Source organism: Corythoichthys intestinalis, chromosome 4, assembly GCF_030265065.1.
Source record: "Corythoichthys intestinalis isolate RoL2023-P3 chromosome 4, ASM3026506v1, whole genome shotgun sequence".
NCBI classification, from domain to species: Eukaryota; Metazoa; Chordata; class Actinopteri; order Syngnathiformes; family Syngnathidae; genus Corythoichthys; species Corythoichthys intestinalis.
Window position 1 is genome coordinate 3,819,313 of NC_080398.1, and position 448,893 is coordinate 4,268,205.

General features: G+C 39.0%; 6 protein-coding genes and 1 long non-coding RNA gene across 14 annotated transcripts; 4 read left to right on the forward strand and 3 right to left on the reverse strand.

Annotated features, from left to right (window-relative positions):
- The first annotated feature begins 13,354 nt into the window (after nt 1–13,354).
- LOC130914251 (beta-2 adrenergic receptor) lies at nt 13,355–40,845 on the forward strand. Of its 2 annotated transcripts, none has more exons than XM_057833259.1 (2): nt 13,355–13,533; nt 38,641–40,845. In XM_057833259.1, exon 2 carries the CDS (start codon nt 38,675–38,677, stop codon nt 39,707–39,709), a length of 1,035 nt encoding a protein of 344 aa, XP_057689242.1. In that variant the 5' UTR covers nt 13,355–13,533; nt 38,641–38,674; the 3' UTR covers nt 39,710–40,845. The 2 variants fall into 2 exon arrangements, with proteins under 2 accessions (XP_057689242.1, XP_057689244.1); XM_057833261.1 differs by having other exon boundaries at nt 13,367–13,393.
- Nucleotides 40,846–65,819: 24,974 nt separating this feature from the next.
- On the reverse strand, nt 65,820–82,531 carry ndufaf6 (NADH:ubiquinone oxidoreductase complex assembly factor 6). 3 transcript variants are annotated; one of them, XM_057833235.1, is made up of 9 exons: nt 82,294–82,531; nt 78,127–78,226; nt 77,888–78,010; nt 77,542–77,598; nt 77,339–77,441; nt 76,207–76,340; nt 69,276–69,377; nt 68,950–69,006; nt 65,826–66,184 (listed from the first exon to the last, which is right to left on the reverse strand). In XM_057833235.1, the coding sequence occupies exons 1-9, from the start codon at nt 82,485–82,487 to the stop codon at nt 66,056–66,058; spliced, it is 999 nt and encodes a 332-aa protein (XP_057689218.1). In that variant the 5' UTR covers nt 82,488–82,531; the 3' UTR covers nt 65,826–66,055. The 3 variants fall into 3 exon arrangements, 2 of the variants coding, with proteins under 2 accessions (XP_057689220.1, XP_057689218.1); XR_009062858.1 differs by having other exon boundaries at nt 66,096–66,184; nt 69,090–69,377; XM_057833237.1 differs by lacking the exon at nt 82,294–82,531 and having other exon boundaries at nt 65,820–66,184; nt 78,123–78,226.
- A 2,730-nt stretch (nt 82,532–85,261) lies between these two features.
- Nucleotides 85,262–110,687, forward strand: nagpa (N-acetylglucosamine-1-phosphodiester alpha-N-acetylglucosaminidase). 2 transcript variants are annotated; one of them, XM_057834099.1, is made up of 11 exons: nt 85,262–85,473; nt 88,872–89,071; nt 92,696–92,963; nt 94,698–94,837; nt 94,903–95,011; nt 95,101–95,229; nt 97,770–97,879; nt 97,950–97,997; nt 98,081–98,206; nt 103,656–103,701; nt 103,773–110,683. In XM_057834099.1, the coding sequence occupies exons 1-11, from the start codon at nt 85,385–85,387 to the stop codon at nt 103,915–103,917; spliced, it is 1,410 nt and encodes a 469-aa protein (XP_057690082.1). In that variant the 5' UTR covers nt 85,262–85,384; the 3' UTR covers nt 103,918–110,683. The 2 variants fall into 2 exon arrangements, with proteins under 2 accessions (XP_057690082.1, XP_057690083.1); XM_057834100.1 differs by lacking the exon at nt 85,262–85,473 and having other exon boundaries at nt 89,048–89,071; nt 92,696–92,787; nt 92,858–92,963; nt 103,773–110,687.
- Nucleotides 105,640–119,580, reverse strand: LOC130914679 (uncharacterized). Its single transcript, XR_009062981.1, has 5 exons — nt 117,759–119,580; nt 113,267–113,401; nt 112,999–113,147; nt 106,423–106,568; nt 105,640–106,350 (listed from the first exon to the last, which is right to left on the reverse strand). It is a non-coding gene; the product is annotated as an uncharacterized LOC130914679 (long non-coding RNA).
- tp53inp1 (tumor protein p53 inducible nuclear protein 1) lies at nt 117,615–137,121 on the forward strand. Of its 2 annotated transcripts, none has more exons than XM_057834102.1 (4): nt 117,615–118,375; nt 122,065–122,378; nt 125,803–126,277; nt 129,728–137,121. In XM_057834102.1, the coding sequence occupies exons 2-4, from the start codon at nt 122,246–122,248 to the stop codon at nt 129,948–129,950; spliced, it is 831 nt and encodes a 276-aa protein (XP_057690085.1). In that variant the 5' UTR covers nt 117,615–118,375; nt 122,065–122,245; the 3' UTR covers nt 129,951–137,121. The 2 variants fall into 2 exon arrangements, with proteins under 2 accessions (XP_057690085.1, XP_057690086.1); XM_057834103.1 differs by lacking the exon at nt 117,615–118,375 and adding an exon at nt 118,444–119,656.
- A 2,728-nt stretch (nt 137,122–139,849) lies between these two features.
- On the forward strand, nt 139,850–153,725 carry ccne2 (cyclin E2). 2 transcript variants are annotated; one of them, XM_057834555.1, is made up of 12 exons: nt 139,850–140,190; nt 141,670–141,711; nt 145,155–145,236; nt 145,317–145,373; nt 146,272–146,414; nt 146,485–146,620; nt 146,694–146,840; nt 149,489–149,584; nt 150,943–151,077; nt 151,151–151,262; nt 151,338–151,495; nt 153,204–153,725. In XM_057834555.1, the coding sequence occupies exons 1-12, from the start codon at nt 140,102–140,104 to the stop codon at nt 153,318–153,320; spliced, it is 1,314 nt and encodes a 437-aa protein (XP_057690538.1). In that variant the 5' UTR covers nt 139,850–140,101; the 3' UTR covers nt 153,321–153,725. The 2 variants fall into 2 exon arrangements, with proteins under 2 accessions (XP_057690538.1, XP_057690540.1); XM_057834557.1 differs by lacking the exon at nt 139,850–140,190 and adding an exon at nt 140,713–140,774.
- A 4,982-nt stretch (nt 153,726–158,707) lies between these two features.
- Nucleotides 158,708–372,564, reverse strand: si:dkey-22o22.2 (neural-cadherin). 2 transcript variants are annotated; one of them, XM_057833588.1, is made up of 34 exons: nt 371,385–372,564; nt 273,739–273,927; nt 269,198–269,423; nt 263,970–264,174; nt 258,137–258,248; nt 257,810–258,059; nt 257,599–257,741; nt 249,868–250,040; nt 249,629–249,797; nt 244,975–245,145; nt 241,642–241,814; nt 238,889–239,056; nt 230,244–230,493; nt 230,036–230,163; nt 229,777–229,963; nt 222,970–223,113; nt 201,621–201,904; nt 187,827–188,456; nt 186,634–187,630; nt 184,145–184,238; nt 176,822–177,006; nt 174,959–175,191; nt 174,522–174,799; nt 172,086–172,303; nt 171,442–171,569; nt 169,703–169,833; nt 169,526–169,637; nt 169,285–169,465; nt 168,969–169,138; nt 168,649–168,892; nt 168,296–168,476; nt 165,449–165,699; nt 164,895–165,052; nt 158,708–160,045 (listed from the first exon to the last, which is right to left on the reverse strand). In XM_057833588.1, exons 1-34 carry the CDS (start codon nt 372,283–372,285, stop codon nt 159,593–159,595), a joined length of 8,517 nt encoding a protein of 2,838 aa, XP_057689571.1. In that variant the 5' UTR covers nt 372,286–372,564; the 3' UTR covers nt 158,708–159,592. The 2 variants fall into 2 exon arrangements, with proteins under 2 accessions (XP_057689571.1, XP_057689572.1); XM_057833589.1 differs by having other exon boundaries at nt 159,906–160,186.
- Between the last annotated feature and the right edge of the window lie 76,329 nt (nt 372,565–448,893).

Genomic DNA, 448,893 nt, shown 5'->3' on the forward strand with positions numbered 1-448,893 from the left:
TTGTAGCGTCTATCTACAAGGACAATGCCAACTTGGTGATAATACACACTCAGCAGGAAAACTGCATTACTTTCAATTAATGGATGCCACAATTTGTCAGTTAAAAAAAAAGTTAGCATTAGCCGCATGCTAACGCAAATGCTATGCTAATGCTACGACTACTATTTAGTGTGTGATGATCACTCAGCACAGACCTTTAAAGGCTAAAGCAACATTGCATAATCTTCCTGGCCAAGAAAACAAATCTTACCGTGTATGCAAGCAATGCTTGGAGACTGGAGACGACACACTGGTGAGTCGTGAAGAATGTCACGAGTGACACAACCAGACACTCCTACGATGCAAAATGTCACACATTGTCAACATGTGACGGAAACTATTGTGCATTTTTGCAGCAGGGCTGAGAACCAAAAGTGGTGTTTGCCATGTGTCAAAATGTATTTTGCCATGTGGCATTTTTTTGCCATGTGGAAAATGGATTTTGCCATGTGGCCTTTTTTTTTTGCCATGTGGCAATTTTTTTTGCCATATGGCAAAATGGATTTTGCCATGTGGCATTTTTTCTTTGCCATATGGCAAAATTGATTTTGACATGTGGTATTTTTTTGGTATGTGGCACAATGCATTTTGGTTTGTGGCATTTTTGGGGGGTATATATGGCATTTTTGGGGGGTATATGGTGGTTTTGCAGGCCATACACGTCGATGCCAATAACGGCTATGCACGTCCAAATTTTCCATTCATTTTAAATGGCAGAAAAACATGTGTGGCTGTGATTTTTGACCATACACTTTACATTACAGCGCATTGACATTCAACTGGCACCTAAGTAAGGGTATGCCATTGACGGCTATGCACGTCCAAATTTTCCATTCATTTTAAATGGCAAAAACATGTGGTTGTGATTTTTGACCATACACTTTACATTAGAGCGCATTGACATTCAACTGGCACCTAAGTAAGGCTATGCCATTGACGGCTATGCACGTCCAAATTTTCCATTCATTTTAAATGGCAGAAAAACATGTGTGGCTGTGATTTTTGACCATACACTTTACACTAGAGCGCATTGACATTCAATTGACAACCAAGTAAGGCTATGCCATTGACGGCTATGCACATCCAAATTTTCCATTCATTTCAAATGGCAGAAAAACATGTGTTGCTGTGATTTTTGACCATACAATTTACATTAGAGCGCATTGACATTCAACTGGCACCTAAGTAAGGCTAAGCCATTGACGGCTATGCACGTCCAAATTTTCCATTCATTTTAAATGCCAGAAAAACATGTGTGGCTGTGATTTTTGACCATACACTTTACACTAGAGCGCATTGACATTCAATTGACAACCAAGTAAGGCTATGCCATTGACGGCTATGCACGTCCAAATTTTCCATTCATTTCAAATGGCAGAAAAACATGAGTTGCTGTGAATTTTGACCATATAATTTACATTAGAGCGCATTGACATTCAACTGGCACCTAAGTAAGGCTAAGCCATTGACGGCTATGCACGTCCAAATTTTCCATTCATTTTAAATGGCAAAAAAACATGTGTGGCTGACTTGGGAGTCCGTTGAATGTCAATGTGCTGTAATCGTAAGTGGATGGCCAAAAATCACAGCCACACGTTTTTCTGCCATTCAAAATGAATGGAAAATTTGGACGTGCATAGCCGTCAATGGCATAGCCTCACTTAGTTGTCAGTTGATCGTCAATGCGCTCTAATGTAAATTGTATGGTCAAAAATCACAGCTACACGTGGCAAAATCCATTTTTGCCCAATGGCAAAATCCATTTTGCCACATAGCAAAAAAACAAAAATTGCCAAATGGCAAAAAAAAAGCCAAATGGCAAAATCCATTTTGCCACATGGCAAATACAACTTTTGGTTCTCACTGTCTGTCCATTTTTGTCTCGTTCTCATCTTGTCAGAACACGTTTTTAGCTTGTTATCGTCTCATCGTTGTCATGAAAAAACTGTCTGTTGATGAAATATTTTTGTTGTCGTCATTGTTGTCAAAAACAACACTGGTCCTAGCGACACTTGCTATGTTAAAAATAATTAGTGACAAAATTGAGTTTCTATTTCTGGTGTTTTTTTTCTATTGTAGCTGGTTGTGTTTGCAGACTTGACTTCTGGCACTCTAGTTTCTTTCCCTACTGAACAGCGGGTGCTGCTGAGCCCCATAGTACTCACAGTCATACTTTGACCTTCCCCTCATTGAAAGACCAGCATCTGCCACTGATCCCAGCTAGCAACGGAACAACAGAACTTGACTAAAATATGATTAAGATGAAAATGAAAAGAAAACAACACTGCTGCTTTCATTTTAACGTCACTTGTTTTAATGTTATTTCACAAATGAACTCACTGGCAGCCATTGACGACAATAGATGTTCATCCATCTATTATCATCTATTATATATAACAGTCCCAATGGATTGGACGTCCATAACTGTCAGTTGCACTGAAACATGATCATTTCATGCCAACATTGCATATACGTGTATATGAAAATGCAGCTGATGTAGCAAACCCTTCCCCCCCTGTTTGCTTTCTTGCTTGGACACGCAAGTCCAAACAAAGATGACATCACCCGCACACTCAAACGTGACTCAGAGGCGGGTCAGCGGAGCGTGAATCTACCGCGCACATACACATCCATCTGTCCGCCCCCTAGCCCGGCCGCCCCACCGTGCCTCCGCCCCAGCCGGGGACTCACCCAGCTGGGGCGCTGACGGTGAGGGAGGCTCGCGGACATCCGGCAAAGCATGTCAGAGTCACAGCGAATTAACGCCGCGTTCTCCGGTGGCGTGCCGGGATCGGACGGCGGCTCGTGCCACGCGAGGCGCTGTGTCATCATCGCGATCGCCCACAGCGTCTCCTCTTTTTCCTAGGCCAGCTGGGATGCAATGGACACCATTAGAATTGAGCAATGTCGTTATCACCATGTGCACTTTGCAGTATTGTTGAACCGATCAAATTTTTTGGGGCTTCTGATACCGAAAGTGTACCGATACTGATTGAAAAAATATACCAAATATATTAATTAGGGTTGTTCCGATCATGTTTTTTTGCTCCCGATCCCGATCGTTTTAGTTTGAGTATCTGCCGATCCCGATATTTCCCGATCCGATTGCTTTTTTTTTGCTCCCGATTAAATTCCAGTCATCCACGATAACTTTTCCCGATCATATACATTTTGGCAATGCATTAAGAAAAAAATGAATAAAACTGGGACGAATATATACATTCATCATACAGTACATAAGTACTGTATTTGTTTATTATGACAATAAATCGTCAAGATGGCATTTACATTATCAACATTCTTTCTGTGAGAGGGATCCACGGATAGAAAGTCTGGTAATTCTTAAAGGATAAATGTGACTTTGTATATTGTGACTAAATATTGCCATCTAGTGTATTTGTTGAGCTTTCAGTGAATGATACTGTAGCCATTTAACTGTTCTGCCCAAATGCATGATGGGAAGTGCAACCATGACTGTGCATAGTGGCACCAATTGATATATCTTCTCTGCGTTGGGAAGTAACATAGGGTGTTAAGGAAAAAAGATCAACCACTACCGTTCTTCCCCACATTACTTCCCACGATATTTCTAATTGTTGAGAGAGGGATTTTAAGGCTTTAGCCAATTAAAAAGAGGCTCCGAAGACTGCCAAAATTCTCTCTACTCATTTTACGCTGCCTGTTAGCTCTATATATAGGTAAAACGGCGCCATTATAGATTGAACGCGACAATGCGTGAGTGAGTCGTGCAGCGCATGCGTTAATTGCATTAAATATTTTAACGTGATTAATTTTTTAAAAATTAATTATCGCCATTTGCGCGATAAATTTGATAGCCCTACTTTAAGCCAAAACTAAAGACTCTGGATGAATGTAAGGCATTTTGTCTGTAACGTTAAATACAATTAGAAAACGATTTCATTAAAAAAAAAAAAAAAAAATTTGAAAAAGGCATGTCCGATATTTTTTTTGCCGATTCCGATACTTTGAAAATGACGTGATCGGGACATCTTTAATATTAAAATTAATATTTCTATTAATAATACATTTCTGGACTGGAGGTCAACCAATATGGGATTGCAATAATGATATCAAAAGAAATTTCGAACGATTGTTGATATCCAAACCCGTTTTTGTTAGCCGATATTTGAGGCTGATATACTATAGCCTATACAGTGGGGCAAATAAGTATTTAGTCAAGTTCTCCCACTTGAAACTATTAGAGAGGCCTGTAATTGTCGACATGGGTAAACCTCAACCATGAGAGACAGAATGTGGAAAAAAACAGAAAATTTGATTTTTAAAGAATTTATTTGCAAATCATGGTGGAAAATAAGTATTTGGTCAATACCAAAAGTTCATCTCAATACTTTGTTATGTACCCTTTGTTGGCAATAACACAGGCCAAACGTTTTCTGTAACTCTTCACAAGCTTTTCACACACTGTTGCTGGTACTACTAGTACTAAGGCTACTATCAGTAACGCAATGTGACGCCAGGGACTCAAATCCTGCACTGCCAAACGTGTCCCCCTGCTGAAGAAAGTACACGTCCAGGCCCGTCTTTGGTTCGCTAGAGAACATTTGGATGATCCAGAAGAGGACTGGGAGAATGTGTTATGGTCAGATGAAACCAAAATAGAACTTTTTGGTAGAAACACAGGTTCTCATGTTTGGAGGAGAAAGAATACTCAATTGCAACCGAAGAACACCATACCCACTGTGGAGCATGGGGGTGGAAACATCATGCTTTGGGGCTGTTTTTCTGCAAAGTGACCAGGACGACTGATCTGTGTAAACGAAAGAATGAATGGGGCCATGTATCGAGAGATTTTGAGTGAAAATCTCCTTCCGTCAGCAAGGGCATTGAAGATGAGACGTGGCTGGGTCTTTCAGCATGACAATGATCTCAAACACACAGCCAAGGCAACAAAGGAATGACTTCGTAAGAAGCATTTCAAGGTCCTGGAGTGGCCTAGCCAGTCTTCAGATCTCAACCCCATAGAAAATCTGTGGAGGGAGTTGAAAGCACGTGTTGCCCAACGACAGCCCCAAAACATCACTGCTCTAGAGGAGATCTGCATGGAGGAATGGTTCAAAATACCAGCAACAGTGTGTGAAAAGCTTGTGAAGAGTTACAGAAAACGTTTGGCCTCTATTATTGCCAACAAAGGGTACATAACAAAGTATTGAGATGAACTTTTGGTATTGACCAAATACTTATTTTCCACCGTGATTTGCAAATAAATTCTTGAAAAATCAAACAATGTCATTTTCTGTTTTTTTTCCCCCACATTCTGTCTCTCATGGTTGAGGTTTACCCGTGTTGACGATTACAGGCCTCTCTAATATTTTCAAGTGGGAGAACTTGCACAATTAGTGGTTGACTAAATACTTATTTGCCCCACTGTATCTGGGTCTTTGAAGTTAATTTTTCAAACAGCACCGAAAAAATTTCCGTTCGCCTGTAAACGCCGATTGTTCGGAACCAAAAACAAAGTTCTAAAATGTATATAGTCCTACAATTTTTGACCAATTTACAAAATTTGGACATAAAAAATTCCGGGACCGTGAGGGACATACAAGTTGTATACAGAATTTGGAAAAAAATTCAAAACAGTTCCCTGCAAATTTGCCCAAAACTTTTCCATTCATTCTTAACGGAAAATTTCCCATTCACTTCCTATGGAATTTCCAATGGAATTTACATTACATTGGTGCCATTGACGGCCATGTATGTCGAATCTATTGATGCTAATGTACTTGAATTCCATTGACGCCTATGTAACTCGATGCCATTGACGGCCATGGACGTCCAAATTTTCCATTCATTTCTAATATCATATACTATGTTCAATGCCATTGATTGGCATGTTTGTCCATTCTATTGATGCCAATGTACTTGGATTCCATTGGCACCTATGTAAGTCAATGCCATTGACAGTCATGGACGTCCAAATTGTTTCCCATTCCTTTTCAATGGCAAAAAAAACAATGCCCCCAAATGAACAGGAAATGACCAGAAATCAATAGGACGTGACCCCCATACCTCCCCCATTCCATTGATGCTTATGAAGGATGCTGCCATTGACGGCCATGGACGTCCAAATTTCCCATTCATTTCTAATGGCATTTACTCTGTTTAATGCCATTGATTGGCATGTTTGTCCATTCTATTGATAGCCCTGGGCATAGCTAAGATCTGTATTTCCACACAGCAAAGACCTAGAGTAATTTCTCCAGAAATTGCAGTTAGAAGTTCTAAATGTTATTTACTCATTAGCTGCCATTGGCGGCGATAAACGTCCAATCCTTTTGAAGTAGAAAGGGCGGCAGCAAATGAACGTTCATCCTACCCAAGACCATCTTGGGTAGGACAACGAGCTCTCCGAAATCATTTTGCAGGACTGGCACATTATTTCTTAGTACTCCCTGAAGACGTCATTTTAGTACCCTACAGGTACCGATACTAGCACCGATACAAGTATCAGTATTACAACGCTAACAGCAGCACTAAATTATTGCAACATTCTTTGTAAACAAGCGAGCTTCTATCTTGACATAGACACTTTTATCGTGGAAAATTTTGCTAGCAACCTTTGCTGGCAACAGTGACACATTTTTAAAACGATATGTCGATTCTTCGCTAACCTATTAGAATGCAAAGTATCACAATATATCAACAAACGACGTAGTTTCGTTTTTTACATCCCTACTCTAACATATTAGTAGATCATTAGATAGCTTTACATTTTAGCAAAAAATGTATGTGCTTCTTTTGTTTACACTGGTCAGTTTTAAGTTGCAGCATTACCTGATGCATTTAACATTTTTCAGCATGTGGAAGTATTGTCACATGTATGTTATATGATGCTGACATACACGTGAAGAACACCACAGAAGTGCGTTTCGACTCAGCGTTTAGAGTCGTTCCCGCTTTTCCAAGCGTTACGGTTGATCCGCTGCTTTGGCCGTGTTTCCCTGTGTACGAGCGGGTAATCCTTAATCCGCGAGCCAGTGGAGTGAGTGGTGCAGATTAAAGTGTTGTGTCAGCAGCTCAAGATTCACTTTCGCTCCCCAGATGACATCATCCATGTTAGAGCTACGCTAATATTGGTTGAAGTTAGCCCTGGTTGACATTAACGGTAATATGTCGCGGGCCGGTGGTGAAGGCGATAAAATATTACTATAAGAGATTTTTTTCGAAATGGAATTTAAGATGGAATACACTGAAAAAAAATAACGAAAAAAGTGGAAATAGTGTTGTGATGTCTACCTTTGCGTACTGCTAGTAAGAGCAATTGGACTGAATTGTATTTATTTTTAATTGTATTAAATTTTATGAAAATATACTTACTTTACTTATTTTATTTGCAATTAATCTATTTTTAAAATTGTATTTTTAAATTATTATTAATTCAATCACTTGTTTTTTGTATTTTTAATTTTTTAAAATTCATATTTGCTATAGTTTTTTTTTTTTTTTTACATTTTATTTCATTTTATAATAATAATGTAATTTTACTTAATTTTTTATATTTTTTATTTAATTTTTTTAATATCATCTGTATCGCCATTTTTTATGACGTTGAGAATATTTAATACTACATATTTTTCTGTTTTTTTGGTTAGTATCATGTTTTCACATGATAATTATCACGTTTTTTCATGATAGTTTATCAGTTTTTTACATGATAGGATCATGTTTTTAAATAATTATCAAATTTTTTCATGACAATATCATGTTTTTATATGATATTTATCACGTTTTTACATGATAGTTATCACTTTTTCTTATCACGATAGTACCACGTCCTTATATATCACGTTTTTACATGATAATTGTCATGTTTTTGTGATAATTATCACGTTTTTCTATATCACGTTGTTTACACATGACGGTTTTACATGATAATTATCACGATTTTAAATAATTACCATATCTTTTCATCACAATATTACGTTTTTACATGATAGCTATCACTTTTTTTATCATGATAGTACCACGTCCTTACATATCATGTTTTTACATGATAATTATCATGTTTTTATGTGATAATTATCACGTTTTTCCATATCATGTTGTTTACACATGACGGTTTTACATGATAATTATCACATTTTTCATGATAGTAGCCTATCATGTCTTTACATATCACATTTTTACTTATAATTATCGTTATTACATGGTAGTATTACGCTTTTACATGATAATTATTACGTTTTTACATAATTATCCCTTTTTTTACAGATAGTATCACATTTTTACATGAACGTATCACATTTTTGCATGATAATCATCAAATTTTTATATAATAATTATCACATTTATTTATGATGTATCATGTTCTTACATGATAATTATGTTAATTATGATGATTTTACATGATTAATATCCCATTTGTACATTATACATTATGTTTTCACATGATAGTATCACGTTTTTACATGATAATTATCACATTTTTGCATGATAAATCATGTTTTTACATAATTATGTTTTTACATGTTAATTTTGACGTTTGTACATAATTATCACGTTTCTACATGATATGTCATGTTTTGCATGATAGTATCACATTTTTACATGATCGTGTCACATTTTGCGTGATCGTATCATGTTTTTACATGATAATTATCACATTTTTTCATGATATATCATGTCTTTACATATCACATTTCTACATGATAATCATCACGTTTTTACATAATTATCCATGTTTTACATGGTAGTATCACATTTTTACATGATGGTATCACGTTTTTACATGATAATTATCATGTTTGTAAATGATAACTATCACATTTTTTAATGATATATCATGTCTTTATATATTACATTTTTACATGATAATAATCAAATTTTTACATAATTATCAAATTTTTTCATGATATATCATGTTTTTACATGATAATTGTGTTTTTACATGTTAATCATGACGTTTTTACATGATTGTTATCACGTTTGTACATGATATGTCATGTTTTTACATGATTTTGTCACACGTTTATGTGATAATTATCACATTTTTACATGATTATCTCTTTTCTACATGATAGTATCACACATTTACATTGTAGTATCACGTTTTTACATGATAGTGTCACATTTTCGCATGATAATTATCATGTTTTTACATGATGATTATCACATTTTTAATGATACATCATGTCTTTGCATACCACATTTGTACATGATCGTATCACGTTTTTACATTACAATAATCACGTTTTTACATGATAATTGTGACGTTTTCATGATATATCATGTCTTTACATATTACATTTTTACATCATTATACTTTTTACATGATAGTGTAACATTTTTACATGATGGTATGACGTTTTTACATGATAGTGTCACATTTTACATGAGAATAATGTTTTTACCTGATAATTATCACATTTTAAAATGATACATCATGTCTTTGCATACCACATTTTTACATGATCGTATCACGTTTTTACATAATTATCCATGTTTTACATGGTAGTATCACATTTTTACATGATGGTATCACGTTTTTACATGATAATTATCATGTTTGTAAATGATAACTATCACATTTTTTAATGATATATCATGTCTTTATATATTACATTTTTACATGATAATAATCAAATTTTTACATAATTATCAAATTTTTTCATGATATATCATGTTTTTACATGATAATTGTGTTTTTACATGTTAATCATGACGTTTTTACATGATTGTTATCACGTTTGTACATGATATGTCATGTTTTTACATGATTTTGTCACACGTTTATGTGATAATTATCACATTTTTACATGATTATCTCTTTTCTACATGATAGTATCACACATTTACATTGTAGTATCACGTTTTTACATGATAGTGTCACATTTTCGCATGATAATTATCATGTTTTTACATGATGATTATCACATTTTTAATGATACATCATGTCTTTGCATACCACATTTGTACATGATCGTATCACGTTTTTACATTACAATAATCACGTTTTTACATGATAATTGTGACGTTTTCATGATATATCATGTCTTTACATATTACATTTTTACATCATTATACTTTTTACATGATAGTGTAACATTTTTACATGATGGTATGACGTTTTTACATGATAGTGTCACATTTTACATGAGAATAATGTTTTTACCTGATAATTATCACATTTTAAAATGATACATCATGTCTTTGCATACCACATTTTTACATGATCGTATCACGTTTTTAAATGATAACTATCACATTTTCATAATATATCATGTCTTTACATATCACATTTTTACATAATTATACTTTTCTACCGGATAGTATCACATTTTTACATGATAGTCACATTTTTACATGATGGTATCACATTGTTACATGATAATCATCATTTTATACTTTTTAATACATTTTTTCATGATATATCATGTTTTTACATGATAATTATGTTTTTACATGTTAATTATGACGTTTTTAGATGATTGTTATCACGTTTAAACATGATATGTCATGTTTTACATGATAGTATTACGCTTTAACAATCATAACTATCACGTTATATATAATAACGTGATAGTATATAATAACGTGATAGTATAGTGCAGTACTTCTCAAATGGTGGGGCGCGCCCCCCCAGGGGGGCGCAGAGCGATGCCAGGGGTGGCGTGAGTGACCTCGGGGAACATGCTTTTTTTTTTTTTTTTTTTTGGCCGTACTAGAATAAAGTGTACTTGCACATCCACTCCGTGAGTGGCAGTGGCGCTCTCATTTTCAAAGTGCGTGCAGTATTTTTGAAGGTAAGCAAGAGCACACGGAAGAGACTCATGTAGAGCTGGGCTCACGCTGCGACCCACTGTCTTCTCCGGTTCTCACATGTCCGGCCGAGAAGTGCCGTTTTCGGCTTGGGATCGTCACGACCACCGCCCTCACCTACGGTTCTCCCTCGGCCGCCGAGAATGCGCTTTTTTCGGGCCGTTTGCCTTTTGGCTTTGACTTTTAATATAGTGGGAAATGAGGAAAGACCACTGTTTGCTGAGTCTAAAAATGATTATAGCGGAGAGTCTGAAGCCAAATCAGTTAAGACGCCACTTAAAAGACATTAGACCTCAATCTCATTGATAAGCCGCTTGATTGTTTTTCAGCGAAAACGTGCCGAATATTGCCAATTGTCACAATCGTCCCGCTTTGTCAGTAAACCAGTGAGCACTGTGGTGAATCAGCGAAAATAAAAACTTTCCTTCTGTCCAAAGACACTTTTTTCCCCCCTTCTATTCAGTTTTGTTTTTTTCGGTCAAATTTTTTTGGCATGTTGTCTTGAAAAGTAAATGTTTCTAATCAATTTGAATTTGTTATTATTTACTGATTTTATTACATTTTATTTTTCAGTATCAAATGGTCAAAAATGACCTTGAGTGTATTTTTACAGTTTGGATGTGACTTATTTATTTATTTATTTATTTATTTATTTATTTATTTTTTACTTCAGGCAAATTGATGCGCGTTAAGTCTTTTCTGTTACAAGCAAAACAATGTTAATAAAGTTATACTTTATTATAAGTTGATCTATGTTACTTTTTTTCTTTAATAGAAAAAAAGGACACAATGTTAGGCTGAGGCGTACTTATAATAGTTATATTATAGACAAATGATACTATTTACAGTGGCGGCAGAGTTGGGGGGGGGGGCGCGAAACATTTACGTCTTCCTTGGGGGGGCGTAACAGAAAATAATTGAGAAGCACTGGTATAGTGTCACATTTTGCGTGATTGTATCATGTTTTTACATGATAATTATCACATTTTTTCATGATATATCATGTCTTTACATATCACATTTCTACATGATAATTATCACGTTTTTACATAATTATCCCTTTTTTTACAAGAGAGTATCACATTTTTACATGAATGTATCACATTTTTACATGATTATACTTTTTTACATGATAGTATCACATTTTTACATGATGGTATGACGTTTTTACATGATAGTGTCACATTTTAAATGAGAATCATCATGTTTTTACCTGATAATTATCACATTTTTTAATGATACATCATGTCTGCATACCACATTTTTACATGATCGTATCACGTTTTTACATGATAATTATCACGTTTTCATAATATATCATGTCTTTACATATCACATTTTTACATAATTATCCTTTTTTATACATGACAGTATCCCATTTTTACATGACAGTATCCCATTTTTACATGATAGTCACATTTTTACATGATGGTATCACGTTTTTACATGATAATCATGTTTATACATGATAATTATCACATTTTTTCATGATATATCATTTTTTTACATGATAATTATGTTTTTACATGTTAATTATGACGTTTTTAGATGATTGTTATCACGTTTAAACATGATATGTCATGTTTTACATGATAGTATTGCGATTTACCATAAATATCACGTTTATACATGATTATCCCTTTTTTTACATGATAGTATCACATTTTTACATGAATGTATCACATTTTTGCATAATCATCACGATTTTGCATGATAATGATCACATTTTTTTCATGACATATTATGTTTTTACATGATAATTATGTTTTTACATGTTATGTTTTTACATGAAAATATGACATCTTCTCACATGATAGTATCACACTTTTACATATTTATCACGTTTTTACATAGTATTCTTTTTTTTTTTTTTACAATATAGTATCACGTTTTTACATAATTATCCCTTTTTTTTACATTATAGTATTACATTTTTCACTGACTTTAAATATATAAATATTCCTGCAATATTTAAAGAAAAAAACAACAACAACCCTTTATTAATACTATGATTACCAATTATTACCATATGTCCGTCAGGTTTACACCTTTACTAGTTGCTTTTAACCATTATAATGATTCGTGTTCTGTATGAAATACAATTTTTTTCACTGCTGTTGATGCACTCATACTTTTAGTGTTTCTTCTGTATAATTCTAATAAATACTGAATTATTCTTATGAATACATTTCCCCATAAACAACATCTTAATGCACCTTAATGGACTTGCAAACACCATCACGGCAAGTGCCTCCTATAGATAGGGGGGTGGGCCGGAGAGAGTTGGAGGAAGGGTTCTCCGTCATCATCCTCATGTTCAACCAATAGAGGGAGCAGCAGGAGACCCTTATAAAGCTGAGCGGACCACCCGGCATCTTCATCATCCTCGTAGCCCGGACCGGGACACTGCTCCGCGTGCAAATATGGACAACATGAGCTGATGACGGGGCTTTTTTCATTTTTGGGAGGGGGAGGAGGGTGTCGGGAGTGGGACGCTGCGTGCGGCCAGGATGAAGAAACAGCTGGGAGGGGGGGATTCCTCCGAGTCACTTTCAAAGTAAGTCCAGCGGCGGTTAAGGTGCTTTTTTTTCAACAGGGATAGACGTCCGATCCCACTTCAAATGGATTGGATCGACTGATTTTAATTCACAGCAGAAGGATGATTTGACGTCTATCATCATCAATGGCACTGAAAGGGTTAAGTATAATTTTATTTTTGCTATCCATATTATATTTTCAATGTAAAAATCAAACCATAAAGAATATGAATATAATAAAACCACAAACAATATACGTATAATAAAAAAATGCATCATTTGTTTATGAGAGGCTTTGGAGCATTTTTTTTGCCTTATTAAAATAAATATTTTTAATGTAAAAAATAAACTCATGGAAATATACTAAATGTAATATACTTTTATTCTCTTAAAATGTTTGAATGAGATGTTTTACTATTTTAAATAGTATTTTTTGAAATATCTGTTTAAAATTGTGCTTGTATTTTTTTTCCTTTCATAAAATATTAAGATAAATTTATCTTTCAAATATTAGATCTTCAAGATATATATATATATATATTTTAAATATAAAACACACTCTTTAAATTGATTAGACGTCTACTAGTGATAATTTCAAGTCACAAAAGTACTTTTAAACACCCCCAAAAAATTTATGTGATCGCAGCGAATTTCTACAAGAGGTTTATTTATTTATTTATTTTGAGTAAGTCAAATTGACTCCATATAATTGAGTCCTTATTTAATGTAAATAGCGTACCGCACGTAACACGTCACCTTTGCTCATTAATATTCATGATGTTAGCATCTGTTGCTAGGGGGGTCAAACTTGCGTTTATCCCACATGCTAGATGGATGCAAATAGGGGTGTAATGGTACAGAAAAATCTCGGTTCGGTACGTACCTCGGTTTTGAGGTCACGGTTCGGTTCATTTTCGGTACAGTAAGAAAACAAAATGCAAAATATAAATGTGCTAGTTGTTTATTAACAACAATAGGAACATTAGCCTATACAAAGCTAGAATCCTGCTCAAAAAGTAGTGGGTATTTAAAGATAATTCAACAATTTGCGTTTCAGACACTGCGTATTGGTCAGCTTTCTTTCTTTCTGAAAGAAGAGAAAGAAGAAGTCCTGTGCTAAAGAGAAGAGCAATCCCAATGACAAAGATTTTAACATGTATTTTACAAATGAAATGCCTCAATGAATCATCTTATGAACGGTTTTCAAAAGCTTTATTGGTGGATTTTCTCAAGTTAAAGCGCCACACAGAAATTAATCAATTTAATTGTGTAAGCAGGATCTGTGTACTATTCTTATTATTTAATTACAGGTGTTTTAGCTCATTTCAATTTATTTTATTTTTAAATGGGCTATTAATTTAATTATGTGTTTATATTTTACAAATGTGACGTAGTATTCATTTATATTGTATATTTTATGTTGTATAACTTTAGTTCCTATGTGAATATTAGTTCCTACTTGTTTTGTTGTGGTAGTAAGGTTTTGTATTGAACACGGGGCCATGTTGGTTATTATTATAGCTGAGAAGACAGCAGTAAATCAACAAAGACAAGTCAACTGTGCCCCGGTCTACCACTCAAGAGATCTGATGGACTCAAAAAGTGGGTTAGGATTGCATATTAGTTTGAAAATCGACCGGATCCATCGTATTTTTACACAAGTGACTTCCGGTCTGCCCGATCCTTGCTAGTAGTATTGACGCAGGAGGGTCGCACCTCGCATCAAATAATAAACTCTGCCGTTCTTTTCGCGTGCGTCATGTTGAGCCGCTTCTGGGACGAGTCTATGAGTTTCACTGCGTTCTCGCGGCGGCCACGTTGTCGCGCCGTTGACGTTTCTGGGTTATACTGTCCTACCGTGTTGGTTCTCATTATAGTAGAGAAGACGGAGTAAATATAATCTACACAAAGAAACTGTAACCCGATCGACTCACAGCCTCAAAAAGTAAGGGTTACATTACGTCAGAAACTCGTTCGGTACGCCTCCGTTCCGAACCGAGCACCACGTACCGAAATGGTTCAATACAAATACATGTACCGTTACACCCTTACATGTAAATAATGTAGAAACGAGATGTTTACAGAGGTAAACCTACTTATTCTGTCTGAAGATGATGTCCCTTGTGCCAAATTCACTTGTTAATTGATATCTAATATTTCTTTATTTTTTTTTTTAAAAGGCTTTATAAAATTGTTGACTCGCATACTTTAAACTTTCAAACAAATCACGTCACAAAGAAAAAATAGTGTCTGTAAATAGGTCATGGATATTTACCTCATAACTATCGCTTAATTGTTTTTTGTTTTTTTTTTGCTACTGTTGCATTTTCCCTGATATTTTAGATGATAAATAATCTATCCAATCAAAGAAAAATTGAAAAGAAAAAAAAGTTTAAAAGGGTAAATATTTGAAAAAGAAAATCTCGACCACTCCTTGATGTCTGCGATTTCTGCATCGCGACCCTTGTTATATTACCATGTTTCATCCATAAAATCCAGCTGTGGCCATTCACAGCTGTGTCTTGACATCCAGTGAAACATGCTACTCAGAGTTTTTGGATCTCGTTAAAATAATAAAATAATCTCTCGTTAAAATAATAGGCGGAGTTTGACTTTTGGGGCACGGGGGGGCACAACATGTTGATGACCCCGAAACGTAGTGTCAGCAATAAAATTAACGTACAAGAATATTTATAATAATAAGTTGACAATGAGCGTTTCTTTTGTTTCCTATCATTCTTGAGGGGAATTCTAAATAAGGCTGCTTAGGCAATACTTTTCGCCAAGATCGTCATCCATTGAATATGGTACACCCGCCGGTGTTGTGCCAATGTAGTTACCCCAGTCAAAAATTTTATCCCCTGGGCGGAGCCATATGGACTTTGTGTCTTTTTTATTTAATTTTTTAAAAATCCAAATATATATTTTCAATTAAAAAAAAAGTGTTTGAATGCAAAAATAAATTTGAAAGCTATGTTTCTTTGATTTTTTTTTTTTTTTTTAATTGGTGTCGTTTTTTTTTTTTTTTTTTTTTTTGGTTGAAGCAACTTTTTTGATTGATTTGACTTGTGTTTGGGCAACATTTTGGCTGGGATGTTATTGTCTTTATTATTCCATTAAAAAATAAGTTGCTTCGAAAAAATATATTTTCAAAAAGAAAAATCACTTCGATCAAAAAAGGAAAAATTTCAATCATACAAAAAAACTTTTTTGAATGCGAAAAAATGTTTGAGATTGAAAAAATTGCATTTGAACACTTCACTTTTCATTGAACAAGTTTTCTTTGATTGAAGCAATTGTTTTTTGTGTTTGGGCCATATTATGGGTATGACATTTGTGTCGAAATCACTCAGTCCCCCCAAAAAAGTGGCTTCAATCAAAAAAATATTTTCAATCAAAGAAAATAATCATTTGATAAATAAAATTGCCCTCCCCTTACTTATTTTTGTTGTTGTTGAAAATTATATGCAATGCAAATGACTGTCTAAGGTGCTTGTCACATGATCTGTTCGAAAAATAATTTTGACCCATTTTAAAAATATTTTTTTGTTCATTTCATTCATTTTTGTTAGAGTTTTATTGCTTTACAACTAGGGTTGTTCCGATCATGTTTTTTTGCTCCCGATCCGATCCCGATCGTTTTAGTTTGAGTAGCTGCCGATCCCGATATTTCCAGATCCGATTGCTTTTTTTTGCTCCCGATTCATTTCCAATCATTCCCGATAATTTTTCCCGAACATATACATTTTGGCAATGCATTAAGAAAAAAATGAATAAAACATATACATTCAACATACAGTACATAAGTACTGTATTTGTTTATTATGACAATAAATCCTCAAGATGGCATTTGCATTATTAACATTTTTTCTGTGAGAGGGATCCACGGATAGAAAGACTTGTAATTCTTAAAGGATAAATGTGACTTTGTATATTGTGACTAAATATTGCCATCTAGTATATTTGTTGAGCTTTCAGTAAATGATACTGCAGCCATTTAACTGTTCTGCCCAAATGCATGATGGGAAGTGCAACCATGACTGTGCGTAGTGGCACCAATTGATATATCTTCTCTGCGTTGGGAAGTAACATAGGGTGTTAAGGAAAAGATCAACCACTACCGTTCTCTCCACATTGCTTCCCACGATATTTCAAATTGTTGAGAGAGGGAGTTTAAGGCTTTTGCCAATAAAAAAAGTCTCCAAAGCCTGACAAAATTCTCTCTATTCATTTTACGCTGCCTTTTAGCTCTATATACTGTATGGGTAAAATGGAGCCATTATAGTTTGAACGCGACAATGCGTGAGTGGGTCGTGCAGCGCATGCGTTAATTGCATTAAATATTTTAACGTGATCACCGCCGTTTACGCGATAAATTTGATAGCCCTAATTCAAGCCAAAACTAAAGACTCTTGATGAATGTAAGACATTCTGTCTGTAACGTTAAATACAATTAGAAAACGATTTAATTCAAAAAAATATAAATACCATTATTATCGCACTATAAGGCTCACCTGGCTATAAGCCGCCACCCACCATATTTTACACGAAAATGACATTGTTCATAGATAAGCCGCACTGGATTATAAGCCGCAGCTGTCCTCACTGTGTTATGGGATATTTACACCAAAATATTTTAACCAGTAACACTTTGACAGCGGCATCATACGGCTGTCATAAGACCAAATGACCACCATGAAGCTTTGAACCAATTGGCTGCAAAGCTTCATTTGGCCATCATTGTTCATTGGCCATCATTGTTGTTGTCCAACATGCCTCTTAGCATGCATTGCAGCGCTACAGATGTAAATAGCAATCAAAATTCGGTGTGTTCTGTGCTAATTCTTCAGTTACTGTTCCATTTGTTTCATGAATTGCTAGTAATGGTATTTTGGTAACACATTTGACAGTGGCGCCATGAGCTTGTCATAAGACCATTATAATTATGACGTGACACTGCCATGAGCATTGATAAATGCTTATGACAGATGACATTTTGTGTCATCCAGCAAATTATCTCCCTTTGAATGGATATAAAAGATCCGAGCTGGACATAAATGGAGTTTGTGACATAAATGACACTTAATGACATGTGTCATAAGCATTTAGTAAAGCCCATGATAGTGTCATGTCACAATTATGTCTTATGACCCGCTGTCAAAAAAAAGTGTTACTCATTTACCCAAATAAATCAACAAATAAGCCACACTGGACTATAAGCTGCAGGATTCAAAATGAAGGAAAAAAGTAACGGCTTATAGTCCGAAAATTACGGTATTAAAAAAAGGCATGTCCGATATTTTTTTGCCGATTCCGATACTTTGAAAATGACGTGATCGCCGATCGATCAGGACATCTTTAGAGGGCGGCGTTAATAAACAGCCGCCATTTTGAAGCAGTAGACTTCTCAGAAAGGCTATGTTGTAGTGAACCTTCCTAGCGTAACTTTTTATTTAAAATACTCCCAAATCGGCAAAATCTTGACTTGAATCTATCTTTAAATGATGAAACCGTTTTAAAACTTTCACATGTCGAAAGTAGACAGAAGGGAGGTAATGCAAAAACGGTAGCAATTATAACAGCTTTAACAGTTGATTCACAACATTAAACGATTCCCAAACATAGCAAAATTAACTATGTTTTTTTTTTTTTTATTTTTTTTTTTTAAAAACAATTTGCCCGCAACTATTGGTGATTACTTCTCAGAATTAGCAAAACAAATGTTCCCTGATTCAAAGATTGCATCGATAAGTTAATTTTATCAGTTGACCTTTTTAATTTATAATTTAACACACTAACGAACTACCTTCAAGTCACACAACGAGGAGAAAAAAAAACCCTGTTGGAGAAAGTGAAAATGAATCTTCTAATTGAGCATATTCGATCAAGTGTTCCAAATTCCGTGGCTCTATGAGCTGCCTAAGTCTACTTCCTTTTAATGGCAAACAAAGGGTCGTCAAGGCAACAGACAGAGACTTGTGGACATGGGCTTTAAAATGTAGTATTACAAAGGGTCTTGAAACTACAATGACCAACCTGAAAAGAACCACACATGTATAAGTAAAATGAGTGACTTTCTGTTGCCACTGGTTGGCGCTGTAGGGTTGATGCAAAAGACTCCTACGGGGCCCTTCAGGGTATGACTCTTACCAAACACAGGAAGTTTGGTGCAGATATGTTGTATATCTGCCAAGTTATGACTGTTCAAAATTTGTGGCGAGACAAAATGACAATGGTCATTTCTACTTTCCTGTTTGGACTCCTCTGCTTCAGCCAAACCACAATATTTTTCATCAGGCATTTGAACACATGTCTTAAGGCTCCTCTTAAACAGGTTTGAGGTCAATTCAATTTTGCCCTTGGATGAGGAGGCTGTCTCCTAAAAAAGGTCGTTTCCTGTTCCCAGCAGTGGGCGCCAGGGCAAATGGCACCCACTGCTTCAATGCAGTTGTGTTCAGGCTGGGGTACCTCACATACATGTCAGAAACCGCCCAGGACAGACACGTGAACGAAAACTCACGTTCTTGAAAACTTAAGATTTCATATGTCTCATGAAGAGTCTTATCAATTTTGAGGAGGATCAGACTTACTCCCTAGGTGCCAATGTCTCAGATATGCAACCCTGTAACTCAATATAAATTTCACATTCAATCCAAAATACCTTATTTCCTGTTGGGTTTGGAATATGGGTACAAGAGACTTTTTGGAGCAGTTTTGCGCAAGATATCGACTCCCCAAATTTCATCGCTCTATGTTGAAAACACCTAATTGGAGAGGACTTTTTGAAAATATTCAACGGGGCGCCACTGAGCCATTTTGTTACATTTTTTCGCAATGTTGCAAAATTATAGAAATTTACGCGAAGCTGCACGTATGTGCAAATTTTGGTGAGTTTTCAAGCATGTTCAGGCCTCCAAAGTGAACATTTTAATTTCATGGTCTCGCGCCAGTTGGTGCTCGGGCCCTAATTATTTTTCAAACAATCTTAGAATGTTTTTTTTAAAAATATATAAAACACATAAAATCAATTTAAAAAATACAATAAATGTAGTTTGAATTTTAAAGACTGAAAGTATGAAAGTGGACCAAAAGTATTTTCACACTCACACAAGCAAGCAAAAAAAAAAATTGCGAACACAAAATTGTGCAAATGTACTGTAATTTAAAAAAATATATACAACACATAAAATCCAGTTTGAAAAAATAAACAATAAAATAAATGTAAAATGGCAATTTTAAAGCGTAAAAGAATGAAAATGAAACCACAAAAAATGTTTTTTATTGCTAGCACAAAAATATTTGCCAACCCATGCAAATTTTTTGTGTGTGACCATGACTTATTTTTACAAAAACATAATTTGTCTCTGGCACTTATTTGACTCCATATTTAATTAACGGGAAGTAAATTTTGAAAAAAAAAAACCCCAAATAATCCGCATTAGCATATTAGCGTCTTGATTTCTTTAAAAAAAAAAAAATGCCACTAAAAGCCTATTAGTACATCAAAACTGATTTTTTTCAACTAAAACACTTCCAATTGTGTGCTTACGATGGGTGTTCACACTTATGCAACCACACCATAAAAGAATGAAAATGAAACCACAAAAAAATGTTGTTTTTTTTGCTAGCACAAAAATATTTGCCAACCCAAAATTTGTGCACAACTTTTTTGTGTGACCACGACTTGTTTTTACAAAAACATAATTTGTCTCTGGCATTAATTTGACTCCATATTTAATTAACGGGAAGTAAATTTTGAAAAAATAAATCCCAAATAATCCGCATTAGCGTATTAGCGTCTTGATTTCTTTAATAAAAAAATGCCACTAAAAGCCTATTAGTACATCAAAACTGATTTTTTTCAACTAAAACACTTCCAATTGTGTGCTTACGACGGGTGTGTACACTTATGCAACCACACCGCCTCGGTTCTTTTAAGGTCACCGACCAAAAAAACTTTCCAAACGCGTCCCGACTTGGCCTCGTTTAAATCACTCAAACTTGACATTTAAACAAGGGTGTGTGTGTAGACTTTTACTATAAGTACATCCATGCATGTAAACATAGCGCGACTGTTGTCGTGCCATCTATTTGCGCTGGCACTCCGGGGAAGATGATTAGCCGGATATGAGCGAGCCTTCTGCGTGAGTGGCGACGTGGACGCGGGGACCGCTAGCTTGCGCGTGCATGCGCGTTTGCCCGCTGGAGGGAAACAAATGTGAAACTGAGAGATAAGCAATGACAGCGTGGGTAGAAGAGGGAAGCGAGGATAGCCGAGCTACTGTATGAGGCGCTTGAGGTTACTCTGAGAATGCTAATCTATGTTAGCTTTGACAGGGATGGACGTCAATCGCTGCCAGCCCTCCCGGTCAGAAATGGATCAGACGCCTATCGTCAGGCAAGGTCACGCTACTATACCCTATTTAGTATTACAGTCGAGCTTCATTGCATACATCAGGGGTGCTCAAAGTTTTTTGCTCCAAGATCTACTTTTAAATGAGACAACCTCCCGCGATCTACCTTAAGAGAGGAGGGTGAACTAAAAAAAAGAAAAAAATTTAAATGTACAGTTACAGTAATTATGCTTTGTGAGCAACATATGAGGTTATGTTGCTCACAAAACACAAATAACTGTGTACATTTAAAAAAATATAAATAAAAAATGGACGGTAAATTATGTTTTCTCACATAACATGATTAACTATGTACATTAAAAAAAAAATAAAAGTTGTAGAAATAACTGGAAACTCAAGAGAGCCATGACATTATGTTCTTCACAAGTGTATGTAAACTTTTGACCACAACTGTAGGTGGCTTACATTTTGTGGCTGACATGCATGCGGGGCGGCTATTTTTCGGCACAACACCGGCGGCTTGTCGCTCATCCACCCGCCAGGAGAGCAGAGCACTATATTCAGCTTATTGTGGTCATGTGCCCGGTGTTCTGTCAAATTTTCTGACCGATCAGAAATTGCAACTTTTAGTTAAAAATAGCCGCGATTGCAAAGTAAACACTACAAACTTTCTTTAAACTAGAAACTGCAATTTTGGGAGAAATTACACCTGGTCTTTCCTGTGTGGCTATACAGATCGTAGCCCCGCCCAAGGCTATCACTAGAATGGACAAACATGCCTATCAAGGGCATTAAACAAATTAAATGCCATTAGAAATGAATGGGAAATTTGGACGTCCATGGCCGTCAATGGCAGCACCCTCCATAAGCGTCAATGCAATCGGGGACATTTGGGGTACACGTCCTACTGATATCTGGTCATTTCCTGTTGATTTGGGGGAAAAAAAAAATTCCCATTGAAAATGAATGGCAAAAATTTTGGACGTCCATGGACGTCAATGGTATCAACTTACATAAGCGTCAATGGAATCCAAGTACATTGGCATCAATAGAATGAACAAACATGAAGAAATGCCATTGGAAATGAATGGGAAGTTTGGACGTCCATGGACGTCAATGGCATCACCCTCCATAAGCGGCAATGCAATCGGGGACATACAAACTTTCTTTAAATAAAGGACTACTTAGTTTTGATCATGGATTGGCATGTAAATGTTCAGCGGTCATTGTCCAGCTGCGTCCTCGGCGAGCTGTCCTGTCCATATTAGCGGGGGAACGAGCTGTAAATTGCACTCCGCCGGGCAGTTTGCCAATCAGCGAAGACAATCGACAACCCAGTCGTCATGTGAAATAATCCGGGGCTAGTTACCTGGTCTTTCCTTTGGAAAGATAAGGTAGTGAGATTCTACAACTTTAGCCTCCCTATATGTTATTGTTTTTTTTTTTTTGAATGGGAATCCTTCGGCGCACTGCGCAGTCCAAACCGCTTGACCGATCGGCACCATTCAAGTACCGACACGTCCGGAATTTTTGCGCGACGCAGGGACTTTTTCAAAAGTCCCCGAAAAATTTTCCGTTTGCCCGTAAACGGCAATTTTCCGAAAAAAAAAGCAATTTTCAAAATGTATCTAGTCCCACAATTTTTTACCAAATTACATAATTTAGGTATCAAAAATTCCGGGACGGTGAGGGGCATAAAAGTTGTATACAGAATTTGGAAAAAATTTACGGCTCCCCAGAAATTTGACAAAAACTTGCCCATTCATTTTTAATGAGAAAAAAAAAGTTTCAAAATGTATCTAGTCCTACAATTTTTGACCAAATCTCATAATTTGGGCATCAAAAATTCCGGGACGGTGAGGGGCATAAAAGTTGTATACAGCATTTTTAAAAAATTTACGGTTTCCCAGAAACTTGCCAAAAACTTTCCCATTCATTTCTAATTGGATAATTTCCCATTCACTTCCAATGGGATTTCCAATTGAATTTTCTATACATTGTACTGATGCCATTTTCAAATTGTTACTAGTCCGTCAATTTTTGACGAAAACACACAAGATGGGCGTCAAAATTCCGTGACGGTGAGGGGCATAAAAGTTGTATACAGAATTTTGATAAAAATTACGGTCCCCGGAAATTTGCCAAAAACTGTCCCATTCATTTCTAATGAGAACATTTCCCATCCACTTACAATGTGATTTCCAATTGAATTTTTTACATTGCATTGATGCCATTGACGGCCATGCATGTCGAATCTATTGATGCCAATGTACTTGGAATCAATTGACTTTATGGATGTCGATGCCATTGACGGCCATGGACGTCCAAAATGTTTCCCATTCATTTTCAATAGGAAATGTTTTCTTTCCAAAAATCAACAGATAATGACCAGATATCAATAGGACATGTCCCCCAAACTTCCCCAATTCCCTTGACGCTTATTAAGGGTGTCGCCATTGGCGGCCATGGACGTCCAAATTTCCCATTCATTTCTAATGGGATTTAATTTGTTTAATGCCATTGATAGGCATGTTTGTCCATTCTATTGATAGCCTTGGGCGGGGCTACGATCTGTATAGCCACACAGGAAAGACCAGGTGTAATTTCTCCAGAAATTGCAGTTTCTAGTTATGTGTGATTTTCCTCTTCGAAGACCTTGAAACATCACTCGGTTCGGGTTAGCGTGTCGGCTAGCTGTCACACCTCTTGGTTTGTTTACATTCTCCGAAGCCGGGGAAGGGAAATGACAAGAACTCGATTTAGGTGGCATAAAATTTCGTTTGGGAGGTGCGACAGTAAAGGTGAAGTCGACAGTTTTGACCATTATGGAGTAATTTTGCCATGTCGTCTTGAATAAATGCATTTTTATTATTTAATATTCCATTTAGCACAAGACTGTTATTTGTCATGACCATGCCATTTATTTAGCTATTGGGGAAAAATACTTGCATAAAAAAAGAATATCCTGTAAAAATATTGGAGAGATTGAAACAATGACATTTTGCGGCTCTCTTCGTCATGTTTTCCTCGTTGTGAATAATTCCCACTCAATGGGCTGCATACTAAATCAGATGAAATCGTGACTCCGCTGACGTCATCTACCTGTTGGGGACATTAGAGCCCTATAATGGTAGGCGTGGCTAACCGACAGATTAAAAGACTAATTTCTCGTCATCTGCGCTTTGCTAAATTGTTGTATATAGTCGAATCGTCTTAAAATATGATTCTAACTCACATAATAATCCTATTTAAGACTTTTTTTCCCGTGTCGTACGCACTTTAAGCTGTCCAATGATTTATAACACGCGCATATCGGACAATTTTGAAATTTGGCCAAATTGGGGGTCTCAGAGCGGAACTTCAAGTCACCTGAGTGTTTTCCGTCATATGTATATTAAAAAAAAAAAAAAAAAAAAGAAAACATTCAAAATGTCATTAACAACAAAAAACTAGGAAAAAAATACAGTATGATTAATCTTAGACTAAGAATTTATTAATCTATAGGATTAGATTCCCTAAAATTACAGTGCCTTGCAAAAGTATTCGGCCCCCTTGAATCTTGCAACCTTTCGCCACATTTCAGGCTTCAAACATAAAGATATGAAATTTAATTTTTTTGTCAAGAATCAACAACAAGTGGGACACAATCGTGAAGTGGAACAACATTTATTGGATAATTTAAACTTTTTTAACAAATAAAAACTGAAAAGTGGGGCGTGCAATATTATTCGGCCCCTTTACTTTCAGTGCAGCAAACTCACTCCAGAAGTTCAGTAAGGATCTCTGAATGATCCAATGTTGTCCTAAATGACCGATGATGATAAATAGAATCCAAATGTGTGTAATCAAGTCTCCGTTTAAATGCACCTGCTCTGTGATAGTCTCAGGGTTCTGTTTAAAGTGCAGAGAGCATTATGAAAACCAAGGAACACACCAGGCAGGTCCGAGATGCTGTTGTGGAGAAGTTTAAAGCCGGATTTGGATACAAAAAGATTTCCCAAGCTTTAAACATCTCAAGGAACACTGTGCAAGTGAAATGAATTGAAATGGAAGGAGCATCAGACCACTGCAAATCTACCAAGACCCGGCCGTCCTTCCAAACTTTCTTCTCAAACAAGGAGAAAACTGATCAGAGATGCAGCAAAGAGGCCCATGATCACTCTGGATGAACTGCAGAGATCTACAGCTGAGGTGGGAGAGTCTGTCCATAGGACAACAATCAGTCGTACACTGCACAAATCTGGCCTTTATGGAAGAGTGGCAAGAAGAAAGCCATTTCTCAAAGATATCCATAAAAAGTCTCGTTTAAAGTTTGCCACAAGCCACCTGGGAGACACACCAAACATGTGGAAGAAGGTGCTCTGGTCAGATGAAACCAAAATTGAACTTTTTGGCCACAATGCAAAACGATATGTTTGGCGTAAAAGCAACACAGCTCATCACCCTGAACACACCATCCCCACTGTCAAACATGGTGGTGGCAGCATCATGGTTTGGGCCTGCTTTTCTTCAGCAGGGACAGGGAAGATGGTTAAAATTGACGGGAAGATGGATGCAGCCAAATACAGGAACATTCTGGAAGAAAACCTGTTGGTATCTGCACAAGACCTGAGACTGGGACGGAGATTTATCTTCCAACAGGACAATGATCCAAAACATAAAGCCAAATCTACAATGGAATGGTTAAAAAATAAACGTATCCAGGTGTTAGAATGGCCAAGTCAAAGTCCAGACCTGAATCCAATCGAACGTCAGTCCACATTATTCAACATGGTTCCATACTAATTTCAACATTTCACATTTTTCAACATTCCACATAACCTAAATCACTCCGCATATCATATCCAGGTGTTAGAATGGCCAAGTCAAAGTCCAGACCTGAATCCAATGGAGAATCTGTGGGAAGAGCTGAAGACTGCTGTTCACAAACACTCTCCATCCAACCTCACTGAGCTCGAGCTGTGTGGCAAGGAAGAATGGGCAAGAATGTCAGTCTCACGATGTGCAAAACTGATAGAAACATACCCCAAGCGACTTGCAGCTGTAATTGGAGCAAAAGGTGGCGCTACAAAGTATTAACGCAAGGGGGCCGAATAATATTGCACGCCCCACTTTTCAGTTTTTTATTTGTTAAAAAAGTTGAAATTATCCAATAAATTTTGTTCCACTTCACGATTGTGTCCCACTTGTTGTTGATTCTTGACAAAAAATTCAAATTTTATATCTTTATGTTTGAAGCCTGAAATGTGGCGAAAGGTTGCAAGGTTCAAGGGGGCCGAATACTTTTGCAAGGCACTGTATAGAATTTTTTTTTTTAATTATTTAAATTTAAATATACGTATTCTTATTTTGAAAATATATTACTGTACATTTTTTCGTGACCCTCGTGAGGATTAGATACAGACAATAAACGAATAATTACAGTAGTAATTATCAACCGCCCTAATTCATTTAGTTTTTTAAGGTTTTGCTTTGCTTTTTTAGATTCCTTTTATTCAGATTTTTTAAATTAAATTACACAGCGAAACTGTCGATATTCCATCTTTTAATTAGTGAGGACACAAAAAGACATTTAGCAAAAAAAAAAAAAAAAAAAAAAAGATTATATTGCATTTTTTGTACAAGACACCAAAGAAACAGGGAGTTCTTGATAAACAAGACATGAGCATGACAGCTTGTCATAAACTGGCCTGACACGCATGTACCTAACATGATTCCTGTCCCGAGGTGTCAAATGTCGTCTTGGGTGTCAGACGGAGCTCCACGTCGCAGCGCCTTTTTTCTTTGTGTCTGTGCGGATTAAAAGTGGGCAAAGCCAGCTGGCTTGTGTTTACTACTACAGCTGTCCGCTTAGATTATGATGTCACCGTCCTTTAGTCCGTCCGTGCGGCCTACTCGCTCGGTCCTCACGTGAGCCGGCTTATTTACTCGTATCTAGTCACATGACATCTAACATGATTACAAATAGGACAACAAACACAGTTCAAACATAGTCCAATGAAATTCTACGAGCCTTAATTATCTTCATTTTTTTAAAGTTTCTATCAAATTTTTAGCAATTTGTGTTGAAATTTTCTTTAAAATTTAAGTGTCATCATCATTTTGAGCAGTGATGTCTTAGTCTTTTGGACATTAGTGGTCATATTTTAGCCATCTCAAAATGTATTCGTATTTGTCTAGTTTTTGTTGACGAAAACTCAAGTCTAGTTTTGTGTAGTTTAAGTCGACGTTCACTAAAAATGTTTTCATCTGTAAAGTTGAAAAATATTACTCCAGGTAGTCCCCGGGTTACCAAAGAGTTCCGTACCTACTAAAGATGTCCCGATCACGTCATTTTCAAAGTATCGGAATCGGCAAAAAAATATTGGACATGCCTTTTATAAATATATATACATATTAGGGCTGCCAAACGATTAAAATTTTTAATCGAGTTAATTACAGCTTAAAAACTAATTAATCGCAATTAATCGCAATTCAAACCATCTATAAAATATGCCATATTTTTCTGTAAATTATTGTTGGAATGGAAAGATAAGACACAAGATGGATATATACATTCAACATACGGTAAATAAGGACTGTATTTGTTTATTATAACAATAAATCAACAAGATGGCATTAACATTATTAACATTCTGTTAAAGCGATCCATGGATAGAAAGACTTGTAGTTCTTAAAAGATAAATGTTAGTACAAGTTATAGAAATTTTATATTAAAACCCCTTTTAATGTTTTCGTTTTAATAAAATTTGTAAAATTTTCAAATAAAAAAAAAACTAGTAGCCCGCCATTGTTTATGTCAATAATTACTTACACAATGCTCATGGGTGCTGAAACCTATAAAATCAGTCGCACCCAAGCGCCAGCAGAGGGCGGCAAAACTCCATAAAACACAATTAACAAGTGAGCGTTTCACTGTACCGTCATTTAAATCTGTCTGAGCGGGTCATCTGCGTTAATTGCATCAAATATTTTAACGTGATTAATTCAAAAAATTAATTAACGCCCGTTAACGTGATAATTTTGACAGCCCTAGGATATATATTTTTTAAATTAAATCGTTTTGTAATGGTATTTAACGTTACAGACAAAATGTCTTACATTCATCCGGAGTCTTTAGTTTTGGCTTAAAGTAGGGCTATCAAATTTATCGTGTAAACGGCGGTAGGCAATTTTTAAAAAATTAATCACGTTAAAATATTTAATGCAATTAACGCATGCGCTGCACGACCTACTCACGCATTGTCGCGTACAATCTATAATGGCGTCGTTTTACCTATAGAGTTAACAGGCAGCGTAAAATGAGTAGAGAGAATTTTGGCAGTCTTTGGAGCCTCTTTTTAATTGGCTAAAGCTCAAAATCCCTCTCTCAACAATTATAAATATCATGGAAAGCAATGTGGGGAAGAACGGTAGTCTTTTCCTTAACACCCTACAGTATGTAACTTCCCAACGCAGAGATTGGTGCCACTACGAACAGTCATGGTTGCACTTCCCATCATGCATTTGGGCAGAACAGTTAAATGGCTACAGTATCATTTACTGAAAGCTCAACAAATACACTAGATGGCAATATTTAGTCACAATATACAAAGTCACATTTACCCTTTAAGAATTACATGTCTTTCTATCCGTGGATCCCTCCCACAGAAAGAATGTTAATAATGTAAATGCCATCTTGAGGATTTATTGTCATAATAAACAAATACAGTACTTATGTACTGTAAGTTGAATGTATGTATTCGTCCGAGTTTTATTCATTTTTTTCGAATGCATTGCCAAAATGTATATGATCGGGAAAAATTATCGGGAATGATTGGAATTGAATCGGGAGCAAAAAAAAAAAAGCAATCGGATCGGGAAATATCGGGATCGGCAGATACTCAAACTAAAACGATCGGGATCGGATCAGGAGCAAAAAAACATGATCGGAACAACCCTAGTTCCTATGCCGGCGATGTAACCCGAATTTCCGCGTAAGTCGGAATTAAGTACACCTACTGTGGTAGGATAAAGTATCTGAACCTTTTAGAATTTCTCACATTTCTGCATAAAATCATCATCAAATGTGATCTGATCTCTGTCAAAATCACATAGATGAAAAAAACTGTCTGCTTTAACTAAAACCATCCAAACATTTCTAGTAGGGCTGTCAAACGATTAAAATTTTTAATCGAGTTAATCACAGCTTAAAAATTAATTAATTGTAATTAATCGCAATTTAAACCATCTCCAAAATATGCCATATTTTTCAGTAAATTATTGTTGGAATGGAAAGATAAGATATACAGTGGGGCAAATAAGTATTTAGTCAACCACTAATTGTGCAAGTTCTCCCACTTGAAAATATTAGAGAGGCCTGTAATTGTCAACATGGGTACACCTCAACCGTGAGAGAGAATGTGTGTGTGTGTGTGTGGGGGGGGCAAGTCACATTGTTTGATTTTTAAAGAATTTATTTGCAAATCATGGAGGAAAATAAGTATTTGGTCAATACCAAAAGTTCATCTCAATACTTTGTTATGTACCCTTTGTTGGTGATAACGGAGGCCAAAGTTTTTCTGTAACTCTTCGCAAGCTTTTCACACACTGTTGCTGGTATTTTGGCCCATTCCTTCATGCAGATGTCCTCTAGAGCAGTGATGTTTTGGGGCTGTCGTTGGGCAACACGGACTTTCAACTCCCTCCAAAGATTTTCTATGAGTTTGAGATCTGGAGACTGGCTAGGCCACTCCAGGACCTTGAAATGCTTCTTACGAAGCCACTCCTTTGTTGCCCTGGCTGTGTGTTTGGGATCATTGTCATGCTGAAAGACCCAGCCACGTCTCATCTTCAATGCCCTTGCTGATGGAAGGAGATTTTCACTCAAAATCTCTCGATACATGGCCCCATTCATTTTTTCCTTTACACAGATCAGTCATCCTGGTCCCTTTGCAGAAAAACAGCCCCATAACATGATGTTTCCACCCCTAGCTTCACAGTGGGTATGGTGTTCTCCAGATGTAATTCAGTATTCTTCTCCAAACACTAGAACCTGTGTTTCTACCAAACAGTTCTATTTAGGTTTCATCTGACCATAACACATTCTCCCAGTCCTCTTCTGGATCATCCAAATGCTCTCTAGCGAACCGCAGACGGGCCTGGACGTGTACTGGCTTCAGCAGGGGAAGATCGAGGCAGATTATCAGTGGTCTTGTATGTCTTCCATTTTCTAATAATTGCTCCCATAGTTGATTTCTTTACACCGAGCATTTTACCTATTGCAGATTCAGTCTTTCAAGCCTGGTACAGGTCTACAATTTTGTCTCTGGTATCCTTCGACAGCTCTTTGGTCTTGGCCATAGTGGAGTTTGAAGTGTGACTGACTGAGATTGTGGACAGGTGTCTTTTATACCGATAATGAGTTAAAACAGGTGCCATTAATACAGGTAACGAGTGGACTCTCGTTAGAAGCAGTGTTGTTAATAACAGCGTTACAATATAACGGCGTTATTTTTTTCAGTAGTGAGTAATCTAATTAATTACTTTTCTCTTGGCAATGCCGTTAACGTTACTGAGGCGGGAGAGGCGTGCGTTACTATGCGTTACTAAGTTGGTTGAATAAAAAAAGTCAGAGAGACGGACTCACGGAGACGAGAGAGCAGAGCAGGAGTGGGGAAGACGCCGTTGCAAACGCGATGCTAGGTGGCTCCAATAATACCTGACTGTAGCCTACAAACTACGCCCACATGATACGGTAGATATCACATATTATAGAAGTAGATGCAAATGATAGACACGGCTGCATTGGCAACATGTTTTAACGACTACATGCGTTAGTAAACAGCCGCCATCTTAAAGCAGTAGACCTCTCAGGAAGGCTCTGTTGAAGAGATCCTTCGTAGCGAACCTACTTTTTTTTTTTTTTTTTTTTTTAACTAAAATGGTCCTAAATCGGCAAAATCTTGACTAAAATCTATCTTTAAATGATGAAACAGTTTTAAAACTTTCACATGTTGAAAGTAGACAGAAGGGACTAATGCAATAGCGGGAGCAATTTTAACAACTCTAACGGTTGATTCACAACTTTAAATGACTTCCACACATGGCAAAGGTTACTAAGAATTGGCTTAGGGCCAATTGTCCCAAAAACCCTTTAAACTTCACATTGTGTGACCTTTTTTTTTTTTTTTTTTTTGAGAAAAAAAAACATGAAAATTATCACTAGTTACTTTGCCAAGTAACTAATTACTCTTAAATTCAGGTAACTGAGTTACTAACGCAATTACTTTTTGGGAGAAGTAATTTGTAACTGTAATTAATTACTTTTTAAAAGTAAAATTAACAACACTGGTTAGAAGAAGTTAGACTTCTTTGACAGACAGAAATCTTGCTTGTTTGTAGGTGACCAAACACTTAGGCTACGTTCATACTACAGGTCTTAATGCACGAATCCGATTTTTTGTCATATCCGTTTTTTTTGGTGTGCCCGTTCAGACTGCCTTTGTCCATTGAGACCGTTCAAGTATTACGCATGCGCACTAATTCGCAGTCCGACACGCGCTGAGCAAGACGACCCGCATGCGCAGAAGCATCAAAACAAATGACCACACACGCTGGCTGTCATCCGTCATTCCAGGGATATCATATTTTGCTTCTTAAAAAGAGGATACAAATAACAGACATAAATAATCCCAGTTTAGGTTTATATTCAAAGTATATGGATCGATAGCATGCACGCACTGTCCGTGCATGTCACACACACACAGACGCGCAGTTTGCCCCGACTCTCGGCCGTGTAAGCAATGTTGAAATATTGCTTATATGGAGCAGACAGAAAACCGATCATTCTTAGGCTTATCCTCAACCCATTTTAATTTTTTTTATGACTGTTGTCAAATCCGAGTCTTCCTAAAAAGCCGTGTTCAAGGCAAGCTAGGCGCTAATAACGCACAGCTGCACCGCTCCGTGGCGTCTCTCTCGCTTTTTGATGACGTAATTGCTGCATGAATTCCGATTTGCGAGACTGGACAGTACAGACCGCCGCGACAGTCTGGAAAAATGTGGCCCAGATCGGATTTGAACCACATACGAAAGTGACCCGGATCCGATTTGAAATGGTCCAGTTCTATGTGACTTGTCACATTCAGGCCGTCAAGTTAATGCCTCACTCCAGTCGGAAAAACACGAAAAAATCGGATTCGTGCATTAAGACCTGTAGTATGAACGTAGCCTTATTTTCCACTCTAATTTGGAAATAAATTCTTTAAAAATCAAACAATGTGATTTTCTGTTTTTTCACATTCTGTCTCTCATGGTTGAGGTTTACCCATGTTGACAATTACAGGCCTCTCTAATCTTTTCAAGTAGGAGAACTTGGACAATTGGTGGTTGACTAAATACCTATTTGCCCCACCGCTGGTAGCTTCCTTTTTTTCCCCTCCTCAGACAAAACTTTTTGTCTCTTTTGTTGCTCTGCCATCTTTTCAGAATTCGTGCGAAAGCGTTAGCATCCACTTCCGTCTTTATAAAAATTGGGGAAAGGGGGAAGCGACGTATGCCGTAAAGCAGTCAGCACTTTTTTGTGTGGTAGGGTTCCTGCCACCCTTCTCAAAGTTAATTAGTGCCGGTGAAAGCGATTTCAGTCGACAGATTAGTACAAATATGAAAATATTCTATGACGGTTGAAAAATTGCCTCGTGCTGCTATAAATGTTCCTAATCCGATTTCTGGATTATTCGGACTAACTAATTGATAGATTTCTCAATAGCTTAAATAACGGATAGCTGCAGCCCCATTGAACGTGTTCATGCGCAACACTGTCGCACGGCACTATTTAAAAATCCATCAATTGGACTGGCCGTGAAAAAGCAAGTGCTTTAGAGTCTATTCTCATTCATTTGTCAGCCTGAAGGACAAGAGCCCGCTGACGCATTGCCAGCATTCTTAACACTTATATTTGCTCGCTTTTCTTTCCAGTGAACAACCTTGCAGCACTTTACTCGAAAATAGTGAGTGCTTGTTTATCGAGGACGAGTAAAAAATAAATAGCTCTCTTGGTTCAATAGCCAACTTTTGTTATTCGTCACAAAATGTTGTTTTTCGACAACATACTCAAGGCTGAGTACTTGGAAAAGACGGCGAGTTGGGAGTTTGACAAGGTTTCTTGCTGTTCAAGGCAGTATAATTTTGGGTCGTAAACATGCCGAACCGCGATTCTGGTGTGACGAATTGTTAACTCATTATAGCGACTGAAAGATTATCTAGTACTCCTAGTTTAAATGAATAGGAAGTGTATATTAGTGATGTATGATATGACAATATACAGTGCCTTGCAAAAGTATTCGGCCCCCTTGAACCTTGCAACCTTTCGCCACATTTCAGGCTTCAAACATAAAGATATAAAATTTTAATTTTTTGTCAAGAATCAACAACAAGTGGGACACAATCGTGAAGTGGAACAAAATTTATTGGATAATTTCAACTTTTTTAACAAATAAAAAACTGAAAAGTGGGGCGTGCAATATTATTCGGCCCCCTTGCGTTAATACTTTGTAGCGCCACCTTTTGCTCCAATTACAGCTGCAAGTCGCTTGGGGTATGTTTCTATCAGTTTTGCACATGGAGAGACTGACATTCTTGCCCATTCTTCCTTGCAAAACAGCTCGAGCTCAGTGAGGTTGAATGGAGAGTGTTTGTGAACAGCAGTCTTCAGCTCTTTCCACAGATTCTCGATTGGATTCAGGTCTGGACTTTCACTTGGCCATTCTAACACCTGGATACGTTTATTTTTGAACCATTCCATTGTAGATTTGGCTTTATGTTTTGGATCATTGTCCTGTTGGAAGATAAATCTCCGTCCCAGTTTCAGGTCTTGTGCAGATACCAACAGGTTTTCTTCCAGAATGTTCCTATATTTGGCTGCATCCATCTTCCCGTCAATTTTAACCATCTTCCCGGTCCCTGCTGAAGAAAAGCAGGCCCAAACCATGATGCTGCCGCCACCATGTTTGACAGTGGGGATGGTGTGTTCAGGGTGATGAGCTGTGTTGCTTTTACGCCAAACATATCGTTTTGCATTGTGGCCAAAAAGTTCAATTTTGGTTTCATCTGACCAGAGCACCTTCTTCCACATGTTTGGTGTGTCTCCCAGGTGGCTTGTGGCAAAGTTTAAACGAGATTTTTTATGGCTATCTTTGAGAAATGGCTTTCTTCTTGCCACTCTTCCATAAAGGCCAGATTTGTGCAGTGTACGACTGATTGTTGTCCTATGGACAGACTCTCCCACCTCAGCTGTAGATCTCTGCAGTTCATCCAGAGTGATCATGGGCCTCTTGGCTGCATCTCTGATCAGTTTTCTCCTTGTTTGAGAAGAAAGTTTGGAAGTACGGCCGGGTCTTATTAGATTTGCAGTGGTCTGATGCTCCTTCCATTTCAATATGATGGCTTGCACAGTGCTCCATGAGATGTTTAAAGCTTGGGAAATCTTTTTGTATCCAAATCCGGCTTTAAACTTCACTTCTCCACAACAGTATCTCGGACCTGCCTGGTGTGTTCCTTGGTTTTCATAATGCTCTCTGCACTTTAAACAGAACCCTGAGACTATCACAGAGCAGGTGCATTTATACGGGGACTTGATTACACACAGGTGGATTCTATTTATCATCATCGGTCATTTAGGACAACATTGGATCATTCAGAGATCCTCACTGAGCTTCTGGAGTGAGTTTGCTGCACTGAAAGTAAAGGGGCCGAATAATATTGCACGCCCCACTTTTCAGTTTTTTATTTGTTAAAAAAGTTTAAATTATCCAATAAATGTTGTTCCACTTCACGATTGTGTCCCACTTGTTGTTGATTCTTGACAAAAAAATTTAATTTCATATCTTTATGTTTGAAGCCTGAAATTTGGCGAAAGGTTGCAAGATTCAAGGGGGCCGAATACTTTTGCAAGGCACTGTATATCAGGGGTCCCCAACCTATTCCACAAAGGCCCACTGTGAGTGCAGGATTTCATTCCTACCAAACAAGATGACAACACTTTTCCCCAATCTGGTGTTTTACAAGTGCAATCAGTTGATTGCAGTCAGGTGTGGCTTGTTTTAGCAGAAGTATCATTGGTTCAACTGTCTCTGCTGGATCGGCTGGAACAAAAACCAGGACCCACAGCGGGCCTTGAGGACTGGGTTGGAGACCCCTGCTGTATATAGTCAAAACGATGAGTCTTTAAAATGCGTACGACAGGATACAAAAAGTCTTAAATAGCATTATTATCTGAATTAGAATCATATTTTGAGACGATTCGACGATATACAACAATTTAGCAAAGCGCAGATGACGAGAAATTAGTCTTTTAATCTTCCGGGTAGCCGCTAGAGGCATGCCAAATTTCCGATTCTGAGATTATTTGCGATTTGGCCGTGGAAGATTCGAGAACGATTCACAAAAATCCAAATTCCGATTATTGAATTATACCAGGTAAAGCAGACCTAAAACACAGCGCAGTTTTTGGGACGCAATGAAGAACGGACCGAAAGTAAATATCATGTGAGCTATGCTACATGCTAACCCGAATCGGGGGCTCTTCCAAGTTTCTTCCTCGCCTTTAGAACATGTAAAATCACTCTAAACTACCCCGACTCATGTCACACAAGATGACTGGAGTGATTGCCTTAACCGATCGGCCAGCCCCCGCCTTCATCGGCCGGCAACCATGGTGTGGGAGCATTGCCAACCACAAAATGCAAGCCACCTCCTTATTAAAACGTGTGCCATGATCCCGGTATTTCACATAATATATAACACGCAGCTTACTTGTTTTATTGAGTTCATTTTGTTACACTTATAGATTAGTTGAATTTTTCTTTTATCCCAAACAATAGTTATACGTTGTTTTAATTACCTGACATGTTTCGGCGAACACATCCGCCTTCATTAGAGAGTCACTGGTGTTGGTGTGCACGTCTTTATCAGTTGACAGCATGACTCACCTGTCAGATTGACAGGCAAGTCACGCCCACAGCTGGCCATTCACTTTTCCAGGATGCTGGTCCAGGTAATAGAGAGCATGTAAGCCCCCTCGTCCCTGTAGATGGTCCTCGGGCCCCGCTTGCCGTTTGTTTTCTTCGGTGCGGATGCCTTTTCCCAGTCCATAATGTGGTTTTCCCTTTTGCAGTGATTGGTGATGGCTGACTTGTGATGTTCCTGTTGTGCTTGTTGTTTTATTTCCCTTGTATGTCTTATTGTTGTCTCCTTCTCAAACTCCTTCTTGTGTTCAGTTTTTGTTGTAATAAAGCTCCTCCCTGTCTCCCCGATGTATGGAGTTACATTTGTTTTCTGGATGGATTTTGTCCTTTGGATGGGCCAGTAAAAAAAAAAAAAATCATTTTGTGGCTGACAATGCTCCTTGTCCACCGAGAAGGCCACTCGACCGACGACCGGCAGCTTGTTGCACACCCCCCTTGGTCCTTTTCACGTGCCACGACCCGAGTTATGCTCGTGGTGCCCCCCGCTTTCGTCTGCAGTTCTCCGTATTGTCCAGTCTTCCAGCCCCCTCTGCCCTCTTCGTGTGCCCGGCAACAGACCACTATCCTCGGGTTGGGCTCGGGCAGCCGCATGCTCCTCCGACGTCGGTCGGTTTGTCCGGTGGTCATTCTCCAGCTTCTTCCCCGGCAACGAGCACTCCTGCCCGCAGCAGGGGAATGACGAGCCGTAACCTGCTCTCCACCTGGGGGTCGGCCGTTCGGTGAAGACAATCAACCCTACCGCCTTGTGACATGATCTGGGGTAGTTTGGTGTGATTTTTCGTTTTCGAAAGGCAAAAAAATTGGAACAGCCGCACGGCAGTCATTATCCAGCTGCTTCCCCAGCAACGAGTACTCCTGCACATGGCGGGGGAACAACGAGCCGAAACTTCCTCTCCGCCGGAGGCAGGCCGATCGGTGAAGGCGGTCACCCCCGCCGTAATGTGTGACATGAGTTGAGGTAGTTTTGTTCTATTTTTCGTTTTCGAAAGATGAAAAAGATCATAACAGCTGCTTGGCGGTCATTCTCGGGCTGCTTCCAAGGCAACGAGCACTTTTCCCGCAACAGGGGAACGACAAGCTTTAACTTGCTCGCCACCTGGACGTTGGCCGATTGGTGAAGACAATCAACCCCACCACCTTGTGACATGATCTGGGGTAGATTGGTGTGATTTTTCGTTTTCGATTTAGAATAAGACATAGAAACGCCTCTTGGTTCAGGTTAGCATGTCGGCTAGCTGTTACCCATCCTGTTTTGTTCACGCTCTTTCCTCAGACTCCGAAGCGGGGTAATGACAAAAGCCGGACTATCTCCGGTGGCAGAAAATACCGTTCGGGAGGTGCAAGAAGTCAACAGTTTTGACTATTATGCTGTAATTTTGACCTGTCATTCTGAATAAATGCATTTTTAATATTTCATAGTCCATTTAGCACAAGACTGTAATTTGTCATGACCATAGCATTTATTTAGCAATTGGGGAAAAATACTTGGATAAAAAGTAGATCCTGTAAAAATGTTCGAGTAGAGAGATGGAAACAATGACATTTTGCTGCTTTTTCGTCACATTTTCCTCATTCAGAATCTTCCCCCTCAATGGGCTTAATTTTAAATCAGATGAAATCGTGACCCTGCCGATATCATCCTCCAACTGGGGACGCTATCGCGCTATAATGACAGGCGGGGCTAATCGGCAGATTAAAAGTCTAATTTCTCGTCATCTGCGCTCTGCCAAATTGTTGTATATAGTCGAATCGTCTCAAAATAGGACTCTCATTCACATAATAATGATGTTGAAGATTTTTTTTATGCTGTCACAGGAACTTTAATGACTAATTGAAGTGCAATTCTTACATATTAACTCTTACATTTCACAGGTCACCTCTAAACCCTCAATTCTGGTTATCTTTCAGGTGCTAATGTGAGCGCCCGGCCCAGGTTTGTAAAATGATCGACACAGGGCCGCCTAGTATGCCGGCCAGCCCGGAGGAGGCCCCGTGCACCGTCTGCTGCTGCACGCTGACCAACAAGATCCTGATGGTGATCTTCATGATCCTCCTGATTCTGGCCATACTCTTCGGCAACCTGCTGACTTTGGCGGTCGTCTTGGGAACCAAGCACTTCCGCACCCCGCAGGGCTACCTGAAAGCTTCTCTGGCGGTGGCCGACCTCGCCGTGGGCGCCTTCGTAGTGCCTCTGTCCGTCTACGCCGAGATCTACCTCATGGTCGGCGACTCGGCGCCCGAGTGGACGGCATCCAGCTCGCAGTCGGTGAGCTTCCACCCCTGCACTGTCATCGGACCAGTCTTCGCCGGGTGCACGCTGGTGTCCATCACCACCATCTTTCTAATGACCATCGAGCGTAGCATCGCCGTGTTGAGGCCTCTGCACAAGGACTCGGTCATCACGCGGAAACGGACCACCATCCTGATCGCGCTCTCCTGGCTGGGGAGTTTCTTCCTGGCCGTCTCGCCCTTGCTGTTCAGCCGCGAGATCGTCCTGGAGTACAACACCTGCAGCCGCATGTGCAACTACGCCTTGGGGACCATCGGTCAGTTTCCCAGCCAGGCCTGGAATATCCTCCTGCTCTTTCCCGCCTTTGACTTCACCCTGCTAGGCGGAACGGTGGCCATCAACATCATCTCGCTGTCCAGCATCAGGCAACACTCAAAGCGCAGGAAGCACCTAGCGGAGGCCGAGTGCCAGAAAGCTAGCAAGCCCACCTTCTCCGACATCAAGGCGGCGAAGACTATTGGGACACTGACCGTGGCTTTCACCGCCTCTTTCACCCCGATCGCCGTCTTTGTGGTGGGGAACGTTCTGGGCAACGAGTGGTGCAACTTCTCCTTCTTCGCCTTCTGGATTTTGGCCACTAACAGTTGCTGCAATGTGATTATTTACAGCGTGCGCGACCAGAAGTTTAGACTGTGTGTGCACAAGTTGCTACTCAGAGACGGCAACAAAAGCTGTAGACAAACTTGAGCTCGTACTGTTTTTGTCTTTGAATCTGCATGTCTGTCGCAGGGCCGGCCCAGGCCATTTGGGGGCCCTAGGCAAAATAATGCCAAGGGGCCCATATTTTTGGCTCACCATTTCGTCAAAGTGTACTGTGAAACCCATAAATGAAATCCAACCCATACGTCCATATTTTGTATATTAATCAGAGTTTTCGTTTCTCTGCTCCAGAAGGATGAATTCTCTTCAACATATTCGTGCATCTATTTTCCAAGCAAGTTTGAGCACCAATCATCGCAAAGCAGGTTCAACGTCACTCCCCAGGTTGCCAGATTGTAATGACAAGAAAATGGATGTTAGCATATATAAACAGCAATGCGCACCACATTTTTCACGATGCTTTATTAACAACCAATAAAATGAGGTTGCCAGATTGGGAGCCCCCTAGTGTTCACGCGCCCTAAGCTGCTGCATAGTCTGCGTATAGGCTGGGCCGGCCTTGGTCTGTCGTAAGGACCGATGAATTCATCGTGCAGGAAATGAACGAACCGATTAAGTGGAGTTACAGTGAGGACTTGAACTTGATCGAAGGGTTTGAGCCGCACTGGATGTTCAGCAGGGCCAGGCCATTTGGGGGCCCTAAGCAAAATAATGCAAAGGGGCCCATATTTTTGGCCCACCATTTTGTCACAGTGTACTGTGAAACCCATACATGCAATCCAAGCCATAAATCCATATTTTGTATATTAATCAGATTGTGTTGCACTGCATACTTCAAACTTTCTCACCCCAAATAATTGTCAGTACTTACAGTAGATAGCGCCAAACCTTTTTCTAAAAGAGGAAAGACAGAAGTTAAGGAAGAACTTATATATTTTTAAGCTTGTAATCAAGTATCAAAACTCACAAAAGTCAAATAAAGCAAACTCTAGTAAACAAAATAGAATATAAATTAAACAATTGCCAGATTGGGGGCCCCCTAGTGGTCAGGGGCCCTAAGCAGCAGCATAGTCTGCGTATAGCCTGGGCCGGCCCTGATGTTCAGCAAAGTTTGTGATATGTGCTTGTGTTACACGAAATTTACGGGTTCGCGGTGAGTCAGTAACAGGCACACTTTTGCAAAATAGACAATGTATATTAATGACAGTTGCAGAATTAATTATGTTTATTGATTACAATCCCACATAAAAGCAAGCAATACAGACGTCAAAACAAGTATAACTAGTGGTAACGATAACGCTAGATCTAGATTGTCACTTCTAATATCCCCGCGCTGCCGTCTAAGCACAAATATTCCTCTAAATAAAAAGAACTATTACCGTGACAAAAGGGCGGAGAGCCAAACGCCCCGATCGGAGTCAAAAGAGGCATCCTTTGGCGGACTCTGGGTGGGTTGGGATTCCATCCCGTTTGTCACCGTAAGAGTTCTTTCTATTCTTAGAGGAATATTTGTGCTTAGACGGTAGCGCGGGGATATTAGAAGTGACAATCTAGATCTAGCATTATCGTTACCAGAGGCGTAGCAAGGGTCCCCGGGGGCTCCAGGCAACAACCAACATGGGGCGTGTGCAAGTAAGGGGGACAGTTGGACTTGGAGCAATAGAAGAAAGAGTAGCAACACAAAAATACCACCATCGGATGCGGAGGTATACACCTTTGTGTGAAATCAGTAGTCAGTTTGGCCCTACGACCCACCAAATTAAAATTATTCCGTAAAAACCACTGACTGGTGGACTACCGTCCAAAATGAATATTAATTTGCTAATAAAATTGTTAAGGATTAATTTAGATACATATATATTTTTCTTATAGAGTATTCGGTGAGGAATACGATAGACCCATTAATAGACTTTTTTTGAAAAATCACCACTTCTTTAAGTAGTCACATGAATAATGAGGTGGCCTGTGAAAATCAACATAAAACAACTCCGCAGGGACTTTCCAGCCAGGACTTGGTGATTCACTCTTTAAACAATCATGTGGTATTATTAGCTGATTGGTCTTTCTTAAACATGTATAATCTACGTGACATGGTTAGTGCTGATTGGGAATGATAACAAAGTTGTTAGATAATCTGCCAAATGATTCCTTGGTATTGAAACACTCCCTATACTTGTCGCTACGACAGTGCAATAAAGCTGCGCGTGCGAAATCTGTTGGCTCTCTGGGGGCCCCTGCTGGCTGGGGGCCCTAGGCAATTGCCTGGTTTGCCTAATGGGACGCGACGCCTCTGATCGTTACCACTAGTTATGCTTGTTTTGATGTTTGTATTGCTTGCTTTTATGTGGGATTGTAATCAATAAACAACATTAATTCTGCAATTGTCATAAATAAACATTGTCTATTTTGCAAAAGTGTGCCTGTTACTGACTCACCGCGAACCCGTAAATTTCGTGTAACATTAGTGGCGTCATGGCCAGGATTTACGTATTACTTGATAAATTGAGTGTACATTTTGGGATATTCTTGGTCTAGTGCTATCAGTAGCGCGGGGACCCGGGATGTCTACGTTATCGTTGTTCCTGCTAGGAAGCGGTAGCGCGGGGACATTTTGGGATATTCTTGGTCTAGCTCTATTAGTAGCGCAGGGACCCGGTATGTCTAGCGTTGTCGTCGTTCCTGCTAGGAAACGGTAGCGTGCGGATATTAGAAGTGACAATCTAGATGTAGCGTTATCGTTACCACTAGTTATGCTTGTTTTGATGTCTGTATTGCTTGCTTTTATGTGGGATTGCAATCAATAAACATCATTAATTCTGCAATTGTCATAAATAAACATTGTCTATTTTGCAAAAGTGTGCCTGTTACTGACTCACCGTGAACCCGTAAATTTCGTGTAACAGCTTGTTATCAGTTGTTGTTCAAGTACGTTGATTGTGTTGACCTGAACACGCGTTTTTCAGAGCCATTGACGACGCCTGATGTCCGATCCAGCTCGACTGGATAAGCAGCCAGTGAGGTAACAAAAAAGTGATCAGAAAATGATGCAAAATTAATTGAAAGTACAGAAAGTGGCAAAAATGCATAGGAAGTGATGCGAGAATGCCCCACAATCATCAAAAACTCATCCAAAATCAACAGAAAGTAACGTGGAATTGCCTCAAAACCAACAGAAGGCGACACAAAATCAAAAAGGAAATGCCGCAAAATTAATAGGAAGCAACCAAAAATCTAGAGTAAGTGACCAAAAATGTACGTGAAGTGAACTGGAAATGCCTCAAAATTAGGGCTGTCAAACGATTAAAATTTTTAATCGAGTTAATTACAGCTTAAAAATTAATCATAATTAATCACAATTCAAACCATCTATAAAATATGCCATATTTTTCTGTAAATAATTGTTGGAATGGAAAGATAAGATACAAGATGGATATATACATTCAACATACGGTATATAAGTATTGTATATGTTTATCATAACAATAAATCAACAAGATGGCATTAACATTATTAACATTCTGTTAAAGCTATCCATGGATAGAAAGACTTGTAGTTCTTAAAAGATAAATGTTAGAACAAGTTATAGAAATTTAATATTAAAATCCCTCTTAATGTTTTTGTTTTAATAAAATTTGTAAAATTTTCAATCAAAAAATAAACTAGTAGCTTGTCATTGTTGATGTCAATAATTACACAATGCTAATGGTGCTGAAACCCATAAAATCAATCGCACCCAAGCGCCAGCAGAGGGCGACAAAACACCAAAAAACACAAGTAACAAGTGGACATGACACTGTGCTGTCATTTTAATCTGTTTGAGCGGGGCATGTGCGTTAAGTGCGTCAAATATTTTAAGGTGATTAATATAAAAAATTAATTACCGCCCATTAACGCGATAATTTTGACAGCCCTACTCAAAATCAACAGTTAGTAACTTAAGTTAAGGGGGGGGAGGGGGGCAGGGGAGGCCAGGCCCCCCTTGGTGGCTGAAAAGTGTCATTGCATTTAACTGACTTTCCTGTAATTATAAAATTGTAAAGCGATAAAACTGCTCCAAAAATAAAAGAAATGAACAAAAAAATATATTTTTATAATGGGTCAAAATTATTTTTCAAACAGATCATGTGACTAGCACCTTAAACGGTCATTTGCTTTGGATAGAATTTTCACCCCAAAAAATTAGGGGAGGGCAATATTATTTTTCAAATGATTTTTTTCTTGGATTGAAAATATTTTTTTTGATTGAAGCAACATTTTTGGGGATTGAATGATTTAGACAAAAAAGTTCTACCCAGACACAAAAAGGATTGCTTCAATCAAGGAAAACTTTCTCGATGAAAAATGAAGTGTTCAAATGCAAATTTTTCCATCTCAAAATTTTTTTCGCATTCAAAAACTTTTTCTTTGATTGATTTTTTTCTTTCCTTTTTTTTTTTTGATAGAAGTTATTTTTCTTTTTGAAAATCGATATTTTTTTGAAGCAACTCATTTTTTTGATTGAATAATAGACAAAAATGTCCTAGCCAAAATGTAGCCCAAACACCAATCAACATTAATTCAATCAAAAAAGTTGCTTCAATCAAAAAAAAATCGAGTTAATTACAGCTTAAAAATTAATTATTCGTAATTAATCGCAATTCAAAACATCTATAAAATATGCCATATTTTTCTGTAAATTATTGTTTGAATGCAAAGATAAGACACAAGAAGGATATATACATTCAACATACGGTACATAAGGACTGTATTTGTTTATTATAACAATAAATCAACAAGATGGCATTAACATTATTAACATTCTGTTAAAGCGATCCATGCATAGAAAGACTTGTAGTTCTTAAAGGAAAAATGTTAGCACAATTTATAGGAATTTTATATTAAAACCCCTCTTAATGTTTTCGTTTTAATCAAATTTGTAAAATTTTCAATCAAAACAAACTAGTAGCCCACCATTGTTGATGTCAATAATTACTTACACAATGCTCATGGGTGCTGAAGCTTATAAAATCAGTCGCACCAAAGCGCCAGCAGAGAGCGGCAAAACTGCATAAAACACAACAAGTGAGCATTTCACTGTACCGTCATTTAAATCTGTCTGAGTGGGGCATGTACGTTAATTGCGTCAAATATTTTAACGTGATTAATTTAAAAAATTAATTAACGCTTGTTAAAGCAATAATTTTGACAGCCCTACTAAAGACACAAATCTACTTCCATATGGCTCCGCCCAGGGGGTACAAATTTTGACTGGGGTAACTACATTGGCACGACACTTTTCAATAGATGACAATCTTGGCGAAAAGTACTGCCAAAGCAGCTTGATTTAGAATTCCCCTCAAGAATGACGGGAAAGAAAAAACACTCAACTTGATAACTTATTATTATAAATATTCTTGTAAGTTAATCTGATAGCTGACACTACGTTTCGGGGTCCTCAACATGTTGTGCCCCCCGTGCCCCAAAAGTCAAACTCCGCCTATGCCCAAAACTGACACAAAGTGAGTCTGAATGGATTAGACCATACATGTCCAAAGTCCGGCCCAGGGGCCAAATGCGGCCCGTGGTCAGATTTCATCCGGCCCCCAGCCGGAATTAATATTAATAATTAAAATAATTAATAATGTCTGGCCTGCACACAGACTTAATAAATTGGTCAGCAGTACTGCTACCAGCATATGAAGTAGCTTACACACTAAATGCTGCTCCTCAAATACTCACTAAAAGGGAGCAGCAATCTAAGCAACATTACCACATGTGACCCTTTATTCCCAATTTTCTAAAATGGCGACAATCAACAAAAAAAAAGTTGACTGCGACGGCTGGCGCTTCAAGGATAGGTGGAAATTGGAGTATTTCATCACTAAAATACGCAACGGCTGTGTCTGCCTCATTTGCAAAGAGACAGTCGCTGTTTTTCAAGAGTTCAAATATGAGGCGATATTACCAAACAAGACACGCTGACATGTACGACAAGATTACAGGGTAGATACGTAGCGAGAAATTGAAGCAACTTGAAGCTAGTTTCATTTCACAGCAGCAGTATTTTGCAAGAACCTGAGAGTCGAAAGAGAACGCCACAAAGGCTAGTTGCAAAATTGTGGAAATTATTAATTTAAAAAAAAAAAAAAAAAAAAAGTAGTGCTGCAACGATTAATCGATTAACTCGAGTATTCGATTAGAAAAAAATATCCGAACTAAATTTTGTTGCTTCGAGTATTCGTTTAATTGAAGTGGCATTGTAATGATTGATTTTAAAAGTGTTTGCATTTTATTTTACTGATGAGGGTGGATACAATGCCCTCTGGTCTGCCTCTTTTCACATGGCTGAATCCCACTGCTCCCTTTTAAGACCAACATAAGCTAAGTTTTGGTTTGAGCGAATGTTTTTTTAATGCATTTTAAATTTAGTTTGTAGGCATATTTAGCCGTTTTTTGTGGGAATATGTGTCTGAACCACTTGTTAAGAGCGTTGTAAAAAAAAAAAAAAAAAAAAAAACTTTGGCATTTTATAGCATTTAAGCTAGCAGACTTTTTCTATCCAAGTTAGCTAATTGTTCTTTTGTTGTAAACAGATCCTCATTTTTTAAAAAATTATCGTTTGAGGCTCAGCTCAGGTGTTTTAATTTTTCATGTTCCTTATCTGATTACCGTAATTTTCGGACTATAAGCCGCTACTTTTTTCCTTCATTTTGATACCTGTGGCTTATAGTCCAGTGCGGCTTATTTGTTGATTTTTTTTTTTAGGTAACACTTTATTTGACAGCAGTGTCATAAGGCTGTCATTAGATCATCAAAATTATGACTTGACACTATCATGGACATTACTGAATGCTTATGTCATTAAGTGTCATTTAGCAAATTATGTCACTAACTCAATTTTTGTCCATCTTGGATCTTTTGCATCCATTCAAAAGTGAGATCATTTGCCGGATAAAGCTTAATGACATCTGTTATAAGCATTCATGAATGCTCAGGACAGAGGCGGCTTATTTGTTGATTTATTCGGGTTAATAGGTAACACATGCCTCCTAGCATGCATTGCAGCGCCAACAATGTAACCACCAATCAAAATTCATGTTCTATGCTATTTTTTTATTCAGTTACTGTTCCAGTTGTTTCATTAATTGCTAGTTATGGAATTTGGGAACACTTTATTTAACAGCAGCGTCATAAGACTGTCATAATTATGACATGACACTATCATGGGCATTAATCAATGCTTATAACAGATGTTATTAAGTGTCATTCGACAAGTTATGTTGATAACAGCTGTAGCAGTATATCCAGCTCGGCTCTTTTGCATCCATTCAAAAGTGAGATCATTTGCCGGATAACACTTAATGACATCTGTTATAAGCATTCATGAATGCTCAGGACAGAGACATGTCATAATTATGATTGTGTAATGACAGTCTTATGGCACCACTGTCAAATAAAGTGTTAGCAAATACCATAACTAGCAATTGATGAAACAATTGGAACAGTAACTGAAGAAATATTCAGCACAGAACATGATTGATTATTTACATCTGTAGTGCTGCAATGCATGCTAAGAGGCATGTTGGATGACAACAGTCAACAGCAGGTGGCAGCAGAGGTTGACTGTCTCCCCCATGGGAGCAGTGATGTCCAAATGAAGCTTCTTGAAGCAATGAAGCTTTGCAGTAATTGCTTCAAAGTTTAATGATGGTTCATTTGGTCTTATGACAGTCGGTCGTATGATACCGCTGTCAAATAAGGTTGTACCGGTTAATATCTTTTGGTGTAAATATCCCATGATACAGTGAGGACAGCTGCGGCTTATAGACCAGTGCGGCTTATCTATGAACAAATGCCGTTTCCGCGCCAAATTTGGTGGGCTGCGGCTTATAGTCAGGTGCGCCTTATAGTCCGAAAATTAGGGTGCTCGAGTCCATCGATTAATCGACTACTAAAATATTCGATAGCTGCAGCCCTATAATAAAGCAAATGTGACACACAGAACAGCTTGCTAAAATTTGCTTAAATATATTGTTCTACATAAACGATATCGGCCAAGGTCGGCCCCCCACATTTTTACCACACCAAATCTGGCCCCCTTTGCAAAAAGTTTGGACACCCCTGGATTAGACGATTGCTAGAGCCAAAATGTTGGCAAGGAAGTGACTCAAAAATGTTGTAAAATTAATGGTAAGCAACCAAAAACCCAAGGGCGTAGATTTGGTCAAAATATTGGTAGGGACGATATAACAGCATAACCTGCATGTACACCTTTTGCTGGGGACGAGACAGAAAGACCAAACAGATTGGGTTGAACGGGGGTCAGGGCAACATTTCTCACCAATATGAATCCAATGAATTGATAGGCTAAATCATCAAAGCAAAATAAATCTGTATTGACTTTAACTAACTTTCACACTGCAAATTCATAACGTCTTAATCTGATAATTTTCCTTGCATCTTTTCGAACAATTTTCTCCATGTTGTTTTGAGATTCAAAGTGCCTATGACAGGGTAAAAAAAAAAAGTCTTAAATGGCATTATTATGTGAATTAGAACCATATTTTCAGATGATTCGACTATATACAACAATTTGGCAAAGCGCAGATGGCGAGAAATTAGTTTTTTAATCTGCCGGTTAGCTGTCATTATAGCGCTCTAGCGTCCCCAGCTGCAGGATGATGTCGGCAGGGTCATGATTTCATCTTATTTAGAATTCAGCCCATTAAGGGGGAAACATTCACGAGGAAAATGCGACAAAGAGAGCCACAAAATGTCATTTTTTCAGTCTCTCCAATATTTTTACAGGATATTCTTTTTTTATGTAAGTATTTTTCCCCAATTGCTAAATAAATGGTATGGTCATGACTACGGTTGTTCCGATCATGTTTTTTTTGCTCCCGATCCGATCCCGATCGTTGTAGTTTGAGTATCTGCCGATCCCAATATTTCCCGATCCGATTGCTTTTTTTTGCTCCCGATTCAATTCCAATCATTCCTGATAATTTTTCCCGATCATATACATTTTGGCAATGCATTAAGAAAAAAACGAATAAAACTCGGACAAATATATCAATTCAACATACAGTACATAAGTACTGTATTTGTTTATTATGACAATAAATCCTCAAGATGGCATTTACATTATTAACATTCTTTCTGTGAGAGGGATCCATGGATAGAAAGACTTGTAATTCTTAAAGGATAAATGTGACTTTGTATATTGTGACTAAATATTTGCATCTAGTGTATTTGTTGAGCTTTCAGTAAATGATACTGTAGCCATTTAACTGTTCTGCCCAAATGAATGATGGGAAGTGCAACCATGACTGTGCGTAGTGGCACCAATTGATATATCTTTTCTGCGTTGGGAAGAAACATAGGGTGTTAAGGAAAAGATCAACCACTACCGTTCTTCCCCACATTGCTTCCCACGATATTTATAATTGTTGAGAGAGGGATTTTAAGGCTTTAGCCAATTAAAAAGAGGCTCCAAAGACTGCCAAAATTCTCTCTACTCATTTTACGTTGCCTGTTAGCTCTATAAATAGGTAAAACAGCGCCATTATAGATTGAACGCAGCAATGCGTGAGTGGGTCGTGCAGCGCATGCGTTAATTGCATTAAATATTTAAAGGTGATTAATTTTTAAAAAATTAATTACCGCCTTTTACACGATAAATTTGATAGCTCTACTTTAAGCCAAAACTAAAGACTGGATGAATGTAAGACATTTTGTCTGTAACGTTAAATACAATTAGAAAACGATTTAATTAAAAAAATACATATATAATAAAAAAAGGCACGTCCGATATTTTTTTGCCAATTCCGATACTTTGAAAATGAACTGATCGGACCCGATCGATCGGAAATTACTCCATAATGGTCAGAACTGTCGATTTCTTGCACCTCCCGAACGATATTTTATACCACCGGAGTTGGTCCGGCTTTTGTCAGGAAAGAGTGTAAACAAAACAGGAGGCGTGACGGCTGGCCGACATGCTAACCCGAACTGAGCGGCGTTTCCAAGTCTTATTCCCGCCTTTCAAAAATGAAAAATCACACAAAACTACCACAGCGGCGGGGTTGATTGTCTTCACCGATCGGCCAACCTCCAGATGGAGAGCAAGTGACAGCTCGATGTTCCCCTGCTGAGGGCATATTTTATATTATTTTATAAAATAATATATACAGGGTGTCCATAAAGTCTCTTTAGCATTTAAAATTTTTTATTGGCACGACACTTTTCAATGGATGACAATCTTGGCGAAAAGTATTGTCAAAGCAGCTTGATTTAGAATTCCCCTCAAGAATGATGGGAAAGAAAAAACACTCAACTTGACAACTTATTATTATAAATATTCTTGTAAGTTAATTTTATTGCTGACACTACGTTTCGGGGTCCTCAATATGTTGTGCCCCCCCTGCCCCAAAAGTCAAACTCCGCCTATGCCCAAAACTGACAGAAAGTGAGTCTGAATGGATTAGACGTCTGTTAAAGCCAAAAAGTTAGCAAGGAAGTGACCCAAAAAATGTTGTAAAATTAATGGTAAGCAACCAAAAACCCAAGGGCGTAGATTTGCTCGCAATATTGGTAGGGACGATATAACAGCATAACCTGCGTGTACACCTTTTGCTGGGGACGAGACATTAATAAGACCAAACAGATTGGGTGAACGGGGGTCAGGGCAACATTTCTCACCAATATGAATCTAATGAATTGATAGGCTAAATCATCAAAGCAAAATAAATCTGTATTGATTTATACTAACTTTCACACAGCAAATTTATAACGTCTTAATCTGACAATTTTTCTTGCTTCTTTTCGAACAATTTTCTCCATCTTGTTTTGAGATTTAAAGTGCCTATGACAGGGTAAAAAAAGTCTTAAATGGCATTATTATGTGAATTAGAACCATATTTTCAGATGATTCGACTATATACAACAATTTGGCAAAGCGCAGATGGCGAGAAATTAGTTTTTTAATCTGCCGGTTAGCTGTCATTATAGCGCTCTAGCGTCCCCAGCTGCAGGATGATGTCGGCAGGGTCATGATTTCATCTTATTTAGAATTCAGCCCATAAAGGGGGAAACAATCAGAACGAGGAAAATGCGACAAAGAGAGCCACAAAATGTCATTTTTTCAGTCTCTCCAATATTTTTACAGGATATTCTTTTTTTATGTAAGTATTTTCCCCAATTGCTAAATAAATGGTATGGTCATGACTAGGGTTGTTCCGATCATGTTTTTTTGCTCCCGATCCGATCGTTTTAGTTTGAGTATCTGCCGATCCCAATATTTCCCGATCCGATTGCTTTTTTTTTGCTCCCGATTCAATTCCAAACATTCCCGATAATTTTTCCCGATCATATACATTTTGGCAATGCATTAAGAAAAAAACGAATAAAACTCGGACGAATATATCAATTCAACATACAGTACATAAGTACTGTATTTGTTTATTATGACAATAAATCCTCAAGATGGCATTTACATTATTAACATTCTTTCTGTGAGAGGGATCCACGGATAGAAAGACTTGTAATTCTTAAAGGATAAATGTGACTTTGTATTTTGTGACTAAATATTGCCATCTAGTGTATTTGTTGAGCTTTCAGTAAATGATACTGTAGCCATTTAACTGTTCTGCCCAAATGCATGATGGGAAGTGCAACCATGACTGTGCGTAGTCGCACCAATTGATATATCTTCTCTGCGTTGGGAAGTAACATAGGGTGTTAAGGAAAAGATCACCGTTCTTCCCCACATTGCTTCCCACGATATTTATAATTGTTGAGAGAGGGATTTTAAGGCTTTAGCCAATTAAAAAGAGGCTCCGAAGACTGCCAAAATTCTCTCTACTCATTTTACGCTGCCTGTTAGCTCTATATGTAGGTAAAACGGCGCCATTATAGATTGAACGCGACAATGCGTGAGTGGGTCGTGCAGCACATGCGTTAATTGCATTAAATATTTTAACGTGATTAATTAAAAAAAATTAATTACCGCCATTTACGCGATAAATTTGATAGCCCTACTTTAAGCCAAAACTAAAGACTCTGGATGAATGTAAGACATTTTGTCTGTAACGTTAAATACAATTAGAAAACGATTTAATTAAAAAATATATACATAAAAAAAGGCATGTCCGATATTTTATTGCCAATTCCGATACTTTGAAAATGACGTGATCGGACCCGATCGATCGGAAATTACTCCATAATGGTCAAAACTGTCGATTTCTTGCACCTCCCGAACGATATATTATACCACCGGAGATGGTCCGGCTTTTGTCATTTCCCTGCTTCGGAGACGGAGGAAAGAGTGTAAACAAAACCGGAGGCGTGACGGCTAGCCGGCATGCTAACCCGAACCGAGTGGCGTTTCCAAGTCTTATTCCCGCCTTTCAAAAATGAAAAATCACACAAAACTACCACAGCGGCGGGGTTGATTGTCTTCACCGATCGGCCAACCTCCAGATGGAGAGCAAGTGACAGCTCGATGTTCCCCTGCTGAGGGCATATTTTATATTATATTATAAAATAATCAGGGGTGCACATAAGTGGTCCGCGTGCGCGCATGCGTACTGGACATAGACAAATGCGCTGGCCCTCAACGGCTTCAATACGCTTTTGCGTACCGATGGCTGACCACTGTATTTGCGGCAGACACGAGAAAATCTATTCTCAAAATGTCAAAGAGGCAGGTCCCACTGAATAATTATTCCCGTGTTCCCCCACACCCGTCAAAAGACAGACAGACGACCAGTGTTGTTAATAACGGCGTTAGAATATAACGGCGTTACTAACGGCGTTATTTTTTTCAGTAATGAGTAATCTAATTAATTGCTTTTCTTATCTTGGCAATGCCGTTACCGTTACTGAGGCGGGAAAGGCATGCGTTACTATGCGTTACTAAGTTGGTTGAATAAAAAAAGTCTGAGAGAAACGGACTCACGGAGACGAGAGCAGAGCACGAGTGGGGAAGACGCCGTTGCAACCGCGATGCCAGGTGGCTCCAATAGACCCTACTCACCTACGTCACAAAATGACGTGTCGCTGTATCCGGCCGCCATATTGTACCTATTTTTTCGACCTATTCTCATTGTTTTCAATTAGTCGTGCAAGTTATAGAGCAATTCATGGAAGACCCGGTGCTTTCGGATGCCGTAAACTCACTTGATGCGTTGCATAAAAGGCGTTATGTGGAAAAGCTTCAGTTTATCCATTCGCCAGATCCGTATTTGATGCCTAAATCGATGTTTTTCGACCCGCTGTCTTCGCCGTCTTTGCCTGACATCTGCTATCCTGATATTTACAACTATCTTGTCCACACAAAATCAGCCTATTCTCACGAAAGTTTGAAAAACTTTAAGAGCTTGGAGGCTTATAAATACTTCGTTGTTGGTTGGGTGAAACAGGTCCTCGTACACGAAAATTCGGCAGGAATCTATCTTGTGCTCGGGAAGGTAAATTACGAAATTTTCAATTCAAAATCTTTTGTTCTTGCTAACATCCACTGTCAAGCCTAATGTATTTCATGTCATTTGTCAATGGAGCTAGGGCTTTTAATGTTTATATGGTTTAGCGATAGCACTCTCACTACATACATAAATAATATGTAATAAATATGAAGTGCGATAGCACTACTCCAGATTGTCCCAAGTTGAATTTATTTTTTGGCTTTTGACCTCAATAGTGAAATTGTAAATTAATTGTATGACAACTCTCTTATTATCCCCTTATAATGATATGTTTTCAGGTAGTTCATTCACAACGTCTGAGTGTATGTTGTCGGTGATTAGCCTAGCAATGATCTTAATTGTGGTTGTCAGCACAAAACCCTTTAAATAGCTGTTTTTTGTGGGAATATGTGTCTGAACCATACGTTAAGAGCACTGGAAAAAAAACTTTAGCATTTTTTAGCATTTAAGCTTGTGGACTTTTTCTATGTAAGTTAGCCAATTGTTCTTTTGTTGTACATAATCCTATTTTATTTTTTTTATTTTGTACCGTTTGAGGCTCAGCTCAGGTGTCTTAATTTTTCATGTTCCTCATCCGATTACTCGATTATTCGAACTAACTAGTCCATCGATTAATCGACTACTTAAATAATTGATAGCTGCAGCCCTAAACCTTGGTTCACTACATTTCTCAGTTTAATTAACGCTAACACAGTAGAAAACATACAGGAGCATATTTCTCTCAAAGCAGCTTCCTACTCGAGTTCAGGAAATTCACACAGATTAATGTTATGTTAACTTTGATGCAGGTCGGACTTACAGTAGCAATCTCAATGACCAATATAATTGAAGTCATTATATAATGCAAATAAGGTTGCTTAAAAGTTGGTGGGGACAACTTGAGCATCCTGAAAAGTTGCTAGTGTTATGACCAGTGTTGTTAATAACGGCGTTACAATATAACGGCGTTACTAACGGAGTTATTTTTTTCAGTAGTGGGTAATCTAATTAATTACTTTTCTCATCTTGGCAACGCCGTTACCGTTACTGAGGACGGAAAGGCATGCGTTACTATGCGTTACTATATTGGTCGAAAAGTCTGAGGGAGACGGACTCACCGAGACGACAGAGCAGAGCAGGAGCGGGGAGGAGGCAAGAAAGTTGTGACGCCAAGCAAACGCGATGCTAGGTAGCTCCAATAATACATGTTGTAGCCGACAGCCGACAAACTACGCCCGCTTGTTATGGTAGATATGGTAGACATGGTAGATATCACATGTACTGTATATAGATATAACTAGATGCAAAATGACAGACATGGCACTAAATGCGTTAGTAGACAGCCGCCATCTTAAAGCAGTAGGCTTTTTAGGACGGCTCTGTTGTAGAGAACCTTCCTAGCGAACCTAAGTAACTCTTTATCTAAAATACTTCTAAATCGGCAAAATCTTGACTTGAATCTATCTTTAAATGATGAAACAGTTTTAAAACTTTCATATGTCAAAAGTAGAGAGAAGGGAACTAATGCAATAATGGGAGCAATTTTAACAACTTTTAACAGTTGATTCAGGGTAAAGGGTAAATTAGGGTAAAGAATTGGGCTCGGACCAATTGTACCAAAAACCTCCACAAAAAACTTCTCATAGTGTGGCCAATGTTTTTTTTTTTTTTTTTTTTTTTTTTTTGAGGGAAAAAAAAAAGTAATTATCACCAATTACTTTGCCAAGTAACTAATTACTCTTACATTCAGGTAATTGAGTTACTAACGCAATTACTTTTTGGGAGAAGTAATTTGTAACTATAATTAATTACTTTTTTTCAGTAAGATTAACAACACTGGTTATGACCCTACCGTCCCTATGCAAACCCACGCCCTTGGTCTGTGACTGAAGGTCGGGATCAATAAAAGAAAAATAAATAAAACTCGAGGGCAAACCGCCGTGAGAGGCAGATGAATGAAAAAAACAAGGCAAGGATGCAACGACAAACTGTCAAATGACAGAAAGTCAATATATCGGCAACCCGCCTAGGATCGGTTTAAAGACACTGAGCTGGAATTGGATGCAGGTACGACATCGGGAACCCATCCCACAGATTAGCTATAAAACATTTTGACCAGCAGCAGAATGTGACAAAATCATGCCAGTCGTCACACCAGCTTCGCTTGTTAGCTAGCACAGCTATTCTTCCAGTCCAGCCCAACTGCGTCATCCCCACAACGTGCATTGCGCGCGTAAAACATGGCGGCCTAAAAACATGTACCAAATATTATAGATTTTAAAATCAAGAGCGATATTTTATGTGTTTCGGATAACATATTTTGGTAAAAGTCAGCAATTCTGGCTTATTACAGCCTACAAATCTTTCAGTCAGGGGTCCCCAAACTACGGCCCGCGAGCTGGATACGCCTGCCTCCACATTTGGTCCGGCCCCTTGAACAAAAAAAAAAACAAAAACAAAAAAAACTTTTTTTTTTTTTCCCCCCTCAATAGTGCTATTTATTTCCTGGCTTTTTTTCTGTGAAGAAAGTTATTTGGTTATTATTGATTTAATTAATAGTGCTATTATTATTTATTATATTATACTATTTTATATTATAATTTATTATGAGGGCTGTCAAACGATTAAAAATTTCAATCGAGTTAATCACAGCTTAAAAATGAATTAATCGTAATTAATCGCAATTCAAACCATCTATAAAATATGCCATATTTTTCTGTAAATTATTGTTGGAATGGAAAGATAAGACAGAAGACGGATATATATATTCAACATACAGTACATAAGTACTGTATTTGTTTATTATAACAATAAATCAACAAGATAGCAATAACGTTATTAACTGTTAAAGCGATCCATGGATAGAGAGACTTGTAGTTCTTAAAAGATAAATGTTAGTACGAAGTTATAGAAATTGTATATTAAAACCCCTCTTAATGTTTTTGTTTTAATAAAATTTGTAAAACTTTCAATCAAGATATAAACTAGTAGCTCGCCATTGTTAATGTCAATAATTACACAATGGTGCTGAAACCCATAAAATCAGTCGCACCCAAGCACCAGCAGAGGGCGACAAAACACCCAAAAACACAAGTAACAAATGTACATGACACTGTGCTGTCATTTTAATCTGTTTGAGCAGGGCATGTGCGTTAAATGCGTCAAATATTTTAACGTGATTAATTTTAAAAAATTAATTACCGCGCGTTAACGCGATTATTTTGACAGCCCTATATATTATTTGTTATTTGTTGTGGCTTTCTGAAAAACTATACATTTTTACATTTAGGCACTCCTGCAATCGTCACACCTTTTCTGTTGCAAACTGACCCCGGCCCCTCATCAGAGGAGGGAAAAGTTATGTGGCCCTCACAGGAAAAAGTATGGGGACCCCTGCTTTAAGTCTTTAAAGACCCTACCGTCCCTATGCAAACTTACGCCCTTGCAAAAACCTACAGGAAGTGAACTAAAATGTCCATCAAGTGAACCAAAAAAATGCCCCGAAAATCATCCGAAAGTGATGCAAAATGAACAGAAAATGACCCGAAATCAACAGGACGTGATGCGGATGTCCTCCAACATCAACAGGAACTGACCAATGGACAGGAAGTGACCTGCAAATGATCCAAAATGTACATGAAGTGACCCATGAGTACCCTAAAATTACCAAATGACCCACATTTAACTCATTGCCTGCCATTGACAAGGATAGACATCCATTTCATTTAAACTTTATTGCTCATCTTACATCTAGTGCTGACACTAGTCTCAAAATTAATACAAAGTGACTGAAAATCCATGGAAGGTGACCCAGGGGAGAGCAAAGCATCCCACACAAGTTCTCCAGAACCGAAGCGCGGGTTGAAACAGCCTCCCCCCTCGGTTGAACTTCTCTCAAGGTCGACGAGTCAGCGCGAAAACCCTCGCATCAAAAGACAACTCCGGACTTTCTCAGCCACGACGCCGCCACGCTCGACGCCACCCCTGCCCCGACCCTTCAAATCCCCTCACCCTCGATCACGTACGCGTTTGGTGAAGGCCCAATTAAAAGCCTTAAATAGCTTCTACCTAAGCTTCAAAGCACATTTCATCCACTACTATTATAACTTGGCACACAAAGACGTGACAAAACATCTCCGGGTGTTCTGGACATCTTCAAAATCGGCGTTCATTTGACATTTGTGGAAAGCAACTTTCACACGGGTAACTAAGGTATCTTAGACCCGTGTGAAAGATATCAACGGGTTACGGTTATTAATATAATGTACTGTACAATGTTTGTTCTTGGTCTCTGATCAAATAAAATTTCCCTCAAAAAAATAATTTTGTGTGTTTTGGCTTAGTAATGTTTTGGCATGTGCGATTTATAATCTAAAAAAAAAACGATAGCAAGACGTGTCCCCCTGCTGAAGAAAGTACATGTCCAGGCCTGTCTGCGGTTCTCTAGAGAGCATTTGGAGGATCCAGAAGAGGACTGGGAGAATGTGTTATGGTCAGATGAAACCAAAATAGAACTTTTTGGTTGAAACACAGGCTCTCGTGTTTGGAGGAAAAAGAATACTGAATTGCACCATACCCACTGTGAAGCATGGGGGTGGAAACATCACGCTTTGGGGGCTGTTTTTCTGCAAAGGGACCAGGACGACTGAGCTGTGTAAAGGAAAGAATGAATGGGGCCATGTATCGAGAGATTTTGAGTGAAAATCTCCTTCCATCAGCAAGGGCTTTGAAGATGAGATGTGGCTGGGTCTTTCAGCATGACAATGATCCCAAACACACAGCCAGGGCAGCAAAGGAGTGGCTTCATAAGAAACATTTCAAAGTCCTGGAGTGGCCTAGCCAGTCTCCAGATCTCAACCCCATAGAACAGGGGTGTCCAAAATTTTTGCAATGGGGGTCAGATTTGGTGTGATAAAAATGTGGGGGGCCGACATTGGCCGACGTCCTTTACGTAGAACAATATATTTAAGCAAATTTTAGCAAGCCATTCTGTATGTCACATTTGCTTTATTATTTTTTTTTAATGAATAATTTCAACAATCTCGCAACTAGGCTTTGTGGCATTCTCTTTCGAATCTCGAGCTCTTGCGAAATACTGCAGCTGTGAAATTAAACTAGCTTCAAGTTGCTTTAATTTCTCGCTGCGTATCTTCCCTGTAATCTTGTCGTACATTTCAGCGTGTCTTGTTTGGTAATATCACCTCACATTGAACTCTTTAAAAACTGCGACTGTCTCTTTGCAAATGAGGCACACACAGTTTTTGCGTATTTTATTGAAGAAAAGGTACAATTTCCACCTATCCTTGAAGCGTCGGCCGTCGCAGTCAACTTTCTTTATTTTGTTGATTATCGCCATTTTAGAAAATTGGAAGGGTCACACGGGGTAACGTAGCTTAGAGTGCTGCTGCCTTTTAGTGGGTAAATGAGGAGCAGCATTAAGTGTGTAAGCTACTTCATATTCTGGTAGCAGTACTGCTGACCAATTTATTAAGTCTGTGTGCAGGTCAGACGTTATTGATTTTATGACAGAGGCTGGGGGGCGGATGAAATTTGACCACGGGCCGCATTTGGCCCCGGGCCGGACTTTGGACATGTCTGCCATAGAAAATCTGTGGAGGGAATTGAAAGTCCGTGTTGCCCAACGACAGCCCATCACTGCTCTAGAGCAGCTCTGCATGGAGGAATGGGCCAAAATACCAGCAACAGTGTGTGAAAAGCTTGTGAAGAGTTACAGAAAACTTTTGGTCTCCGTTATTGCCAACAAAGAGTACATAACAAAGTATTGAGAAGAACTTTTGGTATTGACCAAATACTTATTTTCCACCATGAATTGCAAATAAATTCTTTAAAAATCAAACAATGTGATTTTTCAGTTTTTTTTTCCCACATTCTGTCTCTCATGGTTGAGGTTTACCCATGTTGACAATTACAGGCCTCTCTAGTATTTTCAAGTGGGAGAACTTGCATGATTAGTGGTTGACTAAATACTTATTTGCCTTATGGCGGAAAACAGACAAGACTGAAAAAGCAGTTTCTGCTCTTGCACTCCTCTTTAAAAGAAACTGCTGTATTTTAAGCCAAAACAACTGAACTGTTATGTTTGATAGAACAATATGTTTATATGCTGCCATAGCAGATTCATGGCGCATGAAGCGCCCGAACTATTTTTAATTGGTCCATTTTACCCTGGAAACCTTCGTTTACAGACGTCGCGCAACCGCTTTTGTTTCGACCCAGCCATAAAAAGAAGGTAAGCAATTATATTTCTTATTCAAAATGTGTCATTTTTAGCTTAGAATCATTATTTGATGTCTAATATTTTGTTAAAAAAAAAAAAAAGACTTTAAAAACCATCTATAAAATATGCCATATTTTTCTGTAAATTATTTTTGGAATGGAAAGATAAGACACAAGATGGATATATACATTCAACATACGATTCATAAGGACTGTATTTGTTTATTACAATACATCAACAAGATGGCATTAACATTATTAACATTCTCTTAAAGCGATCCATGGATAGAAAGACTTGTAGTTCTTAAAAGATAAATGTTAGTACAAGTTAAAGAAATTTTATATTAAAACCCCTATTAATGTTTTCGCTTTAATAAAATTTGTAAAATTTTCAATCAAAAAATAAACTAGTAGCCCGCAATTGTTGATGTCAATAATTACACAATGCTCATGGGTGCTTAAGCCCATAAAATCAGTCGCACCCAAGCGCCAGCAGAGGGTGACAAAACTCCAAAAAACCACAAGTAACAAGTAGGCATTGCACTGTGCTGTCATTTTAATCTGTTGGAGCGGGGCATGTGCGTTAATTGCGTCAAATATTTTAACGTGATTAATTTAAAAAATTAATTATCACCCGTTAACGCGATAATTTTGACAGCCCTAACTTTACATATTTAAATGTTCAGATATTAAGATTTGAATGAGGCAAAATAACATGCTTTTTCTCTCATTTGTTTCAGATGTACTGTAATTATTTTCTGTATAAAAATTAATTTGGTGTTCAAAAAGTCTTTTTTCAAACTTGAGTCTTGAAAAAGAGGGGGGTTGTCTTATAATCAGGGTCGTCTTATATTCGGGCCAATACGGTATATCAAAAACATTTTGGAGGAATAGCTGGAATATGAATTGATCACAATTTTTCATTACAAAGATATTTCAAGAAAACAAACATCATTGTGTCGTTTTTTTACCCACTTATGCATCTAAGGTTTTTTTTTTAGGGTAAAAACGTGATCAATCAATGCCAGGCACCCAAGTCAAAAATGATTTGACGTCTATTCCTGTCATTGAGCGAGTTAACTGACAAGAGGAGAAATAGCATTAATTATACAACACCTTCAAAACACTGCCCACGCACATGTGACTAAATGGACTTATTTTTTTTTCTGCCCAGTCTGTTCATTTATCCGGTAAAAGCTGGTAATTATTATGAATCACTAGCAAAAACAAAATGAGAGCAACACATTCACTGACAGACTTTTATGTACGCTTCAAAAAAAAGTACGTTCGCATCGGTCATGCTGTTAGCTTACGTAACTCGCCCTGCTGTTAAAGCGGCACGTGTTTCCGTGCATCTTTTGTTACGTGAATATTTCATGATTTAAGCAACATGTAGAAAAAGCCCGACATCTGAAGGGAAATTAATTTTTCTGAAGCGAAAAAGAAGGAAACAGACGGCGTGTATTTTTTTGGGCCTCCCGAACGAGAGGGGAGATGAGAGCTCATTAGTTCTAAATGAATCCTTTAGCTCTGAGCTACTAGTTTAATTGACAGCTTTGCTGTTGACACAAGCACAAGCACCAGCTGGGTGCTGCGCCTCACTAGCCTCGTCTCCGCGTATCGACAGATGACCGCCACATAGTAGATGCTAATTAGTCTATTTTTTGGGGCTATAAGCCCAAGACCAGTCTCACAGGCCTAAAAATTCTACAGTTTTATTTACTTGAGTAACTTTCTGAGAAAAATGTAGTTTCAAATAGTTGTTTTACCAAGCAATGCTTTTCACTGAAGTGGAAAGCGTGTTTTTCGGATTATAATATCCTAACTAGAGCTGGGAATCTTTGGGCACTTAACGATTCGATTACGATTCAGAGGCTCCGATTGAATTATAAAACGATTATTGATGCACCCCCCTCCTTTTTATTTATTTATTTTAAATGTTTTGTACATTAGTTCCAAAATTGTTCAAAAATCCTCTCAGGCTAAACCAAACTACTATTTCAGTATCAAGTTAACATATAACAGTAAACAAATATACAAAATAACAGTAAATAAAAAACTCCAGTCCCCATTCTGTATCAGCAGCTTTAAACTACATTCAGTTAATTTAATGTTGTGAATCAACTGTTACAGTTGTTAAAATTGCTCCCGTTATTCCATAATTTCCCTTCTGTCTACTTTTGTCAAAGTTTTAAAACTATTTCATCATTTAAAGATAGATTCAAGACAAGATTCTGCCGATTTAGGAGTATTTTAGATAAAAAGTTAATTAGGTTCGCTACAACAGAGCCTTCTCGAGAGGTCTACTGCTTTAAGATGGCGGCTGTTTACTTATGCCGGAAAGCCTGTCATTTCACATCTCTGTTCAATAACACATGTTCTAACACCACCGTCGTCTGTCATTTTGCATCTAGTTCTACATATATATGATATCTACTATAGCTGTATGTTTGTAGCAACTAGCAACTGGGCGTTGTTTGTAGCGGCTGTCAGCCGCAGTCAGGTATGATTGTTTTTTTATCGAGCGGCATGAGTTGAACATGATATGTACTCTCGGACAGTTCCTCATTGCGTCCCAAAGAACGCGCTGACTGTGTTTTACTTCCGCTTTACCTGGTATAATTCAATAATCGGAATTTGGATATTTGTGAATCGTTCTCGAATCTTCCACGGCCGAATCGCGAATAGTCTAAGAATCAGAAATTTCGCACGCCTCTAATCCTAACCTTATAAATTGCACCCGGCGGAAAACACAGACATGACTGAAAAAAGCAGTTTCTGCTCTTGCACTCCTCTCTAAAAGAAACTGCTTTAATTTAAGCCAAAACAACTGTTGTGTTTGATAGAACAATATGTCTATATGCTGCCATAGCAGATTCGTGGCGCATTAAGCCCCTGAACTATTTTTAATTTGCCCGTTTATCCCTGAAAACCCCCGTTTACAGACGTCGCGCAACCGCTTTTGTTTCAACCCAGCCATAAAACGAAGGTACAGTGCCCTCCATAATTATTGGATTTATAATAATTATGTGTTTTTTAGCTTCTAATATGTTTTTTTTTCTAAATAATATGGGACCTTCATGGAAAAAAGAAAAATCCAACCTTCAATACAAGTGCATTTATTCAGTGGGGAAAAAATCCCACATTGTTTGGGATCAAATAATGTGTGTCACAATTATTAGCACCCCTGGTGTTAATACTTTGTACAACCCCCTTTTGCCAACAAAACAGCACCTAACCTTCTCCTATAATGTTTCACAAGATGGGAAAAGACAGAAAGAGGGATCTTCAGCCATTCCTCTTTGCAGAATCTCTCTAAATCATCCAGAGACCTGGGTCCTCTCCTCTGTACTCTCCTCTTCAGCTCACCCTACAGGTTTTCAATGGGGTTAAGGTCTGGGGACTGAGATGGCCATGGGAGGAGCTTGATTTTGTGTCAGGTGAACCATTTCTGTGTAGATTTGGCCATATGTTTAGGGTCATTGTCTTGCTGAAAGACCCACTGACGACCCATCTTTAGCTTTCGGGCAGAGGGCAACAGATTTTGATTTAAAATGTCCTGGTATTTCAAAGCATTCATGATGCCATGCACCCTAATAAGGTTTTCAGGGCCTTCGGAAGCGAAACAGCACCACAGCATCACTGACCCTCCCCCATACTAAGGTTTTGCTTCATGCATAGGTAGAAATTGGACGATTACTTCAATAAAATACGCAACTGTGTCTGCCTCATTTGCAAAGAGACAGCCGCTGTTTCTAAAGAGTTCAATGTGAGGCGATATTACCAAACAAGACACGCTGACATGTAAGACAAGATTACAAGGAAGATACGTAGCGAGAAACTGAAGCAATTTGAAGCTAGTTTAATTTCACAGAAGCTGTATTCCGCAAGAGCCCAAGAGTTGAAAGAGAACGCCACAAAGGTTACTTGCGAGATTGTTGAAATTATTAATTAAAAAAACATAATAAAGCAAATGTGACACACAGAATGGCTTGCTAAAATGTATTGTTCTACGTAAAGGACTTCAGCCATGGTCGCCCCCCCCCCCCCCCACATTTTTACCACACCAAATCTGGCCCCCTTTGCTAAAAGTTTGGACACCCCTGCGTTAAAGTCATGGCGTCTTTAATTCTGCTCTCACGAGCTCTCGCCTCCAGATAGGGTTTTGCTGTTTAAAAAAAATTTTTTTTTTTTGAAAATGCCTTCCTGTTCAAAATATTTCCCCAGAAAATTGAGATTTTAAGCTTTCCAATGATGTATCACACACGTGCATATCGGACACTTTTGAAAGTTGGCTAAATTGGGAGCGGAACTTCAAGTCACCTGAGTGTTTTCCGCCACCCGCCAAAAAATTTACAACAAAGGGGGAAGAAAAACGTACCATATTTTTCAGACTAGAGTAGAAGTCGCACCTAACAAAAGATGTACAATGAAGGGGTTAAAAAAAACATAGGTAGGTATAGGTTGTCCCCGGGTTTCGAACAAGTTCCGTACCTACAGTGGCAACGTAAACCGAAATTCCACTTAAGTCCGAATTTACCCTTTAAACACCCCAAAATAACAATCCAAAAAGCCATAAAATATTGTATTTTGTTTAACTCATTCGCTCCCAAAAACGTATAAATACGTTCAATTTTTAATTGTTTCAGTGTCCAAAAAACATATTTATACGTCTTTTACGTTTTTTTTTTTTTTTTTGACTAGAGGCCTCTCTAGGTTCTGTTGCACCTAAACTGCAATGCACAACACTCAAAACTCATTTTAAAGCAATAAAACTGGCCACTGGAGGGCAGTAGCGCATTTTGTGAGAACTCATCTCGGGCCAAGAAAGGAAGGGAAGAAAAATAGTCAGGAAACGGAAGTTGGAGGGATCTTGTGAAGACGCGTGAGATTTTGAGAAAAATGTGGAGAACGATCGGGAGAAAAAAAAGGCAATGACACTGGAGGAGTGTTTTGAAAAGAAAACAAAACCATCGTCAAAGAAGGATTCAAAAAAATCTATCTTGATGAGACGGACGGTGACGGCCACAACAGCGTCACGTTCCGCACACGCATTCTGCGGAGCTCATGTTGCGTTACACTCCTGAGCCAGATGTTGAAACCAACGATGCAGATGATGAAAAAAGTGAGACCGATCTGGATCCGGACTCATCAGATTACTGGGAGCCACCTCATTCAACCGGGAGCAGCCAAGAGCCTTGCCCATTGTTATGTGCGCAAATAGTTCAACAGTTCAATAGTTTACTTATGTGTAAATAAATTGTTACTTTGCGATCAAAAGCTCTATTTGTCTTGTTGTTTATTTTGTAAAAGAAAACATTTTTGGGATGTAACGAAAGCAAAAAATAGCTGTGTTAAAGTAAAAGTTATGTTTGAAATGTATGCTTTCACAAAAACCTCAATTTCTCTGTTTTTTCATCAGAAATTGGAAAATTGCTCAAACTAAGCCAATTCTAATGCTGATTTCTAAAGAATGGAAAAAGATATGAACTAACTTTTTTGTTTCTGCTGAAAGAAGAGAGTCTAAACTTTTATTTTGGTGAGTTTTGTGTTTATATAGCAATAGAAAAGAATTTTCTGTGGGCCTTGCAAAATCAGTCAAAATCCAGTAATGCGGCCGGGAGCGAAGGGCCTTGCTCCGGTGAAAATGGCTGGGAGTGAATGAGTTAATGTTTGAGAATACATTGGGTCCGGCTGGACTGTTGCCATATGACTGGGGACCAGACTCTCGTCTGACATGGATAAAGGACAGCTGCGCTCTGGTTTGGCCCACATGTAAGTTGTTTCCGCTAATATATGTTTGTGTATGCATTTGTAACTAAGTTTAGAGCTAGTTTGTGGAGTTACGTGTGAGCGATTTGCAATGACAATTGTAAATTCATTAGCATTCGTAGCTTTTAAACTAGCGGACTTGTGTGAAGGAAATTAGGCTAATTTAATCTACTAAATTTACATATTGATCAAAATTGGATGGACGTTTGAACAATCGTTTTGTGTCGGGTCTTTTATTAATTGCTTTGTTTGCTGTGTCAAGCTGAACAACTTCACGTTTAGTGAGGACAGAACACGTCATATTAATAAAGTAAACAATAAGATACTAATTTCACAAATGTTATTCAAACGAAAATATTAAGAGGGGTTTTATATTCAAATATTTTAACTCATACTAACATTTATCTTTTAAGAGTTTCATTTCTTTCTATTTGTGGTACACTTTAATAGTAAATATTTTTATTTATTAAGTGAGTTTAAATATTTTTTTAAATGGAAAAACGCAAAGAATATATATTTGAATTTTATTTTATTTTTTTACACAATTTTATAAACACATTGAACACAAATGAAAAAAGGAGCAAATAGGAAATATTCCTTTTTTTTCAACTTGTAAATATTTGTATTTTTATAATTAACAAAAAAGGGTAAATATCGATATTCCTCTTTTTGTATCCACAATCCAACATTAACCATATTAAAAATATTCACTTTCTTTTTTATTTTTTCTATTGTTTTTAAAAACTGTAAATATCCTCTGCTGTCTTTTGTCTTCAATAAGATAATTATTTTTGTAATGAATCCAAATTGAAACACATTGAAAAAACACATCGAAATAATTATCTCAGTCTCATTTTAATGACACAAAAATCTAGTATTTAAACATGGGTCTGTGGACATTTTATATCCACTGTAAATGCTTATTTATTTTAGTTCTACTTCCTGTCAGTGATCCTCCTGTAGTAGTGTCTGTGGCGAGCTTTCAGTAAGTCCTCTTCCAGGAACGCAAGTAAAGCTGAATAGCGAGTAGAGGGTTTCTTTTCTGCAGGCTCGGGTGGAAAATGTCAAAGTCTGCCTTCCTCACTCGCTGCAGGAAGTCCTCCAGAACCACCTACATGGATGGTATACATTAGGTGGGGGACATTTTGGTAACTCACGATACAATACGATTTGCGACAGAAGGCTCACGATAACGATCTCACCATATGACGATACAACAATTGTCGAAACATCGGTCAGGAAATTATTCTACGATACAACGAAGGCTGCAGCTATCGATTATTTTACATAAATACTTGCGCTGAGCCTCAAACGGTATAAAAAAAATAAATAAATGAGGATCTAAGTACAACAACAGAACAACTGGCTAATTTACATAGCAAAAGTCTGCTAGCTTAAATGCTATAAAATGCGAACTTTTTTTTTTTAATTTACAATGCTCTTAACAAATTGTTCAAACACATATTCCCACAAAAAAAAAAAAAAAAAAAAAAACGGCAAAATATACCTATAAGCTAAGTTACGAATGCATTAAAAAAACATTAGCTCAAACAAAACCTTAGCTTACGTTGGTCTTAACAGGGAGCCGGTGGATTCTCATTTATTTTTTTATACCGTTTGATGCTCAGCTGAGGTATTTTAATTTTTTATGTTCCTTATCCAATTACTCGATTATTCGAACTAACTAGTTCATCGATTATCCGACTACTAAAATAATCGATAATTGCAGCCTTAATTTTGATATTTTTTGTCACATCCCTAGTATACATACCACAGAAGAAGAGTTTGTCTTGTGCTTGGCGGTTTTGCTTAAAATATTAATCACCTCTTCAGTTTCATATTGCAAATATCCTGCAGATTGGATAATAATCCCTTTATACATTCTTAAATTATCTTGAAAACATGCAAATTTATTAGACCCTGTAACCTTTGACCTCATTACCCCCCAAATTTAATCACCTCTTCCATTTCACATCACAAACATATCATATTCACTAAAACTGCAATTTCTGGAGAAATTACGATGGGGCTTTGCTGTTGTGAGTACAGACCTACTAGGGCACGTCTTGTTGATTTGGGGACATTTCGGGGGACACTTTCTGTTAATATGGGGACATTTCGGGCACATGTCCTGTTGATATCAGGCATTACCTGTTGATTTGGGGATATTTCAGGGACACGTCCGGTTGAATGGCTGTCAATGGCATCGACTTACTTATTTCGGGGACACCTCCTGTTGATATCAGGTCTACCTGTTAATTTGGAGACATTTCGGGGACACGTCTAGTTGATATCAGGTCACTTCTTGTTGATTTGGGGACATTTGGGGGACACTTCCTTTTAATTTAGGACATTTCGGGGACACGTCCTGTTGATATCAGGTCACCAGCTGTTGATTTGGGGACATTTCGGAGACACGTCCAGTTGATATCAGGTCACTTCTTGTTGATTTGGGGACGTTTGGGGGACACTTCCTTTTAGTTTAAGGACATTTCGGGGACACGTACTGTTGATATCAGGTTGATTCTGTTGATTTGGGACATTTCGGGGACACGTCCGGCATCGACTTACTTGGGCACTAGTTGAATGTCAATGAGCTGTAATGGTAAGTTTTTGGTCAAAAAATCACAACCACTTAAGTTTTTCTGCCATTGAAAATCAATGGGAAATTTGGACGCATGTGGCCGTCAATGGGATGGACGTGCATGGCTGTCAATGGCATTGACTTACTTGGGCGCTAGTTGAATGTCAATGAGCTGTAATGGTAAGTTTTTGGTCAAAAATCACAACCACACAGGCTTTTCTGCCATTGAAAATCATTTGGAAATTTGGACGCACGTGGCCGTCAATGGCATGGACGTGCATGGCTGTCAATGGCACTGACTTACTTGGGGAGCCAGTTGAATTGTTAAGACTGTCGTAAAAAAAAAAAAAAAAAAATTAACATGTTTTCCAGCCATTGAAAATGAATGGGAAATTTGGACGTAAATGGATGTCAATGGCATCCCATTATAAATGAATGGGCAAGTTTTTGGTGAATTTTGGGGAAACCGTAGGTTTTTGCGAAGTTCAGTGTACAACTTTTATGCTGCTAACTGTTCTGGAAAGGACCAGTAGTGTTTTGAAAAACTTTTTTTTTTTTTTTTTTTCAAGAAACCCGTGCTTTACAGGATTACGGAAAGTTTTTGGGGGTCATTTGAAAAATTCCCTGCGTCGCGTGGAAATTGTTCGATGTTCGAACGGTGTCGATCGGTCAAACAGTTTGGGCTGCGTGGCGCGCCGAAGAAACGCCATAAAATTTTTTTTTAAAAAGATCATTTTATTATCTCGGTCTTTGCCTTGCAAAGCCCCATCTAATTAAATCAATTCTAAACTTTATTGTGGTACAGATTCATTATGGTGAATACAATTCTGCCTAGCAACAATCCAACAAATTGCGTTGCTCCTTCAAATTTAAACACATCTGTGTCCGTCTGTTGTATTCTTTACATTAAACGTGTACTGTATATTTTCTTGATGCTTTAAAAGGCACTCGTTCAAGCCCACAATTACTCCTAATGAATTTTTTAAGAGGTTGCGAGAGGACGCCTTTCACGTTTCCTCACGTGGCTTTGCAAAAAATAACCACTCCGGCGTGAAAATCATGTTTTTTGCATGCCAAGTGGCTTTTAGCGGCCAGCTTTCTCCATTCCACGCAGGTTAGCAACTTGCTACCTACCTCGACATAAAAAATGTACAGGAAAAAAAAAAAAAAAAAGACGTTTTCTGCTACATACAGTGACATCCATCACATTGAATTACTTCTACACAATCCTAACTAAAACAACGGTATAAAATGACATTGCTTTATCTATTAGTTGGCGTTAAGCAACTTACCGTGTGAAGGAAGGCCGGCGTCGCAGCTGCTGGGACGCTGGGGCTGAACGATCTCGCCTGAAGCAGGAAAAGGAGATAAAAGTAAAAATAAAACACGCTGCTGCTCTCTTGATTAGTGTTTGTGCGCGTGCTGGAATGACCTTCACACTGACGTTCTGCTGCTAATTAATGAAGAATTGTCACGCTTCCGAAAAAAGAGCTGCCAACGGCACAAACGCTTGCTTTGACATTAGCCGCCATTGACGACAATAGACGTCCAATTCATTTCAGATGGATTTAGAGAGTTGGTCATTCATGTTATTGTTTTGTGTTGTGTGAGTACTGACGTGCTGCAGGTGAATGTGAGCCTGGCTGGCGATGTCGTACACCACGTCCCGGACGTGCTGCTCCTGGCTGCGGCGGATGAAGTCTTCTTGAGAGGCGCCGTGCTTGAAAAGACAAAAAAACAAGGTCACAACATGCTCACAAAAAAAAAAAAAAAAAAAAAAAAAAAAAAAAAAAAAACTGAAAGAAAAATACCCATATACCCACAAAAGACACACAAACTCGCACAAACACACCCAAACCTGTTAATTCCCTGCCACCCTCCCAGTTCAAATCAATTGGACGTCTACTAGTGATAAACACATTCACAGCTATTTATTAGTTGTATTGTAGAGTATCGTAAAATGATTTCCTGACCCAAGTATCGATAATTGTCAGATCATCGTTGCCTTGTATCGCAAATCGTATCATCTCGTGAAGTATCCAGAGGTTCCCACCTCAAGTGGCGAGCATCTTCTTAAAGAACTTAAGGACTTGTAGGCTCTAATTAGCCACAATTGTTTGCTTTTATTAAAATAGGTTATTAGAAACTAGGGCTGTCAAAATTATCGCGTTAACGCGCGGTAATTATTTTTTTAAATTAATCACGTTAAAATATTTGACGCAATTAACGCACATGTCCCGCTCAGACAGTATTCTGCCTTTTGGTAAGTTTTACAGCAAGGCTTTTTGTGCTGTCCAACAGCGAACTCTTGTGGTCACTTTGCGACATGGTTTATTGTTTTCTTGACTCTGACAGTTCAACATGGCTGCACGACGTCTCGGGCTGAAGCCCACGTTGTAATGTTGTGCTTATATGATCCTTGGACAAGATTTGTCCGTAAGTATGGTTGTTGTAAAGAATGTGCATATTATGTTAGTAAGCGAAATGTTATATCTTTTGTATGAGACGCTTTTTGTTTATGTTTAGTGAACCTGTATAGCGTGCTAAGCTAACGTTGTTGCTAATGCAATGCTTGTGTACTTTTTTTTTTTAGTTTTACGACAGTCTAAAGAGGACAATGGTTTGAGGCCATTTTATTAATAAATCAGATGAAAAAGGAAGAAGTCTGATTATTAAGGCGTTGTTCACTAGCTGTCTAGCTTTGGAAAAAGTAGACGCTTCGGAGTGAGGACAGCATAGACAGATTTAAATGACAGTAGAGTGAAATGCCCACTACAGTCCTTATGTACCGTATGTTGAATGTATATATCCATCTTGTGTCTTATCTTTCCATTCCAACATTTTACAGAATATATGTATAATTTACAGAAAAATATGGCATATTTTATAGATGGTTTGAATTGCGATTAATTACGATTAATTAATTTTTAAGCTGTAATTAACTCGATTAAATATTTTAATCTTTTGACAGCTCTATTAGAAACACATAAAATATTGCCATTGATTTAAAAATCTATAACAATTAGTACATGTTTTGACCTATGGACGGCGGCATGTTTTACGCACACAATGCATGCTGGGGGTGATGACGTGGTTGGGCTGGACTGGAAGAATAGCTGTGCTAGCTTGCAAGCGAAGCTAGTATGACAACTGGCATGATTTTGTCACATACTGCTGCTGGTCAGATTGTTTTGTTATAGACATCATCAGCAGTGTCTTTAAATCGATCCTAGGCAGGTTGCCGAGATATTGACTTTCTGCCATATGACAGTTTGTGGTTGCATCCTTGCCTTGGTTTTTTCGTTCGTTTGCCTCTCTCTCACCACGGTTTTCCCTCGGGTTTAAAAAAAAAAATGTATTGATCCCGACCTACTGCTACGGACCCTTTTTTTTTTTAATCCTTTTCGCAATACTTGCATCCCATTCCAGCTTATGAGAAATGTCTTTGAACAGGGTCCCCCCAGGATTGATAAATCTAAATTCAAGACTTTTAAGACCTTTTTTAATGCCATTTCAACTGAAAATTAATACTTTTCTCGCACCCATTATTTAGATAATATTGAATCATATTAAAAAAATAAAGCACTGAACATCAAATTTAACCTCAATTACTAAGTGCGTTTGACAAAAGAATGCACATTTACTGAAGATACAATTAAAACACATTTAAATATAAGGTCTTTCAGATTTTTTTCCCCCAGGATGAAATGGATTTTACACTATTTTTGTAAACCAACTTCAGAAATTACATTTGCAATACAACAGGTTTCCCTTTTAAGAGGACCTAGTCAAGATGGTAGGTTGGTGATTGTCAAGTTGGTCACCTTAACTGTAAAGTGCTTGGGAAAATCTTGCAATTGGCAGTGAAAGTTTAAAAAACAGCCACTAACTGGCAGTAGTTTACCATTAATTACCACAAAATAAAAAAGCTACACATGACCATTTCCCTTAGTAATTTTTTTTTTCTAATCACATTACAAGTATACAAAACACATTAATCCTTTGTTAGCTATTGAATACATTTCTTTTAAAGGGTATGACAACACCTGGGGAAATGCTAATATTCCATCACACAAAACGCGGGTCGGACTTTAATACCTGCGGACCAGTTTGGGTCGGGCTGGACTTTTTAGGCCCGATTTTACCTCTATCTTAAAGTCTTAATGAGCTTAAATTGGCTGCAGTTACGAAGTCGGGAATGCTCCCTCCGGAAAAAAAAACACGATTTGAGCAACATTATGTTTAACAAACTTTTCCAGCATTATTTCATTGTGTAAATAAATTTATAATGATCATAAAAATATGTAGTCTATTTAAACATTAAGAAAATGTGCGTTTTTTTTTCTGCCGACTGAGAATTCGTTATAAAAGACAGGCTTTTATGCAGACATCGTCACAAATGTTATCACACAAAATGCAGGCCGGGCTTTAATACCCGCGGACCAGTTTGGGTCGGGCTGTACTTTTTAGGCCCGATTTTACCTCTATCTTAAAGTCTTGATCAGCTTAAATTCACTGCAGTTACGAAGTCGGGAATGCTCCCTACGGAAAAAAAAAACACTATTTGAGCAACATTATGTTTAACAAACTTTTCCAGCGTTACTTCATTGTGTAAATGCATTTATAATATTCATAAAAATATGTAGACTATTTAAACATTAAGAAAATGTGCGTTTTTTTTCTGCCAACTGAAAATTCGTTACAAAAGACAGTTAAGACATCGGGAACGCTCCCTCTGGAACAAAACGCAATATGACCAACATTGTGACAGCCGATGCCGACCAAAAACGACGTAATATCCGGAACAGATCACCAATGGACTCATTTGAAGTATATGAATGGTGGTCTGTTGTGGTGTTCAGAATCCACAATACTTCTGCTTGCAGGGTTTTCGTTCCACCGACAAACGGACACATTCCCGATGCAGAGGCAGGTGGATTCTCCGTTTTGCCGGTTGTGATGGATTGGCAGGCACGGGTTGCATTTCGATTTGTAGTGCAGTGCATCGTAAAAATTCTATGCGTCATCTTCGTTATGGATTTTTAAAAAAAACAAAAAAACTTTGTCACGGATATAATTTAGGTTGCACTGAGATGTTCTTGAAAATTAATACCACGGTGAAAAAATTCCAGACTTACAAAAGCTAATTTAATACTTTAAATACCTTTAATAATGGAAAACTAAATTCAATGTTTTTTTTAATACTTTTAATAACCCGCGGGTACCCTGTGTATAGAATAATTATCATTAGGGCTGTCAAAATTATCGCGTTAACGCGCGGTAATTATTTTTTTAAAATTAATCACGTTAAAATATTTGACACAATTAACGCACATGTCCCGCTCAGAAAGTATTCTGCCTTTTGGTAAGTTTTACAGCAAGGCTTTTTGCGCTGTCCAACAGCGAACTCTTGTGGTCGCTTTGCGACATGGTTTATTATTTTCATCTTTTCTTCATTATGGCTGCACGACGTCTCGGGCTGATAATGTTGTGCTTATATGATCCTTGGACAAGATTTGTCCGTAAGTATGGTTGTTGTAAAGAATGTACATATTATGTTAGTAAGCGAAATGTTATATTTTTTGTATGAGACGCTTTTCGTTTATGTTTAGTGAACCTGTATAGCGTGCTAAGCTAACGTTGTTGCTAATGCAATGCTGTGTACTTTTTTGTTGTTGTTTCACTACGGTCTAAAGAGGACAGTGGTTTGAAGCCATTTTATTAATAAATCAGATGAAAAAGGAAGAAGTCTGATTATTAAGCCGTCGTTCACTAGCTGTCTAGCTTTGAAAAAAGGAGACGCTTCGGAGTGAGGACAGCATAGACAGATTTAAATGACAGTAGAGTGAAATGCCCACTACAGTCCTTATGTACCGTATGTTGAATGTATATATCCATCTTGTGTCTTATCTTTCCATTCCAACATTTTACAGAATATATATCATTTACAGAAAAATATGGCATATTTTATAGATGGTTTGAATTGCGATTAATTGCGATTAATTACGATTAATTAATTTTTAAGCTGTAATTAACTCGATTAAAAATTTTAATCGTTTGACAGCCCTAATTATCATTTATTGTGCTATCATCGGTTTTCGCTCTGCCAACCGACACAAATATGAATGGGATTAGAGGATTTGTTCTATATATTTTACGAGCGATAATTTATACATGTGTCCAGTCCTATATCCAATGCGTGATGTTTTTTATTATAAAAGAATACTCACTCTGGCCATTTCCCTCTTTTGCTTTGCCTGGTGTGGTGGGGTGGTCTCATCAGAGCCAGTCATCGTCCTCTTTCTTTATATCTCGGGACATTTAGGTGGCTGCGCGTGTAGGTGGGCACTGCAACCGCTTTCAGCAGCAATTTCTTAGCAAAACCTGATTTCATTTGTCCATAGTTCATATAGCTTTCAGGTGTAAAATGCGCACCACACAAAACCGTGCCGGAGGCTGGGTCTGCAAAATTAGCCCTCAGCACTGACAAACTTTACTAATTTTCTGCGTAGTCCAGCTCTTTTTCTCGGGTTCGGGAACTCATGGGTATACATTGCAACAAATGGCTATTTGTAAACCACATAGCATTACAGGTTTGAACCATTTTAGCGATTTTTTGATAAAACACGAACGCAACTCTCTCGTCAATAAACAACGATGGCACCTGCCTCGCCCTTTTGTTTCCTTGTTATGACGTCTCCGCCCCATTCGGCTGTTTCCGGAATACTTTCGGAAATGTTTGTAATTTTCGATCTATATCTATAAGTTAGTAAGTTGTTGAGAGGCCTTTTGGTTATTGATAGGCTTGCTGTCCTAACCTGTCTCCCAGGTTAACAAAGTTGTTTCATGGACCAAGACCACAACAGTCTCCTGTAGCACCAAATATTTTTATCTGATGACAACGCACAATACCTGTTGGGTTTATGTTTTAGTTCAGTGCTCATTGTTCCGGAAACACATCTTCAATTATACTGACTAATTGATTGAGATTGACTCTAATTATATTCATTTGAAAAAATAAATATTGTGAAGCGGTATGCAATGTTAAGAGTGTTGTTAGCTCGAATTGTTGTGTCCAGCCGCTGTAACTCTGCTGCTCTCTGTGAACTCTCGTGAACTCTCAACTCAGCCGGAACGCGCACGGCTATTAAGTATATTTCAAGTTCCTTGTTATGACGTCTCCGCTCCATTCGGCTGTTTCCGGAATACTTTCGGAAATGTTTGTAATTTTCGATCTATTTTCAATAATTGCTCATGAATGCGATTAATTTTTTTTTTGCTAACTTTATTAATATTTGTTGTCTTGCCACATAACGGTTCTATTGATATCTCACAGCCCCTTAGTTAATACCCTTTAATCAGATAAGAGAAAATCCATACTCTTATTCAATCAAGAAAAACATTTAAATATACCAGGAGGTGTTTTACTATCACCTACATTATAATTTGCCTATCATCATGCCATGTTATTCAGATCAACGTTACCCCGCACTCGTTCCAATAATAGTGTCAACCGTGTTGTGTATCTGAGGGTGATGGTGGATCTACGACTCCGGTTTATCCATGCTAAGGCTAGTGCAACTGCCAATACCCCATTGGTTATGGCTAACTCTTGAGTTAAAACTACGAAATTCACATTCATTCGAAAGGCAAACCGTGCAGAAATGCATTATTGCATCCAACACATTTTAATTGGAGAAATTGGCAACTTACTTTGAAATGTTAAGCAGGTCCACTGCCTTCGCATGACCCATAAACTGCGACCCAAAGTATCTGGATGCGACTTGGTCGCCGATCCAATACCTCACATGCTGGTCCAACTGTTTGGACTTGGTTGTCTTGTTGAGGCTTTTGTCGAACATAACAACTAAGGCATCTGAGCAGTTCCTTACGTTAGCACACAGTACTGTGCGATTGCCTGCTGTTGTGGTGTTGATGCTAATGATGCTAACAGCCCGCACGCACGAGGTGCATTATGATTTGTAGTGCAGTGCATCGTCAAAATTCTACGCGTCATCTTCGTTATGGATTAAAAAAAAAAAAGAAAAAACTTTGTCAGGGATATAATTTAGGTTGCACTGAGATGTTCTTCAAAATTAAAACCACGGTGAAAAAATTCCAGACTTACGACAGCTAATTTAATACTTTTAATACCTTTAATAATGGAAAACTAAATTCAATGCTTTTCTAATACTTTTAATAACCCGCGGGTACCCTGTTGAACCGATCCTGGGCAGCTTTGAGACTAAAACTAGACGAAGACTCATTTTGAAAAGACTAAAATATGACCAAGACTAATAAGTATTTTCATCCAAAAGACAAAGACAAAATTAAACGGGCTGCCAAAAACAACACTGCATGCAAAAATACAAAAACATACCAAAAAAAAAACACATTTGGTAAACGACACCTCTATTGTACTGAAAATTTAAATTTCTCCATTAGCACATAGTATCTGTACTTCTCCTTAAATGAGAGTACTTTCACCACTTCTGCTGTACAGTAGTTTACTGTAAATCCAGCTGTGCTAGCATCAGCAAATTTCTCACCAGCATGCAGATGTCCAAGGGCAAGTAAACTCGTCGCCGGGCGCTGAGATGCGGCGTCGCCCTCAGACACGTGACGATGCCGTGCGCCTTGCCCACGTGACTCGCCGCGTGATCTGCGTGGACGTCCTTCACTCCTGCCGCCATCAATACACGCCAATAACAAGTAATTAGAAGTAGAGGTTAGATTTTGTGCCCGAACCCGACCCGACCCGACATTCGGGTCGGGTCGGGCCCACAATTTTAGCATTCACGTTCGGGTCAGGTCGGGTCGGGCCGCCATGCCGGACTAATAAATTATTTAAAAAAAAAAAAAAAAAAAAAAAAAAAAAAAATGGAGAGCATGCTCTCTGTATTGCGCTTTTGCTTGTGCGTGTGCACGAACGCCGTGGCGCCGGCCGCTTTTTCTTCTTGTCCTCCCGCTGCACGGCCGAGGCGCCGCCCTCTCCTGTTCCCTCTCCTTGTCAGAGAGGCGCGTCCATGTGAGAACAATATCCCACACACTCAGAAATATGTTTAACAAACTTTCCCAGCGTTATTTCGTTGTGTGAATGCTTTGATAATTCTCAAAAAAATATGTAGATTATTTAAACATTAAGAAAACTTGCGTTTTTTTCTGCCAACTCGAAGAAATGAAAATAAATTGCTGCTGCTGCGTTTTTTCCGCGTCACTCAAAAAAAAAAAAAAAAAAAAAATCGGGTTTTTCGGGCTCGGGCCTGCAAATCTAGTTAAGTGATCGAGCTCGGGCCGGGTCGGGCCTCAATACCAGCGGGCCGTGTCGGGTCGGGCTGGATTTTTTAGGCCCGAACTAGGCTCTAATTAGAAGATGCAATTTCTGTGGTGAGTTGCTTTGCTCTGCTCTTTCTCTCCCTCATGAGTCATTTTCTGTAGATTTTCAGTCACTTGCTGTCTGTTTCAGAGCATTTTTGAGAACCATATTTTCCGCACTATAAGGCACACCTAAAGCCTTAAATGTTCTTAAAAGCAAGGAATGAATGGGACTTGAAAAAAAAAAAGTTTTTGCAGCAACTACATAGTACAAAATTTTGGAGCGTTTTGATGTTAGAAAGAACGCACGGAAAAAATATTCATATTAAAATCCCTTTTCGTTGTTGTTGTTGTTGACTTTATTACCTAAGGACTCGAGGAGGAGGTAGAAGAGCGGAGATTGTGCATTCTCGGCGTAAGACTCCAACTCTTGCAGGTTCCGGTAACCTCGGTCATCAAGATCCTTTTCCTGAAATGGAACAAAACAATCCGTTCCAAACTGTCCGTCTGCCTTCCATCTTGTTTTTATCCAACTCAGTAACTTAATGATCTATGGAGGCTTCACTTACTCTTTCTGCAATGATCCTTGTCAACCATCTCTTCGTCAGATTATGTTTTTTCACCGCCTGAAAAATAGAATAGCACTGGCTCACCAACACAAACGTAGAATAAGATAAACGATTGCTGTCACTTTTGTTGTTAAACAGCAGGGGACGGCGAGAGCCTAAGCCGAAAAAAGATCACTCTAGGTGGTCACTAGAGATGGGAATTTCTGGGTACTCCTAAGATGTTGCTCAAATGTTCCTCAGTGTGCTTGTGTGTCTGCTCAGACACATGAAAAATTAGAGGCAACATTGCCGGGGACTACCTGTATTAAAAAAAACTGGTAACGATTTAAAGTATTTTGCTAATTACCCTCCAAAGCTCAACGCTAACTGGCTGATTAGGCGGTTGGTCTCTGTAGATGTCCTCGATGGCTGTCTTCCAGAACTGCATTCGCATCAGACCCAGAGATTTCTGGGAGACTGAGTCCTTCACCTTGTAGAAAAATAACAAACAAGCATGAACACATCAGCAGCATTATAGTAAGTCACCACAACAGCACATGGTGGCAGCAGAGCAATACTTTTAGGACTTGCTGATGGACTACCTGCCTGTGCTAGCTCCACGTTGAAGGCTCTCAAAGCTAAGGCGGAGCGTCGCGCCGCCTCCGGAAGTAGGAGCGAGCACACAAAGCCTTCGTAGTCTCTGGATCTGACGAAAAGAAGAATGAGGTGCTAGAACATTGGTTCTTAACCTGGGTTCGATCGTACCCCAGGGGTTCGGTGAGTAAGTCTAAGGGGTTCGGCGAAGGTAAAGACCTTTCAAATGGTGATTCAATCCAGGCAAAGTGGCTTTTTAGTACTGGTACACGATAATTATTGGTCCGATAATCATCGGTCCGATAATCGGAATTATGACGTCATCCCAATAAATCTAATACTATTATTAATAGGAACGATAATATGTTGTACTGTGCTGGCTGGCCTGGAAATCAGTTGACCATTTGCGGGGCATTGCTGCCACCTGCTGGTAAGAATAATTCACTGCATCTATAATTTGTTCCACAAACTCATTCACTTTACACAGTGCTGTGTCTAGCGGTAGCATTGACAATCGTGAATGCTTTCTGTTACTTACATTTCTGCCTCTGAATTATATGTCTGTAAGTATTTGTTTACTATAACATATGGATGTGCAACATATGTTTACTTTGGTGGTGAAGGGTCATATGTACAGAACTTCATAAGTTGTTGTGTTATAGAAGCCAGCCAATGCTTAAGGCTAGTAGCTCAAGCTAGTGTGCTATGCTATGCATATATATAATAGTTGTCGTGTAATGTTAGTCCTGTCAGCATGCTTGGTAGGATTTTATACTATGCAGAGAAACCTCATACTTTATTGAATATGGGTTCACTGACTGCCGTTTATATTGATTATTATAAGGCAAGCCATTGATCCATTTTGTTCTACCATATTTCTGTTATGAGGAATGAGTGATAAACCTTACTATATAATGTTTGCATTTTACAGTGTTAGTTATAAGTTAGTAAGTTGTTGAGAGGCCTTTTGGTTATTGATAGGCTTGCTGTCCTAACCTGTCTCCCAGGTTAACAAAGTTGTTTCATGGACCAAGACCACAACAGTCTCCTGTAGCACCAAATATTTTTATCTGATGACAACGCACAATACCTGTTGGGTTTATGTTTTAGTTCAGTGCTCATTGTTCCGGAAACATCTTCAATTATACTGACTAATTGATTGTGATTGACTCTAATTATATTCATTTGAAAAAATAAATATTGTGAAGCGGTATGCAATGTTAAGAGTGTTGTTAGCTCGAATTGTTGTGTCCAGCCGCTGTAACTCTGCTGCTCTCTGTGAACTCTCAACTAAGCCGGAACGCGCACGGCTATTAAGTATATTTCAAGTGACTGTGACGTAGCTGGTAACGCGCTCGGCCAAACGTACACACAACTTCCGTGGGTGAATTATGTTCCAAAATAAAGGGTCGCCACAATTGGCACTTTATTTGAAGTCAAGACTGTTCTTGTCTTTGTTTTGGTCATTATAGTAATGTTCATGTCATTATGAAAATTCTGGTGAAGTCAAAGGCAAATGTATGTTGAATCCACCATTATTTTTTTTTTATACCTCCAGGTATTCAAAAACTCAGGTGAATATACATTTTAAAAACTATATATTTATTATCGGTTATCGATATCGGCTTTGAGGAGCAGGAAGTTATCGATATCGGTTTCAAAAAATGGATATCGCGCACCCCTACTTTTTAGACCAGGTTTTGGACTGGTTTGCTCCCAATTTAAAGGTTTAATCCATTTCTTTTAAATGCTAGTCCTCAAACTGATGGGCGGATGCACTGGTTTGCTCAGTGGAAGGTTAACTCGCACTTGATATGGGGACCAATGGGCAGCGTGGTCTCAAACTTTGACCTGTTTATACTAGTGCTGTCAAATTTATTGCGTTAACAGGCGGTAATTTTTTTTTTATATTAATCACGTTAAAATATTTGACGCAATTAACGCATGCACGGAATGACCCGTTCATGCGTTGCCTTAAACAGTTTACAATGATGTCGTTTTAGCACATTGAGAGGGAAAAGTCAGAGAAATGCGAGTGGACACAGGCGTTCATTGGACTGCGCCTGTTATTTGCTTAAGCTTTGTCAATTCTTTCACAATAATTCTAAGTATTGTGTCAAACGATGTGGGGAAGAATGACTGGAGACAATCTTTTTCTTAACACGCTGAATTGAACACAACGCAGAACATACTGTATACCTTTTGCGGCCACCACTGTCAGTCATGGTTACCCAACTTCCCATCATGCATTTAGGCAGAACAGTTAAGTCGCTGCAGTATCATTTAGTGAAAGCACAACAAAAATAATATTCCTATCTCTCAAAAAAAAAAAAAAGTTCACAAAAATGCACTCAATGCAAAGAGAACTGGTATTCTCAATCAAAATACTTATGCAAAATACACATAAAACTTACTCAGACTTTGCCTTGGCTAGAACTCTAATTGATTTAAAACTCACCATTGACACCTTGTGGTATATTTCCATCACTACCTTAGGTAGTTAAAGACACTGTGGAAGAACAGCAGGGAGCCCATGTGTAATATAAAATTACTAAAACTTGTACTAACATTTATCTTTTAAGAACTACTAGTTTTTCTATTCGTGGATCTCTTTAATAGAAAGAATGTTAATAATGTTAATGCCATCCTGTGGATTTATTGTTATAATAAACAAATACAGTACTTATGTACAGTATGTTGAATGTTTATGTCTGTCTTTAGGGCTGTCAAACGATTACATTTTTTAATCGAGTTAATTTCAGCTTAAAAACTAATTAATCGTAATTAATCGCAGTTCAAACCTTCTATAAAATATGCCATATTTTTCTGTAAATTATTGTTAATATGGAACGACACAAGACGGATACATACATTCAACATACGGTACATAAGTACTGCATTTGTTTATTATAACAATAAATCAACAAGATGGCATTAACATTATTAACATTCTGTTAAAGCGATCCATGGATAGAAACACTTGTAGTTCTTAAAAGATAAATGTTAGTACAAGTTATAGAAATTTTATATTAAAACCCCTCTTAATGTTTTCGTTTTAATAAAAATTGTAAAATTTTCAATCATAATATAAACTAGTAGCCCGCCATTGTTGATGTCAATAATTACACAATGCTCATTAGTGCTGAAGCCCATAAAATCAGTCGCACTCAAGCGCCAGCAGAGGACGACATAACTCCAAAAAACACAAGTAACAAGTGGACATTGCACTGTGCTGTCATTTTAATCTGTTTGAGCGGGGCATGAGCATTAATTGCGTCAAATATTTTAACGTGATTAATTTAAAAAATTAATTACCGCCCGTTAACGCGATAATTTTGACAGCCCTAGTCTTGTGTCTTATCTTTCCATTCCAACAATAATTTACAGAAAAATATGGCATATTTTAGAGGTGCTTTGAATTGCTAATAATTACGATTAATTTTTAAGCTGTGATTAACTCGATTAAAAATGTAATCATTTGACAGCCCTAGTTTATACAACATGCTGTCAAAATAAAAAGGATTTTGAACGGGTATTTGCTAAATAATTAACTTACTAGCTTAGATATATTGGTCTTGAATTTGAAAGAAAAAACAAAAAACCTGTAGGGTTCGGTACCTTTAGCAAGGTTTAGAACCACGATGCTAGAATGATAGATAATCCACTTGCTAATATTGAAAGTAGTGCTGCAACGATTAATCGATTAACTTCAGGACTAAAAAAAAGCTTCACATCAAATTTTGCTGCTTCGTGGATTCGTTTAATTAGAGTGCTGCTTTCATGGTTTGTTTTGAAAGGGTTTGCATTTTGTTTTATTGATTTGGATGGATACACTGCTCTTTAGCAGCAACAATAAATATGACATAACTCATTTAACATGGCTGAACCCAGTTGCTCCATGACCAACATAAGCTATTATGTTTTTTAATGCATTCGTAATTTAGTTTTTTAGTATATTTACATGTTTTTCGTGAGAACGTGTTTTTGATCGATTTGTTAAGAGTATTGTTTTAAAAAACAAAACAAAACAAAAAACAAAAACAAACAAAAAGCATTTTATAGCATTTAACCTGGCGGACTTTTGCTATGTAAGTTAGCCAATTGTTATTTTGTTGTACTTAGTTAGATCCTCATTTATTTATTAATACCGTCACCAAGCCGAACTCGCCTGCGACCCACCTGACCAGCTCCAAACAGAACCTCTCATTGTGCCGAACGTCCGTGGAGGCGCTGGCCGCGGCTCTCACGCTCCGAATTTCTGCCGCCCGCCGAGGACACGCACTGACCGGGGATGTCTTCCGCTGGACAGTGAAGAACAGCGCAGGTTTCACGCACGAACCGGCTTGTTTTATACAACTGATGCTCGCTGCCATGTTTTTACCCTTCAACTTCCTGCTGTTTTCCTTCTCTTAGTGTATTTTGGCCGTGTCGCCGTCTCTAAGCTCATTACCGCCACCTAAGGCAAGACTGGGTAACGTGTCGTTCGTATACACCAGTGCTTCTCAATTATTTTCATGTTATGCCCCCCCCCCCCAGGAAGACGTAAACGTTCCACGCCCCCCCAACTCTCTGCCGCCACTATGAATATATTGTATTATCATTTGTATATAATTTTTTTTTATCATTATATTATTATTATTATCATTATTATTGTAAGTACACCTCTGCATGGCATTGTTATTTTTAATATTAAAAGAAAAAAGTAATGTAGATCAACTTACAATAAAGTGTAAAAAAAAAAAAACAAAACAAAAAAACAACAACAACACATCAATGCTGTAAATAACACTCAAGATACATTTTTTGGCCGTTTGATACTTGAATTTAAAATTTGATAAAATCAAGAAATAATAATGATTTCAAATTGATTAGCAACATTAACTAATCAGGATAATATGCCAAACAATTAGAACGAAAAAACAAAAATTAATAGAACAAAAACGATAGTGTCATTGGACGGAGTTTTCAGTTTTTATTTTTGCTGCAGGCATTATCAGCTCCTTTGTTATGGTGTGTTTTTTTTTTTGCACTGAGCAACTAGGTATGCCACCTTATATGATGCTGACAGAGCTTGCTGGTTTACTTATGTAAAACTGACTAAGCGGGAGGATTGTTAGCAATATTCAGCACGCTTTCGCTGAAAAAAAACATCCTGCTGTCCGCTGCGAACATTTTTAGACAAAGTAAACAGACTTGTCTTTCCTCGTCTCCCGCTGTATTAAAAGTCAAACCCAAATGCTACATACACTTCGTCATATTTCCTTGTCTTAGCTTTTCATATCTTCGGTGCTTTTTGCTGTGTGCTCTTCTTTGGTTAAAAAATACTGCGCACATGCTGAAAATGAGAGCGGCACTGCCACCCACTGAGTGGATGTGCAATTACACTTTATTCTAGTACGGCAAAAAAGTATGTTCCCCAAGGTCACACGTGCCACCCCCAGCATTGCTCTGCGCCCCCCTGGGGGTCCCGCCCCACTATTTGAGAAGTACTGGTATATACAGTGGTATTAATACTTATATGTAATTATGATATTACAATATAATGTAATTTAATGCTATAAATCATATTATATTGATCTATTATTGATATATTGGTAACTTTTTGGCGCACTTTGACAGTCACACTACAGTTTTTGTCAGATTCACACAATTCACACACTAAAACTTTCACAAAATCCAGGTGCACCAGTTATCAGCGTTTTTTTTTTGTTTGGTTTTTCTTTCTTCAGCAAAAACGTACAGTTCCTTCAAAATTTGACAAACATTCCCTCTACATTTACAATTCCTCCATTCGTTTCCAATTGCACATACAAAACACACAAATTTGTCATTATTTTTGACAAATAACTTCCTCGAATTGACCCAAAATCAACGGGAAGCGACACAGAATTCCCCCAACATCAACGCAGGGCCGGCTCAGCCTATACGCAGACTATGCAGCTGCTTAGGGCCCCTGACCACTAGGGGGCCCCCAATCTGGCAATTGTTTAATTTATATTCTATTTTGTTTACTACAGTTTGCTTTATTTGACTTTTGTGAGTTTTGATACTTGATTACAAGCTTAAAAAAATAGAAGTTATTCCTTAACTTCTTTCTTTCGTCTTTTAGAAAAAGGTTTGGCGCTATCTACTCTAAGTAATGACAAATCATTTGGGGTGAGAAGTTTGAAGTGCATCAAAGTCTGATTAATATACAAAATATGGACGTATGGGTTGGGTTGCATGTATGGGTACAGTACACTGTGACGAAATGTTGGGCCAAAAATATGGGCCCTTTTGCGTTGTTTTGATAAGGGCCCCCAACTGGCCTGGGCCGGCCCTGCATCAACGGGATGTGACCCGGAAACCCCCAAATTTAACAGGAAGTAACAAAAATCAAAAGGCAAAATGTCATTATTTTTATTTTATTTTTTTACAGAAAAAAGTCCTAAAATTACCCCAAAATCAACAGGAAGCAACCCTCAACTCCCCAAATATCAACAGTACGTGACCTGGAAACCCCCAAATTCAACAGGAAGGGACAGAAAAATCAAAAGGAGAAATGTCATTATTATTTGTTTTTACAAAAAAAAAAAAAACCTCTTCGGATTGTCCCAAAATCAACAGAAGGCGACCAAGAATTGTCCAAATTCAACAGGACTTGACCCGGGAAACCTCCAAATTCGACAGAAAGTGACCAAAAATCAAAAGGAAAAATGTTATTATGATTTATTACAAAAACGACTTCCTCAATTTACCCCAAAATCAAGAAGTTAACCCCCAAATCAGCTCCGAAATCAACGAAAAGTGACCAGCGGAATTTTGCCAACATCCGGGCAAAGCAAACTTTCCAGAAATTACATTTTCTTGTCATGTCATTAACTCATTGGCTGCCATTGACGGCGCGAGACGTCCAATCCATCTTGACTGGGACGAACGAATCAACGAACGTTAACAGGAAGTGAGTCAAGTGACCGAAAATCTATACGAATTGAACCATGTGACAGCAACTCTACGCAATTTGTCAAGAAATAGTTTACATAATTCATTCATTATTAATATCCTATACACTCAATGAATTTTATTGCTATGCAGAAAGAGTACACGCGCTTATTCTGTAACTCAGTTCGCGAAAACAACCAGACTTTTATTTTGTACAGCACGACCGGAAACCGCGGGGAGTTTACTTTTCTGATCGTTTTTTTTTATGAGACCTAAAACAGTCGAAATGCAGCGTGACAAGAAGAAAAAAAGTCACTTGGGAGTTTATTAGAGGAGAGGAACTCCTCTCATGGGAACGAGACGGGGAGACGTGGGGCTCTCATGGCTGCTTTTATGTCTCTTTTGCCGGTTATGGACGAGCCGAAGTTCCGCTTGTGGGTGAGTTCGCTTTGCTAACGGTTTCACTGTCATAGTTGCTAGTTACTAGTTTTTTGCTTTCACAAACTTTTCCCCTCAAATAAGCCTTAATTCTATTCGAATTTTAGATATTCTGACCCAGTACTAGTATTAAAGTATACGTATTCTTTTTTTTTTCTTTGTGCTTTTCGCAACAGTCACCTACTTCCACTTTTTAGTACTAGTTTAACCTTCATGTTTTGCCGATATTTTACAATATTGTACCATATTTACAAAATATGTAATGACAAAACGCTTGTAAAGTCCGGTATTTTAAAACTATTTGACGACTATATTTTCACTAAGCATCGCTAATTCACCATATTTATATTATTATATATAATGTATATATCTTAAATGTACTATATTTACATAACCGGTATGATCAGGGCCGTGCGGAGACCGGGGGGGGGGGGGGGGGGGCAGGTACTCAATAGATCAAAAGATCGTTACATAGTTTAACAAGCTTTACAGTATAATTGGCTGTGACTGCGACAGTCCTTATTTGGGAGCGGAGAATAGCGAATAGAAAACAACACTGTCATCAACACTTTCATGCTGTGACTCAGTCTTTGCCTCTTTTCTTCAACCTCTGTATCAAAATCCCTTCCTCAAATTGTTGTTCATCTGAGAACAAACCATATCAGATGTTCACTGAGCCACCATCAGCAGTTTTTTCAAAACTATCATTTAATAGTTTTCCATATTTGACAACTGTAGTACCTACTAATTAACAAAGTAATGCCATAAAATGTTATAGAACAATAACATTGTAATTGTGTTTATAATTGTTGTACTTTATACCTGAATATCCATTAGCAGCCTCATCCAGCTCCTTGTTTTTTTTTTATTATTTTTTTTTTATATCCCTCAACCTCCTTTCCATCATGGCATGTCTACATACACTGCTGGCCAAAAGTATTGGTACCCCTGCAATTCTGTCAGATAATGCTCAATTTCTCCCATAATATGATTGCAATTACAAATGCTTTGGTAATAATACCCTCATTTATTTTGCCTGCAATGAAAAAACACAAAAGAGAATAGAAAAAAAATAATCATGATCATTTTACACAAAACTCCAAAAATGGGCCTGACAAAAGTATTGGCACCCTCAGCCTAATACTTTGTAGCACAACCTTTAGACAAAATAACTGCGAACAATCGCTTCCGGTATCCATCAATGAGTTTCTTACAATGCTCTGCTGGAATTTTAGACCATTCTTCTTAGGCCAACTGCTCTAGGTCTCTGAGATTTGAAGGGTGCCATTTTCAGATCTCTCCAGAGGTGTCCTACGGTATTCAGGTCTGGACTCATTGCTGGCCACTTTAGAAGTCTCCAGTGCTTTCTCTCGAACCATTTTCTAGTGCTTCTTGAAGTGTGTTTTGGGGTATTGTCCTGCTGGAAGACCCGTGACCTCTGAGGGAGACCCAGCTTTCTCACACTGGGCCCTATATTGTACTGCAAAATTTGTTGGTTGTCTTCAGACTTCAAAATGCCATGCACATGGTCAAGCACTCCAGTGCCAGAGGCAGCAAAGCAACCCCAAAACATCAGGGAACCTCTGCCATGTTTGACTGTGGGGACCGTGTTCTTTTCTTTGAAGGCCTGTTTTTTTTTTTACCTGTAAACTATGTTGATGCCTTTTCCCAAAAAGCTATACTTTTGTCTCATCTGACCAGAGAACATTCTTCCAAAACGTTTTTGGCTTTCTCGGTTAAGTTTTGGCAAACTCCAGCCTGGCTTTTTTATGTCTCTGGGTCAGAAGTGGGGTCTTCCTGGGTATTCTACCATAGAGTCCCTTGTCATTTAGATGCGGACGGATAGTACGGGTGGACACTGTTGTAGCCTGGGGCAGCAGGACAGCTTGAACTTGTTTGGATGTTAGTCGATGTTCTTTATTCACCATCCATACAATCTTTCGTTGAAATCTCTCTTCAATTTTATTTCCCGTCCACATCTAGGGAGGTTAGCCACAGTGCCGTAGGCTTTACACTTATTGATGACACTGCGCACGGTAGACACGGGAACATTCAGGTCTATGGAGACGGACTTGTAGCCTTGAGATTGCCCATGCCTCCTCGTAATTTTGCTTCTCAAGTCCTGAAACAGTTGTTTGGTCTTCTTTCTTTTCTTAATGCTCAATGTGGTACACACAAAGACACAGGACAGAGGTTGAGTCAGCTTTAATCCATTTTAACGGGCTGCAAGTGTGATTTAGTCAATGCCACCACCTGTTATGCGCCACAGGTAAGTAACAGGTGCTGTTAATTACACAAATTAGAGAAGCATTACATGATTTTTCAAAGGGCGCCAATACTTTTGCCCGGTCCATTTTTGGAGTTTTGTGTAAAATGATAATGATTTTTTTTTTTTTCCCATTCTCTTTTGTGTTTTTTCATTGCAAGCAAAATGAATGAAGATATTACTACCAGAGCATTTGTAATTGCAATGATTTCGTGGGAGAAATTGAGCATTGTCTTACAGAATTGCGGGGGTGCCAATACTTTTGGCCAGCAATGTCACTGAATATTTAATGGGGTCTCCTAATTTTTTCACATGACTGTATCATATTCAATTGTCTCTGACACAGGTGAAAATATTACATGATTGGGTCATTTTATCAATATATAATGAACCATGAACAATAAATCTTTGGATGGTTTTTCATTTTTTAACTTTATAAAAGAAGAGGAATTTCAGCTACAAAAGCATGCAGAAAAACATAAATACTCAACTTTATTTAACAACCAACAACAGACGTAAAAATAAGGATGTCCCGATCCGATCACGTGATGGGAAATCAGGCCATTTGCGCCATTTTTCAGAAGATATGAATTGGGTAAAAAGGATCTTTTCTGTTTCTTTTCTTTTCTGTTTCATGCTCGTACAGCCTCTCACCCTCCGTCCTGCTAAGCAGTGCGACCAAACTGTTTTTCTTGGGACACCAGTGCAGCTGGCATTTGGTACTTTACGTTAACGCTGATTGACGAGTTTGTAGCTTTGATCTTGCCAAAGAAGAATAATCCGTCCTCTCTGAGCTTTAGCTTCGTACCCGTTGCCTCCAGGAGGAGCAGGTCAGCTGACCCTGTACTGGCTAACCCATAACCTACAGGCAACACCGGCACCCATAAGCCCGCAGTTAATTAATCAGCCCTGATACAAAAATCAGGCTCTGAGGATCGATAGATATTGGCCCACGCAACATAGCTAGCAAGTTTCAAGTCAATCCGTTCATGAATGATGGAGAAGTAGGCCTCTAAAGTTGCTTTACACATGAAGAAGAGGAACAAAACCAACTAAAAATTGCAAAAATGAACAGTCACAATCGGTCGAGTCTTTCTTAATCCACGCAAAACACTTTGTACTCTCTTTTCAGCGCATCGATGACGGACGATGTCCTTCGGCCGTACACGGACGGCCACGGGCCTCGCCACTCGCACCGCTACGTCCGGGACTGTCAGCCCCGCGTGCATGGCAATCGTACACACGAGAGCTTTCCCGCCAGTAACCAGAGCGATTCGCCGTTGGCTGAGACTAAACTAGTCGTGCACAAGCTGCCTGGACGTGTTGTGAGTGGTAAGTCATTGGTTATGTAACAAACTAATAGGGGTGCACGATATCCATTTTTTAAAACCGATATCGATAACTTCCTGCTCCTCAAAGCCGATACCGATAACCGATAATAAATATATAATTTTTTAAATGTATAACCTGAGTTTTTGAACACCTGGAGGTTTATTTATTTATTTATTTATTTTCCCTTCAGGCATGACAAATCCAAACAAACATACAGCATTTATATGTGTTTACAATTAATTCAACCCGAAAAGGGCTGACGGGAGAAGCCGAAGCTTATTGAAACCCGTCCTCAGTATACTATTTGGCTTGATTTCTAAGTTAATATAAATCTCGCCATTGACACCTTGCGGTGTATTTCAATCACTAACAGAAAGTAAAGTTAATAATGTTAATGCCATCTTGTGGGTTTATTGTTATAATAAACAAATACAGGACTTATGCACATTATGTTGAATGTATATATCCGTTTTGTGTCTTATCTTTCCATTCCATCAATAATTTACAGAAAAATACAGTGCCCTCCATAATTATTGGCACCCCTGGTCAAGATGTGTTTTTTAGCTTCTAATAATTATTTTTTAATTCAAATAATATGGGACCTTAATGGAAAAAAAGAGAAAAATCCAACCTTCAATACAAGTGCATTTATTCAGTGGGGAAAAAATCCCACATAAAGAAATAATTATTTGACATCAAATAATGTGTGTCACAATTATTAGTAATACTTTGTACAACCCCCTTTTGCCAACAAAACAAGGTCTGGGGACTGAGATGGCCATGGGAGGAGCTTGATTTTGTGTCTGATGAACCATTTCTGTATAGATTTGGCCATATGTTTAGGGTCATTGTCTTGCTGAAGGACCCAGTGACGACCCATCTTCAGCTTTCGGGCAGAGGGCAACAGATTTTGATTTAAAATGTCCTGGTATTTCAAAGCCTTCATGATGCCATGCACCCTAACAAGGTTCCCAGGGCCTTTGGAAGCGAAACAGCCCCACAGCATCACTGACCCACCCCCATACTTCACAGTGGGTATGAGGTGCTTTTCAGCATGCGCATCTTTCGTGGCACGCCAGACCCACTTAGAGTGTTTGTTGCCAAAAAGCTCAATCTTGGTCTCATCTGACGAAATCACACGGTCCCAGGCTTCAACTGGGACTGTGTGCTTTGTGTTGGCAAAAGGGGGTTGTACAAAGTATTAACACCAGGGGTGCTAATAATTGTGACACACATTATTTGATGTCAAATAATTATTTCTTTATGTGGGATTTTTTTCCCCACTGAATAAATGCACTTGTATTGAAGGTTGGATTTTTCTTTTTTTTTCCCATTAAGGTCCCATATTATTTGAATTAAAAAAAAATATATATTAGAAGCTAAAAAAACACATCTTAACCGGGGTGCCAATAATTGTGGAGGGCACTGTATGGCATATTTTAGAGATGGTTTAAATTGTGATTAATGACGATTCAATTTTAATTGTTTGACAGCCCTGGTTAAAACATATTTGCGGGGGGAGCAATGCCTCCAATATGATTTCGCTTTTATACAAAATTAAAGGTTAGCGTCAGAAGCTGTCGTGAACATTTCCTACTAGCTACCTGAGTTAACTCCAGCGTGTGTAGTGCGTCTCTCAGTGGTAAAACATACTGTAACGTAAGCTTGTTAACGAGGCAGATACAGTGCCTTGCAAAAGTATTCGGCCCCCTTGAATCTTGCAACCTTTCGCCACATTTCAGGCTTCAAACATAAAGATATGAAATTTAATTTTTTTGTCAAGAATCAACAACAAGTGGGACACAATCGTGAAGTGGAACAACATTTATTGGATAATTTAAACTTTTTTAACAAATAAAAAAATGAAAAGTGGGGCATGCAATATTATTCGGCCCCTTTACTTTCAGTGCAGCAAACTCACTCCAGAAGTTCAGTGAGGATCTCTGAATGATCCAATGTTGTCCTAAATGACCGATGATGATAAATAGAATCCACCTGTGTGTAATCAAGTCTCCGTATAAATGCACCTGCTCTGTGATAGTCTCAGGGTTCTGTTTAAAGTGCAGAGAGCATTATGAAAACCAAGGAACACACCAGGCAGGTCCGAGATACTGTTGTGGAGAAGTTTAAAGCCGGATTTGGATACAAAAAGATTTCCCAAGCTTTAAACATCTCAAGGAGCACTGTGCAAGCCATCATATTGAAATGGAAGGAGCATCAGACCACTGCAAATCTACCAAGACCCGGCCCTCCTTCCAAACTTTCTTCTCAAACAAGGAGAAAACTGATCAGAGATGCAGCCAAGAGGCCCATGATCACTCTGGATGAACTGCAGAGATCTACAGCTGAGGTGGGAGAGTCTGTCCATAGGACAACAATCAGTCGTACACTGCACAAATCTGGCCTTTATGGAAGAGTGGCAAGAAGAAAGCCATTTCTCAACGATATCCATAAAAAGTCCCGTTTAAAGTTTGCCACAAGCCACCTGGGAGACACACCAAACATGTGGAAGAATGTGCTCTGGTCAGATGAAACCAAAATTGAACTTTTTGGCCACGATGCAAAACGATATGTTTGGCGTAAAAGCAACACAGCTCATCACCCTGAACACACCATCCTCACTGTCAAACATGGTGGTGGCAGCATCATGGTTTGGGCCTGCTTTTCTTCAGCAGGGACAGGGAAGATGGTTAAAATTGACGGGAAGATGGATGCAGCCAAATACAGGAACATTCTGGAAGAAAACCTGTTGGTATCTGCACAAGACCTGAGACTGGGACGGAGATTTATCTTCCAACAGGACAATGATCCAAAACATAAAGCCAAATCTACAATGGAATGGTTCAAAAATAAACGTATCCAGGTGTTAGAATGGCCAAGTCAAAGTCCAGACCTGAATCCAATGGAGAATCTGTGGAAAGAGCTGAAGACTGCTGTTCACAAACACTCTCCATCCAACCTCACTGAGCTCCAGCTGTTTTGCAAGGAAGAATGGGCAAGAATGTCAGTCTCTCGATGTGCAAAACTGATAGAAACATACCCCAAGCGACTTGCAGCTGTAATTGGAGCAAAAGGTGGCGCTACAAAGTATTAACGCAAGGGGGCCGAATAATATTGCACGCCCCACTTTTCAGTTTTTTATTTGTTAAAAAAGTTTAAATTATCCAATAAATGTTGTTCCACTTCACGATTGTGTCCCACTTGTTGTTGATTCTTGACAAAAAATTAAAATTTTATATCTTTATGTTTGAAGCCTGAAATGTGGCGAAAGGTTGCAAGGTTCAAGGGGGCCGAATACTTTTGCAAGGCACTGTAACGTGGCTAACTAGCATAGCATTAGCCAATTTAATTTTATTTGGAATATTTTACTTAATTTTTGTTGGGTTTTTATTTATTCAACTTTATACTTACATTACAATTTGCCAATATGTTGTTTTGAAAAATAAAAATCCTGTTCAATGGAAAAATGTTTTTTTTTGTAACCCAGACATCTGAAAATAAAACATTTTAGAGCTGTAATTGCAATACCGTGAAACCGTGATATTTTTATACCATCAGAATCTCCGGCACATACTTAGTCTTAACCTGGGGGACTACCTGTAATGAGTATCTTATTGGCTAAAGGTCACTTTACGGTGGTCAGCGAGCCGCTACGGACCCTTTCGGTGCTCGAGCCAGGACACCCGGGAGGCTGCAACTCTTCACGCTTGGCCACGGTACAGGAGACGACAGAGGCCGCCGGCTGCATAGTCGCCCTAAATGGCGGCTTTTTCAACACCGTCACAGGACAATGTCTGGGCAACCTGGTGAGCGACGGAAGGATGGTGCGAGACAGCGGCGGAGTGCAGAATGCTCAATTTGGCATCAAGAAGGATGGGACACTGGTGTTCGGGTAAGAGACAAACTAGTGCTGACACAAACAAAATTATGATTACATATATTATTATTATTATCAAAGACTGGTAGAGGGCTACAAAAAAGCGTCTCACTGAAGTTACTTCTGCCAAAGGGGATAACACTCATAGGCGTAGTTTGACTTTTGGGGCAGGGGGGCACAACATGTTGATGACCCTGAAACGTAGTGTCAGCAATAAAATGAACTTAACAAGAATATTTACAATAATAATTTGACAATGAGAGTTTTTTTGTTTCCCATCATTTCTGAGGGGAATTCCGAATCAGGCTGCTTAGGCAATACTTTACGCCAAGATCGTCAACCATTGAATATGGTACGCCCGCCGGTGTTGTGCCAATGTAGTTACCCCAGAAAAAAATTGTATACCCTGGGCGGAGTCATATGGAGGTAGATTTGCGTCTTTGTTATTCATTCCAAAAAAGGTTGCTTCAATCAAAATATATATTTTCAATCCAAAAAAAGTCATAGCTTCATATGTGTTTGAAAGCAAAAATAAATTTGCAACTAAAAAAAACTGCATGTGAAAGCTATTTTTCTTTGATTTTTTTTTTTTTTTTTTTTTTTTTTTTTTTTTGATTGAAGCAACTTTTTGGACTGAAGTCATGTTTTTTTATGTTTGGGCCACATTTTGGCTAGGACATTTTTGTCTTCATTATTCAGTCAAAAATAAGTTGCTTCAAAAAATATATATTTTCAGAAAGAAAAATCACTTCAATCAAAAAAAAAATTTTTTTTTCAACAATAGAAAACGTTTTTGAATGCGAAAAAATATTTGAGATTGAAAAATTTGCATTTGAACACTTAATTTTTCATTGAAAAAGTTTCATTTGATTGAAGCTATGCTTTTTGTGTTTGGGCCATATTATAGGTAGGACATTTTTGTCTGAATAATTCAATCCCAAAAAAAGTTCAAAGCTTCAATCCCAAAAAATATTTTCAATCAATCAACAAAAAAACAAAAAAAAATTGAAAAATAAAATTGCCCTCCCCTAATTTTTTTGTTGTTGTTGTTGAAAATTATATGCAAAGCAAATGACCGTCTAAGGTGCAGGTCACATGATCTGTTCGAAAAATAATTTTGACTATATTTTTTGTTCATTTCATTCATTTTGTTTCAGTTTTATTGCTTTACAACTTTTATATTATATAGGAAAGTCAATTTCACGCATTGACAGGGGGGGCCAGGTTAGCACCAGGGGGGGCATGGCCAACCTGGCCCCCCCTTAAAATCCGCTGATGGTAACACTAGCTATTAGGGTGGTCAGGTGTCCTAACTTTTTCCTCAGTTAAAATATGCATTTTTGTCTATATATTTGGTTTAATGAGTAAAACAATGTTAATTTTTGTTGTTTACCCGAAATTAAATGACTTTCTTTTCCAGAGATAGAGAAAAACAAGATCAGACATTGATATGTGAACATTTCTTAATAAAGAACTGAATATTTTAATCGGGTGTCCTAATTTTTTCACATGACTGTATCTGAAGTATACAATATGTAAATACATGTAAATAAATACTGTTTACTTTGATTTTTTTGTGGGGGGGAGGGAGTGGAGCAATATCCTACTTCGCGGTTTTTAACTTTTTGCTGGGGGTACTGGTCCCCATTCATCGCAAAAAACGAGGGATTACTGTAATCAACTGTAGTTTTTGATGAGCTTAAAACAAAGGAACCTGTGACATCAGCTTGAAATTGAAGTTTTTTGCAGGTATCTGTCTCAGGACGAAGTCTTGGACCAGTCCAACCCCTTTGTTCAGTTGGTGAGCGGAGTTGTGTGGCTGCTTCGAAACGGCGAGGTTTACGTCGAATCCAGTCTGGAGGCCGAGTGCGACAAGACGCAGGAGACCGGTGAGGACGTTCTCGCTGAACGTCCCCTTGCGCCGTAACCTATAACATCCGGGGTTCTTTCCCAGGCGCCTTCCGCTATTTCACCGACGTCTTGTCGGCTAGGACGGTGTTGGGCCACGACGCTGAGGGAAGGGTGATTTTATTCCAGGTGGACGGACAGACAGGAGTAACGGGGTGCGAAGGAGTTTTTTTTTTTTTCTTTCAAATGATAATTCAAATATTTTGCCAAGATTTAGCCACTTTATTCACGTATGTCTTTACAGAATGAGTCTTTGGGAAACGGCCGACTTCCTGAAAAGTCACGGTGTCATCAACGCCATTAATTTGGACGGCGGCGGCTCTTCCACGTTCGTGTCCAAAGGCTCCTTGGCAAACTACCCATCTGACACATGGTAGGATGGGTCGTCAATGGCAGACAGTTATCGTAATTTCCGGACTGTAAAGTGGCAAGCGAGTGATTTCTCCCTGCATCCTTTGGACATAAAAAATAGCTAATACCTTAGGGAGACAGCGCCTTTAGTGAACAGAAAACACCAGAACATAACAACGGCAACGACCACTCTCAGTCACTGTTGCCACAACTACCTATGAACCAACGCAGGCGTAACACGTCATAAACTAGAAACTAAAAATAATTTGGGGGGCGTGGCCTGGTCATATCAGGTCATTGTGTGACATTCGGGGGGCGTGGCCTGGTCATAGCAGGTCATTTGGGGACATTTGGAGGCGTGGCCTGGTCACATCAGGTCATTTGGGGACATTTGGAGGGCGTGTGCGATTGATATCTGGTCATTTCCTGTTGATTTGGGGACATTGTTTTTTTGCCATTGAAAATGAACAGGAAAAAAATTTGGACGTCCATTGCCGTCATTAGCATTGACTTACATAGGCGTCAATGAAATCCAAGTACAATGGCATCAATAGAATCGACAAACAAAAGTAAATGTCATTAGGAATGAATGGGAAATTTGGACGTCCATGGCCGTCAATGGCAGCGCCCTCCATAAGCGTCAATGGAATCGGGGACATTTGGGGGACACGTCCTATTGATATCTGGTCATTTCCTTTTGATTTGGGGACATTGGATTTTTTTGCCATTGAAAATAAATGGGAAAAAATTTGGACGTCCATGGCCGTCAATGGCATCGACATCCATATGCATCAATGGAATCCAAGTACATTGGCATCAATACAAATGACATAAATGGCCATCAATGGCATCTATCTAAATTGGCCTCAATGCAAAGTTGATGCCATTGGAAATGAATGAGAAATTTGGACATCCATGGCTGTGAATGGCATCGACTTACATATGCCTCAATGGAGTCTGAGTACATTGGCATCAATAGATCCGACATACATGGCCGTCAATGGCATCAATGCAATGTAAATTTCATTGGAAATTCAATTGAAAGTGAATGGGGAAATTTGAACATTGCATCCCATTTAAAATGAATGGGATCAAAGCCACAACATATCATCACAGCACATTTAGATTTATACATGAAAGCGTAAAGTTTGAAAGCCAACTGCGACATTGCAATCGCAAGAAACGCGTCTTTTGCCGAAAAGACAGCACTGTGAGGAATTTTCTATGCTAATTTTTGGACTTTTGAATTCATTATCCGCACTAAATAGAGGCCAAGTTTTTCCCTCTTGTCGGTACAGGGAGAAAAAGACAGAATACTTTGTCAATATGGAGTTGAAGTCCTTTTTTTGTCTTTTATTTGGTGCTGATACGCACTACATTACCACAACAATATTAGTCCTTCTGTTAACTGACCTATTTCTAATTCTAATAGCCATGTGAAGGGTTTTACTAGTTTCACTGATAAGGGGATGGAGAAGTTTTGTTGTTGTTGTTAGTAAACTTCATTTCCACACAAACGCACATCGAGGTACCATTAACCTAGCAAGGAGAGGTATGAAAGTCACTTTTCCAGTGTCCCAGAGCTCGTGAAACTTGAAAAAAAGCGCATTTATCAAAGTTTCGTCAACCGTGATTGCGTATATCCGTTGGCAGAAACGGCCTGATAGCACAGATAGAAGTACGCCTGCCCCTCTTTGTCGAAGTTAGCGCGGCGGCGCTCTGGCCCAGCCTCTAGGCGCAAATTAATTCAAACTTTGCTTTCTGTCCAAGACGGCCGTCCACCACTCACTTTCGCCGAAAAGTCCGATCCAAACTACTGTAATGCCCCAGATATGGGGAAGAAGGAGAGTAGTCGGTATTGGCTTACCCACTTTATTGTGGTAACAATTATAAAGAAAAACAATAACAAAATAACAGAGGGCTGCCGCGACATGCGACTGCTATCTCTCGCTATCTCGTCTCCCCCTGCGTCACAGCTCCCCAATCCGATCGTCTCTTAACCCTTTAATGTCTGCAATATGAAGCAATTGTCAGAGAATCACAAAATTTGAAAAATATGGTCTTAATGAAACCTGTTTTTCAAATTTATAAAAAGAAAAGTCTAAATAAATATGTGTAATAAGCGCTCTAATATCTATAACCCTTGCTAACTCCTGTTTCTTTTTCTCATGGAACCTGCAGATGCATGTGTTGACTTGCATCCATCTTTATTTTTTTTTCAAAAAGAGATGTCAAAATTCTGAATTACTCTCAAAATCATGAAATTTTAGGTGTATCAAATGTGACACATTTGGCAATAAAGGGTTAAGGGGGCCGCGCATAGTTACGGACATTACAATACACAATTAATAGGTTGCCGCTGAACTCTTCACACTCGTCTGCCATTAGTTTGAAACGACCTTAAAAAAAAATTTCTATAAAAACATCTCATTTGCAAGGCGTGGCTGCTTTTATTTTGGTGTGGTGGTGCGCCACAATCTCTTATATGTAGGGGAAACCCTGGCCTTTCATGTAACAGTTTGTAGTCCTAAAAATACGGTAACTGTCTGAATTTCACCTTAGCAAAGCAGACAATAGATGGCGTTGCGCTCGAGCCGTTTCCACCGTTCTGTGCGTCCATCCAAGGCGTTGCCAGCTGTCGGACTGCGGTCCTCACGGAGTCTGTGACGACGGTAAGTGTTTAGCATCTCATACCCTGAACCCAATTTTTACCTAATTTTTTTCATTCATATCATCTTGTAGGTGTTTGCGTGTGCGATGTCGGATGGAGAGGAGAGAACTGCAGTCAAGGTATTCAGAAATAAGCATACAAGTACACTAAACTAATGCTTGAATGAATACCTCTTGCTCTATTTTTGTGTTCCTTGTCTAAGAGTGCCTGCCTGGTTTTTATGGCGAAAGCTGCAATCAGACGTGTGCCTGCATGAATGGTGGCTCCTGCCATCACGTGCATGGAGGTTGCAGCTGTGCTCCAGGATTCTATGGAAAAAATTGTGAAGGTACACAGACTAAAGAGCTGCAACGGAAAACCTCTTCAAGAGCATAGGCTTTATCAATGGCGTACCGCAAGCAACACGTCACTTCCGCTCATTAATATTCATGAAATTAGCTACTGTTGCTAAGTAGGGAGAAGCCACCATTTGTCCCAAATCGGAAATGAATGGAAATTGTGTACGAAGGAGATGTTTACAGAGCTAAACCTACCAATTCTCTCTGAAAATGATGTGCCTGGTGCCAAATTGACTGGCAAAGATGTGTAAGAACATAAAAATGTTCAGTTAAAGAGATGGCTTGAGTATCGAAGGCTGAAAAAGAGGAAAAAAACGAGCCGACCTAAGCATAACTTTAGCTTTTTTATCGACGCGACTGACAATGCCATTCTCCTGTTTCAACAAGCTATCCTTTACCATCAGCCCTGTCTTTCTTATATATCCTCTGGTTGTCCTACGTCTCTTACCGTTCTTGGGGGTAATTTAGTTAGCTTTGTGTAGCGATCGCAAATGCTACTCGGTGACAGCCAACGAACACTTTAAATTTTTTCATTGATAACACATCTTAATCCTATAATTTATTTCCACTTCCCCCTTACTAAAGTTGTTTTTTTTATTTATATATAACAGAAACGGTAACAGTGGCAGTCAGATACCATTGTAATTCTTTTCAGGTCATTCATTGTCAGACAGAAGCAGTACGGCACAACGTTACGCTAAAAAAATAAGTTAAAAATATAAAAATGGCTTACCTCTTTGTCCTCTGAAAGACCATGCCAACCCAACATAATGTTTACTGCATATGAAATGTGAATGGATTCACCGAGCTGATGTTAAAGTCCGCGCGAGTTGATTCGGTCTTCACATTTTTTCCTCCCGAGTTTTTGGTTTCCAGAAACGTATGAAGAAAACATCCTTCATGTGTCGTAATGTCTAGAGTCATTTCTACAAGTTCCAAAAAAGCAATGTGTGATTGGCATGTTCGTTTTTGAAAGATTACCGGAGGAAAGTAGCACAAATTACGTTGTGTCTATGCGAGGGCGGGTCTATAATGTCCCACATCTGCTTCACTTCCGCTTTACGATGCGACGTCACGGTCTAAAAATAGCCTGCGTGCGGTACGCCATTAGACTTGGCTTTGATTACACTTTGCAATGACAACGACTAGCAGTGCAACGGTTTGCGGTTCAAAGCCGAACCGTACGGTTCGCCCTGCACGGTTCAATACGGCTTCATGAACCCCGCCTTTTCGGTTTTGCAATTAATTTATTCCGAATGCTTGTGGAATGAATTGGTCGAGCTCTGTGTGCCTGTATGTGACGTGAAGCACCGCTGTAGAGAAATTCCCGCCCCGCAAGTAAATGTCTGATCGCTGTCAAGCACCTGTGTAATAGAAGCAGAAAAATTCCCTCTCTCGCTTGAAAGTGAAACAAGAAAGAAAACAAAACGCTATGGCGAGCAGAGGAGTGGAGTGGAGAGACCGAATTGTGAGGAAGCACCGGCTTCTTTCAAATCTGCGGTGTGTCAACATTTCGGTTTCCCCGTGGACTACAATGCGGAGGGAGAGAAATTATTGAAAAAAACAAAAAAAAACATAAAACAATTTGCAAGCATTGCTCAGAGCTTGCTCCCTATGCTAATGGCAACTAGAGCTGAAACGAATACTCGAGCAACTCGAGTAACTCGAGTTTAAAAACTGATCCGAGTAATTTTATTCACCTCGAGTAATCGTTTATTTTGACAGCTCTAAGCATCACGTTTTGCTCGGACTACTTTTAATGCGGGACAACGCGCTAATGTCACGTGCGTAGAGGAAGAAGAAAAAAAAAAAAACTTACTGCAGCCGACGACCGCTACAAACGACGCCGACGTTGCTAAATACTAGCCCGCACATGCTACGTTAGTTGCAGGTAGCGTCCAATGAGTCTCATAGAGATCACATGTATGTTGAACTAGATGCCCATTGACAGACTAGGCCGCGTCTGGGCAGCGTTAGCAAACAGCCGCCATCTTAAAGCAGTAGAGCGCTGAGCGCTAATAAAGAGCGCTAAGCGCTAATATATAAGATTAACGTTACTGTCACTACTAGCTCACCTTACGTTAGCACTGCGGAGGGCTAGGTTTCAGTTAATTAAGACCACTTTCAATGCGTGGCTAACGTGTCTTACATACAGGCTTTAACATAACATAGCATTGTGGAGTGATGAGGGTGTCAAATAAAAACTCAATAATGCTAACTATCAATTTTAGCTCAGTAGTCATTGCTGGATAAAACACCAAGTAGCACTAGTCTCTAATGTGCTCCAATACAGCCTGTATAATACATTTATTTTGAACAGTGCAAAAACTCAAAATCCTATCAGGACTTACAGTTTAGACTAACTTAAAACTTAACTAGAACTTAAAAATGGCTTGACACAAATAGAAATTCAATTGAAAAACATGGGGAAAAATCCTAACTTTTAAGTGATGTGTGTTATCAAGCGTAAAGGCATTTTTAGGTGTGTTTATATATATAATATATACATATATATATGTATATACTTTTTAAAAATAAGATCTAAAGGTTTTTTGAGTGAAAGCAGTGAATTAGTCTTTTTTTTTTTATTCTAGTTACATCTGAGATGCAATTGTTGGCTGTTTTCAACAATATACATCAAAAATAAAAGACATTGATTGACTGAAAATAATAATATGTCTTGTTTTCTCATGTATATCTATAATTGCTCTTCACCTAAAAATATATTTGTTTTATTCGATTACTCGATTAATCGATAGAATTTTCAGTCGATTACACGATTACTAAAATATTCGATAGCTGCAGCCCTAATGGCAACACTTATAACATGACTCCGGCAACTCAGCCGGCATCACCCACAGATATCACTTTCTCAGAGCAGGACTACCCCAAAGATGACACCAGTGAAAACACACGGCGGGCTTCGTTAATTTATTTGCAATGCTTGACCCGCGTTACATTGTTCCCTCACGGACATATTTCTCCAACAACGTAATCCCCGACATTTATGAAATGGCACGCAAAGCCATCGAAGATGATGTCGCTAAAGCACATAGTTTCGCCCTGACCACTGATAGTTGGACGTCCTGTGCTACAGAGTGCTACTACCTAACTGTGACGGTCCACTATAACAAGTTGTACGGTCTTGGCGTAATTTTTACAAGTGAGCACTGATTTTTAAATGTGTACTCCGTACGTTACGTTCAAAATCTGTATGTTTTTCGTGCATTACGTTTTTTGGTCCTCCGTTCGGATTTTGTCACCCTTTTCAGCAACGAGACAGTGTGCGTTAATACGTTGGTTGAAGGACGCCAGAAAAGTCAGAGACATGGAGAGGGAAGAGTGTTTGTTGTGACGCTGTAGCAAACACGATGCTAGGCTTGGTGGTTCCAATATTTCCTGACTGTAGCCGACAGCCTACAATCTACGGCTAGATATCTCATGCATATATAACTACATGCGAAATGACAGACTCTGTAGCGTTAGTAAACAGCCGCCATTTTAGAGCAGTAAACTTCTCAGAAAGGCTGTGTTGCAGTGAACCTTTTTATCTAAAATACTCCTAAATCGGCAAAATCTTGACTTGAGTCTATTTTTAAAGGATGAAACAGTTTTAAAATTTTCACATGTCGAAAGCAGACAGAAGGGAACTAATGCAAAAACGGGAGCAATTTTATCAACTTTAAAGAGCATACGACAGGAGAAAAACAGTCTTAAATAGCATAATTATGTGAATTAGAATCATGTTTTGAGACGATTCGACTATATACAACATTTTAGCAAAGCGCAGATGACGAGAAATTAGTCTTTTAATCTGCCAGTTAGCCACGCCTACCATTATAGGGCTCAACAGGTGGATGACGTCAGCGGGTGACTGGGCTCAGCGGTTTTACTATACAGCCCATTGAGGGGGAATTATTCAGAACGAGGAAAACGCGACGAAGAGAGCCGCAAAATGTAATTGTTTCATTCTCTCTACTCCAATATTTTTACAGGATATTCTTTCTATCCAAGTATTTTCCCCAACTGCTAAATAAATGGCATGGTCATGACAAATAACAGTCTTGTGGTAAATGGAATATGAAATCATAGAAATGCACTTATTCAGGACGACATGGCAAAATTACTCCATAATGGTCAAAACTGTTGAATTCACCTTTACTGTCGCACCTCCCGAACGATATTTTATGACACCTAAATCGGACATATGTCATTTCCCTTCCCCGGCTTCGGAGAATGTAAACAAACCAAGGGGCGTGATAGGTAGCCGACATGATAACCCGAACCGAGTGATGTTTCAAAGTCTTCGAAGCGGAAAATCACACATAACTAGCCCGGATTATTTGACATGACGACTGGGTTGTCGATTGTTTTCGCAGATCGGCAAACCGCCCGGCGGAGAGTTATTTACAGCTCGTTCCCTGGAGGAGGGAGGCTGCAGCTAATGTGCATGAGGAAAGCTTTTTACATCCCAATCAATGATCAAACGTTAGTAGTCCTTTATTTAAAGAAAGTTTGTAGTGTTTACTTTGTGATCGCTGTATTCGCATTTGACATAATACAAAACAAGATGTTTACTCACTTCCTCGTTAAGTCCAATAGTCCCACAGTAGTAGGGCTTGTTTTGGCCAATATCCACGGTGAATGGGAACCTTTTGAAACTCCAAAAAGGCGCACACACCTCTCCCTCATACAGCAAGATTTTTCTGCAGCCGTTTGGCTGGCGTGATGCGAAAAATAAACGTATTAATCCGAAAAATCAGCTGAATCCTTACTCCTCATACACAACAGTACGCTGTATAGTGAAGAGGACTCCTTCACCCGTACATGTCACAGCGCCCTCCTTCTCAATGCAAGACCGAAGGTGGAAGTCACTCATTTCCATGGCGCGGGATTAAAAAAACTAAATAAATATAGCGATCGCTTCCACACACATCCAAGCGGTCCATATCATTCAGGAGCATAAAATACCGCGTGTATTATGAAATAAACATGCTTTTTTGTGTCACATGCACTTTAACGGTTGATTCACAACATTAAATGACCTCCAAACATATCAAAGGTTACTATGTTTTTTTGTTTTTGTTGAAAAATGGAAAAAAAAACATGAAAGGGAACACCAGTTACTTTGCCAAGTAACTTTTTTACTACTGTGTGTGTATTTTAGTAGTTAGTCACTACAATAGCCAAAGAGCTAAGAGGCATTTTAACAGTCGAAAATGTTTACATTTTAAGTGTTTATTTCATTTTCTTAAAAGCAAAATAAAGGCAGTTTTTTTTTTTTTTTTTTTAATGCAAAACGCAAACCGAACCGAAACCGTAATCCCATAACCGAGGTTCAAACCGAACCGTGGGCTAACTGAACCGTTGCACTCCTAATAACGACGTTGAGTCGTTATCATTGCAAACGTTTCAAAGTTTTCTTATTTGTTATCACAGATGGACGCTCGCTGACCAAAGAGCAAGAAAATCAATACCTAACTGAGTAAGTAAAGAAACGTCTGTCAAGAAAGGCATTTTTCTTCTTTCTTTCATTCTATAAACTCTCATTGCCAGAGCAACATGGCTGATGCTAACCATCATCCTGAGCCTTCTGCTGTTGCTCAGCTTGCTAGTTCTAGCGGCGTGGCTATGCAGGCGCTCGCCGGCGACCGACTTGCGTGCCAGCTACTCCTACCTGCCTTTGATCACCACGGACTGAGGGGTGTCTGTGAAATGCGAATTGTTCTAGCTCTCTGGAATTAATTTCATCCAGAACAGAAAGCTAATTGAGAAGTTCCGGTCATTTCCAAACACTGGAAAAGCTCAAAGCTGTAAGGTTTGTAGCTTTTTTCACTTTCATCTGTCAACGTTGCACTGTACTTTGATATGAATCAAGGGTTTAAATATTTTCAGGGAAATTAGGACTGACTTTGCTTTTCGAGTTCACACTTAGCAGACATTCCAGACAGAATGATTGTATTGTAGATTGAGGGATTTCTCAGGAATACGTGCTGCTGCTACCTTTGAGCTGATAAAATGCAAATATTGTCAAATTATGTTTGTAGAACTATTTCAATATTAGTTGAGGGAATACTAAACAATTGAAAAAATAAAATACTTGTTTTTCCTGTTCTGACAATTTTCGTTGGTTTAGTGCGGGAGTTGGCAACCCATGTTTTGAAAGCCGCATGCGGCTCTTTAGCGCCACCCTAGTGCCTCCCTGGAGCATTTATAAAAATGTTTCAAAACGGAAAAAGATGGTTGAGAGAAATACATTTTTTGTTTTGGTATGGTTTCTGTAGGAGGACAAAAATGACACAACCATTCTTAACGTTTTCCAATGCTGTAAATTGTGGAAAAAATATTAAATTACAACATTTCTGTCAATGAAGATTTGCGTCATAGCCTGTTACACACGTTTCTATCAGGGCGGGATGCCAGGCAGGTGGCTATTGTAAACAAACCGGCAGCCGAGTATCCTTAGAGGGGCGCAAAAATAGATTTAAGAAGTGGATTGCATCGCCAAACTCCACTACTGCTGCATGTTTTGTTGCAACCTGGGAGATAATAAATTGAGGAAAACCACATGGTGAGTACATGAAGGAGACATTCATCAACATATCAGAACACTTATTTGCAGACTTCAAAAACAAAACCGAGATAATAAAGAAAATCAAAGACATGCCCAGATAAGGGGCGTGTTGTGTATGTTCCATTTTGTTGTTTTTTTGAAACCTCAAAATAAAAATGACATCAAAAATCGGATTTCTTTATTGAATTTCTATAATTTCATAAAAGCAATGAAACAATTCCTTAATATTGTAACGAAGTTAAGCTTGAGGTGGCATCATACAACAGAGTAGTCACATGGTGCGTTGGATGCACTGCAGGGAAAAAGGCTCATTATTAGGCTTTTTTAAGGCTTTTAATTTTTTGCAGCTCTTGGCATATTTGTTTTTTGTTTTTTTGGGCCAATATGGCTCTTTCAACATTTTTGGTTGCCGACCCCTGGTTAAGGGAGAAAAGGAAAAAAACTGGTAGAATATAATGGCACTTTGTTGACGCTAGAGGACGCCAAAGCGAAATAAGCAAGTAAGGAGGGTAACTATTCTCTACATTGGAGCTTTTACTTTTTAGCAGGGCTGTCAAACGAATAAAATTTTTAATCGAGTTAATTACAGCTTAAAAATTAATTAATAGTAATTAATCGCAATTCAAACCATCTATAAAATAAGCCATATTTTCTGTTAATTATTGTTGGAATGGAAAGATAAAGACACAAGACTGATATATACATTCAACATACAGTACATAAGTACTGCATCTGTTCATCATAACAATAAATCAACAAGATGGCATTATGATATATAAAATATGCCATATTTTTCTGTTAATTATTGTTGGAATGGAAAGACACGACACAAGACTGATATACATTCAACATACGGTACATAAGTACTGTGTTTATTATAACAATAAATCAACAAGATGGCATTAACATTATTAACATTCTCTTAAAGCGATCCACGGATAGAAAGACTTGTAGTTCTTAAAAGATAATTGTTAGTACAAGTTATAGAAATTTTATATTAAAACCCCTCTTAATGTTTTCGTTTTATCAAAATTTGTAAAATTTTCAATCAAAAAATAAACTAGTAGCTCACCATAGTTGATGTCAATATTTACACAATGCTCATGGTGCTTAAACTCATAAAATCAGCACTAAAGCACCAGCAGATGGAGACAAGAAACACAAGTAACAAGTGGACATGACACTAGGCTGTCATTTAATGTGTTTTAGCAGGGCATGTGCGTTAATTGCGTCAAATATTTTAACGTGATTAATTGTTCATCATCGTGTTCAGCTGCTTTACATGAGTGCAATAACTCATATTCTTTATTCTTGTTTTTTTTACATAATGCACAACTCAGATTGTATGTTTTTTGTGGAATAATCTAAATGTGTTAGGGTGTGCGGGAGCAGGAAGGGATCCCAGTGCAGACAAACGGTTCTGGAGAGTAGTATTTTATTAGCGATCACGAGAAAGAGCGTGGTGGTTGGAAGTTTGCTTGGCTCGGGGTAGTTGAGCTGACGAGGAGGCTCGGAAGGGAGGCAGGCGAGGAATCCGACGAGGGGCGCGCAGATCAGGTCCTGGAAACAAAAGATATCGTGAGCCGGAGGTAAAAGCCAATAGGTACACTAGGGATGCGAGAATCAACTGACGTGGAAAACAGACAAGTTGTTCGGGCGACGTGGTGGTGCGTCCGCTGGGCTTTTAAGCTGGCTGCTCCACCCGTCTGACGTTCGACCTGTAATCAGGCAAAACTCCCCTCACCTGAGGCAGGGCTCAGGAAGGAGGGACGGAGGCCCTAACAAAATGTAACATGTATTTGTTACAGTGGTATGAAAAAGTATCTGAACCTTTTGGAATTTCTCACATTTCTGCATAAAATCACCATCAAATATGATCTGGTCTTTGTCAAAATCAGAGATGAAAAAACAGTGTCTGCTTTGACTAAAAGCACCCAAACATTTATAGGTTTTCATATTTTAATGAAGATAGTATGCAAACAACGACAGAGGGGGGAAAAATGAGTAAGTGACCCATCACATTTATTACTTTGTGCCCCCGCCCCCTAGACGCTTCCTGTAGCTGCAGATCAATCTGGCACATCGATCAGGACTAATCTTGGCCCGTTCTCCTCTATAAAACTGCTGTAGTTCATTCAGATACCTAGGATGTCTGACATGAATCGCTGTCTTTAGGTCGTACCACAGCATCTCAATGGGGTTCAAGTCTGGACTTTGACTTGGCCACTCCAGAACGTGTATTTTGTTCTTCTGATACCATTTTGAAGTTCATTTATTTCTATGTTTTGGATCATTGTCTTGTTGCAGCATCCATCCTCTTTTTAGCTTCAACTGTCTGACAGACGGCCTCAGGTTTTCCTGCAAAACATCCTGATAAACCTTTGAATTCATTCTTCCATTAATGATTGCAAGTTGTCCAGGCCCTGAGCTAGCAAAACAGCCCCAAATCATAATACTCCCTCCACTATGCTTCACGGTGGGGTTGAGGTGTTGATCTTGATGAGCTGTTCCATTTTTCCTACACACATGACATTGTGTGTCGCTCCCAAACAATTAAACTTTGGTTTCTTCAGTCCACAGGAATTTTTGCCAAAACTCCTGTGGAGTGTCAAGTGCCTTTTTTTGCGAACATTAAACAAGCAACAATTATTTAAAAAAAAAAAAACATTTTTAAGACAGCAGAAGCTTCCTCCGTGGAGTTCTCCCATGAACACCATTCTTGGCCATTGTTTTACATATAGTTAAAGTATGCACAGAGATATTGGACTTCTGCGAGTGATTTCTGTAAGTCTTTAGCAGACACTCTAGGGTTCTTTATGACCTCTCTCAGTATTCTGCGCTGAACTCTTGCCGTCATCTTTGGTGGTCGGCCACTCCTTGGGAGAGAAGCAACAGTGCCAAACTATCTCCATTCGTAGACAACTTCTCTGACTGTCGAGTGATGAACATCCAGACTTTTAAAGATGGTCTTATGTCCTTTCCCAGCTTTATACAAATAAACAATCCTTGATCGCAGGTCTACAGACAGCTCTTTTGACAGGGCCGTGATGCACACCTGACGATACTTCTCATCAAGACACTTTTTACCAGGTGTGTGTTTTATAGTGGGCAGGGCAGCTTTAAACCACTCATCAGTAGCCACGTTTACATGCTGACTTTTATTCATACCGATTCAAATAATTCCGAATGGAAATTTTACATCAGCTGTTTACATGTCACTTCATCTATTCCGATCCAGCATTTACATGTGACTGCCTTTATTCCGAAAGGACGTTTGACAACTGCCGTCTGACATGCGCAGATTAATCAAAACAAAGCGTCACGTTGCAAAACATGGAGATCGATCGTCAGATCAGCTGCTGTTTTAACTTTTCGAGTGGAAACAAAACTTCAGAATGATACGCCGTTCATTTAATTAGTTGTGTGGGTGCGCTGTGCGTGTGCTTGGAAGCCATGTTGAAAGTGACGTTACTTACGTCACCAAGTGACGTCAACACGTCAGTACGGAGCATGCGCAGAAAGAACGCAACCAGACACCATTCCGCTTCCCTGTTTACATGATATAATTTTACTTCTAATCGGTTTGGGAAAAGGAATATTCCACCCCTGTGAATCGGAATGAAATTCCATTCGGTTTGGGCCTGTTCATTCCGAATGAGGTGTTTATATGGAACACATGTATTCGGTTTGAACAAATATTCCGATTGTAATTGGAATATTTGGCTCCATGTAAACGTGGCAAATGATTGGACACCCACCTGACTTAAATTGTTCGTTAAAAATTGGTTTCAAATGCTCTTTAAGTCTCCTTAGGCGGAGGGTTCACATACTTATTTTCCCCCTTCTGTCATCGTTTGCATGCTATCCTCATTAAAATATGAAAACCTATAAATGTTTGGGTGATGATGATGAAACTTTTTGATGAAACTAGTTACAACATGGGTGGTTTTAGTTACAACATACACTGTATTTGCATCTGTGTGATTTTGACAAGATTTGATCACATTTGACGGAGATTTTATGCAGAAATGTGAGAAATTCCAAAAAGTTCAGATACTTTTTCATACCACTGTACGTGTTTCGATGCATTTTTATTCATTATAAAAGACATGTCTGAATTTGGGGGGGGCTTGGAACGGATTAGGGCATTTACATGGAAAGCGCGTTTCAATTTACAGAATTTTCAAGTTACGAAACGACTTCCAGAACCAATTTCGTAAGTAGAGGTAACACTGTCCATTGTATTCACTTTTAAATGAAATGCATTTAATTTGGCACACTTGATCAGTCTTGTTGTTAAGAAACCAGCAGACTTTGTAACTCGGAGGACTTTGCCACTGTTTTCAAGTCAGTCATGCTGATGCAACACCACACTAAAAGTCCCTTGTGTGCGCATGTGTGTCATTCTCTCCCCTGGGTGTGTTTGTGTTCAAATACCGACGATCTGACACTCCACCCAAACTATAAAAATATGTGTCATGATAATTATACTAAAATGTGTGAATAAAGGCAGAAGAAAGTCAAAGCTAAAAAAGCAAAAGTGTCACAAGGTTAGTGTGTCTCATCGGCGCCGCCCACATTCCCGTCGGCGTGTTTACGTCCAGAGTGCGGGAAGGTCGTGACCCCGTGGGTCGCCAGAGATAGAATTCAGCTGGGATATTTTTTTCATGCGCTAAGAAACAAAAATATACAGTGCCCTCCATAATTATTGGCATCCCTGGTTAAGATGTGTTTTTTAGCTTCTAATAATTTTTTTTAATTCAAATAATATGGGACCTTATTGGAAAAAAAGAGAAAATTCCAACCTTCAATACAAGTGGATTTATTCAGTGGGGGAAAAAATCCCACATAAAGAAATAATTATTTGACATCAAATAAAGATGTCCCGATCGATCGGGTCCGATCACGTCATTTTCAAAGTATCGGAATCAGCAAAAAAATATCGGACATGCCTTTTTTTAATATATATATATTTTTTAATTAAATCGTTTTCTAATTGTATTTAACGTTACAGACAAAATGTCTTACATTCATCCAGAGTCTTTAGTTTTGGCTTAAAGTAGGGCTATCAAATTTATCGCGTAAACAGCGGTAATTAATTTTTTAGAAATTAATCACGTTAAAATATTTAATGCAATTAACGCATGCGCTGCACGACCCACTCACGCATTGTCGCGTTCAATCTATAATGGCGCCGTTTTACCTATATATAAAGCTAACAGGCAAGATAAAATGAGTAGAGAGAATTTTGGCAGTCTATGGAGCCTCTTTTTAATTGGCTAAAGCCTTAAAATCCCTCTCTCAACAATTAGAAATATCGTGGGAAGCAATGTGGGGAAGAACGGTAGTGGTTGATCTTTTCCTTAACACCCTATGTGACTTCCCAACGCAGAGAAGATATATCAATTGGTGCCATTACGCACAGTCATAGTTACACTTCCCATCATGCATTTGGGCAGAACAGTTAAATGGCTACAGTATCATTTACTGAAAGCTCAACAAATACACTAGATGGCAATATTTAGTCACAATATACAAAGTCACATTTATCCTTTAAGAATTACAAGTCTTTCTATCCGTGGATCCCTCTCACAGGAAGAATGTTAATAATGTAAATGCCATCTTGAGGATTTATTGTCATAACAAACAAATACAGTACTTATGTACTGTATGTTGAATGTATATATTCGTCCGAGTTTTATTCATTTTTTTCTTAATGCATTGCCAAAATGTATATGATCTGGAAAAATTATCGGGAATGATTGGAATTGAATCGGGAGCACAAAAAAAAGCAATCAGATCAGGAAATATCGGGATCGGCAGATACTCAAACTAAAACGATTGGGATCGGATCGGGAGCAAAAAAACATGATCGGAACAACCCTAACATCAAATAATGTGTGTCACAATTATTAGCACCCCTGGTGTTAATACTTTGTACAACCCCCTTTTGCCAACAAAACAAGGTCTAGGCACTGAGATGGCCATGAGAGGAGCTTGATTTTGTGTCTGGTGAACCATTTCTGTGTAGATTTGGCCATATGTTTAGGGTCATTGTCTTGCTGAAAGACCCAGTGACCACCCATCATCATCTTTCGGGCAGTGGGCAACAGATTTTGATTTAAAATGTCCTTGTATTTCAAAGCATTCATGATGCCATGCACCCTAACAAGGTTCCCAGGGCCTTTGGAAGCGAAACAGCTTCACTGACCCACACCCATACTTCACAGTGGGTATGAGGTGCTTTTCAGCATGCGCATCTTCAACGGTCCCAGTTGAAGCCTGGGACCGTGTGCTTTGGTCAGATGAGACCAAGATTGAGATTTTTGGCAACAAACACTCTAAGTGGGTCTGGCGTGCCACGAAAGATGCTCATGCTGAAAAGCACCTCATACTAGGGGTGTGACAAAATATCGAAATGGTGATATATTGTGATACTTTGTATCCCAAAAGGTTATCGATATGCTCCTGTCAAGAATCGAGATATCGTTTTAAAAAGGTGTCAATAAACAAACAAACAAAAAAAAGGCTTCCAATGACGGTACTCAAAGCCCAATCTATTTAGACTGGGAACGTTCGTTCATTCAAAACCTGAGCATTCACAGTCATTCGGTCCAATTTTAGGGGCATTTACAGGTCACTTGCTTTTCATTTTAGGGCATTTACAGGTCATTTCCTGTTGAGTTTCAGTCACTGCCTATTCATTTGGGTGATTCCCAGGTCACTTCCTATTCTGTAACGCAAAATAAACAGCAAGAGACCCATAAAATACCGCAAAATCAACAGGAAGTAACTGAAAATCAACAGGTAAATGACCTTCAATGGCCCAAAATGACTCATTGCCTGGCATTGGCTGCCACTGACGGCCATAGACGTTCAATCAGTTTGAAGTGGGAGGGATGGCAGCGAATGAACATTCGTTCAGCGAATGAACATTCGTTCATTCGCTGCCACCCTCTCAGTTCTACTAGTGATAATCTCATTCCAAATCACAGCAGAAGCTTGTTTACCTGTTTATTAGTTTTTTGTAAAATATCCTAGAATGATTTCCTGACCAATGTATCGAAATCGTTCTATCGCTATATCGTCAGATTATCGTTATCGTGAGCTTTGTATCGCAAATCGTATCGTATTGTGAGGTACCAAGAGGTTCCCACTCTTACCTCATACCCACTGTAAAGTATGGGGGTGAGTCAGTGATGCTGTGGGGCTGTTTCGCTTCCAAAGGCCCTGGGAACCTTGTTAGGGTGCATGGCATCATGAATGCTTTGAAATACCAGGACATTTTAAATCAAAATCTGTTGCCCTCTGCCCGAAAGCTGAAGATGGGTCGTCACTGGGTCTTTCAGCAAGCAAGACAATGACCCTAAACATATGGCCAAATCTACACAGAAATGGTTCACCAGACACAAAATCAAGCTCCTCCCGTGGACATCTTAGTCCCCAGACCTTGTTTTGTTGGCAAAAGGGGGTTGTACAAAGTATTAACACCAGGGGTGCTAATAATTGTGACACACATTATTTGATGTTAAATAATTATTTCTTTATGTGGGATTTTTTCCCCACTGAATAAATGCACTTGTATTGAAGGTTGGATTTTCTCTGTTTTTTCCATTAAGGTCCCATATTATTTGAATTAAAAATATATATATATTAGAAGCTAAAAAACACATCTTAACCAGGGGTGCCAATAATTTTGGAGGGCGCTGTACTTTTGAATTAAAGTCCAAATTTAAAGTCAGACTTCAAAATTTTCAGTTGCTTTTCCCTTTTCCATACTGTACGTTTTGTCCCATTTCCTACCAGGCCCCGAAGAGGTTAGTTATTGACGTGTTCAATGCAGTTGTGCAACATGTGCGAAAACAGCATTATGTAAAAAAGTTCCCACCCCCGATCTGGCGCCACATGTGGAAGAGGAAACCCCTCTCTAAGAATTGTTTTGTTGAACCACTGACACACTGATCGGAGAATGTTTTGTCCACGAGCATTCCTCAGCAACTTGCGTGCAGCAAGATGAAAATGTGTTGCATAAGTATTGTGTCTTACTTTCTTCGAATTATCATGAAATTCTAGGATAGTCTACAAAACAGCTATTAAACAGGAAAAACAAGCTTTTTTCATCTTTACGCTGTGAATTGGAATGAGTTTAACACTAGTAGATGTCCAATCCGTTTGAAGTGGGAGGGTGGCAAACGCTGAAAAACTCACACAAAACTTCCCCAACTCATGTCACACGCGGCGGCGGGCTTGATTGTCTTCACTGATCGGCCAGCCCAAGGCGGCGAGCAAGTTACGGCTCGTCGTTCTGCTGCCCGGTGGGCAGGCAGTGCTCGTCACCAGAGAGAGAAGAGGAAACGCTGAAAATGTAAACAAAACAGTAGTAGTATTATCACCCACAAATGCCAGCCACCTCCTTATTAAAACGTTTGCCATGATCCCAGTGTTTGACTTAATATAAAACACGAAGCTTACTCACTTCCTTGTCCGTCCAATGGCTCCTCGGTTGTCGGACTTGTCCTTAATCATCGCGGCGAACAAGGATCTTTTGGAAATTCAAAAAGCCTCACACCACTCACTCTGGTGTAGCAACAAAAGCCTGCAGCACATTTGGCTGCCATGATGCAAAAAATAAATCAATTAATCTGCAAAATCAAATGAATCCACAGTCTTTCTCCATGTTTTATGGTAATGGCTGTTTTGTGACAATAATAGAATAAATATATCAAACACTTCCACATACTTCTAAGCGGTCCATTTAATTCTGGAGCATTAAATACTTCATGTAATATGAAATAAACATGCTTTTATGTGCCACAGGCACTTTAAATAAACAGTAACTTTTCAGTTTTGGTCGATTGTAGCGACGCGGGTGGAAAAAAGTGGTAGTATTTTGTAAAGCGGGTCCGATCACGTCATTTTCAAAGTATCGGACTTGGCAAAAAAATATCGGACATGCCTTTTTTAAATATATATATATTTTTTAATTAAATCGTTTTCTAATTGTATTTAACGTTACAGACAAAATGTCTTATATTCATCCAGAGTTTTTAGTTTTGGCTTAAAGTAGGGCTATCAAATTTATCGCGTAAACAGCGGTAATTAATTTTTTAGAAATTAATCACGTTAAAATATTTAATGCAATTAACGCATGCGCTGCACGACCCATTCACGCATTGTCGCGTTCAATCTATAATGGCGCCATTTTACCTATATATAGAGCTAACAGGCAATGTAAAATGAGTAGAGAGAATTTTGGCAGTCTTTGGAGCCTCTTTTAAATTGGCTAAAGCCTTAAAATCCCTCTCTCAACAATTAGAAATATTGTGGGAAGCAATGTGGGGAAGAAAAGTAGTGGTTGATCTTTTCCTTAACACCCTATGTTACTTCCCAACGCAGAGAAGACATATCAATTGGTGCCCCTACGCACAGTCATAGTTGCACTTCCCATCATGCATTTGGGCTGAACAGTTAAATGGCTACAGTATCATTTACTGAAAGCTCAACAAATACACTAGATGGCAATATTTAGTCACAATATACAAAGTCACATTTATCCTTTAAGAATTACAAGTCTTTCTATCCGTGGATCCCTCTCACAGAAAGAATGTTAATAATGTAAATGCCATCTTGACGATTTATCGTCATAATAAACAAATACAGTACTTATGTACTGTATGCTGAATGCATATATTCGTCCGAGTTTTATTCATGTTTTTCTTAATGCATTGCCAAAATGTATATGATCGGGAAAAATTATCGGGAATGATTGGAATTGAATCGGGAGCACAAGAAAAAGCAATCGAATCGGGAAAAATCGGGATCGGCAGATACTCAAACTAAAACGATCGGGATCGGATCGGGAGCAAAAAAACATGATTGGAACAACCCTATTATTTTGCCTTAAGAAAAACTACGTTTCCCATGAGGACCAGCGCACACCTGCACAGTGTCGTAAAATCATGTTCTTTGTGTCGCCTGCAGATGGATTAAACGACATTTCTGTTTGCAGCGGCTGTGTGAAGGATGAATAGTAATATGGTAATGAATCCAGTTGTGGCTAAACAATAGCATATGATGGCTAGCAACCGTGTGGCAAGATCGTTTTTTTGAGCAATTTAGTTTTTGTTTTTTTTCATGATGTTAGATTTTTATATTTAATGTTCTGCTTCACAGTTTAAAAATATTAAGTAAACTATCAAAAAGAGTACTTTAGCAAAACTAGCAACATGCTAACGACAAACAAGTTTACAAAGAGGTGAAAACTACTTTTTTCACATTCCAATTTATTCAGATTTAAAAAATATTTTATTCCATAAGGCAATATTGGAATTTAGAAAGTTTTTGTTTCATAATGTTTTGTAGCAATAACCTATTAATGTCGAGCAAACTCTTGTCTTTATGTTTTGTACTTCTGTATTTATTTTCACATGTATTAGGACATACTCAGCCAATCTAATTACACTCTGTTCTCACTGGCCTTACATTGATAAACAAAATTTCCATTAATTATCTGATTGCTGTCAGTCTGTCACATAACTGTCCTCGCTTGGCACGATCAAAACAACCATAAATTGGAATTGGAAAAACACACAGGCAAGATAAGGCCCGCTTCATTGACCTACCGTTTTTCCATTCGCGCGTAATCGGGTCGCACCTGGACATTATATGACATCACAACACTGATAAGAACGTCCTTCATGGCCTTGGCGTTGCATCAGCTCCTACACAACACGGACCTGACAAAACCTTTTTTGAAAAAACGTATTTCACTCATCGCACTCATTGACTTGTGTATCCTCAATAATTCCGCTGAAATTGAATATTTTGGAAGTATTTTATTTGACGTCATTTATAATATCCTCCGATTGACAGAGATCAATATTCGGTAGATGAAAATCACATGATAAATCTGATTAAATTGAAGGTCAACCAAGTTTTCACATCTTTGAAAAACTTGTTTGTCTTTAGAATGTTGCTAGTTTTACTAAAGTACTTGTTTGTTTTTTTATAGTTTACTTCATATTTTTAAAATGTGAAGCAGAGCATTAAAGATAAAATGTAACATCTTGGGGTAAAAAACTTAAATTGTTCCCCCCAAAAAAACAATGTTGACAAAAAAATCTAACTTTAGCTTAAAAAGAAAAAAAAAACAAGTGTTTGCACTTTGCTCTATGTAAATATTAAAAGTTATAAAACAAAGAAAGACAATTGTTTCCAATTTTACCTCATAAAAGCAAATATATCTAAATCTTAACAAACTGGAGGTCAACCAAATGTAGGGGAAAAGGTTTTTACCGCTTTGAAAAATTCCTTTGGTGTTAGCATTTTGCTAGTTTTACTATAGTACTGTTTTTGATAGCTTACTTAATATTTTTGTTAGCATTTTGCTAGTTTTACTATAGTACTGTTTTTGATAGCTTACTTAATATTTTTCAACTGTAAAGCAGAACATTAAAGATACAAATATAACATTTTGTAAAAATCAACACAACGATCTTGACAAAAAATATAACTAGCTTTTAAAGAAAAAAGAAAAATGTTTGCACTTTATTCGACATAAATGTTAAAAATTCCAAATTCCAATATTACCTTTTGGAAGAAAATATTTATAAATCTGAATAAATTGGAGGTCAACCAAATGTGAAAAAAAGTCGTTTTCACCTCTTTGAAAAACGTATTTGTTGATAGCATGTTACTAGTTTTACTAAAGTACTGTTTTTGATAGTTTAATATTTTTAAACCGTGAAGCAGACATGAAAGATAAAAATGTAACATCTTAAAAAATGAAGGGAAAAAAATGCTCCATATACGATCGTGACAAAAAATAATTTTAGCTTAAAAAGAAAAAAAAAGTGTTTGGATTTTGCTCGATGTAAATATTAAACGTTATAAAACACAGGAAAAATAGTTTCCAGTTTTACCTTATAAAAGCAATTTTATCTAAATCTGAACAAACTGAAGGTCAACCAAATATGGGGGGAAAAGTAGTTTTCATCACTTTGAAAAACTCCTTTGTTGTTAGCATGTTGCTAGTTTTACTAAAGTACTGTTTTTGATAGCTTACTTAATATTTTTCAACTGTAAAGCAGAACATTAAAGATAAAAATATAACATCTTAAAAAAAAAAAAAACATTGCTCCAAAAAATGATCTTGACAAAGAATATTAAGGGGAAAAAAAACACAAATGTTTGTACTTTACGCGACATAAATATTAAACATTATTAAAAAAAAAAAAAAAAAAAAAAAAAAGGAAAAACAACTGTTTCCAAAATCACATTAAAGAAGAAAAAATATAAAACTGAACAAATTGGAGGTCAACTAAATCTAAGAAAAAAAAGTTGTTTTCACCGCTTTGAAAAACTCCTTTGTTGTTAGCATGTTGCTAGTTTTACGAAATGTACTGTTATTGATATCTTACTTTGATGCACTGTTCAGTAAAGCTAAAAATATAACATATTGAAAATAACTATATTGCCCCCCCAAAAAATCTAACTTTAGCTTTAAAAGAAAAAAAAAACAAAACAAATGTTTGCACGTTGCTTGACATAATTATCATAAATATTCCTATTTATTATGAAATATAAAACAAAAACAACGGTTTCCAATATCACCTTGAATAAGAAAATATATACAAATTGGACATCAACCAAAGGTTAAAAAAAGTATTTTCACCGCTTTGAAAAACATGTTTGCTATTAGCATGTTGCTAATTTTACTAAATGTACTGTTTTTGACAGCTTACTTCAAAGCACTTCTTCACAATTTAAAAATACAAAGATAGAAATATAACATCTCAAAGAAAAAATATAAAAATATTGCTTAAAAAAAAAAATAGAAAAAAATATAACTTTAGCTTTAAAAGAAATAAACCCCAAATGTTTGCACTTTGCTCTACGTAAATATTTTTATGATAAATATTATTATTATTAAATATAAAACAGAGAAAAACAACAGTTTCCAATATCACCTTAAAGAAGAAAATATATCCAAGTTGGAGGTCAACCAAATGTGAAAAAAGTAGTTTTCACCTCTCCTTTGTTGTTAGCATGTTGCTAGCTTTACTAAATATACTGCTTTGATAGCTTACTTTATATTTTATTAAACATGACATAAGGTAAAACATAAGGTCCTTTTAATAAACATCCTAAAACAAAAATAGACATAAATCTTTATTACATTACAAAACACAACCAGAACCGGAAATGGTTAGGCTTATGTAACATTGCTCGTGCGAGCGTTGTCCAGTCATGTCCCCCAGCAAACATAGGTCACGTGGGATAGTGACAGACTTCCCTGCGGCTTGCAATTGGTCGAGACGCTTGCTTTGGCCCCGCCTTCCAACGTCACAGCGATCAGCTGTTAGTAGGCCTTCCATCCACATACAACAATAACAAAAGAAGCAGTTGGGGAGAGGAGAAACAACAGTCGATGTCCAATTCCTAATCTTACGCCTTTTTTGTACTTTTATTTCTTCTGCGAAGAAAACGGCGAGTTTTTCCATTTTTTCGAAAAAGTCACGCATCTACCTCGCGTTCGAAAAGGAATTATTTTTAATACCTTATAAAGTCGTCGACTGAACTGCAGGTGAGTTCTTTGTTTTCTCAGCACATATTATTCAGACTTTAATCATTTGTAGCACTTTCGACGCATTTTGAAATTGATTTAAGCGTAAATTCTGTGTTGTTATCAAATATTTATCAGCGTTTTAAAGACATTTGGAGGCTGCTTTGTTCCCGTCGGTGTACATTTTGTTCCAGATTAATTAGCATGTCAGTGCTCGGTGTTTTTAAGCCTTACTGCTGTTTTAAAAGCACCTTTTTCCCGGTGCGTTAAGGTGTGTTAGTGCATGATGATAACGTTGTTGTGTTTTCATGCAGACGTCGGTTAGTCCTTCCCTATCCGTGTCGAATAACAACTACCCTCCCTTCCTCTTCCACGCCCGACTGCTAACGAGCTAAATCGTCTTTACACAAACAGGCTCCTCGACCCCCACTTTTAAATCAGATGACTTAATGCTAAAACAAGCTAGCTGACAAATCCACTATTCGATGTTTTGGCTGACGCAATAAAAAGTATTATTGTAAACGCTTGTTTGCATAAATTACATGGAAGTTTCGCTAAATTAACCATTTTCATAATAGGATTCGCGTATTGGTGAAATAAAGTATACATTTGTTCACATATTTATTTTATTTTGCCACTCAGCAAGTAGCATTATCGAGTGGTTTGTGTGCGTATAACCTCGTTTCCTAGAATGATAACAGTGGATTTTTAGCACTTTTCTTGTTGTTCCTATTGACTGAGTGTTTGCCAGGCAGTCTTTTGTTCGTATTTCGTTCGTTTAAAGACGTTTAAATAGTTTAAAGCGCACCGTCTGCTTTAGAAAAGGATGTTATTACCTCAACACACAAAAGTACGATACCAAATAAAAGGTCCTGAAGGCGGCACAACCGCAGTGAACCCCAGTCTTGAACTCGTTTGCGTTCAAGTGCTGGCGGACAAATCAGTTGTTGATTAAGTACAAAATACAAAGCAAGTTCCGGTGTTCTGCCAACGGTTCCAAAAAATACGTTGGGCTGCACTTCCACCTTTTAGGGAACAAAGGCCCACGAGTTTTATATTCGTGGCAACCACATACATGCTCGCGTTTGGACTGTGGTAAACAAAGAGCGCGTGTGCCGTGAACGTCACGCGTCTTTGAAACGACAAACGATATGAATGTTGGCCGAAGTATACCGAATTGAAGATACAAACACACGTTCAGTCACTACATTTAATAATTACACTTTGTTGGATTTCGAAATGGCAACGTAAGAAGCATAAAAAGGAGAGCGACGCGTTCGTAGACAGAGGTTAGACGCCACTGTGAGTATTTTTTTTTTTTTTTAACCTTTGAAATGGTCAGCAATGAGAAACATAGGAATACTGGTGTTGCTATTTTGAAAGGTGATTATTAATTGTGTTGTTATTTACGAGCTCTAGATAGAGTATTTCATTGATGTTGGCTTCATGTTGTCAGCTGGCAACGTTTTTAGATACAGGAATCATAAATCTTTTCTTGTCGCCCATCATAGTCACAGTGAAGTCAAGCGCTACTGCACTGTATTTCCTGGTCTTATTTCACCATTTGTTTTCATTTGAGATCGCACCCAAGTCCGAGTCACCTGATTTTGAGAATCTGCTGATAGGGAGTGCCGCTCTAATACCAATTATTTTATTTTTTTTAACGAAATTCGAACAAAAGTTCCAAAAATTTTACAGTACTGTACTATTGACACTGCTTCCTTTTCTGCTTTTTTTCGGGAGTTTTGCGGAATATAAAACGTATATATTTTTATTTCTTTTGGCAATTTCATTGTATTTCTGGATTATTTTTGGTACCCTTTAGCCCAGGGGTCTGCAACCTGTGGCTCTTTAAACCCTATGATGCGGCTCACTTTAAACCCTATGATGCGGCTCAGTATTATATTAATAATTGATTGTGTGTTTCAAATTCATTCTGGCGCTTGTGAGATTTAAGTAAGAAATTTAACTTCCTTTTCGTTGGCAGATCAGGCTTACTGTTGTGTGTTTGTTAACAGAACATTCGCGTATGAATTCACCCACTATGTAAAGTTATGGTTGCCCACCTGCAGATGTACCCACAAGTCTTTGCGCTGTTCACAGGCACAAAGCCTGCTTTGGAGTCAAATAATTGTATGTCCTGCTCGGTGTTGTGTGTATAACAAAGTACGCTGATAAGCTAGCACACTGCTAGTCGAGTTTGTTAGACACTAAGACCGTTCGATGCTTGGTGCCTCTGCAGGTCAATTTAGGCAGATTTTAAAAAATAAAATATGGCCACCCGAAGTGTGCAACAAAAAAGCTGCTAAGCTAGCACACTGCTAACCATGATCATTAGGCAGTATATGGATTTTATTGCTAAAGAAGACTCACACTGCCACCACGGAAGGTCAATTTAATGCATATTTAAAGATAAAACTAGACGTACAGAATGCAACAACCAAGAAAAATGTTTTTGGTATTAACCTCTTAACGATCTATCGATTCTTGGTGGGAGAATATCACGATATATCACTTCTTCAATATAATGTTGCTGTCCTATTGCTAAATATATCTTATATTGTTTATTCTAACAATCTGTTAGCTGAATGAAAAATTAAAGTTGGATAAACTGACAAACGATTGAAAGACTAGCTTAATGGGCTAACATATGGAAAACCTCTATAAACGAGCTAGCCGAAAGGAAGACTAGCTTAATGCTAACATATAAAAAAGTCCATAAACGAGATAGTCGAAATGAAAACTAGCTTATTGCTAATATATAATGAAAAAGTCCATAAATAAGCTAGTCAAAATGAAGACTAGCTTAATGCTAACATATAATGGAAAAACTCCATAAACAAGGTGCCCAAAATTAAGTGTAGCCTAATGCTAACATATAATAAAGTCCATAAATGAGGTAGCCGAAATGAAGACTAGCTTAATGCTAACATATAATGAAAAATTCCATAAATTAGCTAGTCGAAAGGAAGACTAGCTTAATGCTAACATATAATGGAAAAAACTCCATAAATGAACTATCTGAAATGAAGACTAGCTTAATGCTAACATATAATAAAAAGTCCATAAACGAGCTAGTCGAAATGAAGACTAGCTTAATGCTAACATATAGTAAAAAAAAATTCCATAAACGAGCTAGTCTAAAGGAAGACTAGCTTAATGCTAACATATAATAAAGTCCACAAACGAGCTAGTCCAAATGAAGATTAGCTTAATGCTAACATACAATGTAAAAACTCCTTAAACGAGCTAGCCGAAATGAAGAGTAGCTTAATGCTAAAATATAATAAAAAAGTCCATAAACGAGCTAGTTGAAATGAAGACTAGCTTAATGCTAACATATACTAAAAAAAAGTCCATGATAGAGCTAGTCGAAATGAAGACTAGCTTAATGCTAACATATAATAAAAAAAGTCCTTAAACGAGCTAGTCGAAATGAAGACTAGCTTAATGCTAACATATAATAAAGTCCATAAACGAGCTAGTCCAAATGAAGATTAGCTTAATGCTAACATACAGTATAAAACTGCTTAAACGAGCTAGCCGAAATGAAGACTAGCGTAATGCTAACATATAACGGAAAAAATTCCATAAACGAGCTAGTCGAAATGAAGACTAGCTTAATGCTAACAAATAATGAAAAAGTCCATAAATGAGCTAGCAGGTGAATACCGCAATGCTAAAATGGTGATTTTCTTTGTGTCTTCCAGGTCTCAAGATCGTTCTCTCTCCTCCGTGTCCACACTTTTAACCATGTTTTGCCCGCTGGCTCGCCGATGAGCCGCTCCACCCCGCACTTGATGCACTTTAGCGCCCCGGACGAGCGCCTGTCCGCCCGCAGCTGATGACCGAAGCGACTCGCCGCCCCTACCCAAACCGCGCCTCAGCAGGATGTTCCAGAGATTCGCCAGCGCCCTGTTCGGCGACGACGATGTCGCGCCGCAGCCGAGTCGCCTCCGCCGTCACGAAAAGCAACCTGAGGAGGAGGAAGACGAGGAAGACTGGATCTTGGTCAACTTCCTGGGTGAGTCAATCCCGTCCGACCGGCAACTGACTTTTATAACCGCATCTACCTGTTTTAAATATGAAATACCATTGTGCCAGAGTGAGGTGAGAGTTGAGGTGAGACAGCTGGCAAATCAGGTCATCTTTTTGGAAGGGCTGAAAATAGAACGCAGTCAAAACATAAACACACAGTGACCCGTCATGACATGGGTTGAGTCGGTTCATGTTCTGCAAGGGTGCAATGTATTATTTATTTTTAAATCATTGGCATTCATTTTCTTTTCTTTTAGTTTTAGTTTTAATTCAAATAATTCCATTAAAAAATAACATTATTTAAAAAGAGAATATTTACTGTTTTTTATTTAGTTGTTACATAAAAAAAAAACATTTGAAATAACTTTTTTTTTTTAATTAAAAAAATTTAATTAATGTATTATTAATTTAATTAATTAAAAATTATTAATTATATATATTTATAACTCGATATATAATATTGTCATAGTATAGTATGACATAATAATAATATCAATATATAATTTATATATATTATAAATATAATCTATTTTTAAATGACGTAATTACAATAAAATTAACATTTTTTAGTTGTACCATTTAAAAAAAACAAGATGAAAATAATACTATTTTTTCCTTTTTTATAATAAAATTTTAAATAAATTGATAAATATATAATACAATAATAAATTCACTTGTAAAAAAAATTAAATTATGACATGACAAAATCATGATTTAAAAGACAATATTTACTGTTAAATATATTTTTTATTTGCAACATTTTAAAAAAAGTTGAAAATAATACTTCAAAAATTGTTTTTAAATAAACTAATAAATATTTTATAAATATATATAAATATTAATAGAATTTTTTAAATTGAAATACAAGCCAATAAAAATATGTATTTTGAGTTATTTGAAATAAACTAATATATAATATAGAATATTAATAAATTATTTTCTTATTGTAAAAATTCCATTAAAAAAACATGATTTTAAAAGAATATTAAATGTAAAATATTTTTCTAGTGCGTACATTGAAAAAGTTTAAATAAATTATTTAAATAAAGTATAAAAAAAACTTTCTTTTTAGAATTTATTAATATTACATTAATAAAGTCTGCAAAGAAATGAAATAATTACATAAAAAAAAAAAATAAAGATAATGATTTAACACTTTTAGTCCTAACATTTAAAATAAAAGTTCAAAATAAAAAATAACATTTTAGAAAAAAAGACTTATAAGAGAATATTTACAATATTTTAAAATGTATTTTTTAGTTTTTTTATTTTTCCTTTTTGTGAAATTTAAGTTTTTGTATAAGATAATAAATATACAATGTATATATAAACAATATTGTAATTGTTTTTGTTCTTTTTTTTTTTTTTTTAAATTGAAACAAAAACCAATAAAAATATGTACTTTGACTATGGCTGGGAAATCGTGACACTTTAATTGCGATTAACAGAGTGCGATTAATCGGATTGTCTAGCACAAAATAGCATTCAACTTTAAATCTACTACCATAGTTGATCAATCAACAATTCCTTTCAATTCATTGGGAATAAGTTAGCTTTTGATTGAAAAAGTTAAATTTGTTCATCTTTTCATCAACTCAGTTACAGTATAAAAACAATTTGAATGATTTGTGCAGCACTAGTTAAAAATCCAATGATATTTTCATCCTACAAATTCATACTTCGACCCCAGTCCAAACGGATCGGACGTCGATCGACGTCCAATGGCAGCCATTGAGTCTTGCGTCTAGGAGTTGAAGACGCGGGAGTGTCTTTGTTGGCAAAGCTTCGCTTTGAGGACTGATTATTTTGGGGCAAAAAGTATAAAAATAATTAAGTTCATGTGGTTTCTTAGGGAATGAAAAAGTATCACGGGTTATTTTTAGTGTGCGGCCAGCTGGGCTTTTAACTTCCTGTCTGGGTGAGTCACTGCATTCAAGTCGGATGCTGACCGGAGTGTCTGTTTTGGCTGTGCAAAAATAATGTCAGCATTGGCGTGTGTTTGTAAAGCTGCTATTAAGGAGCCAGTGGTCAGGCATAGTCAAGTGACACTTGGATAGAAATCTAAGAGAACGCAGCGTCCCCTCCTGGTGCAAGCAAGACACTGCACTTCTTTTTTCCCCCCCTTCGGAAGCTTGCACGTTTTCATTCTTTTACATTTCGTTAGTAGCCTAACATCATCATAGATTTACTATTTATTAATTGTTTGATGTAGAGCCTCATAAAATGACCAATTTATAGAGCAACAATTTCTGAAAACGTTAAATTAACTATCAAAATAAGAATATTTACAAAGAAAGGACCCCAAAAATAAATTGAAAATATAATATTCACTGCTGTTTTTCCTTTTTTCTGATGTATAAAGTTAAAAATAAAAACGTACAAAAATACATAAAAAATAATACTTTGTTTTTTGTACGTTAGTTGTTTTTAATGCAACAAATGTAAATAACATTAAAATTAAAAAAATGTACTTAATTAGAATATATACATTAAAAAAAATAGTTCGCCTCCCTTTTTTAAAAGGAATATTTTTAATGTATATACGGTATATTAAAAAAAATGAATATAGTTTTTCCCTTTTTAATCAAAACAAACTAAATAAATATTCTAATTAAAAAATATATAAATAAAAGATGATGAACATAGTTTTTCCTTTTTTAATTGACAAAAACTAGCAACAATTCAAAAAAACATTTAAATATAAATTAAAAAATAATGAAAATCTAGTTTTTCCCTTTTAATAAAAAGTTTTTTAAAAATTAATACATATATTTAAAAAACAAAAAATTTTAATTGAAAAAAAATAATAATAATGAACATAGTTTTTCCTTTTTAACTAAAGAAAAACTATAAACAATAAAAAACTAATTGAAAATCTAGTTTTCCCTGAATGAAAACATACTAAATACAATAAAAATATTAATTTTAATTAATAATTATTAATAATTAATAATTGATTTAAAATATATATATATAAATACAAGATAATGAACATAGTTTTTCCTTTTATGATAAAAACTGAAAACATTTTTAAAAGATGTTGAAAAAAATAAAATATAAATGAAAAAATTACCGTAAAAACAATTTAAAAAAGAAAGAAAAAAAATATATATATATATATATATAAATTAAAAAATATCTAGTTTGTTTCCCTTTTTTAAGTTAAAAGAAAATGTTTAATATAAATTTAAAAAAGAATAAATGTCTATAGTTTCCCCCCCCTTTTTTAATTAAAAAAAACAAAAAACAACAAAAATAGAAAGGAGAACGTTCACTGTTAAAAGGCTAAAAAATTGTTTCAACAATGTCTGAAAACAAACCAACTACCGAAGCAATTGTCATTTGATTTTACTGTCGATTTATCGTGATAACCGTAAAAATAATCGGCTCCACTTTTCCGCTGTCTCCAGCCGACAGCTGTTCCGGTCAGCGCTGCGGCGACGGCCTCTCTGGCGCCGTTGTCGGCAAAGACGTGGAAGAGGAAGAAGACGAAGACCTGGTGATAATCCCTTCCCCCGTGGCCAGCCCGCCCGTCCGCTACGCTTCCTGCACCTCCCTCAACTCCACGGCCGACACCGACCCGGACGGCGGTGGCGAGGAGGACGAGGAAGAGGACGGCGATTTCCTGCGCGTGGATGCGGCGTCTCTGGAGGAGAGCTGGTTCGTCACGCCCCCGCCGTGCTTCACCGGCCGCGGGGTCCGCTCCGTCCTGGTGGAGACTAGTCCTCTCGAGAACCTGCTGATCGAACACCCCAGCATGTCGGTCTACGCCCACCACAGCCCTCCCAGACTCAACCTGGACCCAATGCCACGTTCCATGGACTTGGAACTGGCTACTGCTCCTAAGGAGAAAGGAAGACGCTCTCTGGATAGCTCGCGACACAGGTAAGAACTTTGGCCTTTTGATAGAAGAGTTTTTTTGCTACGACAACAGAGGCACAGTCGTAATAAGCAATTAGCAAGTGCTAAGGATCATCTTTCTTAGAGCATGTCCACTTAAAATCCAAATCATGCTTGATTTCGTCCAGGCTAATGGCTCCTAGCGCTAGCCCTAGCACAGCACCTTGGTTGTTGCACTCTGTATGTCTAGTTTTATTTTTAAATAGGCATTAAATTGACCTTCTGTAGTGGCACTGAGTCTTCTTTAGCGATTAAATCACTATAAAGCCCAATAAACTTGGTTAGCAGTGTTCTAGCTTAGCAGTGTGTTCGTTGCACACTTCAGGTGTCCATTTTTTACTTTAAAAAATCTGCTGAAATGGACCTGTCTTTTTTAGCAATTAAACTTCTTTGTGTCTAACAAACTCGACTAGCAGTGTGCTAGCTTATCAGCATGTTTTGTTGTACACTGTGGATGTCCCCATTTTTAATTTTTAAAAAAAAATCTGGCTAAATTGACCATCTGTTGTGATACCAAGCATCAAACTGAGCCTTCTTTGGCAATAAAATTCATATCAGGCCTAACAAACCCAGGCTAGCATTGTGCTAGTTTATCAGCTTGTTTTGTTGTACGCTGTGGATGTCCCAGAATTTGTATTTTTTTAATCTGGCTAAATTGACCTTTTGTTGTTATACCAAGGATAGAAATGAGCCTTGTTTTGCAATACAATCCCCATAGGGCCTAACAAACCCAGGCTAGCGGTGTGCTAGCTTATTAGCTTGTCTTGTTGTACACTGTGGATGTCCCCATTTAATTTTTTTTCCCCAAATCTGGCTAAATTGACCTTCTGTTGTGATACCAAGCATCAAAGCGAGCCTTCTTTGGCAAAAAAAATCCCCATAGTGCCGAACAAACTAGGCTAGTAGTGTGCTAGCTTATCAGCTTGGTTTGTTGTACCCTGTGGATTTGCCCAATTTTTTATATTTATTTTCTAAATCTGTCTAAATTGGCTTTCTGTTGTGATACCAAGCATCGAAGTGAGCTTTCTTTGGCAATAAAATCCCCATAGGGCCTAGTAAACTCGGCTATCAGTGTGCTAGCAAGCAGCTTGTTTGTTGCGTGCTGTGGATGGCCATTAAAAAAAAACCTAACTCGAATTCGTAAGTGGCACCAAGTATTGAACGGAGTCTTCTTTGGCAATAAAATCCCCATAGGGCCTAATAAACTCAGCTACCAGTGTGCTAGCTTATCAGCTTGGTTTGTTGTACACTGTGGATTTCCCCAATTTTTTATATTTATTTTCTTAATCTGTCTGAATTGACTTTCTGTTGTGGTACCAAGCATCGAAGTGAGCTTTCTTTGGCAATAAAATCCCCATAGGGCCTAGTAAACTCGGCTATCAGTGTGCTAGCAAGCAGCTTGTTTGTTGCGTGCTGTGGATGGCCATTCAGAAAAACCTAACTCAAATTTGGCAGTGGCACCAAGTATTGAACGGAGTCTTCTTTGGCAATAAAATTCCCATAGGGCCTAACGAACTCAGCTAGCAGCCTGCTAGCTTATCAGCTTGGTTTGTTGTACACTGTGGATGGCCATTAAAAAAACCTGACTCACATTGGCTTTCAGTAGTGGCACCAAGCATTGAACGGAGCCTTCTTTGGCAATAAAACCCCTATAGGGCCTAACAAACTAAGCTAGCACTGTGCTAGCTTAGCAGCTTGCTTGATTCATGCTGTGGATGTCCTTTTTTTTTTCTTCTCCTTTTTTTTTTTACAAACTGCCTAAATCGACCTCCTGCAGTGGCACAACACATCAAACAGAGTCCTTCTATAGTATTTAAACCACTTTGGTGCTTAGCAAACTCTGCCTGCTAGCAGTGTGCTAGCGTAGCAACTTGTTTGTTGCATTCTGTGGATGGCCATTCAAAAATTCTGCCTTAAATTGGCTTTCTGTAGTGGTACCAGGTCGGGATGCCGATCGATCGGGTCCGATCACGTCATTTTCAAAGTATCGGAATCGGCAAAAAAATATCGGACATGCCTTTTTTTAATATATATATATTTTTTTAATTAAATCGTTTTCTAATTGTGTTTAACATTACAGACAAAATGTCTTACATTCATCCAGAGTCTTTAGTTTTGGCTTAAAGTAGGGCTATCAAATTTATTGCGTAAACGGCGGTAATTAATTTTTAAAAAATAAATCACGTTAAAATATTTAATGCAATTAACGCATGCGCTGCACGACCCACTCACTCATTGTCGCATTCAATCTATAATGGCGTCTTTTTATCTATATGTAGAGCTAACAGGCAGCGTCAAATGAGTAGAGAGAATTTTGGCAGTCTTTGGAGCCTCTTTATAATTGGCTAAAGCCTTAAAATCCCTCTCTCAACAAATAGAAACAGCGTGGGGAAGAATGGTAGTGGTTGATCTTTTCCTTTACACCCTATGTTACTTCCCAACGCAGAGAAGATATATCAATTGGTGCCACGACGCACGGTCATGGTTGCACTTCCCATCATGCATTTGGGCAGAACAGTTAAATGGCTACAGTATCATTTACTGAAAGCTCAACAAATACACTAGATGGCAATATTTAGTCACAATATACAAAGTCACATTTATCCTTTAAGAATTACAAGTCTTTCTATCCGTGGATCCCTCTCACAGAAAGAATGTTAATCATGTAAATGCCATCTTGAGGATTTATTGTCATAATAAACAAATACATACGTATGTACTGTATGTTGAATGTATATATTCGTCCGAGTTTTAATCATTTTTTTCTTAATGCATTGCCAAAATGTATATGATCAGGAATGGAAATGATCGGAATAGAATCGGGAGCGAAAAAAAAAGCAATCGGATCGGGAAATATTGGGATCGGCAGATACTCAAACTAAAACGATGGGGATCGGGGGCAAAAAAACATGATCGGAACAACCTTAGTACCAGGTATCAGAAGGAGCCGTCTTTGCAGATAAAATCCACCTAAGAAATACGTCTAGCAGTGTGCTAGCTTAGCAACCTCATATTAGCAAACTCTGGATATACTTATTTTTTTAAAAAAATATTAAAAAAAATATGGTTAGCCTTAAATGTTTGTTCTGGAGTTACACCGACAGTCTTCTCCTAACAACCAGTTGGTACATACCTGTAAATAAAACTGCCTTTCATAATTAGCAATGCTATGCTATCTGAGCATGCAAAGCTAAAGATGTACTTCTAGCACACACCGCTTTGCGTGGAAACTCAGTTGGCGCAAGTAGATAGAGCATCGGAATGCACCGCTAGTACACAAATAGCCTAGCCACTTACGGACCGTATCGGCTAATGAGGCTACACGAAATGAATGAAACAAGGAAGCATGTTGCTAGTTAGCCTGAAAACAAATCCATGAATTAGGCACTTCGTTTCTCAACAATCGTCCTCATACACTGATGTCGCCCCTCGCAGGCCCGAAGTGTCGTCGGTCCAGCGCCGTACCAGCCTGCACCAGTCGGCGTGCTACGCCGCGGCGCTGTCGGCCCGCGCCGGCCTCCTGCCTCCCCGTCCGGGCCTGGGTGCCGGCCAACCGCTTCTGTCACGCAACGCGCTGCGCCGCCTCAACCTGCTGCACCCGCCCAAGGCCGGCCCCGCCCACCTGCACCAGCCCAGCCAGCGTCACCTCAACTTCTGAATGCGTCACACAACAAGCACCAGCGTTGGAAACACCCGAGACGTCCATCACGGACTCTTCTTCCTCACGTGCGGAATCAGCGCTGTAAGGTCACTTTACTCAGAGGCAGGCTCACTCTAAAACGTGATGACATCATCACCTGGCAACCTATCAGATTACTTGAACATCTTTCAGCGCCGGGAAGCGGGGTTTGAGTCACCGAATTTGCATATTTGTCGGCAGTGATCGAGTTAAAAACGGTTTCTTATACATGGCATAATGTTATTTTTCCCCTTAAATTCATCCTCGAACCCTGCTCGAAGGCGTTAAATCGTCCCCATGAGCCGACTTCAATTGAATCAATGTAAATAGAGAACTGATTGTTCAAACGTGACGGATTTTTTCACTCCATTTCAAGGAGATTTAAGGTGTAAAAGCCTGCCTCTGACTTGTTTTTTTTTTTTGGTCAATTTCACCACGTTTTCTTCAACGTAAAAAAAGAAAAATATAAAAAAAGTCTTTGAAGAACTGGGTTAGATATCACTAAACTTGCCTTGTTTTAATGGTAGCTTTACGATGAATAGTCATGTTAAGACGAAAAATGTATTAAAAAAAAGTACAAAATATTTTTTTTGAAAAGTGAAAAAGATTACATATCAGTATGATGTCGTTTGTAAGCGTGCGTGCGTGCGAGCGTTTGCGTCGGTAGAGTTGTTGTTAGCCGGCTAGCAAGAAAAAAAAGGTTTTATTTCTGAAATAAATCTGCAGTCCAATTCTCAGGGTCACAACCTATGGAGGCGTATTGAATTCACTTGGCGGAAAAATATTTTTTCGAAGTATTTTTTTTAACTTGGCCAGTTTAGTACTTTTTTTTGGAGTATTTTTTCCAGCTTTCTTGACTATTTTTTAATTTTTCTAAGTCATTTTTTTGTGATTTGTAATTTTTAAAATTTTCTTTAAGGAAAAAAAACATTTTATTTTAATTTGCGTAAGTATATATTGATATAGTAAATATTTGAAATACAATTAAAAATTGGTAAAACTTAAAAATACTTTAAAGTTTTTTTTGTGGTTTAGTACAATTTTTATGAATTTCGGCTTTCAAGTTTAACTTTTTTTGTAATTTTTTTTTATGATTCAATTTGTAAGAATGTTATTTTTATTTCTATTTTGAAGTTATTTTTAGTTTTTGAAAGTATGTAGTCATATAATAAATATACTGAAAATAAAAATTGGGACATGTAGTTTTGAAAATAAATTTGATCATTTTAATTGCAGTAACATTTTACTTTATTTTTCATTTTAGAATGATTTATACTAAATATTTTCAATGAAAAATAATGAGTAAAACTTTAAGGAAAAAATAATTTTTTTTGGCCTTTTCTGATTTTTTTTTTCCTGCATACTTTTTGCAAGTATCAGAATATAACCTGCTAATTTTCCATTTTTCTGTTTAAACGATTCATTTTTTAAACTTTCTTGTTAACAAGAAAATGGGGAAAATACTCAAGAAAAAACCTTAAAGCAACACTAGGTAACTTTTCAGTTTTGGTCGATTTTAGCACACAATTGGACAAAAACGGTAGTGCTTTGTTTTAAGGAAGTCTGCGCTTCCCATCCCATGAGGACCAGCGCACACCCGCACAGTGTCGTAAAATCATTATCTCCCTTTCGCTTGCAGATGGATTAAACGACATTTGTGTTTCCAGCGGGTGTGTTAAGGGTGAATAATAATGAGGTAATCAGTCCAGTTGTGGCTAAACAATAGCAAATGACGATGTTGAAAATCAGAAACATTTGCTTTTGTACCGTATACCATATACCAGACCCCTTCAAGATATAAAAGTCATTCAACTAGTCAGTCGACATCTTTTTGAAGGTTGAAAAGTTACTTAGTGTTGCTTCAAGGAAAACAGATTTATTAAAAAATGAAATAATTCATCCTAAAATCGCCATTCAAAACATATTTAAAGTAATAAAATACTCAGGAAAAACGTATTTTCCCCCCTTCCAAGTGAATGCGACGCTCTTCCGTAACAACCAATCACTTTCTACATGGAAAATGCAGATTTACTTGACGGCTGATGATTTTCTTTCCCCTTTGTTTTGCTTGTGAGACATTTGTAAGTGTTGGTCCCTGGACTGTTAATTACCACGTTTTATGTTAGTGTAGTCAAACTAAACCAAAAAAAAAGGTAGAGAGGACTTTTAATACTTTACTATGACATTTAGGGTTTTTTTATGTATATTTTTTTGTTGTTATGACCTAATTTTAACACATTGACTGCCCTCGTTTATCACTTTCAAAGGCAGTGAATGTGTTACTGGATGTCAGGAGTGTATACTGTCCCTATCTGCGTGTACTCATGCTCTATTTAAGACGATTACTGTGCAGCGGTACCTCTACTTACGAAATTACCGTATTTTTCGGACAATAAGTCGCAGTTTTTTTTCATTGTTTGGTCGGGGGTGCGACTTATATGTGAAATTATGAACGCATTATTACATCATTTCAGTTTAAGGCTGCAGCTATCGATTATTTAGGTAATCGATGATTGTATCAGTTCGAACAATCGAGTAATCAAATTATGAACATCTAATGCGTTGCAGAATACATTTTAGGAGATGTAGAACAAGTGTTTATGCTTGCAATATTTATTTTGGCTTGTTGGAGGGAACCACGGATAATAAGACTTTTAATTCTTAAAATATAAATGTTAGTATGAGTTATAATAATTTGATAGTAGAACCCCTCTTGATGTTTTTATAAAATTTGTAAAATTAGTTTAACTACTAGGCTCCCATTGTTGTTGACGCCGCAATGCACTGTGGGAGGTGACGTCAACGAGTATGAGTCCAGCGACATAAATAAGTCATCTGTTCAGTCCTTTCAGTTTGAACCGGAGAGGAACATTAATGAGCAGGACATGCCGATATTTCACAAAACGAGCAGCAAAAGCCAAATGAACAGGAAAGACGGGATGAGACTAGACGACAGTAGGACAAAACCGGTGTTCGAAACGTGCACATTCAGCTTGTTTTGGCCGGTGAGTGTATATATATACACTCACCGGCCACTTTATTAGGTACACCATGCTAGTAACGGGCTGGACCCCCTTTTGTCTTCAGAACAGCTTCAATTCTTCGTGGCATAGATTCAACAAGGTGCTGGAAGCATTCCTCAGAGAGTTTGGTCCAAATTGACATCATGGCATCACACAGTTTGTGCAGATTTGTCGGCTGCACATCCATGATGCGAATCTCCCGTTCCACCACATCCCAAAGATGCTCTATTGGATTGAGATCTGGTGACTCTGGAGGCCATTTGAGTACAGTCAACTCATTGTCATGTTCAAGAAACCAGTCTGAGATGATTCCAGCTTTATGACATGGCGCATTATCCTGCTGAAAGTAGCCATCAGAAGTTTGGTACATTGTGGTCATAAAGGGATGGACATGGTCAGCAACAATACTCGGGTAGGCTGTGGCGTTCCAACGATGCTCAATTGGTACCAAGGGGCCCAAAGAGTGCCAAGAAAATAATCCCCACACCATTACACCATCACCAACAGCCTGAACCGTTTATACAAAGCAGGATGGATCCATGCATTCATGTTGTTGACGCCAAATTTTGACCCTACCATCCGAATGTCGGAGCAGAAATCGAGACCCATCAGACCAGGCAACATTTTTCCAATCTTGTATTGTCCAATTTTGATGAGCTTGTGCAAATTGTAGCCTTAGTTCCCTGTTCTTTGCTGAAAGGAGTGGCACCCGGCGTGGTCTTCTGCCGCTGTAGCCCATCTGCCTCAAAGTTCGACGTACTGTGCGTTCAGAGATGCTCTTCTGTCTACCTTGGTTGTAACAGGGGGTTATTTGAGTCACTGTTGGCTTTCTATCAGCTCGAGCCAGTCTGGCCATTCTCCTCTGACCTCTGGCATCAACAAGGCATTTCCGCCCACAGAACTGCCGCTCACTGGATATTTTTTCTTTTTCGGACCATTCTCTGTAAACCCTAGAGATGGTTGTGCGTGAAAATCCCAGTAGATTAGCAGTTTCTGAAATACTCAGACCAGCCCTTCGGGCACCAACATCCAAGCGATGTTGAAAGTCACTCAAATCACCTTTCTTCCCCATACTGATGCTCGAATTGAACTGCAGGAGATTGTCTTAAACCATGTCTACATGCCTAAATGCACTGAGTTGCCACCATGTGATTGGCTGATTAGAAATTAAGTGTTAACGAGCAGTTGGACAGGTGTACCTAATAAAGTGGCCGGTGAGTGTGTGTGTGTGTGTATATATATATATATATATAAATAATATATATAAAATTAGGGCTGTCAAGCGAGTTAATTACAGCTTAAAAATTAATTAATCGTAATTAATCGCAATTCAAACCAACTATAGAATATGCCATATTTTTCTGTAAATTATTGTTAGAATGGAAAGATAAGACACAAGACGGATATGTACATTCAACACACTGTACATTAGTACTTTATTTGTTTATTATAACAATAAATCAACAAGATGGCATTAACATTCTGTTAAAGCGATCCATGGGTAGAAAGATTTTTATTTCTTAAAAGATAAATGTTAGTACAAGTTATAGAAATTTTATATTAAAACCCCTCTTAATGTTTTTGTTTAAATACAATTTGTAAAATTTTCAATCAAAAAATAAACTAGTAGCCCGCCATTGTTGATGTCAATAATTACACAATGCTCATGGGTGCTTAAGCCCATAAAATCAGTCGCACCCAAGCGCCAGCAGAGGGCGACAAAACTCCCAAAAAACACAAGTAACAAGTGGAGATTGTGACACTGTACTGTCATTTTAATCTGTTTGAGCGGGGCATGTGCGTTAATTGCGTCAAATATTTTAACGTGATTAATTTAAAAAATTAATCACCACCCGTTAACGCGGTAATTTTGACATCCCTAATATATATACTAGGGCTGTCAAACGATTAAAAATTTTAATCGAGTTAAGTACAGCTTAAAAATTAATTAATCGTAATTAATCGCAATTCAAACCATCTATAAAATTTGCCATATTGTTCTGTAAACTATTCTTGGAATGGAAAGATAAGACGGCTATTTATATATTCAACATACTGTACATAAGTACTGTATTTGTTTAATATAACAATAAATCCACAAGATGGCATTAACATTATTAACATTCTTTCTGTTAAAGGGATCTACAAATAGAAAGACTTGTAGTTCTTAAAAGATAAATGTTAGTACAAGTTATAGAAATTTTATATTAAAACCCTTCTTAATGTTTTCGTTTTAATAAAATTTGCAAAATTTTCAATCAAAAAATAAACTAGTAGCCCGCCATTGTTGATGTCAATAATTACTTACACAATGCTCATGGGTGCTGAAGCCTATAAAATCAGTCGCACCTTAGCGCCAGCAGAGGGCGGCAAAACTCCATAAAACACAACAAGTGAGCATTTCACTCTACTGTCATTTAAATCTGTCTGAGCTGGTCATCTGCGTTAATTGCGTCAAATATTTTAACATGATGAATTTAAAAAATTAATTAACGCCCGTTAACGCGATAATTTTGACAGCCCTAAAAAAAATATATATATTTATACACATATATACATATACATATATAAAAGAGGATCTATGTACAACAAAAGAACAATTGGCTAACTTAGATAGCAAAAGTCCGCTAGCTTAAATGCTATAAAATGCTAACGCTTTTTACAATACTCTTTAACAAATGACTCTGACACATATTCCCACAAAAAAATGACTAAATATACCTTTAAACTAAATTACGAATGCATTAAAAAAATATTAGCTCAAACAAAAACTTAGCTTATGTTGGTCTTAACAGGGAGCAGATGGATTCAGCCATGCAAACACTTTCAAAACAGACCATTACAACGCCACTTTAATTAAACGTCATTGCCTGGCATTGACAGCCATGGACGTTCATGAATGAACATTCGTTCATTCGCTGTCATCCCTCCCACTTCAAACGGATTGGACGTCTACTAGTGATAAACTCATTCCAATTTGCAGCAGAAGCTTGTTTTTCTGTTTATTAGTTGTTTGTAGAATATCCTTGAATGATTTCCTGACCAATGTATCGATAATCGTATCGTCAGATCATCGTTATCAAGAGCTTTGAATCGCAAATCGTATCGTGAGGTAACAAGAGGTTCCCACTCCTATAAAATGTTCGTAAGTAGAGGTACAACTGTATTTGAGTTCCCTTAAAAAACGGTAAAGAGCACGAACTTGTGCTTTGTTTTCAAACTCCAGACAAATGAATCCCTATGAGATTTTTCTGGTTTGTTAGAAACTCTCATGAATGTAATGCTCAGCAATCATGTTTTTTTTTTTTACCCGTTTCTGTGACAGAAGGGATCGTAGGTTATCGTTTCGATCGGTCGTCCTGAAAACTTAACAGGGATTTAGCAATTTTTGGATTTTTTTTTCTTCATGTACAATGCCTTGAAAAATTGTGCATCACGTGCCTTCCAGGTTAAGATGTTTTTAGGACAATACATCAAGAAGAACTTGGACTTGTTTTCTGTAGTTTTGTCGTTTTGGAATGTTCTACAAGGACACAAACGGATGTCAACTATGCACCCACACTCTATTTTTGGCTCTTTTTCTAAAGACTCGCAAGCAAGCAGACGGAATCATGTAGCAAAACCTCCAATTTTTCCGTTTATTTCAAGTGTGAAGACTTATGATGTGGCATTTTTACTTGTATTTCTTTGTTTTTTCACCAAGTGTTACACGTTTTTGTTCTTATGTAGTTTACTGGAATAATACCGCACTTTGCCAAAAGGAAAAAAAAAAAACACGGTGTAGGAATTTTAGGGTTATTATTTTCCTTTTATTTATCTGCATATCTCTGTATTTTGTATATGTACGACTGTTCAATTGACTTTGCTTGGAAATCTGATGTCGATGGGGTGTTTTCAAAATGGAATAGTTCATACGTGTGATCTCTTACTAGTCGCAAAATAAATGTTTTCATACACATATGATGTTTTTCTGTCATTCTTTAACAAACTTTTAAATGAGCCATATTTCAATGTTACTGTCATTTTATACTACTTTTTTCATATTTATATATGGCTTAAAACAAGCTCTGAGACCCCCAATTTGGCCAAATTTCAAAATTGTCCTACAGTGCCCTCCATAATTATTGGATTTATAATAATTATGTGTTTTTTAGCTTCTAATAATTTTTTTTAAAAATTCAAATAATATGGGACCTTAATGGAAAAAAAGAGAAAAATCCAACCTTCAATACAAGTGCATTTATTCAGTGGGGAAAAAAATCCCACATAAAGAAATAATTATTTGACATCAAATAATGTGTGTCACAATTATTAGCACCCTTGGTGTTAATACTTTGTACAACCCTCTTTTGCCCACAAAACAAGGTCTGGGGACTGAGATGGCCATGGGAGGAGCTTGATTTTGTGTCTGGTGAACCATTTCTGTGTAGATTTGGCCATATGTTTAGGGTCATTGTCTTGCTGAAAGACCCAGTGACGACCCATCTTCAGCTTTCGGGCAGAGGGCAACAGATTTTGATTTCAAATGTCCTGGTATTTCAAAGCATTTGTGATGCCATGCACCCTAACAAGGTTCCCAGGGCCTTTCGAAGCGAAACAGCCCCACAGCATCACTGACCCACCACCATACTTCACAGTGGGTATGAGGTGTTGTCTACACGCCAACAAGCTGTTTGGGAGGCATGCACGGAGAAAACCTTTCCTCACTCACAATCATAAACGCAAACGTCTGGAGTTCGCCAAGTGGTATTGGGGCTTCAACTGGGACCGTATGCTTTGGTCAGATGAGACCAAGATTGAGCTTTTTGGCAACAAACACTCTAAGTGGGTCTGACGTGCCACGAAAGATGCGCATGCTGAAGAGTTTTTGGATCGAAACAAAGTACGGGATAATATCTTGTTAAAGTCATGGCGTCTGTAATTCTGTTCTTGCGTGCTCTCACCTCCAGATAGGGTTTTGCTGTTTAAATTTTATTTATTTTTTAAATGCCCTCCTCCTCCAAATTTTTTTTCTCCCAGAAAATTGAGATTTTAAGCTTTCCAGTGATGTATCACACGTGCATATCGGACAATTTTGAAAGTTTGCTAAATTTGGGGTCTCAGAGCGGAACTTTATGTCACCTGAGTGTTTTCCGCCATGTATATATATATATATATATATATATATATATAATATATATACATGGCGGAAAACACAGACAAGACTGAAAAAGCAGTTTCTGCTCTTGCACCCCTCTGTAAAAGAAACTGCTGTATTTTAAGCCAAAAAAACTGTTGCGTTTGATAGAACAATATGTCTATATGCTGCAATAGCAGATTCATGGCGCATGAAGCCCCCGAAGTATTTTTAATTTTTCCGTTTTACCCTGAAAACCCTCGTTTACAGACGTCGCGCAACCGCTTTTGTTGAAATCCAGCCACAAAAAGAATGTAAGTAATTATATTTATTATTCAAAATGTCTGACATTTTTAGCTTAGAATCATTAATCGATGTCTAAATTTTAGAAAAAAAAAAAAAAAAAAAAACTTTAAAAATTATTCACTCGCATAATTTAAACTTTTAAACGAATTACGTCACACTGAAAAATTTGGCGTCTGTAAAAAAGTCATGGATATCTACCTCATTACTATCGCTTAATTGTATTTTTTTTGTTACTGTCGCATTTTCCCCGATATGTTAGATGATAAATAATTGATCCAAACAAAAAAAAATTGAAAAATAACGTTTAAAAGGGTAACTATATAAAAAAGAAAATCTAAACCACTCCTTGCTGTCTGCGATTTCTGCATCGCGACCCTTGTCATATAACCATGTTTCACCCATAAAAAAAAAAAAAAAATCCGGCTGTGGCCATTAACAGCCGTGTCTTGACTCTCAGTGATACATGCTACATGGAGTTTTTGGACCGAAACAAGCTAAGTAGGCGATAACATCTCGTTAAAATCGTGGCGTCTTTAATTCTGCTCTCGTGTGTTCTCGCCTCCAATTAGGGTTTTGCTGTTTAAAAAAAAAAAATTTTTTTTTTTGAATGCCTTCCTGTTCAAAATTTTTGTTCCCCCAGAAAATTGAGATTTTAAGCTTTCCAATGATGTTTCACACATGCATATCGGACAATTTTGAAAGTTGGCCAAATTGAGGGTCTCAGAGCGGAACTTCAAGTCATTTGAGTGTTTTCCGCCATATATATACAGTTTATATATATATATATATACACACACATACACAGTATTTATATATATACATACACAGTATTTATATATTTAATAAAGTAGATGTTTATAAATATATGTAATATATATATCTTATGTATATAAATATATATTTCGTATTTATTTTCATATTCATATTTCATAAGGTCCAACATTTTTCAGTCGAATAGCAATCCAAAACTCAAGTAAGTTAAAAATTTAGCACAAAACATTTTAATCACTACTGTTTACTACCAATTATTAAAATGGACTATGCTATAGTATAACTATATACATTTTTCAACCAATAATTATCAACATAATGCACCTAATTTGATTCAGAGCCATTGGAATTCTCACTAATGTACTAAAAAGACATTAAAATGTATTTTTCACGATACCGTCCATCCAAACTCCACATTTTCACCCTATTGACAACTTTGACAGCAGCTCCACGTGCTCCTCTGTTTACATTCTAGCTGGCAGTCACGTGCCCAACCCGGCTAGCTCTCATTGGCCAGCTGTCGAGTCGACTCCTCCCCAAAACGCGGATGTGTATCCGACTCCCGGTTAAAAACTATCCAAAAACGCCACTTTTACACATCTTTTTCGCGTTTTTTACATTCCGGAGGACTTCGGCGGGAGAACGGCGTCATTTAAATCCAACCGGAACACACGGAAAGTCAAATTTCCGTCAAAAAACACTTTAAAGTACCATCGCCCATTGAAATGAATGCAGTCTGTCAGCGGAATTGACTAAAACCTTGACACAACGGCGATTTTAGGTCAAAAATAGGCTTCCAAACCGCGGCGGACGAAGTACAGAGTTCGGGTTGGACGAGGACACGTCAACCGGCAAATATATTTCCGCTCGTTTTCAAACATTTGAGCGCGTATGTATATGGGAAGGGAGTGCGCATGTGCACTGGCCGCGCGGCAGGACAGGCGGATATAAGGATTGGCGCCGGCGCCACAGCTGATCCACTCATTCATTTCCCCCCTTGGAGGTAAGACCTGAGAGCTTTTTTATACACTTTTAAACAAATTTAAACATTTTATTAACCCTAGAAAGCTTTATTAGTTGTCAGTCTTGCTCGGTTAAGTGAAGACATTCTTTTACGTCGTCGTTTTGTTGTTTATCAGCACGAAAACGCGCTTTAACATAAAAATCTTCTTTGTATTCTTATTTTTATCGACTTAAATATAAAAAATACACATATTACTATCGGCTTGGTAGGTTTCATGGTATATTATGACGATTCCTGCTTCAATTTTGCACTTTTAACCTCAGTTTACATATAGAAACATTGTCTCGCTCACATTGAGTCGTTCACAAATGATTTTTTCTCTTGTTTAAAGTTACTTTTAACCCTGTTGCTGTAGCTAGAAGGTATAAAAGTGTTTTTCTGTGTCATTTCTGTTAGTAACAATCTCGAGAGTAGAGCTGACCCAGTTAGCAACTCGGCTAACCGCAGCTAATTACAGTAGCTTCCCTCCCAAATTCGAACTCGTTTTTCAACACTATTAACGCTTTTAAATGGCGGCAAGTAAGGTTGTTTCGAAGCTCGGGGCTTCGGTTTAACTGTCGAAGGTAGTGAAATGTTCATAATTCGGTATTTTGAGGAGTTTTGGGGGCTACTTTGTCAAGCTTTCGAGGGGGCTCCCACAATCCTCCCGCTTAACGCTGCGTAAATTGGCGCGACTTTGGCTTTTTATTCTCGCATAAAGTTGGCTTTTCTGAAGTTTCCTGTCTTTCAAACCTCGACGAATTGGTTCGTAAGCGTTTATTGTAGTAGTAAGGGTGATAATTGTGGCTTTAAATGAAGTATTTTTGGAGTTTTTTTTGTTTGGAAACGAAGGGAACACAACCCCCCCTTGTCTTCCAAGTCCAGTTGTCAGTTATATTTTTTTATTGTTACATTAAATCCACCATTTTGTTTTGTGTTAATCAAGTATGTGAGTTTAATATTATTTTAATTGTCATTAATGCTTTGTTGTAACTTGTTTAGCTACTAGTAATGTGTAATAAGCTTTTGTTAAAGTATTATATGGTTGTCATTGACATTTTAGTGAAGTTTGACAGGATTTTTTAAATGTAAAGTAATTGGTATATAAGCTAATTAGCTCATTAAGCTAACAGAGAATAATGTAGAATGTTGAATATTGACTAGCTCTTATTTAGTTTATATCTATTCCACCATTTTGTGTTGGTGTCGCTCAGTTTTTAAATGGTTTATTCCACGTTATTGTGATTGTAAATGAGTTTATCCATTCCATCCACTTCAAATGAATTGGACGTCTAGCGCCGTCAATGGTAGACTAAAGAGTGAATGAGCTTTTACATGACTGTTAAGATTCTTATTGACTTGTGAGGCAAATACAACATGATGGATCTTTAGCACTTAGGTGACAATTAGCTGCTCCAGAATCTTCCCTCCATCTTGATGATGTCACTGATGTTTGTCTTTTATGTCTCTTTTTTGCAGTCGCACCAGAAGTCCAATCACCACAACAATGTCCAGACGCAGGTGAGCGCCCGGTGCTACTGTGGGGGGGTTAGGGAGGGACCACCAACCTACTGCCTTCTGTGTGGAGGGATTAGGTTGGGCCGGGTGGGGCGAAACTATTATCACATTACTGAAAACGTGTCATCTGAAAGGCGGATGAATGGAAAGCGGGGGTGCCGCGATGAATTCAGTGATTGACAACTAATCGGGGATCAAATTAATGTAGTTATCATATCGTCACGTGTTTATTTGCCTAAGGAGTTGCTGATTAGTAGTGCATCAGTGTATTGCATTGGTCATTTGTTCTTTTATCTTCTAATGGCGAGAGATGTCCATTCCATTTTGACTCGAAGGATCGCTGCCAGCCCCTCCAGTCAAATTGGATAGAACGTTTCTCGCCGTCAATGGCAGTGAAACATTAACACTTTTAATGATAGTGGCTGTGTTTGGAACTACAAGCAACAAAATAACAAGTGTATTCCAATAAAAACATAGAATATTAGGGATGTCCCGATCGTATATTTTTTTTGTCTGAGTCACCATATTTCACCCAATCCCATCATGGGGGGAAAAAAAACTTTTTTAAATTTGAACAATAGTTCCAAACATGTCCTGTACTGTTAACAGTAGGAGTGCATCGATTAATTGACAGCTAATCGATTAGCAAATTAATCGACAACTATTTTGATAACCGATTAATCGTTTTGGAACTTCTTCACCTTAAACTTGTCTAAATTCTTGAAATATATCTTCTCAGTTGTAAATATTATCAGATTTCTTAATTATATTTTTGTTTAGTCAAACTAGGACATGAACAAAAATCTGCTTTCATTTTGGAAAACAACAAGTAGCATTTTTGCCAATTTTCAGATATTTTACCGTAGACTTCATAATGTATTGACATAACACATTCCCCATTCACTGCGTCACGCCTTTCCGAAGGGGGCTGTCTACCACTCCGATTCATTTATTAGCATTTGGTCATATGCAGCGATCTAACGGCGGATTTAGGTTGGAAAAACTACAAAAGCTGTACTGCATACAAACTGGAAGGAATGTCTCAGGAGTGATTTTCGAGGATTCAAGCTAATTATTAAATTTTTTGTACCATGCATGCATTTTGAAAAAAATCAATGGGAGAAATTAGCAGCTACAGCATTGGCATTATACGTCGCAATATTTACGTAAAATAAATGCTACCTGCAGTTTTTTTTTTGCTTTTAACCAAGAATCGAGACTGTTTTACGTCCATATTTATAAAGAATTCGTGAATTTAAGTATTAATCACAAGCATTTTCACCGGAAAAGCTCTGTTTACATCAGGTGGCCGCCAGCTACATTCACTAATAGACTAGCATTGTACTTTGACATGTTTACGTAAAATAAATGGTAACTGCACTTTTTTTTTTTTTTATTTTATGCTTTTAACCAAGAATCAAGACTGTTTTACGTCCATATATATAAAGAATTCAGGGGTTTAAGCAGTTATTTACAAGAGTTTTCAACGGAAAAGGGTCTTCGTTTACTTATAGCGGCCGCTAATTTCCTTAGTGACTAGCCTCATAGTTCACAATATTTACGTAAAATAAATGCTACATGCACGTTTGTTTTTTTTTTTTTGTGTGCTTTTAACCAAGAATCGAGACTGTTTTACGTCCATATGTATAAATAATTCAGGGACTTAAGCATTTTTTGCTAAGAATTTTCAACAGAAAAAGCTCTTTGTCTGTGTTTCCACTCAGCTTTGATGGAGATAGGCCTTCTATGAATCGGCCCTGCGCCGTCAATGCATTATGAAGTCTATGCATTTTACTGTCTAAACTAGCTTTTTATAAGGCTGCAACAACAGATCAATTAAATTGATTAATGAATTAGTTTCCAACGAATTTGATAATCTATACCGTTGTAAACTATAGTTAAGACAGGAAGCTGTAATAAAATATTTTCTTTGAAGGAAGTAGTCATCCATTTTGTCTTCATTGTGACTTACAACATGCCGAAAACAACTTCAAGGTAAATTGTGAAGGTTATTGAAAAAAGTGACATTTATCCAATTAATCGATAATCAGGGTCCCCGCGGGTTATTAAAAGTATTTAAAAAAACATTGAATTTAGTTTCCATGATTAAAGGTGTTAAAAGTATTAAATTAGCTGTTGTAAGTCTGGAATTTTTTCACCGTGGTCTTAATTTTCAAGAACATCTCAGTGCAACCTAAATTATATCCGTGATGAAGGTTTTTTAAAAAAATTTTTTATCCATAACGAAGATGACGCATAGAATTTTTATGATGCACTGCACTACAAATCGAAATGCAACTCGTGCGTGCCAAACCACCACAACCAGTAAAACGGAGAATCCGTCCGCCTCTGCATCGGGAATGCGTCCGTTTGTCAGTGGTACGAAAACCCTGCAGGCAGAAGTATTGTGGATTCTAAACACCAAAACGGACCACCATTCATATACTTCAAATGAGTCCATTGGTGATCTGTTTCGGATATTACGTCATTTTCGGTCGGCATCGGCTGTCACAATGTTGGTCATATTGCGTTTTGTTCCAGAGGGAGCGTTCCCGATGTCGTAACTGTCTTTTGTAACGAATTTTCAGTTGGCAGGAAAAAAAAGCACATTTCCTTAATGTTTAAATAGTCTACATATTTTTATGATCATTATAAATGCATTTACACAATGAAATAACGCTGGAAAAGTTTGTTAAACATAATGTTGGTCAAATCGTGTTTTTTTTCCGGAGGGAGCATTCCCGACTTCGTAACTGCAGCCAATTTAAGCTCATTAAGTCTTTAAGATAGAGGTAAAATCGGGCCTAAAAAAACGATGTTCAGTGCTTTATTTATTTAATATGATTCAATATGATCTAAATAATGGGTGCAAGAAAAGTATTAATTTTCAGTTGTAATGGCATAAAAAAAGGTCTTAAAAGTCTTGAATTTAGATTTATATATTCTGGGGGGACCCTGATAATGAAAATAATCGTTAGTTGCAGCTCTAGTTTACAGTACTTCCTTTTTTTCCGCGCGTGTTGCAGAGAACAAACAGTCAACAGTACAGTACTGTAACATATTTAGAACTTTTGTTCAAAAAAAAAAAAAAAAGAAAAACACTCTACACTCCCCCCCCTCCCCCTTTTCTCCCGGTATCGGATCAGGACTCCTAATCAGCAGGTTCTCAAAATCAGGTGACTTGGACTCTGGTGCAAAATTATGCGATCTGGACACCCCTAATTTCTGGATTTTTAAAATTACTTTTTGGCCCTTAAAAAATAATACATATATATTTTTTTAAAATCAAAAGCACGATCCTTTTCTCCCGATTCGATGCTCTGAAAAATGGCACAATCAGCCCGCTTTCCGATCACCTGATTGACTCGGGGACATCACTAGTTAGCGGACCAATTGAAATCAAAATCTGCTTTCTTCAATATGAATATTCGTGCCGTCTCCCTTAGCGGCCGCATCACCCTTCAAGCCAGAGATTCAAACACCCCCGAACCGTCCATCAGAGCACCGTTGAGGAAAAGAAAGTGCGAGGTTTGTGAACATCATGGCATTGATATGTAAAGTGATTTTGGCCATTTGCGTGACTGTAGTTGTGTTTTTCCGTCTCGCAGCCCTCCAAGAAGAAGAGTCAACCCGCTGCTAAGAAACAAAGCTGCTATGAAATTCAGGTTTGTTGTCACCTGTTCGTTTTACTCCTAAGGGTAACTCATTGACGGCAGTAGACGTCCAATCTATTTAGCAGTGATCGCACCACCCCTAGTAAAAGTCCAAATCTAAAGTTAATTTTAAGAATAAAGAAAATCTGTAGTTCCTTGGAACCTAGTCACTACTTTTCTATGACACCAGGATTTAGCAACAACAACAGCCAACAACTGCATCTCAGATGCGACTACGAAAAAATTCACTGCTTTCACTGAAAAAAACTTGAGCTCTTATAAGAAAAATTCTTATTTCTTACCTGAAAAAGTCATTACACTTGATAACACACATCACTTAAAAGTTAGGTGTTTTTCCCAATTGAATTTCCATTTGTGTCAAGCTATTAAGTTCAAGTTAGTTTTAAGTTAAAGTCTAAATTGTGAGTCCTGATAGGATTTTGAGTTTTTGAGTGTTCAAAATACTGTATGTGTATGATACCTACTGAATTGGACTACATTAGGCACCAGTGCTACTTGGTGTTTTATCCATCAATGACTACTGAGCTAAAATTGACAGTTAGCTTTATTATGTTTGTATTTTAAGCATAACTAGAAATCAATGAAACTACTAGAACAGTAACGGGAGAAATAATTAGCACAGAACATGAACTTTATTTCATTTTTTAGTGCTGCATTGCATGCTAGGAGGCACAATGCATGTCCAGCATTATGTACGACAACAGTGTTGACAGCAGGTGGCAGCAAAAGGTTGCAAAAAGCATGTGAGCTTATTTGTAGTTCAGTATGAATAAGCAACAACATGCCTGTCAGGCTAAACGACCCTGGCGGGCCACTTCCAGTCCACGGGCCGCACACTTGACACCCCTGCCGTATACTATACTTATTCATTTGAAATTTGTGGTTGTAGAAGTGTTGGTCGGAAGACGGCGCCAGCCCTTGCGTCCTCATCGAGACGCCGCACAAAGAACTGGAACCGGCCGACCCGTCCGGCTTCAAGCAGTACCGCTTTAAGAACATCTTCATCAAGGCTTCGCCCCTCCCTCGTCTCAGGTGCGTTTAGAAATTTTCCGTGGTAAAATATTGAACCGTTTAGTGTGTTAACCGCGCGGCGTGGTTGCAGTTGGGCCAGCTCGGACGACGTGTGGATCAAAATGCTCAACAAAGAGCTCAAGTACGTCCACGACCGCACTTACATGGAGAGACACAGCAAACTGCAGCCCAGCATGAGGGCCATCCTCCTCGACTGGTTGCTCGAGGTCAGAACCGCGCCGAGGCGGATGTGTTTAGCAAGTTTGAGTTTCAAAATAAAAGCTTTCATTCGGTCCTTAGGTGAGCGAGGTGTACTGCCTCCATCGGCAGACGGCCTACTTGGCGCAGGACTTCTTCGACCGCTTCATGATGACGCAGGAGGACGTCAACAAAGACTATTTGCAGCTCATCGGCATCACGGCACTTTTCATTGCCTCCAAGATAGAGGTTAGAGGTCATTCGGGCTGCAGGTCTCGAATATTTTAGTTATCGAGTATTCAACTGAAAATTCCATCGAGTAATCGGATAAAACATATTTTTTTAGGGAAAGAGCAATTATAAATATACACTGGAAAACAAGAGATTTCACCTAATATTGAAGCATTTTTAGACAATCAATGTCTTTATTTTACATGTACATTGTTAAAAACAGCCAACAATTGCATCTCAGATGTGACTAGAAAAATAAAACAATAAATCAACTGCTTTTACTCAAAAAACTTAAGATCTTATTAAAATATTTCTTACCTAAAATTAGGGATGTCCCGATCCAGGTTTTTGCACTTCCGATCCGATACCGATACTGACCGATACCGACCTATCTGAGTATGTGTTAAAGTTTAAAGTTATTTAGCCTCCTTACTTAGTTGTCAGACTCATGTTGAAAAAGGTTTTAATACTCTTGATAAGAACTAGCCAGCTGAATTAGGCAAGGTTGTATAACACACAATGGTTGGTAACAAGAAACTGACCTGTTTATTCAGTGACAAACACAAAACATTATAAATAACAAACAGAAATGGCATAGTCAGTCAGTAAAACGTGCAAATAATATTGTAAACTGTCTTAAAAAAGCAAAACACACCAACAACCTCAGTGGAAAATCCCCCAAGCTATTAGATGCTTTTAATGTTTCGTGCATTAGTTACAAAAAATGTACAAAAAGCATCTCAGGTTTAGAAAAACGACTATTTCAGTATCAAGTTAACATTTTAAAACAGTAAATAAAAATACTCAAGTCCCCATTCTGTATCAGCAGCTTTAAACTACATTCAATTCATTTAATTTTGCGAATCAACTGTTAAAGTTGTTAAAATTGCTCCCGTTATTCCATAATTTCCCTTCTGTCTACTTTCGACATGTGAAAGTTTTAAAACTTTTGAAGATAGAATCAAGTCAAGATTTTGCCGATTTAGGAGTATTTTAGATAAAAAGTTAATTAGGTTCGCTTGGAAGGTTCACAACAGCCTACTAGGGAAGTCTTCTGCTTTAAGATGGCGGCTGTTTACTAACGCACCTGGTTTTCAATACTTCAATGTTGCTAACGCAGTTGAGTCTGTCATGTAGCATCTGGTTCTATATACATATGATATCTATTATCTCCAGTAAAACGACGTTGACTTAGTCTGTAGCGGCTGTCAGCATCAGTCAGGTATTGTTGTGTTTTTTATCCAGCAGCATGAGTTGAGCTAAAGCCGTGAGTTGAGCATTGGCATTACCCGGGTCTAAGACAAGTTATGTTTAATTCGGGACGCAATGCGGTCAGTTTCTCATTGCGTCCCGAGGACCGTGCTGTGTATTAGTTCCGCTTTACTTGACATATTTCAATAATCGGAATTTGGATGTTTGTGAATCGTTCTTGAATCTTCCACGGCCGAATCGCGTGCTGGATGGTGCGTCTTTACTCACGTGAGATAATGGCTCGTCATCCAGAATGAATTCTTCGGCAATGACTCTTGTTATTCCCTGGGCTTTGGGACTGTCGACTGCCAGTTTGTCACGCATAGCAAAAGTTTCTGCCAGTGTTAGTTGCGTAGGACCTTTCTTTTTGTCTTCGGTTTTCTTAACATACTCTTCATATTGTTCGTGGTGGTATTTCGCTAAATGCTAGATTAGGTTGGTTGTATTAAAACTTCTTACAGCTTTACCACTACGCTTGACTTTATTGTGGCATATGTTGCTCTCTGCCTCTTCGTCTTTGTCGTCCTTTAAGGTAAATGATCCCACACAGCTGACATTTTTACCGGTAAAGTCTCTCGGTAAATTGGGAGACGTTAATGTAAATGTAGTGTGTTGAAGGTGTGCCGTAAAATGCGGACCAGATTTTAGGGAAACCGAAGCAAAAACTGGAATGGCTTTTGTAAATCGGTGCGCTGGAAAACCCGGACCGGACTTTAAAAAAAAAAGAAAAAGAAAAACTGGATCGGAAGTCTGGATCGGAATTTTACCCGTGTTCCGATCCGATACCGATGCGCATTTTTTTTGCCCATATCGGCGTCCGATCTGATCCAAATATCGGATCGGGACTTCTCTAATATGAATGTAAAACAGTCTCGATTGGAAAAAAAAAATAATACAGGTAGTTAGCATTTTTTTTACGTAATTATGTCGAATGTGATGCTAGTCTTTTAGCCAATGTGGCGCCGCCTTATCGCAACAAAGCGCTTTTTAACGATGAAAATTCTTGTGAATAAATGCTTAAATCCTTTAATTTTCCTTTTAAATGGATATGGATGTACATTTTGGATAGTTATTTTTAGATTGAGGGGTATTTTTTCAAATGCATCAAAATTTAATGATTTTAATTTTTATTATTAAGCTCAATTGTACTCCTACGGTGCCGGTCACACTGATAGACATCCAATTAATTGGCGTCCAATCTTTTCCTTCAGCTGTGAATTGCAATAAGTTTATCATTAGCTAGACATCCAGTATAGCCATTCATTCACTGCACTTACTTCAAAGGATGTGTGTCGCTGTTAATGGCAACCTATGAGTGAAATGGGGAAATTTTTATATTTAATTGTAGCAAAAAAAAAAAATCAGTTAAATTCATTCATGAATGATCATATCCTTTTGTGCCATTTTTCTGACAGGAAATCTACCCCCCGAAAATCAACGAGTTCGCCTACGTGACAGACGGCGCGTGCGACACGTGGGACATCCGGCGCACGGAGCTTCACATCCTCAAGGTGGTGCCCTTTCTCTCTCTCTCACCTACTACAAATCCAAGCTTTTCAAACCAGCCAATTGACAGTTAATACAGGGTTCGTACGGGGCCTTTAAATCCTTGAAAATGCTTGGAAGTGTTAGGCACACAATATTTCTCATCAACATTTCTAAAAATAAAAATTATGAAATGAAGGAAAATCACTCGTTCTGAAGTTGCTTTTTCTTAATGTCCTGCGTCACATCGAGTACAGTGCATTTGAGTCATTTGAGTAGTTTCATCAAGCGAACCATATAAGAATTACTGGTGTGACAATATATCCAAAAGGCGATATATCGCGATACATTTTAGCCCAAAAGGTTATCAATATGCCTCCTACAAGACTCGATATATCGTTTTAAAAAGGTTTAACTGTTTAAAAAACTAGTCTTCTATTAGAATAGTGTTTACGTTATCTTACGGCCAGTCATTTAGGCCATTACAGGTCACTTCCTGGTCATTATAGGGCACTTACAGGTTACTTCCTAATGATTTTCAGTCACTTCCAATTCATTTGAGCACATTCTTGAGTCACTTCCTGTTCAAATAGCCCAAAATCAACAGGAAGTAACCCGTAAATGCAGCAAAATTAACAGAAAGTGACTGAAAATCAACAGGAAATTACCTGAAATGCTCCCAAAATTTAACAGGAGGTGACCCGTAAATACCCCAAAATCAACAGGAAGTGGCTGAAAATCAATAGGAAATTACCTGCAATGCCTCCGAAATTAACATTAGCAGGAAGTCACCTGTTAATTCCCCCAAATCAACAGGAAGTAGCCTAAAATCAGCAGGAAATGATCTGAAATTCCCCAAAATTTTACTTTAACAGAAGGTGACCCGTAAATGCCCCAAAATCAGCAGGAAGTTACCCGTAAATGCCCCAAAATCGGCAGGAGGTGACCCGTAAATGCCCCAAATCAACAGGAAGTGGCCAAAAACCAACGGGAAATGACCTGAAATGCCCCCAAAATCAACTTTTAACAGGAAGTGACTGGTAAATGCTCTAAAATCAATTGGAAGTGACTGAAAATCAAAGCAAGGAGGTTTTGGTTGCCATTAATCATCATAGACTGCAGTCGCTTAGTTGTTTTGTTGAATGATTCCCTGAAGGCCTTGCACGGTCTTGATTGGGTGTCGACTCCGCTGCTGAGAACTCCGGGTATATTGCGATCCGGCTCGAAGGACCATTAAAAAGTCAAGTTCAAATACAAATCCTTAGGAGGACATTTATGAACAGCACAGAAAAACAAGGAGAGAATTTAATTGAACAATAATTGTGAGCTACCCAGAGGTGCTTGACTTTGTACAAACCCTTTTAATATGTTTTTTTTCTTCAAGGCATTGGACTGGAATTTATGTCCCGAGACACCTATCTCATGGTTGAAACTCTACGCGCAAGTGGAAGCTCAGAAAGACAGCGAAAACTTTCTGGTGCCGCAGTTCTCGCAAGAAATGTACGTCCAGATCACGCAGGTAAGAACTTTCTGTTTAATAACATGAGAATGTCCTGTACGGAGCCTTTCTAACTTTTTTGTTTCTTTCTCAGCTGTTGGACTTGTGCATGATGGACATTCACTCGTTGGACTTTAGCTACAGTGTCCTCGCCGCTGCCGCTTTTTGCCACTATTCCAATTTTGATATCGTCAACAAAGTGTCCGGTAGGTTCTTCTGATATTCAACTGGAAGCTAAAGGTCGTTGGGGTGTGCTAATGCGACGGCGTACGTGCGGACAGGTCTGACGTGGGAGAGCGTGTCGGCGTGCGTGCGGTGGATGAGCGCTTTCGTGGACACGCTCCGCTGTGAAGCCAAAGCGGAGCTCAAGAGCTTTGCCAAAGTCAAAACCGAGGACAGGCATAACATACAGACACATGTCAGCTATTTGGACTTTCTGGTGAGGCTAAGCTTCATTAATTAAAAAAAAATATATATATATATATATATATTATTATTTTTTTATCCATGAGTTTAAAAAATATCTTATTTATTTATTCAATTTTTGAAAAATAAATTACATTCAAATATGTTTTTATATTTTATTAATTTTAATTTTATTTTTTACATTTTTATTTTTTTTATTTGTATTTTTTTTTTACCTATCCTATTCAGCTGCTTGAGAGGACAAAAAAAATAGACATTTATATTTTGTTTAATAAATAATCATTTTAAAAGTTTGTGTTATTAGTTTCGTTTATTTTATGAATTTGGTTTTTAATTTCTTTTTCATTATTTTTACTTTTTTTTTTCTATGTGATTGAAATTTTGAATTTTTAGGTTTTTTTGTGTATTTACTTTTTTAAAAAAAATATATACACATACATATATATCTTTTGAATTTATTTCAATGTATTTTTTTTTTTTATTAACATTTTCAAATATTTTGGTTTATTTTTAAAATTAAAGAAACAATAATAATTTCAACATTTTTTGTTATAAATTGATTTATTTCAAATAAAAAATATTTTTTCTAATTTAATTTAATTTTTTAAATCAAATGTATTCATTTAATATATTATAATTATACTAAATTGTACATATTTTTTGTAATTTTAATCAGTTTTTAAAATTTCTTTTTAATCATTTCAAATGATTTATTCAAGTTGAATTTTTTTAAAAAAATTTTTATTTCTTAAATATTTTTGTTTTATTTGTAAAATTAAAGAAACAATAGAAAATTCAACATTTTTAATTATAAATTGATTTATTTCCAATAAAAAATGTTAGTTTTTCTAATTTAACAAATTATTTTTTATAAAATCTCCTTGTAATATAATATGTATTATTGATTATAATAAATTATTTATCTTTTGTAGTTTTAATCTGTTTTTTAAATTTCTTTTTAATTATTTGAAATGATTTATTCAAGTTGGATTTTTTAATTTTTTTAGTTATTTTATTTCTTAAATATTTTTGTTTATTATTTGTAAAATTAAAGAAACAATAGAAAATTCAACATTTTTTGTTATAAATTGATTTATTTCAAATAAAAAATGGTAGTTTTCTAATTTAATAAATTATTTTTTATAAAATGTATTTGTAATATGATATGTATTATTGATTATAATAAATTATTTATATTTTTGTAGTTTTAATCTACTTTTAAATGATTTATTCAAGTTGAATTTTTTATTATTTTAAAGTAATGTTTATTGTAGTGTAATATTTATTGTTTAATTGACTACCGTAATTTAAGAAAAATAATCTTTTAACAATAAATTAAACTAAATATTTTTGTTTATTTGTAAAATTAAAGAAACAATAGTAATTTCAATATTTTTTGTTATAAATTGATTCATTTCAAAGAAAAAAATGTGTTTTAACAATTTAATAAATAATTTTGTAAAATGTATCTATTTGATTATTTATTAATAATGAATTATATATTTTTTGTAGCTTAATCTTTTTTTTAAATTTTCTTTAATGATTTAAAATGATTTATTCCAGTTGAATTTGTTTTACTTTTTTTTTCAAAGTTATTTTATTTTAAAATAGTTTTTATTTTATTGTATTATTAAATCTGTTTAATAAACAAGTTTTTATTTTTTAAAAAATTCTTTTAGCAATAAATTAAACAAAATATTCACATTTTCTTTTCCTTGCAGCGAAAAGCCCAAGAGCGTCAAACTCAGGATTCCGCCGACTGTCCGCTGTCTCCCGTGGTTGCCGTGGCGACGGTCCTGACTCCGCCCAACAGCACGGAAAAACCGGCCAATCACTGATCGGCAAAGGATTTAAAAAAAAAAAAAAAAAAAAAGAAAAGATTAATTTAAAATCACAAAAGGAGATTTTTGTGAAAGACTTTTGGTGCTATTCACTACAATTCCATCCCATCGTCAACATGGGAACATGCAGCTGCGGTCACCGCTCCTTTTGTGTGTGTATTTCTTTTTTTTTTTCCTAACTCTTTCATTCCTGGAAACTTGACCCGAGCTGTCGCCGGTTTGTATTTATTGTTCTAAAGAAAAGTGAAAAATATCCAGTGAAATTCCGGGCGCTATTTATGACCACACGTCCTCGTTTGTGCCTTTACATGTGCAAACATTGTCTTGGTTTGTGTACAGTTCCACATTTTGGGGGGAAAAAATATGTTGCAATCTTATGAATAAAAATTATTTTTAATCCAGGCCCGTCAATATTCATCGTTGAAAAGCACTCAAAATGAATTGGACGTCTTTTGCTGTCAATGATTTATGAAAAAATCCGATTTTTCCACGTTCCATCAATTTTTTGAATCGTGTCCATTTTTATTGTAGTACTGAGTTTTTCCGCCAGATGGCAATGTTTAGCCATGTTAAAGTTTAACAAGAGATAACTCATTGAGGTTTATTATATATATACTAGTATATAGACACAGTATCTGTGTATACCCCTCTTTAAAAGAAACTGCTGTATTTTAAGCCAAAAGGACTGTTGTTTGATAGAACAATATGTCTATATGCTGCCATAGCAGATTCATGGCGCACAAAGCCTCCGAACTATTTTTAATTTGTCCGTTTTACCCTGAAAACCCACGTTTACAGACGTCGTGCCACCCCCTTTTGTTTCAACCTAGCCCATGAAAATAAGGCAAGTAATTATATTTATTATTCAAAATGTCTGCCATTTTTAGCTTAGAATCATTAATGTTAATATTTTGTTTAAAAAAAAAAAAAAAAAAAGACAAAAACTTTATTCACTCTCATATTTTAAACTTTTAAACATATTAAGTCACATTGAAAAATTTGGCGTCTGTAAAAAAGTCACGGATATTTACCTCATAACTCTCGCTTAATTGTATTTTTTTTGTTACTGTAACATTTTCCCCGATATGTTAGATGATAAATAATCGATCCAAACAGAAAAATTGAAAACGTTTAAAAGGGTAACTATATGAAAAACTAAATCTCAACTACTCCTCGTTGTCTGCGATTTCTGCATCGCGACCCTTGTTATATCACCGTGTTACACCCATAAAATAAAAAAATCCGGCTGTGGCCATTCACAGCTGTGTTTTTACACTCGATGTTACATGCTACATCGAGTTTTTGGATCAAAACAACGTAAGTACTCGATAATATTGCGTTAAAATCGTGGCGTCTTTAATTCTGCTCTCACGTGCTCTGGCCTCCAGTTAGTATTTTGCTGTTTAAAAAACTTTTTTTTAAATTGCCCTCCTGTTCAAATGTTTTCTTCCCCCAGAAAATTGAGATTTTAAGCTTTCCAATGATGTATCACACATGCATATCGGACAATTTTGAAATTTGGCCAAATTGGGGGTCTCCGAGCGGAACTTCACCTGTTTTCCGCAATATGTATTTATACTGTATATGTGTATATATATATATATATATATATATATATACTGTGTATATGTGTATTTATATATATATATACACATATATAAAGTACATATATATAATAAATAACATAATATATACATATATATATGTTTGTATATGGGTGTGCATATACTAGTATATGGCGGAAAACACTAATGTGATTTGAAGTTCTGCTCTGAGACCCCCAATTTGGCCAAATTTCAAAATAGTCCTATATGCATGTGCGATACATCACTGGAAAGCTTAAAATCTCAATTTTCTGGGGGAAGAAAAATTTTGAACAGGAGGACATTTAAAAAAAAAAAACTTTTTTTCTAAACAGCAAAACCCTAACTAGAGGCGAGAGCAGGGCCGGCCCAGCCTATACGCAGACTATGCAGCTGCTTAGGGCCCCTGACCACTAGAGGGCCCCCAATCTGGCAATTGTTTAATTTATATTCTATTTTGTTTCCTACAGTTTGCTTTATTTGACTTTTGTGAGTTTTGATACTTGATTACAAACTTAAAAAAAATAAGTTCTTCCTTAACTTCTTTTTGTTCCTCTTTTAGAAAAAGGTCTGGTGCTATCGACTGTAAGTACTGACAATCATTTGGGGTGAGAAGTTTGAAGTATGCAGTGCAACAAAATCTGATTAATATACAAAATATGGACGTATGGGTTGGACTGCATGTATGGGTTTCACAGTACACTGTGACGAAATGGTGGGCCAAAAATATGGGCCCCTTTGCATTATTTTGCTTAGGGCCCCCAAATGGCCCGGGCCGGCCCTGGGCGAGAGCACGCGAGAGCAGAATTAAAAGACGCCACGATTTTAACGAGATATTATCGCATACTTACCTTCTTTCGATCCAAAGTTCCATGTAGCATGTATCAAAGAGTGTTAAGACACAGCTGTGAATGGCCACAGCCGGATTTTGGGGGGATTTTATGGGTGAAACATGGTGATATGACAAGGGTCACGATGCAGAAATTGCAGACAACAAGGAGTGGTTGAGATTTTCTTATATTTACCCTTTTAAACGTTATTTTTCTATTTTTCTGTGTTTGAATCGATTATTTAACATCTAACATATCGGAGAAAATGCGACAGTAACAAAAAAAAAAATACATTTAAGCGATAGTTATGAGGTAGATATCTGTCCCTTTTTACAGATGTCAAATTTTTTCATTGTGACGTATTTTGTCTAAAAGTTTAAAATATGTGAGTGAATAATTTTTTTAAATTCCTCTTTTTTAACTAAATACTAGAGATCAATCAATGATTGTAAGCTAAAAATGACAGACATTTTAAATAATATAATTACCTTCTTTTTAGGCTAGGTTGAAACAAAAGTGGTTGCGCAATGTCTGTAAACGGGGGTTTCCAGGATAAAACGGACAAATTAAAAATAGTTCGGAGGCTTAAAACTACAATTGTAATACTGGGATAGCGTGAAACTGCGGTATTTTTACTTGAGGTTATCATAGCATCAAAATCTTATACTGGCACATGGTTAATATATATGTACTGTGGGGCAAATAAGTATTTAGTCAACCGCTAATTGTGCAAGTTCTCCCACTTGAAAATATTAGAGAGGCCTGTAATTGTCAACATGAGTAAACCCCATCAACCATGAGTGACAGAATGTGGAAAACCCCCCAGAAAATCACATTGTTTGATTTTTAAAAAATTTATTTGCAAATCATGGTGGAAAATAAGTATTTGGTCAATACCAAACGTTCATCTCAATACTTTGGCAATAACGGAGGCCAAACGTTTTCTGTAACTCTTCACAAGCTTTTCACACACTGTTGCTGGTATTTTGGCCCATTCCTCCATGCAGATCTCCTCTAGAGCAGTAATGTTTTGGGGCTGTCGTTGGGCAACTTTCAACTCCTTCCACAGATTTTCTAAGGGGTTGAGATCTGGAGACTGGCTAGGGCACTCCAGGACCTTGAAATGCTTCTTACCAAGCCACTCCTTTGTTGCCCTGGCTGTGTGTTTGGGATCATTGTCATGCTGAAAGACCCAGCCACGTCTCATCTTCAATGCCCTTGCTGATGGAAGGGGATTTTCACTCAAAATCTTTCGATACTTGGCCCCAGTCATTCTTTCCTTTACACAGATCAGTCGTCCTGGTCCCTTTGCAGAAAAACAGCCTCAAAGCATGATGTTTCCACCCCCATCCTTCACAGTGGGGATGGTGTTCTTCGGATGCAATTCAGTATTCTTTCTCCTCCAAACATGAGAACCTGTGTTTCTACCAAAAAGTTATATATTTTTTTCATCAGACCATAACACGTTCTCCCAGTCCTCTTCTGGATCATCCAAATGCTCTCTAGCGAACCGCAGACGGGCCTGGACGTGTACTGGCTTCAGCAGGGGGACACGTCCGGCAGTGCAGGATTTGAGTCCCTGGCGGCGCATTGTGTTACTGACAGTAGCCTTTGTTACTGTGGTCTCAGCTCTCTGTAGGTCATTCACTAGGTGCGCCCGTGTGGTTGTGGGATTTTTGCTCACCGTTCTTGTTATCATTTTGACGCCATGGGGTGAGATCTTGCATGGAGCCCCAGATCGAGGGAGAGTATCAGTGGTCTTGTATGTCTTCCATTGTCTACTAATTGTTCCCACAGTTGATTTCTTTTTATACCAAGCGTTTTACCTATCGCAGATTCAGTCTTCCCAGCCTGGTGCAGGTCTACAATTTTGTGTCTGGTGTCCTTCGACAGCTCTTTGGTCTTGGCCATAGTGGAGTTAGGATTGTGACTGACTGAGGTTGTGGACAGGTGTCTTTTATACCGAAAAGGAGTTAAAACAGGTGCCATTAATACACGTAACGAGTGGAGCCTCGTTAGACCTCATTAGAAGAAGTTAGACGTCTTTGACAGCCAGAAATCTTGCTTGTTTGTAGGTGACCAAATACTTATTTTCCACTCTAATTTGGAAAGAAATTCTTTAAAAATCAAACAATGTGATTTCCCCCCCCCCACATTCTCATGGTTGAAGTTTACCCATGTTGACAATTACAGGCCTCTCTAATCTTGTCAAGTTGGAGAACTTGCACAATTGGTGGTTGACTAAATACTTATTTGCCCCACTGTATGTATGGATATATATATATATATATGTGTATATATATATATATATATATATATATATATATATATATATATATATATATATATATATATATATATATATATATATATATATGTGTGTGTGTGTGTGTGTGTGTGTGTGTGTGTGCTTGTGTCTATGTATATTTCTATATACTGTATACAGTGGAACATGAAATTGGTTCTGGAAGTAGTTTCTTACCTTGAAAATTCTGTAAGTAGAGACGTGTTTTCCATGGAAATGCCCTAATCCGTTCCAAATCCCCCAAAATTCAGACATAAATCTTTTATAGTACATAAAAATGCATTAAAACAAACAAATATGTTACAATTACATTACTACACAATAAACATAAAATCAGTGTTGTGCATCATGTAAAAAAAAAAAAAGAATAAAGGAAGTTAATACAGTCATGTAAAGCTGTCGCAACACGAGGTGCGAATGAACAGGACGCTGGGATACACACATACACATACAGTAGAGGTCCCTCTAAGCCAATTGGATGCCAGGAATGCTTGGCAATAGCCAATAGCAGAGCAGCTATAAGTATGTTATGTTCAGTACCAGCCATGCTGTATTGCATTTCGTATCTGGAAATTTCTTCCCTAACGAGGCAATATTTTCCTGTTGAGGCTTGTCTTAACCTTAAAATTCTGTATGTAGGGACATTCATAAGTTGAGGTACCACTGTATAATCATACATTATATATACAATTTTTAAAAAATCAAGTCGTTCCAACTTTAAAGAATGTAAAAGCTACTTTTCAGGGGGAAAAAAGTTTTTATTTATTAAAATTCATGTACAAAAGGAAATATTCTGTCACAATGTTAGAAAACGTCCATATTTACATCATATAGTACAAGTCAAATACACAATAAACACGCAAAAAGTAGTTCCAAACAGCAGCATCTCTCCCCTTTAGGTGCATAGTTGACAGGTAAAAACATTTATGCTTTTCAACCTTTGGAAAACTGACAAATCTATAACGGAGTATAACGAATTTAATTGTACATATTTCAACTTATGAGTAAAATCTCCTAATATTGAAATGTTATTCTTGTATGCCTATTTTTTTCATTTACATTGCCATAATACTCCATCATAGTCTTCATTAAAACCATCTTAATGCAAAATTTCTTCTTCTTCAGTCTGTGTAACAATGTCAATGTGGCGCCACCGTGTGGTAGGCAGAGGAACGATTGAGCGACGCTTCCATCAAGTTGCAACCATTGATTGTTCTTTGTTTTTTTGGTCAAAAGTACATTCCTAAGGCAGCTGAGAAAAAAACACCGTGCAACTTTTGCACCACATTTACGGTAATTTAAGGGGCCAAGACAGAAAACAGTTATGATGTACTAAACTAAAATTTGACTTCCCAGAACTAGGAATTAAGCGTAAATGCAACTAGGAAGAATTTTCAAGAGTTCCAGGAACTTTTTTTAAATGCGTGAATGTCCAAAAAAATTCCATTTGGCAAAATACAAAAGAATTCCAGATCTGTCCTGGCGTCCTTTTTGTAAAAAGTCCAAAAATTGAGGGATTAAGTTCTGCCCTCTAGTGGTTCGGAGGCAGCTTTACGATTGCGCCCTCTGCGGGCGATCGTACATATCGCTCAACGTCTGGAATTTAGGTCCCCAGCGCGATAATCGCTCGTATGCCGTATCGTCGTCGCATTCGTCGTCGTCGCTTCCGAGCGAGCTCAGACTCCCCGCCGGCGTCCCGCTCCCTTCGTCCCGCCAGATGTGAAAAACGTCCTCCGGCGGCGCGGCGGCGTCGTGATCGGCCTCCCACACGATACGCGACACGTAGCTTTTGAAGTCCACGTGGGAGCGCGACGACGATGAGGACGAGGAGGAAGCCGGGGCGCGGAGGTGCGGTCGCGGGACGCTCAGGTAGGGGGCGCAGTGGGAACGTACTTCCTCCTGCGAGCCCGGAGACGACTTGATGAGCGGCGCCGTGGTGCACGAGGACGATTGGGAGAGGCTGCAGCGGAGCGGACGCTTCAGTTCGGTCATGTCGTAACCTTTCTGTAATCACAAACGGTGATAGATGTCCAATAATGTGGCGTCGGGTATGAAATGAGATGAGTTTATCACTTGTAGACGTCCAATTCTTTTGAAGTGGGAGTCCGTCAGTCCGTCCGTCCGTCCGTCCGTCCATCCATCCATCTTTAATTAGAGTGGTGTTGTAATAGTTTGTTTTGAAAGTGCTGTATTTAGTTATATTGATTTGGAGGGTACTCTGCCCTCTGGTGGCAACATTGAATGTAACATAAATATGATGATGAGCTGAGAAAGCGAAACATATTGCAATAAAAATATAAAATAATGAACATCTAAATTCATACGTCTAACGTGTTGTTTACTTGTTAGTACAACGAATTGTGCGTTTATGTTTATGTGAAGAGATGTGGTCGTCATGTTTAGCTCCTAGCAAACCATGTTGCAGATTAAACAATAACATGCTTTGCTAACCGAACCACAACATGACACGCTCAGCTCTTTAATTTTCTTTGTCCTAAGTCAGTAACACATTAGACGTCAAGATAAATTAGAAAATCAGTGTTTTACACAAATATAAATGAGTTAACGGCACATTAGCTTAGCTACAGCCGCTCGCGACTAGCGCTAGCCTCACACTAACAGCTAATTAGCATATTCACAATAAATTAGCATATTCACACACAAAAAAAAAAACGACATTATAACGATCGGACATAGTTGAGTAAAAGATTATATTAGAGCACGTTGAGGCTTAATCTATTACATGCCTTGCTAAACGAAGCATAACATGGCAACCATAGCACTTCACATCAATATAAACATAAATTTCTTCGTGCTAACAAGTCAGTAACACGTTAGACAGCAATGTAAATTAAAAAATCAATGTTTTGTACAAACGAAATTATTTATTGGCACATTAGCTTAGCTAGACGCACATTTAGCATTTACAACGTAGCTACATTAAGTAGTAAATGTACTGATTCTGCGATTAGCCACTGGCGAGTAACACTAGCCTAATGCTAATCACTAATTAGCATTTACACAAAAACATTATAACGATATTACATAGTTCAGCAAAAGAATATGTTGAGGTTTAATTTATAACATGCCTTTCCTAACCGAAACACAACATGACACTCACAGCTCTTCACATCAATATAAACGCAAATTTCTTGTTCCTGACAAGTCAGTGACACGTTAGACATCAATGTAAATTAGAAAATCAGTGTTTTGTACAAACAAAATGAATTAAAAGCACAGTAGCTTAGCTGGACGCACATTTAGCATTCAATACATAGCTACAGTAAGTAGCAAATGAACTGTTTCTGCTAGCATAGCAAATAGCCACGTGCTACTAGCGCTAGCCTCATGCTAATCACTAATTAGCATGTTATTTAGACAAAAACGACATAATAACGATATGACATAGTTTAGCAAAAGAATATGTTGAGGCTTAATCTATAACATGCTTTGCTAACCGAAGCACAACATGACACTGCTCTTCACATCAATATGAACGCAAATTTCTTCGTCCTAATAAGTCAGCAACATGTTAGACATCAATGTAAATTAGAAAAACAGTGTGTTATACAAACAAAATGAATTAAAAGCACATTAGCTTAGCTGGACGCACATTTAGCATTCACAATGTAGCTATAGTAAGTACTAAATGAACTGTATCTGCTAGCAAAGCGATTAGCCACATGTGACTAGCGCTAGCCTTATGCTAATTGCTAATTAGCATGATATTTATATAAAAATGATAGTATAACAGTATTCAACATTTCCAGAACTCTGTTTAAATTCTCGAACAAGACATAATTTAGCAAATGAACATATTTAATATGTTCTTTGACTAAAGTGTCATTTTTGTGTAACTAACATACTAATTAGCGATAACCACGAGGCTTGAGCTAGTCGCGAGTGGCTAATCGCTATGTTAACAGATTCAGTTCATTTACTACTTACTATAGCTACGTTGTGAATGCTAAATGTGCGTCAAGCTACGTGAAAGAAAAGAAAGTCGATTTTTCCCTTTTACAGGTACTCTTAACAAACACGAGACGACGAGACATAGTTCAGGAACAAAAAGAAAGCATTAATCACATATACATTTATTAAGGAAAAAGTAATTTAAAGCTGAAAACACCAAGCAGCCTAGTGCCGATCATGTACAACAACGCGAAATGAACAAATATGTATTTGTGTGAATATATGGAAATATATATTTACATAATCTAACATCATTTCGTTGGTATAAAACACTGATTTTCATATTTACATTGATGTCTAACATGTTGCTAAATTGTTAGGATAAAGAAATTTTTGTTTATATTGATGTGAAGAGCTGTGGTTGTCATGTTGTGTTCCAGTTAGCATAGCATGTTATAGATAAGCATCAACGTGCCCTACTATATTCTTTTGCTAAAGCATGTCCTATAGAGCCTACCCACGTACCACGTGCTCGCTGTATGGTTCCGCCCACTTGTCCGTCAAAACATAGTGTTAACCTGTTACGGCTACGTACATTTCTCCTATTTACGGCGTGTTTTTCTGCTCCTTAACATTAATAATCAAAATGGTGAAGGCGTGCGTGGCTGTTGGTTGCACTAACAGAGAAGATGGAAGGAGAGACTTGAAGTTTTACCGTATTCCGAGGGATCCAAAGAGGAGAGCGAAATGGACGGCTGCAATTCGACGTGAAAACTGGACACCAAAAAATCACCACAGACTATGTAGTAGTCATTTTATATCCGGTAAGATGCATTTAAGATATATTTAGAGGGTTTTGGCCTGACAACCACAATTAAGATCATTGCTAGGCTAATCGCCGACAACATACACGTATGTATGTAGTGAGAGTGCTATCGCTAAACCATATAAACATTAAAAGCCTTAACTCCATTGACAAACGACATGAAATACATTAGACTTGACAGTGGATGTTAGCAATAACAAAAGATTTTAAATTGAAAATTTCGTAACTCACCTTTCCAAGCACAAGATAGATTCCTGCCGAATTTTCGTGGACGAGGACCTGTTTCACCCAACCAGCAACGAAGTATTTATAAGCCTCCAAGCTCTTGAAGTTTTTCATATTTTCGTGAGAATAGGCTGATTTAGTGTAGACAAGATAATTGTAAATATCTGCGTAGCAGATGTCAGGCAGACAGGGCGAAGACAGTGGGTCGAAAAACATCGATTTGGGCATCAAATATGGATCTGGCGACTGTATAGAACGAAGCTTTTCCTCATAACGCCTTTTATGCAACAGATCCAGTGGGTTTGCGGCATCAGAAAGCACCGGGTCTTCCATGAAATGCATTTTAAATTCCGCCATCAATTGAAAACAATGCTAATACAGAGTCAAAATGACGGACAAGTGGGCGGAACCATACAGCGAGCACGTGGTACGTGGGTAGGCTCTATAGTTATACTGTCTAATTTGTGTAAATATTATGCTAATTAGCGATTAGCGTGAGGCTAGTGCTTGTCGCAAGTGGCTAAATGCTACGCTGGCAGATACTGTTCCTTCACGCCTTACTGTAGCTACGTTGTGAATGCTAAATGTGCATCTAGCTAAGCTAGGGTTGCCACCTTTCAGAAATAAGAAAAATGGGACGCCCCCCTCGCACCCAAAGCTGTACAGGCAGAGAAAAAAAGGGACATCCTCAAAACTTCTAAAATGCATAGAAATGTATCTATTCGTTTATATTCCGTATTAGTTCAATACTGAAGGCAACATTTAATTCCCAATTTCGGATCGTTCCTTATTTTAAGGGACAGGTGGCAACCCTAAACTAAGCTCATGTGTTTTTATTTCATTTTGTTTGAATCAAACATTGATTTTCTAATTTATATTGATGTGTAACGTGTTGCTTAACATTAAGAGAATTAAAGAACCTGTAAAAAGGAAAAAAAAAATTGACTTTCTTTTCCTTCACTTTGCTAGAGGCATTTAGCATTCACAATGTAGCTGCAGTAAGTTTTTTTTAAATTTTTTAATTTTATTTTTTTTAGCTAGAGTAAGTAGTAAAGGAACTGCATCTGCTAGCATAGCGATCAGCCACTCGCAACTAGCTCAATCCTCGTGCTTATCGCTAATTAGCATGATATTTACATAGAAATGACAGTGTAACAATAGGACAGTTTGGCAAAATAATATATTAGAATATATTCTATAGAATATATAAATTATGCCTTGTTCGAGAATTTAAACAGTCAGAGTTCTACAAGTGCTGAATATTATTATAATATCGTTTTACTATCGTTTTTATGTAATTATCATGCTAATTAGCGATTAGCACGAGGCTAGCTAGCGCTAGTCGCAAGTGGCTAAATGCTACGCTGGCAGATACAGTTCCTGTACCACTTACTGTTGCTACATTGTGAATGCTAAATGTGCATCTAGCTAAGTTAATATGCTTTCTAATTTATATTGATGTCTAACGTGTTTCGGACAAAGAAATTTGCGTTTATATTGATGTGAAGAGCTGTGAGTGTCATGTTGTGCTTCAGTTAGCAAGGCATGTTATAGATTAAGCCTCAATGTGCTCTAATATATTAATTTGCTAAACTATGTCCTATCGTTATCCTGTCGTTTTTGAGTAAAAATCATGCTAATTAGTGAATAGCATGAGGCAAATGCTAGTCGCGAGTGCTAGCAAATACAGTTAATTTACTACTTACTATAGCTACAGGTATATACTGGTATAGGTCTAAACAAATGTAATAGCATAAACACCTGTTTCTTCGTTTTACACCAGCTAAAATGATTCTGCAACACATTCAATGTTTGTTATCCGATGACTCGATTCATCGAAATCAATGATCAATTACTTGAATCATCGATAGCTGCAGCTGTAGTCATTACCTGATCCTGCTCTCCTCCGCCTTCCTCGTTGTAGTTGAGGATGTTCTCGCGGACGTCTTCCCAGCTCTGGCGCTCGGCCGGGATGTGGTAGACGCCGCGCTTTCGGAATTTGTTGCGGCTGCCTTTTTGGTTCCATACCGTCACCGCAACAAGAACCGCTACAAAAAAATGAAAAAAAAAACAAAACAAAGTTTTTGATTCAGAAATGAGAATGAGATTTGGAGATGACAGAGTGGACACTAACAGAGGGGACATTTTGTGCTAAAGTTAGCCCTCAGTCTAGCTTTGCTAGCATAATAGTGAATGTGACTTTGGGTACTTGATGAGAATGTTTTTTTTACAAATAAACCTTTTGAAATGATTTAGTTTCTTTGATAAATAACTTGAACAGAGTGGATAGGCTAACACAACTTAACAGAGTGGACAGTGACAATGGGGACAAAAAAAAGCCTTTTTTTATTTTATTTTAAATGAAAAACAACACATGTAACCCAAGATGTAACCCAATATCAACAGAAGGTCACCCTGGAATGAGAAAGTGGAATGCAACGAACCGAAAAAGACGAGTAGACACATGCTAATGGCCAGGATGGAGCCGGGGCTGAGGGCGGCCAATCGCTGGCCCCGGTACTGGCCAAGCTCACAGCGACGCCCGCGGAAGCCCGGCCGACAGCGGCAGCGGTAGCCCTCGGCCGACAGCGGCTGGCACGAGCCGCCGTTACGGCACGACGTCGGCGCGCACGGCGACGGCGCGCAACGTGAGCCGCCCGATTCATCCGGCACCATCACCTGACCGTCGGGGCACCTGACAGACGGACGAACATTATTAGATTTTCAAAAAAAGTCATTCAGAATTAAATAAAATTTATACCCCCCCCCCCCCCCCCCCAAAAAAAAGTCACTTGTATCTCAAATTTTTGCTCTGAAGTCAAGGCATTAAAGAAACGGCTGAGTGACAGCTCTGATTAAAAAAAATAAAATAAAATTATACATATCATATCATCAATAAAGTTCACAATTTTGCTTCCAAGTTAAAGCAAAAAAAATTTACCTAAAAAATTTCTGCGTTGTCACTCATATCTCAAATTTCTGTTCTCAAGTTGAAACCAAAAAAAACCATCAGCTAAATGAACGCTTGTATGTAAAAAAATCGTGTCAATTGAATCTCAAATTTCCGCTCACAGATCAAAGCAAAAAAAAAAAAAAAAACAACCCTCCAAATGACAATTCTGAAAAAAATTTGGTCACATAACTCTTATCTCAAATTTCTGCCCCCAAGTCAAAAAACTGAACAAACGAAAGCTCACATCTAAAAAATCATAGAAGTGTCTAACTCATATCTTGTATTTAAAACTCATTTCATACATTTCAAATTTCTGCTCTCAAGTCACAGCAAAAATAAATCAGCTGAACGACAGCTTGTATGTCAAAAACTTGTAAATCCTGTTACTTGAATCCCAAATTCTGATCGCAAATCAAAGCGAAAAAAAAAAAAATCAGCAAAAATTAATCAGCTGAACGACAGATTGTATGTCAAAAACTTGTAAATCGTGTTACTTGAATCCCAAATTCTGATCGCAAATCAAAGCGAAAAAAAAAAAAAAAAATCAGACAATTGACAAATTATTTTTTTTGTGTCAATTGTCTGATATTTTTTCTTTCTTCGTAGCCCAAATTTCTGCTCTCAAGTCAAGGCAAAAAGAAATCAGCCGAATGAAGATGATGCTTGTATTTAAAAAAAAAAATCATGTCAATTGAATCTCAAATTTCCCGTTCGCAAATCAGAGCAAAAAAAAAAAAAAAAATCTGACAAATGACAATTTAAAAAAAAAAAAAAAAATCGGTCACTGAACTCTTTAAATTTCTGCTCTCAAGTCAAAGCACAAAGAAATCAGCCGAAAGATGATGATGCTTGTATGTAAAAAAAAATCGTGTCACTTGAATCCTAAATTTCTGCTCGCAAATCAAAGGAAAAAAAAAAAAATCTGACAATTGACAAAAGTTTTTTGGGCAATTGTCTGATTTTTTTTTTCTTTCTTCGTAGCCTAAATTTCTGCTCTCAAGTCAAGGCAAATATAAATCAGCCGAATGAAGATGATGCTTGTATTTTAAAAAAATCAGGTCAATTGAATCTCAAATTTCCCGTTCGCAAATCAGAGCAAAAAATCAAAATCTGACAAATGACAATTAAAAAAAAAAATTTGTCACTGAACTCGTAGTTCAAATTTCTGCTCTCAGGTCAAAGCACAAAGAAATCAGCCAAATGATGATGATGCTTGCATGTCAAAAAAATCCTGTCACTTGAAACTCAAATTTCCGCTCACAAATCATGGCAAAAAGGAAGAAAAAAAATCCTCCAAAACATAATTCTGACAAAAATTTTAGTCATGTAACTCGGATCTCAAATTTTTGCTCTCAAGTCAAAAAATTGAACAAACGAAGGCTCACATCTCAAAAATCTCAGAAGTGTCTGTTATTTAAAACTCATTTCACACATTTCAAATTTCTGCTCTTAAGTCACAGCAAAAATAAATCAGCTGAACAACAGCTTGTATGTCAAAAATTTGTAAATCGTGTCACTTGAATCCCAAATTTCTGCTCGCAAATCAAAGCGAAAAAAAAAAAAAAAATCGACAATTGACAAATTTTTTTTGGTCAATTTTCAGATTTTTTTTTCTTTCTTCGTAGCCCAAATTTCTGCTCTCAAGTCAAGGCAAAAAGAAATCAGCCGAACGAAGATGATGCTTGTATTTTAAAAAAATCATATCAATTGAATCTCAAATTTCCTGTTCGCAAATCAAAGCAAAAAAAAAAAAAAAAAAAAAAGAAAAAAAAATCAGACAAATGACAATTAAAAAAAAAAAACTTTGTCACTGAACTCGTGGCTCAAATTTCTGCTCTCAACTCAAAGCACACAGAAATCAGCCAAATGATGCTTGTATGTAAAAAAAATCATGTCACTTGAAACTCAAATTTCCGCTCGCAAATCATAGCAAAAAGGCAGAAAAAAACCACAAAAACACAATTCTGACAGAAATTTTAATCATGTAACTCATACCTCAAATTTTTGCTCTGAAGTCAAAGAAATAAAAAAAATCGGAACAACGAAAGCTCATATCTCAAAAGTGTGTAACTCATATGTTGTATTTGAAAGTTGTGTCACACATTTCAAATTTTTGCTCTCAAGTCAAAGCAAAACTATAAAATTTATAAAAAAGAACATAAAATATATAATATCTAAAATATATAATATATAATAGATTTTATAAAATATATAAAATATAGAATATAAAAAAGAACGACACTTCTACTTTAAAAATACAATTTTTCATAGGAATTTCATAGGAATAACAATAAAATTGAATGAAATCAAGCACGTTTTATGCCAGTTTTATACTCACTTGCACTGATGTTTCCTCCACAGGTCAACGCAGCGAAACGGCTCGGAACAAGGTTGCGCCCGGCAGGCGTTGCTCGAGCACCCCAACGTGACGCCGCGTCTTTCCAGCACGCTCACCAGATCTCCGCCGCCGCCGTCCAATGGGAGCGCCCGGCCGTTCAAACGAACATCACGCATGCAACCTAAACATGCGCAAATTTCAGCTCAAAACGACCAACTTTTTGACAAAAAAAACATTCATTTCCAAAGTAAAAACATTGAAATTCACATGCCAATTCACAAAATTAATACGTCATCATAAAAAAATAATTACACATTACACAGGCCAAGTTCAAAACACAATTACGCTCTCACCCTGAAAACCTCCGCCCCCTACGGTGACGCCGGCAGGGTCCCCCAGCAGCTCGCGCCGGTTCCCGAGACGGGCTCGGACCTCCCGCTCGCCGCCGCCCCGCTCCAACCTCAGCGTGAACAAGTTGTCGTGGCGACTGAGGCCTACCAGCACCCACTGACCCACGTCCACGCGCTGGCCCGGGAGCTGCAACACCTGGGCGGCGTCCCCCAGGTGCGCCCGTACCGACAGGAGCCCCTCGGCAATCTGAGCGAGGAGACGACCTCATTCGAGCTTTGCATCTCGGCTGCTTTCCCAAATTCATCCGGCGTTTTTTTCGCACCTCCAGCACGACGTACTCGTGGGCTTCCCGGGACGTGACGGAGAGCAAGATGCCCGAAGTGGCGCGGGTGCGCAGGAGCAGTTGGATTTCGGTGCGCCGGTTGGTGCCGCCCCCGCCTCCGAGGTGGAACCTCAGCACGCTCTCCGAGTCCAAAGAGAACTCTGGAACCACTGAGAAGAGAAGGACAGGTTGACGATTGCCACAAGAGGGCAGCAAAGCACTATTTTTAACGCCAATGTAAACACACACTATATATATAATAGGGCAGTGCTTCTCAATTATTTTCTGTTACTCAAAAGCGACACAATTTCCCCACCTGTGTCACATTTGTGCCCGGCATGACCCGGGTGGCACTCGCAGCTGAAGGCCCCCCAGTCGGCCAGACAAGAGGCGCGCGCCCCGCACGAGGGCCCGGCCGCCGTCACGCACACGCCGTCCGTGGCCGCGCAACCCGGGTCGCTATCCTCGCTTTCGCCCGGATGCTCCAAATCGTACACCTAAATCATACCCGAACAGTCTAATCTTTTGCCGACCGATCGCAAACCGCTCGCACGTACCTGCGTATCCACCACCAAATTCCGAACGCAGCCTTTGAAACTGGGGTATCGTGTTTGAGGCGACGTCCGCTTGACGCCCCCCAACTGGAGCGGTTGATACACGTTCAGAAACCTGAGCCGGAACCACTTGTTCGTCAATTTGCCGGCAACCAATACTGGGAGTCCCCTGCTTCTCACCTGTCATTTCCAGGCGTTTGCCCCGAAACCCTGCAACCGGACTCGTCCGCTTCTCGAGGGTCCGGCTCGCCGACGCCCTCAGGTTCGCTCACAGGCGCCCCGGAACACTGATCCAGGACCAGCTGCACCGCCTGAATGACAGCGAAAGATGTCAAATCCATTTGAAGTAGGACAGTTGTCATTAAGTGATCATGTCGACGTCCAATTCATTTTGATTGGAACGGGGCGTTTGTTCATTCAGCCCCTCCCAATCAAAATGGATTGGACGTCTATTGAGGTCGATGGTGGCCAAATTTTTAAATATCTTGTCCGTCCGTCCGTCCACCCACCCATCCAACCAACCAACCAACCAACCAACCAACCAACCAACCAACCAACCAACCAACCAACCAACCAACCAACCAACCAACCAACCAACCAACCAACCAACCAACCAACCAACCGAGCCCACCCACCCAACCAACCATCAACCCATCCAACCATCAACCCATCCGACCGACCGACCGACCGATCGACCAACCAAACCTACCCATCCATCCAACCACCCACTCACCAACCAACCAAACCATCCACCCACCTGCCCAACCAACCAACCAACCAACCAACCAACCAACCAACCAACCAACCAACCAACCAACCAACCAACCAACCAACCAACCAACCAACCCTACCCATCCATCCATCATCCATCCATCCATCCATCCATCCATCCATCCATCCACCAACTCACACAACCATCCATCCATCCAACCATCAACCCATCCGACCGACCAACCAAACCTACCCATCCATCCATCCATCCATCCATCCATCCATCCATCCATCCATCCATCCATCCATCCATCCATCCATCCATCCATCCATCCATCCATCCATCCATCCATCCATCCATCCATCCATCCATCCACCCACCAACCAACCAAATCATCCACCCACCTGCCCAACCAACCAACCAACCAACCAACCAACCAACCAACCAACCAACCAACCAACCAACCAACCAACCAACCAACCAACCAACCAACCAACCAACCAACCAACCAACCAACCAACCCTACCCATCGATCCATCCATCCATCCATCCATCCATCCATCCATCCATCCATCCATCCATCCATCCATCCATCCATCCATCCATCCATCCATCCATCCATCCATCCATCCATCCATCCATCCATCCATCCATCCACTCAAACCCAACCAACCAACCAACCAACCAACCAACCATCAACCCATCCATCCATCCATCCATCCATCCATCCATCCATCCATCCATCCATCCATCCATCCATCCATCCATCCATCCATCCATCCATCCATCCATCCATCCATCCATCCATCCATCCATCCATCCATCCATCCATCCAGTTTTCAAAATGTTTTAGTAGTTTTTCAAACCAGAACCAAAACACATTAAAGTATTAGTCAATACAGGTTTACTTTGCATTGATGATTTAGCCTATCAATCAATTAGGTTCATATTCATGAGAAATGTAGCCCTGACCCCCGTTCACCCTATCTGTTTGGTCTTATTAATGTCCCGTCCGGAGCAAAAAGTGGACATGTAGGTTATGCTGTTGTCCCTACCAACGTTGAGACCAAACCTACACCCTTGATTACGGTACTATTTTCACGTAACCTTGTTTTACTCCAATTCTTTATGTATTCATGTTAAATGTCAAAGGACAAAACGTCACTGGCACCCATCGCGTTAACTTTAGGTATTTGAAATTTCCAACCTTGCCGTCGCCGATGACGTCCAATCGATGCCAGCGTCGGTCGGCCACGTTGGTTTTAGCCGGCAGCTGCAAGGTGAGCGTTCCCGACCCGTGGTTGACCTTCAGGACCGGAACGCCGTTTTTCAACTCTGCGGGGAAAAACAACCTTCATTTTTCTGCTTTCTGTTAATACCGACAAACACCAGAGGGCAGCAAACAACTGAATTGCAGCTAAGTGCAACATTAATTGCTGAATCCCATTTCAAAAAGGATTGGATCAATTCTTCCGTCATCCAGCTTCCGCCGCGCGTTCGCTATCGACCGCCTTTAACGACGAAAGCTCTCGAGTGATCAATGAGGCGGCCATGTTTGATTTCCCCGCGAGCCGGCGGGCGGCATAATTACGTCAACTTAATGGCGGCGGATTATGCAAGACGTGTCTGGGAAAAGGCCGGGGGGCGGAGGCCCTAATCCGATAACGACGTACGGGGCTGACATTAACGTCCCATGATGCTCTTTGTCTGCTGACACGCCGCATTGATCCGGTGTCGGGGAGAACAAGAGGATCAGCGTTTTGGAACTTTTCCCGACTCAATTTTCTGTTAGGGCAAGAAAGTAAGAAAAAAAACACAATACTAGAGGAGTAGTGGTGATAAGGTACTTACCGATGGAAATGAAGTCTTGGGGCTCCCCCGGAAGGGCGGCGGCTCCCAGTGGCCCGTCGTACAGGAGCAACCCGTCCGCCTCCTCTGTCAGGAACTCCACGGAAATATGGCTTTGAAAGCACGGGGTCAAGGGGGGAAACCAGGCGTACCCCCCGCCGCCGAAACTGCGCTTGGTCTGCTGGCACTCGGGTCCGTCGAACATGGGCGGACACTCGCACCTGTCGAGGCCATAAGACGTGATCATCAGTTTCAACGCATTATTGACGTGAAACACTTTTTTTTTAGCCTCTTAACTCATTGCCTGTAGATGGTTTGCAGTCATTTAGTATTGAAAGAAAAAAAATATGCTGGTTTTTAATTAAAAACGTGGTATCGGTGCAGTATCGGTATCAGTCAATAACACACAGCAGGGTGTTTGAATCAGTAGCTAAAAAATGGTTTTAAATAATTAAATAAATTTAAATAAATAAATTTAAAAAATAAGGAGCTAAAAAATGTTGTAAAACAAATAAAAAACAAACAACAACAAAAAAAAAGAAATAATTTTAAAAAAGCAGTTGAAAAGGGTTTTTTTCCAATAAAAATAAATAACAAGATAATAATAAAAAAAATAACAAATTAAAAAATAAAGTCATAAAACACAAAATTAAAAATAGATTAAATAAATAAATAAAAAAATGAATGAATAAAATGAAATAGTTAAAAAATAAGAAGCTAAAAAAATCCTAAAACATAAATAAAAACATAAACCAAAAAAAAAAAGAAAAGAAATAATTTAAAAAAACGCAGTTAAAAAGTTTTTTTTTAATAAAAATAAATAACATGAACAAAAATAATAATAAAATACCAAAATAGCAAATTAAAAAATAAAATAAAATTAACTCATAAAAAACAACAAAATAAATAGATTTTAAAAAGGAGCTAAAAATGTCTTTAAAAAAATAAAAAATAAAATGAAATAATTAAAAAATGAGGTAAAAATGTCTTCAAACATAAAGAAAAAGACAATAAAAAAATGAAATGAAATAATTAAAAAAGGCGTTAAAATTAAAAAAAAAAATTAACAACATAAATTTAAATTAAAAAACAAAAATGATAGTAAAAAAAAATAACTGAATTAAATGAAAAAATAGAATAAAATTAAGTAATTTTTACAAAACTAAAAAAAAAAAAAATGTAAAAAAAGGGAGCTAATAAATGTTATCTGTGATACACTATTACAAACATAGAATCAACACAGGTGTCCAACAGCAAGGTGTCGGAATCAGGAGCTAAAAAATGGTTTAAAATAAATAAACACATGAATAAATAATAAAATAAACTAATAAAATGAAATAAAATAACTTTTAAAAAAACGAGCTAAAACATAAAATAAATAAATAAATAACAAAATATAATTAAATAGAAAAAAAAATAACTAAAGTAAAAGTAATCTTAAAAAAATTAATAAGCTCTAAAATGGTATCAGTGCAACACCATTGCAAACATAGAATCAACACAACACAAAAAAAAAGCATAGTTTTTATATTATTATTCCAGATACATTATATAAAATCGTTATATGATTAAAAAATGTATATAAACATTTATATTTGTTAACTAAAAAAGAACATTCTCTTTTTTCTCTTCTTATTAAAATAGTAATAGAAAAAAAATAGAAAACATTTTTTTGAATTTGGAAAAAAAGTAGTGTTGCACCAATACCAAAATTTTTGGGTACTGATACCGTTACATGATAGATAGCATGAAACTGTACTGATATCATGTTTTTATAAAAAAAAAAAAAAAAAATCAAAACTTCTTTAAAAAATATATATAAATAAAAAAATAATAATAATAATAAAATAAAAATATTTAGGGATGGAAAGAAAAATGAAAAAATATTTTATATAAATCATAAATTAAAAATATTCACTGTTTCTTTGTTGTTTTTTTAAATGAAAAAAAAAAACCCTCCAAACAAATAGTTTTTGTTTTGAAAAAAATAACTACAAAAGTGAATACATTTTTAAATTTTATATTAAAAAAACTTCATAAATAACAATAGTTACAATGAAGTTATTCGACATAGATAATAGAATTAAAAAAATATATATTTTTGCTTTTCCTTTCCTTTTAAAAAAATGAAAAAAAGTAAAAACTGCAATGACAACGTTAAAAAAAATAGTGTATGTAGTTTTCAAAGAAAAAAAATACATATACATATTTTTTTATTTTAAAACTAAATACTACTCACTTGAACGTAAAATAATTCAATCATGTCACATTGTCCATTGACAGTGCTAGACGTCCAATCCCTTTGAAACGGGAGCGTTGGCAGCTCCCGCTGAAAATGGATGGACGTCGACAAGTGATAAACTCATTTCAATTCACAGCGGAAGACGCCACGGTATTGAACGTCTAATACCGTCAATGCTACATAAATATTTTCCACACCTGTATCCCAGGGGGCCGTCCTGGCAGACGCCACCGTTGAGGCAGGGGTCGGCGGGGAACGCCGAGCAAGGCGGGTGCGCTGCTTGGCGAGCGCGGCAGCCGCACAGCGCCGTCGTCTCGGCCGGGAGGGAAATCAAAGACACGTTGCCGGCGTTGAGCGCCTTCGGGGTGTGGCCGAACGTCACTCGGGTGGAGCAGCCGCCAGAGGAGGCGCAATCTGAGCGTGGGCAGTCGTCCACTCCCACCTGGGAGATAGAGATGCCTAACGCAGACTCCAGCTGAAAAAAACGCCCCAAAATTAAACAGGAAGTGTTAAAAAAATCATTGAAAAATCATTGAATTTGATAAATTAATAAAGAGCAAAGTTTATGTGATTCAGATTTTTAAAATGTTTTTTTTAAATACTTTTGTAGTTGCGATTGAAACTTAGACGCTACCTTGTCTTTATTAGCCGCTACGTAGCCGTGCAGCTTCTCGGCTTTGTAGTACGGCGACCCGTACGCGGCGAACCACACGTCGGTCTCTCGATCGGGGCCCTCGGCGGCCCCCGCGGAGAACACTTGGACCTTCTCCGGCGCCGTCCGCAGGACTTGAGCGAGCGCACGTCCCAATCGGGAGAAGCGGCTTTCCTCGCCGTTTCGGGATGAGAACAGTTCTTGCACCGTCATGTCTGAGAGAAGAACCAACAAGAAACTTTTAATTGACGATGAATCCATCAAATTGATCATCAACTATTTGTTGGTTTATTTTTTTTTTGTGCTTATTGACTCACTGGATGCCAATGACAGTGCTTGATGTCCAACCCCTTTTGACTGGGAGGGGCGGCACAGCTAGTTTTCCCAATATAAACGAATTAGATGTTAAATTTAGTCAATGGCAGGCAATGAGAGAATAGTAATCACCCCTTGCCCTTAAAAAAAAAAAAAAAAAAAAAAAAAAAAAATTAAAAATTAAAAAAATTGCAATTTCTATGTATTTCTTTCTATGAGTTTAACCCCTTGAGGCCTGAATTTAAATGAAAGTAAATGTTTTTTTTTATATTTCTTTCTTTGCAGTTTAAAAAATAATTTAAAAAACTAAATAGAAAATTAAATTTAAAAATGACATGTAAAAATCATTGATACATTTCTAAAAAAGATCAAATAAAAAAATTGAAAAATAGAAATTTTAATTGAAAATAAAGAAAAGATTTTAAATGATTAAAATAAAAAAAATAACATTAAAAACAAACTATTATAACTATTACATAATATTTTTAATTTTTTATAATTAAAATATAAATTTATATATTTTTGATTTTTAATGATTTTTCTTTATTTTTGTTTTCAAATAAATTTTTTTTAGCTGTAAATTCCATTGCAACTTTTTTCATATTGATATTAGCATTTTTCAAAAAAACAAACAAACATATTTAGCATTTAAAAAATATTTTATATTTAACATTCTTCAAAATATTTATTATAATTTTTTACATTTTGTATTTTTTAAAATATTTATTTCATATTTTTTTTATATTCAGCATTTTTTCTATTTATTATATATAAATATTTTTTATATATTTATCATTTTAAAAAATAATATTTTTTAATATTTAGCATTTGTCTTTTGAATTTTTTTTATATTTGGCATTTAAAAAAATATTCATTTTGAACCTTTTTATGTTTAGCATTTTTCAAAATATTTATTTTTATCTTTTTATACTTAGCTTTCTTCAAAATATTTATGATATTTTTTAAATTAAGTCTTTTTTAAAAATATATATATTTTTTATATTCATCATTTTGCCAAAATATTTAACATTTCTTTAAAAATACAATTTTAAAAAATATTGTTTTTTTTAAATATTTAGCATTATTTCAAAAATATTTATTATATATTTCTTATATTTAAAAAAAAATATTTGTTTTATATATATATATATATTTTATATTTAGCATATTTCCAAAATATTTAATTTTTTTAAAATTAAAATGTTAAAACATATATTTATTTATATTTAGCATTATTTCAAAAATATTCATTATCTGTTTTTTTATATTTAGAATTTTTTCTAAATATTTTACTTTTTTTTTTTTATATATTTAGCATCTTTTGAAAATATTTATTTTACATTTTTTTAATAATCAGCATTTAAAAAATATATATATTTTTTTATTTTTTATATTTAGCATTATTACAAATTATTAAATTATTTATTTTTATATTTATCATTAAAAAAAATATTTTATGTTCTTTATATTAAGCATTTAAATTTTTTTTTTTTTTTTGGGCCCCAGTCACTAAATTCTCTGGTGACTTACTGCGAATTCTGAGCGACGCGGCGTTAAGCAGCGCCTCCCGCGGCAGGTCCACGACGTCCACGTGCGCCGCGGACGTCACGTCCGGCCAGGCAGGATCGGACACGCGTACCAGGAGCTGGTACGAACCGGGCGGGACGCCTTCCTTGATGCTCAACTGGCCCGAACTGTGGTTGACGCTGAACAACCTATACAGAAAGTAAGCAAAGTCTTTAATAAGCAATAAAAGCGCCGCTTTGTTTCGTCACGCAAACCTGCAAATTAAAAACAATATTTTCCCGACACAGTGTTTGCTGCCACTTTTGCATAATTACATCATTAAACTCTTCCTGTTTAATTACTTTGTTTTCTTTAATGGCAGGAACGCACTTATAAATATGTAATTAATATACCCGTTTGAATTTTAGAATCCCAGTTCAGCTGGTTCATGTCCAGAAATAACAAACATTGCAAATTGAAGGCATATTTTTTCTTTAGTGATGTAAAAGAAAAAAATACTTAGCGACCGGGTTGCCCGGGCAACCGGCAAGGACGACTTATGTCGTGGCGCCGTGCCCGGGCGTCCCGTAACGCTATCAAATATTCAATCTGGGCAATAAAGGGACTAATGTTTTGCTTCTTCTGCCGTGAATTAGACCAGAGTATGTTTAAAAATGAACTTATTGAAAAGCAAGGGAGGGATGTATGAAAGAGAGGAAGGATGGATGAAAGGAGTTGAGAGGAAGGGAGGATGGATTAAAGCTGCTTAGTAGAAGGATGGATGGAAGGAAGCTGATCATAAAGGAGGAATGGCAGGACGAAAAAAGAAAGAATGGATGATGGAAAAATGAAGGGAACATAGAAGGTAAAAGTAAAGAAGGGAATAGAGAAAAGGAAGGAGACAGGAATGATGGATAAGAGTGAAGAAAGGAAGGAAGGAAATGAGGAATGTAGGAAGGGAAAATAAGGAAAAGAGGAAAGGAAGGATGGATGATAGGAGAGAAGGAAGGCAGGAAGGAAGAAAAGGTGGAAAAGGACAAAGAATGAATGGATGGCAGGGGAAAAAAATAACGAAGAAGAGGAAAGGGATGGCGGACGGATGGTGATAGGAGAGAAGTAAGGTAGAAGAAGGAAAGAAAATGAGAAAAAGGATGGATGGCAGGAAAAAATAATGAACAGAAGAGGAAAGGCATGAAGGATTGATGATGGATGGATGGGAGAGAAGGATGAAAGCAGATACAAAAGGAAGGAAGGCGGAAGAATGAAAGGGAAAAGGCTGGCTTAATGGATGACAGGTGGAAAAATCGTGAGGAAAAGAAGAGAACAGGCCTGAAGGGTGGATGGATAGGAGGGAAGGAAGGAATGAAGGAAAAATTAAGAAAGGCAGGAAGCAACGACGGTAGAAGACGGTAAAAAAAGGATGAATGGATGGATGGCAGGAAAAAATAAGGAAGAAAAGAAGAGGAAAGGCATGAAGGATGGATGAAAGAAGAAAAGGATAAAGGAAGCAGAAACAGAAGGAAGGAAGAAAAAGAGAGAAAAGATGGATTGATGGGTGGATGGCAGCGGTGAAATCAGGAAGAAAAGAAAAGGCCTGAAGGATGGATGGATAGGAGAGAAGGAGGTAAGGGAAGAAAAATTATTGATGGAAGGAAGGAAGGTAGTAGAAAGGAAGAAAAGGGAGATAAGGAAAAAGGATGGAAGGATGGCAGGGGGGAAATCAAAGAAAAGAAGAGAAAAGGCCTGAGGGATGGATGGATAGGAGAGAAGGAATGAAGGAAGGAACAAAGCAGAAACAGAAGGAAGAAAGGTAGAAGAAGGGAAGAAAAGGAGAGAAAGGGTGGATTGATGGATGGATGGATGCGGGGGGAGAAAATCATGAACAGATGAGAAAGGGCCTGAAAGGGTGGAACGAAGAAAGGAAGGAAGGAAGGAAGGAAGGAAGATAAAAGAATGGTAGAAAAGGATGCAAAGGAAAAAGAATGGATGGATGGCAGGAGGAAATCATGAAGAACAGAAGAGAAAAGGCCTGAAGGATGGATTGAAGGAAGGAAGGAAGGTAGAAGAAGGGGAGAAAAGGAGAAAAAGTATGGATGGATGGGAGGGAAAATTGTGATAAGAAAGGTATGAAGGATGGATGGATAGGACGGAAGGAAGGAAGGAAGGAAGGAAGGAAGGAAGGAAGGAAGCAGAAACAGGGAAGGTAGAAAGGAGAAGAATGGCAGAAAAGGAGAGAGAAAGGGTGGCTGGTTGGATGGATGGCAGGGGGAAAAATCCTGAAGGGTGGAATGGTGGAAGGAAGGAAGGAAGGAAGGAAGGAAGGAAGGAAGGAAGGAAGGAAGGAAGAAAAGAAGGAAGGGAGGAAGGAAGGGAGGAAGGAAGGAAGGAACGAACGAAGCAGAAATAGGGAAGGTAGAAAGTTAGAAGAATGGCAGAAAAGGAGTGTGAATTGGTGGCTGGTTGGGTGGATGGCAGGGGGAAAAATCCTGAATGGTGGAAGGAAGGAAGGAAGGAAGGAAGGAAGGAAGGAAGGAAGGAAGGAAGGAAGGAAGGAAGGAAGGAAGGAAGGAAGGAAGAAAAGAAGGAAGGAAGGAAGGAAGGAAGGAAGCAGAAATAGGGAAGGTAGAAAGGTAGAAGAATGGCAGAAAAGGAGAGAGAATGGGTGGCTGGTTGGATGGATGGCAGGGGGAAAAATCCTGAGGGGTGGAGTGGTGGAAGGAAGGAAGGAAGGAAGGAAGGAAGGAAGGAAGGAAGGAAAGAAGGAAGGAAGAAGGAAAGAAGGAAGGACAGAAGGTAGAAGAAAGAAAATGAAAGGAAAAAGGAAAGGGAAAAGAATGGTTGGATGGCAGGGGAAAATCATGAAAGAAAGGCCTGAAGGATGGATGGATAAGAGAGGGAAGGAACGAAGGAAGAAAGGATGGAAGGAAGGTAGAAGAAGGGGAGAAAAGGTAAAAAAGGATGGATGATGTCAGGGAAAAAATCATGAAGAAAAGAAAAGGAAAGGCATGAAGGATGGATGATGATGGGGAGAAGGAAGGAAGGAAGCTAGAAGAAGGAGAAAAAAAAGAAAAAGGATGGATGGCAGGGAAAAATCATGAAGATAAAAAGAGGAAAGGCATGATTGACAGATGTATAAGAGAGAAGGAGGGAAGGAAGAAAGCAGAAACATAAGGAAAGAAGGAAGACTAAATTAAGAATGAATGAAGGCAGAAGAAGGGAAGAAAATGAGGATAGGAAAAATGATGGATGGCAGGGAAAAATCACGAAGATAAGAAGAGGAAAGGCATATATGATAGGAAAGGAAGGACGGTAGAAGAAGTGAAGAAAATAAGGAAAAGGAAAAAATGATGATGGATGATGGCAGAGGGAAAATGGAAGGAAGGAAAGGGAAGAAAGGGCGGATTGATATGAGCAAAGAAAGGAAGGATGGATGATAGAAGGAAGGAAGCACTATAGGAAAAGTAAGAAAAGAGGGAAGGATGGAGGACACAGTGGAAAATATAAGGAATGAAGGAAAGAAGGGAGAAAGAGAGAGGGAACCCAGAAAGAAGGAGATGACAAAGGATGAACAGAAACAACAACAGAAGGAGGCAAAAAAGAAGAAGGAACAAGGCAAAGGAAGGTATGAAAGTAGAAAGGAGCAAAAGGAGAGATGCTCTCTAGCAATTCCTACACAGTTATTCTAACAAACAAGCCTGTACGAAGTCAAGTTACGCTTTCAACGCATTCCTTCCCTCCTTTGAGCCCAGCCTGTATTTACATTGCCCTGATTACAGGCCGGCGTGAATTCGAAGACGCGAGCAGATGCGCTCCGCGGTCCGAACGTACGCGCGCCCCGTCTACCGCGCTGGACGCGAGCCACCGTGCTCACGTAAGCGTTAAAGACGCGCGTGCCGCCGCCTCGCCCTTCAGACCGCGCGCCAGATGGGCCCGTTAGCGCGGGCCAAAACGCGCGCCGCCACGCTTCGATTCGAAACCTTAAAGACGTCAGCCGTCACGCAGGAGAGCGTCACCGGCCACGTTGCCGTGGAGATCCGTAGCGTGATGCGCAAACATACATGACTCCACCTATCCTCAAAATGTATTTTTATACGAACTCATTCTGTGCCATAAACGACACCATTTTTACTTTATTAAAAATTGAAAATAAATACTGGGTCACTTCCTGTTGATTTTGAGACATTTCGGGTCACTTCCTGTTGATTTGGGGGCATTTTTGGGGTCACTTCTAATTGATTTCGGGGTCACTTCCTGTTGATTTGGGGTCATACCCAGTTGGTATCCGGTCACTTCTTGTTGATGTCATGTCACTTCCTGTTGATTTAGGGTCATTTTGGAGTCACTTCCTGTTAATATCAGGTTATTTCCTGTTGCTTTGGATTCACATCCTGTTAGTATCCGGTCACTTCTTGTTGATATCATGTCACTTGCTGTTTATTTGGTCACTTCGGGGTCACTTCCTGTTGATATCGGGTCACTTCTTGTCGATTTAGGGTTCATTTCCTATAGGTATCCGCTCACTTCCTGTTTATTTCGAGCCCTTCCTGTTAATATCAGGTAACTTCCTGTTGATTCGGGAGCATTTGGGGGTCACTTCCTGTTTATTTGGTGCACTTCCTATTGATATCAGCTCACTTTCTGGTAAATTCCTGTTGGTATCCAGTCACTACCAGTTGATTTGGGGGCTGTATTTTCCATTGTAATTTTTTTTTTTTTTATATTGATTTTATTTTAGTTTTTTTTTTTATATTTAGCATTTAACAAAATATTTTTTTATATGTAGCATTTTTTAAAATATGTATTTTATATCTGTTGTAATGAGCATTTTTTTAAATGCTAATTTGATTTTTTCTTTGTATTTAGCATTTTAAAAAATGTATTTTACATTTTTTTATATTCAGCATTTTTGAATTTAAAAAAAATATTTTTTATATTTATCATTTAAAAATATTTAATTTTTATATTTAACATTTTTCAAAATATTTATTTTATATTTTTTATTGAGCATTTTTCAAAATATTTATTATATATTTTTTATATTTGGAATTTAAAAATATATATATATTTAGCATTTTTCAAATTTTAATCTGATATTTTTAAATATTTTAAAAATATTTAACATTTTTTTATTTATCATTTTAAAAAAATATATTTAATATTTTTATATTAAGCATTTAAAAAATATATTTAATTTTTTTTAAATTAAGCATTTTTCAAAATATTTATTTTGTATTTTTTATTGACCATTTTTCAAAATATAATTTTTTTTTATATTTCGCATTTTTAAAAAATATTTAATGTTTTCTTTATATTTAGCATTTTATAAATATTTATATTTTTTTATATTTACCATACAAAAAATATTTTTTATTTTTTATATTTAGCATTTAAAAATATTTATTTTATATTTTCTATTGAGAATGTTTCCAAATATTTATAATTTTTTATATTTAGCATTTTAAAAAAATAATATTTTCTTCATATTTAGCATTTTCAAAATATCTATTTTCCATGTTTTTATATTTAGAATTTTTAAAAAAAATTAATTTTAATTATTGTTTTATTTATTTATTTTATATTTATTTTATATTTATTTATTTTGCTTTTTCAAAATATTTATAATTTTTTTATATCAAGCATTTTTCAATATATATATATATATATATTTTTTTTTTAAATATTTTTTTCCTGTAGCATTTTTCAAAATATTTACGTCACTTCCTAATACCAGCTCACTTCCTGTTGATTGAGGATTATTTCCTGTTGGTATCCAGTCACTACCAGTTGATTTGGGGGCTGTATTTTCCATTGTAATTTTTTTTTTTTTTATATTGATTTTATTTTAGTTTTTTTTTTTATATTTAGCATTTAACAAAATATTTTTTTATATGTAGCATTTTTTAAAATATGTATTTTATATCTGTTGTAATGAGCATTTTTTTAAATGCTAATTTGATTTTTTCTTTGTATTTAGCATTTTAAAAAATGTATTTTACATTTTTTTATATTCAGCATTTTTGAATTTAAAAAAAATATTTTTTATATTTATCATTTAAAAATATTTAATTTTTATATTTAACATTTTTCAAAATATTTATTTTATATTTTTTATTGAGCATTTTTCAAAATATTTATTATATATTTTTTATATTTGGAATTTAAAAATATATATATATTTAGCATTTTTCAAATTTTAATCTGATATTTTTAAATATTTTAAAAATATTTAACATTTTTTTATTTATCATTTTAAAAAAATATATTTAATATTTTTATATTAAGCATTTAAAAAATATATTTAATTTTTTTTTAATTTAGCATTTTTCAAAATATTTATTTTGTATTTTTTATTGACCATTTTTCAAAATATAATTTTTTTTATATTTCGCATTTTTAAAAAATATTTAATGTTTTCTTTATATTTAGCATTTTATAAATATTTATATTTTTTTATATTTACCATACAAAAAATATTTTTTATTTTTTATATTTAGCATTTAAAAATATTTATTTTATATTTTCTATTGAGAATGTTTCCAAATATTTATAATTTTTTATATTTAGCATTTTAAAAAAATAATATTTTCTTCATATTTAGCATTTTCAAAATATCTATTTTCCATGTTTTTATATTTAGAATTTTTTAAAAAATTAATTTTAATTATTGTTTTATTTATTTATTTTATATTTATTTTATATTTATTTATTTATTTTGCTTTTTCAAAATATTTATAATTTTTTTATATCAAGCATTTTTCAAAACAAAAAAAAATATATATATTTTTTTAAAAATATTTTTTTCCTGTAGCATTTTTCAAAATATTTACGTCACTTCCTAATACCAGCTCACTTCCTGTTGATTGAGGATTATTTCCTGTTGGTATCCAGTCACTACCAGTTGATTTGGGGGGTATTTCCGGGGTCACTTCCTGTTGATATCTGGCCACTTCCTGTTGATTTGGAGTAATTTCCTGTTGGTATCCGGTCACTACCAGTTAATTTGGGGCCATTTCCGGGTTCCTTACTATTGCTATTGGGTCACTTCCTGTCAATTTAAGGGCATTTCGAGGTCATTTCCTGTTCATAATGGGTCACTTCCTATTGATTTTGAGGCATTTCCTGGTCACGTCCTATTGATGTTGATTTGGTGTCATTTCAGAGTCATTTCCTGCTGATAGAGGTAATTTCCTGTTGATATTGGGTTACTTTCTGTTGAGTACGTCACTTCCGGTCAGTGGAATGACACACGCACACAAACTGGCCATTTTGGACCAAAAAATGCCCCCAAATCAATTGCGGTTTATCCACCAGCAATTGTCCAGAGATGTCAATTTCTAAACACCGTACCTGGATGGTTTGCCTTCAAATCGGTAAGTCTTCTCACTCCAGTCATCCAGATCCGGGGACGGGATTTGGCCCAGCACCGTTGTTGGCAGGATACCTGGTTTCCCCCGACGAAATCAGTCCCCCAAAAATCAATTAGACAAATGTACATTAGTGCACAAAAGCCCAAAAGGAAGTCTATAAAAAAAAAAAAAAGCTTGGTCATGGCAGTAAGTTACGCTGGCTGACAGCTGGTCTGAACCACTAAATAAGTGATGTGTTCCGCAACGAGACAGCGGAAGCACTCGACTGTGACAAAGACGTCTTATGAGCTCAGAGGCGGTTATGCCGGCCCGGTGTAAAGGACACGCTGGGGGAATGTGAAGGTTACGAAGACCAGTCACAAAAAGTTCAATGTCAAAACTTGGTGGGAAGCAACTGGAGATGCACGTAAAATAACCTGCAAGTCATTCTTTAACCTTTTAAAGGGCACTAACTCATTGGCTGCTATTGAAGATGCTAATTGTCAACTAGCGTAGTAATTAAGTATGAAATAGGCTATCGTGAAATTCTTTTTCTGAGCTCTTTGATCGTATAACCCCCAAATTTAATCACCTCTACAATTTCACATTACAAACATATGGTAAAAATTTGACCTCTGTGACCTTTGACCTCAGGCACCACAATTGAACCACCTCTTGTGCTTCATATTACAAACATCTGCAAATTGATAAGAATCCTTTTATTTATCCTTGATGAATTGTGAAGTAACATTTCCTGACCTCTGTGAACTTTGACCTCTCGAACCCCGAATTTAATCACCTCGCCTGATTCATATTATAAACATATCCTGAAAATTTGATGAAAAATCCCTTTACGCGTTCTTAAATAATCGCGAATTTCCATTTCTGACCTCTGTGACCTTTGACCTCAAGAAGCCAAAATTCAATCATCACAAACATATGCTGAAATTAGCTCATAATCAATTTATTTGTTATCTAGTAATCGCAAATTTTCATTTTTGACCTTTGTGACCTTTGAAGTCTAAAACCCTAAATGTAATACTTTGTCTGGTTCATATTATAAACATACCCTGAAAATGTGATTAAAATCCCTTTATTTGTTCTTTAGTAATCGAAAATTTCCATTTCTGACCCCTGTGACCTTTGACCTCTCGAACCCCAAATGTAATCATCTCGTCTGGTTCATATTATAAACATATCCAGAAAATTTGATTAAAAATCCCTTTATTTGTTCTTTAGTCATCGCAAATTTCCATTTCTGAACTCTGTGACCTTTGACCATATGAAGCCAAAATTCAATCACCTCTTCATATTACAAACATATCCTGTATAATCCCTTTATACGTTCTTTAGTAATCGCGAATTTCCATTTCTGACCTCTGTGACCTTTGACCTCATGAAGCCAAAATTCAATCACTTCTTTATATTATAAACATATCCTGAAATTTGCTAAAAAATCCCTTTATTCGTTCTGAAGTTATTGCAAAAAAAATTCTGGCCACTGTCACCTTTGATATTATGAACAAAAAATGTAATCTTCTCTTTCGTTTTATATGACAAACATTCTGCAAATTGATGATAATCCTTCGATTTGTTTTGGATGTATGTATGTAATGTCAGTTACTTTATCTGACCTGGGTGACCTTTGACCTCATAAACCAAAATTTAATCACCTCCTCCATTTTATATTACAAACATATTCAGCAAGTTTGATAAAAAAAAATCCTTCTATTCATTCTCGAGTTACAATGAAATTCCTTTTCTGACGTCTGTGACCTTTGACCTCATGAACCCAAAATTCAATCACCTCATTCGTTTAAAACATATGCTGAAAATCTGATAACAACAAATAAAGGGAGTATTAAGTGCAAAATTCCTTTTCTGACCTTTGTAACCTTTGAACTCAAGAACCAAAAATGTAATCACATCTTTCCTTTTATCCTACAAACATATCAAGAAAAATTTCTAATAATCCCATTATTGGTTCTTGAGTTATCGCAAAATGTCTTTGCTGACCTCTATGACCTTTGACCTCATAACACAAAATTTGATTACAAAGATCGTTTCGCCGCAAATTTAAACGAATTTAGTATTTGTAGACGTCCAAACCAATTGACGTGGAAGAGTTGGCAGCGAATGTCTTTTGCTTAATGTGGATTGGTTGCCTTCAGAACGTGAGCCAATCAGGGCAAAGAGGCGGGAACTGCTGACGTGACCAGGAAGCGACTACTGCTGATGTCACTAGGAAGCCATTATCTGCTTCAATACCAAAGTTTTCCAAAGTTTAGTCTTAGATACACTTCATTTTCTCATTAAAAGAGGAGCAAAGAAAGTCACTAAAATCTTATTTTTGACAGGAAACTCAATTTTTGGGAGAAGAGCCATCATCCAATCAGCAGCTATAAAAAAATTTTTAACGTTCCACTCATCAAACAGGTATTGCATCTTTCCCAGATGTAAACTAAACAGACAAACATTGATTTTGTTTACCTTCGTAGCTGTACACGATGAAGTGGGCGTGTCCTGGCGAATGGGGGTGGTCGTTCCGGTCCCCGATGATGACAGTCAGCGTGCAGGTGGAGCTCATGGCGGGCGACCCGCTGTCGACCATCAGAATGGGAAGTCGGTACTCCTTCTGGCGCTCGCGGTCGAACGTCCTCAAGGCGGTGATGGCGGCGCTTCCGTTTCGGAAGTCCGTCAAGTTGAAATTAGCGGCGTCGGCAGAAAGTGGGAGGAGTCGTATGGAAAAAGGTCCGCCATTAGCGGAGAGGTCGCGGTCGGTGGCGTGCAACAGCCGCGAGCTGGCGTTCATCCACACCGCCTGCGGGGAAGCTGCGTTCTCCCACACCACCGGCCGGTACGGGGCCTCAAACTCAGGCCCGTTGTCGTTAACGTCCAGCACGGTCACCATGACGATAGCCGTGCCGGTCAGACTGGGATTGCCGGCATCCGTGGCGAGGACTGTGACCCGGTGTTGAGAGATTTTCTCCCGGTCCAAGGAGTTAGCCACCACCACCCAACCGGACTGGTCCACCAGGAACTGACCATAGGGGTCCGACTCTTTGGCGACGCTGTAAGTAAAGCGTCCGTTCTGTCCGGAATCTAGATCGGTAGCCATCACCTGGGCCACGATGGTGCCCACGGGAACATCCTCGGTCATGGCCGGCGACTCGTAGAACTGCGGTAAGAAGACCGGAGCGTGGTCATTGGCGTCCTGCACCTGCACCAGACAGTACGCCAGGCTGAAGAAATCAGCATCTTCGGCTTTCAGGGTCAGGTTGAAAGTCCTCTCCTGGGGCTTCTCGAAGTCCACCTTCTTTTTGAGCTTGATCACGCCGCGTCGGTTCACCTTGTCCGTCTCCACTAGAAACTTCCTGTCCTCGTCGCCCCCTACGATGCTGAAGGTGACGACGGCGTTCTCGTCTTTGTCTCCGTCGGTGGCGGACACCACGAGAATTTCGCTGTTCACCTCCAGATCCTCCGAGACCTGATGAATGGATTTTCTTGCAGATAAATTTGCCGCTAAAACACTAAGCTAGAGGTGCCAAACTCGATGGACCAAGATGAATTTACCAAGAGAAAACTAATCAATATTCTACATTTAAAATCATGAAAACTTTTACTGAGCAGCAATTTACTGCTAATAAAAGATGCTGAACTATGTCAGAAACAACAAGTCTCACCTGGGCAGAGTAAACCTTCTGGGAGAAGATCGGTGGGTGGTCGTTGACATCGGAAATCAAGATGGTGGCCGTCCCGGTCCCGGCCAATCCTCCTCCGTCCCGTGCTTCCACCACCACCAGGTAGCGCTCCTCCGCCTCCCGGTCCAAAGAACGCAGCACCGTGTAGATGGTCCCTGTGGTGGCGTTGATGGAGAACAGATTGAGGTTGATCTCGTTGCGGACGTTCTTGACGATGCTGTAGCTCAGCGCCGCGTTTTTCCCCTCGTTGGCGTCGTCCAAATCCGTGGCCCGCATCTCCATGACGGAGGTGTCGGCGGGGGAGTTCTCTGCCACTCGGCCTAGGAAGCAACCATCCGCTTCCAACGCCGGGCAAGGGAAGAATGGCGCGTTGTCGTTGACGTCGCGGACTTCCAAGAATACGTCCGCGAATCCCGTGAGGCCCGTCCCGCCCTCGTCCGTGGCCAGGACGAGAAACCTCCAGGCCGGGCGCTCTTCGCGGTCCAAGCGGCGTTGGGCGTAGATCCTCCCGGTACGCTCGTTGATGGTGAACTCGCCACCGGCGCCTTGGCCATGGAGGGAGTAACGGACAGCTGTCTGGTCAGCGTCTTGGTCTGGATCGGTGGCGGAAACCTGGAGGGATAGGAAACATTGTCATACTTTTGACTGACTCAGAGTAGGAAAGACAAAAGCCATCTAGCCCTGCAAGCAGGACTCAACGGGCCCTCGGGAGTCCTGTGTTGATTTCTCCAATTTCTTTTCGGTGATTTTTTTTGGGGGGTCATTAGGTTTTTTTCCCTTCGAGGAGGAGTGAGTCTCGTAAAAAAGACAATTTCCTGTTCCCAGCAGGGGGCGCCAGGCCTAATGGGTGATATTTCAATGAAGTCGAGTTCAGGCTGGGATACATCACAAACATGCCAAATATGAAAAAGATTGAACGTTGTATGGGGGAGTTATTAGTCATTTTCTGAATTTGGTGTTTTGTCAAAAAAATGTCCGACTTTGGCACAATGAAAACTACATCGTATCTTTTTTTCTCCTACAGATGAAGTAGCAGAGTGTGAAGCAACAGCCTTAAGGAGTCAAAGCAGTTCTTCACTGCCGTCATCACATGAACCAATTTATCCCTAATATATGTCATTGAAAAGTATAGTATTTTTTTCTCCCACAGAAGACGTAGCAGAGTGTGAACCCTACACCCTAACCCTAAACCTAACACAAAAAAACGCCCCGCACAGGTCAGCCCGTGAATGAAAACTCCATTTGCCCTGAAGAAGCCCTAACCCTAAACCCTAACCCTAATCCCCAAATAAACCCGATTTTGGTACTCCGCCCAGGTCAGGCCCGTGAATGAAAACTCACCATTTTGATAACTTAACATCTCATATGTCTCATGAAGAGTCTCACCAATTTTGAGGAGGATCCAACTAACTGCCTCGGCGCAATGGTCTCAAACGTGCACCCTGGTTTTCGACAAAAATGGCATGTTTTTTAATATTCAATCCAAAATACCCGATTTCCTGTTGGGTTTGGAATATGGGTGCAGGAGACTTTTTGAAGCATTTTGGCCCAAGGTATCGACTCCCCAAATTTCATCGCTCTATGTTGAAAAAACCTAAATGGAGAGGCCTTTTTAAAAAATTCTAGGGGGGGCGCCACTGAGCCATTTTTTGGACATTTTTTCACTACGTTGCCAAATTATCGTAATTTTTGCGAATCCGCATGTTTGTGCAAATTTTGGTGAGTTTTTGAGCATGTTAAGACCTCCAAATGGGCCATTTTCATTTGCCATGAAGAAAGAATAATAATAATGCTTTGCAGAACAATAGGGCCTTCGCACCATGTTGGTGCTCGGGCCCTAACTAGGGAAAATGTAGTTATGTCTGGTGTCCATGGTGACAGATCACGTAAAACCAGAGATTATTTACAGACAAGCCCTGGCAGCATCCGCCCTGCAGTCTCTCTGAAAACCACTTTTGCGGAATCAGACCATCTAACGCATCACGAAGCTCTGGATTTACAACTCCGCCTTACTCTCCATTCTGCTTTATGGCTCAGAAACATGGCCACTGAACCATGCTCTTGCCGCAAGAATTGATGGCTTTGATAGCAGGGCTCTCAGAACCCTTGAGAACATCAGGTGGACCAAGCGAGTTTCCAATGAAGTCTTCCTTGGTTGCAAAACGCCGCACCCGATGGTTCGGCCATGTCCTTCGTCTGCCTCCTGACCATCCGACACAAGCCATTCTTTAGTTTGACCCAAAGGCCTCAGGCAGAAGATGATCACGAGGGAAGCTCGATTTCATCGAGGGCGACCTCCAACAATATGGAGTTACCGTGGAGGATGCACAGCAGCTGGCACAAGATCGCCAGAATTGGAAAAACCTTGGTTCATTTGGTCAGCTTTATGTACAGAGACTGGACGCCCTGACCTAAGCTGGAGCACTAATGAATGAACGAATATGGTTTCCATGATGACGTTTTATTTTGGATAATAGATTGCATTTTTAGAGACATCAAACCCCGAGAGTCTGGGGCGGCTGGGGTCGGTTGACATGACAGTAGCTCTACCGCTGCCGGCTCCACCATTCCCTCTGTCTGCATCTCTTTTAATGTACCACATACATTATACTCCACGGGGGGGGGCTACGACAAGGGGCGGTAGGAAGAAGTTCCACGTGGTGGCCCACTGCCCTTTTAGCTAGGCTCTTCTACTTTAATGCATACACTGCACTACCATCCCCACACAACCCTATTACTGTGCTAGCTAGCAACAGTAATAGGGCGGTAGGTGGGTCCAACACTTTTCCAAATGGCGGGGCTACCAGGGCGGGGCTTTTTCTTCGTCTGGGCTGTTGGTTGTGTGGGGTCAGGGCTCCGGTCCCGCGCCGCCCCGCTTTGGCCTCTTGGCGTTCTCATGTTTCCTCCTTTCTGTCCCTTTTCTACCTGGGCATTCTCTATGGATTACCGGCTGGGTGCCGGCGGGGTGTCGCCCCTTCCAGGTGGGGATGCTTTCCTGCCCCGGGCCTAATGGTCCGGGTCCCGTGGTGTGTTGCATCTGTTAGGGGTTGTGGCGGTGGTTGGAGTCTGCGTTGGCAGGCGGTGGTGGGCGCGGGGAGCAGTGGCGTGTCCCCTCATCCCTTCCCTGAGGGCTGTGTTTTGGCTCTGGGACTATGACTCGGATTCTTCTTTGACTTGGCACTGAGGCGTCGTCTTTCCGAATTTAGTCTGCTGGCGTGAACGCTGATCCATTGTCCTCCAACCTTCCCTCAGCTGGCTTCACCACCCAGACAGCTTGGCAAGCGGAGTGGGAGTCCAAGGAGGTCCCAAACAAACACCTGGTGAAAAATCCCAACCAACTTCCCAAGGAGATAGTTGTCTACACTCAATCACTTCAGGACTGGACATGGCCCCTGCTTGGCCAGCCTCCACAAATGGGTCAGCAGCTCTAGCCCACTCCTTGCATGTGGAGAAGAGCAAACAATGGAATTTACGTCATAGAGGCTTGCCACCTCCAAAGACTGGAATGAGGATTATTCACCCTCCATGCAGCAAACCAGGGGGCAACTGCATGGTTTAAGGACTTGTTAAGGACTGGTTAATGGGGTCGCGAATGGTTAGGGGACCGCCCTGGTTAGGGCTTTTCAAATGGCGGGGCTCCAGGGGCAGGGCCTCTTCTTTGTCTGGGTTGTTGGTTGTCGGGGTGGGAGGTCGGGGCTCCTGTGCCCTGCTTTGGCCTCTTGACGTTTTCATGCTTCTGCCTTTCCTCTCCCTTTTCTGCCTGGGCATCTTCTGCAGATTACTGGCTGGGTGACAGCGGGGTGTCGTCCCCTCCTCGACTTTAACACCTATGATTTTTGGACCACACTCGCAGCTTTTAATTCTAATAATCCTTTTTTCCTGCATTCCTGATACTACAACCAAACAACCCACCTCCGACTTCTTATCAGGACTTTTTTCATTAAGCAGCCACATAAAAACAAACATTCCCCTTCGGCTCGGGCGTCCTTTTATCTCCCCCGGCGGCGCCTCCCGGCTGTCGGCACGCAATTAAAACTTAATGTCAAAGTCGACGCGTAAGAGAAGGCAAAATGACACTTTGGAATCTTCCGTCTCCTGTTTGTTTACGCTAAAGCTTTGATGCCGTTCCGTCACCGCCTTTTAGCTCCCTTAAGAATGAGTTGCCGTGGCGACCGAATCCGTGAGAGATCATCAGGTGCGCAACGGGTTATGATGTGATTTCATTTTGTTAGTCCAACATTTCACTGTTGTGGGCACTAGGGATGGGAATTGATAGGATTTTTACGATTCCGATTCCATTATCGATATTGCTTAACGATTCGATTCTTTATCGATTCTCTTATCGATTCTAATTTGGGGAAAAAGAAGAACAAACGTTTTGATTGGCATCGAGTTTGTTTAATCAGAAGTCACAACCTTACAAACTCACAACGAGATCAAAAGAGGCCCAAAGCCTCAATGTTAACTGTGGCAATAAGTGGCAAATACACAAGAATGTACTGAATTTACTGAAACATTTATCTAATAGAAATAAAAAATATTGGTATATATTGGCAGATAGGTTGTTGTTCTGCCTTTGGCAATATGTGTTAAAGCAGGGGTCCCCAAACTTTTTCCTGCGAGGGCCACATAACTTTTCCCTTCTCTGATGAGGGGCCGGGGTCAGTTTGTAACAGAAAAAGTGTGACGATTGCAGAAGTGCATAAATGTAAAAAAATTATTGTTTTTCAGAAAGCCACAATCATATAACCCTTTCTGGATTCTTCACAGAATGAAAGTAAATAAAATAAAAATAATAATATAATATAATAATAATAACAATAATTAATAATAAAAACACTATTAATTAAATGGATAATAACCAAATAACCCTCTCTGAATTCTTCAAGGAAAAGGCCAGGAAATAAATAACACGATTGAGAAAAAAAAAAAAAAAAATCAAAATGGCCGGACCAAATGTGGAGGCGGGCCGTATTTGGGCCGCGGGCCGCAGTTTGGAGACTGATGGGTTAACGTGTATTATTTACCATTACATTGAAATGCATGCCTTTTAGTTTTTGTGGCGCTTATACGCTCAAGTGGGGGCACCCTTGCGCTTCCTCACGCGATGAAGAACGCGCTCACGTGAAGAAGAGCGCGCTTACACCCGAAGAAGAAATCCAAGCGAGTGAGCGAGTTAGTGAGAGAGGGAAACAGTTCTACGCGCCTACGTTCTTTGTTAATGTTAATATCTACAGAGGCAATGCCTGTATGTATCATCTTTTGTGTTGTTGTTGTTGTGTTTCCACTCACGATCGGACAGTTAAATCCAGTTGTGTAGTGGTTTGAACGATGTGCTAATGCTAGCGAACGAATGCTAACCATACTGTTATTAGCAGCTAATCATCGCTGATTTACGTTGATGCAAACCTGTTTGTTATTGGGGACGAAATTGATTTGTTTCATTTCTATTCTTAGTTTCACTCTTCAAGTGATGGTTGAATAAAGTCAGCAAATTATACCAACGTCTTCTGCATCGTCATTTGGGAGTTTAGCTAGCTGTATAGCCAGGACTGAGCCTTAGCCTCTCTGTGAGGACAGCGCAGTCGTATTCCCTCCCGATGCAGTTATCTCCACCTTGCAATGACTGCAAGTCGCTTTGCTGTAATTTTTCCTCGTGAAGTGAAGACACACTTTCGAGCGTTTGAACCTACGTGCTGTCATTGTTATGTTTATGGCTGCAATGCTAGTGCTTAGCCGTCGTAACCTTTCATTTTCACTCTTTCCTGGTGAAGTGTAGTCAAACTTTGGAGCGAGTGGTTCTTGGCGCCATGCTAGTTTGATGCGTCTGGACAACAAGACACGTCACGACGCAATACGCGTCTTTAGGAATCGTTAAAGGGATCGTTAAGGCTTTTTTATTGTGATGTCGAGGCCTCGAAACACTCGGAACCGGTTCCGAATTGGAATCGGATTTCGATTCCCATCCCTAGTGGGCACCTTCCAGTTTAAATGAATTGGATGTTGATTGTTGTCAATGGCAGATAATGAGTAAATTAGGTGGATTATTGTATATTTTAGGGTACTTACAGGTTTACTTTCTGTTCATTTTGGGTCACTTCCTATTGATTTAAGGCATTTTCAGGTCACTTCCTGTTCATTAGTAACTTCGTGTTGAATTTGGGGCATTTCCGGGTAACTTCGTGTTGATTTCAGGTAACTTTCTGTCAATTTTGGGGTACTCACATGTTATTTTCTGTGTATTTTGGACCACTTCCTGTAGGTTTTGGGTAACTTCCTGTCAATTTTAGGGTATTCACATGTCACTTTCTGTGTTTTGGGTCACTTCCTTTTGATTTTGGGTATGAAGGAATTTGCCCACCCCCGCCAAGCCGCGGAAACAGCGCCAACCGAACGAAATGCTGTTCCGCTGGCACCGCAAGCCAAACCGTGGGGGCCAAGATTCCCGCGCGCTCACTTCGGTGTTAACTAGGGTTGTTCCGATCATGTTTTTTTGCTCCCGATCCGATCGTTTTAGTTTGAGTATCTGCCGATCCTGATATTTCCCGATCCGATTGCTTTTTTTTTTGCTCCCGATTCAATTCCAATTATTCCCAATAATTTTTCCCGATCAAATACATTTTGGCAATGCATTAAGAAAAAAATGAATAAAACTCGGACGAATATATACATTCAACGTACAGTACATAAGTACTGTATTTGTTTATTATGACAATAAATCCTCAAGATGGCATTTACATTATTAACATTCTTTGTGTGAGAGGGATCCACGGATAGAAAGACTTGTGACTTTGTATATTGTGACTAAATATTGCCATCTATTGTATTTGTTGAGCTTTCAGTAAATGATACTGTAGCCATGCCCTAATGCATGATGGGAAGTGGAACCATGACTGTGCGTAGTGCTACCAATTGATATATCTTCTCTGCGCTGGGAAGTAATGTAAGGTGTTAAGAAAAAGATCAATTGCTACCTTGCTTCCCCACATTGCTTCCCATGATGTTTCTAATCGTAGGGAGAGGGATTGTAAGGCTTTAGCCAATTAAAAAAGGCTCCAAAGGCTGCCAAAATTCACTCTACTCATTTTACGCTGCCTTTTATCTCTCTATATAAATAAAACGGTGCCATTATAGATTGAATGCGACAATGCGTGAGTGGGTCGTGGAACGCATGCATTAATTGCGTTAAATATTTTAACGTGATACATTTTTTAAAAAATTAATTACCGCCATCATCGGGATAAATTTGATAAACTAAAGACGCTGGATAATTGTAACATATTATGTCTGTAATGTTAAATACAATTAGAAAACGATTAAATTAAAATATATGTATATATTAAAACAAGGCATGGCCGATATTTTTTTGCTGATTCCAATAATTTGAAAATGACGTGATCGGAACATCTCTCGTTTTAACCCTTTGTACTGACTCCATGTTCCAAAAGTTTTGAAGATGGCTCACTGAAAACAGGTTGACAATTTATTCGTCGACAATGATCGAAAAACAAGGCAAAAACAGACGACGGAGGGACCCTGCTGGATCCAGGGCCAGCAAAACAAGGCTACATAGAAATGTTCCCGGGCAGCGACAGTTGTTATCTAAATGTTCAGTTCTTTTTGAAAGCTGCGGTGGAGTGGGCTGGGCCGAAGGTGTGGCTAGGTGTGGTCTTGGGAGCATCCCTCTGTGGTAGGTTTGGGCGGTTAGGTTCGTGCGTCATCCTTCGTGGCTGGGACGTGGTTGCCACGGCGACCGACGCAGATCTTGTCGTCCAAGGCGCCCGCTTTGTTATCCTTGTTGGGCAAGGGTGTTCTCCGCTGCTACTTCTTTTAGGACAGAGCGCCCTGCTCTTTGTCCTGGAGTGCCCGGGAGAACTGATTGCAAGAGTTGGTGCGTCAGTCTTGCTCATGACGCGTTGGGCTTCTGTTATAAGATGGAGTTGTGTATGTTTTATGCCCTCTATTCTGCTTCTTTTCATTAAACTATGGTGTAAGTGCTATTTATTTTACATTAGGTGTGTTAGAGTAATACAAACAGTCCTACAGTAAATATGAGAAATGATACTATTCCCTGATTGATTATATTACGTATGTTAGAGTCATGCAAACAGTTATATGGTGTGTGCGAGAAAGGTAACTATTCCCTTCAGGTAACTTCCTATAATTTTGGGGTACTCACATGTCACTTTCTAGGTATTTTGGGTCACTTCCTTTGATTTTGGGTAACTTCCTGTCAGTTTTGGGTTACTCACATATCACTTTCTGTGTGTTTTGAGCCACTTCCTTTTGATTTTGGGTAACTTCTTGTCAATTCTGGGTACTCAAATGTCACTTTCTGTGTATTTTGGGTCACTTCCTGTTGATTTTGGATTATTTCCTATGAATTTTTGGGCATCCCGGGGCATTTTCTGTATATTTTGAATCATTTCCTGTTGATTTTAGAGCATTTCCAGGTCATTACCTGTTCATTGATCACTTCCTCTTGATTTTGGGATATGTCCAGGTCACTTCCTGTTGAGTCTGTGTCACTTCCTATAAATTTTGGAGCATTCTCAGGTCGTTTTCTGTACATTTAGATTGTTTCCTGTCTATTTTTTAGCATTATCAGGTCACTTCTTTTACATTAGTAACTTTGTGTTGAATTTGGGGTTTTTGCGGGTAACTTCCTGTTGATTTTTGGTAACTTCCGGTCAATTTTGTGGCACATAAACGTTACTTTCTGGATATTTTGGGTCACTTCATATTGATTTCGGGAAACTCACATGTCACTTTTTGTATATTTTGGGTCACTTTCTATCACTTGTAGGGTTTTACCTGGTCATTTCCTGCTCATTATTGACTTCCTGTTGATTTTGGGAAACTTCCAGTTAATTCCCTGGTTATTTTGGGTCACTTCCTGTTGGTTTTGAGGTACTAACTCACTTTCTGTACATTTTGGGGCATTCCTGTGCCATCTCCTGTATATTTTAGATCATTTCCTGTTGGTTTTAGACCATATCCAGGTCACTTCCTGTTAATTTTAAGGGCACTGACATTGTATTGTACTCATTTAAATTCATAGCAGAAAAATGAGATCACACGAGTGGATGTTCATTATTGTCAGTGATCCTGAAAAAGTTAACATTTTAAAAAATAGTTATTTGCTCGATAAAAAATTAAAAACATTTAATATATCAACTTATAAAGTGACACGGATGCTAATTTCTGTTAGCCTGTCTATGATGTTTGCATTTTACATTAGCATTAAGCTAGCAGACTTTTGTGTTTCATAATTTTTTTTCATGTAAAATATGTTGTTTTTCAGTTTGTAGAATAGACAATAGAAGAGGAAGAAGATGAGAGTCGAGCACAGGTGACATGAAGCGCATTCATTTCAAATTGGATTTTCCCATCTGTTGACTTTGGCCAACACTCGGGGATGAAAAAGAGGGCAGGGGACGGCACGCCAAAGCGAGCGGGTGAGCGCACATCAAATCAATTCCGAGGCGAGCGGGGACGGGCGGCTGGCCGGGTGACACGCTGGATTACTTCTTGCCCTCTGCGGCGCGCCTCCATTTTGTTAATCTGATTGAACGCGGAACGGCAGGAAGGTGTGACCAATGGCGGATGAACGCCGTGGGACAAGGAGGAAAAAAAATATGGGGAAACTTTTCAGAGGACGTCTGGCTCGTGACAAAAAAAAAAGAAAACATTTTTGACATAAATCTTGATGAAGTTAAGAGACACCAACAAAAAAAAAGTGGAATTTGGATATACAGTGCCTTGCAAAAGTATTCGGCCCCCTTGAACCTTGCAACCTTTCGCCACATTTCAGGCTTCAAACATAAAGATATAAAATTTAAATTTTTTGTCAAGAATCAACAACAAGTGGGACACAATCGTGAAGTGGAACAAAATTTATTGGATAATTTAAACTTTTTTAACAAATAAAAAACTGAAAAGTGGGGCGTGCAATATTATTCGGCCCCCTTGTGTTAATACTATGTAGCGCCACCTTTTGCTCCAATTACAGCTGCAAGTCGCATGGGGTATGTTTCTATCAGTTTTGCACATCGAGAGACTGACATTCTTGCCCATTCTTCCTTGCAAAACAGCTCGAGCTCAGTGAGGTTGGATGGAGAGTGTTTGTGAACAGCAGTCTTCAGCTCTTTCCACAGATTCTCCATTGGATTCAGGTCTGGACTTTGACTTGGCCATTCTAACACCTGGATACGTTTATTTTTGAACCATTCCATTGTAGATTTGGCTTTATGTTTTGGATCATTGTCCTGTTGGAAGATAAATCTCCGTCCCAGTCTCAGGTCTTGTGCAGATACCAACAGGTTTTCTTTCAGAATGTTCCTGTATTTGGCTGCATCCATCTTCCCGTCAATTTTAACCATCTTCCCTGTTCCTGCTGAAGAAAAGCAGGCCCAAACCATGATGCTGCCATCATCATGTTTGACAGTGGGGATGGTGTGTTCAGGGTGATGAGCTGTGTTGCTTTTACGCCAAACATATCGTTTTGCATTGTGGCCAAAAAGTTCAATTTTGCTTTCATCTGACCAGAGGACCTTCTTCCACATGTTTGGTGTGTCTCCCAGGTGGCTTGTGGCAAACTTTAAACAAGACTTTTTATGGATATCTTTGAGAAATGGCTTTCTTCTTGCCACTCTTCCATAAAGGCCAGATTTGTGCAGTGTACGACTGATTGTTGTCCTATGGACAGACTCTCCCACCTCAGCTGTAGATCTCTGCAGTTCATCCAGAGTGATCATGGGCCTCTTGGCTGCATCTCTGATCAGTTTTCTCCTTGTTTGAGAAGAAAGTTTGGAAGGACGGCCGGGTCTTGGTAGATTTGCAGTGGTCTGATGCTCCTTCCATTTCAATATGATGGCTTGCACGGTGCTCCGTGAGATGTTTAAAGCTTGGGAAATCTTTTTGTATCCAAATCCGGCTTTAAACTTCTCCACAACAGTATCTCGGACCTGCCTGGTGTGTTCCTTGGTTTTCAAAATGCTCTCTGCACTTTAAACAGAACCCTGAGACTAGCACAGAGCAGGTGCATTTATACGGAGACTTGATTACACACAGGTGGATTCTATTTATCATCATCGGTCATTTAGGACAACATTGGATCATTCAGAGATCCTCACTGAACTTCTGGAGTGAGTTTGCTGCACTGAAAGTAAAGGGGCCAAATAATATTGCACGCCCCACTTTTCAGTTTTTTATTTGTTAAAAAAGTTTAAATTATCCAATAAATGTTGTTCTACTTCACGATTGTGTCCCACTTGTTGTTGATTTTTGACAAAAAAATTAAATTTCATATCTTTATGTTTGAAGCCTGAAATGTGGCGAAAGGTTGCAAGATTCAAGGGGGCCGAATACTTTTGCAAGGCACTGTACATATAAAGTGTTATGAAATTGGATTTTTTCACATTTCTGCATAAAATCATCAAATGTGATCTGATCTTTGTCAAAATCACACAGATGTTAAAACAGTGTCTGCTTTAACTAAAACCATCCAAACATTTACAGGTTTTAATATTTTCATGAGGATAGCATACAAACAATGACAGAAGGGGGAAATATAAGTAAGTGAACCCTATGCCTAAAGAGCAATTGGAACCAATTTTTACCAAACAATTTTAAGTTAGGTGTGTGTACCCAATCACTGATGAGTGGTTTAAAGCTGCCCTGCCCACTATAAACCACACACCTGGTAAGAATTGTCTTGAAGAGAAGCATTGTCTGATGTGCATCATGGCTCGGTCAAAAGAGCGGTCTCAAGACCTGCGATTAAGGATTGTGGATTTGTATAAAACTGGGAAAGGATACATGACCATCTTTAAAATTCTGGATGTTCATCAATCGACAGTCAGAGAAGTTCTCTACAAATGAATGAGTTTGGCACTGTTGCTTGTCACCCAAGGAATGGCCGTCCACCAAAGAATACACCAAGAGTTCAGCGCAGAATACTCAGAAAGGTAAAAAAAGAACCCTAGCGTGTCTGCTAGACTTACAGAAATCACTAGCACAGTCTAATATCTCTGTGCACACATCCACTATATGTAAAAATATGGCCAAAAATGGTGGGAGGTCTCCACGGAGAAAGCCACTGCCGTCTAAAAAATAAAACATTGTTGCCTGTTTAATGTTTGCAAAAAGGCACTAGGACACTCCACAGAAGTTTTGGCAAAATATTTTGTGGACTGATGAAACCAAAGTTGAATTGTTTGGAGTAACACACAACATCATGTGTGGAGGAAAAATGGAACAGCTCACCAACATTAACGCCTCATCCCCACCGTGAAGCATGGTGGAGAGAGCATCAGTATTTGGGGCTGTTTTGCTACCTCAGGGCCTGGACAACTTGCAATCATTATTGAAAGAATGAATTCAAAAGGATGTTTTTCAGGAAAACCTGAGGCCATCTGTCAGACAGTTGAAGCTAAAAAGAGGATGGTTGCTGCAACAAGACAATGATGCAAAACACAGAAGTAAATCAACTTCAGAATTGTTTCAGAAGAACAAAATACATGTTCTGGAGTGGCCAAGTCCAGTCTTAAAGTCCATTGAGATGCTGTGGCATGACCTAAATACAGTGATTCATGAGGGCATCTGACTGAACTACAGCCGTTTTGGTGAGAAGAATGCACCAAGATTAGTCCTGGATGATGTGCCAGACTGATCTGCAGCTACAGGAAGCGTCTGGTTGAAGTTCTTGCTACCAAAGGAGGGGCCACAAAATATTAAATGTGATGGTTCACTTACTTATTTTCCCCCGTTCTGTCATTGTTTGCATACGACGCCTATTAACATATGAAAACCTATAAATGTTTGGGTGGTTTTAGTGAAAGCAGACACTGTTTTTTCATCTGTGTGATTTTGACAAAGATTAGAAAATCCAAAAGGTTCACTCTTTTTTATACAATGCATATAAATTAGGGGTGTCAAACGATTAAAATTTTTAATCGTGTTAATTACAGCTTAAAAATTAATTAATCGTAATTAATCGCAATTCAAACCATCTCTAAAATATGCCATATTTTTCTGTAAATTATTGTTGGAATGGAAAGATAAGACACAAGATGGATAGATACATTCAACATACGGTACATAAGGACTGTATTTGTTTATTATAACAATAAATCGACAAGATGGCATTAACATTATTAACATTCTGTTAAAGCGATCCATGGATAGAAAGACTTGTAGTTCTTAAAAGATAAATGTTAGTACAAGTTATAGAAAATTTATATTTAAACCCCTCTTAATGTTTTCGTTTTAATAAAATTTGTAAAATTTTCAATCAAAAAATAAACTAGTAGCCCGCCATTGTTGATGTCAATAATTACTTACACAATGCTCATGGGTGCTGAAGCCTATAAAATCAGTCGCACCCAAGCGCCAGCAGAGGGCGGCAAAACTCCAAAAAACACAAGTACACCCTTCACTGTGCTGTCATTTTAATCTGAGCGGGGCATTTGTGCGTTAATTGCGTCAAATATTTTAACGTGATTAATTAAAAAAAATAATTAATTATCGCCCGTTAACGCGATAATTTTGACAGCCCTAATATAAATATACATACACTGTACGTTTAAATAAAAACAATTCTGGCTTACCAAAAGTATTGAGACACCAAGAGGAAAAGTGAAGAAAATGTGAGCAAAAATATTGGGACACCTACAGATGTGAAGAAAAATTTAACTGTGTACAATAACTATTAAGACACTTTTCCTGAAAGAGAACCAGAATCTTTATATTGTTCTTCAAATTTGACCGACGCACCTCCATGATGAAAACCGGCAACTCGGTAAGCTCCTCCTGGACGACGGCGTGGTACTCGCTGAGGCTGAAGACGGGCGCCTCGTCGTTGCGGTTGACCACCTGCACCACCACCAGCGTCTCGTTCTCCCACTTGCCGTCCGAGGCGACCAGTCGCAGCTCGAAGCGCCGCTCCATTTCGTAGTCTAGCGGTTGCGCCACGAACACGGTGCCCACCTCGGGCTCCACGTCGAAGGTACCCATGGTGTTGCCCGCCGCGATCTGGTAGCGCAGTTTGGCGTTGGCGCCTGTAAATTGTGTAACACTTGTTATTAACAAATGAATAACAATTTTTCAGTACCTGGGCTCGTCATTAGATACACATGTCTTGGGATTCACGACACTCATGTGGCATGTCACAACATCTACGTACTGTATATCATATAATATTTACATAGCTTGCAGGCATTTGTGCATGTTTGTGTCTTTTTTTGTCACCTGTCATGGGATTACATATGCAAATAAGCAGTTTCTGGCATTGTTTCAGGATTTTTCATGAATATTCTTTAAATCAGGGTGCGTGTAAGGAACATGATTAACTCTTGATCAGTAAATGATCATGTTTCAGTGCGAATGATCGCTCCAGTTCACTTTTACAGGCTTAAGGCAACTTGTCAGTCACCACTCAAGTAATTGTTGTTACTAGGGCTGTCAAACGATTAAAATTTTGAATCGAGTTAATCACAGCTTAAAAAATAATTAATCGCAATTCAAACCATCTATAAAATATGCCATTTTTTCTGTAAATTATTGTTGGAATGGAAAGATAAGACACAAGACGGTTATGTACATGCAACATACTGTACATAAGTACTGTATTTGTTTATTATAACAATAAATCAACAAGATGGCATTAACATTAACATTGTTAAAGCGATCCATGGATAGAAAGACTTGAAGTTCTTAAAAGATAAATGTTAGTACAAGTTACAGAAATTTTATATTAAAACCCCTCTTAATGTTTTCTTTTTAATAAAATTAGTAAAATTTTCAATTAAAAAATAAACTAGTAGCTCGCCATTGTTGATATCAATAATTACACAATGCTCATGGTGCTTAAACCCATGAAATCAGTCGCACCCATGCGCCAGCAGAGGGCGACAAAGCACCGAAAAACACAAGTAACAAGTGGACATGACACTGTGCTGTCATTTTAATCTGATTGAGCGGGGCATGTGCGTTAATTGCGTCAAATATTTTAACGTGATTAATTAAAAAAAAAAAAAAATTACCGCCCGTTAACGCGATAATTTTGACAGCCCTAGTTGTTTCCCTTCTTTTTCTGAGAGACAGCGAGAACCAAAAGTGTTATTTGCCATGTGGCAAAATGGATTTTGCCATGTGGCATTTTTTTTTTGCCATGTGGCAAAATTGATTTTGCCATGTGGCATTTTCTTTACCATGTGGCATTTTTTATTTACCATGGGGCATTCTTATTGCGATGTGGCAAAATGGATTTTGCCATGTGGCATTTTTTTTTTGCCATGTGGCATTTTTTCTTTACCATGTGGCATTTTTTCTTTACCATGGGGCATTCTTATTGCCATGTGGCAAAATGGATTTTGCCATGTGGCATTTTTTTTGCAATGTGGCATTTTTTCTCTGCCATGTGGAATTTTTTGTATGTGGCAAAATGGATTCTGGTTTGTGGCATTTTTTTGGTGCATATGTGGCAATTCTGGGGGCTGTATGGCAGTTTTGCAGGCCATGCACGTCCATGCCATTGACGGCAATGCACGTCCAAATTTTCCAGTCATTTTAAACGGCAGAAAAAAATGTGTGGCTGTGATTTTTGACCATACACTTTACATTACAGCGCAGTGACATTCAACCGGCACCCAACTCAGGCTTTGCCATTGATGGCTATGCACGTTCAAATTTTCCAATAATTTTAAATGGCAGAAAAACATGCGTGGCTGTGATTTTTTGCCATCCGTTTACCATTACAACGCATTTATATTCAATTGACACCCAAGTCAGGTTATGCCATTGATGGCTATGCACTTATGCAAAAACAAACAAACAAAAAAAAATGCCGCATGGCAAAATCAATTTTGCCACATGGCAAAATCAATTTTGCCACATGGCAAAAAAATGCCACACGGCAAAATCCAAAAAAATGCCACATGGCAAAATCCATTTTGCCACATGGCAAATACCGTTTTTGGTTCTCGGCCCTCCTGCTTTTTCTTGCGGACACTAATTTGAAGTTGTTATTTCTGGACCGATTGCCTTGAAACTTGATAGCTATGGTGTAGTTTTGCGCCGATACCATTTTTTTGCTTACAATAATACCCGGCTGTGTGGTAATGGCCATTGCCGATATCACGTTTTTTGAAGAAAAGTATATTTCTTTAAATACTTAAATTACTCTCTTTTGATGGTAAAGTAATTGCTATCATGGCTTGGTCAGACGTTTGCTTAACTCATTTTCTGCCATTGACGTTAATAGACGTCCAATCCATTTGAAGTGGCAGGGCTGGCAGCGAATCATTCGAGAGCTGCCGGTCCCTCCCCCGTTTAAATGGATGGGACGCTTTATTCATATCTCTGGGGGGAGTCAGAGCGGGGCCGTACTGCCAGCTCCCCCTTGATTTTAATACATCACAACCCGAGGTTCTGGGATGGATGGGCCCTGCTGGGGGGGAGGTGACATCACGGTTTCCTCCTCACGCCGGGCCCCGCCATTTTCGCAGCTCTTTTAATGCACCACATACATCATACTCCACGGGGGAGCTTTGGCAAGGGTCCCACTGCCCTGAGCCTATTTTAATGGATAAACAGCACTACCCACCCCACACAATCCCATCACGGTGATCGGTAATGGCTGCCAATTGGGGACCTGGCAGCCACAGGAATAGGTTGGTAGGTGGGTCCCACACTTTTTCTCTATGGTGTGGCTCCCGGGGTGTGGCCTCCTCTCTGCCTGGGCTGCCAGCTGCGGGAGCGGGGTGGTCGGGGCTCCGATCCCGCGTCGCCCCACGGCGCTTCTTGGCGCTCTCCTGCTTCCGCCTTCCCACCCTATTTTCTGGCTGGTTGTCCTCCCACTGCTCTAGGCGCGGGTCGCTGACTGGGTGCCGGTGGGCCAGCTGGTTATCGCCTGCTTTGTGTGGGGATCCTGCCTTGCCCTGGGCTTGGCGGGCTGCTGGGGACCCGCGGTGTTCTGTGCCGATTGGGGAGCTTCGGCGGTGGCTCGTTTGGGGGCGGTGGTGGGCGTGGGGGGTAGTGGCACGTCCCCTCATCCTGTCCCTGAAGGCTGGTTGATAGGGGCGCGGCTGAACTGGGGGTTCACCCTGGATCCTGGGGTTGTGACGGAAGCCCCCTTCCTGGGCTGCGGGAGGAGGGATGGGCTTTGCCGGCACGCCCCCAATTGGCCAAGGAAGGCCCGCCGGCATTTCCACTCATCTGCAGGACTTTCACATCTCTGATGGGATTCACGCATGACTAGGTGCAATTAGACACACTCAGGTAGAAAAACTCGGTGTCAGGATTAGCGATCAGACGGCATAGAATAGGATGCCAGCATACTCACTGGGTTCTACACTTAACATGGCTGATTTGTTGTTCCAACCCTCCCTATGACTCAGCGGCGGACTTGGCAATTTTGGGCCCTAAGGCGAACATATCCAGGGGCCCTCTTCATGGGTCAGGGGTTAAAAAGGTGAGAAGGGTGTGGTGGAAATATGTTCCGGTACACTAGGACTGTCCTAAACGACAAATTTTCTCCTGATTAGTAAGTCGACTAGTTTTACGATTAGTCGGCTAAGCTAATAATTTTCTTTTTTTTTACTAATTTAGCAATGAAACTTTTGTTGACGCTTATTAATTCATTAACCATTTTGGAACACTTAAATTCTTTATTAAAGTACAAATAATCATGGAAATAATAATTAGTCACAAATAAACAATGATAGCATTTACTAGTGCAAAAGAAGGGAAAGTACCAGTAAACAGATTCAGAACACTGACTTTGCCTTTCCAACATTATTCAAAACAATTCTTGAAAAAAAATTCTAGCATTATTATTATAGTATACTACTATATATAATAGTAGTATAATAATAATTATTATTCATTGCCAATCATATTTGTCATAATGAGTGTCATTTGAAAGCTATTCTTAGTGTAGAATCTGTTTTCTCTAGTATTTACTCAACATATTATAATATTAATTCTGAAGTATGTGGAATTAACTCCAGAAATCGTTATTTATATGATGAACATGAAATGCTTTTATTTTGAAATGTTCACCGGAGGTACGTTCTCTAAACCGAAAGCTTTATACTCCGTAAAAAAACATTCTTCGTCATTGCTTGTGGTGTCACAAATAAATGTTTTTTTTTAAATTTTTGTTAGCAAATCCTGTTAACCAGCTGTTGAGTGTTATTGTATGACTGATTGGAACTGTACTGCATTGTTTCTCCACAGGGTGCGCTGTCATGTATTTTATGTTCGGTGTGAAGAAGAAGACGAAAGTTAAAAGAACCATTAGCGGCCTGTTCTCAACTTCTCCCTCACTGCACTTTGGCTCTCATGGAGAGCACGTTCGCTCATGTGTTCGAAATAAACGATAGCCGACGTGCAAAGTAGCAAGTGAGCTGTAAAAATAGCGAGCTTAGTGGTGTGAAAAACGCAAGAGAGCTAAGTTAAGCTAACGCACAGCTAAGCGGAGCTAAGCGATGCTAAACGGAGCTAAGCAAAGCTAAACGGTGCTAAATGGAGTTAAGCGACTGATACTCAGTCCGTCGTTGTGGAACAGTCCATTGTAGTGCATGTGCGGGGGTTAGAGATAATATAAATGCGGCTTTCAAATGGCTTTCTTTTTTGTTTTGTTATTTGTTTGTTTGGTATGCTGACAAAATTATACATGACGAATAGTTGGGGGTGCTGCTGGCTCCGGTGGCCCAAGCTGTTGCTCCTTGGGGCAAGGGCAACTGGTTGGGGGCCCCCTGTTGGTTGGGGGCCTAAGGCGATCGCCTACTTCGCCTGAATAGTAGATCCGCCTATGCTATCACTTATCTTTCAAACTCTCCCACCTCTTCTTTTTTCCTTGGTCATCACGCTCCCCACACGTCAACTGGAAATACAACTGGCTAACGACAGCACAAACATATTCAAAAAAGAATGGATTGGACGCTTAGTGTCGTCAATGGCAGCCAAACGCTATTAAAAATGTGATTTTACATGAGATTGATCAGATTAATAAACTTATTCTTTTTAAATTTTTTCTTTTTTAAAGCAACACTTGGTTGGTTTTGGTCGATTTTAGCCACGCCATTGGACAAAACTAGTAGTTTCGCCTTAAGAAAGACTGGCTTTCCCATGAGTATCAGTACTGTGTTTCCCATGAGGACCAGCGCACACCCGCACAGTGTCGTAAAATCATCAATCAATCAAAAATCTATCTCCCGGTCACCTGCAGATGGATTAAACAACATTTCTGTTTCCAGCCGCTGTGTAAAGGATGAATAGTAATTAGGTAATGAATTCAGTTGTGGCTAAAAAATAGCATATGACGGTTTGCAACGGTGTGTCTTAGTGTAAAATCAACATTTCTGCAATCTGAAACTGTGACGTGGAGTCCTTCAGAGCGAGCAGCGACCGGATGTCACAGCTGGGGGACGAGTTCCCCCTCAGGTCCACCTCAGGAGGAGCCCTCTCCTGACCTTCATCTCATTTTAGAGCCTCCTGCTGGCTCGCCAATTAAAATCGGCATGTGTGTGAAGAGGGCAACGCCATATGGCCCGCCTGATCATTAGCGAGGCTGCTGCGGGCGTCCGACCACCGGAGCCGCTCCCCTTCCCCACACGCTGATCACTGCGCATCGCTAGGACCGGCGAGCATCGTCTTACACGCTCGAGCGTTTCAGAGTGTGCGCTCGCGCGGTCAAGGTCCCGCGTGTCTCCGCAGATGGTGATAGTCTGCTAAATTCTCCTCGGTGCCAGTAAATGTTGAACGAGCCTCGACCCAGACGGACTCGCCTACGGGCTCCCATCATGCATCTGTCCGCGCGCGCGTGTGCCGAAGTGTGCCAAACACATTAGTTTTAATACCGATGGTTTGTTTTGATGTGTTATGATAGTTTGATAGGAAGCAAGCCAAGAATTCAGACGTGGTAAACTAGCGTTGCACTGATATCGGTACCATATCGGTACCGATATGGCGCTAAACTGACGTCAATGCTGTGCAATATGTACTGTATTTTTCGGACAATTGCAGTTTTTTTTCATAGTTTGGTCGGGAGTGCTACTTATGTGTGAAACTATTAACACATTATTATATCATAACTTGTTAGCATATTGTTTATGCTATAGTTATTGGAATAACTATTAATAGCTATGTTATGTTAAAGGGGAAGTTCAGGATTTTTCATATGAATCTTCGAATTAGCAGGGTTTAAATAGTCGGTGGAGTTGATTTCAACATATTTTGTTGAATAGTTGCATAGTTTGTTAGTTATTTGTTAGTTTCAGGGCTCCGGAGTGGCTGAGCTAGCGCAAATCAATGGCATTTGCTAGCACAAACAAAAGCAGCATCATCATTCAGCTGATTTCTTTGTGCTTTGACTTGAGACCAGAAATTTGAACAACAAGTAACAAATTTTTTTTTTTTAGAATTGTCATTTGTCAGATTTTTTTTTTGTGAGCTTTGATTTGCGAACGGAAAATTTGAGATTCAATCAATATGATTTTTTTTTTTTAAAATACAAGAATCATCCTAAATCGGCTGATTTCTTTTTGCCTTGACTTGAGAGAAGAAATTTGGGCTACGAAGAAAGAAAAAAAAAAAAAAAAAAATCAGACGATTGATAAATTTTTTTTTTGTCAACTGTCGGATTTTTTTTTTCGCTTTGATTCGCAAGCAGAAATTTGGCATTCAAGCGACACGATTTACACGTTTTTTTGCATACAAGCTGTCGTTCAGCTGATTTATTTTTGCTGTGACTTGAGAGCAGAAATTTGTAATCCCAGTTACATGACTAAATTTTTTTGTCAGAATTGTGTTTTAGAGGAGTTTTTTTCCTTCCTTTTTGCTATGATTTGCGAGCGGAAATTTGAGTTACAAGTGACATGATTTTTTTGACATGCAAGCAACATCATCATTCGGTTGATTTCTGTGTGCTTTGACGTTAAACAGCGTCATCTCAGTTAGTTATGTGTAAATAAATTGTTACTTTGCTATCAAAAGCTTTATTTGTCTTGTTGTTTATGTTATTTTGTAAAAGGAAAACATTATTCAGATGTTTGGGATGTAACTAAAGCAAAAAATAGCTGTGTTAAAGTCAAAGTTATGTTTGAAATGTATGATTTTACATAAAGCTCAATTTCTCAGTTTTTTCATCAGAAATTGGCAAATTGCTCCGACTAAGCTATTTTCTAATGCTGATTTCTAAAGAATGTAAAAAGATATGAACTAACTTTTTTTCCTGCTGAAAGAAGAGAGTCTAATCTTTCTTTTGGTGGGTTCCATGTTTATATGGCAACAGAAAATGATTTTCTGTGGACCTTGCAAAATCAGTCAAAATCCAGTAAAACGGCCCTGAGAGCGAAGGGGGTTGCACCGGTGAAAATGGCTGGGAGTGAATGAGTTAATTACAGTGACATTGTCATCATTTATTTTGAAAGTGTTGCATTTCGTTATTTTAGTTGATTTGGGGTCGATGCACTGCCCTCTAGTGGCAACAGTGAAAATGCCATAACTTGGCTGAACATGGCTGAATCCAGCTGCTCCCTGTTTAGACCAATATAATGTATTTTTGTTTGAGCTAATATGTTTGTTTATCCATTTGTTTTTGAGTTTAGATGTAAATTTAGCAGTTTTTGTTGTGGGAATATGTGTTTGATAAATTTGTTAAGGGCTCTGCAATTTAAAAAAAAAAAAAAATTATAGCATTTAAGCTATTGGACTTTTCAAATTAACAGGAAGTGACCTAATATTCCCCTAAATTGACTTATTGGCAGGAAGTGACCCCTAAATGCCTTAAAATCAACAGGATGTGACCTCCTGAATGCCCCAAAATTGTTGGGGAGTCACTCATAAATGCCCCCAAAGCAACAGGAAGTTACCCGGAAATGCTAAAAATCAACAGTAAGTGACTGATAATTAACAGGAAAAGACTTGAAATTCCCTAAAATTTCCTTATTGGTAGGACGTGACCTGTAAATCCCCTAAAATGAACAGGAAGTCACACAGAAATTCTCAAAATCAACTGATCTTTGTCAAAATCACACAGATGAAAAAACAGTGTCTGCTTTAACTAAAACCACTCAAACATTTATAGGTTTTCATATTTTAATGAGGATGGTATGCATACAATGACAGAGACAGAAGAGGGAAAAATAAGTAAGTGAACCATCACATTTAATATCTCGTGACCCCCCCTTTGGCAGCTGTACCTTCAACCAGACACTTCCTGTAGTTGCAGAACAGTCTGGCACATCGATCAGGACTAATCTTGGCCCTTTCTTCTCTACAAAACTGCTGTAGTTCAATCAGATTCCTGGGATGAACCACTGTCTTTAGGTCATGCCACAGCATCTCAATGGGGTTCAAGTCTGGACTTAGACTTGGCCACTCCAGAATGTGTAATCTGCTCTTCTGAAATCATTCTGAAGTTGATTTACTTCTGTGTTTTGCATCATTGTCTTGTTGGAGCAACCATCCTCTTTTTAGCTTCAACTGTCTGACAGACGGCCTCAGGTTTTCCTGCAAAACATCCTTTTGAATTCATTCTTTCAATAATGACTGCAAGTTGTCCAGGCCCTGAGGCAGCAAAACAGCTCCAGATCATGATGCTCCCTCCACCATGCATCCTGGTGGGGATGAGCTGTTGATGTTGGTGAGCTGTTCCATTTTTCCTCCACACATAACGTTGTGTGTTACTCCTAAACAATTCAACTCTGGTTTTATCAGTCCACAAAATATTTTGGCAAGGTTTCTGTGGACTGTCCAAGTGCCTTTTTGCTAGCATTAAACGAGCAACAATGTTTTTTTTTTAGACAGCAGTGGCTTCTTCCGTGGAGTCCTCCCATGAACACCATTCTTGGCCATAGTTTTACATATAGTTGTTGTGTGCACAGAGATATTGGACTGTACCAGTGAATTCTGTAAGTCTTTAGCAGACACTCTAGGGTTCTTTTTTTACCTCTGTGAGTATTCTGCGCTGAACTCTTGACATCATCTTTGGTGGACAGCCCTTCTTTGGAGAGAAGCAACAGTGCCAAACTCTCTTCATTTGTAGACAACTTCTCTGAATGTCGATTGATGAACATCCAGACTTTTAGAGATGGTTTTGTATCCTTTCCCAGGTTTATACAAATCAACAATCCTTGATCGCAGGTCTTCAGACAGCTCTATTGACCGGGCCATGATGCACATCAGACAATGCTTCTCATCAAGATAAGTCTTACCAGGTGTGTGTTTTACAGTTGGCAGGGCAGCTTTAAACAACTCATCAGTGATTGGGCACACACCTGACTTAAATTGTTTGGTAAAAATTGGTTTCAAATGCTCTTTAAGTCTGCCTATGCAGAGGGTTCACTTACTTATTTCCCCCCTTCTATCATTGTTTGCATGCTATCCTCAATACGAGAACCTATAAATGTTTGGGTGGTTTCAGTTAAAGTAGACAGTTTTTTCATCTGTGTGATTTTGACAAATCTCAGATCACATTTGATGATGGTTTTATGCAGAAATGTCAGAAATTCCAAAAGGTTCAGATTCTTTTTTCATACAATGTAGATAACCTGCGATTAAGGATTCTTGATTTTTATAAAGTTGGGAAAGGATACAAGACCATCTCTAAAATTCTGGATGTGCATCATTTGACAGTCACAGAAGTTCTCGACAAATTTAGAGAGTTTGGCACTGTTGCTTCTCTCCCAAGGAATGGCCAAAGAATACGCCAAGAGTTCAGCGCAGAATACTCAGAAACATAAAAAAGAACCCTTGCAAGTCTGCTAAAGACTTGCAGAAATCACTGGCGCAGTCTCATATCTCTGTGCACACATCAACTATATGTAAAACTATGGCCAAAAATCGTGGGAGGTCTCCACGGAGGAAGCCACTGCTGTCTAAAAAAATAGCACATCACACGTTTAATGTTCGCAAAAAGGCACTTGCACACTCCACAGAAGTTTTGGCAAAATATTTTGTGGACTGATGAAACCAAAGTTGAATTGTTTGGGAGTAACACACAACATCATGTGTGGAGGAAAAATGGAACAGCTCACCAACATCAACACCTCATCCCCACCGTGAAGCATCATGATTTGGGGCTGTTTCGCTACCTCAGGGCCTGGACAACTTGCAATCATTAGGAAGAATGAGATCAAAAGTTTATCTGGATACTTTGCAGGAAAGCCTGGGGCTGTCTGTCAGACAGTTGAAGCTAAAAAGAGGATGGATGCTGCAACAAGACAATGAGCCAAAACACAGAAGTAACTTCAGAATTGTTTCACAAGAACAAAATACATGTTCAGGAGTGGCCAAGTAAAAGTCCAGTCTTGAAGCCCATTGAGATGCTGTGGCATGACCTAAATACAGCGATTCATGCCAGGCCTCTGACTGAACTAAAGCCGTTTTGGAGAGAAGAATGGGCCAAGATCTGCAGCTACAGGACACGTCTGGTTGAAGTTCTTGCTACCAAAGGTGGGGCCACAAAATATTAAATGTGATGGATCACTTACTTATTTTTCCCCATTCTGCCAATGTTTGCAGACTACCGCCATTAAAAAATGGAAAACCTATCAATGTTTGGGTGGGTTTAGTTAAAGTAGACACTGTTTTTTCATCTGTGTGATTTTGACAATGATCAGATCACATTTGATGGTGATTTTATGCAGAAATGTGAGGAATCCAAAAAGGTTCAGATACTTTTTCATTCCACTGTAAGATGATGAAAAAACATTTGGGTGAGAGAAAAAAAAAAGTATAATACGTGATTCTTCGGTTGCTACTGCTTTCGTGTTGATTTTTACTCACGGAGTCGTACCGTGGTCCTATTTCACCTCTATGACGGTTTTATGTCGGTAGAATGTTGTTAATGTTTGGTTTCTAAATGGCTTACAAGTTTATAAAACGGAGTGCGCGTGTTCATCCATGACTTATGTGTTGTTTGCGACTGTGTTGAAACGCGCGCACACGCGATTGTGTGTGTGCGCCGAGCTCCAGGCGACACCGGCACTAAACAGCCGACTCGGCAGAATCTTAAACAGCCTTTTGATCTCATTAGCAGACGCACTTAGTTCGGCACATTTTCCAGTCGGAGGGCCGAGCAGGATGCAGAAATCACACAGGGTGACAAAGAGCCGCACCGACTAATCAGCTTTACGGGGCAGCGCGGGGAGGAGAGGGGGGCGACGCCGGGGGCTTCAGCCATCTTCTACTTTGCGTTTCTGTACCTCGGCAAAGTACGTCTCAAGATGAAGATGTAAAAATGTGTTTCTAAGGGTTTTTTTTAAGCCTCTTGCGCGGGGGAGAATGTGAATATTGGAAACGGTATCTTGGTTCCGGTGTTGATTTACCTGATCTACAGTCATGTGAAAAAATTAGGACACCCTATGGAAGACTGTGTGTGAGGGTGTTCGGGAAAGGTAAAGGAAAGTTACCATATTGGCCCGAATATAAGACGACCCCGATTATAAGACGACCCCCTCTTTTTCAAGACTCAAGTTTGAAAAATGACTTTTTGAACACCAAATAAATTTTTATACAGAAAATAATTACAGTACATCAGAAACTAATAATTATAACAATATATTTGAGAGAAAAAGCATGTTATTTTGCCTCATTCAAATCTTAATATCTGAACATTTAAATATGTAAAATAAAGTGTACTCACATTCGTAAATGAATGGCTTCTGGTTTTTGAAATGTAAATAAACCAATCTATTGTGATGAAACAACAAAATTGCAATAACTGCATTAACCATCAAAGTGAAGTCTAACTGTAACTGTAGTCTTGATACAAATCTGAATAAGGAAAAACATTGCAATAAAATAATGCTAACTGGTTAAACTAGTAGCTGAGATTCGTCATGACAGAACATCGCTTCAATGATATCTGGCGCCATCTAGCGTCGTGAATGGGGAGAGTAGCTGAGATCTGACTTAACAGAACATCGCTTCAATGATATCTGGCGTCATCTAGCGTCGTGAATGGGTATAATGTCTAGACCGCGAATATAAGACGACCCCCTCTTTTTCAATCTTATTTTAATGCAAAAAACTCTGTCTTATATTCGGGCCAATACGGTATAATCGAATTAAGCAGAATAAAAATTTAATAGTTCAATATATGGTTGGTCTTCAGTCAAATTCGCGCTCCTCATGGCGTAGGCGAGACCTCAGGTCCCTTAAGTCATTGCCAATAGTCGCGGTCTGCCCTGACAGTTCCGCCATCTGGCGCAAGGTAGCATCGACGATTAGCGTTAGAGGTTAGCATTTGCAGTTAATGTTAATGAATAGCATAAGCAGTAGCGCTAGCTATTAGCATCTACGTAACATTTTTTGTCTTCGTAACCAACCAACAAGCGAACAGTTCAACCGAACTCAAACATATTCATATATTTTTAATGGCGTACCGCACGCAGGCTATTTTTAGACCGAGATGTATAAGAAAGACAGGGCTGATGGTAAAGGATAGCTTGTTCAAACAGGAGAATGTCATTGTCAGTCGCGTCGATAAAAAAGCTAAAGCTATGCTTAGGTCGGCTCATTTTTTTCGTCTTTTTCAGCCTTCGACACTAAAGCCATCTCTTTAACTGAACATTTTTATGCTCTCCCACATCTTTGCCAGTCAATTTGGCACCAGGCACATCATTTTTAGAGAGAATTGGTAGGTTTAGCTCTGTAAACATCTCCTTCGTACACGATTTCCATTCATTTCCTATTAGAGACAAACGGTGGCTTGTCCCTACTTAGCAACAGTAGCTAATGTCATGAATATTAATGAGCGGAAGTGATGTGTTGCTTGCGGTAAGCCATTAAGGCCGCTCAGGGGGCGGTCCCAAGTCTGTTGAACTGATCACCGATTGGTCAAAGGACAAATGCAGCGATTGATTAGCTAATTCCCGCCTGTACACGACCAAGTAAAACAAAAAGTACAGAACGGTGAACGAGCTAATAATCACCAAATCCAATGAGTAGCCAATGCCAGCTGTGGAAGACGACAATTAGTGTTAGCTGTTAGCATTTGCAGGTAATGTTAGTGAATACCAAAAGCAATAGCGCCTACGTTAGTGTAGCGCTAGCTATTAGCATCTACGTGACATTAGTGTCTCCGATTGACTAGTTAATGCCCGCCTGTGCACGACCAAGTAAAACAAAAACTACAGAACGGTTAACGAGCTAATCATCACCAAATCCAACGAGTAGCCAATGCCAGCTGTGGCAGATGATGATTAGCGATAGCGGTTAGCATTTTCAGTTAATTTTAGTGAATACCATAAGCAGTAGCAGTCATGTTAGTGTAGCACCAGCTAATAGCATCTACGTAGCATTTAAGTCTACATAACCAACCAACAGGCGAACAGTTCAACCGAACACAAGCATATTCGTATATTTTTAATTTTGGCAGCTGAGGGCGGAGTGGTCCCAGGTCTGTTGAACTATTCACCTATTGGTCAAAGGACAAATGCAGTGATTGACTAGCTAATGCCCGCCTGTACAAGACCAAGAAAAACAAAAGGCACAGAACGGTGAATGAGCTAATCATCACCAAATACAGCAAGTAGTCAATGCCGGCTGTGACAGACCACGATTAGCGTTAGCAAAATCAAATCAAATCAAATCAAATTTATTTATATAGCCCTTTACAAAACCCGTAAGGTCCCCAAAGTGCTTTACAGCAAAGACAAACATCACTCATAGTAAATAAAAGGCAGGAAAGTATTATACAATGACATTAAGAAAAAAAAGAAACAAAACAATGCATCACGATAAAAGTCAGCAGTTAGCATTTGTAGTTAATGTTAGTCAGCAGTTAGCAGTTAGCATTTGTAGTTAATGTTAGTGAATTCCATAAGCAGTAGCGCCCATGTTAGCGTAGCACCAGTTATTAGCATTTATGTAGCATTAGTGTCTACATAACCAACAAACAGGCGAACAGTTCCACCCAAGGCACACATATTCATATATTTTATTCATATATTCTTGATTTTGGCAGCTGGTTGGGCGGTCCCAAGTCTGTTGAACTTTTCAGCGATTGATTAGCTAATTCCCGTCTGTACACGACCAAGTAAAACAAAAAGTACAGAACGGTTAACGAGCTAATCATCACCAAATCCAACGAGTAGCCAATGCCAGCTGTGGCATACGACGATTAGCGTTAGCGGTTAGCATTTGCAGTTAACGTTAGTGAATACAATTAGCATCTACGTAGCATTAGTGTCGACATTACCAACCAACAAACGAAACAGTTCAACCCAAAGCACAAATATTCATATTTATTTTTAATTTTGTCAGCTGAGGAGGTGGTCCCAAGTCTGTTGAACTATTCACCAATTGCTCCACGGACAAGTGCAGCAATTGACTAGCTAATGCCCGTCTGTACACGACCAAGTAAAACAAAAAGTACAGAATGGCGAACGAGCTAATCATCACCAAATCCAACAAGTAACCAATGCCAGCTGTGACAGAGGACGATTAGCGTTAGCGGTAAGCATTCGTAGTTAATGTTAGTGAATACCATAGCCTAGGGTGACCAAACGTCCTCTTTTGCCCGGACAAGTCCTACTTTCACCTACAATCCTCGTGGTCCGGGCGGGTTTTATAAATTCATAAAAATGTCCGGTTTTTATGATTTTTCACGGGACCAATTTGAAGAGAATCCCTCCGGCCGCTGGGTGGCAGCGCCTGCCTGCGATGACATGGCTCCTAGTAGTAAGGAGGGAAGGAGTAGTTCTTGTTTTTGTTGGCAGTTTACCCCTATCATGAGGCATTACCGCCATCTACTGGGTTGACGATTTGGCCACAACGCCAAGTTTTTTACGATAAATAGGTATATATTGGCAACTGTTGACGTCTGTCGGAGCTTTGACTGTAAAATCCCATTTGGTGTCGCATGGTTGCGTTGCCAACGAATGTAAACTTTTATAGCAAAGTTTGATTTTTGCCTCAGCTAGCTAATCAGTAAGCTAAACCGCGCTAGGCATTGTGGGAAACGTAGTTTTTAACTGCTACGTTTGGAAACATGCTGGTTGAATAGTTTGTCAGTTTATTTCGGTTTTTGTTTGTGTGCAATCTAGAACATTGAAAGAGAACATCAATTGAATGGGAATAACAATTTGTCAAGGACAATTGTCGTGATAGTAATTTATAAAAATGTTTACTTGGCACATAGCCTACTCTGTGTATGTGTATTGACTGGACTACATTTCTATGGGTCTGCATGATATATTATACACATTATATATATATATATATATTAATTTTTTTTTTTTTTTTTTTCAAACTGCATTTTTCCATCCAGAGTGAGGGGGCACACTTTAAATATATTAAAGTGATATAGGCATCTTCGAGTGAACTTCGAGTAAAATTCAAGTATCTTGAGGCCGGGATGAGTGTCCTCTTTTTTGGAAATCAAAATATGGTCACCCTACCATAGCCCACGTTAGTGTAGCGCTAGCTATTAGCATCTACGTAACATTAGCAGCTCATCTACCAACAGGCGAACAGTTCAACCTAAGACACACATATTCATATAGTTTTAATTTTGGCAGCTGAGGGGGGCGGTCCCAAATCTGTTGAACTATTCACCGATTGGTCAAAGGACAAGTGCAGCGATTGATTAGCTAATTCCCACCTGTACACAACCAAGTAAAATAAAAAAGTGCAAAACGGTGAACGAGCTAGTCATCACCAAATCCAACGAGTAGTCACTGCCAGCTGTGGGAGATGATAAGTAGCGTTAGCGGTTAGCATTTAGAGTTAATGAGTACCATAAGAAGTTGTGCTAACGTTAGCATAGCGCTAGCTATTAGCATCTTAGCAGCTACATACCAAGAGGTGAGCAGTTCAACCCAAGGCACACATTATGTACTCGTAGTATTAAAGTATTTAATTTGTTAGTTAGTTAGTTGTATTTATAGTTTTCACTTTTCTTTATTTATTTTGACACCTTTGGTCCTCAATAAACAATGAGTTAAGCAGTGTCTAACCAAGCCGTGATAGCAATTTACATTCAAATAAGTATGAAACATTTTGTATTAAATTTTTTTTATAAAGTATCTTTTTACAGAAAAGCAGTATCGGCATCGGTTGATACCATATAGCATCCGTATCGGCAGCTGAAAAAATGGTATCAGTGCAACATTGATATGACACAAAGGCCTCACCAGACAAAAGTTGCAAAAAACAAGAACGCGACAAGAAGCCGAGCCCCGGGAGGCAGCCGAGTCCCGGCGTCATTACGACGGCAGAGAGTGAGGCGCCTGTTTTGTTGATTTGCGGTCTCCCGCTGCTCATTGGCGGAAAGCGGAGGAGGAAGACGAGCGAGGGACAAACACAAACAAAAAAAAAAAACATCAAAACTATCCTGCTCTGGGGAGCAGTGGTGGCGCTCGCTAACGAGGGGAGGAGGTCGGCGGGGTGAGGCGGGCTCCCGTCACGACGTGTCATAACAAAAGTACGAGAAAATCCCAGTATGAGTAGGGAAGGTCGTACAGTTCGACGATACACGTCCAGTTCTAATTGAGAAATTGCACCCAAGCATGGACCTGACTTGTGTAAGTATAAAATTCAGATTTTTTTTTTATTGGTTGGTATTGACGTCAATGGAGGACAATGTGTGTTTTTGTTCCAAGCTCATGACTGAATGTACTTGTAGATCAAATCAATGATCTGAATTTCTAAATTAGATGTACTTTGATAGTAGGTCTGTGTTGAGATAATTATCGGGGTTTGATTAATTAAATGTTTGCTTGGTTGGTTGATTGAATATTTGCTTGTGTTCATATATACCATAAATAATACATATTGCCATATTCTTCTTACTTATATATTTGCTTGTGCTCATATATACCATAAATAATACATATTGCCATATTTTTCTTACGTATATAGCCAGTAAATGATTATTGCTTGCTATACCAGATTGTAGTATAATGCTTAAGTTTTACAAAGAGTAAAAGAGGGTCGGGGTGACAACTGTTTTGCTTCATGGCCGCACCATTGCGTAACTAGACCTTCCGAGGCATCCTCAGCACCTGGCGTCTGGACTTTCGTCTAGACCTCCGAGGACAATTTTCCATCCGAGGACATCTTCCATGGCCGCAGCGTTGCATAACTGAAGTGTCTGGATTATTTTGACTGTTTATATGATTATTTTGACTGTTTACACGTTTGTTTACATAAGCTCTTGCTTCCACACGTTGTATTCACTTAGTTCCACCTACATGCACACACATATCCAATCGAAAACCACATGGGTGTCGCCAGCTTGCTTTCCCCTTCCCTCAGGGCGGCTTCCATCTTGTTTAGGGAAAACCCCTAAATAAAATACCAAGGAGGATTTTTTCCTTGAGATCAATTTTGGTGACTCACGAGTCACATTTTGTTCTCCTTGGCCAAGAAAACTGAGTGTCTTCTCTCCTTATTTTTGGGTAATTTTACAATGTCTACCTAAGGATCTATTTTTGAACTTGACAGTCTGCCACAATTAATCCACAAGTAATCAGTTTATCGAATAAATCAACAACAATTTTGAAAGTTGAGAAATTGTTTCAGGATGTCGTTGACATTAAATTTATCTAAATAATTTTTTTTTTTTTTTGGAACTGTTCTTTCTTTTACCCACTTTTCTATTTGTATTTCTTTTCATATATATATATATATATATATATATTTTTTTTTATTCATGTATTTTAACTGTTTTTAATTTAAAAAAGTCTAAATTATTTTGAAAGTAAAGGTTTTTAAATACTCGTATTTTTCGGACTACAAGTCGCAACTGAGTATAAGTCGCACAAGCCATAAAATGCCCAACAAAGAGAAAACCGGAGTATTTTTAGGGGAAATTTACTTGATAAAATCCAACACATAGAACAGATATGTCATCTTGAAAGGCAATTTAATATAAAAATACAATAGAGAACAACATGCTGAATAAATGTACAGTGTACAGTGCATGAACACGAAATGCGAATATACTGTCCTCACCAGGACGCAACCGCTCGGTCCTGGCTATATACAGCGAACTCCAAAAAGACAATGCTGGACGTCCGCATAATTTGCTGAAGCAATTTGGTCCTCGATAGCAAACAGGTTCGCATCAACGTAAATAAATGATAATTAGGTACTATTACAGCAATAACGTAACAGGCTAGCATGCGTTCGCTAGCATTAGCACACCGTTCAAACAACCACACAACTGGCTCTAAGTGTCCGATCGCGGGTGGAAAACACACAACAACAACAGAAAAGATGATACACGCAGGCGTTGCCTCTGTAGAGATATTTTAAAAGCATAAACAATGAACATACAGTGCCTTGCAAAAGTATTCGGCCCCCTTGAACCTTGCAACCTTTCGCCACATTTCAGGCTTCAAACATAAAGATATAAAATTTTAATTTTTTTGTCAAGAATCAACAACAAGTGGGACACAATCTTGAAGGGGAACAAAATTTATTGGATAATTTAAACTTTTTTAACAAATAAAAAACTGAAAAGTGGGGCGTGCAATATTATTCGGCCCCCTTGCGTTAATACTTTGTAGCGCCACCTTTTGCTCCAATTACAGCTGCAAGTCGCTTGGGGTATGTTTCTATCAGTTTTGCACATCGAGAGACTGACATTCTTGCCCATTCTTCCTTGCAAAACAGCTCGAGCTCAGTGAGGTTGGATGGAGAGTGTTTGTGAACACCAGTCTTCAGCTCTTTCCACAGATTCTCGATTGGATTCAGGTCTGGACTTTGACTTGGCCATTCTAACACCTGGATACGTTTATTTTTGAACCATTCCATTGTAGATTTGGCTTTATGTTTTGGATCATTGTCCTGTTGGAAGATAAATCTCTGTCCCAGTCTCAGGTCTTGTGCAGATACCAACAGGTTTTCTTCCTGTATTTGGCTGCATCCATCTTCCCGTCAATTTTAACCATCTCCCTGTCCCTGCTGAAGAAAAGCAGGCCCAAACCATGATGCTGCCACCACCATGTTTGACAGTGGGGATGGTGTGTTCAGGGTGATGAGCTGTGTTGCTTTTACGCCAAACATATCATTTTGCATTGTGGGCAAAAAGTTCAATTTTGGTTTCATCTGACCAGAGCACCTTCTTCCACATGTTTGGTGTGTCTCCCAGGTGGCTTGTGGCAAACTTTAAACGAGACTTTTTATGGATATCTTTGAGAAATGGCTTTCTTCTTGCCACTCTTCCATAAAGGCCAGATTTGTGCAGTGTACGACTGATTGTTGTCCTATGGACAGACTCTCCCACCTCAGCTGTAGATCTCTGCAGTTCATCCAGAGTGATCATGGGCCTCTTGGCTGCATCTCTGATCAGTTTTCTCCTTGTTTGAGAAGAAAGTTTGAAAGGACGGCCGGGTCTTGGTAGATTTGCAGTGGTCTGATGCTCCTTCCATTTCAATATGATGGCTTGCACAGTGCTCCTTGAGATGTTTAAAGCTTGGGAAATCTTTTTGTATCCAAATCCGGCTTTAAACCTCTCCACAACAGTATCTCGGACCTGCCTGGTGTGTTCCTTGGTTTTCATAATGCTCTCTGCACTTTAAACAGAACCCTGAGACTATCACAGAGCAGGTGCATTTATACGAAGACTTGATTACACACAGGTGGATTCTATTTATCATCATCGGTCATTTAGGACAACATTGGATCATTCAGAGATCCTCACTGAACTTCTGGAGTGAGTTTGCTGCACTGAAAGTAAAGGGGCCAAATAATATTACACGCCCCAGTTTTCAGTTTTTTATTTGTTAAAAAAGTTTAAATTATCCAATAAATGTTGTTCCACTTCACGATCGTGTCCCACTTGTTGTTGATTCTTGACAAAAAAATTAAATTTCATATCTTTATGTTTGAAGCCTGAAATGTGGCGAAAGGTTGCAAGATTCAAGGGGGCCGAATACTTTTGCAAGGCACTGTAGGTTCGCAGCCGTCTTTCTCTCTCGCTAACTCGCCCACTCACTCAGAGCTACGTAGCTGTCCATCTTCTTCTGGCGTGCGAGCGCCACGTCACGTAAACAAGTGCGAGTGCGCTCCCACGTGGGCGTGAAAGCGCCACAAACTAAATGCATCCATTTCAATATAAAAAAGTCAATAATACAATTGAACATACATTGCCAAAGGCAGAACGCGAACGTGGCCATAGCTATTAAGAGTTATTCAGATAACTATAGCGTGCTAACAAGTTTACAAAACCATCAGTCCAAAACATCAAAATAACATGTGAAATTATATCATAATGTGTTAATAATTTCACACATAAGTCGCTTCTGAGTATAAGTCGCACCCCCAACCAAAATATGAAAAAAAACGCGACTTATAGTCCGAAAAATACGGTACATATTCTAAAATGTGATTTTTTTTTTTTTTTTACTTTGAATTAAAAAACAAACAGGAACCCCCTCCCCTGAAATATTCTCAATTTTATTTACCTATTTAATTTGATTAAAATGTTTTTTAAATTATTATTATTTCTTAATTTTTTTTTTTTTTGAATTAACTATTTTATTTATTTATTTATTTTTTAAAGTGTTTTTTTATTTATTTTCATTGTCCAAATCCTTTTTTGGGCCAGTAAATAATATGTATTCTCTTATTTATTTCTTTTTAATGTATTTTTTAATTACAAAATTAAACAAAAAAGGAAACAACTATGAATAATTAATTTATATATATCTTTAAATGATAAAAAAATACACATTTTTTTTACGTGTATTCATTTTGAATCAAAACAAGAAAAGACATTAATTAAAAAAAAATAGCTATTTATATTTTATCCACTTTTTGAAGTTATATTTTTCATAAAAATATTCTATTATCAATTTTTTTTTTTTCCAGAAAAATGAGAGCAATGAATAAAAAAATATTTGAAAAAAATAAATCCTTGCTTTGGAAAACAGTGACATTTACATTGCATACATATTACATTAGATTACACACAAATACATTTATTTATAGTAATGTAAACAAGTCGACTTTTCGCAAAAATAATCGGTGATTAATCAATGATCGAAATAATCGTGGCAGCCCTACTTGAAACTAATGACTACTTTCTTATTAGCCGACACTTTAGCGCCATCTTGTGGCCTCTTTGTGTGAAAACACAGCCCTAATATTGACTGCGACTCACCTTCGTCGTGGTCGTTGGCGGTGACGGTGATGACCACGAAGCCCACTTCCTTGTCCTCCTCCACGCTCACCTCGTAGACGGCTCGCGGGAACGTCGGAGCGTTGTCGTTCACGTCAGCGACGAAAATCCTCACGTAAGCCGTGTCTGAAAAAAAGGATGCATTTCTTTGGTTTTGTAGGGTTGTAGCACTGCGAAAAAAATCGATAACGATATGAGTCATTTTATATCACAATATTAATATCCTATGATATAACATTTTAACTTGTTCAGTGAAAATGATACAGCAACTAGAAACAGCAATTTCTGGAGAAATTACAATGCGGCTTTGATGGGGTTAATAAAGATCTATCAGGTCACTTCCTGTTGATTTGGAGACATTTGGGGGACACATCCTGTTGATATCAGGTTACTTCCTGTTAATTTGGGGACATCTGGGCGACATTTCCTGTAGATATCAGGTCACTTCCTGTTAATTTAGGGACCTTTTGGGGACACATCCTGTTGATATTAGGTCACGTCCTGGTAGTTTGGGGACATTTTGGGGACACTTTCTGTTGCTATCAGTTCACTTCCTGTTGATTTGGGGACATTTCGGGGACATGCTCTGTTGATATCAGGTCACTTCCTGTTAATTTAGGGACATTTGGGGTACACGTCCTGTTGATATATGGTGACTTCCTTGTAATTTGGGGACATTTCAGGGACATCCTGTTGATTTTAGGTCACTTCCTATTGATCTGGCGACATTTCGGGGACATGTCCTGTTGATATCAGGTCACTTCATGTTAATTTAGGGACATTTAGGGGACATGTCCTGTTGATATCCATTTGGGGAACATGTCATGTTGATATCAGGTCACTTCCTGGTAATTTGAGGACATTTTGGGGTCACTTCCTGTTGATTTGGGGACATTTCGGGGACGCGTCCTATTGATATCCATTTGGGGGACACGTCCAGTTGATATTAGGTCACTTCCTGGTAGTTTGGGGACATTTTGGGGACACTTTCTGTGGCTATCAGGTCACTTCCTGTTGATTTGGGGACATGCCCTGTTGATATCAGGTCACTTCCTGTTAATTTAGGGACATTTGGGCCACACGTCCTACGTCCTGTTGATATCCATTTGGAGTACACGTCCTGTTGATGTAAGGTCACTTCTTTGTAATTTGGGGACATTTCAGGGACACTTCCTGTTGATATCAGGTCACTTCCTGTTGATTTGGGGACATTTCGGGGACATCCTGTTGATTTTAGGTCACTTCCTATTGATTGGGGACATTTCAGGGACATGTCCTGTTGATATTAGGTCACTTCCTGTTAATTTAGGGACATTTAGGGGACATGTCCTGTTGATATCCATTTGGGGAACATGTCATGTTGGTATCAGGTCACTTCCTGGTAATTTGAGGACATTTTGGGGTCACTTCCTGTTGATTTGGGGACATTTCGGGGACGCGTCCTATTGATATCCATTTGGGGGACACGTCCAGTTGATATTAGGTCACTTCCTGGTAGTTTGGGGACATTTTGGGGACACTTTCTGTTGCTATCAGGTCACTTCCTGTTGATTGGGGACATGCCCTGTTGATATCAGGTCACTTCCTGTTAATTTAGGGACATTTGGGCCACACGTCCTACGTCCTGTTGATATCCATTTGGAGTACACGTCCTGTTGATGTAAGGTCACTTCTTTGTAATTTGGGGACATTTCAGGGACACTTCCTGTTGATATCAGGTCACTTCCTGTTCATTTGGGGACATTTCGGGGACATGTCCTGTTGATATCAGGTCACTTCCTGTTAATTTAGGGACATTTAGGGGACATGTCCTGTTGATATCCATTTGGGGAACATGTCCTGTTGATATCAGGTCACTTCCTGGCAATTTGAGGACATTTTGGGGTCACTTCTTGATGACTTGGGGACATTTCGGGGACGCGTCCTTTTGATGTCAGGTCACATGCTGTCAATGGGCTGTAATGTTAAATGGTCAAAAATCACAAGAACCTGTTTCCTCGCTATAGAGAATTAATGGGAAATTTGGACATACATGGCTGTCAATGGCATCACATTAGAAATGAATGGGACAGTATTTGGCAAATTTTGAGGGAACCGTAAACTTTTGCCAAAATCTGTATAGAGCTTTTATACCCCTTACCGTCCCGGAATTTTTTGATGGGTGAATTATGCGATTTGGTCAAAAAATGTTTTACAAGTGGCGTTTTGAAAAAAAAAAAAAAAAAAAATTCTGAAAAATCATGTTTATGGGCAAAGGGAAATTTTTGTGGGGTCTTTCAAAAAATTCCCTGCATCGTGTGAAAATTCCAGTCATTTTAACAATCGAAAGGTGACGGTCGGTCAAAGGGTTTGGGCCGTGCGGCGCGTCGATGAAATGCCATTCAAAAAAAAAAAAAGAAAAAGTTACAAATTTTTTACTGCATGGGCCCTTTGCTTTGCAAAGCCCCATCTAACTAGAAACCACAATTTCTGGAGAAATTACAATGGAGCTTTGCTGTGATAGATACAAATCTATCATGTCACTTCCTGTTGATTTGGGGACATTTGGGGACGCGTCCTGTTGATATCAGATCACTTCCTGTTGATTTGGGGACATTTCAGGGACACGTCCTGTTGCACGGCTGTCAATGGCATCGCCTTACTTGGGCGCTAGTTGAATGTCGATGGGCTGAATTGATAAGTTTTTGGTCAAAAATCACAACCACACAGGTTTTTCTGCCATTGAAAATGAATGGGAAATTTGGACGTACATAGCCATTCATAGCATGGACGTGCGTGGCTGTCAATGGCATCGAATTACTTGGGCGCCAGTTTAATGTCAATGGGTTGTCATTGTAAATGGTCAAAAATCACAAGAATGTTTTCCTATGTTTTCCTGCCATAGACAATGAATGGGAAATTTGGACGTACATGGCTGTCAATGGCATCCAATTAGAAATGAAAGGTTTTTTTTGGCAAATTCTGTATACAATTTTTATGCTCCTTACCGTCCTGGATTTTTTGATGTGTAAATTATGCGATTCGGTCAAAAATTGTGGGACTAGATACATTTCGAATCCCCCCCCACAAAAAACCTGCGTTTATGGGTAAATGGAAAATTTTGGGGGGCCATTCGAAAAATTCCCTGCCTCGTGCGAAAACTCTGGTCATTTTCATATTCGAACAGTGACAGTTGGTCAAACGGATGCAAATTTTTCGCTATCGCGCTTTATTTTTGAATTGGCATTAAACTAACCTAAATGTATCAAGTACTGCTGCAACCTAAAACTGACCAGCGTAAAGAGAAATAGCATAGTAGCATACATATTTTTCCTCAAATGTAAAGGTTCAATTATCTACTGATATTTGTGACTGGTTTTGAATTTGGGATGCTATTGACGGTGCTAGACGTTAACTAAATGGCACTAAAAGTAAAGAATTTATTGCTAGTATGTCCAGTTTAAATGTATGTAAATGAATGTCTATTGTTGTCAATGGCAGCCAATCGCTTCACCCCTTGATGCCTGAATTTATATTTAATATACATAAAAAAAAACATAAAAAATTGAATTAAGAAATAGATCAAAAATGTGATAAATCCTACATTAAAAAAACAAAAGACAAAAAAATTACTACAAATTTAACAATAAAAAACATTTTAATTTTTTTATTGTTAAATTTGTAGTAATTTTTTATATTTTATATATATATATATATATATACACAGTGCCTTGCAAAAGTATTCGGCCCCCTTGAATCTTGCAACCTTTCGCCACATTTCAGGCTTCAAACATAAAGATATGAAATTTAATTTTTTTGTCAAGAATCAACAACAAGTGGGACACAATCGTGAAGTGGAACAACATTTATTGGATAATTTAAACTTTTTTAACAAATAAAAAACTGAAAAGTGGGGCGTGCAATATTATTCGGCCCCTTTACTTTCAGTGCAGCAAACTCACTCCAGAAGTTCAGTGAGGATCTCTGAATGATCCAATGTTGTCCTAAATGACCGATGATGATAAATAGAATCCACCTGTGTGTAATCAAGTCTCCGTATAAATGCACCTGCTCTGTGATAGTCTCAGGGTTCTGTTTAAAGTGCAGAGAGCATTATGAAAACCAAGGAACACACCAGGCAGGTCCGAGATACTGTTGTGGAGAAGTTTAAAGCCGGATTTGGATACAAAAAGATTTCCCAAGCTTTAAACATCTCAAGGAGCACTGTGCAAGCCATCATATTGAAATGGAAGGAGCATCAGACCACTGCAAATCTACCAAGACCCGGCCGTCCTTCCAAACTTTCTTCTCAAACAAGGAGAAAACTGATCAGAGATGCAGCCAAGAGGCCCATGATCACTCTGGATGAACTGCAGAGATCTACAGCTGAGGTGGGAGAGTCTGTCCATAGGACAACAATCGGTTGTACACTGCACAAATCTGGCCTTTATGGAAGAGTGGCAAGAAGAAAGCTATTTCACTAAGATATCCATAAAAAGTCTCGTTTAAAGTTTGCCACAAGCCACCTGGGTGACACACCAAACATGTGGAAGAAGGTGCTCTGGTCAGATGAAACCAAAATTGAACTTTTTGGCCACAATGCAAAACGATATGTTTGGCGTAAAAGCAACACAGCTCATCACCCTGAACACACCATCCCCACTGTCAAACATGGTGGTGGCAGCATCATGGTTTGGGCCTGCTTTTCTTCAGCAGGGACAGGGAAGATGGTTAAAATTGACGGGAAGATGGATGCAGCCAAATACAGGAACATTCTGGAAGAAAACCTGTTGGTACCTGCACAAGACCTGAGACTGGGACGGAGATTTATCTTCCAACAGGACAATGATCCAAAACATAAAGCCAAATCTACAATGGAATGGTTCAAAAATAAACGTATCCAGGTGTTAGAATGGCCAAGTCAAAGTCCAGACCTGAATCCAATGGAGAATCTGTGGAAAGAGCTGAAGACTGCTGTTCACAAACACTCTCCATCCAACCTCACTGAGCTCGAGCTGTTTTGCAAGGAAGAATGGGCAAGAATGTCAGTCTCTCGATGTGCAAAACTGATAGAAACATACCCCAAGCGACTTGCAGCAGTAATTGGAGCAAAAGGTGGCGCTACAAAGTATTAACGCAAGGGGGCCGAATAATATTGCACGCCCCACTTTTCAGTTTTTTATTTGTTAAAAAAGTTTAAATTATCCAATAAATTTTGTTCCACTTCACGATTGTGTCCCACTTGTTGTTGATTCTTGACAAAAAAATAAAATTTTCTATCTTTATGTTTGAAGCCTGAAATGTGGCGAAAGGTTGCAAGGTTCAAGGGGGCCGAATACTTTTGCAAGGCACTGTATATATTGGGGCTGTCAAACGATTAAAATTTTTAATCGAGTTCATTACAGCTTAAAAATTAATTAATTGTAATTAATCACAATTAATCGCAATTCAAACCATCTCTAAAATATGCCATATTTTTCTGTAAATTATATATATATTCTGTAAAATTGTTGGAATGGAAAGATAAGACACAAGATGGATATATACATTCAACATACGGTACATAAGGACTGTAGTGGGCATTTCACTCTACTGTCATTTAAATCTGTCTATGCTGTCCTCACACCGAAGCGTCTACTTTTTCCAAAGCTAGACAGCTGGTGAACGACGCCATAATAATAAGACTTCTTCCTTTTTCATCTGATTTATTAATAAAATGGCCTCAAACCATTGTCCTCTTTAGACCGTCGTAAAACTACAAAAAAAAAAAGTACACAAGCATTGCATTGGCAACAACGTTAGCTTAGCACGCTATATAGGTTCACTAAACATAAACAAAAAGCATCTCATACAAAAAATATAACATTTCGCTTACTAAAATAATATGTACATTATTTACAACAACCATACTTACGGACAAATCTTGTCCAAGGATCATATAAGCACAACATTACAACGTAGGCGTCAGCCCGAGACGTCGTGCAGCCATAATGAACTGGCAAGACAACAATAAACCATGTCGCATAGCGACCACAAGAGTTCGCTGTTACACAGCACAAAAGGCTTGCTGTAAAAATTACCAAAAGGCAGAATACTGTCTGAGCGGGACATGTACGTTAATTGCGTCAAATATTTTAACGTGATTAATTAAAAAAATTAATTACCGCGCGTTAACGCGATAATTTTGACAGCCCTAATATATATATATATAAAAGGGGTTTATCAAATAATTCCTCCTGATTTAATGAATATTATTTCTTTTGTTCATCATTTTATAATACATTTTTTTTTTTTTTTTAGGATATTCTCATTTTTAGCAATATATTTCAAGTGATTTTTCTATCATTTGGATTTTTTAAATCAATACTATTTTATATAATTACTATGCTTATACTCAAAATATATACAGAAAGCATTGCACCAATGCTTTCTGTATATATTTTTTAAATATAAATTCTGGCACCAGAGGGCTAATAATTAATTAATTAATATTGATAATGGAACAAACTTTGTATAATATTGATAATGGAACAAATTTTGTATTAATTGCTTTTATTTTCAATTGTATTGCGCACATTACTCACGCGTGCCAAATTAGCTATCTATTAAGTGGAAATAGTGGCATCTTGGGGCCGATTAGTGGTACTACTACGGCAAATGGAATCCCAAATCGTATCACTTAAGCGCAAATTTGCTGCCACATGCTGGCCAAATTTTTAGCACTGCAGGAACAGGTCTAATTATGGCGATAATAATGATTAATGGACTATACATCGTTACATCTCTTAGCACAAATATCGAGTTTATTACCCGTGTTAGGCTGTCCTTGCTGTCCCGGTCTGGCCGATTCCGACCCGTCCTGCGACTGGACCTCGATGAGGTAAGAGGCTTTCTGTTCACGGTCGAAGGAGGCACGCGTAGCGATGGCGCCACTCGTCGGGTCGATGCTGAATAATCGGAAATCTTCGCTTTCGTCTTTTAAGATGGAGTAGCGGACCTGTCGTGAGAATCATTCGGAGGATAAAGTGATGGGATGACTCATCAAGTGTGCAATCAGCAGGATCGTTACCTTGCCGTGAAGGCCAGAGTCTAAGTCAATGGCTGATACTTGGGCCACCGACGTACCCACTTCGGCACCCTCGGGAACCGTGGCCTCGTACGTCGACGATAAGAAGAACGGAACGTTGTCGTTCACGTCTGGAAAAAATGATTTATCGTTGGTTAATTCTTTGATGGGTTTGAATTCTCTTAAATAAGATGAAATAAGAGTTCCTCACCCGTCACGTTGACGTAAACTGTAGCGAAGGACGCTAGCGGCACGGCGGCAACGTTCTGGACCCGGACCCTGAGAGCGAAGAAGCGCGTGGTCTCGTAGTCCAAGTTCTCGGCCACCAAGATGGACGCCGAGCCTCCCGCCCGGTTGGGTTTCAGGTAGAAGCGCACCGGCATGTTGGTCTCGGGCACCTGACCCTCTTCCAGGTTGTATGTGACCCGCGGGTCGCCTAGCGCTGACGTAGCTTTGACTGTCTGTGGGCGGGACCAGAGGACGCCATTAGCATTGCTACTTGTATCGGTATCAGTCCCGATACAGCAGTAAAATGGCGTTATCGTTATCTGCGAGTACAAAGAAAAAACACGCCGATGCAGCGAAATACGTACTTTTCAAGATATCGTTTCCCTACCCAAGATGGCCGCCTACAAGCCACTTGTGACTTTTGAGCCCCTACCAAAATGGCCTCAGGGTGGCCATGTTGGTAAGGGGGGATTGACATTAAAATGAAGCCAAACTATCAACCGATTTTGAAACGATTATTTCATCAATTTCAATGTCAACGCATCGGCTATTTACTCATTGTCTGCCATTGACAGCGATAGACGTCCAATCCATTTGAAGTATGAGCGAATGACCCTCTTCACACAGATTGGACGTCTACTAGCGATTAACTCATTTCAATTCACAGCAGAAGAATGATTGGACGCCACATAGTGCTGCTTTTTTTTAGAGTGACATCTGTAGCTGGCGGCCATCTTGGGTAGGTAAACCACATCTCAAAAAGTACATATTGTGCAGCATCGGCAGTATAAATCGAAATAAACCCTTCCCACCCCTAATCACCACCTAATTTCTTCACTTCTTTTTTAAAGGTTCCATGTTGGTTCTGTCGTGAGGTCAAGAAAACCACGTTAGCTTTTTTGCTAGCCGCCATAAATGTTTGATGATATTTGCTGGCGGTCGTTGACGAATATCAGGCGCGCTGTCGCCGTAAACGATGTGCGAGACGAACGTCTGGCGCGTGTCACATTTGAGCGTTGCGAGGTTGAGTGTCATCCTTGTAAGGACAGCGAGGAGTGCAACATTCTTCTCGGAACACGCTGACCGGCTGCTTCTTGAACTCATTCAGTTGACTGTGATATGCTAAGTGTTGCTAGCAGGGTTGTGTTTTTCCACCCGAGTCATCTGATTCTGATCCGGCGATCCCGAGTAGCGATCTGATACCTCCTCAATTTATTAAAGAATGAAAAAAAAATTCCATTCGTGCTGCAACGATTAATCAATTAACTGCTGCTTCGACAACTTTTGGGTACTTTTGAAACACGGTAAACTTTGTTTTCTTATCTTGGCAAGAGAGGAATGGGCAATGTTGCCTTTGCCTTTAAAGGTAAATATTGACTGATCATCACACATGAAATGTAATTTGTAGCATTGGCATAATTAGCATTAGCATTTAGCATGGCGAGCGTCGTTTTAAACCTTCGGACAATTGAACGGGTGCCAGGTTAGAAAAAAAATATTTTTCATAGCTAATCTTTATCCACAGATTACTAAAATGTGGGTACGGATGACTAAATTCTGGGTACAGTTCACTAAATTGTGGGCACAGTAATCTGTAGATAACATTTAGTAACTTGTGGGTAAAATTTAACTGTGTGTATAGTTTAGTGATCTGTTTGTGCAGATTACCAGTAACCTGTTTGTGCAGATTAACATTAATCTGTGTGTACAGATTACCCGCAATTTGGTTGTACAGACTACCGGCAATATGTTTGTACAGATAAGCATCAATCTGTTTGTACAGATTACCATTAAACTGTTTGAACAGATTACCAGTAATTTTTTGAATAGATTACCAGTAATATTTTTGTACAGACTAAGAGTATTCTGTTTGAACAGATTACCATCAATCTGTTTGTACAGATTACAATTAAACTTTTTATACAGAGTACAAGTAATATGTTTGTACAGACTGCTAGTAACCTGTTTGTACATATTACTATCAATCTGTTTGTACAGATTACCATTAAACAGTTTGTACAGATTAACATTAAATTGTTTGTACATATTACCATTAAACTGTACAGACTAGCATTAAACTGTTTGTACAGACTACTAGTAATCTGTATGTACAGACTACTAGTAATCTGTATCTACAGACTACTATCAATCTGTTTCTACAGATTACCGGAAATCTGTTTCTACAGATTAGCATTAAACTGTTTGTAAAGATTACCATCAATCTGTTTGTACAGATTACCAGTAATCTTTTTGAACAGATTACCAGAAATATTTTTGTACAGACTACCAGTAATATGTTTATAGATTACTATCAATCAGTTTGAACGGATTACCATTAAACTATTTGTACAGATTACCATCAATCTATTTGTACTTTACAGATTACCATTTAACTGTTTGTACAGACTACTGGTAATCTGTTCGTACAGATTACCGGCAATATGTTTGTACAGACTACTAGTAATCTGTTTGTACAGATTACCAACAATCTGTTTGTACAGATAACCATCAATTTGTTTGTTCAGATTACCATCAATCTGTTTGCACAGATTACCAGTAATCCGTTTGTTCAGATTACCATCAATCTGTTTGTAGTTTACAGATTACCATTAAACAGTTTGTACAGATTAACATTAAACTTTTTGTGCAAACTGGCATTAAACTGTTTGTACAGACTACTATCAATCTATTTGTAGAGACTACCAACAATCTGTTTGTACAGATAACCATCAGGCAGTTTGTACAGATAACCATCAATCTGTTTGTTCAGATAACCAGTAATCTGTTTGTACAGATTACCATCAATCTGTTTGTAGTTTACAGATTACCATTAAACAGTTTGTACAGATTAACATTAAACTTTTTGTGCAGACTAGCATTAAACTTTTTGTACAGACTACTAGTAATCTGTAGGTACAGACTACTATCAATCTGTTTGTACAGACTATCATTAAACTGTTTGTACAGACTACTAGTAATCTGTTTGTACAGACTACTAGTAATCTGTATGTACAGACTACTAGTAATCTGTATGTACAGACTACTAGTAATCTGTATGTACAGACTACTAGTAATCTGTTTCTACAGATTACCGGAAATCTATTTCTATAGATTAGCATTAATCTGTTTGTACAGATTACCAGTAATCATTTTGAACAGATTACCAGAAATATTTTTCTACAGACGACCAGTAATCTGTTTGTACAAATTACTATCAATCAGTTTGTATGGATTACCATTTAACTCTTTGTACAGACTACTGGTAATCGGTTTGTACATATTACCGGCAATATGTTTGTAGAGATTACCATTAAACTGTTTGTACAGATTACCAACAATCTGTTTGTACAGATAACCATCAAGCAGTTTGTACTGATAACCATCAATCTGTTTGTACAGATTACATTAAACTGTTGTACAGATTTCCATTAAACTGTGTGTACAGATGACTAGTAATCTGTTCTTGCAGACTACTAGCAATCTGTTTGTACAGACTACTAGTTTACTAAACTGTCCGTACAGACTGCTAGGAACCTGTTCGTACACACTACCGGTAATCTGAGCGAACAGATTACTGGTGGTCTTTACAAACAGATTAATAGTGGTCTGGATGAACATATTACCATTAATCTGTTTTTACAGATTACCATTAAACTGTTTGTACAGACTACCATTAAACTGTTTGTACAGACTACCAGGAATATGTTCGTACAGATTACTAAACACGGTACAGATTACTGAATTGTTCATACAGACAATTAGTAACCTGTTTGCACAGACTACCGGTAGTCTGTACAAACATTACCAGATTACCGGTAGTCTGTGGGAACAGATCACCGGTAGTCTGTTTGAACAGATTTCCGGAAATCATTTCGCACAGATTAACGGTGGAAATCTGTACAAACAGATTACTGTAAATCTGTTGGTACAGATTACTGGTAATCTGGGGGTACAGATTACTGGTAATCTGGGGTTACAGATTACCATTAAACTGTTTGTACATATTACCAGTAACCTGTTCGTACAGACTACCAAACTGCGGGTACAGACTTTTAGTAATCTGGTCATACAGATTAGCTATGAAAAATATTTTCCTCTAACCTGGCACCCGGGTGTCTCCGTATGTCAGTTAGGTTTGATTGGACAAATTCGGTGGTGCGCTGATGTTGACATTTCTCTTTGATTGTTAACACACTCACTATCAAAGATGCATAAACAATGTTGTTGATGACGTTCAACTGCTTGTAACTAAAAAACGGAAAACAGTAGAGACAAACTTTTTTTTTTAGTGATGAACCACAGGAATATAATCCATCATAGAACACAATATCCCGTGGCACCTGAAAGAAGAGGATGTCTTGTGACAAGATGTTTCCTCGTGAATGAGTTCAAGAGTATCTTTTTCTGGAGCTTCCACTGTACTCTCGTTGTTATGTTTGACCTTCTGACAACCTTCCACTCTGAAAAAAATGCTAACTCAGGCTAGAGTGTGCACCAAGAGGAATGTTTCTACAGAAGGTGCCACGTTTCCCCGCTCGTGACGCTTGAGTGAGAAATGCTGTCCGAGCACTTAAAACACAGAAACACTCTCAGCCTGACCGTCGTCGCTGCGCTTAACGGACTCTGTGGATTATTTGCGGTCGTTTGGTTGATTTCAATTGTGATTATTTGACGGCCAAGCGTGTGGATATTGCACCCGAGGATGAGCCTGACTTGTACAAGTCAACAGGTTTAATATTCGCGTGCAATTATATAGCATGTGGGCCGGACCATTTTTCATCAAACTTGGATGGACATTTTGGATTATTATTATCCTGTTGATTTTAGGGCATTTTTGGGCCACATCCTGTTCATTGATCATTTCCTGTTGATTTTGAGGCATTTCCAGGTTACTTCCTGTTGATTTTGGGTCACTTCCTTGTCATTTTCGGGTACTTATGGGTCAGTTCCTGTACATTTTGGATAATTTCCTACTGATTTTAGGGCATTTTGGGGCCATTTCCTGTTGATTTTGCGGCATTTCCAGGTCACTTCCTATTCATTTCAGGTCACTTCCTTGTCATTTTCGGGTACTTATGGGTCACTTCCTGTACATTCTGGATTATTTCCTGTTGACTTTAGGGTATTTCTGGTTAGCCAGGTTTCCAGGTTACTTCCTGTTGAATTTGGGTCACTTTATTGTAATTTTAGGGTACTTACGGGTCACTTACTGAACATTTTGGATCATTTGTTTGTGGTTTTAGGGCATTTCCGGGTACCTTCCTGTTCACTGGTCACTTCCTGTTGATTTCGGGTCACTTCCTTGTCATTTTAGGGTATTTACCGGTCACTTCCTGTCCATTTTTGTTTATTTCCTTTTGATACCAGGGCATTTTCAGGCCATTTCCTGTTCATTAGTCACTTCTTGACTGTTTTAGGTTAGGTTAGGTTTTGGGACATTTACAGGTCACCTCCTGTTGATTTTGATTCACTTTCTGTACGTTTTAGGGTAGTCTGGGGTCAGTTCCTGGACATTTTTGATCATTTCCTGTTAATTTTAGGGTATTTCCAGGCCAGTTCTTGTTCATTGGTCACTTCCAGTTGATTTTGAGGCATTCACAGGTTACTTCCTGTTGATTTCAGGTCACTTCCTTGTAATTTTAGGGTACTTATGGGTTACTTCGAGTCCATTTTTGAGCATTTCTTGGTAATTGGCCACTTCCTGTTGATTTTAGGGCATTTACAGGTTACTTCCTGTTGATTTCAGGTCACTTCCTTGCAATTTTAGGCTACTTATGGGTCACTTCCTGTACATTTTGGGTCATTCTGGGGTCATTTCTGTTACATTTTGGATTATTTCCTGTTGACTTTAGGGTATTTTTGGTTAGTCAGGCATTTCCAGGTTACTTCCTGTTGATTTTGGGTCACTTCCTTGTAATTTTCTAGTGCTTATGGGCCTTTTCCTGTACATTTTGGATTATTTTCTGTTGATTTTAGTGCATTTTTGGGCCATTTCCTGTTCATTGGTCACTTCCTGTAGATTTTGGGACATTTCCAGATTACTTCCTATTGATTTCAGGTCACTTCCTTGTCATTTTCTTGTATTTATGGGTCACTTCCTGGACATTTTGGATCATTTCCTACTAATTTTAGGGCATTTTTGGGCAATTTCCTATTCATTGGTCAATTCCTGTTGATTTTAGGGCATTTACAGCTTACTTCCTGTTGATTTCAGGTCACTTCCTTGCAATTTTAGGCTACTTATGGGTCACTTCCTGTACATTTTGGGTCATTCTGGGGTCATTTCTGTTACATTTTGGATTATTTCCTGTTGACTTTAGGGTATTTTTGGTTAGTCAGGCATTTCCAGGTTACTTCCTGTTGATTTTGGGTCACTTCCTTGTAATTTTCTAGTACTTATGGGCCTTTTCCTGTACATTTTGGATTATTTTCTGTTGATTTTAGTGCATTTTTGGGCCATTTCCTGTTCATTGGTCACTTCCTGTTGATTTTGGGACATTTCCAGATTACTTCCTATTAATTTCAGGTCACTTCCATGTCATTTTCGGGTACTTATGGGTCACTTCATGTACATTTTGGATTATTTCCTACTGATTTTAGGGCATTTTTAGGCCACTTCCTGTTCATTGGTCACTTTCTGTTGATTTTGCGGCATTTCCAGGTCACTTCCTATTAATTTCAGGTCATTTCCTTGTAATTTTAAGGTACTTAACAGTATCTTACTCTACATTTTGGATTATTTCCTGCTGGTTTTATGGCATTTCCGGGAATCTTCCTGTTCACTGGTCACTTCCTGTTGATTTTAGGGCATTTACAGGTTACTTCCTGTTGATTTCAGGTCACCTCCTTGCAATTTTAGGCTACTTATGGGTCACTTCCTGTACATTTTGGGTCATTCTGGGGTCACTTCTGTTACATTTTGGATTATTTCCTGTTGATTTTAGGGTATTTCTGGTTAGCCAGGCATTTCCAGGTTACTTCCTGTTGATTTCAGGTCACTTCCTTGCAATTTTAGGCTATTTATGGGTCACTTCCTGTACATTTTGGGTCATTCTGGGGTCACTTCTGTTACATTTTGGATTATTTCCTGTTGACTTTAGGGTATTTCTGGTTAGCCAGGCATTTCCAGGTTACTTCCTGTTGATTTTGGGTCACTTCCTTGTAATTTTAGGGTACTTACGGGTCGCTTACTGAACATTTTGGATCATTTTGTTGTGGTTTTAGGGCATTTCCCGGTACCTTCCTGTTCACTGGTCACTTCCTGTTGATTTCGGGTCACGTCCTTGTCATTTTAGCGTATTTACGGGTCACTTCCTGTCCATTTTTGTTTATTTCCTTTTGATACTAAGGCATTTTCAGGCCATTTCCTGTTCATTGGTCACTTCTTGACTTTTTTAGGTTAGGTTAGGTTTTGGGACATTTACAGGTCACCTCCTGTTGATTTTGATTCACTTTCTGTACGTTTTAGGGTAGTCTGGGGTCAGTTCCTGGACATTTTTGATCATTTCCTGTTAATTTTAGGGTATTTCCAGGCCAGTTCTTGTTCATTGGTCACTTCCAGTTGATTTTGAGGCATTCACAGGTTACTTCCTGTTGATTTCAGGTCACTTTCTTGTAATTTTAGGGTACTTACGGGTTACCTCAAGTCCATTTTTGAGCATTTCTTGTTCATTGGTCACTTCCTGTTGATTTTGGCGCATTTACAGGTTACTTCCTGTTGATTTCAGGTCACCTACTTGTAAATTTTGGCTACTTATGGGTCACTTTCTGTACATTTTGGGTCATTTTGGGGTAACTTCTGTTACATTTTGGATTATTTCCTGCCGATTTTAGGGTATTTCCCATTAGCTTCCTGTTCATTGGTCACTTCCTGTTGATTTTGGGTCACTTCCTCGTAATTTTTGGGTGCTTATGGGTCACCTTCTGTACATTTTTGGATTTATTCCTGTTGATTTTCGGGCATTTTCGGGCAGTTCCTGTTCATTGGTCACTTCCTGTTGATTTGGGGGCATTTCCAGGTTACTTCTTGTTGATTTTGAGTCACTTTCTGTACATTTCAGGGCATTTTTGGGTCACTTTCAGTACATTTTGTATTATTTCCTGTTGATTTTAAGGCATTTCAGATTAGCTTCCGGTTCATTGGTCACTTCCTGTTGATTTCGGGTTACTTCCTCGTTATTTTAGCATTCTTACGGGTCACATTCGTTCTTTAAATTTGGATAGGATGTCTTTCGCCGTCAAGGGCACTGAAACGCAATCACACTATGCCTCGTGCCGCATATCATCCCCAAAACACAAAATGACACCTCCAAAGTTTCGTCGACGATAAGTGAACTTTTGTAAAGTTTTAAAAATAATCTCAGAACATATGCCGTAAAGAGGGGGGGGGAAAAAAAAAAACTTAACACAAAATGACAGCCTGCCTCTCTACCTCGTTAGCGGTGTAATTAACAAGACGGGCTAAATTTAAAACTGGCGCTCCTCCGGCGTGTGATTAGCACTCAAGCGGAAAGGAAGAAGCCAGCGACGGGGGGGCTCGGGGGCCACTTCATTAGGTACATGGTGCTATTTCATCGAAATACGAAGGTTTTGTGCCGGTGCCGTTGACGATCATTTGCTGCTACTTACCAGGATCTTGGCGTCCCTGACGGTATTCTCGGGCACGGTGACCCAGTACTCCGCCTGCTCCCAGTGGGGTGGCTGATTATGAACGTTGGTGATGATGACGGTCAGATCTACCGAACTGCTACGCTCGCCGCCGTCCGACGCCACGATCTGCTGGTTGATCTTGGATGTCTAATGGAAAGAAATCCAATTTAAGTGAATTCAGAACCAATAGAAACCGCAAAACGATATCAAACTCTCAACATTTTACATGTCCTATCACCATTATCGCTATAAATAGACCTGTTCTTGCAATGCTAAAAATTTTGGCCAGTAGATGGTGGCAAATTTCTGTCAAATAAAGTGTCACAGGTAGGGCTGTCAAATCTATCACGTTAACGGGTGGTAATAAATTTTCTAAATTAATCACGTTAAAATATTTGACGCATTAACGCATGCACGGAATGACCCGTTCATGCGTTGCTTCAAACAGTTTACAACAAGGCCGTTTTAGCACATTGAGAGCGAAAAGGCAGAGAAATGCGAGTGGACACAGGCGTTTATTGGACCGCGCCTTGCCCAACTTCCCATCATGCATTTGTGCGGAGCAAGAGACGATCTTTTTCCTAACACGCTTAGTTGAACACAACGCAGAACATATCTTATACCATTTGCAGCCACCACTGACAGTCATGGTTGCCCAACTTCCCATCATGCATTTGGCCAGAGCAGGAGACATTTTTCTTAACACGCCTAAGTGAACACACCGCAGAACATACTAGAGAGTATACTAGAGATGTCCTGATCGATTGGCGTCATTTTCAAAGTATCGGAATCGGCAAAAAAATATCGGGCATGCCTTTTTTAAATATATATATATATTTTTTAATTAAATCGTTTTCTAATTGTATTTAACGTTACAGACATAATATCCAGAGTGTTTAGTTTAGGCTTAAGGTAGGGTTATCAAATTTATCCCGTTAACAGCGGTAATTAATTAAAAAAAAAAATGTATCAGGTTAAAATATTTAACACAATTAACGCATGCGCTGCATGACCCACTCACGCATTGTCACGTTCAATCTGTAATGGCGCTGTTTTACCTATTTATAGAGCTAAAAGGCAGCTTTAAGTGAGTAGTGTGAATTTTGGCAGCCTTTGGAGCCTTTTTTTTAATTGGCTAAAGCCTTACAATCCCTCTCCCTACGATTAGAAATGAAATGTAGTAGTTGATCTTTTTCTTAACACCCTATGTTATTTCCCAACGCAGAGAAGATATATCGATTGGTACCACTACGCACAGTCATGGTTGCACTTCCCATCATGCATTTGGCCAGTTAAATGGCTACAGTATCATTTACTTAAAGCTCACAAATACACTAGATGGCAATATTTAGTTACAATATACAAAGTCACAAGTCTTTCTATCCGTGGATCCCTCTTACAGAAACAATGTTAATAATGTAAATGCCATCTTGAGGATTTATTGTCATAATAAACAAATACAGTACTTATGTACTGTATGTTGAATGTATATATTTGTCTGAGTTTTATTCATTTTTTTCTTAATGCATTGCCAAAATGTATATGATCGGGAAAAATTATCGGGATCGATTGGAATTGAATCGGGAGCAAAAAAAAAAAAAAAAAAGCAATCGGATCGGGAAATATCGGGATCGGCAGATACTCAAACTAAAACGATCGGGATCAGATTGGGAGCAAAAAAACATGATTGGAACAACCCTACTGTATACCATTTGCAGCCACCATTGACAGTCATGGTTGCCCAACTTCCCATCATGCATTTGGGCGGAATAGTAAAGTCGCTACAGTATCATTAAGTGAAAGAACAACAAAAATAATGTTCCTATCTCTCAAAAAATAATGTTCACAAAAAGAAAAGCACTTAATGCAAAGACAACTGGCATTCCCAATCAAAATAGCTATGCAAAATACACATAAAACTTACTCAGACTTTACCTTGGCTGGATCTCTAATTAATTTAAAACTCACCATTGACACCTTGTGGTGTATTCCGAACACTACCTTACGTAGTTAAAGACACTGTGGAAGAACGGCAGGGAGCCCGATGTGACCTCACCGCTCGGCGACGTCAACAATGGCTAGCTATTAGTTTATTTTTTGATGGAAAATTTTACTAATTTTATTAAAACGAAAACATTAAGAGGGGTTTTAATATAAAATTTCTATAACTTGTACTCAAATTGATCTTTTAAGAACTACAAGTCTTTCTATCCGTGGATCCCTTTAACAGAAAGAATTTTAATAATGTTAATGCCAGCTTGTGGATTTATTGTTATAATAAACAAATACAATACTTTTGTCCAATATGTTGAATGTTTATGTCCGTCTTGTGTCTTATCTTTCCATTCCAACAATAATTTACAGAAAAATATGGCATATTTTAGAGATGGTTTGAATTGCGATTAATTACGATGAATTAATTTTTAAGCTGTGATTAACTTGATTAAAAATTTTAATCGTTTGACAGCCCTATTTACCGGTTAATAACTTTTATATTACATATAATACAGTATATTATATATATATATATAATATCCCATAATACAGTGAAGACAGCTGCAGTTTATAGTCCAGTGCAGCTTGTCTATGAAAAAATGCCGCTTTCGTGTCAAATTTGGTGGGTGGCGGCTTATAGTCAGGTGAGGCTTATAGTCCGAAACGTACGGTAATCATTGACTTAACTCACATCATATCACTACAGTCCGGAAATCACGGTACTAGCATCGCGTTACCTGCGAGATGGGCTGGTTGACGTAAATCCACCCTGTGCTGGGGTTGATGTGAAGGTACGCCGGCATCTGCGGGGACAGCGAGTAGACGATGGCCGCGTTGCTGCCCTGGTCGTCGTCGTGCGCCGCCGCCCGTAGGAAGCTGTTCCCCACCGCCGTGTCCTCTCGCAGGAAGTCTGGGAAAAAGACAGGCCGCGCGGGGGCGTCAGTCTATCGGATGCGACGGGCTTGACAGCAGATGCGTGAAATAACGTGAAGCGCAGCATTGTGACGCGTGCAGCTGACAGTTTTTATTTTAAAAAATCCTGCCAACTTCTAGCTGACTAGACGACGGACGTCAACGTGAATCAGGACAAAAACGCAAACGTGTGCCTTACTGATGCGACGTTTTTTGTTTTGTTTTATGTTACTGCTTTGTTTGAAACCTCAACACTCTAAAAAACCATCTTTCAAATACTAATATTACTTTATAAACTTATTTTTTTGAGAAAAAAATGAAAATTTCCTTGATTTTGTAGTTTAATCACACATAAGAGCATCCACTCTTATTTCCTAATGGTCCAATTCATTTACAAAAGCACATTCAACATTCACACCATATTAACTTTTGCATTCACTCGAAAAGTGGTATTTGGTATGTGGCAAAATTTAATTTTGGCATGTGGCATATTGTTCGCCATGTGGCAAAATGGATTTTGTCATGTGGCATTTTTTTGGTATGTGGCAAAATTGATTTGGCATGTGGCATTTTTTGCCATGTGGCAAAATGTATTTTGGCATGTGGTATTTTTAATTTTTTAATTTTTTTGCCATGTGGCAAAATGTATTTAGGCATGTGGCATTTGTTTGCAATGTGGCAAAATGGATTTTGGCATGTGGTATTTTTTTTGCCATGTGGCAAATTGGATTTTGGCATTTGGCTATTTTTGTTATGTGGCAAAATTGATTTTTCCATATGGCATTTTATTGGGCATGTGGCAAAATGTATTTTGGCCCGTGGCATTTTTTTTGCCATGTTCTATTATTATGGGTATGTGTCAAAATAGATTTGGCAGTGGCATTTTTTTTCATGTAGCAAAATGGATTTTGGCATGTGGCATTTTTTTGCCGTGTGGCAAAATGTATTTTGGCATGTGGTATTTTTTATTTTGCCATGTGGCATTTTTTTACCATGTGGCAAAATGTATTTTGGCATGTGTTTTTTTTTTTTTTTTTTTTTGCCATATGGCAAAACTGATTTTTCCATGTGACATTTTTTTGGGGCATGTGGCAAAATGTATTTTGGCTCGTGGCCTTTTGTTTGCCATGTGGCATTTTTTTACCATGTGGCAAAGTGTATTATGGCATGTGAAAATGTTTTGTTATGTGGCAAAACTGATTTTTCCATGTGACATTTTTTTGGGGCATGAGGCAAAATGTATTTTGGCTCGTGGTCTTTTGTTTGCCATGTGGCATTTTTTTTTTGTATATGACAAAATGTATTTGGTATATGGCATTTTTTTTTTACATGTGGCAAAATGTATTTTGGCATGTGGCATTTTTCTTGCCATGTGGCAAACTGTATTTTTGCATGTGGCCTTTTTTTGCGATGTGGCACAATTTATTTTTCCATGTGACATTTTTTTGGGCATGATGTGGCAAAATGTATTTTGGCCCGTGGCATCTCATTTGCCATATGACATTTTTTTTTGTATGTGGCAAATTTGATATGGCATGTGGCATTTTTATGCCATGTGGCAAAATGGATTTCTGCATGTGGCATTTTTTTTGCGATGTAGAAAAATGTATTCTGACATGTGTTTTTTTTTTTTTTTTTTTTTTTTTTGCCATGTGGCAAAATGTATTTTGGCATATGGCATTTTTTGTTATGTGGCAAAATTAATTTTTCAATGCGAAATTCTTTGGGGGGCATGTGGCAAAATGTATTTTGGCCCGTGGCTTTTTTTTTCTTTTTTTTTTTTGTATATGGCAAAATGGATTTGGCATGTGGTATTTTTTTTCTACATATGGCAAAATGTATTTTGGCATGTGGCATTTTTTTGCCATGTGTCTTTTTTTTTTTTTTGGTATATGGAAAAATTGATTTTGGCAAGTGCCATGTAGCAAAATGGATTTTGGGATGTGGTGTTTTTTTCTTTTGGGTATGTGGCATTTTTGCAAGCTATGCACGTCCATGCCATTGGCAGCTATGAATGTCCAAGTTTTGTATTCACTTTAAATGGCAGAAAAACATGTGTGGCTGTGATTTTTGTCCATAAAGTTACAGCGCATTGACATTCAACTGGCAACCAAATAAGGCTATGCCATTGACGGTTATGAACGTCCAAATTGGACACAAATATGGATACAAGCGGGTGAAATTAATTTCCTCCGCAGGGTATACGGGCTCTCTCTAAGAGATAGGGTGAGAAGCTCGGTCATCTGGGAGGAACTCGGCGTCGAGCCGCTACTCCTCTGCATTGAGTGGAGCCAGTTGAGGTGGCTCTGTCATCTGGTTCGGATGCCTCCTGTACACCTCCCTGGGGAGGTATTCCGGGCATCTCCCACCGGCGGGAGGCCCTGAGGACGACCCAGGACACACTGAGGGACCATGTCTCTCGGCTGGCCTGGGAACGCCTTGGGATCCTGCCGGAGAAGCTGATTGAAGTGGCTGGGGAGAGAGAAGTCTGGGCTTCCCTGCTAAAGCTGCTGCCCCCGCGACCCGACCCTGGATTAAGGGGCAGATGATGGATGGATGGATGGATGGTGATATATTATTGCACACATAATCCACAGGAAGTGGCCCAGAAATGCCCCAAAATCAATAGGAATTGGCTCATAACTGATTGGAAGTGACTCAGAAATGCAACAAAATCAACAGTAAGTGAAAATTGCCTGAAAACACCTTTGATTTTAACGTATGACGAGGAATGCTAAAACACAAGCCTGAATTGGAACAAGTGTGTGCTAAATAGATAATGACGTCCCTCCTGCGCTAATGTGACGAAGACGACTTGCGACGCGGCGTTTATCAAAACGCGTACACGACAAACAAACAAACAAGCAGGACGAGGCCCGGAGAACTTCATCCCTTCGTCGTCAGCCGACATGACGCCGATGCGGGCTGACGTCTAACATCCGACTGACAAACTTCACCTGATCCCGACGGAAAGGCTCGAGCGAAAGGAATCCGAGTGAGCGATCTTAGCGCAAATAAACACCTCATCTCATATTGCACACACTATCTTAATGTACTTCCATTCATTGAAAGTAGTGGTGAAGGAATATTGTTTAAAAAAAACGTCTTTTCAAACTCTAACCCTTGTTTTAACCCTAAAGTAAACTTTCCAAACTCACATTGGTAGCGGCTGTTCTCAAACTTGGGATCGTTGTCGTTCTGATCGGCGACCAGGACGGTGATCTGGCAGATTCCGATGAGCGGTTCTTCGGCCTGGTCGGTGGCCGTCACCGACAGCGTAAACTCGCGCTGGCGCTCCCGGTCGAAACTCACAGCCGATGTAATCACGCCTAATGAATCAAGACACAGAAATGCCATTAAAACACAATAGTTGACCTATTAGCCTCACTGTTAGCCTGTTGATATCAGTCCAGAATCCTGTCGACACGATATTGAAATTTTTAACCCGATATCGATACTCATAAAAATGTTTTGATACTACATGAATAAAACCCCAAATTAAATTTTATGTTTGTATGAACTCTTTCAGTGCGTTTCCACTACTGGTCATTATTTTTGCCAAAACAAAAAACTCCCTAAATTGCCCCATAATGAAAAGTAACCCCAAAATTATAGGAAGTGACCCGGGAAAACACCAAAATCATCAGAAAGTAACTCAAAATCAACAGAACGTGACCTGTAAAGGTCCAAAAACCAACAGAAAGTGATACAAAATCAATAGGAAATGACTGAGAAGCAGGAAGTAACCCAAAATGTACAGGAAGTGAACCGGGAATGCCAAAATATTATCAGAAAATAACCCAAATTCAACAGAAATCTACCCATAAATGCCCCAAAACCAAAAGAAAGTAATCCAAAATCAACAGGAAGTGATCTAAAATGTATTGGAAGTCACCCTGGAATGCCCCAAAATCATCAGAAAGTAGTCCCAAAATCATTAGAAAGTCACCCATTAAAGCCCCAAAATCAACAGGAAGTGACTAATAAGCAGGAAGTGACTCGGGAATGACCCAAATCCTGAGAAACTAACCAAGAATCATAGAGTTACCCATGAAACCTCCAAAACCAACAGAAAATGCCACCAAACTAAAAGAAAGTGATCCATTAATGAACAGGAAGTGACCCAAAATGTACAGGAAGTGACCCGGGAATGTCCCAAATCATCTGGAAGTAACCTCAAATCATTAGAAAGTCACCCATAAAAGCCCCAAGACCAACATAAAATGAGCCAAATTGAACAAGAAGTGACTAATAACCAGGAAGTGACCCAAAATGTACAGGAAGTGACTCGGGAAAGCCACAATATCATTGGAAAATAACCCAGATTTACCCATAAATGCCCCAAAAAGAATGTGATTCAAAATCAACAGGAAGTGACCCAAATTGTACAGGAAGTGACCTGCGAATGCCTCCCAAATCCTCAGAAGTAAACCAAAATCATTACAAAGTTACCCATGAAACCCCCAAACCAACAGATAAAGCCCCAAAACAAAAAGAAAGTGATCCAAAATCATCAGGAAGTGACCTGGGAATGCTCCAAAGTCATCAGAAAGTAACCCAAAACCATTACAAAGTTACCCACGAAACCTCCAAAATCAACAGGAAGTGACTAATAAGCAGGAAGTGACCCAGGAATGACCCAAATCATCAGAAAGTAACCCAAAATCATTAGAAAGTTATCCATGAAACCCCCAAAACCGACAAAAAATGATAAAACAAATTAACACGAAGTGACTAATAAGCAGGAAGTGACCCAAAATCATTAGAAAATTACCCATGAACCCCCTAAAACCAAAAGAAAGTGATCCAAAATCAACAGGAAGTGACCTGGGAATTACCCAAAATCATCAGAAAGTAACTCCAAATCATTACAAAGTTACCCACGAAAGCCCTAAAATAAACAGGAAGTGACTAAAAAGCAGGAAGTGACCCGGGAATGACCCAAATCATCAGAAAGTAACCCAAAATCATTAGAAAGTTATCCATGAAACCCCCAAAACCGACAAAAAATGACAAAACAAATTAACACGAAGTGACTAATAAGCAGGAAGTGACCCAAAATCATTAGAAAATTACCCATGAACCCCCTAAAATCAAAAGAAAGTGATCCAAAATCAACAGGAAGTGACCTGGGAATTACCCAAAATCATCAGAAAGTAACTCCAAATCATTACAAAGTTACCCACGAAACCCCTAAAATAAACAGGAAGTGACTAAAAAGCAGGAAGTGACCCGGGAATGACCCAAATCATCAGAAAGTAACCCAAAATCATTAGAAAGTGACCTGTAAATGCCCCAAAACAAACAGAAAACGCTCCAAAACATTAAAAAAAATGATCCAAAATAAACAGTAAGTGACCCAAACTGTCCAGGAAGTGATCTGGGAATGGCCCAAAACATCCGAAAGCAACCCAAAACCAATGGAACGTTACCCATAGAAGCCCCGAAACCAAAAGAAAATGATTAGAAAATCAACAGGAAGTCACTAAAAAGCAGAAAGTGACCCAAAATGTACAGGAAGTGACCTGGGAATGCTCCAAAATCATCAGAAAGTAACCCCAAACCATTACAAAGTTACCCACGAAACCTCCAAAATCAACAGGAAGTGACTAATAAGCAGGAAGTGACCCAGGAATGACCCAAATGATCAGAAAATAACCCAAACTCATTAGAAAGTTACCCATGAAACCCCAAAACCAACAAAAAATGATCAAAAAAATCAACATGAAGTGACTAATAAGCAGGAAGTGACCCATAATGTACAGGAAGTGACCTGAGAATGACCTAAAATAATCAGAAAGTAACCCAAAATCATCAGAAAGTTACCCATGAACCCCCAAAACCAAAAGAAAGTGATCCAAAATCAACAGGAAGTGACCTGGGAATTACCCAAAATAATCAGAAAGTAACCCCAAATCATTACAAAGTTACCCACGAAACCGCCAAAATCAACAGGAAGTGACTAATAAGCAGGAAGTGACCCAGGAATGACCCAAATCATCAGAAAGTAACCCAAAATCATTAGAAAGTTACCCATGAAATCCCCAAAACCAACAAAAAATGATCAAAAAATCAACATGAAGTGACTAATAAGCAGGAAGTGACCCAAAATGTACAGGAAGTGACCTGAGAATGCCCTAAAATAATCAGAAAGTAACCCAAAATCGTCAGAAAGTTACCCATTAACACCCAAAACCAAAGAAAGTGATCCAAAAGCAACAGGAAGTGACCTGGGAATTACCCAAAATCATCAGAAAGTAACCCCAAATCATTACAAAGTTACCCACGAAAGCCCTAAAATAAACAGGAAGTGACTAAAAAGCAGGAAGTGACCCGGGAATGACCCAAATAATCAGAAAGTAAGCCAAAATCATTAGAAAGTGACCTGTAAATGCCCCCAAACCAACAGAAAACGCTCCAAAATAGAAAAAAAAAGATCCAAAATAAACAGAAAGTGACCCAAACTGTCCAGGAAGTGACCTGGGAATGACCCAAAACATCCAAAAGCAACCCAAAACCAATGTAACGTTACCCATAAAAGCCCCAAAACCAACCGAAAATGATTAAAAAAAAAAAAAAAAACGGAAGTGACCCAAAATGTACAGGAAGTGACCCGGAAATGCCCTAAAATTAATAAGAAATTGACCAAAATTCAACTCATTGCCTGCCATTGACAATGATAGCAATGCCATTTATTCAGAGTGATTATGAATGAATCTTTCAGTGCCATTGACGGTGCTAGATGCCCAATTTTGGACATACCGAGTACCGATACTTATGCAATCAAATATCGTATCCATGTACGACATTTCAATATCAATACTTCAATATTGACACTTGACCTGACAGCCACAGAAACAGGGTGGTAGGTGGGTCCCACACTTTTTCTCTATGGTGTGGCTCCTAGGGCGTGGCCTCCCATCTCCCTGGGCTGCTGGCCGCAGGAGTGGGGGGAGGTCGGGGCTCCGATCTCGTGTCACCCCGCGGCGGCTCCTTGGTGTTCTCCTGCTTCTGCCTTCCCCTCTGTTCTCTGCCTGGGTGCCCACCCAGTGCTCCGTCGCGGGTCGCTGGCTGGACGCCGATGTGTCGGCTGGGTGTCGCCTGCTCCGGCGGGGCCCTAGCCTGGGCTTGGTGTTCTACTGGGGGTCCTGTGGCGTGCGGTGCCGGTTGGGGGGCTGTGGCTGTGGCCCCGCCGGGTTGGCGGGAGTGGGGTTGGTGGTGAATCCCCTCTTCCCATCCCTGAAGGCCAGTTGATGGGGGCGCGGGTGGCCCAGAGGACCACCCTGGATCCCTGGGAGGTGACGATGGCCGCTTATCTGGGCTGCGGGAGGAGGGACCGTCTGCGCAGGCTCCCCCCCGGGCTGGCTGGGTGGGAGCCGTGGTCCTGGGGTGGCGCCTGCACAGCATCTCCACTCGTCTGCGTGGCTGTCGCATGTTGATTGGATTCGCACATGTGATTGGGCGCACTCGGGTGGGGGGCCTCGGTGCCGGGATTGGCGATGGGGCAGCGTGGGGTCGGTTGCCAACGGGCTTACACTCACAAGGGATTCACACGATTACTGGTTTCTAGATCACAGAGCTGATTTGTGTACACTCCACCCTTCCCAATTACTTTTCTTATACACCCCCCCCTCTCTTATTTCCCTGGTCAACAGGCCCCACACCTGGTGTCAACCGGAAATACATCTAGCTGACGATAGCACCAACATATCTATAGTTAGTGTAGGCGTTTAATGTATTTCTTGTCGTTGTTTGTGTTTCTTTTCTTTTCGAGGTATGATATTTTTTCTGAACCCCATGAGAGAAATTTACCAGTGTCAGGATGAATGTCAAATCCAGACGACACGCCGTCCCTGTGCATAATCCCGTACTTGACTTCTCCGTTCACCCCCATGTCGGCGTCCTCCGCCTGGACCTTCAGTACAAAAGTCCCAGGTGGCTGGTTCTCCAAAATGGCGGCCTTAGAACTGTAATTTTGACACTACCAACAAAAACGACCGTCAGTTCACTACGCGTCTTAAAACAGTTGCTAATTCCGGAACTGTCGTCACCTCCTTGAAGACGGGCTTATTGTTGTTGATGTCGTTGATCCCGACGATAACGTGCGCCGAGCTGCTGAGCGGATACGGCCCGCCGGACGCGTTGTCGTCAGTGGCGGTGATGGTGAGGACGTACTGTGGACCCCTTAATCGAGGCGGAGGGCTCCGGCGTAGCTTAATGATCCCTTGAAACACAGGAAAGAGACCTTCAGAAACTGCAATTTTATGATTTACTAGATGGTAAATTGATAAAAAACAATTTTTTGTGACATGTTTATTCGATCAAACATTGTGAGATGGTGATAGTTACACTTCAGTAAAGAAAATGACACATACTGTGAATGAAAAGTGAAAAAAAACAACACTTTGAATTCGTTTGGTCACAAAAACCATGTTAGCTTAATGCTAATAGACAATGGAAGATGCCATTTACACGCTAAGGAAACTTAGCATCTCGACATAGTGATTGTAACACACAAATCGCATAAAGAACATTCATAGGCTAGAAAATGCACTTCCTGGGGAAATTGCTGATGATATCAGGTTTTTTGGGGCGTTTTATGTCACTTCCTGTTGGTATCAGGTCACTTCCTGATGATTTGGGGGCATTTTAGGGTCACTTCCTCTTGGTATCAGATCACTTCCTGTTGATATCAGGTCACTTCCTATTGATTTCGTGGTGTTTCGGGTCAGTTCCCGTTGATATCAGTTCTCTTCCCATTGATTTCAAATCATTTCCTTTTGATTTGGGGGCGTTTTGAGGTCACTTCCTGTTGATGTCAGGTCACTTCCTACTGATTTGGGGGCATTTTGGGGTCACTACCTCTTGATATCAGATCACTTCCTGTTGATATCAGGTCACTTCCTATTGGTTTCGGGGTGTTTCGGGTCACTTCTTGTTGATATCAGTTCTCTTCCTATTGATATCAAATCATTTCCTGTTGATTTGGGGGCGTTTTGAGGTCACTTCCTGTTGATGTCAGGTCACTTCCTACTGATTTTGGGGCATTTTGGGGTCACTTCCTCTTGGTATCAAATCACTTTCTGTTGATTTGGGGGCGTTTTGAGGTCACTTCCTGTTGATGTCAGGTCACCTCCTACTGATTTGGGGGTATTTTGGGGTCACTTCCTCTTGATATCAGATCACTTCCTGTTGATATCAGGTCACTTCCTGTTGATATCAGGTCACTTCCTGTTGATGTCAAATCATTTCTTGTTGATTTGGGGTCATTTTGAGGTGACATCCTGTTGATGTCAGATCACGTCCTCCTGATTTGGGGGCATTTTAGGGTCACTTCCTCTTGATATCAGATCACTTCCTGTTGATATCAGGTCACTTCCTATTGGTTTCGGGGTGTTTCGGGTCACTTCCTGTTGATATCAATTCTCTTCCTATTGATATCAAATCATTTCCTGTTGATTTTGGGGCGTTTTGAGGTCACTTCCTGTTGATGTCAGGTCACTTCCTACTGATTTGGGGGCATTTTGGGGTCACTTGCTCTTGATATCAGATCACTTCCTGGGCATTTGGGGGCGTTTTGAGGTCACTTCCTGTTGATCTCAGGTCACTTCCTACTGATTTGTGGGCATTTTGGGGTCACTTCCTCTTGATATCAGATCACTTCCTGTTGATATCAGGTCACTTCCTATTGGTTTCGGGGTGTTTCGGGTCACTTCCTGTTGATATCAATTCTCTTCCTATTGATATCAAATCATTTCCTGTTGATTTTGGGGCGTTTTGAGGTCACTTCCTGTTGATGTCAGGTCACTTCCTACTGATTTGGGGGCATTTTGGGGTCACTTGCTCTTGATATCAGATCACTTCCTGGGCATTTGGGGGCGTTTTGAGGTCACTTCCTGTTGATCTCAGGTCACTTCCTACTGATTTGTGGGCATTTTGGGGTCACTTCCTCTTGATATCAGATCACTTCCTGTTGATATCAGGTCACTTCCTGTTGATATCAGGTAACTTCCTGTTGATGTCAAATCATTTGTTGATTTGGGGGCGTTTTGAGGTGACTTCCTGTTGATGTCAGGTCACTTCCTCCTGATTTGGGGGCATTTTGGGGTCACTTCCTCTTGATATCAGATCACTTCCTGTTGATATTGGTTCTCTTCCTGTTGATATATGGTCACTTCCTGTTGATTTGGGGTCATTTCGGATTCACTTCCTGTTGCTATCAGGTCCCTTCCTGTTTATCTGGGGGCATTTCGGGGTCACTTCCTGTTGATATCGGTTCTCTTCCTGTTTTGAGGCATCTCAGACTTCCTGTAGATATTGGGTCACTTCCTGTTGTTTTTGGGGCATTTAGGGCTCACGTTCTGTTCATATTGGGAAACGTCCTGTTTATATGGGGGGGGATTTTGGGGTAACTTCCTGTTGATTTGGAGGCATTTCAGGTTCACTTCCTGTGCATATTGGGTGACTGTTAATTTTGAGGCATTCCAGGGTCACTTCCTGTTGATTATGGGGCATTTCAGGGCCACTTCCTGTACATACCCGATATGCGCAACCATTATAGCAAAGCTACCATCGCAGTTTCTCCAGAAATCGCATAATTTAGTTTTATTCTGAGTTACACATCCACTTTAGTTTAAGGCAATGACAAATAACGACTTTTCTATTCTATATAAAAAAGAATAAATAAATAAACGCTAATTTTTCATGGCATATTGCCCAACCCTAGCTTATCGCTAACAAAAAATGTCAGATTTTCACATAAGCGGCTTTGCTAGCGAGCGCATCTACATGAAAATACTTACTCGGCACTTTGAAATGACAAAGCCCAGTAACCCGGCGAGCCAAAGGCCATCTGCCTTTCGCGGCTAACAATAAAACACTGTTATAGCCATTTATGTGTTTCGCCGTGTGTGTTTGTGCACGAGCTCGCGGCGGGCGATAAGGTGCAGAGCACACAAAAGATAAACACCCGCAACACGGCTGCATATCAATAAATAATTATGTGTATCCACGTTTTATATTCACGCCTGTTGAGGGGCTGACTGGCTTTGTCCCCGATACACCGGTTACCACGGCAACAACCGCCCTAGCGCGTGTGCGCCTTGACGTTTCTGTCGCCGTTGCATGTTGTTATGATAATGCGCGCTAACAAACAAAACAGCGTAGCGACTATCCGTGGGGAAGTGGCTACAACATCGCGTGTTTATTGCTCATGTGAACTGCTGACAAAATAATTGGAATTCATTAGGAATTGATTTACATTTTGTTATCTTCAGGTTAACTCGTTCGGGGCAGGAAGTGCGCGTTGGCGATGAGTTGTAGTGTAGTAACGTTCAAGACCGGTTTAGTTAACTCATGGAGTATAAGTCACCGATTGAGTTAAATCAACAAGTTACTTAATGTCTTAACTCAAGGAATTAATGCAGCGGCTTTATGAGTTATTTAGCTGAATGACGTAGTTTAATGAGTTAGTCAGTGAGTGAACTTGTGAGTTAATGAGTTCATTACCTTGAAGAGACTCAATGATTCTCAATGAACTCGAGTACATTGAGAATAAGTTAACTAAATTAAATAATGCATGAGTAACTTATAATTCATATTAACAAAGGGAGTTGATAAGTGAGTTAAATCAACGAGTTACTTAATATTAGGGCTGCAGCTATCGAATATTTTAGTAATCGAGTAATCGACTGAAAATTCTATCGATTAATCGAGTAATCGGATAAAACAAATATATTTTTAGGTGAAGAGCAATTATACATATACATGAGAAAACAAGACATTTCATCTAATCTTGAACCATTTTCAGTCAATCAATGTCTTTATTTTCGTTGTATATTGTTGAAAACAGCCAACAATTGCATCTCAGGTGTAACTAGAATAATAAAAAAAAAAAGACTAATTCACTGCTTTCACTCAAAAAACTTTTAGATCTTATTAATATATATATATATATATCTTACCTAAAAATGCCGTTACGCTTGATAACACACATCACTTAAAAGTTAGGATTTTTTCCCCACGTGTTTCAATTGAATTTCTCATTGTGTCAAGCCATTTTTAAGTTCTAGTTAAGTTTTAAGTTAGTCTAAACTGTAAGTCCTGATAGGATTTTGAGTTTTTGCAGTGTTCAAAATAAATGTATGATACAGGCTGTATTGGAGCACATTAGGGACCAGTGCTACTTGGTGTTTTATCCAGCAATGACTACTGAGCTAAAATTGATAGTTAGCATGATTACGCTTTTATTTTACACCCTCATCACTCCACAATGCTATGTTATGTTAAAGCCTGTATGTAAGACACGTTAGCCACGCATCGACAGTGGTCATAATTAATTGAAACCTAGCCCTCCGCAGGGCTAACGTTCCGTGAGCTAGTAGCGACAGTAACGTTAATCTTATTTATTAGCGCTTAGCGCTCTTTATTAGCGCTCTTTATTAGCGCTTAGCGCTGTACTGCTTTAAGATGGCGGCTGTTTACAAACGCTGCCCAGACGCGGCCGAGTCTGTCAATGCTCATCTAGTTCAACATACATGTGATCTCAATGAGACGCGCCAGACGCTGCCTGTTACCAATGTAGCATTGTGCGGGCTAGTATTTAGCAACGTCGGCGTCGTTTGTGGCGGCTGTCGGCTGCGGTAAGTTTTTTTTTTTTTTCCCTTCTTCCTCTCCGCACGTGACAGCGCGTTGTCCCGCATTAAAAGTAGTCCTAGCAAAACGTGATGCTTAGAGCTGTCAAAATAAACGATTACTCGAGGTGAATAAAATTACTCGGATCAGTTTTTAAACTCGAGTTACTCGAGTTGCTCGAGTACTCGTTTCAGCTCTACTTAATATGTTAAATCAAAGAATTAATGCAGCGAGTTGATGAGTTAATTAGCTAAATGAAGTAGTTTAATGAATTAATAGTTGAGTTAACTCAGCGAGTTAACGAGTTCATTAATCAAAGGAGTTAAATCAATGATTCTCAATGAACTCGAGAAAATGAGTTACTCAATAAGTTAACTAAATTAATTAATGCATAAGTTACTCCTTGTGTATATGTTAACTCAGTGAGTTAACGAGTTCAGTAATCAATGGAGTTAAATCAATGATTCTCAATGAACTCGAGGAAATGAGTTACTCAATAAGTGAACTAAATTAATTAATGCATAAGTTACTCCTTGCATATATGTTAACTCAGTGAGTTAACGAGTTCATTAATCAATGGAGTTAAATCAATGATTTTCAATAAACTCGAGGAAATGAGTTACTCAATAAGTTAACTAAATTAATTAATGTATAAGTTACTCCTTGTATATATATATATAAAAAAAGTGAGTTAATACATGAGTTAAATCAATGAGTTACTTAATGTGTTAAATCAATGAATTAAAGCAGCGAGTTGAAGAGTTAATTAGCTAAATGACATCATTTAATTCGTTAACTCAGTGAGTTATTTAACTCAAAGAGCTAACTAAATGATTCTCAATGAACTCGAGTTAATTAGTTCTTTAACTCAAAAAGTTAATGATTGTCAGTGAACTCAAGATAATGAGTGAGTTACTCAATAAGTTAACTAAATTAATTAATGCATCGTTTACTCATTGTATATTTATTACTAAGTGAGTTAATAAGTGAATTAACTCAGTGAGGTAATTAGTTTATTAACTCAAGGAGTTATCTCAAAGTTTCTCAATGAGTTAATGATTGAGTACTCAATAAGTTAACAAAATTAATTAATGTATAAGTTACTCCTTGTATAAACAAAGTGAGTTAATTTGTGGGTTAAATCAATGAGTTAGTTAATGTGTTAAATCAATGAATTAAAGCAGCGAATTGAAGAGTTAATTAGCTAAATGACATAGTTTAATTAGTTACCTCAGTGAGTTAATTAACTCAAAGAGCTAACTAAATGATTCTTAATGAATTCGAGTTAATTAGTTCTTTAATCAAGGAGTTAATGATTGTCAATGAACTCAAGATAATGAGTAAGTTACTCAGTAATTTAACTAAATTAATTAATTCATCATTTACTCATTATATATTTATTAACAATGTGAGTTAATAAGTGAATTAACTGAGTGAGTTAATGAGTTTATTAACTCAAGGAGTTAACTGAATGTTTCTCAATGAGTTAATGATTGAGTACTCAATAAGTTACCTAAATTAATTCATGAGTCACTCATTATACTATATATTAATAAGTTTCATGAATGAGATATTCTAATTAGTTTATGAGTGAGTTAACACAATAGGTTAACTCGCTGAGTTAATTAGCCTAAAGAGTTAATGAGTTAATAGCTATTTTGATAAATAAGTTGACAAGTTAACTAAATAAAGTAATGAGTAAGGTAACACAATGTAATAACTGAATGAGTCAACTTATATAGTTAGTGTGTGAGTTACTCAATAAGTTATAACTAAATTATTGAATATATGTGTGACTTAATAACCCAATGAGTTCATGAGTGAGTTAACTCAATGAGTTAAATCAGTGAGTCAATGTTTTATTTAGCCTCATGAGTTTCAGTTAATGAGTGAGTTAATTGATAATTTAATAAATTTGTTAAAACGTTAACTAAATAAGGTAATGAGTGAGTTGACTCAATGATTTAAATCCGTGAGTTGATGTGTTATTTAGCCTAATAAGTTAAGTTAATGAGTGAGTTCATTAGTAGTTTAATAAATAAGTTTCCTAAATAAGGTAATGAGTGAGTTAACTTAATGAGTCAGCTAAAAGAGTTAGTGTTTGACTTACTCAATAAGTTAACTAAATTAATGAATTTATGAGTTACTTAATATATTGATAAGTTAAATGAATCAGCTCACCCAATGAGTTCATGGGTGAGTTAACTCAAGGAGTTAATTTAGTACGTCTGTGAGTTATTTAGCCTCATGAGTTAAGTTAATGAATGAGTTTATTGGTAGTTTAATAAATAAGTTAATAAGTTAACAAAATCGGGTAATGGTGAGTTAACTCAATGAGTTAAATCAGTGAGTCAATGTGTTATTAAGCCTAATGAGTTAAGTTAATGAGTGAGTTCATAAGTGTTTTTAATAAATAAGTCAAGAAGTTATAAAAGGTAAGAGTAATTTAACTCAATTAGTTAAATCAGTGAGTCGATGTGTTATTTAGCCAAATGAGTTAAGTTAGTGAGTTATTTAGTAGTTTCATAAATAGATTAACTAAATAAGGTAAAGAGTGACTTAACTCATTAGAATAACACAAGTTAATGTGTAAATTACTCAGAATAACTCAATAAGTTAAATCAGTGATTCGATGAGTTATTTAGCCCTATGAGTTAAGTTAATGACTGAGTTAATTAGTAATTTAATCAGTCAGCTAATAACTCACTTATTACCTTATTCAGTTAACTCAGTGAGTTAAATCAGTGAGCCTAATGAGAAATAAGTGAGATAACCCAATGAGTGCATGAGTGAGTTAACTCAGTGAATTGATGAGTTAATTAATCTAGTAAATTTGCTTAATGAGTTAATGAGTGAGTAAGACAGTGAGTTAATGATTCAGTTAACTCCAGGAGCTAACGAAATTAGTTTGTGAACCCAATGAGTTATTAATGGAGTTAAGATGAGTTAACACAATTAGTTCATAAGTGAGTTCACTGGGGCTAACTCAATGTGTGGGTTACTGAATGATGTAACTAATTTAAGTGATTTAATTAATTTGGGAATTACTCAATGAGTTAATAAGCGAGTTAATTCATTGCGTTAATGCATTTACTGTCATTGATGGAGATAGACATTCAATCCATCTCTAGACCGAAATAGTGTTTCACCTTTCTGGTTGTCCAACAGAAAGTTGCTATCCTCATTGCCGCCGGTGATAGCGTATGAGACGCTGTCCCCATCGGGGTCATTGGCGTGGACGATGGCGACAAGTGTGTCCGGGCCTGCGTCCTCACTCAGGAATGTCTTGTAGCTGAAGACCAGTAGTTGTGTTAAAGCCTAGTGAAGGAAAACTTGCTAATCTTTCCAGTTGAGTCTTACGCGCTCTGCGAGAAGACGGGCGTTTCGTCATTGGTGTTGGCCACCCGGATGCGGACGGAGGCGGTACCGGTACGGGGGGGCGTCCCCGCGTCCACGGCGACCACCTGGAACTCGTAGATGTGATTGGGGCGCTCGTAGTCCAGCCGACGTGCGGCGCTGACCACGCCCGCCGACGTGATGTCAAAGTCGTCGCCGAGGATGGAGTAGGCGACTTCCGAGTTGACGCCGGAGTCGCAGTCTCGGGCCACAACTGAGGGAGATACCAGACTTTCATACTTAAACGAAATTAACTTGAACATTCATGATTTGTCAAGAAGATAATCGTACCTTGGAGTAATGATGTTCCGGGTGCGACGTTCTCCGGAACATTGTCGCGAGTGTAGATGGAGTGCAGGAACTCCGGGGAGCAGTCGTTTTCATCTGTTATGTAGATGATAACCTGTAGGCGGAGTCTTAGGGTTATTAACGCATTGGCTGCCATTGACAGCGATTGATGTCCAATATGTTTGAACCCCTGGGGGACAGTGCTTCTGGATTGGCTGATCGCGGTGGTGGTCCCCTTTTTTAAGGAGGAGGACTGGAGGGTGTGTTCCAATTATAGAGGGATCACACTCCTCAGCTTCCCCAGTAAAGTCTATTCAGGGGTGCTGGAGAGGAGGGTCCGTAGGGAAGTCAAATCTCGGATTCAGGAGGAGCAGTTTGGTTTTCAGCCCGGCTGTGGAACACTGGACCAGCTCTACACCTTTGGCAGGGTCCTCGAGGGTGCATGGGGGTTTGCCCAACCAGTCTACATGTGTTTTATGGATCTGGAGAAGGCGTTCGACCGTGTGCCATGGGGAGTCCTGCTGGGGGTGCTCTGGGAGTACGGGGTACCGAGCCCCTTGGTAAGGGCTGTTTAGTTCCTCTACGACCGATGTCAGAGTTTGGTCCGCATTGTAAGTCGCATTTGTTTCCAGTGAGGGTTTAACTCCGCCAAGGCTGCCCTTTGTCACCGATTCTGTTCATAACATGGACTCACAGTTCAGTCTAAGTTGCTCTAGGAGCTATAATGCTGGGGGAAATACAGCCACTGAGTCCTATCCCCTTTTTTTCACTGTACCTACCACTTATCTTTACTTTATTTCTCTTTTCTAATTCTAATATCTAAAATGACACATACAGTGAATGAAAAGTGAAAAAAACAACACTTTGAATTTGTTTGTTCACAAAAACCATGTTAGCTTAATGCTAATAGACAATGGAAGATGCCATTTACATGCTAAGGAAAATTGGCATCTTGACATAGTGATCGTAACACACAAAACGCATTAAAATGACACATACTGTGAATGAAAAGTGAAAAAACCCCACTTTGAATTTGTTTGTTCACAAAAAACATGTTAGCTTAATGCTAATAGACAATTGAAGATGCCATTTACATGCTAAGGAAAATTAGCATCTTGACATAGTGATCGTAACACACTTTGAATTCGTTTGTTCACAAAAACCATGTTAGCTTAATGCTAATAGACAATTGAAGATGCCATTTACATGCTAAGGAAAATTAGCATCTTGACATAGTGATCGTAACACACAAAACGCATAAAGAACATTCATAGGCTAGAAAATGCACTTCCTGGGGAAATTGCTGATGATATCAGGTTTTTGGGGGCGTTTTATGTCACTTCCTGCTGGTATCAGGTCACTTCCTGATGATTTGGGGGCATTTTAGGGTCACTTCCTCTTGATATCAGATCACTTCCTGTTGATATCAGGTCACTTCCTATTGATTTCGGGGTGTTTCGGGTCACTTCCTGTTGATATCAGTTCTCTACCTATTGATATCAAATCATTTCCTGTTGATTTGGGGGCGTTTTGAGGTCACTTCCTGTTGATGTCAGGTCACTTCCTACTGATTTGGGGGCATTTTGTGGTCACTTCCTCTTGATATCAGATCACTTCCTGTTGATTTGGGGGGCGTTTTGAGGTCACTTCCTGTTGATGTCAGGTCACTTCCTACTGATTTGGGGGCATTTTGGGGTCACTTCCTCTTGATATCAGATCACTTCCTGTTAATGTCAGGTCACTTTCTATTGATTTTGAGGTGTTTTGGGTCACTTCCTGTTGATATCAGTTCTCTTCCTATTGATATCAAATAATTTCCTGTTGATTTGGGGGCGTTTTGAGGTCACTTCCTGTTGATTTCAGGTCACTTCCTACTGATTTGGGGGCATTTTGGGGTCACTTCTTCTTGATATCAGATCACTTCCTATTGATTTCGTGGTGTTTCGGGTCACTTCCTGTTGATATCAGTTCTCTTCCTATTGATATCAAATCATTTCCTGTTGATTTGGGGGCGTTTTGAGGTCTCTTCCTGTTGTTGTCAGGTCACTTCCTGTTGATTTGGGGGCATTTCTGGGTCACTTCCTGTTGATATCAGGTCACTTCCTGTTTATTTGGGGGCATTCAGGGTCACCTTCTGTTGATATCATGTCACTTCCTGTTGATTTGGGGGTATTTCAGGGTAGACTAGTCTCTTCATCACTAGTCACCCGGTGTCTCCTGGGGGAAGGGGCTACTTTTTTACTTTTTTACCTCACTATCCTGACCCCTGGCTGGATGGACATTGGATGCCTCCTGGACGCCTCCCCGGAGAGGTGTTCCGGGCATGTCCCACCGGCGGAAGGCCCCTGGGACGACCCAGGTCATGCTGGAGAGACTATGTCTCTCGGCTAGCCTGGGGATGCTTTGGGATCCAGCCGGAAGAGCTGGTTGAAGTGGCTGGGGAGAGGGATGTCTGGGCTTCCCTGCTAAAGCTGCTGCCCCCGCGACCCGATCTTGAAGCAAGCGGAAGATGATGGTATGGTATGGAGTGTGGTTGTCTGCTTGATTGCTTGTTTGATTGGTCTATTGTTTGACAAAACCAAGTAGTCAGTTTGGTATCAGGGTCATCTGATGCCCTTCTGGTCTTTCGTTATAGCCAAATAAAAACCCGGGACTTCCAATGTTAACAAAATAATTGGATGCCTATCACCGTCAAAGCTAGGGAAGTGAATGTCCATTGGTTTAAAATGCAAATGTCAAGTAAATCTCAATTCCTAGAAAGCATTGTTTCAAATCTTGTGTGTACACTCTTTCTGATGACTATTCCGGTGGTGCTGTGTGACATTTCATCTGAAATGTCCTTTGAAGCTGAAGGCAACACAACCTATAGATGCTACCGTGAGGAGGTTGTGCAAACACATACACTCTTGGAGTGGATTAGCCAAGCACCCTAATCGAGTAGCCAAAGCCTTCAGGGTTTCCACCAGTAGTTTGTCGGCCATTTTAAAGCACTTACCAACATTCGGACAGCAGGGGAGGTGATAATGGACTCCTCCAGGTGTATGTGCGCGTTAATGCCGACAGCTATGACATCTTCACAGCTTCCCGTGAGGAGTCAGCTAACTTTCCGTGCTTTGAGTGCGCGCGCATAAGTGCTGATGCGACAACGATGGCGCCTGATCACTGAGCTCCGGAGCGCAGCTTTGATGTGCTGACTTTTCATCAAACACCCCGTCGGAAATGAGGGCAATGGCGCGGGTGCGTAAGAGGCGGCGCGAGCGGCAATTTGAAGGGTTGCGGCACAAAGTCTGATTCAGCAGCAGCGCTGGGAAGCTAAATAGTCTTGACGGAAGACATGTTACTGCTTCTTAAAGGCTTTGACAGAAACACATAGTTTATTGATATTTGTTTTGATGCTACATAAAATGCTGATGACTACCGCTGCGGCAGTTTAAAGGCAGATGGGGAATATTTAGTTATTGGCAGCAAAAGGTCAAAGATGTATCAAATCCAAGAGGTGAACTGACTTCCTTCTTCCGCTGTGGATTTTTGCATCTTAACAGCAATACGAACATAAAAACTCTTAATGTATTTTAATGATGTATTAGTTCATGCTGTTTCTATTCAGTCTTGATTGATTAAAGTGTATACGACACTTACAATGAAATCTCAAATAGCATTATTATTGAGACGATTCAACCATATACAGCAATTGTTCATTGTTCGCTTTAAACCAAAATGTCGGACTGCCAGTGTATTTCAGGATGTGGCTTCTTGAGACTTTTTTATGGGTCTTCTCGTGATAAACATCTCTTCCAAATTTCACACTCTTAAGAGGAACCGTATTACGGGGCTGATTTTTAAAAAAAAAACATTTAGAGTACCTTACAAATCAATCAAATTGACCGTAAAGCGTCTATTTGAAACCAAAATGGCGGACTACTCGTGCATTTTCGGGAATGGCGTTTTGAGACTTTTTATGGGTCTTCTCAAGATACACATTTCTACAAAATTTCACACTTCCAAGTGGAACCATATTCCGGGGCTGAATTTTCTAAACATTTAGACTACCTTACAAATCTATCAAATTGACCATAAAGAGTCAATGGCGGACTACTCGTGCATTTTCGAGTATGGTGTCTTGAGACTTTTTTATGGGTTTTTTCATGATAAACATCTCTACCGAACTTCACACTCATAAGTGGAACCGTATTACGGGGCTGATTTTTAAAAAAAGAATATTTAGAGTACCTTACAAATCAATCAAATTGACTGTTAAGCGTCTATTTGAAACCAAAACGGCGGACTACTCGTGCATTTTCGGGGATGGCGTTTTGAGACTTTTTTATGAGTCTTCGCATGATACACATTTCAACAAAATTTCACACTCCCAAGTGGAACCATATTCCGGGGCTGAATTTTCTAAACATTTAGAATACCTTACAAATGAATCAAATTGACCATAAAGAGTCTGCTTGAACCAATGGCGAACTATTTGTGCATTTATGAGTATTGTGTCTTGAGACTTTTTTATTGATTTTTTCATGATAAACATCTCTACCGAACTTCACACTCACAAGTGGAACCGTGTTTCAGGTCTGAATTTTTTTTTTTAAACATTTAGAGTACCCTGCAAATCAATCAAATTGACTCTAAATAGTGTCTGCTTGAAACTAAAATGGCGGACTACTTGTGCATTTTCAGGTATGGCGTCTTGAGACTTTTTTATGGGTCTTCTTATGATAAACATTTCTATAGAATTTCACACTCTTAAGTGAAACTGTATTCCGGGGCTGAATTTTTTAAACACTTAGAGTACCCTACAAATCAATCAAATTGACCCTAAAGTGTCTACTTGAAACCAAAATGGCGGACTGTTTGTGCATTTTCGGGTATGGCTTTATGAGACTTTTTTATGGGTCTCCTCATGATAAACATCTCTACCGAATTTCACACTACCAAGTGGAACTGTATTCTGGGGCTAAATTTTTAATCCATTTAAAGGACCCTATCAATCAAATTGACTATAAAGTGTCAGCTTTGAACCAAAATGGTGGACTAACCATGTATTTATGGGTGTGGCTTCTTGAGATTTTTTATGGGTCTTCACATGATAAAAATCTCTCCCAAATTTCACACTCCCAAGTGAAACCGTATTCCGGGGCTAAATTTTTAAACCATTTAAAGTACCCTACAAATAAATCAAATTGACTATAAAGTGTCAACTTTGAACAAAAATGGTGAACTTCCCGTGTATTTCTGGGTATGGCTTCCTGAGACTTTTGTATGGGTCTTCTCATGATAAAAATACCAAATTTTACACTCCCAAGCGAAACCGTATTCCGGGGCTAAATTTTTAAAACATTTTAAGCACCCCGCAAATCAATCAAATTATCCCTTTCGCTTTGAATTTGAGACCAATTTATGCTAACACGTGCAAGTAAGACAGTACTTCCTGATTCATTGATTGATCATGAAGTACTGTCTTGCAAACCTGAACTGTCCAACCTTTTCCCAGGTCATCTGATGTTTCAACCAATCAGGAGAACTAGGCGGGAGCTGCAGACATGACCAGGAAGAGGAAAAAAACGTCCCGAAAATCTGGTTTCGGCAGCAGTGTCATTTTTAGCAGCCTATTTAATTTCCGTCTTAGTCTTTTGGATGATATACTAACAGTATTTTGTCTTGGTCATATTTCACATCTATATTTAACTATTGTATTTATTACTAAAGGTCTACTTTTTATGCTATAAAAGCCATACAATGCTATTAACATTGGTGCTAGCTTTGCATTCAATGCAAAAGCTACCATCTACGTTATCTTACAGTTTATGCTATAATATGTTTTTTTTTTTACCTCGCTCATTGCGCTGAGACCCGTGTCGGGCTCGGACGCCCGGACCTGTAGCGTTTGCACGTTGTGTCCACTTTCAAAATCCACGGCACGCGTGAGGCTGAGAGCGCCGTTCTCCTGGTTGATGCTAAACAGATTGCCGGGGTTGGACTGTAGCATGTAGGCTAGCGTCTTCTTCTGGAAGGACACGGCTTGGACCGCACCAACGCTGCACACAAACACAGTGGTTGAGACAATATGAATGTTTCGGTGCTGTAGACAGTCATTAGATGTCCAATTCATTTGATCATAGGATGAACCTGAAAATGCTAATGTATGTGTATTTTTCGCCGTCAAGAGATGAAAAAATATTTAGTCCGGATTATTTGTAATGTGTTATTTTATACTTTTATAAATGAATGAAATACTGTAAAATGACTAATTATCATTAAAATTAAGTAAAATGTCTAAAAAAAACTATTAAAATGTATAGAACTTTCTATATATTTATATATATATATATATATATATATATATATATATATATATATATATATACAGTATAAATCAATGGAATTTTAATTAATTTTTAAACAAAAATTACCATCCTTTGTTGACACTGAAAAATTCCTTTTCTGACCTCTGTGACCTTCGACCTCACGACCCCATAATTTAATCACTTCTATTTCATATTACAAAAATATCCTTCAAATTAATTTATTGTCACGTTATTGGGAAAGTTATTTTCTGACCTCTGTGACCTTTGACATTATTACCCCAAAATTCAATCACCTTGTCTGTTTCATAATCCAAAAATATCCTGCAAATTTGATTATCATCCATGAATTCTTGGGTTATTGTGAAAGTCCTTTTCTGACCCCTGTGACCTTTGACCTCATGACCCCAAAATTTCATAATTTCTCCCATTTCATAACAGAAACATATCCTGCAAATTTGACAATACTGCCTTTTCTCATTCCTGAGTTATCATGAAATTCATATTCTGACCTCTCTGACCTTTAACTCATTGTCTCTTCAGTATCATATTAAACATCCAACAAAGTTAATCAAAGATCATACTTCCTTTATTCTTTCTTATGTTAGGCCAAAAGTTCTTTTCTGACTTCTGTGACCTTTGACATTAAGATACCAAAGTTCAATCACCACTTCTGTTTCATATTTCAAACAAATCCTGCAAATTTGATTATCATCAATTGATGCTTACGTTACTACAAATCACTTCCCGAGCTCTGTGACATTCAACCTCATGACCCCAAAATTTAATCGCTTCTTCAGTTTCATGATACAAACATATGCAGCAAATTTGTTAATAACTGCTTTATTCATTGCGGAATTATCGTGAAATTCCCATTCTGACATCTCTGACCTTTGACCTCAAATTTCTAAATTTCAATCATCTTTTTAGTCTCATACTACAAATATCCTAAAAATTTGATCGTACACCCTTTGTTCATTCTTGGGTTATGCCAAAAATCATTTTCTGACTTCTGTGACCCTTGACCTTCAACCTCATGACCCCAAAATTTAATCACTTCTTCTTTTTCTTAATCCAAACATATGCTGCAAAATTGATTATGATCCCTTCATTCTTGCATTATTGAAAATCATTCTCCGACCTCTGTGACCTTCTGACCTATTTGACCTTTAACTTCATATTTCCAAATTTCAATCATCTCTTCGGTCTCATTACAAAAATCCTACAAAGTTGATCATACTCCCTTTGCTCATTCTTGGGTTATGCCAAAATTCCTTTTCTGACATCTGTGACCTTTGACCTTTGATATCATGACCCCAAAATTCAATCACCTCTCCAGTTTCATATTACAAACATATCCTGCAAATTTGATTATCACCACTTCATTCTCAAGTTTTTGCAAATCATTTTCTGACCTCTGTGCCCTTTGACCACATGACCACAGGAACAAAAACAAAAAAAAAATAGACGTCTACGGGTGTCAACGGTTCCGAAAGACAAAAAACATGATTCGAATATGACACTCAAAGAATTTTGAGAGATAAATTAACAAACGTTGAGACTCAAATGTCTTCCGAAAAATCTTGAGAGCGACACTAGCGACACATCAAATGGGAGACACTACACACACTCACATGCCCCCTAAACACACTACTCACAGGGTGGCATGGACACTCGGATATTATTAACACAATGTGCTTTGCGCCAGAAGCCCAAAGGGGCACACACACACACACGCACCCAGTCACACACACACTCCTCCCTTCATGTTTATCCAGACCTCGCTTTTAATAAATATTTGAATTTGCCACACTTCCAAACTCTCAGCCTCGGGCCACACGCACACTCTCGCATCTGGGTTCTCTTCATCCTTCATCACCCTCTCCTCTCGGCTCGCCAAAAATATTGAAAAGTATCCAAGTATCAATACTGAAACATTGTATCCGGATACAAATGTATCCATTCTCAGTTATTTATCTGTTTTTGCACTACTCTGTACTATTTGTCATAGGGTAAATTGGATTTGTACTACTCATAATTAGGGTTGTTCTGATCATGTTATTTTGCTCCCGATCCGATCCCGATCGTTTTAGTTTGAGTATCTGCCGATCCCGATATTTCCCGATCCGATTGCTTTTTTTTTTGCTCCCGATTCAATTCTAATCATTCCCGATAATTTTTCCCGATCATATACATTTTGGCAATGCATTAAGAATAAAATGAATAAAACTCGGACGAATATATACATTCAACATACAGTACATAAGTACTGTATTTGTTTATTATGACAATAAATCCTCAAGATGGCATTTACATTATTAACATTCTTTCTGTGAGAGGGATTCACAGATAGAAAGACTTGTAATTCTTAAAGGATAAATGTGACTTGGTATATTGTGACTAAATATTGCCATCTAGTGTATTTGTTGAGCTTTCAGTAAATGATACTGTAGCCATTTAACTGTTCTGCCCAACTGCATGATGGGAAGTGCAACCATGACTGTGCGTCGTGGTACCAATTGATATATCTTCTCTGCGTTGGGTAATAACATAGGGTGTTAAGATCAACTACTACCTTTCTTCCCCACATTGCTTCCCACGATATTTCTAATTGTTGAGAGAGGGATTGTAAGGCTTTAGCCATTTTAAAAAAGGCTCCAAAGACTGCCAAAATTCAATCTGCTCATTTTACGCTGCCTTTTAGCTCTATATATAGGTAAAACGACGCCATTATAGATTGAACGCAACAATGCGTGAGTGGGTCGTGCAGCGCATGCGTTAGTTGCGTTAAATATTTTAACGTGATTAATTTTTAAAAAATTCCTTACCGCCCTTAACGCGATAAATTTGATAGCCCTACTTTAAGCCAAAACTAAAGACTCTGGATGAGTGTAAGACATTTTGTCTGTAACGTTAAATACAATTAGAAAACGATTTAATTAATATATATATATATATTTAAAAAAAGGCATGTCCGATATTTTTTTGCCGATTCCGATACTTTGAAAATGACGTGATCGGACCCGATCGATTGGCATCATCTTTACTCATAATTGTCAATTTTGCAATTTTCTTCTTTACTCATGGTATTCTGGAGTCACTTCCTGTCTATTTTAGATCATTTCCTGTTGATTTTCAGGGCATTTCCTGAACACATCCTGTTTATTGGTCACTTTCTGTTAATTTTGGGGTACTTATGGGTCACTTTGTGTTGATTTTGGGTCACTTCTGGTACATTTTGGGGCATTCCAGGGTCATTTCCTTTGCATTTAGTTCATTTCCTGTTGATCTTCAGGCATTTCCTTCTCAAGTCCTATTTATTGGTCACTTCCTGTTAATTTTGGGGCATTCCCAGGTCACTTCTTGTTGATTTTAGGTAATTTATAGTACATTTTGGGCATTCCAGAGTCACTTCGTGCCCATTTAAGTTAATTTCCTATTGATTTTAGGGCATTTCCTGGTCATTTCCTGTTTATTTAGTCACTTCCTGTTGATAGCGGGACAAATAAATCTATGAATCTGAATCACCCCAAGTCCCCTGCCATTGGCTGCGTGAGCCCAAGTGATCATGGGACATGTAGCCCATATACTACAGGTATGACTGCAGCTGGAGGAGAGCGAGCCTTCAGTAAAATGAAAATAATAAAAAACTTCCTACGCTCCACCATATCACAAGGCAGGCTTAAAAACCTAGCCATGCATTCCATTGAGCGTGGGCTTGCTCAAAAACTGGATTTCACTGATGTTATAAATGACTTTGCTGTCAAAAAATCTAGGTGCATCCCTGTTTGAGGGCTTGATAACCCCAGGGATGTGGAGGGGGCAGGTACAGGATGTTTAATTATACTGTTTTGTTGCTTAGCAGGCAGGCATAGCGCTCTCAGTTGTATTGTATTGTAGCTTACATGGGATAATAGATGGAAATTGTTGATATTGTGTATCTAGGGCTGTCAAACGATTAAAATTTTTAATCGAGTTAATTACAGCTTAAAAACTAATCAATCGTAATTAATCGCAATTCAAACCATCTATAAAATATGCCATATTTTTCTGTAAATTATTGTTGGATTGGAAAGATAAGACACAAGATGGATATATACATTCAACATACGGTACATAAGTACTGTATTTGTTTATTGTAACAATAAATTAAGAAGATGGCATTAACATTATTAACATTCTGTTAATGCGATCAATGGATAGAAAGACTTGTAGTTCTTAAAAGATAAATGTTAGGACAAGATATAGAAATTTTATATTAAAACCCCTCTTAATGTTTTCGTTTTAATAAAATTAGTAACATTTTCAATCAAAAAATAAACTAGTAGCCCGCCATTGTTGATGTCAATAATTACACAATGCTCATGGGTGCTTAAGCCCATAAAATCAGTCACACCCAAGTGCCAGCAGAGGGCGACAAAACTCCAAAAAACACAAGTAACAAGTGGACATTGCACTGAGCTGTTATTTTAATCTGTTTGAGCGGGGCATGTGCTTTAATTGTGTCAAATATTTTAACATGATTAATTAAAAAAAAATAAAAAATTACCGCCCGTTAACGCGATATTTTGACAGCCCTAATTGTGTCACATCACATTACGGTTTGTTGGTTTGAATTGTGCTTTACAAATAAAATTTACCTTGCCTTGCCTAGAATAAAAAATGATATCAAATATGATACCACAGCCTATGTTTCCTTTCCTACTAACAAGTACCACAATGCATTGCACCTTTAATTCCTTTACTGGATACTCACGGTTGTCCGACGGCCACATTCTCAGCCACGCTGAGCTGGTAGGTGGCATTGGTGAACTGCGGCGGGCGGAAGCCGGCGAGGACAGAGACGACGGCAGGGGGGCCTTTGCGGCCGTTCACATCCACAGCTTGAACCCGAAGGTGGTACTCATAACTCTGGGCCAGAGGGCGCCCCGTGGTCCTAATGTCGCCTGAGCGTCGGTCTACCTCGAAGCAGTCCTCGCCACCTAAAAACCAAATATTTAATCCTACATTACTTGGAATTATTATTATACTTATTAGTTATTGATTTGTTAATGTGCCACCTGGGAGTTTGGTGTTCTCCCATTGTGGTTGTTGATATTTTGTTGTTTATTTGAAGAAAGCAGCTGGACAGAAGAAGGGAATTTACTATTATGTCATACACGGGTGTGACGGACACACCAACAATGCAGGCTTCCTATTAATCGGCCCTGTGTCCCGTCCATATCATTATTAAGTCTGTGGTGTTTCTCATAACATATTTTTGCAAAGGAGAACAATTGTGGCTTATTAGAGTCTACAAGTCTTTAAGTCCGTGGTGCCCTTTAAAGCAGTTTTTTTGCAAGTTTTGGAAAAAGCCCACAGTAACACAAAGAGCAAGAAACCGATGATGAGGAAGAGAATAATAGAAGCGTAAGAAGAAGGCGAGGAATCCTCAGCTGTTGACCAGGGGGCCTGAACTGGTCGCAGCTGCATCCCACCTGTCAATCATCTCATCTTCCCTCTACGCTGACACTCCTTATCATCGGCGCTATCGCTATTAAATCATGGGTTGCTATTGACGGTCATAGACGAACCAGTAGGACACTTACACTTGGACGTGTTGTTATTGGCATTAAAGTGTAAACTATATGACACCAGAAATCATGTTTATTTCATATTACCCGCGGTATTTTATGGTCCTGAATGAAGTGGACCAATTGGATGTGTGTGGACAGTGGAAGAGATTGATATATCTTTTCGACTTTTTGAATCCAACGACATGAAAATGAGTGACTTTCAGCCAGAGTCTCAGACTGAGGAGGAAGGCGGATGTGACGTCAGTGGATGAGATCATCTTCACTATACAGTATAGCCATACTACCGTATGCAGCAGGAGAGCGGATTTCTCGTTCTGAATCTTCCTCCTCCTCCAAATACGACTCAAACATACAGTGTATCACAAAAGTGAGTACACCCCTCGCATTTCTGCAGATATTTAAGTATAGCTTTAATGGGACAACACTGACAAAATGACACTTTGACACAATGAAAAGTAGTCTGTGTGCAGCTTATATAATAGAGTCTATTTTCCCCTCAAAATAACTCAAAATATAGCCATTACTATCTAAACCCCTGGCAACAAAAGTGAGTACACCCCTTAGAAACTACATCCCTAAATGTCAAAATTGAGTACTGCTTGTCATTTTCCCCCCAAAATGTTATGTGACTCGTTACAGGAGTGCTGTCAGCATTGCTGCAGAGATTGAAGAGGTGGGGGGTCAGCCTGTTAGTATTCAGACCATACGCCGTACTCTACATCAAATTGGTGTGCATGGCTGTCACCCCAGGAGGAAGCCTCTTCTGAAAACGGTACACAAGAGAGCCCGCAAACAGTTTGCTGAAGACATGTCAACAAAGCACATGGATTACTGGAGCCATGTCCTATGGTCTGATGAGACGAAGATTAATTTTTTTTAGTTCCGATGGTCTCAAGCATGTGTGGTGGCAACCAGGTGAGGAGTACAAAGATAAGTGTGTCATGCCTACAGTCAAGCATAGTGGTGGGAATGAACCCCCCCACCTCTTCAATCTCTGCAGCAATGCTGACAGCACTCCTGTAACAAGTCACATGACAATTTGGAGGGAAAATGACAAGCAGTACTCAATTTGAACATTTAGGGATGTAGTTTCTAAGGGGTGTACTCACTTTTGTTGCCAGGGGTTTAGATAGTAATGGCTATATTTTGAGTTATTTTGAGGGGAAAATAGACTCTATTATATAAGCTGCACACAGACTACTTAGTTAGTTAGTTCCCATGCGGTGTACTCACTTTTGTTGCCAGGGGTTTAGATATTAATGGCTATATCCATTAATCCATCCCTTAGAAAAAACGTACATCCCTAAATGTCCAAATTGAGTACTGCTTGTCGTTTTCCCTCCAAAATGTCATGTGACTCGCCCGTCTCATCAGACCAAAGGACATGGTACAAAGTAATCCATGTGCTTTGTTGACATGTCTTCAGCAAACTGTTCGCGGGCTTCCTTGTGTACCGTCTTCAGAAGAGGCTTCCTCCTGGGGGGACAGCCATGCACACCAATTTGATGTAGAGTGCGGCGTATGGTCTGAGCACTAACAGGCTGACCCCCCACCTCTTCAATCTCTGCAGCAATGCTGACAGCACTCCTGTAACAAGTCACATGACATTTTGGAGGAAAATGATAAGCAGTAGTCAATTTGGACATTTAGGGATGTACACTTTTTCTAAGGGGTGTACTCACTTTTGTTGCCAGGGGTTTAGATATTAAACAGCTAATATTTTGAGTTATTTTGAGGGGGAAATAAATGAACTCTATTATATAAGCTGCACACAGACTACGTTTCACTGTGTCAAAGTGCCATTTTGTAAGTGTTGTCCCATGAAAAGATATACTTAAATATCTGCAGAAATGCGAGGGGTGTACTCACTTTTGTGATACACTGTATTATAACGACTTGCATTATTTTGTCACATTCTGCTGCTGGTCAGATTGTTTTGTTACAGAGCTGTGGTATGAGTTCCCGATGTCGTACCTGCATCCAATTCCAACTCATCACCAGTGTCTTAAACCGATCATAGGCGGCTTGCCGAGATACGGACTTTCTGCCTTTTGACAGTTTGTGGTTACATCCTTGCCTTGGTTTTTTTGTCTGCGGTATTCCCTTGTTTTTTTGTTTTTTTTTCAATTGACCTACTACCTACAACCTACTATCACAGGCCCTTTTTAGTCTTCCCTTTTGCGATTGCAGGTTTTTTTGGTGTGTACAATAAACCCTTTCACGCAATCCCTTTGTTACTGTTGTCTGCTTGCTTCCGCATTTGTGGACCGTAAAAGATTTGTTGGTTTTCATCTGAGGACTTGTAATTGATTGCAGCTAATAGATCGACAAACAATACACATACTATCGATGTAGAAAAAATAACATGATACTTTTGGTGTTAGTCAACGTTACTAAACAGTGTGGTCTTGAACGCTACCTGTCAATGTCAATAGACAAACACTACCGGTGTTCTGCAATTCCTTCCTACGCTCTGAGATGTTCAACACATGCGTACATCGGTTAAAAGCGGCGAGTACTTACTATTTGTGTTTCTATTGAGTCTTTTATTACCTTTTCATTGGCTCAAAATACTTTTCACATGTGTTTCACTCTAATACTTTTAACCATTGTGTTTTCTTATGGTAGCTTAAAAGCAGATTGTTAATCTGTTGACCACATTAGTCACGTAGCGCATTTACACCACCCTTATTTGGTATACGTTTAAGTATTTTCTTAAGGCAGTTTTAGTACGTTCTATCAGTTTGCATTCAAACAAAACAAGCTGAAAGCACATGGTAGTACTTTGGGTGTGAAATTCGCCAGTGTAGCACATTTTGGCTTTTGTCTACTCTTGTCTCATCCCGTCTTTCCTGTTCATTTTGCTTTTGCTGCTCATTTTGTGACACATCGACAGCATTGTCATGCTCATGAAATTGAAAGGGTTGAACAGATAACATGTTTACGTTGCAAGAGTCACACTCTGAAAGGCCGTCAGCACCACCTGTTGACGTCACCGCCCACATTGCCCACGTCAACAACAATGGCGACATACTAGTTAAACTAATTTTACAAATTGTACAAAAACGTAAACATCAAGAGGGGTTTTAATTTCAAATTATTTTAACTCATATTAACATTTATATTTTAAGAACTACAAGTCTTTCTATCCGCGGTTCCCTTTAAATCTCATGAGTTGACATACCGAACAAACAGCTCTTTATAAAAATAGAATCATGTGAAGTGGGACTTAATCACACTTAAAGTCAATTAGTGGATTATTTGCGAGTACGCGTTTCATCACGTTACACCAAAGCGATGCATCAAATAAAAATAAACTCTTTAAATAGTATCTTCTTCTGTGCTCAAAAAACGAATCAAAATACAAAAAAAAAAAAACACAGCCGGCGGCGCCCATCCGCCCACCTCGCCGCCTCTCCGGAGACGCTCCTATTATTCCCCAACGTGGGAGCCTTCTCGTGCCCCCTGGGGGAGCGTTTAGCACGCGGTGCTAAACAGCGTTTAATTGAAATTCAACAAGTCACTTTTTATTTAGATTTTAAAACCCGCGTGCCTCCGAGCTAGTGTATACGGATAAACAAGTCGATTTACATATAAAACACACAAAAAATACGTCATGATTTAATGTTGCACTAATGCTTAAAATGTCCTATGCTGTGATTGGTTAGTTTGTCACAAGGGGCGTGGCTTAGTTAAAAGACCAGAGTGACAATATGCTCACCGTCCAGTAGGAGGAACTGAGGCTGTCCGGGCGTGCTGTCGCGTTGCCGTGACGAAAGGTGGTACACCACCGACCCGGGGGCTGCGTCGGGGCCCACGGCCGCCAAGTAGGGGGCCGGGAACATGGTCCATTGCAGGTGGGCTTGACTGGACGCGCTCAGGGTCAAACGACACGGATACCATTCGTCACCTGCAAAATGGAGATGCAGAATTAGTCACATGCCAGAGCTATAGGTGGCGACGTGACCTCGAAATGTGAGGCTGTTTAAACCAATCAGATGGCTGAAAAATTCAACGTTATAGAAACAAAGATGAAGCATTATTAAATAAGCTGTATATGCTACTTGACTATAGGTAGAACTGCAAAATTATATACTTAATGGACCTGTTTGGTAGAGATACACCAGCTAACCCATAGGGCAGGTAAAGGGAGGATAGGAAAGACAAGAGTAGGACATTTACTGAGTCATTTTTATGTGATTAGTTAGCATCTACTAACAACATAAGCTAACCTTTAATCTGTTATACTCTTTTTAAATATTGCAATGATAGTTTTTTTTTTTTTTTTGGTTCTCGATAGGGTTGTTCCGATCATGTTTTTTTGCTCCCGATCCGATTGTTTTAGTTTGAGTATCTGCCGATCCCGATATTTCCCGATCCGATTGCTTTTTTTTGCTCCCGATTCAATTCCAATCATTCCCGATAATTTTTCCCGATCATATACATTTTGGCAATGCATTAAGAAAAAAATGAATAAGACTCGGACGAATATATACATTCAACGTACAGTAAATAAGTACTGTATTTGTTTATTATGACAATAAATCCTCAAGATGGCATTTACATTATTAACATTCTTTTTGTGAGAGGGATCCACGGATAGAAAGACTTGTGACTTTTGTATATTGTGACTAAATATTGCCATATAGTGTATTTGTTGAGCTTTCAGTAAACTACACTGTAGCCATTTAACTGTTCTGACCAAATGCATGATGGGAAGTGCAACCATGACTGTGCATAGTGGTACCAATTGATATATCTTCTCTGCGTTGGGAAATAACATAGGGTGTTAAGAAAAAGATCATTTACCAACTTTCTTCCCCACATTGCTTCCCACGAAGTTTTTGATCGTAGGGAGAGGGATTATAAGGCTTTAGCCAATACAAAAAAAGGCTCCAAAGGCTGCCAAAATTCACTCTACTCATTTTACGCTGCCTTTTAGCTCTATGTATTGGTAAAAGCCATTACAGATTGAACTCGACAATGCGTGAGTGGGTCGTGCAGCGCATACGTTAATTGCGTTAAATATTTTAACTAGGGCTGTCAAACGATAAAATTTTTAATCGAGTTAATTACAGCTTAAAAATTAATTAATCGTAATAAATCGCAATTCAAACCATCTATAAAATATGCCATATTTTTCTGTAAATTATTGTTGGAATGGAAAGAAGACACAAAACGGATATATACATTCAACATACGGTACGTAAGTACTGTTTTTGTTTATTATAACATTAAATCAACAAGATGGCATTAACATTAACATTCTTTAAAGCGATGCATGGATAGAAAGACTTGTAGTTCTTAAAAGTTAAATGTTAGTACAAGTTATAGAAATTTTATATTAAAACCCCTCTTAATGTTTTTGTTTTATTAAAATTTGTAAAATTTTCAGTCAAAAAATAAACTAGTAGCTCGCCATTATTGATGTCAATAATTACACCATGCTCACTCATGGTACTAACCCATAAAATCAGTTGGACCCAAACGCCAGCAGAGGGCGCCAAACGGCAAAAAACAAGTAACAAGCGAACAATACACTGTACTGTCATTTTAGTCTGTTTGAGCGGGGCATGTGCGTTAATTGCGTCAAATATTTTAACGTGATTAATTGAAAAAATTAATTACCATTCGTTAACACGATAATTTTGACAGCCCTAATTTTAACGTGATAAATTTATTTTTAAAAAATTAATTACCGCCGTTAACGGGATAAATTTGATAACCCTACCTTAAGCCTAAACTAAAGACTCTGGATGAGTGTAACATTATGTCTGTAACGTTAAATACAATTAGAAAACGACTTAATTAAAAAATATATATATTAAAAAAAAAAGGCATGCCCGATATTGTTTTGCCGATTCCGATACTATGAAAATGACGTGATCGGACCCGATCGATTGGCAGTATTAGGCATCAATTTTATTCTTTTGACTATTACTACATTACTTTGTCAACTTTCATGTGGCAAAAACCACAATTGTACTCAGCGTAGTGCCAAGGTTTTGCCTGTTTTAGCGGTTTTCTGACACTATGACGCTAAGCTTCAGTCATTTCGCATGCTGGCAACTTGACAAACTCAACTGTTGTTTCGCACTTATGAAAATGCTAAACGACCCTTAATTTAAACACTAGCATCTTTCAAGTGTGTCATTCATGCCACATCGGACATAAAAAATGAGACTACTTAACAATAAGACGACTTCTGTGTGAAATCTAGCATGAGCACAAATATTAGCATAAATATTAACAAAAAAATGAGCTGTTTTACCACTATTAGGCCACATTTTTGTTGTTGTTGACAATTTCTAAATGAGTTTGTCGACGTTCATGTGGCAAAAACACAGTTGTATTCAGCATAGCAACAAGGTTTTCGCCTTTTTTAGCGATTTGCTAGCACTATTCGCTAAGCTTTAGTCATTTCTCATGCTATCACTATTCTCTAAGCTTTAGTCATTTCTCATGCAGGCAATTTGACAAACTCAAATGACGACCCTTAATTTAAACACTAGTATCTTTCAAGTGCGTCATTCAAGTCATTTCGCACATAAAAAAATGATGCTACTTTTGTTTTGGCTTGAGCACAAATATTAGCATCATATATTAGCAAAAACATTAACTGTTCTAACTGTATTAGGCATTATTTTATTCTTTTGACTATTAGTACATTCTTTGTCAACTTTCATGTGGCAAAAACTACAATTGTACTCAGCGTAGTGCCAAGGTTTTGCCTGTTTTAGCGGTTTTCTGACACTACGACGCTAAGCTTTTTAGTCATTTCTCATGTTGGCAACTTGACAAACTCAACTGTTGTTTCGCACTTATAAAAATGCTAAACGACCCTTAATTTAAACACTAGCATCTTTCAAGTGCGTCATTCAGGCCAAATCGGACATAAAAATGAGACTACTTGACAATGCGTGAAATCTAGCATGAGCACAAATATTAGCATAAATATTAACAAAAACATCAGCTGTTTTACCACTAGTAGGCCTTTTTTTTTTTTTTTTGGACTATTTCTAAATGAGTTTGTCAACGTTCATGTGACAAAAACAGTTGTATTCAGCATAGCACCAAGGTTTTGCCTTTTTTTTTTTTTTTTTTTTTAGCAATTTGCTAACACTACTCTCTTAGCTTTTGTCATTTCTCATGCAGGCAATTTGACAAACTGACGACCCTTAAACACTAGTATCTTTCAAGTGCGTCATTCAAGTCATTTCGCACATAAAAAAATGATGCTACTTTTGTTTTAGCTTGAGCACAAATATTAGCATCATATATTAGCAAAAACATTAACTTTTCTAACTGTATTAGGCATCAATTTTATTCTTTTGACTATTACTGCATTACTTTGTCAACTTTCAAGTGGCAAAAACCACAATTGTACTCAGCGTAGTGCCAAGGTTTTGCCTGTTTTAGCGGTTTCCTGACACTACGACGCTAAGCTTTAGTCATTTCTCATGCTGGCAACTTGACAAACTCAACTGTTGTTTTGTGTGTTTTAGCGTGTTTTCCTTTACTTGTCATCGTTAGCTGTTGTTACACCTCCCCGCTTTGTAGCCAAACTAGCTAGCTCCGCGCATCGTTCCGTCAACGCCATGAAAGCCGGCGTCTCCGCGGGCCCCGAGGGGACGCGTTGACATTAGTCAACCGGCTCCTACTGCGTCTTTTATCTGCTTCCTGTTCTCCGGGAAGACAACAGCGACTTTTTTTTCCTGACGACGCCGACGAAAAAAGACACAGGTTTTGTTATGAGACTCTGGGTCGTGCGCTTTATTTTGCCGAGGAGGGATTTGTCAAGAAGACGGGAAAACAACAACTCTGTGTCAAGTTCTGCCAACAAACTGTGTTGGAGAAACAATGACACACAGAAAAAAAGAACAATTCAGTGAGTGATGTTTCAGCGCCATTGACGGCAATAGACATCCAATTTATTTTGACTGCGAAGAGAAGGTGAAGAGGGAGTTTTTCTCCCGTCCTCCTCCGCTCGGACGCCCGTCACTCGTGGCTGCCTAAATGCAGAATAATGGCGTCTATTTAAAGGGTCTTGTTTTACATACGCTGCGCCCCTCCAGCGGACAAATGGAACGCGGCCCATTAACGCAATCAACATCAACGCAGCCTGACGGCTCAAAAACAATAGGACATCGAGGAGGTGGTGTAGGACATGCAGGTAGGAGTGTAGCTGCCGTTATAGTCAACTTTGAGTAATTATTACATGAATAATAGAATATTAGAAGTAGAACTTTGAATGGAAAAGATACAATGTAGAATAAATCTTCAGAATTTAAAGTGTCATGTACGTATGGTCCTGGGTTTGATTTTATGACTTAATGTCGGTGTAATTTAGGGGATGCTAATGAGTAAAGGATACCTACAGAGGTATGAAAAAGTATTTTAAACTTTTGGAATTTCTCACATTTCTGCATGAAATCACCATCAAATGTGATCTTTGTCAAAATCACACAGATGAAAATGCAGTGTCCGCTTTAACTAAAATTACCCAAACATTTATAGGTTTTCATATAGGATAGCATGCAACCAATGACAGAAGGGGGACAATAATAAGTCAAATAAAATCATTTGGACCCAAGCGCCAGCAGTGGGCGCCAAACAACAAAAAACAAGTAACAAGCGGAAATTACACTGTACAAATATTTTAACGTGATTAATTTAAAAAATTAATTACCGAAAAATTAATTTGACAGCCGTAATTTTTACCAAACATTTTAAGTCAGGTAATCACAGCTTAAAAAAATAATCGTAATTAATCGCAATTAAAACCATCTCTAAAATATGCCATATTTTTCTGTAAATTATTGTTGGAATGGAAAGATAAGACAAGACGGATATATACAGTCAACATACTGTTCATAAGTACTGTATTTGTTTATAATAACAATAAATCCACAAGATGGCATTAACATTATTAACATTATTTTTGTGAAAGGGGTCCACATTTGAGTGTTGACTTCACAACATATGAGACCTCTGATAGTTTGTATATTGTGATTAAATATTGCCATCTAGTGTATTTGTTTAGCTAAACGAAATGTTTGAATAGAGTTTGACCAAAGTCTGAGTGTTATTTTGCATCGCTATTTTGTTTGGGAATGCCAGTTCTCTTTGCATTGAGTGCTTTTCTTTTTGTGAATATTATTTTTTTTTTTGAGAGATAGGAGTATTATTTTTGTTGTGGTTTCAGTAAATGATACTGTAGCGACTTAACTGTTTCGCCCAAATGCATGATGGGAAGTTGGGCAACCATGACCGTCAGTGGTGGCTGCAAATTGTATATCTTCCCTGCGTTGTGTTAAATACATGGTGTTGAGAAAAAAATCATCTGTCATTCTTCCCCATGTCGCTCGCCACAAAAGTTGTGGAAAAGTTGTAATTGTTGTGGAAAAGATGCCAAAGCTTATGCTAATATGTAGCGCGGCCCCAATGAAGGCCTGTGTCCACTCCACTCACTTGTCTCTTCCTCTTGGCTCTCAATATACAGTGGGGAGAACAAGTATTTGATACACTGCCGATTTTGCTGGTTTTCCCACTTGCAAAGCATGTAGAGGTCGGTAATTTGTAAACTTCTCTTCAAGTGTGAGGGATGGAATCTAATACAAAAAAACAGAAAATCACGGTGTATGATTTTTAAATAATAAATTTGCATTTGACACGCGTGAAATAAGTATTTGATACATCACAAAAATCGAACTTAATATTACCGAAACCTTTGTTTGCTATTACAGATACCAAACGTTTCCTGTAGTCCTTGACAAGGTTTGCACACACTGCAGCAGGGATTTTGGCCCGCTCCTCCATGCAGATCTTCTCCAGAGCCTTCAGGTTTGGGGGCTGCTGCCGGGCAACACGGACTTTCAGCTCCCTCCATAGATTTTCTATCGGGTTTAGATCTGGTGACTGGCTAGGCCACTCCAGGACCTTAAGATGCTTCTTACGGAGCCACTCTTTGGTTGCCTTGGCTGTGTGCTTTGGGTCGTTGTCATGCTGGAAGATCCATCTTCAGGGCTCTCATTGAAGGAAGGAGGTTGTCAGCCAAGATCTGGCGATACATACAGTAGCCCCATCCATCCTCCCCTCAATACTCGTCCTGTACCCTTGGCAGAGAAGCAGCCCCAAAAAAATGATGTTTCCTCCTCCATGTTTCACGGTTGGGATGGTGTTCTTGGGGTTGTACTCATCCTTCTTTTACCTCCAAACAAGACGAGCCGAGTTTAGACCAAAAAGTTCCATTTTGGTCTCATCCGACCACATGACCTTCTCCCATTACTCCTCTGGATCATCCAGATCGTCAGTGGCAAACTTCAGACGTGTCTGGACATGCACTGGCTTCAGCAGCGGGACCTTGCGTGCGCTGTAGGACTTTAATCCATGACGGCGTAATGTGTTTCCGATGGTTTTCTTCGAGACAGTGGTTCCAGCTCTCTTCAGGTCATTGACCAGGTCCTGCCGTGTAGTTCTGGGCTGATCCATCACCTTCCTCATGATCAGTGATGCCCCACGAGGTGAGATCTTGCATGGAGCCCCAGAACGAGGCAGATTGACCGTCAACTTGAACTTCTTCCATTTTCTAATAATCACTCCAACAGTTGTTACCTTCTCACCAAGCTGCTTGCTTATTTCCCTGTAGCCCATCTCAGCCTTGTGCAGGTCTATTATTTGATCCCTGATGTCCTTACACAGCTCTTTGGTCTTGGCCATTGTGGAGAGGTTGGAGTTTGTTTGTTTGAGCATGTGAACAGGTGTCTTTTATAAAGGTAACAAGTTCAAACAGGTGCAGTTACTTCCGGTAATGAGTGGAGAACAGGAGGGGTTCTTAAAAAAGAACTAAGAGACGAAATATTTACTAGTTGGTAATGTATCAAATACTTATTTCATGCAGTTAAATACAAATGTATTATTTAAAAACTATACAATGTGATTTTCTTGATTTTTGTATTAGATTCCGTCCCTCACAGTTGAAGAGAGTTTATGATACAAATTACAGACCTCTACGTGGCTTGCAAGTGGGAAAACCAGCAAAATCAGCAGGGTATCAAATACTTGTTCTCCCCACTGTGCATACAACGGCACCATTGTAGTCGGTTTGCGGCAATGCATGAGTGGGTCGTTCCGCGCATGCGTTAAATGCGTTAAATATTTTAACATGATTAATTAAAAAATTAATACCGCCTGTTAACGCGATAAATTTGATAGCCCTAATTTAAAACTATACTATACTATACTATACTATACTATACTATACTATACTATACTATACTATACTATACTATACTAGGGTGACTATATTTTGATTTCCAAAAAAGAGGACACTCAGCGCGGCCTCAAGATACTTGAATTTCACTCGAAGTTCACTCAAAGATGTCTATATCACTTTAATATAGTTAAAGTGTGCCCCCTCACTCTGGATGGGAAAATGCAGTTTGAAAATAAAAAAAATAAAAAAATGACTAAAATATAATGTATATATATATAATGCAGGCCCATGGAAGTGTAGTCCAGTCAATACACATACACACAGTAGGCTATGTGCCAACTAAACATTTTTATAAATTACTATCACGACAATTGTCCTTGACAAATTGTTATTCCCATTCAATTGATTTTCTCATTCAATGTTCTAGATTGCACACAAACAATAACTGAAGTAAACTGACAAACTATTCAACCAGCATGTTTCCAAACGTACTAGTTCAAAACTACGTTTCCCATAATGCCTAGCATGGATTAGCTTACTGTTAGCTAGCTGAGGCCAAAATCAAACTTTGCTAGAAAAGTTCACATTCATCGGCAGCTCAACGATGCGACACCAAATGGGATTTTACAGTCAAAGCTATGACAGAAGTCAACAGTTGCCATTATATATGTATTTATCATAAAAATATAAATAATAATAAATAAATAAAAAACTTCAGGCATTGTGGCCAAATCGTCAACCCAGTAGATGGCGGTAATGCCTCATGATAAGGGTAAACTGCCAACAAAAACAAGAAGAACTACTCCTTCCCTCCCTTCTAGTAGGAGCCATGTCAACTGCTGCCACCCAGCGGCCGGAGGGATTCTCTTCAAATTGGTCCAGTGAAAAATCATAAAAACCTGACATTTTTATGAATTTATAAAACCCGCCCGGACGACGAGGATACTACGTGAAAGTAGGACTTGTCCGGGCAAAAGAGGACGTTTGGTCACCCTATACTATACTATACGATACGATACGATACTATACGATACTATACTCAGGGGTGCACATAATTTTTTTGCCCAGGTTCTCAGAGGAGGACCTGGAGATGCGACTTGGTCCTCATTGAGCTTCAGAGCCGACCCGCCTGATGCGATAAAATTATGACAAGCTTTACTTGGAGCCAATTACCTTAAATTAATTTTATTAACAATTAACACTTGATTAACATCAACTGGCACAACAAAATTGCCATTACTCTGAAGTGAAATGTAAAGAGATATACAGGGTTACGCATATTTTTTTTGCCTCCCACATTAACTCCAAGCCTTTGTAAAAGTGGGATGTCCACCTCTTAAGAGCTCATTGAACGTGCATGTTTAGCTTTGTGAAATGCGAGCAAAAACACGTTTGTCAGTGCATGGCGCTGTTCTTTATTAATTTTACTCCGCCACTTGTCCATAGGGCGAGTAGGGTCCTGTCTGGTATCGATAGTTTGCTTAATTGCCATCATGCTCTCTGTTTTTTTCGTGATTTTCAAAGTTTGGATGGCTGAAATTCTTTGACCCTACATAAAATGCGCTGCTCTTATCAGCGACATTGAGATTCTCACGGCAAGTTTAGCACCACATTTCCATGAGAGCATCATTTGCTTCTAGCCATGGTACCTCCTGCAGCCACTTTTCAGCAAAAGTCCTTTTTTTCGGTAGCTCTGGTGACGTCTCTGTCGTCTGCAGTGTTGTTAATTTTACTTTAAAAAAAGTAATTAATTACAGTTACAAAGTACTTCTCCCAAAAAGTAATTGCGTTAGTAACTCAGTTACCTGAATGTAAGAGTAATTAGTTACTTGGAAAAGTAACTAGTGGTCATTTTTTTTTTTTTCTCAAAAAAACAAAAAACAAAAACAGGTCACGCAATGTGAAGTTTAAAGGGTTTGGGGGACAATTGGCCCTAGCCCAATTCTTTACCCTCCACTTAACTAGACACAAGGGTATTGCGATAACTAGATAGTAACCTTTGCTATGTGTGGAAGTCATTTAAAGTTGTGAATCAACTGTTAAAGTTGTTAAAATTGCTCCTGTTATTTCATTAGTTCCCTTCTGTCTACTTTAAACATGTGTAAGTTTTAAAACTGTTTCATCATTTAAAGATAGATTTAAGTTAAGATTTTGCCGATTTAGGAGCATTTTAGATTTAAAAAAAAAAAAAAAAGTTACTTAGGTTCGCTATGAAGGATCTCTACATCAGAGCCTTCCTGAGAGGTCTACTGCTTCAAGATGGCGGCTGTTTACTAACGCATGTAGTCATTAAAACATGTTGCCAATGCAGCTGTCATCTAGTTCTATAATATGATATCTACCGTGTCATGTGGGTGTAGTTTGTCGGCTTTGGCTACAGTCAGGTATTATTGGAGCCACCTAGCATCGCGGTTGCAACGACGTCTTCCCCACTCCTGCTCTGCTCTCTCGTCTCCGTGAGTCCGTTTCTCTCAGACTTTTTTTATTCAGCCAATTTAGTAACGCATAGTAACGCACGCCTTTCCCGCCTCAGTAACGGTAACGGCGTTGCCAAGATAAGAAAAGCAATTAATTAGATTACTCATTACTGAAAAAAATAACGCCGTTAGTAACGCCGTTATATTCTAACGCCGTTATTAACAACACTGGTCGTCTGTCTGTCTTTTCCCCAGGAATCCTGGGGAAGATTATCGAAAGGGTTGTGTTTGAACAGATCCAGACTTTTATGATGCAAAACAATCTTTTTAACTCATTTCAGTCTGGATTTTGGCCACAACACAGCACCGAGACCGTGCTTATCAAAGTCCTAAATGATATTCGTCGGAATACCGATGCAGGCAAATCATCTGTTCTGCTACTATTGGATCTCAGCGCCGCATTTGACACGGTTGATCACAACATACTACTCAGCAGATTGGAACAGTGGGTAGGGCTTACTGACACTATTCTTCAGTGGTTCACATCCTATTTACATGATAGAGATTTCTTTGTGTCAATTGGAAACTATCAGTCAGAACGAACCAAATTCACGTGTGGAGTCCCTCAAGGGTCAATTCTTGGACCAGTCTTATTTAACATCTATATGCTTCCGTTAGCTCAGATAATGGAACAGTATGACATCTCCTATCCCGCCTATGCAGATGACACACAACTGTACATTTCTGTGTCCCCACATGATTATAGTCCGTTAGTCTCCCTGAGTAAATGCATTCATCAAATCAATGAATGGATGTGCCAGAATTTTCTCCAGTTAAATGTGGAGGAGACAGAGGTGATCATTTTTGGGCCAAAAAAGGAAAGGTCAAAGATAAGCAGCCAACTTAGCACAATGTCACTTACAGCTACAAATCAAGTCAGAAACCTTGGCGTAATTATTGACTCAGACCTAAAATTTGATAGCCATCTAAAGTCCGTCACTAAATCTGCTTATTACCACCTAAAAAATATAACCAGAATTAAGGGGCTTCTGACTCAACAAGACATGGAAAAACTTATGCATGCATTCATTTTCAGCAGATTGGACTACTGCAACGGTATATTTACAGGTCTTGATAAAAAATCAGTCAGGAAGCTGCAGCTAGTACAGAATGCTGCAGCCAGAGTCCTCACAAATACAAGGAAGCTGGACCACATTACACCAGTTTTGAAATCGCTACACTAGCTTCCAGTGAGTCAAAGGATAGACTATAAAATACTACTGCTCGTCTACAAAACACTTAATGACCTTGGACCAAAATACATGCTTGACTTGTTAGATTCCTATGAGACATCTAGACCCCTAAGGTCGCCTGGAACGGGTCTTCTGCATGTTCCAAGAACAAGAACCAAGCAGGGTGAGGCAGCATTTAGTTATTATGCTCCTCACCTCTGGAACAAGTTACCCGAACGTCTGAAGTATGCTCAAACTGTTAGCTCCTTTAAATCAGGGCTAAAAACGCATTTGTTTGGCACTGCATATCCATAACTGTCTATATATTTCAACCTACCTGCCTTCTATTCCTCTTGTGCTTATCTCCATTTCTGATTTCAATGATTCTTAGTAGTAGTAGTTTTTGCTTTATTTTTATTTTTGTTTTATTTTTATTTATTTATTTTTATTCTGTGATTAAATGCGATCATTTGTCTTGGTTTTTACGTTGTGTTGATTTAAATGTGATTTTTATGGTCTTCATGTGATGTAAAGCACTTTGAATTGCCTTGTGTTGAATTGTGCTATATAAATAAATTTGCCTTGCCTTGCCTTGCCTTTTGACGGGTGTGGGGGAACACGGAAATAATTATTCAGTGGGACCTGCCTCTTTGACATTTTGAGAATAGATTTTCTCGTGTCCGCCGCAAATACAGTGGTCAGCCATCGGTACGCAAAAGCGTATTGAAGCCGTTGAGGATCAACGCATTTGTCTCCGTCCAGTACGCATGCGCGCATGCGTACCACTTATGTGCACCCCTGACTATACTATACTATACTATACTATACTATACTATACTATACTATTCAGTTCTCAGGGCATGGTTCACAGCAATGAATGCCTGTTTTGTAAAAAAAAAAAAAAAAAAAACATCCTTGCAAGTTCAACTGGAGGGTAGTATCAAGGAGGTTATCTGCTCGTCACTTCTCTGCTCATGTTAGACCAAATGTTAGGTTTGTGGTCTAAAAACAACGCAGGCAGCCGTCGTCGGCCCGCTCGAGCGTACCGGAAGACGAAGACGGGACGTTCACAAAAAGGCGAGCGCTGACCGCAGCCAGGCACACGTTTGCGCTTTCACGCGTGTTAACGTGACGCTTGTCTGACACGAAAGCAGCGCACCGTGCTAAGGATTGTTAGGACGGCGGCCGCCTCCTGTCGCTCTTTTGTCACTTTGTGTCCGCTGCATTTTTTATGCGGGAGAGGTGACGGCGGAAAGCGAAACCCTCGAGGCGACGCCGGCCTCTGCTCGCTTCATGAATACGAGTTTGTAAGGGCTTTTTGAGTCAGAGGCTCAATGAACTCGAGCTAGCACGAGTCTAGGCGCCAGACTTTAATGTGAGTTGACTTCCTGTAATGTGCTTCTTGTTAGCCACGCCTTCACCTGATTTAGCCGCTAAATGAACATGTGCTGAGTTGGGTCGATGTTGATTCTGGGTTGGTTTTCTAATGATTCCATCATGTTGGTCCTGTATTGAATTTGTTGGGTTCTCTGTGGGTTCTGGGATGGTTTGCGTTTTGAATTGGGTTCTGGTTCCATGACAAGTCTCGTAATGTACTGACAACTCGTTTCAAGAATTGCTAAACTCAACTAGGGCTGTCAAATGATTAAAATTTTTTAATCGAGTTAATTACAGCTTAAAAACCAATTTATCGGAATTAATCGCAATTCATACCATCTATAAAATATGCCATATTTTTCTGTAAATTGTATATATATTCTGTAAAATAAATTGTTGGAATGGAAAGATAAAACACAAGATGGATATATACATTCAACATACGGTACATAAGGACTGTATTTGTTTATTATAACAATAAATCAACAAGATGGCATTAACATTATTAACATTCTGTTTAAGCAATCCATGGATAGAAAGACTTGTAGTTCTGAAAAGATAAATGTTAGTACAAGTTATATAAATTTTATATTAAAACCCCTCTTAATGTTTTCGTTTCAATAAAATTTGTAAAATTTTCAATCAAAAAAATAAACTAGTAGCCCGCCATTGTAGATGTCATTAATTACTTACACAATGATCATGGGTGCTGAAGCCTATAAAATCAGTCGCACCCAAGCACCAGCAGCGGGCGGCAAAACTCCATAAAACACAATTAACAAGTGGGCATTTCACTCTACTGTCATTTAAATCTGTCTGAGCGGGACATGTGCATTAATTGCGTCAAATATTTTAACGTGATTAATTTAAAAAATTAATTACCGCCCGTTAACGCGATAATTTTGACAGTCCTAGTTTTAACGTATTAACATCTCGTTTTAAGGTAACGATAACCTTTTTTTAACGTAGTGCCATCTTCGTTCAAATGTAATGTCAACTAGTGCTGGAACGATTAATCGATTAACTCGAGTATTCGATTAGAAAAAGATATTGGAATTAAATTTTGCTGCTTCGAGTATTCGTTTAATTAAAGTGGTGTTGTAATTAGATGTTACGTGCCAAAGATGGCTCGCGAAAGGCGTAACATAAAACAAGCCACACAACTGTACAAGTGGACACAAATTTATTTACACAATAATCAAACTCGCAATGAATATGTACAAAATGCCGAGGAAGCGTGACTTCAGGGTAAGCCCAGGCCAAAACAACAAACAAAAGGAGCTACACTTAAACCCCACCCGCTAACTAAACCCTGGTCATGTAAAAGGAACAAAGAAAAGACAGCGTCTAACCTAACTTCCTACTCTATACAAAACAGGAGAAAACAGGTTGAACAGAAATGGCGACTTACCCTTACTTGCTTCAGTGCTCTTATTTACAGTGGTGAACAAAAACGATCAAAAAGTCTTTTTTCAAACTTGAGGGGGTCGTCTTATAATCAGGGCCGCCTTATATTCGGGCCAATACGGTATTTTATAGCATTTAAGCTAGCGGACTTTTACTATGCAAATTAGCCAATTGTTCTTTTGTTGTACCTAGATTCTTATTTATTTCTTTGTTTTCTACACAGTTTGATGCTCAGCTACGTTAAAAAAATATATATATATTGTTCCTTATCCGATTACTCAATTATTCAAACTAACTAGTTCATCGATTAATCGACTACTAAAATAATCGATAGCTGCAGCCCTAATGTCAACCTTGCAAAGTCCTGCACCTACTGAGTACAACTGCGCATCCTCAAACCCTGAGGAAATATGGGGGGAAAGTAATGTTTTTAGCATTTTGCCTTCGCCACCAACTAGTCGGTGAAACGAGGTTTGCAATACATTAAAACGAAGTTGGCATTATGTTAAAACGAGGTTATCAATACGTTCGAACGAGATGTTAATACGTTAAAACGAGGTTAGCAAAAGGTTCAAACAAGTTTTCAATAAGTTAATACAAGCTGGCAATATGGTAAAACGAGAAACCCCTGGTAGAAATATATTAGCTGTAATATTAACAATTCTAACTGTTATTGGGCAACATTTTTATTCTACATGAGTTTATCAACTTTCATGTGGTAAAAACCACAGTTGTATTTAGCATAGCGACAAGGTTTTGCCTGTTTTAGCGATTTGCTAACACTTCGCTAAGCTTTAGTCATTTCTCAAGCTGGCAACTTGACAAACTCAACTGTTTTTTTGCACTTAAATGCACGCTAAATAAGCATTATTTTAAATGCTAGCATCTGTCAACCGTGTCATTCAAGTCACGCGGCACATAAACAAATGATAATACTGTTTTATCTTGACAACAATAGCTGCTTCTACATGGAAATCATGCATTAGCGGAAACATTAGCTGTAACATTAGCTGTTCTGTTATTAGGCAACATTTTTATTTTTTTGACTGTTTCTACATGTTTTTTTCTACTTTCATGTGGTAAAAAAACAGTTGTACTCAGTGTAGCGACAAGGTTAGTGTTAGCAATTTGCTAACACTATTCGCTAAGCTTTAGTCATTTCTCATGCTGGCAACTAGACAAACTCAACTGCTGTTTTGCACTTAAATACACGCTAAATGAGCATTATTTTAAATGCTAGCATCTGTCAACCGCGTCACTCAAGTCACACGGCACACAAACAAATTATACTACTTTTTTATCTTGACAATAAAAGCTACTTCTACATGGAATCTAGCATTAGCACAAACATTAGCAAAAATATTAGCTGTTCTAACTGTTATTTGGCATCATTTCTATTCTTATGACTGCTTCTACATGAGTTTTTCAACTTTCACGTGGTAGAAAATACAGTTGTACTCAGCGTAACGACAAGGTTTTGCCTGTTTTAGCAATTTGCTAATGCTACATTGCAAAGCTTTAATCAATTCTCAGGCTAGCAACTTCACAAACTCAACTGTTGCTCTGCACTTAAATACACGCTAAATGAGCTTTAATTTAAACACTAGAGTATGTCAACCGCATCACTCAAGTCACACGGCACATAAGCAAATGATACTTCTGTTTTATCAAGACATTAAAAGCAAATTCTACATGAAATCGTGCATTAGCGATAACATTACCATCAACATTAGCAAAAAGCTAAGCAGTTTTAACTGTTAAAAGAATAAAAATGTTGCCTTATGACTGTTTCTTCATGAATTTTTTAACTTTCATGTCGCAAAAACCACAGTTGTACTTAGCATAGCGACAAGGTTTTGCCTGTTTTAGCAATTTGCTAACACTATTCGCTAAGCTTTAGTCATTTCTCAAGCTGGCAACTTGACAAACCCAGTTGTTTTTTTGCACTTAAATACACGCTAAATAAGCATTATTTTTAGGGCTGCAGCTATCGAATATTTTAGTAATCGAGTAATCGACTGAAAATTCTATCGATTAATCGAGTAATCGGATAAAACAAATATATTTTTAGGTGAAGAGCAATTATAGATATACATGAGAAAACAAGACATTTTATCATTTTCAGTCAATCAATGTCTTTATTTTTGATGTATATTGTTAAAAACAGCCAACAATTGTATCTCAGATGTAACTAGAATTTTAAAAAATGACTAATTCACTGCTTTCACTCAAAAAACCTTTAATCTTATTTTTAAAAAGTATATATATATATATATATATATATATATATATATAAACACACCTAAAAATGCCTTTACGCTTGATAACACACATCACTTAAAAGTTAGGATTTTTTCCCACGTTTTTCAATTAAATTTCTATTTGTGTCAAGCCATTTTTAAGTTCTAGTTAAGTTTTAAGTTAGTCTAAACTGTAAGTCCTGATAGGATTTTGAGTTTTTGCACTGTTCAAAATAAATGTATGATACAGGCTGTATTGGAGCACATTAGGGACTAGTGCTACTTGGTGTTTTATCCATCAATGACTACTGAGCTAAAATTGATAGTTAGCATTATTGAGTTTTTATTTGACACCCTCATCACTCCACAACGCTATGTTATGTTAAAGCCTGTATGAAAGACACGTTAGCCACGCATCGAAAGCGGTCTTAATTGAAACCTAGCCCTCCGCAATGCTAACGTAAGGTGAGCTAGTAGTGACAGTAATGTTAATCTTATATATTAGCGCTTAGCGCTCTTTATTAGCGCTTAGCGCTCTACTGCTTTAAGATGGCGGCTGTTTGCTAACGCTGCCCAGACGCGGCCTAGTCTTTCACTGTGCATCTAGTTCAACATACATGTGATCTCTATGAGACGCACCAGATGCTACCTGTTACCAATGTAGCATTGTGCGGGCTAGTATTTAGCAACGTCGGCGTCGTTTGTGGTGGCTGTCGGCTGCGGTAAGTTTTTTTTCCCCCCCTTCTTCCTCTCCGCACGCGACAGCGCGTTGTCCCGCATTAAAAGTAGTCCTAGCAAAACGTGACGCTTAGAGCTGTCAAAATAAACGATTACTCGAGGTGAATAAAATTACTCGGATCAGTTTTTAAACTCGAGTTACTCGAGTTGCTCGAGTATTCGTTTCAGCTCTAATTATTTTAAATGCTATTATCTGTCAACCGTGTCATTCATGTCACACGGCACATAAACAAATGATGACACTGTTTTATCTTGACAACAATAGCTGCTTCTACATGGAAATCATGCATTAGCAGAAACATTACCTGTTCTGTTATTAGGCAACATTTTTTATTTTTTTGACTGTTTCTACATGGGTTTGTCTACTTCCATGTGGTAAAAACCACAGTTGTACTCAGTGTAGCGACAAGGATAGTGTTAGCAATTTGCTAACACAATTCGCTAAGCTTTAGTCATTTCTCATGCTGGCAACTAGACAAACTCATCTGCTGTTTTGCACTTAAATACATGGGCAAATAAATACATCAAATACTTCAAATGCTAGCATCTGTCAACCACGTCACTCAAGTCACCTGGCACACAAAAGAATTATACTACTTTTTTATCTTGACAATAAAAGCTACTTCCACATGGAACCTAGCATTAGGTCAAACATTAGCAAAAATATTAGCTGTTCTAACTGCTATTAGGCAGCATATCTATTCTTATGACTGTTTCTACATGAGTTTTTCAACTTTCACGTGGTAGAAAACACAGTTGTACTCAGCGTAACGACAAGGTTTTGCCTGTTTTAGCAATTTGCTAATGCTACATTGCAAAGCTTTAATCAATTCTCAGGCTGGCAACTTCAACTGTTGCTCTGCACTTAAATACACGCTAAATGAGCTTTAATTTAAACGCTAGCGTATGTCAACCGCATCACTCAAGTCACACGGCACATAAGCGAATGATACTTCTGTTTTATCTTGACAATAAAAGCTACTTCTACATGAAACCATGTATTAGCAATAAAATTAGCCTAAACATTAGCAAGAAAAATCGCTATTTTAACTGTATTAGGCAACAATTTTATTCATTTGACCGTTTCTACATAAGATTTATAACTGTCAGTTGCCCCAAAACATATTTGTACTCAGTGTAGCGACAAGGTTTAGCCTGTTTAGCAGTTTGCTAACAATATTCGCTAAGCTTTAGTCATTTGACATGCTGGCAACTTGACAAACTCAACTGTTGTTTTGCCCTTAAACATGAGCATTATTTTAATCACTAACATTTGTCAACAAGTTACGCGGCAAACATTTGCATAAACATTAGCTGTTTTAACTGTATTAGATATCATTTTTATTCTTTTAAATGCTTCTACATGAGTTTGCCTGTTTAGCAATTTGCTAATGCTATGAAGCTGAGCTTTATGCATTTCAAATTCGGGCAACTTGACAAACTCAACTGTTGTTTTGGGTTTTAGCATCTGTTTTTCTTTATAGTCACCATCTTTGGCTGTTGCTAATTAGCCTAAAATTGGTGCTAATGCTAATTTACAGCTAAAATGTTATCCCCAGAGTAACATAACAGTAAACATTTGAATTTTCTCGGAGTTTATCAGTCGACTACAACTTCTGACAACAAGTCAACACCAAAAACGTCCCGTTTGGAGTCTAAACATTGTTGTCATGACAAACCTTCGGATCGACTTAAGCCAAATAAGCGTGGGATGCCCAAAAAGTCTTTTAACGTCAGCGTGTACACGTTCGCGTACTCGTGTTTGTGTCACACCGGCAGCTTTTCAACTCGAGCAGACTGCGATTTGATGTGATTCGGCGTGAAGGCGCCAGAGAAGTAGAAGAAACTCCTGCACGCCGCTTCACCGGAGGAGCGTCAATTAGCGGAGGGAAGGAAAACAAGATGCCTCGGGGGTGAGGGGAAAGGATGAAGGAGGTGCGAGGTGGAAAGCGCAACGGCGGAATGATGAGAAAAGAAGGAAATCGTTGGAAGGGGGGAAGCGGATGCCAACTGGTAGTCATTAGCGCGGCCGAGTATCAGGCTTAATTTTTAACATTGCGTTTAAGTCGTTGGCTGCTTTTGGACTATAGTGACGGTTTTGAGTTACAAGTCCGACTCGTATTTCAAAGTACTATTAAAAATAAAGTGTAAGACGCTCCAAACCAATATAAAATGCTTTTTCTTGTTGTTGTTATTGTTGAAAATGTTACCTGGCAGTAAACCTTATTTGTTGTTTTACTTTAAAAGTCCTATGGAAATGTATAGAGGACCAGGTGTTCCAAAATTAAATAAACAGACAGTAAATAAATAAATAAATGTGTCATTAAATATAAGTGACACCAGAATGCCCCCAAGTCATCAGGAAATGAGCTGATCTCAACAGGAAGCGACCCCTATATGTCCCGAAATCAACAGGAATTGAGCCGATATCAACAGGAAGTGACCCAGAAATGCCACATAATTAACAGGAAGTGAGCCGCTGTCGACAATAAGTGACTCGATAGCAACAGGAAGTGACCCTGAAATGCTCAAAACCGACAGGACGTGACCCGATACAAACAAGAAGCGATGCCGAAATGCTTTCAGATCAACAGGAAGTGGCCCGATATCAACAGGAAGTGACCCTGAAATCCACAAAATCAACAGAACGTGACCCGACATAAACAGGATGTGACCCTCGAAATGCCCCCAAATCAACAGGAAGTGTGCTAGTATCAACAGGAAGTGACCCTGAAATGCTCCCAAATCAAAAGAAAATGACCCCGAAATGACCCCAAACAGACAGGAAGTGACCCTGTCTTAACAAGAAGTGACCCCAAAATGCCCCCACACCCACAGGAAATGACCCTGAAATACTCTCAAATCAACAGGAAATGACCCCAAACCAACAGGAAGTGACCCAGTATCAACAGGAAGTGACCCCACACTTTTTCTCTATGGCGTGGCTCCCGGGGCGTGGCCTCCCCTCTGCCTGGGCTGCCAGCTGTTGGAGTGGGGGGAGGTCAGAGCTCCGATCTCACATCGCCCGGCAGGCGGCTCCTCTGCGTTCTCCTGCTTCCCCCTTCCCCTCTCTACTCTGCCTGGGTATCCGCCCTGCGGCTAGATGTCGCCAGCTCCAGTGGGGGACCCTGCCCTGGGCTTGGTGGGCCCATTGGGGGTCCCGTGGCGTGCCGTGGTGGTTGGGGGGCTGCAGCTGGGGCTCATGGGCCGGGTGGCCGGACGGGGGTAGAGGTGGGCGTGGGGTTGGTGGTGTGTCCCCTCTTCCCATCCTTGAGGGCCGTTTGATGGGGGCGCGGGTGACCCGGGGGCCCACCCAGGGGAGGGTGATGCTGGCTCCTTTGCTGGGCTGCAGGAGGAGGGATGGGCTGCGCTTCCCCCAAACCCGCCCGCCCACCGTGCCTCCCCGGGCTGGCTGGGTGGGGGCCATGACCCTGAGGTGGTGCCCGTCTGCGTGGCTGTTGCGTGTTTGGTGGGATGTGATTGGGCGTGCTCGGGTGGGGGGCCCCTGTGCCGGGATTGGCGATGGGGCGGCGCAGGGTCGGTTGCTGACGGGCTTACACTCACAAGGGATTCACACCATTACTGGTTTCTAGATCACAGCGCTGATTTGTGTACACTCCACCCCTCCCAATCACTTATCCTATAGACTCCCCCACCCCCATCCCCTTCTTTCCCGGGTCAACAGGCCCCCCACACAACCGGAAATACATCTAGCTGACGATAGCACCAACATATTCATAGTTAGTAGAGCTGGGAATCTTTGGGCACCTAACGATTCGATTATGATTACGATTCAGAGGCTCCGATTCGATTATAAAACGATTATTGATGCACCCCCCCTCCTTTTTTTTTTTTTTTTTTAAGTTTTGTACATTAGTTCCAAAATTGTTCAAAAATACTCTCAGGCGAAACCAAACTACTATTTCAGTATCAAGTTAACATATAGCAGTAAACAAATGTACAAAAATAACAAATAAAAAAACTCCAGTCCCCATTCTGTATCAGCAGCTTTAAACTACATCCAATTAATTTAATGTTGTGAATCAACCGTTAAAGTTGTTAAAGTTGCTCCCGTTATTCCATAATTTCCCTTTTGTCTACTTTTGACATGTGAAAGTTTTAAAACTATTTTAAAGATAGATTAAAGTCAATATTTTACCAATTTAGGAGTATTTTAGATAAAAAGTTAATTAGGTTTGCTTGGAAGGTTCGCTACAACAGCCTTGCAGGGAAGTTTACTGCTTTAAGATGGCGGCCATTTACTAACGTCCACATCTATCTTTTTGCAGATGTGCTGCTACCACTACCGAGTCTATTTTGCATCTAGTCCTATATAAATGATATCTACCGTAACATTATGTAGCTGTACTTGTAGCAGCTTTTCGGCAGCAGTCAGGTATGTTGTTGTGTTTTTTTATCTCGTGGCATGAGTTGAGCTAGAGCCGTGAGTTGAGCTTTGGCATTACCCGAGGGGCCGGGTAATGAGAAGCATGATGTTTAGCTACTCCCGCTTCGTTCCGTCACGAAGACCGCGCGGCGCGCTGAGTGTGTTGTACTTCCGCTTTACTTGGCATATTTCAATAATCGGAATTTGGATGTTTGTGAATCGTTCTCGAATCTTCTACGGCCGAATCGCGAATAATCTAAGAATCGGAAATTTTGCACACCTCTAATAGTTCGTGTAGGCATTTACTGTATTTCTAGTTGGTTTTTGTGTTTCTTTTCTTTGTTTTCTTTTCCCCTAACCCCTTCCTGTTCACTGCTTTGTCGTAATAAACGAGGTTGATCACAATGGGAGTATGTCATACTCTCAATGTGAAATATAAAAACTGTTCAGGCCAACCGGACACTTGGACTTCCATTCTCTATGACAAACAGCTGAACAGAACAGGTTAAAAAAATAAATATATAAAAAAATTAATAAAAAAAACAGGAAGTGACCCCTGAAATGCACCAAAATTACCAGGAAGTGGCCCGATATCAACAGGAAGTTCCCCCTAAATTCTGCTGAATCAATAGGAAGTAACCTAAAATCAACAGGAAGTTATATGGAATCAACAGGAAGTGACCGCCCCAAATCAACAGGAAGCGGCCCCTAAATTCAATTAATATCCAATGTTTTCTTTTCGCAAAATTTAATTTAATTAATGACATTTTTATTCATGTCAACATTCATTTATTTTCAATTTCATTTTATTTATTTATTTAATTTTTTTTGGAAAACTTCAATGTATAGTTGTATATTTCTTAGGGCTGTCAAAATTATCGCGTTAACGGGTGGTAATTATTTTTTAAAAATTAATATCGTTAAAATATTTGACACAATTAACGCACAAATGCCCCGCTCAGATTAAAATGACAGCACAGTGAAATGTGTACTTGTTGTGTTTTTCGGAGTTTTGTTGCCCTCTGCTAGCGCTTGGGTGCGACTGATTTTATAGGCTTCAGCACCCATGAGCACTGTGTAAGTAATTATTGACATCAACAATGGCGGGCTACTAGTTTATTTTTTGATTGAAAATTTTACAAATTTTATTAAAACGAAAACATTAAGAGGGGTTTTAATATAAAATTTCTATAACTTGTACTAACATTTATCTTTTAAGAACGACAAGTCTTTCTATCCAAGGATCGCTTTAACAGAATGTTAATAATGTTATCTTGTTGATTTATTGTTATAATAACGAAACACAGTACTTATGTACCGTATGTTGAATGTATATATCCATCTTGTGTCCTATCTTTCCATTCCAACAATAATTTACAGAAAAATATGGCATATTTTATAGATGGTTTGAATTGCGATTAATTGTGATTAATTACGATTAATTAATTTTTAAGCTGTAATTAACTCGATTAAAAATTTTAATCGTTCGACACCCCTACTGTTTCTTTGTAATTATTCCATTTTGTTCATCCATACAAACGCAATACACCAATTACAGTCAAATTTTGGGGGACTAAAACCCTCATTTTGTCGTGTAACCGTAAGATATTCAAAATCTGCGAACTCTCTTCTCTGTTTGTGTGATTGACAGGGTGGGGAACATCACTATGGCAACCGGAGGCAGCACAGGTGTCCCCACAGAGGCTGGGGTGTCATGGCGACATGTCAAATTGACATGTGAAAAGCACTCTCCCGACACCCACATATATGTGCGCGTCACGTCACGTGAGGGCCAAAGACGTTAAAAAAAAATGTGGATGCGAACAAACAAGCGAGTTTTTGTTGGGGAAGCTGGTCCGCGGGATCCAGCCGACAGAGAAACTCGCTGCATTCTAATTAGAAACCGTATAGACTGGCCTACTTTACACACACAAAGTCCTACAGGAGCTAGTTTTTCCATTGGCTGCAATTTACCCTCCGTGCTAAGTTAGCGTACGTAGCTAATGCTTAGTTGTATGTAGTGCTGCAACGATTAATCAACTCAAGTATTCGATTTGAAAAAAATATTCAAATTAAATTTTGTTGCTTCGAGTATTCCTTTAAAGTGGCATTGTAATGGTTTATTTTGAAAGTGTTTGCATTTAGTTTTACTGATTAGGGTGGATACACTGCTCTCCAGTCTGCCTCTTTTCACATGGCTGAATCCAAATGCTCCCTATTAAGACCAACATAAGCTAAGTTTTTGTTTGAGCTAATGTTTTTTAATTAGGGCTGTCAAAATTATCGCGTTAACGGGCGGTAATTAACTTTCTTAATTAATCACATTAAAATATTTGACGCAAGTAACGCACATGCCCCGCTCAAACAGACTAAAATGACAGGACATTGTAATGTCCGCTTGTTACTTGCTTTTTGGTGCTTGGCACCCTCTGCTGGCATTTGGGTCCAACTGATTTTATGGGTTAGTACCATGAGTGAGCATGGTGTAATTATTGACACCAACAATGGCGAGCTACTGGTTTATTTTTTTGATTGAAAATTTTACAAATTTTAATGAAACGAAAACATTAAGAGGGGTTTTAATATAAAATGTCTATAACTTGTACTAACATTTATCTTTTAAAAACTACAAGTCTTTCTATCCATGGATCGCTTGAAGAAAATGTTAATAATGTTAATGCCATCTTGTTGATTTATTGTTATAATAAACAAATACAGTACTTATGTACCGTATGTTGAATGTATATATCCGTCTTGTGTCTTATCTTTCCATTCCAACAATAATTTACAGAAAAATATGGCATATTTATAGATGGTTTGAATTCCGATTAATTATGATTAATTAATTTTTAAGCTGTAATTAACTCGCTTAAAAATTTTAATCGTTTGACAGCATTTTTAATGCATTCATAATTTAGTTTATAGGTATATTTAGGAATATGTGTCTGAACCATTTGTTAAGAGCAGTTTAAAAAAAACTAGCATTTTATAGCATTTAAGCTAGCGGACTTTTTCTTTGTAAGTTAGCCAATTGTTCTTTTGTTGTACATAGATCCTCATTAAAAAAAAAAATCTATACCGTTTGAGGCTCAGCTCATGTATTTTAATTTTTCATGTTCCTTATCCGATTACTCGATTATTCGAACTAAATAGTCCATCGATTAATTGACTTCTAAAATATTCGATTGCTGCAGCCCTAGTTGTAAGCTTTTTCAGTTTTATTTACAGTATTTATTTATTTATTTTTAAAAACCTGTCCTGTTTAGCTGCTTGACACGGAAATGGAAATCTGCGTGTCCGATTGGTCTGACCAGTTTTAATGTTTCACATTGAAAGCATGACATACTCCCACTGTGATCATTCAACATGCCTCGTTTATTAGTAGAAAGCAGTGAACAGGAAGGAGTTATGGGGGTCAGATGAAAAGAGGGAGAGAGAGACAGAAGAAGTACAAACAGTAACGAGAAATACATTGAAGGCCTACACTAACTTAGCCAGTTGTATTTCCAGTTGACACAATGTCCATGAGTCTGAGTATGCTGGCATCCTATTCTACGCTATCTGATCGCTAATCCTGACACTGGGTTTTACTACTTGAGTGTGTCTAATTACACAGAGTCATGCATGAATCCCATCAGACATGTGATAGTCTTGCAGACGAGTGGAAATGTTGGCAGGAGCCGCCCCAGTTCCGCAGCCCTTCCCCAGCCAATTTGGGGCAGCGCATCCCATCCTCCCGCTGCCCTACAAGGGGGCTGTCGTCATCCCCCCAGGATCCAGGGTGGTCTCCCAGGCCATCCGCGCCCCCATCAACCAGCTTTCAGGGATGGGACGCCCCACCACCCACCACACCCACCAACCTAGACCATGAGCCACCGCTGCAGTCCTCCAACCGGCACGGCACACCACGGGACCCCTAGCGGCCCACCAAGCCCAGGGCAGGATCCCCACCTGGAGCAGGCGATACCCAGCCGACCCACCGGCACCCAACCACTGACCCGCGCCGGACCGCAGGGAGGACGCCCAGCCAGAAAAGAAGGGGGAAGGTGGAAGCAGAAGAGCGCTGAGAATCACTGCGGGATCGGAGCCCCGACCCCACATCCCCGCGTCCACCGAGAAGGCCGCTCGGCCGAAGACCAACGACTTGTCGCACACCATAGTCGCCGGCCAATAAAGGCCTGCCCGCCTATATGGCGCTATTCTCGGGTTGGGCCCGGGGAGCCCCCAACTCTCGTCTCTGGTTTTTGATTGTGTCGAGACTTCGACCCACCTCGGCTCTCTTTCCGTGCCCGCATAGAGAGCACTAAACTTGGCTTGGACTCAGGCAGCTGCGTGCCTGACGTCGGCCGGTTTGTCCACCGAAAATGCAGTTTTCGGCATTCATTCCCCTTCGCGTCCCCGGCGACGAGCACTGCCTGCCTGTCAGGGCCGCAGCAGAACGACGAGCCGAAACTTGCTCGCCGCCCTGGGCTGGCCAATCGGTGAAGACAATAAACACTGCTGCCGTGTGTGACATGAGTCGGTTTTATGTGATTTTTCGTTTTCATAAGTTGAGGAAAAGACTTGCAAGAGCCGCTCGGTTCGGGTTAGCATGTCGCCTAGCTCTCACGCCCCCTGTTTTGTTTACGCTCGGATCCTATTCTATGCTATTTGATCGCTAACCCTGACACCGGGTTTTACTACTTGAGTGTGTCTAATTACAAAGAGTCATGCATTCATCCCATTAGACACGTGATAGTCTTGCAGACGAGTGGAAATGTTGGCAGGAGCCGCCCCAGTTCCGTAGCCCTTCCCCAGCCAATTGAAGGGGGATGGGGGCAGCGCAGCCCATCCTTCCTCTGCCCTACAAGGCCGGGATCCAGGGTGGTCCTCCAGGCCATCCGCGCCCCCATCAACCGGCATTCAGGGATGGGACGCCCTACCACCCCCCACACCCACCAACCTAGCCCACGAGCCACCGCCGCAGCCCTCCAACCGGCACGCCACGCCACGGGACCCCCAACGGGCCACCAAGCCCAGGGCAGGTTCCCCTGCCAGAGCAGGCAATATCCAGCCGACACACCGGCGTCCAGACAGCGATCCGCGACGGATAAGTCGATCGGTGAAGACAATCAACGCCGCTGCCGTGTGTGACATGAGTCAGGGTAGTTTTGTGGAATTTTTCATTTTCATAAGGCAAGGAAAAGATTTGGAAGAGCCGCTCGGTTCGGGTTAGCACAGTCATGCCCAAAGTCCGGCCCGGGGGCCAAATGTGGCCCGTGTTCAAATTTCATCCGGCCCCCAGCCTCTGTCATAAAATCAATATCATCTGGCCCGCACACAGACTTAATGAATTGGTCAGCAGTACTGCTACCAGCATATGAAGTAGCTTACACACTAAATCCTGCTCCTCATTTACCCACTAAAAGGCAGCAGTACTCTAAGCAACATTACCCCGTGTGACCATTTACTCCCAATTTTCTAAAATGGCGACAATTAACAAAAAAAAAAAGAAGGTTGACTGCGACGGCCGACGATAGGTGGAAATTGGGCTATTTCTTCACTAAAATACGCAACAACTGTGTCAGTCTTATTTGCAAAGGGACTGTTTTTAAAGAGTTTAACTTGTGGCGATATTACCAAACAAGACACACTGACATGTACAAAAAAGATTATAAGGAAGATAGGTAGTGAGAAATTGAAGCAACTTGAAGGTACCGTATTTTTCGGACTATAAGTCGCAGTGTTTTTCAAAGTTTGGCAGGGAGTGCGACTTATACTCTGGAGCGACTTATGTGTGAAATTATTAACACGTTCTATTATCTCACATGTTATTTTGGTGTTTTGGAGTGACACTGATGGTTTGGTAAGCTTGTTAGCATGTTCTTTATGCTATAGTTATCTGAATAACTCTTAATAGCTATGTTACGCTAACATACCGGCCGCGTTCGCATTTGGTTGTTCATGCATCATGTAACATTATCATTGTTAGGTTTTGTGTTGATTCCCTCCTAGTGCGTCCTTGTAATTGCCATTGATTTCACCTGGTGTACCGCTCCTTGTGTATCCTCCAATCTGCGTCCACCTGTGTCACCCATCTGTTCCTAATTGTCTCGTTACCCTTTGTCTGCGTGTGTATATAAGCTCCCAGTTTCTTTTCAGTCCTTGTTGCGTCATTGTCAAAGTCTGTCTACGTCCACGTCCAACATTCTCGTGTCTCACCAAGCCCTCGTGTTCCCCTCAGTAAGTTTTGATACCCAGCCTTTTGTTAGTAACCTGAGTTTTGTTTGCCGCTGTGTTTTTTGGAATCTCGTCATTATTTGTTGGTACTTTGTTTTTCGCTTGTCATAATTAAATCATTTTGCAACGTCAATTTGCCTCGCCTCCTTTCCCCCCACACCACCTGCCTGCCCGTTCCCTGACAGAATGAAAAACACAGCGGCAAACAAAACTCAGGTTACTAACAAAAGGCTGGGTATCAAAACTTACTGAGGGGAACACGAGGGCTTGGAGAGACACGAGAATGTTGACCAGAGCGTGGACATGGACGTAGACAGACTTTGACAATGACGCAACAAGGACTGAAAAGAAACTGGGAGCTTATATACACACGCAGACAAAGGGTAACGAGACAATGAGGAACAGATGGGTGACACAGGTGGACGCAGATTGGAGGATACACAAGGAGCGGTACACCAGGTGAAATCAATGGCAATTACAAGGACGCACAAGGAGGGAATCAACACAAAACCTAACAATCATACTGTACACTATTCAGTATCTTGTTCTCTATTATATTTTTATTTCAAATTGCCTTTCAAGATGACATATCCGTTCTTTGTATTGGATTTTATTAAGTAAATTTTCCCCTAAAATGCGACTTATATTCCGGTGCGACTTATATGTTTTTTTCCTCTTCGTTGGGCATTTTATGGCTGGTGCGACCTATACTCAGGTGCCACTTATAGTCCAAAAAATACTGTAGTTTAACTTCACAGCAGTATTTCGCAAGAGCCCGAGAGTCGAAAGAGAACGCCACAAAGGCTAGTTGCGAGATTGTTGAAATTATTTAAAAAAAAATAATAATAAGTCAAATGTGACACACAGAATGGCTTGCTAAAATTTGCTTAAATATATTGTTCTACGTAGAGGACGTCAGCCATTGTCGGCCCACCACATTTTTACCACATCAAATCTGGCCCCCTTTGCAAAATGTTTGGACACCCCTGGGTTAGCATGTCGCCTAGCTCTCACGCCTCCTGTTTTGTTTACGCTCTTTCCACCTTCTCTGAAGCCGGGGCAGGGAAATGACAAAAGCCGGTCTAACTCCGGTGGCATAAAATACCGTAATACAAAACTGCTTTGCAACTAACTTTCAGTGCTTTTCAAGGGGGCGCCACTGATCAACCACAACTAATTCCTCCCATATAACATATTTTTGATTGACATCACCTACCGCTCTTGCTCCTCTGCCTTTTATTATGACATACACATGTGTTTAAGTGCGTTCACGTGTGTGTGCGTGTGTTTCCCTGACCGCCAGCAACCCCAACCTACAAGAATCCTATCGGAGATTCTGAGAACTCTCAGGAGGAGCGTGCGGGCCAAGTGAGTAGCAACATGAAAAGTCACTTAAAGCTGCAGGTTGCGGTTAGCGCGGAGACGCCGCGTTTTTCAAAAGAGGTAAGACAACCAGAAGAAGAAGGGGGGAAAAATGACGAAAAACAGACAAAAAGATAAAGCAAGCCCAAACAAAGACAGATCTGAGGTCAGCGATAATAAGACTTGAAATGAAATATGGCCACTGAGGAAAAATGATGAGGCGGTTGCATCAGTGGCGTTATTGTTCCGTGCCCTTCCCGCTTTCCCACGGAGCCCAGCTGCATCCTGCGGGACGAAAAACCGCGGCTCTGGAGGACTCTCGGCTCCGGTCCGTTTCAGCTTCACACGCTATCGACGATCAATGGCTACGCGGTCGGATGAGAGGCGAAACAACATCAAGACAAAGGAGGAAATATCGAAGGGAGGGAAACAAACAAACAGAAAACATGAAGAATCGGGGAAAAGGAATAAACTAAATCGGGATGGCAAAGATAGAAACGAATGGGAAAGGCATCATGGGAAGTGGGCCAAGCCGACGGGTCGAAGGGGATTTACTGATAATTCACAGCATTTGTTTTAATCACCTTCGAGGAACAGACGGGTGGAGACCGGCTCCTATGAGGCAAATTGGTGCGTGAGTGTCTGTTCATTTGCGCAAGAGTTACACCAGGAGATGAAACTCGGAAGTAAACATCAAGAAGAATCTTGAGAAAACTTCTACTAACTACAATTACGAAAATATTTTGTCAAACTTTTTCGTGAAGATGATGAGCCGTACATATTGCCGTATAGGTCGCACCCCTATTATAAAGAGTGTGGGACGGTGTGACATTAATTATGGGACACCCTGTAGTTTGTGGTTAAAAAAAGTAGGTATTTTTGGTTGACCCTTTTACATTAAATACATTAATTAGACATGCTTTTATCCATTGGAAAAGCACATAAATTATACCCTCGATTCCCTGATAAAAGCAGGTGCTTATTTTTGTGTGTGTTGAAGGGAAAAGATTGTTTGCATTAGTCTAACACATTCATCTAACTATTGTTTAAGTACACTCCACTACATGTCCTTTGACACAGCAAAGGGAATCACCTTATCCGGGCTAATGAGGGGGAGATGAGAAAGAATGGTACAGGTTCTCGTAGGCACCGTCTAACTTTTTGCATTACTCTAACACACGTAATATAATTTATCAGGAAATAGTATCTTTTTCATATTTACGGTAGGACTGCACCACTAATATAAAATAAATAGCACACCATAGTTTAATGAGAAGAAATAGAAGAGATACACAATGCCGTCTTATCACAGAAGCTCAACGCGTGCGTCACGAACAAGATTGACGAAGCAACTCTTGCAATCAGCTCTCCCAGCAAACTCCAAGGACAAAGCGCTTTGTCCTAAAACAAGTACAAGCCAGCCTGGACAACAAAGTTGATAGTGGGCGTCCCATCCGCGCTCTGACCTAAGCTGCCCAAAACCGGCCACAGAGGGGAAGACCCAAAAGCAACGCCCAGACACACCTTCGGACACACCTTCAGCACGGCCCCCTTCATCAAGGACTTTAAAAAGACTGGACACTGAGATAACACAGATTTTTGCTGCTCGGAAACATGTAGCCTTGTTTTGGATCCAGAATTGTCCCTCCGTCGTCTGTTTTTTGCCTTGTTTTTGACCATTGTCGACGAATAAATTGTCAACCTGCTTTCGGCGAGTCTTTTTCAAACTTTTGGAACATGGAGTCAGTACAAAGGGTTAATATCAGAGGTGGACGCGCGAAGTTCTGCCTTCCCGGTTGGCGCAAGCGGGGGCAGCATCGGCCGAGTGGCACTTGTTTTAGCTGTCGCTGTTTCCGTGCGTCTTGGCCGGGGGGGCGAATTTCAACACATTATCAACACACGTGTCACAATTTTCACCCCTCCCCCACCCCTCCTCGCCAGAGGTGGGTACACTAATAATGCATTACCTTTACTCAGGGGTGAAAGTGGCAAGAATTTCTTGCCGGAACTCCCCGACCTGAAGATCGCCACGGAGCCAGAAATTTTGTTTATTTTTATTTGGGGGGGGGGGGGGGGGGGGGGGGGCTCAAACCTCCTAAAACTACTGAAATGCAAATAAAACTGTTTTGGCACAGTTATTTCTATAACACATACAAACACTGATTTTCATTCAAAATTTCATTTTTTCAAAGATTTGTAAAATAAAACAAAAACACCAATAACCCCAACCTCCATCTCCTAATTTTTATTTTCCCTCATTTCCTCACATATTAAATGCCAAGTCTCAATTTTAACTACTTAAGAACATAGGGTGTATATCAAAATTGAAGTTAACGTAAACATTTACTTGTGCTTTCCCTTTTTTTTCAATAATATATAAGTAACATACATTCTGAAAAATAAGTACAAATAATTATGTCAGCCACTTGAACGGATTAATGAGTCCGTTTTGCTTTGCTGTGTGCATTGGGGTGACTCATCATCGTCAGACTCTGATAACTGCAGCACCTGGGGAAACCTCCATGCCGTCCGTGGAATAATAATAAATATCGGTGGAAACGGATTACGCTACACAAGCACTTTATTATGCTTGTTATTAACACTTGTGTATGTAAATCTTATGCTGGTAGATTGTTTTCTTCTTGAAGATGAAATGCATGTGTGGCAGCTTAGAATTTTTTTTTTTTTACATAGCGTTTTTACAGTTGCCGTCAAATTTTTGGAATCAAAGCACCTTGTACCGGAACAGCGTTCCGGCCCTGAATCTTGCACCGGAACTGCGTTCCTGACCTGAATCTTGTACAGGAACTGCGTTCCTGACCTGAATCTTATACCGGAACTGCGTTCCTGATCTGAATCTTATACCGGAACTGCATTCCTGATCTGAATCTTATACCGGAACTGCGTTCCTGACCGTTGAGGCCCACTTTCCCCCCTGCCTTTACTTTAATTAAAAAATGTACCATATGTACTATAGGTCGCTCCCATTTATTATCCGATTGACCATAAAATGGCCACTTCAAACCAAAATGGTGGAATACCAGTGTCTTTCTGGGCATCGCTGTTTGAGACTTTTTAGTGGGCCTACGCATGATGGACATGCCTACTAAATTTCACGCTCTCAAGTCAAACGGTATTCCGGGGCTAAATGTTAAAAAGATTTAAAGTACCCTACAAATCAATCAAATTGACCCTGCAGTGTCAGCTTCAAACCAAAATGGCTGACTACCAGTGTATTTACGGGTATGGCTTCTTGAGAATTTTTTATGAGTCTCCTCATGATAAACATCTCTACCAAATTTCACACTTCCAAGTGAAACCGAATTCCGGGGCTGAATTTTTACACATTTAAAATACTGTAAAAATCAATCAAATTGTCCCCAAAGTGTCCGCTTCAAACCAAAATGGCCGACTACCAGTGTCTTTCTGGGTATGACTTCTTGAGACTTTTTAATGAGTCTCTTCATGATAAACATCTCAAACAAATTTCATACTCCCAGGTAAAACCACATTCTGGGGCTGAATTATTTTCAACATTTAAAGTACCCTACAAATCAACCAAATCGACCCTAAAGTGTCCGTTTCAAACAAATTGGCTGACAACGAGTGTCTTCCCGGGTATGACTTCTTGAGACTTTTTTATAGGTCTCCTCATGTTACCAAATTTCACACTCCAAAGTGTAACCGTATTTCAGGGCTGAATTTTCAAAATATGTAAACTACCCTACAAATCCATCAAATCGACACCAAAGTGCTCGCTTAAAACTAAAATGGCTGACTACTAGTGTTTATCCGGGTATGACTCCTTGAGACTTTTCTATGGGTCTCGACCTGATAAACATCTATACCAAATTTCATACTCCCAAGTGAAACCATATTCCGGGGCTGATTTTTTTTCAACATTTAAAGTACACTACAAATCAATCAAATCAACCCTAAAGTGTCGGCTTTAAACCAAAATAGCCGACTACCAGTGTATTTATGGGTATGACTTCTTGAGAATTTTTTTATGGGTCTCTTCGTGATAAACATCTCAACCAAATTTCACACTCCCAAGTAAAACCGTATTCCAGGGCTAAATTTTTAAAATATGTAAACTACCCTCCAAATCAATCAACTTGACCTCAAAGTGTTCACTTCAAACCTAAATGGCTGACTTCCAGTGTATTTACGGGTATGGCTTCTTGAGACTTTTTTATAGGTCCCTTAATGATTGACATCTCTACCAAATTTCACACTCTTAAGTAAAACCGTATTCAGGGGCTGAATTTTTAAAATATGTAAACTACCCTACAAATCCATCAAATCGACACTAAAGTGCCCGCTTCAAACTAAAATGGCTGACTACTAGTGCTTTTCCGGGTATGACTACTTGAGACTTTTTTATAGGTCTCTTAATGATTGACATCTCTACCAAATTTCACACTCTTAAGTAAAACCGTATTCAGGGGCTGAATTTTTTAAATATGTAAACTACCCTACAAATCCATCAAATCGACACTAAAGTGCCCGCTTCAAACTAAAATGGCTGACTACTAGTGCTTTTCCGGGTATGACTAGTTGAGACTTTTTTATAGGTCTCTTAATGATTGACATCTCTACCAAATTTCACACTCTTAAGTAAAACCGTATTCAGGGGCTGAATTTTAAAAATATGTAAACTACCCTACAAATCCATCAAATCGACACTAAAGTGCCCGCTTCAAACTAAAATGGCTGGCTACTAGTGCTTTTCCGGGTATGACTACTTGAGACTTTTCTATGGGTCTCGACCTGATAAAAATCTATACCAAGTGTCACACGCCCAAGTGAAACCGTATTCCGGGGCTGATTTTTTTTCAACATTTAAAGTACACTACAAACCAATCAAATCAACCCTAAAGTGTTGGCGTTAAACCAAAATGGCCGACTACCAGTGTATTTACGGGTATGACTTCTTGAGACTTTTTTATGGGTCTCTTTGTGATAAACATTTCAACCAAATTTCACACTCCCAAGTAAAACCATATTCCAGGGCTAAATTTTTAAAATATGTAAACTACCCTACAAATCAATCAACCTGACCTCAAAGTGTTCACTTCAAACCTAAATGACTGACTTCCAGTGTATTTACGGGTATGGCTTCTTGACACTTTTTTTTATAGGTCTCTTAATGATTAACATCTCTACCAATTTTCACACTCCCAAGTAAAACCGTATTCTGGGGCTGAATTTTTACAACATTTAAAGTACCCTACACATCAATCAAATTCCCCAAAAGTGTCCCCTTCAAACCAAAATGGCCGCCTACCAGTGTCTTTCTGGGTATGGCTTCATGAGACTTTTTTATAGGTCTCTTAATGATTGACATCTCTACCAAATTTCACACTCTTAAGTAAAACCGTATTCAGGGGCTGAGATTTCTAAACATTTTTAAAGTACCCTACAAAAAAATCAAATCGACCCTAAAGTGTCCACTTCAAACCAAAATGGCAAACTCCCAGTGTATTTTCGGGTATGGCTCCCAGAGACTTTTTTCTGGGTCTACTTATGTTAGCAATGCCTACCAAGTCTCATGCTTCTAATTGAAACTGGCTTCGGGGGCTGAATTTTTGAAGATTCACTAGCGTAGCCAACAAACTCCTGCTTGGGGGCGGTAGCGTTGGGGTTTGGATCGCGCTTCCAGCTGACCCCTGGGAGGATGGAGATGAGGAGGATCCGGGATATGTGCTTTGTGTGCAGCGTGGTCACAGCGCCCGAGGAAGAAGAAGAATCCGGTGCGATGCGCGGGAAGCGCGGCGCAGGTCTGAATTATGAATATCTGAGGACTTTTGTCGACCATTAAAAAATAAAGCGCTAAATCTTTAATGCGGCGCCTCGTTCATTATGGATGGTAACGGCGCGCTGACAAGTGTGGGAGCGTGTCCGCCACGAGCGTGTGTCACGCCGTTGTACACGCGTGTTCTCCGCCGAGACGTTCTAATCGGCATCGATGACAATTGCTAACATTCATAATAGTTGCTTTGATGACACACATCAGCAAAGTAACCAAAATATTGACGTTTTTTAGCCAGAAAGGCAAAATTTGACATTTTTCTGGATCGTTAGGCACAATGAAATCATTGATATGGACATCCATCGTTGTCGATGTCAGGCAATGAGTTAGCAATGATAATTTTTATCAATGCTAACATGCTAAAGTTAGCTACGGAGCAAGGACAAACAAATTGACCACACTGCAAAAAAATATACTGCATTCTGTCATTTCTAGTCTAAAACATCAATGGCTGTGATTAGTGCTGCAACGATTACCGTAATTTTTGGACTATAAGGCAAATCTGACTAAGCCGCCACCCACCAAATTTGACACGAAAACGACATTTGTTCATTGACAAGCCCATCTTTCTGGATCGTTAGGCACAATGAACTCACTGATATGGACATCCATCGTTGTCAATGTCAGGCAATGAGTTAGCAATGATAATTTTATCAATGCTAACATGCTAAAGTTAGCAACGGAGCAAGGAAAAACAGATTGACCACACTGCAAAAAAAAAAAAAAAATACTGCATTCTGTCATTTCTAGTCTAAAACATCGATGGTTAGTGCTGCAACGATTACCGTAATTTTTGGACTATAAGGTGCACCTAACTATAAGCCGCCACCCACCAAATTTAACACGAAAACGACATTTGTTCATATACAAATGGGCAAATAAGTATTTAGTCAACCACCAATTGTGCAAGTTCTCCTACTTGAAAAGATTAGAGAGGCCCGTAATTGTCAACATGGGTAAACCTCAACCATGAGTTACAGAATGTGTGAAAAAAAAAAATCACGTTGTTTGATTTTTAAAGAATTTATGGTAACACTTTATAATAACTGTTTCACTAGTTAATAGATCATTAATAAACTGTTGCTAAATGATTTGTGAAGTATTTGTTAACATTTTGTTAAGCATTTACAGGGTGTTCTTAACCTGAAACACAGATTGTGTAGAAACGTTTCAAGTTTTTGTGTGTAACGTTTGGCATTTCTATCTTTTCAGGTTAAGAAATGCCGTTCACTTCAAAAGGCATTTTGATAAGGCATTTTGCAGGCAACGCTCATGTTGTACATTTATTAAAATCTGCCATAGAACCAACAAATATTTGTATTTTCTATATTTAACCAATAAAACTTATGACCTTCAACATAAAACGTATATATAGTTTTATAAAGATCCATCAACTAGCATAGGCATTTAGAATGGGGTCAACCACATTGGAACACCCTGTAAATGCTTAACAAACTGTTAACAAATACTACAAATCAACAATAAATCATTTATCAACAGTTTACTAATGATCTATTAACTAGTAAAACGGATAGTTATTATAAAGTGTTACCGAATTTATTTCCAAATTAGAGTGGAAAATAAGTATTTGGTCACCTACAAACAAGCAAGATTTCTGGCTGTCAAAGAGGTCTAACTTCTTCTAATGAGGTATAACGAGGCTCCACTCATTACCTGTATTAAAGGCACCTGTTTTAACTCATTATCGGTATAAAAGACTGCTGTCCACAACCTCAGTCAGTCACACTCCAAACTCCACTATGGCCAAGACCAAAGAGCTGTCAAAGGAAACCAGAGACAAAATTGTAGACCTGCACCAGGCTGGGAAGACTGAATCTGCAATAGGTAAAATGCTTGGTGTAAAGAAATCAACTGTTGGAGCAATTATTAGAAAATGGAAGACATACAAGACCACTGATAATCTCCCTCCATCTGGGGCTCCGTGCAAAATCTCACCCCGTGGCGTCAAAATGACAACAAGAACGGTGAGCAAAAATCCCAGAAACACACGGGGATGACCTAGTGAATGACCTACAGAGAGCTGAGACCACAGTAACAAAGGCTACTATCAGTAACACAATGCGCCGCCAGGGACTCAAATCCTGCACTGCCAGACATGTCCCCCTGCTGAAGAAAGTACACGTCCAAGCCCGTCTGTGGTTCGCTAGAGAGCATTTGGATGATCCAGATGAGGACTGGGAGAATGTGTTATGGTCAGATGAAACCAAAACAGAACTTTTTGGTAGAAACACAGGTTCTCGTGTTTGGAGGAGAAAGATCACTGAATTGCATCCGAAGAACAACATACCCACTGTGAAGCATGGGGGTGGAAACATCATGCTTTGGGGCTGTTTTTCTGCAGAGGGACCATGGACGACTGATCTGTGTAAAGGAAAGAATGAATGGGGGCATGTGTCGAGAGATTTTGAGTGAAAATCTCCTTCCATCAGCAAGGGCATTGAAGACGAGACGTGGCTGGGTCTTTTAGCATGAAAATGATCCCAAACACACAGCCAGGGCAACAAAGGAGTGGCTTTGTAAGAAGCATTTCAAGGTCCTGGAGTAGCCTAGCCAGTCTCCAGATCTCAACCCCATAGAAAATCTGTGGCGGGAGTTGAAAGTCCATGTTGCCCAACGACAGCCCCAAAACATCACTGCTCTAGAGGAGATCTGCATGGAGGAATGGGCCAAAATACCAGCAACAGTGTGTGAAAAGCTTGTGAAGAGTTACAGAAAACGTTTGGCCTCCGTTATTGCCAACATAGGGTACTTAATGAAGTATTGGTATTGACCAAAAACTTATTTTCCACCATGATTTGCAAATAAATTCCTTAAAAATCAAACAATGTGATTTTCTGTTTTTTTCCCCCCACATTCTGTTTCTCATGGTTGAGGTTTACCCATGTTGACAATTGCAGGCCTCTCTAATATTTTCAAGTGGGAGAACTTGCACAATTAGTGGTTGACTAAATACTTATTTGCCCCACTGTATATAGCAATAGAACAGAATTTTCTGTGGACCTTGCAAAATCAGTCAAAATCCAGTAAAACGGCCTGGAGCGAAGGGGGTTGCACTAGTGAAAATGGCTGGGAGTGAATGAGTTAATTATGAAAAAAAAAAAGGCATTTCTTTAAAATAATGTTGGATTGAAAATGTTAGTATTATGACTAAGGTTGTTCCGAACATTTTTTGCTCCCGATTCAATTCCAATCATTCCCGATAATTTTTCCCGATCATATACATTTTGGCAATGCATTAAGAAAAAAATGGATAAAACTCGGACGAATATATACATTCAACATACAGTACATAAGTACTGTATTTGTTTGTCATGACAATAAATCCTCAAGATGGCATTTACAGTATTAACATTCTTTCTGTGAGAGGGATCCACGGATAGAAAGACTTGTAATTCTTAAAGGATAAATGTGACTTTGTATATTGTGACTAAATATTGCCATCTAGTGTATTTGTTGAGCTTTCAGTAAATGATACTGGAGCCATTTAACTGTTCTGCCCAAATGCATGATGGGAAGTGCAACCATGACTGTGCATCGTGGTACCAATTGATATATCTTCTCTGCGTTGGGTAATAACATAGGGTGTTAAGATCAACTACTACCTTTCTTCCCCACATTGCTTCCCACGATATTTCTAATCATTGGGAGAGGGATTGTCAGGCTTTAGCCAATTAAATAAAGTCTCCAAAGGCTGCCAAAATTCACTCTACTCATTTTACGCTGCCTTTTAGCTCTATATATCGGTATAACAGCGCCATGAAAGACTGAACGCGACAATGCGTGAGTGGGTCGTGCAGCGCATGCGTTAATTGCGTTAAATATTTTAACGTGATAAATTTAAAAAAAAACTTTACTACCGCCGTTAACGCGATAAATTTGATAACCCTACTTTAAGTCTAAACTAAAAACTCTGGAAGAGTGTAACACATTACGTCTGTAACGATAAATACAATAAGAAAACGATTTAATTAAAAAATATACAGTGCCTTGCAAAAGTATTCGGCCCCCTTGAATCTTGCAACCTTTCGCCACATTTCAGGCTTCAAACATAAAGATATGAAATTTAATTTTTTTGTCAACAATCAACAACAAGTGGGACACAATCGTGAAGTGGAACAACATTTATTGGATAATTTCAACTTTTTTAACAAATAAAAAACTGAAAAGTGGGGCGTGCAATATTATTCGGCCCCTTTACTTTCAGTGCAGCAAACTCACTCCAGAAGTTCAGCAAGGATCTCTGAATGATCCAATGTTGTCCTAAATGACCGATGATGATAAATAGAATCCACCTGTGTGTAATCAAGTCTCCGTATAAATGCACCTGCTCTGTGATAGTCTCAGGGTTCTGTTTAAAGTGCAGAGAGCATTATGAAAATCAAGGAACACACCAGGCAGGTCCGAGATACTGTTGTGGAGAAGTTTAAAGCCGGATTTGGATACAAAAAGATTTCCCAAGCTTTAAACATCTCAAGGAACACTGTGCAAGCCATCATATTGAAATGGAAGGAGCATCAGACCACTGCAAATCTACCAAGACCCGGCCGTCCTTCCAAACTTTCTTCTCAAACAAGGAGAAAACTGATCAGAGATGCAGCCAAGAGGCCCATGATCACTCTGGATAAACTGCAGAGATCTACAGCTGAGGTGGGAGAGTCTGTCCATAGGACAACAATCAGTCGTACACTGCACAAATTTGGCCTTTATGGAAGAGTGGCAAGAAGGAAGCCATTTCTCAAAGATATCCATAAAAAGTCTTGTTTAAAGTTTGCCACAAGCCACCTGGGACACACACCAAACATGTGGAAGAAGGTGCTCTGGTCAGATGAAACCAAAATTGGAACTTTTTGGCCACAATGCAAAACGATATGTTTGGCGTAAAAGCAACACAGCTCATCACCCTGAACACACCATCCCCACTGTCAAACGTGGTGGTGGCAGCATCATGGTTTGGGCCTGCTTTTCTTCAGCAGGGACAGGGAAGATGGTTAAAATTGACGGGAAGATGGATGCAGCCAAATACAGGAACATTCTGAAAGAAAACCTGTTGGTATCTGCACAAGACCTGAGACTGGGACGGAGATTTATCTTCCAACAGGACAATGATCCAAAACATAAAGCCAAATCTACAATGGAATGGTTAAAAAATAAACGTATCCAGGTGTTAGAATGGCCAAGTCAAAGTCCAGACCTGAATCCAATCGAGAATCTGTGGAAAGAGCTGAAGACTGCTGTTCACTAACACTCTCCATCCAACCTCACTGAGCTCGACCTGTTTTGCAAGGAAGAATGGGCAAGAATGTCAGTCTCTCGATGTGCAAAACTGATAGAAACATACCCCAAGCGACTTGCAGCTGTAATTGGAGCAAAAGGTGGCGCTACAAAGTATTAACGCAAGGGGGCCGAATAATATTGCACGCCCCACTTTTCAGTTTTTTAATTGTTAAAAAAGTTTAAATTATCCAATAAATTTTGTTCCACTTCACGATTGTGTCCCACTTGTTGTTGATTCTTGACAAAAAATTCAAATTTTATATCTTTATGTTTGAAGCCTGAAATGTGGCGAAAGGTTGCAAGGTTCAAGGGGGCCGAATACTTTTGCAAGGCACTGTATATGTATTAAAAAAAGGCATGTCCGATATTTTTTTTCCGATTCCGATACTTTGAAAATGACGTGATCGGACCCGATCGATCGGGATGGCTATCGATCGGGACATCTCGAATCATGACAACAGTCTTTGTGATATTTTCTAAGGTTGAAGTTTGCCTGAATCAATTTTTCCAGCTATATTTTTCTATACTATTCTCTCCTGTGGTGATACAGCAACCCGAGTAGAAATACTGCTACAGCAGCTCGGAACTTTTAGAATTTAGAGGACTGGGACTGGAGTGTGCAACAGCCCGCAGCGCTTTCAACTCCGGTGAAGGGATTTCCTCCCCGTAACTCTAAAGGGAATTATCTGCGGCCGTCATCTGCAGCGACAAAGACGCATCGACACCCCGGCACGTTCTTTTATGTGGCGGGAGTGTGTGTTTTCACACACGCGTGTTTGTGTATTTTGTCACTTGGGGAAGGCGTCGCTTTCCTTTGATGAGTCTGACATAGTCAAGAGTATGATCGCTTTTTTAAAAAATAGGTAGCCTATAGAGCGTATGGATTTGAATAAATGATGATAAAAATTGTGATTAAAATTAATAGTAATTCAAATTTTATGAGCCGTTTGACTGCTATTGACGGTGATAGACAGGGCCGGCCCAGCCTATACGCAGACTATGCAGCTGCTTAGGGCCCCTGACCACTAGGGGGTCCCCAATCTGGCAATTGTTTAATTTATATTCTATATCGTTTACTACAGTTTGCTTTATTTGACTTTTGTGAGTTTTGATACTTGATTACAAGCTTTAAAAAAATAAAAGTTCTTCCTTAACTTTTCTTTCCTCTTTTAGAAAAAAGGTTTGGCGCTATCTACTGCAAGTACTGACAATCATTTGGGGTGAGAAGTTTGAAGTATGCAGTGCAACAAAATCTGATTAATATACAAAGTATGGACGTATGGGTTGGATTGCATGTATGGGTTTCACAGTACACTGTGGCGAAATGGTGTGCCAAAAATATGGACCCCTTTGCATTATTTTGCTTAGGGCCCCCAAATGGCATGGGCTGGCCCTGGTAATAGACGTCCAATCCATTTTTGAGTGGTAGAGAATGGCAGATATTCTTCTTTTTTTTTTTTTTATTACCCCCCCCCCCCCAAAAAAAATACATGTGAATAGTAGTATAAAAAGTAAATAGTATTTTTTTATTTATTAATTTTTTTCATTTAAAAGTTTAGCTGCTAGTCCTTCCAGTCCAAATCAATTCGACGTCTAGTGCCGTCAACAGCAGTCAATGAGTTCAATGTTATTCCATACTATATATAGGGTATTTTCCGGGCTATAATTAGCACTTTTTACATATTAAAATTAGGGCTGTCAACATTATCGCGTTAACGGGCGACTAATTAATCACGTTAAAATATTTGACGCAATTAACGCACATGCCCCGCTCAAACAGATTAAAATGACAGCACAGAGCAATGTCCGCTTGTTACTTGGGTTTTTGGAGTTTTGTCACCCTCTGTTGGCGCTTGGGTGCGACTGATTTTATGGGCTTTGGCACCCATGAGCATTGTGTAATTATTGATATCAACAATGGCGGGCTACTAGTTTATTTTTTTTATTGAAAATTTTACAAATTTTATTAAAACGAAAACATTAAGAGGGGTTATAATATAAAATTTATATAACTTTTACTAACATTTATCTTTTAAGAACTACAAGTCTTTCTATCCATGGATCGCTTTCACAGAATGTTAATCATGTTAATGCCATCTATTTGATTTATTGTTATAATAAACAAATACAGTACTTATGTACCATATGTTGAATGTATATATCATTCTTGTGTTATCTTTCCATTCCAACATTAATTTACAGAAAAATATGGCATATTTTATAGATGGTTTGAATTGAGATTATTTACGATTCATTAATTTTTAAGCTGTATTTAACTCGATTAAAAATTGTAATCGTTTGACAGCCCTAATTTAAATATTTATTTCAATATTTAAATGTCTCTCCATTTATTATTTTTTAATTTTATTTAAATGCTGACATGATTAAAAAAAAATTTTTTTAACTGTATATATATATATATATTTTTTTTCTTTTATTTTGAATGTTGATAAAATAAATATATAATATTAATAATTTTAATATTAATTTAGAAAAAAAAGTCTAAATAAATGAAAAAATATTTAAATTAATAAATCAATTTGAACGCACAATTTTAATTGCTTAAAGAATAAAAATAAATAAATAAATATATTGAAAAATAAATGAATAAAAAAAGAAATAAATATTTAAATTAATTTTAGGATAAATTTATTGAAAAATAATAAATTTCAATGGATTTAAAAAATACACAAAACATAAAATGAAAACTAAATGAAGACTAAAAGTGAATATTTAAATTATTTTTGATGAAAATAAGTAAAATAAAAATGAAAACTAAATGAAGAATAAAAATGAATAAATTAATTGATATTAAATGAAAATAATACAAATGAAAAATAAAGGAAGAATAAAAACTAATATTTAGATCAATAAATCAATTTGAACGCGCAATCTCAATTGCTTGAAGAATAAAAATGGATAAAAATGAAAAATAAATGAATAAAAAATGAATAAATATTTAAATTTATATTCAGTTAAAGTAAATTTATACGAGCAATTTTAATGGCTTTAAAAATAAAAAATAAAATAAAATGAAAAATAAATGAACAATAAAAATGAATATTGAAATTAGTTTTAAATTAGAATAAATAAAAAAATAAAAATTAAAAATAAATGAATAGAAATAAATGTTTAAATTATTATTAAATAAAAATAAATAAAATGATAAATAAAAATGAAAATTAAATGAAGAATAAAAAGGAATAATATTTAAATTTATATTAAATTAAATTAATATTTAAATGAATCCATCAATTTGAACACGCCATTTCGATTGCTTTAACAATGAAAATAAATAAATAAAATAAAATAAATAAAAATGTAAAGTTAATGAAGACTAAAAATAAATAAATATTTAAGTTAATATTAAACTAAATTAATATTTAAATTAATAAGTCAGAAAGCACAATTTCAATAGCTTTAAAAATGAAAATAATAAAATCAATAAAAATACAAAATAAATGAAGACTAAAAATGAATAAATATTTAAATCAATAATAAATGTAAATAAATAAATAAAAATGAAAAATACACACTTCAATTAATATTAAATGAATATTTAATTTAATAAGGCCATTTGAACGCACAATTTCAATGGCTTTAAAAATCTTTGTACTTTTGTAAAAACTGGATCGATTCAGTTGATAAACACACAAAATAATAAATTGATTTCATGATGCTTTTATTGATTGATTTATTCCAATATTTATTCAAATATTTCCATTTTCACTTACTTAAAAATTTTTCTAAATTTATTATTTGGTGTTTTATATATTTTTATTTCATATTTATTTATTTAAATTCGTAATTCTTTATTCCATTTTTTTCCTTTTTGAATTAAATAAAAATCTAATAACATTTAAAGTCGCATTCAAATTCTGAATTACTCCTTCATTTCATTCTGGCACTTCCAAACACAGATAAAAGCACTGAAAGTGTCACCAAATGATTTATAGTCAATTATACAACAATCAAAGGCAACTATAAATAGCCAGACACCAAACTTGCGAAAAAATATGCAAATCCGAAGAACGCCGAAGCACAAATAGAAGAGCACGCAAACTGTGATGAATGGAATTCAACTTTGATGCACTCGTGAATATCTCATGCGCACGCACGCACGCGCAAAGCTCCGATTTGTTGTATTATGTGAACAAAGTGCAACATACAAACAAGAGCATTGAGCCAATTTGCTCCAATCTTGTAAAGCTGCATGCTCTCCAGAGTCCTCTCGTGGCTTAACTCCATTGTAGGCCATTGTCGAGCGTTGGCCGCAAAGCACATTGTTTAGCCTCGCGGGGTTTGCTGGGCGTGTGCAAAAAATATGATTGCATGAAGAAAGTGTTAAAAGGATGGCAATGCAAGCCGTTCAAAAAAAAGAAGTGAAAAGTATCATACTGTTACATTGAATGCGTATCTGCAGCCTTTGACACTCAGAGCGCCGTTTCAATCCAGTTGCCACAGATAAGACAACACTGGCAGCAGTGTTGACAACTTAACTATTTCAATATCAGTCGTCATCCATCCATCTATCTGTCCGTCTATCCATCCATCCATTGTTCATCTATCTGTTCATCTATCCACCCGTCTATCTGTCATTTATCCATCCTCCATCCATCTATCCATCATCTATCTGTCATCCATCCATCTATCTGTTATCCAACAATCCATCCAACTGTCTATCTAACTTTCATCCATCCATCCATCCATCTGTCTGTCTATCATCCATCTGTCTATCTATCTATCTGTATGTCTTTCCATCCATCCGTTTATCCATCTGTCATCCATCCGTCAATCTATCTGTATGTCTATCCATTCATCCGTCTATCCCTGTCATCCATCCGTTATCCATTCATCCATCTGTCCATCAATCCGTCTATGTATGTATGTCTATCCGTCCATCCTCCATCTATCATCGATCAGTCATCCATCCATCTTTCATCTATCAGTCATCCATCCATCTGTATGTCTATCATCCATCCATCGCTCTGTCATCCATCCATCCATCCATCTGTTATCCGTCTATCCATCTGTCTATATCTATCTGTATGTCTATCCATCCATCCTCCATCTATCATTTATCAGTCATCCATCCGTCTATCCATCTGTCATCCATCCATTTATCTGTCCGTCTATCCATCCGTCTATATCTATCTGTATGTCTATCAATCCATCCTCCATCTGCATGTCTATCATCCATCCATCCATCCATCCATATGTCTATCATCCATCCATCCATCCATCCATCGCTCTGTCATCCATCCGTCCATCCATCCATTCGTGTGTTATCCGTCTATCCATCTGTCTATTTCTATCTGTATGTCTATCCATCCATCCTCCATCTGTCATTTATCAGTCATCCATCCATCCTTCATCTATCAGTCATCCATCCGTCTATCCATCTGTCATCCATCCATCATCCATCCATCTGTCCGTCTATCCATCTGTATGTCTATCATCCATCCATCCATCCATCCATCCATCCATCCATCTGTTATCCGTCTATATCTATCTGTATGTCTATCCATCCATCCTCCATCTATCATTTATCACTCATCCATCCATCTTTCATCTATCAGTCATCCATCCTTCATCCATCGGTCATCAGTATGTTTATCCATCCATCCATCCATCCATCCATCCATCCATCCATCCATCCATCCATCCATCCATCCATCCATCCATCCATCCATCCATCCATCCATCCATCTATCCATCTGTCATCTATCTCTCCGTGTATCCATCCATCCATCCATCCATCCATCCATCTATCTGTATGTCTATCCATTCGTCTATCCCTCTGTCATCCATCCGTCCATCCGTCTATGTCTATCTGTATGTCTATCCATCCATCATCCATCTATCATCTAGCTGTCATCCATCCATCTTTCATCAGTCATCCATCCGTCAGTCATCAGTCTATCTGCTGTCCATCCATCCGTCTATCTATCCATCTGTATGTCTATCCATCCATCCGTCATCCGTCCATCTATCTTTCTGTCCAGCTATCCAACCATCTATCTGTCATCCACCCATCCGTCTATATCTATCTGTATGTCTATCCATCCATCATCCATCCATCATCGATCTGTCATCCATCCATCTTTCATCTATCAGTCATCCATCCATCATCTATCCATACGTCATCTGTATGTATATCCATCCATCCGTCCATCAATCTATATGTCTATCCATCCATCTGTCTTCTGTCTATCTATCTGTCTGTCTACCCAGCCATCCGTCCATGTGTCTATCTGTTATCACTCCATCTATTCATCTATCTGTCAGTGTTGCTTTCGTCAACGATCACGATAACAAAAATATTTCGTGACGATGATGAGACAATAACAAGCTAAAAATGTGTTTTGGGAGACTAAAACAAAACGAGACGAGTGCCAGTTTTTGTCTGAAGCGACGAGAACAAGACGAAATGCGCAATAATTTCTGTCACATGTTCACAATGTCTGACATTTTCTCATTGTATGTGTTGTTAGCACACATCTTAGCAGTGTTTGGTCGTGTCACACATGTGACGTGCTGCGCCACCCCCCCCCCCCCGACTCACCAGTGTGTCATCTTCAGTACTTTTGAGTTTTAAAAGTTAAAATGATCAAATTCATTATGTAATGAAATTGATATTCAACACAAGGAAATACTGTAAATCGTTCCTGAAGATGAGATTACGATTTCTGTCGACCCCTCCCATTTCAAATGGATTTGACATTTATCACTGTCTCACAATTGCACGTAAACCGATACAATCGCACAAAAAGCGGAGACGAGCCTCATTTCAGAGCGAAAACTTGCGCTTTTACATCTTTTTTTGTCTATTTCTTTCCCTCCCTCTGTTTTGTTTGAGTGTTCTCATTATGTCCGACTTGATCCGCTTCTCGGCTCCTGTTGGACTCGACGGCATAGTGAAGGTGACTCACGTCCCGCACTTGAAATGTGAACGTCTGCCTGACTCATCATCTGCGCTGATGGGACACTGACGCCAACTGCCAACCAGAGTTGCTGGATGTGAAAGCCAGCCAGTAAAATGTACCCAGTTCAATAAAAACCAGCCCTGATTACAACATCCCATTCATGATAAAATGTATATTTTCATATTAAAAGCGGGAAAAAAACATGTCTGAAGCGGGGGATCATTGCTGTTTCGCCGATAAGTGTAATGGGAGATGTAGTTCTCAAACTATTGTATGGTTCATATTAGGGCTGTCAAAATTGACTAATTAATTACGTTAAAATATTTGACACAATTAACGCACATGCCTCACTCAAACAGATTAAAATGACAGCACAGTGCAATGCCAACTTGTTACTTGAGTTTTGTCGACCTCTGCTGGCGCTTGGGTGCGACTGATTTTATGGGCTTAAGCACCCATGAACATTGTGTAATTATTGACATCAACAATGGTGGGCTACTAGTTTATTTTTTTATTGAAAATTTTACAAATTTTATTAAAACGAAAAGATTAAGAGGGGTTTTAATATAAAATTTCAATAACTTGTACTAACATTTATCTTTTAAGAACTACAAGTCTTTCCATCCATGGATCGCTTTAACACAATGTTAATGTTAATGCCATCTTGTTGATTTATAGTTATAATAAACAAATACAGTACTTATGTACAGTATGTTGAATGTATATATCCATCATGTGTCTTATCTTTCCTTTCCAACAATAATTTACAGAAAAATATGGCATATTTTATAGATGGCTTGAATTTCGATTAATTACGATTAATTATGATTAATTAATTTTTAAGCTGTATTTAACTCGATTAAAAATTGTAATCATTTGACAGCCCTAGTTCATATTATTAACAGTCAAAAATAGGGTTGTTCCAATCATGTTTTTTTGCTCACGATCCGATCCTGATCGTTTTAGTTAGTATCTGCCGATCCCGATATTTCCCGATCCGATTGCTTTTTTTTTTCTCCCGATTCAATTCCAATCATTCCCGATAATTTTTCCCGATCATACACATTTTGACAATGCATTAAGAAAAAAATGAATAAAACTCTGACGAATATATACATTCAACATACAGTACATAAGTACTGTATTTGTTTAATTATGACAATAAATCCTCAACAAGGCATTTACATTATTAACATTCTTTCTGTGAGAGGGATCCACAGATACAAAGACTTGTGACTTTGTATATCGTGACTAAATATTGCCATCTAGTGTATTTGTTGAGCTTTCAGTAAATGATACTGTAGCCATGCCCAACTGCATGACGGGAAGTGGAACCATGACTGTGCGTAGTGCTACCAATTGATATATCTTCTCTGCATTGGGAAATAACATAAGGGGTTCAGAAAATGATCAATTGCTATTATTTTTCTAATCATAGGGAGAGGGATTGTAAGGCTTTAGCCAATTAAAAAAAGGCTCCAAAGGCTGACAAAATTCACTCTACTCATTTTACGCTGCTTTTTATCTCTCTATATAGGTAAAACGGCGCCATTACAGATTGAGTGCGACAATGCGTGAGTGGGTCGTGCAGCGCATGCATTAATTGCGTTAAATATTTTAACGTGATACATTTAAAAAAAAAATTAATTACTGCCGTTATCGGGATAAATTTGATAACCCTACCTTAAGCCTAAACTAAAGACTCTGGATGAGTGTAACATATTTTGTCTGTAACGTTAAATACAATTAGAAAACAATTCAAGGGTATGTAGCCGCAAAGGGGGTGTGAGACATCAATAGAACCGTTATGTGCCAAGATAACAAATATTGATAAAGTTAACAAAAAAATCAATCACATTAATGAGCAATTATCGAAAATAGATCGAAAATGACGAACATTTCCGAAAGTGTTCCGGAAACAGCCGAATGGGGCGGGGACTTCACGACAAGTGAATGAAAGTCGAGGCGGAGCCAGGTGCCATTGTTTTTTATCGACGAGAGAGTAGCGTTCGGGTTTGTTTGACCAAAACATCACTAGAATGGTTCAAAACTGCTGTGCTATGTGGTGTACAAATAGCTATTTATCGGAATATAGTATCCATGAGTTCCTGAACGCGAATAAAAGGCTGGACTACGCAGACAATGGGTAAAGTTTGTCCGTGCAAAGAGGGCTAATTTTCTAGACACAGCCTCCGGCACGGTTTTCTATGGTGTGCATTTTCCACCTGAAAGCTTCTCGAACTATGGACAAGTGAAATCGGGTTTTGCTAAAAGATTGCTGCTCAAAGGAGATAGGGTGCCAACCATACACGCGCAGCCACCTAAATGTCCCGAGATATCAAGAAAGAGGACGATGACTGGCAAAGGAGGCTAAGGCTAAGCAAAGGAGGGGAGCAGCCAAGCTCGAAATGGCCAGAGTGAGTACTCTTTTATAATAAAAAAATGTCACGCATTAAATACAGGACTGGACACATGTATACATTATCGTTCGTAAAATATATAGAACAAATCCTCTGATCCCATTCATATTTGTGTCTGTTGGCAGAGCCAAAAGCTATGATAGCGCAATAAACGATAACTATTCTATGCATTCCTTTATTTTGCAGTCACGGTGTATCAGCTTCACAAAAAGAAATGCAAAACAAATCATTGGTGTTTCCCACACGATCTGCTGCCGATGTTTCATCAGTGTCATTGCTCCCCTCAATGACCGTTTCATTACGCTGCATTGGCATTCGTTTGGGCTCAAATTGGTAACCTAAAACACCGATTAAAGCTTCGTAACTCTCCTCGTCACCATTAGATGAACATTCGTTACGTCCTTCTACGTCGGATTCGTCGCTGAAACTAGAAACAAAATTGTCTGCCATCATCGCCGCCATTCAGTATTAAAGCACTGAGCCTTTTTTCTTGTTGAAGAAACACCCCTCACTGTCAATTCTGAATTCTCTTTTATTGACAACGAGGGGTGTTTCTTCATGAGGGAACCTGGAATATGTGCAGGACGAACACAATGCAACAGCATAAACAGCTCAAAACACCGCTAATTCTCCCCTCACTAGAAGGAATTGTATTGACACTCTCTTCACTTGTCGTGACGTCACGCACACAATCTGCCAGATCTCGGGCGCCGGTCGTTTTAGCTTGACAATCGAGCCAAATTTCTCTCATTTTCTTGTGTGTAATTACACGAAGTGGCATGATATGAATACAAAAGGCATGCGTTTATGGATAAATGATGGAATATTAACATTTTCCCAGGGCATGACATACCCTTTAAGAAATATATATATATTAAAAAAAGGCATGGCCGATATTTATTTGCCGATTCCGATACTTTGGAAATGACGTGATCGGACCCCGATCGATCAGGACATCTCTAGTCAAAAATACAGTATATGTTTATCAATAGCAATCTCTGTCTAGCTTAGCTATGAAGCTAATATCTAAGTGAATTCCCTAGCTTAGCTATATAGCTAATATCTAAGCAAATTCCAAAATTTGGGGGTTGAAAAAGGTTGGAGATTTCATTTTTAGTGCCGTCCAGCCCCTTGAAGAAAGAATAAAGGAGGACAATGGAACGTTCTAAAACCTCCTGTGAACTGGAAAACACTGGGAGTGTGTGTGCGGGTGTGTGCGCGCGTGTGTGACGCAAGCCTGGCGGGCCCCGCTGTAATCGAGGCCGGATGGACATCAGGGCTAAGAGTTGCAGCAACCCTAAAGGCAACACACACACACACACACACACACACACACACTACCTTATTTGGCGGTGTTGATGTAACTTGTTCATTCTTTTAGCACACTGGCTCGTCATCTTCATCTCACCCTTCTTTCTTTGTTTCTCATATGACAACATAAAGGAGAGTGAACTTTCTATCATCACATACATTGGTATGAAAAAGTATCTGAACCTTTTGATTTTCTCACATTTCTGCATAAAATCACCACCAAATGTGATCTGATCTTTGTCAAAATCACACAGATGAAAAAAACTGTCTGCTTTAACTAAAACCACCCAAACATTTATAGGTTTTCATATTTTAATGAAGATAGTATGCAAACAATGACAGAAGGGGGGGGGCATAAGTAAACCATCACATATAATATTTTGTGGCCCCCATTTGGTAGCAATAATTTCAACCGCTTCTTGTAGCTGCAGATCCGTCTGCCACATGGATCAGGACTAATCAACTGTAAGTCGATGATGCCATTGACGGCAATGGACGTCCAAATTTCCCATTCATTTTCAATGGCATTTACTTTGTTTAATGCCATTGATGGCCATGTTTGTTGATTTTATTGATATCCAATGTACTTGGATTCCATTGACGCAACTGTACGTCGATGCCACTGACGGCCATGGACGTCCAAATTTCTCATTCATTTTCGGAGGCATTTAATTTGTTTAATGCCATTGACTCTATTGATGCCAATGTATTTGGATTCCATTGACGCAAATGTACGGATGCAATTGACGGCAATCGACGTCCAAAATTTTTCCCATTCATTTTCAATGGCAAAAAAACAAATGTCCCCAAATCAACAGGAAATGACCAGATATCAATAGGACATGTCCCTTAAATGTCCCCAAATGACCTATTATGACCAGGACAGGCCCCCCAGATGTCCCCAAATGACCTGATATGGCCTGGACATGCCACCCAAATTTCCCCAAATGACCTGATATGGCCTGGACATGTCCCTGAAATGTCCCCAAATCAACAGGAAGTGACCTGTTATTACCAGGATGTGTCCCCTAAAAGTCCCCAAATCAACAGGAAATGACCAGATATTGTCCCCGAAATATCCCTAAACCAACGTCGATGCCATTGACTGCCATGGACGTCCAAATTTCTCATTCATTTTCGGAGGCATTTACTTTGTTTAATGCCCTTGACGGCCATGTTTGTTGACTCTATTGATGCCAATGTATTTGGATTCCATTGAAGCAAATGTACGGATGCCATTGACGGCAATCGACGTCCAAAAATTTTCCCATTCATTTTCAATGGCAAAAAAACAAATGTCCCCAAATCAACAGGAAATGGCCAGATATCAATAGGATGTGTCCCCCAAATGACCTGATATGACCAGGACACGCCCCCCAAATGTCCCCAAATCAACAGGAAGTGACCTGTTATTACCAGGACATGTCCCCCAAAAGTCCCCAAATCAACAGGAAATGACCAGATATTGTACCTGAAATGTCCCTAAACCAACCTGGGCGGGGCTAAGATCTGTATCCCCACACAGCAAAGACCCAGAGTAATTTCTCCAGAAATTGCACTTTCTAGTTATGTTTCGTTTTAGGTTTCATTTCAGATTGAATGTTTTTATAACATTTATTCCAATGAACAAATAATAATCTTACAGATTTCAATTTAATTGAAAATTTGCATTTAAGATTCCAAAACATCTACAGTTGTGGTCAAAAGTTTACATACACTTGTGAAGAACATAATGTCATGGCTCTCTTGAGTTTCCAGTTATTTCTACAACTCAGATTTTTCTCTGATAGAGTGATTGGAACAGATACTTCTTTGTCACAAAAAACATTCAGGAAGTTTGGTTCTTTTATGACTTTATTATGGGTGAACAGAAAAAAGTGATCAAATCTGATGGGTCAAAAATATACATACAGCAGCGCTAATATTTGCTAACATGTCCCTTGGCCATTTTCACTTCAATTAGGCGCTTTTGGTAGCCATCCACAAGCTTCTGGTTGAATCTTTGACCACTCCTCTTGCCAGAATTGGTGCAGTTCAGTTAAATTTGATGGCTTTCTGACATGGACTTGTTTCTTCAGCATTGTCCACAAGTTCTCAATGGGGTTTAAGTCAGGCCATTCGAAAACCTTAATTCTAGCCTGATTTAGCCATTCCATTACCACTTTTGATGTGTGTTTGGGGTCATTGTCCTGTTGGAACACCCAACTGCGCCCAAGACCCAATCTTCAGGCTGATGACGTTAGGTTATCTTGAAGAATTTGAAGGTAATCCTCCTTCTTCATTATCCCATTTACTCTCTGTAAAGCACCAGTTCCATTGGCAGCAAAACAGCCCCACAGCATAATACTACTCCAAACATATTGCTGGGCATTGTGGCCAAACGGCTCGATTTTTGTTTCGTCTGACCACAGAACTTTCCTCCAGAAGGTCTTATCTTTGTCCATGTGATCAGCAGCAAACTTCAGTCGAGCCTTAAGGTGCCGCTTTTGGAGCAAGGGCTTCCTTCTTGCACGGCAGCCTCTCAGTCCATGGAGATGCAAAACACGCTTGACTGTGGAAACTGACACCTGTGTTCCAGCAGCTTCTAATTCTTGGCAGATCTGCTTTTTGGTGATTCTCCGTTGAATCTTCACCCTCCTGACCAATTTTCTCTCAGCAGCAGGTGATAGCTTGCGTTTTCTTCCTGATTGTGGCAGTGACAAAACAGTACCATGCACTTTATACTGACAAACAATTGTTTGCACTGTTGCTCTTGGGACCAGCAGCTGCTTTGAAATGGCTCCAAGTGACTTTCCTGACTTGTTCAAGTCAATGATTCGCTTTTTCAGATCCATGTACGTATATTTTTGACCCAGCAGATTTGATCACTTTTTCTGTTAACCCATAATAAAGTAATACAAGAACCAAACTTCATGAATGTTTTTTGTGACAAAGAAGTATCTGTTCCAATCACTCTATCGGAGAAAAATCAGAGTTGTAGAAATAACTGAAAATTCAAGAGAGCCATGACATTATGTTCTTCACATGTGTATGTAAACTTTTGACCACAACTGTATATGTGCATTTTTCCATTTTAAAAAAAAATCAGTTTTATTTCTTGAGTAATCATCACCGCCATCCCTCCGATCCCAAACGGATTGAACGTCTATCGCCTTTCATCGCAGCCGATGAGTTAATTTTCATGTTGACTTTCAACACCCCACTTGTCTCACCCCAGCTGCGAGTGACTTGACGTGCTACATCTTCATTTGCAGTTCATTAAACACACTCACACCCAAATCTAAATAGAATAACACCTAAATAAAACTCTGGCGTACTTTCCCGTTAATTTGCGCTTTCTCGTCTAATTACAAATGCCTTTGATCTGTCCGTTAACCCCTCCCCCAACCCTCATCCACCGCCGATTCTCCCTGTTAACGCTTCAATTAGTCAGCATCCATTCAGGTGAGAATTGATCCCAGCCCACCAGACTCTTAATAGACTTAATTAAACAGAGAGGCTACGTGTGTGTATGTGAGATGAAACGGTGGGGCTGAACAGAGGTTGCCACGGAAACGGCACTGCTGTAACACGGCCTCACCCCTTAAAAATATATATAAAAATAAAACGCACCAAACTCCAAAATAGTTTTAGGCGTAAATTATGAATGAGCACGTCGGCTCGGCGTTTCCTCGCCGCAGGAAGTGATGTCACATTTATTATGCGCCGGTGAGACGGCGTTTTAAGCGCGCAAACATGATGACACGGAGAAACTGAGATTTTATGTAGGGCTGAGTAATGTAGAAAAGCTGTTTGATTCAATTGTCTTGCGAGTTAGGACGAAGAGGAGAACTTTTTTTTCATGATAGCGCCATCTGCTGGAGGGTTCAGGTTGGGTGTTGCAGGTTCAAGAATCTTCAGCACAAAAAACCGTTTTAGAACATGAATTTTTGTATTTTGGAGGAGCATTGGATATTTCTGGTTGTTCTTCAAAGAGAATTTTGCTCAATGGGAACAATACGATCGTTACATTTTTTTTTTTTTTTTTTAATTCAGCCCCTGCACCTAGTTATAGCTAGAAATATGAAATTTGGTAGGTATGTCAATCATGGGTAGAACTACAAAAAGTCTCAACAATTAATGTCTTAAAAGATTCAGCAAGTGTGTTACAAGCTTTGAATTAATGGTCAATTTTTGTCTATTTCCACAGGTCTTGCGAATGTTTGAAAATTCAGCCCCGGGGGCCAGTTATAGTTAGCAACATGAGATTTGGTAGATATGTCAATCATGGGCAGACCGACAAAAAAGTCTCAAGAATCAATGCCTTAAAAGATTCAGGAAGTGTGTCACTAGGGTTTGAAGCTTCAACTTTATAGTCAATTGTGTTAATTTCCAGAGGTCTTGCGAATGTTTGAAAATTCAGCCCCGGAAGCAAGTTATAGTTAAAAATAAGACATTTGGTAGGTATATCAATCATGGGTAGACCCACAAAAAAGTCTCAAGAATGAATGCCTTAAAAGATTCAGCAAGTGTGTCACTTTGGTTTGAAGCTTTGACTTTATGGTCAATTTTGTCAATTTCCAGAGGTCTTGAGAACGTTTGAAAATTCAGCTCCGGAAGCCAGTTATAGTAAGCAATATGAATTTTGTAGGTGTATCAATCATGGGTAGACCCACGAAAAAAGTCTCAAGAATCAGTGCCTTAAAAGATTCAGCAAGTGTGTCACTATGGTTTGAAGCTGCGACTTCATGGTCAATTTTGTTAATTTCCCGAGGTCTTGCGAATGTTTGAAAATTCAGCCCCTGCAGCCAGTTATAGGTAGAAACATGAAATTTGGTAGATATGTCAATCATGGGCAGACCGACTAATAAGTCTCAAGAATCAGTGCCTTAAGAGATTCAGGAAATGTGTCACAATGGTTTGAAGCTTCGACCTGATGGTCAATTTTGTTAATTTCCAAAGGTCTTGCGAATAATTTGAAAATTCAGCCCCAGAAACTAGTTAGAATTAGAAACATGAAATTTGGTAGGTGTATCAATCATGGGTAGACCCACAAAAAAAGTCTCAAGAATCAATGCCTTAAAAGATTCAGTAAGTGTAACGCTTTGGTTTGAACTTCCCACTGTTGGGGCAATTGCTTCAATTTCCCGGGGTCTTCCAAATACTTTAAAATATCAGCCCCAATAGTCTGTTATACTTAGCAACATGAAAGTTGGTAGACACGTTCATAACAAATAGAGCCACAGAAAAGTCTCAAGAAGCCATGACAGAAAATACACAACAGGTGATCCACTTTGGTGTGAATCTTCCACTTTGGAGCAATTGCTTCAATTTCCTGGGGTCTTCCAAATATTTTAAAAAATCAGCCCCAAGAGCCAGTTATACTTATCAAAATGAAATTCGGTAGGCACGTCCATCAGAAATAGACCCAGAAAAAAGTCTCAAGAGGCCATGTCTGAAAATACACAACAGGTGAGCCACTTTGGTTTAAATCTTCCACTTTTGGGGCAATTGCTTCAATTTTCTGGGGTTTTCCAAATAATTTAAAAATTCAGCCCCAATAGCCTGCTATACTTAGCAACATGAAAGTTGGTAGGCATGTTCATCAGGAACAGACCCTCAAAAAAGTCTGAAGAAGCCCTGTCTGAAAATACACAACAGGTGAGCCACTTTGGTTTGAATCTTCCACTTTTGGAGCAATTGCTTCAATTTCCTGGGGTCTTCCAAATAATTTAAAAATTCAGCCCCAATAGCCTGTTATACTTAGCAACATGAAAGTTGGTAGGCATGTTCATCAGGAATAGACTCACAAAAAAGTCTCAAAAGGCCATGACAGAAAATACACAACAGGTGAGCCACTTTGGTTTGAAGCTTCCACTTTTAGAGCAATTGCTTAAATTTCCTGGGGTCTTCCAAATATTTTAAAAAATCAGCCCCAAGAGCCAGTTATACTTATCACCATGAAATTTGGTAGGCATGTCCATCAGAAATAGACCCACTAAAAAGTCTCAAGAAGCCCTGTCCGAAAATACACAACAAGCGAGCCACTTCGGTTTAACCTTCCAATTTGGATTCAATTTCAGGTAGTCTTACGAACAGTTTAAAACTCAGCCCTCAAAGCCAATTTTACTTACCCCCATGAAATTTCTCACATCAGTTTTAGCATGCTACGCTCCATTTCCTCGAGTCCTTTAAACAACAAACCCTCCGAGCGATTTTGTCCGATTTAATCTTTTGACACTTCTCAATCACATCCCTAGCGGCCAAATTCAATTATCAAATTGCAAGCGACCAACTGCTCCCCAATTTGACCCAAATAACCTCAACGGAAGACACTAAACCGCAAAAAAATGCAAAACACCAAACTCTGATGAAGTTCCCGCTTGGCCGAGCGTATTCAAACATCTGCTCAGCTTCGCAACATTTCCATAACTCCGTATCATATTGAGGCTCTTGGTGCACTTGAATGAGCACCTAATGCAGGCGGGGACCGCAAACGGTTAAACCCGTCATCCATCCCACTCATCATAATTAGTCAGAATATGTTACAAAATGTCTGAGGGGCACGAAAAGATGAGAAATGCATCAATTCAACGACGCGAAGCAGCCAGCCATAAAGCTGTGACCGCGCGTGTGTGTGTGCTCATGCTTAAGAGACAATGAGGCGTATTGAGGACATGAAGGGCATGACAAACATGGAGTTTATGCCCTCTGTCATGTCAATAATGACTCATATTCATGCACACAAACACACACACTCGGGAGAAGTGTCGCCTGCTGCTAGCCGTCACCCTCGGGAACGCCCTCCTGCACCTCGCCCATTGTCCCCCGATGTCGTTTCCCACCTCAGAGGTCCCGCCCCCTCTTACGTGTGATTGGCAGCCGAGGTCAAAGGGCGGCGCTGTTGTGTGAAAACATGGAGAGTGGAAAATACAAAAGCTTCATTGGTGGGTTTTCACTTGAAGGGTTAAAAAAAGACTTTATTTAAAGACGCGAGGACAAATTGATCGAATCGTTGACTGCCACTGACGGTGATAGACGTCCAATCCAATGAGCTCATTTATGACTCTTTCTGCTCCCTGTGTGTGCTTTGTTTTTGCTGATTGCTATTAAACACCGCCTGTCCTTTCCAATATTGAGAAAATTGGAATGAAAAGTCCTGAATGTTAACTCTGATCTGGTTACAGTTCTCATTTTTTGTGGTACTGTAAAGCCAAAAGTCTGAATAAATTCTGATCAAAGTCGGTAAAAAATGAGTACTGGACCTATCTGACTACTCACAAACGCAAAGCTATGCATTTTAACTGTGCCAATATTTAGAAAAATTGAATTAAAGTCCTACATGAATACTTTGATTAGGTTACAGTTCTCATTTTTGTGGTACTGTAAATTCACAGTTCTGAATAAATTCACGCCAAGTTTGGTAAAAATTAGTACTTGACCTATCTGACTACTCACAAACTCAAAGCTATGCATTTTAACTGTGCCAATATTTAGAAAAATTCAATTAAAGTCCTACATGAATACTTTGATTAGGTTACAGTTCTCATTTTTGTGGTACTGTAAATCCACAGTTCTGAATAAATTCACACAAAAGTTGCTAAAAATGAGTACTTGGCCTCTCTGACTACTCACATACTCAAAGCCATGCATCTCCACTGTACCGATATTTACAAAAATTGAATTAAAGTTCTACATGAATACTTAAATTAGGTTACAGTTCTCATTTTTCTGGTACAGTAAATTCACAATTCTGAATAAATTCTGGCCAAGGTTGGTAAAAATTAGTACTGGACCTCTCTGACCACTCAAAAACTCAAAGCTATGCATTTTTACTGTACAAATATTTAGAAAAATTTAATTGAAGTCCTACATGAATACTTTGCATTTTTGTGGTACTGTAAATCCACAGTTCTGAATACGTTCTTGCCAAGTTTGGTAAAAATTAGTACTTGACCTCTCTGAATACTCAAAAACTCAAAGCTATGCATCTCCACTGTACCAATATTTAGAAAAAAATGAATTAAAAGTCCTTCATGAATACTTTGATTAGGTTACAGTTCCCATTTTTGTGGTACTGTAAATCCTCAATTCTGAATAAATTCACGCCAAGGTTGCTAAAAATTAGTACTGGACCTCTCTGACTACTCAAATACTCAAAGCCATGCATCTCCACTGTACCACTATTTAGAAAAATTGAATAAAAGTTCTACATGAATACTTTGATTAGGTTACAGTTCTCATTTTTGTGGTACTGTAAATCCACAATTCTGAATACGTTCTTGCCAAGGTTGGTGAAAATTAGTAATGGACCTCTCTGACTACTCACAAACTCAAAGCTATGCATCTTCCATGTACCAATATTTAGAAAAATTGAATTAAAAGTCCAACATGAATACTTTGATTGGGTTACAGTTCCCATTTTTGTGGTACTGTAAATCCTCAATGCTGAATAAATTCATGCCAAGGTTGCTAAAAATTAGTACTGGACCTCTCTGACTACTCACAGACTTAACGCTATGCATTTTTACTGTACCAATATTTACAAAATTTGAATTAAAAGTGCTGCATGTTTACTTTGATCTGGTTACAGTTCTCATTTTTCTGGTACTGTAAATCCACAATTCTGAATAAATGCTGGCCAAGGTTGGTAAATATTAGGACTGGACCTCTTTGACTACTCACAAACTCAAAGCTATGCATTTTAACTGTACCAATATTTAGAAAAAAAATAATTAAATGTCCTGCTTGTTTACTTTGATTGGCTTACAGTCCTAGTTTTTGTGGTACTGTAAATCTACAATCCGGAATAAATTCTGGCCAATGTTGGTAAATATTAGGACAGGACCTCTCTGACTACTCACAAACTCAAAGCTATGCATTTTTACCGTACAATATTTAGAAAATTTAAATTAAAAGTCCTGCATGTTTTCTTTGATCTGGTTGCAGTTCTCATTTGGGGTACTGTAAATCCACATTTCTGAATAAATTCTGGCCAAGGTTGGTAAATATTAGTAGTGGACCTGTCCGACTACTCACAAACTCAAAACTATGCTTTTATTTTTATTTTTTTTTGCTGCCCTAATAGTTATAAAAATTGAACTAAAAGTCTTACATGTGTACTTTAACCTGGTTACAGGTTACAGTTGTCATTTTTGTGGTACTGTAAATCCAGTTCTGAATAAATTCACACCAAGGTTGGTAAATATTAGTACTGGACCTCTGACTGCTAACAAACTAAAGCTATGCATTTTTAATGTGCCAATATTTAGAAAATTTGAATTAAAAGTATTGCATGTTTACTTTGATGTGGTTACAGTTCTCACTTTTGTGGCACTGTAAATCCACAATTCGGAATAAATTCTGGCCAAGGTTGATAAGTATTAGGACTGGACATCTGTGACTACTCACAAACTCAAAGCTATGCATTTTTACTTTACCAATATTTAGAAAAATATCAATTAAAGTCCTACATGAATACTTTGATTAGGTTACAGTTCTCATTTTTGTGGTACTGTAAATCCACAATTCTGAATAAATTCTGGCCAAGGTTGGTAAATATTAGGACTGTATCTCTCTGACTACTCACAAACTTAAAGCTTTGCATTTTACTGTGCCAATATTTAGAACATTTGAATTAAATGTCCTGAATGTTAACTTTGATCTGGTTAAAGGTTACGATTCTCATTTTTGTGGTACTGTAAATCCACAATTCTGAATAAATTCACACCAAAGTTGGTAAAAATTAGTACTGGACCTCTCTGACGACTCACTAACTAAACGCTATGCATTTTTACTGAACCAATATTTAGAAAAAATTAATTAAAGTCCTACATGTTTAATCTGGTTACAGTTATCATTTTTGTGGTACTGTAAATCCACAATTTTAAATTCTAGCCAAGGTTGGTAAAAATTAGGACTGGACCTCTCTGACTACTCACAAACTTAAAGCTTTGCATTTTTACCGTATCCATATTTATAAAATTTGAATTCAAATTCCTGCTTGTTTACTTAGATTAGGTTACAGTTCTCATTTTTGTGGTACTGAAAATTCACAATTCTGAATAAATTCTGGCCAAGGTTGGTAAATATTGGTACTGGACTTCTCTGACTACTCACAAACTCAAAGCTATGCATTTTTACTGTACCAATATTTAGAAATTTCGAATTAAAGTCCTACATGCATACTTTAATTTGGTTATAGTTCTCATTTTGTGGTACTGTAAATCCACAATTCTGAATACATTCTGGCCAAGATTGGTGGCAAATGGGGAAATGTAATTATTCAACACCTCAAGAGAATTTTTTAAATTAAAAAAGTGATTAAAACATTTGAAAAACAGCCAATATTTTGTATTAAAGTGATAAAAATCTAACTATATGAAATATTAAGACAAATTTAACAATCATTGCAACTTTCATTATTGACACAAAGACATCATTTTACATTAATTTTACACATTTTCTCCTGAAATGTGATGAAAATGTTAAATTTTCAGAAACTGACTATTTCACACTCCGAATAATAACACTATCAGTAGTGTTTGCATCTATTTTACATTTCAATGAGGTGTTTAATTATAACGACGCGTATTCAATTGAACACACTTGTTGTTCATGTGTGAGCGCACACACGAGCGCAAGCTAACACACACAAGGCAGCGCCCTTTTGCGTGACCCCTCCCATAATTGCTGTCACTCAAAGGCGCAAACATCAACAAAAGAGAACCCGCCAGTGGACGCCCTCTGGCCTGTCAAAGGAGGCTTTTGTGGGACTCTCCAACCTGCGTCGGGGGGCTTAATTGGCCCGTGAGGCAGGCACCTTGGACGACTTTCCAATGTTTGCTGCATTGAAACATGACAGCTTGGAGTGTTTGTGTGTCCACAATCAACATATTTTGTCATTTATCAGACTAGAAAATGCTACTTTTTTCTCTCCCTTTGGTCAAAAAAACAGCATTTACAGGTCGTCCTCGGGTTGCGACGTACTTGTCTTACGCGATTTCGACTAGTGCAGTAATCGAGTAATCGGCTAACAAACATTAAATACTTTGCAGAATAATTGCATGCGAATACAACATAAAATACATGAGTTTTTCTTAAAACTCTATAGAATTCCACTTTTATTTCACAGGAGCAATAAATGCATTTAAAAATAAAACAAAACTCATTACGAGCGCAATTTACATTGAATGTCCTTTTCTCATCGTCTCCGTCGTTTTTGGGTTTGCTTTTGTGCCGCGAAAGCAATCATCCCATTTGTTCATTGGCTGGTTTGTCGCCTCCCCGCGGGCCGCTAAATCCGACCAGATGCCTGTTGTGCTAATCCGGCATGCGGTAGAGGGGTTTGGGGGGGCCCGGATCAGAGCCCTGCGGTACGCCGGGCCACAGAGCGGATTGTGCGGGTAGTACAAATAAACAAAACGCCGTCTGTGCTCCGGTGAGCGGGATTATTGTTGTTCAAGTCAATAGCATCTGTTGTGTGTTTTTGTAATCCAAAAACACAGCGTTAATTATTAACTCCTTCGCTTCCACTGACAACGGTTAGGGTTGCACCGATAACGTTTTACGGCTCCTCATACTGATTCCGACGATGATACTGTACCGATGAGGAAATAGATAGAGGATAGAGGACGCGCACAGTTAGCATTAGCCTAATGCTAACGCGAATGCGATACGCTACGAGTTACATGTAGTGTGTGATGATCACTCAGCACTGATATTTAATGGCTAAAGCAGCATTGCATATTCTCTCTGGCCAAGATAAGAAAACAAATCTTCAAACCGTGTGTGCAAGCCTGCATGGAGGCTGGAGACGACACACCGGTGACTCGGGAAGGGGTGGGGGGCACAGCACGTCATATGGGTGACACAACCAAACACTGTTATAATGCGTGCTAACTACACATACGATAAGAAAATGTCACCCATTGTGAACATGTGACGGGAAACTTGCATTTTCGTCTCGTTCTCTTCTCGTCAGACGAAAACTGGCACTCGTCTCTTTATGTTTTAGTCTCCCAAAACACGTCTTTGGCTTGTTATCGTCTTGTCATCGTCATGAAAAAAAGTGTTCGTTAACGAAAACAACGGATGGATAGATAGATAGATAGATAGATAGATAGATAGATAGATAGATAGATAGATAGATAGATAGATAGATAGATAGATAGATAGATAGATAGATAGATAGATAGATAGATAGATAGATAGATAGGATGGATGACAGACGGATGGATGATGGACGGATAGACAGACGGATGGATAACAGATGGATAGACGGATGGATGAATAACAGATGGATAGATGGATGGATAAATTGATGATAGACGATAGGCGGATAGATGGACGATAGACGGATGGATGGATGAATGATAGACGGATGGATGGTTGACAGATAGACAGATGGATGGGTAACAGATAGATGGATGGATGGATAACAGACAGATGGATAGATTGATGGATGGATAACAGATGGATAGATTGGTGATAGACGATAGGTGGATAGATGGATGGATGAATGTTGGATGGATAATAGATTGATGATAGACGATAAACGGATGAATGATAGCTAGACGATGGATGGATGGATGAATGATAGATAGACGGATAGATGGATGGATGATAACAGCTAGATGATAGATGGATGGATGGTGAACAAATGGATGGATGGATAGCAGATGGATAGAGGGATGGATGGATGACCGATGGATGGATTGATAACCTATGGATAGATGGATGATAGACGGATGGATGGATGAATGATACATAGACACTAAGATGGATGGATGGTTAACAGATGGATAGATGGATGATAGACGATAGACGGATGAATGATAGATAGACGGAGAGATGGATGGATGATAACAGATAGATGGATGGATGATTGATAACAGATAGACGGATAGATGGATGGGTAAAAGATAGACGGATGGATGGATAACAGGTAGGTAGGTAGATGTTCAACAGTTGCTGCCCCCCCTCCCACTTCAAATGGATTGGACCTCTACTAATGATAATCTCATTTCAATTCACAGCGGAATGATGATTGGTCACCACACAACTGGGCGTCTACCATCATCTTGCGATCTTGCTTTTTTACAGCCGCGTGCATAACTGGCGGCCATCTTGGGTAGGGCAACCGGTGATTGGCAACTAGTTCTTAAAAAGCACAAATTTCTTAGTGCTCCTTAATACCGATATTGTCGCTTTCGTGTTGTATGATACTAGTATCGGTATCGGTACAAAACTAACAAATCTTTCGTTGTTGGCAATGAATCATGAAATACGACTAAACCTTATCTACTTTAAGATAACTCACTGCTATTGCCAGTGATAGACAGAATCAATTTTGAATTTAATGGCGATGAGGTCAAAGCTCAAAAAGGTCATAGCGGTCAAAAATAGAATTTTGCGATGTTTCGAGAACAGATTAGCTTATATAAGTTAAATTTGCAGGGTAGGTGATTAGATGAGAAGCAAAAGGGTCAAAGGTCACAGAGGTCAGAAATATGACGATTCTTTGAATTTGCTTAGGCTGAAATCTACTCTAAAAGTGTATTTTTTCAATTATTATTTTTTGTACTTTGGACATTTATAACCGTCAACGGCAGCCGGTGAGTTCATTCTCGATTAGCAAAGTCGTTAACGGCGTCGTCGCTTCCCGTTGAGCTGATTAGCCGCCAAATTTGCATCTTCTTCCTTTCCTCGCAATCTGCTCCACTTCTTCTCATCTTTTTGAGCTTTATAGAGACAAATTGGGTGTCGGCAGAGGACGTCGCACACACGCGCACACTTAACAGCATTATGACCCCGATAAAAACCTCATTCAATTAAAACAGGAGCTTCCCCTGTGGACTTTTCCCGCTTTTTTACTGGCAATTTCTGTCATATTTCAAAGAAAAGTGGCTTTGTATAATAGAGAGACGTTCCGCAACGGGAGGAGCGTTTCCATTTGTCAGATCGCAGACATATTGGTATTGACTTTTGCTGGGGCAAGCACGATTAATCGACAACTGATTGATTAGCAAGTAAATGAAGTATTTTGATAGTTGACTAATCGTTTGTTGGCCATAGAATTGTCCAAATCCTCTTTACTTGTTATAAATATTTTTTTGTTTAACTGTTTTAAGGTTGGTGAATATTAGTAATAGACCTCTCTGACCCATACTCAAAACTAGACATTTTTGTGGTACCAATATTTAGAAAAATGAATTCAAAGTCCTATGTGTACTGTATACTTTGATCAGGTTACAAGTCTCATTTTGTGGTACTGTAAATCCAGAAATCTGAATAAATTTTGGCCAAGGTTGGTGAATATTAGTAGGAGACCTCTTTGACCACTACCATACTCAAAACTAGACATTTTTGCTGTACCAATATTTAGAAAAATGAATTTAAAGTCCTACATGTATACTTTGGTCAGGTTACAGTTCTCATTTTTGTGGTACTATAAATCCACAATTTAGAATAAGTTTAGGCCAAAGTCGGTAAGTTGAAGCAGTGGACCCCTCTAACAACTCCCATACTCAAAACTATGCATTTTCGCTGGACCAAAATTGAGAAAATTTCTATTAAAAGTCCTATACGCATACTTTGATTAGGTTACGGTTCTCATTTTTGTGGTACTGTAAATCTACAATTTTGAATAGATTCTGGCCAAGGTTGGTAAATTTTAAGACTGGATCTCTCTGAATACTCACAAACTCAAAGCTATGCATTTTTGCTGTACCAATATTTAGAAAAATTGAAATTCAAAGTCCAACGTATATACTTTGATTAGGTAACAGTTCTCATATTTGTGGTACTGTGAATCCACAGTTCTGAATAAATTCTGGCCAAGGTTGGTAAATATTAGGACTGGATCTCTCTGACTACTCACAAACTTAAAGCTATGCCTTTTTACTCTACCGATATTTAGAAAATTAGAATTAAAAGTCCTTTGATCTGGTTACAGTTCTCATTTTTGTGGTACTGTAAATACACAATTCTGAATAAATTCATGCCAAGGTTTGTAAAAATTAGGACTCAACCTTTCTGACTACTCACAAACTCAAAGCTATGCATTTTTGCTGTACCAATATTTAGAAAAATTAATTCAAAGTCCTACTTGTATATTATGGTCAGGTTACAGTTCTCATTTTTGTGGTACTGTAAATCCACAATTTAGAATAAGTTTAGGCCAAGGTTGGTGAATTGAAGCAGTGGACCCATCTGACAACTCCCATAGTCAAAACTATGCATTTTTGATGGGCCAAAATTGAGAAAATCTATTAAAAGTCCTATACGCATACTTTGTTTAGATTACAGTTCTCGTTTTTGTGGTACTGTAAATCCACAAATCTGAATAAATTCTGGCCAAGGTTGGTGAATATTAATAGGAGACCTCTTTGACTAACCACATACCCTAAACTCAGCATTTTTGCTGTACCAATATTTAGAAAAAATAATTCAAAGTCCTACGTGTATACTTTGATTAGGATTCAGTTCTCATTTTTGTGGTAATGTAAATCAACAATTCTGAATAAATTCAGGCCAAGATTGGTAAATATTAGGACTGGATCTCTCTGACTACTCACAAACTTAAAGCTATGCCTTTTTACTCTACCGATATTTAGAAAATTAGAATTAAAAGTCCTGCATGTTTACGTTGATCTGGTTACAGTTCTCATTTTTGTGGTACTGTAAATCCACAATTCTGAATAAATTCATGCCATGGTTTGTAAAAATTAGGACTCAACCTTTCTGACTACTCACAAACTTAAAGCTATGCATTTTTGCTGTACCAATATTCAGACAAATGAATTCAAAGTTCTACATGTATACTTTAATTAGGTTACAGTTCTCATTTTTGTGGTACTGCAAGTCCACAATTCTGAATAAGTTCTGGTCAAGGTTGGTGAATTGTAGTAGTGGACCTCTCTGACGACTCACATACTCAAAACTATAAAACTAACTCAAAACATTTTTGCTGGTCCAAAATTGAGAATATTTCAATTAAAAGTCCTTTATGCATACTTTGATCAGGTTACAGTTCTCATTTTTGTGGAAGTGTAAATCCACAAATCTGAATAAATTCTGGCCAAGGTTGGTGAATATTAGTAGTACATAGACCTCTCTGCCTATTCCCATACTCAAAACTTTGCATTCTTGCTATACTCATATTGAGTAAAATGAATTAAAAGTCCTACATGTATATTTCGATGAGGTTACAGTTCTTATTTTTGTGGTACTGTGAATTCACAATTTTGAATGAGTTCAGGCCAAGGTCGGTGAATTGTAGCAGTGGACCTCTCTGACGACTCACATACTCAAAACTATGCATTTTTGCTGGACCAAAATTGAGAATATTTCAATTAAAAGTCCTTCATGCATACTTTGATCAGGTTACAGTTCTCATTTTTGTGGTACTGTAAATCCACGAATCAGATTATATTCTGGCCAAGGTTGGTGAATTGTAGTAGTGGATCTCTCTGATGACTCACATCCTAGGCAACTAGGCATTCTTGCTGTACCTATATTGAGTAAAATGAATTAAAAGTCATACATGTATATTTCGATGAGGTTACGGTTCTCATTTTTGTGGTACTGTAAATCCACAAATCTTAATAAATTCTGGCCAAGGTTGGTGAATACTGGACTGTCTCAGAAAATTAGAATACACAATATTCTAATTTTTTGAGACAGTCCTGTGTATATATACAGGACTGTCTCAGGAAATTAGAATACACAATATTCTAATTTCCTGAGACAGTCCTGTATATATACTGGACTGTCTCAGAAAATTAGAATACACAATATTCTAATTTTTTGAGACAGTCCTGTGTATATATACAGGACTGTCTCAGGAAATTAGAATACACAATATTCTAATTTCCTGACTGTGGAAATTAGAATATTGTGTATTCTAATTTCCTGAGACAGTCCTGTATATATACACAGGACTGTCTCAAAAAATTAGAATATTGTGTATTCTAATTTTCTGAGACAGTCCAGTATTAGTAGTAGACCTCTCTGACTACTCCCATACTCAAAACTAGACATTTTTACTGTACCAATATTTAGGAAAATGAATTCAAAGTCCTACATGTATACTTTGATGAAGTTACAGTTCTCGTTTTTGTGGTACTGTAAATCCACAAATCAGAATCAATTCTGGCCAAGGTTGGTGAATATCAGTAGTAGACCTCTCTGACTACACCCTTACTCAAAATTTGGCATTTTTGCTGTACCAGTATTTAGAGTAATGAATTCAAAGTCCTTTACGCATACTTGATCAGGTTACAATTCTCATTTTTGTGGTACTGTAAATCCACAATTCTTAATAAGTTCTCGCCAAGGTTGGTGAATTGTACTAGTGGACCTCTCTGACGACTCACATATTCAATAGTATAAAATCTATATTAAAAGTCCTATTTGCATACTTTGATCAGGTTACAGTTATCATGTTTGTGGTACTGTAAATCCACAAATATTTAAAAATTCTGGCCAATGTTGGTGAATATTAGTAGTAGACCTCTCTGACTACTCCCATACTCAAAACTAGACATTCTCACTGTACCAATATTTAGGAAAATGAATTCAAAGTCCTACATGTATACTTTGATCAAGTTATAGTTTTCATTTTTGTGGTACTGTAAATCCACAAATCAGGATCAATTCTGGCCAAGGTTGGTGAATATTAGTAGTAGACCTCTCTGACTACTCCCTTACTCAAAATTAGGCATTTTTGCTGTACCAGTATTTAGAGAAATGAATTCAAAGTCCTTTATGTATACTTGATGAGGTTACAATTCTCATTTTTGTGGTACTGTAAAGCCACAATTCTGAATAAGTTCTGCCAAAGTTGGTGGATTATACTAGTGAACCTCTCCGACGACTCACATACTCAATACTATAAAATCTACATTAAAAGTCCTATTTGCATACTTTGATCAGGTTACAGTTCTCATGTTTGTGGTACTGTAAATCCACAAATCTTAATAAATTCTGGCCAAGGTTGGTGAGTAGAGTTGGTTAGTAGTAGACTTCTCTGACAACTGACATCCTAAAAACTATGCATTTTTATTGGACCAATATTGAAAACATGTCTATTAAAAGTCCTACAGTATATGCATACTTTGACAAGGTTACAGTTCTCATTTTGTGGTACTGCAAATCCATAATTTGGATGGATTCCAAAACCGTCCATGAAGTGGGCCGGTCTTTCAATGACTCCCGGGCAACTCCACCCCCCACACACTTCCCCCCCAGCCCACCCCTACTTTCCCACCCTCCCATTTCAAATGGATTGGACGTCTACGAGTGAAAAACTCATTTCAACTCACAGCAAATTTAACTTGAACTACTTGAGCAAACACTTCGAGCGTGTTTGTGTGTTTGTGTCCGGTTGGTTCCCTTATCGGTCCCAGTCGCAGGCTCCAGAGCCCGGCGGTGTGCATTCCACCAGCTCTGAACACAACGCCAGCTGGCACAAACACACACAGCGCAGCCTCAACCAACCCTGCATTTGGCCCTCACACATCGGAGGATGCGCCCGAGGAAGTATCGGCGCTAAAACGAAGGAGAGAAACGCGCGTTTGATCAAAGCCGCTTCTCCGCGGCGAACTTCGACCCCGAGCGAGCACGCGGCGGGAGTTTAATGTGAAGCAGACGACGGATGGACAAGTCAAGGATGAAGAGAAAAAGGCCCACCTGCATAAACTCGGAGTTAAAAAATCTGATTGCATGTTAAAATCAGAGCTTTTGGGTTACTGAAAAGGAAGAATGTCCTCCAAAGAATAGGAAGTGAGTCAACTAACCTAACCTAACCTAACCTAACCTAACCTAACCTAACCTAACCTAACCTAACCTAACCTAACCTAACCTAACCTAACCTAACCTAACCTAACCTAACCTAACCTAACCTAACGCTAACCTTTTTGGTTAAGTATCGCAACATATCACCTTTTTGATATTCTGTCAAACCCCTAAGTGTTACCATACTAGATTGTTTGGTGTCTTTTTGGGTCACTTCCTGTTCATCTGGGGCACTTACGGGGCGCCTTCTGTTGATTTTAGGTTACTTTCTAGTGATTTTGGAGCATTTCCAGGTAGCTTTCTGTTGATTTTGGGGTATTTCTAGGTCACTTCCTGTATATGAGTTACGTCCTGTTTGTTTTGGGGCACTTTGTCATGATTTTGAGGTATTCTGGGGTCACATACTGTACATTTTGCAACACTTAATGTTGATTTTAGGGCATTTTTGGGTCACATCCTTTTGGTTTTTTTTGGGGAACCTTCTGTTGGTTTTTGGTTCATTATCTGGGTCTTTTTTCAAAGTTTTTTTTTTTTTTTTGAATGTGACGTCTTCGGCGCGCTGCACAGCCCAAACTGTTTGACCGATCGGCACCGTTCAAATATCGAAACGATGGGAAATTTCACGTGACGCAGGGAATTTTTCGAACGACCCCGAAACATTTTCCGTTCGCCTGGAAACATCGATTTTTCAAAAAAAAAAAAAAAAAAAATTTTTTTTCAAAATGTATCTCGTCCTACAATTTTTGACCAAATCACATAAATTGGACATCAAAAATTTCGGGACGATGAGAGCCATAAAATTTGGAAAAAAATACGGTTCCCAGGAAATTTGCCAAAAACTTTCCCCATTTATTTTTAATGGGATGCAACATTCAAATTTCCCCATTCACTTTCAATAGAATTTCCAATGAAATTTACATTGCATTGATGCCATTGACGGCCATGTATGTCATTTCTATTGATGCCAATGTACTTGGATTCCATTGACGCATATGGATGACAATGCCATTGACGGCCATGGACCTCCAAATTTTTTCCCATTCATTTTCAATAGCAGAAAATCCAATGTCCCCAAATCAAAAGGAAATGACCAGATATCAATAAGACATGTCCACCATATGTCCCCAATTCCATTGACGCTTATGGAAGGTCATGCCATTGACGGACATGGATGTCCAAATTTCCCATTCATTCCTAATGGCATTTACTCTGTTTAATGCTATTGAAAGGCAGGTTTGTACATTCTATTGATGCCAATGTACTTGTATTCCATTGGCGCCTATGTAAGTCGATGCCATTGACGGCCATGGATGTCCAAATTTTTTACCATTCATTTTAATTGGAAAAAAAAACAACAACAATGTCACCAAATCAACAGGAAATTACCAGATATCAATAGGACACGCCCCCAAATGACCTGATATGACCAGGCCACGCCCCCAAATGTCACCAAATGATCTGATGTGACAAGGCCACGCTCCCAGATGTTGCCAAATGACCTGATATGACCAGGCCACGCCCCCGAAATGTTCCTAAATGACCTGATATGACTGGGCCACACCCCCCCAAATGTTCCAAAATGACCTGATATGACCAGGCCACGCCCCCCAAAGGTTCCCAAATGACCTGATATGACTAGGCCACGCCCCCAAATGTTCCCAAATGACCTGATATGATCAGGCCACGTCCCCCAAATGTCCCTAAAAATGTTCCAAAATGACCTTTTATGACCAGGCCACGCACCCCAATGTTCCAAAATGGCCTGCTATGACCAGGCCACGCCCCTCAAACGTCCCAAATGACCTGATTTGACCAGGCAACGCCCTCAGAATGTCACCAAATCAACAGGAAGTGACCTGATAATGTCCCCGAAATGTCCCCAAAGCAACCTAGGCTGGGCTAAGATCTGTATCTCCACAGAGCAAAGACCCAGAGTAATTTCTCCAGAAATTGCAGTTTCTAGTTTCTGGTAATATTGGGGCATTTCAGGTCACTTTTTGTTAATTTTGGGCATTTTTTTTGGATCACTTCCTGTTCATGGGTCAATTCTGTTGGTTTTGGGGGCACTTCCGGGTCAATATCTATTTATTTTGGGTTACTTTCTAATGATTCTGGGGAATTTCCAGATCACTTGTTTTTTATTTCGAGGCATTTCAAGGTCACTTCCTGCTTATTTGTCACTTCCTGTTGGTTTTGGGGCACTTACGGGTCACATTCTGTTCATTTTGGGTTAATTTACGGTAATTTTGGGGCATTTCAAGGTCACTTTTGTTGATTTTGGGGCATTTTGGGTTACTTTCTGTTCATTGGTTACTTCCTGTTGGATTGGGGCACTTACGGGTCACTTTCTGTTGATTATGGGTTGCTTTCAGATGATTCTGGGGCATTCCTGGCTCTCTTCCTGTTTATAAGTTACTTCCTGTTGGTTTTGGGGCACTTATGGGTCACTTGTTGTTGATTTTGAGGCATTTCAAGGTCACTTCCTGCTTATCGGAACTTTCTGTTAATTTTGGGTTCATTTCTGGTCATTTTGGGGCATTTCCAGGTCACATTCTGTTGATTTTTGGGCATTTTTGGGTCACTTCCTGTTTATGGATCACTTCCCTTGGTTCTGGGGCACTCATGGGTCACTTTCTATTCATTTTGGGTTACTTGACAAAAGAAAATTGTAGGACATGTAGCCACAAAATATGACGAAAAAGTTTGAATTACCTAAGTATTATGAATATATATGTGGTTATTTTTTGTCTTAGTGCATAGTATCACTACATTGGCATATCGAGTATTGTGGTTTAAGTCCATCATCCCATCTCAACTGCAAAGTAGTGGAACATGAACGCTGATTTGCTAAATTTGCTTCATCTAGAAATCCCTTTTTTTGTTTTTTTTTCTGCTAAATTTTGATTGAAAATCTGTTACGAAGTGGTACATAAAGCGTCTCCTTCAAAGCAAGCTGAAGATAAGCAGGAAGTGGAGGAGACGTCTTCAGGCTGTATGTTCAGCTTTACTCCATCAAGCTTGTTTTTTGGCCTTGGAAAAAAAAAAAGCCGTGCTGAGTCAGGTGCGCGTGTTTGCAAAATGCGTGTGACCCGAGGATGAAAAGAATGTTGAAGATGAAGGAGGAGGATGTTCACACGGGGCGAGCGCGCCCTCACATCACAAGCGGTTTGAAGTCAGTTGCTCGCCAGTGGTCAGAAGCTCCGGGGGACGCCTCGGCGCCGCCTCCAGCTGCTTCTTACAGCGCGTGCTTGCTAATTAGACGCAATTTTGAAAGGAGGAAATCAGCCGATTTTGTGTTATTGAAGGCTCTCTGATGGCGATAAGTGTCCAATTGGACGTCAAGCGCTTTCTATGGCAGTTAACAAGATCAATTTTTGGATGATTAGGGTCAAAGGTCACAGAGGTCAGAAAAGAAATTTGGTGATTGCTTGATAACGGATTAGTTTTTAATTCAAATTAGCAGGGTAGACGAAAAAAATGAAAAGTTAAAAGTCAAAGGTCAAGATAAGCTGCCAGAACCTGCAGTCCAATTGGATTGGATACCAAGCGCCATTATTGGCAGCAACAGTTTCATCGCCGACAACCCTTCCAGTCAAAACGGATTGGACGTCTAGCGTCGTCAATGGCAGCCAATTAATTAAATTTGGGGTGATGAGGTCAAAGGTCAGAAAAGGAATTTGGTGATTGTTTGAGAACGGATTAGTTTATAAATTCAAATTTGCAGGTCAAGGGTCAAGGTGAGCTGACAGATCCCCCAGTCCAATTGGATTGGACACCAAGCACCGTTATTGGCAGCAATCGTTTGAGCTCCCAGTCAAAATGCACTGGACGTCAATGGCAGCGAATTAATTCAATTTTTGGGTTATGAGGTCAAAGGTCAAAGAGATCAGTCATAACAGCTTTGTATATTTATATCAAATTTGGCTGGCAGTGAATGATACTGAAGGGAATAGTTACCTTTCTCGCACACACCATATAACTGTTTGCATTACTCTAACACACGTAATATAATCAATCAGGAAATAGTATGAGTTCTCATATTTACTGTAGGACTGGTTGTATTACTCTAACACACCTAATATAAAATAAATAGCACTTACACCATAGTTTAATAAAAAAGAAGCAGAAGAGATGGCATAAAAGATACACAACGCCATCTTATCACAGAAGCCAACGCGTCATGAGCAAGCTTGACGCACCAACTCTTGCAATCACTTCTCCCAGGCACTCCAGGACAAAGAGCAGGGCATTCTGTCCTAAAACAAGTAGCATCTCGCCCAAACCAGGATAACAAGTTGATAGCGGGCGCCTGGGACGTCAAGACCGGCGTCGGTCGCCGTGGCAACCACGTCCCAGTCACGAAGGATGACGCACAAATCTAACCGGACAAAACCTGCCACAGAGGGATGATCCCAAGACAACGCCCAGCCACACCTTCGGTCCGGCCCACTCCACCGAAGCTTTCAAAAAGAACTGAACATTGAGATAACAACGGTCGCTGCTTGGGAACATTTCTATGTAGCCTTGTTTGCCAACCCGGGATCCAGCAGGGTCCCTCCGTTGTCTGTTTTTGCCTTGTTTTTTGACCATTGTTGACGAATAAATTGTCAACCTGTTTTCGGCGAGCCTTCTTCAAACTTTTGGAACACTGAGTCAGTACAAAGGGTTAACATGGGAATGAACGTGCGGAATTTTGGCTTGTGGGAGCGGTGCCAGCGGAACAGCATTTCGTTCGGCTGTCGCCGTTGCCGCGGCTTGGCCGAGGGGGGGCCGGATTCCTTCAATACAAAAGTGAAAACATTTATTTATTTATTTATTTTTAAATACAAAATCCAAAAATATAACACATGATATTAACTATGTGCAAACATGTAGTTGATTTAAAATACTAAGATAAACTGAATAGACAATTTTTGTAACGAAATAAAAGTGACACAAAATTAAATATTCAAACAAATAATAACAATCCAAACATGAAATATGAACACGTTTTGTCATTTACAATGCAAATATTAAATTATGTGATTTAAATAACACACACACAAAAAAATCTATAAATTCAATTTTAAAATAATTAAACTTAAAGATAAAATTATCAAACTATCGAAAATAAATTTAAAATCATATACTGTATGTGGAAATAAAAAATATATCATGAAATTAATTAATTAAAACTATTCTGAATGCAATATATAAACATTGAAAAAAACATATATTTAACAAAGTAAATTTTTGTTGTTTCTTTTTTAAATACGTAAGAATGAAATATAAATTAAACGAAATAACTTTTAAACAACTAATAACTTTTACTATAGCGCAGCCTTCCCACTCCGCACCTGGATTACACATCTATCACCGTCAACATTACGCCGCACGAGGTTCTCTGTGTCACTCCTCTCCCGTCTGGTCGCTAACCTGCCCCAGCGTGCCCGCGTCGCCGCTGTCATCTCCCCGCGCCGGCGCCGTCCGTCAGCCGCCACCTTCTGTCATCAAGCCTTAACCTCCCCCCGAGGCTCTACGGACGGCCGCGCGCCAGCCGACCACTCAAAACAACAACGTGACGTGCCATTGTGCAAAGTGACGGCCGACAAGTGAACGCATTTACACACAGGCATCCGATCACGTGACTCTTCTTGGGTTACTGGGGCACATCATTTCCTGTTGATTTTTGGTCACTTCCTTTTTCCTTTTGGGGCATTTACGTGTCACTTCCTGTTGATTTTTGTATTGACCTGTTGCTTCCTGTTGAGTTTGGGGCATTTACAGGTCACGTTATGTTGATTCTGGGTTACTGGAACATTTCACGTCATTTCCGGATGATTTTCGTTGCCGGCCAACATTTACACACAGATATCCAACCACGTGACTCTTCTCATCCTTCTGCAATGAGTTCATAACTCATAGATGTCCATCCTTTTGGCGTGGGACTAACAATGGATTGGTCGTTTAGTCCCGTCAAATCAGCCAATGACTTAACATGGAAAATGCAAACATATCCTCCATTACTAATTTAACCGAGGTCATGCAAAAACAAATTAAGTCGATATCGACACTCAGAAGAAAAAAAAAAAATACTCGATACCATTTTAGATTAGGGCTGCAGCTATCGATTATTTTAGTATTCGATTAATCGATGAACTATTTAGTTCGAATAATCGAGTAATCGGATTAGGAACATTAAAAAGTAAAATACCTGAGCTGAGCCTCAAACGGTTAAAAAAAAAAAAAAAATTGAGGATCTTTGTACAACAAAAGAACAATTGGCTAACTTACATAGCAAAGTCCGCTCGCTTAAATGCTATAAAATGCTAACTTTTTTTTTTTTTTTTTTTTTTACAATGCTCTTAAAAAAGTTTAAACACACACTCCCACAAAAAAACAGCAAAATATATCTATAAACGAAAAAAAAAACTTATGTTGGTCTTAACAGGGAGCAATTGGATTCAGCCATGTGAAATGAAGCAGACCAGAGGGCAGTGTATCTACCCTGATCAATAAAAGTACATGAAAACACTTTAAAAATAAACCATTACAACGCCACTTTAATTAAACAAATACTCGACTCAAAAAATATGAATTTGAATAATTTTTTTATAATCAAATACTGGAGTTAAATTATATGATTATTTTGTCAAATGTCTGTTTTCAATTTGTTTTACATCCTATAAATTAATACTAATATGACTTAACATGGGAAATGCAAACATATCCTCCCTTACTAATTTAACCGAGGTCATGCAAAAACAAATTAAGTCGATATCCACACTCAAAAAAAATACTCGATACCATTTTAGATTAGGGCTGCAGTTATCGATTATTTTAGTATTCGATTAATCGGTGAACTAGTTGGCTCGAATAATCGAGTAATCGGCTAAGGAACATTAAAAATTAAAATACCTGAGCTGAGTCTCAAATGGTATTAAAATAAAAAATGAGGATCTATGTACAACAAAAGAACAATTGGCTAACTTACATCGCAAAAGTCTGCTAGCTTAAATGCTATAAAATGCTAACTTTTTTAAAAAATGTTTTACAATGCTCTTGAAAAAGGTGTAAAAGGTTTAAACTAGGGCTGTCAAACGATTAAAATTTTTAATCAAATTAATCACAGCTTAAAAATTAATTAATCGTAATTAATCACAATTCAAACCATCTATAAAATATGCCATATTTTTCTGTAAATTATTGTTGGAATGGAAACATAAGACACAAGACTGATATATACATTCAACATACTGTACAGAAGTACTTTATTTGTTTATTATAACAATAAATCAACAAGATGGCATTAACATTCTGTTAAAGCGATCCATGGATAGAAAGACTTGTAGTTCTTAAAGGATAAATGTTAGTACAAGTTATAGAAATTTTATATTATGTTAAGGTTTTCGTTTTAATAAAATTTGCAAAATTTTCAATCAAAAAATAAACTAGTAGCTCGCCATTGTTGATGTCAATAATTACACAATTCTCATGGTGCTGAACCCATAAAATCAGTCGCACCCAAGCGCCAGCAGAGGGCGGCAAAACTCCAAAAAACACAAGTAACAAGTGAACATGACCCTTAGCTGTCATTTTAATCTGCTTGAGCGGGGCATGTGCGTTAATTGCGTCAAATATTTTAACGTGATTAAATAAAAAAATTAATTACCGCACGTTAACGCGATAATTTTGCCAGCCATAGTTTGAACACATACTCCCACAAAAAAAAGAAGAAAAAAAAAAAGGGCTAAATATATAACGAAATTACGAATGCATTAAAAAACATTAACGCAAACAAAAACTTAGCTTATGTTGGTCTTAACAGGGAGCAGTTGGATTCAGCCATGTGAAATGAGGCAGACCAGAGGGCAGTGTATCCAACCTAATCAATAAAAGTAAATGCAAACACTTTCAAAATAAACCATTATAACACCACTTTAATTAAACGAATACTTGAAGCAATAAAAATTAATCTGAATATTTTTTTCCTAATCAAATACTCGAGTTAAATTATATGATTATTTTGTCAAATGTCTGTTTTCAATTTTGTTTTACATCCTATAAATAAATACTAATATGACAGAAAAAAGGTCAAAGAAAAACCAATACTAAGCCACTATGTATGTGAGGAAGAGAAAGAGATGCCTGGAAGACGAGCGAGCAGAAAATGGTGTCCACATATCTTGTTGAAACACTCTCTGGCCTGGAAGCCATTTTTTCTATTTTTTTAAACGACGACGCCAACGCCTCCTCTTGCAGCCTTTATCATCCAACTTCAAACATCAAAAAGTTCCAGAAGAGCAAAACCAGCAGAAATCATCATTTCAGTCTGTTTCTCGAAATCTCCAAATGAATGTTGTAGTTTCTCAACAACTAAGTCTTTACAATGCAAGAAAAACTGATAGGGGTGAACATTGATTCGACGTCTAGTGCCGTCAATGGCAGCCAATTAGTTGAATTATGGGGTTGTGAGGTCACAGGTCACGAGGTTCAGAAAAGGAAATTCGTGATTAATTGAGAAAGTATTAGTTTATTATCTCAAATTTGCAAGGTAGGTGATATAATGAGAAGGGAGAGGTCAAAGGTGAAGGCGAACTTCGAATCCCCCAGTCCAATTAGATTGGACATGAAGTGCTGTCAATGGCAGCAAGCATTTGATCGCTGGAAGACCTTCCAGTAAAAACCTATTGAACGTCTAGCGCTGTCAATGGCAGCCAATTAGTTCAATTTGGGGGTCGTGAGGTCACAAAGGTCAGAAGAGGAAATTTGTAATTACTTCATAAAGGATTATTATCTCAAATTTGCAAGGTAAGTGCTATAATGAGAAGGGAGAGGTCAAAGGTGAAGGCGAACTGCGTATCCCCCAGTCCAATTAGATTGGACATGAAGCGCCGTCAATGGCAGCAATCATTTGATCGGTGGAAGACCTCCCAGTCAAAACGGTTTGGACGTGTAGCACAATCAATGGCAGCCAATTAATTCAATTTGGGGGTCGTGAGGTCACAGAAGTCAGAAAAGGACAGTCTTGATAACTTGAGAACAGATTATTTTAATATCTCAAATTTGCAAGGTAAGTGATATTATGAGAAGGGAGAGGTCAAAGGTGAAGGCGAACTGCGAATCCCCCAGTCTGATCAGATTGGACATGAAGCGCCGTCAATGGCAGCGAGTGTTTGATCACTGGCAGACCTTCCAGTCAAAACGGATTGAACGTCTAGGGCCGTCAATGGCAGACAATCAGTTCAATTTTGGGGTCGTGAGGTCACAGGGGTCAGAAAAAGAAATTTGTGATTACTTAAGATCAGATTAGTTTTTATATAAAATTTGCAAGGTAGGTGAAAGAATAAGGAGTGGTCTAAAGTCAAGGCCAACTGCGAGGACCCCAGTTCAATTAGATTGGACACGAAGCGGCATCAATGGCAGCAAGCATTTGATTGCTTGCAGACCTTCCAGTCAAAACGGATTGGACGTCTAGTGCTGTCAATGGCAGACAATCAGTTCAATTTTGGGGTCGTGAGGTCACAGGGGTCAGAAAAAGCAATTTGTGATTACTTAAAATCAGATTAGTTTTTATATAAAATTTGCAAGGTAGGTGAAAGAATCCTTAAGGAGTGGTCAACCGAGCCCCCCAGTTCAATTAGACTGGACGTCTAGCGCTGTCAATGGCAGCCAATTAGTTCAATTTGGGGGCCGTGAGGTCACAGCGGTCAGAAGAGGAAATTTGTGATTACCTCAGAAAGGATTATTATCTCAAATTTGCAAGGTAAGTGATATAATGAGGAGGGAAGGGTCAAATGTGAAGGCGAACTGCGAACCCCCCAGTTCAATTAAATTGGACACCAAGGTGCGTCAATGGCAGCAAGCGATTGATCACTGGCAGATCTCCCAGTCAAAATAGATTGGACGTGTAGCACCGTCAATGGCAGCCAATTAGTTCAATTTTGGGGTCATTAGGTCACAGAGGTCAGAAAAAGACATTCGTGATTACTTCACAACAGATTTGTTTATTATCTCAAATTTGCAAGGTAGTTGTTATAATGAGGAGGAAGAGGTCAAAGGTGAAGGTGAACTGCAAGCCCCCCAGTCCAATTAGATTGGACATGAAGTGCCGTCAATGGCAGCGAGAGTTTGATCGCGCAAGGACCTCCCATTCAAATAGATTAGACTTCTAGCTCTGTCAATGGCAGCCAAATAGTTCAGTTTTGGGGTCATGAGGTCACAGAGGTCAGAAAAGAAATTTCGTGATTACTTGAAAACGGAGTAGTTTATTATGTCAAATTTGGAAGGTGGCCGATATAATGAGAAGCAAGATGTCAAAGGTCAAGGTAAACCACGAGCCACCCAGTCCAGTTGGATTGGACACCAAGCGCTGGCAGACCTATCTATGTGTAAAAAAACGACACCAAAACAAAATAGCGCTTCCTAGTCATGCACGCTAGGTGCTAACGACTAGGCCGGACCCCCTCGACACGGAACCCCCTCAACACGGCAACACGGCGTTAGCGTTAGCGCACACCTCTTCACGGCCGAGCTGGTAATCCAATCTGAAGCAGGTTTGTGTTGGCGACGCTGCGCCTTCAAATAAGCTCTGACAAGACGACCACCGCTCACACCCTCGGGCTAGTCTGTGTGCGCGCTAGTGTGTGCGTGCAGGTTCATTGTCATCATAAATCTTGCTCTCCACGCAAAGTTTGTGTGTCTGTGAGTGCGAATGTGGAAGATCTTTGCGTATGCTAGTTAGATGGGGCTTTGCAAGGCAAAAGTCATATACAGGATTTGCCAAAAACGGTTCCCCCCCAAATTTGCCCAAAACTGTCCCATTCATTTCTAATGGATGCCATTGACAGCCATGTACGTCCAAATTTCCCATTCATTTTCAAAGACAGGAAAACAGGACTTTGTGATTTTTGACTATTTACCCTGACAGACCATAAACATTCAACTGGCGCCCAAGTAAGTCGATGCTATTGACGGCCATGAACGTCTATGCCATTGACGGTCATGTCCTTCCAAATTTTCAATTCATTTTCAATGGCAGAAAAACCTGTGTGGTTTTGATGAGAATAAAAACCCAATTTTATAACTATAAGCTGCCTAAATCTACTTCCTCTTAATGGCAAGCAAAGGGCCTTAACGGCAACAGACAGAGACGAGTGGACATGGGCTTTAAATTGTAGTCTTAAAAAAGGTCTTGAAACTACAGTGACCAACCTGAAAAGAAAAGTAAAATGAGTGACTTTCTGTTGCCACTAGTTGGTGCTACGGAGTTGATGCAAAAGACCCCTACAGCACCCTTCAGGGTGCGACTCTCACCAAGCATGGGAAGTTTGGCGCAGATATATTGTATGTCTGCCAAGTTATGACTTCAGAATTTGTGGCGAGAGGAAATGGCGACGGTCATTTTCACTTTCTTGTTTGGACCCCTCCGCTTCAACAAAACTTCAATATTTTTCATCAGGTACCTGAACACATGTCTTAAGGCTTCCCTGAAACAGGTTTGAGCTCAATAGATTTTTTTCCCTTGGAGGAGGAGCCTGTCTCGTAAAAAATGGCTTTTTTCTGTTCCCACTAGGGGGCGCCAGGTCTAATGGGTAATACTTCAATGCAGTCGTGTCCAGGCTGGGATACCTCATACACATGCCAGATATGAAAAAGATTACACATTGTATGAGGGAGTTATTAGTCATTTTCTGAATTTGGCGTTTTGCCAAAACAAATGGCCGACTTTGGCACCCCGCCCAGGTCAAGCTCGAGAATGAAAATTCACAGTTTTGAGAACTTAAGATCTCATATGTCTCATGAACATTCTCACCAATTTTGAGGAGGCTCCAACTAACACTCTATGCACCAAGGTCTCAAATGTGCACCCTGTTAATCGATAAAAATTTCACATTCAATCCTAAATACCAGAGTCCCTGTTGGGTTTCAAATATGAGTAGAAGAGACTTTTTGGAGCAGTTTTGCACAATGTATCGACTCCCCAAATTTCATTGCTCTACGTACAAAAAACCTAAATGGAGAGGGCTTTTTTAAAAATACAAAGGGGCGCCACTGAGCCATTTTGTTACATTTTATCGCAACGTTGCAAAATTCTCAAAATGTACGCGAAGTCGCATGTATGTGCAAATTTTGGTGAGTTTTGAGCATGTTCAGGCCTCCAAATTGGCCATTTTCATGTGCCGAGGAGAAGAAATAATAAGAATCCTTTGCATTACAATAGGGCTCTCGCACACTTAGTGCTCGGCAGGGCCAGCCCAGGCCATTTGGGGGGCCCTAAGCAAAATATTGCAAAGGGGCCCATATTTTTGGCCCACCATTTCGTCACAGTGTACTGTGAAACCCATACATGCAATCCAAGCCATACGCCCATATTTTGTATATTAATCAGATTGTGTTGCACTGCATACTTCAAACTTCTCACCCCAAATGATTGTCAGTACTTACAGTAGATAGCGCCAAACCTTTTTCTAAAAGAGGAAAGAAAGAAGTTAAGTAAGAACTTATATTTTTTAAGCTTGTAATCAAGTATCAAAACTCACAAAAGTCAAATAAAGCAAACTGTAGTAAACAAAATAGAATATAAATTTAAAAATTGCCAGATTGGGGGCCCCCTAGTGTTCAGGGGCCCTAAGCAGCTGCATAGTCTGCGTATAGGCTTGGCCGGCCCTGGTGCTCGGGCCCTAATAACACATGTGGGATGTTTGACTATGTCAACGCATACCGAACCAAAAATTGACTATGATTTCGCGATATTTCTCTAGTGAATTTCGAAGAAATCATCCCAACGCAACACGAATGACGCTCAACTCGTACGCACTCCAAGAAGCAGACATGAAAGTGTTTGTGTATTTTGCGTGTGTGGGCGCGAATGTGTCCGCATGGCCAAGAACGCATGTGGGTCATGTTACCAGGGAGCGCCGACAGCTGGCTCCGCACGCGTTGATTGAAGTCATTATTACTACGTTCCCGAGTGTACTTTGAGCTTTAATTGACGACAAGCAGACCTGAAGCAACCCGCTAACCTGGCAGTGACACACACGTCCCGCGATGCGACACTGCGAAGACGCCGTTAGAGCATATTTTATACGGAGGACTTTTGATTTTTGGTCGTTCAAAGAGCATCGACTTCACAGTGCGGGGAAATGTAATGAACGAAAAAAGGGATGTTCAAAAATTCAATTTAATTAGCTTTTTCAGTGCTGTTGACGGTGACAGACGTCCAATTATGTGGTGCCTAAATCATCCTGAATTTAAAGGAGTTTATCGATAGTGGACGTCCAATTCATTTGAAGTGGGAGGGTGGCAGCGAATGAACTTTTGTTCGCCCGCCCAAAATTTGCCCAAAATGTTCCTATTCATTTCTAATGGCCAAAATTTCCCATTCATTTCCATAGGCCCTATTCGTTATTCCGTTGACAGGGAGTGACCTGTTATCGACAGAAAGTGACTCCGAAATGCTTTGAAATCAACAGGAAGTGACCCCAAAATGTCCCCAAATCAACAGGAAGTGACCAATTATCAACAGGAAGTGACCCTGAAATTCACTTTTATCAATAGGAAGTGACATAATGTCAACAGGAAGTGTCCCCGAAATGTCCCCAAATCCACAGGAAGTCACCTGATAGCAACAGGAAGTGTCCCTGAAATATCCCCAAATCAAGAGGAAGTGGCCTGATAACAACAGGAAGTGACCCTGCAATGTCTACAAATCAACCGGAAGTGACCAGGTATCAACAGGAAGTGACCCTGAAATGCCACTATATCAATCGAAAGTGACCTGATATCAACAGAAAGTGACCCTGAAATGTCCCCAAATCAACAGGAAGTCACCTGATATCAATAGGAAGTGACCATGAAATATCTTCAAATCAACCGGATGTGGCCCTATATCAACAGGAAGTGACCCCAAAATATCTAGAAATCAACAGGAAGGGACCTAATTTCAAGAGGAAGTGTCCCTGAAATACCCTAAACTCAACAGGAAGTGAGTAGAAACAGGAGGTCACCAAAAACTGTCTCAAATCAACAGGAAGTGACAAAATCAACAGGGAATCCTCCAAAATTAATAGGAAGTGATCCTGGAATGCCCCCAAATCAACCAGAATTGACCCAAAATCTGGGTCTTTGAAAAAAGACCAATGAAATTTACATTGCATTGATGCCAGTGACGGCCGTTTATGTCGGATCTATTGATGCCAATGTACTCTGTTTCAATTGAGGCATATGGATGTCGATGCCATTGACGGCCATGGACGTCCAATTATGTGGTGCCTAAATAGTCCTGAATTTAAAGGAGTTTATCGATATTGATAGTGGACGTCCAATTCATTTGAAGTGGGAGGGCGGCAGCGAATGAACTTTTGTTCGTCAGCCAAAAATTTGCCCCAAATTTTCCTATTCATTTCTAATGGCCAAAATTTCCCATTCATTTCCATAGGCCCTATTCGTTATTCCATTGACAGGGAGTGACCTGTTATCGACAGAAAGTGACTCTGAAATGCTTTGAAATCAACAGGAAGCGACCCCGAAATGTCCCCAAATGAACAGGAAATGAACTTACATAAACAGGAAGTGTCCCTGAAATATCACCAAACATACAGGAAATTACCTGACATAAACACGAAATGACCCTGCAATGTCTACAAATCAACAGGAAGTCACCTGATATCAACAGGAAGTGACCCTGAAATTCCCCTTTATCAATAGGAAGTGACATAATGTCAACAGGAAGTGTCCCCGAAATGTCCCCAAATCAACAGGAAGTCACCTGATAGCAACAGGAAGTGCCCCTGAAATATCCCCAAATCAACAGGAAGTGGCCTAATAACAACAGGAAGTGACCCTGCGATGTCTACAAATCAACCAGAAGGTACCAGGTATCAGCAGGAAGTGACCCTGAAATGCCCCTATATCAATCGGAAGTGACTTGATGTCAACAGGAAGGGTCCCCGAAATGTCCCCAAATCAACAGGAAGTCACCTGATATCAACAGAAAGTGACCCTGAAATGTCCCCAAATCAACCAGAATTGACCCAAAATCTGGGTCTTTGAAAAAAGACCAATGAAATTTACTTTGCATTGATGCCATTGACGGCCATTTATGTCGAATCTATTGATGCCAATGTACTCGGATTCAATTGAGGCATATGGATGCCGATGCCATTGACGGCCATGGACATCCAAATTTTTTCCCATTAATTTTCAATGGCAAAAAATCAAATGTCCCCAAATCAAAAGGAAATGACCAGATATCAATACGACGTGTCCCCCAAATGTCCTCAATTCCATTGACACTTATGGTGGGCGCTGCCATTGACTTCCATGGACGTCCAAATCTCACATTCATTTTCAATGACATTTACTTTGTTTAATGCTATTGAATGGCATGTTTGTCCAATCTATTGATCCCAATGTACTTGGATGCCATTGACAGCCATGGACGTCCAATTTTTTTCTCATTCATTTTCAATGGCAAAAAAACACTACGTCCCCAAATCATCAGGAAATGACCTGATAGCAATAGGACGTGTCCCCGTAATGTCCCCGATTCCACTGACTCTTATGGAGGGCGCTGCCATTGACATCCATGGACGTCCAAATTTCCCACTCATTTTCAATGACATTTACTTTGTTTAATGCTATTGAAGGGCATGTTTGTCCATTCTATTGATGCCAATGTACTTGGATTTCATTGACGCCTACGTAAGTCGATGCCATTGACGGCCATGGACGTCCAAATTTTTTCCGATTTATTTTCAATGGCAAAAAAACCAACGTCCCCAAATCAACAAGTAATGACCAGATATCAATAGGACGTGTTCCCCAAATGTCCTCGATTCCACTGACGCTTAAGGAGGGTGCTGCCATTGACGGCCATTTATGTCCAAATTTCCCATTCATTTCTAATTGCATTTACTTTGTTTAATGCCATTGACTGGCATGTTTGTCCAATCTATTGATGCCAATGTACTTGGATGCCATTGACAGCCATGGACGTCCAATTTTTTTCTCACTCATTTTCAATCGCAAAAAACACTACGTCCCCAAATCATCAGGAAATGACCAGATATCGATAGGACACGCCCCCAAATGACCTCATGACCAGGCCACGCCCCCCAAATGACCTGGTATGACCAGGCCACGCCCCCCCAAAAGTCCCCAAATGACCTGTTATGACCAGGACACGCCCCCCAAATGTCCCCAAATGACCTGATATGACCAGGCCACGCCCCCCAAATGTCCCCAAATCAACAGGAATCGACCTGATGTTGTCCCCAAAATGTCCCCAAACCAACCTGGGTGGCGCTAAGATCTGTATCCCCACACAGCAAAGACCCAGAGTAATTTCTCCAGAAATGGCAGTTTCTAGTTAAAATTAATTTCCATCTCCATCAATGTTAGCTAACCACAAAGCTAGCATTCTTGTGTTAACTTTTTGTATATTCCTGCTTTGTTCCCCTTTAAAAGGTCATTCTGGAGCGCGTCAGCATGTGGCCGCCATAATTTAGCCGGCGGCCTTTTTCGCACACGCTAACATTAACACACGCACCAGCAGCGAGAAAAACGTGCAGATCGAGAACGGTGTGATCAATGCATGTGACAATGACGGACACACAAATGCACTCGCCGTGAAGCTCGGCTGCCTCCGGGACACACAATTTGCTATTTGCGCGGGCGTGCACGCACGCTAACGCTCACGCACGTACTCTCAGCAGTGGCAGGTTGCGTCCCGCCTCTGGCCAAATCCACAAATAAAGACAATGGAATGAAACGTAGCGACAAACTTTGCTGCACGGCGACCGGTCGTACGTACGCATATCAACAACTATACTGTAAATACTAGCTAACGGCTTGATGAAGGTAACATTTTTCACATTAGCCGTAGCATTTGTCACATTTCCCGCCCAGTCACAGACAACTTTGAATAGCTTTATTTGAGAAACCACAGCGTAGAAATTCCTGTTGATCTGGCGTCATTTTCGGGTCATTTCCTGTTGACGCCGGGTCACTTTCTATCGATCTGGGGCATTTCAGGGTCACTTCCTGTCTATGGAATGGGAAATAGGGCATGTGGAATTAACTGTAGCGACAAACCTTGAAATGGTGGCATTGTGAGGTCACTTCCTGTTTATAATGGGTCACTGCCTATTGATTTGCGGCCATTTCAGGGTCACTTCCTGCTGATAACGGGTCATTTCCTGTTGATAATGGGTCATTTCGGGATCACTTCCTGTTGATGTGGCGTAATTTTGGGGTCACTTCCTGTTGATCTGGGGTCATGTTAGGGTCACTTCCTGTTGATACCAGGGTCATTTTAGAATCACTTTCTGTTGATAAAGGGTCACTTCCTGTTGATGTGGAGTCATTTTGGGGTCACTTCCTGTTGATCTGGGGTCATTTTAGGGTTACGTCCTATTGATAATGGGTCATTTTACTATCACTTCCTGTTGAAACAGGGTCACTTCCTGTCATTTTAGGGTCACATCCTATTGATAATAATTTCCTTTTGATTTGCGGCTATTTCAGGGTCACTCCCTGTTGATAACGGGTCACTTCCTGTTGATAACGGGTCATTTTAGGATCATTTCCTGTTGATCTGGGGTCATTTTAGGGTCATTTCCTGTTGATACAGGATCACTTCCTGTTGGTGTGGAGTAATTTTGGGGTCACTTCCTGTTGATCTGGGGTCATGTTAGGGTCACTTCCTGTTGATAAAGGGTCACTTCCTGTTGATGTGGAGTCATTTTTCAATCACTTACTGTTGACTTTGGGCATTTCGGGGTCACTTCCTATTTATCTGGGGGTCATTTTAGGGCTACTTCCTATTGATAATGGGTCATTTTAGGATCACTTCCTGTCAATAAAGGGTCACTTCCTGTTGATGACGGGTCATTTTAAGGTCACTTCCTGTTGACAAAGAGTCACTTCCTGTTGATCTAAGGTCATGTTAGGGTCACTTCCTGATGATACCGGGTCATTTTAGGATCACTTCCTGTTGATAAAGGGACACTTTCTGTTGACGTGGAGTCATTTTTCGATCACTTCCTGTTGATTTTGGGCATTTCGGGGTCCCTTCCTATTGATACAGGGTCATTTCCTTTTGAATTGCGGCTATTTCAGGGTCACTTTCTGTTGATAACAGGTCGCTTCCTGTTGATAACGGGTCATTTTAGGGTCACTTCCTGTTGATACAGGGTCACTTCCTGTTGATGTGGTCATTTTGGGGTCACTTCCTGTTGATCTGGGGTCATTTTAGGATCACTTCCTGTTGATACAGGGTCACTTCCTGTTGTTGTTGTCATTTTAGGGTCACTTCCTATTGATACAGGGTCATTTCCTTTTGATTTGCAGCTATTTCAGGGTCACTTCCTATTGATAACGGGTCATTTTAGGGTCACTTCCTGTTGATACAGGGTCACTTCCTGTTGATGTGGTCATTTTGGGGTCACTTCCTGTTGATCTGGGGTCATGTAAGGGTCACTTCCTATTGAAACCGGGTCATTTTAGGATCACTTCCTGTTGACAAAGGGTCACTTCCTGTTGATGACGGGTCATTTTAGGGTCACTTCCTGTTGATCTGGGGTCATGTTAGGGCCAGTCACGGTTAATAACGGGTAACTTCCTGTTCATTTACGGGCATGTCAGGGCCACTCACGGTTAACAACGGGTAACTTCCTGTTGATCACAGGTCACTTCCTGTCAAACTTATTTTGTTAACAGCTCACTTCCTGTTGATGACAGGTCACTTTCTGTCAATGGAAGGGCGAATAGGGCCATTGAACGAAACAACAGCTACATCTACCGACGTGATCGTTGACTGCCGACCCTCCCAGTTAAAATTGAATGGACGTCTATGGGCTGGAGCAGAACGTCCTAATAGTTTATTGACGGCCAATCGGCAACTGCCCGGGGCAAGTCCGCTCACCAACTAGGACAAGGTCGCCCGATCGGAATCAACACGCACTGTAACCACGGAAACGCCAATCGCATTCCTAGAATCTACCGGTTTGGACGTTTATCAATGATTTGTTCACTTGTAGTTTATGATGAAAAGAGAGCGGAACGTACCGTGACGAATGTCGCTAGTGAGCTGAACGTACGTCCAAATCTCCACCGTGACGCCTGTCGCTCAACGGAGTCCGCGAGAAGTCCTCGGGGAAGACGAGGACCGGTGGGGGTTGAAGCCGCTTGGAGCTTATCTGTTCCAGGCGAGTCTCCTCGAGGGGGGACGGATCAGAGTCCCCAAGCGGTCCAGTCATTAGAAGGCCCAAAAAGTTTTTTAATTTGGCTAACTTTGAAAAGCTTTGCTTGAGAAACCAAAGCGACGTGCCCGGAATTCAAACTAGAAACTGGAATTTCTGGAGAAACAGCAATGGGACCTTTGAAGACCCGCCCAGGGATATTTCAGGGTCACTTCTTGTTGATAGCAGCTCCAACTACCCGGGCCGGCGAGACTCTAATAACCTGGCCAAAAGGCCAAACGTCGCGCGTTCACCTTAGTCTTAACCCCTTGTACTGACTCCATTTTGAACGCTGGAAAAAGGCTTCGCAACACAAGTTGACAATTTATTCTGAGTCGACAGCAATCATACAGGCGAGGATTTAGGGTCACCATTAACAAGTTGACAAAAGGTTCCCGAGAAAAATGACAACTATTAGTTAAACATTCAGTCTTTTTGAAGTTCTCTTGCGGTGCGGGCTGTGGGCAGAAGAAGGGTGTGTTTGGGCATTGTTTAGGATTATTATATGTTTGTGGATTGGACAGGAGGATTCGGGAGTTACTGTTGTCAGGGCAACAAGGGTTGTGGATTTTGCCACCTCAGCGTCAAAGGGGCTCTTGGAGTCTCAGCAGTCATGTTATTAGTTGGCGTTCTCCGGTGTTCCTTGTGTTGGGACAGGGCTTCCCGCCATTTGTTCTGGACTGTCCGGGAGAACTGATTGCGAGAGTTGGCGGTGCAAACGTGGGCTTGTCAGCGTCAATTTTGCTCAGTCCCACGTTGGGCTTCCGTGATAAGAAGGTGTCATGTATCTCTTATGCCCTATGTCTATTCCGCTGTTTTCCTTAAACTATGATATAAGTGCTCTTTATTTTATATTGGTTGGGTTAGAGTAATACAAACAGTCAAACAGTAAATATGAGAAAAGTTACTATTCCCTTCAAAAGCAGGTCGCTTCCAGTTCATTTGGGGATTTTCAGGGTCAATTCCTGTTGATTTGGGGACATTTCGGGGACACTTACTGTTGATATCAAGTCACTTCCTATTGATGTAGGGGCATTTCAGGGTCACTTCCTGTTGAGAGCAGGTCACTTCCGGTTGGTTTGCAGACATTGCAGGATCACTTCCTGTTGATATCGGGCCACTTCCTGTTGATTTGGGGATATTTCGGGGAAACTTCCTGTTGGTATCAAGTCACTTCCAATTGAACTAGAGGCATTTCAGGGTCACTTCCTGTTGATGTGGGGACATTCAGGGAAGGGTTTGGGCATTGAGCATCGATGGGACCCAGTTCGAAAACTTCGATGGTCCCGGAACCATTCAAATGTTTAAATTTCAATTCCATGTTTCGATGCTTCATTAATTTGCCGCCAATTCTCTTTGATCTCAGTTGCCAGATCATCCTTGCAGGTCGGAGGACCATTTTTTTTTCAATTTCCAACACAGGTTTTCAATAGGGTTGAGATCTGGGCTATTTGCAGGCCATGACATTGACTGGATGAGTCTTTCTCCAAGGAATGCTTTAACAGTTTTAGCTCTCTGGCATGATGCATTGTCATCTTGGAAAATGACAAACATATTTTCAATTGAAGGGATAAGAAAGCTGTCTAAAATTTCAATGTAAACTTGTGCATTTATTGAAGATTTAACCACAGTGCCTTTGCTTGACATGCAGCCCCATATCATCAAGGACTGAGGGATTTTCTATGTTTTGTTCAGGCAGTCATCTTTGTAAATCTCACTGGAACAGCACCAAACAAAAGTTCCAGCATCATCACCTTGTCCAATGCAGATTCTTGACTCTTGACAAGGTGATGATGCTGGAACTTTTGTTTGGTGCTGTTCCAGTGAGATTTACAAAGAGGACTGCCTGAAGAAAACATCAAAATTCCCTCAGTCCTTGACGATATGGGGCTGCATGTCAGGCAAAGGCACTTTGGTTGAATCTTCAATAAATGCACAAGTTTACATTGAAATTTTAGACAGCTTTCTTATACATTCAATTGAAAAGATGTTTGTCTGTGAGCTTTTGAAAAATAAACATCTTTGTGTGAGTGCACTCCTGCTGAAAGAAACTTCATCAAATTCAAGTTCAAAGGCTGATATTTAAATACAAGTTAAAAAATAGCCCTATGAGAAGGTCATATAATTCATAAATTTCATATTAATTGTATTAATAATAAATAATAAAAATGATGAATAATAAAATAATGATTTTTAAAAAATAATAATTTTAAATTCATATAATTTAAGAAATCATCCAGAAATGAAGACACTAATATTATATTACGATAATAATTAAGAAGTTATTAATTGGTTATTCATATAAATAAATGTTTAAACTTTACATTTTTTGACCCTGCCTCTTTCTTTTGTGTGTTTGTTTGTGTGTTTTTTGTATTTTTTTTTACCCTGTCTCTTAAAAGAATCGGAATCGAAACATGGAATCAGAATTGGAATCGGAAATTATTTTATTACGTTTTTATTCATCATTTACCCTAATTTTCGCACTATAAGCCGCAGCCCACCAAATTTGGCACGAAAACGGCATTTGTTCATCGATAAGCTGCACTGTGCTATAGGCCGCAGCTGTCCTGACTGTATCATGGGATATTTACACCAAAAGATATTAACCGGTAAAACTTTATTTGACAGCGGCATCATACGACTGTCAAAAGACTAAATGAAGCACCATGAAGCTTTGAACCAATTGGCTGCAAAGCTTTTTTGCTTCAAGAAGCTTCATTTGACCATCACTGCTCCCTTGGGGGAGACAGTCAACCTCTGCTGCCATCTGCTGTCAACACTGTTGTCATCCCACATGCCTCTTAGCATGTATTGCAGCGCTACAATCTAACAATCTACAATCTAGCGCTAACAATCAAAAATCATGTTCTGTGCTAAATATTTCTTCAGTTACTGTTCCAGTTGTTTCATCAATTGCTAGTTATGGTATTTGCTAACACTTTATTTGACAGTGGTGCCATAAGACTGTCATTACACAATCATGATTATGACTGTCCTGAGCATTCATTCAGCAGTCATTAAGTGTTATCCGGCAAATGATCTCACTTTTGAATGAATGCAAAAGATCCAAGATGGACAAAAATTGAGTTAGTGACATAATTTGCCAAATGACGCTTAATGACATAAGTATTCAGTAATGTCCATGATAGTGTCATGTCAAAATTTTAATGATCTTATGACAGTCTTATGACACCGCTGTCAAATAAAGTGTTACCTAAAAAAAAAAACAAATAAGCCGCAATGGACTGTAAGCCATAGGTATCAAAATGAAGGAAAAAAGTAGCGGTTTATAGTCTGAAAATTACAGTATTCATGTAGTATCGAAAACTTTTGCTAGCTTAGCCGTTAGCTAATGTTGACAGAACTGGAAATTGAACAAAAGTTGTGAATAAAAATTTGTTTAACAGTGTCTATTAGCAACAAACGAGGAATAAACTCATTTTAGTTCGCAGTAGAAGGATGATTGGTCACCAAATTATCATCATTTCCCGCAGTCACATTCGCTAGGTTGTCATGCGAAACACTGACGCACTCTGGAAATACATTTTAAAAGACAATAAAGCCGGAATATACAAAAAAATAAATATAGGAATGCTAGCTTAGGGCTTAGCTAGCATTGACATGGACGCAAACTTAGAATTTTTTCTGGCCGTGTTTTCACCTCATTAGAATCCTTTAGTCTCCGCGAGTTACTGATCTTTATTCTGCCGAGACAGTTTTACGGGATTATAAACGACTCCGTTTGCTTCTGCGACCAATCGGACCCCTGACGAAAAGCAGAGCGCCTCAATCAGAGCCGGAGTTTACGCGGCGTTCAGCAGCGTGTCCCACAAATCACGCTCAGGACAAGGCCGGCTCGGTAACAAAAACTAAACTTCCTGTCCCACGGGATCGGGGGGGTTTTGGCGGCGCCCCCGCTGACAGAATCGGGGACCGAGGGGACGTCCAGGTGAGCAAACACGGCTAATTAGTGCAAATAAACAGCGGCCGCGCCGCTAGTTTGCGCTGATTGAACAAACGTGACCTGGATGTGATGCCGCCGCCCGACGGGGGCCGGTTTGGAGTCCTGCTTAAACATTTATTCTGCTGGTGGCGGCGCGGGGGCGGGGTTATGAGGGTCAGAGGTCAGAGCAGCATCTGGATGTCGTTTCATCTTGTCAAACAGGACGTTGTCATCTTCGACACTCGGTTGGTTTGTTTGCAAAGGATTTCGTTTTCAGCTTGGCAGGTTAGATGAAGAACACGTTGAGCTTGACATGAAAATCGTGTCAATCAAGTTAGGGAAAGAAAACAGAGATTTTTAGGCAAGCTGTGGGAAGGCGAGCACATATTTTTTACATTTTCAGTACTAATAAACTTTGCAAGCTTGTTCATTGTGTAGGAGATTTATATTTAGTTTTAGTTCAGAAAGGGCTCACAGTGACCTGCTGATTTATTTATTTATTTTTTTCTTTATTTAATTCAGCTCGATGAGCGCAGACAAAGATTAAATTTGGTAGGCATGTCTCCCATGAGTAGACCCACAAAAAAGTTTTAAGAAATTATAACCTAAAAGACAGGAAGTAAGCTGTTTTATTTTGAAGCGAAAGTTTTACTAGTTAATTTTTTGTGTTGAGTGTTTTGAAAATGAATCCCCCTAATACGGTTTCACTTAGCATCATGAAATTTGGTGGGCATGTCTGTCATGAGGATACTCACAAAAAAAGTCTCAAGAGACCATGTCTAAAAAGACACAGGTAGTCTGATGTTTTGGTTTGAATTGGCCATTTTCAGATAAATTTAAGCAATTAAAATGGTCCTTTAAATGCTTTGAAAATTCAGACCCCGAATACAGTTTCAGATAGCATCATGAAATTTGGTGGACATATCTAGCATGAGGAGACCCACAAAAAAGTCATAAGAGGCCATGGTCGAAAAGGCACAGGAAGTCTGCCGTTTTGGTCTAAAGTGGCCATTTTCAGGTAAATTTAATCAATTAATAATGTTATTTTAATGATTTGAAAATTCAGCCCCTAGATACGGTTTGACTTAGCATCGTGAAATTTGGAGGACATGTCAATCATGAGTAGACCAACAAAAAAGTCTCAGGAGGCCATGTATGAAAAGGCACAGGAAGTTTGCTGTTTTGGTTCGACGTGGCCATTTTCAGGTAGATTTAATCAATTCATAGTGTTCTTTGAAATTATTTGAAAATTCAGCCCCTCAATATGGCTTCTCTTAGTATCGTGAAATTTGGAGGACATTTCTTTTATCAACAGACCTACAAACAAGTCTGAAGAGGCCATGTCTGAAAAGACACACCAAGTCTGCTGTTTTGGTTTAAAGTGGCCATTTTTAGGTAAATTTAATCGATTCATAGTGTCCATTGAACATTTTGAAAATTCAGCCCCCGAATACAGTTTCACTTAGCATTGTAAAAATTGGGGACATGTCTATTAACAATAGACCTACAAAAAAAGTCTCAAGAGGCGATGTCTGAAAGTCAGCTGTTTTTTATTTGAAGTGATCATTTTCAGGTAAATTTAATCAACTAATAGTGTCCTTTGAATGTTTTGAAAATTCAGCCCCCACATACAGTTATACTTAGCATCATGAAATTTGGAGGACGTGTCTATCATGAGCAGACCTACAAAAAAGTCTCAAGAGGCCATGTCTGAAAAGACACAAGAAGTCTGCTGTTTTGGTTTAAAGTGGCCATTTTCCGGTAGATTTAATCAATTAATAGTATTCTTTTCATTTTTTGAAAATTCAGCCCCTAAATAAGGTTTCACTTAGCATCATGAGATTTGGTGGTCATGTTTAGCATGTGTAGGCCCACAAAAAAAGTCTCAAGAGGCTATTTCCGAAAAGACAAAGGAAGTCTACTGTTTTTGTTTAAAGTGGCCATTTTCAGGTTATTTTAATCCATTAATAATGTCCTTTGAATGTTTTGAAAATTCAGCTCCCGAATAAGGTTTCACTTAGCATCATGAAATTTGGTGGGCATGTCTATCATGACTAGACCCACAAAAAAGTCTCAAGAGGGCATGTCTGAAAAGACACAGGTAGTCTGCTGCTTTCATTTAAAGTGGCCATTTTCAGGTAAATTTCATCAATTCATAATGTTCTTTGAATGTTCTGAAAATTCAGCCCCAAAATAAGGTTTCACTTAGCATCATGAAATTTGGTGGGCATGTCTACGTTGAGTAGACCCACAAAAAAGTCTCAAGGGACCATGCTAAAAAAGGCACAGGAAGTCAGCTGCTTTGGTTTGAAGTGGCCATTTTCAGGTAAATTTAATCAATTTTTAGTGGTCTTTTATATGTTTTGAAAATTCAGCCCACGGGTGTGGTTTCACTTAGCATCATGAAATTTGGTGGGCATGTTAATCATGAGTAGACCCACAATAAAGTCTCAAGAGGCCATATCTGAAAAGACACAGGTAGTCTGCTGTTTTGGTTTGAAGTGGCTATTTCAGTTAGATTTAATTAATTCGTAGTCTCCTTTGAATGTTTTGAAAATTCAGCCCCCAAACACAGTTTCACTTCGCATCATGAAATTTTCAACACATGTCTACCATGAGTAGACCTACAAAAAAGTCCCAGGAGGCCATGCCCGAAAAGACTCAGAAAGTCTGCTGTTTTGGTTTGAAGTGGCCATTTTCAGGTAAATTTAATCAATTCCTAGTGTTCTTTAAAATCATTTGAAAATTCAGCCCCTGAATACCGTTTCACTTCACATCATGAAATTTGGTGGACTTGTCGATCGTAATTAAACCCGCAAAAATGTCTCAGCAAGCAATGTCTAAAAATTCACAGGAAAATCTGATAATGTATCTTAAAGTGGCTATTTGGCTTAAAAGTGACCCCAAATTTCATTTGAAAATTCGCCCTCCAAACCCAGTTTGACTCAGCAACATGAAATTTGGTAGACATACCCATCACAAGCAGACCCACGCAAAAGTCTCAGGAAGCCATGCTTGAAAACACACTGAAAGTCTGCAATTTTTGCTTGAAACTCAATTTCCAGGTGTCCTTTCATTGAACATTTTTAAAATTCAAAAAACACCTAAATTAATTTCACTTAGCATCATGAATTTTGGAGGACATGTATATCATGAGTAGACAAACATAAAAGTCTCAAGAGCCCATGTCCGATAAGACACATAAGTCTGCTGTTTTGGTTTGAAGTGGCCATTTTCAGGTAGATTTAATCATTTCATAGTGTCCTTTTCAATGTTTTGAAAATTCAGCCCCTGAATATGGCTTCACTTAGCATTGTGAAATTTGGAGGACATGTCTATTATCAATAGACCTACAAAAAAGTCTCAAGAGACCATGTCTGAAAAGACACATGTAGTCTGCTGTTTTGGTTTGAAGTAGCTATTTCAGTTAGATTTAATCAATTCGTTGTCTCCTTTGAATGTTTTGAAAATTCAGCCCCCAAATACGGTTTCACTTTGCATCATGAAATTTTCAACACATGTCTAACATGAGTAGACCTACAAAAAAGTCTCAAGAGGCCATGCCCGAAAAGACTGAGGAAGTCTGCTGTTATGGTTTGAAGTGGCCATTTTCAGGTAAATTTGATCAATTCCTAGTGTTCTTTAAAATCATTTGAAAATTCAGCCCCTGAATACCGTTTCACTTCACATCATGAAATTTGGTGGCCTTGTCAATCATAAGTAACCCCACAAAAAAGTCTCAAGAAACAATGTCTAAAAATATACAGGAAGTCCGCTAATGTATCTTAAAGTAGCTATTTGGCTTAAAAGTTAACCCAAATTTCATTTGAAAATTCACCCTCCAAACCCAGTTTGACTCAGCAACATGAAATGTGGTTGACAAAACTATCACAAGGAGACCCAAGCAAAAATCTCAGGAAGCTGTGCTCGAAAACACACGAGTCTGCTAATTTTGCTTGTAACTATTTCGATTTCCAGGCGTCCTTTCATTGAACATTTTTAGAATTAAAAAAAAAAAAAACTCTCCAAAATTAGTTTTACTTATCTTCATGAATTTTGGAGGACATGTCTATCATGAGTAGACCAACAAACAATTGTCAAGAGGCCATATCCAATAAGACACAGAAGTCTGCTGTTTTGGTTTGAAGTGGCTATTTCAGTTAGATTTAATCAAGTCGTAGTCTCCTTTGAATGTTTTGAAAATTCAGCCCCCAAATACGGTTTCACTTCGCATCATGAAATTTTCAACACATGTCTAACATGAGTAGACCTACAAAAAAGTCTCAGGAGGCCATGCCGAAAAGACACAGGAAGTCCGCTGTTATGGTTTGAATTTACCATTTTCAGGTAAATTTAATCAATTCATGTTCTTTAAAATTATTTGGAAAATTCAGCCCCTGAATACAATTTCACACCGCATCATGAAATGTGGTTGACTTGTCAATCATAAGTAAACCCACAAAAAAGTCTCAAGAAGCAATGTCTAAAAATCCACAGGAAGTCTGCTAATTTATCTTAAAGTGGCTGTTTGTGACCCCAAATATTCATTTGAAAATTCTCCCTCCAAATCCAGTTTGACTCAGCAACATGAGATTTGGTAGACAAACCTATCACAAGCAGACTCAGGAAGCCGTGCTATAAAAAACACACTGAAAGTCTGCAATTTTTGCTTGAAACTCAATTTCCAGGTGTCCTTTCATTGAACATTTTTAAAATTTAAAAAACTCAAAAATTAGTGTCACTTAACAACATGAAATTCAGTATAGACACACCAGGAATAGACCCCCCAAAAGTCCACAACTGAAAAACACCGGTAATCCAACTTAAAACACCAATCAGCACAAAAATCTTGAGAGTGAAACCTGATTGCTGACCAAAACAAACACTCACAAAGACAAACCAGATGCAGCAAACAACACACACTTGATGAGTGTGACTCTCTTTGAGGTCCAAATGTGTGAGTGTTTGCTCAAACAGCACCACACAAAAGCACACACAAATCCCTGCAGAGCATTTTTTCCCTCAAACTAAACAAACAATTAAAAACCAAGTATTCTCACCTCTGTGTTTGTGGATCTTGACCACGACTTCCACGGGTTCCGTCAAGCTGCGCGCCAGGAAAACTCTCCCCGAGTCCCTCTCGATCTGCACCGGCGAGTCACCGTCGGAGCTCACCTCGAACCATCGCTGCTCGAACCTCCGGTCGGGGACCGTAAACACGAGATCCCCGACGCCGGCTCCGTCCGGGACGCTCACGGGGTAGATCACCTCCTCTGGGAGGGCGCGCGACTTTCGCTTAACCGTCCGGCGAACCAGGACTTCCAGGACAATCGGGCCGCCAACCAGCGGTGGGTCCCCGCCGTCTTTGACGTAAAGCCGGGTCGTGACTCGCTTCACCCCGCGGAGGGATCCGATCAATATCACCTGTCCACTTTCTGAGTCCACCCTTAGGAAATTGGACTCTTGCGCGTAAAAACTCACGCGTCCGTTAACATCCGCGTCTCCATCTTTGGCATCGAACCGGGTCAACTCAGTACCGAGTGGGGTGAACTCCTCCACCTCCACGGTTCGGTTACCAGTGGTAAAGCGGGGCGCATTGTCGTTGACGTCCGACACCTCCACCTGAATCAGAATTCGAACCCCCGCGCACCGGTCCACGCTCAGCTCGTACATGGCGATGAACTCTCGGTCCAGACGTTTAGTTGACACCAGAACCAAATGCCGGCGACGTCCCTGCAGGCGAACGAGCCGGAAATCGCACGCGTAGCTCCCCTTGAGCTTGGCTCCACTACCGGGACAAACACCGGTTAACACCGGCACGGCTACCCCGGCTACGGGCGTCCCGGCCGGGGAGTTCTCCGCGATTCGCCCGGAGAAGTGAAACCGACGAGCGGAGGCGGGGAGCAATTGGACCAAGATGAAGATGAAGAGAAAGTGGCAAAAGACTTCTTTTTTGGTCATGTTTCCATTAAAAAAACACACCACATCGACAAATTAGTCTTTTTAGACTCAAATTTAAACCAAAAAAATGACAATTTAGTCAAACTTCCCTCTTTTTAATCCTACATTAAAAAACAAGAAATCCATCCTTTGAACCATGATGCAAAATAGGAGTTCACTGTTTTTTATTCTCGCTTTGTTTATATAAAAAAAATATATATTTCTTAAATTAAATATAAAATGTGAGCTATGTAACGCTAAGGAGTGGCGAGTTTGTCCAACGCTGGATGAGAGTGAAAAAAGGGGAGAAAGGAGAAGAGGAGAGGCGACCCAAAGGGTTCCATGTGGCTCTTTAGGCTCCGCCCACCCCACGAGGGGATGGACCAATTGGAAACCAGGAGTGAGGTTTGAATGACAGGCAGGAAAAGAGAGAGAAATGGCATTTTTGGGCACCTGCGCTAAAGTTCAGGACCTTGTTTTAACCATTTCTTACAGGGAATATATTTTTTTCATCATTATTATTACATTCATATAGGTTAGGAGTCTCAAACTTGCGGCCCAGGGGCCAATTATGGCCCAAGGGAAAATATTTTGCGGCCGCCATTTGCAGACGTGGGTAGAGTAGCCAAAAATTTGACTCCAGTAAGAGTAGCGTTACTTCCAAATAATATTACTCGAGTATCAGTAAAAGTAGTCATCCAAAAATGTGCTAAAGTACAAGTTAAAAAGTATCCAATCAAAAGAAGACTCAAGTAATGAGTGACATTGTGAGTAACTGCTTTTTTTCTCTTCCCAAAACAATGGCATTTTTTTCTCTCAGCAAAAACATATCTATATGAACTGTTTTTATAATGATAATGTACAATAACCCATTACATAACCACATTAAGCCCCAAAAATACAAAGAAAAAAATCATTTAATTCCGGCGAGAGAAAACAAACAAACAAAAAGACAGAAATTAAGCATTATTTGCCCAAAGAGCACAAGTGCCCTCTAGTGGAGAAAATACAGTGGTATGGAAAAAGTATCTGAACCTTTTGAAATTTCTCACATTTCTGCATAAAATCACCATCAAATATGATCTGATCTTTGTCAAAATCACACAGATGAAAAAAAAACAGTGTCTGCTTTAACTAAAACCACCCAAACATTTATGTTTTCATATTTTAATGAGGATAGTATGCAAACAATGACAGAAGGAGGAAAAATAAGTAAGTGAACCCTCTGCCTAAGGAAACTTAAAGAACAGTTGAAACCAATTTTTACCAAACATTTAAAGTCAGGCGTGTGCCCAATCACTGATGAGTGGTTTAAAGCTGCCCTGCCCACTATAAAACACACACCTGTAAAGAAATGTCTTGGTGAGAAGCATTGTCTGATGTGCATCATGGCTCGGTCAAAAGAGGTTTACAGTTACGTCGGCGGGCAGTCATTCCCCCCCCCTAGTCCTCGCGTCTCCCGCTCGTCCTCGCTGCGCTGAGGAGAGCGTTGTTGACGTTATATTTGTGCCACACATTTGTGCTAAGGGATGATATTCTTGTCTAGCATTTTTGGATGTTAGGTGCATTCACATGACTGTAAAACGCCTAGTTTCGCCACCTTTGTGACAAGGTTTACCGCACGTGCACGCAGCATGCTACTGGGTGTGCGCGCGTACTCGTGCCCCCCACCGATTTATTCATTGCACTGTTTGAGTCAGATGTGTGTCTATTACTGACTGCTTGCACTCAATGTGTATTGTTTATTGCATTGGCACTAATATACTGTATTTTCTCTTTCCTTGAGAACCACACGCAGCTAATTTCACACACGTAGCTATTAAATTTACATAGTCAAGTCTACCTCCACACACATATTGAAACCAGTTAACTCAGCTAAGTCTTCCACCCATACAAATCCATCTTCCTGTCACGCATTCACCTGATGATTTAACGCTCCTCCTATCAAGTGCCATTTATGTAAATAGTTCTGCCTGTTGCCACCCTGTTGCCAATCTGTTGTCAAGTTGGATTAAAGATGAAAGGACCAACTCCGCTCTCAGCTCTTGTGTTCTGACCGACACCCCGGGCCGAACAGACCATAACCCACATTGAACCAGAACCTTATACAGTCCACAGTCTGCCTCTCCAACAGAACCTGAATTTTTATTGTTATTTACATCTGCAGCTCTGCAATGCATGCTAGGAGGCTTGTTGAACAACAACAGTGTTGACAGCAGGTGGCAGCAGAGGTTGACTGTCTCCTCCAAGGGAGCAGTGATGGTCAAATGAAGCTTTGCAGCCAAATGGTTTAAAACTTCATGGTGGTTTATTTGGTCTTATGACAGTTGTATGATGCTGCTGTCAAATTAGGTGTTACCGGTTAATATCTTTTGGTGAAAATATCCCATAATAGAGTGAGGACAGCTGCGGCTTGTAGTCCAGTGCGGCTTATTTGTGAACAAATGTCTTTTTTGTGTCAGATTTGGTGGGTGGCGGCTAATAATTAGGTGCGCCTTATAGCGTGGAAATTACAGTAGGTGTTTTCCTCGCTTGCTTCTACTGTATGGGAACAATAAGGTTTGTAAAAAAAAATACTAAAGATTTTTTGTCATTACCTGCTTACATTATTTTGTTTTTGCATTACTTTTTACTGGTCTAAAAATATGGGTATTGCACTTTTTATTGGTCTAAAAATATGGGCATCAGATCGGTATCGGCAAACATATTTTGGAAAAAAAATTTGAATCAGAAGCCAAAAATATTAGCATGCATTTTCGGTCAATCCGATGTCATATTCGGCGCAAGAGATGTATTAATTAGGAAAAAAAAAAAGATTATCAAGAAATATTTTTCAACCTCTTTCAATCAAAATCCAATCCATTCATCACCAGCCCCTCCCAGTCAAAACAGATCGGACGTCTATCCCGGTCAATGGCGCTGAAACACGTCACTGCACCTGTGATCAATCCCAACGTTGATTGTTCACCGCAGATCACGTACTAAAGCAAAGACGGTCCTTCTTCTGTTTTGACTAATTGCTTTGTGACATCACTCGTCAGCAACCCCGCAGCGCTCATCCGTCAGCTCAGATGTTTTGAATCGGGGGGAAAAAAAGTACACTTTGTCGACATGAATGCGCTTTCTTTGCTTTGAAAAGAGTGACAGCTCAAAGCTGCGTTTGGAAGAGGAAGCCCCCCTCGGAGACGTCAGAATTATCTCCACATGTTGGCGGCGGCGGACTGATGAAAGCAAAGCGACGCTTTGAGAGCGAGATGGCAAAATGACGCGGAGGTTGAATGGAATGACTTTGTTGGAGCTTTTATTGCCTTGTTCTTATTTTAAGTGGAGGCTTCAATAAAAGGAATAGATTGGACATCAAAACCACACCCGAATCAACAGGGTTCTCCTCCGAGTGGGGGAATTTTACTACTCTGAAGGCGTTTGTTGAAACGTTTGGGAAAGTAGAGAGCTAACAGATTTTCTCAAGTGATCTCAAACATGTTGAATCACATATTTAAAACCAATAAGATTTGGAAATGTAGTGTAGCTCTTCAAGGGGAATCAGGACACAAAACAATGGAAATAACTATCTAGTCATACAGTGAAGTCACTGCTTTGTCCATAAAGTCGCATAATTCACAAGTGCAATGTCGTCTGGAAATCCTTGTGACATCACAGTAAAGTTGCATGACCGAGTCAAATCTGAAGTCACCTAATTACGCTGTGAAGTTGCATGACCGCGCAGTGAAATCGAGTGACCACACTATGAAGCCACAGCGAAGTTATATGACCATACAGTGAAGTCGCATGACCACACTATGAAGCCACATGACCATACAGTGACACATGACACATGAGGTCCCGTGATGGCACTTGACCACACGATGAAGCCACATGACCATAGAGTGAAGTCAAATGACCGTACAGTGAAGCCACTTGACCACACAGTGAAGTTGCATGACCACACTAGGAAGCCACAGTGAAGTCATATGACCATACAGTGAAGTCGCATGACCACACTATGAAGCCACATGACCATACAGTGAAGTCACATGACCACACAGTGAAGCCGCATGACCACACAGTGAAGTCGCATGACAACACAGTGAAGTCACACGACAATGCAGAGGTCGCATGACCACACAGTGAAGGCATGTGACCACACTATGAAGCCACATGACCATACAGTGAATGCAGCACGACCACACAGTGAAGTCACGTGACCATATAGAGGTCCCATGACCATACCGTGACGGCACGTGACCACACGATGAAGCCACATGACCATAGAGTGAAGTCACATGACCATACAGTGAAGCTGCATGACCACACAGTGAAGTCACATGACAAATGAATGGTTTAATGTAAATACAGTGAAGCTACATGACCACACAATGTCACATGACCATACAGTGAAGCAAAATGACCGCACAGGGAAGTCACATGACCAAATAGAGGTTGCATGACCATACAGTGAAGGCACATGAGCACACTGAGATGTCACCTGATCATACGGTAACGCCACATGGCGACAGTGAAATCATGTGACCACATTATGAAGCCATGACCATATATGAAGTCACATGACCATACAGTGAAGCTGCATGACCACACAGTGAAATCACATGACAATTTAGTGGTTGCATGAATATACAGCGAATCTACATGACCACACTATGAAGCCACAGGACCATAAAGTGAAGTCACATGACCATACAGAGAAGCCACATGACCACACAGTGAAGTGGCATGACCTTAGAGAGGTCGCATGACCATACAGTGAAGGCACATGACCACACTGTGATGTTGCATAATCATACAGTGAAGCCACGAGGTGACAGTGAAATCATGTCACCACACTATGAAGCCACAATGACCATACAGTAAAGCCACAAGACTACACAGTGAAGTCGCATGACCAAACAGTGAAGCCACGTAACAACACATTAAAGTCGCATGATCACACAGTCAAGTCACACTGGCACACAGTGAAGTCACGTGACCATATAGTGGTCGCATGACCATACAGTGAAGTTACATATGTATACAGTGAAGCCGCCTGACCACACAGTGAAGTCACATAACCGTACAGTGGTTGCATGACCATACAATGAAGCCAGGTCACCACACTTTTAAGTCGCCTGTTCATACAGAGAAGCCACATGGCGACAGTGAAATCATGTAAACACACTGTGAAATCACATGACGATACAGTGGAGTCACAATGACCATGCAGTGAAGCCACATGACTACACAGTGAAGTCGCATGACCATACATTGAAGCCTCATGACCACACACTTTGAAGTCACATGACCATACAGTATAGCCGAATGACCGCACAGTGAAGTCACATGACCATGTAGTGGTCGCATCACCATACAGTGAAGCAACATAAGCATACACCAAAGCCGCCTGACCACACAGTGAGGTCACATGACCATATAGTGGTTGCGTGACCATACAGTGAAGCCAGATTAACACACTTTGCAGTCGCATGACCATACTGTGACACTGAATGACTAGACTGTAAAGTCATATGACCATGCAGTGAAGCTACATACACATACAGTGAAGCCGCCTGACCACACAGTGAAGTCACATGACCATACAGTGGTTGCATGACCATACAATGAAGCCAGGTGACCACATTTTGAAGTCACATGACCATATTGTGAAGCTGATTGACCGCACAGTGAAGTCCATATATGACCATATAGAGGTCGCATGACGATACAGTGAAGGCACATGACCACACTTTGATGTTGCCTGTTCATACAGTGAAGCCACATGGCGACAGTGAAATCATGTAAACACACTGTGAAATCACATGACGATACAGTGAAGTCACAACGACCATACAGTGAAGCCACACGACTACACACACACTTTGAAGTCACATGACCATACAGTGAAGCTGAATGACAGCACAGTGAAGTCACATGACCAGATAGAGGTCGCACGACCATACAGTGAGGCCACATTGCCACAGTGAAACCATGTGACCACACTGTGAAACCACATGACCACATGATGAAGCCACATGACCATACAGTGAAGTCGCATGATGATCCAGTGAAGTAACATGATAACACAATCAAGTCACATGGCCACTAAGTGAAGTCGCATGACCATATAGCGGTCGCGTTACCATACAGTGAAGTCAAATGACCACACAGTGACGCCACATGACCAAAGTGTGATGTCACATGATCACACCGAAGTCACATGACCACTCTGTAAACCCAAACGACGACTCTGTCAAGTCACTCGACCGTGCCGGCAAACCAAATCACCGCATTTGATAGTTACAGTCACGTGACCATAAAGTTCAGTCACATGACCACACCTTGTCGTGCACATTCCGAAATATACAGATGGTTCAAATCACTTTCCGTCTGTCCACAAAATGTCACACAGCAATCTGACAACCATCAACCTGACTGACACATAATTGTAGCGTGTGCATGTGTGTCTGTGTGCATTTTCGCAACAGATGGCGACCAGCCGCCAAATGACACTTGAAATTGCGCGGCATTTCCCAATCACAGGTGACTGACAGCCAAAGTGTGCGATTATCTAATACACACTCGCCAGCTCGCACAGCCACCCCCCATCCGCACACTCTTAACGACCGCTAACTGTAATTATAATTAGGCCTGACAAACCAATCAAAAAATGTAGCCGAGTAAAATACGCGATGGCTGCCGGGCACTCCGGAGTTGAAGAAGCTTCAGACGCACGCACACACATTAAAACTCATGTGGAGTGGCTGTTTGAAGCTATTTCTTTCCACTCTGCCTCTAATAATGGTGTTTTCAAAGAGCTGTCAATCATGTGGCGCCCGCGTCTCCTGCGCTCAGATGCATGATGGGATGCAATTTGATGTTTCCACAGCAAACTGACTGACGGGATGTTTGGTTGGACCCAAAACAAAGATGAGAGTCAAACGGTTCTTTTTTGGCATGGATTCCTGAGGTTTTTTTTCTTTTTTTTCGGGGGGGTTCTACTGATGATAGACGTCTCTACCAAATTTCATGTTGCCGAGTTGATGTGGCTTCAGGTGTTGAATTTGAAAGATCTTTAGGACCCCCTGGAGATTAAGCAAATTGATGCAAAAGTTGTCGCTTTGAACCAAGTTAGCGCGCTTTCTGTGTCTTTTCAAGTATAGTTTCTTGAGACTTATTTGTGGGTCTACGCGTTATAGACATGTCTATCAAATTTCATGCTGATAAGCAAAAGTGGCTACAGGGGCTGAATTTTCAAAAGTTTTTTAGGACACATAAAAATTAACCAAAAATGGCGGTAAAGTTGTTGCTTCAAAGCAAGATGGCGCGCTGTCTGTGTCTTTTTGGGCATTGCATCTTAGACTTTTTTGTAGGTCTATGTGTAATAGACATTACAACCAATTTTTTTGCTGATAAGTGAAAGTGACAACAGGGGTTGAATTTTCAAAGACTTGTAAGACTCCTGGAAATTAACCAAACATGACGGTAAAGCTGTCACTTCAAACCAAGATGGCACGCTTTCTGTGTCTTTTTGGCCATGACATCTTGAGACTTTTTTGTAGGTCAATGCGTTATAGACATTCCTACCAGATTTCATGCTGATAGGTGAAAGTGGCTACAGGGGCTGAATTTTCAAAAGTTTGTTAGGACACATAAAAATTAACCAAAAATGACGGTAAAGTTGTTACTTCAAACCAAGATGATGCGCTGTCTGTGTCTTTTTGGGCATGGCATCTTGAGACTTTTTTGTAGGTCTACGTGTAATAGACATTCCTACCAAATTTCATGCTGATAAGTGAAAGTGACAACAGGGGCTGAATTTTAAAAGACATGTAAGATCCCTGGAAATTAACCAAAAATGAGGGTAAAGCTGTCACTTCAAACCAAAATGGCATGCTTTCTGTGTCTTTTGGGGCATGGCATCTTGAGACTTTTTTATAGGTCTACTTGTTATACACATGACTACCAAATTTAATTCTGCTAAGTGAAAGTGTATTCAGGGGCTAAATTTTCAAAGATTTGTAAGACCTCTGGAAATGAACCAAAATTATGGTATTGTTTTCACTTTAAACCTTTATGGCATGATTTTTGTTGCTTTTTGTGCATGGCTTCTTCAGACGTTTTTGTGGGTCCATGCCTTTCAGACGTGCCTACCAAATTTCCTGCTGCTAAGTAAAAGTGTATTCGGGGGCTGAATTTTAAAAGACTTGTAAGACCCTTCGAAATGAACCAAAATTACGGTATTGCTGTCTCTTCAAACCTTAATAGCACGATTTTTGTGTCTTTTTGTGCACTGCTTCCTGAGACTTTTTTGTAGGTCTGCATGTAATAGACATCCTGACCAAATTTTATGCTGATTGGTGGGAGTGTATTCAGGAGCTAAATTTTTAATGATTTGTAAGACCCCTAGAAATGAACCAAAATTACGGTATTGCTGTCACTTCAAATCTTTATGGCATGATTTTTGTGGCTTTTGTGCATAGCTGCTTGAGACTTTTTTGTGGGTCTATGCCTTTCAGACGTGCCTACCAAATTTCCTGCTGCTAAGTAAAAATGTATTCGGGGGCTGAATTGTAAAAGACTTGTAAGACCCCTCAAAATGAACCACAATTACGGTATTGCAGCCACTTGACTGGCACGATTTTTGTGGCTTTTTAAGCATGGCTTCCTGAGACTTTTTTGTAGGTCGTCATGTTACAGATATACTGACCAAATATCATGCTGAGTCGTGGAAGTGGCTACAGGGTCAATTCAATGGGGCTGAATTTTCAAAGACTTGGAAGACCCCTGGAAATTACCCAAAAATGACGGGAAAGCTGTCACTTCAAACCAAGATGGCACGCTTTCTGTGTCTTTTCGTGTATAGTTTCTTGAGACTTTCTTGTAGGTCTACGTGTTAGAGACATTCCTACCAAATTTCATGCTGATAAGTGAAAGTGGCTACAGAGGCTGAATTTTCAAAGACTTGTAAGACCCCTGGAAATGAACCAAAAATAACAGTAAAGCTTTCACTTCAAACCAAGATGGCACGCTTTCTGAGCCTTTTCAAGTATGGCATTTGGAGACTTTTTTGTAGGTCTACTCGTTATATACATTCCTACCAAATTTCATGCTGATAAGTAAAAGTGGTTACAGGGGCTGAATTTTCAAACACTTGGAAGACCCCTGAAAATTAACAAAAAATGACGGAAAAGCTGTCACTTCAAACCTAGATGGCACACTTTTTTGTGTCTTTTGAGGTATGGCATTTAGAGACTTTTTTGTAGGTCTGCGGGTTATAGACATTCACACCAAATTTCATGATGATAAGTAAAAGTGACAACAGGGGCTTAATTTTCAAAGACTTGTAAGACCCCTGGAAATGAACCAAAAATGATGGTAAAGCAGTCACTTCAAACCAGGATGGCACGCTTTCTGTGTCTTTTTGGCCATGGCAACTTGAGACTTTTTTGTAGGTCTATGCGTTATAGACATTACTACAAGATTTCATGCTGATAGGTAAAAGTGGCTACAGGGGCTGAATTTCCAAAGACTTGGAAGGCCCCTGGAAATTAACCATAAATGACAGTAAAGCTGTCACTTCAAACCAAAATGGCACGCTTTCTGTGTCTTTTTGGGCATGGCATCTTGAGACTTTTTTGTAGGTTTACGCGTTCTAGACATTCCTACCAAATTTCACAATGATAAGTGAAAGTGGCAAAAAGAGCTGAATTTTCAAAACTTGTAAGACCTCTGGAAATTAACCAAAAATGACAGTAAAGCTCTCACTTCAAACCAAGATGGCACACTTTTTGTGTCTTATTGGGCATTGCATTTTGAGACTTTTTTGTCAGTCGACGCGTTCTAGACATTCCTACCAAATTTCACACTGATCCTGTAAGTGAAAGTGGCAAAAAGAGCTGAATTTTCAAAACTTGTAAGACCCCTGCAAATTAACCAAAAATGACAGTAAAGCCTTTAAATCAAACCAAGATGGCAGGCTTTCTGTGGTTTTTTTTGGGCATGGCATCTTGAGAATTTTTTGTAGGTCTATGAGTTATAGAAATTACTACCAATTTCATGCTGACAAGTGAAAGTGGCTACAGGGGCTGAATTTTCAAAGTTTTTTAGAACACTTAGAAATAAATCAAAAACGACGGTAAAGCTGTCACTTCAAACCAAGATGGCGCGCTTTCTGTGTCTTTTCGTGTAGGCCAGCCGTCTTGAATTCATCACGGTAAAACCTGAAATTTTAACAAGGCGATTACAGTGATCGAGGGGTCAAAAAAGAAAACATTAAAAGCCTTTAATTCCCTTTCAAAATAAAACAAAAGGTCGCATCTTTGCGGCGACTCATTTACAAATCAAATGATATGTCAAGCTGTCTAACCTGGGGTGGGGGCCTTCACGACCTCGGGTCATGTGACATTAAGTCCTCATGAATATTTAACGAGGAAGTCACCCGGCGCCGTCACCTCAAGGCGCGTTCAAAATTTGTCATGTTTTCCGGCGGCTCGCAATATTCCCGTCGTAATTATCACGGTCGCCTCCAGGGGACGACGGCGCGGAAGACAGGATTAGGCCACGAATAAATGTTTTGGAAATGTGTTAGCATGAGGCTAATATGCTAATATTTATACAGGTCACTCCACGATGTCACGCGACAATGCTTCGATGCGTCTGTATAACGCAAGTCTGTGAGATTGCATTATGAAATTGCGAAATGAAGCTAGCTTAAAATTAAAATTGTATTTCGGCTGCTAGTCTGAACAAGTTGTTGATTTGCATAAAGCTGGGACAGGGTACAAAACCATCTCTAAAAGTCTGGATGTTCATCAATCGAGAGTCAGAGAAGTTGTCTACAAAAGGGGAGAGTTTGGCTTCTCTCCCAAGAAGTGGCCGTCCACCAAAGATGACGCTAAGAGTTATGCGCAGAATACTCAGAGTGGTAAAAATAGAACCCAAGAGTGTCTAAAAGACTTACAGAAATCACTGGCACAGTCCAATATCTCGCACATCAACTACATCTAAACTATGGCCAAGAATGGTGTTTATTGGAGGACTCCACGAAGGAAACCACTGCTGTCCAGAAAAACATTGTTGCTCGTTTAATGTTCGCATAAAGGCACTTGGACACTCCACGGAAGTTTTGGTAAAATATATTGTGAACTGATGAAACCAAAGTTGAATTGTGTGGGAGTAACACACAACGTCATGTGTGGAGGAAAAATGGAGCAGCTCACCAACATCAATGCCTCATCCCTAACGTGAAGCATGGTGGAGGGAGCATCTAGATTTGGGGCTGTTTTGCTACCTCAGGGCCTGAACAACTTGCAATTATTAATAGAAGAATGAATTTAAAAGTTTTGCAGTAAAACCAGAGGCCGTCTTTCAGACAACCGAAGCTAAAAAGAGGATGGATGCTGCAACAAGACAATGATCCAAAACTCAGAAGTAAATCAACTTGAAAATGGTTTCAGGAGAACAAAATACACGTTCTGGAGTGGCCAAGTCAAAGTCCAGACTTGAACCCCATTGATATGCTGTGGCATGACCTAAAGACAGCGATTCATGACAGACATCCCAGGAATCTGACTGAACTACAACAGTTTTGTAGAGAAGAATGGAGATTAGCGCTGATCAATGTGCCAGACTGATCTGCAGCTACAGGAAGCATTTGGTTGAAGTTATTGCTGCCAAAGGGGCGGCCACAAAATATTAATGGGGTCTTTTTGGACCAGGACTACTCGCCCCTTGGCCAAACATTCAGGGTGGGTCCCATCCTTCAGCAATTGGTTCATTTGTGCTGCTAGGCGCTCATGGAGTATAGTTAGTTGCTTTAACCAGTAGCTGTGAATCATGTCTGGGCAAGGTACTGTCCATTTCTTCATACCTGAGATTATTTTTTGGATATCTGCCACTGTGATGGCTACTGGGCCCTGGTCAAGGAGGGTGCTGTGGTCTGCCTTAGGTTTTTTAACCACTTCACTGTACTTCTTCACTGTTATGTGATGCTTCCCTCTCCCATATGCCTTTCCAGTATTACTCTCCAGCCTTGGTGGGTAAGTTCTTGTGGTGTTGCCCTGCCAACTGACGGCTTCTATTTGTCTTGTGTACAGTGGGGCAAATAAGTATTTAGTCAACCACTAATTGTGCAAGTTCTCCCACTTGAAAATATTAGAGAAGCCTGTAATTGTCAACATGGGTAAACCTCAACCATGAGAGACAGAATGTGGAAAAAAACAGAAAATCACATTGTTTGTATTTTTAAAGAATTTATTTGCAAATCATGGTTGAAAATAAGTATTTGGTCAGTGCCAAAATTTCATCTCAATACTTTGTTGTGTACCCTTTGTTGGCAATAATGAGGCCAAACGTTTTCTGTAACTCTTCACAAGCTTTTCACACACTTTTGCTGGTATTTTGGCCTATTCTGCCATGCAGATTTCCTCTAGAGCAGTGATGTTTTGGGGCTGTCGTTGGGCAGCACGGACTTTCAACTCCCTCCATTTTCTATGGGGTTGAGATCTGGAGACTGGCTAGGCCACTCCAGGACCTTGAAATGCTTCTTACGAAGCCACTCCTTTGTTGCCCTGGCTGTGTGTTTGGGATCATTGTCATGCTGAAAGAACCAGCCAGGTCTCATCTTCAATGCCCTTGCTCATGGAAGGAGATTTTCACTCAAAATCTCTCGATACATGGCGCCATTAATTCTTTCCTTTACACAGATCAGTCGTCCTGGTCCCTTGGCAGAAAAAAAGCCCCAAAGCATGATGTTTCCACCCCCATGCTTCACAGTGGGTATGGTGTTCTTCGGATGCAATTCAGTATTCTTTCTCCTCCAAACACGAGAACCTGTGTTTCTACCAAAAAGTTCTATTTTGGTTTCATCTGACCATAACACATTCTCCCAGTCCTCTTCTGGACTCTTCATCCAAATGCTCTCTAGCGAGCCGTAGACGGGCCTGGGCGTGTACTGGCTTCAGCAGGGGGACACGTCTGGCAGTGCAGGATTTGAGTCCCTGGCGGCGCATTGTGTTACTGATAGTAGCCTTTGTTACTTTGGTCCCAGCTCTCTGTAGGTCATTCACTAGGTCCCCCCTTGTGGTTCTGGGATTTTTTCTCACCGTTCTTGTTATCATTTTGACGCCACATGGTGAGATCTTGCATGGAGCCCCAGATCAAGGGAGAATCAGTGGTCTTGTATGTCTTCCATTTTCTAATAATTGCTCCCATAGTTGATTTCTTTACACCAAACGTTTTACCTATTGCAGATTCAGTCTTCCCAGCCTGGTGCAGGTCTACAATTTTGTCTCTGGTGTCCTTCGATAGCTCTTTGGTCTTGGCCATAGTGGAGTTTGGAGTGTGACTGACTGAGATTGTGGACAGGTGTCTTTTATACCGATAATGAGTTAAAACAAGTGCCATTAATACAGGTAATGAGTGGAGCCTCGTTAGACCTCGTTAGAAGTTAGACCTCTCTGACAGCCAGAAATCTTGCTTGTTTGTGGGTGACCAAATACTTATTTTCCACTCTAATTTGGAAATAAATTCTTTAAAAATCAAACAATATGATTTACTGTTTTTTTTTCCACATTCTGTCTCTCATGGTCGAGGTTTACGCATGTTGACAATTACAGGCCTCTCTAATCTTTTCAAGTAGGAGAACTTGCACAATTGGGGGTTGACTACATACTTATCTGCCCCACTGTATCTCCTCAGTCTTGCAGCCAAGGCTTGGAGTCTTTGTTTGGCACTTTCCAGAGCCTCAGGTATGGCCATCTGACTGTACCCCTTTTCTGGTTGCACCTTTCCGGACTTCCGAATTGGCTGACTTCCCTCCATGCTACCTTGATTTTTGGCTTCCAACCTCCTCCGCCATGGTACCTCCTTGTTGATCTTCATGTTGTCATTAACTTGACAAGCATCTCCAAGATCACTGTTGCTGTATTCTGTATATCAGATCCTTGGTTTCAGTTATTGTCGCAATAGAGATCATTCCTATTGCTGCATTTGCATCAGCTCAGAGACTTTCTGGTGGTACTTCACTCATTCTCGCTAGGCAGTGTTGGGGTTGACAGGCTCTTATCCTAGCCGTAATCTCTTAGGTCAGTTACTCTCTCATTCAGCTCCTCTGTCCCTGGGGCTTGGTACCCAATCTCTAGGGGGGAGTTAGAATCAACTCCCCCTTCTGACCTGGCGTCCTGGGAACTCAAGCTGTAAAAACAGTTGCCGTTTGCGTATGTTGGAACAGTGAGCTACTAACTGCTTTAGTGTCAACGAAGACTGTACTATCGAAGTATCCATATGTTTCATATTCTCTTCATTTAGCCCCGCTCACTAGGGTTTTTGGATAGTTATTTTGTAGGGGTACTTAAAGGGTTAATTCTGACTTACGTAGAAATTCGGGTTACGTCGCCAGTGTAGGAACGGAACTTGTTTGTAACCCGGGGACTACCTGTACTGCAGATATGTCCAAAGTCCGGTCCGGGGGCCAAATGCGGCCCGTGGTCAAATTTCATCCGGCCCCCAGCCTCTGTCAAAAAATCAATAACGTCTGGCCCGCACACAGACTTAATAAATTGGTCAGCAGTACTGCTAACAGCATATAAAGTAGCTTACAAACTAAATGCTGCTCCTCATTTACCCAATAAAAGGCAACAGCACTCTAAGCAACATTACCCCGTGTTATACCCTTTATTCCCCATTTCTAAAACGGCGACAATCAACAAAAAATAGAAAGTTGACTGTAACAGCTGATGCTTCAAGGATAGGTGGAAATTGGACTACTGTATTTCTTCTCTAAAATATGCAACAACTGCGTCATTTGCAAAGAAACAGTCGCTGTGAGTTCAATGTGAGGCGATATTACCAAACAAGACACGCTGACATGTACAACAAGATTACAGGGAAGATACGTAGCGAGAAATTGAAGCAACTTGAAGCTAGTTTAATTTTACAGCAGCAGTATTTCGCAAGGCAAGGCAAAGGCAAGGCAAATTTATTTATATAGCACAATTCAACACAAGGCAATTCAAAGTGCTTTACATCACATGAAGACCATAAAAATCACATTTACATCAACACAACGTAAAAACCAAGACAAAAGATCGCATTTAATCACAGAATAAAAATAAATAAATAAAAATAAAACAAAAATAAAAATAAAGCAAAAACTACTACTAATAATCATTGAAATCAGCAATGGAGATAAGCACAAGAGGAATAGAAGGCAGGTAGGTTGAAATATATAGACAGCTATGGATATGCAGTGCCAAACAAAAGCGTTTTTAGCCCTGATTTAAAGGAGCTAACAGTTTGAGCATACTTCAGATGTTCGGGTAACTTGTTCCAGAGGTGAGGAGCATAATAACTAAATGCTGCCTCACCCTGCTTGGTTCTTGTTCTTGGAACATGCAGAAGACCCGTTCCAGATGACCTTAGGGGTCTAGATGTCTCATAGGAATCTAACAAGTCAAGCATGTATTTTGGTCCAAGGCCATTAAGTGTTTTGTAGACGAGCAGTAGTATTTTATAGTCTATCCTTTGACTCACTGGAAGCCAGTGTAGCGATTTCAAAACCGGTGTAATGTGGTCCAGCTTCCTTGTATTTGTGGGGACTCTGGCTGCAGCATTCTGTACTAGCTGCAGCTTCCTGACTGATTTTTTATCAAGACCTGTAAATATACCGTTGCAGTAGTCCAATCTGCTGAAAATGAATGCATGCATAAGTTTTTCCATGTCTTGTTGAGTCAGAGGCCCCTTAATTCTGGTTATATTTTTTAGGTGGTAATAAGCGGATTTAGTGACGGACTTTAGATGGCTATCAAATTTTAGGTCTGAGTCAATAATTACGCCAAGGTTTCTGACTTGATTTGTAGCTGTAAGTGACATTGTATTAAGTTGGCTGCTTATCTTTGACCTTTCCTTTTTTGGCCCAAAAATGATCACCTCTGTCTTCTCCACATTTAACTGGAGAAAATTCTGGCACATCCATTCATTGATTTGATGAATGCATTTACTCAGGGAGACTAAGGGACTATAATCATGTGGGGACACAGAAATGTACAGTTGTGTGTCATCTGCATAGGCGTGATAGGAGATGTCATACTGTTCCATTATCTGAGCTAACGGAAGCAAATAGATGTTAAATAAGAGTGGTCCAAGAATTGACCCTTGAGGGACTCCACACGTGAATTTAGCGAAAGAGTTGAAAGACAACGCCACAAAGGCTAGTTGCGAGATTGTTGAAATAATTAATTTAGGGCTGTCAAACGATTAAAATTTTTAATCGAGTTAATCACAGCTTAAAAATTAATTAATCGTAATTAATCGCAATTCAAACCATCTATAAAATATGCCATATTTTTCTGTAAATTATTGTTGGAATGAAAAGATAAGACACAAGACAGATATATACATTCAACATACTGTACATAAGGATTGTATTTGTTTATTATAACAATAGATCAACAAGACGGCATTAACATTATTAACATTCTGTTAAAGCGATCCATGGACAGAAAGACTTGTAGTTCTAAAAAGATAAATGTTAGTACAAGTTATAGAAATTTTATATTAAAACCCCTCTTAATGTTTTCGTTTTAAATAAAATTTGTAAAATTTTCAATCAAAAAATAAACTAGTAGCTAGCCATTGTTGATGTCAATAATTGCACAATGCTCATTGTGCTGAAACCCATTAAATCAGTCGCACCCAAGCGCCAGCAGAGGGCAACAAAACACCAAAAAACACAAGTAACAAGTGGACATGACACTGTGCTGTCATTTTAATCTGTTTGAGCGGGGCATGTGCGTTAATTGCGTCAAATATTTCAACGTGATTAATTGAAAAAATTAATTACTGCCCGTTAATGCGATAATTTTGACAGCCCTAAATTAATTTAGAAAAAAAAATAATAACGCAAATGTGACAAACAGAATGGCTTGCTAAAATATGCTTAAATATATTGTTCTACGTAAAGCACGTCAGCCAAGGTCGGCCCTCCACATTTTTACCACACCAAATCTGGCCCCCTTTGCAAAAAGTTTGGACACCCCTGCTGTACTGCGTTGCCGGAAAGAAATAGTCATTAAGAAAAGTAATAAAACATAATTTATATTGGATTAGCCATTGGATGTTAAGTCCACGACCGCATATATCAGTTTGATATTGGTATCGGCTCAGGGGGTGGGGGTGTGACATGACAGTTACCTCCCTGGCCGCCGGCCCCGCCATTCCTGCACCTCATTTAACGCACCACATACATTACACTCCAAAGGTGGCGGTGGGATGTGCGGCTGGAAAGAACATCCATGCAACGGTCCCACCATCCTCAGCCGCGCTCTCCAATTTTAATGCATACAGTGCACTACCCCCACCCCCTACCACACAATCCCATCATGGTGTTGTGTAATGGATGCCAGTTCGGTACCTCGCAGCCACAGTAGTAGGGCAGTAGGTGGGTTCTGTGACATATTTATGTCAAACTGCTGTTGCCATAGTGTGCACTTCCTATGGGCGTGGTATTACAGTATAAAAGGAATCTCTGTGATGTTTCGGTGATATATATGCTGAGAAGCAAATATAGGCAGAGAGGTTTGGGCAGACCCTCACACATGCTCTCAAAGCATCACAAGGGAAAAGTACACTCCATCAGAGACTACACGAATTTCTCCTCAAATACCAATTCAATTCAATTCAATTCAATTTATTTGTATAGCCCTCAATCACAACAGATGTCTCAAAGGGCTTTAAAGAGGCAATATGATACATAATTAGAAATGAAGCAACAAAGATGAATAGATACAGTTCAAGTCCTGGGTATCCCCTATCCTTAAGACCCTCCATGCCGGCAAGGAAAAAAAATGAGAAACCTCGGGGAGTATCACAGTCAGGACAGATCCACTCCCAGGACGGATAGACAGGAACCCCAGAACTGCTAATGGGAATTAGCAAGCGAAGTTACAGTCCGTAAAAATACAGTGGAGTAAAGGAGCAAGAAGAGGTCGATCTAGTCAGATGAGACAGGGGGTAGCAGCGAGGACGTCTATCCAGCCAGGGGTCCGGACAGTCAGGAGGCTGCAGCTGAAAAATAGCCCCTCCCCAAAGGGGAGGGGGGAAAGGGGACACCGGGTGACTAGTGATGAAGAGACTAGACAACTAGATATTAACATTGGAAAATAGAAATAAAGTAAGACAAGTGGTAGGTAGAGTAAGAAAAGGAGATAGAACTCAGTGGCTGTACTTCCCCCAGCATTATAGCTTCTAGTGCAGCTTAGACTAAACTGTGAGTCTACTCCGACTTCAAGTAGCCTAACCATAAGCTTTGTCGAATAGGAACGTTTTTAATCTAATCTTAAATGTGCAGACTGTCTACCAAACATCTGTGCATGCAACTACCAAGGTATCGCCAGCGAGCCTAATGTTTTTTCGAGAGATACGAACTGGCATGGATCCTCTGAAACCACCAACCCTGAACGAGATTGTTCAAATGGATCAACGGAAACAAGTCAAGTACAGAGATCTGCATTCCAAGAACCGAGTTTTTGCACCTGGTGACTCTGTTATGGCCTGGAGTTATCAGAATAAGGAAAAGTGGGCCTCTTCCACCATCATTGTTCAAACTGGGCCTGTTTCCTACACAGTTCAGACAGCTGATGGTGTTTGGCGTCGCCATGTGGATCAATTGTTGGGAACACCAGACACTACTCCAGAACTGTCTATTGATTGTGATGATGCTAGCAGTGTAATTATACCAGAAATGTCTTGCTTACCCGATGTGTCAAACCCAAACAATCCTGCTGTAATTGTGTCTAATTCAACCAATGCACAAACAGAACCTGAAACAGTATCGGAACCTGTTTCCACAAGTGGAAAATCGGAAGTGACTGTTGAACGTCGTTATCCTGCAGGCGACAGGCCTGATAGATTGGATTTATAAGTAATAAGTAATGGGGGAATAACAGGAGGTATTTTTGTGTTTATTTCTGGGACATGTTATGTAAGGGGGGAGGAGATGTTACAGGTTCCACATTTTGTCTCTATGGCATGGCTCCCGGAGCGTGGCCTCTTCTTCGTCTGGGCTGCTGGTTGCAGGTGGTGGGGGGTCGGGACTCCAATCCGGTGCCGCCCCGCAGTGGCTTCTCAGCACTTTCCTGCTCCGCATTCCCGTCTTTTCTGCCAAGGTATCTTTCTTGGGCTCCGGCGCGGGTCGCTGGCTGAGTCCCAGTGGGTCAGCAGGATATTGCCTACTCCGGGTGGGGGCCCTGTCCTGCTCTGGGCCTAGTGGGCCGTAGGGGTCCCGGGGTGAGCCGTGTCATTTAGGGGGTTGCGGCGGTGGCTGGTTTATTGGTGGGGGCCGGCGTAGGGGGGCGGTGGTGGGTCCCCTCATGCCTTCCCTGAAGGCAGGTTAATGGGGGAGCAGATGGTCTGGGTGACCATCTGGGTGATCACGGCGGCCACCTTGCTGGAGCTGTGAGAGGAAGAATTGGGCTGCGCTGACTCACCCCCCGATTGGCTGGGTAGGGGCCATGCCCCCGCGCAGCACACACAAGTCTGATGGGATTCACTCATGACTGGGTGCAATTAGACACACTCAAGGAGAGACTATTGATGCCAGGATTAGCGATCAGGAAGCATAGAATAGGATGTCAACATATCCACATTCACATAATATTGGGTTCTACACCTCACATTGCTGATTTGTGTACGCACCACCCCACCTAATAAAATCTCTTTCTGAACCCCCCCCCCCTTTTTTTTCTTCTGTCATCAGGCCCCCCACATGGTGTCAACCGGAAATACAGCTAACGATAGCACTACTATATTCATAGTTAACGTAGGCATTTCATATATTTCTTGATTTTGTGACGTGTTGCTCACAGTTTCAGGCACAAGTGAAGAAACCTAAACCATATTTTCAAACCTAACCTGTCTTGAAGTAGTCATTTCATACCCTACTGACCTTCTCGCCGCCCGTGAACGTCTGATCTCGATGAAGCTTTCCTCTTGGGAAGCGTCCGTCACATTGTATCATCGTGGCCATCGTCATCATCATCAAAGTAGCGCTACGCTAGGCGCGGCGCGGCGCTCGACGTATTACATCGCATTAGTGCGCGTGGTGGAGTCGAGCGTGACGGCGGATCAGGCGCAGGGATTCCACGCTCGCCGGTGACTCCTTTTATTGTTTCGGTGAGGAACTTGTACTTCCTAATCACCTTAGAAGGATTTTTATTTGATTGACTTAGATCCTTCCCAAGTCATGAAAAAATCCTCCAGTGATTATAGAGTAGTCGCAGTGGTGTCAAACTCATTTTTGTCGATTGGCGCAGCGCAGTTTCGGTTTATTCCGAAGGGCCTGCCACGATTAATCGGTGATTCTATTATACTTGCAAATGATTTAACGTATATCCTCGTGCATTGGTCGAATTTTTTTCTAATCACTCGTAGAAGTCCAATCCATTTGGAATGGGAAGGTGACAGCAAATGAAAATTCATTTATTTGCTGCAAACCCTCCGACTTCAACGTCTATGGAGATCAATGGCCGCCAATGTATAAATTTTGGGGCATTACAGTTCATTTCCTGTCGATTTGTGGTCACTTCCTGTTTATTTTTGGTTTCTGGGGTACTTCTTATTACTTTTGGGTGAAGGAATCTGACCTTCTAGCCAGATTGCCGGAATAACTCCAGCTGAACTGCCGGACCTGCGCTGGTGTAGCTCCAACGACCCGGGCCAGCGGGATCACTACAACCCGGCCAAAAGTCAAACCCCGCGCATTCACCTTAGTCTTAACCTCTTGTACTGACTCCATTTTGAAAGCTGGAAAAAGGCTTCGAAACACAAGTTGACAATTTATTCTGAGTCGACAGCAATTATACAGCAGAGAGGGACCCAGACGAGGTTACAGTATCACCATATCACAAGTCAACAAAAGGTTCCCGAGAAAAAAATGACAATGCTTAGTTAAACATTCAGTCTTTTGAAGGCTGTCACGGGAGAAAGAAGGGTGTGTTTGGCCGTTGTTTAGAATTGTTGTCTGTTTATCGATTGGACAGGAGGATTTGGGAGTTACTGTTGTCAGGGCAAGGAGGGTTGTGGATTTTGCCATCTCAGCGTCAAAGGGGCCTTTGGAGTCTTGTCAGTTGTGTTTTCAGTTGGATATCGGGCGTTCTCCGGTGCTCCTTGTGTTGGGAAAGGACGTCCCGCCATTTGTTATGGACTGTCTGGGAGAACTGATTGCGAGAGTTGGTAGTGAAGACGTGGGCTCAGTTAGTTGCATGACGCACACGTTGGGCTTCCGTGATTAGAAGGTGTCATGTATCCCTTATGTCCTATACAGTGGGGCAAATAAGTATTTAGTCAACCACCAATTGTGCAAGTTCTTGTACTTGAAAAGATTAGAGAGGCCTGTAATTGTCAACATGGGTGAAACTCAACCATGAGAGACAGAATGTGGAGAAGAAAAAAAAACAGAAAATCACGTTGTTTGATTTTTAAAGAATTTATTTCCAAATTAGGGTGGAAAATAAGTATTTGGTCACCTACAAACAAGCAAGATTTCTGGCTGTCAAAGAAGTCCAACTTGGCTCCACTCGTTACCTGTATTAATGGCACCTGTTTTAACTCATTATCGGTATACAAGACACCTGTCCACAACATGAGTCAGTCACACGCCAAGCTCCACTATGGCCAAGACCAAAGAGCTGTCGAAGGACACCAGAGACAAAATTGTAGACCTGCACCAAGCAGGGAAGACTGAATCTGCAATAGGTAAAACGCTTGGTGTAAAGAAATCAACGGTGGAAGCAATTATTAGAAAATGTAAGACATACAAGACCACTGATAATCTCCCTCGATCTGGGGCTCCATGCAAGATCTCACCCCGTAGCGTCAAAATGATAACAAGAACGGTGAGCAAAAATCCCAGAACCACACGGGGGGACCTAGTGAATGACCTACAGAGAGCTGGGACCACAGTAACAAAGGCTACTATCAGTAACACAATGCGCCGCCAGGTACTCAAATCCTGCACGGCCAGACGTGTCCCCCTGCTGAAGCCAGGACACGTCCAGGCCCGTCTGTGGTTCACTAGAGAGCATTTGGATGATCCGGAAGAGGACAGGGAGAATGTGTTAGGCAAAGATGGAACCAAAATATAACTTTTTGGTAGAAACACAGGTTCCCGTGTTTGGAGGAGAAAGAATACTGAATTGCATCCGAAGAACACCATACCCACTGTGAAGCATCGGGGTGGAAACATCATGCTTTGGGGCTGTTTTTCTGCAAAGGGACCAGGATGAGTAATCTGTGTAAAGGAAAGAATGAATGGGGCTATGTATCGAAAGATTTCGAGTGAAAATCTCCTTCCATCAGCAAGGGCATTGTCGATGAGACGTGGCTGGGTCTTTCAGCACGACAATGATCCCAAACACACAGCCAGGGCAACAAAGGAGTGGCTTCGTAAGAAGCATTTCAAGGTCCTGGAGTGGCCTAGCCAGTCTCCAGATCTCAACCCCATAGAAAATCTTTGGAGGGAGTTGAAAGTCCGTGTTGCCCAACGACAGCCCCAAAACATCACTGCTCTAGAGGAGATCTGCATGGAGGAATGGGCCAAAATACCAGCAACAGTGTGTGAAAAGCTTGTGAAGAGTACAGAAAACGTCCTCCGTTATTGCCAACAAAGGGTACATAACAAAGTATTGAGATGAACTTTTGATATTGAACAAATACTTATTTTCCACCATGATTTGCAAATATTTTATTTAAAAATCAAACAATGTGATTTTCTGTTTTTTTCCCACATTCTGTCTCTCATGGTTGAGGTTTACCCGTGTTGACAATTACAGGCCTCCCTAATATTTTCAAGTGGGAGAACTTGCACAATTAGTGGTTGACTAAATACTTATTTGCCCCACTGTATTCTGCTTGTTTTCCTTAAACTATGGTATAAGTGCTATTTATTTTATATTGGGTGTGTTAGAGTAATACAAACAGTTGATTGGTAAATTCGAGGAAAGATACTATTCTCTGATTGATTATATTAAGTGTATTACGCAAACAGTTAGACGGTGCCTACGAGAAAAGGTACTATCTCCTTCATAGGGTATTTACAGTAAGGGTCACTTTGTGTTGATTTTGGGGGTATATACATGTTTCTTCAGTTGATTTGTGGCATTTACAGGTCACATCTTATTGATTTTGGGTTACCAGGGCATTTCACGTCATTTCCTGTTGATTTTCGGTCACTTCCTTTTCCATTTTTAGGGTATTTACAGGTCACTTCCTGTCGATTATGGGATATTTTCAGGTTACTTCCTGTTGATTTCGGGTCCCCTCCTCTTGGTTTCTGGGCAATTTTGGGTCAGTTCGTTGTTAATTCATTGGCTAGATGTCAATTCCATTTTGACAGGGAGAGGGCGAATGAAGGAATGAGACTGTGGACACATAAGTGAGCCAAGTGCAGTAATCACTTTACACCTTAGGGCAGGGGTCCCCAAACGTTTTCCTGTGAGGGCCACATAACTTTTCCCTTCTCTGATGGGGGGCCGGGGTCAGTTTGTAACAGAAAAGGTGTGACGATTGCAGGAGTGCCTAAATGTAAAAATGTATTGTTTTTCAGAAAGCCACAATCAAATAACCCTTTTTAGATTATTCACGGAACAAAAGTAAATAAAATAAAAATAATGATAGTATAATATAATAATAATATAGTATAATATAATAATTAGAGATGTCCCGATCAATCGGGATCACGTCATTTTCAAAGTATCGGAATCGGCAAAAAAATATCGGCCATGCCTTTTTTAATTTTTTTTTTTTTTTTAAATTAAATCGTTTTCTAATTGTATTTAACGTTACAGACATTATATGTTTCCCTCTTCCAGAGTCTAGTTTAGGCTTAAGGTAGGGTTACTAAATTTATCCTGATAACAGCGGTAATTAATTTTTTAAAAAATGTATCACGTTAAAATATTTAACGCAATTAATGCATGCGCTGCACGACCCACTCACGCATTGTCGCGCTCAATCTGTAATGGCGCCGTTTTACCTACAGTATATAGAGAGATAAAAGGCAGCGTAAAATGAGTAGAGTGAATTTTGGCAGCCTTTGGAGCATTTTTTTAATTGGCTAAAACCTTACAATCCCTCTCCCTACGATTAGAAATATCATGGGAAGCAATGTGAGGAAGCAAGGTAGCAATTGATCTTTATCTTAACACCTTATGTCATTTGCCAACGCAGAGAAGATATATCAATTGGTAGCACTACGCAAAGTCATGGTTGCACTTCCCATCATGCATTTGGGCATGACTACAGTATCATTTACTGAAAGCTCAACAAATACACTACATGGCAATATTTAGTCACAATATACAAAGTCACAGGTCTTTCTATCCGTGGATCCCTCTCACAGAAAGAATGTTAATAATATAAATGCCATTTAGAGGATTTATTGTCATAATAAACAAATACAGTACTTATGTACTGTATGTTGAATGTATATATTCGTCCGAGTTTCATTCATTTTTTGGTAACACTTGATAATAACTATCAGTTTTACTAGTTAATAAATCATTAGTAAACTGTTGATAAATGATTTATTGTTTATTTGTGAAGTATTTGTTAACAGTTTGTTAAGCATTTACAGGGTGTTTCTTAACCTGAAACACAGTTTGTGTAGAAACGTTTCAAGTTTTTGTGTGTAATGTTTGGCATTTCTATCTTTTCAGGTTAAGAAATGCTTCAAAAGAAAAGGTATTTTGATAAGGCATTTTGCAGGCAGCGCTCATGTTGCACATTTATGAAAATCTGCCATAGAACCAACAAATATTTGTACTTTTCTTTGTATATTTAACCAATACAACTTATGACCTTAAAAATAAAGTGTATATAGTTTTATTAAGATCCATCATCTAGCATGGGCAACCATATTGAAATACCCTGTAAATGCTTAACAAACTGTTTACAAATACTTTACAAATCAACAGTAAATCATTTATCAACAGTTTACTAATTATCTATTAACTAGTAAAACAGGATAGTTATTATACCCATTTTTTTCTTAATGCATTGCCAAAACGTATATGATCGGGAAAAATTATCGGGAATGATTGGAATTGAATCCGGAGCAAAAAAAAGCAATCGGATCGGGAAATATCGGGATCGGCAGATACTCAAACTAAAACGATCGGGATCGGATCGGGAGCAAAAAAATATGATCGGAACAACCCTAATAATAATACATCTATTAATTAGATACTAACCAAATAACCCTCTCTGGGTTCTTCACAGAAAAAAGCCAGGAAAAAAATAACACTATTGAAAAAAAAAAAAGTTTTTTTGTTTTTTTGTTCAGGGGGCCGGAGTTTGGGGACCCCTGCCTTAGGGCGTCAGTGTCAAAATAAAAGCATGTGTTTCTGTATGTACAGTATGAATGAGCTACAACGTGCCTGACAGGCAGAACAAACAGATTCCGTGGGCTGCTTCTGGCCTGTGGACCGTACCTTCTAGACGACGGGAAGCAGGTTCCCCATCCAAGCCCGCGTGACTTTGAAAGGACGGCAAGAGACAGCTCGGGGAGCCCAGGGACACGCGCGTAGGGAAGAGATGATCAAGATGAAGCAGATGCTGCTGTTAAAAAGCACTTTGTCAAAGCAGGAAGGCGCAAGTGAAGTTGGAGGCCAAAAAGGAAGTGGCAGGAATACCCGGTAGATGCATAAAAACCAGGAATTTTAAAAGGGGCGTGTAGATATTTTTTTTAACCCATTCTATGAACATTCATTCATTTGGCCCTTTCAGTCTATGAACATTCGTCCCTCTCAGTCAAAATGAATTGGACGTTGGCAGTTTTCGACATAATTACTTCTTGTACGATCTACCACAACAAATACTCTGTGTAACATATATACAGCTAGCAGTGCTGGTTCACTCTGTGGCCATGTGGCATCATAGTGTGGTCATGCAGCTGTACAGTCTCATCATGTGACTTCATTGTGTGGTCATGTGGCATCATAGAGTGGCCATTTGACTTCAATGTGAGGTCATGCTGTTTTGGTGTGAAGTCATACGGTTTCACAATGTGGTCATGTGGCTTCAAAATGTTAAGTCGCTTCTTATTGCAGTTTCACAGTGTGGTCATTTGTCAGAGTGGGATGAAGTTATTTCACTGTTTGGTCATGGGACCTTACTATGTGGTCACCTGACTTCATAGTGTGGCCATGCGGTTTCACTGTGTGGCCATGTGACATCATAGAGTGGTCATTTGACTTCATTGTAAGGTCATGCTGTTTTGCTGTGAAGTCATACGGTTTCACAATGTGGTCATGTGGCTTGAAAATGTCAAGTGGGTTCTTATTGCAGTCATGCAGTTTCACAGTGTGGCCATTTGTCACAGTGGGATGAAGTTATTTCATTGTTTGGTCATGGGACCTTACTATGTGGTCACCTGACTTCATTGAGTGGCCATGCGGTTTCACTATGTGGCCATGTGACATCATAGAGTGGTCATTTGACCTTATCGTGAGGTCATGCAGTTTTGCTGTGAAGTCATACGGTTTCACAATGTTGTCACCTGACTTCATAGTGTGGTCATGCAGTTTCACTGTGTGGCCATGTGGCATGATCAAGTGGTCATTTAACTTCATTGTGAGGTCATGCTGTTTTGCTGTGAAGTCATATGGTTTCACAATATGGTCATGTGGCTTCAAAATGTCAAGTGGCTTCTTATTGCGGCCTTGCAGTTTCACAGTGTGGCCATTTGTCAGAGTGGGATGAAGTTATTTCACTGTTTGGTCATGGGACCTTACAATGTGGTCACCTGACTTCATAATGTGGCCATGCGGTTTCACTGTGTGGCCATGTGGCATGATCGAGTGGTCATTTAACTTCATTGTGAGGTCATGCTGTTTTGCTGTGAAGTCATATGGTTTCACAATGTGGTCATGTGGCTTCAAAATGTCAAGTGGCTTCTTATTGCGGCCTTGCAGTTTTACAGTGTGGCCATTTGTCAGAGTGGGATGAAGTTATTTCACTGTTTGGTCATGGGACCTTACTATGTGGTCACCTGACTTCATAGTGTGGCCATGCGGTTTCACTGTGTGGCCATGTGGCATGATCGAGTGGTCATTTAACTTCATTGTGAGGTCATGCTGTTTTGCTGTGAAGTCATATGGTCACAATGTGGTCACCTGACTTCATAGTGTGGTCATGCGGTTTTACTGTCTGGCCATATGGCCTCATAGAGTGACCATATGACTTCATTGTGAGGTCATGCTGTTTTGCTGTGAAGTCATACGGTCACAATGGGGTCACCTGACTTCATAGTGTGGTCATGCAGTTTCACTGTGTGGCCATGTGGCATCATAGAGTGGTCATTTGACTTCATTGTGAGGTCATACTGTTTTGCTGTGAAGTCATATGGTTTCACAATGTGGTCATGTGGCTTCAAAATGCCAAGTGGCTTCTTATTAAAGTCATGCAGTTTCACAGTGTGCCCATTTGTCACAGTGGGATGAAGTTATTTCACTGTTTGGTCATGGGACCTTACTATGTGGTCACCTGACTTCATAGTGTGGCCATGTGGTTTCGCTGTGTGGCCATGTGGCACTTTGAGTGGTCATTTATCTTCATTGTGAGGTCATGCTCTTTTGCTGTGAAGTCATACGGTCACAATCTGACTTCCTAGTGTGGTCATGCAGTTTCACTGTGTGGCCATGTGGCATCATAGAGTGGTCTCTTGACTTAATTGTGAGGTCATGCTGTTTTGCTGTGAAGTCATACGGTTTCACAATGTGGTCATGTGGCTTTTTATTGCAGTCATCCAGTTTCACAGTGTGGTCATTTGTTAGAGTGGGATGAAGTTACATCACTGTTTGGTCATGGGACCTTACTATATGTGCACCTGACTTCATTGTGTGGTCTTGCGGTTTTGCTGTGTGGCCATGTGACATCATAGAATGGTCATTTGAGTGAGGTCATGCTGTTTTGCTGTGAAGTCATACGGTTTCACAAAGTGGTCATGTGGCTGCTTATTGTGGTCATGCAGTTTCACAGTGTGGTCATTTGTCAGATTGGGATCAAGTTACTTGACTTTGTGGTCACGGGACCGTGCAATCTGGTCACCTGACTTCAAATTGTGGTCATGTGGTTTCACTGTGTGGCCATGTGGCATCATAGAGTGGTCCTTTGACTTCATTGTGAGGTCATGCTGTTTTGCTGTGAAGTCATACGGTTACACTGTGGTCACCTGACTTCATAGTATGGTCATGCAGTTTCACTGTGGGGCCATGTGGCATCATAGAGTGGTCATTTGACTTCATTGTGAGATCATGCTGTTTCTCTGTGAAGTCATACGGTTTCACGATGTGGTCATGTGGCTTCTTATTGCGATCATGCCGTTTCACAGTGTGGTCATTTGTCAGAGTGGGATCAAGTTACTTCACCGTGTGGTCATGGGACCTTACTATGTGGTCACCTGACTTCATATGTGTAGTCATGTGACTTCGCTGTATGGTAATGTGGCTTCATAGTGTGGCCACGCAGCCGTCATAGCGTTATAATGCAACGCCACTGTTTGAGCATATGGTTTCACTGTTTGGTCATGTGTCTTCACAGGTGCCATGCTGCCATGTGACTTGATCGAATGCTAATTTCAGGAATAAAAATGAAATTTACATTTTATTTCCTCTGCTCAAAGCTGGCAACAGTAACACAACAATTAAAGCCGTTTGGCTTTCAAGCCAGTTGTTTATCATTTCAGATTTTACGCACGTACATACTCCTTATTCTTTTTCTCTCCCTCACGTGTCCGCCGAGCAATCTTGTTATTTATTGCAGTTAATTTATCGACTCGCATTAGCGGCTTTCGCCAGGCGCCAACAACACGCGTGATGTAAACGCACCGCGCGCAATATCACGTATTATCCCATTTAGCGTGCACGTGTAATCCCTTTACGACTTGTAATTAATGTCGTTGTAGCTCCGGCATCTGCAGATTGAGGACATTAAAATATATTTTTAGTTTGCATTAAAAATTGTAATGATGTTTTTTTTTGGTTCACAAAGGCACACGAGGTGCTTTTAAAACCCAAACATGCCTCGTCTAACTACACGTTTAAAAGCCTAACAGCAGCGAGAACATTACGTGTTTTTTTTTTTTTTTAATGTGTGAATGAACCCTTTTAAAGGTGTTAAAACCTCCATTTGTGCCCTTTCAACCACCAAGCAGGCATTTTGCTAACTACTCCTTTTTACACCATTTGGAGAGTTTTGCCAAACGCAAAACCCATAATTTTTCTTCATCCCGGTGAAGAATTATATGTTAGCGGAGGCTGACATGACCTGCAAAAATTGGCTTGGTAGCGCAGACGGTAATTATTAGAAAATTCAGCAACCTTGGCCTGTTTCACTTAGCAATATGAAATTTGGTAAGCATGTCTATGGCGAATTGATACACTAAAAGACTCAATAAGTTATGCCTGAAAAGATACAGAAGTTGTGCAAATTTGATTTGAAGTAAACATATCAAGGTCCATGACACTGTAGACACAGGTTGACAATGGTTTTGTAAACGTTTCGAAAATTCAGCCCCTGAAGACGCTTTCATATGGCAGCGTGAAATTTGGTAGTCACGTATATCATGGGTAGACCCACAAAAAATGCTTAAGAAGCCATGCCCAATATGACACAGAAAGCGTGCCATCTTGGTTCGAAGTAATAGCTGTACGGCAATTTTTTGTTCATTTTTAGGGGTTTTACAAATGTTTGAAAATTTAGCCCCTTTAGCCACTTTCACTTATCAGCATGAAATTTGGTAGGCATGTCTTTAACGCATAGACCTACAAAAAAGTGTCAAGATGCCATGCCTGAAAAGACACAGAAAGTGTGCCATCTTGGTTAAAAGTTACAACTTTTGCATCAATTTGGTTTATTTACAGGAGCCCTAAAATTTTTGAAAATGTAGCCCCTGTAGCACCTTCAATCGACTCAGCATGAAATTTGGTCAGTATATCTATAACATGACAACCTACCAAAAAGTCTTAGGAAGCCATGCACAAAAATCCACAAAAACCGTGCCATCAAGGATTGAAGTGGCTGCAATACTGTAATTTTGGTTCATTTTGAGAGGTCTTACAAGTTTTGAAAATTCAGCCCCTGTAGCCACTTTTACTTATCAGCATTAAATTTGGTAGTAATGCCTATAACGCATAGAGGACAAAAAAGTCTTGAGATGCCATGCCCAAAAGGACACAGAAAGCGTGCCATCTTCGTTTGATGTGAAAGCTTTACCATCATTTTTGGTTAATTTGCAGGGGTCTTACAAGTTTTGAAAATTCAGCCCCTGTAGCCACTTTCACTTATCAGCATGAAATTTGGTAAGATTGTCTATAATGCGTGGACCTACAAAAATGTCTCTAAATGCCATACCTTAAAAGACACAAAAAGCGTGCCATCTTGGTTTGAAAGGACAGCTTTTCCGTCATTTTTGGTTAATTTCCAGGGGTCTTACAAGTCTTTGAAAATTCAGCCCCCGAATACACTTTTACCTAGCAGCAGGAAATTTGGAAGGCACGTCTGAAAAGCATAGACCCACAATAACGTCTGAAGAAGCCATGCACAAAAAGCAACAAAAATCATGCCATAAAGGTTTGAAGTGACAACAATACCATAATTTTGGTTCATTTCCAGGGGTTTTACAAATCTTTGAAAATTTAGCCCGTGAATACACTTTCACTTAGCAGAATTAAATTTGGTAGAAATGTCTATAACACGTAGACCTAGAGAAAAGTCTCAAATGCCATACCTGAAAAGACCCAGAAAGCGTGCCATTTTGGTTTGAAGTGACAGCTTTACCGTAATTTTGTTTAATTTCCAGGGATCTTACAATTCTTTGAAAATTCAGCCCCTGTAGTCACTTTCACTTATCATCATAAAGTTTGGTAGTAATGTCTATAACGCGTAGACCTACAAAAAAGTCTCAAGATGCCATGCCCAAAAAGACACAGAAAGCGTGCCATCTTGGGTTGAAGTGAAAGCTTTACCGTCATTTTTGGTTAATTTGCAGGGGTCTTACAAGTCTTTGAAAATTCAGCCCCTGTTGTCACTTTTACTTATCAGCATGAAATTTGGTAGTAATGTCTATATCGTGTAGACCTACAAAAAAAAGTCTCTTAATGCCATACCTGAAAAGACACAGAAAGCTTGCCATTTTGGTTTGAAGTGACAGATTGACTGTCATTTTTGGTTAATTTCCAGGGATCTTACAAGTCTTTGAAAATTCAGCCCCTGTTGTCACTTTTACTTATCAGCATGAACTTTGGTAGGAATGTCTTTAACGTGTAGACCTACAAAAAAAGTCTCTAAATGCCATACCTGAAAAGACATAGAAAGCGTGCCACTTTGGTTTGAAGTGACAGATTGACTGTCATTTTTGGTTAATTTCCAGGGATCTTACAAGTCTTTGAAAATTCAGCCCCTGTAGTCACTTTCACTTATCATCATAAAGTTTGGTAGTAATGTCTGTAACGTGTAGACCTACAAAAAAGTCTCTCAATGCCATACCCAAAAAACACAGAAAGCGTGCCATCTCGGTTTGAAGTGACAGCTTTACTGTCATTTTTGCTTTATTTCTAAGTGTTCTAAAAACTTTGAAAATTCAGCCCATGTTTTCACTTATACTTAGCAACATGAAATTTGGTAGGCATGTCTATAACGCATAGACCTACAAAAAAGTCTCAAGATGCCATGCCCAAAAAGACACAGAAAGCGTGCCATCTTGGGTTGAAGTGAAAGCTTTACCGTCATTTTTGGTTAATTTCCAAGGGTCATACAAGTCTTTGAAAATTCAGCCCCTATAGTCACTTTTACTTATCAGCATGAAATTTGGTAAGAATGTCTATAATGCGTAGACCTACAAAAATGTCTCTAAATTCCATACCTTAAAAGACACAAAAAGCGTGCCATCTTGGTTTGAAAGGACAGCTTTTCCGTCATTTTTGGTTAATTTCCAGGGGTCTTACAAGTCTTTGAAAATTCAGCCCCTGTAGTCACTTTCACTTATCATCATAAAGTTTGGTAGGCATGTCGATAACACGCAGACCTACAAAAAAAGTCTCTAAATGCCATACCCGAAAAGACACAGAAAGCGTGCCATCTTGTTTTGAAGTGACAGTTTTTCCGTCATTTTTGGTTAATTTCCAGGGGTCCCCGAACACACTTTTACTTAGCAGCAGGATATTTGGGAGGCACGTCTGAAAAGCATAGACCCACAATAACGTCTGAAGAAGCCATGCACAAAAAGCAACAAAAATCATGCCATAAAGGTTTGAAGTGACAACAATGCCATAATTTTGGTTCATTTCCAGGGGTTTTACAAATCTTTGAAAATTTAGCCCGTGAATACACTTAATACACTTTCACTTAGCAGAGTTAAATTTGGTAGTCATGTGTATAATGAGTAGACCTATAAAAAAGTCTCAGGATGCCATGCGCAAAAAAACAGAGAAAGCGTGCCATTTTGGTTTGAAGTGACAGCTTTACCGTCATTTTTGGTTAATTTCCAGGAATCTTACAAGTCTTTGAAAATTCAGCCCCTGTTGTCACTTTTACTTATCAGCATGAAATTTGGTAGGAATGTCTAAAACACGTAGACCTACAAAAAAAGTCTCAAATGCCATACCTGAAAAGACACAGAAAGCGTGCCATCTTTGTTTGAAGTGACAGCTTTACCGTCATTTTCGGTTAATTTCCAGGGGTATTCCAAGTCTTTGAAAATTAAGCCCCCCTGTAGCCACTTTCACTTATCAGCATGAAATTTGGTGGGAATGTCTATAACGCGTAGACCTACAAAAAATTCTCTAAATGCCATACCCAAAAAACAGAAAGCGTGCCATCTTTGAAGTGAGAGCTTTCCTGTCATTTTTGGTTAATTTCCAAGGGTCATACAAGTCTTTGAAAATTCAGCCCCTGTAGTCACTTTCACTTATCATCATAAAGTAATGTAGTAGTAGTAGTAATGTCTATAACGCGTAAACCTACAAAAAAGTCTCAAAAAACTCGATTCGATTCCATCGAATAGCACTAAGCATGGCTTAAAAAGATTTTTTTGTTTTTTTTAAAATCGATCCCAATCGTATTTCAGTGAAGTGTACTGCTCACCCAGTCTGTTTCATGGTCCTTTTATCCTCCAAACAGCCGACACAGAGCGACGACGACGCCCAGAGGTCCCCGAACGCCTCGCCAGACGTCCTCCGCAATTCAGCGCGCAACTGGTGAAATCTCCAGACGGCATCACGCCTGTCGCGCACACACAAACACACAGTGATCACTGCAAAGAAGACATGTCTCATCAGATCATTTCCTCCCTTTAGAGCAGAGGTGTCCGACTCATCTTTCTTAGTTATGGTTTCCATCGGAGGGCCGTTATGTACCAAGTAATCAACAAATCCACTACTCATCGATTGTCAAATGAATCCGCAACTGTATTTATTGTTTGGAAACATTATCGAACTAAAAACTGTCTAAATTCTCTTTTTGTCGTGAATTACGAGTGGCATTCCATATCAAGTTAGCCTTATTGCTTATATGATCATTAACATTAGCATTAGCATTTTTGCTAATTAACATCATACATAAAATTAGATGTGTTTTGTTATTATTTCTTAAAGAGATTGTTGGATCCTCCACAAAATTGGTCAGACTGTTCATGAGACATATGAGATCAAAATGATGAGTTTCATTCATTGGCCTGACCTGGGTGGGGTGCTAAAGTCAGCCTTTTTTTTCAACAAAATGCCGAATTCAGTAAATGTTCAGTTTTTTCGTATCATATTTTATGTGTGAGAGGTATCCCAGTCAGAACATGACTGCATTGAAATATTAGGCATGGCACCCCCTGCTGGGAACAGGAAATGGTCTTTTTTTTATAAGACACGCTCCTCCTGCAAGGGAAAAATATCAATTTCTCTAATTTTGCGATGTTGCAAAAAACGTAACAAAATGGCTCAGTGGCACCTCCTTGAATTTTTCAAAAAGGCCTCACCTATTAGGTTTTTTTCATCGTAGAGAGATGAAATTAGGGGAGTCGATACCTTGTGCAAAACTGCTCCAAAAAGTCTCTTGGACCCATATTCCAAAACCACCAGGAAATCGGATATTTTGGATTGAATGAGAAATTTATATCGATTTACAGGTTGCATATCTGAGACATTGGCACCTAGGGAGTGAGTTGGATCCTCCGATTTTGAGGAGGATATCAGAAATATGAGAAATATGAGATCTAAAGTTATATATATATATATATATATTTTTTTTTTTTTTTGGGGGGGGGGGGGGGATTTATTTTTCATATTTTTAAATGACCTTTTTTTTTTAAGGAAGGCATTAAATATGTATCATTTTAAAAATAATTAAAGTAAAAAGTGAATATACTTAGTTACTTATGTTTTTAATTTTTATTTATTTTTCATGTATTAATTTTTCTATTTGTTTACGTTTTCAATTAAAAAAAGGACAAACAGTAAATATTTATATATTTTTGTTTATTTTTTTAAATTACATTTAATTAAAAATATGCGATGCCATTAAATATGCTCTATAAAATATTATGTAAAGATATTTTGATAAAACTAAATATTCTTTATATTTGAAATTTTTATTTAATTTTTATTTTTCTAATTTTTTAATTACATTTGTAAAAACAAAAAGGAAGATACTAAATTTTTTTTTAATTTTTTAAAATCATTACATTTAGTAAATATTCTTTGTGTTTAATCTTTTATTTATTTTATTCAGGCATTTATTTTTCATTTTTTTAACTTTTTAATATAAAATGGACGAATTGCTTTTTGTTGTTTTTTTTTTTTTTATTAAAAAGAGGCAACACCATTAAAAATGCTTTTTTTATTAGATTAAAAAAAAACTATTTATTTAAAAAAGTTGTAAAAATATTATAATGAAAAAACTGTATTTGCGAAAATACAGTAAATATTCTTTATATTTGTTAATATTTATCTTTATATTTATATATATATCGTTTATATTTATTTTTTGTTCATTTATTAAAAAGGCAAAACCATGACATGTGTTTTATTTTTTAGATAAAAAACAAAGTTCATTTATTTATTTACATTATGTTGAAATTTATTTTTTTTTTAATGAAAATTTGAAGAAAAAAAATGAAATATCCGTATATATCTGTACTCCTTAACCTTTCATGGAAGGGTAGAGAAATTTTTATTTAAATAAGATTTCAGCAAAAAAATATTTTTTAAAACACAAATTCCATGCATGTGAATTACTTTCCCGGTTCACACGAAATGACACGGCGTTCCAGATCTGGCCCCTGGGCCTCGGGTTTGACACCCACTTCATAATTGGGAACTTCCCGGAATTTCCTGGCGTAAATCCTTCTATTGACGAGCGGCGTGAAAGTGGAACGCGGGAACCTGACCGTGTACGTGTGATAAATTGGGTCATAGAGGGTGTTGCGTGCCTGAGGGCCGCTTGTCCGACACCCCCTCCTATATATGCGCGCGCCGGTGCACGACTGCAGCAAAAAAAAAAAAAAAAGATGGACGTGCTCGCCGGTTTGGGATGAGATGAGCACGCTGGACTGCAGCCAGTTGGCGTGGCTTCAAAGAGGCGTGAATGCCGGGTTACACTTTTTTTTTTGTTGCTTTTAATTAAAACGCGAGGAAATCAATGCTGACGCCATGTTGAGGTGTTGTGTGATGATAGGAAGTCCGTTGGAATAGAAAGAAGGAATGTTGATTCATTGGCTGCCATTGACGGTGCGAGATGTCCAATTCTTTTCAATTGGTCAGGACAAAAAATTCAGGACATTAAGAAGTGGAAATTTTCTATTCAGTTTTTGCTATAAATGTACGGTTAGGCTAAAACTTGCCAAAAGCTTACCCATTCATTTCTAATGGGCAAAATTTGCCATTCATTTCCAATGGCCCCATTCGCCATTCATTTCGATAGCACAAAAACCCTCCAATCACTCCTATGGATTTCCAACCCAAGTGACTAAATATCAAAAGGAAGTTACCCATAAACGCGCCAAATATCAAAAGGAAGTGACCTGATATCTACAGGAAGATCCCCTGGAATACTTCAAAATCAAAAGGAAGTCACCTAATATGAACAGGAAGTGACCCTGAAATGCCCCCAAATCAACAGAAGGTGACCCGATATCAACAGCAAGTGTCCCTGAGATGTCCCCAAATCAACAGGAAGTGACCTGATATCACCATGACATGTCACCAAATCAACAGGAAGTGACCCGATTGCAACTGGAAGTGTCCCCAAATAAACAAGTGACCCGGTATCAATAGGAAGTGTCCTTGAAATGTCCTCAAATCAACAGGAAGTGACACGATATCAGCAGGAAGTGTCCCTGAAATGTCCCCAAAACAACAGAAAGTGACCTGATATCAATAGGAAGTGTCCTTGAAATGTCACCAAATCAACAGGAAGTGACGCGTCATCAACAGGAAGTGTACGCAAATCAACAGGAAGTGACTCGATATCACAAGGACATGTCCCGGACATGTCCCCAAATCAACTGAGAGTGCCACGATATCAACAGGAAGTGTCACTGAAATGTCCCCAAATCAATAGGAAGTGACACGATTTTAACAGATACTGTCCCAAAAATGTCCCAAATTCAACAAAAACTGACCTGATATCAAAAGGACGTGATCCCCAAATGTCTCCAAATCAACAGGAAGTGACACGATATCAACAGGAAGTGTCCCTGAAATGTCCCCAAAACAACAGGAAGTGACCTGTTATCACCAGGGCATGTCCCCGAAATGTCACCAAATTAACAGGAAGTGACTCGATATCACAAGGACATGTCCCTGACATGTCCCCAAATCAACTGGGAGTGACCCAATATCAACAGGACGTGTCCCTGAAATGTCCCCAATTCAACAAAAAGTGACCTGATATTAAAAGGACGTGATCCCCAAATGTCCCCAAATCAATACGAAGTCACCTGATAGCAACAGGACGTGTCCCTGATATGTCCCCAAAACAACAAAAAGTGACCTGTTATCACCACGGCATGTCCCCGAAATGTCACCAAATTAACAGGAAGTGACACAATATTAACAGCAAGTGTACCCAAATAAACAGGAAGTGACTCAATATCACAAGGACATGTCCCTGACATGTCCCCAAATCAACTGGCAGTGACCCAATATCAACAGGATGTTATCACCACGGCATGTCCCAGAAATGTCACCAAATTAACAGGAAGTGACACAATATTAACAGCAAGTGTACCCAAATCAACAGGAAGTGACTTGATATCACAAGGACATGTCCCCAAATACACTGGAAGTGACCTCATATCAAAAGGACGTGACCCCCAAATGTCCCCAAATCAATAGGCAGTCACCTGATAGCAACAGGAAGTGTCCCCAAAATGTCCTCACATCAATAGAAAGTGTCACTGAAATGTCCCCAAATCAACAGGAAGTGACATGATATAAACAGATACTGTCCCAAAAATGTCCCAAATTCAACAAAAAGTGACTCGATATCACAAGGACATGTCCCTGACATGTCCCCAAATCAACTGGGAGTGACCCGATATCAACATGACGTGTCACTGAAGTGTCCCCAATTCAACAAGAAGTGACCTGATATCAATAGGACGTGATGCCCAAATGTCCTCAAATCAATAAGAAGTCCCCTGATAGCAACAGGACGTGTCCCCAAAATGTCCTCACATCAACAGGAAGTGACACGATATCAACAGGACATGTCACTGGAATGTCCCCAAAACAACAGAAAGTGACCTGATATCACCAAGACATGTCCCCGACATGTCCCCAAATCAACTGGGAGTGACCCGATATCAACAGGACGTACCCCTGAAATGTCCCCAATTCAATAGGAAGTGAGCTGATATCAAAAGGACGTGATCCCCAAATGTCCCCAAATCAATAGGCAGTCACCTGATAGCAACAGGACGTGTCCCCAAAATGTCCTCACATCAACAGGAAGTGTCACTGAAATGTCCCCAAATCAACAGGAAGTAAGATGATATCAACAGATACTCTCCCAAAAATGTCCCAAATTCAATAAGAAGTCACCTGATAGCAACAGGACGTGTCCCCAAAATGTCCTCACATCAACAGGAAGTGACACAATATCAACAGGACGTGTCACTGGAATGTCCCCAAAACAACAGAAAGTGACCTGATATCACCAAGACATGTCCCCGACATGTCCCCAAATCAACTGGGAGTGACCCGATATCAACAGGACGTACCCCTGAAATGTCCCCAATTCAATAGGACGAGAGCTGATATCAAAAGGACGTGATCCCCAAATGTCCCCAAATCAATAGGCAGTCACCTGATAGCAACAGGACGTGTCCCCAAAATGTCCTCACATCAACAGGAAGTGTTACTGAAATGTCCCAAAATCAACAGGATATCAGGACATGATATCAACAGATACTCTCCCAAAAATGTCCCAAATTCAACAAAAAGTGACCTGATATCAAAAGGACGTGTCCCCCAAATTTCCCGAAATCAACAGGAAGTCACCTAACAGTAACAAGAAGTGTCCCTGAAATGTCCTTAAATCAATAGGAAGCCTCCCCAAAATGTCCCCAAATCAACAGAAAGTGACCCGATATCAACAGGACGTGTCCCCAAAATTTCCCCAAATCAACAGGAATTGACCTGATATCACCAGCACATGTCCCCGAATTGTCCCCAAATCAACAGGAAGTGACGTCTCATTTCAATTCCCAGACCGTCACTAAAATGTTACCAACTACCACAACACTATCAAACACTACACACGAGTTACCCTGCCGTTCGCAAACCCTTTGCCAGATTTGACCCAAAATAAGAAAAGTGCGCATTTGTGCTCACTGCGCGCTGATGCAGGTGGAGACTGAAAGCACAATTTGACCAATTTCACGCATGTTTTGTTTTTGCCCCCGACTCCGCATAGGTACGTGTATGTGTGCGCGCGTGGAAAACGAGGTCAGCCGCGATGCTTCCAACACACTCCTTCCCTTCTCTCTAACCTTTAGAGAATCCTGCCGACACTCAGATTAACTCTCAGTGAGTGTAAATCCTGGACGACAGCTCCGGTGCGCGCACACACACTTAAACACACACGCACGTACGCGGAGGGAAACCGGCAATTTGGCAATGTGGGGAAAATGCACAAACATACGCTTAAAAGCGAAAGCTCAGACGACGACACGAGCTCTCAATCTGTCTTTAACTCTCTGGCGAATATGCGCGCGGTGAACTCGGGGAATAAAAGCTGACTTGATGTGACGGGAGCGCTGCCGACTCGGCACAAGTGAGCTGGCGTCGGTGCGACTTGACGCAAACCTGCAGCAGCTGTCATATCGGAATTTTTTTCTTTTTCAAATCTTGGGACGGCGGGCACACAGTCATTCACTAGAGAGGTATATTTCAGATTCGCAGGGTCATTATGTCAACTACGGGTGCCGCAAGTCCCAAGGTGTTCCCAGGCCAGCTGAGAGACATAGTCTCTCCAGTGTGTCCAGGGTGGGGAACATTGAGTCCAAGTGGGACATGTTCCGCACCTCCATTGTTGAGGTGGCCGATCAGAGCTGCGGCTGTAAGGTAGTTGGTCCCTGTCGGGGCGGGAATCCCGGAACCCGCTGGTGGACACCACCGGTAAGGCATGCTGTCAAGCTGAAGAAAGAGGCCTACTAGGCTTTTTTGGCCTGTGGGACTCCAAAAGCAGCTGACAGGTACCGACTGGCCAAGCGGACTGCAGCTTTGGCAGTCCCCGAGACAAAAACTTGGACATGGGAGGAGTTTGGCGAGGTCATGGAAAAGGCTTCAGGACAGCTTTGAGGAAATTCTGGTCCACAGTCTGGGTACTGGGACCAGGCGTACTACTGACCTCGACTCGGGACGTCGTGAGTCGGTGGGGAGAATACTTAGAAGACCTCCTCAATTCCACTGACACGTCTTCCTTTGAGGAAGCAAAGTCAAGGGACTCCGAGGGGGGCTTTCCTATCTCTAGGGTCGAAGTCAGTTGTTTGGAGAGCTCCTCGATAGCAAGGCCCCGGGGGTGGATGAGATCCGCCCGGAGTTCCTAAAGGCTCTGGATGTTGTGGCTGACATGCCTCTACAATATGACGTGGACATCAGGGACCGTGCCCCTGGATTGGCAGATCGGGGTGGTTGTAGCTCTTTTTAAGAAGGGGGACCAGAGGGTGTGTTCCAATTATAGAGGGATCACACTCCTCAGCCTCCCCCCTAGTAAAGTCTATTCAGGGGTGCTGGAGAGCAGGGTCCGTCGGGAAGTCAAATCTCATATTCAGGAGGAACAGTGTGGTGGAACAGAGGACCAGCTCTACACCCTTGTCAGGGTCATCGAGGGACCATGGGAGTACACCCAACTGGTCTACATATGTTTTGTGGATTTGGAGAAGGCGTTCGACCGTGTCCCTCAAGTCCTGTGGGGGGTGCTCAGGGAGTATGGGTTACCGAGCCCCTTGGTAAGGGCTGTTCGGTCCATGTACGACTGATGTCAGAGTTTGGTCCGCCAAGCCGGCAGTTAGTCGAATTCGTTCCCAGTGGGGGTTGGACTCCGCCAAGGCTGCCCTTTGTCACCGATTCTGTTTATAATTTTTATGGACAGAATTTCTAGGTACTGCCGAAGTGTTGAAGGCGTCCGGTTTGGTTGCAATGCATCTACGCTTTTTGCAGATGTTGTGGTGCTGTTGGCATCATCAAGACGTGACCTCCTACTGTCACTAGAGCGGTTCGCAGCCGAGTGTGAAGCGGTCGGGATGAAGATCAGCACCTCCAAATCCGAGACCATGGTCATCAGTCGGAAAAGGGTGGCATGCCCTCTCCGGGTCGGGGATGAGATCATCCCCCAAGTGAAGGAGTTTAAGTGTCTTGGTCTTGTTCGTGAGTGAGGGTAGGTGGGAGCGGGAGATCGACAGGCGGATCGGTGCAGTGTCTGCAGTGATGAGGACTCTGCACCGGTCCATAGTGGTGAAGAAGGAGCTGAGCCGAAAGGCGAAGCTCTCGATTTACCAGTCGATCTACGTTCTTACCCTCACCTATGGTCACGAGCAGTGGGTTGTGACTGAAAGAACAAGATCTCGGATAGAAGCGGCTGAAATGGGTTTCCTCCGCAGGGTGTCCGGGCTTTCCCTTCGAGGTAGGGTTAGAAGCTCGGTCATCCGGGAGAACTCGGCGTCAAGCCGCTACTTCTCCGCGTTGAGAGCTGCCAGGTGAGGTGGCTCGGGCATCTTGTTCGGATGCCTCCTGGACGCCTCCCTTGAGAGGTGTTGCGGGCATGTCCCACCGGCGGGAGGCCCCGGGGCTGACCCAGGACATGCTGGAGAGTAGAGGTGTGCAAAATTTCCGATTCTTAGATTATTCGCGATTCGGCCGTGGAAGATCGAGAACGATTCACAAACATCCAAATTCCGATTATTGAAATATGCCAAGTAAAGCGGGAAGTACAACACACTCAGCGCGCCGCGCGGTCTTCGGGGCGCAACGAGGAAGAACGCAGCGAGAGTAGCTAAACATCATGCTTCTCATTACCCGGCCCCTCGGGTAATGCCAATGCTCAACTCACGGCTCTAGCTCAACTCATGCCACGAGATAAAAAAACACAACAACATACCTGACTGCTGCCGAAAAACTGCTACAAAGTACAGCCACATATTGTTACGGTAGATATCATTTATATAGGACTAGATGCACCATTGATTCGGTAGCGTGAGCAGCACATCTACAAAAAGCTAGATTAGTAAACGGCCGCCATCTTAAAGCAGTACACTTCCCTGCAAGGCTGTTGTAGCGAACCTTCCAAGCAAACCTAATTAACTTTTTATCTAAAATACACCTAAATCGGTAAAATATTGACTTGAATCTATCTTTAAAATTGTTTTAAAACTTTCACATGTCGAAAGTAGACAAAAGGGAAATTATGGAATAATGGGAGCAATTTTAACAACTTTAACAGTTGATTCACAACATTAAATTAATTGAATGTAGTTTAAAGCTGCTGTTACAGAATGGGGACTGGAGTTTTTTATTTACTGTTATTTTTGTATATTTGTTTACTGCTATATGTTAACTTGATACTGAAATAGTAGTTTGGTTTAGCCTGAGAGGATTTTTGAACAATTTTGGAACTAATGTACAAAACATTTAATTTAAAAAAAAAAAAGGAGGGGGGGGTGCATCAATAATCGTTTTATAATCGAATCGGAGCCTCTGAATCGTAATCGTAATCGAATCGTTAGGTGCCCAAAGATTCCCAGCTCTACTGGAGAGACTATGTCTATCAGTTGGCTTGGGAATACCTTGTGATTCTGCGGGAAGAGCTGGTTGAAGTGGCTGGGGAGAGGGAAGTCTGGGCTTCCCTGCTAAAGCTTATGCCCCCGCGACCCAACCCAGGATAAAGCTGTAGATGATGTATGGATGGATGGATGGATGGATGGATGGATGGATGGATGGATGGATGGATGGATGTACCCACCCACTTGGACGCCACATACTGTATGACAAAAAGAGTTGGCTGAGAGTTTAAGATGACACGCACCACGCTAAATGCTAATGCTAACGAGAACGCAAATGCTATGCTAACACTCTGAGCCACCTAGCATCACCTTTGCAATGGTGTCGCCACCGCTTTCCCTCCTCCTTGCTCCGCTCTGCTCCCTCCCAGGCAGCTGAAAAAAAATCAGACAACTCGCGCTTCAATTAACCAAATTGTAGTAACGCACAGCTTCACATCCTCAGTAACGGTAACACCGTTGCAAAGTAAGAAAAGTATTAAATTACATTACTCATTACTGAAAAAATAATGCCGTTATTAACAACACTGGTCGTTATGTGAAATTCAGCTCACCCAGCTAAATTTCCCTCCAATTTTTTTTTTTCAAATCTCTAGATTGTGTTCTTTTTAAGCAGGATGCAGCAACACACATATACATAAACTGCATGTACACATGCTCACACCCCAAGGAAAAGGATTATTATTATCACACAGACACACTGGTGGACTGGATATATTTAAAGTTTTTTTTCCTAGTACATACACAGCACAGCGATGTGTAATCTCAGGAAGCGAAGAGCAGGCACAAGATGAGGATTTACAGCATCATGTTGCTCCTCTTCCTCACTCCCAGTTGCCCCTTTGACACACACACGACACACACACAGCCTGCCTGAAAAAAAGACCCCGGCGCGGCATAAATCTCCACAATGTCAACTTCAGTGAAACCGATCACTCAGCCCATCGCTTTACCATATTTTTTTAAAATGTTTTTTTCAATTTTTCTTTTCGTTTTTTCGCTCATAAAACTAGACAAAAGCGGGAAAGTCAAGCTGGGGAGACTTGGAGTCGTAATCAAATATTTACAGTTGCGATTTTGCAAACAGGGTCGCTACGGCGGCCGGTACACGTAAGAGATGAAGCTGATGCTACGTGACAGGCTAGCTTTTAAATAAGAACATCGTTTTTCAGTAGGGCTGAGGACAAAGTGGGCAAACTTGAGGTTGGAGGGCCTGATATGGTCCGTCGTCTCATTTTGTGTGGCCCGTAAAAGTCAAATTATGTCAGGGTTTTTACAGGTACACTGCTAGCCAAAAGTATTGGCACCCCTGCAATTCTTGTCACATTAAAAAAAAAAAATCATTTAGGGCTGTCAAAATTATCGCGTTAACGGGCGATAATTAATTTTTTAATCACGTTTAAATATTTGACGCAATTAACGCACCTGCCCCGCTCAAACAGATTAAAATGACAGCACAGTGCAATGCCAACTTGTGTTTTTTTGGAGTTTTGTCGCCCTCTGCTGGCGCTTGGGTGCGACTGATTTTATGGGCTTCAGCACCCATGAGCATTGTGTAATTATTGACATCAACAATGGCAAGCTACTAGTTTATTTTTTGATTTAAAATTTTACAAATTTTATTCAAACGAAAACATTAAGAGGGGTTTTAATATAAAGTTTCTATAACTTGTACTAACATTTATCTTTTAAGAACTCCAAGTCTTTCTATCCATGGATCGCTTTAACAGAATGTTAATAATGTTAATGCCATCTTGTTGATTTATTGTTATGATAAACAAATACAGTACTTATGTACCGTATGTTGAATGTATATATCCATCTTGTGTCGAATCTTTCCATTCAGACAATAATTTACAGAAAAATATGGCATATTTTATAGATGGTTTGAATTGTGATTAATTTGTAATTTGGTTACTGCCGCCACATGTTATGTGCCACAGGTAAGTAACAGGCGCTGTTAATTGCACGAATTAGAGAAGCATCTCATGATTTTTCAAAGGGTGCCAATACTTTTGTCCGGCCCATTTTTGGAGTTTTGTGTAAAATGATTATGATTGAATTTTTTTTCCCATTCAGTTTCGTGTTTTTTCATTGCAAGCAAAATAAATGAAGATATTACTACCAAAGCATTTGCAATTGCAATCATTTTCTGGCTTGGCTATGGATTTAGAAAACGTGGCTCAGTTCAGACAGCCAGCAGACAACAATAACGTAGGAATTGTGAAAAAAGGTTTATTGAACACACAACAAAACACACGATCGTGAAAATGGAGAAACATAAAGGGTCCGTGACAGTAGGTCGGGATCAATAAATTAAAAAAGAAAAAAAAAAACGAGGAAAAACTGTGGCGAGAGGCAAACAAACGAAAAAACACAAGGCAACGATGCAACTAGGGGATATACAAACTGTCAAATGGCAGCAAGTCAATATCTCGGCAAGCCGCTTAGGATCGGTTTAAAGACACTGCTGATGAGCTGGAATTGGATGCAGGTACGACGTTGGGAACTCATCCCACATCTCTGTTACAAAACAATCTGACCAGCAGCAGAATGTGACAAAATCATGCCAGTCATCATACTAGCTTCGCTTGCTAGCTAGCTAGCACAGCTATTCTCTCAGTCTAGCCCAACCGCGTCAGACATTAACGTGTTGTAGTGATGTTGTGCCTTATTGCATTCATTTTGCTAGCAATTTTCACTCGTGTTGTGAGCCATTTGCATTTGTGTTGTTGCAGTTGGGGGTTTTCTATTTGCAAAGTGTTTGGACTTTCGCCTGACACCTCTCGACCACTGTAGAAAACCCAACCGTGAAAACGTAAAACCTTCCCAACACTCTCTGGCGATGCATTTGACTTTACAGTCCAGTTTACGTTTGTTCTGGAGGCGCGGCTCGCGACCACTCTGACGCTTTCACGTCGATAATTTACGGCGGCGTCAGTGAGATGGATGAGGCCGCGCCGTGTGGCAACACGCTCGTATAACTCGCACGCGCTCGCGAGTCATCTTCGGCTCGAGCCGGCCGCCGAAACGACGACAACCTTGAGGCCGCTAACATAACATGAATCAAAAAAAAAAAAAAAAAAAGCCTGGCGGGTGGTGAGTAAATCCACACTTTGATGCTCGACACACAAGCCCAGACAGACCGCACCACCAATGACTGGTCATTAAAAAAAAGCCTCAACCTGGCTGAGAAATCCAAACCTCCACTTGAAATGCTCGGCTCATGTACACCCAAAATTCTTCTTTCAATCTCTCAAAGCAACCAACATACAGTGCCTTGCAAAAGTATTCGGCCCCCTTGAATCTTGCAACCTTTCGCCACATTTCAGGCTTCAAACATAAAGATATGAAATTGAATTTTTTTGTCAAGAATCAACAACAAGTGGGACACAATCGTGAAGTGGAACAACATTTATTGGATCATTTAAACTTTTTTAACAAATAAAAAACTGAAAAGTGGGGCGTGCAATATTATTCGGCCCCTTTACTTTCAGTGCAGCAAACTCACTCCAGAAGTTCAGTGAGGATCTCTGAATGATCCAATGCTGTCCTAAATGACCGATGATGATAAATAGAATCCACTTGTGTGTAATCAAGTCTCCGTATAAATGCACCTGCTCTGTGATAGTCTCAGGGTTCTGTTTAAAGTGCCGAGAGCATTATGAAAACCAAGGAACACACCAGGCAGGTCCGAGATACTGTTGTGGAGAAGTTTAAAGCCGGATTTGGATACAAAAAGATTTCCCAAGCTTTAAACATCTCAAGGAGCACTGTGCACGCCATCATATTGAAATGGAAGGAGCATCAGTCCACTGCAAATCTACCAAGACCCGGCCGTCCTTCCAAACTTTCTTCTCAAACAAGGAAAAAACTGATCAGAGATGCAGCCAAGAGGCCCATGATCACTCTGGATGAACTGCAGAGATCTACAGCTGAGGTGGGAGAGTCTGTCCATAGGACAACAATCAGTCGTACACTGCACAAATCTGGCCTTTATGGAAGAGTGGCAAGAAGAAAGCCATTTCTCAAAGATATCCATAAAAAGTCTTGTTTAAAGTTTGCCACAAGCCACCTGGGAGACACACCAAACATGTGGAAGAAGGTGCTCTGGTCAGATGAAACCAAAATTGAACTTTTTGGCCACAATGCAAAACGATATGTTTGGCGTAAAAGCAACACAGCTCATCACCCTGAACACACCATCCCCACTGTCAAACATGGTGGTGGCAGCATCATGGTTTGGGCCTGCTTTTCTTCAGCAGGGACAGGGAAGATGGTTAAAATTGACGGGAAGATGGATGCAGCCAAATACAGGAACATTCTGGAAGAAAACCTGTTGGTATCTGCACAAGACCTGAGACTGGGACGGAGATTTATCTTCCAACAGGACAATGATCCAAAACATAAAGCCAAATCTACAATGGAATGGTTCAAAAATAAACGTATCCAGGTGTTAGAATGGCCAAGTCAAAGTCCAGACCTGAATCCAATCGAGAATCTGTGGAAAGAGCTGAAGACTGCTGTTCACAAACACTCTCCATCCAACCTCACTGAGCTCGAGCTGTTTTGCAAGGAAGAATGGGCAAGAATGTTAGTCTCTCGATGTGCAAAACTGGTAGAAACATACCCCAAGCGACTTGCAGCTGTAATTGGAGCAAAAGGTGGCGCTACAAAGTATTAACGCAATGGGGCCGAATAATATTGCACGCCCCACTTTTCAGTTTTTTATTTGTTAAAAAAGTTTAAATTATCCAATAAATGTTGTTCCACTTCACAATTGTGTCCCACTTGTTGATTCTTGACAAAAAAATTAAATTTCATATCTTTATGTTTGAAGCCTGAAATGTGGCGAAAGGTTGCAAGATTCAAGGGGGCCGAATACTTTTGCAAGGCACTGTATATTTGTATTTTTCCCCGTCCATATTCTCAATTTGACTGAAAACATATCAATGTAGCCTCAGTTGTTTTAATGGGGAAAAACAGACAATATCAACAGATGTTACCTGATAATGCCATAAAATCAACAGGAAATGCTGCAAAATATACAGAAAGTGACCCTAAATAACCAAAAAATGTGCAGGAAATAGCCCAAAATGAACAGAAAGTGACAATCAAACAGAAAATCACCCGTAAATGCCATTAAAAGCAGGAAATGATCCAAAATATCCTGGATGTGACCCAGAAATGCACTAAAATCAATAGGAAACTAGAAACTGCAATTTCTGGAGAAATTACTCTGGGTCTTTGTTGTGTGGAGATACAGATCTTAGCCCCGCCCAGGTTGGTTTGGGGACATTTTGGGGACAATATCAGGTCACTTACTGTTGATTTAGGGAAATTTGGGGGGCGTGTCCTGGTCATATCAGGTCATTTTGGGGGCGTGTCATGGTCATATCAGGTCATTTGGGCAAATTGGGGGGCGTGGCCTGGTCATTTCAGGTCATTCGGGGACATTTGGGGGGCGTGTCCTTGTCATATCAGGTCATTTGGGGGCGTGTCCTGGTCATAACAGGTCATTTGGGGGGCGTGTCCTAGTCATATCTGCTCATTTCCTGTTGGTTTTGGAACATTTGTTTTTTGCCATTGAAAATGAATGGCTAATTTGGACGTCCATGGCCGTCAATGGCATCGACTTAGAGTTGCGGCAATGGAATCAAAGTACATTGGCATCAATAGAATCGACAAACATGGCTGTCAATGGTATTAAGCAAAGTAAATGCCATCATAAAGGAATGGGAAATTTGGACGTCCACGGCCGTCAATGGCATCAACTTTCATACGCGTCAATTGAATCTGGGACATTTGGGGGACACGTCCTATTGATGTCTGGTCATTTCCTGTTGATTTGGGGACATTAATTTTGTTGCCATTGAGGATGAATGGGAAATTTGGACGTCCATGGCCGTCAATGGCATGGACTTAACATATATGTCAATGGAAACCAAGTACATTGGCATCAATAGATTCGACATACATGGCCGTCAATGGAATCAGTGCAATGTGAATTCCATTGGAAATTCCATTGGAATGGGATATTTGAACCAAGGTTGCATCCCATTAAAAATTAATGGGAAAGTTTTTGGCAAATTTCCGGGGAACCGTAATTTTTTTCCCCATATTTTGTATACAACTTTTATGTCCCTCACCGTCCCAGAATTTCTGATGTCCAAATTATGTGATTTGGTAAAAATTTTTAGGACAAGATACATTTAGATTTTTCCCCCCCCAAAAACTGGTGAAAAATCAGAAAAAAATTTTGGGGTCGTCCGAAAAATTCCCTGTGTCCCGTGAAAATTCCGGTCTTATCAATATTTGAACGGTGCCGATCAGTCAAACGGTTCGGGCAGTGCGGCATGGCGAAGAAATCCCATTTAAAACAAAAAACAAAACAAAAACAGAATAACACTATCTGGGTCTTTGAAAAATCAACAGGAAGTGACCGACAAACAGGAAGTGACCCAGAATTTGGTACTGTTGCTTCTTTCCCAAGGAGTGACCATCCACCAAAGATGACGCCAAGAGTTCAGCGCAGAATACTCAGAGAGATTAAAAAAAAGAACCCTAGAGTGTCTGCTAAAGACTGACAGAAATCACTGGCACAGTCCAATATCTTAATTCACACCTCAACTATATCTAAAACTATAGCCAGGAATAGTGTTCATGGGAGGGCTCCACGGAGGAAGCCACTGCTGTCTAAAAAAACATTGTTGCACGTTTAATGATCGCAAAAAGGCACTTGGACACTCCACAGACGTTTTGGCAAAATATTTTGTGGACTGATGAAACCAAGGTTAAATTGTATGGGAGTAACACACAACGTCATGTGTGGAGGAAAAATGGAACAGCTCACCTACATCAACATCTCATCCCCACCGTGAAGCATGGTGGAGGGAGCATCGTGATTTGGGGCTGTTTTGCGACCTCAGAGCCTGGACAACTTTCAATCATTCATAAAGAATGTTTCGATCAGGTCACATTGAACTTTTAAAAAATTCAGCCCTTGACATCAGTTTCACATAGCGACATGAAATTTGGTGGACATGTCCATCAAGAGTAGAGCTACAAAAAAGTCTCATGCAGCCATGCCTGAAAACGCAAAAACAAAAATAGCCATTTTGGTTCGAAGTAGCCATTTTAGACTCGTTTCCAAGAGTCTTTAAAAATGGCTCGATCAGGTAACATTGAACTTTTTAAAAATTCAGCCCTTGACGTCAGTTTCACATAGAAATAGGGAATTTGCTGGACATGTCCATCAAGAGTAGACCCACAAAAAAGTCTAAAGAGGCCATGCCCAAAAAGACACCAAAAACCTGCCATTTTTGTTTGAATTAGCCATTTTAGACTCTTTAAAAATGGCTAAATCAGGCAACTTTGAACTTTTTTAAATTCAGCCCTTGACATCAGTTTCACATAGCAACAGGAAAGTTGGTGGACATGTCCACCAAAAGTAAACCTACAAAAAAGTCTCAAGAAGCCATGCCCGAAAACACAAAGAATGCCTGCCACTTTGGTTCAAAGCTACTGTAGGAGCCTAAATAATGGTTTAGTTAATAATTCAGGTTGTGATTTTTTCATTTAGGTTTCGTGGGAACTAGCTTGCAACGTAAAAATGGAACAGCTCACCAACATCAACACCTCATCCCCACCGTGAAGCATGGTGGAGGGAGCATTGTGATTTGAGGCTGTTTGTGACCTCAGGGCCTGGACAACTTGCAATCATTCATAGAAGAATGAATTCAAAAGTTTTGCAAGAAAACCCGAGGCAGTTGAAGCTAAAAAAGAGGATGGATGCTGCAACAAGACAATGATCCAAAAAAAAGTAAATCAACTTCAGAATGGTTTTACAAGAACAAAATACACGTTCAAGTCCAGACTTGAACCCCATTGAGATGCTGTGGCATGACCTAAAGACAGTGATTCATGCCAGTCATCCCAGGAATCTAACTGAACTGCAATAGTTTTGTAAAGAAGAATTAGTCCTGATGTGCCAGATTTATCTGTAGCAACAGGAAGCGTCTGGTTTAAGTTATTGTGCCAAAGTGGGGGGGCCACAAAATATTAAATGTCATGGTCCACTTACTTATTTTTCCCCTTCTGTCATTGTTTGCATACTATCCTCATTAAAATATGAAAACCTATTAACATTCGAGTGGTTTTCGTTAAAGCAGGCACTGTTTTTTCATCGGTGTGATTTTGACAAAGATCAGATCACATTTGACGGGGATTTTTGCAGAAATGTGAGAAATTATAAAAGGTTCAGATACTTTTTCATACCACTGTAAATGCCCTACAAATTAACAGGAAATGATCCAAAATACATAGGAAGTGACCCCAAAATGCTCATCTTTCATTGCAATTGAGGGCGCTAGACGTTCAATCCATTTCAAAATCCAGTTGAAAGGACCAAAAAAACTACAGGAAGAAATAGAATTTTGTAGTCTACTGTAGTTGTTATGTTCATGCTGCGGTTGCACATAAGTGGCGATTCAGCAAGAATGAATTACTGCCGCCTCTCGTCGCTATTGTTGATCATTTAAATGTCCGGCCGACGTTTACAACACGGTCCGTTTCTTCATCTCGCTGGATTTACGGCATTCGCGCTACAACACAAACACTGTCAATTATACCAGGACAAAGAGTGTTAACTCATTCACTGCCATTGATGGGGAATGGACATCCAGTCCATTAGAACTGGAAAAGCTGACAACGAACAATGCCAGATTGACATAGCAAGATGAAATTGAGTAGATGTGGCCATTGTAAAAAAATAAAATAAAATCTGGAAGTAAATAATTTTAGTTTAAACAGCCATTTTGAACGCATTTCCAAGGAGACCAAAAATTGGCTTGGATGGGCAACATTTGAAAATTCAGCCCTTGACACCTGTTTGACATCGCAAAATGAAATTTGGTGGACATTTCCATCACGAGTAGACCTACAAAAAAGTCTCAAGAAGCCATGACTGAAAAGATACAGTAAGTCTGCCATTTTGTTTTGAAGTCGTAATTTCGGACTCAATTTCTGAGCTTGCTCAATATGGAAAAGTTAGGCAATATTAAACTTGTAAAAATTCAGTCCTCAACACTAGTTTCGCATTGCAACATGAAATTTGGTGGACATGTCCATTAAGGGTAGACCTATAAAAAAGTCTAAGAACCCATCCCTAAAAAGACAAAGAAAGCCTGCCATTTTGCTCAAAGCAGCCATTTTAGACTGTTTCCAAGATTCTTTAAAAATTGTTCAATCAGGGAACATCAAACTTTTAAAAAATTCAAACCTTGACATCAGTTTTAAATAGCAACATGAAATTTGGTGGACATGTCCATCAAGAGTTGACCTACAAAAAAGTCTCAAGAACCCAGACCTAAAAAGACACAGAAAGCCTGCCATTTTTGTTCAAAGCAGCCATTTTAGACTGGTTTCCAAGATTCTTTAAATGGCTTGCTCAGGCAACATTGAACTTTTTTAAAATTCAGCCCTTGACAACACTTTCACATAGCAACAGGAAATTTGGTGGACATGTCCATCAAGAGTAGATCTACAAAAATGTCAGAGGAAGCCTTACCTAAAAACACAAAAAAAGTCTGACATTTTGGTCCGAAGTAGCCATCGTTCCCAAGTCTTGAAAAATGGCTCGATCAGGTAACATTAAACTCTTTAAAAATCCAGCCCTTGACATCGGTTTCAGATGGCAACATGAAATTTGGTGGACACGTCCATCAAGAGTAGACCTACAAAAAAGTCTCAAAAAGCTTTGCCCGAAAAGACACAGAAAACCTGCCATTGTGGTTTGAATTAGCCATTTTAGACTCTTTAAAAATGGCTCGATCAGGTAACATTGAACTTTTAAAAATTCAGCCCTTGACATCGGTTTCATATGGCAACATGAAATTGAGTGGACATGTCCATCAAGAGTAGACCTACAAAAAACTCTCAAGAGGCCATGCCCAAAAAGACAAAGAAAGCCTGCCATTTCAGTTCAAAGTAGCTTTTAGACTCCTTTCCAAGAGTCTTTAAAAATGGCTTGATCAGGTAACATTGAACTTTTTAAAAATTCAGCCCTTGACATTGGTTTCACATGGCAACATGAAATTGGGTGGACATGTCCATCAAGAGTAGACCTACAAAAAAGTGTCAAGGGGCAATGCTCAAAAAGACACAGAAAGCCTGCCATTTTGGTTAAAAAAAAAAAAGTAGCTTTCAGACTCGTTTCCAAGAGTCTTTAAAAATGGCTTGATCAGGTAACATTGAACGTTTTAAAAATTCAGCCCTTGACATCGGTTTCACATGGCAACATGAAATTTGGTGGACATGTCCATCAAGAGTAGAACTACAAAAAAGTCTCAAGAGGCCATGCCCGAAAAGACATTGAAAGCCTGCCATTTTAGTTTGAAGTAGCCATTTTAGACTTTTTAAAAATGACTCGATCAGGTAACAGTGAACTTAAAAAAAAAAAAAAATCAGTCCTTGACATCAGTTTCGCATAGCAACATGAATTTGGTGGACACGCCCATTAAGATTAGAACTACCAAAAAAGTCTCAAGAAGCCATACCCAAAAAGACACAGAAAGCCTGCCGTTTTGGTTTGAAGCAGCCATTTTAGACTCGTTTCCAAGAGTCTTTTAAAATGGTTCGAGCAGGTAACATTGAACTTTTTAAAAATTCAGTTTCACATAGCATCATGATATTTAGTGGGCATGTCTGAAAAGAGAAGACCGACAAAAAAAAGTCTCTAGAAAGCCATGAATAGCATAGTGAAGATGGCTATGTATGAGTTTTCATTGTGATAAATGGTAAATGCTTTCACTTGTACTGCCCTATACCTTCAATGTACTCACTGCGCTCCCTAGCGGCTGTACTCGGGATGACAACGTCATAGGATTTAAAGCCAGGAAAGCTTTAATGAAATAAACAGCAGGAGGAATGATCTGCTCAATAATGGCTTGATATTAAAATTAATTGTACCTTCTAAATGTAATTACATGGTGTAGGTGTACCTAATGAAGTGTCTGACGTCATCAGGCGCGCTACAGTGTAGTGCTTCCTAATAACATACGGTACAGTATAATTATATAAGTAAAACTTTCACATAACAAACAAGAAAAAAACCCACGTAATTTATTTGACTGATACATGCTGCCATCTAGTGGAAGAATACAACAGTGCGTTACCGTGTAGCGCGCTTAACAATACAGTACATAGTAGTGTAAATAAAACGTTCACATAAACACTAATCCACTAATCGTGTGTGTGAGATGGATACATGCTGCTATCTAGAGGAATAATACATCAGTGCAGTCAGGCTGTTGTAATTTATTATTTCATATTGTACTGTATTATTAGTAAAATGTGTTGTATGAAATACAGTTTTAGCTCAAAAAGGCACTACGATGAGGTCCAAAGTTACTTCCTAGACTGTATCAGCTTTGTTTGACATGGAGATCCAGGTGAGTGTGATGCTTTGGTTACCATAGCGATACAGGCAAGAAGGATGCTTTGATTGCCGTTTGTGTACTTCAGTAACCATGACAACAGCACACACGCACAACTCTCTCCACTACTTACCACCAATTAATGTGGCATCGCCGTCAATGGCAGACGACGAGTTTTAAAACATGATGAACTAAATAAAATGCTGACTCCGCCAGAGTAAGAAGTCACTGACCCGACGCCGACTGCGAGCAAACAGAGGCGGCGGTCGGACTTTGCAGCGTCACGATGTGAGCCAATCTGTGTGCTCATTTTCTATTTTGGGCTTCTAAATGGGTCGGTGTGAAGTTTCACAGAAGCTGGCGGCTTCCTAGAACTCACTTAGGACAGGAATAGCATCCGATCATTTCGCGCGTGTTTGCGTGCGCTTGAAAAATGTAATTGACGGCTATAATCGTCAATGGCAGTAAAATAGACGGAGTAAATAGCTTTTGCATCCTGAGTGAGTCATTGGGATTCGTTGTGGTGTGCGATTTGGACACCGGGGGCAGTAAAGTCATGCAAACATAAATGAACTAGCAAAGTCATTTCGGGTTTTTCTTCACAGAGGAGAAAGAATATATGTATTTTTGTACTGTTCATTTTTTTTCTGTAAAATCAGTCAAATCAAATCTGGTATACATTAGCATAATATAGCATTTAACCTAGTGGATGTTTGCTATGCAAGTTACGCAATTGCTACAAACATGAGCATTATATAGCATTTAAGCTAGCGGACCTTCGCTATGCTAGTTAGCAAATTGTTGTAAACATGAGCATTATATAGCATTTATGCTAGCTGACTTTTGCCTTGCAGGTTAGCCAATTGTTGTAAACATTAGCATTATAAAGCATTGAAGCTACCAGACTTTTGCTATGCAAGTTAGCCAAAAGTTGTAAACATTAGCACTATATAGCATCGAAGCTAGCGGACGTTGGCTATGCAAGTTGGCCAATCGTTGTAAACATTAGCCTTATATAGCATTTAAGCTAGTGAACTTTCGCTATGCAAGTTGGCCAATTGTTGTAAACATTAGCATTATACAGCATTTAAGCTAGCAGAATTTTGCTATGCAAGTTAGCCAATTGTTGTAAACATTAGCATCATATAGGATTTAAGTTAGCAGAATTTTGCTATGCAAGTTAGCCAATTGTTGTAAACATTAGCATCATATTGCATTTAAGCTAGCGGACTTTTGTAATGGAAGTTAGCCAATTGTTGTAAACATTAGCACTATATAGCATCGAAGCTAGCGGACGTTGGCTATGCAAGTTAGCCAAATGTTGTAAACATGAGCCTTATATAGCATTTAAGCTAGCGGGCTTTCGCTATGCAAGTTAGCCAATTGTTGTAAACATTAGTATTATACAGCATTTAAGCTAGCAGAATTTTGCTATGCAAGTTAGCCAATTGTTGTAAACATTAGCATCATATAGCATTTAAGCTAACAGAATTTTGCTATGCAAGTTAGCGAATTGTTGTAAACATTAGCATTATATAGCATTTATGCTAGCGGACTTTTGCTATGCAAGTTAGCCAATAGTTGTAAACATTAGCACTATATAGCATCGAAGCTAGTGGACGGTGGCTATGCAAGTTAGCCAATTGTTGTAAACATTAGCCTTATATAGCATTTAAGCTTGTGGACTTTCGCTATGCAAGTTAGCAAGTTGTTGTAAGCATTAGCATTATACAGCATTGAAGCTAGCAGAATTTTGCTATGCAAGTTAGCCAATTGTTGTAAACATTAGCATCATATAGCATTTAAGCTAGCGGACTTTTGCTATGGAAGTTAGCCAATTGTTGTAAACATAAGCATTATATAGCATTGAAGCTATAAGACTTTTGGAATGAAAGTTACCCAATTGTTGTAAACATTAGCATTTTATAGCATTTAAGCTCGCGGACTTTTGCTATACAAGTTGGCCAATTGCAACAATGCAACAATTGGCTAACTTGCATAGCAAAGGTCCGCTAGATTAAATGCTATATCTCGTGAGGAAAAGCGGCATGGAAAATGAATGAATGAATGAACGCTAATGTTTACCAGATAGTTTCTAGTCCGCACCAGATGTTTTCTTGTGCCCACCTATCTGGTAAACACTGGCATTATATAGCATTTTTGCAAGCGAACTTTTGCTATGCAACTTATCCAATCGTTGTAAACATTAGCATTATATAGCATTTTAGCTAACTGACTTTTGCTATGCAAGTTAGCCAATTGTTGTAAACATTAGCATTATACATTTTTATTATTATTATTATTTTTTTTTTTTTTTAATTAAACAAACTTTATAACATTAGCATTATATAGCATTTAAGCTAGTGGACTTTGCTATGCAAGTTAGCCAAATGCAATAATGCAACAATTGGCTATATGCCAAATAGCTAAATATAGCTAATATAATAAATATTACAATATAGCTAAATGCTATATAATGCTAATGTTTACTAAATAGAAAAAAATCAATCAAAATCAATAATAAATCAAACAAATCAATAATAAATCAACAGCAAATGACCCAGAAAATACCTAAAGTGATATTGCAATGCCGCAAAACGTGCAGGAAGTGACCTGTAAGTACACTAAAATTTAAAGTGACCTACAATGACTTCATTGTCGCCATTGACAACGATAGATGTCCAATTCATTTAAACTGTGAGGGCCATGTAGCGCCGTCAATGGCACTGAAACATGAATTGACAAGGAAATGACCCAAAAATGCCTGAAAATGACCGAAAAACTACAGGAAGTGACAAAGCAAGGCAATTTTCCAGAAATTGCCTTTACTAGTACAAATTATTGTTGTTATTGTCTGTTTTTCATTGTACACGTGACATCACATGACCACACGTGTATCATTGTCTTCTCTACTGTACATTTTGAGCCTCCAAATACTTGTGGCCTATTCCAACTATGCATAGCATATAATTGTGAGAGTACAGTAATTCTCACCATAGTGCGAGGAGTTCCATATGCTCAAGTGGTAAGAGTTCTTGCTTTTGGTCTGGGTTGGACTCCCTCCCGCTATGAGGAAGATATGATTTACAACTGTTATGTAATCAAAACTGTAAGGAGGAATGTCAACGAATCTTACGACTGTATGTATGTGTGCACTTGTTTGATAAATCTGTACGAGCCTTCGAGGCAACGGGTGTGGTTATCAGTACACGCACAGTGTACTATACATTTACAAAAGTAATGGGTCGGAGCAAGAGTATGAAATTCTCAAAACAAGAATCAACTATTAATGTTTTTGGTATGTGAGAAAGGGGGTGACAACATATCGAAAAGGTGATATAGGAACTTTTTGCAATTCAAAAGGATTTTTATTTTTCAAACTAGAAACTGCAATTTCTAAAAAATTACACCTGGTCTTTCCTGTGTGGCTGTACAGATCGTAGCCCCGCCAAGGGCTATCAATAGAATGGACAAACATGCCCGTCAATGGCATTAAACATATTAAATGCCATTAGAAATGAATGGGGGAATTTTTGATGCCCAAATTGTGTGATTTGGTCAAAAATTGAAAGACTAGATACATTTTGAAACTTTTCTTTGTTTCCCATTAAAAATGAATGGGCGAGTTTTTGGCAAATTGCCGGGAAAACCGTACATTTTATCAAAAAATTTTCTCTGTCACTTTTATGCCCCTTGCCGTCCCGGAATTTTTTTATGCCCATCTTGTGTGTTTTCGTCAAAAATTGAAGTGCTAGAAACATTTTAAAACTTAAATTTTTTTCCCATTAAAAATGAATGGGCACGTTTTTAGCAAATTTCCGGGGAACCGTATATTTTTTCCAAATTGTGTTAATAGCTTTTATGCCCCTCACCGTCCTGGAATTTTTGATGCCCAAATTGTGTGATTTGGTGAAAAATTGTAGGACTAGATACATTTTGAAACTTTTTTTTCTCATTAAAAATGAATGGGCAAGTTTTTGTCAAATTTCCGGGAAACCGTAAATTTTTTCCAAATTCTGTACACAACTTTTATGCCCCTCACCGTCCCGGAATTTTTGATACCTAGATTATGTAATTTGGTGAAAAATTGTAGGACTAGATACATTTTGAAAATTGCTTTTTTTTTTTTCAGAAAATTGCCGTTTACGGGCGAACAGAAAATTTCGTCGCGCGAAAATTCCGGACATGTCTATACTTGAACGGTGCCGATCGGTCAAGCGGTTCGGGCTGCCCGGTGTGCCGAAGGATTCCCATTCAAAAAAAAAAAAAAAAAAAAACAGAATAACATACACCTGATCTTTCCAAAGGAAAGACCAGGTAAATATATTAGCAAATTGGAACCTAAGTATAATCTTAAGTTAAAATAAGTTTAAAAAATAGCATAATATTCTAAATAAAATTAAAATAAACACATTCCTTTAGGTGAGCCTAAACCCACAGCCATAGCTCAACATTATTACAATCAGAACAAAATTATTTTCCATAAAAAGCACGTGTGTATGACTTGTATATCGTTTACATTATACACACAATCTTTTTCTCAACACAGACAGTTGTCAGAGAGACAAAAAAAAACATCTTTTACCAACCGCTAGACACGCTAAACACACTGGAGTAACCTGGTCTAAAATGTCTTTTCGTATAGATTTAGTCAGTGTATTAAAATGGGGCCCTGCGTGTCTTACTTGCCAAACCCCTGACACTTTCTCACCGAACCCAGGTTAAGAACCATTGCCCTAAAATCAACAAGAAGTGACTTCTAAAATGCCTTCATAATAAGCAGGAAGTGACACGTAAATGCCCCAAAAGGGGAAAAAAAGTGACCAAAAATCAACAGGAAATGACGTGAAATTCCCCAGTGACCCAAAATAAACAGGAAATGACCTCTAAATGCCCCAAAATCTACAAGAAGTGACCTGGGAATGCCCCAAAAGTCCACCACCCATCGGAAGTCAGTTGGATTGCGATCCATTTGTTCCTTTAGATAACAGCTGAAATCGAAAGAATGAGTACATCTTATCAGCTTAAATGACTTTACAGCTTCGGGTGTGTGGGTGTGTGTTTGTGCATGTGTGTAAGAAACAAAAGCGGCAACACAATAAAGCACCTAACCACAATGAAGCTCCAACGTTTGCAAACATAAGCACACGAGTTTCATTTTGAGTGTACCTGCTTTTCATTCAATGTTTTTTTTTTACACACAAAACAATGAGTGTGTAAAAGTTTATGCTCCAGGGACATTTTTTAAAAGCATAAAAAAAAGTGAAAATTTGTATAAAAGTGTATAAATCATCTAGCTTAATGCTAACATGTAATGCAAAACAACATATCTGGGCTAACAGGAATTAGCATTGGTGTTACTGTATTTCTAAACCTTTTCACATTAAAAAAAAAAAAAAACATGCAATATTACTCACGCGTTTGTTTTTATGATATCATATAAATGTACAGACACTTCTGCTCACTACCACAACACACACAATTAGTGCTGCAACGATTAATCGATTAACTCAATTAGAAAACAGATTCGAATTAAATTTTGCTGCTTCGAATATTCGTTTAATTGAAGTGGCCTTGAAATGGTTTGTGTTGAAAGTGTTTGCATTTAGTTTTATTGATTTGGGTGGATAAGTTTCCCTTTAGTGGCAACAGTGAATATGACATCCAGCTGCTCCCTGTTAAGACCAACATAAGTTTTCGTTTGAGCTAATTGTTTTTAATGCATTCGTAATTTAGTTTATATGTATATTCAGCCGTTTTTTGTGGGAATATGAGTCAGAACCATTTGTTAAAAGCATTGTAAAAAAATGTCAGCATTTGATAGCATTTAAGCTAGCGGAATTTTGCTATGTAAGTTGGCCAATTGTTCTTTTGTGTTTTTTTACACCCTCATTTATTTTATTTTTTTATACTGTTTGAGGCTCAGCTTAGGTATTTTAATTTTCTATGTTCCTTATCAGATTACTCGATAATTCGAACGAACTAGTTCTTCGATTAATCGACTACTAAAATAATCGAAAGCGGCAGCCCTACACACAATGCAAATATTATAAAGTGGTATGACAACGTATCTGAAGATTTTGGAATTTCTCACATTTCTGCATAAAATCACATCAAATGTGATCTGATCTTTGTCAAAATCACATCGATGGAAAAAACAGTGTCTGCTTTAACTAAAACCACTCAAACATTTATAGGTTTTCAAATTTTAATGAGGATAGTATGCAAACAATGACAGAAGGGGGGAAATAAGTTATTGAACCAACACATTTAATATTTTGTGGCCCCCTCTTTGGCAGCAATTACTTCAACCAGACTCTTCCTGTAGCTCCAGATCAGTCTGGCACATGGATCAGGATTAATCTTGGCCCAGTTCTTCTCTACAAAACTGCTCTAGTTCTGTCAGATTCTTGGGATAAATGGCTTTAGGTCATGCCACAGCATCTCAATGGGGTTCAAGTCTGGACTTGGCCACTCTAGAACATGTATTTTGTTCTTCTGAAACCATTCTGAAGTTACTTCTGTGTTTTGGATCATTTGTCTTGTTGCAGCATCCATCCTATTTTTAGCTTCACCTGTCTGAGAGCCGGCCTCCCTTTTTCTGCAAAGCATCCTAATAAATTCATTCTTCCATTAATGATTGCAAGTTGTCCAGGCCCTGAGGCAACAAAACAGCCCTAAATCATGACGCTCCCTCCACCGTGCTTCACAGTGGGGATGAGGTGTTGATGTTGGTGAACGGTTCCATTTTTCCTCCACACATGACGTTATGTGTTAATTCCCAAACAATTCAACTTTGGTTTCATCAGTTCACAAAATATTTTGCCAAAACCTCTGTGGAGTGTCCAATGCCTTTTTTCGAACATTAAACGAGCAACAATGTTTTTTTAAGACAGCAGTGGCTTCCTCCGTGGAGTCCTCCCATGAACACCATTCTTGGCCATAATTTTAGATATAGTTGATGTGAGATATTGGACTGTGCCAGTGATTTCTGCAAGTCTTTAGCAGACACTATTGGGTTCTTTTTTACCTCTCTGAGTATTCTGCGCTGAACTCTTGGCGTCATCTTTGTTGTACGGCCACTCCTTGGAAGAGAAGCAACAGTGCCAAACTCTCTCCAATTGTAGACAACTTCTCTGACTGTCGACTGATGAACATCCAGACTTTTAGAGATGGTTTTGTATCCTTTCCCAGCTTCATACAAATCAACAATCCTTGATCGCAGGTCTTCAGACAACTTTGACTGCGCCATGATGCACACCAGACAATGCTTCTCATCAAAACAATTCTTACCCGGTGTGTGTTTTATAGTGGGCAGGGCAGCTTTAAACCATTCATCTGTGATTAGGCACATACCTGACTTAAATGTTTGGTAAAAGTTGGTTTCAATTGCTCTTTTAGTCTCCTTAGGCAGAGGGTTAACTTACTTATTTTCCCCCTTCAGTAATTGTTTGCATGCTTCCTCATTAAAATATGAAACCCTATTAACGTTTGGGTGGTTTCACTTAAAGCAGACACTGTTTTTTCATCTGTGTGATTTTTACAAAGATCACATTTGATGGTGATTTTATACAGAAATGTTAGAAATTCCAAAAGGTTCAGATACTTTTTCCTACCACTGTACATTTTCCACACTCTAGCCAAGTTTAAGATCTGCCATTTTGTCCTCTTCTAACACACAGGGCTTAGTTCCAATCTAAAAGAGTTTATTATTATCAACATGTGTGTAGCTGGCAGCGATTTAACCGTACACACTGTCCTACATAAATACAACCATGCCAAAATAGTATACTGTATATATCATTACATAATGTCAATGTTATTAGTTACAGATTATAACATGAGTTCATCGGGTTCACCAGGTGAAAACATGAGTCGATGTCTCTTGCTTCAAAACTTAACCCAGTCAGCACTAAACTCTAAATACACACACACCAGTGGTGTAAAAGCCACATTACATAATATAGTGTGTGTACAGTCAGTAATTCGAAGACAAGCATATGGGGTCGGCATGCCCTCGTCAATCAAACTGCAGTGTCTCTGTCTTTGAAGATTGTGTTTTGAATGTCCTATAAAAGACATGTTGTGGTTGCACTTTGTAGAGGAATTATGTAACAATCTCCATGTGTACAGCGCTCGTGATTGCATCATACTGACTCCTCCTTGTCCACTTCCAACTTTACACACTCGAAGAGGGCCAGCAGTGAATGATTGCCACTTAACATTATTCCAGTCATTGAAAAAGATTCTACGACATTGAAATCATTCAACATTTTTCACCCCATTCCACATCACTCCACATTTCTGTACATCATTTAACATCAAAACACATCATTCAGCTTTATTCCACTTTCCTCCACATTAATCTTCATTATTTAGCACCCCACCTCATTGCACATTATAACTGCATATTATACCCCATAAGTACACACAGTATCATTCAACTTTATCCCACATCATTTCACATTGATCTACATCATTGCACGTTAAGGCACATCAAGAAACTTTATTCTACATCATTCCACATTCATCCATATAATTCAACGTGATTCCACATCAACCCACATTATTCAATTCTGTTCCACAACTCACATTATTCAATTTTGTTCCACATCATTGCACATACATCTAAATCTTTGCATGTTAAGACACATCAAGGAACTCTATTCTACATTGTTCCACATTCATCCATATCATTCAACGTTATTCAGCATCCCTCCACATCAATTACATTATTCAACTGTGTTCCACATCATTCCTCATTATTCTATATCAGTGAATTTCATTTCACATCATTCCACATTCAGCCACATCATTCAACTTTATTACACACCCTTCCACATTATTCAATTGTATTCCACATCATCCCAGACTAATTGCCATCATTGAACTTCAACCCATATCATTCAAATTATTCAATTGTATTCCACATCATTCTACATTAATCTACATCGGTGAATTTTATTTCACATCATTCCACATTCATCCATATAATTCAACTTTATTCCACATCAATCACATTATTCAATTGCATTCCACATGAATCTACATCATTGAACTTCCACACATTCCTTAATAATCCATACAATTCAACTTTATTCCACTTTCCTCCACATTATCAATCAAATTATTCAATTGTGATCCACGTCATTCTGCATTCATCTCCATCAGTGAATTTTATTTCACATCATCCCACAGTCGTCCATATCATTCAACTTTATTCCACATCCTTCCACATCAATCACAAATATTCTATTGCATTCCACATCATCCCATATTAATCTACATCAGTGAACTTCAATTCATAACATTCAACTGTATTCCACATCCTTCCACATCAATTACATTTTTCAACTGTATTCCACATCATCCCACATTAATCTCCATCATTGAACTTCATTCCATGTCATTCCATAATATCCATATCTTTCATTTTTAGTCCACATCCTTTCACATCACACGATTCAACTGTATTTCACGTCACCCCACATTAATCTACATCACTGAACTTCATTCCACATCATTCCATAATATCCATAACATTCAACTTTATTCCAAATCATTTAACATCAATCACATCATTCAATTGTATCCCACATTAATCTCCATCATTAAAGTTCCATCCATATCTTCTTGTCCTTTCGGCTCTCATTCAACTTTATTCCACATCCTTTAACATCAATCACACTTTTCAACTGTATTCCACATCATCCCACATTCATCTCCATCATTGAACTTCATTCCATGTCATTCCATAATATCCATATCTTTCATTTCTAGTCCACATCCTTTCCCATCACACTATTCAACTGTATTTCACATCACCCCACATTAATCTACATCACTGAACTTTATTCCACATCATTCCATGATATCGACATGATTCAACTTTATTCCCCATTCTTCCACATCAATTACATTATTCAATTGTATTCCACATCATTCCACTTAATCTACATCATTGAACTTTATTTCAAAACATTCCATAATATCCATATTATTCTACTTTATTCCACATCCTTCCGAATCAATCACATTTTTCAATTGTGTTCCACATCATCCCACATTAATCACCATCATTGAACTTCATTCCACATCATTCCATAATATCCATATCTTTCATTTTTATTCCACATCCTTTCACATCACATTATTCAACTGTATTTCACATCATCGCACATTAATCGACATCACTTAACTTTATTCCACATCATTCCATGATATCGTTATGATTCAACTTTATTCCCCATTCTTTCACATCAATGACATTATTCGATTGTATTCCACATCATCCTAGTTAATCTACATCATTGAACTTCATTCCAAATCATTCCATAATATCCATATTATTCTACTTTATTCCACATCCTTCCACATCAATCACATTTTTCAATTGTGTTCCACATCATCCCACATTAATCACCATCATTGAACTTCATTCCATATCATTCCATAATATCCATATCTTTCATTTTTATTCCACATCCTTTCACATTATTCAACTGTATTTCACATCATCCCATATTAATCTACATCACTTAACTTTATTCCACATCATTCCTGAACTGTATCTATTCATCTTTGTTGCTTCATTTCTAATTGTGTATCATATTGCCTCTGTAAAGCCCTTTGAGACCTCTGTTGTGATTGAGGGCTATACAAATAAAATTGAATTGAATTGAATTCCATTATATTGTTATGATTCAACTTTATTTCCCATTCTTCCACTTCAATGACATTATTCAACTGTATTCCACATCATTCTACTTAATCTACATCATTGAACTTTATTTCAAATCATTCCATAATATCCATATTATTCTACTTTATTCCACATCCTTCCAAAATCACATTTTTCAATTGTGTTCCACATCATTCCACAATATCCATATCATTCAACTTTATTCCAAATCATTTCACATCAATCATATTATTCAATTGTATCACATATTAATCTACATCATTAAAGTTCAATCCATATCTTCTTGTCCTTTCGGCTCTCATTCAACTTTATTCCATATCCTTCAACATCAATCACATTATTCAATTGTATTTCACATCATTCCACATTAATCTACATCACTGAACTTTATTCCACATCCTTTCACATCAATCACATTATTCAATTGTAGTCCAAATCATTCCACTTTAAACCAAATTGTTGAATTTTATTCCACGTCATTGCTATTTAAACCACATTGCACTGCTTTATTCCACGTCATTCGACAAATAGGCATGTAATGTTTATGTTTGGCTAACATTCAACACATTTTTTTTGCACAAATGATACTATAAAATTGAAGGTTTTTTTTCCAAATATTACAGTAGTTTCTTTATACACAGTACAATAAAAATAGTCTTTAATAGTCAATCCTTCATCGTCCTGTCTTTCAACGTATTTAATACAATAAAAGAAAACTGCTAGGCTATTTTACCATTGCCATTTTACTTTTTATTGCTTCTATTTTCCTTTTTTTTACAAAAAAGGTTTAGTGCTTGAAACAGGAGTGCTAAATGTAAATAAATTGTTGGCGTCGGTCATATGCAGCTCACCCAAGTATGTAGGAATGATTACGTAAGGTGACATGCACTTTATTTGGGAGCGCGAAACACCTGAGCGGGCGTCACGGTGTACTTTTGTAAAAGCCCACGTGGATGATTAACATTCTCACCTGGAGGTGAACTGCCATATTTGAACGGTGGCAGCACACAATGAACAAATCATTGATTGTGTCGGTGAGATTTTGTTGCAAGCGGACAACGGGTCAGCAGGTTCTTATGATGAACACGTAGCATTTAGCTGTGCTGGTGTGGGAAAGCCAAAACCTTCATTTGTATAAATGAATGAATCTTTTGATTCTGTCTTTTATTCAGTGTGTCATGTTACCTCTTGTTTACTAATGCGCGACAAATAAATCCTTTCATAGTACTGGCGGACGTGCCACATTCCTCCAGCGAGAGAGAGTATGAAAGTGTTTTTCTCTCTCTCTCTGAATGGAGGAAAGCAACTCTGTGAACTTGAGCGTCTGGCCGCACGCCAACTGCTATCAAAGTTGATCCTCTTGTTTTCTTTTCCAGATGCGAGCGCCAACACAAAAGCAAATGTTTGACTGTGGCAATGAGGAGCGCGTTCCCAATTGTTGGGCTAATCCAAATCCTTTAAATATTCAACTTGTTTTTGGGGGTGAGGGAGGGGGGTTGGAATGTTTGTGTTACTGTCAAATACAGGGCTGGGCAGACTTCTGGGCTCGCTTTTAAATGGGATGGACATACTGTATACTGTATATACTGTATGTGTGTATACATGAATATATATATATATATATATATATATATATATATATATATATATATATATATATATATATATATATATATATATATATATATATATATATATATATATATATATACATATATATATATTAGGGCTGTCAAACGATTAACATTTTTAATCAAGTTAATTACAGCTTAAAAATTAATTAATCGTAATTAATCGCAATTAATCGCAATTCAAACCATCTATAAAATATGCCATATTTTTCTGTAAATTATATATATTCTGTAAAATAAATTGTTGGAATGGAAAGATAAGACACAAGATGGATATAGACCCTACCCACGTGACGTCACAACTCCGCTCTCCTGAATGGTACCGCCCAACATTGGTGTACGTCAAAACATAGTGTTAACCTGTTACGGCTACGTACATTCCTCCTATTTACGGCGTGTTTTTCTGCTCCTTAACATTAATAATCAAAATGGTGAAGGCGTGTGTGGCTGTTGGTTGCACTAACAGAGAAGATGGAAGGAGAGACTTGAAGTTTTACCGTATTCCGAGGGATCCAAAGAGGAGAGCGAAATGGACGGCTGCAATTCGACGTGAAAACTGGGCACCAAAAAATCACCACGGACTATGTAGTAGTCATTTTATATCCGGTAAGATGCATTTAAGATATACTTAGAGGGTTTTGGGCTGACAAATAACCACAATTAAGATCATTGCTAGGCTAATCGCCGACAACTTACACGTATGTATGTAGTGAGAGTGCTTTCGCTAAACCATATAAACATTAAAAGCCTTAACTCCATTGACAAACGACATGAAATACATTAGACTTGACAGTGGATGTTAGCAATAACAAAAGATTTTGAATTGAAAATTTCGTAACTCACCTTTCCAAGCACAAGATAGATTCCTGCCGAATTTTCGTGGACGAGGACCTGTTTCACCCAACCAGCAACGAAGTATTTATAAGCCTCCAAGCTCTTGAAGTTTTTCAAATTTTCGTGAGAATAGGCTGATTTTGTGTGGACAAGATAATTGTAAATATCAGCGTAGCAGATGTCAGGCAGACAGGGCGAAGACAGTGGGTCGAAAAACAGCGATTTGGGCATCAAATATGGATCTGGCGACTGTATAGAACGAAGCTTTTCCACATAACGCCTTTTATGCAACACATCCAGTGAGTTTACGGCATCAGAAAGCACCGGGTCTTCCATGAAATGCATTTTAAATTCCTCGATCAATTGAAACCAATGCTAATACAGAGACAAAATGACGGACAAGTGGGCGGAACCATACAGCGAGCACGTGGTTTTGTGACGTCGGTGGGTAGGGTATATATACAGTGGGGAGAATAAGTATTTGATACACTGCCAATGGGAAAATCCATTGGCAGTGTATCAAATACTTGTTCTCCCCACTATACATTCAACATACGGTACATAAGGACTGTAGTGGGCATTTCACTCTACTGTCATTTAAATCTGTCTATGCTGTCCTCACTCCGAAGCGTCTACTTTTTCCAAAGCTAGATAGCTAGTGAACGACGCCTTAATAATCAGACTTCTCCCTTTTTCATCTGATTTATTAATAAATTAGCCTCAAACCATTGTCCTCTTTAGACCGTCATAAAACTACAAAAAAAAAAGTACACAAGCATTGCATTAGCAACAACGTTAGCTTAGCACGCTATACAGGTTCACTAAACAAACAAAAAGCGTCTCATACAAAAAATAGAACATTTCGCTTACTAACATAATATGTACATTCTTTACAACAACCATACTTACGGACAAATCTTGTCCAAGGATCATATAAGCACAACATTACAACGTAGGCTTCAGCCCGAGACGTCGTGCAGCCATATGAACTGGCAAGAAAAAAATAAACCATGTCGCAAAGCGACCACAAGAGTTTGCTGTTGTGCTGCAGCACAAAAAGCCTTGCTGTAAAACTTACCAAAAGGCAGAATACTGTTTGAGCGGGACATGTGCGTTAATTGCGTCAAATAAAACGTGATTAATTGAAAAAATTATTTACCGCGCGTTAACGCGATAATTTTGACAGCTCTAATATATATATATATATATATATATATATACACACAGTGGGGCAAATAAGTATTTCGTCAACCACCAATTGTGCAAGTTCTTCTACTTGAAAAGATTAGAGAGGCCTGTAATTGTCAACATGGGTAAACCTCAACAATGAGAGCCAGAATGTGGAAAAAAAACAGAAAATCACATTGTTTAATTTTTAATGAATTTATTTCCAAATTAGAATGGGAAATATTGTAAGTATTAGGTCACCTACAAACAAGCAAGATTTCTGGCTTTCAAAGAGGTCGAACTTCTAACGAGGCTCCACATGTTACCTATATTAATGGCACCTGTTTTAACTCATTATCGGTATAAAAGACACCTGTCCACAACCTCAGTCAGTCACACCCCAAACTCCACTATAGCCAAGACCAAAGAGCTGTCGAAGGACACCAGAGACAAAATTGTAGACCTGCACCAGGCTGGGAAGACTGAATCTGCAATAGGTAAAACACTTGGTGTAAAGAAACCAACTGTGGGAGCAATTATTAGACAATGGAAGACATACAAGACCACTGATAATCTCTCTCGATCTGGGGCTCCATGCAAGATCTCACCCCGTGGCGTCAAAATGATAACAAGAACGGTGAGCAAAAATCCCAGAACCACGCAGGGGGACCTAGTGAATGACCTACAGAGAGCTGGGACCACAGTAACAAAGGCTACTATCAGTAACACAATGAGCCGCCAGGGACTCAAATCCTGCAATGCCAGACGTGTCCCCCTGCTAAAGCCAGTACACGTCCAGGCCCGTCTGCGGTTCGCTAGAGAGCATTTGGATGATCCAGAAGAGGACTGGGAGAATGTGTTATGGTCAGATGAAACCAAAATATAACTTTTTGGTAGAAACACAGGTTGTTCTGTTTGGAGGAGAAAGAATACTGAATTGCATCCGAAGAACACCATACCCACTGTGAAGCATGGGGGTGGAAACATCATGCTTTGGGGCTGTTTTTTCTGCAAAGGGACCAGGACCACTGATCTGTGTAAAAGAAAGAATGAATGGGGCCATGTATCGAAAGATTTTGAGTGAAAATCTCCTTCCATCAGCAAGGGCATTGAAGATGAGACGTGGCTGGGTCTTTCAGCATGACAATCATCCCAAACAGACAGCCAGGGCAACAAAGCAGTGGCTTCGTAAGAAGCATTTCAAGGTCCTGGAGTGGCCTAGCCAGTCTCCAGGTCTCAACCCCATAGAAAATCTGCTGAGGGAGTTGAAAGTCTGTGTTGCCCATCGACAGCCCCAAAACATCACTGCTCTAGAGGAGATCTGCATGGAGGAACGGGCCAAAATACCAGCAACAGTGTGTGAAAAACATGTGAAGAGTTACAGAAAATGTTTGGCCTCCCTTATTGCCAACAAAGGGTACATAACAAAGTACTGAGATGAACTTTTGGTATTGACCATTACCTTTTTTCCACCATGATTTGCAAATAAATTCTTTTAAAAAATCAAACAATGTGATTTTTCTGGGGTTTTTTTCCACATTCTGTCTCTCATGGTCGAGGTTTACCCATGTTGACAATTACGGGCCTCTCTAATATTTTCAAGTGGGAGAACTTGTACAATTAGTGGTTGACTAAATATTTATTTGCCCCACTGAATAAATACGTCTTTGGGACACTGAAACAATTAAAAATAGAATGTATTTATACGTTTTTGGGAGCCATTGAGTTAAGCTTTCCAATGATGTATCACACATGCATATCGGACAATTTTGAAATTCAGCCAAATTAGGGGTCTCAGAGGAGCGGAACTCATCTGAGTGTTTTCCTCCATGAACATTTATTTAAATTTAATTTTACAAAGAAAAAACAAAACAAGATCGAAGAACATGACTTTCCCGGGCCACCTGAAATAACCCGGCAGGACACATCTTGCCCCCGTGCCTTAAGCTTGACACCATTACAACTACAGTATTTTCAGTCTCAACTTACATGAAACCTGAAAACTAGAATGACAACAACATAAAAACACTCAAGCGTGAGATTAAGCTTGAAAGCAAATCCGGTAATTGAGCGTGTTTTTCTCCCGTTTTGTTTGCTCCGCCGTATCGCCGTCCATCTGTTGACAGGATTATACCCCAAACATAGCCGTGTGGTTCTCAGCGCACGTGTTTGGAATGACACCGGTGTTCATTTATAGTGGCGTGCGTCTGATAAATAAGGTTTCGAGTGGACTATCAAGTGTTTGGCAACGGTGAGAGCCAGTTGAGACTCAAAAAAAATAAAAAGAATGACTGGCTCGCTCGTTCAGGGGTCGCGCAGTTCACGGAAAGGAACAAGTGCAGGAAATGATGTCGTGTAAAGACAGCTGCAGCTGGACGTTTTATTGTCTTTGAGATTTTTTTTGTTGGCTTCAGTTGCTATAACTCCTTGACACTTATGTTAAATAAAAATGGCTGGCATTAAAAAAAGCATTGGGGAAGAGAAGAATTCAAAATTTAAACAAAAAATGAAAAAATAAATAAATAAAAAGGAATAGAAGAAAGTAAATGGTTTTTTTTTTAGATTAAAAAAAGTTGAATTGAAAAAATTACATCATATATAAAAAATCTAAACAAATTAGTTATTATTAATGAGCTATTTGTTTATTATTATTATCATCATTATCATATTAAATTCAGAATTATATGTATTTATTCTTAATTACATTTCTATTTTTACTTTTATTCTACTTTTTCTTTTTATGATTTCATTTTAAATTTTAGGGGTTTCATGGTTTTAAATAATTTTTTTAATTTAGGATTTTCTTATTTTTTAGCTGTATTTGTCAATTAAATTTTCTACATTTAGTATTTTAGGAACTTGCTTATTCCTCAAATATTTTTAATAAATTTTCAATTTTTGGTGTTTTTCCTTAACCTTTTTATTCCTTCAATATTTCTTATTAATTTTCTACATTTTTTTTTATTTTTCTGAAGTTTTTTTTTTTTTTTTTTTTAAATTTTAAGATTTTTGCATTTTTAGCTGTATTTTTCCAATTTAATTTTTTTTTAATTTAGTTTAATTTTTTTAACTTAACAATTCCTCCAATATTTTTAAATTAATTTTCTATACTTACTTTTTTTTTAATGATGATTTTTTTTTTAATTTAGGATTTTCTCATTTTTTAGCTGTATTTGTCAATTTAATTTTCTATATTTAGAATTTTATGAACTTGCTTATTCCTCCAATATTTGTAATGATTTTTCAATTTTAAGTGTTTTTTTTTTTACCTTTTTATTCCTCCTATATTTCTCAATAATTTTCTATAGTTTTATTTTTCTGACGTTTTTTCAACTTTAGGATTTTTGCATTTTGAGATGTATTTTTCCATTGAATTTTCTAGCTTAACAATTCCTCCAATATTTTTTTTCAATAATTATTTATATTTACTTTTATTTTTTATTTTTTTAATGATTATTTTTTTAAATTTAGGATTTTCTAATTTTTTCCTGTATATGTCAAATTAATTTTCTATATTTAGTATTTTTTTAACTTACTTATTCCTCCAATAGTTTTGTATTCCTCCGATATTACTAATTTTCCTTTTTTTTTTTTTTTTTTTCATCAGTTTTTTTTTCTTAAATTTTAGATTTTTATTTATTTATTTATTTTTGCTGTATTTTTTAATTGAATTTTCTGAATTTAGTATTTTTTTTAACTTAGGAATTCCTTCAATATTTTTAAATTATTTTTTTACATTAGTTTTTATTTTTTTCATGACTTTTATATTTTAGGATTTTCCCATTTTTAGCTGTAACTTTAATTTTCTGTAGGTTTCTTTTTAACAAATGCATTATTCCAATTATTGCTTTAATTTTCTATATTTACTTTATCCATTTATTCATTTTTAGGACTTTCTCATTTTTTGGGCTATATTTTTTAGTTCTATAGGTATATATTTTTAAGCATAGGTATTCCTTCAATATTTACAAATAAATGTTTCTATTTTTACTTTAATTTTTTTCATATTTTTTCTTTTCATTACATTTTTAGTTGTATTTTTCCAATTATTTTTCCATTGTGTTTTAGGGGAATTTATGTATTCCTCCACTTAAAAAAAAAAAAAAAAAAAAATCTATATTTAGGTTTTTATTTATTGTTTGTTTGTTATAGGATTTTCTCATTTTTTTGCTGTATTAGTCAATTTAATTTTCTATACTGAGTATTTTCTGAACTTGCTTATTTCTCCAATATTTCCAATGAATTTTTTATTTTTAGTGTTTTTTTTTAACCTTTTTATTCCTCCGATATTTATATTTCAATTTAATTTTCTAAATTTAGTATTTTTTTTAACTTAAGAATTTCTTTAATTTTTTTTTTTTTTTTTAAATATTTACTTGTACTTATTTATCTAATTAAATATTCACGACTTTTTTTCTTCTTAATTTTCTGTATTTTTTTTTTTTTTAACAAGTGCAATCATGCAATTATTTCTTTCATTTTCTATATTTACTTTAAAAAAATGTTTGGGATTTTATCGTTTTTAGCTGTATTTTTCTATGTAATTTTCTATTTTTAGTTGTTGTTGTTTTTTTTTTGCTTACATATTCCTCCAGTATTTTTCAAAATAATTTTCTATAGTTACTTTCATTTTTAATAAATAATTTCTTCTTTTCATTACAATTTTTTTTAGCTATATTTTTCAATTGAATTTTCTCTAGTATTTTTGGAAACTTATGCATTCCCCCATTATTTTTAAATAATTTTCTATATTTAGTATTGCATTTGTTTGTTTTTAGTTTTTCCAAAAATTTAAACTGTATTTTTAAATTTAATTTTCTATGTTTAGTATTTTTTTTTTTAACTTAAATATGCCTCCAATATTTTTAAATTATTTTTTTTCTTTGCTTTTATTTTTTAAAATTGTTTTCTTCTTTTCATCACTACTTTTATTGGAGGATTTTCTCATTTTCCCAATGTATTTTTAAATTTAATATTCTACTGTGTTCAGTATTTTTCGATCTTATGTCTTCCTCCAATGCTTTAATTCTCTTGGCTGCCATCGACGCTTATGGACGTCTTCTAGTGATGAACTCTTTTTAAGAGTTTTAAATTTGTTTTTAAGCTCTAACAGCAAATACAAAAATTAAGGGGAAAAAAAACAAATTATTCAATTTTTGTCATCATTTAAATTTATTTTAAAATCAAGAAAGTAGATTTTTTTTTTTTTTAAATATGTAAATTTCTAATTAAAAACCAAATAGGAAAACAGGTAAATATTCTCTTTTCTTATTGGGATTATCGTGATAACCTTTTCAATTCACAGCAGAAGAATGATTGGACGCCACACGATTGGACATCCATCACCGTCAATGGCGCTGAAGGAGTCACACATCACATATTTCCCATTTCTACGATTGTCATTAATCATATACAGTACGCGTTTGTCACGTTGTCAAAAAAGCTGCTGATAAACTTTTATTGCTTTATAATGTGCGCGTTTCCTCTTACCGAGCTGCCATTTTGATTAGCGAAACGGCTAATCATTAACATCTAGGACAACCGCGCGTATAAGGAAACGCGTGGACAATTTCTCCTCGAAGTGTAAGCTTCACTTCCTTCTTAAAAGTCAACATTGAACACATTCAAAGATGAGATGACTCGTGATTTTGTCTTAATGGCAACAAACAGGCTTTTCTTCTCCACTTCCGGAACATTCCATTCCTAGCTCGAGGGCGGGGGGGTGTTGGGGCATCTTTTGTTTTACTCCTTTAAGCCTGAATTAACATGGAATTTTTTAGTGCTGTTGCTATAACAGGACATCCAGTCATGTGGCGTCCTTCTGCTGTGAAATGAATTTGTCACTAGATATCCAATCCAAGCATTGCAAGCAAGATAGTACTTCCAGATTCATTGATTGATGGTATCTTTGCATGTAATATTAAGTTTTTTAATGGGGCCCGAGCACCAACTGGCATGGAATGCAAAGGATTATTATTTCTTCTTCATGGCAAATGAAAATGGCAAATTTGAAGGCCTCACCATGCTCTAAAACTCACCAAAATCTGCACATACGCGTGGCTTCGCGTAAATTTCGTAACAAAATGGTTCAGTGGCGCCTCCTTAAAATTTTCAAAAAAAAGTTTTTTCAACGAAGATCGATTCAATTTTAGGAGTCGATACATTGTGCAAAAGTGCTCCAAAAAGTCTCGTGCACCCATGTTCCAAACACAACAGGAAATCGGGTATTTTGGATCAAATGTTAAAGTGATCCTCTGATTTAAATACATGTAGGCTCTAATAAACCACAATTGTTCTCTTGTTCTAAAATATGTTGTTAGAAACACATAAAATGTCAAATCAATAGCAATATTTTATAATATTTACTCCATATTTTGACCGTGAGTTGGCGCCATGGTTTGCGGGCTCGCAGTGATTACGTCATTGGTATCTTTCCAAATGTGTAGCGTGTTCAACAATTGCCTATTGCTGCCTAAACTCGCGAAGTAAAATGCCACCATGTGCTGCTTTTGGATGCAATTTCCAGTCAAATGGAAAAAAGGGGTGTGAAGTGAGTGGTCAAGGTGGAATTATTATTTTTAGTGAATAAATTTGCATAAGTGGAAGCTTCTCCCCCTTTTTGGTCCCTGTATGCATGTATCCTACCCACCACGCGTTACAACTGGTGCCCGAACATTTTTCCTAGATCCTCAGTCAAGTAAGGGTCCCATCGCGTCTGCAATAATGGTTTTGGATCTGTCCATTTATTTTTATTCGTCGGTCCCACAGCGGCTTTTCGGATCAGTCTATTTTGTGGAATCGACGGCCTAATCGCGGCTGCGATATTGCCATGGGATTGGTCTAATTCCTGGATCTTCGAGTGAGTAAAAAACGCGGATTTGGATTAGTATTTCTATCTTTTTTGTTAACTATTCCTCGTGGGAGTTTTCCCCAAATCATACAAAATAATTAAAGCACTATGGCACGCTACAGTGACGACAGTGACTCTGACGTGGACCTTACAACAATGTTGGAGTTCGTCAGGGAATGCGTGTTTGCGTAGTGCTGAGCTCCCGAGTGAAGCGCGGTCAAGGTGGAAATATTATTTTTTGTGAATAAATGTGCATAAGTGGAAGCTTCACGTATCCTAGCTACCATGCGTTACAATGTACAAGACATGGATTACACAAGGTGTGCTCTATGGCCTGTACTGTATGTAAAGCACACGACAGATCTGGATGCTAACAATCTACATAATTATATTGGGAAAACGTTTCAAAATGCAATATGCTTACCTTGAATATCTGCTAATAAAACCGGAGTTCCCGAATCCCAACAGCATGCACTCTCGCTCCCAACCGGAGTTTCCAACAAGACTCTCTCGCATCACCAGTTTTGCCCAACTTTTGTCTAATCAGGTATTTGCTGCACACATTTTTCCCTGAGGCTCGTCTTGTGAACGACCGACAGTGCTGTCCTGCTCTTCACTTTTCAGACCTGGTTCAAATAGGAAGGGTAGAACTGACGACATGTTGGGAAAGCTAACGAGTGACAAGCTGGAATTTCGGCATTCGGGGCCAATGACGTCACGCACTGCGATGCAACAAGAATGGCGACCTATCACTTAAAATAATTTTACAAACTTTATTAAAACAAAAACATTAAGAGGGGTTCTAATATCAAATTATTATAACTCATACTAACATTTATGTTTTAAGAATTACTTGTCTTAAAAATAGAGGATCCCTTTAAAAATCATGCAATTTTAGTCGATAAACAGCGTGCAAGTTTGACACCATTGCGCCTAGGCAGTTAGTTGGATCCTCATCAAAATTGGTGAGAATGTTCACGAGACATATGAGATGTTAAGTTATTAAAATTGTGAGTTTTCATTCACGGGCCTGACCTGGGTGGGGTACCAAAGTCGGGTGTTTTTTTGGCAACACGCCAAATTCAGCAAATGACTAATAACTTCCTGATACATAGTGCATTTTTTTCATATCTGCCATGCATGACAGGTATCCTGGCCTGAACATGACTGCATTGAAATATTACCCATTAGGCCTGGCGTAAAGAAACGCCATTTTTTACAGGAAAAAAAAATCAATTGACTTCAAACCTGCATCAGAGGAGCCTTAAGACATGTGTACAGGTACCTGATGAAAAATATATTTTCTTTGAAGCGGCGGGGTCCAAACAGGAAAGTGAAAAGACCCTCAGTATTTTGTCTCACAACAAATTTTGATCTGTCATAACTTGGCAGATATACAACATATCTGCGGAAAACTTCCCTTGGTTGTTGAGATTCATACCCTGAAGGGTCCTGTATGGGTCATTTGCTTCAACTCTGGAGCACTATCTAGTTGCAGCAGAATTTTAAGCCTTAAAAAGCTCGAAAACTCACCAAAAATTGCACATGCATGCAGCTTCCTTCCATAATTTTGCAACCTTGCAAAAAAAAAAAAAAGGAAAAAAAATAGCTCAGTGGCGCCCCCTTGAAATTTTCAAAACGGCCTTTCCAATAAGGTTTTTTCAACGTAGAGCGAGGAAATTCAGGTAGTCGGTACG

Coding starts and splice junctions, on each gene's coding strand:
- nagpa (XM_057834099.1), top strand. CDS start 85,385: ATGGGAACGAGACGGGGAGACGTGGGGCTCTCATGGCTGCTTTTATGT. Junction 89,072..92,695: donor GCCTGGACGTGTTGTGAGTG/GTAAGTCATTGG, acceptor TATTGGCTAAAG/GTCACTTTACGGTGGTCAGC. Junction 94,838..94,902: donor CGACAAGACGCAGGAGACCG/GTGAGGACGTTC, acceptor GTTCTTTCCCAG/GCGCCTTCCGCTATTTCACC.
- ndufaf6 (XM_057833235.1), bottom strand. CDS start 82,487: ATGGCAGCGAGCATCAGTTGTATAAAACAAGCCGGTTCGTGCGTGAAA. Junction 77,599..77,887: donor TTAGCGTTGAGCTTTGGAGG/GTAATTAGCAAA, acceptor TCTATTTTTCAG/GCGGTGAAAAAACATAATCT. Junction 69,378..76,206: donor CCTTGGACATCTGCATGCTG/GTGAGAAATTTG, acceptor TGTCTTTTCAAG/CACGGCGCCTCTCAAGAAGA.
- LOC130914251 (XM_057833259.1), top strand. CDS start 38,675: ATGATCGACACAGGGCCGCCTAGTATGCCGGCCAGCCCGGAGGAGGCC.
- tp53inp1 (XM_057834102.1), top strand. CDS start 122,246: ATGTTCCAGAGATTCGCCAGCGCCCTGTTCGGCGACGACGATGTCGCG. Junction 122,379..125,802: donor GATCTTGGTCAACTTCCTGG/GTGAGTCAATCC, acceptor CGCTGTCTCCAG/CCGACAGCTGTTCCGGTCAG. Junction 126,278..129,727: donor CTGGATAGCTCGCGACACAG/GTAAGAACTTTG, acceptor CGCCCCTCGCAG/GCCCGAAGTGTCGTCGGTCC.
- ccne2 (XM_057834555.1), top strand. CDS start 140,102: ATGTGCACTGGCCGCGCGGCAGGACAGGCGGATATAAGGATTGGCGCC. Junction 146,415..146,484: donor TCGCCCCTCCCTCGTCTCAG/GTGCGTTTAGAA, acceptor GCGTGGTTGCAG/TTGGGCCAGCTCGGACGACG. Junction 146,841..149,488: donor TCATTGCCTCCAAGATAGAG/GTTAGAGGTCAT, acceptor TTTTTCTGACAG/GAAATCTACCCCCCGAAAAT.
- si:dkey-22o22.2 (XM_057833588.1), bottom strand. CDS start 372,285: ATGACCAAAAAAGAAGTCTTTTGCCACTTTCTCTTCATCTTCATCTTG. Junction 171,570..172,085: donor CCAAGACTTCATTTCCATCG/GTAAGTACCTTA, acceptor TTTTCCCCGCAG/AGTTGAAAAACGGCGTTCCG. Junction 169,139..169,284: donor CGGGCACAAATGTGACACAG/GTGGGGAAATTG, acceptor TTCTCTTCTCAG/TGGTTCCAGAGTTCTCTTTG.